This window comes from Podarcis muralis, chromosome 2 (assembly GCF_964188315.1).
Source record: "Podarcis muralis chromosome 2, rPodMur119.hap1.1, whole genome shotgun sequence".
Lineage (NCBI taxonomy): Eukaryota > Metazoa > Chordata > Lepidosauria > Squamata > Lacertidae > Podarcis > Podarcis muralis.
Window position 1 is genome coordinate 20,557,911 of NC_135656.1, and position 575,393 is coordinate 21,133,303.

General features: G+C 45.7%; 11 protein-coding genes, 1 long non-coding RNA gene and 1 other non-coding gene across 32 annotated transcripts; 7 read left to right on the top strand and 6 right to left on the bottom strand.

Annotated features, from left to right (window-relative positions):
- The first annotated feature begins 13,587 nt into the window (after positions 1 to 13,587).
- RHBDL3 (rhomboid like 3) lies at positions 13,588 to 156,938 on the top strand. Of its 9 annotated transcripts, none has more exons than XM_077923975.1 (10): positions 13,588 to 15,707; positions 18,883 to 19,029; positions 24,388 to 24,411; positions 81,640 to 81,798; positions 120,130 to 120,354; positions 122,956 to 122,975; positions 126,848 to 126,960; positions 134,428 to 134,528; positions 143,991 to 144,051; positions 146,629 to 156,938. In XM_077923975.1, the coding sequence occupies exons 1-10, from the start codon at positions 15,585 to 15,587 to the stop codon at positions 146,898 to 146,900; spliced, it is 1,245 nt and encodes a 414-aa protein (XP_077780101.1). In that variant the 5' UTR covers positions 13,588 to 15,584; the 3' UTR covers positions 146,901 to 156,938. The 9 variants fall into 9 exon arrangements, with proteins under 9 accessions (XP_077780101.1, XP_077780100.1, XP_077780098.1 ...); XM_077923974.1 differs by having other exon boundaries at positions 13,591 to 15,707; positions 122,956 to 123,005; XM_077923972.1 differs by having other exon boundaries at positions 13,592 to 15,707; positions 122,857 to 122,975.
- Positions 156,361 to 170,890, bottom strand: C2H17orf75 (chromosome 2 C17orf75 homolog). Its single transcript, XM_077923980.1, has 11 exons — positions 170,665 to 170,890; positions 169,578 to 169,655; positions 168,336 to 168,461; positions 166,207 to 166,349; positions 165,483 to 165,538; positions 164,504 to 164,623; positions 162,973 to 163,037; positions 162,704 to 162,840; positions 160,869 to 160,972; positions 158,858 to 159,055; positions 156,361 to 158,431 (listed from the first exon to the last, which is right to left on the bottom strand). Exons 1-11 carry the CDS (start codon positions 170,805 to 170,807, stop codon positions 158,372 to 158,374), a joined length of 1,230 nt encoding a protein of 409 aa, XP_077780106.1. The 5' UTR covers positions 170,808 to 170,890; the 3' UTR covers positions 156,361 to 158,371.
- Positions 170,891 to 171,680: 790 nt separating this feature from the next.
- ZNF207 (zinc finger protein 207) lies at positions 171,681 to 187,207 on the top strand. 4 transcript variants are annotated; one of them, XM_028711747.2, is made up of 11 exons: positions 171,681 to 171,858; positions 175,686 to 175,812; positions 176,609 to 176,747; positions 178,157 to 178,327; positions 179,210 to 179,285; positions 181,551 to 181,621; positions 183,106 to 183,266; positions 184,053 to 184,142; positions 185,215 to 185,457; positions 185,997 to 186,159; positions 186,356 to 187,207. In XM_028711747.2, the coding sequence occupies exons 1-11, from the start codon at positions 171,818 to 171,820 to the stop codon at positions 186,514 to 186,516; spliced, it is 1,443 nt and encodes a 480-aa protein (XP_028567580.1). In that variant the 5' UTR covers positions 171,681 to 171,817; the 3' UTR covers positions 186,517 to 187,207. The 4 variants fall into 4 exon arrangements, with proteins under 4 accessions (XP_028567580.1, XP_028567572.1, XP_028567599.1 ...); XM_028711739.2 differs by having other exon boundaries at positions 171,682 to 171,858; positions 181,551 to 181,651; XM_028711766.2 differs by lacking the exon at positions 184,053 to 184,142 and having other exon boundaries at positions 171,683 to 171,858.
- Positions 187,208 to 188,708: 1,501 nt separating this feature from the next.
- On the top strand, positions 188,709 to 206,588 carry LOC114587481 (uncharacterized). The gene is made up of 2 exons (XR_003704297.2): positions 188,709 to 200,608; positions 201,258 to 206,588. It is a non-coding gene; the product is annotated as an uncharacterized LOC114587481 (long non-coding RNA).
- Positions 206,589 to 210,878: 4,290 nt separating this feature from the next.
- CD63 (CD63 molecule) lies at positions 210,879 to 230,172 on the top strand. Its single transcript, XM_028711816.2, has 8 exons — positions 210,879 to 211,022; positions 212,355 to 212,435; positions 222,155 to 222,343; positions 223,812 to 223,886; positions 226,029 to 226,124; positions 227,916 to 228,050; positions 228,145 to 228,228; positions 229,457 to 230,172. Exons 2-8 carry the CDS (start codon positions 212,370 to 212,372, stop codon positions 229,520 to 229,522), a joined length of 711 nt encoding a protein of 236 aa, XP_028567649.2. The 5' UTR covers positions 210,879 to 211,022; positions 212,355 to 212,369; the 3' UTR covers positions 229,523 to 230,172.
- A 1,793-nt stretch (positions 230,173 to 231,965) lies between these two features.
- RDH5 (retinol dehydrogenase 5) lies at positions 231,966 to 244,556 on the bottom strand. The gene is made up of 5 exons (XM_077923982.1): positions 244,412 to 244,556; positions 239,265 to 239,600; positions 237,852 to 238,110; positions 234,537 to 234,700; positions 231,966 to 232,315 (listed from the first exon to the last, which is right to left on the bottom strand). The coding sequence occupies exons 2-5, from the start codon at positions 239,578 to 239,580 to the stop codon at positions 232,092 to 232,094; spliced, it is 963 nt and encodes a 320-aa protein (XP_077780108.1). The 5' UTR covers positions 239,581 to 239,600; positions 244,412 to 244,556; the 3' UTR covers positions 231,966 to 232,091.
- Positions 244,557 to 247,082: 2,526 nt separating this feature from the next.
- On the bottom strand, positions 247,083 to 258,452 carry BLOC1S1 (biogenesis of lysosomal organelles complex 1 subunit 1). 2 transcript variants are annotated; one of them, XM_028711831.2, is made up of 4 exons: positions 258,298 to 258,452; positions 256,535 to 256,607; positions 249,255 to 249,387; positions 247,083 to 247,558 (listed from the first exon to the last, which is right to left on the bottom strand). In XM_028711831.2, exons 1-4 carry the CDS (start codon positions 258,356 to 258,358, stop codon positions 247,448 to 247,450), a joined length of 378 nt encoding a protein of 125 aa, XP_028567664.1. In that variant the 5' UTR covers positions 258,359 to 258,452; the 3' UTR covers positions 247,083 to 247,447. The 2 variants fall into 2 exon arrangements, with proteins under 2 accessions (XP_028567664.1, XP_028567673.1); XM_028711840.2 differs by lacking the exon at positions 256,535 to 256,607 and having other exon boundaries at positions 258,298 to 258,428.
- Positions 258,453 to 268,938: 10,486 nt separating this feature from the next.
- Positions 268,939 to 334,409, top strand: ITGA7 (integrin subunit alpha 7). 5 transcript variants are annotated; one of them, XM_077923983.1, is made up of 26 exons: positions 268,939 to 269,316; positions 296,236 to 296,363; positions 298,799 to 298,878; positions 300,733 to 300,988; positions 302,030 to 302,152; positions 302,583 to 302,702; positions 310,731 to 310,938; positions 311,854 to 312,047; positions 313,765 to 313,853; positions 314,023 to 314,150; positions 315,360 to 315,455; positions 316,483 to 316,544; positions 316,796 to 316,965; positions 317,783 to 317,932; positions 318,226 to 318,338; positions 318,693 to 318,882; positions 319,973 to 320,056; positions 320,152 to 320,231; positions 321,445 to 321,522; positions 323,699 to 323,801; positions 324,712 to 324,888; positions 326,447 to 326,548; positions 326,745 to 326,858; positions 327,777 to 327,875; positions 329,333 to 329,458; positions 331,842 to 334,409. In XM_077923983.1, the coding sequence occupies exons 1-26, from the start codon at positions 269,147 to 269,149 to the stop codon at positions 332,019 to 332,021; spliced, it is 3,420 nt and encodes a 1,139-aa protein (XP_077780109.1). In that variant the 5' UTR covers positions 268,939 to 269,146; the 3' UTR covers positions 332,022 to 334,409. The 5 variants fall into 5 exon arrangements, with proteins under 5 accessions (XP_077780109.1, XP_028567715.2, XP_028567722.2 ...); XM_028711882.2 differs by lacking the exon at positions 302,583 to 302,702 and adding an exon at positions 330,079 to 330,229 and having other exon boundaries at positions 268,940 to 269,316; positions 331,842 to 331,981; XM_028711889.2 differs by lacking the exon at positions 302,583 to 302,702 and adding an exon at positions 330,079 to 330,191 and having other exon boundaries at positions 268,940 to 269,316; positions 331,842 to 331,980.
- Positions 334,410 to 339,236: 4,827 nt separating this feature from the next.
- Positions 339,237 to 358,096, top strand: MCRS1 (microspherule protein 1). 2 transcript variants are annotated; one of them, XM_028711931.2, is made up of 14 exons: positions 339,237 to 339,383; positions 341,740 to 341,869; positions 345,455 to 345,593; positions 345,842 to 346,000; positions 347,378 to 347,487; positions 348,728 to 348,836; positions 350,346 to 350,484; positions 350,579 to 350,654; positions 352,737 to 352,765; positions 353,441 to 353,533; positions 354,296 to 354,378; positions 355,540 to 355,627; positions 356,879 to 357,006; positions 357,597 to 358,096. In XM_028711931.2, the coding sequence occupies exons 2-14, from the start codon at positions 341,760 to 341,762 to the stop codon at positions 357,681 to 357,683; spliced, it is 1,350 nt and encodes a 449-aa protein (XP_028567764.1). In that variant the 5' UTR covers positions 339,237 to 339,383; positions 341,740 to 341,759; the 3' UTR covers positions 357,684 to 358,096. The 2 variants fall into 2 exon arrangements, with proteins under 2 accessions (XP_028567764.1, XP_028567772.1); XM_028711939.2 differs by lacking the exon at positions 345,842 to 346,000.
- Positions 358,097 to 360,301: 2,205 nt separating this feature from the next.
- Positions 360,302 to 425,945, bottom strand: KCNH3 (potassium voltage-gated channel subfamily H member 3). Its single transcript, XM_028711950.2, has 15 exons — positions 425,072 to 425,945; positions 388,979 to 389,212; positions 387,140 to 387,274; positions 380,743 to 380,873; positions 380,307 to 380,559; positions 377,059 to 377,216; positions 374,860 to 375,067; positions 373,289 to 373,555; positions 371,672 to 371,871; positions 368,348 to 368,597; positions 367,284 to 367,498; positions 364,887 to 365,170; positions 363,676 to 363,779; positions 363,471 to 363,538; positions 360,302 to 360,932 (listed from the first exon to the last, which is right to left on the bottom strand). Exons 1-15 carry the CDS (start codon positions 425,145 to 425,147, stop codon positions 360,330 to 360,332), a joined length of 3,186 nt encoding a protein of 1,061 aa, XP_028567783.2. The 5' UTR covers positions 425,148 to 425,945; the 3' UTR covers positions 360,302 to 360,329.
- On the top strand, positions 395,680 to 395,816 carry LOC114593117 (small nucleolar RNA SNORA9). The gene has a single exon (XR_003705611.1). It is a non-coding gene; the product is annotated as a small nucleolar RNA SNORA9 (small nucleolar RNA).
- Positions 425,946 to 456,743: 30,798 nt separating the features above from the next.
- Positions 456,744 to 504,451, bottom strand: SPATS2 (spermatogenesis associated serine rich 2). 3 transcript variants are annotated; one of them, XM_028711994.2, is made up of 14 exons: positions 504,269 to 504,450; positions 494,621 to 494,922; positions 479,776 to 479,872; positions 475,036 to 475,115; positions 474,285 to 474,393; positions 472,489 to 472,538; positions 471,203 to 471,464; positions 470,248 to 470,454; positions 466,863 to 466,998; positions 463,445 to 463,503; positions 461,839 to 461,948; positions 460,270 to 460,372; positions 459,219 to 459,424; positions 456,744 to 457,930 (listed from the first exon to the last, which is right to left on the bottom strand). In XM_028711994.2, the coding sequence occupies exons 4-14, from the start codon at positions 475,072 to 475,074 to the stop codon at positions 457,619 to 457,621; spliced, it is 1,593 nt and encodes a 530-aa protein (XP_028567827.2). In that variant the 5' UTR covers positions 475,075 to 475,115; positions 479,776 to 479,872; positions 494,621 to 494,922; positions 504,269 to 504,450; the 3' UTR covers positions 456,744 to 457,618. The 3 variants fall into 3 exon arrangements, with proteins under 3 accessions (XP_028567827.2, XP_028567796.2, XP_028567817.2); XM_028711963.2 differs by lacking the exon at positions 479,776 to 479,872 and having other exon boundaries at positions 504,269 to 504,451; XM_028711984.2 differs by lacking the exons at positions 479,776 to 479,872; positions 494,621 to 494,922; positions 504,269 to 504,450 and adding an exon at positions 491,502 to 491,565.
- Positions 504,452 to 508,264: 3,813 nt separating this feature from the next.
- DNAJC22 (DnaJ heat shock protein family (Hsp40) member C22) lies at positions 508,265 to 516,611 on the bottom strand. Its single transcript, XM_028712008.2, has 3 exons — positions 516,289 to 516,611; positions 512,478 to 513,362; positions 508,265 to 508,699 (listed from the first exon to the last, which is right to left on the bottom strand). Exons 2-3 carry the CDS (start codon positions 513,297 to 513,299, stop codon positions 508,520 to 508,522), a joined length of 1,002 nt encoding a protein of 333 aa, XP_028567841.2. The 5' UTR covers positions 513,300 to 513,362; positions 516,289 to 516,611; the 3' UTR covers positions 508,265 to 508,519.
- Positions 516,612 to 575,393: the final 58,782 nt, after the last annotated feature.

Genomic DNA, 575,393 nt, shown 5'->3' on the forward strand with positions numbered 1-575,393 from the left:
GCTAGCTTAAATAAGTATTGGAACATCAAACCAACCCTTCAAAAAAAAAAAAATCCCACCGTATTTTATTGATCTCAATTGCATCAGTTTATTGCTCAATCATTAACTGACCAAATAGGCACCACATAATTAACTACCTTTCATAATTGTGCTACATGCTTAGAAATGCCTAATCATATATATGTTATTTGTTGTTTGATTACATTCACCTTGTTTCTTTGCCCTCATTTAATGCTAACTGTTATCTATATGTCACTAGTAATTGTGAACGGACTCATTGCATCTTGCACACACCATTTCTCAACAAATTTATTCTCCAGCTGCTTTCTCTCTTTGTTAACTTAATATATTTCCCAGATTCTTATTAACCAGGCTACTATTGTGGGAGCATCTAGCTTTTCTTCCATTTTTGGCAAATGGCCATTCAAGCATCTGTTAGCAGATTCATTGCCATTTCTAGGTCTTGGGATACCAGTCTTTTAAGATGTTCAAAACATGCAATTAAAGGACCTTTTGGTAGTTAACATCCAATGTTGCTGTTGTTGTTGTTGTATCTAATGATTTTATTATTATTATTTCTGTCAAGAGAAATGCAATGACAAACCAGCATCTTAAAAAGCAGAGACATCACCTTGCCGACAAAGGTCCGTATAGTTGAAGATATGGTTTTCCCAGTAGTGATGTGTGGAAGTGAGAGCTGGACCATAAAGAAGGCTGACTGCCAAAGAATTGATGCTTTTGAATTATGGTGCTGGAGGAGACTCTTGAGAGTCCCATGGACTTCAAGAAGATGAAACCTCTCCATTCTGAAGGAAATCAGCCCTGAGTGCTCACTGGAAGGACAGATTGTGAAGCTGAGGCTCCAGTACTTTGGCCACCTCATGAGAAGAGAAGACTCCCTGGAAAAGACCCTGATGTTGGGAAAGATGGAGGGCACAAGGAGAAGGGGATGACAGAGGACGAGATGGATGGATAGTGTTCTCGAAGCTACCAGCATAAGTTTGACTAAACTGCGGGAGGCAGTGGAAGACGGGTGCCTGGCGTGCTCTGGTCCATGGGGTCACGAAGAGTCGGACACGACTAAACAACAACAACAATTTCTGTCAAGACTGCATCTCAGTATTCTACAATTTTTTAACCTATCCAAAGAATATGTCGTGCGTGGATTGCCAATGTGCAATCTCTGGCTTTCCCTGGTACCCACAGGGTTCCATCCATCCCCCTGCCCTTCTTCCATACTCTGAAAGAAGCCTTCTTCACCCAATAGAAGCCGTTCCCCCTCAAATTCTCACAAGAGTAAAGTGTAAAGAGACTGGTTATTTCTGCCCCTGCTGCGAACTCACAGCAACCAGTGTCCAGAGAAACCTGGAGCGAGCACACGGACATGAATTTTTTTGGTGCTGATTTGTGGAGAAAGATAAACAAGATACATTGCGAATCGAAGGACCACATTTTGATCTTCCACATCCCAAGACATAGCATTTAAAGATGGATGGTCCCTGCCCTGCCCCTTGTTTCACCTTCCTTCTCACGCTGTCATCGTTCCTCCCAGAATCTGACTTGATTGATGTTGCTAAGAGAAAAGTGTTTCCTTCCTCTTGTCTCTGACAAACGACAAACATGATGCACAACGCCACGGATCAAACACAGGGAACACTTAGGGTCTTCTTTGAAAGGAGAAAAACAATCGCAGGCCAAGTGCAGCCAATTTCTATAGCATTTGCCCCGCCTTGCACATAAACACACACCTCTCTCATCCAAAATGGTGGGCATTTGGCTGGGGAAATCTTTTTTAAAAAAGAAGTAATTGTGAAATATTTTTAGTGTCTAGATCCTAGATTTGCAGGTGAGGAAAAAAATGTATTTGACCTTAAATAGCTGCGGCAGGCATGGTCCAGATCTTGCTAGTTTGCAACTCCTACTAAGCCTACATTTCTCTGACAAAAATAGGGGTGCCCTATTCAATAATAATAATAATAATAATAATGGTATTATTTATACCCCACCCATCTGACTGGGTTGCCCCAGCCACTCTGGGCAGCTTCCAACATATATAAAAACATAATAAAACAACATTTTTTAAAAAAAACCCTATACAGGGTTGCCTTCAGAAATATTCTAAAGGTTGTGTAATTACCAGTGGCGTAGCGTGGGTTGTCAACACCCGGGGCAAGGCAAGTAATTTGCGCCCCCTAACCCATGGATTTGCGCCCCCTAACCCATGGATTTGCGCCCCCTAACCCGTGGATTTGCGCCCCGTAACCTGTGGATTTGCCCTAACCCCAGATGTTGCGCCCGGTGCGGCCGGCCCCCCCTGCACCCCCCACGCTACGCCACTGGTAATTACTTATCTCCTTGGCTTGGGGGGCGGGTCATATAACTCTATACCCTCCAACATTTCTCTGATGAAAATAGGGGAGTAATAATAATAATAATAATAAATGTCTCTGGAAAATAGGGACACTTAGAAGGTCTGCCATCCCTCTCTTATGCGAATGACGGCCTTTATTGTGTGTAGTAATCTTCTCTTTAGATCTGCCGAGAATGCTTTCTGGATTCTTCCATTGGTGGGCAAAGGTGGACCTAAATAAAACGGTGTTTTTGCAGGTGCTGTATGTCATATCACAGAGCTCCTACCAGATGTCAAGGAAATAAACAACTATCTGACTTTTAGAAGACATCTGAAGCTAGACATGTTTAGGGAAGCTTTTAATGTTAGATGTTTTATTGTGTTTTTAATATTCTGTTGGGAGCTGCCCAGAGTGGCTGGGGAAACCCAGCCAGATGGGTGGGGTAATAATAATAATAATAATAATAATAATAATAATAATAATAATTTATTATTATTAATTAGAGGTTCTGTGCAGGCCATTGAGGGGTGGCTTTTTCCACTTGCCTTGCCCCACCTTCCAGCCCTAGGAGCCTTCATGAGGGAGCTCCTGAAGGGGATACTTTGACCTATCGGTAAGCTATATTCTTACTTAAACCTTTGCGTATGATAAATTAGCTGTTCCTTCTTTATTATTACGTTTCTGTGTTGGGTTGCAGCGATATATGTCTCATGTACCGTTTGGAGTTTTGTTTTTGTGTGTGCGTGAAGCGCTTGTGAGGGCAGATGGACTTGTGGGAAAGGTGAGATATGAACAAACTGGCCATTAAAAAAAACTACAACCCCAACCCAAAGGCAAAACCAGTCTTCCTGCTGAAATACTCTCTCCTACACAAGTGTTGAAAGGCCGGCCAGTCTGTCAATGTTTATTACGGCAAACATCCTGCATATGTTGAAAGGCCTGGTTTATCTGACTGCCTTTTTGAGGCCCTTTGGGCTCTATATTGTATTCAGAGGGTCAGGGCAGGCTATGTTGCTTGTTCATGTGACAATCACACAAAACACACAAAAAGCTTTGTGCTCCCTCAGTACCTCAATCTCAGTTGTGGAATTCCCTTCCCACAGAGGTATGCCCTGCTTTTTCACTATACATCTCTCTCTCTCTCTCTCTCTCTCTCTCTCTCTCTCTCTCTCGTTTCCAAATGTTCCACATAAACGCTGCCAGATTTACGTATACGCTAAACAAGCTATAGCTTAGGCCCCCACTCTCTTGGGGCCCCCCAAAAAAAGTTTAAGGGGAAAAAACCTGGATGTACATTTCCAAAATATAAGATAAAAAACAAATAAAATACAAATTCCATACAGCAAGTGTTTGGTGTTGTGTAGGCTCCTGAGATGTAAGTCATGGGCCCCGCCTGCTAGCCTGCTCCCTAAAATATCACTGGTTTGCTCATTTCTGTATCAATTACTTTGATAAAATACATATTTTGTTATGTGCAAATGGCTTTAGATACCTTTTAGGTCCATAATATATTCAACACAAAAAAACAAAACAAAAAACAGCGACAATTTGTTGTTGACAAAGGACAGCTGGACATTACCTCAGTAGCTTAGGGCCTCATCAAACCTAAATCCGGCCCTGCACATAAATTCCATTTTTTTAAAAACAGAATCAACTTCCTATTCCATTTTCCGCAATGTTTTTCTTATCCCCTCCCCCTTTGCTACACCCCCATCTTACCTCTTTTAAAACGTAGTCATAACGCAATAATCTTTCATTGTTCTCTCGCTCATAGTTTGAAACCTGCATTCACCATACAGCTTTTGGCAAATGCTGAAGACAAGCTTCTTTATTCCTGGCTTTTGGCACCTGAGTCGTGTGTCTTCAGGCCACGACCATAATCCATTCTTGCGACTATAACCTGTTTTTTATTCTGAATTTTAAGTTGTTGTAACCTGCCCTGGGACTTGCTGGCGAAGGGCTGGTTTTTTGTGGGGAAGTACTTTTAAACATTTTTTTCAATTCATTATGAATTTCCTCCCAATACTCTTTTACCACTTTACAGGTGCACCACAAAAAATGGCAAGTTGACCCCCACCACTTCAATAAAATCCCTGCCTATTCCATGGCTTCCCCTCGAGTTGCTATGGCTGTCTTCTACATGCTAGTGATCATTGTAGGAGCACATATGGCTTTGGGTTTTGCCAATGGACAGGGTTTGTGCGGGGGCACAATTTGTGTGAACCAGCACTTATTAAACCACTGACATTGGGACTTCTGGGCTTCTGACAAGCACCTGGCTGGCCACTGTGAAAACAGAATAGTGGACCAGAGGAGCCATTATTAGGTTCTTATAAACAGGAACATCTGTCTGTATAAAAGGATCCACACAGTGTTTCAAATAAATGGGGCTTCGGAGCAGTTGGGCAGATCCACACCGTACATTTCAAGAACATTAAACACACATGACTCCCCCAAAAGAATCCTAGGAACTGTAGTTAGTTAAGCATTCTGCACACTGTAACTCTGTGAGGGGGAAACTACAGTTCCCAGATTATTAAAAAGATTGGGGGGGGGGAAATCATCTGCTTTAGATGTGTGGTGTGCACAAACATGAGGTCACAAACGCACCAGCAACCTCATGAGCTTTTCTCACTGCTCTTTGGCGCCTTCATTTGAGAGCCAACTCTTGGTGCTGACAGGATATATGGCTGTTTTGGGGCTACCCTAAAGCTGAGGAGAAACAGAGCCCCCCCTCCCCTTTCCTCGTCTCAACTAGAAAGCGCCTCTATGGGAAAATATCAAAGAGAGACCAAGAGAATGGCTCTTTCTCTCTTTTGTCTTTCTGAAGCAAGGTCTTCAGAGGCAGAAGACCTCCATGGGAAAGGAAGAGGGTTTATTTCAGAGCTAGGAGAACAACGAATGACTCAAGGGGGGGGGGGAACGGGGATGGACGGACCAAAAGGTACCCCTGCTGCTGTTGCGGCCGCTGCCTGTCTTTTTAAAGTCAGTTTCCTTTAGAGCAGGAAGCAAGCTGTGTAGATGCTTTTAAGGAAGAAGAAGAACTGGTCAACAACTTTTGCACAGGGCACCACATGGGAAGAAGAATCTGTTGGTTCTGTTCCAAGGAGAACAAAGGGGCAAACAGAGAAGAGGAGCCCTGCTTGTGGCAGGAGGAGGAGGAATTGAGGGTTTCATTTGTGGAGAAAGAGAAGCAGAGCCTTGCTGATTCTCCAGAGCCTAGAAAACATAGCAGGCAGGGCAGCGGCAAAGGTTGCCAACAAACCAGGGGGGGAAGCAGCTGGATCTGCTCTTGCACGGAAGGTTTGATATGCAGAAATCAGCATAATAGTGCTCATTTGATTATCTAATTTACATTCAAATTTACACTCTAGAACAGTGGCTCTCAAACTTATTTCTTTGGGGCCATACTTTCAGAACAAAAAACTGCAACTTCATCAGTAGTTTTCATGTCCTAGAGTTACTTATTTTTCACCTAAATGTCTGAGTTAATCACAAACTGGGGCCTGTGGTGCAATTGAAGAAAAAGTTTTTATTAACTTGTCTTTGAAACTATATGCCTTTCAGTGTTAAGCTTAATCAAAAGCCCATGTGCTCAGCATGTATTAGAAGACAGAGTTCTTTTTTATGTTTGTTATTAAACTGTGATTACTAATTGGTCTTTCTGATCATGCAGATCACTCGATCACTGCCAGGGGCACGGGGAAGCCCCACACATTGGAAGTTGGGCGTGCCCAGCACAGATAGGAGACACTAACAAATGATAAATCTCCTCTGTGGTCTGTACAGGAACATAGGAAGCTGCCTTACACTGAGTAAGATCATCGGCCCATCTAGCGCAATGCTGTCTACACTGACTGGCAGCAGCTGTCAAGGGATCTTTCTCAGCTCTACCTGAGGGACTGAACCTGGATCTATCAGATGGACCTAGATGGACTACTTGATATAAGGCAGTTTCCCATGTACTTATCCACTGCGGGGAAACCTAGTAATTTATATGCAGCTGGCGCATTTTTCACTAGTGTTGTCACCTGGCATGCATAGTAAATGTTGACTGGTTGTCACCCCAATGCAGGCATAGGCAAACTCGGCCCTCCAGATGTTTTGGGACTACAGTTCCCATCATCCCTGACCACTGGTCCTGCTAGCTAGGGATCATGGGAGTTGTAGTCCCCAAACATCTGGAGGGCCGAGTTTGCCTATGCCTGCTCTAATGCACGGGGGTTAAAGGGTTTCCCAGTTACAACCCAGAGTTGCTGTACATGTCTTTGCAACAGGTGTGGGGAACCCTGGCCATTGGCCACACTTGCTAGGGCTGATGAGACATGCAGCTCAGAAACATCTGGACAACCAAAGTTTCCCAACACCTGCTTTCAAAGTACTATTGCTATGGAAAGTGATGCAGCTGCGGCTTCTCACACCTATTCAGATGGAAACTCTACAGGCAGAGACTAATGCAGCAATGAAGGCAGCCTCATCTGTAGAAATACTAGTTATCATCCAGCTGCAAAGGTGGAGAGGATCCACCAAATGAGCTTGAGAGCCGTATCTCCTAACCCATGCTGTGCATCTCCCCTGAAAGCTCGTTAAATAATCCTTGAGCAGCTCTGTATCCTGAAACCTGACTTCTTATCGTTATCCTGCTAGATTGCCATTCTTTTATTTGACAGTTTGCTGGATAATAAGTCGGAATGGCTGGCTTAATGGCTATTAATAAAGATTAAGGAGATACAGGGCCGGCTCTACCATTAGGCAGAGTAAGGCAGGTGGGGTTGGAGAGTAACAGGGAGGTATCAGGGAGCAAAGCCGTGTGCACTTCATGCATTCCCTGCACCTTCTTAAAGATAGCCTGCTGTGTAGTGGTGGACATTGCCCTGTTGCCAGTGTTGAACTAAGACACAACTGCATGTCCAGTTGGCTTCAGTACATGAAATGATGGGTGTGCTATTTTGCCCCATGCAAGAAAATATATTGGGCATCTTTCCCTTTATTTGATTTAGATACTTATCAGAGCCTAGGGAATGGAATACTGCATCCCATCCCTCTCCAGTTACAGAAAAGGGGTAGGGGTATGAGGGTGAGGTGGGGAGAAAACAAACTAACAAGCCAAGCATACAATAATTAAAGGTAAAGGTAAAGGGACCCCTGGCCATTAGGTCCAGTCGTGGCCGACTCTGGAGTTCCGGTGCTCATCTCGCTTTATTGACCGAGGGAGCCGGCGTACAGCATGACTAAGCCACTTCTGGCGAACCAGAGCAGTGCACGGAAACGCCGTTTACCTTCCTGCCAGAGTGGTACCTATTTATCTACTTGCACTTTGACGTGCTTTCGAACTGCTAAGTTGGCAGGAGCGGGGACCGAGCAACGGGAGCTCACTCCGTTGCGGGGATTCGAACCGCCAACCTTCTGATCAGCAAGTCCTAGGCTCTGTGGTTTAACCCACAGCACCACCCGCGTCCCTAATACAATAATTAGAAGTTTGGAAAAGCAAAGAGGGAAAGAGATCACTAGCTGGCAGAAGGCTGATGAGGACTACCAGATATTCTGCCTCATGGAAACCCCTTCTGTTTGTCTCCACTTCTGCTCTGCTTCAATATTTGTAAATAAAACAATATTGGGAGTTGGTGCTTCCCCTTGGAACTTCTCATTGCTTAGGGGAATAAGCAGCAAGCGCGCTGCAGAATCAAATGAAACAGACCCCACCTGAGCACCTCTTTAGTCATTGCAATCAGTGTTTCCATTTTGGAGCCATCTAGCACTCTGACCTCCGCTAGGCTGTTTGCTCGACAGATGCTGGTCGGCCCCCTCCCCTTGGGCTCGTCCCTGCATATTCATTAACTGACCTTTTTTTGCATTACGGGATTAGATTGGAATCCATGGTCCTCTCGGAATAATAATAAATGTTGCTATTTAAATGACTGTTGTTAAGGCAGAACTTGGCTCGTATTTTCAAGGCACCCTCTGTTAGTTCATGGAAATGAACTGCCCACGTGTTAACCGTCTAATGTGCCCCACTCGTATATGTCAATTATTGTTTTACAAAGCTGAACTGCCAAGGAGGACGTGGAAGGAGAGAAAACGAGGGCTGTACAAATCAAGAGGTTTTCAAAAGCTTAGCAGCTCATCGTATGCTTGTAGCAAAACCTTTTAATTAAAATGGTGTGATTTTTTCCTTAGACGTTAATAGTAGCAAGGCCCTTGCTCACTCATCTCTCAAGATTCTTTGCTTAAATTATCAGAGCTGTTGACTGTGAATTTGTACTGTAGAGGAGCAGATATTTATGGTTTGTTTGTTTTTTAAATAATACTGTAGAGTGGTACAGTACCTTGTTTCTTGAACTTAATCCGTTCTGGGAGTCCGTTCGACTCCCTATACAGTTTGAAAACCAAGGCATGGCTTCCAGTTGGCTGCAGGAGCTTCCTGCACTCAATCAGAAGCTGCGCTGGACGTTCGGCTTCTGAAAAACGTTCGCAAACCAGAACATTTACTTCTGGGATTGCGGCATTTGGGAGCCGATTTGTTCGGGAGCCAAGCGGTTTGAGTACCAAGGTATCACTGTATTCATCTGTTGAAGTAAGGAAATATTGTGTCGCTGAATTGTTACTATTATTTTTTAATCAGATTATAAATGAGAAATATGCAGGCTACTCTTTTGAGCTCGGTAAAAACGCCACAGATTCTGATAAAGTGAAGCTACTCTGGTGTTCCTAGCTTCTTGTTGTTTTTTAGTCGTTTAGACATGTCCGACTCTTCGTGACCCCATGGACCAGAGCACGCCAGGCACTCCTGTCTTCCACTGCCTCCCGCAGTTTGGTCAAACTCACGTTGGTAGCTTCATGAACACTGTCCAACCATCTCGTCCTCTGCCGTCCCCTTCTCCTTGTGCCCTCCATCTTTCCCAACATCAGGGTCTTCTCCAGGGAGTCTTCTCTTCTCATGAGGTGGCCAAAGTACTGGAGCCTCAGCTTCACGATCTGTCCTTCCAGTGAGCACTCAGGGCTGATTTCCTTAAGAATGGATGCATTTGATCTTCTTGCAGTCCACGGGACTCTCAAGAGTCTTCTCCAACACCATAATTCAAAAGCATCAATTCTTTGGCGATCAGCCTTCTTTATGGTCCAGCTCTCACTTCCATACGTCACTACTGGGAAAACCATAGCTTTAGATGCCATAAATCAAAGGTGAGGAACCGTGTCTAGTCCAAGGGCCTTGATTCTTTCTGAGCAGCCTTCTGGGGGTCACATGCCACTGGTGGGCAGGGCCAGAGAAAAATGTGGATGGGGCTAATAATGCAGTTTTTACCTTTCTACAGTAGGCTGGTTTCTGCACACATTTACATACTCTGCTCTATCTTCCATCCAGGCAAACAAGAGGCATTTTGCGAGTTAAAGGACACATCCCAGGCAGGCAAAAATCCTCAAAGAGGATATGAAGTAAGGGCAGGGAGAGGCATGGCCTGGGGAAGAGTCCTGAGGGACAGATAGAGGCTTGGAGGGCCATATTTTGTCCCCAGGCCACATAGAGTTGCCATATGTCCTCTTTTTCCAGAACACGCCCTCTTTTTCAGGATTTAAATTTCTGTCTGGGTGGATTTTTTAAAAATTGCCAAAATGCCCTGGGTTTTCTTGTTGTTTGTTTTTGTTGTTTGTTTACAGTAACCCAATAATTTTTTAAAAATGAAAACAATTTTAAAATTCTGATGCGTCACGCTCCTACCCGTGCCGTTTTTCATTAATGGATTGTACATTAATTAAAACAGTTTACTAAATTGTTCTGCGCACACTTACGTTCACAAAAATGTGAACATCCCAAATACTTTCATGTGGCAAGTGAGGAAGCAAAATATGTATTATTATTATTATTTTGTTGTTGAAAATTAAGAAAGTTGCTACTAGCAATATCTCACAGCTTCTACAGCCTACATATAGCAGGGGTAATTTAAAATGAGTGTCGTCGTAGCGATCCGTAGCTAAAAGTACAAGTTGTCAAATGTGTTTTCTCTTTTGCTTTTCAAAATACGGCAACGCTGAGGTTCCCCACCCATGCCATAAATGAAAGGGTTTCACGAGAACGCAATAGTGAGGGGCTGTTCTTAGATCCAGCCTTCTGCTTGCTAGATATACAGGTAGCATCTGTAGCTCCCGGTGCCTTTCAGAGTTTTTTCCCCTGGTGTCTCAGCTTTGCTCCTTCTCAGGAAGAAATGATCAGGCCACAGTTGTTGTAACATCCAGGGTAGATCACTGTATGTGTGCATTAAACACTTGCTTTGATGCAGATTGCTAACGGGAGCTGACCTTCAATGCTCCAAATGGGGGATATAAACCCAAGTTATCCAAAGGACCATCTTCCTTCACATAAAAGGTAAAGGGACCCCTGACCATTAGGTCCAGTCACGGACGACTCTGGGGTTGTGGCGCTCATCTCACTTTATTGGCCGAGGGAGCAGGCGTAGTTTCCGGGTCATGTGGCCAGCATGACCAAGCCGCTTCTGGCGAACCAGAGCAGTGCATGGAAACACCGTTTACCTTCCCTTCGGAGTGGTACCTATTTATCTACTTGCACTTTGATGTGCTTTCGAACTGCTAAGTTGGCAGGAGCAGGGACCGAGCAACGGGAGCTCACCCCGTCACGGGGATTCGAACCACCGACCTTCTGATCGGCAAGTCCTAGGCTCTGTGGTTTAACCCACAGTGCCACCCGCGTCCCTTTCACATGGTCACCAATTCCTTCACATGGTCACCAATTAAGATTCTGCCCAGCAGCCTTTTTCTGTGTCTCTGCATTCTGGGCTGAAGTGGTTGCCTTTGCAATTTCCATGCTGTGGGAGCTTTTGCTATTTTGGCCTCAGTTGTTTTCGAGTTTTAAATGTTCTGGTTTATTTCTTACATTGCTTTTATAAACCATCGTGAAGATGTTTGCACCACAAGTGGGGTGTAAATCCTATCAACGAATAAATTACAGTTGCCAGCTATTTTAGTTATTCTCAGCTAGGTAATTTTGGACCCAGGGCTTAATGGTTTTGTAGCAGACGGGGTGGGGGGACAGCTCCGTTACTTCAGTTGTGAAGTAAACAATTAAATTTCCTCTTTTCCCCCTTCTACATTCCTGATGTTCTAATCTAGAGCATGGGTAGGCAAACTAAGGCCCGGGGGCCAGATCTGGCCAAATCACCTTCTCAGTCCGGCCTGCAGACGTTCTGGGAATCAGCATGTTTTTACATGAGTAGAATGTGTCCTTTGATTTAAAATGCATCTCTGGGTTATTTGTGGGGCATAGGAAGTCATTCATATTTTGTTTTCAAAATATAGTCTGCCCCCCAACAAAATCTGAAACTTTCTCCTGCTGAAAAAGTTTGCTGACCTCTGTTCTAGAGGAGCTGGGAAGAGTCTTAAAAGTCCATTTTCTTTTGTTTGTTTTTTAAAATGCAGATTCACATTTTCAGCTTAAATCATGAATATATGAATAAACTGGAGTTTGCTTTGGGTGCCCCGGTGCTAAATGTATTTACTGGGAAGCAAGCCTCATTTTGTTGTAGAAAAGGAAAATAGGTAGAATTCAATGTCGAGCTGAGGTGATTGTTCTACCAGTGCAGCTATAGATAGATAGATAGATAGATAGATAGATAGATAGATAGACAGACAGACAGACAGATAGATATTCTAGAGCAAATAGTTTTCCAGAGTCTATTGGTTCCTGTGGGCTTAGCTGCAAAGCCACCAAAAATGTTTCCTAACTGCATTTCTTGAACTTAAATTCCATTTGAAACACCGAAAAGAGAGTTGATTGCCCAACATTGTTTTGGAGTTAATATGGTATCCTTATCCTTAGTCAACAGTATATGACTAAGAAAGGTTCAGATCAAGAATTCCTAGCTGAAGAAAGAAACCATTTCGGTTCATGCACAGAAATAACACACACCCCAATTTGGCAATGTGCTAATGCCAATTCATAAACCAGAGGGCTTTTATTCTCAGCACACTCGGTGCATCCCTCAAATATATAATCCAGGTGCCAAATGGATTTAACATCTGATATCAAAATGGGAGCAAATTACTGTGAGTTGGGATTTTGAAGTTGCTGTGAAAATTATAATATGAAGCGACAAGACAAAGGTTGGAGACTTTTTAAAAAATCATTAGTAATAGCAGGTTGCCATCTGTTTTTCTCTGCTCAGCTAAACAGTGATTAAAAAAATGTGTGTGTGTGAGAGAGAAGGAATAGAAATTAGATTGCTGATCTCTCCACCTCCAGTTAAACTAGCTGCACTGCTTTGTACGCACTAGCTCAAATTAAAAACAAAACAAAAAACTGTCAACCAGTTTTTTTATTAAAAAAAAGCAGTGAGAGGAACTGATGGAAATGTGTCTCTATATAAGCAAACACGGAATCTAGAACACTACATCGGCATGTTTGCTGTGTCATAACAGAACCAACCTTTTCTAGCTTAGAAAGTGGAGGTTGCTTCAGGGATCCTTTGTTGTGTAAACACAATAAGTTTCTAGCTCTCTTGGTAATTAAATCAAAACTTGAGAATGGGGAGGCAGTTTAGAAGAAGTTGTGTGCTTGCTTCAAACAGTCCATGGTTCCATTGGTCTCTTATGCCAGTCCGTGTAGTAGAGGCAATAGAGGGCTATCTATACTTGGTACTGTATAAGGCAATTAGCTGCTTCTACGCGGGTGGCGTTGTGGGTTAAACCACAGAGCCTAGGACTTGCTGATCAGAACGTCGGCGGCTCCCGTTGCTCGGTCCCTGCTCCTGCCAACCTAGAAGTTCGAAAGCATGTCAAAGTGCAAGTAGATAAATAGGTCCTGCTCTGGCGGGAAGGAAAACGGCATTTCTGTGCGCTGCTCTGGTTCGCCAGAAGCGGCTTAGTCATGCTGGCCACATGTCCCGGAAGCTGTACGCCGGCTCCCTCTGCCAATAAAGCGAGATGAACGCCACAACCCCAGAGTCATCCACGACTGGACCTAATGGTCAGGGGTCCTTTTACCTTTACCTATGACAAGCTGGTGCTAAAGGCACAGGAGCAGTTCAGCTGGCAATCCTGTATGAAATAATTTATACAGATAAAGGATTAGTGGAATGGCCGGGCTACAGGAATGCCAGACCGCTGCAGTTGTTCTCGAATCAAGCAACCTTCCACCCCACCCCCAATCCCTCCCGCGTCACCCGGCCCCTTCTATAGGAAAACCCTCGCGTAAGCCAGAGGCATAATCGCCTCGGGACGCCTCGCTGCTGGCGCATTGACCACGTGCGCTCCGCAACGCGTCATTCTCCCTATGTAAACAAGAGGGCGGGACTATGCGAAATGAGATCCCGCCCTTTCTCGAAACTCCAAGCGCGACTCCCACGCCAGGTGCAGAACTTCAAAACGTCGGCGGCGTGGGAGAACTTCGGGATCTTCCTCGTCATAAATCACTTTGGGCCGGGTAACCCCCCCCCTACCCCGAGCTCGGCTGCTTTGGCGCAAGGTGGGAAAGAGGAGGAAGGGAAGTGGGGGAAAGAAAGACCGAGCCTGGGCTCGGGGCCTGGAAGGGCGCGGCGTCCCGTCCCATCCCTCTGATCCTGCGGGCAGGCGCAAATCCTCCCGTTTGCACAGCCAACACGTCCGCATCTTGGAGGAATCCCGGGCGCGACGTGCCTAGCGCCCGCTCCTGGAGGCAGCCTTGGGAAGGGGGAAGGCTCGCTCCGCTCGCTCCCCACAAGCCGCCCCCGGCCTGAGCGGGGGACCCACGTGCTCTTCCAGACCCGCAGCCAGCTCGGCGCGCAGTTTCTAGCTAGGCTGCAAAGCTCACCGTCATCCCTGCTCTGCCCTGGCGAGGAGCCGATCGCTGCTCTCTCTCTCTCTCTCTCTCTCTCTCTCTCTCTCTCTCTCTCTCTCTCTCTCTCTCTCCCTCCTCCTCTCTCTCTCTACCGCTCGAGGCAGAGTTGCTGCTAGATCCACTGAGTTGGCTTCCCTGCCACCAGCTCCTGGGCAAACCGCGCTGGAGACGCCGGCCACCGACGCTTCTTCTGCGCCACCGTCCCACGAAGGGGGTCTGGCGGCTCGCCGGAGGTGGGGGGCCGTTGCGATCGTGGACTTGGCGACGCCGGAGAATCGCCCCCTATAAAGCGACCTCCCTTGGCAAGGACACCCGAGGGGAAGAAGAAGAAGGCGCTCTTCTTCGCAGCGCCCGCGCGCGCCCTTGCCGTCTCTTCGGAAAGCGCCAAGGCGACGCGGCTGGCCCGGGGCGCGTGGACGCGGGTTCCTACTGCCCCCTAAAGCGGTCGCGGCGCGTTCCCCACGCCTTTCGGCTGCAGAGCTTTCCCGCGAAGTTGTGGCCCCTGCGGCGCGCCGGCTTCCCCCGCTCCTCCTCCCTTTTGCAGGCTCATCTGGGCTTGCAACGCGAGGGGGGATCCTCGACCGACCCGCCGCTGGATCGCGACTTTTCTTGCTCCTGCGAGCATCGCCCCCCACCCCAAACACCATCACCACCACCACGCATGAAACCTTTTGGCGCTCGATGGTTTTAATCCCGCAGGATTTGCAAGGCGGGAGGGGGCTTCCTCCGGCCTCATGAGGAAGCAGCAGCAGCAGGGAAGCCCCCCACTTCCATGACCAGGAGGAGGAGGCACCTCTCCTCCATCCGCGGGATGAGCGCGATGTCTGCGACGCTGCCACAGAAGAAGGGCAGGCGCCTCCCCGCGTGGCGTGGCGCGGCTCCTAGTGGGACTAAGGCGGCAGCAGCAGCGGGAGCTCAATGACCAAAAGGGGCTGAGGAAGAGTAACCGGGAGGGCTCGCGGGTGAGCGCTCGCCTCGCGTGGACTAGCAGTGCAGGAGGCGCAAAAGTTTAGCCAAGTTTAGGGCGCGCGCCTAAAAGGTTTCGAAAGGTCCGGCTCCCCTTGGCCTGTGCAGTTGGATCGAAGCTACATCAGCGCCAGCATGCCAGCTGGAGGACGCCTCTGGTCTCTCGAGGGATATTTCCCTTAAGGGGGGGGGGGCAAAAAAAATACTACCCACGCAACAACACCCACCCGGTCTCTGGCTGCAGGAGCCAGCATGGAAGAGGAAGGGGCCAGGCTGCATCGGCGGCTTTGAAAGTTTGCCAAACACCTCCGAGGTTGCTTTTCTTCCTCCAGCCCCCACCCCCCTCGCCGAAAGAGGAGCGACTGAGAGGAAGGGCAGAGAGAGGGGGGCAGATCGGGGGTGGGGGGGTCGACCAGGGTCCAGGGAGTTGGCTGCTTCCAAGCATGGGAGACAGGTTGCCGGAGCCAAGCCGTGCAAACCCTTCTCCCGCGGTGGCCGCCTGCTCGGAAGCAGAAGCGATCGAGGTCCTGGAATCCGAGGATGTCCTGCCTATGGCTACGGAGGACGTGAGTTTCATTTGATGTCTCTCTCCCCTCCCCGCCTCCCCCTCCGTTCCCAGTTGACTTTAATCGGATCAAGCTATTTAAAAATAAACTTCGGAATTAAAGGGAGGGGAAGTTTGATTCTTTCTAGGAAGAGAAAGTGGGAAGAAAATGAGGTTCCTTCCCTCCCCATCATTGGGGTGCCCAAAGTGGCCCCTCTGCAGCAAGATCCTGGGCCTGTTTACACGGGAGTAAGCACCACTCACTTGAGTGGGCGTTACTTCTAGGTAGGTGTGCATAGGATGGAGCCTGAATAGCTTTGCTTTTTAACCAGTGGGTGAGCTCAGTGTGATTCTGCAGATTATCCGTACTCTTATAGAGATAGCTATATGCATAGGTGTCGTTTTAATTCCATACCCCCCCAAAGGAGACAGCACAGCAAGTTTTTTCTTGGACCAAATTAAAAGCATTTACCCCCTTTCCGCAAAATGCTGTGTGTTAGTTTGCACCAGCATAGAAAGGGGTAACGAGTTGGCGATACACCCCAAACTGCTCTGCCAACGGGATAAGCTCCTGCCGGGAGCTGTTGTTGCCCTGGGTGAGAAACCGAATGAAAATGTACCATGAAGGCAAAGGAATATTAACCCTGCTGTGTTGCTCACCCTTGCTTTGGTGCTGGATGATTACTTCTAGGGCAGATCCACACCATCATTTGAAGCATATTCAGTGCATATTTAAAGCACATGACTTCCCTCCAAAATTATGGCAACTGTAGTTTGTTAAGGATGTTGGAAATGGTAACTCTGTGAAGGAGAAACTGCACTTCCCAAGGTTCTTTAGGCAGAAGTCATGTGCTTTAAATATGTATTGAATATGCTTTATTATATCTATGGTGTAGATCTGCCCCCTAGTTGTTTCTACTACTGCCTCCCTCCTGCTGTCAAATCATGACTTCCTGCTGAATAATGCAGTGGTACATAAGTGCCCCCAACCTGCCAGATGTAGCTGTGGACATGTGGTGGGTAATTTGTGCTAATGCACAATGTCGTCTGCAAGAGCTTTAGCTTACATTTGAACAAATGCAGTGTGCTCAGTGGATCACTCACACTCTTCCCATGCAATGCTTGACTGTTTGCTGCAAGCTTTTCATATTGGTTTGTTGTCATCCCTCCCCACATGTGGAACCTTCAGTCATTCAGAAATTATTACTGGCACTAATATCATCTTGGGGATAAGAAAATAAATGCAATGAGATTTCAAAGAAATTACTCTTCTTCCTAGTCGTTTGAGGCAATTTTGCAGCAAAGCACATTTGGGTCTGAATCCCACAGCCGATTTGGGATGTGACCACATGTACTTTCATTTTCATTAAGTGTGTGCTCAGTACTTTCAATGTGAACCTCCAGCCTTCCTAAGCAGCCTAACTTAGTTGTAAGCCTTAATCTCTAAAGATTCTTAAACAGTGAACCTTATTAGTTACCAAGTATTTCCTGAGAATGCATCCCCCCACTTCATCTCCAGCTGACGGTTGGCGGAAGATTTAGGGATGCTTTATATTGCTCTTAACCCGCAACTGCTGCAAGATTAATCACTAAATGGCAACCAGAGCGCTTGGGTCTCAGGGATGGCACATTCTGCTATCTAAGCAGTTTTAAAACAAATAGTCCTGTGACAGTGAGCGATTCCCCGAGAGCAATTTCCTCCTGTTGGTTTTCTAACTCATCCTATTATTTGATTGTATTTGTTTCCTTTCTGAAGATTTCCTGGTGCAAAAGCAATCCACATATTCAAGCTGCTGGTGCTTGAATAACACACAAGAGAGCCTTTGCCATAATTCAGAATGCTTCTAGTGGTATTAGCAGGCAGAAACCTCCTAATTCCCTAGCAACTTTCCTGGCAGAATTAGAGGGGCTGGAATGCAGCGGAGGACCATTTAGTCCAGGGATGAGGAGCCTGTTGTCCTCCAGATGCAAGTCCCATCATCCTTGAGCACTGAGCATGCTGGCTGGGACTGATGGGAGTTGGGAGTCCAACAGCATTCGGTGATCTACAGGTTTCCCATCCTTTCACTAGTCCTTTGTTTCAGGTGTTCTTTCAAAAATGTACCAGGAGTTCCTCATTGAGGAGACCAGCAATGGCTGAAAGAACAGCTTGGCCGCCACTATCTTTCTCTGCAATGTGCAGCCAGTCCAGAGCTGCTTTCTAAGATGCAAGTCCCATTGAGTTCATTGGGGTTATCCACTGGCAAGTTCAGTACTTCAGCCTTAGTTTCAGACTTGCATAACTGGTTTGAGTCGCTCACAGAAGTAGGGCAACTCTTGTGGCATCTCCTAAAAACCTTGGGAATTGTAGTTGTGCCTGTTCTTTGTGAAAGGTCTGCAGCTATCTCATAGAACTACATAGAGCTGTGGCTGTTACAAAGTTTGGAAAGTTACAATGGCCATTGGTGCAGCACAGCTAAGACAGTAGCGTAGATGTCCTCTGAGAATTCTCATGCACTGCCAAACACACACACACCCATCCCCAAATCTTTTGTGACCCCTGCGAATCTGACACTGAAATCTGAATCCATTCCATCTTTCCTAATCCTGTGCTGAATGGAAATGATCACACACACACACACACACACATTTCATCAGGTTAGACTTGCCACCAGGAAGGCCATGACTAGTATGTATGACAACTTCCTATGCTGTCCATTTGTCCCTTGAGCCCTGAATCAGGGACCTACAACCTGTGTCCCTCCATATATTGCTGGACAACAGCTCACATCATCTCTAGCAGTTGTGTTTGGAACTGATGGGTGTTAGAGTCCAACAGCAACTGAAGGGCAACAGATTCCCCATCACTGCACTAAACAGTAATGTGAGAAACGTCCTCCACCCCTGAAAATCTGGGATACCTTCTCCTCCTTCCACCCCTACGTGTGAAATTTCTACTCTCACACCTTGTGAGAAAAGAAATCTGCTCTTGCAGTCCCTACCTTGATAGTTTGTGTGTGTGTTACAGTGGTCGTGCATAAACCCAGTGAGTAGCTGACTCCTGCTTTTTAAATAAAATAAATGCACAACTTGTTGGTATCTTCTGTTAGTGTTTTAGCGAGCTTGTGGCTAGAGTGCCGAAGAGTAGGGTAGAAAAATCCACTTGCTGTTTCTTGCCGACTTCCTATCCACGCGTCCCATTACTTCCTGCTTTATAGAACCATAGAGTTGGAAGGAACCAAAGTCCATCTACTCCAACCTGCTGCCCAAAGGCAAAGCTGCCAAGCCACCAACCCCCCACAGATCAACCTCTGCTGTCCAGGACACAGTGTGACTCAATCAGAGGGCAGAAGCATGTGAGAAAGGTACGTGCAGAGGACCTAGCTCGGAGCAAAGTAGTGCTTCCAAATGTAGTGACGATACTGATGTGTGTTTTCTCATGCCGAGTGGCAAATTGACTTGTCTGGTGGGATGTGGAGTTGTTGGGGAAAGGCTGCAGCAAGATCCTGTCGCTGCACGATGCGGCCCCCATTCTCCTGTCAGGCAGTTTCATCGTGAGTAGACGGGTGGCAGTCAATGTCAATGGTATCTCGTAGCTCCTGTGCACCTTCGGCATGGGGCGAACCCACCCACTCCAATGGGTAGGCTTACATCTGTACTCCTTTGTGGATGGGTGTCAGCACAGAGACATGAAGCGTGAGTGCTGGCAGGACTAGGACCAAAGTTGGATTAAGTTCTGGAGAACGTCAACAGGAGGAGAACCTTCAGAGACATGTCATTTGAAGGGAGGAGAAGCCGAGCTAGAATGAGGGTGCTGAAGGGCAAGCTGGCAGATTGGGAGGAGGGAAGCGTGGAGGGAGGAGGCAGGTGGGATCAAAACCAAAGCAGAGATGGTACCTGACTGTTGCCCAGGTAAAGATTCAGGTCTGACCTGGAAGTATTTATAACCAGGCAAGGCAAGAAGGAACCAATGAGCAGTCTGGAGGGGGTGGGAGTGGGAGGAGCTGTGTTAGGATAATGCCCCTTCTTCCTCCACTAGTTACTAGTGCACCAACCTTGGCGCCCTTGGTGTGTTATGGCTGGATGTTTAGGAGTGGTGGGAGGCACTGGGGGGGGGGTGGAACCCCCAGGGGAAGAAAGCTCAGAGCCTGGAGATTGGTGGTAGGACAACGATGCAAGGTATGCTTAATGCTGTAGCGCCATTTCTGCAGGGGCTGCCCATCCCGTTTCAGCGCCTGAAGCTAAACGGAAAGGTGCTGCTCCACTGCCACTGCCCAAGTGCAGCTGTGGTGGTGGTGGTGGCAGTTTCTGGGTTCTGGAAAGATCTTGCCGAAAGCTGCCGCTTCTCTGGTGGTGGGAGAAGCAAGGAGAAGTTGCTGTGGCTTCCGATAGGATCTTACCAGAACCCAGAAGCTGCTATCACTTGTTCTCTTGCAGCCGCAGGTGGCAGTGCATTGAGGGTTTGATCATGCCCTTCCCCCGCCCCCGCTCCCCTGTGGCTCTTGCTGCTGAAGCAGACTGCTTCCTTTTGCTTCATTAAAAGGCTGTCCCTGCATTTCTGGCTACAAAACCAAAACTAAGCAGGAGAAAGAGCTTAAACAGAGGGAACCAAAGCTCTTGAAGAACCTCACCCAACCCTCTCATTTTTGAAAAAGGACAAGGACTTTGGGGCATGTGGGGCAAGTTTTGTGCTGAGCCCAGAAAAAAACTGGCTTGGGCGCTGGTTGTAACCTCTTCCAGTTGCATCTCTCTCTCTGCAGGGTGAGATCCATGTGGAGCCCAGAATCCAAACTTAAAAGGGAATGTGCTGATTGGGGAAAGGAGCCTTTGTGCCAGACCACAGGGGGAAGTATCGGATTCCTTAGTGCTTGTAACCCCCTTCTTAATATTTAAATACATTTGTCTTGCTGGATTTCTTTCCCAGAGAGTAATAATAAACCCGATATTATTACCTGGGAAAGCTATGTTTAACAATACATGTAATTAGAGAAGAGAAGCCGCATTTAATATTACACAAGAGACCGGAACCGCTCTTTCAGAAGCAAACAGGCTTTTAAACCTCCATAATTATAGCCCCCCCCCCCCCAAGTCTAGCATTTAAAATGCCTTAGATCTTGTTTTTAACTCCTTCTTGGGCCAGCATAGGTGGGTACGCGCCTCTCTTCTTCCATGAAACTATTAAAAGCAAGGGACTCTACAGCTAATTGTAGAATTAAGTTAGGAACTGGGCTGGTTCTGCAAAACACTCACCATTAGGGTTGCCAACTGACCACAAGGAATTGGCCGGATCTGCTGCTGTCCCTTGTCACGGCAGCTTTATCTGCAGAAATCAGCATGTGAAGTTTGTTGTTGTTTTGCAGCATGTGGATGCACATTTCCCCCCTGCTAATATCTGCAGATCTAACATTGCTCAAGGCACACAGCAACAGAGGCTGGTTGAATACACGGATGGTCTTCAGCTTGTGGGTCGCCTCTGAATCTTAGGTGGCACAAGTTCAGCTTTAAAAACAGCAGGGTGGGTTCTGGCAGGTGCATTCCCCCCCCCCTCGCCTCTTCTGATCAGCAATCTGTACCTGTGGAAATCCCCTCTTCAGTTGTGGGTGGTGCAGGAGTCCCATTTCCCTTGGCACCTGTTCATTCTAGGGGGGAAAGGAGAAGGAGGGTCATAGGCAGATGTTAATATTAAATTGGTCCCACATTGCTGGTTGGGTGTCTTGGCTTGAAGGTGACTTACAAGAGGTACCCTATTTTTCACTCTATAAGATGCACTTCCCCCTTAAAAAATTAAGGGGAAATGTGTGCGCGTCTTATGGAGCGAATGCAGGCTCCTTGGCTTCAGCGATAGCAACGCAAAGCCTCCAAAGCGCAGAGGGAGAGCTCCCCCTGCGCTCTGGAGGCTTCGCGTTGCTTTCGCTGAAGCCGCTTGAAGCCCCCGGAGCGCAGCGGGAATTCCTGCTGCGCTCCGGAGGCTTCAGGCGGCTATCCGCAAGCCTGAAGCCTGTTGAGTGAGAGGGGTCGGTGCACACCGATCCCAGGCTTCGCTTTGCTGGAGAGGCGCTGCACAGTTTTCCCTCTCTGCGCAGCACCCCTCTCAGCGAAGCGGGAGGAGAAATGGAAGGGGCTCTGTTTCTCCTGCCGCTTTGCTGAAGGGGCGCTGAGCAGAGAGGGGGAGAATTTTTTTTCCTGTTCTCCCCCTCCTATGGTTTGGTGCGTCCTATGGTCCGGTGTGTCCTATAAAGCGGAAAATACGGTAATAGCTGCAAAAGGCATTTGTATGATCTGCCAAAGTAATGCCCAGTCAGGTTCATGCCGATGAGGTCTAACTGAAGGGATGCGTAATTTGTATCAGTGGTGGCGGCAGCACATACACACCAAGAGGGAAACCAGAGCACCTCGCTGCAAAGGAAGGCTCTGCTGCCAGGGATGTGTGGCATCGCTGTCTGCCGGCATCTGGAGTTGCATTAAACAAAAGCGTTGATCGAACATTAACTCTGAATCACTGGGCAGATTTACTGTGACAAGTGGGAGTTTTTATATAAAGGAATATTCACTCAGGCAAGAGCTCAGTTGTTTCTGTGGGATTCCAGGGAGTTAGCGCACAAAAGCTGAGCTCTTTAATAGAACAGTTTGCCGAGGTGGACCTGCCATGCGTTTTCAGGTTCGATTGGCTGGTGTTATGCGATCTGCTCTAACCGGAGGTTGTCAAGAGTGCACGGCCTGGTGTTCCTTATAATGTACAGTGGTTTAAAAAAAACCCTGCTAGTTTAAGACTCTCATATCGATTCAAGTTCAACCAAGCCAAGAAACTGCAAACCAAGGCTGATGCCCTAACAGATCCTATGCAATGTCATAAATTGCACTTAGTTGTAACTTCCCATCCAGGCACCTGCCCTTCTTCCTTGGTCTTTCAGGTACACATCCATATGAGAAGTGGCTCCTTCCTCAGAGCAAGGCATTCTGGGTAAGGTGGGCCTAGGAGAGTGCCAGTACTGCTGCTGCTTTGTCATGGTGACTAGAAAACCAATTTTAAAGAGTTTTGAAAGCTTATAAAGTTACTTTTAACATATATTTTTTTTTAAAAGAAGATTTTCTAGCCAGTAGTGCAGGCATTTTCCTTGGCCACCTTTCCCTCACTCTGTGAGGAGACCTGTCATCTCCTTGGCAGTCCCCTCCAAATGATGCCTCCACAGCGGTTTCTTGCAAATAGGAGGCGCTGCTGGTCTCCTCACTGCCTTGATTTTGATGTAGTTCTTTATTCTGGCCGTGTTCCTGATGTAGATCTTCACTCAACACTTCTTCCCTGGTTGGGGGGCGGGGGCGGCACTACTTGGTGGTTTGCCTCAGGTGCCAAAATGTCTTGGGCCGGCCCTGTGTTGACAGTCTTATCATCCACAAATTTGTCTCCTTTTAAAGACCTCCAAGTTGGTGGCCATCTTAAGGTACCGAATGCCATCGTTTTAACTGTGCAAAGATATACTTTATTTTGTCTGTCCTATCTCCTCCAATGTTCAGGGTGTCTATATGTTTTAGTGCTGTGCGTGTGAGGGAAAATTTTTCTTTTTCCACTTTCTACATGCCATACATAACTTTATAAACTCCTGTCATAACAACCCTCACTTGTCTTCACCCCACCCCAAGCTTAAAAAGTCCCAAATGTGGTAACCTTTCCTCATGGGGTTTTAAGATGCATTAGACTTGTATAAAGCCATTATGATAGTGGCAGTTTTTTCTATCTTTATTTTAGATCTTGTTTGGTTTATGTAGAAATTGTTCAGTTGTGTATTATTATTATTATTAATAATAATAATAATAATAATAATAATAAATAATAAATAATTATTTATTTATACCCCGCCCATCTGGCTGAGTTTCCCCAGCCACTCTGGGTGGCTCCCAACAGAATATTAAAAACACGATAAAACATCAAACGTTAAAAACTTCCCTAAAAAGGGCTGCCTTCAGAAGTCTTCTAAATATCAGATAGTTGTTTATTTCCTTGACATCTAATGGGAGGGTGTTCCACAGGGCGGGCGCCACTACCAAGAAGGCCCTCTGCCTGGTTCCCTGTAACTTCACTTCTTGCAGTGAGGGAACCGCCAGAAGGCCCTTGCAGCTGGACCTCAGTGCTGAACAATGGGGGTGGACTACGATGGTTTAGGACTACTCTTGTTATGTTGAAGTTATGTATTTTTTTTCTTCATGTTGTAAACTGCCTTGGGCATGGTTTGAACCGTGGAAAGGTGGCCTACAAATAAAATTATGTATGCATATATGTATGTGTGTACCATCCAGATGTTTTGGAGCTACAACTCTCATCAGCCCTAACCAGCATGGCCAGTGGTTATGGGCGATGGAAGTTGTAGTATAGCAACATCTGAGCTGCACCAGAGAGGGCTGCTCTACAGAGTGTTGTGCAACCAAACATAACTTCCAAATATTGGTGGCGAAGTGTTCAGTGTGGAGGAAATGGCGGCCTCTTTTTGACATCTGTGATGGCAAGGGGGTTTGTGCCTCTGGTGTGGTCATAACTCTTCAGAGCAGCTCCCTGTCCAAGGTGGCACCAGACTGCAGGACTTCCGTTTCCTATATTTTCCATTTGATTACCTGTCTCTCTAAAAAAATAAAAAATGTTTCTGGAATGAATGTACATTTCTGTGCTCTTACACTTTTCTTCCTCTTTCCCCCTCTTCTTTCTTTTATGCATTGCCTCTTCCCTCTGTCAGCACTGGAAAGCTCTGTTTGATCAGGTATGTGAATAATTCAGATTTATTTTCCCCTCTAACACCTGCTAACAATGGAGACCCCGTGAGTTTGTTCAATGGGGGAATCTTTTGTAATATGTAGCTTATGTGCCATTAGTGTGGCACTGATTTGGTTGCAGTCATGCTTGGCAAGCATTACCTCCAACTCTGGGGTTCTGATGCCTGCTGTACTGTATCTTTGTTCACCTTCCTTTAAATTCTTACCCTTATCAATGGATGACCCAAACCACTGAGCCTCTTGGGCTTGCCGATCAGAAGGTTGGCGGTTCGAATCCGCACAACGGGGTGAGCTCCTGTTGCTCTGTCCCAGCTCCTGCCAACCTAGCAGTTCAAAAGCACACCAGTGCAAGTAGATAAATAGGTACTGCTGCGGCGGGAAGGTAAACTGCATTTCTGCGTGCTCTGGCTTCTGTCACGGTGTTCCGTTGTGCCAAAAGCAGTTTAGTCATGACTGTGGACAAACGCCGGCTCCCTTGGCCTGAAGTGAGATGAGCACCGCACCCCATAGTCATCTTTGACTGGACTTAACCGTCCGGGGTCCTTTACCTTTTACCAGTGAATGACCCTTCTTCCCAGGGCTGTGCTGTAAAAAGAAAGCAGCTCAATATGTTTAAAGATGGGTTTTCCCCTTTCTTTAGAAGTTTCATAGCACAGTTGCTAGTTCAGCTCCTTCATGCTTGAGTGAGATTCACAGGTAGAGCACATTGATACTGAATTTCAACTTTTACATTTTAATAACAGATCAGCTTATGGGAAAACACCTTGTGTAAGGTTTGACATGCTCTCTGTATCTAATGTTTCAACAATGTGTGGGACATATTGATATCAGTCAGTTTCTTAACCCCCAGAGCTTCACTGATTTAGCCTAAGAGACTAGTTGATCACTGAAAAGAATCATATAACTGTTGAATTGGAAGGGACTGTCAGGGTCATCTAGTGCAATAGGCCCAAGGTTGGAAAGATACCTAAAGTGTTAGGATGGTAGGATATAGATGTTTTACATGTTTTCTTTATTTCAGCTGTCTGCAGTAGCACAGATAATGCTTGATTAAGATTCAGTAGTGAATCTCCACTTCTGCCCCATGCAAAACCAGGGGCGACCTGAACCCAAAATCTCCTCATTCATGCGCAAATGAAACATAGTACAATTATGTGTGTCACACATGCACAGCAAACATTCACTGCTGATAAACAGATATCACCTCTGTGTATGCATAGAGAGGCCTTTTTTTAAATCAGTAGAGCCTCTAAAGTGAATGGTATTGTGGCAGAGGTTTTAACATGTCTGCTGATGTTGCCCGTTGCTTAATCCTGCTAGTGCAAAGGCTTCCTTTGGCTGTTTTCATAGCAAAGTCAATAATTAAAAAAAAAACACAAGAAAAACTAAGCAGGCGGGAGCCGGCTGGTCTCAAAGATCTACTGAAGTCTGTTCACAGTTACGTTGGCAGGCTAGGATTTGTTCTGTAACTTGCATTTTGCTTGTTTGCATTTATATAATTAATGGGATTTTACCTGTGGATCTGAAAACCCATTGCCGTTTGCAAGCATTCAAATGGTGTTTGTAGATATTTTCAAGATACGTGTTCTAAAACACAAATGTGGAGAAAAGTTAACATTTCAAGGTACAATTTCTTTCCATTTCCTTTTTATTTCCAGTTTTAGTGACATGCGAAAATACGTAGACATCTTCCTAGAGTTTTGTCTTGGTGGCTCGCTTTTGGCCTGCAACACTCTGTTAATGTGTTCCGCCCACTTCTGTGTAGGCAGAAATACCACTTTATGCAAGCGAACTGTTATTACTTTGTCTGGCCCTTGAAGAAGGCAGCGTTTTATGAGGCAATATAATAATTTGGTTCCTGTATGTGGTCAGACCGCACAGCGACTATCTGAGTGGGTTGCCTTGCCTCTCATCCCAGAGATGGCTTATTACCATTCCCTAAGTAAGCTCACTGCCAGTGGTGATGAGTGTCTGTTTATAACCCAGTAAGCTGTGCTCTATATTTAGCCCATAAATCTGGGGTGAGCAACATTCCTCATTGTGTGCAGAATGTATCTGGGGTGGGATCATGTAGTTGCATTACTCTAATGACAAGCTGGAGTCCATTCTGTAACACATTGGCATGAATTTACTCCCATCTGTATCAGTTGTTTTATTTGGGGCGGGAGAAGGAGAAGGAGGTCCTTCTGCATGAGTTTGCTTTGCCACTCTGAATTTCCTCTTCTTTGGGAGCTATTTTATGGCCACTTTTCATAGCTGCTTCTTAGTTTTTGTGTTATTTTGATGATAATAATAATGATAATGATAATAACTTATTATTTATACCCTATGGGTTTCCCCAGCTGCTCTGGGTGGCTCCCAACAGAATATTAAAAACACGATAAAACATCAAACATTAAAAACTTCCCTAAAAAGGGCTGCCTTCAGATGTCTTCTAAAAGTCAGGTACTAGTTTATTTCCTTGGCATCTGATGGCAGGGCGTTCCACAAGGTGGGTGCCACTACCGAGAAGGCCCTCTGCCTGGTTCCCTGTAACCTCACTTCTCACAGGGAGGGAACCACTAGAAGGCCCTCAGAGCTGAACGATGGGGGTGGAGGCACTTATTCAGGTATACTGGGCCGAGGTCGTTTCTCCAAGGTATTGGGAAGTATGTCAGTAAGTGAGAGGAAGCTGCCCCACACCAAGTCTGGTCCATTGAGCTTAGTATGAATAGCACTGACTTTCTAGGATTTCAGAAAGGCTAACATGGAGGCACTAGGAACTGGTCCTGAAACTTTGGCATGTATTCTATCATTGAGCTGTTATCCTTTTATCATGATGATGAAAACAGGGAGGGTCAAAACTATGCTGCTGTTGCTGGAAAGGCACCTGCAAACTGAGTTTGGGGCCTGAATGTGCAAGGCACCCCCTTCCTTCCTTCCTTCCTTCCTTCCTTCCTTCCTTCCTTCCTTCCTTTTCAGTCCACAGAGATGTGTAGACTACAGCTGCCTAGTCTGAAGTTCTAAGAGGAACCAGCTGCTTTGCATTTTAACAATTCAGCAAAAATGCTATATTTGGATGAACGTGCTATCTGGAGAACAAAGAATCCCTTGGGTAGAGAGGGAACTTTCTTTTCTGAAGCCAAAATGACATGGACCAGAATTGATCAAATATGGGTAACTAGAGGAATGGCACCAAAGATAAAGAAAGCGGAAATTTGTCCAAAAACCTGCTCCGACCATAATGCTGTGAAGATGGAGATGAAACTAATATCAACTGGCTCTTTTAGATGGAGGATGAATGACATCTTATTTAGAGATGAAGATGTGATTATATATATATATTTGGATGAACGTGCTATCCCTGTTTTCAAACCCGGAACCTGAGTGTAGACTCTGTTGGTGAATAACTGGAGGGAGGAGTACAGGACAGGTAAGATAGGAGTCTCTGCTCACGGCAGAGCCACAGAAAAGTAGCTGCGAGATTGAACAACCCCTGACTCCACCCCACCCCCCAAAAAATTATGGGTAAGCGTCTTGTGTGCATGCATTCATTAGGAGTATTTCTGGCAACAAAGGGCATCATGCAGAAACTCACCCTTGCCTACTGGGGCAGGAATGGGACATCCTATGATGTGTATTCTCAAGCCAAATCTTTCCCTGAACAAAGTGAGTCTACCCATTAACCACTGCAAAGATTAAAAGTGGAGTGGGAGTTGGTTCCAAGGGCATGTGCTCTGTGGCGCTCATCCTTCAAGCCCGTTTCCACCTGATAGTTTTCCTGCCTCAGCAGGTCAGGATTCCCACACCCTGCCTTCTGCCACTGGAAGTATTTTCCAGCCGATTCTCGGCAACAGAGAGTAAGGACCCTTAAACCAGTCTTCGCCAACCGGGTGCCCTCCAGACACTTTGGATTTCAACCCCCAGCTAGGGATGGTGGAAGTTGCAGCCCAAAGCATCTGGAAGGCTTCCCTATGTATGTACCCAGGAAAAACAGTTTACCGTTTGAGTTCCACATCCTATCTATGGTTGCTTTGGAGAGAAGCAGATGTTTTAGTCTCCCTTTTGTCCCCAGTGTTCCTGTTGAGGGGACAGTTTTGCAGCATCTTCTGCTGGCTCCCATTTGATCTCAAGGAGGCTCACAGCTCAGGGGTTTCGCGGTTCAGGCCCTGGCATCTTCAGGTGGAGATGTAAAACAACAATGACACCCCTCCGGTCTGAAAACCACTTCCAGAGTAGACTATGCTGTGCTTGATAGACAAATAATTTGACCCTGGTGTAAGGCAGCTACCTATGATCCAGTGGCTCTTCTGTCCCTGAAGAAGAGTTAGGATTTGATATCCCGCTTTATCACTACCCGAAGGAGTCTCAAAGCGGCTAACATTCTCCTTTCCCTTCCTCCCCCACAACAAACACTCTGTGAGGTGAGTGGGGCTGAGAGACTTCACAGAAGTGTGACTAGCCCAAGGTCATCCAGCAGCTGCATGTAGAGGAGTGGAGACACGAACCCGGTTCACCAGATTACGAGTCTACCGCTCTTAACCACTACACCACACTGCAGGCACTAATCCTGGTGAGGATTAGTGCCTGCAGAACTGCCAGCTGCCATCAGGGATATTTCCCATTTGGCACAGGGTGTTTGTATGCATCAGTGGTAGCTGGAGATATTTTGATGGAAGATGGTGTGCTTGATCCCCAATTTTCCTGCAAGGAAAATTCCACAAACTGGTTCATTTTGACCCTACCTGAAATGATGGTATAGCTATTTTGAGGACTTGGGTGATGAGAAGACATCATCAGATTCTGCCTAACTGGAGTGCTATTGCCTTGTTGTCCGATGGTCCTAACAGTGGTTTTTGTGACTTTCTAACAGCGGGAGCAAGCTTCATACTGAGCAGCTGGGTTGAAATTTGCCCCCAATGAAACTATAAAGGCATTTTTAAAAAAGAAAAGAAACTTAGAACATCAAACCAACTAGAGCCCTAAATGGATACCAGATGGCAGACCTAGAATCCAGCTGCTGCTGTCCCAGATATCTGGGTAGCAAGGCAATCCAACTGGCAGCAGATGGCGGTGGCGCAGGTGCTCACCCACACCCCTTGGGTAGAGAAGCAGTCATGAAATAGGGCATCTAAGGATGCACTGCACTCCCCTGCCAAAAGCATCATGAAGCTGAATTTACGTGGTCTCTGCTTGCGAATGTTAACGTTAAGCAGTGTCATTTGAAGCTGTAGACTCATGTGCAACCCAAAAGATTGGCTGTTTTGTGGTTTATGTGCTAGGTTCTTGACAACGTCTGTCCCGATCCTCAGTTGCTGGGCAGTGAGGTGACTACATTGCTAGAAATGGAAGATGATCAGAAATGAGATGAGAGCTTGGTGCAATATACCACTTAACACTGGATTAAGACTTGCCAGTACTCAGCTGAAATGGACTGGGAGGTAACTGAAGTCTCAAAATAATTAGCCCCTCCTTAGATGAGCAGGCAACGTTGAAATTTAATCTGTTTCTGGGGTGTTGTTGCCAAAGAGAGCACAGCTCATGAAAACTGGTCCCCAAGCCTTCAATGGATTCACAAAGCTTTTATCACCTATGGGCAAAAGCAGATGTCTTCTTCCTAGATTTGAGAAACTAAGATAGATGGAAAGCCCACTAGGTTTGGGTTGGATGATGGAATATATTGTTTGCTGTAATTAAAAATTTCCTCTTCCATCTGGGGTGGTTGAGTGCAAGTTTTAACATGTCTTTATCATATTTGTATCTCATTAGAGGATCCTCATGTGCATCTCAAAGTAAGCGTGGCATACATTTGTCTCGCCACCAACCCTCTTATCCTTGCACGACAGTGAGTTAGGTTAGTGATTGACCTAAGCTCAACCAGTGAGCTTCATGGCTGAGTGAAGATTTGAATCTGGGTTTCCCTGATCCAGATCTACCACTTTATCCAGCACAGTATAATATTGCCTATTCCGAATAGCAACAACTCTTTAAGGCTTAGGCAGGGCTCTTTCCTGGGCTTGCTGTTGTTGTTTAGTCGTTTAGTTGTGTCCGACTCTTCGTGACCCCATGGACCAGAGCACGCCAGGCACTTCTGTCTTCCGCTGCCTCCCTCAGTTTGGTCAAACTCATGCTGGTAGCTTCAAGAACACTATCCAACCATCTCGTCCTCTGTCGTCCCCTTCTCCTTGTGCCCTCCATCTTTCCCAACATCAGGGTCTTCCTGGGCTTGCTATCTGGTGTCATTTTTAACAACAGTAGACACTGGAGTTCGAACCTGGGATTGTGCTTATGTAAAGCATGTGCTGTGCTGCTGAATTAGGACAAGGTGGAGCTCTTGGGTGCCAAAGATGCTTGAGGGTGACTTTGTTAGCCCTCCTCCTGTTGGGAGTTAGCTCGTGTGGAAGAGTCAGTTCCTACTGGGACTGCTACAGGGGCAAAAGCCCCAGTCCAACTCGGCCCACCCACAGCAGCTATTTGCTAATCAGCTATGCAAGCCTGAGTCCTGTAAAAATATATATTAATTTAGGTCACCAGCCAGTCAATAGCAGGTCATGTTGGACTGAAGTTCGGAAAAACTTTCTGACAGCAAGAGCTGTTCAGCAGTGGAACAGACTCCCATGAGAGGTTGTGGACTCTCCTTCCTTGGAGGTTTTTAAACAGAGGTTGGATGGCCATCTGTCATGGATGCTTTAGTTTAGATTCCTGCATTGCAGGGGGCTGGACTAAATGGCCCTTAGGACTAGATGAGCCTCGGGTTCCCTTCCAGCTCTTAAGATTCTATGATTCCAGGACCTTGGATAGCTCCTGCTCTGAAAAGGTCTGGAGCTCAGCTGTGGCTTTTTTATCCCTGTTGTCCAGGCTGCCTTTCCCAGGCTCTGACTTCTTCCTGCCTGATGGATGGAAAGTCTTAAAGAGGCTGGGCTGTGTCGGAGGCAGCTCCCACCTTCTGCATTGCAGCCTGCATGGATAGCTCAGTTGGTTAGGGCGTGGTGCTGACAGTGCCAAGGTTGCAGGTTCGATCCTTGTATGAGACAGCTGCATATTTCTGCATTGCAGGGGTTCGACTTGATGATCCTCAGGGTCCCTTCCAACTAAACAATTCTATGATTCTTTGAGGCTCTTGGTGTAGAGGTAGGGTCAGTCCCTCTGAGGAATTTGAATTGGGGGTGTTGTCTCAAGCTCAGGAGGCTCCTAGCTGATGGGCTTACGGCCTGGTGTCAGAGCCCAGGTTCAGGTTCAGCATCTCTGTGGCTTATGTTGCTAGTCCTTATGCTCTAGCTGGTAGTCCCTCTTTAGTGCCAGTCTTGGCTGCTGCTCAGAATCAGGGGCATGACCCTTTCCTGTGGACGATCCCATGAAATGTTTTCCTGTTTTGTTTTTTGCTGGGACTGTAATTCTGGATGCACTGACGATAAAGTGGTTTTGGTTTGTTTTGCATCTTGAGTTTCAGAATGTATTTATACATGTGATCACATCGGATTTTTGTTCCACATCTGCCATCTCTCTTGAGATTTCAGGTGTGTTCAAGCCATGCTGAGCACTTCACACATCATTCTTGAATTAGAAACACATTTCCAAGCAAAGTAATCGCATCCCCCACCCCCCACCCTCACTTTTTAAACTGCTTTCTCTTACTTGCTTGGTTTCTATTTTTGAGGCCTGTTTATTGTCCAGTTTCAATTTGTATGGTTGGTGTCTTTTAGTTTCTATTAAAAATGCCCCTTGCTTTAACTCTTGTGTGCATTTTCTAGTGGAAACAGATGTCTGCGAATTGCTTAAGAATGTTCATAGCAGGTTTACAAACAGCTTCCTGCCTGGTTACCTCCCATAAGTATAAAAGCATCTCTGGGCGTCCAGAGAGGGACAGCATTTGTAAAATGGCGTTTCAGGTGGTCCTTGTGCCATAAATGTGTAACACAGACAAATGTAGGCAATAAACCTTTTTTAATGGGACAATACACACTTATTTGTTTTGTTTTCAAAGCTGGCTTGCAGTTAGAAATCACTATGCCTTTAGAATTGCTGCAAATTGTCATTGCAGGGCAATCCTAACAGAGGTGTGGGGAAGACTGGGGCATCAGAGCAGGATTTGATGCCCTCTTGACTCCTAATCAGCATGGGGTTATTTCCCAGATTTTGGTGTTGTGCTGGCTCCAGGCTGGCACAGCAGAGGGTCCCAAATTGGGCCTCTCTCTGGCTGAATTCCATACTAGTCCAGCTCCCAGTCCGTGGCCCCTATTCTACCCCCAGAATGCTCTGTTTCCCCCCACCCCTAATCTTCCTATTCCTGGTGGGAGGGCCTCTGGTTGTAGGCTTCTGTCCACTTGGTCAAAGGCTGAATAGTTGGAGTCTGCACATCAGCAGCATTCATCCCCCACTGAGAAGCGGGTGGAGAGAAACCTGTGCTTCATCCTAAAATCCCCAGCTCATAGCCACCAACATGGTGGTTGTAGTTCGGACTGCAGGTAGAACTGCTGTTCTTACATTTGCTATCTCATGGGTGTATGATGGGGTCTTTCTGGCAGATCCGGCGCCGGGAGGGAGCAGTGTTCAAAATTAGCCAGGCGCCAGGTGTATTTAGCACCTGGCTTTCAACCACTTGTGACCAAGTGAAGATACCTGGGCGTCAGGATGGCCCCTGACATCTCCACCGTCTGGAGGTGCGTGCTTGAGGATCCTGACTGTTTTTGCACACTAATACCACATCCTGTAGAATTTTTTTATATTTTATCTTCACAATTGGAGTGAATTTCCGGAACCAAAATGTTTGGGGTTTTTTTTTCCTGTGCAGCCTGAGCAGGAGGAGGAGGCAGAGGTTGGACTACCAGGGATCAGCAAACTTTTTCAGCAGGGGGCCGGTCCACTGTCCCTCAGACCTTGTGGGGGGGCCAGATTATATTTTGAAAGTAATAATAATAATGAATGAATTCCTATGCCCCACAAATAACCCAGAGGTGCATTTTAAATAAAAGCACACATTCTACTCATGTAAAAACATGCTGATTCCCGGACCGTCCGCGGGCTGGATTTAGAAGGCGATTGGGCCGGATCTGGCCCCCGGGCCTTAGTTTGCCTACCCATGGACTAGACCAATATATATGTGGACTGTCCCTGGAGCAAGTGACATTTCTTCCTTAAGTTCTCAGTTTGGAAGTGCCCTTGTTGAAGTCTGGAGGACAAGGATAGGCTGGGGGCTAGATCCTACTTTATCAAGCTACTTAGTAGGTCCCTTTTAAACTCCTTGTCACATGCCTGGCTTAACAGTGGTTTGCCATTGCTCCTCACTCCCACTATGAAAATCATCCTTGACAGCAATCTGTTTGCTCAGACCTGCCGCCCCCCCACCCCAGCCCCCAGCCCAGAAGCTCCCTACTGCTTAAGTTAGCACCTTGGTTCAGCTCCCTGCATCTTGGGCTGCATTTTTGTTACAGCTCTTAGGGAGTCATGGATTCCTCCCCGAATTGCTTTCCCTCCCCCAGCGTGAGTGTGATGATGCTAACAAGGCGAAGCGGTGTGAGAGCCTCTCTCTGGAGATGCCAGGCTAAACCTCAGCTGTGTGGGCAGGAGAGAGAGAGAGAAAGCTTGACAACCACATTGCAGTTACATCCTGGAGACTGCTAATGCCAGGAAAAGTTCTGATTCATAACAATAACAGCAGCTACAGTGCAGATCTGCAACAAGTGCATCTGAGGACAGTGGCAGGAAAAAAGAGGGGAAACCATAACTTTACTTTTTAAATGGAAAGGATTATACTTTCAGCCTCTATCTCAATTTTAGAGGGGGTTTTTTTTTTGGTGGCTTATAATTGACAGAGCTGTGGCTTTAAAAACCATTAGGCTTTCTCCATTTTCGTACCTCATGGTTTTTGGATAAAAGAAGGCGATTATCAGTAAATGTGGGAGAGGAGTTAATTATTAAAATATTTCCCCCTATTATATATGCATAACCACTTGATTAATTTCAAGTGTATCTCCTGATATGTGAGAACATGACACTTGATTAATTTATTTTTAAAAAATCCTACAGCATATGTTTTTATATTTCTAGAGCTAGGGATAAAAATAGAGCGAGAGCGGTTTGTCGTTTTCCTTTCCCATTGTCCTCTCTTGTTGTCTTTCCTTTGGGCTTGGTTTTATGCCACATGGTACTTGTGGAAAAGAAACGTTATTAACAGAGAAGAGAGGAATAGCTTGGTTGTGGCGAAATCAAAGAGGAGTACATGGTTGGCTGAGGTGACTAGGAGAACTCTAAATCACCTGCAAGTATTTCACTTAATAAGTGAGTTGGCTTGATCCCAAGTTCTTACTGCTGCCCCTTGAATTTCCAGAAGTCCCTCTAGCTAATTCTAATCCTATCTTGTCTACATGCTGAAGTGCAGTTTCACTGCCAGCAAAATCTTGAAAGGAGCCTGGGTTGGTGGAGCTGGTGGAGGCAAATGTTGTTTCTTTTGTTTTGTTTTTCATTTGTGCTTGATAATTTACTATGGCTGCAACCCTAAGCTTCTTGGAGGGGCAGCTGGGTGGCTGTTTTGGCACCACGTACCTCTCCAGAGTCACTTCCCTGATGCAGCGGTAGGAAGTTCTGCCACCATTGCTAAAGCACTCTTGGTATTCCAGTGGTGGTAAGAGCAAAAGGAGAGGGTGCTCTGGGGGCTTGTCAGGGGCAGATCAACGAAGACTCAAAGGACGTCGAGTTAACACTTGTATAGCTCAGTTGGTTAGAGCGTGGTGTTGATAATGCCAAGGTTGCAGGTTCGATCCCTGTATGGGACAGCTGCATATTCCTGCATTGCAGGGGGTTGGACAAGATGATATGCAGGGTCCGATCCAACTTTACAATTCTACGATTCTATGACTTTGGCTCTGCCCCTCGTTTATATAAGATAGACCCCAGAATGGATTGTTTTCTCTCCCATTGAAAAAAAGCATAAGGATTTTTTTAAAAAATCATTTTCAGAAGATAGGGGGAGGCAGATAAAAGCCCCTGCTCCATCCATCCTGGCCCATATGAGCCCCGCAAGGCTTAGGAAGTGACAGGTTATTCCACTGCGCCTGTGCTTCTCCAGCATTCCCTGCCCCCTACAACCACCATCAGATTGCTCTGTCTATGCCAACTCCTCAAGGCAGCTCACAGCGCATCTGCCTTGGTAGCTCAGTCGGTAGAGCATGAGGCCCTTAATCTCGGGGTCGTGGGTTCAAGACCCACGTTGAGCAAAAGATTCCTGCATTGCAAGGGGTTGGGCTTTCAACTCTACAATTCTATGATTCAACAACTGCTAAAATACAATTATTTTTAGAGATACTTCCCTGCCTGTATTTTTTTTTAAAGCCCATTCTGTCAACAGGTCACACTCCCAAAGAAAGTTTTGGGTGAGGCTCATTGAAGAAGCAAAGCATATTGAAGGAATTATAAAAGGGCTTCCCCACCCCTTCTCATTATTTCCCCTGAAAGGTGAAATGCGTAGGGCGTGAGGACTTGAAAAGCTGGGGAAAGTTTGTTTGGAGATGTGTCTGGTTGAGGTGGGGGGAGATGGGCTGCCTGCATTTAGGCCCCAGATCTTAATCCCTTTTACAGTTGTCAGCGTGGCCTGGCAGAGGGTCTGGAGGCAGGGGGAAAGGCTGACAGAGTATTCTTGAGCTGAGGCAGTTGTTGGGGCCTGGGTGGGGGAGGGTTAAGAAACACCTGCCCCAGTCCTGGCCCTGGTACCTTTGGGAGGAATGGGGATGACAGCTGGGCCGATGCTGAGGCGACTATCATCTGCTGCTGTTTGACGCACTCTGTCCACGGAACACACGATTAATGAGTCAAGGGAGGCCTATTGTGAGTGACAAAAGACCCAGAGGCTTAAGTAGGGCTCTCGATCTTCTCGGTCCACCATCGTATTGCATTTTTCAAGTGGGGTTTGCGGGGGAAACATTGAGGTGCAGTCTAAAGCCACAATGCTTCTCTTTTTTTCTTCTCCCCCAAACTACTGCTGACCTTTGTCATGCAGCTTTAACCCTTTGGCTTCTCTGGTTTGGGCTTTGGGGTTGAAGAGAAATCTCATTTATATTGATTGCCTTCTCTCTCTCTCTCTCTCTCTCTCTCTCGCCTTGAAAATATGCTGGTGATTGGTGAGGACATATAGCTGGAGGCAGAAGATGCTTGGTTGTTGCTGGCCAAGTGTCACTGTTCCCCAGCAGTCTAATTAATATCCTCATCTTTTCAGTTTCTGAAAGTATAAGAAGCAAAGCTCTACCTGCCTCAGGAGAAGCAAAAGCTGCTTCATGTAGATTTTTCGTCTATTTCAACAACAAAAAATCCAAACCACCCTTTATCCAAAGGCACCCCAGGTGTACAATAATAAAAGTCCAACACAACAAAAGCAAGACACAGTCGATCATCTGAAGTTGTGGGTGTTCAGCTGGAAATGAGTGTTTGCTTTGTTGAAGCACTTCCTCCACACTCCCTGCAAAGGTGATGCTATGCTCTTTAATGATTCAGAAAGCTGGTGGAAAGCTGGTTTGAACTTGCTATCTCCCTCTAGTAATGTGCTTTTTCTTTTTCCTTCTTCCTGGGAGTATGTAGGACGGGTTTCCTGAAAAAGCTGTATATTCCAGCCGCAGGCCAAGAAAATCCAGCACTTTTCTCCACTCTGCCTACTGTTTCCTTCATTACATGTTTGTCATACTGTCTACAAAGGTTGTAAATATGTGCAGGCTAGGATGAGAACATGTTTGAATGAAAGGGAGCGCTGTTCGTGTAGGTTCAGATAGCGGAGGTTTTTACAGTACCCTGTTCGCTTTTAGTAAAATGTGCAATGAAGGCAGATATTACCATGGAAGAAGTAGCACACAATTGAATTTGGGTGCATGGCCCTTAAAATATTGCATGAATAGAGATTTCTTTTGCACATTGCCCTCTGCTGCACAACATAGGAATCCTTGCATAGCGCCGTTCATTGCCATCAGGACTTGATTCCAGCTGGCTGATGTTACACTGGCATCTGGGAAGGAGTCAGAGCCAAGTAGTGCCACATGACACAAACTGGGTTGCACGGAACTTCACCAATTCAGAGGCAGATTACTGAGACATCCAGTCAGACTGTGTGGCACTACTCCACAACGTTGGATCTTGTGACACTCTGAAACCATCTTTTCAATAGCATGGTTTGCTTTCTTCTGTAGCTCGTGGTTTGCTTTGTTTGTGTGTGTCAACTGGAGTTATGTGTGTGTAAGCAATTGTTTTGCTGCTCACTTGCAGTTTGCTTATGGGATGTACTGTAGTGTAAAGGTAAAGGTAGAGGGACCCCTGACCATTAGGTCCAGTCGTGGCCGACTCTGGGGTTGCGGCGCTCATCTCGCTTTATTGGCCGAGGGAGCCGGCGTACAGCTTCCGGGTCATGTGGCCAGCATGACTAAGCCACTTCTGGAGAACCAGAGCAGCGCACGGAAACGCCGTTTACCTTCCCACCGGAGCGGTACCTATTTATCTACTTGCACTTTGACATGCTTTTGAACTGCTAGGTTGGCAGGAGCAGGAACCGAGCAACGGGAGCTCACCCCGTCGCGGGGATTTGAACTGCTGACCTTCTCATCGGCAAGCCCTAGGCTCTGTGGTTTAACCCACAGCGCCACCCGCGTCCCTTGTACTGTAGTGTAGTTTGATCCTGAATTAAACTGTAGTTGGTAGATAAATATACAAAGGGCTCTGGTGTTGTATGCTGAAGGATGGACCACGTGTCCTTTGGTACCTCTTAGCTTTATGATTAATGAAACCACTTATAGCCAGTTGCTATTATACTTGTGAACTCTGATTTAGCTCTAATTACTGGCAGATAGGATGGAATAGCAGCTGAAGACCCCCCACCACCTGCCCAGGGGTTGTGCATCATCATGTGCATTCAGTCAGGCCTGAAGATGTAATACAGGTCAAAATGTGCTTGCAGCATCGCGTTTGCATTGTCTACATACATGGATAGATGCTTCTGTGCATAGCTATCTATCCCTTTCTGGAGTGTGGCAATGACCTACCTGTAATCTAAATATGTCTCCCATTTGTTCCCTCTTAATTCTTGTAAGACAAAGTCTTACTATGCTCTTTTGCAGCCTCCCCTTTTTGATCAGCTAAATCATATCAGCTCTGATGATCTCATTTCACCATAAGATGAGCACTTTTTGGCCTTTCTTCCTAATGGAGGTTCAGGCAACGTCCTATAGGACAAAAACCGTGAGCTACTTCTTAACAGCGTGTAGGGAAAAATACATCTTGCCTTCAGGAAAGCACTAGAGGAAGGATGCAGCCAGTCAGGTTTGAGTTAAAACAGCTTTGTGTAATTCATCTTGTTTGCTGCACCTCTGGTTTGTAAAAAGTTTCTACTCTCGTTAAAAATATATGAATCTCCTCTCCCTTCCGTCTCTCAAGTGCTTGGGAATAAATCCCACATGAAGGATCGTCTGTGCAGGGGGGAAAAGTGAATGATGCTAGATGTGATTGAAATCAAATTGCACTTGGATAATATTACTTCCATTTGTTGACTTGGTTTTTCAGTGTTTTTAATGTGTGGGGAATGAGGTTTTGTGTGTGTCTTGATGGCACCTAGTATATAGGTGTTTCCATTTCAGATTAATATGTCATCAACTCTCCCCCCCCCCCCCGCACCAGCCCATCCATGTGCTTTTAACCGATGCATTGCTCAGCACACACTGCATCCTCCACGTGCAAGTCCATTAAAGCAATATTAAATTTTAAAGCTTGTGCATAGGTTGGCTGGAAATCCTGCACACACATCTTGGCCACGTATTGTTATGCAAGTCAGCTGTGTGCTTAAAGTCTCATTCCTCATGGCTGGCCTATTGTCCAGGGGATGGTCATGTCTCTATAGGAACAGTGCCAGCTGGCTAGCTAGCCGAAGCAATGTCAGTCTTTTCTTTGAAGGCCAGTGCTTATGCCTGCAGGGGCAGCATATTACTGTTCCATTTCCTTTCTTTCTTTTTTTTAATCATCTGTTCTTACCATAATAGCACAGTGCTATGATAGCAGGATTTCCAAACGGCTGGGAACTACTCTAGAATAACTGTATTTTACAGCACTGTATTTTGCTGCTGTGTAACCACTGTCACTCTTACTAGCTAAGCAAATGTTTTAGTAACCTGGTGACAGATGATAGGGTTGGGTGTGTGTGTTTGGTAGCGTGTGTGTGGAGCGGTCTCCCTCAGGAGGTTGTGGACTCTCCTTTCTTGGAGGTTTTTAAGCAGAGGTTGGATGGCCATCTGTCACGGATGCTTTAGTTTAGATTCCTGCATTGCAGGGGGCTGGACTAAATGGCCCTTAGGATCCCTTCCAACTACAATTCTATGGTTTTATGATTCCCACAGGGGACGCGGGTGGCGCTGTGGGTAAAACCTCAGCGCCTAGGACTTGCCGATCGTCAGGTCGGTGGTTCGAATCCCTGCGGCGGGGTGCGCTCCCGTCGTTCGGTCCCAGCGCCTGCCAACCTAGCAGTTAGAAAGCACCCCCGGGTGCAAGTAGATAAATAGGGACCGCTTACCAGCGGGAAGGTAAACGGCGTTCTGTGTGCTGCGCTGGCTCACCAGATGCAGCTTGTCACGCTGGCCACGTGACCCGGAAGTGTCTGCAGACAGCGCTGGCTCCCGGCCTATAGAGTGAGATGAACGCACAACCCTAGAGTCTGGCAAGACTGGCCCGTACGGGCAGGGGTACCTTTACCTTTCCCACAAAGATTGCTGGGAACTGTGCTTTGTTAAGGGTGCTGAGAGTTGCTAGACCTCCTACACCCCTCCCAGAGCTACAGTTCCCAGAGTGATTCAGCAATAAATCCCCATTCACAGGGAACTCTGGAATTGTCAGATGATAAAGAGTAGTTTGATGGTGTGAACAGACAAACAGGATACCTGAGCATGACAATGTTGGTCAGGGCAAAGGTGGGGCTTGACTAGAGTTCTAGGACCTTGGATAGCTCCAAGCATGCAATTCAACTCTGTGACCGTAGGTGCTTTGTGCAACCCGGTTTGTACAGGACTAGAAACATTTTTTTTTTTAAAGTTTCTCAGGATTCCAGTCTTTTGTACCAAAGCCCATATTCCATATCATATATTTTGTGCTTGCAGAACACCAGGAAGTGTATAATATATATTGCAACACCCCTTCGGTTATTTACTTAATGGGTAGTGTATGTGTATTTTAAATTTGAATGGAAGCTTCATGAAAAGTTTATGTGGTGATGGAAGAAATTGTACAGCAACTTCGGGCAATTCCTCTAGCAGATAAGACTCTTATGGAACTGCACCATGTCGGAAAAAGATATAACAGATTTGCATATTCATTATAAATGGGGTGCAAGTTTCTTGACTCTGTGCTATTGCTGAGGGGATTAACAGAGACAAAGGTCGCCACGCAGAAAGTGCTATAAAACTATTTGCCTGGGCACCAATAAAACCTGAAATGTTAATGTGTGAACTGTTCGATCATACATCTCACACACCAAGCAAGAGTGTGGTTGTTGTTGATATGTAAAAAACCAATATACACATGCTGCCATGACTGCACTCTGGTATTAAGAAGAAAGAATCCAATCAAGAATGAAGGTTGAATGGGCAGAAGTGGTGTGAAATCAATTATAGCTGCAAGAGGCAACTGTCAAGGAAGGTGGTGAAGCTAAGTGGATGGTGCTGATGCATGAAAACAAGAGATGGTAGGAACCCAAGGCAAAGCACAGTGTGAAACAAACATGGGGCTCCCAACCCTATTTGTCCCCTTTTAGCTATTCTCACCTGTTGTTGTTTTTTCTTAGATAAGCTTTGAGAGGGAGGGGAATAACGGGGAAGGAGTGATGTGAGGATGGTTTCAGCATCTGTCCCTCATCTGCCAGTTCCCTCCCACAGGAGTATAGATTATTATTATTACAGTGGTACCTCAGGTTAAGTACTTAATTCGTTCCAGAGGTCCATTCTTAACCTGAAACTGTTCTTAACCTGAAGCACCACTTCAGCTAATGGGGCCTCCCGCTGCTGCTGCGCCGCTGGAGCATGATTTCAGTTCTCATCCTGAAGCAAAGTTCTTAACCCGAGGTACTATTTCTGTGTTAGCGGAGTCTGTAACCTGAAGCGTCTGTAACCTGAAGTGTATGTAACCCGAGGTACCACTGTATTATTAGTATTAGTATTAGTATTAGTATTAGTATTATTTCCCTGCCCATCTGGCTGGGTTTCCCCAGCCACGCTGGGTGGCTCCCAACAAAATATTAAAAACATGTTAAAACATCAAACATTAAAAACTTCCCTAAACTGGGCTGCTTTCAGATGTCTTCTCAAAGTCAGATAGTTGCTTATTTCCTTGACCTCTGATGGAAGGGCTTTCCACAGGGCAGGCGCCACTACTGAGAAAGCCTTCTGTCTGGTTCCCTGTAATCTCACTTCTCGCAATGAGGGAACCGCCAGAAGGCCCTTGGAGCTGGACCTCAGTGTCCGGGCTGAACAATGGGGGTGGAGACGCTCCTTCAGGTATACTGGGCCAAGGCCATTTAGGGCTTTAAAGGTCAGCCCCAACACTTTGAATTGTGCTCAGAAACGTACTGGAAGCCAATGTATGTCTTTCAGGACCGGTGTAATATGGTCTCGGCGGCCACTCCCAGTCACCAGTCTAGCTGCCGCATTCTGGCTTAGTTGCAGTTTCCGGGTCACCTTCAACGGTCGCCCCATGTAGAGCGCATTGAAGTAGTCCAAGCAGGAGATAACCAGAGCATGCACCACTCTGTCGAGACAGTCTGCGGGCAGGTAGGGTCTCAGCCTGTGTGCCAGATGGATGTATGGGTGCAAAGAAACTGTACAGAGGTTAAATCCACATTGGTTTGCCACTTTTGCTTCTGCCCCACCCCCCACCCCTCTTGTGGTCTCTGGAGAGCGAAGCAGAAAGGAACAAAAAAGGTTTCCCCCATCCCTTGGCTAGACGAACCAATAGCCTGACTTGGTATGAGACATTTTGAAATGCATTGGATTTGATCGTTTGGCCGTTCTCTCTTTAAAGGCACTTTGACACTCCCTCGCTGAACTCTTTCTGTGGTCGTACAACAAGTAATGAGCTGCTGTTGCATATGCAGTAGGCACTTTCTCACAAACAGTGGTGAGCAGTCAGTTGCCATACTTTAGGGTGCAGGGTCGCAGGTTGCTGCCAGTGCGTTATTCTGCATTGTGTTGCAGCCAGCAGATCCCTGGCTTTGAAGATCTGAGAAACGAGAGACCACACACCATGCTCCCAGGCTGCCTGAGGTTTCCTTTACTGGCAAGAAAACAGATGGTGTGAGTGAGCGAGTGCATGCGCAACTGCTCAGTACAACAGTAAGTGGATGGTGGAACAATCCTCAGCTTTTAATTTGGGCCTGGTATAGTGCAGCTTGCCAAGTATGTCGCTAAATAAATAGCAGGGTGAAGACCTAGTGGCTTAGATCCGATTAACCTTTATAACATCCTCCTGTGTCTTAGTTGGATTAGCTGCGGTTTTATTATTATTATTAAGAGATGCTTATCTTAGTGACATTTGATGCAAGGGAATTGTCGTGGCTGTAGTACCTGAGGACAGAAATATATTCTGAAGCAACGGAATTGCTTTTGTGCAACACAGCTAGTTGGGCGACGTCTGCCTTTTTGTTGCTTCTTCGAGCTTTTGAGAGCTAAAGCTTACGAACATTAATAGCAGTCAAAAATAGATCTCGGTAAGGGGGTGACCAGCTTTATTAGAACGAATACAAAGCTGCAAAAGAAGTAGACCTCTTTGATCAGTGGCAGAGACTGAGAGAGATGCCTTGGTTTTGGATGCAGAGTTGGTGAAAATTTAAGATAACAATTTAGCACGCAATACTCCCCCCCCCCCCCGTAAACTTGGTTTCCCCTTTTAAAAATACGTTTAGAACTTTGAAACTACAGTCGTACCTCTGCTTACGTATCCCTCTGGATACGTAAACTTTGGGTTGCGAACGCAGCAAACCTGGAAGTGTATATATCTGGGTTTTGCCGCGCGACATGCACAGAAGCGCTCTGTGCACAGCGTGTGTGCGCAGAAGCGCTCAGTCGCACCACATTCGTGCGTGCACAGAGGGGCAGCTCCAGTTACGAGGTTTTCGGTATTTGGCCGGGCCTCCAGAACAGATCCCGTTCGTAACCGGAGGTACCACTGTACTCATTCTTTAGTGTGGTATCTTGTCTGTATCCAGGCTGATGACTGATTGATCAAGCACATAACAGAAACTGCCACTTTTTCATATGTATTTGATATATGATGTATGATGTATGATGTGTAATTTTTTTTTCTAATAAAAAAAAAGAAAAAGAAACTGCCACTTTTTCGTTGTCCATCACTGCACTTTGGGTAGTGTACAAATAGTCCAGAAACTGCGGCTTGACATTGTTCCTAGTAGGAAGGAGTCTGTTCTAAAGGACTAGATGTACAGGCAGCGACTGTTTTAGGCATGTCCAATTGCCATGAAGCGATCGCTGACATGTAGGTCCTTTTGGACCCGGAAAGGGTGAAATAGAACCCCCTTGTGAAATACTCTCCAACTGTACATTTCCACCAGTTCCTGTGCCTTTAATGGCAGCTTGAACACTTGAAGGGCCTTCTTGCAATTATGAAAAAGCAGAGCCCTCCTGCAGTCCCCCCCATCTGTCTCCCAATGTTATACAACTCCTGGGGCTTCTACCGGTGTCCCCCTTCAAGTGAGGATGTCTGAACCAGGCAGAGGGCCTTATCAGTAGTGGCACCCACCCTGTGGAACTTTCTCCCATCAGATATCAAGGAAATAAACAGCTATCTGACTTTTAAAAGAAATCTGAAGGCAGCCCTGTTTGGGGAAGTTTTTAATGTTTGATGTTTTATTGTGCTTTTAATTCTGTTGGGAGCCGCCCAGAATGGCTGGGGAAACACAGCCAGATGGGCAGGGTATAAATTATTATTATTATTATTATTATTATTATTATTATTATTATTATTATTATTGGACACTTAGAGCTCTACACCATGTGCAGCTAATCTGTGGCCTCCCTATGTTGTTGGACTACAACTCCCATCAGCCCCAGCCTGCATGGCTGATAGTCAGGGATGATAAGGCGTCATAGCCGAGCAGTTGATGCCTGGATAGCTCAGTTGGTTAGAGTGTGGTGCTGAGAATGCCAAGGTTGCAGGTTCGATCCCCGTATGGGACAGCTGCAAATTCCTGCATTGCAGGGGGTTGGACTAGATGATCCTCAGGGTCCCTTCCAACTCTAAAATTCTATGATTCTTTGAAATATCAGGAGGGCCACAGATTCCCCACGCTTGCACAGTCTAGTAGAGTTCCAGATCACCGGGAAGCCCCTCTTGAGATACTCACGCTCAGCATATGGATGGCAGGAGCTGGGAGATAGGCCTTTCCCCCCCTTTTTTTTTGAAGGGCCAGAAGCACAGCCCCACTACACCTTAATCATGTGAAGCCCAATTAATGTGCAAAGCATGTGACGTGGGGTGTGTGTGCAAGCATTTCTCTCCAGTGTCTGCTGTTAAAGGCAAGGCAGAAAATCAGGCTTTCCCTCTCTGATCAGGTAGTAACTCCAGGGGTGGAGATGCCAGGGCACCGCAATATTTAGAGCAGGGTGAGCTCCCGTTGCTCGGTCCCTGCTCCTGCCAACCTAGCAGTTCGAAAGCACGTCAAAGTGCAAGTAGATAAATAGGTGCCGCTCCGGTGGGAAGGTCAACGGCGTTTCCGTGCGCTGCTCTGGTTCGCCAGAAGCGGCTTAGTCATGCTAGCCACATGATCCGGAAGCTGTACGCCAGCTCCCTTGGCCAATAAAGCGAGATGAGCGCCGCAACCCCAGAGTCGGCCACGACTGGACCTAACCGTCAGGGGTCCCTTTACCTTATAACAGGTTGAGCCTTGTAAATTGTGCAGTGAATAAAGTTCTAGTCAAAGGCTTCCGTCACCTGGTTTGAAATCCCAGCTCAGCTGCGTGGCCCTGGGGCCCTTGCTCCACTTCTGACTCCTTGCAAACCTTTCCTCCCGGTTCCCCCAGCCTGCTTATTAAATTGAGATACGCTGGATGTTAATTTCCCATATTAGGGATTAATATATTCATGTAGTTCTTGTCCATTGACCCCCACAGCAGCTTGCAGACTGGGTATGCAAATTGCTAGCTACAGAGGATGACCGATCCGTTAATAAATGGGATCTGATGCCCGTAAAGAGATAACTAATGTTGAAGTAATCGCTGTGAGGTAATAGCTTTTTAAAATTATTTTTTAAGTTGCCTGTGGACCTTTCCTGCTTGGCATCCCATGTTTCGGGTTATCTCATTATAGGAACACTTAAAGACAAAAGTGAGCAGATGGTTTTTGTGCGGCCTTCTCAGGTGCCTGCCATCCTTCCCATGTTCAGTGGGTCCACTGTTGGCTTTCAGAGATCTGATAAGGACTTGAAACAAACAAGAGCGAAACCAATTAGATTTTGTGCCAGGTCAGAGGTTGGGTGGAGTGAAACAGCATTATTTGAGGAAGGGCAATTCCTGCTGCTACCACCATTGCTTCTGCTGCTGCTATTGCTACTAATCAGTTAATTAATATACTGCTTGGTGCCACCGTTAGGGTTCAAAATGAGTTCCGAGTATAAAAACCAGTTGCTCAAGCATTGAAATATAGACATCCACAATTCAAGGATGCAATAAATCAATCCCATTGAAACATACAATTTCATTCTACTGTTGGTACTGATCATAGGCGTGTGAGGAAGCACAATAGTTTTTGTGGATTTGATGGAGCAAGTGGCAAAACCCTGTGCAGTTTCCAGATTCTTTCTTTCTGCAAGCCAAGAACTGTTCGACGGGTACCAAGGGGCAACAGAACTCATCAGAACCTGATGGTCCATTTAATGTGTGACTTTGTTTGCTCAGTGCTGGTGCTGTTATGAGGGAAATGTCCAGTGTCTCAAATTTTGGGGTGGTGACTAATTTTTTTTTATTGAGCCTGCAAGTTTCATACTCCATGGCTAACAGCAGCTTGAAGGGGGGCGCTGCCTGGATCAGGGCTGTGTCACTGCGGAAAGTGTTAGGTCCCTCCTCCTGTCCATTCTGTGCCGCAACGATTTTTACAAAAAGAATTTCGTGGGCTCCAAACATGGAGCTACAACATAGTACAGGCAACAACCATTTTACTCTTCAATACGCGTGACTGCACATCCCTGCACATCCCTGTGAACCCGGAAGTGACTAGGAAAAGGGTAAGGTAAAGGTAAAAGTACCCCTGCCCGTACGGGCCAGTCTTGCCAGACTCTAGGGTTGTGCGCTCATCTCACTCTATAGGCCGGGGGCCAGCGCTGTCCGCAGACACTTCCGGGTCACGTGGCCAGCGTGACAAGCTGCATCTGGCGAGCCAGAGCAGCACACGGAACACCGTTTACCTTCCCGCTGGTAAGCAGTCCCTATTTATCTACTTGCACCCGGGGGTGCTTTCGAACTGCTAGGTTGGCAGGTGCTGGGACCGAACAACAGGAGCGCACCCCGCCGCGGGGATTCGAACCGCCGACCATGCAATCGGCAAGTCCTAGGCGCTGAGGTTTTGCCCACAGCGCCACAAGGAAAAGGGTAAAAACAGCCCTAAAAGAGTACAGAAAGGGCAAAGATGGCATGAAATCCCATGAACCTTAGCAAGTGCAATCCCAGGAGCCCTTGCACCAACTGTTGAGGCCTGTGGAGATCTGGGGTTTGAGCAAAGAGGTTTAAAGTTAGCAATAGTGTTGGAGTTTGCTTGATCTTTGTTTTTTGTAAGGGTTTTTCCAAGGGTTTCCAGAGATTTAGAGCAGGCATAGGCAAACTCTGCCCACCAGATGTTTTGGGAATACAGTTCCCATCATCCCTGACCACTGGTCCTGTTAGCTTGGGATGATGGGAGTTGTAGGCCAGAAAACATCTGGAGGGCCGAGTTTGCCCTATGCCTGGTTTAGAGGGTGTTTGAAGGCTTTTTCAATAGCATTCCCAATGCGCATTGCCTAACCCCATGTAAACGGGCAGTTGCCTGTAGGTCATTGCACAGCAGCAAGCCTGACATTGCCGCTGAGTGTACACTTGGTTATGTGACCCTCGCAGTGTGCCTGTACACTACCCATGTTTTCAAACACCTGCTTGTTGCATTCAGACTTCATATTTTTGCATGTACAGGTAAAAAAGCTTATAGGTGGAACAGCCCTGATGTGAACCACCTGTTTGCTATAAGTTTGCAAGGTGCTGTATTTCTCCCCTCCATGTATTTATTATTAGTATTATACCATGTCTGCAACATACAGGGAAAACAACAATAAGAAATGAGGCTTGAATTGTGCAGAGATTAAACTGACATTGTCAATTCAAGGAGGAGATGAAATAAAGCTTACCCTGTCGAAACTTACAACTTTCTGACTCAAGAGTGTGACAACTGCAGTATGATAATGTTACAAAAGAAAAGTACTGACTTGTGATTTCAGGCTGCAGGAAGATAAATCAATCCCTTCTTCCCGAGTCCAAGTGGTGTGCAACCCTCCAACTCAAATATCAGAACAGTTACAAAACGATAAAAGGTTTTACAACAGAGAGGTCTCAATGGCATGCACATGTAATAATAAAGGGATACCAGATTGCCACTGAAAGATTTTGTGTTTCTACCACTGAGGGAGACCAAAGTGTTACTTGTTCAAAGAAAAAGAAAATATATATTTAGAAGCTAGAGATGTTCTTGCTGCCATCAAAAATATTTTTTAATGTAAGCCATCTCTGGCTTTCTAGGATCTGAGGAAAAAAGAGACGCCTCGGGGGGGGGGGGGGGAACAGGCGGGTTGCTGTGGCTTGGATTGCAGGACAAAGTTAAATTATGGCAATTCGTGCAAAGAAGGTTTCTGCTCACCTGCAGTTGCTTCTGACCCCTGAAAAAAACTCTCCGGAGGGTTGACCAATTAGTTGCGGATGGGAGGCAGGAACTCCTGGGCCAGCAGGTATTGTCCACAGCCAGTCTTAGGTCCTAAGGTAACTTAAGGACATTCGTTGGGAGGAAAGTTTGTTGTCATAAGAACATATATGAAGAGCCCTGCTGGATCAGAAAAGTGGCCCATCTAATCCAGCAACATGTTCTCACAATGGGCGGCCAGATGCCTGTGTGAATTCTGCATGCAAGGCTTGAGTGCCACCATGTTCTCTCCAGATGTAATTTCCAGCAACTGATCTTCAGAGGCAAGCCACCTCTGATGCTACTCTCTAGCAGCTATGGTGGCTCATTTACCAGAAGTAATGAATTTAGCATTAACTCTGGAAGTGTATGACCAACCTCCTGATGTATATGTTGGTCTAGGAGGCTTAGTTTGCTTAGAATACACTTCCAGAGTTAACACTGAATACATTACTTCTGGTAAATGAGCCACCATAGCTGCTAGCGGGTTGTGAGAATTTGTGTCCCTGGGTTTTTCGACTCTTCTACCCATGTTCTCTTTGAAACCAAAGGGGCACATTAGTGGCGCTGTGGATTAAATCACGGAGCCTAGGACTTGCCGATCAGAAGGTCGGCAGTTTGAATCCCCGTGACGGGGTGAGCTCCTGTTGCTCGGTCCCTGCTCCTGCCCACCTAGCAGTTCGAAAGCACCTCAAAGTGCAAGTAGATAAATAGGTACTGATCCGGCGGGAAGGTAATTGGCGTTTCTGTGCGCTGCTCTGGTTTGCCAGAAGCGGCTTAGTCATGCTGGCCACATGACCCGGAAGCTGTACGCCGGCTCCCTCGGCCAATAAAGCAAGATGAGCGCCGCAACCCCAGAGTCAGTAACGACTGGACCTAGTGGTCAGGGGTCCCTTTACCTTTACCCATGTTCTCTTTGAAACCAAAGGGGCACATTAGTTGCCAGATGTGAAATATATGGGCACTATTTTCAGCTTTCCTATCCCACTAAGTTATCCATCCTGGCTGGGAGCCATAGCCTTAGACTTTGTAAATTTGTCCCCACCCCCCAAAACCCTCCTGTGCCCCTTCCCACATGGTTGGGAGTGCACAGAGAAAGGAGGGGGACCGCAAACTTCTGTAAGTTAACTTCAGGAAGTTTTTTTAGGGGTTCAAGCCTGCATCTTTAATTTTGCTCTAAGTGTTGCTCTAGAAAGCCCTGCGTTTTACACACTCCTACCACAAATGCGAACAAGTGCCTTTCTGTATTGGCCTCCGATTGCTGAATGTGCTGCTGAAGCCTACACGATGCAGGATGTCGATATGCTGTAACTTTATTACTTTTTTTAAAAAAAAATTCTTTATTACTATTTTTTAAACGTCCACCTCCCACTCAGCCCTCCCACAAGCTTTTCATTGTAACACTGGTACTGGCACATTTATGTTTTCTGTCTGAATTGTTTTGGGGTTGTGTTGATACGGCAAAGGTCTGCAACAAAAAGACCACCGGGCAGTGGTGGGTAGGGTCCCCCCCCCAGTCTGCCTCCATTCATAAGCGGCTGTGGTGGGTGGGAAAGGGTCTTGTTTGCATGACAGGATTTAAGATGAGGTTACTTTGTTTTGTTTTGAGGTTTTGTTCCAGGGCTGCTGTGCCGACCCCTGAGGGTATATGACAATAGAAAGCCCGCACATGAGATTTCATAGGGCTAGAGCTGCGGAGGGTGGGAGGGAGGGGGCGAGGAGTGGAAGAAAATAAACGACAGAAGGAGAGTTTCTCTCCAGCAGATGTGGCCACTCAAAAGGCAGCCTGTGCCCCATCTATCACTCCAGGAGATGAAGGGTTTTCATCTTTCTCTCCTTTTCACAGCTCCAGTTAATGATTATCAATATGAGGAGGAACACGGATGGGAAATGGAGAGAGAGGGTTGTTTTGGCAGCCCCAATAAAATATGCGAATTCTTCTCCCTGGTGGCCTCTCCTCTCACCTTCCCTGCTATGAGTGTGCACTCTCAAGCTTTGGAGGCAGAATACAAACTGGCAGAGCATTGCTCCCCCCAAAGAATCCTGGGATTTGTAGTTCGTTAAGGCAGAGGGCCTTCTGGGTAGTGGCGCCTGCCCTGTGGGACGCCCTCCCCTCAGATGTCAAACAGATAAATAACTATTTGAGTTTTAGAAGACATCTGAAGGGAAGTTTTCAATGATGTTTTACCAGGTTTTAGTATTTTGTTGGGAGCCGCCCAGAGTGGCTTGGGCAACCCAGTCATTTGGGCAGCATATAAATAATAATAAAATTATTATCATTATTAGTAGCAGCAGCAGCAGTAGTAGTACTGAGAGTTGTCTGATGTGCTAGACCTCTGTCTTGCCTCAGTTATGGACTGGATGAGAGTTAAGAAATTAAAGCTCAATCCAGATAAGACTGAGGTATTGTTAGTGTGCAGTCCCTAGACCGGATGGATGGATGGATGGATGTGAGGTTGTCTGTTCTTGATGGAGTTACTCTCACTCTGAAGGAGCGAGTGTGCGGCTTGGGGATACTCCTGGATCCATTACTATTGAGGCTCAGGTGGCCTCAGTGGCTCTGCGTGCCTTCCATCAGCGTCTGATGGTGGCTCATCTGCAGCCCTATCTGGACAGGGATAACCTAATGTAGATTGCAAACCACTTGGAGATTTTTTTTTCCTTAAAAAATATAAAACAGTACAGAAATTAAATTAAATGAGTAATAATACTTTCTGTCATCAATGCTCTTGTAGCCTCTAGGTTAGGTTACTGCACCATGTTATATGTGGGGCTGCTTCTCAAGATGGTTTGGAAACTTTGGCTGGTGCAGAATTTGGGGCCCAGGTTGCTTACTGGGGCGCAAGACAGTTTGAGAATATAACACCAATCTGGGCCTGACTTTACCAGCTAGCAATTGGTTTCTGGGACCAATTCAAAATGCTGGTTTTTGACATACAAAGTCTTAAATGGCTCAAGACTGCCTCTCCCTGTATGATCAACCCAGGCCTTATGATCGTCTTCTGAGGCCCTTCTTTATGTTCCTCCTCCATGGGCCATTTCTACGGTGGCTTCCTGTAGCTACGGCAGCTTGCCTGGGGCCTTGGTTACATATCTTTAGCGGCCAGGCAAAAACATTCCTCCCCTGTTAGACCTTTGGCTAATTAATCAATCTATGGTCTTTCTGGGAGCTGTATGGTTTTTGTTTGTTACTACGTTGTGTATTTTTGTGTTTTGATATTGCAAACTGCCTATTCTCCTCACAAAGCTACAGTTCCCAAAGTAGCTTAACAGTCAATCCCTCTTCCCTCAGGGAACTCTGGGAAATGAAGTTCTGAGAAGAGAATATGGATCTCCTAACAACTTTTAGCACCCTTTCTTTCCAAAATTCTTCGGGGGAGAAGAATGGCTGTTTAAATTGGTATCATTGTGCTTTAAATATATATTCTTCTTCTTTGGCGATCACTCGTGGCCAAGTAAGATTGTCTTCCATGAACACGGTCTTAACAGTGAGTCTGTAAGTGACTGTGAAGGCCAATTCTGGATCCACACGTCCTTCCACAGTGGGGACATAGGTTTCTGGACAGGAGTTGATCACGGTGAGGGTTTGCCAAATGTGCCTTCCTCTTAGCACGTTTCTCCCTTTCATCCTGAGTTCAAGCATCTTCAGTGTCCATGACACCTTTGGTCAAGGCTGTTCTCCAATTAATGCTTTGGGGAAAGCCATGGCTGTTTAAATTGGTATCATTGTGCTTTGAATATATTGTGTGGTAGTGGCCTGGCATCTCCACATTTCACCAAGGCCTTTGTTTCAAAGCTGTTGCCCCACATGCCAGAGTTCTCTTTCCGCAAAGCAGCGCTTTTCCTCTTGGCCAGTGATGCTGAAATGCTACTGAAATAGAAATGTATGGGGGAGTTGGGAGACTTAAGTAAAATCTGACCCAGGTAACCTGCTGTAACCTTGGCTGCCCTTCCTTGGAGATTAGTCAGGGTAGAGAGATTTCCTTTTCAATTGCAAAAACACCCAACGGTCTCCATTACTAGGTGCCAGCAGCTGGTCTGTCTTTCTCTTGACAATACAAGTTGCCTTCGGTTGACAAGTGTGTTCACAACTCCCCTTTCTAAAAAAATAAAAAATAAAATCCACCTCTACTTGGCTGAATCATGGTTCCAAAATGTTTTAGTTGGTTTTATACTCCTAGTGTGCTCAAACTGTTAGAAGCTACAGTACCTGCCACTGTCACTTCAACCTGCTATCAAAGAACTATTGAGATACAGAAGGAGTGGGGGGGGGGTGTGATATCTAGATATCTATATCCGTAGCATTGCTGTCTGTGTACTGACTCTGGTGGGAGGGAGGAACTATCCCATCATTACCATGTCTGGGAAATTCCCTGAAATTGAAGGGTTTCATGGGCAGGGTTGTAATTGACCTGAGCTCTGTATGTGCCAACTTGTACAGGCAGATGACAAGTTTGAGAGGTGTGCGTGTCATCAAATTTTCATTCGCTTTAAACTCTACACAAATAGGGTACTTTGGGGGGGGTTAATCCTCATTCCATGTACCATGATATATGCCATCACGTATTGTGTATTGTCAAGATTACAAACTTCAGGATTACCATATTTCATCTTTACAAGAACGCTGTGAGGTCACATAAAAAGGTAAAGGGACCCCTGACCATTAGGTCCAGTCGTGGCTGACTCTGGGGTTGCGGCGCTCATCTCGCTTTATTGGCCGAGGGAGCCGGCGTACAGCTTCCGGGTCATGTGGCCAGCATGACTAAGCCACTTCTGGCGAACCAGAGCAGCGCACGGAAACGCCATTTACCTTCCCGCTGGAGCAGTACCTACTTATTTACTTGCACTTTGACGTGCTTTCGAACTGCTAGGTTGGCAGGAGCAGGGACTGAGAGATAGGAGCTCACCCCATCACGGGGATTCGAACCACCGACCTTCTGATCGGCAAGTCCTAGGATCTGTGGCTTAACCCACAGTGCCACCCGTGTCCCTGTGAGGTCACATAGAGAGGACTAAAAGCCCAAAGACATTCAGTGGCAGGAATTTGGTCCCAGGCCATGCTGCAGAGCCTGTGGCAGACTGGGGTGTGGGGTTGGTGAATGCTAGTATGGGGAGGTTGGGCTGGTAAGGGGGCTTTGGGCTGCGCATGACCTGGCCAACCATTGGTGCCCAGTTGCATACCCACTAAACCCCACTAGTTGTGACTCAGTTGCCTTTGCCCTGGGCTTCCTTTTCCTCCTTTCCCAGCTGTTTATCTCTTGCCTGCCTTCCTCTCACGCCCTCTGCTTACTGACTTGCCCCCAGTACATCTCCATCGCCTTCTTTGTATTTGTTAGCTCCACTGCTTCCATTCCCGTATATTAAACACCTTTGGGACTCGTCCTTCAGAAGACTTCACACCCTAATTATTACTTCCCGGATCCTGAATTGTTTTTCATGCTCTCCGCCTCCTTTTATTTTCTAGCTCAGTAAATGTTTGCCCACTAGTAAAATGTTGTGAAGAGCCCGCTGAAACTCTCTCAATTACCCACTGCTTTTTCTTTGCTTTTGCACAAGAAGATTAGCTGAGCTATGTGATTTGCGGTAGTCGTGGATGCATGGACTTTTCTGTGAGTTATCTAGATTTTGGAGTACAGTGGTACCTCGCAAGACGAATGCCTCGCAAGACGGAAAACTCGCAAGACGAAAGGGTTTTGGGTTTTTTGAGTTGCTTCGCAAGACAATTTTCCCTATGGGCTTGCTTCGCAAGACGGAAACGTCTTGCAAGTTTGTTTCCTTTTTCTTAAAACCGTTAATACAGTTGTGACTTGACTTCGAGGAGCAACTCATAACACGCGGTGTGGTAGCCTTTTTTGAGGTTTTTGAAGACTTTGGTGATTTTTGAAGCTTTTCCAAAACTTTTCCGAAACCGTGCTTCGCAAGACGAAAAAACCGCAAGATGAAAAAACTCGCGGAATGAATTTCTTTCGTCTTGCGAGGCACCACTGTAGCTGGAGATGCTAGGGATTGAACCTAGGTCCTTCTGCCTGAAAAGCATGGAATCATAGAAGCGTAGAGTTGGAAGGGACCCTGAGGATCATCTAGCCCAACCTCTGCAATGCCATAATATTCAGCTGTCCTGTACGGGGATCAAACCTGCAACCTTGGTGTTATTAACACCATCCTCTAACCAACTCAGCTAATTAGTGAGGCATGCACTCTTCCCCTGAGCCACAAGTTCTCTTCTGTATGTTCCCCAATCATGCACCCTCTATGTACAGACTAGGCCAAAATATTATAACTGATAGATGAACAAAATGGATTTTGAAGTGGGAATGACCTTGACTTTCCTGGGACTCCTATGAACCAGGGTCCTGCTTGAGGAGATGGGGCACTCTTTTAGTTTTCTCTAGAAGCACGCTATGGAGCGCCCTAGAACCTGTCTGCATATTGCATAACTAGTCAACGGTCTGTTTCCAGGCGCAATTCAGAGTGCTGCTTTTGACCTCTAAAGCTCTATGTGACTTAGGTCCAAGCTATTCAAAGGACTGTATTTCCTCACATGAACCTTCCCGGGTTTTGAGTTCTTTTGGGGGAGGCCCTTCTCTTGGTCCTGCCACTCTCACCGCATGCTAGGAGGGGACACGTTTAGGTCTTTTTGGTGTCTTCTCCCAGACTTTGGAACTGCCTCCCTAGAGAAGCCAAACTGGCTCCTTCCTTGTTGTCCACCTTCCGACAGGTGAATACTTTATTTTTCCAACAGGGAGCTGCTTTTATAATGAAAAAGCTGGTGTTGTGCTTTTTTTATTGTAATTATGTGTATTGTTTTAACTGATTTCTATAGATAGAATTAAAACTATCTATCTATGTTTAATTGTTTTTTAATTATTGTTTTTTCAAAGTTTTTAGCGGCTCTTATTTTTTATCTGCAAGCCTCCTTGAATCATGTGAGGGGAAAAGGCAGGGCATAGATAAAATGATGATGATGATGATGCAGTTGAGGTCATTTTGGATTCTGAACTTAGTGGTCCTACCAGTGTGGGTGGATGTGGGTGTCTTTTGATGGCAGTGTATATTAAAGGTAAAGGTACCCCTGCCTGTACGGGCCAGTCTTGACAGACTCTAGGGTTGTGCGCCCATCTCACTCAAGAGGCCGGGGGCCAGCGCTGTCCGGAGACACTTCCGGGTCACGTGGCCAGCGTGACATCGCTGCTCTGGCGAGCCAGAGCCGCACACGGAAACGCCGTTTACCTTCCCGCTAGTAAGCGGTCCCTATTTATCTACTTGCACCCGGGAGTGCTTTCGAACTGCTAGGTTGGCAGGCGCTGGGACCGAGCAACGGGAGCGCACCCCGCCGCGGGGATTCGAACCGCCGACCTTTCAATCGGCAAGCCCTAGGCGCTGAGGCTTTTACCCACAGCGCCACCCGCGTCCGCAGTATGTATTACTTCATTTCAAATGTTGTAATGCCCCCCATCACAATTTCTTCAACACCTTTATAATGTTGCTTTCTAAAGGCCAATTGTTAAAGAGGCAGGTGTTGCAAAATATCCTGCTTGCTTCTCGTTCAGATCCCCCCCCCCCGTTTTTTTAAGTATGCGTTCCCGCGACCTGATTTATCTCATTATTCATCTTGCAAATTACCATAAGGAGGTGCACGGCCAGAACCTTTCCTCATTTTCGGAGCTGACAATAATCATTCCTCTTCTATTTTCTGTCTCTCTGGTTGCTCTGTGCTTCCTGTGTAAGATGATATATTTATGCCCAGACTGGCAGATGGAAAACCAAGAATCCGTTACATTTGCAATTATGATTTCCTAGTTGGCTTGCCTTGCCTCTGAAGCTACCCTATTGTGCCTTGTCAGTTTCTGCAGTGTGTGCCTTCTGGAGTTCCTCCCTAGTCCCCATGCCCTTCCGTTTCTTCTTCCTGCTATTCTGTCCTGCCCTCAATTAAAATAACCATTGCTTGGTATTGTATTTCCTGCATCCTGTAGATACCTGTAGAAAGCGTCCAAAAAACCCACAGAGGGTCAGTATCAGCCCCATGGATCAACAGTTTGGGTTGCAAACATTTTTACATTTTGTTGCTGCTGTCTATTAAAACAAGATTCTGTTTTCTTCTTCCTGAGATAGAACCAGTTCATGTGAGCATTTTGTAAGGGGCAGCAAAGTGCAGATACAGTGGTACCTCGGGTTAAGTACTCAATTCGTTCCGGAGGTCTGTTCTTAACCTGAAACTGTTCTTAACCTGAAGCACCACTTTAGCTAATGGGGCCTCCTGCTGCCGCCGCACCGCCGGAGCATGATTTCTGTTCTTATCCTGAAGCAAAGTTCTTAACCTGAAGTACTATTTCTGGGTTAGCGGAGTCTGTAACCTGAAGCGTATGTAACCTGAGGTACCACTGTACTGACCATGAGTCGTTTCCGTTTGGTTCTAGAGAGTTTGGTTTGATTTGAGGGATATTCTGACGAGAATAGTTGGAACAAATAATAAAATTGCCTGTAAATACAACCTTAAAAAAATTAGCACAATATGTGCAATTGCTAGATATAGATTAGCTAGAAGCTCAGTGCAAACAGGAAACACCAAACACATTGCCTACTTCAATTCCCCAGGCTTCAGTCCTATATGCAGTTAAGCGAGAGTAAGTCTTCAACAGAACTTACTTCTGACGTATATTGGATTGTGGTGTAAATCAGCCGTACATCCAAATCAGTGACAAACCCAGCTGAAGCCTCAGGGTGGGAATGAGCAAAGAACTGTATTAAACGAGCAGCAAAAGGTATGTAAGAAGCAGGAGGCAATCCCATGATCTATACATAGGAAGGAAATTAGTGCAACCACCATTAAGACCCTGCTGTGTGCATCTCGGATCTTGTATTAAAAAAAAAAAGAAAAACTATCAGGGATGCCTCCTTCAGGGATATAATTCTAGAGGTACAGATGTACAAATGGGAGAAGCACTCAAGCATTTTATTAATGCTAAATTGTATTTTTCCACATCAAATATTTTTGGAGTCCCATTTCTTCTGCTTTTTTTCTTTGCTTCCCCCCCATCCCCCAGTGACTGCCATGAGTGTTGAGTAGTGCACTAATCCCATGTTTATGCGGTGGCAAGGCTTGTAAACTTTGAGATCCAGTGTGTCGTAATAGTTAGAGTGCTGGACTAAGACCTGGGAGACCAGCATTCAAATTGCCACCAAGCCATAAAGCTAGCTCACCTTGGGCCAGTCACAGTCTCCCAGCCTAAGGGGCTCATCTACACGTACCTTTTGCCCTGCGCTTCCTAAGTTCAGGTCTGCACAGGAAAACCCGCTCTTTAGTGCTGAATTGGAACAAATGGCAATTTGGCTTTTCCATAGATTGCTATTTGCTCCAATTTAGCGGTAGAGAGCGGGTTTTTGTGGGGAAAGTTCCAGGGCAAGAAAGAAAAGAAAAGTGCTTGGACAAGGGAGCTTTAAATCACAGACCTACACCTGGAAGTGCAGCACGAAAGGAAGTCTGGATGAGTCCTAACCCACCTCACAGGGTTGTTGTAATAATAAAAATTGGGGAGGGGGGAGAACCAGGTACACCATCTTGAGCTCCTTGGAGGAAAGGTGGGATATGAAAGTAAACATAATAATAAGCAAGTGCTGTATTTACCGTATTTTTCGCCCTATAGGACGCACTTTTTCCCCTCCAAAAATGAAGGGGAAATCTGGGTGCGTCCTTTGGGGCGAATGCAGGCTTTTGCTGAAACTTGGAGAGCGAGAGGGGTCGGTGCGCACCGACCCCTCTCGCTCTCCAGGCTTCAGGAAGACATCCGCAGCCTAGGCAGCCCTGTGGGAGTTCCCGCAGGGCTGTCTAAACTGCGGATAGTAGTCTGCTTCCCAGAGCGCCGGGCGCGCTGAAAACAGAGTGCCCGGCGCTTCGGGAACACATCCTATGGGACGGAGCGTCCTATGGGACGAAAAATACGGTAGTCATGTTTACATCTATGTAGGCATGGCTGCTTTAGAGCAGGCTGGGAACTTCTCCTGGACCTTCGCTTCGTGTGTGTGTGTGTGTGTGTGTGTGTGCATGTTGTGTTGCCACTGAGCCTTTTCGTTGTCCTCTTGGTGAATGAGGATTTTGCCCCAAGTTCACTGGAGGCTGTGTTTGCTCAAGAGTTCATGAGAACTTGGTGGCGGAGAGCAGAGAAGGTGCCCGACATGAAGGGATTAAGAGGGGGGGGGGGTGTCTCTCTAAGACCCTAACACAGTCTGTCGCAGACAGCTTTTCTTGCTCCTGGATTAAGGTTCACGCTGTGTTGCTTGCCGCTCTTTTGAAAACCACGTCGAGTGATGTGGGATGCCACTCCGTCCCTGCGGTTGTACTTTGTACCATTCTGCTTCCCGTCTGCTTCATTTAGCCTCTCTCGCCTTTAGCCTTCCATTCAAGGAGCATCTTTCACTCCTCTCCCCATTCAGCTTTCCCTTTGCTGTCTTGCCCCTTGTTAAGACTCCGCAGCCTTCAGCACCATTCATCTCGTCCTCTGGCTCATTCACATTCTGCTTTCCTTTACTCCATTCATATCCCACCGTCCGTCTGGCTGGCCAGCCAACCAACCAAAGGGCTTCTCTTCTTCCCGGGCTCACCACCCCCTTTGTCTTTTGGCAATCCCCTTAAACATCTGACAGCTGATAAGGCATGGGGTTTTGAGATAGGCTATTGTGCAGCCTCCTCTGCCCCCCTTCCAAGGGTCCTAATTTATGCCTGGAATATGGGGCTAAATTTAGCATCATGCGTTAAACAACTTAAAATATTTTCATCTGTTTGTCCCGGTACGACAGTATAGAACTTGATTTCTTCTACACCCATTTTGCTAGGAATTGCAGTTTGCTGTATAAATGCAAAGGGTGTGTGTGTGTGTGTGTGTGTGTGTGTGTGTGTGTGTGTGAGAGAGAGAGAGAGAGAGAGAGAGAGAGAGAGAGAGAGCGCGCCAGGCAGACAGACAGAGAGAGTGAGAAATTCTCACCTTCAGAGGCAAAGGTACGGTCGCCTTAATTTCCTACTGAAACGTGAAGCTGATATTTAAAAAAGAAAATAAAAAGATTAACTGAAGGCATCATCAGCCTGACAACTGGTAGAAATGCGAGATTTGTCACCAAAAGCTATGACTACTCAGCGAAAATCTATGTGTTCCATTACAACAGGAAAGGAAATGGTCTACTTTTATGTCACAATTTTATTTAATCATCTGTGAATTTTAAAGGTAGTTTTCAAACAGTAAATGGTTTACAAGATAGACTGTAGAGAATTCCTGCTGCTGAATAGGAGCATGGCGGGGGGGGGGGGGACTCTATTATATTGTCCATTGTGAAATCCCATTGGTGTATGGCAGCAAATTTCATGGTGATGTTTGCTTCACTCCTGCTTTTTGATGTCCCTGTTATCCCAGTGAAGTATTGGTGTATCTCTGCATTTTATTGGAGACTTCATGGCTAGTACTCAGGACTGAGAAAATAAGTTGTGTGTGCGAGCGAGTAACATGGTGGGCAAGGGAGACCTGGGGTTCAAAAACATCACACTGTGGCCTTGGGCCCCTCCTGATCTCTGAGCCTTAACTCTGAGCTCTTTAATGCTGAATTGGAACAAATGGCAATTCAGCTTTTCCATAGATTGCCATTTGCTCCAATTTAACGGTAGAGAGTGGGTTTTTGTGGGGAACGTTCTAGGGCAAAAAAGAAAGAAAAGAAAAGTGCTTGGACAAGGGAGCTTTAAAACACAGACATGTGCCTGGAATCTCTGAGCAATGAAATCTCTCCTAACCAATATCCACACCTGCTTAGAAGACTTAGGAATTAAGTCAGCCACATACACTTGCCCCTGCTTGGTAGGGTGTTAATGTGTTCAGGATCACTGCTTCCATGTGTCTGTTTCTGCACCTTCATTCGCACATGAATGCTTTCAGTTTTATGCCTCTGAAATCCATCCCGATGCTTCCTGTGTTCACACTAGTGGGTGGAGCTTGATGGGATGTATGTACACTGTGTGTTGTTGTTCCCTCCCCTCAATTAGTATTTCCCCACCCACCATAAATTCCACAAATCCAAGTTCGGTTGTGGGCCTTGGGGCAAGTATTGTATACCTTTGCAGCACACCTTTAACCCCTCCCAATAATTTTAATTTCTGAATATAAGTGTTTCAATCTACCAGATTTTCACAAAAGAGCTATCTATCATCTATCCACCTCTCTCTCTCTCTCTCTCTCTCTCTCTCTCTCTCTCTCTCTCTCCCTCCCTCCCTCTCTCTCTCTTTCTCTTAATATGTGTGACACTTCAGGCCAGTAAAACTGAGATCCATTGTGGGCATGCACACAGTAATTCATCTACCTGTACACATGCACCTTAAAAAAAACAAAAACCCCCAAAAAAGAAGCAGGAAAAAATTTGTGTCGCTCTGAGCCAGGCAAGGATTTGAGATCACTGTCATGAGAAGTTGCCACTTCCTTTCCTCACCTCCTGTTACCTGCAGAGGCAAGTTTTATTTTTAACACAGCTGTTTTGTGGAAGAGAAATTCTGTATAAGGTAACTGTTTTAAAAATACCACAAATTTGCCTTCGGCGACAACCAGGGGTGGGGTAGAGAAGGGCAGGCTGCATTTAGTCCTTTGGGCGGATGCAAACAAAATGGAAGAAGAGGATATTGTGATAGGTAGAATCCAATGAAACGTCACTGCATACTTAAAACACAAAACTCCATCCACACAATGCACTGCAGTGTATCCACAGTCTAGCACAATGCGATTTTATATTAGATTACCCCCCCTCCCTTATTGGTTTATCTGCACATGCTGTAATTGTGTGGATGCTGCATTTAAAAAGAAAAAGAAAGAAAGTAAGAGGCGCAAACAGCTTCAAACCCACATTAAACTCCAGTGTGGATGAACCCCTAGTCTCAATGGAGGAACCGTCACATGAGATTCAGGCTGCTTTCAGAGGCTCTTGCGGTTCAAGCTGCTTCCGTGGATTTTGAAACCCAACCCTTTGCAAAAACCGTATGGGGAACGTGATGACAACCTCTACCAAGTGCTGATTTCTGACCATGCCAAATTTCAGGTAGAGAAGCTATGGGATAACTATAGGACAAATGAGTGAAATTTCCAGAAGGACCTCTCAGAAAACAGCCGTTCTTTTATGCCCATAGTGTTTTCCAGAATAGCCTTTCTCAAATCATCTAAGTGTTAGTGCTGCCTCCCAGAAACCTGGGAGCGAAGATGGATGGATTTTTTTCTCTCCTTATCAGCGATCAGCAGCAGGTCATTCACTTGTAATTTAGGTTTCATCCACCACTTTTTACAGCCATGGCTTCCCCCAAATAATTCTGAGAATTATATAGTTTAGTCCTCACAGAACTGTAGTTCCCATCACCCCCCCCCTCTTTACAAAGTAAAGATGATTAATAAGAGCCAGTGTGGTCTAGTGGTTAAGAGCGGTACACTCGTAATCTGGTGAACCGGGTTCGCGTCTCTGCTCCTCCACATGCAGCTGCTGGGTGACCTTGGGCCAGTCACACTTCTTTGAAGTCTCTCAGCCTCACTCACCTCACAGAGTGTTTCTTGTGGGGGAGGAAGGGAAAGGAGAATGTTAGCTGCTTTGAGACTCCTTTGGGTAGTGATAAAGTGGGATATCAAATCCAAACTCCTCCTCTTCTTAATACTGAGCTTACTACAGTGCTCCTGTTGTAGGGATTACTGAACTAATGTAAAGGAAGATTTTTTTTATTTTAGCCTGCTATCCTAAATACAGTTCCTAGGGAGGAAGCCTCATTGAGAAAGACCCAAGTGGGACTTCCTTCTAAGTAAACATGAAGTGGTGCTCTTTAAATGGAAGGCGACATGCTACAAGCAAGCCATTATCCCTCAGCCCCATCCAAAAAGTAGCATCGTCACCTCTCCCCCAGCATGAAGTTGCCTTGGGGGGGTTGCCTGGTCTGCCATAGCAAGCCTGAGCCTTTGCAACCAGCAGGTGAAAAGCCTGTAGAGACTGAAGGCAGATCTTTTCTGGTTTCTCCAAGTTCTGTTTCTTTGTATGTTTTTTACAGCACAGGAGCAAAGGGCTTCAGCGCCCAAATTCTGCAGTGCATCCATCGTTCTTGCACCTCCTCTTATGCTTCAGAGAGGCTGTCCATTAAAAACAAAAGCAAATAAATTATCGTTTAGCAAAGCACTAAGGTGAATGTTCCACCGGCGCAAGGATTTCTCTTCCCCACTCCATGCAAACCCTAAATCTGTTCCAGAGATTTCCCCAACGCTCCAGAAAATATCTGGGGATAGCCCAGGCTTGTGGGGAGAAGCAGAGGAAGTCCCATTGCACTAGTAACAACCCTTGGACAAGTGCAGTTGTTTAGTTTAATGCTCCCCTTTGCGTGTATAAATGTTGGCCACCAACTTTTATTAAAACATTTTGCAAAAACAATGGTGAAATGGCTATAGCGACCGGGGGAGAAATGTCTTGGTTGACGCTGTGTTCACAATCCGATGCATAACTTTGCAGTTACTAATTTACTCCATTTAATAATGTTGAAAAATTTGCTGAACTAGTGTTGCAGAAGTCTCCTTGGGACAGAAAAGGGGGGTGATAGCTGAGAGCCTTTTCAGACCAGCCTTACAGCTCCTAAAATATGTATGTATATTTTCACTCTGACTTAGCCAAGTGAGAGTGGTTTGTTCCATACATCATCCTTTATTGTGAAGAGTCTTAAGAAGTGGCCGGGTGTAAGCATATGCAGCTGTCAGTGTGATTTACATGTTGTGTATTTGATCAAAGGACCTCTTCCTTGGACAGAGAAACTGTCCACTCCAATCTGTGCACAGAATGAACACTCCAGTGACATTGGGAGGGAGGGAGGGAAGATGAAGAAGAAAACGAACCCCAAAGATGAGAAGCCATCTATTCCAGGCACACACAAACCCTCATTTAAAGGCGGGACTCAGAAAAGCTAGTTGGCCCCCATAAAACCTCCACTAGGGTTGTTTTCCATATCAATATGAAGAGGTAACAAAAGCAGGGGAAAGTGAGTAGTGCAGGCAGGATTTAAAATAAATAAATAAAATTTTCTGCCTCTTCAGATTTGGATTTAAAAAACAAAAGCTTATTGTTGCGGGGTGGGGGAATGGTGAATTAATTTTCTGCAGCTGCTCCTTTAGACCATAAGGGGAATATGTTGATGCAGCCTTTTATATGGGGCAATCTTCAGGGTTGACAGGAGGGGTTTCCCATTTAAATGGCCTTTGAGGCAGCCAGAATGTTTCACATGATGTTTTTAAAAACTGTAATAGAAAGCAAAATGGTTTTTCTGCTTCCCCAAAAAAACTAGCAGAATAAGCATTCCTAGAGAAGATCTGTGCAAAGACTCCACACTCCCAGATCTAAAGGGGGGGAGAGAGAATTTTTCCCTTGGTGGGGAGCAGGCAGTGATTTCCATCCCACCCTGTTTTTGTCACAATTACCAACGTTCCTATTCCTCTGCAGTTCAGTTTCTGCCATACATAATTGGCTTTACTGCCCACTATTTAACATAAGTTACATAATTTGCAAAGTTTATGTAATTTTTCATATAATGTACATACCTGGCATTCATTTCAGTGCACAGTAAATACCAATTTAGAACAATAACAAAATGAGCTATTGTTCGCAGGCATAAAAAAAGCACAGCCATGATGTGAACAATTGCATTCACTTGGCTGATTTCCCTTTCTGACAATTGCAGATGTACACACAAACACAGTCATTTCTGCATCCTTTTCTGTTTTCATCAGAATCCATCCGTATGCCTAGTGGGAAGGCTGTTAAAAAGTGTGTGATGGCAAAGGGCCAATGCCTGCTGGGAGGCGGGAGGTAACACCAATCCCTTTTCTCGTTTCCTCTTGAGCCTTGCCAGGATTACCTCTCTTCTTCAGTAGCTTCTCCACTAAGCTGACATTGCCCTCTGCTAGGTTCACTTCCCTCTAAGGATGCAAGCAGTCAGCCCACCCTCCTCCGCCACATTGCCTCCACCTGCCAGCTTTGCCCCCATCTCACATTTCAGGGAATGACATGTCATTGTTGCTCTCCCAGCTCCATCCACTGGGGACTTCCCTTGCCTTCCAAACTGGCTGGCCAGGGCAGTCCGGCTGCACCTCATTGTGTCTACTAGAGCAGGAAATCTGAAGCAGTTGGAGCCACCACATATTGCTCACCTCCACAGCCTCAGGCTGAGCCCATCGCAAAGCTGGCTGAAAGTCACCTAAAGACTTCGAAGTAGCTGAACATCCCACCTGCCCCCAGGAAATGTGTTCCCTATTCCAAATTGCTTTGGTTGTGCTCAGCAGTGTTTACATCGCTGAAGAGGAAATAGCCTGAACTGAGAAACAACTTACTCTTAATTTTGCTCTTTCCTAAGGGAGAAACCACTGCCCATTCTCTGGGTTCGACAGCTATAGCATTAAAGAGAAAGGGCAGCATTCCTGGAAATGTCAGGTATTTTTCCCCCTGGGAGTCGTAGGCTGGGAGATCTGCCAAGGTGATAGACAGGGATCAGCAGAATTGGAAGCCCGTTTAAAGCTGCTTTAATACTGAGTCAGGCCATTGGTCTGTCTAGTCTAGGTCTGCATTCAGAGAGGACTAATCTCCTTGGACAGCTCAGAGTGCCAGCTGCATGGGAGCTCAACAGCCAAGGCATGCCAATGGATACCATTCAACTGAGCTTGAATATCTAGGTTCAGTTTGCTTTAACTCTGCTTCTGCAGTTTGTTCCTAGCAGAGAATGAGAGTCATTATTAACATTTCCATAGGATCTATTATGGTGGGCAGGTGGGAAGGGAGGCATACTTTGTTCCATATTGCAATCGGCTAGCACAAGTATTCTGGGAGAAGGCTCTCTTCAGTGTTCTAAAATGAATCCATTTCAGTACCAAAGTTCCCTTTTCCCTCACATTTTCTCTCTCCTCTTCTTCTCCCTTTGCTAGTCTCATTATACAGAAAAAGTTTAAAGCAGATAAAATAAAATCATTTTTAAAAAAACAGAAAATTTGAAATAATGCGCAAGGCAAAATCCCTAAAATGCTCATCCAACGACAGAACATGAAGGGCAACTCCTACCCCACTTTTCTGATAAAAAGTGTGATTTGGAAAGGACCACATTCACATGTCACCTCACCTCTAAGCTTACTAGGTGGCTCTTAGCCATCACTGAATGTGTCCCACCCCCCAGCCACAATTCCTGATTGCATAACGGCTGGCCTACCTTCCAGTGCTGTTGTAAGGTTTATTGAGAAAAGGTATGGCAGTCTTCCTCATCCTGGTCCCTTCCAAATGTTGCTGGATTCCCGCTCCCATAATCCCTGATTGTAGGCTAAGTTGGATGGGGCTGGAACTGATGGGAGTTGTGATATTTTGCACTTGGAGGGCACCAGGTTGGGAAGCCTGGTGCATATGATGTGCTTTGAACACTATAAAATTTCCTACCTGGATATCATGCTGAAATCTGCTCAGAGCAGATAATTAGTAGTTTCCGGCTGTAGCTCTGCTGGCATCCTTTACGTGCTGCAAGACACAGAGGTCAAAGGTTAGAGAGTGAAGCGCTGAGCATATACCCTGTTGCGTACTGAGCCTCAGTGAAAGCGAAGCCTCCGTTTCTAACTTGGGAGCTGAAATCCGTTCCACGTCTTATCCTATTCCTATTTCCATTAGTTTTAATGGACTCACATAAATAATCGATGAGGAAGGAGCGGAGCTAAGGAGGGCTAGGCCTGCAAATATGTCCTTTAGTCTTAAAACAAACAGCCAAACCGAAGACGTCTCCTTGCTGCCCTTCAGCTCTATTAACCACCCACTCTTTGAAGAGGAAATTTATTGCCAGTGATCCCTGGGTAGAACTTGCTTTAATTTTAATGCACACATGCCTGTGTGCACATGCACACACACACAGTGTGGCATCTGTTCTAATCCAAATAGGCATCACAGCAGCCTTCTTCTCCACACTTGGGTCCTTATACGTCCTCAGGGGCATCTCTTCCAGTTGTGGAACAGGCTCTCTGGAGAGACCCACCTGGTGTCCAGCCTTAATGTCATTTGGGCACCTGGCCAATACCTATTTATTTTCCTAGGCCTTTATAAATCACGTGCCAGTTCTGTTCTTGTTTAGCTCAGTGGATTTTACTGGCTGCCCCTGTATTAAATTGGTTTTAGCACTGCATGTTTTTGTTCTCTGCTTTTAAATCATACTTTTCGGCGTCTTGTCCTGTTCTATTCATTACCTTTCCCCCCCCCCCTTTAGTATAATTGTGATTTAAACTTTTGCTCTGTGTCTTATTGCCTCTTCCTATCTTACAGAGGTTCTTGGACCCTGTGCAGGGAGTGGTCTGGGAAGGAAGTGGTTGCTAGATTCCTCCTGGGAGGGGAAACATCATATTCTGAGCAGGGTCAGCCTCTCACATTTGAGCCTTTTGGAGGGAAGGTCATTAAACCTGTAGTCCTGGATAATGTAAAAAATTTTTTGCCATTCCTTCCAGTGTAGCTTCTGACCTGAGAATGGAATTGCTTTAGTTCCATTGGTGTTTGATCTATGTCAGCTGGAGGAACATGATGACCCTAGATATCTCAGCAGCATTTTTTAAAAAAAGAAAAAAGGATGGACCTTATAGTTTGGGTGGATTGCCTAAGACAACAGAGGGGGGGGAGTCTGTGGCCCTCCAGATGTTCTTGGGCTCCAGCTTCCATCATCCCTGATCGCTGGCTGTGCCACCTGGAACTGATGGGAGTTGAGAGTCCAATAGGTTTGAAGAGCCACCGTTCCTCTCTTCCTGGCCCAAGATCTAGGAAAACCAGAAGACATAATAGCTCAGTCAGTAGAGCATGAGACTCTTAAATCTCAGGTTTGTGGGTTCAAGCCTCATGTTGGGCAAAAGATTCCTGCCTTGCAGGGGAGTTGCACTACATGACCCTTGTGGTCCCTCCCAATCATGATTCCATGATTCTAAGTCATCCATCAAAAACTACTGTATTTTTCACTCTATAGGATGCAATTTCCCCCCTCCAAAAATTAAGGGGAAATGTTTGTGCATCCTATGGAGCAAATGCAGGCTCCTTGGCTTCAGCAAAAGCAATGCAAAGCCTCCAAAGCACAGAGGGAGCGATCCCTCCGCGCTCTGGAGGCTACGCGTTGCTTTCGCCGAAGCCTGGTGCGCACCGACCCCTCTCGCTCTCCAGGCTTCAGGGATAGCCGCCTGAAGCCTTTGGAGCGCAGTGGAACATCGCGCTGTGCTCCAAAGGCTTCGGGGTTAGCTGTGCAAGGCACCCCGCTGCCCTCCAGAGGCTTCTTGGGCTGTCCCAGAAGCCTCCGCAGGGCACGGGGATGAAGGCTCCCCGTGCCCTGCGGAGGCTTCGCACAAAGGTAGACCAGCTATCCCACCGGCTATCCCAGAAGCCAGAACAGCAAGAGGCTATCCCAGAAGCCCGGTCCCTCTTGCTGTTCTGGCTTTTGGGATTCAGAATTTTTTTTTCTTGTTTCCTTCCCCCCCAAACTAAAGGTAAAGGTAAAGGTACCCCTGCCCGTACGGGCCAGTCTTGACAGACTCTGGGGTTGTGCGCCCATCTCACTTAAGAGGCCGGGGGCCAGCACTGTCCGCAGACACTTCCGGGTCACGTGGCCAGCGTGACAAAGCTGCATCTGGCAAGCCAGCGCAGCACACGGAACGCCGTTTACCTTCCCGCTGGTAAGCGGTCCCTATTTATCTACTTGCACCCGGGGGTGCTTTCGAACCGCTAGGTTGGCAGGCGCTGGGACCGAGCAGTGGGAGCGCACCCCGCCGCGGGGATTCGAACCGCCGACCTTTCGATCAGCAAGCCCTAGGCGCTGAGGCTTTTACCCACAGCGCCACCCGCGTCCCTTCCCCCCCAAACTAGGTGCGTCCTATCGTCTGGTGCATCCTATATGAGAGAAAAATACGGTAATTAGGGGAGGAACCATATCTCAGTAGTTGAGCCCACTGGAAGGACTGTACATCAGTGGTAGAGCATCAGGTTTGCATGCTGAAAGTTCCAGGTCCATTCCTCAACAGCTTCTGGTACAGCTAGCAAATGTTCCTTCCTGAAATCCTGGAGAGCTCCTTCCAGCAGAAAATATTGAGGTAGATGGCCCAATGGTCTGACTCAGGGGTCAGCAGCCTTTTTCAGCCGTGGGCCGGTCCACCGTCCCTCAGACCATGTGGTGGGCCGGACTATATTTTGAAAAAAAATATGAACAAATTCCTACGCCCCACAAATAACCCAGAGATGCATTTTAAATAAAAGGACACATTCTACTCATGTAAAAAACACACAGATTCCCGGACCGTCCATGGGCCAGATTGAGAAGGCGATTGGGCTGGATCCGGCCCATGGGCCTTAGGTTGCCTACCCCTGATCTGACTCATTCATTCATTCATTCATTTATTTACGGCTATTAGCCCATAAAATATGTACAAACATAAAAAAGCACAAAGGCTTAAAAACCGAAATATCTGACAACAGAAGGTGAACACTGCGATGCAAGGGTGGGTCATTGGGCAGAGCCAAATAACAGGATGGGGCCCGGAGAGCTCCAAGGGACGGTTCACAGAAAAAGGAAAATTGAAGACGAGATCCGACATGCACTCTCATCATAACTGTCCGATTAGATTTTGATGTTGTTGTTGTTTTTTGGTGGTTTTTGCGTGTGAGATAACCGCATTCAGGAATCTCGCCACCTGCAGAGTAACAGAAGGATCTGTATCCTGCAAAAGCAGTGCGGCGTGTGACTCAACAGGCCTGCCAACCAAGCGCAGTAAAGCAGGGCCCAGGAATTTAGTCCTGGCTATGCTATGTAAGGGACAGTCGAACATTATATGTGGAAGAGATTCAACAGTTTTCCCGTCACACACGCATAGCGGAGACACCAAACCCTTGGAAAATCTGTGGCTCAGCAGGTTCGATGGAAGGACATTGAACCTTGCACGAATAAATGCAAGTCGGTGTGGTACTGATGAAAGAGATGACATGTATGATGGAAGGTCAAGTGGTGGGGTTATTCCGTGATACCTGGGGGAGCAGACACCCCCACCTCTGGCAAGGTTGTGTTGATTTTCAACGTCTGCTAATCTTTGCTCAATAAGGCTTTTAGCTGAGCGTAAGTTCATCTTTAGGGAGTCCGCTGGGGAAATTCCGATGCTCAGAAGTTTGGCATGGATTTTTCCTACCCACGGATTAACAAATTCGTCCCGCCAGAGGCACTGAAAAAGGTAATGGTCGGGAAGCCTATGCCAGCTGGACAGCCAATAGATCTGACTCAATATAAGGCAGCTTCCTATGTTCCTTTGTGCAATCAGAATGCGTTGGCTTCAATTCTTTGGATCTCTGGCTAGCAAGCGATGTGGAAAAACCTCTGCCATAGACTCTGGTGCGCCACCACCGATCAGAGTAGACCACACTGGGTGAACAAATAGTCTGGCCTGCATGGAGGCAGCTTTTGGGGATCAGAGGGTACCAGCTGCCGCAGCAGTTTTATCTTTCCAACCTTTGCCTCTACCTTGCACAGATGGGACTATAATCCTTCCCAAACCAGTCATATTCAAGGAAAGGGCAAAGTGAAAACAGAATCTCCCCCTGCTTCACAGCTACCTGATCAATACCGTATATCCTTTTGCTCATTCTTCTCGGTACTCAAGAGGCACTGCGGAGAGAGATTTCTCATAGACCAGGCCAGAAGTCCTTTGAGAGCTCTGCGCTCCTCTTTCTGCAGCTCCGGAGCTGTCCAGCAAATTCCGCGCTTGTGATTTACTAGGGGCATTACCTCAGCACTTGAATGTTATCTGACTTCTTGCGGGCAGGGCGATGCTTCCAGCCCTTGGGTTCATCTTGGGTCAAAGCAATCTAAAGCATGTGAAACGTACAACCTGGATGGTACTTAATCACTATGGGCTGACTGCAGAGAGAGAGCTTTACTGAATGCTACTGTGTGCGAGAGAGAGAGAAAGAAAGAAAGAGAGAGAGAATGAGGGGCTAGAAATCAGTGTTAGAAACTCAGATATATAAGCTAGCTGCCAAATGGCTCCTTAAACAGCTACAGTCACCAAAGCAGAATGTCATTTTTGGGTAAGATGGCTCTAATGTCTTGTTTTTCAAATGATGGACTGACTGTGATTGATTCTCAGTTAAAACACCTTGCTAGTTCAGATGAGAACCTTGATCTAGGTTAAGAGCTTGAGAACTTAAAGGGGGGAAAGTCACTTGATCCAGGGACAAGCCCGCATATGTATTGACCTATTCCAACCTCTTTTTCTTAATGGTGACAGAGACCATTCATAACCAAAGAATATTCTTCACAACTGTGAACAGGGCAACGTTATAGAGAATAGTCCACGAGACAGTCATAGAATCATAGAACTGCAGATTGGGAAGGGACCACAAGGAAAATCTAGTACCACCCCATGCAATGCAGGAATACTTTTGCCCGGTGTGGGGCTCAAACTCCCTACCCTGAAATTAAGAGTCCCATGCTCTTATCAACTGAGCTATCAAGATGCTATTGTAGATGTTATGGCTATCATTGTTCATGGTTAATACTGATGCTTTCTACACCTCTTTGATTCCCCCCCCCCATAAAACTGTAAAAGTCTTCTAAATTAGTGAAATTTTATACCATTTCCTCTTCCAAGAAAGGTTTGTGGTAGCTGAATCATGGAAAGGATCTGCTCCTCTTCCTTGTTTTCAGCTGGGCGGAGATCTCTTCGTTGTTGTTTTTATTGCTTAGATTGGTCCAGGAATTGTTTGTCCTCCCCATTCAAATGAGATCCTGCTTAAAACAGGAAAGGAGAAATGGGTTGAACCGTGTTGTGTGGTAGCGATTTCCCCAGATATCAGGCCATTGTTTAGCAGCAGTGCATCTTTGACCCACCCTGTTTGTGAACTCATCCGTGGCAAATGTGCCTTTAATTAAAGCAGCAAAATAATCTGAGGTTCAGGATTCGTTAACCAACAAAACAAAACAAAACAAAACACCACCACAACTTTCCTCTCCTTTTAAAGCCAGTTTCCTAGGTCATGTTTTTCTCTACTACGTCACTGGGGAGTCCTTTTATTCCCATAGAATAATTTTAAAACCGTGTAGGGCGCTTGGGAAGTGGGAGAATCTATTCTGAAATTGGGCTGTGATTATGCCCGTTAGCATATTTACATTTCTGCTTAAGAGCCTGGTGGGGGGATCAAGGGAATTAAGGGCACTTGTCATTGAAATGCAGAGGAAATCTTGCATGAAATTACCGTTAGTGCCCTATTGTTGGAGAGGGCTTCCAGCCGTCCACACCACACCCTCGAGCAGTTTGGTTGCATTTTGCGCAGTGAAGTGTGAAGTTAGAGGCAGGAGTAGTGCGACTGAAGTTAAAATAGGGAACCATTAGTTTGGCTTGGTGATAGCATTCGTCTGAGGCTAAGAACTCAAGGGATCCAGATCTGGAGTTAGTCCTGACGTGACCTCTTAATGAAACTGGAGGTGTTGCCTGTCTTCCCATTCATGACTCAGTAATGGATAAATACTCAAAGCTTCTCTTCAAGGTCAGTTTTGTTCCCTTCCTTTCTTCCTCTCTTCCCTCCTGCCCCCGCCCCATCCGCCCTGCCCCTTAGTAAAGGTGGTTGGGGTGGGGGAGGATACGTGAAATGCGTTGAGTTGTACAGTTGCTAAAAGAGAAGAATAGATACTTTCCGAAGAACCAGTGCACTTTTCTGAAATGTATACCTGGCAACCATTCTCAAAAGGGGCTTTGTAGCAGTTTCTTTTTATTGACGTGGAGATGTGTATGCCTTGCTTATCATATAGTGCATATGTTAGCAGCGAGAAAGAATATGGGGAACAGCCTACGAAGATAAGAAATGAAACCGAGGACATGATCTACCGTATTTTTCGCTCTATAAGACGCACCAGACCACAAGACGCACCTAGTTTTTGGAGGAGGAAAATAAGAAGAAAAAAATTCTGAATCTCAGAAGCCAGAACAGCAAGAGGGATCGCTGCGCAGTGAAAGCAGCAATCCCTCTTGCTGTTCTAGCTTCTGGGATAGCTGCACAGCCTGCATTCGCTCCATAAGATGCACACACATTTCCCCTTACTTTTTAGGAGGGAAAAAGTGAGTCTTATAGAGCAAAAAATACGGTAGGTCAGGCATGGCCAGACTTGGCCCTCCAGATGTTTTGGGATTACAACTCCCATCATCCCTAGCTAACAGGACCAGTGGTCAGGGATGATGGGAATTGTAGTCCCAAAACATCTGGAGGGCCAAGTTTGGCCATGCCTGATCTAGGTAGTCTGCCTATTTAAAGAAACCCCCTAAAAACTCAAAGGAGAATTCGTACTTTCAGCACTTGGGTAGTGTTTACAAGGCAAAATACCTCTCCTTTGTCATATGTATGTACATTATCCCGCAATGTAGCACGGGATAAGTGGAGCTGCCTTATGCTGCTTCTGTATGGAAAGTCTCACCTGGGTTTTGAGGAGTGGGTTTCCTATCCCCTTACCTGTTACGACCCACTGCATTGGCTTCTGGGTGTAACTGGACTCACAGTGGCACCATCCCTGACAATTAGGCAAACAAGAATGCTTATATAGTTATCTGTTGGTTCTCCAATTACAGCGAGGGCAGGTGGGCCTCTGACCCCTTTACCTTTTGGGATGGCCCCTGTTTTAGGAATGCTGTGGGCTGTGATTTGACTTACTTTAGGATAGATCAAGGGGTGGAGCTTGCAGATTCAATTAAGGGACCTCCTGCCACAATGAATCAGCCACTGCCTGGTATGTTATTTTTGAGGCCAGGTGAATCTGTACTGTGATGTTGTCGCTTAGATTATGTAGATGGTGCAGCTGACATCATCCCTTTTTAATACGTTCCCTCAGTTGGGTTGCATGTGGATGTGCTGGGTGAGCCCACCTAAGCCCCAAAAGCTCTGCATGCTTGTCCATACTTTTCATGGAACAGTTGCCTTGATGCACGTGCAGCTGTAGCACCACAGATTCTTCCGAGAAACCCAGCCTGAGCTGAAGGGGGTGGTAGCTGATTTTGCCAATTTTGGAAACCTGTAATTAACAATTTATGTGCGGTTTTCGTGAGCCTGGCAAATAGCAGCTTAGTCAGTGGATGTATTGTACTTGTTTAACAGCGCTGGCGTTTTGAAATGGTTACTCTCAAAGCAAACTCAAGTCACACCTTAGAGGAATTCCCCATTGTGCTCTTCCGTCAGTGCTAGCATTTCAGTTTGCCAGGTGGAACTTTGCCCCTTCTTCTCCCCATCACGTGCTGTTCTGAGTTTCTCCTGCACCACCACCACCACCCATGAGGTGCAAATGGGGAGGAGAGAGGGAAAAGTCCTACTGTCCGAGTGGAAGTCCTTGCCCAGGGCTTCCACGGCTGGGACTCACTATGACATTTGAGTTACTAGCCTCTTTGACTGTTGCCTCTACCTCGAGCCCCACAAATCTGACATCTCCAGTTTTATTGCCGACCCTTGAATGGTACATAATTTGATTTCCCTGCACCAGAGAGTTGAATGTGTCGCCTCTGATATGTGGAGCGTTGTGCCAGAGGCAAAGGGAGTACTATTGAAGGTCTATCTGTGGTGGTACATGCGTGTATTTGACATTGCAGCTATGGAGTGATGAATAGGTAAAGGTAAAGGACCCCTGGACGGTTAAGTCCAGTCAAAGGCGACTATGGGGTTGCAGCGCTCATCTCGCTTTCAGGCCGAGGGAGCCGGCGTTTGTCCACAGACAGCTTTCCGGGTCATGTGGCCAGCATGACTAAGCCGCTTCTGTCGAACCAGAGCAGTGCACAGAAACACCATTTACCTTCCCGCCTCAGTGGTACCTATTTATCTACTTGCACTGGCATGCTTTCGAACTGCTAGGTTGGCAGGAGCTGGGACAGATCAATGGGAGCTCACTCCATCGTGGGGATTCGAACCGCCAACCTGATTGGCAAGCCCAAGAGGCTCAGTGGTTTAGACCACAGCGCCACCAGCGTCCCATGGAGTGAAGAATATCCTGTATGTGAACCAGCTCCAAGCCATGAGTACAAATACACAGTGGGGGGAGGGAATATAGGGCGATCTTGATGCCACTGCACTAGTTGATCTTCTGCTATTCAACAGGCCTGCATGGAATCCTGACTATAACATGGGCAGTTGCCACAATTCATATTCTGTACAGAATGTTAGCTCGTATACCTGCCAAAAGCAAGATAGAAATACGAAGGGGGGGGGAGAGACTGTCAAGTAAACAATATGTCATCGGGCAACATCTAGTAGCCTTTATCAAGTAGATTGCTTTAGCTGAAGTGATAATTCAGTCTTGTAATAATTCTTTCCTATTTCTTGACATATATGGTTCCAAAGGCACTGCTATATTTGTGGGTGTTCACTGCTTTTTCTTTTTCTTTTTAGCAGAACTGGCTACGCTCTGAGAATCATTTTTAACTGTGCCCTTTAAATATAAAGTGCAAGGTTTTATACTCTCTAAAAGGGCACAGTTCAGACTTTACCTTCTCTTTGGCTTTGAGGAGCCCATTATTAGTGGTTATGCAGGGGAAAGAGATGAGAGAAGCTAGAATACCTGGGTGCTATCCAGGTTCGGAGTAAATAGGCATAAAATGATGTAATTTGGGGCAAAAAAATATATATCTTGATGAGTCTAAACTGACAGTGATTAATCAGCAAAGATATCTGGGGTCATGGTGGTCAAGTCAAGGAAATCGTCAACTCAGTGTGCAGCAGCAGTGAAAACAACAATGTTTGTTTGTCTAGGATTATTAGCACAGGGATTGAAATTAAAATACAGTATCCCAGTGCCTTCCATTGTCTTACTAGACTTGCTGTGCTGCTGAACTATTGAGCATCTTCCAGGCTGTTGCTTATATAGTATTTTTGTTTTGTTTTTAATTGATTGATTTTTATCTATTCTACACGTTTTTAACTTTGTATGTAAGCTGTCTTGGGAGGGCTTAGGCCCTGAAAGGTGGCATACAAATGCTGAGAAAGAAGTAAACAAGCAAATTACCGTATTTTTTGCTCTATAAGACTCACTTTTTCCTTCCTAAAAAGTAAGGGGAAATGTGTGTGCGTCTTATGGAGCGAATGCAGGCTGCGCAGCTATCCCAGAAGCCAGAACAGCAAGAGGGATTGCTGCTTTCACTGCGCAGCGATCCCTCTTGCTGTTCTGGCTTCTGAGATTCAGAATATTTTTTTTCTTGTTTTCCTCCTCCAAAAACTTGGTGCGTCTTGTGGTCTGGTGCGTCTTATAGAGCGAAAAATACGGTAATTCCTCTTAAATCTGCAATGGAGTCACATTTGAAATATTGCCTGTGCTCCTGTCCATTCCATCTCTTGAAGGGCATCACAGAGCTCAAGAAAGCGCAGAAAAGGGCAGTCAAAATAATGGAAAAGGCTGGAGTACCAGCCCGGAGAGGAAAGGCTAAAATGTTCATTTGTTTTTAAAATTGAAATCTGATTTTGAAAAGAGAACATAATGGGGCATTTATAAAATTAGGCACCAAGTAGAGAGGGTTATTCCCCCTTTGCTTTTCTCATCATAACAGAACTTGAAGCTACACACACAGCATAATGGACTTATAGAACATTCTGCCTCAAGATCTGGTTTTCAGCATTGCAGTACATCACCAGCTAAATATCGCAACATACTGATATATCACGATGTGTGAAATAAGGCTGGAATTATGTAGAGGCATTGGCTGGCTTCATGGTTTTTCCAGCATCATGATTTTGTCATAACACGCACACGCACCATGATTCGCAATATATTGCCAGGTCAAAAATTATGAAACTGATATCACGATATGGACTTCAATCTGGTTTTGAACAGTATATTGCCTAGCCCTAACACACATCATGATTCATGGATACAGTGGTACCTCAGGTTACATACACTTCAGGTTACATATGCTTCAGGTTACAGACTCCGCTAACCCAGAAATAGTGCTTCAGGTTAAGAACTTTGCTTCAGGATGAGAACAGAAATTGTGCTCCAGTGGCGCGGCAGGAGCAGGAGGCCCCATTAGCTAAAGTGGTGCTTCAGGTTAAGAACAGTTTCAGGTTAAGAACGGACCTCTGGAACGAATTAAGTACTTAACCCGAGGTGCCACTGTATATTACCAGGTCAATAATTATGAAATTGATATCACAATTCAACTTCAAACTGGTTATGTTTAATGGTGACGTTTAATGGCTTTGAAGCAGGCTGAGACAATTTGATGAAGGATAGACTGCTGTTAGCTGTGACAGCAGCATGCCTCTGAGTAGTAGTTCATTTGAGTGGGAAGTGGAGAATAACAAAGGAAGCCTGCAGCCTTCGTGTGGGTTTCATGGAAACGCCTGTCTGGCCCACGGCTGGGAAGAAGATGTTGGTCTCTGTGGCTGCTTAGCTCTGATTCTGTGGTTCTTCTCCACCAGCTTGTTATTTGGGGTCCCTTTTTCAGGCAGAGGAGACCCGCTCTGATTGTGATCTGGAGGTGCTCTGATTGAAACTGCCAAAGTACATGTTTTCTCTGCCAAGCGATCAGTCTTATGCCAACTCTGGTTATTGTTGTCCTGCAGACTTCTTTTCAGGTTCTCAGCTTGAGGGGGAAAACCTGTGCCAGATTTAAGCTCCTGGCAAGCTGCTGCTTTTGCCATCCACGCTGCTCATCAAACCAGCTTTTTCTTCTGCTGCGTCCAATCAATCGCAGCCAAAGGTGCAGCTTTTGTTCACTGCCAGAAAACCGCGAGATAGGTTTTTTTAAATAGTTGTTGTTTTTAAAGAAGAGAGATTCTTGTCGCTCTTACCAAGCTGCCTTTTCCCATGTACATCATGTTTCCATGGAAAAATGCCCTCCTGGGCTGAAAATTCGCTCATAAATCCCTACCTCTTTTCTTCTGCCTTTCAATCCAACCGACAAGCTTGATATCATCATTATTGGCAAGCGGAGGCCAGCAGGCCAAGTTTGGAAGATCAAAGGCATATCTCACCACAGCTGAGATCCAGCCAAGACTACACTGCACTGGATTTACTGTAAATTGCACTTCGTTGCTGTTGGGATTCGGGTTTACAAAAGAAAATGTCTTGGGTCCGATGCCAGTTCTGGCTCTCACTTTTAATTGCGAGCACAAAATGATAGTTTGAATCTCTGTTCATTGCACCTCCTCTTGCGGGAATAAAACCATTAGCAAGGACTTTATTTATAGTGCCCAGCACCCAGTAAATGTTAGAATTCTCCCCCTTTTAAAACACACTTTATTTAAATATTTATCACTTACAAAAGAGCAGTGCATTTCATTAACAAACTACATTACATCCCCATTCCCCTCTCAGAGTTACAATTCTCACAGTGGTTTAGTGGTCAGTCCCTCTTCCCCCAGGGAACTCCGGGAATTGTAGCTCTGTGAGGGGGAAACAGCACCTTTAACAAACCACAGTTCCCAGCCACCTTTGAGAGAAGCCATGGCTGTTGGATATGTTTCGTATGGTAACTGCTTTAGATGTATATTGCAGCTGGGGCCTTAGTCTCTGCATCTGTAGCTGAAATAATTTGGCAGCAATTGATGGGAGAGATCCCTGCTTGAGTGCGACTGTGAGTTTAGATGGAGAATAGCTGGCATCCCTAACTGCATTTTTCCTGTGAGAGAGCTTCCATATGTACATGCAGAAAAGCCGAACGTGATCCAAAAGGAAGGAGTAAAATGCTACCTGGAAGTAGTATCGGAATCTAGGAGGCCGTGTCAAAACCGGTCACGGTTTGCGTGCCAAAAACCTGAAGGAAAAACATATAAACATCAACTGCAGCAAGACCTAGACAACATTGCAGGATGGGATTGAGAGAATGATAGCAATTGGAGCAGAAAATAGTTTTTTTAAGGTCACAGGCAGCAGCTCTGTTGCTGAGCCATTGCAAACCTGCTCCTTAACAGCCTGATTTAGATATACATAAAAGATCTCTCTAATAATAATAATAATAATAATAATAATAATAATAATAATAATATCTTTATTGTCATTGCCCCCTCTCGGGGACAACGAAATTACTTGGCTGCTCCATCCACCCAGGTAGGGCACTCCACACAAAATCAGATCAACTATAAAAACACTAATTAAAACAATACAGTATAAAACAGCAAGGAAGATTAGATGACTTTCAAAGTCCAGGCTTCCCATTCAGGGCCGAGATCGCTCTGGAGAAGAAGCTGTTCTTAAGACGGCTTGTTCTTGTCTTCATCGTCCTGTATCTCCGTCCCGACGGCAGGAGCTCGAAGAGACAGTGACCAGGATGCGATGGATCTTTTACTATGTCCAGTGCCTTCCTATGGCACCTTGTGGCATAAATCTGCTCTAAGGTGGAGAGTGGGCAGCCAACAATGCTCTCTGCTGCCTTAACAACTCTGCACAACCCCAACCTGTCCCGGGTAGTACAGCTTCCATACCACACACATAAGCCATAGGTGAGCACGCTCTCAATGGCACAGTGATAGAAGGCAAGCAGCAGTTTCTGCGGAAGATGGTTTTTCCTTAGAATTCTCAAAAAGTACAGTCTCTGCTGCGCCTTCTTCACAAGCCCCCTTGTGTTGACACTCCAGGACAGATCCTCTTGTAATTCAATGCCCAAAAATCTGAACGTTGTTACCCTCTCCACACAGACCCCATCAAGCAAAAGTGGCTGGACATTGCTCTTCTGTCTCCTGAAGTCCACCACAAGCTCCTTTGTCTTCCTTGTATTTATGAGCAAGTTGTTAGCTCTGCACCACTCTGTCAGCCGCTCCACCTCATCTCTATAGTCCATTTCACCCTCCCTTTCAGAGATGAGCCCAATCACGGTTGTGTCATCTGCAAATTTGACAACCCTATTACTAGGGTGAGCAGCGACACAATCGTACGTGTAGAGAATATAAAGGAGTGGGCTGAGTACGCATCCCTGTGGTGTTCCTGTGTTAGTCCTAAGCATACTAGAGGTATAAGGGCCCAACCGAACCCTCTGGGGGCGGTCTGACAAAAAGTCCAATATCCACCCACAAAGTGATAACGGAAGCCCCAGATCTTCCAGTTTAGACATCAGACGTTGTAGCTGAAATCTAAAAAAAGCAGTCTGGCATAACCCCCCTGCTGCTCCAAATGTGCAAGAACGGCATGGAGGGCAATCGCCACAGCGTCCTCTGTCGATCTTTTCGTTTTATAAGCAAATTGGAATGTGTCCAGTCCCTCTGGTAGGCAGGCAATGACATAATTTCGTACCAGCTTTTCAAAGCACTTCATGATTATAGGTGTGAGTGCTACTGGACGAAAGTCATTCAGATCTTCCGGGTTAGATTTTTTTGCTATTGGAACGATAGTAGAGGACTTTAGGCAGGATGGAACAATAGCCTGGGCTAGGGATCGATTTAAGATCCCAGTGAAAACTCCTGCTAGTTGATCTGCACAGTCTCTCAATACCCTTCCAGCTACCCCATCTGGCCCTGTGGCCTCTCTTGTGCTGCCTGTCCCCCCCCCCCCTCTTTTAACGACTGACATCTGTCTCAAAGTTCCTTGCTGTCTGGAAAAGCCACTGAAGAACAGGAACCCTCGAGTGACGCCAAGCAGTACAATACATTCTGATATATTTGATGGAGATCAAACTTGCTCTGCAGATACATCAACTACAGTCAGCAGAATGGGGCGCTTTTTCCGCCACGACATCTTTCTCTTCTGCTGGAGGCAAAGGCATTCCTGGAAGGAGAGAGGAGAGCTCATGGAGCTCATGGTGGTGTTCCTGCTGACTCCTGTAGAATTAAAATGGCTTAAGGGGAGCTCGTGTGCTACAGTGCTTCTGGTTGGGCTAGGACAGGGCGGCAAATATTATTTAGCCGTGGGCCGGTCCACTATCCCTCAACCTTGTTGCGGGCTGGAGAAGCAGCATGGGGGGGGGAACTGGAAGAAGAGGCGGGGGGGCAAGTAGACCTCCCCCCCAGCCCCAGCTGCTGTGCTTACCTTCCATGGGGCTGCCACAACCGCTGCTGCTGCTGCTTCTTGTGGGTAGGCAGAGCGAGCTCGTCCACTCCACTCTCTGGCCCAAAGGAGCACCAGGGCGGCGGTGGCAGAGGGAAGATGGAGCAGCACAAAAGGGCTGGCTCTGGAGAGGGGCTGCTTAAAAAGGCGCTCAGCCAGCTCAGCCCAGCCCCCTTCCTCCTCTAGGCAGGGCAGGGAGAAGCCTGGAGGAGGGAGGGAGGAGGCGCCACCACGGTGTGTGAGAGGGAAGGGGGGAATGGAATGGCACAGGGGGGGAAATGACGCAGCCCGAACAAACAGTGGAGCATTCCATAGTTGTCCTGGGGTACCAAGGGCTACAGGGGGTCCCTTTTCAGTGGCCTTGCAGCGTTTATGTCACACCCTAAGGCTCTTCTGCCAGTCCTGGGGGTTTGGTGTGATGATTGCAGCCCACACCCAAACATTCTGCCATCATTTGATATCCTTCTCTAACTGAGGCTCAGTTTGGTTTTCAACATCTTGCCCAAGAAAAGCATTTAGTGTGTGTCTGTGTGTGTGTGTGTGTGTGTGAAGATTTCCCCCCAAGTGCATTAAAATTCATCTGTTTTTAATTAAATGAGCGAGAAAGCCATAAGCTGTAAAGAAATACCATTTTATCCAAATCTGAATGCAAGATAGGGAAAAGGTAGGTAGGTTATCCAAGGTTGATAAAACTCAAAAGGAAGTTCTGCTGGCTTACACAGCAAGAGACATTTCATTTCATTTCTTCATTTATTGAATTTATATACTGTCCTATACCCAGAGGTCTCAGGGCAGTTCACAAAAAAATCACAATGTATAAAATCAAAATGAAAACAATAATCCAATAACACTCCCCCCCCCACTAAAGAGCCACATTTTAAAGGTTATAGGATGTTTATTGGGTCAGCCAAAGGCCTGGTTAAAAAGGAACGTATAATGAAGGTGCCAGGGGAACTTCCCTGGGGAGAGCATTCCACAGACGGGGAGCCACTGCAGAAAAGGCCTGTTCTCATGTTGCCACCCTCCTGACCTCTTGAGGAGGAGGCACATGAAGGAGGGCCTCAGAAGATGATCTCAGGGTCTGGGTCGGTAGGAGAGGAATTTACGTTTACCTGAATTATTGGGATCTGTCAAGACATCTGAAACTAGATCCAGTTCTTGGTCCCTCCTGTGTCATTAATAGCTGTGGATTTCCCTATGATTGCAATATGACCATAATCAAAGCTATATGCCAGAGATGGGGAATGTGTTGTGTGCTAATATACCGAACCCCATTCTCTTTGGTTCTCTCTTTCAGTTTGACCCTGAAAACACTGGCTACATCAGCACTGAGAAATTTCGAAACCTCCTCCAAAGGCATGGCTCTGAGCTAGATCCACACAAACTAGAAGTTCTTTTGGCCTTGGCAGACAACAATTCTGATGGGAAGATCTGCTACCAAGATTTCGTCAACTTGGTAAGTGATTCTGTGCTGATTGCAGGCTTGGCTCCAGGGGCCCTATCCTGATTTTCTGCTCCCTTCTCACCACTGCACTGGGCATCTCTCACCTGGAAGGGTGGTGTCAAAGAGTTCGCCTGAAAGGCTTTCCATCTTCAAATGAATTCTGGTTATAATGGCCGTATGCTGCCTCCAGAATCAGAAGGAGCATGTCTCTGAATATCTGCCAGTATAGAAACAACAGCAGGCTATTGTGCTGAAGTCCTGCTTGTGGTCTTCCCAAAGGCTATCTGGTTGGCCACTGTGAGAAAAGAGGAAGGACTTTGGTCTGGACTGTTCTTATGTTTTTAAATGCTTCCCCCCGCTGCCACCACTTCATATTGGCTCAGGGCTGGGTTTGGACCTTGTTAGTAAGGATATTGTTGATTGGGAGACTTGGAGATCCTTTTTGATAACTGACCTGATGGCTTCTGGTTCAAAATGTCCTGCCAAGAGCTTCTGTGTTTTCAGACAAAGGTCAGGTCTTTCCCACAAAGGTCAGGTGAAATAAAACAAAAATTCTTGGTCTTTTTGCAGCCCACTTCTTGTGGAAGATAACAGTTTTTCTTCAGGGGAGTCTTAGCAAAGCAAACCCTTGAGAAAATCCAATGCTCAAGGATGATTCTTGCACTATCTTTTTCTGCATTCTGAGGCATACTTGTGTGCCTAATTGATAGAGGTAAATTGCTGAGTAAATATACTTGCAAACTCATTCTTACATTATTTTATACTTGCTTGGTAATTATTATGTTTAGATCTCAGTCTTCTTTTAGAAACCCAGAGCACCTTATCTGGAACTCCCAATCATTTCCAAAAGTGTGCCCTTGTAAACATGTGTGCCTTCTGGCCTAGATCCATGATCTGAAACCTGAATTAGGACCTGCGTAAGATCCAAGGATCCCACCATTACTTGCATGGTGGTGGTTGCTGTTGTCGTACATAGTTTTAGAAGGAGAAAGACAGAGGTGGAGGAGTAAGAGGAGGAAGATGGACATATGAGGTAAAGAAAAATAGATATAGACCCCATGTTGTAAGTTGAAATGAAAGTGGAGTTCTGACTGTGAAAGTGCTGAAGGCCTAAAGCAGCCCAGTTGCTTCAGAATAATCCACTGTGTATAGAGGTTTACCAAAAGGACAGACAGACTAACCTTGGATCGGAGGAGATTGGACTAGATGACCCTACGATTCTATGAACCTGCAGATTAACCTAAAATGTGTGCCTGTAGGTCAGTCTCAAAACCATACCTCCAGTTTGACTTGGAAATCTGCCTAACTCCCAAAGCAATCCATTTGGCAATTGCGTTTTATGACTTGCATAATAAGATATGGTTGCTTTAATTTTTGAAACCTCTTTTTAAAAATTTTGATGCTGAAATCCAGCTTGACAGGGCTGAATTCCTCCTGTTGCAGAGGCTAGCAGTATTTCATTTGAATGTCTGTCTCTTTTACTGGATTTTGATTGCTTTATTTGCTTGCAAACAAGATCACACTTGGAGTGGTATACAGTGGTACCTCGCAAGACGAATGCCTCGCAAGACGAAAAACCCGCTAGACGAAAGAGTTTTTTGTTTTTTGAGCTGCTTCGCAAGACGATTTTCCCTATGGGCTTGCTTCGCAAGACGGAAACGTCTTGCAAGTTTGTTTCCTTTTTCTTAACACCGTTAATACAGTTGCGACTTGACTTCGAGGAGCAACTCATAGAACGCGGTGTGGTAGCCTTTTTTGAGGTTTTTAAAGACTTTGGTGATTTTTGAAGCTTTTCCAAAGCTTTCCCGACACCGTGCTTCGCAAGACGAAAAAAATCGCAAGACGACAAAACTCGCGGAACGAATTAATTTCGTCTTGCGAGGCACCACTGTAGATAGGTTTATGCTCTGCTGCTGGAACGGTAAGAAACGGCTGTTTTGACAATATGGTATAGTTAACAGACATCCCTATTTCCCAGGGACAGTCCCCGGATTTACAAATTTGTCCCTGGACAAAATCCGTCCCCGGAATGTCCCCAGATTTCATTTAATGTCCCCAGATTTGTATTTTAAGTGTTGTAGATTTATTAGTAGGGAATGAATGTTGCATGATTGGTTCAACGGCACAAGACACATCATTTGGGGACTTTACGTGAGGCAAAATGGCGGGCGCCATGGCAGCAAGCAGCTCCTGAAGCCAGCCAGAGCCAACTGGCTCCGGGCTGCTGAGACTGCCACTGCCACCGCCCCTGCCGAAGGGGAACCAGGGACGCCCGCCATGTCAACTGGGGGAGCCGCTGGCACACACACCCCACAACCCAAATCTAGCCAGGAGCGAGAGCACTCAGCCGACTGCCCAGCGGCGCTCCAGGGCCAGGAAAACCCTGGAGCCAATGCAGGGAGAAGGAGGAGAGGAGAAGGAGAAGGAAGAGAGAGAAAGAGGAAGGAGGGGGGGAAGTTGAGCCCTGACCTTGCTGCTCCGCAGCCACTGCCGCTGAGAATGAGAGGTAGGAGAGCACCAGGAGGGCAAGGACACGTGGCTGAGCCCAGGCCCAGCCCGAGCCTACCGCGCAACAGAGGAGACCACAGAAGAGAAGATATTACAACCTTCTTTTAAAAAAAACAACACTTTTTTTTTCTTTTAAAAAAAAAGCGTCCCTGGATTTTTTGAAAAAAATCTGGTAGCCTTACAATATGGTCCCCATCATTCCGGAACTCACAGCACCCCAAGAAATACCCACCCTTTCTCTGTAGCAGTTTCTTATTTCCACACACACCCATATTCTCCTCTCTGCAGCAGGTATGTTAACAGCTGAATTCAGTTGTTCATTGGTATGAGTGGCATCCCTTCCATCTTGGTTTAGCTGCTGGCCTTAAAGCTAGTGATCGCAAGCATAAATTAGGAGAGGTGCCTCCTAGATGTTGCTGGGCTACAACTCCTATCATCCTTGGCCACTAGCCATGCTGGCTGCGGCTGATGGAGCCCAACAACCTATGGAGGGCACACCAGCTGCCGCTGCTCTAAATCTTTTATCTGCCATAGTTTCCTTGTGGTCACATATTCAGGCAACTGGCAAACATCCCTCTCTCGCTGTTAGCTGCTGCCTGTACCTACTTTGAGGAAAAGCTAGTAACAGGAGAATGACATCAATTGAGAATCAGTATAATGTAGTGGCTAGACGAGTAAGATTTCCAAGTATACATGCACAGGATAAGGCTGTGACACTGTGCAAGATTACAGCCCCAGTCTTTCTGAAGGGGAGGTCTCATCTTTGTGTCTTTGGGGTTTAGCTCTTTCTGAGCTCAGCCTGCTTTGGTCAAGCTAAACTCAGGCTCCAGCACCTCAATCTGTTCCTTATACTGTACATTTGTTTTTCTCCCCATGAGCAGAGCAGGAATGTTACTATGCCGCTGGAGCTGGATTTTGTGTGTGTGTGTGCGTGTGCTTGTTGTATCAGTTTTCTTTACTTAGCCAGGCAAGAAGATCAGCAGGGATACATGATTAACCTCATTAAATTGCAAACTAAGCATAATCATGATGAGCACATAAACGTGTGACTGTGTATGTCTTGTGAATGGTTTTTATGCACATAGTGAAAAGCATCAGCAGCAGTAGAATTTGCCAGCTTCAGTTGTTGGGGAGATGAAATGATCACTAGCTAAACTACAATGGATTAACCTGCCAATCCTGCTTTGCTGAGGGTTGAGAGTCTACTGAGCATGGCTGCTACTGATCAGCTTCAGCTGGTTTTTTTTAAGACCATGACCTCTTCTTCTGTTCCTCTCATCCTCAATGGCTTTCTGGGTTCACATGCTGTAGGCTCACAACAAGAGAATGTTCATGGCACAGAGTTGCTACCAGGTTATCCTAAATGAAAAAGCAAGAAAATATGACAGCATGCGGTAGAGTGCTCTTGTTCAGGATGCTTCAGTTCATTCCTCCAGCAGCGACTCAAGATTCTGGGTCCACTGAGCAATGTCAGGTAAGCCAGCTGGGTCATTAGCAAAGATAGGGGCCTGATGGAGGAAACTTTGCATGGCGTGGAGACTCATAATGGTGGGACGTGCGGACACCCAGCGAAGCCAAGCTTTGGAAGATTCAGGGCAGACTAAAGAAAAAGGTTCTTCAAAGAGCACTTGCTCCCTCAAAGCTGCAGCCAGTCCTCAGGAGAACATTGGAAAACGGTGGCATGATAAGTCTACTGCAATCTGCCAGAATCCCTTGCATCTGCCACTCTGTTTGACACTGTCAGGCGATCCCCACTTCCAATTTAAGATACCTTGGTTTTGAAAAGAAGGCTTTTCACAAGCAACTTCTGACCCAGACGATCCCTCCTATAAATGAGAAAGTTTCATTACATGTTTATTGAACCAATGTGGCAAGAAACCATTGATTTCCTATCACACCTAACCCTCTGTACCCATTCATTTACGTTTTTGCCGTTCTAGTCAATTGACCTACAGACACTGAAGCTTCAAATTAAATAGGAAATGGGGCCACTGTTCATTGGAAGCACCACTGAATGTTGGACGTCTTTCCAAGGATGTTTCCATCTATCTGAAGCCTGCCATTGTCTTCTCTCATCACCACATAAAGCTTTGAAGTGGACGAGTTCAGATCTGGAGGTGCCAACGTAGCAGTCTGATTCTGGACAATAAAATTTCCAGAAGTATATTCTTCTGGATTCAGTGGGACTTAACTCCCAGCATTAACTGTGCCTGAGGTTGCAGCCTAAATTCGCCTGATGTTGGAGCTGGTCTGTGGACAACGTTCTGAGGTTAGCGGTCACCTGGTTTATGTGCGTGCATGCTAATTACTTGACAACTGTGATATCAAATGGTGACTTTTCGCATGGGAATGAGCCCATCTCAAACGAAACACTGCAAAGAGAACTCCCATGTGATTGACGTACGTAAAATTATGAGTGGTGTGGAGAAAATAGCTAGGGGCAAGTTTTCCAGCATCTTCTGGGATGCATTCCTGAAGATAAAGAATGCCTTCTGGAATACTTCTGAAAACAGAAGTTCATGGTAATAACATTTATGCTTCTCCCCGCCCCCAACCTCACAAAAATAATTCTAGAACTCAGGGACATCCAGTGAACATTCCAGACAGACAAAGGGAGGGATTTCTTTACACAGTGCATCTATGGGATTTCCTCCCCCAAGAGGCAGTGATGGCATTCGATTTGGATGACTTTTAAAAAAAGGACTGCACAGATTCATGGAGGATAAAACTATGTTCTGCCTCTGCTGCGTACTGGGAATCAGAAGAAGGGATGATGCTGTTGCACTCAGTTCCTTCTTGCAAATTTCCCTCAGGCGTCTGGTTGGCCACTGTGAGAACCGAATGCTGGACTAGAAAGGCCATTGGCCAGATTCAGCAGGGGTCTTCATTAAACACAGTTCCATGGAGTCATTTCACACATTCATTTGTGAGCTATCAAGCAATGAGAAATCGATTGTGTGCGTGTCAACCCGGGCCTTAGACGAAAAGCATTCCATTGAAACAAGAGCAGTGCCATTAATGCTTTCAGAGCTCACAGTTCTCTAGAGAAAGGGGGGGAAAGGGTGCCCCGTGGATGACCTCTAAGGTACACAAAACAAGGCTATGTGGCTGAAAGACCCAGGAATTCCTTCTTCTTGTAGAAAGGGATTGAACGGTGCATCAACCAGACTTCTGAGGTCCCTCCTCTTCCCAGAGCAACTTCCTCCACCACCTGATGAGCACTCCAAAAAATTGGAGGACCCCGGGAGTGGCCTCCAAAGGAGCACATGGAACTGTCACTAGGGCAAGGCAAGTAAGACAACCATGTTGCACTCGTGTTGCCTTTGGGGCAGAGGTCCAGTGCTGCACTCAGCAGAAGGAGCCCTGAAGGCAACAGCTATAAATAATATTTTTTACTGTCAACAGAGTGGTCCACCCCCCTGAACTTTATGTCTGGGTCTCAAATTGCCTAATTGCACCGCCATGTTGCACAGGTAAAAGTGTTTTAGCTCAGTTATTTGGATGGAGGGATTGGTTATGAACTGTGGTGACAATCTCTAGGTCCTGATTGTGTTGTCTTGACTAGAGATCCAGTTCTCCTAGTGGAGACTTCCAGTTGTAGCTTAAAACTCAGCCTTCCACAGTGGCTGCATATGCACCAGAGTGTTGCAGTGCACATGGGTCTCCCAGGTCCAGTTTCTTTCCGTGTTTGCTTTCATGCATAATTGCCCACACATGAGCACTTTCGGTTGGACGCTGTCTCAGTGTTTCCCATCCACACTAGTGGGACAGTGCTTGATGAAATGGATTTGCCCTCTGTCTTGTTGTCCTCTCCCCTCAATCAGTACTTCCCCACCCAGCATAAGTTCTGGAAATCTGATGTAATATTCTTAAATAGGTCCATCATGCATCTACTCACACCTTTCTGTTAACCAGGCACCACAGCAGACTCCAAGAGAAAAGCAGAATGAGTGCATTAGTCAACAGAGGATAAACAGACGTAACCAAGGCCAGCTTACATAGAAAGGAACTGGTAGAGGGACATAAGAAAAGCCACACACAACATAAACCCCACCCAATGAGTCATAGGAGCAGCAGCAATGGTTGCACTTCTTTTTAACCCTTTGCACACCATATGCCGCACCTGAGGTCTGTTGTGGGCATACACACAGGTATTTGTCTACCTGTAGCCGCTTCTTTCATTTTTGTTTTTACTTTTGAGTGATAAGTTTTCTAATATACCAGTACGTTTCCAAGCACAATTCAAAGTGTTGGTGCTGGTCTTTAAAGCCCTAAAGGACCTCGGCCTGAAGGGAGTGTCTCTACCCCCATTGTTCAGCCCAGATACTGAGGTCCAGCGCCAACCTTCCCACATGATGTGCTCCAGTGGGTAACGTGCAATTTTATGTTGGATTTTATCTTTTTAACCACATTATCTGCAGGGGGGCGGATTAAATGAAATGTGAGGGAAATGGTCTTTTATGGACTATTTAAAGAAATATTATAGCATGATGGATTTGCGAGCAGAATTTGAAGTGCGAGCAATACAGTTTTGTTTGACTTGCTTAGCATGCTTGATCGGCTAACCCCACCCCCGCAAAAAAAGAAAAGAGAAAGATTTGTGGCGCTGAAAACAGAGATTGATACAAAATACATCTTGTACATGGGTGGATTACAAGAGTGCCTTTGTATGTTCTTATCAATATTCATGAAAGAAAAGCAAGCGCCAGCTGCGAATTGTTAAAACGTTATTGATCAGAGCTGTTCACGGCATCTCAAAACAAGTTCAGGACACCATCGCTTTACCCTTGGCTTGCTGCACAGCTAGAAGAGAGAAGTTTTGATTGATGTGCTTAAACTAGCGGTGGAGAAAAGGCACACAGCGGCGTTTGGTTAAGTGGCCGGCCGGTTAGTGTGAGCAATGCCTGTTTTTGAGGGGACCAGGGAACATGTTCACAGCTGCAGAATCATCTTTGGACCTGGCGCTGCTCCCAGATTCTCAGCCATATTAGAATACCTTTTTACCAACCTTGCTTGGTTTGCCACTGGGACACCCTACTGGGATGTAGTGACCTAGCCACTGCCGCTTCAACCCTAGTGACTTCCAGGTTAAACTACTGTAAGCTGATTCCATGGTCGTGAACCAGGACCATGTCTGCCCTGCAGGTTCCCAAGTAACACTGTGGCACTAAATCAGAGAGAGAGAGAGAGAGAGAGAGAGAGAGAGAGAGAGAGAGAGAGAGAGAGGTGGCAACATGCCTTGTGAGGTTTTGTACAGTACAGTGGTACCTCAGGTTACATACGCTTCAGGTTACATACGCTTCAGCTCAAAGACCTGGAAACGATGCCTTATGAGGAACGGCTAAGGGAGCTGGGCATGTTTAGCCTGGAGAAGAGGAGGTTAAGGGGTGATATGATAGCCATGTTCAAATATATAAAAGGATGTCACATAGAGGAGGGAGAAAGGTTGTTTTCTGCTGCTCCAGAGAAGCGGACACGGAGCAATGGATCCAAACTACAAGAAAGAAGATTCCACCTAAACATTAGGAAGAACTTCCTGACAGTAAGAGCTGTTCGACAGTGGAATTTGCTGCCAAGGAGTGTGGTGGAGTCTCCTTCTTTGGAGGTCTTTAAGCAGAGGCTTGACAACCATATGTCAGGAGTGCTCTGATGGTGTTTCCTGCTTGGCAAGGGGTTGGACTCGATGGCCCTTGTGGTCTATTCCAACTCTATCATTCTCTTGATTCCGCTAACCCAGAAATAGTGCTTCAGGTTAAGAACCTTGCTTCAGGATAAGAACAGAAATCGTGCTCCGGCGGTGCAGTGGCAGCAGGAGGCCCCATTAGCTAAAGTGGTGCTTCAGGTTAAGAACAGTTTCAGGTTAAGTACGGACCTCCGGAACGAATTAAGTACTTAACCTGAGGTACCACTGTACTTCCCTTGCTTAATGGTACCACCTGTGATACTCCCACAATTCACTTGGTTTGCCACGTGGGCCAAGAAGATAACAGCACAAGCCCATTTTTGCTGTATCAGAACCTCTTGCAGTTTATGCTGTAGGGAAACTTGCCTGTGGACCTCATGTGAATACAGTGGTACCTCGGGTTACAGACGCTTCAGGTTACAGACTCCACTAAACCAGAAATAGTACCTCGGGTTAAGAACTTTGCTTCAGGATGAGAACAGAAATTGTGCGGCGGCAGTGGGAGCCCCCATTAGCTAAAGTGGTACCTCAGGTTAAGAACAGTTCCAGGTTAAGAATGGACCTCCAGAACGAATTAAGTTCTTAACCGAGGTGCCACTGTATAGCATTCCAGTGAAAAAAAATCCCTCTATGGGCAGAGGAAAGAAACACCATCCTGAGTGGGACTCAGATCATGGCTTATCATTCTCAGCTCACTAGGCTATCCATCTCCCAGCAAGATGGAGGCATATCTGCTCATAATATTGAGTTTAAGCTTTTAAAAAACGGTGTTCCAGTTCTTTCTTCAGAGAGATCTTTCTGCTTCTGACTGTGCTGTGTCTCCTTTTGATCTATCAAGAAGCCTGTGCAGGGTTAAGAGTCATGGTCTGCTGTGAGGCTCTGGCTGGAAGACAATTTAATTAGATTCCTGTTGGGAGCAGCTATGTACTGTGGTGACATCATCCAAGACAGTTCATTCCTACAGAGCTTCCCGTTTTATTGGTTGTGTGTCACACAGTGTTCGGTGTGTGAATCATGGAAGGGACCTTGAGGGTCATCTTAGTCAAACCCTCTGCAATGCAGGAATCTTTTGACCAATGTGGGGCTCGACCCCACAACCTTGAGATTGAGCCTCATACTCTACCAAGTGAGCTGTCCCAGCTATAAAAGCCATTCAAGTTGGTGACCATTAAAGTGTTGTTAGTGAGCCTCGTCATGATGGGTGGATGGTAGAATTGACAGGGGTGGGTGCTGTGGGAGTGTTGTTTTCTACAGCCCTTGTTGATTCTGCCACTTGTTGACATAGGGTTGCAACTGTGTTAGCTGTGACATAGCGGTCTAACAACAACAACAGTTTATTATTTATACCCTGCGCATCTGGCTGGGTTTCCCCAGCCACCCTGGGTGGCTCCCAGCAGAATATTAAAAACACGATAAAACAGCGGTTCTCAACCTGTGGGTACCCAGATGTTGTTGGATTACAACTCCCATCACCCATGAGCTGTGGCCTTGCTAGCTAGGGGTGATGGGAGTTGTAGTCCAACAACAACTGGGGACCGACAGGTTGAGAAAAGCTGCGATAAAACATCAAACTTTAAAAACTTCCCTAAACAGGCCTGCCTTCAGGTGTCTTCTAAAAGTCAGATAGTTCTTTATTTCCTTGATACCTGATGGGAGGGTGTTCCACAGGGTGGGCACCACTACCGAGAGGGCCCTCTGCCTGGTTCCCTGCAACCTCACTTCTCACAGGGAGGGAACCACCAGAAGGCCCTTGGCACTGGATCTCAATGTCCAGGCTGAAGGATGGGGGTGGAGATGCTCCTTCAGGTATACTTTATTATTGATACGTTTTGTGTAACTGAAAAACTTTAAATAAAGTAACACTTCATTTGGTGTAAGTGAAGTAGCAGTCACTTGGGGGCTGTTGAATTGTTCTGCCTGCCACTGTGGCGAACCAATTCTTTGCACATCATATGACACACACTGGACTTCCAAATGCCACAGAAAACCACATGATAAAGCAACTTGACTGGAGACTTGGAGCATTTAGGCAAGATTTTGTTCCCCACCCCTGCCTTTTTGACCTTCCTTCTGTGACCTTTAGTACACTCCATCACCTCTTTAAGCCTCTTGTTTCTTTTTGTCTCTCTTTTTTTCATAGGAAAGGTCCTTAAGGGATGGATTGTGTCTTACGGATTTCCTGTACAAAGGAGCTCTGGCCTCAGCTGGGGGCCTCTTGATACCAGTCACTAACAAAGAATTCAAATAACTAGTAAAAACTACTTAGTAACCTAGAAAAGCATTTAAATAAAACATCCCTGTGAGTTTGATAGAATGTGATGTTTTCTGTTTCAGGGATAATTAGAAATGACCAGCTACTTCTTTGTGAAGTAGGAGGAAGTGGTTGGCATATCTCTTAATTTTTAATGGCTTTGGTTTAATTTTCCATAAGTTAACCTTCGTTTTTTTAATCTGGGAATCAATGTGTCTGTGCACCAACAAGAAAGAAAGAAAGAAAGAAAGAAAGAAAGGAAGAAAGAAAGAAAGAAAGAAAGAAAGAAAGAAAGAAAGAAAGCAAGCAAGCAAGCAAGCTGGATCACATCAGAAATATGTTTCTAAAAGGGAATTGTTAGGAACTCTTCACATTTTCTTAGTACAGTACAATATTCCCTCTTAATATGGTTGTATGTACATTCTTCTAGTCAACCCCAACTGCTTCACCATTTCAGAGAAATGCCTCAACTTCTTTGAAGTTATTTTGGACGTCACCAGCAAAGTAGGTGCACAGCTCTTCATGCATATATTTAGGTTGTTTTTTTAAAAACAACAACAAAAACAGATTATTTCTTGAGAAAGAAGCATGTATGTACAGCAGATATAGAGACCACAAGGGACAACAAGAAATGAAGCAAACGAAATGTTAAGGGCACCAAGCGGAGGCAGACTCTAAAAGTTGTGCTCAGATGATAAGAACACAGGAATACAAATTACGATTGTGATCAGCGCATGCGATTGAAACTGTTGGATTCCATTTCCATTTCACCCAGTGGTCACTCAAAAGCAAGCTGATGTGATGGACAACAACAACAACAACAAAACGTTCCTAGAAAATTATTCAGTTGGCATAACTATTAATATATTTTTCGAGAGAGAAACTGAGACCCGCACTCACTGCTTTCCAGAAGAAAGCTATAAAAGCAGTCAAATAAATGTTGCCTTTTGAATTATCTCTCATACATATGCATGTGGATTGCAGCCTGTTTTGTTTATGGTGCTGGCAAGAGGGCTCCTTTTTTATCCTAATGGCTGTGGGTTTTAAAAAAAAAATATTCCCGAAATTTTGTTTTTCCTTTGCTGGCAAAAAACAAACATGTGTTTTCCTTTGCTCCTGCTGTCTGGCAGGGCATTTTCTTTTCTTTCTTTCTCTACCACAAAAAAGACTGTTGGGAAAAATGCACTTGCTAGCAGCCCCATCGTAAGCAAACAGCAACAGCTGCAGGCAGAGATAAAGCACAAAGCTGTTTAACTAAACTTTGCTACCATCGGTGATGATGAGATGAGCTGGAGCCTAATTACGGCAAGAGGCATTATTCACTGGGATCCTTGTTGGGGGCCATAACTTGCCTTTGGCAGCCGTGGCCTGCTCAGGTCGCCTTTTTCACACAGCGTCTTGCAAGCGCAACAAAGCTCGAGCAGCAGGGCGGTGGGATCCCCTGTAGAGACGGAGTCTCCTCTTCCAGGTCAAGCATGTCTCCCCCCTCGAAAACAAAGGGCAGGCTTGTTACATGTGACAGCAACTTGGATGCTGCGCCTCAGCCAGGCTCCTCTTCAGACGTGTCGACAGGGGGAAAGGAGGAGGCAGCTGCTGCTCTGCTGAGAGCCACCTGCTTGCCAGCCTTCCAATATGTGACTTAGGTGAGAGGCAGGTGCAAAGCAGGGTTAGAGAGGACAATGAGGTCCTTATTATTAGGGGCTTGCTCGTGCGTTGCCTTGATCTGTCTATTTGCCTCTTGATACTGCATGTATCTTGATACGGGTGGCGCTGTGGTCTAAACCACAGAACCTAGGGCTTGCCGATCAGAAGGCTGGCGGTTCGAATCCCCTCAATGGGGTGAGCTCCTGTTGTTCGGTCCTAGCTCCTGCCAACCTAGCAGTTCGAAAGCACATCAAAGTGCAAGTAAATAAATAGGTACCGTTCTGGTGGGAAGGTTTGCCAGAAGTGTCTTAGTCATGCTGGCCACATGATCTGGAAGCTGCCTGCGGACAAACTCCAGCTCCCTCGGCCTATAGAGCTAGATGAGTGCACAACCCCCGAGTCGTCCTCGACTGGACCTAATGGTCAGGGGTCGCTTTACCTTTACTGCAGGGTTGTAACTTGAGAATATTCTCATGTGCAATCCCCCCCCTCGCAATATAGGAGATAGGTAAGATTAGATTGCAAGACGTGGGGTGATTCCATGCACACGCAGAAGAACTTCACAAGATGTAGTTTACCTGGTACAAAATCTGACACCTCTGTTGCAATTCCCAAGAAATCTTGCATTTCCTTCCTGCGTTGCTTTCCAAAAGTCACCGATTTCACCCGGCAAACTGTGGAGTTTATAGACAAAGAGGTGAATCTATCTGCTTCTTGATGGTTCATAGGACCTCTGGACCACAGACTTGCTTCAGCACAGAATTTTGAGTTGCATCCAATGAACACAGGAACAGAGGGAAGCTGCCTTACATGGAGTCAGACCATCAGACCATCTACACAGTTTGTCTACACAGACAGGCAATGGTGCTCGAAGATTTCAGACTGGAGCCTTCCTCAGCCCCACATGGGGATTAAACCTGGGACCTTCTGCATGCACAGCAAATGCCGTAAAACTGAGTTATGACACTCCCTTCATGACACTTTACCTTCCCATCTTCAGCCTTCTGAGCACCCTCAAAATCTGCTCTGGAGTGTTGGCATCTCGGGGTCAAAAGGCCAGCTGGCTTGGCCCCAGCTGGAATGTCTCCCTCTCTGCCTTCGTGCTGCGAAGCTTCATCGACCTCTGCTCCGACCTACATCAGCGACTCAAGCTTGCAGACTTGAACACACTTTACTCAGCAGTATATACTGCGCAACAGAAGAGGCTTGAAGCTGTAGATACATACTAAACTACGCATTTATTAAATATAAATCAGGCCAAAAAAACATGTCATCTCTCCTTGCCGTCTTCTCAGAGAGAGAGAGAGAGAGAGAGAAACAACAGCTATACAGAGCGGAAGTTCCGCTCACGCCAGCAATCTGTGCTGGAATGTAAACAGGCATGTGACACACAACAATTCCATGTCTGCAGCAAAAGGTGGAATGGAATCCCAACAGAGGGACCTTCTAGGACAGGGTTTCCCAAACTTGGGTCTCCTGCCGTTTTTGGACTACAACTCCCATAATTTCTAGCTAGCAGGACCAGTGGTCAGGCATGATGGAAATTGTAGTCTAGAGGACATTTCACAGGCTGAGGAGAGAAGGGAAGAAGCTGAAGTCCCATTGCATCAGCTGATGTCTGCTTATCTAAAGCTGGATTCTGCCCAAAGAAGCAACAGGACTTTTATTACAGTTCAGCATTCCAGTAGCTAGCCACTGCCACCATCAGGTGCAGCGGTCCTGCAGCTACATTTGAAAAATTGATTGTTCAGGCATCAGGGTTTAAGTTGATGCTTCTCAATGCTCCAAAGGTTTTGTTTTGTTTTTGAGGAGGGGCTAGGTCCTTCTGCTCTGGCCACTACCACCACTGCCCTCTTCTTCAAGGCCCAATTCATACCACTGCCCAGAGGAAGAGTGCAGGGCAAACGGAGGATGCTGCTGCTGCGTCCCATCATTGTTTGTGCCACTTCCGCACACGGAGTGGGCAGGAGAACAAGCAGCAACAGCAAAGAGGGGAAATAGTAGGACAGTCCAGGGGACTGCAGGACGGCTTCCTGAGCAGGGAGGGGGCAATGATAAAGGCCCCTGATGTTGGCCCTACCATTTATTTTTGACAAGCCGCTCTGTGCCTTTCACAACTGCGCTGGAGGCAAAATTCAACAGGTGGAAATCTTTCCTGTTCCTGCAGATAAAAACCTCGCCAGTTGATTTCTGCCTCTTATGCCACCTTTAAGTGCGCAGGTTCTCCAGCCTTTGAAAGGGAGCCAACCTTGCTCAGAATGGCTGCCTTTGCTCTAGATTCATACAGAGCCCTTCGCTGCAAAACTGTTTTCATTCTTTACCTGCCGCTGTCGCTACCCCCACATCTTTGCAATAACGTCTCAAATTCTACGAAACTCGGGCAATTAGGCTCAAAGTGAAATGAGCAGCATGAACTTCCCACGGAAAAACTGTGCCGATAACAGAAGTTTTGTGTTTGCATAATTTTGTTCTGATTACAGAACTTGCATTTCCTTGGGAGCAGATGGGATGGAGTGGCGATGAGACAATTTAAACATTACTCCTGGTGTGCAAATGAACTCGATAGAGCAGAAATGCTTAGAAACAGAGGCTAGAGGGAGAAAAATATCTTCTCTCTCTCTCTCTCTCTCTCTCTCTCTCTCTCCATGGAAGGGAACAGGTATTTTGATACTTTGCAAATGTTGGGCAGACTTCTAGAAACAACCCTCAACATGATTACCCACCAAAATGCTCTCTGTTCCAAAACAAATATTTGGCTGTAACAGAGTTGATGCAGTATTTCTTGAAGCCTCACATATTGTCTAATGTAAACCAGATTCTTACGACCCAGGGTCTCACTTTCTCCAAGCTGAAATCGTATCCCAGCGGGGAGCGGGTGGGAGGAATCCAAGTTTTAGACAAGCAAGATAATAAACAATTAAACCCCACCCCCTCCACACACACAAGTTATGTAGCTATAATCAAATCACCTTCATAAAATGAATGGCAGGCATCAGTACAACCTACCCTTAGGTGGCACAATGGGTCAGTATGTCTGGCTGTTAACCAGAAGGTTAGTGGTTCAAGCCCAATCAGGGATGGCTGTGGACAGGATTCCTGCATTGCAGGAGGTTGGGCTAGGGTAGCTGTCTACCAGCTCCATCTGGTACGCAGGCTGAGACCCTACCTGCCCACAAACTGTCTCACCAGAGTGGTGCATGCTCTAGTTATCTCCTGCTTGGACTACTGCAATGCGCTCTATGTGGGGCTACCTTCGAAGGTGACCCGGAAACTACAACTAATCCAGAATGCAGCAGCTAGACTGGTGTCTGGGAGTGGCCGCCAAGACCATATAACACCGGTCCTGAAAGACCTACATTGGCTCCCAGTTCGTTTCTGAGCACAATTCAAACCTTTAAAGCCCAGTATACCTGAAGGAGCGTCTCCAACCCCATCGTTCAGCTAGGACACTGAGGTCCAGCTCCGAGGGCCTTCTGGCAGTTCCCTCACCGTGAGAAGTGAGGTTACAGAGAACCAGGCAGAGGGCCTTCTCAGTAGTGGTGCCTGCCCTGTGGAACGCCCTCCCATCAGATGTCAAGGAAATAAACAGCTATCTGACTTTTAGAAGACACCTGAAAGCAGCCCTGTTTAGGGAAGTTTTTAATGTTTGATGTTTTATCTCTTTTTTATTATTATTAATATTCTGCTGGGAGCTGCCCAGAGTGGCTGGGGAAACCCAGCCAAATGGGCAGGGTATGTATGTATGTATGAATAATAATTATTATTAGACTGTGAGGGTCCCTGCCAACTCTATGATTCTGTGATTCTACGCCTTGCCCTCTATACAGAAAGTGCTGTTGCACTCATTGCAGGCTTCCCACGGGTATCTGGTTGGCCACTAGGAGAACAGGATGGTAGACTTCTTACATTCAAGAAAACAAGGGCTGCAAGGAGAAGCTGCCCTTGAAGGTACGAAAACACCATCAGAGGGAAGCAGGGTGGTTTGGCTTCTATCTCTCCCTCACATGTAGTGAAAAGCATTGCACTGTGCAGGCAAACACCCCCCCCCCCAAAAAAATAATAATCAGTGAGGCCAAAGAGACCCACTGTTTTCCTGTGGTTTTCAGTCTTGGCTTTCAAGCTTCGTTCCTCACAGCAAACTTGTTTGAGGAAAACCATTAACCTTTTTCCTTCTGCATATTGAGGTCCTATGTTGATGGCTGTTGTTTCATGGGCAAAAGCCCTTTCTTGGTCACTTGCTTCAGTGGGAAACAGCCTGTTTTGCTTTCCCAAGATAATCTGTGATAACTGCCGCCTCCACCCTGCTGCTGGCAATGTGGCAAATGGAAGCTCACGTGATTTTTTTTGGGTTTTATGAAAAGGTGGTGTCATTTTGGTCTGTGAAAAGGCCCTTTTCCCCCAAGCTGAACTTCTTTTGCCTTAAGAGGAGATGGGTTGTGACCCAGGTGCGGATGACTCTAGTGGCATCATAGCTCTTTTGCAAAAGGCCAGCTCAAACAAACTACCCAGTAGGTGTGTTCAAAATGAGAATTGTTTGGCTACGTCCAGTATGCCTGTGCAGAGTGGAGCATATGTTATGTGACTGTTTTACTACATGCCTGGATTGCAGAGCCGCGTAGTAGCCGAGCACTGGAAAGATGCAGAAATAGATCGGTCTTAGGCAGGATCAGTAGGAGCTGAATTGTTGAGTTGGAAATGTGGCGCTGAACCACCTCATCAGTGCCAGAATCCACAAGAGATGGGTCTGCCAGTGTTATGACTTGTCGAGACAGCAAACAAGCATTTGAGACAAAATGGGCATCTAATCGATAAGTGCAATCCCATCCCTGGTGCAGGGAGCTGTGCTAGTAGTGGTCACACACTTATGGTGTTAGGTGGATCAGGGTATGTCTAACAAATCATCGCATGCCTTGCAACCTAGCTTTAGTTTCTAGCCTGAGCTGCCTTGCAGAACCAACTGTTCCACGTACAAGACCCAGTTGTTAGCTTCAACTCTGAAGGTTAGGAGACATGCCTAAAATCAGAAAGAGCAAGCGTGGTGGGGGAGCATAATTAGCCTTGAACACAATTTGTTGTGCTTACAGTCTTTGTTATTACCTCACTGTTTTTCTCTGCTCCTTGGGAAATCACGGCATTGTATTAACAGTGCGATGCACTACTCATCCCTATAAAATTCAGTCTCCCAGAGCTACAGATTATTCAGCCTTCCACTGTAAAAGCCGAGTAGAGGGGTAACATTTTTATCCTCCGCTGATGGAGTGTCTGTTGTGTGGCACTTATTAATATCAGTGTTCCAGCTTGGCTTGAAGGAAGGGGGAAGGAAGCCTCTGAGCTGGTAAAAAGAAAAGAAAAAAGCCACCGTGATGGATAAAGAGAAGCAAACATTTTGTCTCTTTTTCCGCTTTCATTTTGCAGATTAAATATTGCCAGGACAGTTTTATTATCTTTTTGTGGGAAGAGTTTTTAAGGAGTTACGTGCCATGTCCTCTCTGTAGTTTTAATGGCAAAGAGGAAAGGATGGGGAGGATGTAAATTTAGACCTGGCTTTTTATTTTATTATTTTATTATTTTTTAAACAGTGCCTAGGAATGCTTTTGTAGTGCAGACATAAAAAGCATATAAATCATATCTCCCAGTGCTTTGCTATAAAGCTTCTCTGTGCTGGTGTTACTCTTTCAATTCCCTGGTGGCCTGCGGAGAAGAATCAATTAAATCTTGCAATGCAGTCAATGAGTATTTGTCCAAACATGCTGGAAGGAATAAAAGGGGGCAGCAGGTCCTTAATGAAAGAGAGTTGGGGGCTGCAACATGGCCGGCCCTATAATGAGGCAGAGTGAGGCACTGCTTCAGGTAGCAGGGCAGAGCAGGTGGCAGATTGCACATGCTGTCTGCCGTCCGTCCGTGGATCTATGACTACACCAAATGCCTGCTTGTTGCAGCTAATGCTTCTGTGGTGCCACACAGTGGCTGGTACAGTGGTGGTGCCCACCTGCCACAGAGTGCCACCACTGTAAGAGAGAAGCATGTAATGATGAGCCAGGAGACCTCTTGAGGCCAACCACAAGTCACCCGGAAGAAGGGGTCCTTCCTTAGAGGGAGGCATTGTGGGTGAGGTGTCTCCAGATATTGCTTGTGCCACTTGGACTCTGGCTTCTGAAGCTGAGCCCACTGACTTTCCCAGAGAGCCACAGGAGAGGCCTGAAACGCAGCACTCTGCAGATCTGGCTTGTTCCCTAGGAAAGAGCCTGGTGGTGCATTTGCCAGCCTCTTCATGGAAACAGTAATAAGAGGACCAAAGAAAGCAGGACAGCTTGTCAAGACAATGGGAGTTCCCCGCTCCTGACCTCTGGGCTTGTTCTTTGACTATGTGTGTACAGCATACCCGCCAACATCTCCCCAATGAAAATAAAGGTAAAGGGACCCCTGACTGTTAAGTCCAGTCATGGACGACTCTGGGGTTGCAGCGCTCATCTCGCTTTACTGGCCGAGGGAGCCAGCATTTGTCCACAGTCAGCTTCTGGGTCATGTGGCCAGCATGACTAAGCCGCTTCTGGCGAACCAGAGCAGCGCACAGAAACGCCGTTTACCTTCCCGCCGGAGCGGTACCTATTTATCTACTTGCACTTTGACGTGCTTTCGAACTGCTAGGTTGGCAGGAGCAGGGACCGAGCAACGGGAGCTCACCCTGTTGCGGGGATTTGAACCGTGACCTTCTGATTGGCAAGCCCTAGGCTCTGTGGTTTAGACACAACACCACCCGTGTCCCACGTTCTTTGACTATGTGCATGTACAGCATACCCTCCAACATTTCCCCAATGAAAATAGGGACATCCTATTCCAGAATAATAATACAAAAATAATTTATACTCCATGCATCTGACGGGGTTGCCCCAGCCACTTTGGGCAGCTTCCAACATATATGAAAACCTAATTATACATTTTTTAAAAACTTCCCTATACAGGGCTGCCCTCAGATGTCTTCTAAAGGTTATCTCCTTGAATCGGGGTTCACATCACTCCACACCCTCCAACATTTCCCTGATGAAAATAGGGACGTCCTAAGGAACAGTGGGACATTCAGGGATCAAATCAGAAACCATCATGGCTTCTGTAAATATGAGACTGTCCCTGGAAAATAGGGACACTTGGAGTGTGTATCAGCTTGGACTTCTCATATCAGTTTATTGCTTGACCCATAGACCATCACTGACCGATGTGCTCAATTTGTGATCTCCTGGCTTGACTTTGACCATTTCAGCATGATCTGTGTGTCCTTGCTTCTCCACCTATTCCTCTCCCAGATGTGGCCACAATTCTCTACCACCCACAAGCCTGGTATATTGCGCTCTCTCTCTCTCTCTCTCATAAAATCAAATCTAGGAAGGCACTCAGAATCTTCTGCATTCTCTTCTGGGATTAAATTTTGGAATAAATATTGAAAACTAAGGTTCTGAAAGGATGGAAGAAGCTTGTTTTTCGAGGTGAGCGTGTATTTGGCAAAGGGAAGGAACGCTTTGGCAGAAGTCCAAGAAAGTACTTAATTTTAAGCATGTGAGCGCTTGAGCAGTCTCACTTACTGGTAGCTGTTCCATGTACTAATTATAGTTGCTTGGAGTGGAGGTATAGATGTGTCAGGGCACTTTTAAGTTAATGGTTCTTTGAATGTGGCTGAGCACTTCCTTTGCTGTGGGTTGGGAGAAGTGTTGAGTTGCACTGGAGAGAAAAAAACAGAGCATCAAGCAGGGAAAGGCTTTGCCCAGGTTAACCTGCAGTGACTGTAGGTTCTAGACCAGGCATAGGCAAACTCCGGCCCTCCAGATGTTTGGGACTACAATTCCCATCATCCCTGACCACTGGTCCTGTTAGCTAGGGATGATGGGAATTGTAGTCCTAGACTAGACGTTCTCCAGTGTGGTGGGGGGAGGTGGGGAATCTACTGAATCTACTGTCCCACACCCAAATCATCCCTTCTTCCTCTACCACATCCTGCACATCTCCCTCCTGTCTTGGACTACCCTGGCTCTTCCTCCACTCCCTGGCCTGGTTTCCACCTTGTGACCAGAGCCAGACACCATAAATCATTGACCCCTTCTCCTTGGTGGTTCTCCTGGTCCCCTCCCTCCATCGCACAGCCTTTGGAGCTCTGCCAATCCCTGACACCCTACCAATAAAATGTTTTATTGTCAACATGTTTCCCATTGGTCCCATCTAGGAACCCAGCCAACTACTTTGTACCAGTTGAGACTATCGGCCCCTCTAGTTCCATGTTGTCTACTCTAAAAAGGCAGTGGCTCTTTGGGGTTTCAGCCAGGAGTCTGAACCAACCCTACAGAGGCTAAGGACTGAACCTAGGACACTTTGAATGCAAAGCATGCACTCTACCAATGAGGTATGAGTGTAGTATGCCATTTCTAACATGAAGAACATGAATAACATTACAGGGAACAAGCTATTTCTTGACAGGGCAAGAGTCTCACTAGACCTATGAGTTGCCATCTGAAGTTGCTTATCAGCTCCAGGCCATCTGAAGTGGAGTTCATGCAGGGTGTCCTCCCAAGCACAATAGTCTGGCAACTCATCATTATGCTTATTAAAGTGGAACTTGGCAATGAAATTTTCATCCTCCATCATGATTGCTCAGCTGTTTCAAATCACTTAGAAAGCTGGAACTTTGATAAGTGAAATGTCAGTTAGAATAGACATTTTAATTATATATGTATGAGAAACTTTTTTATTATTAAAAACTCCTTTCTGAATATGAAATCTGGACTCATATTAGTTGTGGAGCCCAGTCTTCATCTGCAATATCTTATTTATTTATTTTAAGCAAATGAGATTCCTAGGGCGTACGGTGCTTTAAGCATCACACCATCTTAGAATTGCAGGGCACAGCTTTGCAAATGTAACAAGAAATGTAATTTTTATGAATTGCATTACGAGCCTGTGATTGGCAGGGGGAAGGCGGGGGGCTTTGCTTATGGTCCCACTGGTGAACCTTGCTTGACATGTGGGAACCCAGAGTAGGACCTTCTCTTTTGTGACACCCCTGTTGTGGAATTCCCTCCCCTTAAGGTGTGGAAGGGTACAGCTCTCATGAGCTCTCACCACACATTAGAGACTGAAGTGTTTCCCCAAGCTTTTGGAGGCCACATCTAATTAAGTCCCAGCCTTTAGCATCTTTTCCTGGCTGTGTTGCTGTGGGTTAAACCACAGAGCCTAGGGCTTGCTGATCAGAAGGTTGGCGGTTCAAATCCCCGCAATGGGGTGAGCTCCCATTGCTCTGTCCCAGCTCCTGCCAACCTAGCAGTTTGAAAGCACGTCAAAGTGCAAGTAGATAAATAGGTACTGCTGCGGCAGGAAGGTAAACAGCGTTTCCATGTGCTGCTCTGGTTCGCCAGAAGCGGCTTAGTCATGCTGGCCACATGACCCGGAAGCAGTACGCCAGCTCCCTCGGCCAATAAAGCGAGATGAGCGCCGCAACCCCAGAGTCGGCCATGACTGGACCTAATGGTCAGGGGTCCCTTTACCTTTACCTTATTGCATCCATGTGTCATTTGTTGAAGGGAAAGGGTTGCTGCAAACACACTTGATCTTCCCATGTGGTAGTGTTGTTGTTGTTTTTAAAAAACCTCTCTGGGCAAAAGGAACAAAAGGACAGTGCCACCTCACCTCTTTAAAACAGGTGATGTCTTCGGAACCAGCAGGACCAGACTTTCCTAAAGGAATGGAAGAAGCTTTCAGTGTATTTGGAAAGCAACTGTAACCGAACTGAAATCCCTTGTAGGGTTAAAAGAAGTTTTGTAAGGAGTAATATATAAATTAGGGACGCGGGTGGCGCTGTGGGTTAAAGCCTCAGCGCCTAGGACTTGCTGATTGAAAGGTCGGCGGTTCGAATCCCCGCGGTGGGGTGCGCTCCCGCTGCTCAGTCCCAGCGCCTGCCAACCTAGCAGTTCGAAAGCACCCCCGGGTGCAAGTAGATAAATAGGGACCGCTTACTAGCGGGAAGGTAAACGGCGTTTCCGTGTGCGGCTCTGGCTCGCCAGAGCAGTGATGTCACGCTGGCCACGTGACCCGAAAGTGTCTGCGGACAGCGCTGGCTCCCGGCCTATAGAGTGAGATGAGCGCACAACCCTAGAGTCTGGCAAGACTGGCCCGTATGGGCAGGGGTACCTTTACCTTTTAATATATAAATTATTGTGAAGAGAATTAAGAATAGGTATTAAGATTTGAATCTATAGCAATAACTGTAGTAACAAAATGCATAATTAGAAAGGATTTTAGAAAACCATCAGTTGAGGTACAAGGAAGTCTTAGGCTGTGATAGCCAAAGATTTTGAAATGATGTTTAAAAGGATGATATGCTGGAAAATATGTGTAAAAAACAATTAAAAATGATTTAAAAAATAAAAATAGGTGATGTCAAAGCTAAGCCTCAGTGGCTACTAAAATCAATGGTTACCTATCAAACCCAGCCAACATTTGTGAACCACCCTGAGAGCTATGGGTAGAGGGCGGCATAAAAATTTAATAAATAAATGAATAATAATGAAAACAATATAACATTTATGAATCCTTGTTTAGGGCGGCAGTTCTATTCATAGGTATAATTACTACTAATGACATTTTCAGAACCTGGCTTAACTGAATATCGCTTCCTCTTCCTAGTCCATATCATAGGGCTTGTTCTTGCATTGCAGTTTAAAGGCTCTTGCAAGTCAAAGCCATTGCGTGTGGCAATGATCATTCCATCACTGACGAGTTTGGAAAACTACTTAAGAATGATCTAGTGAGGACATTTAACTCTGGTAGACGTGCATATTGTAGTGGTCGCATGGCATTTCTACCAGGAATGGAGAACTTGTTGCCCTCCAGATATTGTTGAGTTCTAACTCTCAATCAAAACCCAACCAGTGTGTCCAGTGGTAAAGGGATGATGGAAGCTGCAATCCCCCAAACATTTGGATGGCAACCAGGTTCCACACCCCTGATTTATAAGTACGGTGGTACCTCGGGTTACATATGCTTCAGGTTACAGACGCTTCAGGTTACAGACTCCGCTAACCCAGAAATAGGTTAAGAACTTTGCTTCAGGATGAGAACAGAAATCGTGCTCCAGCAGTGTGGCAGCAGCAGGAGGCCCCATTAGCTAAAGTGGTGCTTCAGGTTAAGAACAGTTTCAGGTTAAGAACGGACCTCCGGAACGAATTAAGTACTTAACCCGAGGTACCACTGTATCTTCTTCAGATCAGGCATGAATGTGCTTTGGGAGAGTGCATCATGTGTCATTAGCAAATAACCCAAGTCTGCTTCTTTTCTTTGCTTGCTGAATATTCCAATAAACCACTTTGGAGAGAACAAGTCTTTAATGACTCTGAATATATTTTCTCCCGTTAGCTCTCTCTCCCCCTCCCCTTTTTTTGGTACTTCTGCCTCCAGCTTTAATAACCTGCTTATTAAAGAAGCCACAGATCAACTGCATGGGGGGGGGGGGGAGCAGGGCGGCCCCTCCTTGTATTTTGGACCTGAACTATTGAACAGGCCAGCCTACAATGGACTCTCTGTTCTTTCAGTTAGAGGTTACATACTTGATTCGTAAAGAATAATACTATACCGCTGCAGAAATCAAAGAAGCGAATTGTGTCCATATGGGAGCCTTTCTGGTAGGGTGTAGCAGAGAACAGATGATACTTTATAGGCAGTGATAGTAAGCTAATGTTGCCTAGGGTTTGTAGGGTCTTTTCACACATTACTCAGTAACAAATCCAGGTTTGGCAGGGCGCTGCCTGCAGCCAACCTCGGCTTCTGACAAATAGACCTGGGTGATATATGTGTTTTCAAATAACCTGGTTGTCACATTTCTGAATACGTGACACCTAAAATATCTGTAAAGAGGAAAGAGGCTCTGCGGAGGTTATGCAGTTTCGAGATTAGAAGCTTTACGATATGCACTCACGTTAATTGTGATTCAATTGTGCCTTTATATACTGGTTATGTATACAGGTGATACAGAGTTGAACTAGAATGGGAACTAAAACATGTCTAGAATTCGTGCAGTGTTGATCTCTGGAGCTTTAAGCGTTCTAATTGAAAGGGTGAAAATAAGTGGCTGAAATCCACCGCAGCTGTTTTCCTATCAACACCTGAGTTAACAACATTTCATCACCATGCCCAATTCTAATGCTTTAAAATGAGACTGTCGAGAGAAGTTCTGAGCTGGAGGAGAAGCAAATACTCCTATCTGCAGTCATAAGCGTGAGCCGAATGACTATATCTGATCTTCTCCCACTCAAAAACCCTACACATGAACATAAAATTTATAATTATGCAGTTATGTCTATGTTACCCAATTATATTAGCATATGAGAAGGAAGACAAACTGCTTTTGAGCTTAGGCAAAATAAGGGACATACTTGTACATATATATGTATTCAAATGCACACACATTTAAATGCTCTCTCCCACACATGAATGTCAGTGAGAAGCAGGACTTTTTTCCAGCCGGAACTCAGTTCTGGCACCTCTCAGGTGGGTGCCTTTGCCATTATAAGAGAACAAGGGAGGTGTTCATGGTGAGTTCCAGTACAGTCGTACCTTGCTTCTCGAACGTAATCCGTTCTGGAAGTCCATTTGACTCCCGAAACCATTCGAAAACCAAAGCATGGCTTCTGATTGGCTGCAGGAGCTTCCTGCAGTCAAGTGGAAACCGCATCAGACATTCGGCTTCTGAAAAACTTTCATAAACTTACTTCTGGGTTTGCAGCGTTTGGGAGCCAAGTACCAAGTAGCAAGCTGAGTACCAAGACGTTCAAGAACCAAGGTACAACTGTACCTCTTTTTCTAGAAAAACAACACTGATGAGAAGTGTGGTGACCATGTTTGCTGGTGTCACCAAATTGCTGAGAGTAGTAAAAACTAAAAGATTGTGAGGCGCTCGAAAAGAATCTCTCTGAAGTGGGTGAATGGGCATTAAAATAGCAAATAAAGTTTAAGGTAAGCAAGTGTAAAGTGTTACACACAGGGGCAAAAAAATCCTAACCACGTGTTTTTGAATTGGTGGTCACTGAACAGGAAAGAGATCTAGGTATTACGGTAGACTGATAGCTCAGTATAACAGTTGACCCTGCATGTGGCTGCTGTGGGGGGGGGAGGCAAATTCCATGTTAGGGATCTATAGGAAAATAAAACTGCCATGATCATTACAGTGGTATATACACATATTTTCGGGTGCAACTGTACAGTCATACCTCTTCTTATGTTAGCTTCAGGTTGTGTCTTTTCAGGTTGCATCCTGCGGCGACCCGGAAGTACCAGAAAGGGTTGCTTCTGGGTTTTGCCGCTCACGCAAGCGCAGACATGCAAAATGACATCATGCGCAGAAGCAGCAAATTGTGACCTGCACATGCGCAGAAGTGGGTTGCGTTCCTTTCAGGTTGAGAATGGGGCTCCGGAACGGATCCCGTTCGCAACCAGAGTTACCACTGTATTTGGATTATTGTGTTCACTTCTGCTCACAAAAAGGATATTGTAGAGCTGGAAAAGGTTCCACAAAAATGATCAAGGGGCTGGAGCAACTCCCCCAGGGTGCAGCATTGCAGGACAGGGGGGCCCGTAGCCCCAGGCACATAATTCCGAGAGAGCACAAACCACGTACCCCCACACAGGGATCCCTGCCCTGCCTGCTGCTGGGGGTCTCTGAGCCCCAGAACCTGGCTTGGCCTTGCCACCGCATCCCCTGCCGCCTTGCTGATTGGCCACCCCGTGATTTGCCTGCCAAGGGCCACGTCGGCGTGCCAGGTCCTGTGGGCAGACAGTGTGATTTTCCCACTTGGCACTGGTGGCAAGAGCTGGAATGGCATGGTAGGCTCCCTGAGCCCTCTGTGTCCCACCTGGCGTGTGTGCATGTGCACACATGCCCCGGGCACCAGCAAATGCCGCAATGCTTCCGCACTCCCCTATGATGAGAGTTTAGAAGAAAGGTGAGTAAGGAGGGGGGGTCTGATAGAGGTGAAGAACATTATGTGTCCTGTGGGCAAAGTGGGCAGAGAGAGATTTCTCTCCCATAATGTTAGAGCCCAGGGCCATCCAATGGAACAGAATATTGGAAGAGTCAAGGCAGACAAAAGGAAATGCTCCTTCACACAGGTTCCTAGTTACGCTGTGAAATTTGCTACTGCTGTGCATCGTGGATGGCTTGAAAAGGGTTCGGACAAATTCACGAAGGATAAGGCTGTTCATAGCTACTAGTCATAATGGCTGGTACTACCTCCAGTACAAGAGGCAGAATGTATACAAATGTATGAGAACAGAAGAGAAAAGAGTTGGGCCTTTGGTCTGATCCAGCAGGACTGTGTGTGTGTGTGTGTGTGTGTGTGTGTGTGTGTGTGTGTGTGAGATCACCATAATGTTTGGATATCTGTATTGGGTTATTTTTTTTAGGTTTGAATATAAGGTGGAATGTATATTAAGCAGAAAACAAAAAGGTGCTGCCTCGTACATAAATAATGTATCTGACCTTGATCCCACAAATAGACTAAATTTAAAACTGGAAGCCCACTGCAGTTGCAGAACCTTATAGCTCCAAGAGCGAAGCAAGTAAAGCCACACAACAGATTCAGACTTTCTTTGCTGCATTTAGCCGGGGGCTGTGAGCATGAAAGCATTCCCATAAATCAAGACAAAAATACAAGACAGTTCAGAAACCGAGGGCCAAAATAGAGCCAGTTGCGAGTCTCCCATGTTGCATCAGCTTCAGGCCTATGTAGCACTATTATCATATCACAAAATGTGAGAGATGCCAGAAAATACACAAGTTAAGCTAAGAAAATTAATATTCCAGTTTTTCAGTTCCCTGCCTCTTAAAAGGCCGAGAAGAAAGATGAAATTTCAGATATGTTATTTTTATTACTTCCCGCCTTTCCAACACAGACACACACACCCTACTCCTGACCTGGAAACTGGTGCTAAAGAACTCTTGCAGATCTCTCGGCACCCTCATCAAATTATGCTTCCTAGGTTTCTTTAGTGGAAGACATGACTGTGAGATTGGTATGGGTTTGTTGTGTAGAACTGCTCTTGCTGCTTGCCTGTTCTTTTAGGACAGAATTATTCTCCAAGTTCTGCTTATTTGCTGAGGGCTTCTTTAAACAGTCGTATCAACTGCTACACCCTTAGTGTCTCTGTGCTGGAGAAAGTGGGCATCTTGAGCATGCAAGTTTCACAGACTTCTTTTCTACAGAAAAGCCAGTGTGGTGTAGTGGTTAAGAGCGGTAGACTCGTAATCTGGTGAACCGGGTTTGCGTCGCCGCTCCTCCACATGCAGCTGCTGGGTGACCTTGGGCTAGTCACACTTCTTTGAAGTCTCAGTCCCACTCACCTCACAGAGTGTTTGTTGTGGAGAAGGAAGGGAAAGGAGAATGTTAGCCGCTTTGAGACTCCTTCGGTTAGTGATAAAGCGGGATATCAAATCCAAACTCTTCTTCTACACTGAACTGCATTCTAAGAAATGCACATGTTTGAAGCACTAGGCCTGTGTCCATTGCTTAAGGAGATAACATCTAGGAGTCCTCATTACAAGAGTTAGAGTCATTTAGTCATTTAGTCCAACCCCCTGCAATGCAGGGATCTCAGCTAAAGCATCCGTGACAGATGGCCATCCAATCTCTGCTTAAAAACCTCCAAGGAAAAAGAGTCCACAACCTCCCAAGGGAGACCGTTCCACTGTCAAACGGCTTTTGCTGTCAGAAAGTTCTTCCTGATGTTTAGTGGGAATCTCCTTTCTTGTAACTTGAAATCATTGCCTCGAGTCCTACCCTCCAGAGCAGGAGAAAACAAGCTTGTCCCCTCTTCCATGTGACAGCCCTTAAGATATTTGAAGATGGCTATCATCTCTCCTCACAGTCTCCTCTTTTCCAGGCTAAACATACCCAGCTCCTTCAACATTTTCTCATATGGCTTGGTTTCCAGACCCTTGATCATCTTGATATTCTAAAACAAAATTTTAAACATGTAACTTTTTAAAGTTAAAAGTCGTTTGGGAAACTGAAAGAGGTGGACTGTGAATGTTCTTAATACGTAAGACGCAAGGAATATTATTTTGTTGCTGTTGTTGCTTGTTCCTGCTGTAGTGGAAGCACCTTTTTTGGATGAAGTTAGGTCATTATGAGACATGTCCTCTCTGGAGAACTGTCAGTGTGTTGCCTAAGGGTTTTAATTTCATCTCCTAATGCCAACATTTACTGCTTTTGTAAGATTACCAGTTTAAATGGCTCTTGGCATTTTTATCACCCATATGTGATCAAAAGCAACTAATATGCAGGCCCTCGTAAAATTAATGGAACGTGAGCGCAGGTAGGTGTTGTGAACAGAAAGGTTTCATTTGCTGCTTGCCTCGCTGAACAGATATCGCCTCTTGCATGCCTTCAATTCCTACTTCTTCACAGAGCATCTTCTGCTTATTTGGGTTTCTGTATATAAATAATAATAATCATAACTTGATTCTGCTGCATGCTGGTAACCATGCTGCGAACAGCAGCGTTTAGGAGTAATTATGATGGTACAACTCCTCCTCCCTTATGGATCAGTTCATCTTCCCCATCTCACCCCAGCTTCTATCCAAATTAGAATAAAAGTATTTGGTTTTTACACATTATTTTTAGTATGTGACCACACCACTTAGTACCTTTCCTTGAGATGCATCAAATAAAGGTGGCTGACATTCTGTAGAAGCAATGGAGAACCTGTCTTGTGGCCAACTTCATATGAAAAGTTGAACCATCCCGGTCTAGATGGCCACAAGTTACCAATCCCTTCTCTGTAGACATATTTGTGGGACATGGGTACATTTTCATTGTTCTTATTTAAGGAAGTGAGTGTTCTGTTTTTTTGTGGAGGTGGTCCCACCATGAGCCAAGGTGAACATATTTTGAATGCAATTAAGGCAAACAAGTGAGAAATGGACAGATCTGATTTCCTTGCTGGGACGCAATCCATGGGCATGGTTCTCTTACTTAAGCCTTATTAAAAAAAAAAAAATTCCTTCCAGTAGCACCTTAAAGACCAACTAAGTTAGTTCTTGGTATGAGCTTTCGTGTGCATGCACACTTCTTCAGATACACTGAAACAGAAGTGGCCAGATCCTTCTATATAGTGAGAAGGTGGGGAGGGGTATTACTCAGAAGGGTGGTGGGAATGGGTGATTGGCAGATAGCTGTGATGAGCCTGTTGACAACTCTTAACGACTGCAATAGGTCTTACAGGAAAAAGCAAGGGGTGAGAAGGTGAAAAATGGCTTTGTCATGTATAATGAGATAAGAATCCAATGTCTTTGTTCAGACCAGGTCTCTCCATGGTTTTAAGTTTGGTAATGAGTTGCAATTCAGCAGCTTCTCTTTCCAGTCTATTTCTGAAATTCCTTTGTAGTAAAACAGCTACTTCGAGATCTTGTATAGAATGTCCTGGGAGATTGAAGTGTTCTCCTACTGGTTTCTCTGTCTTGTGATTCTTGATGTCAGATTTATGTCCGTTTATTCTTTGGCATAAGGTTTGGCCTGTTTGTCCAATATAGAGAGCTGAAGGACACTGTTGGCATTTGATGGCATACACAATGTTAGACGATGAGCAATTAAATAGTCCCGAGATGGTATGTGTGATGTTGTTGGGGCCAGTAATGGTGTTGTCCGGGTGTATGTGGCAGCAAAGTTGGCATCTGGGTTTATTGCAGGCTCTGGTGCCAGTGTCCGTGTTAAGTCTGGTTGTAGTATTATTGTGGGTTAGGGTGGCTGTCTGTAGGCAATGAAAGGTCTTCCTCCCAGAGCTTGAGAAAGAGAACTGTCATTGTCCAGGAGAGGTTGTAGATCTCTGATGATGCGTTGTACTGTTTTAACTTGGGAGCTGTATGTGATGACTAGAGGTGTTCTGTTATTTTCTTTTTTGGGTCTGTCTTGCAGCAAGTTCTCTCTGGGTATCAGTCTGGCTCTGTTGATCTGTTGTCTAACTTCATCTGCTGGGTATTTTAGTTCTAAAAAGGTTTGCTGTAGATCTCTTAGGTGAGAGTCTCTGTCTGTAGAATTGGAACAGATACGGCTGTAACGTAGTGCCTGGCTATATACAATGGACTGCTATTGTAAAATACCCAGCAGATGAAGTAGGCAGAAAAAGCACCGGCAGGGCACAAGAACCTGGGACCTTAGCTTGGTTGCCTTGACAGTGGGGATGTATTCCTTCTTCTTCTACTCTGCTATTCAGAATGAGGGCAATGAAAGAACGTTTTATGCCCTCAGTGTCATCACATTCAAATCTGATTGGGTTGCTTGTTCATTCTTAAATTGCTTCAAAATAGGTAGTGAAAATGTAAAGGTTTTTTTCTGGGTTTGGAGGGGGCTGTTGTGAACCATAAGGATGCCCACCACTGAGGAGGGGCAATAGCTCAAGTAAGGGGAAGTCAAAGGTTCCTGGTTTCTAAGGCAAAGGCATCCGGATGGGAGACCAAAGGAGTGAATTCAGCACCAAGGACAGTGCTTCTGCAGCTGAATCCAGCCATCCCTGTTGTCTCACTGAGGTCCTGGAGGAACTGGCTGAGATTTAGATCAGGTCCAGCCTGTCATTGACTGGAAACCCCACCCCTTGAGTGCTACCTCCTGTTCTGTTGAAGAGCCAGTGTCTTCTTCAGCAGCCATTGGCACCCGTATGTCTCAAGACGTCAAACTACTGTTCGCTTGTATTCCTTTGGTGGTGAGAGAGGTTGGGGTTGGCCTAGGGTGTGGTTGGTTGTCTGATTGGCTGTAGTGAAATTTGTTTTTATGTGTGAGTTGGGTGTGTGGGTGTGGGTGTGTTTGGATCAGGTTAGCCAGATTGATTTGTATGCTGTTGGTGGGTGTTTGTTGTTGTCTTGTTGGGCTGTGTATGTGATAAAGGGTAACCATATTGGGGTGAAGCAGTCTTCTATTTGTCCCCATGTCAGTTTCCCACACAAGTGATGCTGACACAAAACCCCACACATACACTAAGTAGAATAGAAGCAGTGCCACCCAACCCCACCCCACTCCACTCATCATCATCCCCTCCACCTCTCCCCCCCCTTTCCCCCCTAATTTCTTAACAAATGAAACTGATCTGTAGAAAATGTAACTTGAAAAGAGACATTGCGCATACTTTTGTAAACCAAGAAATCTTTAATAAAAATATATTTGACTCCCTGAAAAAAAGAGTCAAACTACTGGAAAATCACAGCACCCAAAGCGACCTCTCCAAGGTGCAAGCCTGGGCAGTGTGAATGGGGTCTCTCTCTGAGCTGCCCAGATGACAAGACTCCCCTCTCGATCTCACTGATGTGGTCCAAAGGAAAGCAGAGCAATACATTTGGCACCAGCTGGGCTATAGGAGTTGCAGCCTATGCTTCCCTCTTGCTCATGAGTCATGACTGTTATAAACAGAAGACTTATGGGTACAGTAATATCCAGAACTATGTGGTCTGTAATTCCAGTCTAGGGATACCAACATGGTATTCTCCAGATGTTGCTGAACTGCAACTTCTGTCAGCCCCAGCCAACATGGCTAATGGTGTAGGATGATGGGAATTGTAGTCCAGCAAAGCAGAGACATCACCTTGCCAACAAAGGTCTGTATAGTTAAAGCTATGGTTTTCCCAGTAGTGATATATGGAAGTGAGAGCTGGACCATAAAGAAGGCTGATCACCAAAGGATTGATGCTTTTGAATTATGGTGCTGGAGGAGACTCTTGAGAGTCCCATGGACTGCAGGAAGATCAAACCTCTCCATTCTGAAGGAAATCAGCCCTGAGTGCTCACTGGAAGGACAGATCCTGAATCTGAGGCTCCAATACTTTGGCCACCTCATGAGTAGAGAAGACTCCCTGGAAAAGACCCTGATGTTGGGAAAGATGGAGGGCACAAGGAGAAGGGGATGACAGAGGACGAGATGGTTGGACAGTGTTCTCGAAGCTACAAACATGAGTTTGACCAAACTGCGGGAGGCAGTGGAAGACAGGGGTGCCTGGCGTGCTCTGGTCCATGGGGCCACGAAGAGTCGGACATGACTAAACAACTAAACAACAACAACAATGTATGGAGAGCACTGCATTGACTATCTCGTTCATGGCTGGCAGACAGTTTGCCAATTTCGGCTCCATATGTTTCACAATTACTCTTTGGGAGATAAATAATCTTCACTTGTCATGGTTAAGGCTTGAATCTTGAAAATTAGGTCTTTTCATCAAGCCCCATAAAGAGTTTCCTTCTCTAGGTTCATGGGCTTACTAATGCCGTCATTAAAACCCAAATACCTGATTCATGTGGGAAAATCTACTAACCAGCTGTCTCAAGGACAAATGTGTATTTGCCCACCTATATATGAGTATGTCTTTTAGGGACACGGGTGGCGCGGTGGTCTAAACCACAGAGCCTAGGGCTTGCCGATCAGAAGGTCAGCGGTTCGAATCCCGGAACGGAGTGAGCTCCCGTTGCTTGGTCCCAGTTCCTGCCCACCTAGCAGTTTGAAAGCATGTCAAAGTGAAAGTAGATAAATAGGTACCACTCCAGCGGGAAGCTAAACAGTGTTTCCGTGCCCTGCTCTGGTTCGCCACATGACCCGGAAGCTGTCTATGGACAAACGCCAGCTCCCTCGGCCTATAGAGCGAAATGAGCACCGCAACCCCAGAGTTGTGTGCAACTGGACCTAATGGTCAGGGGTACCTTTACCTATATGGGTATGTTTAGTTAGTCAATATGCATTTCTTTTCTTATTTCGATTACATGCATGTATGTATGTACCTACAGGTACCTGTTTTAATCCTTCGTCTCTTGCCTGGAAGGTGAAAACTGTGAAGCTGTCCTTGAAGCTTGTTGCTATTTCAATACTTCATTATACCTTGGAGGTGCCTCTCAATCGTCTCTTGGAACATGGGTGGTACAACCCTCGACTTAAGGAGGCTGAGGGACAGTACTGCAGTAATCTGAGCACCCTTGACCCGAAAGATACACATCTTCATTATTGCTCTCCTTGCTGTATTTATCCAATTACTAAGAAGTTCTGAGCCTAAGGGAGTGGTAACTGCAAATCTTCTCAGACCCCAGGACCCAGTCACAAACAGTGGCTAACAGGGATCATTGCAGAACCAGCTTTGAATATGTTTGCTATGGTATTCCGCCATTTAAGCCTTGTTGCTCCTTTTTAACAGTTAGTTGTTCGTAGTTTGCTATTGGTTTAAAGTGGGGAGAAATGTTTTCATGCTACCCAGCAGTCCAAACCAAACAGTTCTTGCAAATTTCCCATGGGCATCTGGTTAGCCTTTGTGAGAACAGGATGCCAGACTGATCCAGAATGACTCTTTATGTTCTTGTAAGGCAAACACTTTTCTTCTTCTTTTTCTTTACATATGCCATTTCTAAATGGAACAGGGTTTTATTTGAACTGTACTCTATTGTGAAGAAAGCTATGAAACTGTATGGCTGTGACAATCATGGGTCTCCTGTGCTCTTCGCTGGGATATATTGCTACTGCCATGCAGCAATTTGGAAAAATTCATGACCCTTATTTGCAGCTTTAAAGAAAAGGCTGCTCAGGTATCGTGATTTACAGTCCTGCACCTGAAAGCAGGGAAATGTCTGCATAGCAAGCTTTCTGCTTCCAATTCATGCGTGTTCCCTGGAAGAGAGTGTCTAGGGCACTCGGGGACACTCTGGTGTTCCTACTTTTGTGAAGAAGCTCAATGGTGGATCTAGTTAGTCCAGCATTCTCCTTTAGCGTTGCCAGTGTTTTTTGGCTGGGTTTTCATGCTTCTAACAGCTGCTCAATAATCAGAAATAATCAGGCACATCTTTTCCTGCCGTGCAGATACAGCGATTGAGGAAGAGTAGAGGGGCTTCATTGTGCTGCATTTCTGCTTTTGTGTAGCTGAAAAAGTCACAGAAACTCTGCTTGTGGGGTGCGTGTGGACTTCCATAAATAACAATTTATGGAAGCAGCCAATTCAGTAAAGTCCTATGCAGCAGTACCTTGGTTCTCAAACCTGGAAGTAAGTGTTCTGGTTTTTGAACATTTTTTGGAAGCCGAACATCCGATGCGGCTGTCGACTATTGTTTCTGGGGCATCTGCACCAATCAGAAGCTGTGCCTTGGTTTTCAAACATTTCGGATGTCAAATGGATTAAGTTTGGCTCTTTTGTTTTTGCTATTTATTTTGCGTTTTTGTTTTTGAGGCTTTTTTGGGTTGTTGGGTTTTTTTGTGTGACTGTGTGGAACCCAGTTCAGCGATTGATTGATTGATTGATTGATTGATTGTGTGACTGCGGAAATGGATGAAAGCTCCCCATCCAAACAATGACTGTCATCAGTGCAGGTAAGAAAATAATAATAATTTTAATTTTTATCATCTACAATACTGTCTTATTTATTTTATAGTACAGTGCAATGATTATTGCTTTCACTTTATCCGTTCCAGAAGTCAGTTCCAAAACCAAAGTGTTCCAAAACCAAGGCACGCTTTCCCATAGAAAGTAATGCAAAATGGATTGATCTGTTCCAGACATTTAAAAACAACCCCTAAAACAGCATTTTAACATGATCCATAAACTGAAAGCAATAAACAATGTGCTGCAGTCACACAGTCAATCAATCAGTATCTGAACTGGGTTCCACACAATCACAAAAACAAAAAAGAGCCATAAAAATGCAAAATATATAGCAAAAACAGACAGACCTCAGCGTAACACTCGAAACAGAAGTGTGGCACTCAAAATGGAAGCGTAACACTCAAAATGGAAGTGTGGCACTCAAAGCAGAGTATGTTTGGCTTCCGAAAAAGTTTGCAAACCGGGAACACTTACGTCCAGGTTTTCAGTGTTCGAGTTCCAAGTTGTTGAGTACCAAGGCGTTTGAGAACCAAGGTACCACTGTATCTATTGTATGTCTGAAAAGCAGAAGGTTTGGGCTTGGGTATCCCGAGGCCATGAGCCAAGGAAAAAAAGAACAGGGGTTCTAATGCTTTTGTGCTTCATTTCTCACACCGAGTGAGGGCTGGCAGCTATCTACAAGCAGATGTCAAGGAAACTGTTGTAGTGGATTGGAGTAAAGGGCTCTTGGCAGGGGTTTTGGCAACTGGACAAGAGCTTTCACAGCGTGTGTTGTTGGAGCATCCCACATACTTGCTGTACTTCATTATGCAGGAATGTATGGATACTAGGGGGCATATGCCAAAACAAGAGGTTGTAATCATGCTGGAGCCAGGGTCTGCACCCAGTTTACTGTCAGCAGTTTATCACTGGTGAATTCAAAGCTTTACAAAGTTAAATACGAGTCAAATTCTCCTCTCTTGCAGGAGACATTTCTAATACTTGTGTTAACCGGTATTTGTCAACCAAAGCAGCATTAACTATTATGACAAGCATGCAGTAGATTAAGGTTGTAAACACATTATACAGTCCATTACTGTTGTGTGATTAACTCAGGACAGCCCTCTATATATCTTAAGCTGGAATGTATTGTTTCAATTCATTATGAGTATATTTATTTTGATATATCTCCGAAAACTGCTTTGAAGTCCATATCCTTATATTGGTTTCATAGTTTTTGACCTAGTGATATATCACAAATCATGATATGTGTTAGGGCTGTTAAGGTAAAGGTAAAGGGACCCCTGACCTTTAGGTCCAGTCGTGACCGACTCTGGGGTTCCGGCGCTCATCTCGCTTTATTGGCCGAGGGAGCCGGCGTACAGCTTCCAGGTCATGTGGCCAGCATGACTAAGCTGCTTCTGACGAGCCAGAGCAGCACACGGAAATGCCGTTTACCTTCCCGCCGGAGCGGTACCTATTTATCTACTTGCACATTGACGTGCTTTCGAACTGCTAGGTTGGCAGAAGCAGGGACCGAGCAACGGGAGCTCACCCAGTCATGGGGATTCGAACCGCCGACCTTCTGATCGGCAAGTGCTAGGCTCTGTGGTTTAACCCACAGTGCCACCCGTGTCCCGTTAAGTCTATTAGGGCTCAGCAAAAAAGAATCCAAAGCCAGCTTGAAGTCCATATTGTGATACTGGTTTCATAATTTTTGACCTGGCAATATGTCACAAATCATGATGTGTGTGTATGCTATGCAAAAATCACGATGCAGGAAAAATGGTGAAGCCAGCCAATGCCTTTGCATGTCTCCATCCTTATTTCACACATTGTGATATATCAGTATGTTGCGATACTTAGGCAAAGGTAAAGGTACCCCTGCCCATACGGGCCAGTCATGACCGACTCTGGGGTTGCGCGCCCATCTTGCTTAAGAGGCCGGGGGCCAGCGCTGTCCAAAGACAATTCCGGGTCACGTGGCCAGCGTGACGAAGCTGCTCTGGCGAGCCAGCACCAGCGCAGCACACGGAAACTCCGTTTACCTTCCCGCTATAAAGCAGTACCTATTTATCTACTTGCACTTAGGGGTGCTTTCGAACTGCTAGGAGGGCAGGAGCTGGGACCGAACGACGGGAGCTCACCCCGCCGCAGGGATTCGAACCACCGACCATACGATCGGCAAGTCCTAGGTGCTGTGGTTTTACCCACAGCGCCACCCGCGATACTTAGCTGGTGGTATATCACGATGCAGAAAACCAGATATTTTCCAGTTCTAGTTATGAGCAAGAACTACTTAATAAACTAAAATCAGGGGTGCTCGTTCAAGTAAAGTTTGAGATGAGTGCAATTGTACAGATTCCTTTAAATGAATCAGATAGTAATGTCTTTTTTCTACTATAAAGGAAAGCCCATTTTTGTTTCTTCTTCTTCTTCTTCTTCCTCTTCCTCTTCCTCCCATCTGAATGGGTTGCCCCAGCCACTCTGGGTGGCTTCCAACAAATACTTACTATTAATTTGTTGTTATTGTTTGAGATTGTTATTGTTGACAGTTCCTTTCAAATAAACACAGTCCTGTGATGCATCCACTACTTTCTTCAATTAAATCAATAACTTCCCCCCCCCGGTCATTCTGTATAGAACAGGGACAGGGCATCCCATGGTTCTCCAGCTATTGCTGAAGCACAGCTCCTGGCATCTCTCACTGTTGGCCATGCTGGCTGAGCCTGGTGGGAGTTGCAGTCCAACAACATCCAGAGAGCCACAGGTTCCCATCCCTATAATAGGCAAGTATGTCCAAGCAGCATGACAAAAGTCAGTATGAGCAAATTGTCATCTCCAATAGCCACTCCGCATTGAAGTGTATGCATGTTATGCTGTTAAGTACCACTGAAACAATACTTGTACAAGTTTTCCTGCAGATTCAGCTAAGGCTGAATATTTGACTAAATTCCAGTCATTACCTGGCATACTGCACCACATATCTCTTCCTACACTTGCTTTCTTACAAAAAAAACCAAACACTACCCACATATCTCAATGAAGGAGTAGAGCTTGCCAGTCAGGCCTTTTCTATATCCTGCTCTGATTAATAGATCAAATGTTGTTATTTTGCACAGAAGTGCCTTTTTGAATAAGAGCATATGGGATGTTTCTTGTTTGGAGGCACCAAAAATTAGTCTTCTAACAACCAATTTTAACGACCACTTTCTGAAAAGAAATGGTAATGGCTATTCTACATGAGATTTTCAGTGGAGTAGAACCCACGTGATACATTTAGCACATTTGTTTTATGTTAATTCGGGGGTAATTCTTTGTGGAATGAGAGCCAGTTAATGTTCTTTTGACCTAGAGCTTGATCTGGGTTCATTTTACCTAAATTTGCTAAACTTCTCCATCTTGGCATTTTTTTCATGCCCTCGTTTGCCAAGCCGACTTAATTCCCTGAGTGATATCCAACTACGTTCATAGCCAGAGTAGACATATTGAAATAAGTGGAATTACGTAACTTATGAACTGCCGTATGTTTTGCTCTATAAGACTCACTTTTTCCCTCCTAAAAAGTAAGGGGAAATGTGTGTGCGTCTTATGGAGCGAATGCAGGCTGCGCAGCTATCCCAGAAGCCAGAACAGCAAGAGGGATTGCTGCTTTCACTGTGCAGCGATCCCTCTTGCTGTTCTGGCTTCTGAGGTTCAGAATATTTTTTTTCTTGTTTTCCTCCTCCAAAAACTAGGTGCGTCTTGTCGTCTGGTGCGTCTTATAGAGCGAAAAATACGGTAATTTATATCAGTGGGTCTGCTCGGAGTACAGCTAATATACGATATCACCCCATTCAGTCTAACCACCAAGCCATTACTTGATTTCAGCTTGTTCATTCCCCCTCCTCATCCTTTCCTTTGATCTTCCAGATGAGTAACAAAAGGTCCAACAGCTTTCGCCAAGCCATCTTGCAGGGGAACCGGAGGCTGTGCAGCAAGGCCCTGCTGGAGGAGACGGGACTGAGCCTTTCCCAGCGGCTGATCCGCCACGTTGCGTATGAGACTCTGCCGCGTGAGATCGATCGGAAGTGGTATTACGACAGCTACACCTGCTGCCCCCCACCTTGGTTCATGATTGCCATCACCATTGTAGAGGCAAGTATCTGCCAAGCTAGCAAAGAGATTCCGGGGAAGTGTGTTTGCCTGTTCCAGGTGGGGGTCACATCCTTGCTAACTAGGTCCGTGAGTAACCTGAAGGTTGCTCCTGGGTGCTAACTGTGCCAGGAGGGCCTTTTATCTTCCAAGGTTGCTGGGGGCTCTTCCTTGATGGCAAAGATCATGCCCTAGAAATCTCACATGTAAGAGGAGATTTCCAGCTTCAGCTGGTGCAAAGCCCTGCTTGTAGGGGTGGGCAGCACATCAATGGTAGGACTTTAGGGCAGGTGTCCAGGTCCCACTCAGCAGAATGAGTAGGAGGGTCCAACGACACAGCACAGCTGGCTTACCACATGTTGAAGCACATGGAGTAGCAACCCTTACAAACCAAAGAAGGGGACCTCCATAAATCCAAAAGGTCCAAAGTCTAAAATAGTCTAACTGTACCACTGGATAGTAGGCAACTTATTCGACGGATTGTTGCTCATCTGCACTGGCTGCCTCTGTGCTTCCCAACCCAATACAAAGAGCAGTTTTAAGACCTTGAAGACCCTACCTATAAGGATTCAAGCATGTGCAGGAGTGCTTCCTGCAATATGAACCTTCAAGATCTTCCGGTGGGGCCTTGCTCTCAGTACCTTAAGTTTCTAAGAGGGGAGTTCTAGTAGTGCTTAGCAGTGTAGCCCAGAAGAAGCTCGCTGCGTGGAGCAGAGGCGCTGTGCTACCTTCCTGGCTGGTGAGTCACTGCTGCTTACTGGGAGAGGGAGGGAAGGGGCAAGATGGCAGGGCGGCTGATGTAGCGCCAGCGCACTGGCAAGAGCACCGGAGTGGCTTGGCCTGTGCATATGCGCCATGGCGACCTCCCCACTGCCTCGTCCTTCTCCCTCCCAGTGACCCACCTGCCAGGAAGCTATAATACCAGCTCTTCTCCACCCAGCAAGCTGCGTTTGTTATGGAGCAGCCTCCCTATGAAGACCCACCAGATTTCTGGTGCTTTTGAAATGTGGTGCTTTTGAAACTAGACATTAACCAGGGCGCGGAGCAGGTAATAGTATCTGGTACAGTGGTACCTCGGCTTAAGTACTTAATTCGTTTCAGAGGTCCGTTCTTAACCTGAAACTGTTCTTAACCTGAGGCACCACTTTAACTAATGGGGCCTCCTGCTGCTGCCGTGCCGCCGGAGCACAATTTCTGTTCTCATCCTGAAGCAAAGTTCTTAACCCGAGGCACTATTTCTGGGTTAGCAGAGGCTGTAACCTGAAGCGTATGTAACCTGAAGCGTATGTAACCTGAGGTACCACTGTATAACGCAAGACATGAGTTTCTGCACCCTCATTTCTGCAGTTAATAATGTGAGGTGAGATGGGGAAATGTGCAGCATGATGAAATGTGCAGCTGTGTCCCAATTTGTGTCATACCATATGTCTCCAAGTAGAAGAGAGGGAGAAGAGAAGCAATTCTGCGTTTCTGACTGAGTATATTTTAGAGTTGTTTTAATTATTCCACACTGAACAATTTAAAACAATGGGAGGTGCTGTAGAAAGGCTGTCAATACATTTTAATAAATGGGCAGGTGTTCTGGGTTTCAGGAACAAACCCTATTCCCAATCTTGAGTCTTGAGATACAAGCGTCGGACTGGGCGCCACTAAAAAAATGTCTTTGAGCCTCTTGCCATGTATGGCATGTATGAATGTGGTCATAGAAAGTAGAAGAGAGATTTTTTAAAAAAAATGCGTGTGTATCTTCTAGCTAGCATTATTTTAAGAACCAATTTAAACAAGAATCAGACTAAAGTCCCCCATATGGAAATGCACCAAGCAGAAGTTAGTCTGAATCCTGCTGAAAGCGTTGGGACGGAATTTACCATCTATAAGATGCCCCCATATATAAGACGCCCCCCTATTTTGGGGGATTCAGATTGTCGCCAGTCCACCCTCATCACTACCCGTGTATAAGACGGCCCCTAATTTTTGACATTATTTTTTAGGGGGGAAACCTAGCCTTATACACAGAAAAATACGGTGGTTGCAACTAACCAGTCCCATTGATGTCTGCATGTCCACCAGCCACCCTCCCACAGCCACATGTGTGACACCCGTGTGAAAGGGGGCTTTAGCTCATGCCAGTGTATGGACACAGAGCTGCTCCACAGAAGCAGGAAGTCTGGCTAACCTGAGGTTCTGCTCCTGTGAAGGAGGAGCGGTGTGCACATGTCTGTGTGCACACATTGGCCCCCTTCCACACTGGCACAAAACGCGGAGCTATTGGGGGCGCGGTTATTGAGTGGGTCGCCATCAAAGCTTAAACGGGTAGCAGCGTAATCCCACATCCCTGCCCCCCCCCCCACATGTACAGCAAACATGTGAGGGAGAAGATCTGGACAGACCTTTAGCCACAACTGCACTTGCTGGAATTAAGCCTGTATGTCTCCTTGCGCATATTTTCTCGGCCAGATGCTTGAATGAATTACACTTAACTCTGCGATCTCCCTGCTTTCCTAGGTTGCCTTCTTTCTTTACAATGGAGTGGTACTAGATAGGTTTGTGCTGCAAGTCACCCATCCCTTATATTTGAAGAACTCATTGTTATATCATCCTCAGCTCCGTGCCCAGGCCTGGAGGTACCTCACCTACATATTCATGCATGCAGGGTGAGTTCTAGGGGAAAAGGGGGGCTGAATTTCTTGGGATGGGGGGGGGGGTTGGGTTCCCTTACCTCATGGGAAAGACAGGGGGCGACACAGAGCTGCCATCAGTGGCATAGCGTGGGTTGCCAACCCCCGGGGCTGTACAGAGGGTGAGAGGGAGGGAAACAGACGGAGTACGCATGCACATTCAACTGCCTAACGGCGTCCACGTCACCCAGGAGATCCCAGCCACAGAGATAAGAAAATAAGAGTAGTTCCATTGTCTGGAAAGACCACTTCCTGGTTTGCATGGAGAAGCCATTTTCAACAAAGCCCAGCAATGGACGCACACAGCTGTATTGAGGCAGCACTTAATAACTGTTGAAGGTTGGAACCCCCTAACAATTTTGTGCCTGGGGCAACTGCCCCTGTGACACACACACAAACTAAGCCACTGCCTGGCATTCTTGGGCAGCTGCTGGGGGGCCCTGCTGATGTTTACCCTGCCCCCCCTCATAAAAACAAATCCAGCCTGGCACTCCAAGCAGTGGCAGGCAGCTGGGTCTAGCTGCCGTTTTAGTTTCAGACAATGGCCCGCTTCAGCTTATTGTCACGAAATAGTCGTCTCCAACCACCTTGGCACTGCTTGGAGTATTGCGGCTTCCACTCCTGCCAGACAAGCCCGCTACAACACATCAACAGAGGAGAGGGCACCACCGGAGGGCCCCTTAAACCTGAATCATGCCCTAGGTCTTCTGCTCTGAAACTAAAACGCTGGGAGAATCCTGTTGCTCTTAGGTAAAGGGACCCCCACCATTAGGTCCAGTTGTGACCGACTCTGGGGTTGCAGCGCTCATCTCGCTTCATTGGCCAAGGGAGCCGGCGTACAGCTTCTGGGTCATGTGGCCAGCATGACTAAGCCGCTTCTGGCGAAACCAGAGCAGCACACGGAAACGCCATTTACCTTCCCACTGGAGCGGTACCTATTTATCTACTTGCACTTTGACGTGCTTTCGAACTGCTAGGTTGGCAGGAGCAGGGACCGAACGACGGGAGCTCACCCCATCACGGGGATTCGAACCACCAACCTTCTGATCGGCAAGTCCTAGGCTCTGTGGTTTAACCCACAGTGCCACCCGCGTCCCTTCCTGTTGCTCTTAGGTGTCCATCAAAAAGTATTACACACAATCCCTATTTTTAAAAATGATTTGCGATCTTTGGATAAAACCACGTTCTGTAAGAGCTGGTTTATATTGCCTGCTGGTCATAGGACATCAGGAGCAGAAGCTGAAGGAGGAAATATGGGTATATCATTCTTGACTTCATAGCGCTAAGTATCCTTGCCTGACAGATCTGCAGGATTTTTGCATAATTTGCTTGCTTTCTGATAGGAGCATTCTTCAAGTTGGAAATAGCTGCTTGAGGTGGTGGTGAGAGATTTTCATTGGGACAGTACCAGCAGGCAGGATTAAACACTGTCTCCCTGCCCACTACAGGCCTGGTCACGCTCTTCGACCCACCCCTGTAATGCCACTTTAACATTTTGAAACCCGTGCATTTTAATTGCAATATGAGCCAAAAAGGACTGCCTTTGTCCATAGAGATTTGCAAAACAGGCTGAAACCTTAAAAAGATATAAGTGCTTAAACTATGTTTAAGTATGCCTCCCTTTCCCACAAAATGCTAACCTCTGCCTTGACAAGTATCTTGTTGCTGTTAGGCTGTCGTGTTGCTTGGAAAAATGTGCTGAACCTTTTAATTATCATGTTTCTTTCACAACTTTGGCTGGTTTCCAAGGGAAACTCTTGGGAAGATACACTATCCAATGCCTCACATCTGTAAATATTAAGAGACTTAGCCAGCACAGCCTTATTACTTTTTTTTTTTGCAGTGGATTCTAAATCTTTTGGAAATGTAAGCTATCAAAACCGTGTGCACACACATTCCCCACTTGAGAAGCAACCCCTGCTTTATTTATTTTTTAATGATGGAATACTCACTACAGTTAGGTAGCTAAACCATCATTTATAGCCAGCCTACCCTCATTAGATTATTTTCACATTCAGAGAATAAAATAAATCTCTGGAAGAGTAGTAATAACCTCTTTCTTTCTTCTTTTAATGGCGAGGCCATTATTCCTCTCTCCCCACCCCAAAAAGGCAGGCTAATATAAAGGTGGTGGAGTCTATTGTTGTCATACTTCCTGCTGTGACTTTAAAATGTTAATTTGAAACTCTTAATTTACTGTGCTCATCTGCTTTTTTTTATGGGCGTTTGTGACAGCCAGAAGGTAGCTGAGGAGAAGGCAGTTGTTAAGGGCGACTGAGAGCTCCCCAAAAGGTGCTGTTTGTGTCTTGATCCCGATGGAGAAAAGCTCTCTAAGAAACCAAAGCTGTAAATTTTAGCCTTCCGCTTTAAAGCTGAGCGGACGTTAATTATTTGTGGGGCCCACCCATTTGTATTGCTGCCATAACTAATGACTTGCATTGATTCGAGGGCCCATTTGTTTGGTTGCGGAGAAGGTGAAGCCTTGATAAATCAATTATATTGTCATCTAAAGAATGACACATTCAGAGCATGGGAAAGCTAATTATGTTTTATGGGTGCTTATTGACCATGGGGCTCCGATGCTCCTGGCTGCAGTAGGAGTTGGGTTGAATGGAATACTTCTTGAGACTTTCTTTAAAAGATCAGGCATGCATCAAACACACTGAGGAACAGAACCTCTAAGGGTCTTCTAATCGAAATAAATCATTGCCCCGCAAGAGGCATTAGAAAACATTGGGCATCTTCCCATGACTTTTCTTATGTACTACCCTGCATCTCGTTCTACAGTGGTGCCTCGCAAGACGAAATTAATTTGTTCCGCGAGTTTTGTCATCTTGCAATTTTTTTTCGTCTTGCGAAGCACGGTGTCGGGAAAGTTTTTGAAAAGCTTCAAAAATCACCAAAGTCTTTTAAAACCTCAAAAAGGCTACCACACCGCGTTCTATGAGTTGCTCCTCGAAGTCAAGTCGCAACTGTATTAACGGTGTTAAGAAAAAGGGCACAAACTTGCAAGACGTTTCCGTCTTGCGAAGCAAGCCCATAGGGAAAATCGTCTTGCAGAGCAGCTCAAAAAACAAAAAACCCTTTCGTCTTGCGAGTTTTTTGTCTTGCGAGGCATTCGTCTTGCGAAGTACCACTGTACTTCCTTCCATATAAGGGATTCTTAAAATCTTTTTCCAAATGGTATTTTCCCCATTAAAAACAAACAAACCCAATTCTAAATGATCCTGAGTACAAAGGCACTTTTAGGTTTGCTAACATGACAATCTGTGGGTTCTCCCCCCTACCCTGGCTATAATAGGTGGGAGAAGGCAGTAAATCAAGGCTGGTTAAGTTTTGTAGCTACTTAACTACTTGGAACTGTGAGGGCCATTTTCTAGCTATCTTAAGAGGCGGTGGCTTGCCTAAGGCAGTCCAACCAGTTAGTGGATGAGCTGAGATTTATACCAGAGTCTTCCAGTCTATAAGCAATATCCTTAATTGTTCTGCTTGCAAATATACTTTGCTAATTAACATAGCTTAAAGACAGGGTTATTAAACCCGAATCATGACATTTCAACCCCACCCCACCCCACTTAGGGAAATAATCTATTTTAACCTAGCTAAAAATAAACTTTAAAAAACCCACCCAAAACCCTGGCACTAAGATGGTGACTTGTTGATTTATACAAAGTCTCTGTACTTGTCTGTTGGTACCAAAGGGAATCATACAGAATTGTAAAGTTGGAAGGGACCCTCCAAGGTCATCTAATCCAACCCCCCTGTAATGCAGGAATTTTATTTATTTTATTTTTTAATGCTATTTCCATTTCCACCAGGATAGAGCACCTTGGACTCAATGTTGTCCTTCAGCTTCTAGTTGGAGTCCCCCTTGAAATGGTACATGGTGCTGCAAGGATCGGGTTTGTCTACATTGCTGGAGTTGTAGCAGGTATGTTGTATGGGTGAATAAACCTGATATTGGCTGATACTGAAATTGTGGTTCATCTCCATGGTTGAGGTTCCTGTGAGAGAAGGTGCTCATCATTTGCCTTGGTCAGCGGAGTGGTATGGGTGGGCAAATTTATAATTGCTATTATCATCATTCTAGCTAGCTAAATTTCTGGGATTCTTTATCTTTCGCCACCATAATGTTGTCCTTATCAACACTATATAAATGTTTCAGTCAGGGCTTTTTTTTCAGCAGGAGCTCACCGTAACTCAGTTCTGGCACCTCTCAGGTGGGCGCCATTGCCGTTATTAGAGAACAAGGGAGGCGTTCACCGTGAGCTCCGGCACCTCTTCTTCTAGAAAAATATCACTGGTTGCAGTAATTTTGAAAATATGACACTGCATGGAAGTAAAATCGAACCAAGTCTAGAGTTTCTCAAGGTGTGATCATAGTTCCTCCTTTGAAGGCACTGTGACAAGCTGATTGTTTCAGACCACACCGGCCCCTGTTTGGAATGGACGAATCTGTCAAATTTGGTTTCTCTCACTTTCTTATTTTTCTCGTATTTAGTTTCGTTCTCCACATTTCTGCACCAGTTTGTCATTTTTTTTAAGCTACATAAAAAAAATCTAACATTTTAGTTTGCTTTCCTTCTAATGTACAATTTGTCTAATACTGTATATATATTTTGCAAGCATTCCCCCCTAATATAATACACTGTTATGTTCTTTTCACCTATGTATGTCTTTTTGTACACGTTGTTTGCCTACATCACAAGATTCATAGAAGTTCAAATTACAAAGGATAGCTGTGAATTGTTTTGCTGATTGTTTCAGGGAGTGCAAATTGCGTTGGTCCACTTTAAAATGTGGACCTGATCAAATTTTTCTCCCAACCTCCAGGCACATGGGCTCCGCTTCAGTGTGCCTACAAATCTCTCTGCAGTAGGATCCCCTGTCTTGTCAAGGTTCCTGTTTGCTAATTGCTGTGATGATTCTAAGCTTGTTAAATGAGCACACATAGAAACCTCCTTCAGACGTTTGCACTAAAAATGTGAAAGTTGGAATGGGAGCCCGTTGGCCCAGGATTATGGGGGTCTGTGCCCCTGCCCCAGTTCTAAGCTATTGTATGTTCAGATGAAGACATGTGAACAGGACTTCTGTTGGTAACTGAGAAAGTTATTGTAGTTTTTCCTAGTGCCGTGTTTGTGCTTCGAGGCCCCCAAGCCCTCCCCTTGTAAATAATTGACACATCATTTTAGTTTAAGTTATTGGGCAAAATTTTAGGCCACAGCTTTATTGATTACAGCAAAGTGAGCGGTATTGGCTTAGGCATTGGCAACAGACTATAACTGACTTCTGCCTCACTGGCTGGTAGTCTGAACGGGTAAACACCAAACAAGGGAGCAATATTGATGAAGATCAACCGAAGCTCACCCCGGGGTTTCTGTGGTCCTGGCATGGCCCTAGCCCCTCAAGCGACTTCAGGCGAGATCCAGGACCCCCAGATTCCTTTACCGGAACACCCTGTTTCTGGAGGGGCAGGTGATGGCCGCACCTCCCCTCCCACACATTTCAGTAAGCCAATGCCTAACCGCCTAACCTTACAAAGTTGTGACGATTGCTAAGGGGGTAGGTGAAAACCAAGTGGCTACAGCCAATCTGCCAAATGGAAAAATCCCTACCCAGCCCCTGTTCCAAAACAGGTGACCCAATCCAAAGCAAGGCCAAAGCAGCACCACCTAAAATTAGGGAGGGGGGAGGGTGTTCAGCAGCACAAAGCAAGTGCCCCCTATTACGTCGCGCTGCTGCTTTTATAGGCCCCGGAATCACGCTGTCCATCCCAAACAGCCTGGCGCGATCCCAGGACCCGACTGTTAAGTCTTGGGCCATGCCCAGCCACAGCTTACCCTGTGGGGTGCCTTAGGGTCCGCACGCAACCAGGACCCTCATGAAGGAGGATCCCATTTCTCAGTTGAGCTGTACAGTGAGTGCAGGATCAGGAACTACTATAATTAAGCATTAGTTATAGAATCATAGAGTTGGAATAGACCACAAGGGCCATCGAGTCCAACCCCCTGCCAAGCAGGAAACACCATCAGAGCACTCCTGACATATGGTTGTCAAGCCTCTGCTTAAAGACCTCCAAAGAAGGAGACTCCACCACACTCCTTGGCAGCAAATTCCACTGTCGAACAGCTCTCACTGTCAGGAAGTTCTTCCTAATGTTTAGGTGGAATCTTCTTTCTTGTAGTTTGGATCCATTGCTCCGTGTCCGCTTCTCTGGAGCAGCAGAAAACAACCTTTCTCCCTCCTCTATATGACATCCTTTTATATATTTGAACATGGCTATCATATCACCCCTTAACCTCCTCTTATGAGGGGGAGAAATCAGTTATAAGGTCACAGATGCAGTTTTGGGGCTTACTACCCTTTTTTCATGTGAAGAGATTTCCTGAGGGATAAAGTACCCAGGAGTTATTTTTTAATCTATATATCCGATTTGGCTTTACCTTTGTTTACCGCAGTGTCAGTAATTGTCAGCTGAAGGATTTTGGTTGGGGCCCAACATGGCAACTTTCCAATGACCAGTGAATCTATGGGATGATAGATCTTCATGGACTGATTGATTTTTACATTTGTACTGCATTTGTTATTCACGTCTTGCGCCTCTGCAGTTTGGAGGTGAAGGAAGCTGGCTTGATGATAGATCAAATCTAATTATAACAAGAGGAGAGAGCAAGAAGCAACTGCAGGGAGGGTGTCATGGGATGGCTGGGACAGTGATTGGCAGGTTTAGCTATTTGTCCCTCTCCTGTGCCCCGGTCCTTACCTATATAGCAAGTCTTGCTGCAATGAACAAATAAAGCTGCAATAGAAGTCTGCCTTATTGAACAATTTTTTAAAAAAAGAATTATGTGCTATGAGGCAGTACATGGAGGTGGGAAGCATAAATATCATAATTGGATTAGAAAGCTAGGAATAGGGAGGGGGGCTCCATGAGCATATTAGAGTGAAGGTCCTTTTCAGTGCATCTGGAGTATCTGGTCCTATGACTGACATAGCCAGTGGTATGAGTCCACACAGGATTAACATGAGTAAACCATGAGATGCAGCAGCAAGAAAAGCTAGTGCTATTCTAGGCTGCGTTCACAGAAGTATAGTGTCCAGATCAAGGGAAGTAATAGTACCGCTCCATTCTGCCTTGGTCAGACCACACCTGGAGTACTGTGTCCAATTCTGGGCACCACAACATAAGAAAGACGTTGACAAGCTGGAACGTGTGCAGAGGAGGGAAACCAAGATTATCAAGGGTCTGGAAACTAAGCCTTATGAGCAGCAATTGAAGGAGCTGGGGTATGTTTAGCCTGGAAAAGAGGAGACTGAGAGGAGATGCAATAGCCATCTTCAGATATCTCGAGGGCTGTCACATGGAAGAGGGAACAAGCTTGCTTTCTCCTGCTCTGGAGGGTAGGACTTGAACCAATGGCTTCAAGTTGCAAGAAAGGAAATTCCAACTAAACATACGGCAAAAAATTTTTTTGACAGTAAGAGCTGTTTGACAGTGGAACCTTGGGAGGTTGTGGACTTGCCTTCTCTCCTTCAACTCAGGGAGAAGTAGGCCTGAAATGAAGCCTACGTGTGTGCTCACGTGTGTACCATTCCAACTCTTCCCCATCCCTGTCCATCCTCAGTGTCTTTGGTCATCCAAAATGTGGGGAACCTCCAGATATTGCTAGACTACAACTCACACCATCCCTGACCATTGGCCTTGCTTGCAGGGACTGATGGGAGTTGTAATTAAATTTCAGGCAGGCTTGATTTAGCGTATCAAGTTCTTGGCAAAATAACCTGTCTTTGCTCTTTTTTGCTTTTGTTACTTTGAGAATATCACATCTGTGCTCTCTGTCTCTGACTCTCTCGTTTTCCAGCTCTGTGTGTTTGACTCTTACCCCCCTCCTCTTTCATCCATCCACCGTACATATTTTGCCTCTCCTCAGCTGATTTTGTGTCGTCGTCACCCCTCCCCCCACCTTAACTGTGTCAGACTATTGGGGGGGGGGGGAATGCTAAGAATTTAAAAAAAGCTGGGTGAAGGTGTGCTGCCTTCTCATTAAAAGGATGGAGCTGGTCTAAAAAGAAGTTGCCAGGAAAAATCACAGGCAGAAAAATATCTCTTAGCTTGCAACCAATTATTTCGCAGCATGCAGGTGAAAATATTTTCTTTAACAATTTCAAATCGTTCGCAGTGGAGAGAAAGGAGTGGGTGCCGCCAGCAGTAGTGCGGACACAAATACAACGCAGTTGTAAAGATACAGGAGAGGGGAACCAAAAGTATTTATGCAAAATTCTTAACCGGATGGTTAAGATGGACACATGAGATGTGCCTCTTCATTTAAAACAACAACAACCGCACAGTTAAAAATGGGTGCTCCAACAGTGAAGGCAGGCAAAAGGAAGAGAATTAAGATTGGGGAAACGTGGCTGGAGGAAGAGATTGAAGAGGGAAAACGGCAGGCGAGGAATGGTTCTTTGTCTAGTCGTACCTTGGATCTCAAATGCCTTGGCTCCCAAACAAATCGGCTCCAGAACGATTGAAACCCAGAAGTGCGTGTTCCGGTTTTCGAATGTTCTTTTGGAAGCCGAATGTCTGATGGGGCTTCCGGGGCTTCTGATTGGCTGCAGGAGCTTCCTGTCGCCAATCAGAATTTGGTTTTCAAACGCTTTGGAAGTTGAACGGACTTCCGGAACAGATTCTGTTCGACTTCCAAGGTACGACTGTACTGTAGGGCATTAAATAGGGCACCACCACTGAAAAGGCCCTCTCACAAGCAGCTATCTGCCTGCCTCACCTCATTTTGTGGTGATTGGGGGGGGGGGGAGGGCAGAGAAGAGGCCTCTGAAGATTATCTTGGGGCCTGGCCAAGTATATATGGAAGGGGATGATCCTTCAGGTGGCCTGTCCTCAAGCCATTGGAGGATGCATTTGAGAGTGGAGGAAGGATGGCTGAGGAGGAGTGTCTCTTTTTTCTCTGTGTGTGTGCAGAGAAAAGCAGCTTGAGGAATTTGGTACAGAAAGAAATAGAACCCTCCACACCTCAATGCAAGCTCCAGTGACCTTTTTGTTTGTTTTTAAAAATGGTGAAGGGGAATTTGTAGCTTGGCCTTCAGCAGCTATTGCATCAGCTGCCTGTTAGCTTGTCTTTCTAGCATGCGGCCAGCCCATTTGTCCACATCATCTGCTCTTTGCTTCTGATCTAACTTGTCAGGTGTGCAGACTTTGGGAAACAAGCACAATCTCCGTTTGCGTGAGAGCGCTGGAAGGTCTCGAAACAGTGATTGCATTTCCAAAACGCGACTCCAATTCAAATAACGAATTCAGGGGACCTATCTATCACACTGCCCCTTATTAGTAGAAAAGTTCCTAAATCACAAAAGTTCCCAATAGGTTTTTGTGTGTGGTCCTACACGAGTTCATTTGGTTTTGTTCCCTAGCCTTGCAAATTACAGGTAGCCTCCCTGTACAGTGGTGCCTCAGGTTAAGTACTCAATTCGTTCCGGAGGTCCGTACTTAACCTGAAACTGTTCTTAACCTGAAGCACCACTTTAGCTAATGGGGCCGCCGCTGCACATTTTCTCTTCTCATCCTGGAGCAAAGTTCTTAACCTGAAGCGCTATTTCTGGCTTAGTGGAGTGTGTAACCTGAAGCGTATGTAACCTGAAGCATATGTAACCCGAGGTACCACTGTAGTTGTAAAGCGGATATGGTGTTCAGCAAAACGGAGCCTGGGTCAAGGCTCTACTGATTGGAAGACACAAGCACAATGGTGTGTGTTTTAACCTCCCATCCCACCTCTAAAACGGATGTAGATACAGTGGTGCCTCGCAAGACGAAATTAATTCGTTCTGCAAGTTTTTTCTTCTTGCGAGTTTTTCGTCTTGCGAAGCACGGTTTCCCATAGGAATGCATTGAAAATCAATTAATGCGTTCCTATGGAAACCGACTTCAGACCAGGTCCGGGGACAGTCTGTCCCCCGACCTCTTCTGAAGGCTGGGGGGGGGGGGACCAAGGGCTTTTCTTCCCACCCCCAGCATTTTAAAAAACCCCGGGACAGCGGGGGACTTCTCCGCTGTCCGGGGCGATCTTAAAATGCTGGCGGGCGGGAGCGAAGCCTCCGCTGCTGCCCGCCAGCATTTTAAAAAGCCCCGGGACAGCGGGGGACTTCTCCGCTGTCCCGGGGCGATTTAAAAGCCCCCGGGAAGGCAGGCAGGGGGAAGCAAAGACTTTTGCCCCCCGCCCGCCTTCAGAAGAGGTCCTGGACCTCTTCTGAAGGCCGGCGGGGGGCGAAAGTCTTTGCTCCCCCCCGCCTGCCTTCAAAAGCCGTCCGGGATAGTGGAGAAACAAAGGCTGGCGGCGGGAGGAGGTCTCTCCGCCCGCCGCCAGCCTTCGGAGGAGGTCCGAGGACAGTGGGGAAGACGCGCTGTGCTTCCCCGCTGTCCCGGAGATTTCCCTATGGGCTTTCATCTTGCGAAGGAAGCCCATAGGGAAATTCGTTTTGCGAAGTGCCTCCAAAACGGAAAACCCTTTCGTCTAGCGGGTTTTCCGTCTTGCGAGGCGTTCGTCTTGCGGGGCACCACTGTATAGGGCTGCATAGAGCCCTCGGAAGAGAGAGAGTTCACAGGTGCAAAACCTCATTCAGCTGGGACTTTAAGTTAGGCTAGTGTCTCATCCCCCCCTAGGATGCCAATATGCATGGGGACCATATGACCAATTTCCTCCCCAAGTGTCTTTTAGTTGCAAGAGAAAGTGGGTCAGGCTGTGTGTGTGTGTGTGTGAGAGAGAGAGAGAGAGAGAGAGAAAGAGAGAGAGAGAGAGAGAGAGAGAGAGAGAGAGAGAGAGAGAGAGACCACCTTGTACTTTTCCTCCATCAGCAAAATGATTTAGGTTTGGAAAGCAGGACTGGCCCAATTCTCTCCCCACGCCCAAAATTAGATTGATTTGACTCTGCCTGTCGTTGACTGTGGCTTCACATACTACAGTGGTACCTCGGGTTACATACGCTTCAGGTTACATACACTTCAGGTTAGAGACTCCACTAACCCAGAAATAGTACCTCGGGTAAAGAACTTTGCTTCAGGATAAGAACCAAAGTCGTGCAATGGCAGCGCGGCAGCAGCAGGAGACCCCATTAGCTAAAGTGGTGCTTCAGGTTAAGAACAGTTTCAGGTTAAGAACGGACCTCCGGAACGAATTAACAACAATCTGTAGGTGCCCTTTCCATGTGTGAAAAAGAGGGAGGAGGTCAGCTCTTTTGCTTAGCAAGGTTTGTGAAAATCTGTAAATGCCCCTTTTTCTGAGAACTTCATGTGCCAAAAAAAAAAAAAAAGAGGAAGAAGATTGACTCTTTTGCTTAGCAAGGTGTTTGCAATAAAAGTTTTCTCCCTCCCCTTTTCTCTCTCTCTAAGGTTCCTTAGCAGTGTCTATTGCTGATATGACTGCACCTGTCGTGGGCTCATCTGGAGGCGTGTACGCCCTGATATCTGCTCACCTAGCCAACATAGTAATGGTAAGTACTAGACTAAGTAGTGATACAATTTGAGTTAGAGACCAGGAATGGCATGACTTCATTGGACGGAATTGCTGCTTGGAATCCAAGCTTCTCCAGTATTAGGAACAGCCAACTGCTGCGGTTGTTACTGTCTCTTCATTAAGCTTTTAAGAACATAAGAAGAGCTAGTAGACAATGGCCCATCTAGTCTGGCGTCCTGTTCTCACGGTGGCCAACCGGATGCCTGTGGGAAGCCCCAAAGAAAGGGTCTTTTGCTGGTCGTCATTATTGGCTACACCAGATTGCCTTTGCCAAGTATAGGCAACAAAGACAAAAACCACACATCCTTGTCTGAGTGTATGACCACAGCACAGAGCTATGAACTACAGATAAGGAATTAAGGGGGGAAGCTTCTGTGTTTAGGCTGACTTCCAGAAATGCTCCTGCTTTTGACAGTGTTCCATTTATGATGAAAATGCAGAATGTTTGTGGAATGCTCTCCCCAGGAAGGTTCGCCTGGTGCCGTCATTATATATATATATATTTTAGGTGCCAGGCAAAAACGTTCCTCTTTAACCAGGCCTTTGGCTGATTAATATTCTACGTCCTTTTAAATGTGTTTGGGGTGGGCTATTGTTTTGTTGTTTCTGTTCTAACTTTTTATTTGGGCTTTTTTCTTGTATTTTTATCTTGTGAACCACCCTGAGATCTTTTGATGAAGGGTGGCAGATAAAATCTAATAAATAAAATTAGTTAATTAGCCAGTGGGAACAGATTAGCGGACCAAACCATGTAGCTCTGGTATGCCCATAAGTCTGTTTCAAATTGTTTGTGCGAATTACTTTTGTCACCTTTCTATTTCACACAAGTTTCCCCCGCGCTTTTAGAGTGGCACATATGGTATTCATGTACAGCATCCCATCAAAAGCTTATACCATAATAGATGTGTTAGTTTATGATGCCACAGGAGTCTGTGTTGTTCATGCTTGGCTGTAGAATCTTCTCACATTACCCAGTTCTGGCATTTGAAACAAAGCGTTCTCACTTAATGCTGATGAGGGGAAATCTTCCATAATGAAAATGATCTTTTGCATTTGTTGCTGCATCCCATTAATGTCAGTGCTCATCTTTCCGTTACGCTTTTTCGTTTGCTTTGTGGGAGAAAAGGTTCGTTGGAATCTTTTTGCTTCCCTGAGTGCCTCTGGGTAGCTGCAAGAAATAAAAACGTCCTTGGCTGCAGAATGAAATGTTCCTGCAAATAAATAAACGAAGAGCAAGCAATAAGGCATTTCACCCGACGGGAAGTAATAAAGGGGGAAAATAAACTAAATAAAGATGCATGGAAATAAAGAGTGGAGGAGAAAACGCAATATTTAATAGCAGCACCCTGAGCCTTTTGACTATGTTACTAATCTCTGCGGAGAACTGCGTAAAAGAAAATTAGTTTAGAAGAAAAGAAGCAAAAGTTTTTGGGGTTTTTTGTTCAGTGGCTGGAGTAATTTATAGACAAAACCCATGAGCACTGTAAGACACAGATGGGAGCATTCTCCAGCAATTTCCCTCACTGCCTGAATCATTAGCCTAGAGGCATATCTGCATGGTGGTCTTTGAGACTTGTCAGATTCATATCCAGGGCACAAATCACACTTCACCACAGTCCATAGATGCTGGCACTCCTCTGTTCTGTACTACAGATGAAGGTGCTGGTGGGATCGCCGAGAGCCGTGTGGCTTTCTTAAATATGCATTATGTTAGTCCCACATTGTATCATGCCTGCTTCTTAGAGGTACCCTTCTCCATGGAGGCACATTCAAAACCTGATCTCCATGGTTCCAAACATAAAATCATCCTTGTTAATATTTTGTTAGTTTGCAATATGAAGAAACTTAACAGAATATTCACAGCCTATCCATACCAATCCCAGTTTTTACAACATCTGGAATTCATTCTTGATCATCATAATCTATTATTTGTACCCCTCCCATCTGATTGGGTTGCCCCAGCCACTGTGGGCGGCTTTTAATGTATATGAAAACATAATAAATTATTAAACCTTAAAAAGCTTCCCTTCAGGTGTCTTCTAAAGGTTATATAGTTACCGTATTTTTCGCTCTATAAGACGCACTTTCCCCCTCCTAAAAAGTAAGGGGAAATGTGTGTGTGTGTCTTATGGAGCGAATGCAGGCAGGAGGTTCTGCTCAGCTCTCCCTTTAAAGAGCCGTGTGGAGTGTGTGTGCGGCTCTTGGGGGCTTTTCCCCGAGGAGGGAGAGGGGCTGCCCTTCTCCCTCCTCGGGGAAAAGCCCCCAAGAGCCGCACACACACTCCGCACGCTCTTTTAAAGGGAGCGCGGCTCTTGGGGGAGCCTTAGCCGCACGCAGCCTCTCCCGGGCAGGGGAAGCCTTCACCCCCTGCCTGGGAGAGGCTGCACGCGGCTATCCCATAAGCCAAGACAGCCAGCGGGATCGCTGTGCTGAGATCCCGCTGGCTGTCCTGGCTTCTGGGATTCAGAATATTTTTTTCCTTGTTTTCCTCTTCCAAAAACTATGTCTTATGGTCTTGTGCATCTTATAGAGCGAAAAATACGGTACTTATCTCCTTGACATCTGATGGGAGGGCGTTCCACAGGGTGGGCACCACTGCCGAGAAGGCCTTCTGCCTGGTTCCGTGCAACCTCACTTTTCACAGGGAGGGAACCACCAGAAGGCCCTCGGAGCTGGACCTCAGTGTCCAGGCTGAATGATGTGGGGGTGTTCTTGCTATGTTCTTCCACAGCAAAATATTAACAAATATTTTTACTTCATTATTATTGCTGTCAATAATTATAATTTTATTAATCAGCTTCTACACAAACACCTCAAGCTGATTGATGTACATGAGACAGGAAGAGCAGATAAGGACTTCCTCACAGACTAATGGTGGCCTTTGGAGAGATCTCCTTGATTAGAGTTTATTTTTGTATGTTATTTGCATGGTGTGGTGATGTATTTCCCTTTCTTTTGTGACACCTTGAATGCTGTTATGGGTGAATAATGGAAAGATAGTCAACGAGTTTGCAATAGTTCTTGTTGCAAAATGAAATATATTGCAAAATGAAATGAAAACTTTTTTTAAAAAAGCTCACAAAAAACAAATATAGTAAAAACAAAGCAATGCAATACAAAATAGACACCCATGGCAGAGACCCATTTATACAACTGGGAAAGCCTGTTGGAACAAAAATATATTCAAATGTTTCCAGAAAGTGCAGAGTGAACCTGTCACCTCTCAACAGAAATGCTATTCCACTGAATGGGCCAACCACCCTGAAAGCCCTTCACAGAGTTATCGTAGAGCAGACTTCTGAGATATTTGGAACTTGCAGGATAAAGAGTCCCGCAGACCATAGTGGCCTACTGGGTATATAGGGGATAAGTCAGTCTCCCAAGTAACTTGTAAGTGTATCACCAGAAATTCTGGCTGTTCTCAGTTTAATAAAACATATTTTGCTTGGTTCTATAACTATAATGTCCCAGATCTTGCTAATTCACCGACATTTGGCATTTCAAAGCCTTTCCAGAGCCAAATTAAGTTCAATATATTTGCAGTGATATGCTTTGAATAAAATCCCGATCTTTCATTTTTGCAAGATCTTAAAAAACTAAAGGAAAGCCCTGTAAGCAAAAACCTGCTATAATACAACTAACATGCATGACTTCTACCAGGTATGCTTGTATTTGAGGGCAGACCCACTAGATGTGAATGTAAGTTCCCTTCCTGTGACATCCTTTCCAGCAAATACTTATTCCTGATCTCATAATCTTTCTTAATCTCTGCGGGATATAAAGCTATCTAGAAATAACCTTATACGAAGACTACCCCATTGTCACTCTAACAGAGAAGGTATAAGCCAGCCCTCCAGATGTACTGCAAAATATTTTCAATCAACCGTAAACCTAAATTCTTTTGCTGTTTTTGTCAGCTGTATTTCCAGTTGTGTTGTGGTTTGTTACCAATTTTTTTAGGCCATAAAAGCATCTCCCCATGACTAGCTTTATGAAAATCCTTATCTTCAAAGACAGTTGTCCTAAGTTTGTGAACATGTATTCCCCCCCCCCCCGAGTGATCAGATGCAGAGATGTTTTTGTAAAATCCAGCCGTTGTTTTTGATTGCAAATGTATTTGGAAATGGGGCAAGCGAAACTTACGGTTGGAAAAAATAGAAACAGAGACTAAAACTGGCAGATTCATCCATCCTAAAATGAACCCAAACATACAATATTTGAAGTCCCTGATAGTTACCATGGCTAACTGAGCCTCTTGGGCTTGCCGATCAGAAGGTCAGCGGTTTGAATCCCTGCGACGGGGTGAGCTCCCGTTGCTCTGTCCCAGCTCCTGCCAACCTAGCAGTTCGAAAGCACGTCACAGTGCAAGTAGATAAATAGGTACCGCTCCGGCAGGAAGGTAAACAGCATTTCCGTGCATTGCTCTGGTTCTCCAGAAGCGGCTTAGTCATGCTGGCCACATGACCCACAAAAACCATGGACAAACGCCGGCTCCCTTTCCTATAAAATGAGATGAGCGCTGCAACCCCAGAGTCATCTGTGACTGGGCTTAACTGTCAGGCATCCTTTACCTTTACCTTTTTAAGGATCAACTCAGCTGCTAACCAAGACTTCGGCTGTGAATTGTAGACATATACAAAGCTCTGTGACGCATTTGGAGTCTGCCTATGTTTGTGCTGCTCATCTGCACATTTTTGTAGGGACCTGTTAGGGAGTCTCCAGAGGTCGACAAAAGCTGGAAAGGCTCACAAAAAAGCATCTCTTGCCATTTGCTTATCTGTCTTATCTTCACATTCCCTGGGGACTATTAACACAAAACACCTGGCACTGAACAACTCATTGCACCCCAACTGTGTTCATCCACCCCCATAGATAAGGAGGGAGATTAAAACTGTCCTCTCACGGGGAAGAAGGAGAGGAAGTGAGGAGATTTGGATAAAGTTATAAAACTGTCAGGGCTTGCGCAATAAAAAAAGGAAATTGAAGAACTCATCAGATCTATGTCCATGAGTGTGTGTGCATCTTGTCGGACCCCACCCCCAGAGTGCACATAAAATTTATTGATTTTTCGTCTCTGGGTTCTTAAGCTCAGATTTATTGATCTGTAATATTTTGCTTGGTTAGCCCTCGCATCTCACCCAGAGCTTTGTTCATAAAAGAAAAATGAGTCTGCCACAGGCCCAGCCAGAGACTTTAAAGTTTTGTGAAGTGCCTTATGAAAAATTCCTGGGGTGATGACTTGTCACATCTGTATTACTAGATTGTTGGGTTTTGTTTTTGTTTTTTTTTTTTTGTTCTGTAGCCAAGCCTGTTTCAGTGTACTCTGTGCTCAGACATTAGATGCTCTGACTCACGACTTTGTTTTTTTACTAGAACCCTGAGATCCATCAATGAGTGCCTGGTGCAAAATACTTAAGATTAAAGGCATGTTGAGTGTCAGAATCGATCCGTCCTTAGGCATATAGTTAGTATTAAAGAACAGGGTGCCTCTAAGCGCATTCTGAGCCTAGAAATTTGTGTACAGTACCAGAACTAACCTCATAGTCCTTTCATACAACAGTCTGCTCCTGGTTAGCTTTCTTCATTTCAACCCTCCCATTCAGATGGGAAAAGTTATGTTGTTGTTACCACGGCTGATCGCTTGAGAGACAGAAACCCTTGCCAATGTTCTGTAAAGCACCAACAGGTCTATAAGTAGATCCTGAGCTACCTTCTACCACCCCCAGTTGTATGCCACCCTGAGCTCCTTGGAGGAAGGACAGAATAAATAAAAAAGCCAATTTGTTTCATGACAGAAGCTGATGGCACGAGCTCCCAGGCCTGGACTTTCCAGCATACATATATCAAAACAATGAACATGAGAGGTTAACATTTGTTTCTCTATTCAGGTAGATAGCCGTGTTGGTCTGATGCAGTCGAAATTAATAATAATAATAATAATAATAATAATAATAATAATAATAATAATAATAATAAATTGTCCAGTAGCACCTTAGAGACCAACTAAGTTTGTTCTTTTGACTAAACTGCGGGAGGCAGTGGAAGACAGAAGTGCCTGGCGTGCTCTGGTCCATGGGGTCACGAAGAGTCGGACACGACTGAACAACTAAACAACAACAACAAAGTTTGTTCTAGGTATAAGCTTTCGTGTGCATGCACACTTCTTCAGATAGTGTGCAGGCACACGAAAGCTTATACCCAGAACAAGCTTAGTTAGTCTCTAAGGTGCTACTGGACAGTTTTTTAATTTTTTTTTTTATTTTGACATTTGTTTGTTTTGAAGGATTCTTAAAAATGCAAGCAATAATGTCCAGGAATCTGCAATCCACACACTGAATTCTGCAATCAGAATTGCAGAAGATCCATGCCTTTGGTGGTGACACCTAGCAAATTCTTCCCCGTTCTGTTGGTATCTTCTGGCATTTCTGTGTCTGTTAATAGACTTGAGTATAACAGATTCTTACAGAGGGCCTTTCAGAAATGCAGCTTGGGTAGTTCTGATGCCTGTTCTATTGAAAAGAGTTATACTCATTTTGCTGGAAGGAGTGTATGGCAATCTCAAGCTGTAGTCCAGGCTTACGGTTTGCAGCTGTCTTTTAAATCAGTGCAGTGGGGAGTGGGCAATGAAGTTGATTGTAGCAGCAGCAGCAGTGCAATTAGTGAAGGGCTGGAGAAGATGAAGGGAGCCAGGGAAAAAGGATGGAGGGTTCCAGTGGTAAGTGGAAAGATGTTACCTGACAGTCGGGTTCACCCATAGATAAACAGCAAGTCTACCTGCTGGGAAACAATGGAGTGACCTAGACTATAAGCTTCTCAGAGGCCAGGTCTACCCAGGCCTCAACACAGCTCAGTCACCAGATCTACTAGAAGTGATAACCTGTTTTCTGATGCTAGTTATATATGTTTGTTTGTTTGTTTGTTTGTTTGTAGAATTTGCTTTGCTAACACCCCACCCTGGAAAAATCCCTATGGCTTGTTCAACTTTCCTGATCCACTGAAATTATTGAGAATCATCACTCAAGAAGCTTGCCTTTGGATCAGGCAATATTTTGTGGCATTCCCTAGTGTCAAGGACAAACAGATGGTAGCACTGATTTCTGTCAGAGAAAAGAAAGCTGGGTGCTTCAAGTCTCAGCTCCTGATCTTTAAATATATTGAGGTGACTAACTCTGGATTTGTCTGCTTTCTGTTATGTTGGTCAGCACTGCAACGTATGTTCTGCTGGCCTATGTTTCATAGATACACATAATATAAAGTGGTAGAAGAGATAGATATTTAAGACTGCAATCTTATACAACTTTGCCTCATTGAAGTCAGTGAGGCTTACTTCCGACTAGCCATGCGTAGGGTTGATAATTTCTCTCTTTCTGTTACCAATTCCAACATGTATTTCCTTGATGCTGCATAATAACTAAATGAGAAATTCTCCTCTGCGTCGGAGCAAGTTATGAGCTGGAATGTTCATTTCTCTTTCTTCCCTTACAGTTTGCAATTTCCCTAAATAATGGGCAATAATGATCTCGCAGTTCTAGCTTTTCCGGGATACATTCTCACAAGGTCACAGATATAATTAGTGGCAATTTTCGCAATCACTGGAGCTGGCTGTAGGGGCAGGGGACGGATCACAAGTAGCACAACTGATCTGTAATAATTGTTCACTTGTCACAGTTGGATTCAGATTTCACTGCGCTATAGAATATGTGTGCAAGATACATCTAAATAAGGGGACAGGATCAGGCACTGTTTTGTGGCAATGTATGATTCCACAATGTGTTATTTAATACCCAGAGGAGCCTACTGTGTTTTGACAGGTAGAATTCTTTTGCTGATCTGACCAGCAGAAAATGCCATCATTGTACAAGCCTGACGAATAAACATTTCTGATGCTACCCCAGTCATAATCCATGCTGAAGATTGTCAGCATGATTGCATACTCTGGAAAGGCTATGCTGCAAAGCACCTTTAGTTATTGCCTTGGTGTGCAAATATTGAACATGTGATGAAGTGAGTGCTTTCTTACCTAAATACCTATTCAGCAAAGTGCCTTAACTACACCTGTAAGGTCATTATCCATTCTAACCCATCATCTCTGTGCTTAAATATTAGTCTTTCCTTCGGTCTCTCTTCCTTGAGAACTGAGCTTGTCCTCTAAATTTTGCAGGTTGCTTTACTTTGCAGCAGGGCTCTCTTATTGATCCTCCACTACTTCTAAGCTGTGTGCCACAAGGTCTTTCCAATTTCCTGCTTAGGAAAGCACAGTGTATGCTGCAGGTTGTTCCTTTACTTTCAATTGGGAAGGTAGATGGGAGAGAGAGAGCAACATGTAACTGATTGAAAAGGAGAGCTGTTTGCATAAACTGATGATATCAGTCTCATTAAAGATGGTCTATATAAAAATGCTGCTCTGTCCATAAAAGGAAATGCAGAATAATACATTAAAAGAAAACAATTTGGGGCAGATAGGGATTGGGGACAAATGTGATGTGGTTCACATTTTAATGAGAATCTACCTGATTTGCCCTTCTCAGACCCATATATGAACTGAAACACAAATATCCTTCGAAATTTTCACTTCTCCAGTTTTGTGCTGCAGTTGTCCAGCCAGTGTGCATAAAATGCATATATTAGTGAGTATATATATTGGGTCCAATTGCTTGTGAAAATACTTAGAATCTTGAAAATGGCATACAAAAAATGTGTTTATTAGGAGAAAATTGCATTAAGTTGCTGCTTAAGTTTCATTAGGATCTTTTTCCTAAATTGCAGATTGCTGCAGACATGTGAACTGAAAAATGAGAAACAGAGAGAAATTGAAATTGACAGATTCAACCATACCTAGGGGCAAGAGTCTCATATTTGAATCTCTATTCTGTTGCAGCAGAGGAGTCCTTCTTTTCATCTGTGAAATTGTTAGAGAGTAGATGACAATTTACCATGTGGCGGGTCAACCCCTATCTTTTTTTTTCGTCCCCCACGCACCCCCAGACGTTTCACCCAACAGATGAACTGTGAGAATCGCTTGGGGACTCCTGAGTAAGGGTTTCACAGCGGAAAGGACAGGCGTTCAAAACCCCATGCGATTATGCAGTGTTGTGTGGTGCAGGGGGAATAAATTGGCATTCCCTGTCCCTTCGGTTTGTTTTAAAACATCTCCCTCTTCTGGCCAGCATTGCTGCTGACTTAAGAAGCAGGCGGAATTGACTGACTTCAGAAAGCTAATCTCTGATTTTGTTTCTCTCTGCCCTAAAGCCCAGTGAGTTGAGAGTATGCCAAAGGCTGCAGAAGCTGCAGGGAAGCTTGTTCGCTGGCATTGGGTGTGTGGGGAGGGGGGGTAGGAGAGAGCCCTCTGGGTCCTTTAGATTCATATCTACCTCCAGATTCTCAGCATGTGAAACACTTAATTGGAGATTGTTGACTCCCCTCTCCTCTCTTTCCCCAGAACTGGTCTGGAATGAAGTGCCAATTCAAGCTGTTGCGCATGGCTGTTGCCTTGATCTGTAGTAAGTATCCTCATATGCTTGGTATGTGCCTAGGTTGTTGCCATTTTAAATTCATCATTACTGCACCTCCTTTTAGGATCTCAATGTCCCATATGTTTCCCATCTAAATAGCCTTCTTATCTGTAAATTGCATTGACACATCGGGAGGCATAATATTGACACGGGTGGCACTGTGGTCTAAACCACTGAGCCTCTTGGGCTTGCCGACCGGAAGGTTGGCGGTTTGAATCCCTGTGACGGAGTGATCTCTCGGTTGCTCTGTCCCAGCTTCTGCTCACCTAGCAGTTTGAAAGAACGCCAGTGCAGGTAGATAAATAGGTACCACTGTGGTGGGAAGGTAAACAGCGTTCCCAGCCGTTCTGGTTTCCATCACGGTAACCAGTTGCGCCAGAAGTGGTTTAGTCATGCTGGCCATATGACCCAGAAGGCTGTCTGTGGACAAACGCCAGCTCCCTCGGCCTGAAAGTGAGATGAGTGCCGCAACCCCATGGTCGCCTTTGACTGGACTTAACCATCCAGGGGTTCTTTACCTTTTTTTTACCTTTTATTGGCTGTAGTAGTCATTATCGCTCGCTTTGGTTCTGACCCTGCAAAGAGTGAAGCACACACCTGGATCAGAGACTTTCGTGCTTCTTGGGGGCAAACGCAGACTTATGAACAATACGGGCCAGTCGCCAAAACCAGCATTCCTATGTCGAGCTCTCTCCCATGAGCCTCTGTAACATTCTGTACAGCACAGTTCTGTTCCTGGTGTCATGATGACATCCTCTTCTTCTTCTTGAAAGATGGTTATTGATTTTGGGAAAGGGAAAATTGTACAAACAACATAAGTTCAGAGCTGGAAGCATCTGCTTCAGCTATGATGACATCCTCGCTTCATCGCGAGGATGCCAGCAGGGAAACAGACTGCATGGCTGACTTATCGCAACATTCTCAGAGTGTAATTGCTTGTTATATAAGAAAGTGCCAGGTAGGTGTGCTGTTTTTGGTAGATGCCCCATATAGCACACAGCGCTTGTTCTGCCCTTGGTTGCTGCTGTGAAACTGAACCTCTTCAGGGTGTGCAGAGGAACCAAGTGTGTTTGTTTGTTTGTTTGTTTGTTTGTTTATAGCCTATCCTGCCTTTCCTCCCAAAGGAGCCCAGGCCAGAAAACAACAGAGCAGAAAACCTATGCAATTGAAAGTAAAATAATGGGCTGGGCCCAGGGGTAACCCAAGAACCGCGGTCCAGGTCTGGTCCAGAATCCATAGGTTCCACTAGGAGTCAGTCCGACAGGGCCAAGGCAGGACACGAGGCAGGAAACCAGGCAAGGACAGGTACAGGATCTCAGGCAGGGTCTGGCATACAGCAATGTTGCTCCCACAACCTGGGGCGGGGTCTGACAGCCTTTTATCTTTGTTGGGGTAACGGCCGGTCCTGATCCCCCGGCGACTCACCTCCCTGTTTCGCCCAGAGGCGAGCACTCATCCTGCGCGTACTCAGGTCTCTCCTTCTCTCAGACCTTAAGTCTCTGAAGCTCAGGAGACGTCGGTGGGTTACTAGACCCAGAGGCCGCCTCAGCCTCCCCTGACCAAACCAGTAGTGGAGCAGCTGTAAGCGATAGCCCAGCTGAAGGCAACAAGGTAATCCCTGCATCTGGAGCCAGGGCAGGCTCAGGCCCCTGACTTGGCCCAGCTGGTGTTTGTTGCAGGGGAACCTGTGCAGACTGGGACTCTTCAGGATCAGGCCCCAGACTTGGTTCAGATAAGGCAAAAGATCTGGTGCAGACTGAGACTCCTCTGGATCTGAGCCTGAGTCCCAGGCCATCACAAATATGAACGTACTTGAGAACAATTTGAAACATAGCCTGGGGTATGGCATACATGATGAAGCTAACAAATCTGGTGAAAAGAGGATACGACAAGAATATATTTTTACACAGAGGAACAGTGTTTGATTATATTGAAGTGCAAAACTTTGTGAAGCCATCAATGTTCTTCACTGGGGGCATTTCAAAGTAGCAAGTATGGATGAAATGGTACAATAAGTGGGGAGGTGATACTTTTTTTGCTTTAGGATTTGTAGAAATATTTACCGTATTTTTTGCTCTATAAGACTCACTTTTTCCCTCCTAAAAAGTAAGGGGAAATGTGTGTGTGTCTTATGGAGCGAGTGCAGGCTGCGCAGCTATCCCAGAAGCCAGAACAGCAAGAGGGATTGCTGCTTTCACTGCGCAGCGATCCCTCTTGCTGTTCTGGCTTCTGAGATTCAGAATATTTTTTTTCTTGTTTTCCTCCTCCAAAAACTAGGTGCATCTTGTGGTCTGGTGCGTCTTACAGAGCGAAAAATACGGTAAATGATCGATGTAACTACTTACAGAAATATTAAAACTGGGTTCATAATAGTATTATAGGGATCTTACCATAGCAAATAAAACGTTGCACAACAGTGCACAATTATATTTAAACGCTTTGGATTTTCTCATTGATAAAAAATAATAATTTGAAAACAGAACTGCCAAAATATATTGAAATATCTGGAAATCAACCTAGAAGCACTTTCAAGACCATTGACCTCTCGTTTCTCCTCTCTTCCAGTGAGCTTTGAATTTGGAAGAGCTGTGTGGCTGAGGTTCTACCCATCCGCTTACCCTCCATGCCCACACCCAAGTTTTGTCGCCCACCTTGGGGGCGTTGCTGTTGGAATCACCCTAGGCGTAGTCATCCTAAGGAACTATGAGCAGAGACTCCAAGACCAGTCCTTATGGTGGATCTTTGTCTCCATGTATGTGGTGTTTGTTCTCTTTGCCATCTTCTGGAACATTTTCGCCTATAGCCTGTTGGACCTGAAACTACCTCCACCTCCTTGAGATCCTGGGTCGAGGGGCTCTCAAGGACAAATGGATAACTTCCCATCTGCCGGCTCCATTTCAAGGGCGGGGTGGGGTGGGGTGGGATTGAAACGGAGGGTTTATTTTTGTATGAATATCACAGGATATAAGCAAACCCATCTTCTGAAATGGCACAAGTTGAGGGGGAAACTATATGCTGCATGGCTAGGAGGTGACCATATTATTGGAAAACGATGACCTAAGCAGGGCCTGGCCAATAGAAGCTTGTTTGGAAGGAGATTTGGGCATGGAGATTTGCAGGTATCGCCGTAGTCCATAAGGACCAGGCCTTGATCATGCAAGTAGCTTGGTGTTGCTTTCATGATAAAAAGGCTGACAATTCAGCCCTATATTTGTCTAACAGGACACTTAACACCACATACTGGTGAACGCTAATGCACATAGTGAAATTTTGTTTGGGTTGCCTACATTTTTCCAGGTTAATCTTCTACCATACTCACAATTTACAAGAGCCATCCATCAGGCCATGAGGGAAAAGCTCTTGCTTCCTTTAACTAAAAGGGCACTCAGCCAAGGATGCTTGGCTTGACGGGTCAGGCTGTTCTTCAGTGCCACTGCTGATGCCCAGTAAACCTGGACAGATCCTCAAGTCTGCTGCCTTGTTAAGAGGAGCAGGTCTTACAGAAATCTTCCAAGGGGTTCAGCGTATATGGGTTCACAACTTGCCAGTGGTAGAGGCCACTTCTCAACTAAAGGACAAACCAAATTGCACAGAAAGATTTGAAAGTGCTTTAACCTGGTTGCTAAATACAACTGCATATTTAATTAGATATTCAGAGTTTGTGACTGGGTTTTCATTCTTGAATACTTTGCAGACCACTTGAATATTTTGTTTTGTTTTGTTTTGTTTTTTTGTGGACAATCATGCTATTTTCTTCTGGCCTCTTATTTTCTTCCTTGGTCCTACACATTCTTTAAAAAAAAAGAGCAAGATCTACTTGCTGGCTGGGAAGGGGTTGCTAGATGTCTCTTAGTTCAGTTATGCTACTCCAGAACATTTCAGCGCACAGAGCGTATAATGGATGTTTCATCTCCCGTCTATAGCACTGGACAAGACAAGAGACCACAACTCTACAGCCCCTTTGATTTTTGGGGTGTTGTTCTTGCAACCTAGGGAGACATATTCAGTCACATCCCCAACAAACATTTCTACGCAGTTCTTATTTGGAAAATGTGGACGTGGTTCCTTTGCCTCATGTGTTTTGAAAAATAGCCATCTGGGCTGCAATGCTGCTTTATGAATTTTGCAGGTGTAATTTAGATACAGTCCTGTACTCAGTGGAGCTTCCTTCTGAGTAGGCATGTAGAAGATTGCACGGTTAGAGGGTCAAGTGGGTCAGGGATGCATTTGACGACAGTACCTCGAGTAGGGCTTAGTTCTTGCTAAAGTAAAACGGGAAGGAGATCTATGGCCCTCGAGATGTCTTTGGACTCCAGTTCCCATTAGTCCCAACCAGCATAGCCCATGGTCAGGGATGATGGGAGATGTAGTCCACCAACATCCAGAGGACTGCATGTTCTGGAGTAAACCAAGGCTGGGGAACCTGTAGCCCTCCAGATGTGCTGGCTTACTCCCATTATCCCTGACCATTGGCGTGCTGATGGGACTTGGAGTCCAACAATACCTGGAGGGCCGCTGGTACCTCACTCCTGGCGTAAAGCAACACCTGACCTGTACCACTTCAAGCAACAAGTATTAGTTGACATGACTGAATGCTTTCATGTGAAAATCCCCTGTACTTAGAAAATTAGGTACCAGGGAGAGGGCAGTGCTAGAACATTTCTCCTTTGCATCTAATTTTCTATGTAGAAAACGATTTTGTGTGTTGGAACATTCGAGCGTGTGAGCCCCTACCTGCGGTCTAAAGTGGTGCAGCCCAGACACAGGTTTACTGCCTCACTGAAAACTAGGGGATGGATCTTGGGTGTTCTGCAAAAGAAGGGATGAGATCATACCTAGCAGATGATGCGAGCGGCTTCTGTACCAGCTTTGCAATTATATGAATCTTTGCAGCTTTGCAATTATATAAATCAGCAGAAGCATAGGTCTTTGTGCCAGCTCCTGTTCCTGGACGTAAGCTCAGCATGGCTGCTCTAAACTTGGATAATGGGTACATGTTAAAAGATGGGTGGTGTAAGCCATTTCATACAATACCCAGGACAAACTGGGGCCTGCTGACAAGCCAACTTGTGCCTCGTTCCCTGGCAACTGTATTTGTACGACGCATGTTTGCTGCATTCATAAATGGCAATTCCGTCATACACTTAAGATACTGTACGTAGGCATTTTGAAATGTAATGTGTGAAGAGGCCATGCTGGCAGGAAGCTAGCAGAGCTGAGCAAGCAAGCAGGGTAAGTCCTAATTTGATTCCTCCAGTTCGGTATTGTGGCTGCCAAATGAGCTAACATATCTAAAGTGCTTGGTGACTTCCATGCGAAGCACACTAAAATTGAAACTTAAATGACAGCAAATGCTGTCTGTTGCAAATAACCCTTATGTCCATTTTGCAGCACAAATAAGCACACCAGAAAGATCCTAGCATAACAGCCCAGGGACTACAGCAGTCCTGAGAAAGGGGAGAATTGTACGATTCCTAGCCGTTCCTTTTTTCATACATCTTTCAAAGAGGGGCAATATTTGTTCTCATTTTTTTCTAAAGTTGTTATTCTTTGTCTCATACTATAGTGGTACCTCAGGTTAAGTACTTAATTCGTTCCGGAGGTCCGTACTTAACCTGAAACTGTTCTTAACCTGAAGCACCACTTTAGCTAATGGGACCTCCTGCTGCTACCGCGCCACCGGAGCACGATTTCTGTCCTCGTCCTGAAGCAAAGTTCTTAACCTGAAGCACTATTTCTGGGTGAGTGGAGTCTGTAACCTGAAGCGTATGTAACCCGAGGTACTACTGTATTTCTCTAGTAGTGATAGTCAAATCCTCTGGAGTTGTATTTGGAAGCAGCCCAGTAATATTGATCTTTCTCACTAACCATTCAAAAACCCAGAAATCATTCCTCATTTCTTTGGATATTTCTTTTCTAGCTTCTAATGATGCATGCACAATGATGAGGCCATGCATATGTGCCTTATCACATTGCTTCCTGGTAATTTTAGTTCCCAGAACCAGTCGCAGTGGCATGCCACTTGGAAATTCAACTACCACCGCCAAACAACCACGCCCAGAACAAGACTGCCCTTTAGTTGGGGATGGAGATCATCGAACACAAAAAACCTTTGCACCAATGCTCATCAGATGAAAGGTTAGTTGTGGGTGGCCTGGTTACATTATTCACAGAATACTCTGCATACTTCAGGCACGGTCTAAATTTGCAAACCGGTCATTCAGATATGGCAAGTGGAGTCAGGTCATTGGCAACAGGTTGTTTTTGTTCTTTTAGCTTAATCGACTCCCCCTAGAAAGGGTTAACCTGGATTAAATGGGAGAAAAATGTAGGCTGGCATTTAGATGACAACAGTGTCATGAGGATGCAGCAAAAAATACGCATGGATGTGGAGCACCCATCCCAAAATAAACACCCACCGGGAAGCATCCAACAGGAACACTGGCAACACTAAAGGTTTGGTGCTTAGAAGGCAGCTGATTTTGAGTACCTGGTTTGCTTACTGCAGAAAAACTGGGGGGGGGGGGGAGGGCGCATTGCCACTCATTATGTGACACATGTTCCGTTTATTAGGAGAAGGCCAGAGTCCTGCAGAAAGCCTTTTTACAGTTCACTTGCTTGCGGTTGTTAAATGGAAGATAAGAATTACAGAGCTCAAATCTGACTCAGCTGAAGATGCAATCAAGAAACCAGAATTCTGAGGTCTTGCTGGTGTTTGAATTTTGCCTTGATATGCTCACAGATTGTTGCCAGGGACAAGCTTAGGCTTTTGAGTGATCGGCACACAGTTTGGCACCAGTCTCATTAATCCAATGAGTTCACGTTGAATCCCTTTTTCCTGTCATAGGCTTTCCCCCCCATTATGAAGCCAAAGCCTCGTCTACTTGGGCTTTATCTCTCCACAGGTAAAAACAAAGTGACGGACCTATGATGACTATAGGTTACATGCTTATCTGAGTTATTTTCTACTAGTGAAATGTCCATCATTATGAAAGGTGTGTATCTGAGTTGGAGTGTGTGTGTGTGTGTATTTTGCCGGGAACTCAGGGAGAGCTGCCCATTTGGTGAGGACGGCTGGGCTTCACAGTATAGCCAGAGAGCTCCAAGTTAGAGAAGGCTAGGGATCATGCTTCTAGAATGTGACAATGTCCTGATCCACAGGCCCAAAGGAGGTCCTGTGCGAGTGATTTGATGCAGGGATACCAAATGCCAGAGTGGCCAATTCTACTGCTTTAGTAGAAGGAAGTGTAAACTTACAAAACAGCCTGCAGAGCCTTGCTGCCGTTTCAGATTCGGGACAGACACCAAAACAGCAAACGTTTCATCGTGACTTATCTGCACCTGGGAAAGCATGGCTTTAAGTTAAAAGAAAGGAGATTTCGACTAAACATCAGGAAGAACTTTCTGGCAGTAAGAGCTATTTGACAGTGGAACGGTCTCCCTTGGGAGGTTGTGGACTCTCCTTCCTTGGAAGTTTTTAAGGAGAGGCTGGATGGCCTTCTGTCATGGATGCTGTAGTTGAGATTCCTGCATTTGCAGGGGACTGGATTTAGATTACCTGTGGGGTCCTTTCCAACTCTATGATTCCATGATTCTATGAAAAGTGAGAGGTGGGTACACAGCAGTAGCATGGATGATATTCTGAATCACTCGTAAGCCCTGTTCTCATAAATAGCAGGTATGGGCAATATTGCAACCCACATGACTGAATGCTCCTTCCCTCAAAATAATAATCCCCACTTCATGTTAGCTGTTTATCTCCCGCTTGGACTACTGCAATGCACTCTACGTGGGGCTACCTTTGAAGGTGACCCGGAAACTACAACTAATCCAGAACGTGGCAGCTAGACTGGTGACTGGGAGCGGCCGCAGAGACAACATAACACTGGTCTTGAAAGACCTACACTGGCTCCCAGTACGTTTCCGAGCACAATTCAAAGTGTTGGTGCTGACCTTTAAAGCCCTAAACGGCCTTGGTCCAGTATATCTGAAGGAGTGTCTCCACCCCCATCGTTCTACCCGGACACTGAGGTCCAGCACCGAGGGCCTTCTGGAGGTTCCCTCACTGCGAGAAGCCAAGTTACAGGGAACCAGGCAGAGGGCCTTCTCCGTAGTGGCATCCACCCTGTGGAACGCCCTCCCACCAGATGTCAAAGAGAACAACAACTACCAGACTTTTAGAAGACATCTGAAGGCAGCCCTGTTTAGGGAAGCTTTTAAAGTTTGATGTATTATAGTATTTTAATATTTTTTTTGGAAGCCGCCCAGAGTGGCTGGGGAAGCCCAGCCAGATGGGTGGGGTATAAATAATAAATTATTATTAGCTGTCAAGGAAAAGGATTTGAGCCTAGTCTTCTCCCTGACATACCAATTTATCTGTCTGGAGCAGTATTCAATCAAGTCCCCATCTGCCCTGCTATATCCCCCAAACAGGTTTATTTCCTCACCTCCTTTTTCATGAAGGGACAAATTCAGTTGCAGAGCATCTGGCTTGCATGTAGAAAGTTCTAGGTTCCATCCCTGGCTTCTCAAAACAGCTGAGAATGTCCCCTGACCGAAAACCCCTGGAGAGCAGCTGCCAAGTGGTGTAAACAGTCTTGAGTTAGATGGGCCAGTGGTCTGATTCATGTGTGCCTATGAGAACTATACCTCAGTGCTGCAGTGAACAGAATTTCCTGCATAATGAGGCTCTTGGCTCAGATAAAACATTTTACTTTTGAGGTTGAAATCTGCTTCCCAACCACATAATCTGCCCCCAACCATAGCAGAGGACACTCCATCATGGAGCAAGGGCAAGAGACGAAAACACTTCTCATTGATCTCACCCTATTCACATCATATCCTTTATGACTGTCATCAACCCCAAATCTAGTTTGCAGTTCTCCTCCACAACCCCCACCCTGCATCTGAGGCAAATGAAATCTTCTGCAAGGTTTCTAGCTAATGCCTCTGCAAAGCTTAGACATTTTGCCACTCAGATCGCACACGAATGGAGGCCGTTCTGAGTTAAACTGCCTCTTAAAGTCACCCAGTCGTTCTGGGATATCGCTGCGCCAATGAGTGATTAGAGGATAATTTTCTCCTTTACCTCCAGATGTCCTTGCTAGCTTACAACATTGCAGACTGCTGTAGATTAATTGCGTCTTGCAGCGAGTCTTAGCCTCGTCACAAAAAGTCTTCGTGTTTAACTCTGCTCCTGCCAGAATCTCTGCGCCGTAGACTCAGCCTTCCTTTAAATATATTCAAAATAATTAAAATGCTGCGTCGGTGAGGGAGAACATGCAGGGTTTCATACTGGCAAACGTGGACTTAGAACCAGAACGTGCTGTCACATCCGCTCTTTTCTTTTATAATGAAGTATTACAGCATAGGGTTTAAAGAGCAACTGACGGGGAAGGGTGATGCGAGAGACAGATTGCTCAGCTCCTACGGGGACATCTACCGGGCAGCGTTATGTAGCTACTCTTTCTAAAGGCTGTGTTCACAAATTTCAAATTAGATTTTTCATGCACCTGTTCCGGACTAATTCTACTGCTCTATATATAGAAGCAGATGGCCGTGTTTATTAATTGTCTTTCTATGTCGAGTCTGGCTTAAGGTCCTGGAAGAAATCCCTAGATAAATGAAGAATTTGTTCCAGAACCCCCCATGACATCAGCCCGTGCACTGAGATCTGCACAGTGAGTTTGGGCATGTTAGACGTAGAATCCAGTCCTGCACACAGTGGGCTTCAGCAAATCAGACAGATGGGGCAAAGGAAGCGGAATATGTTGCAAGGTTTGATTATGCTCTTGTCGGCTCATCTGTACTATTGGGAGTCCAGTTTGCAGGGGGGGGGGGGAGCAATGGATTGGATGTGTATGTTCTCAATCATCCCACCTTCTTTCCCCTGCAGATCCATTTGGCCCCAATTAATTTTCTGTCAAAGCACATGAAGGAAAGTGAAGCGGTTTTCTACTACATGATGTGGCAGGTGGGAAAGGGTTAAGCAACTCCAATGTTTCAGGTGTGCTTTCTCTACCTGTCACTGAACACAATCCAGGGTGCAATTTTGCAGCTCAGAAAGTGGTGACCAGGCCTGTATTTGCTACTGAAAGTATAGACCAGGGTTTCCCAAACTTGGGTCTCCAGCTGTGTTTGGACTACAACTCCCATCATCCCTAGCTAGCAGGACCGATGGTCAGGGATGATGGGAATTGTAGTCCAAAAACAGCTGGAGATCCAAGTTTGGAAAACCCTGGTGTAGACTGTCTCTGGCCTAGTTCAGATTTAACAGGAACGCTTAGGCCTCCTGCACTTATTTCCCTTTTCTCTTCTTCGACACCTGTAGCTTATCAGAAACTTTCATTTCACCTTTAAGGGATTTTTTATGTAATGTCAAAACTCAAGGAACTGGTTTGTTTAACCTCTAGTTAGTGACCAAACCAGGATATGAAGCCACAGCTTGATCCTGGTTTGTTTTCACTAACCCTTGTTTAAATAAACCAGGGTTCAAAGTCTAGACATCACAGGGAACTGTGGTTTGTTTGAAAGAGTTTCCAATCTACTAATGGGCGCAAAAAAGAAGTGTGAAACTTTGATGTTCTTGATGTTTTGGTCACGGAGTAGGAACCATGGGTCTCTGTTTTAATATATCTAAAATTTGAGGCTGAATGGTTTCTTAATGGCTACCAACACAATGGTGTTTATGCAGCCATAATTTCTTAGAAGTCACTTTTTGATTTACATTTTAAACTTAACACTTAAATTGAAAAAGCTGTCCTGGCTTTTCAGCAGGGCAAGCAGCTGCGGTGGAAACTTCACAGTGGGGAGAGATGATAAAATTTAAATTAAATAAAATAGAATAAAAATTCTAAAATATATGCCCCAACTGGCAAGGTTGCAGAAGCAGCCCTACCCAAATTGTGATACCCACCTGGGCCTCCGACTCAACTAGCTGAATGAGTCTTTTGGTTCAGATGCAGAAATGTGTCCCTATCCAATTCTAGCCAGTGTGGAAATGAGCACAGCTGAACTTTGCAAATGTTATCCAAAAAAGAAAAAACTTGCTGCTAAAATTTTATCAAGTGCCATCAAACTCTGACCTGGTCTTTCCCGCTAAGTAGAATTGTGTCTAACCAATACTGAACTTATTTACAAACGGGCAAAGCTTTCCCCACTTAATCAACTTACAAAGCAGCATCACATTTTAGAGACAGTCAAAATGGAATCGAGTACAGTCAAACCTCGGTTGTCAAACATATTCCATTCTGGAAGACTGTTCGACTTCTGAAACGCTAGACAACGGAGGCGCAGCTTCCGATTGGTTGCAAGAGCTTCTTACACTCAAGCAGAAGCCGCACCAGATGTTCGGGTTCCGAAAAAGGTTCAAAAACCAGAGCATTTACTTCCGGGTTTTCGGCGTTCAGGAACCAAAACGTTTGAAAACGGATCTGTTTGAGAACCGAGGTTTGACTGTACTTGAAATAAATCTACACCAGAGTTACGGGGGGAAAACCTCATGCATATTAAGACTCTTGGGATTACGTGCTCGTATTTCATCTGGTTTCAGGATAGAATGAAAATTTGGGTTTCTAACTCGGCCTCAACCACACAAATTCAGCCACACACATTTGCCATCTCACCATAACTACCAGGTTTGGAAACAGGCCTATTATCTTTGTACCAGGTCTCTGTGACCCTGCATTAATGTGTGGATGGTGTTCTTTGACTCCAAAACGACTTTACAAGCCTGGAAGAGGGAAGAATTTTACAGTACTATTCTAGTCCTGCACATAAACTCTCTAAGCAGCTCATATTGGGCACACTGCCCAATCTTCAGTGTCCATCTTCCCAAAAGCCTTTCAAGTGAAACATCATTTGTGTGATAGTGGATGCACACATTCCTAACATCCTAGGTCACCTTCTATTGCAGGTTCAAGTTTACGAGTGGGGCAGATTGTTGCAATGTCTCTGAGGTTTGTTCACATGCAAAGCTAACTTCTAAACTCAACAATGGTAAGAAGCATCTTAGCACTTCTTGCTGCAAGCCTCTTTTCATCTGCTTAGTGCAAACTGAAGAACCTATTTATCACAAAGATTTAGGGGTGGGATTCACCTAACAAACCCATCAGCAGAAGCCCTGTGCAATGACTTCCACAAGATGGCTTCCCCCCTCCCCCCCCCCCAAAAAAGGGAGTGGAAGGAGGGGTCAGGGGAACCCAGCTGACATTTGTAATAGTGCGATGTTGAATTTCACCCATTATATTCAACCATTCGGTACAGTAACAAACAGAAGTGAAACAAAAGCAAACTTGCTTGAAGGGAAATGCATTTTAATACCATAATTAATCACTGATTTCTAATTGGAAAGAGTTCTTCCCAGAATCCCAAACCAGAATACAAATTGGTAACACAGAGAGCTTTACAAGGCACACAGAATTTCACGGGTTGAATTTATGCAGTAAACATGTTGTTTTTCACCAAATTTAATAGCTCTATTAGTCACCAAGCACGTCCTGCCTCCCCACAGCGTCTGTTAAGTTTACGGAATAAAGCTAGATCGATGAAGCTTTCCTTTCTTTTGCTTACACTGTTAGTACCTCCCTCCATAGTTAACCGTCATAGCACCAAATGAAGTAATTCTGCCTTAAAAAATAATAATAATGCTGAACAGAATATGCTTTTCCCATCAAGGGCTATTAGAGCACACACAGTACTTGCAAAGTAGCATGCTGTAACGTCAAAATATTTTTCTATGGTGTACATACTTTATAGTTTTGTTCCAACAGTTATTTGTGCACGGGTTCTATTTGAGGTTTACTGTTCAGCTGCTTCTCTTTTTATTAACATGGTGGTCGATATAAACATGCCAAAAAATAAATAAATAAAAGCGACATGTAAAGGTTTCCTTTTGTGTGCGGGGGGGGGGGGGTTGTCCACATTTTACAATTGCAACTATAATTAACAGCTCTTTCGACAGGTGTGTCGTTAGTCTTGAAATCTGGATTCGGATATTGCTTTAGCCCGGTTCTTTCGGACCAAGCTCTAGCAGAGGCCATCCATCCATAAACTTAAGTAGCCACATGCAGATCTCTCGCTAAGATTGCCTAAGAGCAAGTCACAGGCTAGGAAAACTCACCCCCCCCCCAGTACAGGACTGTTAACTATGCCGATCCAAGTTGGATTACAAGCGGATGGTCAGAGCAAACTGCCAATTTTCTGCGTATATTATACACAGAGCCCATTACGGCACTTAAATTTAACTTTTTGAATCGGGGCCTTTGGGAGGGGGGAATGTGTTTTTGAAGGACTGTGCCCCCTGAGTAGGTGAAAACTAGAAGTAGCCCTGTTTTAAAGAAAAGTGAAAAATGATTGAACCTCTCGCGATACATTTCTCCATTAAACAAAATATAGGCAAATCGAGAACGGAGGCAGTTTCTAGATATATCTGGCCAAAACTGAGTGTTTCTATCCAGTCTGGGGCGAATACACCTGTGGAATCGCTCTTCTGCACACAAACATATCACAGGTGGTGCACTGCAGAAACATGTACAACAGAGCTGGGCGTATGTAGTGCATTTAAAGAAGCTCTATTCCCACTGACTTCAGGGGGACGAATGTGGTTGTGGGGCGGGGACTGGATTTAATCCCCACATACATACACCCCACCTTCCCGGGCGAAATGTCTGGTGGCAAGGATTGCAGCGTCTAAATAAATAAATAAATAGGCCTACATGCGTGGGAAATTTTATCTCAGCAGCTGCTCTAAGAGGAACCTCAGACTGCATCTCTAAACACCCCAGAGCTTGAAAAAGCAGTGGTGCCAGCCTCCACAAACAGGTTACCTTTTAAAGGGCTCCCTCATTTCACAACCCCAGGTTATTTTAAACTCCAGGGTATTGGGAGAAAGGTGGCAATAGCCGATTTCATTTTTAAAAAATCTGGTTGTCTGCACAGATTTCCAGGTACTTGGCTTTTACAGTCTTGCAGACACAACCTCAAGGCAAATGCATTCGGAAACTACACAGAGATATTCTGGATCAGTTATCAAATCGTGATGCGCAAGCAAAGTACAAAGCAGAATTTTTTTGGGTCGTTTCACTGTAATCTGCTCTGACCGTTTCATTTTTGTAACACACCCTGGGACCTGCAGGTAAAGTACAGTTGATGATAATATAATATTATAATTTTAAAGTGTTATATGTGATCAATCTTTCATCAGTTTATATTCTTAAATTTATATTCTTAAACCTGATCTGAATATTGAATCATGATCCACTGGGGTTGCTTTAATTAACTATTTTCTTAATAGGTAACCCTAATACCATCACTGACATGAAAATGCGGTTTTGGTCCAGTTGTGGAAGACTTCAAACGATATAACCTCCTATTCCCAAAGTAAGAAAAGAAAGTAATTAGCTTTCACATAATAAGTTAATGAAAGAGAACTCTTTTTCCACAAAAGAGGGGAAATGCAAGAGTTTTCTAATCGTCCAAAGTTTTTAAGTACAAATGAAACAGCGAATTCTATTTCACAAATGAGGATTCAGAATATAAACCCACCTTCTGGCCACTTTAAGGCTCATTACAAACTTGGGTTGTTGGTCTATGCTCACAGTTTACGCTTTAAATTTGAGAGAAGTGTGCCTTTTCCTGAACACTTGGATCAAATGTTGCGAGGAGCTAGAACCAAGTGCAGCTCTCTGCAAAGCGTGCACCTGGTTGTTTGAAAAGCAACATTTCCTTCTCTCCCACAGACACACTAATTCTACAATGTGTAAGTAGCCCCAAGTTCAGGAGAAGGATTACAAACCGGCTCTCTCATGAACTCCTCGAGGACATTTATTACGTTTTTGGCTTCCGGCATCTCTCCGTGTTCAACTTTCACAATCTTCAGGAGGACGTCTCCGCTGCCGCAGTTCTTCAGAAACAAGTAGCACTTGAACAAAGCGTAATGGTTCATTTCTGCCTGCCTGATGAAGCGCTTCAGGTTGTTGATGTCTTGTATGGCCTAGAAAGACAGCAGCGAACGTTTGATGGTCATGTGCATCTCTTAGATGGAGAAGAAACTATACATGTAAACAAATTGCGGACATTTCCTCCTCCAGTATCTCTACTGCGACTCTGTGCATGCAGCCTAGAATGAACACTGGCAATAGCACAAGATCAGCTGTTCAGAGCAAAGGGGCTGGATTGACTCCCCGTGCAAATCAGCTGCTCGATATGACTGCCAATCTTGCTTTTATAGATTGCAACTGATTGTGTACCAACGCACATACAGATGCAGCTGTTTCAGGGATCCTGTCTATACCATGCCAATATATGCGCTGGGAGCAGTAAACAAGAATTTTCGTAGGAATAGGTAAAGGTAAAGGGACCCCTGACCATTAGGTCCAGTCGTGACCGACTCTGGGGTTGCGGCGCTCATCTCGCTTTACTGGCCGAGGGAGCCGGCGTACAGCTTCCAGGTCATGTGGCCAGCATGACTAAGCCACTTCTGGTGAACCAGAGCAGCACACGGAAACGCCGTTTACCTTCCCGCTGGAGCGGTACCTATTTATCTACTTGCACTTTGACATGTTTTCGAACTGCTAGGTTGGCAGAAGCAGGGACCGAGCAATGGGAGCTCACCCCGTCGCGGGGATTCGAACCACCGACCTTCTGATCAGCAAGTTCTAGGCTCTGTGGTTTAACCCACAGCGCCACCCGCGTCCCTTCCGTAGGAATAGCTTATCCTTAATTTGAAAATAGTGACCTCAAAAGCAACAGGCTCAATCCATTTTATGCACTTTTATCCTCAACTGGTTTCCAGAGTACAATCCTATGTGTGTCTTCTCAGCTTCAGTGGGACAGGTAAGTAGGTATAGGATCACAGTCTAAATTTCACTTGATTAGACCCAGCAATTGCTGCCACCTTTATGGTACTTACCTAGAGCATACAGTTCATTTTCTTCTATACAAAAAATTCTGTTCATAGTATCTGGTTGCAGATTAATGTATGCTAAAACACAGATTCCAGTCCATGGAATGTGGAAAGGCAAAGGGAGTAATCCAGGGATATAAAAAACCAGTAAGAATTTTGTTACACACTTCAGATGAGTGCTAATTGTGTCTTGTTATCATAGTTCTTTGGCTAAACTGGCTAATAGTTTGGAGCCATCCCAACAACAGGGACGCGGGTGGCGCTGTGGGTTAAACCAGAGAGCCTAGGACTTGCCGATCAGAAGGTTGGCGGTTCGAATCCCCATGACGGGGTGAGCTCCCGCTGCTCAGTCCCTGCTCCTGCCAACCTAGCAGTTCGAAAGCACGTCAAGTGCAAGTAGATAAATAGGTACCGCTCCGGAGGGAAGGTAAACGGCATTTCCGTGCGCTGCTCTGGTTCGCCAGAAGCAGCTTAGTCATGCTGGCCACATGACCTGGAAGCTGACTCCCTCGGCCAATAAAGTGAGATGAGTGCCGCAACCCCAGAGTCGGTGACGACTGGACCTAATGGTCAGGGGTCCCAACATTAAACACTGCCAGAGTGAACGAGATTCATCCTCAATTCGTAAGCAGTGTGTGAAGGTAACCAGAAATCTATCCTATTTCCACCAAATCAACTATAGGTAGTGACCATTTTAGGGGTGTCTGAAATGTGCATGATTGTGCATGTGTAAATTGCACCAGAAGAGGCCCAAAAATGTCACAAAAAGGGGCGGAACAGGGTGTTTGCAGGCTTTTTCGATGGTCTTTCAAATACAGGCAATTTCACTTAAATGGGTGGTTGCCTCAGAACATAACCCCCACATAAATGGGGGGTTGCCTGTATAACAATAATGTGTTACCTTCAATTTAAAGTTCTCCAGTATTTGTCGGAAGAGAAATGGATTTCCCCCTTCGGAGCCATTGAGAAATGCTTGCATCCAGTATTCACAGAATTTGTCACTACCTGAGACATATTTGGAAAGAAAAGAAAGTATTATAGGAATTTCCAAAGGGCTGCTGTGTCTTCTCCTTATAAGCACTGTAAAGAACATGAGAAACACGATCCGTACGATGTAAGAAAATGATATATGAAAAGCCATTTGTGATTGCTAGAGGGGAGAATGGAGGCAAGTGCTGACCTCTTAGAAATCACAGAATTGTAGAGTTGATGGGACCCTGAGGATCACCTGTCCCATACGGGAATCGAACTTGCAACCTTGCCATTATGAGCACCATGCTCTTACCAACTAAGCCATCCAGGAATGGAAGCATGCAGAATACATAGCCTTAGAATGGTGCGAGAAGGCCAACTGCCCTCTCTCATGAGTGCCATGTAAGTAGATGAACTTATCTGGCATATTTATAACTGGGAAAATACTACGGCACAGTAAACCATTGTTTGGGGGCAAGACTATAGGATGGCTGCTTGTGGCGGTATCCGCTTGGCTAATGAGGGAGAAACAATGCTATAGACTAGAAGGACCCTCAGTTTGATCCAGAAGGGCTCTTGTGATGTTCAGGTGCTACTGTTTTTTGTGGGGGTAGGTTGGCCAAAGTTGTTGGACCCATTTGTTGTTATTTTCCCGGATATTTTAGCGATTTCCGCCTGGACACTGCTTCTGACTGCAGTACAGTGGTACCTCGGGTTAAGTACTTAATTCATTCCGGAGGTCCGTTCTTAACCTGACATGGTTCTTAACCTGAAGCACCACCTTAGCTAATGGGGCCTCCTGCTGCCACCGCGCCGCCAGAGCACGATTTCTGTTCTTATCCTGAAGCAAAGTTCTTAACCTGAAGCACTATTTCTGGGTTAGCGGAGTCTGTAACTTGAAGTGTATGTAACCTGAAGCGTATGTAACCCGAGGTACCACTGTACAGTGGTACCTCTAGTTACGAACTTAATTCGTTCCGGAGGTCCGTTTTTAACTTGAAACTGTTCTTAACTAGAGGCGTGCTTTCGCTAATAGGGCCTCTTGCTGCCGCTGCACCGCCGGCACACGATTTCCATTCTCATCCTGGGGCAAAGTTCTCAACTCGAGGTAACTCTTCCAGGTTAGCGGAGTTTGTAACCTGGAGCATTTGTAACCTGAGGTGCCACTGTATTCAGGATATGTCCTGGAAATTCTGGACGTTTGGAAACCCTATTCTGTGTTGTGGCTACGTAGCATAGCTCCAAGTCAAAAGTGCACCATGAAGATCATTTTTAAAAATAAGATAAATACACGATGATCTTTCACTATTCTAAATTTATTTTGGGTTAAACAAAACAAAAAAAACCTGAACTGCAGTCCAGCAGCCTGACAATTTGCCAGTGCTTCTTAAAAAGCAACAATTAGAATTAGAAATAAACTGTACATGGGACAATTTAATCACAACCGTAGCCTTGGTCCATAATGAGAACTCGTGACAAGAAGACCATTGGACAACCCGAGCTTTGCAATGTGATCTAAAGCGGAGGATGACTGGAGGACAAAACCGGTAGATTAACTCCACACCCCAGATTGTGTGTCCGGATCACCCTTGTGGCACGGAGAGATCATCCCAAAATAAACAAGTGTCATTTCAGAGCAATATTGCAGTAAGTGATAGAGCAATAAGCAACATTGAAGACTCCAAGCATTTCCCATTGCTGGCCACTCTGAAGACTGACACCACCTATAATATGCCTGAAACCTCTCTTGCCTGCAAATCTCACCTGCATTGTGGAACTGAGGCTGTGGCTCACTGCAGTCAATCACCACCGGCGTGCGTCGTTCCTCGGTCATTGCCACACACAAGGAAGTCATTGTGGCTTCCCGGACAAGATCTTGAAGGCTCGCAGCTCTAAGGAACCTGAGAAAGAATGCGTTTTGGAAAAAACATGTTCATCACTAAGCTCAAGGCAGGGAGAGGGCAAGGCAGCTGCCGTGTAACAAGCCAAGCTACCTATGGGAAAGGCAATCTTAACGGGTGGTTTTCTCTTACCTGTTAATATCCTTCTTTGTCCTTTCATCGGGCGCTTTAACTTCAACTGGAGTGCAACTCAGAGCCTTGAAACGGGAAAGTTATAATGTCAGTGTTCTGTATAATGAGGTAGACTGGAGTGGCTAACCTGCGGCTCTTCAAATATCGCTGGACTCCTTCATCCATCAGCCACGGCCACGTGGTCAGTGGTCAGGGATGCTAAAGCCCAACAACTTCCGGCGAGTCACACCTGATGTAGACTTAGGCGGCAGTCCTGCACCCACTTACCTGGGATTAAGTCCCACTGTATTTAGTGAGATTTACTTCTGCACAGTCATGTATATGATGATAACCGACACAATTTCTCTTCAAAGTAAATATCCCCCGCTCCACTTATTTTATCTTTACAACATGGCTTATTTGATATATGTTGACCATTAAGCTAGGGAGCTTCCTGGCGAAACAGGATTTCAATCTCACATCATCCGGGTCCAAACTCAATACTCTGCCTACCAGACTCTCTCTCATCTGTAGAGAAGCTGTTTCTCTTGCTCTCTAAGGACAAATGGATGTTTCCTCTCTCTAAAAATCAATGGATTTGTCTTTGGCTGTGTGTCTTTGTTAAGCACGTAAAAGTAAACCTCATTTGCAGCAGAAGAAGTAAGAGTTGTATGAGTCATCAAGCAAGATTTAATATTTTAAAGTGGGAAGTTTAATCTCACCTTGCATTACTGAACAAAAGAAATGCCGACATGTTTTTAAACCTACATTCCTGATCAATGGTCCAAACACCTGGTCCGTCCTCTGCTTAGACTGAGGTTTACTTACTGGTGACTGGGAGTGGCCACCGAGACCATATAACACTGGTCCTGAAAGACCTACATTGGCTCCTAGTACATTTCCAATCACAATTCAGTGTTGGTGGTGACCTTTAAAGCCTTAAACGGCCTCAGCCCAGTATACCGAAAGGAGCATCTCCACCCCCATCATTCAGCCCAGACACTGAGGTCCAGCTCTGAGGGCCTTCTGGCTGTTCCCTCTCTGCAAGAAGTGAGGTTGCAGGGAACCAGGCAGAGGCCCTTCTAGGTAGTGGCACCCTTCCTATGGAATGCCCTCCCTTCAGATGTCAAGGAAATAACCAACTATCTGACTTTTAGAAGACATCTGAAGGCAACCCTGTTTAGGGAAGTTTTTAATGTTTGATTGCTTTATTATTATTATTATTATTATTATTATTATTATTATTATTTATTATTATTAGTCTGTTGGGAGCCGCCCAGAGTGACTGGAGAAACCCAGCCAGAAGGGCGGGGTATAAATAATTAATAATAATAATAATAATAATAATAATAATAATAATAATAATTACTACTACTACTACTACTACTTTGGGCACCATGGCTAATTCAGCAATAAACTAAACCACTATTAATGGACTTTTCTCTTTGACAGAGTTCTATTCCCATGTGCAAACAGAACTGCAACTGCAAACTGTCAAAAAGCAATGAGTTGAACAGAAAAGTCGTTCTGGGATGTGTGAAACTGTACTCACAGCATGTAACACAAAGGAAAGTTTCTCCTGGAAAAGCTTCACCACTCTCTGAATAGGACAGATTGAATCCTCAAACCAAGTTGCCAAGAGAGGCTTAACACAAGTCTCCAGATTATCTTGCTGCAACAAATTGAAAAGAGTGAAACTTTTACATGGAACTGTGAAGTTTAGTTCAGATGAACGACTCCTGACAATCTCTACTCACGGAGCTTGCAGCTAGCATTCATTCGTAATTCCAAATCATGCAAGGCCGACAACAGCTGTCATCTTGAATCAAACAGCTCAGCAGAAGCAACATAATGGTGGAAATCCGAAGAGCTCCTTTAGGCACATGTAGGGTGGCGCTGTGGTCTAAACCACTGAGCCCAGGGCTTGCCAATCAGAAGGTCGGTGGTTTGAATCCCCGCGATGGGGTGAGCTCCCGTTGCTCGGTCCCAGCTCCTGCCAACCTAGCAGTTCGAAAGTACACTGGTGCAAGTAGATAAATAGGCACCACTGTGGCGGGAAGGTAAACGGTGTTTCCGTGCGCTGCTCTGGTTTGCCAGAAGCAGCTCAGTCATGCTGGCCACATGAACGGGAAGCTGTCTGCAGACAAACACTGGCTCTCTCGGCCTGTAAAGCAAGATGAGCGCTGCAACCCCAGAGTCGTTTGCAACTGGACTTAACTGCCAGGGGTCCTTTACCTTTACGGACTTAGTCACTCTCCTGCCTTTAAAGTAGCAGAACCTCAACACAGCATCACAAACTGCTCTTGAAACTCCCCCAAGATGCAGAAGTGGCTTCACCCTGAAGCCCTGGGGAGCTGCATTTGAGAAACGCAAGCCCAGCACAAGAACCTAGAAGCCATTGCGCAGCCATTTAAATCCCAGGCAGTATATTCCAATGAAGGTTGGTAGGTTTTTTTGTAGTTAACTCTGAAGTCAAAATTGGAGTGTCCCTGAACAGAGAGCCGCATAAACCAACAGCGATCAACACTTACCTCTAAATCCAGGTTAATTTTCAGGTCCTGAACATATCTGTCAAGCTCAAGTCTGAATGTAAACTCTTAAGGAAACAATGTGTTTGTTAAAGCATCTGAAGTGTTTCTGACGTTAAGGTCCAGGCTCTGCAGCCCTTGACTTCTAACTATTGTGGGAAGACAAAAAGGCCCTCCAAATGCATCTAATTCAAGGAATTGTTGAATTCAAGGAGCAGACGACACCTTCAGATGTGCGCCATCAGAAGTATGATAAACCAGACTACATAGATTTAGGTACATGGGGATGATGAAATTTGCACATCGTTTCAGGAAAAGATTGAAATAGAGTTTGTGGATCCATTGCACATCTGTTACGTTCTTTCTGCACTAAGAAGTCATTACTTTCAAATGTGAACATATATTGGTCAGCCTTTGGAAGGTGGGGGAATTCTTTCAGCCTGGTTTTTGAAAAGCTTTTGCCTTCTGTTTTCCAAATACAACCCTGGAAAAATGGGGCCTACTTTAAAAAAAAAAAAGGAAAACAAAACAAAACCAGTATTCTCAGATGTTTATAGCCAAAACCACAAAAGAATGATCAGGGCATACATATGCTGTGGTCTGCATGCTGTCATCTTTGGCTGAATTCAATGAAGCAACCACAGTATTACCCACTTTAAAAAAATGACTTTTCCGCTCATAGTCTCCTCTTACACACACACACACACATCCACAAAGATAAAAGGATATAGTTCAAGTCCCTTCTCTGAGCCTCCCAAAAAACAGATCACGTAGTCTAGAGCACAGCTGCTCAATTCTGCGTTTGCCATTTCTGTACATTTTTCTGGTTGGAAGAGGCAGTAATAGCAACCAACTCGGCTTTCTGGAATACTGAAAAGAGAAATTCTTAATTAATCACAGAGTGATATTTATTCTTTTATCTCTCACCATAATCTGTCCACTCGCCGATCACATTATAAACCTAGCAGTTGATTGAGAGCCTGGATTCTACCCAGCCACTTCAATCTAGTGTCAATACAGCTTGCTTTATGCCTCCATTAACTTCTTCGCTGTACCTCAAGAATTTGCCCCAAGAGTTCAAAAATCACCCTTCCCTTAACCTTGCATTCAAGAGCAAACAAATTGTAGGTGATGTCTTAATGGAGTTACGATACAGCCAAGTTGGGCATTTTTAAAACAAAGCAATGTTTTAGAATTATTACTATTTATTAAATTTACATACCGCCCTTTATCTGAAAATCGCAGGGCAGGTTTACAAAATAAAACACAAAAGCAATAGAAACGTAGGGGGAAAGCACAGAAGCAATTTAAGAGATCTTACCCAACTGCTTAAGAGCCAGCTGTTCATGGCTCCCAGGCTAAAGGCTTATCCATTCTTCCTTGCATTCAGCTCCTGTAAGTCCCTATCCTAACCTTTGCTACCCCATTGATAATAACCCTCTCTTTTCTTTTTGGCATGCATTTTGAAAACAGCTTTTGGAGATTAAAGGGAGCTGGAGACAAAAGGACAATTTAGGCTTTGAGCTGTAGAAATGGGAGGAAAAGAGACCAGAACAGGTTTGTGTGAATGACAGATGCAATTATCTTCCTGTTGCTTACTTGCCTCTAATCCAGGCATTTCTGGGAGCATGGGAAAGATGGGTGGGGGGCTGGGCTTGTTGGCAATTCAGACAGAAAGGAGGGACTTCTCTCCCCCCCCCCACTGTTTTGAACAAGTTACAGATAGGTAGCCGTGTTGGTCTGCCATAGTCAAAACAAAAAAATATTCCTTCCAGTAGCACCTTAAAGACCAACTAAGTTAGTTCTTGGTATGAGCTTTCGTGTGCATGCACACTTCTGTATCTGAAGAAGTGTGCATGCACACGAAAGCTCATACCAAGAACTAACTTAGTTGGTCTTTAAGGTGCTACTGGAAGGAATATTTTTTTGTTTTGAACAAGTACTTCTAAAAATTGTCAATGGCAGGCACTGTTTACCTGGGAGTAGGCCCCACCAAACTCAATGGGACTTGTTTCTGAGTTGATACAATTGCACTGTCCATTGATTAAAATCCATTTGATTAATCAACTAAGACTTCATTAATCAGCCCTCGTTTACTCATAAGTCTCCCTAAGCTCAACAGGCTTATTCCCAAGTAAATCAGGATTGGATTGCTGCCACACTTATAAAATGTACTACTTTAATCAAGATTTTAGTGAAGATTATGTATTTCAGTTTGCTTTTAATCACCAGAACCATTATAACTTTAGCTATCCTAAACTCTAAAACACATTGACACCCCAGGTAGTTTAAAATATGAGTCATGGCTTGTATGCATTATGGATTCCTATGCCTGCTACTCTTGGCACACTATACTGGCAAGAAAATATAACCATGGCAGTGTAAACAGAGCTGCCCCTAATATCACAATTTTAATTTGAAAGCGAAAGATTGTGTAACTTTGTGCCGTCTTCAAAAATTTCAGAGACACAAGAAGAAAGGAATGATATTTCCCAGCAGTTGCCTTCAGACTAAAACTAAGTTTCCATGCTAGCTTTGTTATGTATGATCTGACACATGATAACTGCTTATTATTAACAAAATAGTCATTCATTTCCCGTTGCTACGTGTTACAGCCAATGTGCAAACTCCCACTGGAGGCTCCGTCCCCACATGTACTCTGTTTTCCATTTTATTCCTTAGAAAGCCAAAATCTCTTCACATGCCATGGATGCTCACCTGGCAAACTGCAGTAGAGCTGGGGAAAGGTGGGGGTGAGAGGAGGAAAAGGAAGCCTGTGCAGAAGTCACAATCATAACACGTGGTTCCTGCAAAAATTTGGCACCAGGGTGCGGAGAGAATCATGTGGATTCTTACCTCAACTCCACAGATGCAACATTGCCCATCCCTTCAAAAAAGGCTCCCTTGGCAAGGTGTTTGGCAACGAAGCTACGCAGCTCCATCTCTGCTTCGGCCGGTAAGTTAGTGTCCACCAAGGAGAGACTACATAAATGAAAACAAAGTACACTGTTGACTAAGAGAGTTTTCGACTAGCCACTTAGCCTGCAATTCTAACCCTACTTACTTGGGAGTGAGACCCACTGAATTCCGTATGAGTTATTTCTAGGTAGGAATGGCTAGGATCATAGCCTTAGTCGGTACCAAAGACCGGAGGAGTATATGCTCCTTCTGGTTGCAGAGCCAGGCTCTGATGAAGAAGCCTGCTAAGGTAAAGGGACCCCTGACCATGAAGTCCAGTCGTGACCGACTCTGGGGTTGCGATGCTCATCTCACTTTACTGGCCGAGGGAGCCGGCGTACAGCTTCCGGGTCATGTGGCCAGCATGACTAAGCCGCTTCTGGCGAACCAGAGCAACACACGGAAACGCCGTTTACCTTCCCTCCGGATAAATCCCACCTATTTATCTACTTGCACTTTGACATGCTTTTGAACTGCTAGGTTGGCAGGAGCAGGGACCGAGCAATGGGAGCTCACCCTGTCGCGGGGTTTCAAACCACCGACCTTCTGATCGGCAAGGCCTAGGCTTTGTGGTTTAACCCACAGCGCCACCTACGTCCCTAATGGTCAGGGGTCCCTTTACCTTTTATTGTCTGTTTGCTTTTCCCCCCCTTGCTGTTTGGTTGGAAGTGGGTTGACTATCTGGGCGAGTGGCCTGCTTTTTTGATCTGCTTTTTATTTGCTTTGAGGGGTGGAACTGTTTTGCTTGGTTTGCGGGGGGACAGTGTTCTGAGCATCACCAGTTTTTTTCCTTTTGTTGAATGGATATTTTATGGTCCCCATGACTGTTTCTTAGATTTCCAAACATGTCCCCAGGGCCCAAAAAGGTTGGAGAACCCCTGTAGCCCAAAACATTTGGAGAGCACTAGGTGGGGGAAAGATTGTTCTAGGCTACTCTTAGCCTAAGCATGCCCACCAAATGAAGAATTCTTCTTTTCATTGCCATCTCATAGTACTACGGAAATGTCCCACTACAGAAAGTTCATTGTGCTCAGAAGAATTCGCTTCAGTTTTTAGGATCCCTCCACGCCACAGCTATGCAAATTCTAATTAACAGAGAAGGATTCAGAAAATTTCAATGGGCTTGCCATGTTGGTTTACCTGAAATCATCAGAAGACGGAGTTTCAGCTGTTGTGCTGTTTGGGCTCCCATCATCGCTGTCTACACCCTGGTGCAACCTGGCGGGAGGGGGAATTTAATCAGTTATGAACACACCTACAAAAACACACAAATCATATAACCACAAACCACAAAGACATTGCAAGAAGAAGAGGGGGGCCCCCAGAAAACAACAATGGGGAAGGTCTCTGACTCAAGACATGTTCCATTTTGCACATCATTCTGGGTGGTCATCAGAACAAGCAGGAACAGATCCAGGATAGCTGTTTGCTTTGAGAAGGTTTGCTGTCGCAACCCGGCACAACAGTGAGACCTCCCTCTTTCCCCCACTGTTTCAGTTCATATTTGGAATTAGAATTGGAGGGGTGGCTTTATGTATTAGTGAGTGTTGGGAAGGGAACATGCTTTGCATGGAAAAGGTCACAGGTATATCCTGGCATATCCAGGTACAAAATGATCTGGAAGCAGGTTAACAGGAAAGAGGGGTGCCAACTTGAATAAAATATTGATCTGTGGGTGTGGGTGTCAAGTAAGCCCTGCACAATTGATCACATCATGGGGGGGGGGGGCGTCATGTTCGAGATGGGGCAATGTTGATGGGCATTGCCATTCAAACTGTGTGCCATGCGATTTATTATGCAGACTAGAGCTTACTTCACACCCCACTCCCCAACGGAGGCTGCTAGTTTAGCCGGCTTTATGGGAAAGCATTAAGACGCATTTGTGGAGCGGAAGCCATTCGATGAATGGAGTTCAGTACCACAGGATGTGGGGAAGGGCGATAGCTTTTAAAGAGGAAAAAAAAGATCAGCCCAATTCATTGAAGGCAGCCGCTGGCGCACGCCTCCCAAACGCCACGCTGAAATAAGGGGCCACAAAAGACGAGAAGGGAAGGGTGTTGGCTGGAGCGTGCAGCCAAGGTTGCAGGTTCGATCCCCGCATGGGACATTAGATGATTCCTCAGGGTCCCTTCCTGCTTTGCAATTCTATGAGTGCATGCTGCAGAACCGGGGGGTGGGGGGACGCCGCGACGAAGCCCACCAGCTTCCCTTCCCCACCCCGCCTCACCTGCAGCCTTGGTAGCCGTACAGGCAATAGTAGCTGTTGCTGCTGCGCTCCGATTTCCGATCCTCCGGCAAGCCGCTCCCTTCCTCGCTGCTCTCCAGCTCTCTGTCGTCCCCGTCTACGGACTCCTGGAGGGAAGGCAACATCTTGCTGGCTCCTTTCCCCCTCTTTCTTCCCCGGGCTTTGCGGGTAATGGAAATCCGCTCCCCCTGTTGCCGTACAGTGCAGCGCCTTATTCTGCTCCGTCGTGCGCGCAGCTCGCTTCCAAGGTTCCTGCCCCTGTAATGTTATCGCCAACCGCATTGATAGAGAGCATCCCCCCCACCGCCCCCCATGAAACTTTCAGACCATGGGTAGGCAAACTAAGGCCCGGGGGCCGGATCCGGCCCAATCGCCTTTTAAATCCAGCCCGCGGACGGTCCGGAAATCAGCGTTTTTGATGCATTACTGCGTGTTTGATGCATTACTGTATTTTAATATTTTGTTGGAAGCCGCCCAGAGTGGCTGGGGAAGCCCAGCCAGATGGGCGAAGTTTAAATAATAAATTATTATTATTATTATTGTTGTTGTTGTTGTAGCCAGATGGGCGAAGTTTAAATAATAAATTATTATTATTATTATTGTTGTTGTTGTTGTTGTTGTTGTTGTTGTTGTTGTTGTTGTTATGGATGCTGTAGTTAAAGATCCCTGCATCTCAAGGGGGGTTGGACTAGATGACCCTCGGGTTCCCTTCCAACTCCTCACAATTCTATGATTCGATGGCTGGCCCGCCGAGGCGCTTTAGGACGGCGGGATGGAACGTTCGCATTTCTGCGCAGCCAGCGGGGCGGCAAACCAGCTATTCGCGCATGCGCGGCTCTATTCGGGGCGCGCGCGCTGCCGGCTGCCTCTACGTCATTCCGGAGGGGGGGGGGAGAAAAGAGCGCGCCGCGATTTGACCGCACAATACGTACTGTTCCTCGCCCCGCCCACCTCCCCTCAATAGGCGGAGGAGGACACGCGCCCGCGCACTGCATTCTGGGAATCCGAGGGTTCGGCCGGAGGGCGGCCATTTTGTGTCTCGCTGAGGAGAAGAGTGCGCGGGAGGACCCGGAGGTCGAGCTTCTCGTCGTTTTAATAGTTGTTTTTCCTTAGTTAGGCCGCCGCCGCCGTCGTCATGGGACGGAAGAAGAAGAAGCAGTTGAAGCCTTGGTGCTGGTATCCTTTTTTCCTCTTGGCGGGCGGGTGGCCGGGAGGCTTCTCGAGCTTGGAGAGGAAGAGGTCGGGCGGCCTAGCCTGGCTTTTTCCCTTCCCTCAGGAGATGGAAGGGACCCCCGGCGCCTCCTTCCACTGGGCTTCGAAGCCAGCCTCCTTTCCTGACTCCACCTGCCCCCGCTCCCAATATCCACCTGGGCCTAATTCAAATAGCTCTCGAACCAACACAGAATTTCCATAGGGAACGGATTGGATTTGTTTTCTTCTCCTGCCCTCTCGCGCGCCTCTGGTTGCCAACGTTTCAGTCGGCCGCTGCAGCTCTGCCCCGTTAACGAAAACTTCCCTCAGCGTAGACATACCGGGTTGGCCACGTTCATCGGCCTGAAAAGCTTCAACTTGATTATTTCTGCCTTTAAAGACACAAAAGCAGGGCAGGTTGAGTGGTTGAGGTTTCATTTTTTGTGCTCCATGAGCCACCGGCTTCTCTCATATATTCCTCGGTGTTTTAGCAGACGACCCAAATTTTACCAGTTGATTCGGTTCTTATCAATTTCAGATGCTATTTTCGAAGAAAGGGGTGTTCCACATAAGTGTTGGTCTGCGGCCTGAACAATCCATTCTCTTGGGCTTTGCCTTCTCCACACATTTCTCTCTCCCTCCCCCCCTCCCAATTTAGGTGTTTGTGATAGGTTTTGCTTTGAGTAGTCATTATGTTTTGACCACGCCGTGAATAATGTTTCTCCTGGAAAGATGTTTGAGGATGCATGAGATATAGGAGAAAATTTGGGGTTGTCTGAGTCTTGTTTTTCTGAAACACATCTTGTTGAAGTGTAGGTTGCTAGGTAGAAAGGGGGAGATATATTTTAGGTAGATCTGCCAGTTTTGTGCCTTTTCCTCAATAAATAATGGTGGTGTCTTAGGAAGAAAAAGGATATATTGGGGGTATATAATAATACTGTTGTTTTTAAATAAATTAGCCTTTTTGCTTGTATAAAGCCATTTGTGAAATTGTTTTGAAGTACCACATTAGAAATGAAAGGGAGGTGATTTATAGGAAATGTAGGTTACTTTAACTCTTGTAGAATATTAATCGACACTTATATCTGCTCAATATGATGTATGTGATTTCCCCATTTTTATTTTCACGACCCTGTAAGGTAGGTTAGGCTAAGAGATGGTGACTGGCCCAAGGGCACCCATGACTAAGTAGGGGCTTCTGACCCTCTAATCACTTCACCCCACTGGCTCTTTGAGACTAACCAAGCAGTCCCCGCAAGGGGCAGGGGGAGTCCTTGGTAGAGGAAGCATCCCTTCATAAGCTCTGCTGGCTTGTATTGACAAAGACTATGTAAACACCACACTTTAACCCACACACACCAAAAATGAATAATGGGAATTGTAGTTTGTTAACTACAATTGCTAGAATTCTTTGGCGGGTAAATATGTTTTAAATGAATGATGTGTACACAACCATAAACAGAAGCAAGGGAACCAGAAGCTTTAGTTTGGAGCCCTTGTGTTGTATCTGGGCATCTTACAGTTCCAGGCCCTCCCCTGGTTCACCCCCTACTGCTTTTGGGACACCAGTGGTGAACAGATCTATTATTCTAGAGGTTCTCTGAGAATGGTCCTCTCTCTCTGCTGAGAGGAAGATTTGCGATATCCTGTAGCCTAGGGACCACCTTATTAAATATTGGTTATATTTTTATTTATACAGACTTTCCCATAAACACTTGTGTTCAACACTGCTCATGGTACAAAACCCACCCCCCATTTTAAATCATATCTAAAAACTGTTGAAGTATAACCAATATACTAATCTCAGTATGAGAGTTTGAACAGGAATACATAATAAAATACAAGATCTTTTCAGTTAGAATAAGGTGTGTTTGGGGAAAATAAGGAAAGATTAGTGTGTGCATCCCTTGATCCAGAATAGCAAGTCAAATTAAACTTGATATTTGCCCTCTAAAACTATTCTATGGGCTCAAATTAACTGATTATATATAATGTATATTGTGACATTCTTGTGCCATAGCTCTACCTTCAGCACTCAAATCCCTTGTTATTAATTAGTATATTTCATACTTTTGTGAGTAGGGACTCTTTCTGGTCTCCAAGAAAGAGACTCGCAAAGACATAATTAGAGCTTGCAGCTTGGAAGGCTAACTGTACCCCTATTTTGTGTTAGGACCAGTGTTAGAAACAGAGATATGAAAGCTAGGAGCTAAATGGCACCTTAGACCTAGGTTATAGTTGCAACAACAGAATGTCTATGTGTGCTTTTTTATAACAAGAATACAAAGTTGAAAATGAATGAACTGCAGCTAAAATTCATGTTCATTTTTCACATGGTCTAGTCCTTCCCCTGCCCATCCCCCTAATATTCTTAGGAGGGTCTCTTATCCAGTCTTCAGAGAGTAGCTGGAAGTGGGGAGGCAGAAAAAGGTCCTCCTTTCCTTCACCTCTGCAGCTTTAATCTGAAATCTTAGGTGCAGTACTGCGCCCAGAGCTCAGAAACTACTCACACGAATGAAATTCCCTGTCGCAAAGTGCGCCTAGAACAATGGGAGTTTCGAACACTGGTTAGGAGGCAGTTGCCATCTGCAGCAAGAGTGGGCAGAAAGTAGCTCAACATTTACAGAATGTCTTGAGTGATTTGCAGTAGAGTGGCATGGGTTTCATTCCCAATTTCGCAGGAAGAACAAAACTGCTTCCCTGCTGAAATGTAAACATTGATCAGAAATGGGTGTTTGAGTGCAAGAATTGTGAGCTCTGTTCACTTCTAGTATTTAAAACAAATTTCTAGGCTCAGAATGTGATGAGAAGCACCCTTTTTGAATTTTAACTGTATCTCTTTTGTATCTACCAGAGCCAGTTGCCACTGTCTCCCTGGTGAGGCATGATGCCAAGCATATAGAACCCCTCCCCTGATTTTGATGGTGCCTCAAAAGCTCTGCAAAACAAGACCTCTCCAGAAGAGAGATTTGATCAATTCTCTTTGTTACATTAAGCTTTGTGGCAAATCGTTCAAATCACTTTGTAACAGAATTGCTTCTTGTTGCAAATAAGAGAAGGGGTGTTTTTTTCTGTAACAGACATTTGCAAAAAGGCTCACTCTTCTGCCTGCCTAGAAGGCCAACATGACCTGAAATGTGGCAGAGCTAGGGTAAGGGTGCACTTTATTTAATGATTGGCAGCTGAGCCATAGCAGAGATTGTGGGTCCCTGAGCTTAATCCTCAGATTCACTATGCTGTGATTTCCATATCATTAATGATCATTTATGTGAATCTGTATACCCAGGCATCCATTTTGCAGTCTTTGCTGCGCAACATCCCTTCCTCTTAAAGACATATTTTTATAACTTTACCATGGGCATAGTGGGCATAGACAGATTTAATGCTTGCGGGATCTACTTTGGTATTTCGCTACAACCCCAAGATGCAAAATAGTTACAGGAGATGGGTGGAATCAGATGCAAAATAGTGGCCCAAGAGACATAGACCCACAACATTTCATTAGCCCTATATTAAGATAAGCTACAAATTGCCGTCTCAGTTACTACAGATCACTGCAAATTCTGATAGCTTTCAATTTGAAAGGAGAAAGAAAGATCATTTTTTTAGTGTTGAAACAAACTCTTAGATCACTGGATGATTTATACTAGGTTCTATCAGTAGGTCCCAATGTGCCTCCTGCCCACCCTCATTGTATATCCACTTACCAAAGAAATCAAAGTAATTAATACATTTTAAAGATCTGTAGCATTCCTTGAGAATAATTATTGTAACCTTTTTACTTCCATGCTTTCCTTAACAATGTGGCATAGGTATTGTAATAGGGATTTTGATGATGAGAAAATTCTTATTCAGCACCAAAAAGCAAAACATTTTAAATGCCATATATGTCATAAGAAACTGTATACTGGACCTGGCTTAGCTATACACTGTATGCAGGTAAGTCCTCAGGTTTATCCTTTTTTTTACATGGTGGTCTGCTGAAAAGCAATGTGCTGTTGTTTTGTAATCATCTTCCATAATTTATGAGTATACTAGATTTCAGAACCAGCTGCATTAATGAAAGCTCTTCTTTGGTTGGTCACAGTAGGCCTTTGGGCCTGATTTCCCCAGGATAGTGGATACTATCATGACTTTATTATTTGGTAGTTGATTGGAGTCTGGTCTAGTTCTAATTCTTTAAGAATTTAAAGCTACATTTGTAACTACTATTATAGTCCTTTGCATGCTTGTCTGGGAGTAAATACTAGCATAGGATTGCAAATCTGAGCATGCTTCATGTGGAGAGATTCCCATAGAACAGCCTTTTTGTTTATCCCCTCTGTTGAGAGAGAGTGTGTGTGTCTTTCTACCTGTATGCAGAGTGTGTATGTGTGTTGACCACACCCACTGCCAGCATGTGACCCTTGGAGGATGGTCAGTATAAATGCAGCCCCAAAAATGTTAGTCCCTGTTTAGACCTAATTAGAACTAGCCCTGCTATTTGATTTAGACTAGTTCTGACTGCACTTGAGCTAACTAGAATATAGTAAACTGCCTCAGTTCAGATTATTTGTCCATTTAGCTGTGATCTATTTTGACTGGCAGCATTTCAGAGACTTTTGCCATCCCTGTGGTCCTTCAATCTAAGATGCTATAAGTGCTACAGAACCAAATTATCTAAATTTTTTAAAACATCAACCACCATATTAGTAACTTACCATGGTTTGAACTTATATTTGCCTACTTTTCATAGGTACATAAAGAAACAATAGATGCTGTTCCAAATGCTATACCTGGAAGAACTGACATTGAACTGGAAATCTATGGTATGGAAGGCATTCCAGAAAAAGACATGGATGAAAGAAGGCGGCTACTTGAACAAAAAACTCAAGGTAAATTGAAATACTTCAGTATGGAAAGGGCTCAGTATCTAATTATCATGTTCTGATGAATATCACCAGTGAGTGATAACTGTGAGATTACTGTGAGCAACAGAGATGTAAATCTAGACATATAGGTATTTTATGGGTCTTTTAAATTGTTGTGACACTAAGGTGCATAGTTGCACACTTGTCAACCTGCTTTTTTATGGATTGCAACTTAAGTCTTGAAGATAAAATGTGGGACTCAGTATTGGGTCTGAAATGATATTGTTTGTTTTTGGAGTAAATCAATACACCTAATAATGGTTGTAAGCATAGGCTTGCCATACAAGGGGAAAATTCCGGACACGTTGTGGTCTTTAGGTAAAAATGGCTTTGTGAAGATTTTCCCAAATCTTCAAAATGTGAGGGGAAATCCAGGTGTATGGCAATGTGATGGGGAAAGTAGCGGAAACAGCTCCAAAAGCTTAAAATCACCATTTTGGGGGAGATTTGTTCCCAAAAAAGCTGAACAATTTAAGAAAAGCTCAACAACTTTGTGAGTGTCAGGAATTTTACTTTTTGAACAGCACTATTATAAGCACCTTATGTGTCCACCTTTTACAAAGTTGGTGGGATCGGTAGTGGGATGCCAGTGGAATTCTGGTCCAACTGAAATATATTTTGCCCCGTGGTTTCTGGCTTCCAGGTGGACTCCTATTTGTTTAAAATTGCTTTCTTGTTGAAAAAAGAGAGGAAATAATTTTACTGTGTTGCTGTGTGATCTTATTCTGCATTAGCTATTATTAATACTATGATTCTTATAACCAATTAATAAAATACCAAGAACCAGCAATATCTCTAATCACATCATTCAGCACAGTTATTGGTTATATATTCTGAAGAGAGAGCAGGGGAAGCTGCCTTGAAAGGCTTAACCCTAAAAGGTGACATATATGTTAAAAAAAGAAAGAAATATTATTTGTATATCAGTGGAAGCTAAACCAGGCTGTTTTATTCTCTTTGTAATGGTTGGTTATCAAGGTAATTTGTTGACATTTGTTTACTTTTTCAGACTAGCAGAAGATTCCGATACATCCAGTAATTGGCATTTTTAGTGCTGGTTGCTCCTTCACTTGCACTAAATACTCCCAATTTAGGTTTTCTGACCCAAGTAGCAAATGATTAGATTGTGTAATGGATTCTAATTACAGTTTAAACAAATAAATGAATATTGTTTGTAATTGCTCTAAATGTTACTGAAAGAGTCGTTAGTTTAGGTTTAACCCTAGTCTCTACTGTTGAAAAGGAATATTTATGAGATAAAAAGTATAAGGCAGCATTCCATTTTATTTGAAGCAAATTGCAGGTAGAGTGATCCAGGATGGAATGTGTTTAAGAGCAAATAATTTAACATCTGAATGTTAAAACTCTTCTAGCGGAAAGCCAGAAAAAGAAACAACAAGATGATTCTGATGAATATGATGATGATGAATCTTCGGCTTCAACCTCATTTCAGGCACAGCCTGTGCAACCCCAGCAGGGATATATACCACCAATGGCACAGCCGGGTTTACCTCCTGTGCCAGGTGCACCAGGAATCCCTCCAGGTAGCTAGATGGAAATAGTGTGATGATTGTCTTAGAAGTTGCTTCAGTAATGGGAAAACTTTAGTTGGAAACATTTTGTGAGGTGCTATTTGAAATATAATGGGTACTTATAAACAATAATTAGTTGCTCCATACTGAATACAGTTTATGTTCTTCCAAATATTTGAGAGCTGCAAAACCAATCTTCTTAGAGGGGGAAATCTCTAAAATTGCCTTGAAAATATTTGATTGGAATTTTAGAAACGGCTCCAGTTTTGCTAGCTACCAGACAGCTTCACATCCCTGAAACTGTGGTTTCCATAATATGCAACCTGTGGTTTGGAATTTGGCTGCTCTTCCTTGAAAAGCTGTGCGTGGACATAAGCAAATGTGTAGAGAATTCTGGGGTATATTGACGGAGTTAGGAAAACAGATAGAAAACGTTGGTTATGCAACTTTATTTGTGACAGTGTAATGCCATCTTTTAACCAAGCCCTCTGGGCGGTTTGCAATACAATTTACAGGTCACAATTATTTATTTCTCAAGTGGAAGCTACCAATCTCTAATGGTCTTTAACAATGGAAAGGGTGGCTTCTTTTTTTAAAAAAACATGTGACACGTGGTACTCTTTGACTGAACTAGCAGTAGTCTTTTGTATTCATAAACATACTTTGCGCCATAATTTGGAGCAGCAGGTGTCTCAAATGGCAGAAGGGGGAAATCCCGTGGATAATATTAATGGATAATTTTCTATGTTGAACTTCTTTTATGTTAACGGAAAGGGTTCATGATCATTCAGAATATTTCTTTAGTGAACTAATCAGTATTCTTACAAATCCTGTATTCATCAAAAAAAAAATGTGTACAGTATCAATAATCAACACACATTCTCTGGCTTTCAGGTATACCACCATTAATGGCAGGTGTTCCACCAATGATGCCTGGAATGCCCCCAGTGATGCCTGGAATGCCACCTGGGTAAATAAAAACAGTGGATTAATAGTGTAGTCCATGCCTAGACAAGCATGCTTCATTTTCAAATCTATCTTGAGTTTTTGGACTTTGAAGTTGCACACTAATTATACAATGCTCTTCTTAAAATCAAGTCTTAACATTTCTGTCAGTGGGCAAGGATACTCCTTTTCTCTCTTTATACCCTTCATTATGCATTCATTCTCTTTCCACACACTCAGCACTCCCATTCATACTTAACTCTGTCTCACACCATCTGCATACATGCCTAGGGCCCTGGTGTGCCAGACCCTTTCCCTTGCTGCTCTTCATCTCCCTGGCAGAATCTCTTACCCAAACTGTCTTTTTCCTGCTTTGTCATTCTCTCCTACTCCACCTCACCCTACACAGTTACTCCTTCCCCTCGCCACTCTTTTTCCTAGCTGATGTATCCATTGTCTGCCTTTACCACTCCCTCCGGAAGAGATAGAAACAACAGGAAGGTGTGCAGGCAAGCTCAGTTTCCAGTGTGGCAGCTAGTGTCTGACTGAAAGACACAAGGCTTCTCTGGCTTATCTAGCAGCAGTTCTTTGCAGAACAAATGAAACCACAGTGGGGCTGAGGGATGAGGTGGACCAGAAGGCAGCATCATGGGTTTGATATAGCCTGGACCTGGTTTCCTGCCCCTGTTCTACATGTTACTGATTCAGATGGTTCCCAAAACAATGTTGCCAATTTTCTTGGGCCATTAAGAACAACTTGGCACATACTGGAGTGGCTGGATGTTTTCCCAGTATCATTAGTTCTCTCCAGTGGTTTTGAATATGGCTTTCCAGTGTGGTTTTGGCAAAGGGGTCTGTCTGCTTTTTCGGTTTTTTGAGTTGGAAATCTGATCTCCCACTCTGCTGCTGAGTTCTGCCTGCTTCGCACATCCATCTAAACAACTTTCCCAGGCATGGAGGAAGTGGTGAGTTCAGGCTACCGCATCATTGTGCACTTGGCTTCCCCTTCTGGCCTTAAGACATAACAGTTGAATGGCATCCCAGCTGGTTCTCTGCATGCTTTGAGTTAAAGTTGAAAGGTATGGAATGATTCAGACACGTCTGCCATGGATAGCTAATGAAAGCTGGAACTTACATTTCTCAGTGGAAATCCTTGGATGTCCTTAATAACATTGTGTACCACAACCCTTCCCCTGTCTGGTGGTGCTCTACAGATGTTCTGCACTACAGTTCCCTTTGGGGAAGGGCTATAGCTCAGTGGTGACTCCCTGGAGAAGACACTGATGCTGGGAAAGATGGAGGGCACAAGGAGAAGGGGGCGACAGAGGACGAGATGGTTGGATAGTGTTTTTGAGGTTACCAGCATGAGTTTGACCAAACTGCGGGAGGTAGTGGAGGACAGAGGTGCCTGGCGTGCTCTGGTCCATGGGGTCACGAAGAGTCGGACACGACTAAACAACAACAACAAAATAGCTCAGTGGTAGAGCACATGTTTGCAAAAGGTTCCTGGTGTTTCCAAGTAGGGCTGGCCTGAAACTCTGAAGAGCAGCTGCCAGTCATTGTCAGCAACGCTGATCTAGATGGACCGGTGGAGTGACTTGGTATAAATCTGCTTCCTTTGTTTCCATCAGCCCCAGCCAGCTTGGCCAGTAATCAAAGGTGATGGGGAAATAAGAGTTCAAAACATATGGAGCGTGGCTTAACACCAGATCAGTTATTGTGTATGTTAAAGGTAAAGGTACCCCTGCCCATACGGGCCAGTCGTGTCCGACTCTAGGGTTGTGCGCCCATCTCACTTAAGAGGCCGGGGGCCAGCGCTGTCCGGAGACACTTCCGGGTCACGTGGCCAGAGTGACAAAGCTGCATCTGGCGAGCTAGCGCAGCACACGGAAACGGCGTTTACCTTCCTGCCAGTAAGCAGTCCCTATTTATCTACTTGCACCCGAGGGTGCTTTCGAACTGCTAGGTTGGCAGGCGCTGGGACCGAGCAACGGGAGCGCACCCCACCGCGGGGATTCAAACTGCCGACCTTTCGATCGGCAAGTCCTAGGCACTGAGGCTTTAACCCACAGCGCCACCAGCGTCCCCATTGTGTATGTTACTACTATGGAAATTCCAGTTTTGGTGTTTTATAGCTTCTGTTTTGGAAATACGATGTTTGGTGTCCTTTTAAAAAATTAATAAAAATTATTGAGAGAGAGAGAAATAAGGACCACACAAAATTGGGGAAGGATGCAACATTCTGATATGCATTCTTTATGGCCTTTACCATTTTCTTCATTCTTCATAGGATGATGCCAATGGGTGGCATGATGCCTCCAGGACCAGGAATCCCCCCTCTCATGCCTGGTATGCCACCAGGTAGGTCAGGAATGACGAATCCATACTGTGGTGAGAGTTACTTTATTTTGTTTTTGAACTGATCTGGAGTTGCTGTTACTTCTCTGCATAAAATGGTGCACTTTTTATAGGGTTTGAAAAAAATGGCACAGAAAAAAGTTCGCTCTATGTTATAATTCTCCTTTGGAACATTTTTTTTTTAAAAAAAACCCTCAATCTGGACATCTAACATAACTGTATGGCATGGCAGGGGAACACTACAAAATGAAATTAGAGTTGATATAAAAAGTTCTTAGTGCAAATAATTTCGGGTGGCTCATACTTGGAAGTCTTGGCAGCTTTCACCTTGATTGTGACTGTTGGCACCACTTAATTTTATATCCACCTCTAAATCAATTTGTGAATAAAGATGCCATCTTGTTCCAGGGATGTGGTAAGAAAATAATTTCCTTTGGTTATTTTTTAATTTTTGCAAATATAACATAGGAAGGTTTACTTTGCAGGCACAGCTAAGCCTGGATTTTTCCTGCCCCACCCCTGATGTCCTATAAGATGTTAGATATAGGGCAGATGGTTACGGCTTGGCTGAAATGGCATCAAGGGACCAAAGGGGAGGCCTGAGAGGCCAAATTAGGCACATAGGCTGGCGATTCCCCACTTCTGTATTAATCACCGAAATTAATTTAAAAGGGTGGTTGGCCATAGCCCCATGAGCATCATTATGTAGTGGTGGTGGTGGGAGTCATTTGTTCTGCAAGGATGGGCAGGTGCCACTGCATTATGGTGGTATCTGAGGTTGCTGCAAGTGTGTGTCATTGTGGCATGGGACAGACTTTCTAAACTTCAGTGTACTATGTTGGTTGTTGGGTTTTTTCCCACTGTCGGCAAAACCGTCTGAATTTTGCCTGGCTGGAAAGATGCCTACTGTACAAAGTTTGAGTCTTATTTATAGCTCACTTTTACCTCTTGCCATGTCCACCATTGGCATGTGGCTACTGAAACATTTCACATAAAGGACTGACTTGACAAAGCAACGTGAATGTGCCGACGCTCAGAGAGAATCTCACAGCCACTTTGCTGCTGCTCCCCCCCCCCATTCCTTTTGGCCACCTTTTTGCGCAAATTGGGATTTGTGGTTAGCCTTTGTCTTCGCCAACTACGATGCACAAGCCAGAAGAGTAAAGCAAGCACATTCATACACCAATTCTTGAAGTTGCATGATCAGAGCAGCAGCATTTGATCTGACCTCAGGCCTTAAGTACATATGCACACACAACATAAAGATCATTTGTAAAAACTATTGCTACCAAAAAGTTGGATTATGCTCCTAATACTAGTTTACTATCACAGTTTTCGTAATTGTGGTTAGTTATGCCTTCTGTTGAGTTCTAGCTGTTCTCTGTTATTTAATAGAATATTGGCTTACCATTAAAAAAGAATTTAACAGGGACATGTTTTGATACTAAAGTCTTCAGAAAATTACCATCAGGATAATTTTATTACAGGTATGCCACCACCTGTCGGTCCTCGTCCCGGTATGCCTCCGATGACACAAGCACAGCCTGTGAATGCTCAAGGTGTACTTAACAGACCTCCCGCTCCTGTTGTTGCAGCACCAACCCCTCAGCCTCCCGTTACTAAACCACTTTTTCCCAGTGCAGGACAAGTAAGTGTGTTTTACATCCTGATAGGAGGATTTTTAGACTGTGTTTATCCTATCCTATGTAAGTTGTAATAGCCACGCTGCAGGAACACCAGCACTCAAATCACTGGGGTTGTTAGACAGATTGCTTGGTATTTGCTCCTATCTTATGCTGGAATTACTATACAAATGTAGTCTCAGAATGCAGGTTTGCTATTTGCACCTGCTGTCTTTCATGCTAAGGTACCATTTTAATTTTTTTGCAGAAGAATAAGTATGTTTTGATCTTTGTTACCAGGTGCTCAGGGCCATGTTTCCATGAACAACTTTTATAGCCATTGGAACATCCTTAAAATTATAAATTCATATTATCATAAGGAGAAATCACAGTGAGTGAGCAGGAGCATGCTTCTGAAATGATTTTTTAAAAGATTATTCTGCCCTACAATGTTTATTTCATAGTCAGCTAAAATAAACTGTTAATCCTTCTCCTGAAAGATAAAGCAGGTATGCAGTATTGAAATAAAATGCATACATAGAGACATTTGAGAACCACTTGCTGTTTAACAGAGTGGAATGGTCTGTTTGAGAGATACATGCTCTCTCCTGTTTCATTGGATTCATTGTAAATGAATAAGTCTTGTATGACTTCCAAGCATATTGCAGAGTCCTTCATAATGCGTTGTTGCATTTTGAACTTCTGCAGGGAAGAGACTCATTTACAAAAGTCAATCCAAGATCCTTCCTATTGGTTATCTTTCACGCATATATTCGGAGTCTGTTTACTGTTTCGTTTCTTTTATGCTACAGATGGGGACACCTGTCACAAGCTCAAGTACAACTGCATCCAATTCAGAACTGTCAGCACCTTCTAAAGCTCTGTTTCCTAGCACAGCACAAGTACGCAGGAAGTTGCAGTTTAAAATTGCTTTGCTGGTTAACCCTTTAGACCGTTATGTAAACATTAAAACATCTACCTAAACATCTTCAGATAATTGCGGATTCCTGATTATGTTTAGCTGTTAATCTCAATCTTAAATTGTTTGTATATTTTTTTTTACAAATTGTGCATAATATTTTGGTAATAGAAATAAACAAAAGATTCTACATTGTGGTTCTAAAGGGTTAAGAAGAGCATGAAAGCAGTTGAGTGCGTTTTAGTTGGCAGTGGTTTACTTGGTGCATGGTTGTTTTTTTCTAGTTTATGCTGTTATTTTTTATGCATCGTGATAAAAGTAAGGAAATGTCCAAACAAAAAAAGGCATCATGTCTTAAATCCCAACCTATCTAGTCCTGAATTTGAAATTCAGTGGTGAGTGCAGAATTTGTGCTATTGCTTGTCAAAGCATTCTCTCATAAGTGAAACTAAGAGCCCCCGAAGTAAGAAAAACATGTAATAGCTTCAAAGTCATAGTAGGGTTCTATCTTACCCATTTGATGCGAATAGTTTGTAGGAAAGGAAAGTAGTTCAGTTTATAAATTGCTATTTGAGGTGTCTCAGAACTTCATTTTGTTTTTATGCAGAGAATGCTTTTAAATTCACCTGGTTGACCCACTAGCATTCTTAGGAGAAAAATCTTCCCATATATTCTAATTCTGTTTGAATGCTAACTTGCCTAATACTATTCTAAACCAGTAATTTCTAGATTGGCCTAATTACAAAAATAACATTTCTTAATAGATCTGAATTATATTGAACATGAAAAGATGAAAAAGGGACAGCAACAAATAGTTACCCAATTTGTCTTGCTTTTGTTGTGGTTTTTGATCTGCCACATCTCAGTTTTGTAATGTGTTTGTGTGTTGGGAGACACTATTACTCTTTTCATCCCAGTTTGCTTTGTTATGTAATGGAGCTGAACTTTTACTTTATGCTAATCTAGCTGTGCAAACAGATTGTAATGTTACAGTGTTTAGATTTTTTGCATTTTAAATAGCATTGTCCTTATAATTTAACTTTGTGTTTTTACAGGCTCAGTCAGCTGTTCCAGGGCCGGTTGGTACAGATTTCAAACCTTTGAATAATGCACCTGCAACTACCACCGAACCCCCAAAACCTACATTCCCTGCTTACACACAATCTACAGCTTCAACCACTAGTACAACAAACAGTACTGCAGCTAAGCCAGCTACTTCTATAACAAGTAAGCCTGCTACCCTTACGACAACCAGTGCAACCAGTAAGTTGATCCATCCAGATGAGGATATATCACTGGTAAGTTAAATAGGATTTCTCCTTGCTCCATAGTTGTGAGGAAATGATCAAACAGTTGTACCGTTTATGTAGCAGCTCTGCTTCCCACCTCTTCCCTCACCATTTAATGTGCCTAACATGAATTATAGCAAATTTAGAATTGCTTTGTTTTCTGCGGTATACTTCTCAGAGCCCAATACGGGTAGTGTTAAAACTCATGTCAGACTGCTTCATATTTATTGGTGTGCTTTATGAACTAGATTTTCAGACTACAGTATAATGGCACAATCCATAATAACTGAATAATCCCTAAATCCTGCTTTGAAAGTACTAGAAAAAGTTAATGCAGAAGTAGAAATTGGTAATGTAACATTTTGTTATACCAGAATTTACATGCTATGATATGTATCTCCATAAGTTTGAAGATGAGATTTAATTGGTTGAGTAAGCCAATTTAAATAGTCTTCCTTGAGTGTTACCTAAGCTGTACTTGTGTCTCAAACTGACCTTTGATTTGATCTCATATTGTTGAAATTCTCCCTGTGTGCTTCCCTTCATAGGAAGAAAGAAGAGCACAGTTGCCTAAATATCAGCGTAACCTCCCTCGACCTGGGCAGGCATCCATGGGCAATCCACCAGTTGGACCAATGGGAGGTATGATGCCACCGCAGCCGGGAATGCCCCCCCAGCAACAAGGAATGAGGCCTCCAATGCCACCCCATGGTAAAAACACACTAAAGCTTCTTGAAGCCCTATACAATTTATGTATTTAATTATTTCGCAGCGTCTATATGCTACTTGATTGTAATACGAGCTTGAAGCGATTTACAAAAATACGCAAGTTGATTGCAGCCTAAATGCTTTACTAGCAGTAGTATTGCTTAAAGGTGTTTGTAAATTTGTTTTTTTACCTTCACAGGTCAGTATGGTGCTCATCACCAGGGCATGCCAGGATACCTTCCTGGTGCAATGCCTCCATATGGTCAAGGGCCCCCAATGGTGCCTCCTTATCAAGGTGGACCTCCTCGACCGCCAATGGGAATGAGACCGCCTGTAATGTCGCAAGGTGGCCGCTACTGATGCTACTGCAAACGCTCTAATAGGTTTGGAGATTAAACCTTTTCTCATCTTGTGCTGTTAATATAGCCAAGCTTCCATCAATTAAAACTTCGTTGTGACTTTTAGGGGAGGAAAAAAAATCTTTCCACATACAAGGAACTTTTTGGACATTCTTATTTTACATGGCAAAATTTGTTTAGAATAATAAAACAGGAACTTTCCCTGATGTTGCAATTTATACTGTATGGCTTCTTTTTCATGTTTCATCTAGGTTTTTAGAAGTGAAGTATAGTAAATATGGTTCGTTAAATTGTGAAGGCGCTGGAAATACATGAACGTACCATCTTAAAGGCAAGTTCTGTAACCTTACGTTGCTGTTCATAAAATCATGCCTTCACAGCACTTCCGGTGCTGTTGGACTTCATGTCCCCAACAATAGTTTGGTGAGGGCTTTTATTGTTACCATCTACTTGTACACTTAAGTCTGAACGTGTAACGATATTTAATGTATTTAGAGTTTCCTGTTGCAGGGTTTATAAAATTGACCTACTAAGTTCACGTGACTTCCTGTACTGTTAAACTTTATTGTAATAAAATGAAAGAAAAAAATTGTCTTTTTATTCATGACCAGCTGTGGACAACTGCCTGAAGGTTTGTACTGATGCATGCTATGGTAGTTTGTGGTATAATAAATACATATTTCCTGATGCTACATTGATATATTCTGAATTATTTGAACTTCAAAGTCACTACTTTAGCTGTATGCTGTAGCTGACTCCTGAACAAGTAAATAGACCTGTACACTTATTAAGCAGTTGCAACAAAGTCTTAGGCTTAAGAAGACATGTTCTCCCCCCCCCCCCCTGAATGGTGCGCTTTCTTAAGACTTCTTCATAGCTCGCTGGTTATGATATTGGTGTGCTCTTATGTTTCCTATGTGTAAATGTGCTTCTACTAAGAAAATGCTATTGTAGAGCACATTTTTTGGCCTTGCTTCGGTTCTTCCTCAGTTTAGAGACCTCAAGCTACTTAACCTAACTTTTTTTAAAAAAAAACAAACATTTTTTATTAAAGATTTCTCTTTATAAAGCTTAGGTGCAAGCATTGGCTTCTGTAATAAAGGTGACCAGCCGAGAGGGATTCACCATAAAACATAGGTTGCAAAATATCAGATTAATCTTAATCAATTGATCAATTAATCTCTATCTGGGCATAGCAAAAAGCAGTCTGGTTAAAAACTACAGCTGAAGCTGCCCTGTGTGATTCAAACATTGTCCTCATTTTGCCTCATGACTGTGTGTCAAGAAAACAGCTGTGGCGAGGTTTCAGCTGTGTCTTTAACTGGACTCTGTCCCATTTATAAAACCTAGCAGGAAAGGGGGTAAAATTATCTCCTTGGATGACTGAGCAGTTGTTGCTCTCAAAGGGCATGATGTGTTTGGGAGGTTTTGCCTCAGCATTTTGAGCCTTGTTTCTTTATATGCAGTACAAACCAGATCTCTTTTTTATTGCTTTCTGTTGTTAGCAAGATAAGTATTTCCATGGGAGTTGGGAATAGCAAAACTCCTGTTCCTACTTCCATCGGTTGATTTATAAAGACAAATTCTGTTACTGTCATTTTTGCACTCCACCCCTAGCTAATAGTAATATTGCATGTTAACAGCACCAATTTGTAAAGTAAAAACTATTTCTGATTTGCGTACAGTCTACTTCAGTCCTTTGCTTGGTCTCAAAAAACTTTATTGTTCATGCTTGAAGTTCCTTTGCTGCTTTCTGTACATCCTCTTTTTATATTTTCGTAACTTTCAAAAATATCCTGCCTTCCATTAGAAACTTTGGCTTTGTGATCTTCACTCATTGTTTTAAGTTGTTTTAAGTTTTCATTTTGAGAAATTTCTTTTGCTGGAGTACTGTGTATTAAATGTCTGAGCAGTGTTATTGACACTTTGAATATGCTTTCTGCTGACTGGCTACCCATTTCCCCAAAAGGTACTTCAGAATATGCAGCCATGTTCACTGTTTTCTAATTACTTCACCCCTTTAGCTGTTCATTTATTTCCTTTTGCACTATTATGATGGCAATTGTGCAATTATACATACCTGTTGACCATTATCTGAAGAGGTTATGCTTGTTTTTCTCATTCATGAAAACACATATCTGAAGTTTTCTTTGACATTACTGTCTCTATAGATCCCAGTACTAGGATCTATAGAGGCAAACCATTTTGGCAATGGGCTTGCTTAAGCAAGTGTTGGTAACTTTTCCTCAGTCTATGGCAAAATTACACACAATGATTCTTGTAACATGCTTCATTCCTAATGAGCCCATTAGAAAGCCTTTTGTAGCCCATACTGGCCATTTTACATTTAAAAGAACTAGTGTACAGTTTGTACTAGTTGCATCCAGAGGCTCCTGCTGGACAGAGGGGTAGGCAAATTTCCTCTTCAGCCCCTGCACCACTTTCCACATGGCTTCAGAGCTCACCAGAGCAGCTTTGCAAGAGGAAAGAGAAATTGGTAAAGATCTCCTCCCCCTTCGTCCAGCAGGAATATGGGAACTCTGGACCCAGTAGATAGAATTTGATCAGAAATTGACTAATTTCTACTGTAGCCTTGTATTGCCCCTTTATATTACCTGGAGTGGCACAGGTTCCCTATCCCTGCTATAGAGATTCACCTGTGCTGTATGCTTGGGTTAGAGATAACTAATTCCGACCCCCTCGCTGGAGGCAGGCATTCTGAAGCCCGTAGGCCCCTCCATCTTCTAGATAGAGGCTTTGAAATCTATTTGCTCTCAGTGGAAGAGTGCCAGTCAGTTTCCATCCTGCTTCCACTGAGAGAGGGTGCTCTTGCATCTGTTGGAGGTGCAAGGGAACAGCTTATTATTATTTTCAGCATATATTCAAGGCCTTTATGTTGAACTTTCTGAAAATTCTGAATACAAGCTTGTTTTTAGAATAAAAAGTTCCGTAGGTGTTGCTAATCCATAGGCTGGGGTCATTCATACATGTAAGCAAACCATGGTCAGTTATGAGAATGAATCTCAAGTCTCTTGTGATTTCCTCCATTCCTTCTCTTTTGTGCCCACAAGGAAGGAACAAAAAACTTAGTTCCTTGTGATATCTGAACATGGGGAACTGTTACTTGTTTACAGTATTTGTAATAAGAAGTGATGATCCAACCATGGTTTTGAGTTAATTGAAAGTAGAAGCTTTTTATCTCCTTGAGAGTCGCAAAAGCAGTAGGGTGCACTCTCCAAATTGGAGACCATGGTTTCCTGCTACATCTAAACTTGGCCATTATGGAAAGGAATTTTGATACTTTAACAAATTCGTACCTCTGACATTAAAAAAATGATTAATACAGTTGTCTTAATAATTGTACTGGTCTAACTACTATGCAAGAGTGATGTAAAGTTTCTGAACAGCAGATTCGTTTTTTTACATTTTTCACTTTTACTGCATTAGTTCAGAATATTTTATCACTTGTAGGGGAAACACCCACTTTCTACTGAGTGTCATATAGCACTGGTCAAGCTGGAAGGTGAGCACTCTAGTTGGGTTTTTTTCTTCTATACATTAATTCTGGTTTACAGATTCCATATCTGATTTGTGTGGAGCTTAAAAGTTGAGACCAAATCTGTGCTTGATCATTGGAATTTTGTTAATTTTGATTGCATGTATTTTTAACTTAATTGGGTTGTGTTTTTCTAAAATTTAAATTTTTCTTCTTCCTATAGCCCTGCCATAGGACAGGCTGAGGCAGAGTCTCAGTGTTGCCCTGTTCAGTCTGAGGCAAGTGGGATTTATTTTATTCATTCTAGGGGCTTTCACAGCTTTATAGCTGTTGGATATTCATGTCCCCAAACTTGCAGCAAGTTTGGTGAAGGCTCCTATCTTTAATTTAATTTAGGATTTTTATAATCTTTTGATGGGCTCTATATTAATATTGATACTCTGACTTTAGTGCTTAAATTTATTGTTGTTAGCAGTCAGAAATCTTAAAATGAGTCAAAACATTTCCTGTTCAATTGTTAAGTCCTCCATCACCTTACCCTCTGAAACTTGGTGTAGCGATGCCATCTTTTAACAGCAAGATGACTGCCTTTGAAATGATGCTGTGAATTTTAAAAGTCCAGGAGTTTTGTTGGCTGTGTTTAGTATTGTTAAGAAAATGCCTGTGTTGAAATCAGTTTTTCTCCACTGATACACACCTCTGCAGTTGGGGGTCAGTGACATCAACTTAACAGAAATTTACCTGAAGCAATTACCTTATCATTAAATATGTTATCTGTCATAAGTTAATATTAATGTAGAGCCCACAGAGTGGAGAAAAATGCAGTTGTGAGTTTCATAAGATGAACAAGTGAGATAAATGTTTAGTAGGAAACATGATTCTTTCAACAGCCTGACTTTAAAGGTAAACAACTTGCCCTATTTATGTGCACTGGAACATAAATGAGCACAGACATTTAGGTATTCCTAGTGTAAGCAATTTTCCATATATTATGCACAGAACATAAAACAAACGTTTAGGGGTTTTGGTGCCATTTGAATCCTTCCTAGAAAATGTATTGCTAGACTCATGTGAAAACACATGCATTACTTTAAAAGAAAGATTTAACATTCTGAGGAAAGCTGCTGATAAAAGATTTTCAGGAATACTTGAGAATTTACTTCTACCTGCAACTCTTACAACAAATCTAGTTTTCGTTTGAGAGAGTTTGAAGCTTTCACAAGGCACCTAGATTTTCTGGGTGGTCCCTTCAGTTTGCACTTGCAGAGCCTCAGACTGCTTCTTAAACTCTTACTTAGTTTTTTAAGAGTTTGGGAATTGGGTGTGAGAGGCTGTTTTCCCTTAATTCAAGGGATGGCCCTCCATAAGTTGTTGGGCTCCAAATCTTATCAGCACCCAGCCACTATTGTCAGTGATCAAGGCTTGCATGAGCATCATTTGGAGGGCTAAAAGTTCTCCATCCCTGTCTTACACAGCCCTCTCACCCAATCCTCAAAGTGCTTTTCCAAATTGAAGTGTCGATTTGTTTTCTGTGGCATCTACTAGCTCTGGCTGTAACTCATGTTTTCGTGGTTGCAGTTTTAAAACGCTTACTTAGAATTACCTTTGTCGTAATCCCTAAGCAATACAATCAGCTGCCTGTCACTTCTCTCACATGCATGCAGAAGCCTCTGCAAGCTTCTCATTTTCTCGAGAAATTGTAATCCAGAGTAAAGTTCACTGTGACTACCTCACATCTGAACGTAAACTGCATTCAAATCCTCAATTCAGTGTATTGTCATTGTGTGTGACGTGACTCTTGACAATTAATGGTGAAGATGGACTCCGTACTGAAGATGGAAAATAGCACATCAGCGTTTCTTCTACAATGTCCTCTGCTCTGAGATCTGCTTTTTTCAATGTTTCCCCACCCCCCTTGGTCAATAGCCAATTTATTGCTTTGTTTGGCGGGACTTGAAATAGAAGGGTTGTATTCATGGCTTCTGTTACCTTTTTGAGTATCCACGAAAAAATAGCTTGGGTGTTAGGATGCCTTTACTGTGTCACCCTGTAATAAAATAGATTAAATAAATGAGTGCCTTGATCCAGTTGCATGATTTTAGACAGGAATCACTTGATAAGAGAGAACATGTTTAGCTTTGAATATTCCCTTCATCCAATCTGAGCCTTATTTTTTTTTTTTTACACTTCTGCAGCTGTCCTACAATCACATTTTCTAGCATATACCTAATGTAACTTTATGGTTTATGAAGAACTGACAGATACTAGGATTTTGAACAAATGTATGTGCCTATTTCTTTATAATTACAGAGCAACCTAAAAGTCAGTATGAATGTACTGCAAAGGAGATCCAAACAGGTTTCATTGCTTTCCTTTGCTACAACTTTCTAAATTTTGGCTTTAGTTCAGAAATTCCTCTACCTGCAGTACACCTCTTTTCAGGACTTCAGTAGTAGTCTCAGGTGGTTCTTGGGGCATTGTGCTTCATTCATTCTGATCTCTTGAAGTGAGACGCACGACCAAGTTGAACTTCAAAAAAAATAATTTAGAATTAAGATTTAAATAGCAATTCTGAATTGCAGTTTGCCCAGATGTTAAATTTTTTCTGCCATCACAGAACTTCCAATATGCTACCCAAACTCTCGCATTGAAAAAAGAAGTTTGGGGATTTTGTACATTAGCAATTCAAAGGAAAACTGCCGTCATTGCTTACATAGAATTCGGTCCCCGCCCCCCAGTTGCCCTTTAAGAGCTCTTGTGCAAAATTGTCAAATTGATTTTTCAGTAAAGAAGTCGATAAGCAGCAGTTTGAGAGTTCTCTGAGGCCCCTGCGGAGTGGAAATACTTTAGATAAGTTTGTGTACATCCATATGTCATGCAGAGTCATGTCTTAATTCGAAAGTGGGAAGAAAACAGGTTCCAGCTGTGTCTGGCTGCCGTTTTCCTCTGCTCTGGGGTGCTGCTATTTGAAGTACTCCGACTTGACTGAAGTGTATTCAAGTAGATACAAGTAGTTAAATCAAAACTAGATCATTTTGTGTCATAGGCATACACTTGAGTTAATTATACTTACAGTTTGGCAACTGCAAGGTGGCATTAATTCTGGCCACTCTTGCTATATTAGTATTATTTCAGTTTTAACTGAGGCAGCACTACTCTCTTTAAAATTATATGCATCTGAATCTTTGGATGGATGTTTATTGTTAAATGAAAACACACAATCACTTCACATCTTTTGTATAATAAAACATTTAATATATAATTCAGTCCATATTGCTTGTTGACCACTGTGACTCGTAAATTTATAAAATATTTGATCACAGAATAATGTCAATTTAAGGAATCTTGTTGGGTAACGCAATAGCTCAGTCAGTAGAGCATGAGACTCCGAACTGCAAGGGGTGTGGCTTGGAGCCCCAAGTTAGGCAAATGATTCCTGTATTGCATGGGTTGGACTAGGTGACCCTCGTCCTTTCCAACTTTACAATCCTATGAACACATGGTTACATTGTCAGTTTCAGAGCATTGCAAAAGCATTGCAAGTGCTTTTTTTAGGTTTGAAACTGCTTTTAGGTTTTTGAGAGATCATACATTTTGGGCATTTCCTATTCTGAACTTTTGTAGTCTGTTTTGGTCAACTTAACCATTTGTTGTCCTGGGAAGCATACTTAAGAGAGCCATGCTGAAATGGGGGACGGGGGACGGGACGGGATGACGACACTCAACATAGAATCTCACTTCCATTCTTTTGGCCTACTGAGTCTGCGCTGCCAACTTAATAGATTGGAATGTCTCACTGCACTATTTCCATACCTTGTTCAGATAACGTATTTGCAGTGGAGCATTCTTGCCATTGTCTGGCAAGACTAAATAAGTTGTTCCCTTCCTTAATTATGTTCCCTTAATTAAAAATAAATGCGAAGGCACAAAAATGCCTTCACTAAAATGGCAGTTTTGAATCACTGATGTGTGCCTGGCAAGCACTGTTTTCAAAATGTCACACCTCTACTTCACACAACAGTTGCTAAAAGTTAGGAGTCGAAGTTCAGTATAAATTTTACTCTTGTGCTTAATTTTAAGAATAGTCAACTCAGCTAACATAAAATATTTTATAATCCTTTAGAAATTCAGTCAGCATTTGAAGGTTCAGTTATATTTTGCTTTCTCGGACTGTTAGTAGTAATACAAGTACAGCGCTTTCCAGTTCATTTTCACTGATACCCTTGAAAGAACGCTACATATTTTTTTTTTTGGCAACTTGCACTGTAACCCTTTAACATTTGAATTGGTTCAACAAGTATATGTCAGAGTTCAGTTTGACGGACTACTTAGGAGTTAACAGTTGCTATAAAAAAGTGCAAGAATTTTGGTTTGTGTTTCGAAATTTAAAACTAAATTATGAATTAAGCTTTTTGGTTTAATATAATTTGTGTTTTTGTTGACTAGCAGCAGAATTTCAGCATTTGCTACTTACTGGTAGAGAAGAAAAAAATCCCACAGCACTGCCAGTACAGGTTAGTTTAATCTGTAAGTACCTGATGTTTGTTTGAAATCCTGTACTACAAATGCCATCTTAGTACATGAGGATGGAGCCATAAGTTATCTGGAGAGGGTTGCATCTTGCTACACCTAAAAGGGATAAATATTCACAGGCTCCGATTAAGAAAGGGAAGGGGAATTACAGTAAATAACCAATTTGGGTTTAGTGTATCATGTGGTGGCATTCCAGTCAGGGATCCAGTAATGCACTTTTTTTCTAAGTGGGAAATCATTTGACTAAGGTTGATTGGAAAATAACCTCAATCACATCTGGGGTGAATGGGTGTTTATGCTATTAACAAAACAAGAGTAATTAAATATTCTGATTCTTTCTTCTTAGCAGTCCTTACAAACACCCACCAGCACAACTTTGTTAACTGATGAGCACATCTTTTGTGATGGGCATTATTGATACGAAATGCTGTGTCCTCTGAAACCCTTGAATCTCAACACTTTAAAGCCTAGATAATTTTCTTAGGTAGTCCCTTCTCTCTTCAGTGGGTTCTGAATATTCAGTGTTCTTTGGTTATTTCTTAAAGTCGACTATGCATTTCTGTAGTGCTGCTGTTTTGCTTAAACTGGTGGTCTGTGCAAAAATGTAGTTGCATCTTAATTAGAACTGCATGTTTCTGTATCTTTAATTTTCTGCTGCCATATTTACTAGCCAACTTAATTTGGTAACATGCTTTTAAAAACCTGCTCTCAAAGTGGCAAACTAAAGCTGTTGGCAGTCATTCAAGTAAATAAAGTTGAGAAGTGGTCACAGCCCTTACACAGAAATATCAGCTTCTCCCACCAACTCTAGGTAAATCTGTTGCTTTATTGATTGCTTCATCAGTATGAGACTGCTGCTGCCTCTGTGCCATTGCAGTCTCTCTCTTAATGCCACCTTATATTCATGTTCAGCAATCCTGAAACTTCTTTTTAGAATTGCCAAAATCTCATTGGAGCAGCTTTAGAATGCTTCTTAAGACCTCCTTGTTTTGAGCTGGGCTTGTTGGCTTAGAGTTAAGCTAGCACAGGGTTACTGGTCTCCTACATTTTAGTTTGATCGAAACAAATCCAGTTAATTGGTTCATTCTGTGGTATTGGGTGTGTTACGGCATAAAAAGCCTTTGGATTGGGGAGTAGGCTACAACTAAAAATAATATTTTGTGATCAGCATGAGAAAACAAAGGTATGTATCATGCCTACCAACTTGTGGATAATGAAAATGCTTCTTAAAACTACAACAGATGTGGAAATTTAAATCTAGCTGCATTTCATAGTAAAGGTTGAAGAACCCAGAAGAACAAGTAGTCGCTGTAACCATTCAATATATGAATCAAGAGTGTTGTTTAGAATGTCTTGGTCCCTTGTTTTTCTAGTATTTCTCAGTCCCATTTCTCTAGTGGTCAATATATAGTATTTTATAAGGATGAAAATCTTAAATCTGCCAGCTCTGTACAGTTCAGGTTATTTTGGGGCAGTGGGCAAGTGGGCAGAAGAAACAAAACTGAAACCCAACCGCTACTGTTGGCATTTAGTAGTTCAGCCACAAGAATTGAGTTGACCTAGGCATCATGTTAAAAATTTTGAGTTGCCAAAAATTAATTCACCTGCAAGAGAAACTATGAACATGAAGAACCTGCCATTCATTTAGGAGACTCTTTTTTTTAGAACACATCCTGTCTTACTGTGCTTTTATTGAAAACAAGGGTATCTTGTAAACATAATTAAAATTTTGATAGTTTCTGTGTCTTAACTTTCCTTCTGTGCCCTTTACTTTCCTTTATACTAGGGAAAGTTAATACTTAAAACTAGTTTGTTGATTAGTAAGATAACCTGGTAATGCAGTTGTCACTGAAATCCCAAACTACATAGACACCTAATCATATGATTATCCCCAAGTGATTTGTACAGGGCTCAGCTATGCCAGGGAAACACCTAATTCTTAAGGTGTGTGGTAGGATATGCTGCTTCACACAAGCACAACACTACACAAGGAGTGGCAAATGCAGTTTAGAACCCCAGCACAAGGAGTATCACCAGGATCATATTTATTTCTCCTCTGACTTGTGGATGTAGCTTCTATTTCAAGCAATGCCTTAATGCTGACTAGATCATTGCTACTTGGTATAAACTGGTTAACCAAATCTAAATGGCTTTGATCATGCACAGCAAGCTTGAATTTTCTGGAGGGACACACTAAACACTTGGGCCTGTTGATATATTGGATTGCATTTATATTTGTAAACAGCTCTACATAGTATGAAGCAACTGGCTTTTGTCCTGCTTATTGCTGTGCAGCTGGAGTGACCTAAGTGGAGTATGTTTTCAGTTCCAAATACTGTAACAGACCCTGTGATCTTACTCTGATCATATGAAAACAACTTGTATAGTCCTGCAGACACCAGGAGAACCAGAAAGTGAGGGAACGTATTTCTGATCTGGCACCTTGGTAAGTATCTAGCCTCTTCAATGTTTTTTGTTGGTGATAAAAAATAATCTGTATTTCATTCATGTAGCATTTCCCTGATGAATGGCATAAAGATGGGGACAGACAACTTGCTTATATGCTTTTGATTAAAATTATACAAATAGCATTATCGGATGTACGCTTAAGTAAAGCTGTGTATCTTTCTTTCATTAAACTTTGAACCAGAGTTAATTACTGTGCCTGTCTGTTCTTTGGTCCTGAAATATTTGCACAAAATTGCCCCACATGGAATTGTATTTCATTGCGGGGGGCGGGGGTTGTCTTCATTTGAAAAGTTATGTAGTTGTAGAATTGCACTTACATTTTATTTATTGAAAAATTACACCCTCCTTTCAATCAGATGATTCCCAAGTTGGGTTTACAAGCAACAGGCAGTGATGCTAAATCCCTAACGCGCACATGTGTGTATGCTAGGGTTGCCATATTTTCAAAAAGTAAAAACCAGGAAACCCCCAAAACCCCTTTCGGAAATTCCCCCCGGACATCAATTCCGCCTTTGAAATTCTGGTAATGGCCAGGAAAATCCGGATGTATGGCAGATACCAGTAGTCTTAGTCCTCTTGACTAGTGGAAGAGGCTGGGACATGTTTCTCTTCTGCTTTGCAGCCCTAGGGCAACTGGAAAGTTGGCTGATTGCACACGTGAAAATTATATAAAGCTACTTAGGATGCAATCCCGTGCACACTTAATGGGATGTAAATGCCATTTAACTCAGTGGAATTGACTTCCAAATAAACTTGCACTGAATTCAACTGTATTGAGTGAGAAAAGGCAAGACACTGGCTGAGAAGAACTCTTAACGTTGCTTTTATCTGCACAATTGCACATGGTTATAAAGGCGGAAATGCATGTTCTCACGCAATGCAGTTGTGGGGGGAGAGCACAATTACAAAAGTGCTGGCCGCAGTTGTGAAAACACTCCTTAAGAGAGAAATAAGGAGCTTGGCTTCCAGATATCATCCCATAAACCCAACAATAGCAGTTCCTGGAATTTAATGGGAACAGTGCATCTCCTTTGTACAAAGGCAACATAAAAAGCGGCTGGTGTATTGTGTCACAAATGAAACTGGAAATCAATATCTGAGAGGTGTCTTCTATCTTTCCATATGCAATGTCTTCTCACTATGTTAGGATTTAATCACATATTTTTATAATAGTATAGCTAGGAGTAATGCCAAAATTGCAGTTTCCCTCCAGAGTTTTATATTTGAAGGCATTTATTTGTGTTCCCTTGGCACCTCTTTTAACTTGAGTGCAGCAAGAGCTCTTGCTACCAGGTGGAAGGAGTGAATGGGTTGTGTAACACTAGTAGTAAATAATACCTGGTCTGGAACAAATAAGATGGTGTCGCACATTCTTGTTAAATGCAACTGACTAAATCTGCATAGCCTCCCTAGGCCTGTGGGGAGGGCGGGCTTGACTGTGCAGTTTGACTATGCTAAGAGTCGGCCTCATTGTTATACATAGTGGCTGCCAAATCACAAAACGGTGTTTGGAAATGTGTGTTGGAAAATAAAATATTGATCGCTTGCCAGTGATGGGGCCAAGTGAACGTTGACAGGGCATCCCACTGCCTTGGCACCACTACAGAAAAGGCCCCCTTCCCTGCTGTTTCACAAAGGTACTCTGCATTTGAATAATAATATGAAAACTCTAAGCTTTTAGTTGACTGAAGAATGTAGCCAGCTTGGGTATATTGGGGCATTGCAAAGGGAGTGGAAGGGCTTTGTTTCTACTTGTGCTCTTCATTTCATAGACCAGTCCTTTCCCCGAATGTGAAGTGGGCATAGCATATTTACTAACTGCCTATAGAATGGCAACAGCCAGAACATGGAAATGGTTACAAATATTGAACACATGCCACAGGTAATACCATAGTGTGACGGGCAGTGTTGTTAGAAAAATGATCCTCAAAAGCTGAGAGTGGCAAGAGGAGAAGAGAAACATGACAACTTTGATGCTGTCTGGCATGATTTGATTGACTACAAAAATGTTGAAGCTCATGGAAGAGAGGAGTCAACAGTTTATAGCAGAGTTTGGTGTTTATACCTCACCCGCTTTTGAGAGTAAAAGTGTGTCTTGCAATTAAAAGGAATTGGCAATATGTGCATGAACAAAGCTAAGCTATAATCTGAAGTAATAAAACATTCCTTACCTGACCCAATCTGTCTGCTTACTTTGAAAAACACTGCAACCAGACAGAGGGCCTTCTCGGTAGTGGCGCCTGCCCTGTGGAACGCCCTCCCATCAGATGTCAAGGAAATAAGCAGTTAGCAGTTATCCTATTTTTAAAAGACATCTGAAGGCAGCCCTGTTTAGGGGAGTTTTTAATATTTAATGCTGTATTGTTTTTAACACTCGATTGGGAGCCGCCCAGAGTGGCTGGGGAAACTCAGCCAGATGGGCAGGGTATAAATAATAAATTATTATTATATTATAACCACGGCCATCTCCTCTCAGGATCCAGTTTATAGAAATACTGATTTTATGTTTTATTCTGTATACATAAAAGTAAGCTGTTTTGTAATTTACTCTTGTTTACTTTGACAAATGGAAAATTGATTAAATAAACAAACAAACAACAATATGTGATTTAGGTAGTTTCCAGGAAAGGAGGAAGTTTATAAATAACTCCAACCTAGTGTTTCATTACTGAGCTGCCCTTTCCTCCTCCTCTCACCTAGTGGTCTAAAATAGAAAATACCCATTTTTCCTATTGTTACAGTGTAACTTCCTGCAAATGAAGAAGAAGAATACTTGTAAGATTTTCCATGTTGTATTAATCTAGGCAGACACCGTGGGAGCTGTCTGGATAATGTGGTTCGTTGCAATTCTAGTTCCAGACAGAAATGCAGCACTCCCAAAAGAAATAACCACATGACCTAAAGTACTGTCACTGCTCCATGATCTATTCTAAACTAATGTGCTTGTTGCATATGTTACTACTGTGGTGCAGGTCTCTATGAAGAAATCACCTTTTAAAATATGTTTACAAGATGAGACTTGTTTTATAGGTGCAATGTGGGGGGGCATGCAAGGTTTAAATTTTAAAAGTGTCCATCCCATTTGATTATCCAGTTATGTAAGTACCTAAAGTTGGTCTTGGGAATGCAGTAGTTTTATATACTGTGAGAGAGAATTGTAAAATTAACCTTACGATTGGCTTACTGGGCAGAAACTCTGGGTTACTCACTGGCTGGGGAAAGTGGGAAGTCTACATCATGCAAATCCACTTGGCTGAAGGCAAGGTGGCTGAGACATAAATAAGTCTATTCTACTACTGTTGAGTAACAGCAGAGACTGCTGACCAGAGGAGGAAGGCTTGCTAAGAAGAAAAATCTGATGGAGAAGCCGGATGTCTGGAAGCAGGTGGGAGACAGGCAGGAGGCTATTCCGGCTGGATATATATTATGCCCCCAAAGAGCTGAATCACTGGCTTAAGCTGGAGATCAAGCAGTGAGGAAAATTCAGAAAGGAGCTTCTGGAGCTGCCCGGAGAATTGCCTTGAAAGCCTTTCTCAAATGAAACCAGCTGAAGTCTGCAGTTCCTGCTGGTGAGATTGGGGAAGAGGGACTAAGGGTAAGTGGAACCTAAGTTAAAACAGTTTAGAAAACAAGTTTTGTCGGTCAGCTGGTCATTTAAAGACACTCTAACCTTATTACAGCAGATGTACCGTAAGTCTTAAAGAAACAGTAACAACTTTAGTATTCATTTCATAACACCTTTATAGTTTATAGAATATATTGCTAGTGGGATATGGCATTGGCAATGATATATTTCAGTTATTAAGTGGCAGTAGTTAAGGTGAATCAGTGGTACAGTTGTAGATGAAAGCTTCATTGCAGCATGACAAGCCATATGGTGTTTTGAACTCCATGGCAGTGGTAAGGCTACCTGAATTGCACAGCAAATAGGCAAATTCTACCTGGTAGACAACAAGAGCGGTGTGTGTGTGTGTGTGTGTGTGTGTGTTCTAAATATATAATGTCTGAGATGTTGAAACACTCCTGTCAATAGTAACTGATTTTAAGAACCTAAGGAGCTCTTCTGCATCAGACCTAAGGTCGGACAGCAATCAAACAGATGTCTCCAGGAAGTCCTCTAGCAGGGGGTTTTATATCGCAGTCAGACTGTAATGTGTAAAAAGCTGCATGAGTTCTCAACATGCAAACTTGGTAGTGGGCACCAGTAAATTATCAACTGATAAGATCTTTTTCCTGCCTTTCAGCAAAAGCGTCAAAATTGGAGAACAATAATATTTAAAATTCAACCATTAACATGAACTTCAAACAAAAGCACATTTTGAAAAATGCAAAACAACAAAGCAGCTGTAAAAGCAGAGAGATGGCAAGAATAAAAAGATTTATTAAAACCTGGGAGAATAAATCGTTTTCAGCAGAAACCGTATGTATGCCTGTTGGTTAGCAACAGAAGAGTGGCAGGATCTGTCCATCTGCGGTCATGGAGATTTAAACCATAAAGCATTCTATAAGAATTTAGAAGTGAAATGTTTCTGTTTTGTTTCATGCTGAACGTGCTAAAGAGCAGCCGTGCCATGATGGTCTTGATCCTTTTATGAGAAGCCATTTATTACTATTATGTTTGCTTTCCTCCTTGCTGGGGAGCGAGGAAAGTACCACAGCGCACATGCTCAGTTGTGGTGGTGGAATAGCAATGAACCAATCCGCAAAGCAACCAAGGAGGAACCACTGTGGCTAAACATGATCAGATATAACCATTTCACTGAGTATGAGTAGCAGTGGTTGAATGTGTTTCTCAGAATTTGCTGAAGCAACAGCAGTCAAAAGCTGAATCCCCCCCTCCCCCATTACAATAAGATCTGTAGGGTCCACAGGTGGAGTCCCCAGTACTACCTTCCAGGCTATATATTCTCTCCCCCCAAAAGTGTTGTTTTGCCCCTGAAAAAAACTCAACAACTTTGGCTCCTGCACCTCTTTTTCTGGAAAAAAGCACTGCACCCAACTACCTTAATGTTCTTAAATGACAGAATCACCCACTAGGTGGAGGTATAGCTTAATCACTCCCAATATATAGGCAGTCTACTGCTGCTTGTGTGTTTTGAGATAGCAGTTGATCCTGTGTCGAAGCTTCCGTAGAAATGAAAACGGCAGTAGTGATTTCCTTGTGAAGTCTCCAACCCACGCACCCAGGGTTTGCGCCTTAGTTAATTCATCACTCCTCTCAGCTGACATTTGTTTGGAAAATGTGAGGTCATGCTGCTGTGGTCTGGGAAGTCAAATAGGCTCATAGAGAGAGGAAAAGGGGAATCCCAGCAGGACTTTGTGATTTCTAAACAAATGACCCATGACTACAGACACAGTTCCTCCGGACAGCATGTCAGCTGAGCACTTGTGACGGAATGAGAGGTTGTACAAGACTACATTTCTTCTTTTGAGTATTCAAGAAGATGATTATAGAATGCCAATTGTATAATTGGTATTCAACATTCCAATGATGTGTGTGCATGTATCTCCTAACCCTGAGGATCATTGTTTGAAACATGCCTGCATAACCACTAGTTTTATGTAGTAGTAGTAGTAGTAGTAATTGATTTATACCACGCCCATCTGGCTGGGTTTCCTCAGCCACTCTGGGCGACTTCCAATCGAATATTAAAAACAATACAGCGTCAGACATTAAAAACTTCCCTAAACAGTTGTCTTTTAAAAGTAAAATAGTTGTTTATTGCCTTGACATCTGCCTTGACATATGTCCCTGCGGTCATGGATGCTTCTCTGCAGGGGGGGGGGGAACTACACAGCCTCCACCTGTCTTGGTCCTCTTCCCCACTAAAGGTAAAGGTACCCCTGCCCGTACGGGCCAGTCTTGACAGACTCTAGGGTTGTGCGCCATCTCACTCAAGAGGCCGGGGGCCAGCGCTGTCCGAAGACATTTCTGGGTCACGTGGCCAGCGTGACATCGCTGCTCTGGCGAGCCAGAGCCACACACGGAAACGCCGTTTACCTTCCCGCTAGAAAGCGGTCCCTATTTATCTACTTGCACTCGGGGGTGCTTTCGAACTGCTAGGTTGGCAGGCGCTGGGACCGAGCAACGGGAGCGCACCCCGCCACGGGGATTCAAACCGCCGACCTTTCGATCGGCAAGCCCTAGGCGCTGAGGCTTTTACCCACAGCGCCACCCGCGTCCTTCCCCGCTACCTTTTACCAAATTGCAGCTTTTACTCATTTAAGATTTACAGCTCTAAGCTGAGAGAGCGTCACAATTTGTTACAACCAGCAGAAAAGCACTGCAAAACTCATCAAATGCCAAAAAATGAAAAAAAAAAATCTAAACGTAAAGCCCTTTTTGAGATTCAGAGCCCAGGCCAAATGACCCTCCTGCCACCTGCCTCAGAATAGTACTGATCTCACATGAGAAAAGTCTGAGTCTGTCAGCATCGCAATAGCTCACCGGTGCAAGATATCTTTTCAAAGGGCCTTCATGCTAATTGCTTTCATCCTTCTAGAGGTAGAAGAAATAGACCTTGCGAAGGGTTTCAGGGTTAGTTGCCACATCCCAAGGCTGTAAACGGAGCAAGGAGGTATTGCCAGAGTTAGCTGCTGTATCTAAAAATAGCAAAGCTAAGTGAGAACAAAGATTCACCCTGCCTACACACAGTACATTTAAAACACATTAGAAGCACATTATTTCCCTCAAGTAATTCGGTATCTGCAGTTTGTTAAGGGTTGCTGAAAACCGTAGCTCCGTGAGAGGTAAACTCGAGCGACCAGAACGCTTGGAAGGCAAAATATGCTTCAAATGCGCTTTAAAGCTACTTATAACAAACAAGGCCTTCTTAATGTGCTTGGCATCTTTTGGAAATCTCTAATCGCTCCTGCCAGCTTCAAAGATGTCAGATATGCAGCAACCACAGGAGAGTTGCAATAAATAATGTCTTCTTTCAATATTTCAGTTCTAAGCTGCTGGGCCTACTGATGGAAAGAAAATGTTGAAACCCACAACCGCATGTGATCTCCATTATAGATTAAAATATTTCGAAATACTTCATGGGTAAGCACCCATATTGAGAAAACGACATTAACATGGCAGTCATCTGGAGTTCCTATAGCAAGGGATACTCAAAGCCATAGTACACAATGCCACAACACTATTTGACTTTGCTGTTTGCCTATTAAGCAGTTTTGTGTTTTTTATATTGTAGCTTTATGTTGAGATCTGCAGATGAAGGGCGGCATGCAAATTTAATAAACAATACTAAGTGAGAGCAGCTATGTCTGAAGAGTTGCGTTCTTACAGCGCAGTGCTTAGGCATGTCTACTCAGAAGTAAGTAATTGACCCAGACAGGGAAATATTTCCTTATGGCCAATCAGTGCATTAATGGCAGAGGTGAGATTTGAACCGAGGACTTTGGGTTATTGTTCTGTCGGCCACTATGCTACACTGCTTTTACGATGTAGAATCATAGCATTGAAGAGTTGGAAAGGTACCACAAGGGTCATCTAGTCCAACCCCCTGCAATGCAGGAATCTTTTGCCCAACGTGGGGCTTGAACCCACGTCCCTGAGATTAAGAGCCTCATGCTCTACCAACGGAGCTATCCCAGTTCCATTCTCAGAGCTGCATTTCTGTTGCAAACAGAGTTCCCACTCTAGAGACTGTTAAGTGCACCCCACTTCCCTGAGCAGGAAGTAATTCCAGAGGCAATGCTTCAGGCTCAAGTTTCCTTTGATGCGAGAGCACAGAAGGCATAGGGTGTCTCCGTAATATTTGCTTTATTGATAAATACACACAGCATAAGCAGAGGCAAACAAACTCCTAAGCAAGGTTACAAAACCCTGGCCCTGCATCAGATTTCCAGCAAACAGCTGAATCCCATGGGTGGCTTAACATAGCCAACTCCACTTCAAACCAATAAATCCTTTTCTCAGTCTCTCTCCCACACTTCAATGCCTGTAGAATTCCAAAGACGGCAGAAAATTAAGGGCTGTTAAGTCCCTAATCAGGGATGCGGGTGGCGCTGTGGGTTAAACCACAGAGCCTAGGACTTGCCGATCAGAAGGTCGGCGGTTCGAATCCCTGTGACGGGGTGAGCTCCCGTTGCTCGGTCCCTGCTCCTGCCAACCTAGCAGTTTGAAAGCACGTCAAAGTGCAAGTAGATAAATAGGTACCGCTCTGGCGGGAAGGTAAATGGTGTTTCTGTGTGCTGCTCTGGTTTGCCAGAAGCGGCTCAGTCGTGCTGGTCACATGACCCGGAAGCTGTACGCCGGCTCCCTTGGCGAATAAAGTGAGATGAGCGCCGTAACCCCAGAGTTGGTTACAACTGGACCTAATGGTCAGAGGTCCCTTTACCTTTAAGTCCCAAATCACCCCATAACTTTGATAAGCAAAATCGTAGCAATTGACTCACTCGTTTTCATGCAATCAGCAAAAAGTCCTTGCAAAGTATAATCCAATGCATGGTCCCGGGGGTGCCAACTTGAATAAAATATTGTGGGGGCCCAGATAAGCCCCGCCCCACATAATCAATCACATGATGCAATGTACACATACCATTTGAATGGGAATGCCCATCAACTTTCCCCCTCAAATATTTTATTGTGGAGGCCAAAGACCCTAGGAGTTGGCTAGCCCCTAGGAGTTGGCTCCTATGCAAAGTCCAGTTGGTGTAAAAATAATCAGTTTCAAGTTACCTTCACTTTTTGTTCCCAAGTTTTATTTTCTGTCACTGTATTCCTTAATCTTTTAATTAAAGCCTCCACTCTAAGGAAACTCAGGACAGTTTACAGATGTGCGTTTCTCTAAACAAATCGCACTAGGAGTGATTGCTGCAGAAGATTTCCACAAAATAGGAAGGAAGTCACTGTTGCGTCATGGAGTATGGGGATGGCATGGGATGGGGTGAAGGGTGTGCAATATCTCAGTGAAAGAGCAAATAATTTGCATGGAAAATGTTGCAGACTCAGTACCCGGCCTCCTCAAACTTAGCTGGCAATCCCCACTACTGGTCAGTAGACATTGCTGATGTCAATGACTCAGAACAAGGCCGTTTCCTATGTGAGGTTGTGTGCTTTTCATAGAGGGAAATCTCTTCACGCCGGGAAGTGGGAGCGGTGAACTGTTGCTTCAAATAAAAAAATCATAGCTGAATTTAGTTTTTTTTTCAGGATAGTCGCTTCCTTTTTAAAAGCCAGACATACTTGACAATGAGTTATTCTAATCAATAAGTACATTGATGATAAAGAGATTGTACTGAAAATCTGGGAGATAATTATTTGTATGGCTTTAATGTACTGTATTTTAATTCTATCAATTCTATCAATGTTTAATTGGTTTTTAATTATTTTCCCCCTATGTTTCTAGCTGTTCTTATTTTTATCTGTAAGCTATCTTGAGTCCCTGACAGGGGTGAAAAATAGATAACACTGAATACTAGATTATTTATCTGCATGATTATTATTCCTTCTTTGCTGCTTTGAGAGATTTTGCCATCCTATATATAATAGTCCAGTTGACTTTATATGCATACATTAGCATATGTACTGGTATATTTTACATAAATGTGTAGTCTGTCCTCTTTTCATTACTAATTTTTATTTCAGCAATTTGTATCACAGTTTTCTCTGAGCGGGGTACAGGAGACCCAATAATACAACAGGACAAAAACGATTTAAAACTTTGAAATCAGAATTCAATGAAAAAGAATCATAAATTCTGCTGGAACGACGACAACAAAAGCCTTCAGTAAGTGCTGGGAGTTCAACAGGGAGCAGGGCCCTGTCTGACCTCCCTTGAAGCCCTCACCAGTGGTGTAGCGTGGAGGGGAGCAGGAAGGTCAAGCCCCTGGGCCCAAATTTATGAGAGGGCACAATGAGGTGCCCCCACAACAGGCTCCATCATCTAGACCGGGGCCATGGGGAGGCAGGCAGTGTCCAGGTAGGGCTTTGGCAGCAGTGGCAGGAGCAACACCTTCTCATGACATGCGCCCTGCTGCTGGGCCAGCCAGGAGGGAGAGGGCACTGCCACTGCTGCCACCCGCCAAAAAAGGAGGGAGGAAAGCACCTGCAGGGACAGGAGGGTGAGGCGACACAGCAGTGCTCCTGGCTTTGTGTTTCTCTGCCTTATCTCTGCTCCTAGGTTGGGGCCAGTTTGCAAGGAGACACTCCCTTGATTAGACACTGGCCAGTGAAGGGACTGACTGTTCACCAGTCCAATACTTGTCCTTCCCTGCGCTCCGGCAACCCACACTATGCCCCTGGACCTCATTGACTGAGTAGGGATTTAAGGGGCCAGGTGGATTGATAGCAAAATCACTCGGCAAAGTTCCTCGGCTATCTGCTCGTCCTAAAATAGTGTTAACATTTTGCAGTAGTTTAATGAAATCTAGTGAACCGCTTCTTAAACAACAGTGAAACACTGCCAGTTAAAATTACACGCCGGTCAGGCTGGTTTACCCAGATACTGTTCGATAACATTGGCACAGATAAGCATGGAGTGTTGCTGACTTCCTCTTTGCATTCTTTATTTGCTTCAGCTTTTGTATTCTTTGCCGACCGTATTACCAGTTAAATCTCAGTCTCACTTTCCCAGCTACACTCATCATGCCTTTACTACATAGCTAGGTATGTAAAGGGCCCAGAAAACACCACCCTTAAAGATAACTCAGAGGGCATCTTGCAGGTAGCCACGGATTGTGTGCTTTGCATGACTACCGTTCCCTATCAAAGTATTCCACGTATTTTGTTGGTATGGTTAGCAAGCATCCTAAAAGCTACCCCGTGGCTCACATTCCACCCACCTTTCATATCTCAGGTCTGTATCATTCCCCTCCACCCTGCATGCCACATTGGAATTCCTGAATGAGATCCCAGAATGCAGCTCACCCCCACACTTGTGAAATACCGAATTGTTTTGGATGGTAGCGGTGGCAGCCTAGAGTGGGTTTAATGCAGGTACATTGGCCCTTCCCCTTCAGATAGGGGAAGCGTGGCGTAGCGTGGGTTGCCAGCACCTGGGGTTTGGTCCCTGGCCCCTCCAGTTATGAGGATCAAGAAGCAAATGATGGGGAATAACTCTTCCTGAGATGCTGGGGAGCTATTGCCAGTCAGAATAGGCAATGCTGGTCTAGACGGACAAATAATCTCACCTGCTATTAGTTGGCTTCCTGTGTACAATGTCCCATGCATGGTCCAGCATCCCCATCCTTGATGGCATTGCTCTCTTCCTACATATCAGTGGTGGGGAACCACTGACCCTCTGGATATTGCTGGGTTACAACTCTCCCCGACTTTGTATGGGAGCTGCCCTACTTGACCAATAAACAGGCAATAAATAAAATAAGCATATCCAGTGCTGTGGTGCAAAGCTTCTTCTGTCGCCCCACCCCCCCGCTTCCCAGAGTTTTTTAGGGAGAGAGATAAAACTTTATTCGCATTAGCCAATGGCCATAGCAACAGTAAAACATTACAGTATATGCAGAAAAGGAAATTTGATATAAAAGCACAATTTAAAGTCCTGAATCAGCAGTCAGTTAGTGGCCCTTATTCTGATTGCCCCTGCTATGAACCTAGCAACATTTGCTGTTATCTGCTCATTTTGATCTGATAGAAGAAAGGACATTGTGGCAGTGGTTGAGCGCCCTGGGATGGTTAGTACGAGTGGGGTGATGATCTCATTCCTCAGGTCTTTGTAGAGAGTACAGGGCAGGAGGACGTGTGCCGATGTTTCGGTGCTACTATCTCCACAGGGGCAAAGACGTTTCTCAGACGGGATCTTTTGGAATCGACCCTCAAGTACCGCAGATGGCGAAACATCCAGTCTTGCAAGTGTAAAAGCACGTCTGTATTTTGGGATAATAAGTTTGTGCCAGATATGGAGCCAGAGAATCAAAATGGAGAGGTGGAAACTGGACATACCAAGGGCAGAATTTCCTTATAGTGGCCAGGTTGTTCTGATGCTCAATATCTTTTAGACGCTGTGGGTTAAAGCCTCAGCACCTAGGACTTGCCGATCGAAAGGTCGGCGGTTCGAATCCCCCGCGGCGGGGTGTGCTCCCGTTGCTCGGTCCCAGCGCCTGCCAACCTAGCAGTTCGAAAGCACCCCCGGGTGCAAGTAGATAAATAGGGACCGCTTACTAGCGGGAAGGTAAACGGCGTTTCCGTGTGCGGCTCTGGCTCGCCGGAGCAGCGATGTCACACTGGCCACGTGACCCGGAAGTGTCTGCGGACAGCGCTGGCCCCCGGCCTCTTAAGTGAGATGGGCGCACAACCCTAGAGTCTGTCAAGACTGGCCCGTACGGGCAGGGGTATCTTTACCTTTTTTAATTAGACTGTTTGCTTTATTGGGGCCCGTAGTGAGTAGGTGTTGTGGGGATAGGCCACAAGAGTGATTTTTTTAGGGAGGACAGCACTGCTGGCGGGGCTGGAGGTGAGGGCCTCCTCTCCTGAAGAAACTATCTTACTGGAAGGTCAATTTTGCACAATGCTTTTAGCCTTAAGGCAGCTGCTCTGCCCTGTGGAATCGCCTCTCCACGTACATCCGCTTGCTGCAGACCTTCCTCTTCCAACAAGCCTTTTCAACTGAGAATCGTTCCCAGTCTGTGCTTGGGACTGGTTTAATTTTAGTTTATTTTAATAGTTTTGTCACCGTTGGAGATGCAATAGGGATAATGCTTCTCTATTGAAAGATTTTAGGCAGAAGGTAACTGAAACTATCAACAGAACTATGTGGAACAACCTTACATTTACAGAGCAAAATATCCTCTTGAATTAACATATATACCCAGCACATGGAACCTTACAAAAGGACAATACAGGTGGACTCTCCGTGCCCTTACCACAGCAAAAAGACTGATCCTGATGAATTGGAAAAATCAAAACGTGGCTCCCTTCTACAATTGGATTGAAGTCTTATACAAACTCGCAACATATGAACAACTTGCATACAAGCGCAGACTTGCCATGGGCAAATTCAATTACAGTGGTACCTTGGGTTAAGTACTTAATTCGTTCTGGAGGTCCGTACTTAACCTGAAACTGTTCTTAACCTGAAGCACCACTTTAGCTAATGGGGCCTCCCGCTGCCACCGGAGCATGATTTCTGTTCTCATCCTGAAGCAAAGTTCTTAACCCGAGGTACTATTTCTGGGTTAGCGGAGTCTGTAACCTGACGCGTATGTAACCTAAAGCATATGTAACCCAAGGTACCACTGTATATTTGGAATCCATTCTTACAAATACTGTAATAGGTTAAGGTCTGGTGAAATACAGTAACAACCTTGTAAAGTATACATTTTGGGGGATTTCCCCCTTCCCCCTTTATTTTTCCTTTCTACAAGGGTTCCGTTTCTCTTTCTCCTTTTCTTTTCTTTACGTCTCACTATGTTCAGTGCGCATATAATTATGTACTTTTTGACCTTTCAGTACAGAAATTTAAATTTGTTGTTTTGTCACTTGCTTGTCGCCTTGGGCAACTTTGGGAAGGCTCTATCCACCTCACCAATCCACAAATCAAACGCACACCTCCTCCTCCGGGGGAAGCAAATCCCACCAAGTCCAGAGTGTACAGAGAAACGACGGCACCCCCCCCCCACCCCTACCGAGAGAAAAGCAGGGGACTTTTTCGGGGGGTTGCTAAGGCGGGCGGGGGTGGCAGCAACAAGTGAAAAGCGCAAGGGAAAGTGCGCGCTCGCGCCCAGCTGGCTGCCTGTGGGGCCCCCGGAGTCCTTCCTTTCCTGTTGACTCCGACAGAGCCGCTTGTGGCTGAGCCCGGCCCCTTCCCCTGCCCCCCCCCCCGCCCCGCCGCTCACACTTTCCCCCGTTTCCATCACATGACGAGCAGCTGGGAGGAGGGGGGGGGAATGAGCCGAGTTCTGGAGAAGTGACGCGAGAGGCGGGTCTCGCCAGTATAAGACGCCCCGCCGACGCGGCGCTCCGCTCACTGCTGCCAAGTTGGGAAGCGCGCGCTGCTGTTTGTTGGCTCGACGGCCCTTGGGGACGAGGAAGTCGTTGGACGGTAAGAGAAGCAACACCCCCAAAAAACCCCCCAATGCAAACGACGAGAAGTTTCTCTTTTACCTGAGGGAGTGGAGCCTTTGCTCTGCGGGCGGGAAGCGCTTTTACGCGGAGAGGGGGAAACGCGGACTTGTGAGGGGCCTGAGGTGGCGCCTCAGGGTTGCTCCAAAACGGCCTTCTTTCCAAAAGTTCGACAACTTTGGGCAGAGCTATTTAAAAAATGCAGCTCAACAACTTTGCCCCCAAACCGAAAAAAGCTCAGAAACTTTCCTGTCACTGTTGGGAATATGGCAACCCTCCCCTCCGGGTCTGGAGTTTCCTTCCTCCCCTCGCCACGCCTTGAAGGCTCTCGAAATCTGGCTTTGCCTGGGGAAGAAAGGGGAGGTTGGGGTGAGGTTGGGAGAGAGGAGCGTTTGCCCGCCGCCAGCCTTCGACGAACCCAGAAGCTGTTGCGGAAACTGCGAAGTTTTTTTGCGGCTAAGGGAAAGGGTGGGCTGCTGCACACCGCCTAAAGAAAGGGACGCTTTCCTCTCCCCCTTCCCCTCGCCATAACGACGAGCATAGAGTTGGCCTTGTGTGTGTACTGCTGTTCAGGTTTCCATGTGACTGGCTGAGGGGGAGAAGAACGGGGCGGACTCCGGGGGGGGTGGGGGCACTTGCCCCCACCTAAATCAAGTAAAAAATAAAAAAAAAAATGCTTAACTAAAAGTAGAAGGGGAGTTTTTAATGTCTGTTTTTAATACTCTGTTGGGAGCCGCTCTTGAGTCCCTGGGGAAACCAAGCCAGATGGGTGGGGTATAAATAATAAAATTATTATTATTATTATGGAAATTGTAGAAAGATTTTTGACGGGTTTTTCTGAGCGCGTGGGGTCAGAAGAAAGTAATTTTAGCTTTCGAATCTGCTAGGCAAAGGTTGATGACAAGTGGGTGTCCTGCCTCCCCTCCCCCCCAAAAAAATCCTGGCTACCTGCCTCCCCCCCCCCCAAATCCTGGCTACGCCCATGGGGTGGAGGGCACTGGGGCAGAGAAAGAAGGAAGGCCGGGCACAGTCCTGCTTCCTTTTAACAGTCTTATTTCTAGGCTGATGCACTTGTGAAGGACTTTCCCTCCCTGGAGGGAGTTGTGTTTACAAGGACTGGGATCGTATCCGCTTTCTTCTCCCACGCACCCCGTTCAAGGCTGACTCCTCCAAGCTTCCTGCTTTTCTCTGCCCCCCCCCCCAACTTCCCTTGTGTTTATAATCCCCACCTCCTCCTCTCTGATATGTACCTTCTGTGTCGTTTATGCTGCCTAAGTCTGTTGGTCCTGACTTTCTTTTTTAAACTTTGCAGGGACAGATACTCAAAATGGGGGTCGACGGTGGTATGAAATGTGTTAAATTCCTGGTTTTTTTCTTCAACTTCATTTTCTGGGTAAGTTGATTTGGAGGGCCTTGGTGCTTGAAACGGCGAGGAGTAGCAGTTACTTCTTGCCTACTTAAGAAAAAAAACTCCTCAAAACTGGGGGGGAAGGCGGTGTTCGTACAACAAAATTTATGTATCTTGACTGCTGGTATTTTCTATTTGGCAGAGAAGCTGGATAACGGGCTTATAGAGCCTTCACATGACTTTTAAATTCTGTTCATTTTGTTTTAACTTTTTTTAACGGCTTGACTATACTCCTTGTAGGGGCTACTTGTTGCCAAAAGTCTCTGGCTTCTGTAAACACTAGCAAACTTTCCTTCCAAGTTCTGCCGGACTTGAGAGGTGAAGAGTCTGACTTGGCTTCCTTGGTCAGTGTTACATTTTTATCAGGCTTTCCTGTAAATGATATAATCTGAGGCATATCTGAATTACATGGCTTGGTCTTCTCAAACCAGTAGCTGCCCTGGCTTCCTCGCAAAGACCCTGGGAGTTTAGCTTTAGAGATGCTGATAATCTTTCTAAAGAAACAGCTGGGGGCTTCACGGAGCTTTAGTCTCCCCCCCCCATCTCACTTCTCCAGGATGGTTTGGGAGTCTGATAGACAAAACTGATGTTCCTATTGATTGAGAAAATAGTAGTGATCTTTATGTGTTACTCAGGTCTACAGGCACTCATGGTTTCGAGCAAGTAGTTTGCTTCCACACAACTGGAACACCCAGTGATTTGGCAAACCTAACTCGCATCAGCTGTTTGCCGTACTAGGGACTCCCTTTCAGACAACTGTGTTCCATGTGTGTTAAAGAGCAGAGCTAGTATGTGCAAGAAATGTGTGAACAAGGCTAATATAAGTATTGAATGTGAATGTTCAGGATTGTTTAATCCTCCTCCCCGCTTGGGAATAGGAAGTCTGGAAATCACTGTCCAGAAATGCTCCTGTTTGTCCTTTGAGGGTGCATCCAGCCATTGGCTCCATGACCCTGGGATGTTTTGCATGCAGGTTGGTGATTGCCTAGTAGCAAATGTGATTAATGTCAACGGGCAGTTCGATAAACAAGTACATTGGTTATCATTGGTTATCTGGCACTTTATAGGAGTGAAAAGGGTTAATGGGTTCTTGTCATTCATAGAATCATAGTGTTGGAAGGGACCCAAGGGTCATCTAGTCCAACTCCCTGTAAAAAAAGTATATGGAATGCAAGGTATGCAGCATGTGGTGTGTATTAGAAAATAAAGAACAAACTTTCTTTAAGGACCAGTTCAGTCCTACTGCCTCTTAAACAGAGATGTCAGCTCCTGGGGGCCAGCCCTTTGGGGACCCCTAAATATTTTTGAGGTTGGGCCCCTCAATGTCCAAAAAGGGCAGTGTGACTCCTCCTCCTGCTGCCACGGAAGAGGAGAGTCGAAGCAGCCTCCCACTGGTGTTGGTACCGGCAGGAGCCGTCCACTTGCCGCATTTGGCTTCGCCCCAGCTCCTCCTGAAGTCATGACATAGATGCCACGCGTGGTATCACACACTCAACATTGCTCCCCCTCCCAATCACCCTCAGAAGCTGGCAGGGTACAAATTATTATTATTATTATTATTATTATTATTATTATTATTATTATTATTATTATCATTATCATCATCATCATCATCTCTGCTCTTAAAGCTGTGTTGGTGAAGGACTTTGCTTGTACCACGCCAGCTGTCATGGTGGTCTAGGACTAGTGGGGACTGACATATCTACATATAGTGAACAGCAGCTTCTGGTGGTGGAACAAAGCAGACAGGGTTCCTTTGCAATGCCTTCTGTACTCTGGAAGGTGAGGTCAGGGTCTTAATGCACTTTTAATGATGCAGGATGAATCACCCACCCACATGAAATTTGTGGAAACGGCCTTCCTGTTGCTCAACAGCAGTGCCCAGCTCATCTCACTGCTCCTTACAGACACCAGTTATTGCTCAGTCTCTGATGAAATTCCTGTGTTGCATGGAGCCAGGGGTAGTCAGCTTGCTGCCTTCCATATAATTCCCACTTCTCAGCCCCAGCCATTATGACCAGTGGTCAGGTCTATTGAATTCATTAACTGCTTCTCACAACAGAATGCTCCAATGCAGTTTAGAAGAATAAGGAGCTGTAGTCCAGCAACATCTGGAGGGAACCACATTAACTACCCTGCCATCAATTTAGTATGGGAGCCAGGAAAGAGGATAAACCTAAAAACAGAGGATGGAAGACTTCCAGTGGAATTGGAAGAGGCTTGGCTTGGGTGTCAGGAATCATGGACAGAATTTTTAGTGATGCCCTGTGATGGGTTCACCATTCAAGGGAAATATTTTTCTCTTTCTCTTGATTGTTTCTCCCTTGTCACTGAAACAGCCTTTCTCAACCTTGGGTCCCCAGATGTTGTTGGACTGCAACTCCCATCATCCCTAGCTAGCAGGACCAGTGGTTAGGAATGATGGGAGTTGTAGTTCAACAACATCTGGGGAACCAAGGTTGAGAGAGGCTTCAGAATGGCAGGTGTGGCAAGGGTAGGAGCATCCGCTGAATGGATGAGTGGGGTGAAAAGAGTGAGAAGAGATTGGAGGAGATGATTTGCAGCAGGAGTGGGAAACTGTGGTTCCTTCAGGTGTTGCTGGGCTATAGGAAGAATTCAGCATCTCACTTAGATTATTGTTCCATCAAGGTAAGTATTTTGGCTTGCTTGATGGAAAACACACACACACACACACAGCCCTCTCCTCTCCTCTCTCTCTGAACTGCTCCAGGGGCTTTCCCAAACGGCCCACCCTGAGCCAATTTTGGGAGCTGCATAAGGGGAGGAGGAGAAGCCAAATTGCAAAAGCGGAATCCCTTCCACAGGGCTTCCATCGATGAGATTCGTTGGTTGAATCCTGCCTTCTAACTCCCATTCTGCTTGACATTGGCCATGGCAGATGAGGCTGACGAGAGTTGGATCACACCTGGAGGACCACTGGCTTTCAATCCCTGGTTTAGAATCATGATAAGCAGTTATTTTTGGCGGGTGGCCACTTTTAAGAATTATTTGGTTGGGGTGGCAAGGCAAGAACAATTTCAGTTTCAATCTCTTAGTTCTGTAGCTATGATGCAAACTGAAGCCTAAGATTTCTGGCATCTTGACCTGATCTCTAGTGGTGTCTGTGTGTCACATGATATCATATCACATGAATATAGCTAAACTGAAGGATGCATTCACCCAGCTATATTTGCCTACGTCGATTGACAAAGAAAATGTCCCACAAAATAGTCAAGTCTTATTGCATAGGATCCTCACCTCTTTCTCTTTTGCTTCTGGGCAGCAACTGGGCATGGGGGTGGGCACAGCTGCCACCCACTGAAGGGATTGAATTGACTCAAAGGGCTCCTGTTGTTACTCCCTCTAAACCTGGGATCTTTTGGGATTATTCAGTAAATAAGAATGTTTTACATCTGTCTTGTTACACAGGCGTCAAAACGTTCCTTGCCAGGTGCATCCTGTTCCTGCTATCAGGCTAATCACATTAATGTCTGTAGTCAAAACAGCGAACCTGATGGGGTGTTGTTATGCTGGGAAGAGGAGAAACAACGTTTTAAAAGTCACATCGCTTTAGTGTTGGAAAAAGATTGACTAGCTATGCTCACATTTTCACCTTTCTTTGTGTCACGCTGACCAGGTTCACACATGCTAAGGTGAACCATGACTTGGCATGAACATGCAAGTCTGTGGGCTCTGGGAGGTTATGCTGCAGGTACGTTGCTCCGCTGTCTTTTTGCTGCTGTGTCACAATGAGCTTAAACCATGGTTTGGCTTAGCATCTTGCCTGGGCTTGTGGTTTAGCTCACCTCAGAAACCATAAGCTGTAACCCATTGATACAACTCATGGTTAGTCTGGAGAGCACTTAAGTCATGAACCTGAGTTCAGACAGCACATTAATTCGAACCACAGCTTAGCTTAGTGTGGTACAGCAGCAAAATTTTGACTTGGGCACAAGTGAAGCAGCTACAGTCTCCTCTGTAGTTGCCCATGCATCTGAGTTCAGCTGTGGTTTGGCTAAGTGTGACGTGCAAACCAAGCCAGTGTTTGTTTTGCCAGTCATAAAGATGGGTGAGTTAGCAACATGTTTGATTTCCCTGTTAAAGTGATCAGAATGGTAAATACGGCCTCTGAGAAGGGGTGGTGGTTACATGTAATTCTGCTGAAGATAAAGGATCTAGAATCCAAGCTCCATCCTTGACCCTAGAATCTGAGATGATTTGTTCCTAGTATACACACCAAACCTTGAATTTCAAAACCCCCACTAATTCTAAGTTCTACTTGTGTGTTTCCATTAGTCTCAGGCAGTATATATTGTGGCTCATCTTTTCCACCAAGTTTTTCATGCTTCAAAATCTATAAAGTATACATACAAACTCCAAACTCATATTATATTTTAGGTCTTTCAAAATGTTATGTGATTAGTATTCGTTAGGATCCCACTATTCAACTAGAGCTGAAAGAACTGAGCTTTTCTCAAGTTTTCTGTTTTGCATGTAGAAACCATATGAAAATATAGGCTGTTGCCAGTTTGAACATACCAAATAAAAAAGTGTGTCGGCTTGCTATTGTTAGGATGCCGCATGGTGTGATCTGTGTTATGATACAAGCCAGGAAGTGGCAGAAACTGTGGCTTCGCCCCTGCTTGGGTAACGGAACTGCAGTGTGAAGCATTTCCTGGGTTCGGAGGGGGGACCTTCTGTATGTGCTCCTTTTATATTAAATATTCTCATATTTGGCCTAGCTGCTGCTGTGCCTTAAATACCAAAGCTGTCAGGATTGTTTTATGCATGTCTCCTCTCTTCAGTGGCAGTAGTGTAACTATTTTAGCTATGATAGCCAGCTCAGCTAGAGTCCTGGGGAACCTTAAGGATTAACCACCTCATTGTGTCATGTTTTGTTCGGTGGAGCCTTATTTGCCACACCCAGAAGTTTTATCCTCAGGCTATTTATTTTGTTAAGCAATCACATTTCTATCCCTTCAAGGAGCTCAGGCAGTGGCCATGGTTCTCCCTTCGTTTTACCCTGTTATTCATTCATCCCATACTTTTAAATGCATTTCAACATGGCTTTCCAAATTGCAAAATGTCTGGGGCTTTTTAAAAAGTATATTTGTTGCACTAGGGCGACAGAGCACTTTAATGTCCCAGCATGCACTTCAGTCCCTCTCACAAAGTCTGGAGGAACTCTATATATTTAAGTTTATTCATCTCGCCTTACCAATTCTTCACCAATGAAAAGTGGGCCACTCACACCCACCTTGATTGGGTCTCATTTACACCTGTCTCTGTACACCTGATCTCTGAATTGCTGGTCTTTGTGCCCTAATTTTTGTAAACATTTCTTCCTCTGTATGTGAGTGAGAGAGATGAATATACCTTACCAGTTCAGGACAACTCTTCATGTATCCGGCATAGTAGGCTGCAAATCACAAAAGCTTATTTAAAGATGCCACAAGACCTTGCTTTCTTCCGATTACCAATGTGAGAAATGGAGGGAACTGACTTGGCACTGCTTGTGAAAACACCCCCATGTTATAAAAACAATTATGCTTGGAGTTACCATGTGGTTCAGGAAGGATGAGGTGGGGAAATGTGTGTTTGGACTAGGACTACTTGCAGAAATTGGCTTAGACTGGGTTTTTTTGTTGCTGGTGTTGTTGGCCTACGGTGCGCTTAGCTGCCTTTCGCGTTTCTACTTCCTGTGCCTTGGGAAAGCATGCTTTCCCCAGAAAACATTAACCCGAGTCGGCATATGATCATTGGAGTTGATGGGATGGTTTGCTTTGGTCTAATGTAAACAGCAGCCAGATGTCCCTTGGATCTGCTGGAAGAGACTTATGAAGGAACAAAGATATTAGCCTGGAGGGTGTGTCTTGGGGGCAGAAAGCCAGTAATTCCTGCTTTCTGTGGTGACTGCTGCTCCAGAAAAGGTTTCCAGCATAAAATGCCCTATTGTTGAGTCCAGGCGACATCTTCCTTCTGTAACTTGAACAGGAAACGGTGTGGCAGAAGAGATAGCAACTAATGAGACTGCTTAGTCTTAGCGTAACCCTTCCTGATTTTGTGAACAATTGCTGTACTGCCTGCACTGTGGCCTGTTTACCGCAGCACTTTGGGTGGGATTTGGCACAGGAATCACATGGAGGTTATACAGAACAGCCCAGCTGCAGAGAGCAAGTGAAGTCGGAGGAGGGATTTCTGGAGACACCCTAAAGCTTATTCTTGCACGCAGAAACTCACTAAAAGCTTTTGAACCATGTGCACCCCTCACGCCTGTTGCAATGAGGCAAATAATAAAAACCATTTTCTTTTGACACTGGCTGTTTGTCTCCAGGAAGGAAAGGGGGAAATTGCATGTGTGGCTGAACCACTCCTGCAAGACAAACGGGCATCGCCCTGTTTTTAGTGCCTCCCAACAGTTTCTGCGTTCTCTGGTGCTCTTTTGTGAACACCCCTCCTTCCATCCATCCACATACATACCCACCTCAGATCAGAGTTAGCCGATTTCCCCCTCATATTGAGCCAGTGGGAATATCCACAATTTGCCACCAGAGTTTTCCCCTGGCGAGTGATGGTGGTCATGGATCTATGCTGATCTGCCTGCAAGTTCAAAGCTTGCTGTGGGTAATCTGGAAACTGGGCTTGGGCCTCTTTGCCTTAGGTGGATCCACCCTGCTGTGATAGGGCAAGGTAAATATCAGCTCCAGGAAATGCAGCACCTATTTGGGAACTGGGTGGGAATTTGACCCTACAGCTGTGCTGACTCAGTCTTGAGCTGGGTGCCTTCATCTCATCTTGCTTATAATGGTCTCTGTTTACTCTGACTCTCTTGGTACCTCTCCCTACCTCTCCCTGATAAATAACTGCCCCGTTAAGACTATCTTGTTACAGTTGTCATTCTTCTGTTTTGGTCTATAACAATAATACAATAATATCCAATTCCTTCTGTTGCTCATAGTTCACGTCCTGCTCACGAATTCAACATGCTAGAATATTTCTTTACATTATCCAAAAAAGGCTTCTGTTCTTCCATAAAACAATTCCCCATAGTCCATCACTTTACTTATCCATTCTTATTTGGTGGGAAATTCTCCCATCTTTCCATTTTTATGCATAAAGAATCCTAGCTGCTGTCATTACATACATAAACAACTTAATCGTTTTTTATTGAACTTCTCTCCCTATAATCCCTACCCTGTCTTTTTTTAAACAAACAAACAAACAAACAAACAAACAAACAGCAGCTTTGGTTTGCTCTGGACTGTTAATTATGGTGACCCTATTATCATAACTGCACTTTGCTAGTATATCTTTCAAGTAAAAGAGCAAGCAAGCAGGGCATGTTTAAAAAGCATGTGACTAGGCCCAAACTGCATCCAGTTGCAACATACCAATGTGCTCCTTCCCTTCTCATTCCTCCATATTCACAGACCCTGAGAGTAAATGTTACTTAATGAGTTATCTTTTTTGAAAGAAAGAAAAATGGCTTGGTCATGAAAGCCACAAGGACAGGATATTGCAGAATAAGCGTACACAGCATCTGGGGTGGAGAAGCCTTTTATAATCAGCCTGTTTGGGTTAGGGAAAGGCAGGCTGTGAGCCTTGTTGTGGAAATGGGGGTGTTTTTAAGAACACAAATGTGTCACTTTTACCTGTGAATGTTGGGAAGATATGCCTTCGATAGTATTAAAACTCTAGGACAGGCTTCCTCAACCTCGGCCCTCCAGATGTTTTGAGACTACAATTCCCACCATCCCTGACCGCTGGTCCTGCTAGCTGGGGATCATGGGAGTTGTAGGCCAAAAACACCTGGAGGGCCGAGGTTGAGGAAGCCTGCTCTAGGAGCTGAATTCATCCCTATTCCAGATCCCTATTCAGTATTAAGGGCCTACACGCTTAGAACCATGTAAGGCAGAGATAGGAAACTTGTAATGCCCTCCAGATGTTACACTCCACCTGTGATCACTGGCCATGCTGGCTGGGACTGATGGGTATCTAGTCCAACAACATCTGGAGGGCTGCAGGTTCCCCATCTCTGATGTAAGGGGAGAGCAGTCCAGAGGCATATTTGCTATCCCCATCCCCTTCTGTCATAGTCCCAGGAGCCTGGACCTGCAACCCCCCCACCCCCATGCCTTTGAGCCCCATTTATGTGCTGGGGGAGACCTGCTCTTACTTGGCTCCCTGCTAAGTTTAGAACTTCAGACACACAGGCTTCTAAACTGTGTGGGGAGCAGAGAACGGCAAGCTCCCTGCTGAAGACCTTCACCCTCTGAATACATGGTAGATGGTGGGACAAGACAATGAGGATGCGATATGAGTCCTTTAACACCTGATAGCACTTTCCACCCCTTCTAATTCAGATGCCTTATTGCTGGCAGAAACACTTGGTGGAACCTGCATTTAAACATGGATGCAGCAGGGTTTGAAATTAGCAGGGCGCCAGGCAAATTTTGCGCCTAAAGTTTCTCCATTTGCGAACGCTGTGGGTTAAACCACGGGGCCTAGGACTTGCCAAACAGAAGGTCGGTGGTTCAAATCCCCACGACGGAGTGAGCTCCCATTGCTCGGTCCCTGCTCCTGCCAACCTAGCAGTTCGAAAGCACATCAAAGTGCAAGTAGATAAATAGGTACTGCTCCAGCGGGAAGGTAAACGGCGTTTCCGTGTGCTGCTCTGGTTCGCCAGAAGCGGCTTAGTCATGCTGGCCACATGACCCGGAAGCTGTATGCTGGCTCCCTCGTCCAATAAAGCAAGATGAGCGCCGCAACCCCAGAGTTGGTCACGACTGGACCTAATGGTCAGGGGTCCCTTTACCTAAAAAAAGTGGCTGCCATTTTTTGTGCCTGGCACACTCAAGGATTACTGAAATGTATGTGCTTTGAACCCTCACAGTGTTAAGGATAGGCAATATGTTAAGAAGTTTAACAACAAACAGTACAGTGTTTTGAATACTGAAGTATGGTATTTTATTATTATTATTTTTTTGCAGACAGCAAATTAAACAGTATTAACAGTTTTAACAATGTATGTTTAAAATGTCATATTAACAATGTGTCACTTATATGAATTGCATATTGGTTCAGGATTATCAAAATAAAATGTTGCCGACCCCCCTCCCCAAAATGGTGACTAGACAATCTGTTTTGGCGCCCACAACCCAGGTCCCAGGAGCCATTTGGCTCCTAGCTTTTCTACCCTGGTTTCTAACACTGCATGGATGGTGTATTTGAGCCCAGCTTTAGTTGTTAACAGACTGTTACCCCCTTGTTGCTTATTACGAAGCTTTGCTGAAGTATTGTCTTGACATCTTCCTTTTTATTTGAAACCACGATGCACACCTTAAGGTCAAATCAGTGGTGATTTCACACTGCAGAGTAGCTGGCAGTGCAAATTTTACTTCAGAATGAAAAGCAAATGTTAACTCTGTTCTAGTGTCTTGTAGTAAACAATACCTGTAAAGTTGTTTGTACTTTGATTTCATTATATGTGTTGGAAGCCGCCCAGGGTTATATATTATTTATAATATATAAATAAAATAAACAGAATAAATAATACAATTATTATTAGTTCTTATTCCCCCCCCCCTTTTTTGGTGCAATTATGAATCTTGATGCAATATTCTGCCCGACTCCAGTGGTGCAGTTCTTCTGTTGGTTATGCATGGACAATTCCGCCACTAATGGTTGGTTTCTCTTCCACACAGCTCTGCGGCATTGCTCTGATCGCCTTGGGCATTTATGTACAGATTGAACTCAAACACACCCTGGTGATGACCAGCGCCTCTGCTTCAGGCCCTCCCATTGTCATCTTGGCTGTTGGAGTTATAGTCTTCTTCATCTCCTTCTTTGGCTGCTGCGGAGCGTTAAAGGAGAACTACTGCATGGTCACCACGGTGAGGGGAATGAAGGGGAGCTAGGCATTGGAATCGCAGGGTGGGAAGCTGAACTCTTAGATCTGACTGGCTGCAGGGAGCTAACATAGCTTAGTAGTCGGGACTGCAGCCTCTAAAGTTCCATCTAATCCAGGCACCTGAGCCTTTGGCACCCCACCCTTTCTAGAGCTTGAGAAATTGAAGGCAGTAAGGATAGCGAATGAGGAACGCGGGTGGCGCTGTGGGTAAAAGCCTCAGCGCCTAGGGCTTGCCGATCGAAAGGTCGGCAGTTCGAATCCCCGCGGCGGGGTGCGCTCCCGTTGCTCGGTCCCAGCGCCTGCCAACCTAGCAGTTCGAAAGCACCTCCGAGTGCAAGTAGATAAATAGGGACCGCTTTCTAGTGGGAAGGTAAACGGCGTTTCTGTGTGTGGCTCTGGCTCGCCAGAGCAGCGATGTCACACTGGCCACGTGACCTGGAAGTGTCTCCGGACAGCGCTGGCCCCCGGCCTCTTGAGTGAGATGGGCGCACAACCCTAGAGTCTGTCAAGACTGGCCCGTACGGGCAGGAGTACCTTTACTTTACCTTTTAAAGGATAGCGAATAAACCAGGCATAGGCAACCTTCGGCCCTCCAGATGTTTTGGACTACAATTCCCATCATCCCTGACCACTGGTCTTGTTAGCTAGGGATCATGGGAGTTGTAGGCCAAAACATCTGGAGGGCCGAAGGTTGCCTATGCCTGGAATAAGCCGTGCTTGCCAAGTACATAAGTTACGCTTCGTCTTACTGCTGATCTAAGACCTGCGTTGTTAACCTTGCCCTGCTACAGGTCTCAAAACCATCTTGCCCAGGAGTAGTCAATATGTTGCTCTCCATATGTTGTGCTACGGCTGCCACCAGCATGATAACGGTTTCATAGTTTTTGAACACGAAACATGGGTTGTGTGTGCGTGTGTGCACGCTATGCAAAAATCACAAAGCAGGAAAAACAATGAAGCCAGCCAATGTCTCTACATACTTCATCCTTATTTAAGACATTGTGATACTTCAATATATTGCAATGTTTAGCTGTCGCTCAGACCTAGCCTCAGTTAGCATGGCCAATGGGTGATCAGGGACATTGGGAGTAGGGGGGCACCACATTGGCAACTACTGTTCTAGCTTGTTGTCATCGTTTCACATTTTGAATATTGGGAGTCAGGATGGGGCGAATCACTGGCTTCACAGAACAGATTTGATAGGCTTTGAATAAGAATGGGTTCTGTCTCCTCTGGCTGGCTAGGCCACTGCAGACAACAGGGCGGGAGAGTTATTTAGGCAAAGCTCTCCTTTTCAGAGGTAGGGCTGCTTCTTAAGTGGACACAGTCTTTGCTGTCAGAAGGTGAGATTCATATGAATGAGGGTGAAGGCCCAAAATGAAGGGTGGCAGTGAGGCTGGGATCAACAAGCACTCCATAGATATTATTAACAATTGCATTTCCTTCAATAGTTTGCTGTGCTGCTGACACTGATCTTCCTGGTGGAGATTGCAGCTGCCATTGCTGGCTACATCTACAAAGATGAGGTAAGAGATGCCTCTGGGTCCCATGGTTGTGGGTAAAGGGTGGTTCTGCTGTTATCTCCAGATGTTTGCTGCAACCCCCTGGAGCAGTGGTATCCAACATGGGGGTCTCCAGAGGTTTTTTTCTTCCATATTTTTTATTGATTTCAGAGGTTCTACAAATTTACTTAAATTTCAATATGTTTTACTTAGAATTTTGACTTTTTAAATTTTTTATTCAATTTTCTGTTTTACAATTTAGGATATTCATTTAGACAACTTTAAAATATCAGTGACTTCCCTTCTCTTTCCATGGTTCATTTTGCATAGCATAAACCCCTGCCTGTTTTATATAAACTAAACCATTCAGTATTTCATTTTCACTTCCATCAGAACTTATTTACACTGTTGAATTTATCTTAACGTTGCCAGCGTTTTCAAGTGTACACAATTTCCCCCATATATTCAATAAACATTTTCCAATCTTCTTTAAGTGTATTTTCTTCTCGTTCTCTTATTCTATATGTTAGATCCGCAAGCTGCGCATATACCATCAGTTTAAGTTGCCATTCTTCTTTGGTTGGGACCTCGCTCGTTTTCCATTTTTGGGCTAACAAAACACAGGCCGCTGTAGTGGCATACATAAATAACCTTTTTTTAAAATAAAATTTACTTCCCACCCTTACCTCCATGATGTTTTTATTCCCACCCTTTATCTACTGCTTTATATAGCATATTTTTATCTGATACAATTATCCTCAATTTCACTTATCATTGTTTTCTTTCCGCTGCTTGTAATTCAAACCCTGCCCACTTTTTTTTAAACTAGAATAACTTGTTAAAATAAAGTTTCTTTAGTCACATGCAGACACTTGTTATCAAGATTCAGTCATCATAGTTCAAGTGTCAGACAATTAAACAAATCACTTCTTCCAAACATGGCACAAGAAGTTGACCCCATCAAAGCAGACCACAAAATTTAAGCATTTGTTTGGATTATGTTCTTCCATGCATGTTGAGCTTCTTCAGGTAGCAGTCGTCTTGAGTGAAATAATAGAAGCATTATTCTTGTACGTGTGTGTTTTCTCAATGTCTGTTAAATGTCAGATTTGATCCAAAGGCTTCCTCTTGCTTCCATTTGCTCCTGGCGGGCTTACGCCAGGTCCAGCTTCTTCTGCGTGACCGCCAGCTGGTCCTGCAGCCGCTTCTTCTGCCAGTCGAGGTAGCGCCTCCGCGCCCTGTTTGCCTGCCAACCCACCAGCAGCCCCGAAGCGAAGGCCAGCAGCACCGCCACCTTCACAGAGCGCTCTGAGCACAGCTCTGAGCTCAGCGCCATGTTTCCCCCCCCCCTGCCCACGTTTTAATTTGACTGTAGCAGTTCTTCAGAGGGTCTCCACTCTTCCATAAACAGTTTGTCACTTTGCTCTGCTATTTCACAATTTCCACATGGTCCATTAAACTTTTGAAGTCATTCCTCTTTGGTTAGTACCTCTCCTCCTTTCCATTTCTACATGTACAGGATTCTGGCTGCTGCTGCTGTTGCATGCATGAATAGTTGAACCATCCTTTTTGGGACCTCCATCCCTATTATCCTTTGGTAGAAAAGCTTCGGGGCTTTTGGGAATAACCAACTTGAATTTTTTTCTTCAATTCATTATGTATCATTTCCCAGAAGTCTTTAGCGTTTTATACATGTCCACTACATAGGATAAAATGGCCCTTCAACATGTTTGCATTCCCAACATTTATTTGACACGTTCTTACACATCTTAGCCAGTTTGTTTGGTCAGCAGGTGATTTTTAGCTAGAACATCCCTCGCTTCTGCCATTGGCCCTCCTGGATGAGGTTGATGAGAGTTGGGAGTCCCAGCAACAAATAGAAGTTGTATGTTGGCCACACCTGCCCTAGAGAGAGATAGGCAGAGGGAATATCTAAAGAGAAACACTTTTTTTTTTTTAATCACTGGATTGACACTGAGATTGAAGACCATCACTAGAGAATTCATCCAGAAGTTCCTCATGTTCTCACAAGGGGAGGAACTTCCTCAGGCATGCTTAATTTACCCATGTTTTTGGTCTTGGCTAAATCTTAAGGAGGCTTAGTCACCCTCATCAGATGTCCTTTTTAATTCTTCCCTTTACTTTTCTGCTTGCTTCCTCTTCCAGATCAAAACAGTGATTGACAAAGAAATCAGGGCAGAAATAGCAGTCTACAAAAATAATGAAGAAGTTAAGAATTTGTTGGATGACATGCAGCGGAAGGTGAGTGTAACATAGAAGGCCTGCTTCCTAGATCTAATTGTTGGAGAGGCAATGCTGGCAGGGAATCGTCCTTGTTTTCTGATGGCATCTTCTGCTAAGAGCTGGGAACAAAACCCCATCCTTAATTTGAAGGGTAACTTTGAACATTTTCAAGGGCCAAGGTGTACCCAATGGGATTCTTCACTTCTCGGCAGATCCCCATGTCATATCACAGACTCCTTCTGAAAGTGCCCTCAGTATTATAATAGTTTTGCCAAGTAAAGCTGTCTTGGAGATATGGATCTGTTGGTAAGTTAGATCCTCCCATTTTAAAAATGGTATTGTTGTGTTAATATCCCCCCTTTCCTCTTTAAAGACAGTAAGTCAACCACTGAAAGGTTGAATCAGTGCTGGGGTGGAATCAGTGGCCATGGTGCATGTTGGTGCCAGTGACATGGGGAAATAAATGGAAGGTCCTGGAAGCAAAATCTAAGTTGTTAGGTAGGTTGTAGAAAGCCAGGGCCTTCAAGGTAGATTCCTCTGAAATGTTGCTGGTTCCACACAAGAGATTGCTTTCTGAAACCTTTGTCTACACAAGCAAGCAGGTACAACCAGGCAGAAATGGCCCAGTTTCTTTTGGGGTGGCAATAACAGCTTTGTAACACTGCAAAAGAACAACAACAATGAAAAAGGAGTTAGATTAAATCACTATAAATTGGTGATTCAGAGGTTTAATTTGAAATCAGCTGGATTTGGTATCTCTGGTAACCTCTCTGTTAATGTTGGCTGTATGATCCGTATTGTTTTATTGGTACTGTTGCTGCAGATTTGTTATGGCTTTTGGCTAAAACAATAAACTTACATTGATTGGTATATGTAAATGGACAATTGCCAACGAAGACCAATAGAAGTCACATTTGAATTCAAAAAAAGAAACTTCCCCAAAATGAGGGGTATAGTAAAAAGACGGTGAAAGGGAACCTGGTGGAGATAGTTGTTCTTCAACAGTATGCTATTTTCATGGTTGACAATCTACATAATTGATATAGAGTATGGGCGCAAAGCAGAATGGACGACCAGAAGAAATTAGACTCTATCAAGACGAATGACGGTGCAGCCCCTATACCGATTTTTGACGAAATTGAAGCTGCCATCGGTGCAGATGAGATGGCGAAATAACAAAGAAATGTATTAGAAAAGGGCAACCAAAATTATCAAGGCAGTGGCGCAATTCGCCTACGGTGAATGGTTATGACATGTGGTGGTTTTCAGTTTTGAGAAAAGGCAACTGAGGAGGGGACATGTGTACGTTGATGCCTGGTGTGGAGAAAGAGAATGGAGAAGCTTTTCTGTCTCATAACATTAGAACTCAAGACATCCAATGGAGCTGATCATTGGAATATTCAGGGTGGACAAAAAGTACATACTCTGCATGCCTCTGAATATCAGTTTTTGGGAATCGCAAGTGGGAAGAGAGTGCTTGCCTGCTTCCTATGGGTATCTGATTGGCCGCAGTGATAGTAGTAGGCTGTTGAACTATAATGGGTCTTTGGCTTGATCCAGGAAGGCTCTTACTATGTTATTAAAGGCTGTTGGACTTGAACCTGGATTCAGTGATTCAATGGGTAGTTTTGTGCAGATCACAACAGTTGCCCTCTGTTCCCTATTTGCAAAATGGGAGTGATGGATGGGTTACCATGCAGAATACTTGGGTATGTTAAGGAAATGTTCTCTGTTCTGGGAGTTAACAATCCCTGTTGGCCTGGAAGATACTGATCTCTCTCCCCCACCCTCATCTCTCTCCAATTGTAGTATAGCTGTTGTGGAGCCTCCAATTACACGGATTGGTTTAATGGAACTACGCCCTCAAATATACCTTCATCCTGCTGCAAACACAATGACACCGATTGCCAGCAGAATCCAACTGTAGAAAAAATCAACCAGGAGGTATGGATGGATGAGTGTTTGGAAAGGAGAGCTTTGTTCCTAGCATGAGGGTTCTGGCGGATGCTATACAACCTTGTTCCCTCTCTCCCTGCAGGGCTGTGTAACAAAAATAGAAGCCTGGTTGAGAAAACACATCATCATTGTGGCTGGAGTGGCCTTGGGCATTGCCTTCTTTGAGGTACCAGGAATTATAATAGATTATGGGGAGCTGTGGGTGGGTGGGTGGCTGGGTGTGCATGCACGCACATCTGCACCATGATGTTGTTACACTGGGGCAAACTACAGTTCTGTCTGTATTCAGTGCTTTTCTTTTTTTAAAAGAAGTTTTGACATTAACATCTGAATCTTTCAACCCGGATAAGTGATCTGGGTTAAATATTTCCATCATCCTGGATTTTAGTATCTTTAGTTAGCAGCAATGGAATCTGAAACCCAACTTTTGGCTTCTGGGCAAGCCTGCTTTTGGGACTTCACCCAAGCGTTGCCCACCAATTTCGCCAGAGTTTTGTTCACAATCTTAAAATGTTTAGAAACGGCTCCCCCTGTCATCCGAACAAAAGGAGAAGATACTTGAACTTGGCACCATAGGTCCATGTAGAACTTGTGATTCAGTAATCCAATGTGCATCTGATGTACACAGAGTGTTGCGGTGTATCCTGTGTCCCACCTGTACTGCTGACTAGCAGACTAGTGTGTAGTGTTAAGCTGCGAAGTAACGCTATTGGTGTTCTGCAGAGCTCTTCCATGCCACTTTGCTCCAGCTCAGAATATTTCCCCACCTTATCAAGTCTATACTGTGGGCGGTAGAAATGTGTTGGCCCACGTTTGATTCACTAAAGCAAATTGCAAGCACTGGAGAGATACCGGTACTGCTTGCTGTCATTACAACCGTGGTGGATTGTACCCTTCATTTGGCAGTCTAGTCCAGAGCTCGGGGCATGGGGATTGTTACGGGGAAATGGGCTACCTGAGTAAACAGAAGTAGCTTGTGAGCTATATAACTGGTTCCTGTGGCATGTGCATACCGAAGGAGGCCATTTCAGGCTTGAGCTGTTTGGACTTTAGAAGGATTGCCTTGCTGCCAGTTCCCCTTGCCCCCAAAGTTATGACTGCCTAAACAATCACCTGAAGTGGAGACCTAAAGGACTGTAGCTCAGTAGGGGAGTATCTGCTTTGCATGCAGAAAGTAAGCAAATAACAGCTCTGCATGTAAAAGTTAAGCAAATTTGGTGGTGCATTTCAAAGAGCTGAGCAGGAGAAATTTCCTGCACACACACACCCACCCTAGGAAAGGATGGGAGAGCATGGCCTCTATTCCTCGTAGGGCCACTGTGTAGTGAAACATTCACTTACTTGCAAATTACACATTGCAGCTGATACCATTTTCTTGTAACTTCTTTCCTCAGCTCCTGGGCATCATTTTTGCTTGTTGTCTCATGAAAGGAATCCGCAGTGGCTATGAGGTTATGTAGCCGCGTCTCATCTTATCACATCTGGTTACTGCAGCAGCAATCACAGAACCCCTGGGATATTTCTGTCTCCTTTTTCTGGGGGTGCAACTGACCATTATATATGCCTGTAGAACAGGCGTTGGGTGAATGTCTCCTCTTCTGTTCCCTTTCTTGAACACATATGCCGCCCTCCCAAGGATTCACACGTTGCCTTATCTCCCCCCACCCCAATCCCCTAATGGGATGTTTCCCTCAAAGTTCCTATCTTCTGTGCCTCATTCAACACTCCATTCCTACTTCAAAATTTGCATTAGCTTTCATGCTATACTTCACGATCTAGTGAGCATCTTGCGATACATGACTGCTATTGTATTCCAGCCAATTTTCTTAGTCCCTTTCATAGGCCTGAGCAAGGACCTTTGAACTTTTGCTTCTCCCAGATTCAATCTTCAAGACTTCTGGACCTGCAGCATTTCCCCCCCGACACCTCACCCAATAAGTAGACTGCCTATATACTTTAGGATGCTCCTTTTTTCCCCCTTGGAAAGACTGTCTTGTTTAATCAAGTGAGCACAGTTGTTTTGGAAACCACAACGGGATGGAAAATTGTGGGGATTTTGTTTTTTTAGCCAGTAATTCATTATTTGGAAATAAAGACATTGTTTCTCCCATGTGTTCTGGCTTATTTATGTGCTATCTCCATCCTGATTTTGCATTTGTCTGCATTGTGGATAGATGGCAAGCTTCAAAAAGAAATTTCCTTGCATTTGTAATTACGTATTGAAATCTTCCTGATGCCTCTTTGATTTCTCTGGAAGCCAAATCACTCTATAACCTTAGACTTCTATCATCTCCTTACCTTCTGGTTTTTAACTGGCCTTTAGTTCTTGGCAATGGATCACTTTTGCTCCCATGTTCTGTCCAGAACCTTTTGGAGGGTGTGGCAGGGATTTTTCTAATTCGCACTGCAGCTTCAGCTTCCTTACCCTTGTATTATCTCAACTGTGTCAATACATTGCCATACTAACATTTAATGGGCTGAGTTCTCTTTGCTGTGATGAATAAGCAATTTGCAGCCTGCTAGGAGGAACTTCTGTGTAGCTGAAATCTCCCTGGGTTGAGGTCACAGGAACAGGAACTATGGCTATTCTGGAGAACACATGAGCTCTTCTTCTTTGCAAATAATAATAATAATCCCCTAGCCACCAGCTATTTCGGTATTCTCATGTGATGAATAACCATGCCTTCTTACGCAAAGCACAGTTATGTGTTTCTGGTAGGATTATTCATGCTTTTTATGTCTTTGGGTATCCTGCCTCTCCAAAATCACGAATGAGTGCACGCATGCTTCAGTAGTGATGTCCATCTAAAAACCTACGCTTTGGGGCTAACTGTGCCATTGATTGAGGCCCCAAATAAGACAAAAGAAAGCAGTACAGTACAGGTCTTGTTGCTTTCCCCTCATTCTGTGCGTCACTGGTCCTGCTTGCTCAGCTCCTTACAGCTGGGATGTCTTCGCACCTTTGGGGGAAAGAGCCATGCTCTACTGCTGCAGTAGAGAGATGAAGGGTTTCAGCTTGGCTGAAAATTCCGACTCCCCAATTCTGCATATGTCAATAGCAAGCTTGCATTTAACCCAGTGGTGATACGCTCTGCCTCTGCACAGGACCAGCCCCTCTCAGTTGCTCATATTCAACTGGGGTACAGTCATCTTTTTATGCGTGTTAGCCAACTAAATTTATCTATCCCCTTTCCAAGTAGATCCTGGCCATCTTAAGATGAGGTGGGGAGCCTTTTCTATATCAAAGGCTGCATTTCTTGTGGGCGATTTCAACTACCCGCATGCATTTAAACAGCCCTGGGCCGCCCCAGGTTGCCACCTGGTGTCTCACGTGGCTGAAACAGTTAACTTTCAAGCTATATAGTCTGGTTAATTCCTGAGGTCCTTTGGAAGTTTGGGGGGGGGGGGTTGGAAGAGAAAAAAGAGTTTGAGCTTCCCTGAATCAGCTTCCGTACTCTTCAACTATTGCCCTGTAAAGTGTTAACTCATGAAAGTGCCATGAATTTTGTGGACTGATGTAAAAGCCCACCACCCTCAGCAACTGCCCTGTATAAGCGTGCTCTTGATCCTCAACCTTCGAGGATTCAATGCCAAACTGTCGGGAGCATCTCTTGCAAAACGTTGCTTTAGAAACCTTTAAAAAACCACTTCCCTAGACAGTTCAGCTGCTGCAATATCCTCTGCTTCTAATTCTGCACTGGTTGACCAGCTCACAATGAAAGCTGCAAGTGTGGTTTCTCCCTAATCGTGCTCCCAGTCTGGATTATTGTTCCCTTCTATATGGTTGGTGCCTGGCTTAGAAACACCATGATCTACAATAATCATGCTTTTTTGGAGTACTGTTGAAAGTTTCCATAACACCCTTTGATCTGCGGAAGAGGAGCAAGCAGGCTGGGCAAACAGTTTTTTCCTACTGACAATGACACTTTTATTTCTCCATAGTTCTTGCGAAGGAATGTGGTCTGTCTGATTGACAGCTGGTCCACAGGCTTGGTCCTGGAGAGAGGCGAGGTGTGAGATTCGGGGAGTCTAGCGGGCCCGATGGGCTGGCTTGGGTAGGATGGTAGCCAAAACAATGTCCACCATGAAGGCAGGTAGATAAGAGACTGGCAGCCACACAAACTTGGCATCCCAGCCAGCGCTATAGCGGGTGCGAGGGTATTTGGCCTGAAGGGCATGCTCCATGCAGTTGGTCACTTTGCTGAGGTCTGGGTCGCAGATGATGTTCATGATGAACTTCTGGACTTTCAGGTCTGTTGAGAGGCAAGTATAATTGCAGTCATCAAAAACAAAAAGAGGGACCATTTTACGAACTGCCTGCCTACCTTTGCCTGCCCAGTGCATCCATCCTAATTACTATCTACCCTCTTCCTCCTCCTCACACCTGGTTCCTGGTTTCCCTGGTCTTGGACCTAGTACTTCAGATTGAAATCAGAACTTTGATGCACATGCTTGGCATTTTTTAAAATTTGCATCTATGTTGGAAGGCACATCTGCACAATCCTTTTTTTTTTTTTTTTTTTTTGAGTGTATGTAACCCTATGGCTCCAGAGTACTTTGATGGCTTTCGGAACATGGTTAAACTCAGAGGAACTAGTAACAGGCTCTGCATGCATTACGAAACACATCTCGGATTGCACCACGTGTTGGTTTTGCCCAGGGGACATGACCTCTTCTTATCTGAACTTAAAATTGTGAACAGAGGCACAGTGTGGTATAACGGTTAAAAGTGTTGGGCTGTGACCTGGGAGACCAGAGTTCGAAACCACACTCTGCCAGGAAGCTCACTGGGTGACCAGTCACTGTCTCTTGGCCTAACCTACTTCATGGGGTTGTTGTGAGGATAACATGGAGATGGAAGAACCTTCAGCTCCTTAGTTGTGTGTGGGTGGCGGGAGGTGTTATATGAACGTAGTGAGGAAATAAAAAATGCAGTCACCTCTCTTCTGTAGCAGTTGATTTTCCCCTAATCCCATGCCTCTAAATAAGTGTACACCAAGGATTTGATCCTTTTATAAGCCCCATTATGAAACTGGCAGATGTCTTCATGCCTGAGCCGAGCTGCCCAGCTCCAGTCTTAGAAGGTGAAAGATTAGCTTGAGCTTAGAGTATGTCTCTTCCTTCCCACCCACCTCATATGAGAAGTTGTGCATGCCAAGACATTACCACCAAAGGAAGGATGGAGGAAGGGAACTCTGCAAGCGCCAGCCGTCCTAGCAAGTTGTAATGGGGGTTTAGGGATCCAGCGCTAGCTCGTGTTGGGATCCTCTACCAAGGAACTAAAGCACATACTTGAACCATGGAGAAACCATTGCAGGATTGTGCTGCTTAGGAGCTGACAGATGAAAGATAAAAGTGATGGTTAAAAAGAAGAAGCTGAAACAGGGTTGGAATTTGCTGCAAGTAATGGGGTGTATAGGGACGTGGGTGGTGCTGTGGGTTAAACCACAGAGCCTAGGACTTGCCAATCAGAAGGTCGGCGGTTCGAATCCCCGTGACGGGGTGAGCTCCCGTTGCTCAGTCCCTGCTCCTGCCAACCTAGCAGTTGGAAAGCACGAAGTGCAAGTAGATAAATAGGTACCGCTCCGGCGGGAAGGTAAACGGCGTTTCCATGTGCTGCTCTGGTTTGCCAGAAGCGGCTTAGTCATGCTGGCCACATGACCCAGAAGCTGTACGCCGGCTCCCTTGGCCAGTAAAGCGAGATGAGCGCAGCAACCCCAGAGTCGGCCACGACTGGACCCTTTACCTTTAATGAGGTATAGGGGAGAAATAGTATGGATAGGAAAACTGGCCTTCCATGTGTTGTTGGACTCCATCCTCCATTAGTCCTGGCCGGCATGGCTGATGGTCTGGGTCTATGGGAGGTGTAGTTCAGCAGCATCAAGAGGGCCACAGGTTAGAATCATAGAATCTTAGAATTGGAAGGGACCCAAGGTCATCTAGTTCAACCCTCTTTAATGCAGGAATCTCAGCTAAAGCATCCATGACAGATGGCCATCCAGTCTCTGCTTAAAAACCTCCAAGGAAGGAGAGTCCACCACCTCTCATTGGAGTCTGTTCCACTGCCAAACAGCTCTTAACTGTCAGAAAGGTTTTCCGAATCTCCTTTCTTGTAACTTGAAGCCATTGGTTCAAGTCCTACCCTCCAGAGCAGGAGAACACAATCATTCTCCCTCTTCCGTGTGACAGCTCTTTAGGCATTTGAAGATGGCTACTCTATCTCCCCTCTGTCTCCTCTTTTCTAGGCTAAGCATACCCAGCTCCTTCAAGCGTTCCTCATAAGGCTTAGTTTCCAGACCCTTGATCATTTTGGGTCTGGAAACTTAGGTTAGTCATTCTTGTGCTAGGGCTTGAATTAACTTCTTGCTGCTCTGTGCCTGTTCTGTTCTTTTGTACAGCTAACGGCCCTGTATTTCAGAAACAAGATCTAACCTTGCTTTCCCTCCAGCAGTCAGTGGCTGCACTGGTACTCACAGTTTGGAAAGAAGTCTTCACCGTAGCTCTGCCGAGTCTCGGGGCTCAGTCGGTCCCAGAGTTGCCTTAAGGAGGCTTCTATTGATTCAAGGTTGGTCACAGCCGTCTTGAAGAAGCCCGGCTCCACAATAGAGACCTTTACCCCAAAATGGTACATATCCCTCCTAAAAAAGAGGAAAAAAGAGGAGTTTCATATTCCATACTCACCATTGCAAGGATTAGGAACACACTCCATGAGCTTGCCATGAAGGGGTTGAATAATAGCGAGACTGGAGACGCCAGTATGTTGCAATTTCAGCTGAATTTGGGGGAACTGCTTGAAGCATCCTTTGTGTAGAGCTATTTCCATTGCTTTTTGTTTGATTTGCTCATTGCAAACAGCTGAAAGTCTGTCAATTCTGACAATAAACCTGATTTGCAATGGAGAGGGGTTGAATAAATTTGATTGCAACAGTAAGGGTAAACTCAGCCTACATCAAGTGACCGTGAACATGTGTCTGTGTACATATGTCTTCCACCTTTTTTTACTGGCTGGGCTTCTACCTTTACTTTTTGCATAAAATAAGCTTAGAGCTCTTTATTTCCATTATGGGGGAAATGCAACTGCTGAACCTATTATTGTGCAGTGGCTAAAAGTACAGAATTGCTGCCAGCAAAAAAAAAAAAAACTTGGCAACTCCAATGTTCGGCCAGCACAAAGAGGGAAGCTCAACACCCAAGCAGCTTCCTGTTGTGGGAAATCTGCCCCTCTGTGATGCCACACTTGACCTTTGTCATCAAAACAATTCCTTTTTCCTATATTACTTTACGTCGCAGCTTAAAATAATTCGGAGCCCTAGCGTGATTGCACTGCTAGAACCTGGATGAAAACCTGGGTAAAAGCCATTATCAGTGAACCTTCTCCTTCCTGGCAATTGTAGCAGCTGTGGCATGGGAACACAAGATGGAAAAGGCGATGAAGAAGTCTCTTGCACCCTTCCATATCTAAAGATCCGCTTTTTAAAAAAATCTGATTTAATGTATACTGTATACTGCCACCTGTTATGTGATTTCACTCGTGCTCTCCTGTTAGGTTCTGGTTTAGCCCAGGGTGGTGATGCAGAGAATTGATACACTAATTAATTGGCAACCAGAACAGAAGATCGCTTCCACCTGTTTGGATGGGAGTGCCATGCTGAGACTCGCTGAACTGCAGGATGGGAAGAGACTGAATTGGCTTCCCCTAGGTTGAAGCTGCAGAGTGCGTAGAACGAGATCTGAAAAGGCATAGCTTGAGATTGGGCTTTGTCTCAGCATCTATTTTCGAAGTGTGGAGGTCTGGAATTTATGCTGAGGACAGGCACCAAATGGACTGATGCATTTCCCAATTGCAGAAGTGTGAAATCCATGGGGTTGCACCCAACATTAGTCACTCTCATAGTAGACCTGTTGAAAACCACTAATTTAAGCCCATTAATTTCAAGCGGTCTACTCTGAGTAACACTTAGTTGGCTACAACCCATCCTTTCTAGATGTGGGACACTGACTGCGTTCAGATGTGATGCTAAATCCATGGCTCCGAATGAGCTACAACACATCAGAACTAGGCATTATCCTTCCAAAGGCAAATACTACTCCTTTCCCACCAGCAGGAGGAGCAGTTGATCTAAGGTGTTTCTCCCCTCCCAGTCCGGCTGCTGGCAAAATTCAGCTATAAAAGGAGCTTGAGGCTGAAGGAATTGTCAAAAGTTGTTGAGGTGTTTTTTTTGTTTTTTTAAAAAAGGTTTTTGTTTTGACACTGCCGACATGGGTTGCCACACATCCAGATTTTCCTGGACCTTTTTCTTTCTTTGCCTATTTCCACCTGAACACTGCTTCCAACTGCAGTAAAAAGGTAAAGGACCCCTGGACGGTTAAGTCCAGTCAAAGGCAACTATGGGGTTGTGGCGCTCATCTCGCTTTCAGTCCAAGGGAGCCAGCGTTTGTCCACAGACAGCTCTCCAGGTCATATGGCCAGCATGACTAAACCGCTTGTGGTGCAACAGGACACAGTGACGGAAGCCAGAGTGCATGGAAACACCGTTTACCTTCCCGCCGCATTGGTACCTATTAACCTACTTGCACTGGTATGCTTTCGATCTGCTAGGTTGGCAGGAGCTGGAACAGAGCAACGGGAGCTCACCCCCTCAAGGGGATCAAACCTCCAACCTTATGATCGGCAAGTCAACTGCAGTATTCTGGCTAAGTCTGCAAACTTCTAGGTGTATAGGGTGCCACAGAATTGAGCAGAACAGAAGGCAAGTGGTGCGGGTGCCAATTTTTTGGCCAGGCACAGGGCACTGCTGAAATCTGAAAGACCAAAGTCCACCCCATATTAAAGAAGAGGGGGCTGGGCTAGCCCAGGACGTGTTGTTGCTTGAGGCAACAATCCCTATGGCCACTCCTTCTGCTCAGATCCAGGCCCACTCTCCTCTGCTGTTTCCTCCTCTGCCGTTTCCTCCCCTGCCATACCTGTGCTGCTGCACCCCCAAACCCCCCACCCCCCGCCACTGTGCTGTGGTGGCGGGAGGCAAGGGCATGGAGAAGGTGGCAAGCAGTAGTACAGATTAGCCGCATGCTCCCTGGACCCGGCTCTGCCACCTGAAGCAACTGCCTCACGTTGCCTCATGAGTGGGCCGGCCCTGCGAGAGGATGCCTACTGGAATAAAGTAGGCTTACCATGGAGGGCAATGTAGAATCAGTGTCACACAGTTGTTAGGGTGTCAGGAAAGGGGACCTGGGAAGCCAGGGTTCAAATTCCCCTCCCTCAGCCCTGAAGGTCATTGGGTAACCTTGGTCTCTCAGCCTAACCAACCTTGCAGTGTTGTGGCAAGGGTAAAATGGGAACACAGGAGAATCATTTACAGTGGTACCTCGGGTTACATACTCTTCAGGTTACATACACTTCAGGTTACAGACTCCACTAACCCAGTAGTGCTTCAGGTTAAGAACTTTGCTTCAGGATGAGAACAGAAAGCATGCTCCGGCGGTGCGGCAGCAGCAGGAGGCCCCATTAGCTAAAGTGGTGCTTCAGGTTAAGTACGGACCTCCGGAACGAATTAAGTACTTAACCTGAGGTACCACTGTACATGAGCTTGAGCTCCCTGGAGGAAAAGTGAGATATAAATATAAAAGAGAGAGAGAGAATGTGAGAAAATGAGATAAACAGGAGGAAAAGGGATGGAAGAGAATATAAGGGAGCAAAGGACCATGAGAATCGGATGTGGGAAACTGGATGTGGGAAACCTGACAGTGGCTATGGGGTGAGCACAAGCAAAGCCCTACCTGTTCTCCTACCTGAGGCTGTCGGAGAAGGCCTCAACAGTGTATTTGGAAACACAGTAGCCACCGCCATTGGCTGAGAGGCGACCCAAGACGCTGGAGGTGTTGACCACTCGGCCACGTGCCCGTTTGAGCAAAGGTAGGAAGGCCAGAGATACCTCGATGACCCCAAAGGTGTTGACAGACATGACCTTGCGGTAATCCTCCACGCCCATCCATTCTGTGGGGCCAATGGGGTTGGCCACACCTGCGTTGTTCACCAGGCCAAAGAGCCCTGGAGAGGGAGAATTATTGGGGAGGGGGAAAAGAGACAGATCACACCTTGGCTTTATAGCATCCTGTTTTTCACTGTGGGGGGAAAAAGATGCTATGCAAAGTTGCCTTATAATGAGTCAGACTGTTGTCTCAAATGACCTAGTACGGTGTACCGTGCTTGCTAGCGTCTCTCCCAAAATTTCAGGTGGAAATTCAGCCTTACTACCCCTTTTTAATGGGTGATACCAAAGATTAAGCCTCAGATGTTTTGTATGCAAAGGTTTATTATGGGGGATAAAATGCTGAGTTGTTACCAACATCTTGTAGCCAAAGCTTAGAGATCTGGGTTTAAGAGTACAGTCGTACCTTGGATCTCGAATGCCTTGGCTCCCGAACAAATCAGCTCCCGAACGATCGAAACCCGGAAGTGACTCTTCTGGTTTCCGAACAATTTTTGGAAACCGAATGTCCGATGAGGCTTTCGCGGCTCAGAAGCCGCGCTTTGGTTTTCAAATGTTTTGGAAGTCGAACAGATTTTTGGTACGGATTCCATTTGACTTCCAAGGTATGACAGTATACATTATTCTATCTCGCTTCCCTACCTGTAAAATGGGTATAATTGTGACCTATGTTGGAATCGCAATATAATGAGTACACCACACTGCAAATTAAAGCTAGTAATAAGAAGCTGCAACTCGAGCGTTAATGAGCACATGTCGTGCATGCAGAACAACCTAGTTTCAGTCTCTAGGAGACTGGGAAAATACTCCTGTCTGAAACAATGAAAAGCCACTGCCAGCCAGTGTTGACAGTATTGGGCTATCTGGATCAATGGTCAGGCATAAGGCAGCAGCTTAAGTTCAGCAACAGCAGCAAAGCAGCAATTATACTAGCAGTTGTGCTGCTGTCTTAATCCTTAAGCACACTGGTGTACAGCCAGGTAAGCTGCCCTGTGATTTTTGAGTAAAGCAGTCAAATCCCTGCTCTTTTCAAGAGCTTTTCTTGTCCCAGCTAGAACTGCATTGGTTGAAAGCTGCAGTTTTAGAAAGTTGACTTCAGCGTCCAGAACTTTGACTTTTCTCCTTGTTTTCTGTAGAAGCACAACACACACTCAGACCTGACTCACCCCACTGCCCCCCACCCCCCGGATCTCTACCGGGGCGAGAGACTCACCTTTTTCTCCCACTTCACCTTTCACCCACTGCACGGCTTTAGAGATGCTCTCGGAGTTGGTGACGTCCAGCAGGATGGTGCGCAGGTTTGGCGAGCTGGACCGCTGCAGGTTATCAGCCCCCTTCTGGGTTAGGCAACCTGCCAGCACCTGAAAGCCCTTCTTGTCCAGGCGCTTGGCCAGCATGTTCCCGAAACCCGTGTCGCAGCCTGTGATGAAGACATACTTGTCCTTGTAGGAGCTCAATGTCTGCCGGTCGCGCAAGAACCAGACCACAATCCAGAGGATACTGAAGAGCAGCGCATAGCAACACAACATAGTAGAGTCTCGACGAAGACCTGCAGGGTAAGGGAAAATGGGCAAGGCGGGCTGAGCACAAGTAAGTGCTGAATTCTGCTTTTTGTTTTCAGGTCAACAAGGAAGATCCATCTGTCCTAATCACATAGGCCAGGCTCTAGTGGGAAACCTAGTGTGTTCCTGGACTACATCTCCTATTATCCTACACCAGGGTTTCCAGTTGTGGGTTGTTGTTGTTTTTTTGGACTACAGTTCCCATCATCCCTGACCACTGGATGATGGGAGTTGTAGTCCAACAGCTGGAGGCCCATGATTGGGAAACCCTGTCCTAGATCATTGGCTGTACTGGAGGGCAGCAGATTCCCAATCCCTGAGAATCAGTAGGCTTCTGAATCTAGAATGAAGCTGTCTGTTGATATTGTTCTACTCTGCTGTTAATCAGTCACTCTTGGGAGATTCTCAACCCTGGCCTTTGGCAGCTAAGTTATTTTGTTTTGTGAGGTCCACCTCTTTGGCTGAATTTATATCATTTTGTAATGGTTTAACTTGTTTTTAAAAATGTCACTGTTTATCTGTTTTTATACAGGTATATACAGTAATGTTGTTACATAACCCATTCTTGGACCTTATGGTGAAGGGCCAGTAAGAAATACATAAAATAGATTGTCCTTTATATATTTTGAGGTAATAGGAAGAGATGAGGAGGAAACAAACAAATGCTTTAATTAATCCTCAACATATTTTAACCCATTTTAGGCTCTTCCAAAGAGGTAATCGTAAACGAACCAGCACAGTAAGGGCCAAACTAAACGTAATGCTACATTTTCCACCCTCATGTGGCTAGTATTTTATTTTTTAAAAACAACAACAAATAACTGGTACTGAGGCATCCTTGGTGGCTTGGGAACATAATGTGGGAGGAAGGGAGATCTAATAACACTTCCTCCTAAATGGAGATGAGGGAACGTGACCTAACCAGGTCTAGGAATACAACTCTGTGATCTTCACCCCTCCATGCATTAACTAGCTTTAAGCTTGTTATTTATATTTGACAGCAGTTTCCCACGTGGTTTAGCTCTGAACTGGTCTGGAGGGTCGAGGGAAGACCATTCTGTGTGGCAAGCAGAAATGCTTATGCTGATGGATTGGTTGTATTCGTGTGACATTCAGTTGCACTCATTGTGCATGTAGTCTTAGGTTTCCTGTGGACATGATAAGTTATAGCATCTGGACGAACTCTGCTCAACACAGAGATGGAGAAGCTACAAGTCTCAGGGGAGCCAAGGATTGGGAATCTTCCAGGGCTGTGATCAAAGCCTGTGACTTGCAGTGCTCTCATGAGGAGTCAGCCTTGTCCTTGTCTATATATGACCACTTGACTCTCTGAGGTAGATGCAAGCAAACTCTCTCCAGAGCTATTGCATCTAGCGGGAGAATTTGGCAGTGAAGTCCAAGAGCAATAAAACAGTACCAGGTTATCAGCCCTGGTTGTTCCCACAGCTCTAAGCAGGGGCTCATACACACATTTTACGCCACACATTCCTCTACATCCTTCCTGCTCTAGCGATTGCCATGGCGACCTGCCCTAAACTAGGCCACAAGCCTGGGTGTGACTGAGATTAGATGGGATAACAACAGCAGCAGCAGATTTCCAACTTCGTGTCTTAGTTCTTTGGACAAACATAGGCATAACGTAGGGTTGTACTCTTTTATGCAGATATATTTGAGGCAGTGGCGTAGCGTGGGGGGTGCAGGGGGGGCCGGCCGCACCGGGCGCAACATCTGGGGTTAGGGCAAATCCACAGGTTAGGGGGCGCAAATCCATGGGTTAGGGGGCGCAAATCTACGGGTTAGGGGGCGCAAATTACTTGCCTTGCCCCAGGTGCTGACAACCCACGCTACGCCACTGATTTGAGGCACAGAGCAAAAACCTCTTAAGTTTTAAAACGGGCCAATTAATACAGACTCGTTGCAATATAATATTAATATACTTTAAGCCAGGGGCCTATACAGTTGTTGCTAGACTACAAGTCCAGTCATCCCTGGCTGGAGCTGATGGGAGTGGAAGTCCAATAATATCCCTGCTTAGGTAATATTAACATGACGTAGCGAATAGAGCAGGCATAGGCAAACTCGGCCCTCCAGATGTTTTGGGACTATAACTCCCACAATCCCTAGCTAACAGGACCAGTGGTCAGGGATGATGGGAATTGTAGTCTCAAAAAGATCTGGAGGGCCGAGTTTGCCTATGCCTGGATTAGAGTCACCAGCTAGGACTCGAGTGTCCCAGGTGTAAATACCTTTTCAGCCATGAAATTCACTGGGTGCCTTTGGGCTAGTAACACTCCCCAACCCTTATCTACCTCACAGGGGTGTTGTGAGGAGTTTGTGTGTGTTTCCATGTCAGCCAAGTTCACCACTAGGCACTCTGAAGTTGCTTCAAAAACCCAACTGTGTGAGGCTGGCTGGACCCAGCTTTGTGGTAAACTCGTGATAGGTATGAAATGAATTCCTCTGTGGATATCACCAACTGCCGCATCATCACCAGCAACTGATTTATAATACTAAAATAAAAATCACCCAAACTATTCTTTCCAGCAATTACTAAACCACAGAATGTGTGTGCACATTTGGCCTCATACTTTACATGTCATGTGGTAAAAGCAACAACAGGACCCTGCCATTCTTTACATGCATACTTGTGGGTAAAGAGGGAGTTCTAAGCTGTGCTTGGAAACTTGTCAGCAAAGAAAGCTTGTTGTTGTTGTTTAGTCGTGTCCAACTCTTCGTGACCCCATGGACCAAAGCACGCCAGGCACTTCTGTCTTCCACTGCCTCCCGCAGTTTAGTCCAACTCATGCTGGTAACTTCGAGAACACTATCCAACCATCTCATCCTCTGTCGTCCCCTTCTCCTTGTTTGTGCCCTCCATCTTTCCCAACATCAGGGTCTTTTCCAGGGAGTCTTCTCTTCTCATGAGGTGGCCAAAGTACTGGAGCCTCAGCTTCACGATCTGTCCTTCCAGTGAGCACTCAGGGCTGATTTCCTTCAGAATGGATCGGTTTGATCTTCTAGCAGTCCATAGGACTCTCAAGAGTCTCCTCCAACACCATAATTCAAAAGCATCCATTCTTCGGCGATCAGCCTTTTTTATGGTCCAGCTCTCACTTACATACATCACTACTGGGAAAACCATAGCTTTAACTATACAGACCTTTGTTGGCAAGGTGATGTCTCTGCTTTTTAAGTTGCTGAAAGAAAGCTACTCTGGACTAATTCATGAAGAGTGCAAGGCTGTGAGTTTGCAAAAGTAGCTTGTCATTTGCTCCCCCCAACTCCCAGGTAGTAGATGGGGAAGCAAAGCAAGGCATCCTAGCTGTCAGACTTCGTTTGGGATCGTGAAACAAAATCAACAGCCACAAATGCAAGTGTGCCGTATCCTTTGGGAAATCTCTGTCAGCAGGCACTATGTTCGGCCTCGAATCCAAATCTGAACTAATCCAGCAACAAACACCTATTTGACATCTGCTACCTGACATGGATGAGACAGCGGTACCTTAATGCCAGTTCAATTCTAGGGGAATTCAATGCCTGACTTTCTCTCACACGGAAGCTCAGTCCATACATTTGAGCCTCCAGTGGCTGGGTACTAGAGGATTTCCCCCTTGCTCCAGAATGCAAGGATCAGGGGAGCTTTCATAACCCAGTTTTGTAAGTGGCCTGGTCCCGTTCAGGGTCAAGGACTGTGAGGCCCGCATTACATACCATATGATGCAGCTCTATATTTTCATCTAGCACATAAAGGTCAGGGGAGGACTCGTGTGCTCAAAAACAATTCATATGCATCTGTCTGCTATTCACTCAGACAGGCCAAATAAGGGATGGTGAGTTAAGATTTCTTCCCTTTGTCCTAGCAGTTGTGGCAAATGATAGTATTGCTTATTGGTCTTTATTTTAAATGTAATTTAAATATAAGCACATTCACTCCTGCAGTACTTCTAGCGCAGAGATCACACTTTATGGTGCCCCATCTACACCCACCCAGGTCTTCTGCATAAACCTTGGGCTGTGATCCGACGCCATTTCAAAGAGAAAGGATGCAGAACTTGGATGCCAGTGGCTCTTTGTTCCAAGGCAAGTGTGAAGACATCCCCAGGGGAGGAAGAAAATTGTACAAATTGGGCTCGGGGTGAAAGATCTCGGGTCCAGTTAAAGGCAGAGAGGCTTGTACATGTTACTGGCTTAAAATGCAGCTAGGCTGATCTTTCTCTCCCTCAATTTGGATCAAAGCTAGTTTGGCGGTAGATGCATCAAACCACAATTATTTCAGAACAAACAGCAGCATAGATGTGGAATGCAGCTAATGCCATGTGTATACCACTTCTCAAACCCAGTGGTGAGAGCCCACCAGATGCAGAGGAGATGGGCATCTGTGCATTGGCACAGCCACAGTGGCTGAAGCCAACACAAAACTCAAGATTTCAAAGAGCAAGCTTTTAAGATATTCCGGAACTGGGTCTTCTCTTCCAGAGTTGGAGCTTAGGAGCCTGAATTCCTAACTCCACTCCCGTCTTGCACGTGTGACTTCAGCTCCCTCAAGAAGAGAGCAGCTGCTACTTGCGCTGAAGCAGACAGTAAGTTTATTCAGGTGTCAAGACCACACTCGGATTTCAGCTCTTCCCGTTAGACACCCACCTCCCAGCTTCCTCAGCTGCAAGATGGACTGATCAGTGGCACACCTTGCCATCCACAGGGTTGCAGGCATGCAGAAGATGGTTCAGGTTTGTTCCGTTAAGTTCCTGGGACTTAGGTGGAGTGCAATACCAGCCCGCCCACCCATTGTCCTCCTTACCTTCTCACCAGATGCAGCTGTTGATAAACTTGGCAGACTCCAGCGGCAGAAGCAGCAGCTAGTCTCTGCTGGGTCTAGGACTCTTTACCCTGCTTGGCTTCTGCTGCACAGAGCGGACAAGAGTTCTGCTCCTAGCCAAAGTCCAGGAGGGCAAGAAGCCAGAGCATTCGCCAATCAGCTTCCCGGTGGACGCTAAGGGGCAGGGACACAACCCCAGCATTAACCCTTGATGCAGCTGCAAAGCAATCTGCCCAGTTAACCTCCACTCAGCTGAATTCCAGAGGAATCAGAGAAATCTTAGACTTAAAGGGCTGGGCTATGATGAAGAAGCTGATACAAGGATACAAGAGTTGCATTTCCTTGAAACCCGTCCTCACGGACCATGCTCGGGGTGGAACAAGACTATTTGTTAAAAACAATTTCATTTATGTGATAACCACCCCCCTTCTTAAAAGCTGCCCGAGGCAATGCACAACATAAAACATACAATAAAACTCTTGAGAAGGGAAAACAACCGGAGGGTGTGGTAAGAGGAGAGCTGGTACTGAAAAATCCTTCCATAGTTTAATCACGTCAGGGTAAATCAGATGCACATCTGAAGTTTATTTAAAGTATTTTGTATCCCACCTTTCCTTAGGGAAGTTCAAGTGTCCACCACGCTGCACCCATTGCGAACAGCATCTCAAGATCTGCTGCATCTGTGGCACACTCAGTGGTAAGTCGTAGTCGCCTTGTTTATGGGACTGAGATAAGTTCGCATGCCCCCGCTTGTTGTCTTTTGGACTTCAGTTTTTAAGAAAACATAGGGTAGTAATCAATACAATTGTTACTCAAGAGTAGAACTGCTGAAGTCAGCAGCCGTGTCTAACTTAAAGGTAAAGGTAAAGGTACCCCTGCCCGTACGGGCCAGTCTTGACAGACTCTAGGGTTGTGCGCTCATCTCACTCTATAGGCCGGGAGCCAGCGTTGTCCGCAGACACTTCCGGGTCACGTGGCCAGTGTGACATCGCTACTCTGGCGAGCCTGCACCAGCGCAGCACACGGAACGCCGTTTACCTTCCCGCTATAAAGCGGTACCTATTTATCTACTTGCACTTAAGGGTGCTTTTGAACTGCTAGGTGGGCAGGAGCTGGGACCGAACGACGGGAGCTCACCCCGCCGCGGGGATTCGAACCGCCGACCATGCGATCGGCAAGTCCTAGGCGCTGAGGTTTTACCCACAGCGCCACCCGCGTCCCCCACAGCGCCACCCGCGTCCCCCATGTGTAACTTAGGTTCATTAATTTCAATGGGCCCTGGCTGAATATAGCCTGTTATGTTCTGTGTGGCCTTTGGACTGGAGATGGCTAGGTAGTCCCTGTCCACTGCCATTTTGTGAACGAGCTATGAGTTGCATTTTATGGTATTGTTTGGCAGGAGGGCTGTCTACCTGTGAAATTTATAAAATATTAGTAGAAATGGAGGATCAAGAAGACAAATTAAAAGAGGTGTGGGAAAAGGAGACAACAGGGCAGATAGATAGTCAAAGCTGGGGGGAAATATGGGAGAATCTTACGCTGAAAATGTTGTCTATAAGAATAAAAGAAAATTATTATAAATTAATTTGGAGATGGGATTTAACACCAGTCAGATTAAATCAAATAAACAAGGAATATCGGTGTTATGTTGGAGGGGATGCCAGGAAATAGGGAATTATGTTCACATGTGGTGGGGGTGTAAATATGGCAGGAGGGCTGACTAAAAACAAAAAAACACCACCAGCGTCCAAGCATGCAGCATGGAAAGCAGTGTAGCGATGAGCGCTAAGCATCTCCTGCTCCACCAAAGTGAGGCTCACATGAAGGCTGCTTCCATGTGTGGACATCCTTCAGCTGGGAATCCTAAGCAACTTGGAAGAAATGTCGGATACTGCCACTTCTCTGCTTTAAAGTGGGACAGAGCCTCCTAAGTCCAAGGGGGAACCTGCCATTGAAAGTATCCGAGCGTGCAGGATAAAGGAGTGTGTTGGAAGCTAGGATCCCATGCCTAAGCTCTGCCCCAAGTCTTGTGATCAATGGACTTGCTTGGAAGGAACGTAATGAAAAGGCATTGTTGATTCAAGAGCTCCCATCACTACAGTTATGAAATCTACTTTTAAGAGGTCAGTGGGATTGAAGAGACTGAATAGTAAGGCATCTCACAGAAAAAGTAGGAGGGGTATGAGATGTCAAGGACTTTGCTTTCCTTGGGCTTTTATAGAAGATTCTGTCTCCTGTGTGGCAAGGTTGGCTGGTGGGGAGGGGGAAGGGAAGTGAGGCTGGAACTTGGGGGGTTTAACCCTCTTCTCATTCCATTACACACACACACCGCCCCCTAACAAGCAGGCGCTGCATGTTGAATCACAGTAGATTAGGACAAAACTAGCCAGAGAACGGTTCCTTTGTTAAGGCATGAAAAGGACCTTCAGAGAAGGATTTAAAAACTAAAGAGGATGAGGAGGCCAGGCTGGGAGACATATCGGGCACTGAGCCAAGCCTACACTGAAGTACTCAAGTCTCTGTGAGGTTGCCTGTTTGGATAAGGGGAGTCGGGATACCATCTTTGCTTCTCCTCTCCAAGATAGGCCTGGGCAGCAGATGCAGCCAGGACACACGCTGAGCTCCCCTTAGTGATACATGCCAACACTCACCATGTGTTTAAACCATTCATTTTTATTCCGTTCTTTCTAGCGAGAGGTAAAAGCTGGTCTGCACAACCCCTTCTCCACCTTTCATTGTGTGCATGCTGTGTTTCTCCTGAATCAATACTGGTTTGTTTTTAATTCCCCAGCGCAAGATACCACTACCTCTCATTCAGCAGTGACACACACAGGCCAACGTGCCTTTCAGTCGCTGGGCGGGGGCAAGGGCAGATCTTGCCCGCTGCTGCAAAAAGGCAGCTGCTGACCATTTAATAAGGGCTGGCAGACAAGGGATTTGCCATTTCTTTACTTGTGCCCCCACGCTGCTGGCTGCATGGAGCGAGGGAAGGGGGTCCAAGGAGGAAAGGTGTCCATTTCAGGAGGTGGATGGCTGCAGCTGCCCTTTGTAAACGTACTCTAGGGCTGTGGCAATGGTCCGCATGTCCATCTCAATGCTACGTGCCCAGTTTTCCACATCGCCAATCTCCTGCCGGAAAGAAGAAGTCACGGTCAAAACACTCATCTCTTTGCGCCTCAAACTGCATGCACCCTGTTTCTCCACCTGCCCTCAATCTTACTCCCAGACACCCAGTTAGGGCAGGGAGATTTCGGGTGAGTTCAAAGCACACTGTACAGTTTGAGTTCTCTGATTTGGCCTAACTTCTCTGCAATTCTCCTTTGGTTCCTTCCTCTTTATGCAGCCTTTTTCTTTCTCCAAATTCCTCCTTGAAGTCCTCACTTTTTCCATCAAGCTTAACGCATTTGCCCAAGTTTATCCTTGTTGTCTCCTACGCTACAGACAAAAAGACTGTGGTCTCACTGGGACGGAGACTCATCTCTCTTGCTTATACTACTTTGCAAAATGCCATGTCAATTGACAGCACCGTATTAAGAATTACTGTTCACAAGCAACTTTCAATAATTTCAATTGCTTGCGACTTCATTTCAATAGATGAAATGGCTAAGGTACAGGAGAAGAACTACATATACTAGCAGTCTCTGCCAGGATCAGGGATGACGAAACATGTTAATACTTCCAATTAATGTTCCAGAACGTTATACTCTTATCTTTGAGAACAATTCCACAAGACACTACAGCTATATATTGTGGGTTTTTAAGCAGCTATATATGGCAGCTTTAAATAAATTTCTCCATGCAACATTTAGGGTGGAAAACTGTATAGATATAAATTTCACATATACATACCATTTTGGAGGCTAACATATTCTGATTATTTTGTCTCTCTTGCCGAGTTAATAACATGGGCAGCCCCATGCCCAGCAGGTGGAGCTCTCCAACTGATTATTGTCAGGAGCACCTACAACTGGAAGCAGCACAAAGTGTGCTCCGTGACTAGAATCCTATAATCAGGGAGTCTATATTGTTTCGGCACAAAAGCTGTGAATTGGAATATGCAGGCTCCTGGGTTTCCCCAACGTGTCTCAACCTCCTTAATTCCAACCAGGTGTTTTCTCATTCTCTGCTTCCCCATGCATCCTTTGATGTTCTCCCTCGCAGGTATAGGCTCAATACACTGCGGCATCCCTCTCAGACAATCAGGAATAACTTTCTGACAGCAAGAGGAATGGACTCCCTTGGAAAGTGGTGGACTCTCCTTCCTTGGAGGTTTTTAAGCAGATGGCCACCTGTTATGGAGGCTGCAGAAACATAGCATTGTCGAGTTGGAAGGGACCCTGAGGATCATCTAGTCAAAGCACCTGAAATGCAGGAATGCATTTGTCCTATATGGGGATTGAACCTGCAGCCTTGGCAATTATCAGCACCAAACTCTAACCAACTGAGCCATTTATTTGAGATTCCTGCATCGCAGGGGATTGGACCAGATGACCCCCAGGGTCCCTTCCAACTCTGATTCTATGATCACCTACTGCCTCAGATGTCAGGGACAAACTGCGACTACTCAGCAAGCCGCAATACTCAAGGGCTAATTTGTTATTACTTCAATTGTTCTGGCACGCACCAAAGCCTGCCCCAATCCATTCTCCTTTATTGCCCACGAGCCTATTTCTCTCCCTTGTTCTCTGCGCAAACCCAGCCATGCTTCCCCATCCCCAAACCTCACCTCCCATCACCCATCGAGTCCTGTTGTAACTTTTAGGCTAATCTTGAGGTTACTGTGCAAAATATGTGCCTCCCCCGTAGGAGCAGCTATCCCACCGACCTTCAGAGCCTGATTGAAGTTTTCCACCATGCTGATCCACTGGCCGGTCTGTTTGGCAAACTGGGCAGCCTGGATCTGCAATGTCTTCACTTCGTGGTCGAGCTTCCTTTGGTTCACATAGGCCTGCGCCACCCTAGAGTGGGAGAGAGAGAGAGAGGCTCAGCGATTAATTAAGACAAGTAGGGGAGAGAAACAGAGGATATTTCTTTTTGCCAATCCCTCCATCGCTGCGTTTTCTGCTCGGCTCTCCGCCATTCCGAGTGGCTTCCCAGCTCGGAGCGAGCTAACCCCAGGGGCAGAGGCAGGCGCTGGGAGTCTGCAGCTGGGTAAGTTCCCAAGCTGTAGAGGATTTAATGGCTCAGCAACATCTGGCAATCATTATGCAGCACTGGGAACATCTGGAACCTATCATGGCTGAGGCAAAGGCAGGTGAAGGGCTGGGCAATGATAAGGCATGCGAGTGATTTTCCTCACCAAGGGAGAAGAATAAATCGCCCAAACAAGGGTGGGTAACAGGGAAGGGCAGGTCAGTTACCCCCACAAAACAGTAAGGGTGTGGCCAGAGTGGGGAGACTGCGGGCAGCCATGGTAGTTTCAAGATAGATGTTGCTGCGCTGCTGTTATAGGAAGAGATAACGGGACCTAAAGCAATTCATATTCAATTGGGTCGATCACGTGCGTTTCAGGGTGGCAAGCTTCCATGCTTCCAGAACGCTATCAGAAAACAATACAGATTTTACAGCCTGAGGAATGGTTCTATGCAACTTGTAAGTTTGACATCCAAACTTTTTTTTTAAAATTACTGGCTCATAAGGCACTACCTGAACTATTTTGTATACTCTAATAGCCATATGTGGGGTGGGGAAATAGATGGATGAGTAATACATCTAGTTAAAAACAGAACACTGGAGTGCCAACACCCCTCATCCTGCCCCATTTCAGTTACAAGCCAAGAGAAATTGATTTCTTGCCAAAAGTGGGCATAAAACCCAGGCCTCTGTTGGAGCAGCAGAAGTCGTTTTTGCCATAAGCGACTGGGATGGGATCGGGAAGTCACAAGTTGTTGTTTAGTCATTTAGTCGTGTCCGACTCTTCGTGACCCCATGGACCAGAGCACGCCAGGCAATCCTGTCTTCCACTGCCTCCCGCAGTTTGGTCAAACTCATGCTGGTAGCTTCATGAACACTGTCCAGCCATCTCGTCCTCTGTCGTCCCCTTCTCCTTGTGCCCTCCATCTTTCCCAACATCAGGGTCTTTTCCAGGGAGTTTTCTCTTCTCATGAGGTGGCCAAAGTATTAGAGCCTCAGCTTCAGGATCTGTCCTTCCAATGAGCACTCAGGGCTGATTTCCTTAAGAATGGAGAGGTTTGATCTTCTTGCAGTCCATGGGACTCTCAAGAGTCTTCTCCAGCACCATAATTCAAAAGCATCAATTCTTCGGCGATCAGCCTTCTTGATGGTCCAGCTCTCACTTCCATAAACACTACTGGGAAAACCATAGCTTTAACTATACAGACCTTTGTTGGCAAGGTGATGTCTCTGCTTTTTAAAATGCTGTCTAGGTTTGTCATAAGTCACAAGTACAGTCCTCTATTTGGTTTTATCAATGTCAATTTGATTTTGTGTTCTCCAAAATTCATACACAGGGTGCATTGTGGTTAACAGCAGGAAGAAACGGGAGGACCTTGCTCCACAGGACCAGCAAGATGCAAGTCGCTGTGTCCAGCCAGCACCTGTCTTGAAAATGAATGTCTCTTGCTTGGTAAGAGGTAAAAGAAAGTGAAGCGACATGTCACTGTGGAAAGGCAGACAAATAAGCCCACCTTTGGGGAGCTGGAAGAGCTGTTGGAGCTCTCTTCTGCCATATAAATATCACCCTTGGAACGGAAACTGGGAGGGCAAGTTTGCCTGTCCTGATTACATACTGTTTTATGACAACTTTAACAAGGTAACTTGAGATATGCAGATTAAACGGTTTTATACCCTGACTGGCTTAATAAGTAAACCGACTACATAAGAACGCTGTGGTTTTGACTCATCCACCCGTATGCTGTTTACGATGCCAGGTGCTGGGCTATTACTGTACTGTCTTTCCTAGGGGAGAGAAGGAAGCACTTCGCCAGCCCTATGGTCAGTGGCTGTCGGGTGCTTGGGAATCCCACGCGAGGGATTTTGACAGATGGGCAGGATAACCCGGCTGTCAATCATGTGACTGTCAATAATAGTGTCATGTGACTGTCAGCTGGGCAGCCCCGCCCAACTGTCAAGTTTGGACCCGTGAGGCTGATCCAAATAAGGATCTGGGCTATGGAACCAAAAATGCCCCCCCACACCTGCCTTAGTTGGATGATACAGGTTCCTGAATGATGCATTATTTGTTCATGTAGTAGAAAACACCCACCTAAATTGGCTTATATGAATTAAATATACCCCTATTAATGCATTTAGTGTTTGACAGGAATTTCATCTACACCATTCTCTGAGTAAGTCTTTAACATCCCTTCATGAAATATTGTTCTCATTTATTCCTGCCTAATGAAGTGGTTCAATTAAGTTTCAGTAGTTTTTAATGAATTATTTACTACGTTCTGATCCAGTCCCTTCTTTAATCAAATAGGCGTTTATTTGAGATTCTGCTGCTTAATCTGAGGTATTCTTTTGAGAATACTTCCCTAGCCTTCAATGAACTGTTGTAATCCACTACGTTCCTGTCTTTAATGAACTTAGGCAATTAATGAAGTCTTTTAATAGTCCTTGTTAAATCGTTTAAAAATGTTCTTCAGTGAACTAATTCTTTTTGTATTTTGTAAGGGGATATATTTTCTGGTGGGGGGACTTCTGAATTAAGTTAATGTGTTCTCTTTTCTTACTCGACTGTATGTATATATTTGGTGGAATTGACACAATGGCACATATATTTGGCAGAAGATCTGGGTTAAGTCTGGCATATGGGACAACAATGATTCTTGTGCAAGTAGTGAATCTGTCAAAAATAGGGACCAACATTTGTTGGTATTGTCCTAGTGAGAGGCTTGTCATTAAACACTTCATTGCACACATTTTCAACTTACAAATGCGAACCGTCTAACTCACCTGGTCAAACACGTTTACAAAATTCTCCTGTTATTCAACAAGATTTGCATCTTGTTACTAAGCTCTATAGTGAGGAAATATTTTGTGCGTGTAATAAAGTGTGTTAATTATATTAAATACTTTTGGGGGAATTGAAGGAAGTGTTTGAAGATTAGATTGTAAGCTTGTGAGCAGGGGCTGGCTTGTTTTAATTGGTTGTATGTAAGCTGCTCTGGGAGCCCTTTTGGCTGAAGAGAGGGGTACAAATGCTCTAAATAAACCCGGTAAGGAAAGGTAAGTGATAGTTAAAGAGTATTTAGATTCTTGTATGTGTCCGTGCTTCAATCAGGATAGGGCAGCAGGGCTGAACACATTTGCCTGGATCTAGAGCTTGTATGAGCAGAATTCTATTTGTGTGATGCTCCTGCTGGAGTGGCAGTGGTCAACTCCACAAGCTGCATCTTAGCATCTGGAGTTAAACGCTGGCAAAAGGTGGACTGAAACAGAATCCCCATTTGAGGAGCAGACTTTTCTCTGGATACAATCACACCAAGACACTCTGGCTTTCCGAAAATAAGTAAGCTAATATTTATAGTTGGAAATACATGTGGAGATGCAATAAGCTATGCTTGTTCTTGCATCTCAAAAGAGAGTTCCAAGTATGTCTGCTCTCGTGAGGGAGGCAGAAAGATGGGAGAAAGGAAGTGAAGACATGAGGTCAGCAAGAATATTGGTCTAATGCTGACAGAAGATCAACAAAGGTCAGCACAAGTCGGCCAGTCTAGGATGCTTGGAGGTCCCCCCTCTCCTTTCCAATGCAGATACATTAATCACATTTGAGAATCAATTATGAGTTTTTTCTCGCCTGATATCCCTTTGAAAAAAATATTTTCCACAGAGATGGGAATTATATTATTTCTTAGATGGAAGAAAATTAAGTCATTACATGAAAAGCTGGAGTGACAGTTAAGAAGACTTGACCCACCAAAAATTAAGGATATAATGTATTATAAATTAAGGACAATACAGGTTTAGTATTGTGGGATGTTTTTAAAGAGGACCATTTTAGTATTTTAGCAGCTAGAAATGACAAGAGGAGGGAGAAGCTTGCTGTTTTCATCACAGTACAGTGGTACCTCAGGTTAAGTACTTAATTCGTTCCGGAGGTCCGTTCTTAACCTGAAACTGTTCTTAACCTGAAGCACCAATTTAGCTAATGGGGCCTCCCGCTGCCAGAGCATGATTTCTGTTCTCATCCTGAAGCAAAGTTCTTAACCTGAGGTAATATTTCTGAGTTAGCGGAGTCTGTAATCTGAAGCGTATGTAACATGAAGTGTATGTAACCCGAGGCACCACTTTATTGGAAACCAGGCAGAAATCTGGTCATACGATGGAGAATGAACCCTAACTTGGAAGAGCTGGATTCATGTACATATACAGGGCAGAAAAATCCTTAAAACAAGAGATGTTTTGAAAAAGCTACCAAGCGAGGAATGTTTTTAGCATGGCAACTGACAAAAGAACAACAGAAATGCACCATTCCATCTTTAATAAGCACAGAGCATGGAGAACTATATTTCTTCAAACTACAATTTACTGTATAAACACAATGTAGTTGAGTATGAAAAATAATGGAAAATATTTTTATATCAATGGAAATTTCCTAGATTGAATTTCGAAGAAAGGATTACTCAAGCAATTACAGCTCAGGAGGTTATGTACGCATGTCGTGAAGCTGGGCGCCTTTAATTCTGCATTCTATCAAGCCCACATACAAATAGCAGCCCCTATTATGGCCAAGCTTTCAAAATTACTGTATAATGAAGGGAATTACTCCTCAAAGCTGAAAATCAAGCAAAGGTTGCCAATAGAAGAAAGGGGCAGTACAGTAACTGCAAAAACATCACCTTAGCCCAAAAGCTTGGGGGGAAATGTCCCATCACCAACATCTCTAGAGTGACCACAGGTGGTTCTCTATGAGGGGGCAAAGATCAGGATACCATAACAAATGGTCTTGTCCGCATGCATTTTGCAAGGTGACAGTGAAAATGGCAGCGTTGGGTTTTAACCTCACATTGCCTTCTAGCATCTGAACGGTGACAGACTCAAGAAGCTTGATTGGTCAAAGCAGAGATGTTGTTTCCCCACTATCCCACCAGCCCTGGAAGTCATGCAGCTGGAATCCAAGTAACTCTCCCAGGGCAGCTAAATACAGCAAGTGTTTGGGAACAGTGAAGTAATCCCTGCTTTAAAATAGCAGGCAAGAAGCAGGAAGGTGAACAGGAGGCATGCTTTCTGTGCAGAAGTAGTGACGCCTGAAAGCTTATTTCAGATTTGTTTAACACGTACGTTACTACTACTTAATAGACGTTGATTTCTGTGTTCCCCTCCAATCTACACTGTGTGGCAATATCCTTGGGAAAGGGCAAAGCAAGGGTAGCCATGTGGTCTCTCCCATTCTAAACAATCAATACAGACTTAGCAAATGCTGCCAAAAACCCCTAGGGAAGTGTGGGCCAGAAGAATGAAGCAGCAGAGACTTCTCATCAGCTAACCACAGAGCTGGATGGCGCCAACAGCAGAGACTGGACACCACTTGTCAAGGCGATAATAGGTCATGCTATAGAAATGCAGCAACTTCCACTTTTCATGGCAGTGAGAGGCAGGTCTGCAGCTTGGATAAGGCATAGGGTTAGTGGCCCTTCTGTCCACTGTTTATGAATATTGTTTAATTTAATAGGGGAGAACAACTTTAAAACGCAACATGGACCACAAAGAGCTTAGCTGACCAAAATTAAGAAAGAATGCCCTTCTAATTAGCATGTTATACTTTGCTGACGTAAAAAGCTCTTGCCTTAGGGTGTTTTTCAGCCATTATTCCTGGCAATTATTCCTTCTGCATTGTGGATCTTAAGTCACTCTTCCAAAACCTTTACAGTCAACTCCGCAGGCTAGAAACTTAGGTTTGTAAAGCTAATATTCTCCCAATCGTATCAAACTTTCTCAGGCTAAGGCAAATTGCTTTGCTGAGCAATATGGAGGTATTGGCTAAGGCAAAAATTAAAGGAACTGGAAAGCTACTTCAGCAGACACAGGAACTCTCTAGCCCAGCCTTCAATATTCAGCTCTAAGCAACTTAAAGAAGTGTACCAAGATGATGTATGATCATTATGAAACGAAAAATAAAACTGCCAATATCGAAATGCCGTTATACAATTTTATGATGCAACCACACTTGTAATGTTGTGTACAGATCTGGCTGATGTACTCAAGAAGGATATTATAGAACTGAAAAAGTACAGAAAATGGCAGCCAAAGGGACCTGAGGACAGCAGCAACTTCCCTACAAGGAAAGGATAAAATTTGGGGGGCCTCTTTAGGAGTGGGGAAAGGTGACTATGGAGGGATGTGAGAGTTTTATGCAATTATTCATGCTGTGGAGGGCAAATAGAGGTTTTCTTCCTGCTTTGTAATACTAGAACCAGGAGTCATCTGATGAAGTTGAGTGATGGGGAGTTTCAGGATAGATCAAAGGGAGTAGTTCTTCACACGACGTCTAGTTAAACTATGAAATTCACTGCCACAAGACATGGCCTGCCAGCATTAAAAAGTCTTCAAGAGATGCCTGAAAGTAAAAAAGCGATGATGCTAGCTAGAATCTGGGCTGGAGGAGTGTTCCACAATATGGGGCTGGCAACATGAAATGCCCAACTCCTAGGGCAGGCCAGTTAGGTGTTCAACATGGGGGGGGAACTAATAGCCTATGGATGGGGCCTGCATCACTCTTTTTTGAAAGCTATGAATTCAATAGAAGGTGTACCATCATCTGCAATTGAGCTGGGCTCAGGAGATCCTTAAGGTATCCTGGACCCACGTTTTTCAGGGCTTTGCATATAAACACAAGAACCTTGAACATGACCAGGTAGGATACGAACAGCCAGTGCAGATGTTTTAGCAAAGGTATCACAAGCCGTGAGCCATTTATTGCTGTCCGCAGTCCAGCTGCTGCATTCTGCACCGGCTGGAACCTCTACTGAGTCATGACTGTCCCCCACTACTATGCAGGTTCTCAGTTGACATTTCCTTGTTAGGGCGCAATTTAGCAGCCTAAAGGTGGAAAACAGCTCACATGCTGAGATGGTAACATCCACGTATGTGGTACTATTAACCAAAGATTTGTAGGAGTCATCATTACTCAGTACCGCTTACCCAACATTCAAGTGGTCAACCAGGGCTTCGGTTAAGCAAGTGGCTGCAGCGATGGCCTCTCGCCTCCGCCGTTCTAGAGAGAGGGGAAGCAGAGGCCTCTTTAGTGTCATCTCAAAATGTCTATACGTTTTGCGGGAGGGGCACAAATCGAAGATGCATCAACGCTAGCACTCTTTGTCCACATAATGCATGTGCTGCTGCCTTTTCTTCCAAGTTTGGTATTTTCATCTCCACTCCCCTAAGCAAACACTGAGGGCGTTTCAACATCTCCACTGTGCCCCCCACAACTCACTATTTAGCACTCAATTGGAGCAAACAATTTGTTCAGATTTAAAGCTTAAGAGAAGATTTTCCCTGGGAAAGGAGTGTGGCAAGCGGCAAACTGATCTGGCCTGTGCTTTCTAAGCAGACGAAACACAGGAGTGTGGACGAGCCTTAAATGTGAGCACGAACTTATATTTGTGCATCCATATCCTTCCTACTAATTTGACAGTGTGCTGGAAGGGGGACACTGAGGCAGAATAATCAGAAGTAGCCTTTAAAAAAAATGAGTCTGGCAGTGCTCTTCAACCTCGGGTTGGTCTACAGTTGTTGTTGGACTACAACGCCCATCAGCCCCGAGCATTAGCTAAGCTGCCAGTGGGTGATGGAAGTTGTGGTCCAACAGCAACAAGCCACCCAACAGATAAAGTGGCAGAGCGCCAACGTGAACAGATGCCCAAGTGAAAAAACACTTTTTTGGGCCTAGGCAATCCAAAACGCTTCCCTCAGCATCTAGGAAGCCACATGTTCCCCACCAAACCTGGCTCCACAACTCCCCATTTCCTGGCTTTCATTGCTGCTGAGCTCAACGCGACCCTCAATTTCTAAAAGTAAACAGCGGGAACCCAAAACCCCCCAAGTGTCCCTATTTTCCAGGAACAGTCTCTGTTTCTGGTTTGATCCCGGAAAGTCCTGCTTTCCCTTAGGACGTCCCTATTTTCAGCAGGGAAAAGTTGGGAGAGTATGGAGTTATCTGAACCCTGAACCATTTGAAGGCAGCCCTGTATGGGGAAGTTTTTAATGTTTTCTTATGTTTTAATATATGCTGGAAGCTGCCCAGAATGGCTGGGGCAACCCAGTCAGATGGGTGGGACATAAATAGTAAATCATCATCATTGAACGTCCCTATTACATTGGATAAATGTTGGAGGGTATGAAGTTATCTGAACCCTGAGCCATTTGAAGGGGGAGTTTAATGTTTTATTATGTTTTAATATATGCTGGAAGCCGCCAAGAGTGGCTGGGGCAACCCAGCCAGATGGGTGGGGTATCAATAGTAAATAATAATAACAATAATAATAATAATATAGAAAGTCCCTATTACATCGGAGAAATGTTGGGGGGGGGGGGTAAGGGAACCCGGAGGCCCCGAAATGCCGTAGGTAAAGTGCGTAACATTCCTATTCACAGCTGAGCTCAAACGTACACAAGAGAGTAAAGCAGAGGCGCCGGAAACTCCCGTTCGTTCGGCTCCTGACGGCCGGCAGGTACGCACTCCTCCTCCCCTCCCCTTTTCTCCCCAATGACAGCCCTCTGGACCAATAGCGACAACCCACAGCTGCCGCAAGGGCGTTTTCATTGGCGGTGGGCGGTTGCCAAGGCGACGCTCGGAGCAAGGCCCGCGCGCCCGGGGCCCCGCGGTGTTTTGGTTTTTGCGTCCGAAGCAGCCGAGCTGCTACGCGAGCCCGGAGGCTTCGGAAGGGGCGCTAGGCCGCGCTCACCTTGCAGCTCTTTCCTCTCGGCCTGCTTCGCCTGGTGCTCCCTCAGCAAGCGGGAGAGCATGGCTGCGAAGAAGCCACACGGGGAGAGAGTTCTCTTCGCTCCTCTTCCTCGTCATATGACTCCAGCCGTGGTCACATGACTCGCCAAGCGCGCGCTCTCTCTCTCTCTCTCTCTCTCTCTCTCTCTCCCCCCCCCCCCTTCCCGTCACTGGAGGAGCAAGATTTCGAAAATAGGTATAAATAACCCTGCGAGATATAGTTACCATCTCCCTCCCGCCATCTCGCCACGCCCTTTGAAGTTTTGCGTTTTTAATATAGGCAGAGGTACAACAGATTGAATTGAAATACTTCATTGTCACTTGTACAACTTGTATACAGTGAGATCATACTCAGTTGCAGCTGAAAGTGGAAAAGTGGGTGGGGTGAAAATTGTGTACACTTGAAAACATTGGCAGCATTATAACATAAATTCAGCAGTGTAAACAAGTTTTGTTGTTGGGTGCAATAATGGAATACTGAATTGGTTTAGTTTAGGTAAAATGTGCTGGGATTTATGATACGCAAAATGAACTGTGGAAAGAGAAGGGAAGCCGTTGACATTTTAAGGTGGTTTAAAGGAATATTCTAAAGTGTAAAACAGAAAAAAGTAAAAAAAAAAAATTTACGGTATATAAAAAAGGGAAAGCGGGTGGGGTGGGGGAGGTGCTTCACCTGTCAAATTTCTGCCTGTTACGCAGCTCTGGTAAGTTGGTCAAGTTACTCTGAAAACAACACTGTGAAATCTCCTTGGCTGTATCCCATTTTATCATAGGAACACAGGGAGATGTCTTATATATATGTTGTAAGCCACCCAGAGTGGGTGGAGGAAACCCAGCCAGATGGGTAGGATATTAATCATCATCATCATACTGAATCAGACCATTGAGGCCACCTAGTTTAGTACAGTGGTACCTTGGTTCTCAAACAGCTTAGTTGTCGAACAAATCAGCTCCCAAACACTGAAAACCTGGAACTAAGTGTTCTGGTTTTCAAATGTTTTTTGTAAGCTGAACGTCCGATGCGGCTTCTGCTTGAGTGCAGAAAGCTCCTACAGCCAATCAGAAGCAGTGTTTTCGAACAGTTTCTGAAGTCGAACGGACTTCCAGAACAGATTAAGTTCGAGAACCAAGGTACCACTGTATTGTCCACACTGGCTGGTGATAGCACTTTGGGATTTCAGGCAGGGGCCTGTCCCAGCCCTGCCCTGCTGTTCTACAACTCACTTAGCCACGACCTTTCGCCGTCATGGCCATCTGTCATGGATGCTTTAGCAGAGATCCCCACATTGCAGGAGGTTGGACTAGATGGCCCCTGGGATCCCTTCCCGCTCTACAGTTCTATGATCATCCACCATTCCACCACAAAGCTGGTGCTCTAGCATTCTTATTCATTCTGATCTCCCTGCCTGCATAAAAAAACATCCTGAAGACTATTTCAGCAAAGTAAACAGCAGGGTGCAACTTTAACATAGGGCTGTGTGATTCATTTATGCATTCCATTGTTACTTTGTCGCAAGAATCTCCACATGTTTCTGCATATATTTTCCCTATTCCCTTTCCTACTGGAGGATTACTACATATTTTCATGCACACAAATGAGACGCTTTTTGCTCACAACAATTTATATATGCTTATTTTTATAATGTAAGTACGGTTTTCCTATGTTTGCAATTTTATTCTTCTGAATGCGGGTCTCCAGTTTTTCCTAATGTAAGATGCCTCTTGATTCCTTGGTCGGTAAGATACCGTATTTGACTTCTGTAAAGCAGTGTGAAAGCAAATTACAAGAATGGCACACTGAAATAGTGAGACGTGTAGTAACTTCTACAAAATTATTTTTGAGAGTCTTACAAAGGCTCCGTTCATTGCCAGTGCTGCAGCATTCTTGTCAATCCAAGCTATGTCCTGGGCATGTAAGTCTTTTATTTCAGTTCTCCTTTTCTTCAGATAATTGCCATTTTGATTTGTAAATTAAAATTTATCTGGCTATTCATAGACCATAGAGTCCTGTTTTGTTGAATATGGACAGTAGCTTCAAAATGGAAGTATGGCATACATATGAAAGAAACCTATCCCAGGTTATTCTGCTTTTACATGTTCTCTCCCATGCGTATTAAGCCTGCACTTAGGAGAGACCATAAGAAAAAAGAATATGTTTTGCTGTTTACCTTATGATGGGCTGGAAAGATGATGATCTAAAATGAGCAATCAGTAAGGAGCTGGCTATGGTACAGGGATAAACTTAGCCACTATTGCTAAGCGAACCAAGGAACATTATCGTAATGAAGGGTTGTTGGCAGTGCCCTGTCATCGATAACTGTAGAGGGAGGGTGAGTCAGCAAACTCTGACACAGCATCTGATCTCACAGGATTGATTAGTGTGTGAATCAGAGTTAGAGCTGGAATAAAAATAATAATGCTGATTCCAGGCTGGATCGAGGACACTGCCATTTGTAATGGACAAGGTGGGGAAGAGCAACAGGAAAAAGATAAAAAGAACAAAGAAGTCCCAAGAATAAAGGCTGGGCAATTGGATATGATACATTGAGATCTATGTGGCTGTGATATAGTACCCAGCTATAAATTCTGTGTGAGAATCTTGAGGAAATTTTCATGAACTGCAATTGGGTTTACTTGCATATGCATATACTTTACTGAGGAGATGACCATCTTGACATCTTCATCTAACTGTTCAACATACCTCTGTGATTCTAACTTTAATCGAGTCTTTATATTTCCCCTGTCATTTTTCTTATTTCTTTCCACATCATCAGCTGTCTTCTCTAACTACTTTCCCACTGCGTTCAGGTGCCATTAGATTATCTTCCCCAAACTCTATTTTAATCCATCCTCAGGGCAGGGAACCCTTTTCAGTCTGAGAGCCACATTCTCTTCTGGGCAGCCTTTTGAGGGGGGGGTCACATGTCAGTGGTGGGTGGGATTTACTCGCCAGGTGGCGCTGTGGGTTAAACCACAGAGCCTAGGGCTTGCTGATCAGAAGGTCAGTGGTTCGAATCCCCGCAACGGGGTGAGCTCCCATTGCTCAGTCCCTGCTCCTGCCAACCTAGCAGTTCGAAAGCACGTCAGAGTGCAAGTAGATAAATAGGTACCGCTCCGGCGGGAAGGTAAATGGCATTTCCGTGCGCTGCTCTGGTTCGCCAGAAACGGCTTAGTCATGCTGGCCACATGACCCGGAAGCTGGCTCCCTCGGCCAATAAAGCGAGATGAGCGCCGCAACCCCAGAGTTGGCCACGACTGGACCTAATGGTCAGGGGTCCCTTTACCTTTACCCGTGCCTGGGGGGGGGGGAAATAATTTTTTTTCTTTATCCCCCCCCAAAAAAACAACCTAGGTGCGCCCTATGGGCCGGTACGCCCTATAGGGCGAAAATTACGGTAAGTCTTCTTAGGATTACACTCTTACAGTAGAATAGAATACCTATTTTATGTAATAAAAAGTATAGGGACAGGGTTGTACTCTTGTACCTGGACTAAGGAAAGGCCCTATGTTGATGTATTATTACCTTTGACATCTGGACTAGTGTTAAAATTTATATCAAGTCATATAACATTTGTATTAAAAGGAGTAACATCTGGGGAAAGGGGTGGGATTTCTGGGGGTAAAGGGCTGGGGCACCTGTCACTTTTTTGATGACATAAAGTAGATATTCAATTCTTCTTACGCTGTTAAGCATGTTTACTCAAAAGTAGAACTCTAATGGAACTTATTTCATTGTAAATGTATACAATTTCAGTCTCGGTCAGGCACGTGATGCATTGTCTAACAGCTCTTTGACAGTCTTTAACAACAGTCAGCAGTGGGTGCTTTAGAGAAATATATAACAGAGGCTAGAGTGTAAATAGGTTAATTCCCCCAATAGCTTGATGCCTGCCCACTGGCTGTTTTAGCTAATGCCAGCCAGTGAACCCCCTTTATCAATTAATTTTGAATCCTTTGAACATTGCAGTCCCAAGGGAACAACTGAGTTCTGCAGGTTGATAAGATTATTTAGCACTTAACATTCTGGTAGGTGCTGTGCAAAGCATAAAACTGATAGGTGGTTTCCAGAATGATTTGCAGTGTAACAGAAATACCAGAAAAAGGAAGGTGGGACAGAAGCCAGGAAAGTGAAACAAAGAAATTCGGATACATTACTTAAATATATGGCCAGATGGAATGGCCACTGACTGGTGGAATCTTTTCTTGGAGGAAGAAGCTTAATGGGAACATTGTTTTAGGGCTGCTAAAAAGAAGCAGAAAAATATGGTGTGTTGTGAATGTTTGGTGTTTGTTCTGTGCGACTCCATTGATCTGAAACAATATATGCCCATTAAAGTAGGAATGAGAAAAAGCTGGCACCACTTTCCTTTCATCCATGTGTAGAAAAATAAGAGGCTAGGATGTCCTGCATCATCAAGGGTTGAATTAATTCAGTCACTGAATCTCTTCCTACTTTATGATAATATGACAGCTTCTGGGGAAATGTATGGGCTGCTCACTTATCTGCAGTTCTGATTTTAGCGGCAGAATTGTGTCAAGGGTGCCTGTATAAATCAAGAATGGAGAGGAAGTTTTCAGGGGCTGATGGGAGTCGTAGTTCAGCAACATCTGGAGGGCCAAAGCCAGTGTGGTGTAGTGGTTAAGAGTGGTGGACTCATAATCTGGTGAACTGGGTTTGATTCCCCGCTCCTCCACATGCAGCTGCTGGGTGACCTTGGGCCAGTCACACTTCTCTTCACTTCAGAGAAGTGGTCTCAGCCCCACTCACCTCACAGTGTTTGTTGTGGGGGAGGAAGGGAAAGGAGAATGTTAGCCACTTTGAGACTCCTTCGGGTAGTGATAAAGCGGGAGATCAAATCCAAACTCTTCTTCTTCTTCCTTACACCTGATATTACCCCATATTAGTACTGTAGTTGAGAAAAGCATTTACTTGTAGAAAGATGAGATCTGTAGCTGGAAGAAGGAAGGAGCACAAGAGTTGGAAATAATTTGAGAAGCTGAGCTTTGATAGAGATACATTGGATAGATCAAATAGTAGGGTTTGTGAACTGAGGGAAGGGAATGGAAACTGGGCCTGTTTTTTTAGAGTCCCAGGGTCATAACAGATCAAGTTACGCCTAAAGCAACTCTAGATACAAGGGTGAATGATCCACCCACTGGTTCCCTGTTGGGGTTGGTTTAATTTTGACATGCTCTGCACCACTTTGGTGATTTAAAAAAAAATGAAAAGTGGTATAAAAAGATAGGAAATAAATGTTCGTTTAGAGTAGGGCAGTCTGCAGTGTGCTCAAGCAGATAGTTACTGTCCTATTCCAAAGATGCCTGCAAAACCAGAGGTGCAGGTGTTTATGGTGTCCTTTTCTGATCATGGGGGAAAGGTTGTCATCACAAAGATCTCTCTTGCTACAACCTTCCATGACCTGGGCTACATTTGTAGCCCAGATACTTTGACCTATAGCTCCCATCAGCCCCAGTCTGGCCATTGGTTGGGGCTGATGAGAGCTGTGATTCAAAACATCTGGAGGGCACTAGGTTGGGGAAGGCTGCTCTAGTGTTTGACTTCCCATTTATCCACTGCTTGATATTTTAATGTGCACTTCTCAATAGTTGGAAGCTATTATCTGGAATAAATAGTGAAGGTTAGTTATTCCCGCCCCCCTGGAATAAGCATTCATAGGCGTGGCTCTTTGGACAATTTCGCTTTTTGCTCTGTCCTTCCTTGCATATTCTTGGAAGAAGAAACTAGTGGGCTCAGCTCCCTTGGCACTCACTTGTTCTACATTATTGTTCTACATTATATGTCTTTTTAGCCCCACCTACTGCCTCTTGAAGGGACGCGGGTGGTGCTGTGGGTTAAACCACAGAGCCTAGGACTTGCCGATCAGAAGGTCGGTGGTCCGAATCCCCGCAACGGGGTGAGCTCCCGTTGCTCAGTCCCTGCTCCTGCCAACCTAACAGTTCGAAAGGACCTCAAAGTGCGAGTAGATAAATAGGTACCGCTCCGGTGGGAAGGTAAACGGCGTTTCGGTGCGCTGCTCCGGTTCGCCAGAAGCGGCTTAGTCATGCTGGCCACATGACCCGGAAGCTGTATGCCGGTTCCCTTGGCCAATAAAGCGAGATGAGCGCCGCAACCCCAGAGTCGGCCACGACTGGACCTAACGGTCAGGGGTCCCTTTACCTTTTTACTGCCTCTTGAAAGAGGCAAGGACGGATAGCCTCCCCTAGGCTACTCAGAATTACCAAAGGAAGACTTCATGGCTGACTGCTACCCTGGCTGTCAAATTTCCTTATTATAGTTAGTTGAAAGCTGACCAGATAGTTTCACAGAAGCCAGCATGAATGGAGGTTTGAGTTTTTTAAAAAGATTTTGTTAATTCCAAGAAAGGGCTCAGAAGCTTACTGAATATTCTAAACAAGGAATTCTTTTCACTTGACAAATTCTACTTCTAAGCTAGGGTTGCCATATTTCAGAAAGTGAAAGTCCAGATGCAAAAGTTATTGAGCTTTTGAATGCAAAATTGTTGAGCTCTAAACCCTGAGGTTTTAGAGCTATTTTTTCCCAGAAATTGCAGCTTCCGATATGGGTTGCCATAGACCCAGATTTTCCCGGACATTTCAGCGATTTCCACCCGGACGCTGTTTCCGATGGCTGAATCCCAGGCATGTCCGGGAAATTGCAGACGTATGGCAACCTCGCTCAGCTGATGCTATCTCCCTGCCGCCAGCTTAGTTGTTAAGGAAAAAGCTTCCCTCAGAATTAAATTTAGAGAGAGAAAGAGAGAGCGGGATGGGGTGGGGTGGTGAGAGAGTGCCTTCAACCTAATTTGGAAGTTGGCACTCGCATTTCAAGGAAAATCTCCCCAGCTACCACTTCTGAAGTAACAGCATCAGAAAAAGAAATCTGTATCCGTTCCAAGAGGGACGTACACACTTTCTGTCATCTAGAGTTAATGCGGAGAAGTAGCATTTATATGATGCCTTTTGTTCTTTCCAAAAGGCCATTCTGAGACAGCTAGAAGGCAATCCCTTTACTCACCACCGCTGCAGTGTAGTATCCTCCGATACCAAACATGGCAATTCTGCTGGGGCACAAAATATGATTTCGTAAGATGGAATGATGAGTGCATAACGAAGAACTTGGAAAAAGAGGTTGCAGTTGTGAGAAACTTTATGAGAGAGATAAGGAGGGAACCTTTCAGAATAGAAAGCTAAGGTGTTTAAAGTAGTCGCCAGTTTGCTTCTCCATTTCAACACCAGTTCGTTGGTGCTGGTTGAAGCAGTACGGCTTGCAGATATCCTTTGTCCACATATACATTGTAAAAAAAAAAAGTTGGTTGTCTCTCTCATGTTGTCGGCAGTGACCTGTTTTCTGTACAGTGGTACCTCGGGTTACATACACTTCAGGTTACAGACTCCGCTAACCCAGAAATAGTGCCTTGGGTTAAGAACTTTGCTTCAGGATGAGAACAGAAATTGTGCTCTGGTGGCGCGGTGGCAGCAGGAGGCCCCATTAGCTAAAGTGGTGCTTCAGGTTAAGAACAGTTTCAGGTTAAGAACGGACCTCCGGAACGATTTAAGTACTTAACCCGAGGTACCACTGTATCTGTTGTTGAGCATCCTGTAGCTTAAGCCTGCTTGCATTTCATCTTATATACCTCCTGGTTGTATTTATTATTCTACCTGAGTAAATATGTGGGGTTTAAAAAAAAAATAATGGAGAAAAATGGTGTGCACCATCCCAGCTGGGAAATGTAAAAAAGGCAGGTATCAGTGTGCTCAGAGGAACTCAGATTCGCAGAAATACTTTGAAAACAAACAAACAATGTAAGGGAGCAAATAAACAAAACCAAACCCAAGTGGTCTAAAAATTCTATGAAACATTAGTGGCTTAAAATGCAGTTGGTAATCCGCCCCCCTCAATTCAGATTGCAGCTGTTTTGGGGAAAATGCATCAAAACCCAGTACAGTGGTACCTCAAGTTAAGTACTTAATTCGTTCTGTAGGTCGTTCTTAACCTGAAACTGTTCTTAACCTGAAGGACCACTTTAGCTAATGGGGCCTCCTGCTGCTGCTGTGCCACCAGAGCACGATTTCTGTTCTCATCCTGAAGCAAAGTTCTTTACCCGAGGTACTATTTCAGGTACTATTTCTGGGTTAGCGGAGTCTGTAACCTGAAGCGTATGTAACCCGAGGTACCACTGTATTTCATAAGAGTTGGTAGGATAGATATGGATTGTGGCTAATGTCAAGTGTATTCTGTTTCCCAAACTAACAGTGTGAGCACACCGAATGCAGAGAAAATGGATGTGTGTTCACAGCCTAAATCTAGAACGAGCTTCTGATGTGTGGTATAAAGAGTCTGCATGCCTGGATATGGCATTAGAAGTTTGAAAAATGCCCAACAGAATGACTGCAGGGGAGGTTTCATAGTCACCAAACACTCAGTCAAATACAGCTACAGCCCAACAGTTTCAGTGAACACTGCAGATCCAAAGACAGTGTTTGTTCTCCTGTGTTCCCTAACTCCAGAGTCTGTTTATAATTATCCAATCTGACCCATGACATCCTCCCAGAGAGGGTCATTTTAAAGATATTACCAAGTGGGAAGGGCATGCAAGCTGAAATCTTTTGCTTATGAGCCAAGCTGCCCAATATAGCATGGAGCATCTATTCATGGATGTGTGTGTGTGTGTGTGTGTGTGTGTGCGTGCGCAAAATGGTGAGTTGCGGGAATCAAGAAATATACTCCCTGGGATTTTCAGAAGGGATTGGGTCAGTTCCCAGATTTTGTTCAAAATAAAGCACCCAATTCCCAGCAATGATTATGCCCTGCTCGTGACAGTGTAAAGCTATATAAAAAACCGGGAGGTAGCCAGCCAGGTGGGACATAAATGCAGATTTAGGGCACCAGAAAGAGTATAGAATGGGGTCCCCCTAAGTGACAGGTTCCCACTTTTTGGCTAGTAAAGCTGCAAAATGAATTGTGAAAAGGACAACCCTGCTAAAATGAGAACAGGAATCTCGAGGGACTGAGGACTTCCAAGTTCCTGTGACTCTTGTGCTGTTCTTCTACCGCTGTGTCCTGCAAATGAGCTGGATTCCCAGGGACAAGGGGCCTCTGCCAACGCTCCAATGCCTCTTAAAGCCTTTGCAGCTGTTTAAAAATAGCCCCCATGTACTGGAAAATGTGATGGATGCTTTCCCTCCTGTTATGTGGCTCATGGCCGGGGTTGAATTAACAGGACTCTTGGTCTCTCTTTTTTAATACGTTTATGGCATTTCTGGACTGAGTTGGTTTGAACTGGGGTTCACCAGGTCTGAATCCCCAGAGCTTCTCAAGTGACAGGGATCAACCCACAAACATCTGAAGCAAGTTATTCATGTGTTTGCACTGATATATGCCCTGGCTTGGGGAAATATTTCCAATTTCTCGTATCAAATTTTTAGGAGCATAGGCATTTAAGAACCTGGGGTTTTTCAAGCCCTGGGTATTCCAGATTATGAAATAGCTGCTTTCAGTGTTTCTGGTCTCTGCTGCTTGCATTCTAAAGGGAAATTGTGGGAAATATGCATCCTATAGATGGTCCTCACTCAGCCAAGGGAAATTACTTGAGATCCCTGCTGGGATCTTCCACGTACAAAGCATGTAAGGGAGGTTGTTTTGGGTGGCATCATCATAACAATTGCTGTCACTATTTCATTTGAAAATTGTTGTGTGGATTAATTAGGAGCTCCAGTGATGATTAGGTTTAGTGACCTGTTTTTCAATTTCATACTTAATAATTGAATTATAATACTGTTACTGGATAAACATAATTATATGATTGCAATGGGCAGCGGCCAATATTGAAAAATGAATTTATCATGCTAATACCCTGCTGCAAGAAATATACATTTAGCTACTGACACAGTGCAGGCTGAACTGTCTGTGGTTTGTCAGGTTAAGCTTCCTCCTCCTTTAATTTCTCACGAATACCTTGAAGGCTTGAGGCAGGTGTTAACTTTTTTCCCCAGAGAGTTGAAGGATCTAGTATGTAGACCAGATGGTTAACTGCACTTGCAAGTTTTCTTTTAACAAATCAAGGTATTGCCCTAATATGGGAATTTAGAATTTCTCTTGTGGGCTAATAAAATTGACCTTTTCCTTTTTTAAAAAAACAAACAAACACAAACCTGTTTGAGCATGGAAACAAATGTGAGGGGGAAAAGAAATGGTGTTTGTGTGTCTGTGTATCATGGGAAGTGATGCTTCTCTCAAAATCACTTTCAGCTGTCTTAAGAACAGTTATTTGTCTTCAGCACTCTAAAGTATTTAATACTTGTTAAGAAGAGGAAGTTGCAATATCTGATGAGAAGTGGGCCCTTGAAGGTTGGGAAGCTCTCTTTCTTTCTTTCTTTCTTTCTTTCTTTTCCTGGCCAAAGTTTTCCTCATAATAACCCCTGGATCTGCGGTTTTCGGATTCCTCACACCTGCTTTTTCTTTCGCCGCTTTCCTCTCCATCATGTCCAGTAATGGATTGTAGGAAGGGGGCGTGTTTGCTGTTTGAAAGCTGTGCTCCTCCTAGCTGCAATACAGAATGGAAGAGAGAGAGAGGGGAGGGAGGGAGAGAGGGAGACGGGAGCAGGAAGGGATGTGAGGCAAGGTTGCCTGAGGATTTTTACAACCTCAAGCTGCCTAGGCAGGCAGGCAGCAAAAAGAGCAGGCGTGTGACAGGAGCCAGGCAACTGTCTCTAAAGCCAGGGGAGGGAGACGGCCGGGAATAGTTGCAGTGGCATTCTCCAACCATTGTGCCTGCAGTGAGCCACCAAGCATGTCTGGGACACTCTACTTTTGTCTCTTCTGCCTCAGCCTCCACCTCCTAGGCAGTTCAGCCTTCAACCTGGATGTCACCGAAACCATCCTCAAGTATGGAGAAAACGGCAGCTTCTTTGGCTTCTCAGTGGCATTGCACCAGCAGCTCAGACCACAGCCTGTCAGCTGGTGAGTTCCGTGCCGTGCATGACGGTGCCTTATTCTGATTTCTCTCTCTCTCTCTCTCTCTCTCTCTCTCTCTCTCTCTCTCTCTCCATACGGCAAGTCCGAAAGGTGAGTATGAGGATTTGCGCGCGTGCACACACAAGGAAGATGAGGCACTGAAGTCTCTCCCGAGCCATCAAACTTGCCAGGTGGTCTTCTGAATTTGGCGCGTCGGTTTTAAGCACCGAAACTCTGTATGTGGGTGTGAATTAAATAATCTCTGCTTCGGTCTCTATTAGAATTAAAAAGTATGTCCATTGTGTCTTCCGCTTTGGGACTGAAATATGTGGATTGTGTGATCTGTAATACTTCCTTTGCTGCTGCTGAGTTATTTACAAGGTGTTCTTACCCTGGACTGTGCTTTGGTTGTAGTTGGGATTTGTGGAAGGTGCTGATGTTGGGAAAAATTGTTTCCTCTGCCCCTGGAGTGGGTGGTGGTGTTTTTTTAAAAAGAAAGCATAAATTCCATTCTTATTATGCTTTTATAGTACATTGTTTGCAGGGTGGAAATGTGGACACACACAGACCCTCATTACATTCTCCACTGCCCAACCCTAAATATTTATAATATTTCTTTAGAGGGAAGGGAATCTTTGACCTGCAGCATTAGTTGCCAGACTTTGTATTACTGTGTTGCTAACTATTGTCTTGACAAACCTTTTCCCTACAGCCTCCCCACCCCCCACTGAACACACCCCTCTGAATTTCACTAATGAACCAGCTGGCATATTTTGAAATGTTTTGTTTGTCCATGTGTGTGAGCTGTTTTCTGGAATGCACCCTGATATTTTTTTTCCTGCTGCTGCTGCTGCTGCTACTGCATCCTGGCGGAGATATGAAAGGTCAAATTCTGATCAGTTTCCAAAGATGAATGCAGACTCATTCAGTGATTCTGCAGCTTGATCATTGCTGAATGTGGTTCTCCGTTTTCCAGGGATGAAATTCACAGACAGCCACTGATTGCCACAAGGCTAGGGATGGATTCTGATCGTAGTAGCATCTTAATTTTCTCTAGGGTAAATGCAAGATCACTATACTGAACTGAAGCTTGTGGAGCTTCACAGGCATTCCTGCATCCCCGCCCTCCGCCGCCATGCCTTGTAGTATATGGAAGTCGCATAATTTCAAATGGACAGAAAGCTGGCCATGTGGCGAATGGTCAGGCGAGGAAAACCAGGGTGTGGACATATTAACCTCTCATCATGGTGGTTTTGCAAATGCATTAGGAAGGCTTGGCTGGCAGCATCACTATGAGGCCTGTGGTCCCAAAAGACCGGGGTGAGATTATCTGCCTTTAATCTGGAGGAGTGGGGGAATTCTGGTGGCTTGCTTTTAAGTGTTTGATTTCTCCTGTGTTTTGCTGCGATGGCGATGCTGTAATCCAGGAGTGGTCTGCCCTCTAGCCCTGCCCTGAGGGTACCACGCAGCATGAAGCTCCTAACTGCTCTGAATGTGCTCCTAAAACCCTGTTCTTCAATAGGCAGCCTATAGGCCACAACAGACCTCCTGAGCCGCTTTGGCAGATCCTTTGCCTGTCTGCGTCTTCCATTCACCCTTCCATTCACCCTGAATACTATACCTTTTCCTGTTGCTCAGAGCCTAGCTACCTTGTTTTCATAGGATAATTGTGATTGTATAGTGTCTTAAAGAAACATTGCACCCAGGACTGCGGCACCAGCAACAACAGCAATTGCCTAGGTCTTGGTCCCAGATCAGCATCTGGGCTGGCTAATCCCACAATTTGAGTAACGTTCTCTTAAGGCTAGCTTCCTCTGTAAACTCCCATAATTGATTTTGGAGCCACTCAAAGCCAGGGCCAGTCCAATGCATTTTGCCGCCTGAGATGAAGGATGAGATGGTGCACCACCCCCAACACACACAACTTCAAGCACAAAAGCAAACTGGATGAGCCGTTGAATATTACTTCACATTGGTGACGGTACAGTGTCTACTTAAGAATGGCTGGCTCGTTTCGTTTTGCATTGCTTGGAGCCTCTCTTCAATACACGATCCTGGGCTGCAGAGAAAGAAGTTAGTTCTACTGCTGCCATTTAACAGTATGGTCCAGTGGCTAGGGAACTTGAGCACTTGAATGCCTTGTTTCAAGCCCTCCTTGTTTCATGAATCCATTCATTTGCCTTAAACTTCAGTTCTCCATCTGTAAAATGGGAATAATAATATCAGGATCATGAAAGCAAACCAAGTGCAGACTGCAGAGGGCTCAGCTGACTAAAGTGCATCATAAATGATTGTTCATTATCAAAGTAATATTTATTTACCTGGAGCTCAGAGAGGCTTACATAGGTCTCCCAGATAACTTCCCATCCAGGCAGCTCATGCGACCAAATCTTTGGGCCCTCCAGACAACCTGTTTATTTGCTTGCACAAATCTTATGTGTTATATGTGTTAAACAAGCTTTATATAAAGCTTATATATCTAGTCTTTATTGGGCAAGTTCTGATTTATTTGCAGGGTGGTTAAATGGCAATGAGCCTTCACCCTGATTTTCTTGTGGGGCATTTGCATGCCTCTATGTTAATCATTTGCTTACCCACCACTCTTCAATGCATTTCCCTGTCACTTTCCTTCCTGCAGAAAATCCTTTTTTTTCTCCAAAGAAGCTCTTTGATTCACTTTGAATGTACAACCCTAAAGTTCCTTTGTACTTTTGAATTTCTCCTGCAAAATGTCATTATTCTGGAGGCATCCCTACTTAACTTCAGCTGTAGAACATTATACAGCCTTCAGGCTGTAGCACCAACAGTGTGGTAGAAGACAGGAAAGGAAATGATTATTTTCTAGCAGGGAGAATGGTAGTTGAGCCCTGGTTCTCAAAGACTGTGTCTGCAGTTGAGGACTTGTGTGTATCCAGTGTGTATGGGATTTATCAGACTCCTGCCATCCTTGCTATGATTCACACCTCCCATTTTTCCATCTACACTGTGGACAGAGCCAAGTGCAACCAGCAGCAATGTTGACGTTGAGTTCTCCTGTGCCATGTTCATGCTTAAATGGGAACATACCTTAGGGATTCTGTTTCTCTTGCAGGAGCGCAGAGAACTCTGCAAGTGCAGCCATAATTAAATTACGAGCTTATAGAATTCCACTGGCCACACTTGCTATGGCATGTCCTCCCTGATACAACCAAGCCCAGAAAGCATAACAATCCTTAGCCGCCTTCTCACAGCTGAGACTTCCACATTCCTGAGGCTCTCCAAGCACCTTGGAAGCGCAACAGACCAGGGACCAACCCCAGCCCTCCTCTTGAGCTTGAAGGTGTGGGGAGGGGAGGCGTTATTCCAGCAGTTGTACTGTGCTTCACAGGTGCTCAGAGGGCTTCAGCACAACTGTAGGGATTTCCCCCCATCTTTTCACCAGCTCCACAGTTGAGAGAAGGGCTGGGGCTTGTTCTGTGTAACACAGCTGCAGGAATAGTCTCCCAGGCCCCACCCCTCTGCTTCAAATTTGAGAGGAGGACTCAACTCCTCATCATAGCTGTCAACCGTCCCTTATTTGGCGGGAAAGTCCCTTATCCCAGCGCCGTGTTCCACTGCTGTCCCTTATTGATGATGTCCCTTAAATTTCCCGGGTTTCAAAGGAAGCAATTCCTCTCCCTCCCTCCCTGCTGGCCAGGGAGGAGGGAGGCTCCAACTGTGTTGCTTGGCTGCGTTGCTCACCCAATAAGGAGTCTAAGAACGACTGGGGGGTGGAGCTTGCAGGCCTTGTGCCGATCAAATCGACTGTGTTGCCTGGGGACATGCCTTTGCTCAGCGCTTCCTAGCGGAGAGGTGACGGTGGTTTTCCTTGCTGCATCCCCTTTGCCGGGTTGCTGCGCTGTGGGAACCACCGCTTGAGGCTTCGTTTGGCTGCTGGCTGGGCTTTCTGCCTTTGGCTCGGAGGGGCTCAGAAGTTGAACATACCTGTGCTCTGAAAATCCCTTATTTTGGCTGCTGATCCCTTATTTCTGAGGCTGCTGGTCCCTTATTTTCAAATTTGTAAGTTGCCAGCTATGCTTCTCATGTACTGGTGCTGTACTTCTGTGACGCTCATAGAAATTTGCCGGCGGAGCATGAGAGAAACAAGTACCAACCCTTCTGCTGCACTTGGGTTTGGAGTTGGTGTGGATTCCCTCTGACCTCAAGCTGACATTGATGAGTTCAGTGTGAAATCAGGGACCAGGCCCTGCCTGCTCCCTGGTACCTACAAAGGTTTGCTTGGCTATGAGTTATGACCAGGGCTGACACGGCCTCATTCTTGAGTGCCACTCTCTAGACAAGGGATGAGGAACCTCAGCCAAACACAACCCTCAGAGTCTTTCTGTCGGACCCTTGGAACTTTTTCCCAGACCATGCCTTCTACCCATGCTTAACTCCACATCGGTCCTTCTCTACACACTCCTCAAGTGCTTTAACTTGGCTGGGAAGTGACTTTGAACTTCAGTGATACTTCTCGCATGACTGTACATGTATGTGTGTGCAGGTACTCCACCCAAGTCCCTAAGATGGTTGGATGGTGTCTTGTATGCTTCCTCCTGGCAACTCCTGCAGCCAAGCTGGTGCCGAACGTATTGCTCTGCTTTCCTTTGGACCACATCAGCGAGGCTGGGGGGGGGGCGGTCTTGCCATGTGGGCAGCCCAGGACCTCTATCCCCGCTGTCCAGGCTTGCACCCCAGGGAGGTCACTTTGGCGCTGCTAATACAGTGGTTTGACTTCATCTCCAAAGGCACACTCCACTGTTTCTCGAGACAAATGGATGTCAACAACAATGTACAAAATCAATTACAGCGTGATATAACGTTAAACTATGGACTCTTGCAACTGGAAAACATTGCTTTTTCTTAGAATGGAAAGTGCAGCCAAACTTTAAAAAAACCATATCTTGATTAATATTTGGTAGAATTGCAAGAAGCCAGACAAAATTGCTTTGGGGGCCAGTTCCGGCTCACACACCATCCATCATTGCAGTCTAAGAAGATCCCTAAGGGAGACACAGGCAGTTTCTAGGGAAGTTATGAGCTCCTCCTTGGCTCCCTATCCATCTCAATTTTTGTTAAAGCCAGTGAACCAACCTACTCTGCATCCCACCCCCACATAATCTGTGCATTGCAAGAGAGTTATTGATTGTGCTTGAGGCCAATGAACAGCCTCCTATTCTTCACAACATATTTCGCTTGTCAAGAGTCTAGCCCCTGCCTTTGTTTAAGAACCTTCAAGAAGTTTATGAATGCACACGTTCCAGTTCCCATTTTTAAAAAATCTATCTTAAATGCAGTGTACTGTATGTGTATGTCGGGGGGGGGGGGAGTTCTCAGCTTGAAGATCCTAAAAATGAGACAAGCTGTGCTCTCTCATCTCTTTTGATATTGTACTCATACGCATCTGGTTGGCCACTTTGAGAACAGCATGCAGGTTTAGATGGGCCTTTGGTCTGATCCAGCAAGGCTTTTAATGTGCTCTTATGTTAGTTAACGTCACTATTAGATGCTCTGCTTTTGTGATGTCTGCATGTAGAATTATTGTGTAATGCATGGAATTATGAGCCCTGTTTAAGATGATGGCACTTGGCTTTAAAGTCCTAAATGGTTTGGGGCCCAAATACTCCGGAGTACCTCTTCCCATGTCTTAAGGCAACAGTGGGCAACTTGCACCTGTCAGTATATTGTTGGACTGCAATTCACATTAGTCCCAGCCAGCATAGCCAATCCTTAGGGATGATGGAAGCTGTAGTCCACCAACATCTGGAGGGCTGCAGGTTGCTCTCCCCATCTTAAGATCTTCTCTTGAGCCTGTTGTCCAGGTGTGTTTGTAGTGGATGCTAGTTGTGCACGCGTGTAAAGGAGCGGGGCCTTCTCTGTGTTGGCACCTTGTCTTGGGAATGGCTTCTTCAAAGAGGTTTGACTGGCACCAACACTGCAAACTTTCTGGCTAGGCAGTTTTATTCACCCAGGCATTTAAATGTCTATGTTGCTTCACTCTGTTTTATAGTTTTGCACTTTGTGGTTTGAATGTTGTTTTCCTGGAACTACATACCCTCCAAGTGCTCCTATTTTCCAGGGACACCCCTGATTTAAAGAAGCTGTCCCGGTTTCTGATTTGATCCCAGAATGTCCCACTTTTCCTTAGGACGTCCCTATTTTCATTGCAGAAATGTAGGAGGGTATGGAGTTATCCGACTCTCGAGCCATTCTGTTTAGGGAAGTTGGTTTTTTATGTTTTTATATATGTTGGAAGCTGTCTGGAGTGGCTGGGGCAACCCAGTAAGATGTGTGGGGTATAAATAGTGAAATTATAATTATTTTCATGGGAGAAATGTTATGTGTATGTGGATTATGTGGAACTATATCTGATATGTTAATGTTTTTATGTCTCTTGTACACTGTCCTGGAATCTTTTTGGATGAAGGGTAGCTTAAAAATAATGTAAATAAACAAACATAACTTTCCTACTCTGGTTCAGCTTGTGACGCTCACTTCATGCTGACAAATATAACCATTCTATATTATCTTATATACAGGGCCACACTCTCCAGCATTCCTCAGCTGAAAATAGAGACATTTCTCACTCCCCACAAACTGACCCTCTTTTACCCCCCATTTTTTGTGCCCCCCCAAGCATTTCCTATCAAAGAAGGGTGAATGCTACCACCACTACAGCAAAGGGGCACAGCACAACCTCTGCCTTGAAAAACGACGACAACAGCCCTTGATCCTCAATCTATTCTATTCTATTCATTGGTAGATTTACAAAAAGAAAAACATACACCAATAAAGCAGCAGCAGCAGCAGGAAAAATAGGGACATTTTGGGATCGAATCAGAAGCTGGGATGGCTTTTGTAATTCCGGGACTATCCCTGGAAAATTGGGGTGCAGGGCCACCATTTGACCTGATCTGGATTATTATAATTGGTCTAATTGAGTGTTGTTGCTTCTGATTCACACAGTTATTTTAAACAACTTAGGTTCATTGCTGGAAAAATTTTAGCGCTTATTATGTGCGTATATTCCACACAGCATAATGTATGGAATACAGTGGTACCTTGGGTTAAGTACTTAATTCGTTCCGGAGGTCCGTTCTTAACCTGAAACTGTTCTCAACCTGAAGCACCACTTTAGCTAATGGGGCCTCCCGCTGCTGCCGAGCCGCCGGAGCACGATTTCTGTTCTCACCCTGAAGCAAAGTTCTTAACCTGAGGTACTATTTGTGGGTTAGCGGAGTCTGTAACCTGAAGTGTATGAAACCCGAGGTACCACCATACATTAGTGACCACTGAAGAAGACCTTTTGGTCAAATCTCCCTACTCAGCCATGAAGCTCACCTTGGGCCGCTCTCTGTCTCTCAGCCTAAACTACCTCACAGGGTTCTTGTGAAGATTCAGTGGGGAGGGAGAGGACCATGTACATGACCTTGAGCTCCTTTGTAATGATATTATTATTATTATTATTATTATTATTATTATTATTATTAACAACAACAATCATGGCTTCCCCCTTGGCCATATAAATGCTTGCATTTTCATGAGACTGTTATTGCAACCCACCTAGGCTCTTTGTGGATATTCTTGTCATTGTCTCAAGTGGAGAAACAGATGCCTGCCACCTGTCTCCTTGTACAGCCCAGTTCACAGCCAGCTTGCTTCTGTATGTGATGACAGTTACACTGCAGTTGCTTGTGTGTAGGGCAATTCCATTCTGATTGTGTAAACTTGGCCTGGACCGCCATCATATCCCCTCCTATTTCTGAATGTTGATAGGGCATTACTGTTTTCCCACCCAGAAAGCTATTTGGTGCGGGGAAATGAATGAGACCTGCATTAAGGTCATCATCGTCATCATACATTATTCGCACATGTGCCTTTTCCATTAGATCTGTGCACAGTGACATGCATTGAAGAGCCACAGTTCAACTGCATTCTCTCTGGAGAAAGACGCGTGTTCGCATGTCACGCCGTGTGACAATCCGCATTTGTTCTGTGCATTTTTCTGCGATACCCTAATGCTTTTTCTGTGTGAGAAAATCCCGGGGTTAAGATCGCTTTCATTTCTCACTCGGCCTTCCCTGCCAAAAGCATTATAGTACTGAAAGGGGCCGTATAGAATTAATGGATGCAGTGATGAATATTTATAACACAACTCCTCCAGCCGCTGACTACACGTAGAATCGCTAATGGGACATTTGAGCAGGGACACCCAAATCCGCAGCCCCCTTTCCCTCTTCCCTCCCCCACCCCACCTACCACACATATGCTCCAATCTGGCCTTCACCATGAGCCTCCCAGGGGGTGAAATGTATCCCCCCCCTCCAGCAACCCAGGAAGCTTCTTCCATTCCTGATGTCTTTATTGCTATAGACGGCCTGTCACCCCCCTCCCTGCCCCAACTCCTCAATTATTCAAAGGCAGCTGAAATCAATAATCCAGTTGGAAATCGGAAATCTGTGTTCCCCCTAGTAAGGCCCAAGGGTGTGTGATAAAATAAATAAAACCCTTACAGATATTTTTTAAAAATGACCTTAGAGAGAGTTTCAGTATGCTTTTTTATATACTCTTTTTATTTAGGCATTTAGTGCTGTAGCGGAGGGGAATATGACATACCTAGCACTATGTGCATAGCATCTTAATCAAATAATAATAATAATAATAATAATAATAATAATAATAAAATTACTTACTGTTGGGGTGGGCAATCATCTAGCCTCTGCCAGTTTCCACTTCTCCACTGCTGTGTGGTTTGTGGGTAAAACTCTTTCATCTCATCTAGTTTATACAACTAGTAAAGGTATAGTATAGTACAGTGGTATCTTGGGTTACATACGCTTCAGGTAACAGACGCTTCAGGTTACAGACTCCGCTAACCCAGAAATAATACCTCGGGTTAAGAACTTTACCTTAGGATGAGAACAGAAATCGTGCGGTGGCAGCGGGAGGCCCCATTAGCGAAAGTGGTACCTCAGGTTAAGAACAGTTTCAGGTTAAGAACGGACCTCCAGAACGAATTAAGTTCTTAAGCCAATGTACCACTGTATAGTCCGATCTTAACTGCTGAATTGAAGCTCAGGGTTTATCCACACTCATCTTTTACCCCATTATTTCCAGGCATGGGTCCGTGCTTCAAAGTTCCATTTCTGAAGCTCCCCCCTCCCCAATCTTTCCCATCGGAAACCCAGTTTTTAGTGCTCAGCTGCAGCAAATAGCAGTTCAAGTTTTTCACAAATTGCTGTTTTCTTCAATTGAGCTTTAAAGAGCAGGTTTTTGCAGGGAAAGCTCTGGAGCAAAAACAAAGGCCGCTCGGACACAGAGCTTTAAAGCCCGGAAAGGAAGGATAGCTAAGTTTGGACAAGCTCTCAGTTAAGCAAAGTCTGTCCTTTAATTTCTGTGTATCTGATGAGATCCGATTCAGCAGGCAATACTGGATTTTCACAAGGCACAACCACAGAACAATGAGAAAAGCTCTCGGACCCAGGGAAATTAATCGGTGCACAATATGATCAAAATGTGAGTCAAGCAAAAGTGTGGATGAGCCGCCTTAACTAGCAGTAGTTTTCTCAAGGAGTCTTTCCCAGTCCTTTCTGGAGATGCTGAATAACTCAGTTAGTTAGAGCATAGTGCTGATAATGCCACGGTTGCAGGTTCAATCCCTGTATGGGACAGCTGCATATTCCTGCATTGCAGGGGGTTGGACTACATGATTCTCAAGGTCCCTTCCAACTCTAGAATTCTGTGATTGAACCTGGGACCTTCTGTATGAAGAACATCTGCTTTACCACTAAGCAAAGATCCCAACCAATCCATCTGTTTGGATCAGTACAATGATGCTGAGGGTGAAGGAGATTTAGCCCTCCTTTGTTGCTGTATGCCAGGTACTCTTGTTAAGTATTCATTCAAGGGCAGAAAGCGACTGTTGGGTGTCTCTGTAGGATGGCATCCTGGGTGGATTGCAGTCCCTGCCTAGTGAAAATGCCCCAGATGTGATCATGCATTTACAAATGGGAGACAGTTTCCCTTTCTGCCCGTTGTGCCACTTCAGTGCCACTGCTTGCAGCCAGAACGGGAACAGGAACTCTCTTTGGGCCTGTGGGCCCATTCTTGTAAGACAAACGAACACCTGCTGGCCAGCAACTGAATCGGAGAAGGCGCCATTTGCTCACAGTCCTGCTCATTGTGACTCAGAGGCCGAGCTGGCAGCCGTGGAAGGAATGTGCGGGCAAGGGCACCTTGGTATTTCCAGCTCTATGTGTAAGCTCTTTGTTGGGCAGCCGTCAGGGTTAGGCAAGCGCCCACAGAGATTCCAGGGTGGTGTTAGCTGGCTTCCTGGCAGGACTGCTACGGACTCTGACTCTGGTTGTATAAGCATTGTCCAGTTTCCAGATCATGCCCACGGACTGCGAACCTCCTCCATATGCAATGCCAGTTTAATATGAATCCCTGCCAGGTGAAGTGTGAAAGGCTGTGCATTCTGTTTCACCCCAGCAACAAGTAACCTTAGAGGCGTGCTCCTGATAAGGAAACCAGACTTGATGGGGGTGACATATAAAGAGTTGTCGTTCCCTTTGCTTTTGTGCTCCCCTCTTTCTTTCTGGCACCCTGACTTGAAACCAGATGTTCCCCTGTCCTCCAAGCTGCAGCTGCCTAACAACAACCTGCCATCTCTTGTTGCAGGGTGGAACAATTGGTCCTTTATGATATGAGCCTGTGACTTTGGCTCATTTTCTCCCTGTGAGAATGCTATAACAACAACAACAACAACAACAACAACAACAACAACAACAACAACAACAACAACAACAACATTAATAATAATAATAATAATAATAATAATAATAATAATAATAATAATAAATAATTTATTTATACCCCGCCCATCTGGCTGGGTTTCCCCATCCACTCTGGGCGTCTTCCAACAAAACACTAAAATACAATAACCTATTAAACATTAAAATCTTCCCTAAACAGGACTGCCTTCAGGTGTCTTCTAAAAGTTTGGTAGTTACCATATTTTTTGCTCTATAAGACTCACTTTTTCCCTCCTAAAAAGTAAGGGGAAATGTGTGTGCGTCTTATGGAGTGAATGCAGGCGGCACAGCTATCCCAGAAGCCAGAACAGAAAGAGGAATTGCTGCTTTCACTGCGCAGCGATCCCTCTTGCTGTTCTGGCTTCTGAGATTCAGAATTTTTTTCTTCTTGTTTTCCTCCTCCAAAAACTAGGTGCGTCTGGTGCGTCTGGTGCGTCTTATAGAGTGAAAAATACAGTATTTTTCTCTTTGACATCTGGTGCGAGGGCGTTCCACAGGGCAGGTGCCACTACCGAGAAGGCCCTCTGCCTGGTTCCCTGTAACCTCACTTCTCGCAGCGAGGGAACCGCCAGAAGGCCCTCAGCGCTGGACCTCAGTGTCCGGGCAGAACGATGGAGGTGGAGACGCTCCTTCAGGTATACTGGACCGAGGCCGTTTAGGGCTTTAAAGGTCAGCACCAACACTTTGAATTGTGCTCGGAAACGTACTGGGAGCCAGTGTCGGTCTTTCAAGCAATGTTAATGGTCGCAAGGAGCTTGGCTGGAATCGAGAGGGTTCCCATGTGCTTCACAATATGTGTGTGTATGAGTGTGTGTGTGTGTGTGTGTGTGTGTGTGTGAGTATCTCTTGCATTATTTTTCTCCATTATAAATCCCATCAAACATTCTCCGCATTCCTCCTCCTCGAGGGGATTTGCCGATACTTTTCTGTGCAACAGACCGAAGGCAAGACTTAGCGAAAATAAATACCGTAAATGTCGTTACAAGCACTTCTCTCCAAAGAGCCTGGAAGGTTTGAACAGGGTCCCTTCTGTCACCTCTTGTACCAGGCTTGGTGCATTTTTCTAGCACTCAAGAGTGAAGCTGCTTCCCCACGTGATCAGCTCCAGTTTCTCAGGGGCTTCTCCTCTGATTCCTGATTTAGCTTGTTGATTAGCCAAGTGGCTAGAGCGCTTTTCTGTTTTTATCTGACAGTTAGTTACCGTGGTGAAAACATGTCGGTTTGCATTATCTGCTCTTTACAAGGTAATATCTACAGACCTCTCACCAGGGCTTGATCTGAGCCCAGCATTAGTCCTGAAACTTGTTTTGAGTGCAAGGACATAACCCTGGCATGTGTTAAGTAATAATGAAGAATGCCTCTGAGTATGGGCAGAGGAAATTTTGTAATCCACTGAGGAACCCCAGCTGGTGCTGTGTAAACCTGGGATTAGGTTCTCCTATATCAAAAGAAGTACAGATGTCTGTATTTTTCTCTGACCATGATGCCTGTGTCGTGTATAATTTATACATTTTGTAGTTAGTGAGCTTCTTGGGCTGTTTTACTTTGTAAAGCGTGATATACTAAGGATCAGTACTTTTTTCCTGGGGGGACGCAGTGGTACGCATACCCCTAAACATTTTTTAAAGAAAAAAAAGCACTGCTAAGGATTATAGTTAGTGAATTTCTTTATACTTTCAGTGATCTTCTTGGATTACGATGCGTGTTCTGTTTTTGTTGCTGTTTGTATTTCTATTTTTTTAAAAATTCAAAATAAAATTCCATGAGGCAAAGATGGAGGAGGGAGAGGCTTCCCAGGAGATTTGAGCTGTGACCTCTTTCTCTTTATTTGTTTCTTCTTCTTTTTCTTAAGATCTTCTTCCCCATAGCTGTAGATCCCATGCTGTGCTTTGAGCTGGCAGGCCAGCCTGCTGGAGTGACAGCAAGTACTGTAAAGTGTTATGGCCTAATGTACTATTGAGGCCATTGCCAAACAGTTATGAAGTGTTGGACCACAGCACTCCGAAGTGGATAGAGAGCTTAAGAGCCCCTCCAGACAGGTGGCTTTTTGTGTGGGTGTGTTATTGGTGCAATAATAGCTTAGTAGTGGTGGGTTTATAATGAACGGTCGTTGTCCACACAATATCCTGCTTCTTTAGTTGTCCTGTGATGCTTTTCCAATGTTAATGTTGTGTTGATGTCTCTGGAGGGACACACTATAGCACACAATAGAAGCAGGACCCCAAAAAATAAATAACCCAGATCATTCACAGTATGAAAAGTTATAGGGTTGAAACCGAGGGTTATGGGACATGCACCGTTTGCAAATGAAGCAGTATGTCCTCATCAGGCACAAACAGTATTGAAAGTGGGATTGCGTATAACCACCGCAAGATCGTCGTGAGCACAAATCGTCATAAATGCACCATAAAACGGACATCTGGAAGGGCCCTGAATTGAAAAAGCGGTGTGTGGGTGTGCACATCTGCAGGCTTCCTTCTCTTTGAAGTAAAAGATGTAGGGGTGGTCTATGGCCAGCATGGATAAAGGCAGAGATGGGAAGCAGTGGTCCTCCATATGTTGCTGGACTCCAACTTCCATCAACCCCTGTCAGCACAGCTAATGGTTTGTTGTTGTTGTTGAGTCGTTTAGTCGTGTCCGACTCTTCATGACCCCATGGACCAGAGCACGCCAGGCACTCCTGTCTTCCACTGCCTCCCGCACCTTAGTCAAACTCATGTTGGTAGCTTCGAGAACACTGTCCAACCATCTCGTCCTCTGTCGCCCCCTTCTCCTTGTGCCCTCCATCTTTTCCAACATCAGGGTCTTTTCCAGGGAGTCTTCTCTTCTCATGAGGTGGCCAAAGTATTGGAGCCTCAGCTTCAGGATCTGTCCTTCCAGTGAGCACTCAGGGCTGATTTCCTTCAGAATGGATAGGTTTGATCTTCATGCAGTCCATGGGACTCTCAAGAGTCTCCTCCAGCACCATAATTCAAAAGCATCAATTCTTCGGCGATCAGCCTTCTTTATGGTCCAGCTCTTACTTCCATACATCACTACTGGGAAAACCATAGCTTTAACTATATGGACCTTTGTCGGCAAGGTGATGTCTCTGCTTTTTAAGATGCTGTCTAGGTTTGTCTAGATGGTTTAGAGAGTTGTAATACAACAAAAGCTGGATAGCCACCGGCTCCCCATCCCTGGATTAAATGCACTTTTCCTCATCTACCTGAAGCAAGAGCAAAAAGTGCTGGGAGACATTTGGGAATCTCCGTGCTCTGTAATGTAGCCACACCACCTCACTGAGTAGATGGAGCCAGAGTTAAAGCCAGACATAGCCTTGCTATCCAAAAGGGGCAGTCGGTGGGATACTGAAATGTATGTTACCCCTCTGGTTCATTCCCATGCACATCACAAGCGGCTGGTGACCTAACTGGGGCAGAACAAACAAGCACTCAAAATTCTTGTCATGTCTTTGGTTATTTTTGATTGTCCCTTGTGCTCCTGGTTGTCGCAGGCGGGTATTTGTGGCAGGGGCTCCTGTCTTCTGTCTCGCTCACTCATGGCATTTGGGGGAAGGGCACTGTTTTCATTTGCAAGAATCAGTGCTGCAGCAGCACAATTTAGGGAAACAGCCAGGACAGGGAAGCGGAGGTTCTGTTGCCACGTAAAGTGGAATGACCCCAACACGTTTTTGGGCCGGGGGCAAGAAATCCCAACACTGACTTGCCCACATGATACTGAAAACGTCATAATAAAATAAGCAAATTAAGACGTTGCTGCTCTTTATGCTTCTTCCAAAACCTGTTGCCTGCCTCACACCCTGCATAATGGTGGGGCTGATTTTGACTGGGGAGCACTGGGCTGGAGCAGGTTGAGATGAGAGATTGGCAATAAGTGGCGCTAATGGGATTTTCTCTTTTTCCATGTGTTTTCCCCATCCTTGAATGTTTTTAGGGGATCTGAATGTGGGCAGCCCCAAGTTGGAGGGAAACATTTGCTGCTTGTGTCCACTGAGAAAGTTGTGCAGTAATTATATCTTGCCTGCAAGTGGCCCTCATGGGGCTGGAACCTGGTGGTTATACCCCTGGGGCAGCAGGCACACACACACACAGTTGCATAAATATTTCTGGCCTCCTCCTTTTTTGGACATGCTGGATGCTGAGTTATTTTGAGTGAATTCCTGTTTATTTTTACCATCTCTCTCTCTCTGCCCTTCACCTCCCAGACTCCTTCCTGCCTATGAATTACCCTCTTCCCTAAGCCAGATCTATAGCAGGGGGCTGCAATTCCTGGCTAACCCAGTCACCATGCAATGCTGTCTTAAAAGAGTAGGGGTGTCAGTTCTGGAAATAAGGGAGGGGCAAAGACTTCCTGGCTGCTCTTTTCACAGCGGGGAGCAGCATAGATGGTAAAAAGTGGGCGACTCAAGCAAGCATTCTAGATGGTAGTATTTTAGAGGCGCTAATAATCCCATAACCATACTCCAGGATTCCTTGCAATGTGGCAGGGGATGTCGAGGCACAGTCCTCAGATGGTGCCATGTGTGCAGATGCGTGGTCTGGCTTTGACCCTGGTTTCTAATCTAGGTGACATCTAAGTAGCCATGTTGCCATACTTTTGTGAGTAACTACTCTGAATTATAGGGACGCGGGTGGCGCTGTGGATTAAACCACAGAGCCTAGGACTTGCCGATCAGAAGGTCGGCTGTTCGAATCCCCGCAACGGGGTGAGCTCCCGTTGCTCGGTCCCTGCTCCTGCCAACCTAGCAGTTCGAAAGCGCGTCAAAGTGCAAGTAGATAAATAGGTACCACTCTGGCGGGAAGGTAAACGGCGTTTCCATGCGCTGCTCTGGTTCGCCAGAAGCGGCTTAGTCATGCTGGCCACATAATAATAATAATAATAAATTTTATTTATATCCCGCCCTCCCCAGCCGAAGCCGGGCTCAGGGCGGCTAACAACACTAAAACAGTACAACATTATAAATGACCCGGAAGCTGTACGCCGGCTCCCTCGGCCAATAAAGCGAGATGAGCATCGCAACCCCAGAGTCGGTCACGACTGGACCTAATGGTCAGGGGTCCCTTTACCTTTTTACTCTGAATTATACCTGTTACAATGATTTCAGCATTAAGCAAGCTGCTTTCATAGTATCCAGGCATTTCAGCCCTGTTGCAATTTAACAACTTTGGTTCAGCCTGGCTGCATACTCTCTTGCCTTGTTTTCACCAGCTGCTCTGGGCTTTCCTGCATGATGACATTTCACAGTTTGTAAGGTCTTTTCTTCTCTATTCCCTGAGCAATGAGATGTTCATAACAGTCTTTGTAGTTTTCCCCAGTTGGCAAAGAGAATATTGTGCTTGATTACATGGTTGGCTCCTGACCATCCTTTGTTAAGCTGATTGCTTGCTAATAGTCAGAAATGATTCACTGATATCTCCTCAGTGGGTTGTCTGGAATGTAACAACTGGAAGGTAACAAGGCCTTGATGGCTGAAGAATCTCTATTCCCCCTCTGGTTTGGGAAAAGGGCAAAGAATCCATTTGAAGCCAGATTTGCAAAGTTACGTTTTAGAAAAAGTAAGGATCACGCTGGTAGCACAATACATTTCGAAACATGTTCTGGATTGGGGCACCATTCAGTATAAAAGTGGCCAGTTTGAGCATGCCTTCAGCAACAGGTAGTTTGGCCTCCAGGTTGTTTCTGACTGGCTGACACTATGACACCACACCATCATTGCTACCCAGTTCCCATTTTGTTCATTGCCATCCCTCTCTGGTCTCTAATAAAACTGAGGATGAAAGTCTTCTCACTTTTGTGGACCTTTCCTCTGGATTGCTTTGTCTTAATGTGGCAATTAGAGTGGTGACGGGGAGCGGCCGCCGAGACCATATAACACTGGTCTTGAAAGACCTACATTGGCTCCCAGTACGTTTCCGAGCACAATTCAAAGCCTCGGTCCAGTATACCTGAAGGAGCGTCTCCACCTCCATCGTTCTGCCCGGACACTGAGGTCCAGCATCGAGGGCCTTCTGGCGGTTCCCTCGCTGCGAAAAGTCAAGTTGCAGGGAACCAGGTAGAGGGCCTTCTCGGTAGTGGCGCCCGCCCTGTGGAACGCCTTCCCACCAGATGTCTAAGAGAAAAATAACTACCAAACTTTTAGACGACATCTGAAGGCAGCCCTGTTTAGGGAAGCTTTTAATGTTTAATAGGTTATTGTATTTTAGTGTTTTGTTGGAAGCCGCCCAGAGTGGCTGGGGAAACCCAGCCAGATGGGCGGGGTATAAATAAATTATTATTATTATTATTATTATTATTATTATTATGCATGCTGGTATTGGTGTGCACATAGATGCGCCTGAAGCAAAAGCAGAAAATGAAGAAGAGCCAGTGCAATTGACAATATGTTCTCTTAACCTTTCCAGTTTTATTAAAGGCTGTCGGGTGGGGAGGCCACACTGTAGATGCTCCCCATGGTAATGGAAAAGGAGGAACAATTGAGGAAGGAAACTGTGCCTGAGAATAGTGACTGAGTAGATACTTTTGTACCTGGGGAAGTGGTTAAAGAGTGTGTGTGCTCCTGCGTTTGTGCGCAAGTGTGCACACAACCCTATAGAAAAGAGGAATGAAAACAGAGGACTTCGGATGGCACTCAGCAGGGAGGGGAGCCTGAGAGTGCTGCTGTCTTTTAAGTGGCAAGCTTGGACTTCCCTTCCAGCCGGCCAGCCCCACTTCCTTCACAATTTCACAATGAGAAAATACCCAGAACCTATTCCAGCTGATTCCCTTCAACCCAAGGCTCATTCAGTATACTCGAGTGCATCACATTCATTTTCATTCTGTTTAATATATGCATGATCTGAAGGCTCTTGGGGAGATGGTGTGTAGCCGATGGGGAACAGGCATAAGGGTTTATCTAGGATGGATACACCGAGTGCTTGCAAGTGAAGGCACATTCGCTTTCCCATGGGATTGCTTTCGCAGCTGTTCAAGGAAATGTCTAAGCTTGCATGTGCCAAAATGTACCACCCTGCATGTGTGTGTGTTTCTAAGCATGTTGAAGTTGGGTGGAATTAGTCCAGGGAAAATAAGAAAGTAGCGGGGCACATTTATGCACGGACAGATTTCCACACCTGTTGTTTTCTGACTTGAAGTCAACCCAAACGTCCCTGTGTTGAACTGAGGAGTGGGTGCTTTTTCCATTTATGATATGACGCACTCAGGCTTTACCCATTTTCCAACAGCTTCTGAGGATGAGCTGTATCTATCGCTATCTGGTTGCACCGCAAGACTGCAGGACCTCATGAAAAAAGCAAATTGTAGTGGTTGCAACCCAACTGAAATGGTGGTGTGAATGCATGTGCAGAAAACTCAACAGCTGCACAATTGTTATGACCTCAGTATCCACCCTCTCTGCTGAGAAAATACCTTCTAATTAACAGCCTGTTTAGGGATATGGTCAAGGAGTAGCGGGGGGGGGGGGCGGGGAGCTTGCTTTTAAGATATGTTTCCCTTTAACCTCTGTTCTGCAGTCATTCCTTGTGGTTAGAGGGCACTGCTCCCCCTTCTTTCCTTGGACTCTTCCAGGAAGCTACATGATTGTTCAGGGTTGCTCCTAGCTTGTTCTGTTGCTGTGGATACTTGAAAGTGACCACTTGGTTCCATTGTTGCTGTGTACATACGGTTTGAAATGCATAGAGCTTGGTTTTTTCACAGAGTTCTTTTCTATGTAGTACTTTGCAATTGTACATACAGTGGTACCTTGGGTTACATACACTTCAGGTTACATATGCTTCAGGTTACAGACTCCGCTAACCCAGAAATAGTGCTTCAGGTTAAGAACTTTGCTTCAGGATAAGAACAGAAATCGTGCTCCAGCGGCGTGGCGGCAGCAGGAGGCCCCATTAGCTAAAGTGGTGCTTCAGGTTAAGAACAGTTTCAGGTTAAGAACGGACCTCTGGAACGGATTAAGTACTTAACTCGAGGTACCACTGTACTTTCATGTGATTTCTTTGCCTAAAGTAGGAGTTATTACTGTCTGTGTTCATGCAGAGGTGTGTGTGTGTGTGTGTGTGTGTGTGTGTGTGAGAATATTCTGTTCATCAATATTCTGTTCTCCCTTCCCCACAGTTAGTCTATCCATGTCCCCACAATGCTGGCAGAAATGACATAACAGCTCCCTGCATCCTTTCTCACTTTAAAAAATCACACTTTTTCAGTGTACAGTTAATCTCTCAATTTACGCACATTTAACCTGTGTGCATGCAGCTATCTGTGTGTGGCAGAAAAAGAGAGATGAAATTTAAAAGGGGGTGAGGTTCCAGGAAAAATGACTTTGGCAATCTTACCCGCTATTGAACCCAGTGTGTTTTGTCTCTATGAATTTTGGCTTTAGGTACAATCTCCAGAACGTAACCCCTGCACGCGTTGCAGGCTTACTGTGCTGAAACTCTGGTAGGAAAGCAGGAATGGAGTCATTAGATCTGCTTCAGTAGGAGGTGACCTGCAGACTGTGCCTTAGATAGACCCAACCATGTGGGACAGGGATGACTTGGGGACAATGTTATGTGTACATAATCTCTATCTGCCTGCATCTAGCACTGAATGCACATTATCACACACTGTGTAGGTAAAAGGTAAAGGTAAAGGACCCCTGGACAGTTAAGTCCAGTCAAAAGCGACTAAGCGGTTGCGGCTCTCATCTCACTTTCAGGCCAAGAGAGCCGACATTTGTCCACAGACAGCTTTCTGGGTCATGTGCCCACCATGACTAAACCGCTTCTGGCGCAATGGGACACCGTAACAGAAGCCAGAGCTCATGGAACTGCTGTTTACCTTCCCGCAGCAGCGGTACCTATTTATCTACTTGCGCTGGCATGCTTTCCAACTGCTAGGTTGGCAGGAGCTGGGACAGAGCAACAGGAGCTCACCCTGTCATGCGGATTCGAACCGCTGACCTTCTGATCGGCGAACCAAGAGGCTCAGTGGTTTAGACCACAGCACCACTCACGTCCCTATGCGCTGTATACACGCCCTGTGACTCGTAACTCTTCAGGTAGAAATCTCTTTCCTGGACACCCAACCATATGGGCCACGTAGCCCAACTCACTCTGGATTCAATCTAGAGCAGCTTCTGGGGTCAGAGTGAGTTCTTCACAGGCCATGATCAAAACTCCCCTGGGACTTTGCTGAATTTTTTGCAGCACGGATGTAGCTGAGATCAGAGCGTGCATTTTGCTAGGGAAGATCAGGGAAGAGGAAGCTTTCATCCTGACCCCACCATCTTTCCCCTCTGCTCTTGGTGGCTCATCTTATCTTGATTAATTACTCAGAGGCAGCTTATTTATTGTACATGCCCGTTCCTGGCATTGCCGCAGCTGTGCTCACCAGACATCATTCCTCCTTCATTACGAACGCAGCCCCCAACTAGAGTGTCATTAGTTCCAGATCAGTGCCTGAGGTATCGTTGCTGCTGTATCCCTTGCCAGGCCAAGGCAGAGCCGCTTACAGAGGGGTCCCTGTGCCCAAAGCTATGGATAAAGTTTCAAGAAGGCTGGTAGAAAAGCACCCACATCCCCCTTCCCCGGGATTTTAGAGGCAAATCTTTAGAAAGCCAGGCTGCTTCTGCTCTCCACCAGATTCTATATTTGGGGAAAAGTGCAAGATCAAGGGATTCTCTGCTCAATTTTATTAGTAACAGGTCCCTTTTCTAGATGCAGATTCTCCCCTCTCCTCTAATAGCCAGGATACACCACCCTGTCATTGGGTAGAGAAGACATACCACCCCCTTCCTAACTATGGAGTTTTAAAGAAACATTCTACATATTCACGCTGGTAGCATAAAGCTAAAGGTTAAGCTTTCGGAGACAGTCTCTGCTGTGGGGGAATCAGGGCTCAGTTAGCACTTCTCTGGCAACTTCCCATATATCCTTATGGAAGTTACCCTTCCCTTCTGCAGGCCTAGGTTTTGAAAACTATTTGTGTTGTGATGTGTGTGTGTGTGTTTTGAAGGAAGTTATAAATTTGTAGTTTGCTGTACTAAAACGATTCCCTCTTTCATTTCTTCACTTCAAAAGCTCTCAAATTAACCCATGTAAACTTTCGTGTATCAGGATCTCTCTTCTCCTCTGTGTCCCTGTGGTGGATTACCAATCCAGCACAGCAGCCTTACTGGGCAAAGAAGGACTGTGTGGGTTTTTTCTCATTCCAGCACAGGCAGAGAACAGCTTTAGGATTGTTCGCACTTTTGTGTCCTCTTCTGTTTTGTGTGTGCGCAATTGAGCAGGGGAATGCATAGCTGTTTGTGCCTTTTTATGGCATAATGAAAGCTTCCCTCTGTGACTTCTTGAAAACTTCTGTAATTGTGGTGCATTTATGTCCTGTGAATGTATTAATGTATATGGATGAATGTTGTGGAGGACTGAAAATCTAGGCTTCCTAGATGTAAGGTCAGTGAACTGATCCACCTAGTTTTGTATTGTGCAATAGTAGTCCAAAGTAATGGCTAGGAACTATTTTTCTTTATTAAAAAACACACACCCTGAAATTCTCAGCTACCCATATTCTGTTCCAGATGCAGTTTCCCATTCCACCCTCCTGGCATCCTTACCAAGCTGACAGCCCTGGCCATCATTCTTAGCTCTCCATCTCCATCCTTAAGTGTAGATTCATCTTCACCCCTTCATTCTGAGGGGCATTAATCATGAGGGTTTTTATTGCTTTGCATCTGGCATGAGGGAATCTGCGCAAGTAGGGGAGAAAGGTCATATATGTGGACTGGCAGGTGCAGATGAGCCCTGCCTCCAGCTTTCCTTGTGCCCCGTAGCCAGGAAACCTGGCAGCAGCTAACATTGGATGGGGCTTCTGCAGTCATAACACAGCACCATAACAAAGGTCGCAGCTGCTCAGCATACTAAATTGTTGTATTGGCCATGGTGCGTAGGCAGATGCCTTGATCCAAGAGAAAAGGGAAAATGGACACTGGTACCCATAATTGCCCACAACTTTTGCCATATTAAAGCATCCCTGCGTTAGATTTTCCCTTTCAAACCACCACTCTTCTCATGAGATCCTTTCCTGGTAAGCACAGTCAGTTGAATCTGACATTCTGCTTTGGCTCTCTTGGGGGAAATCATTTATGAAAGCATATCCCCCCCCAACTGTTGCAACCCACTTGTTTGGCCATGTTCATGGAAAAATCTCTGTCCAGAAGCCATGCCAATCCAGTGGGAAGAGCCTCTAGGTCCCTGAGAGGAGGGGAAGCAGGATGTTGGATGTGGGGAGAAAGGAGAGTGCTTTAAAAGCTTCATTCCCCAAAGGAGCTGACATTCACAAGGGTTGGGAAGAGCTTGGGCCTCTAAAACAGTGGCATGCACACTGGAGCTTGTAGACCACAGCAGGGTGGAGATGGATTATATGGGCTACTACAGTGAATACTGCCACTTTCTACTTTAGGCAGCAAGGGGAGGGGAGAGAGAGAGAGAGAATCTATGCTACATCTTCAAAGTTGGTCTGAAAGAGTCAGGAAATTCTGGAAAAGGGATTCCAAGGTTTCACAGAAGCACCAGGCTAAGCAAAGGTGGGGAACCTGTGACCATCCAGATGTTGTTGGACTCCAACTCCCATCAGCCCCAGCAAGCCCAGTCAATGGTCAGGGCTGCTTGGAGTTGTTGTCCAACAACATCATGTTCCCCCTCACCCGAAATAAAGAAATGTATAGGACCTTTCTTCTCCAGGGGTTCAGATTTTGATGTGTCCCTTGATAAGTACTGACTGAAATCTGTTCTCCTGTTCTGCAGCTCTTAGACCAAGTATACAAAAGTTACTAGTCTGATTTTTAAGAAACTGTCCAGCTGGAGCTGGGAGCTGGCAGAGGACCAGCCCACTCCATTTCTCTGCAGGGCACAGAGGAGGCAACCTCCCTCCTCTGGCCGCTTGGTTTCTGTGCTGAGCACAGAGAGACAGGGCACCCTGTCCCTTCTCTGCCGGCCAGCTTACCCTTGTCTCCTGAGGCTACTGGGAAAATACTCAATGGTTAAGTCTTGAGTATGTGTCTGGTGATTGCTTCCCAGCCCTGTTTGGAGATGTTAAGAATTGAACCCAGAATCTTGTGCATGGGAATCATGTGTTCCACCACGGAGCTACAACCTTCCCCCTTAAGATTGTGTTGCATCACATTTTTCTGGGCAGGAAGCAGGGTCTGTCTCAGGCTACAAACTGTTTGCCATTTGTACAGTGGTACCTCGCAAGACGAATGCCTCGCAAGACAAAAAACTCGCAAGACGAAAGGGTTTTTGGTTTTTTGAGTTGCTTCGCAAGACGATTTTCCCTATGGGCTTGCTTCGCAAGACGGAAACGTCTTGCAAGTTTGTTTCCTTTTTCTTAAAACCGTTAATACAGTTGCGACTTGACTTCGAGGAGCAACTCATAGCACGCGGTGTGGTAGCCTTTTTTGAGGTTTTTGAAGACTTTGGTGATTTTTGAAACTTTTCCAAAACTTTCCCGAAACCGTGCTTCGCAAGACGAAAAAAACCGCAAGGCGAAAAAACTTGCGGAACGAATTAATTTCGTCTTGCGAGGCACCACTGTACTAATTTTTGCTTTGATTATGTAAAATACAGTTTCATTATGATCGGAATTTTTGTTTGTTTGTGGTACTGCCATTTTTCGCTTTATGCATTGTTAGGTATTTTATTACGGTAAGCCGCCTTGAGTTTTCATTTTCAAAGCCAGCGTATATGCTTCTAAAGCAAGTGTGCTGCTGAGCAAATACATAAAACAGGGAAGCCTCAGGATATAGTTCAGCCTGGGAGCTTTCTCTTTAATCTGTTTTGATATTGGACTATGAAAGAGAGAGGGGGGGGGGAGGGAGCGAGAAGCTGCCCTTGTACCTTAAGGCAAGTGTGAAACAGTTTGTGGGCTGGTCGAAGTCACTTCATGTCCCTGTTCATAAAGTGTCTCAAGAGCTGGAGGGAGGGAGGGCGCGACAGCTGCAGTGGAGATCCAGGAACAGGTGATGGATGCAAATGTTGTGGTCCGAGAGGCGCATGGTTGTTGAGGAGTGCGCTGCTGCTGCTGCCTCTCCTTGCTGGAGGAAGGGATTGAAAGGTCTCCCCCTCTGCTCACCACCTCCCCTCCATCCTTCTCACTCCCCACAAAACTGCCTGTGGTGGAATTTGATTTCATTTTCCCTTTTAACTAATTGGCGTTTTCATTAAGCCCCTTAATGTCATGGGGAGGGGGAGGGGAGGGATGCTCAAGGTCACTGAGGCACAGTGCGTAATGGAAAAGAGGCAGGCAGCCTTAGCCAGCTCAGCAGAAACCTGGTCCCCCAGCGCTTTTTATCCCTCTTTGTTTCGTTCATTGGTGCTTTCTCCTATATATCATCCCTATGCTGGCAGGCCCTCTCAAGTCCCGGAAGCAATCCTGGTTTCTGATTTGGTCCCATAATGTCCTGCTTTTCCTTAGGACACCCATATTTTCATTGGGGAAATGTTGGAGGGTATGGAGTTATGCGACCCCCCAACCAAGGAGATAAGTAACTATACAACCTTTGGGAAACCTCTGAAGGCAGCCCAGTATAGGGAAGTTTTTTTAATACTTTGTTTATGTTTTTGTATGTGTTGGAAGCCACCCAGAGTGCCTGGGGCAACCCAGTCAGAAGGGAGGGGAATAATAATAATAATAATAATAATAATAATAATAATAATAAAAAATGTTCCTATATTTTCATCTGGGAAATGTTGGAGGGTATACGCTGGTGCAGCCACCCCCTGCACTTATGCCCAAATCACCCTATTCTTTTTCCAATGCTTGTTCCACCCACTTTTTGTTGCAGTAGCAAACTGTTCCCTGAATTACTGCAAAAGACTGTCAGCTTTCCTTCACTTTCTGCACCCAATCAAACCTCCCATGCTTTTATTCAAGGCTGCCTGTCCTTCATATAGCATGCCTGTTTTATTATTAATATTATTAATAATATTATTAACATTATTAACTTATTATTATTATTATTATTATTATTATTATTATTACCTCGCCTTCACCCTAAAGCTCCAGTACAGGTTACAGCAATTAAAACACAATGTTAAAAACAGTTTAAAACAACTCACAAACAGAAGGAAGTCAGCACCATCAGCACACAAATAATCATAAAGGCACAATAAAAAGGATGTCTGGATGGGCTCTTAGATTGCACAAGCACTCTGTGAAAATTACAGGCCCTTGGTCTGGGGCTTTATTGGCCTGTTTGATCAATCTGGCCCTAGTCAAAAAGGCCTCTGTTTCCGTTGTTAGAGAGAAAAATAATCAAGTTCATGGCTAGTTATAGACAGAAACTGTGAGCTCTATGTGAATCACCAAAATGGAGCTCAGAGACCACCAGGGCTCTGTGGACCACAGTTTGAGAACCTTTGGGTCTCTACACTGACCTGCAGCAGTCCTCTAGAGCAGGGGCTGTCAACCTGGTTCCTACTGCCCACTAGTGGGCTTTTCAGGATTCTAGGTGGGCGGTAGGGGGTTCTACGGCAGAAGCTGAATCCTCCTTCCATCGAGCACTGGTGGGCGGTAAGGAAATTTTACCATCAAGAAAGATGCATTAGTGGACGGTAGGTCTAAAAAGGTTGACTACCCCTGCTCTAGGGTCTCAGACACTGGTCTTTCTCTGTGTTGTGTGACCTGCATGTGGGATAATGTATGCTGCATGGGTGGCTTTGCATATGCCGTGAGTGTGTAGGAGTGGTGCATATCTCTTGTGTTCATGCATAAATGAGCACAATCACTTTGGCCATGACCACTCATGCGCCTGTGGCCCCTGGAGGGCTGCCCGGCCTGAAGGTGGCCCTCAAACTGAAATTGGTTAACCACCTCTGTGTGGAGTCAAGGATAGCTCATGAGACAACCAGACAACGAAACCAGTGGCGGGAACAATGAAGAAGATGGAATAGAGACCACAAAGACGCTGGTGCGAAGGAACTGGAACTATAGCTGCCACGGAAAGAAGATGATGAATCGAAGACTAAATGGCTTGACGACAAAGTTGGTTTTTTGGTAGTGGGGAAGGGACAAACTGAAAAGAAGTCTATTAGGTAGCCTTCTGAAATAATTTTCAGAACTCAGCGGCTAGAGACAGACTTTTGCCAGGCGGGAAGAAAGCTGGAAAGGCGATCCCTCACCCAGGACGCGGACCTGCCATTGGTTTCGTTGTTTGGTTGCCAACATGAGACAAGTTAGTTTTTGACCAGCACGTGATTTTAAGGACCGATGTAAGGGAAAGTGTGTGTATGGGTACACAAGCCTTTGGCATTTTCCTTTGTATGTAAAGACAGGCAGAAGCAGCGGCGTAGCGTGGGTTGTCAGCACCCAGGGCAAGGCAAGTAATTTGCGCCCCCTAACCCGGGGCAAGGCAAGTAATCAGTGGCATAGCGTGGGGGGTGCAGGGGGGGCCGGCCACAACATCTGGGGTTAGGGCAAATCCATAGGTTAGGGGGCGCAAATCCACGGGTTAGGGGGCGCAAATTACTTCCCTTGCCCTGGGTGCTGACAACCCACGCTACGCCACTGCAAGTAATTTGCGCCCCCTAACCTGCTGCCGCTGCCAGCTTCTTCTTGCTGCTGCCTGGGCTGGTATTTACGGTAAGGTAGCCACGGCGGCAGTGGCAGGTCCGTGTCAGATGATCTGAGGCGAGTTGCCGCTGGCGCTGCCGCCCAAACGACGCCGCTTGCCCGGAGGAGGAGGAGGGCAGAGACATGGGGCTCTGCTACAGCCTGCGCCCGAGGCTCTTCGGCGACTCCGGAGGCGGCGAGCGCGCCCCCCCCCAGATGTTGCGCCCGGTGCGGCCGGCCCCCCCTGCACCCCCCACGCTACGCCACTGGGCAGAAGAGAAACTGCAGTCTGTGCTTCTGAGATAGGGGGTGGGGTAGAATGTGCCTTAGCTTAGGACCCCCCTATCTTTTAACCTGTCTTAGCCCTCAGCATCCCACAGCTGCCCAGTTGCAGTGGGACCAGGGATCAGAGCATGCTTCTAATTGCCGCCCCCACCACCCCAGGGACCCCTGTCACACTCTCCCAGCTCTCTTTCTCAGTCCCGCTAACGCTCTGCTCCATTTCTTTCAGGTTGTTGGTGGGAGCGCCACAGGCGGCTGCTTTGCCGGGTCAAAAGGCCAGCAGGACTGGCGGCCTGTATGCCTGTCCCTTGACCCATGAGATTAATGACTGCCAACGAGTGCCCATCGATGAGGGAGGTAAGTGAGCAGCACTGTGAAAACACCCAAGGCTGTCACATGCTCTAGTTATCTCTTGCTTGGACTACTGCAATGCGCTCTATGTGGGGCTACCTTTGAAGGTGACCCGGAAAGTACAACTAATCCAGAATGCAGCAGCTAGACTGGTGACTCGGAGCGGCCGCCGAGACCACATAACACCGGTCTTGAAAGTCCTACATTGGCTCCCAGTACGATTCCAAGCACAATTCAAAGTGTTGGGGCTGACCTTTAAAGCCCTAAATGGCCTCGGTCCAGTATACCTGAAGGAGCGTCTCCACCCCCATCAGCTCATTCCGGACACTGAGGTCCAGCTCCAAGGGCCTTCTGGCGGTTCCCTCACTGTGATAAGTAACGTTACAGGGAACCAGGCAGAGGGCCTTCTTGGTAGTGGCGTCCGCCCTGTGGAACACCCTCCCACTAGATGTCAAAGAGAAAAACAACTACCAGACTTTTAGAAGACATCTGAAGGCAGCCCTGTTTAGGGAAGCTTTTAATGTTTAATAGGTTATTGTATTTTAGTGTTCTGTTCGAAGCCAGCCAGAGTGGCTGGGGAATTTATAAATGATAAATTATTATTATTATTAGGTGTCATTCAGTGTCTGATTTGGATCAGGGTGATTAAACTGGAGTCAGTTTGGAATTGGAGTTAGGCATGATGATGATGATGATGATGATGATGATTTTATTTATACCCCACCCATCAAGCTGGGTTTCTCCAGCCACTCTGGGCAGCTTACAGCATATCTAAAAACATAAAACAGGGATGTCCAACAGGTCGATCACGATCTACTGGTCGATCCCTGGGAGGTTTTGGTAGATCACGATTGATCACTGGCTCCTCCATCTGGCCCCGCTCCCTCGCCCTGCCCTCTAGATCGGCAGTACGAAAGTCGGAGGTCTTGCTGCGAGACCGGCTGTTTCATAAGTGATCCCTTGGTGAGCAGTTTAATTCATTTTTTCCTTTGCCCTGTCCCCCCCCCCCAATGGGTTTACTCTCCCCTAAAAAAAGCTCATCAACTTTGCTCTGAACCCCCCCAAAAACAGGATGTTCCTCCCTAAAAAAAGTTCAACAATAACTTTGACCTGAACCCGCCAAAAATTGGGTAGATCATTCCGTCCCTGACATAAAACATCAAGCATTAAAAACCTCCTGATGCCTTCAGATGTCTTCTAAAAGTTGTGTAATTATCTCCTTGGCATCTGAAGGGAGGGCATTCCACAGGGAGGGCACCACTGCCAAGAAGGCCCACTGCCTGGTTCCCTGTAACTTTGCTTCTCGCAGTGAGGGAACCAGCAGAAGGCCCTCGGAGGAGGACCTCAGTGTCTGGGCTGAGCGATGGGGGTGGAGGCGTTCCTTCAGCTATACTGATACCATTTCCTGCATCCTGTGCATGGCTTAATTTGATCCTGCCTGGATTTTCCACAGTGTAAATCTGCAACCTGCTTTTCAGTCACCTGCTCACACTCTGAACATGTTAAATAAGAATTGGTTGAGTGACTGAATGCATATTGATTCAATTTCCTTTACCATTATGTAACAATACCCTGTTCTCACAAGCTTGCCCCGGCACCTTGACCTCCAGAAATTTAGCACAAGCTGTACTAAAGCTAGTCCGGATTATGGTTCCTAAATCTCATCTGAATCAATTCAGTTCTTAGAGGACAATGAGGAGTATTCCTATGGACACTGGCTTGGATTGGACACCTTGGCATTCCAGCATAGAATTATGCTGCCAGTCTAACACCCTTTTCTGGGTTCTTACCACATTGTTACAAACAAAATAGAGTAATTGATTCCTTAGGACCAAACTACATGTGATATGGGAGGTCTGCAATTAAATCTGCCAGATTTCTTAAAAGTGACTGGAGGTATGTGTGCATTAGGTGGACGGGAGCAACAGTACTATGTGAGGGAGATTTTATGCTGCATCTCCAGCCCAAATTGCCTCCATGGAGCTTCAGAGAGAAACACAGAAATACTTGCATTGTACCTGCTCTTAACTGAGAGATCCTGTCAAGGCCTATGTAAAATCCTGGCCAGTGCACCAACACAAATTCATTACGGCTGCTCCTTTGAGTGCATTCAACTTACCAGAACTGCTGAATATGGCAGGATTGACACCTGAATATTTTCCCTCCAAGGCTCATGGCTGCTTTGGGGAGGGATTTAATACTCCCCACCCCACAGTCTTTATGCAAATCAGGCACTGTACATCCAATTTTAGCTCAAGAGGCCCATTTGCGGATCTCCCAAGACACAAGTAGCCTGGCCCTCATTGGCCACCAGATTGGTTGAGGTTATTAGGAGAGGAGCAAATGCTCCATATCCCGTCCTGCATAATGGAGGGATGAGCTTGAATCCTCTCCCTAAGTTGAGATTGATATCGCCTCTCCATCTCCTCCACACCTTGCAGTTGACCTGAAGAAGGAGAGCAAGGAGAACCAATGGCTGGGAGTCACCGTCAAGAGCCAGGGCCCCGGCGGCAAGATTGTGGTCAGTGGCCATGGATGGATGGATGGGTGGGTGGTCATTCTGTTAACCTGTTTGGGTCTGGATTTCAGAATATAGACTGCTGTCCTCTGTGTTATATATAGCAGGAGAAGGAGCTCCTTGCTCTTTCCTCAGGGTTTTTCTTTGGGGAGGGGGGAGGGACAGTTTAGTGCAGTGGTTCCCCTTCTTTTTTTGGCATGCCTCACCTAAGCATCTCTAAAATCAAAAAGTGATTTTCTCCTATTCACGTGGAGGAAGCCTAAAAGGCCATTCACTGTTAATAATTCATTCTCGAATTGCCCCCCTTAAAAACCAGATTGCTCCCCCCGTTGGGCATGTGCCCCATGTTGGGAACTACGGGTTTAGCAGATTATAGTGGCAAGAGTTATGTGGAAGCAGGTGGGTGGAGGGATATAAAAGGAGACAGATTTCAGATGAGCTGAGGACAGATGGGATAAGGTGAGGTTAAGAAGAGCCCCCCCCCCCCCGCTGCTTTTGTGTTCACATTAGGGCTGGGCGATATCTGGTTGTCAACATCGCGATATATCACCAGATGAACATTGCAATATACTGATAACATTGTGATGTCTGAAATAATTGGCTGGCTTCAGGGCTTTTCCCACATCATGATTTTTGCCTAGCACACACACAAACGTGCATCATGATTTGTGATATATTGCCAGGTCAAAAATTACGAAGCCCATAGTAGGATATGAACTCTAAACCAGTTTTGGATTATCATATTGATACTGTATATCATCCAGCCCTCGTTCACATTAGCAGTGGAAACCAGTTCTAGGTCATTTGGTAGGTGGGGTTATTCAGAAAGGTGTTCCTGTATTTCACACACCCGTTAAGAGGATCACATTCAGTGGAGTTCTGTGAGGCTCTCCTAGGTATCTGCTCTGCTTCCTGGATAGAAAGTTCAGCTTTCCTGTGTCTTGTAATTGAAACACCCTGGGAAGGGGTGTTTAGTTGGGGAAGGCTCAACTCTGATAACATCCACATGAATAAATCATTCTAGTGGTGTGTTTGCTGTTTTGTAAAGAGGAACACACACTTCTGTACACCTGTGTCACTTGGGAACAGCCCAGAAGTCAGGATGTATTAAGGGTCTTTTGATCTGAAATAACAACTTTGTTGATCTGAAATAACAATTCGTGAACATGGTCTGTGTCTGAGCCAATTTACACCATCAGAGAAAGCACACACTAAGTTCTTCGTGCACATGGAAAGCTAGTGTGTTAGGGAATAGGTTAGGCCAACCCTTATTACTGACATGATTGCTTTCTGAGTGCAGGGATTTTTTTTTTTTACTTTTTAAACAACACTGCCAACATGGGCTGCCATATGTCCGGATCTATCATTTTTATTGTATTCTCTCTGTGTTTATGACAATAAACTTGAAATTGTCAACCCCATATATACATGGATACTTTTCATTGTGGAGGGAAGTTGTGCAAACTAAGAGCTGGGCCTTCTTTCTGAAGGACCTTGGGAAGAGAAAGCACAACTCATTGATTATGCTTTCCTGCTTTTTGGAATCTTCTAACAGCATTATTGGTTTCTCACCCTGGACTATTCCCCTTCCACCTGTTTATGTGTGTGTCCTCAGTAAGCCTTGTTACCCAAGAACTGACTTAGCTTGGAGTAAATGTTGTCATATGGTCTTCCATACCGGGACATTTAAATACCTTCTGCTTAGATACCATAAGGGAGCAATTAAGCCACGTAAATAGCTTCCTAGGTTAAATGTTTGATATAACCATGCAGTTCTGTGCAGGAATGCCAGAAGGCAGCAGATTTTTTTCCCCCTAACCCACTTTTCCATGTCATTTCCCTTCCCATGTATCCCAGACCTGTGCCCACTTGTACGAAGCACGTAACCGGGTAAACGAATCTCTGGAGACGAGGGACGTAATCGGCCGCTGCTACATGCTCAGCGAGGGGCTGCAAGTCTCTGACGAACTGGATGGCGGCGAGTGGAAATTCTGCGAAGGGCGGCCCCAGGGACACGACCGCTTTGGTTTCTGCCAGCAAGGGGTGGCGACCGGCTTCACTGCAGATAGGCATTATATCCTCTTTGGGGCGCCTGGTACCTACAACTGGAAGGGTAAGCTGGCACACATATGCCTGACCCAGGGTGCGTGGGGAGCGTTAAATAACATAGCTCTGACCCGACATCCGTCAGCGTTATGCAAACCAACTGTCCTGGGTTTGGAGGCTATAACAGCCTCCAGTGGGCCAGTTGGTGAAGGTCCTGTTGCTTCCCCCAAAATTAGAGAATGGAGCATGGCCAGAGGGCATCCTCCTTGCCATTTCCATTTCCTTGGGAATGTGCCTTCTTTACCAAGCACAGGGAGCTGCTTGGTCAGACCTCTGGTTCATTCTGCTCAGTATTGTCTGCTCACTGGCAGCTGCTCCCCAGGGTTTCAGGCAGAATCTCCTTCCCACCCACCCCCCCACCCCCCGAGGATGCCAGGAGTGAAATCAGGACTTCCCGCATGTGCTCTGTCATTGAGCTAAGGTGAGGTTACTAGATTTTTTTGCAATGAATCCGGGGACACTTTTCAACTTCAATTGATTTTGTATGGGGACTGATTTGTAAATCCGGGGACTGTCCCCGGGAAATGGGGACGTCTGGTAACCTTAAGCTAAGGCCCTTATCCAACATGACCAGTACTGCACCTCTGTGCCAGATGGAAGAGTCAGTGGGTGCTCCCACCTTGATCAGCACCCCCCCCCCTTGTGGTGGTCAGCATTGCTGATGATTTAGACCTCCTCCAAGGAAATGCTAATGGGATGCATGGCAGTTCTGACCTTTGATTGCCTAGTAGACAGGGGTGTCAGAACCACGTGAATCACCGATGGGCATGCCCATCACGCACCCCTGCCATCTCTTTGCCACTTGGAACAGCCCAATGAGCGTTCCAGTTCTGAGTACCTGCTGGGTTGTGAACCTACCCCCCCCCCCATATGGACCCGGTGGATGAACCAGGTGCAGCTTCCGAGTCTCAATGGAGATAGCTGGGAAAACTGCAATGTGCAATTCACCCACGCGTTGCTGTTGTACTGTGCTGTGAGGCCGTGGATCCTCAACCCAACCTCTTCCTCCCCCCTCCCGCCAATCACTAACAGGTGTTTGGTTTGGCAGGGACCATACGGGCAGAGCTGAGTGGCTTGAATTTGAGTTACTACGACGACGGGCCGTATGAAGCCGGGGGAGAGAAGGACCAGGACCCCTCGCTCATCCCCTTGCCTGCCAACAGCTACCTTGGTACGGGGTTGCGCCCGGCAGGCGAAGCATCGCAGAGCAATTGGACAGGCCACCCGCAGGGCAGGGTGTTGATGAGGCTAACGAACAACATCTGGAAAGGGGCTTCTGGCTTCAAGACTAGCCATAAATACAACCATGAAAAATAATAACGAGAACCCTTATTTGTGGCATTCTCAATGAGCAGACATTTCATTCTCATGACCTTAGGGCAAACCTGGCTAAACTGATTTGCCAGTTGCTGACACTGGTGGCTCAGAGACAAGGCAGTGCTGGAAAAAAAAAATCCCAGCCAGGTGCGACCCAGGCCCTGCTAAGTCTCCCCGACTCCTGCCCAGTGCTCTGTGATGGTTCCCTGCCTGGGCGCCAAGGTTTCTCATACTGCTAACCTCTCTCTCTTCTCTCTCTCTCTTTCCTTCCGTTGGCCTTGCAGGGATATTGTTTGTGACAAACATTGATAGCTCAGACCCTGACCAGCTGGTCTATAAAACGCCAGAGCCCAGCGAACGGGTTCCCGGGAGTGTTGGAGATGTGGCCCACAATAGTTTCTTAGGTTTGTAAGGTGTTGGTGTGCCCGTCTCCTGTGATTTCTGCCTCTCGCCCTTTCTCCCCGGAAATCCCTCTTCTTCTTTAGCATTTCTCTTTTTCCCCCTGCTAGTGTATGTTGTTTTCCACTTTCTGTTGTGTTTTGTCAGCCCCAACAACCCCTCCCCCCCAAAAAACCCCCCACCAATACATGAGTGGAGTGGGGCAGAGCAGAGAGCTACAGATTCTGATTTAGCAATAGTCAGGTAATTTAGGTGGCTATGACAGATTTAGGAGAAGCAGTTCTGGGTAAGTGGCTTTATAATAACTGACATCTAGGTGCAGTTAGCCTCTATATGTGTTATCATTAGTATCTTAGATATTAAATTGACTTTTTGCCGTGGGCCTTTTCTGCAGGTGCACCCTAATATTTGGAAAGCCCTCCTTAAGGAGGCATTCCGGCACCAACATTATAAGCTTTTCAGTGCCACGTCTATTTAGCTGGGCATTTTTACATCATAGATCTTTTCCCTACTCCCTGAATTCTATTTTAATCTGTGTTTAAGATTTTGGGGTTTTGTTGATTTTGATTTTTTAAACCTATGTCTTGCATTTCATTTATTTGTTGGTTTTAAATTCTATTTATAGATTACATGAATCTTATTTGCACTTTTGTATAGTCTCTGTAATTTTTTTTTAATAAAGGGCAGCTAAGAAAGATTCGAAACATATAAAGAAACAAAACCTATGTTTAAAACAATTAGAGAAGAAGTAGAGGAGCACAAGAGGTTTTGTGTGTGCTTCGAAGAACATGTGCTGCATTCGGTGCGTTGAAGAAAATAATCAAGTTCTGTGCTCCAAAGAAATTATGCCGTTTATATGTTTTCTTGCATAATGTTGGTATGTTTTAGTTTCATCCCAGTATTATCTGAGCTTCTGAGAGAATACAGAACTTTCAATTTTGTGTGTGTGAAAGGGAGGAGCATAGTAGAACTGGAAAGGAAGCCAAATGTTGAGCTGTAAGCATAGAATGGAGTGGAAAACGTCACAAGAGAAGGAGTGATAGCCACGAAGGGCAGGTCTGAGCTTGGTCACAGAAGTTCTACCTTCCTAACAGGAGCATCTTTTGCTGATACTGCAAAATATATCCTTGCAACCCTGACAGCTAGAAACCTGAATCGCAATCTCAACCAAGCTCTTTTACGGCAGAGTCTTCAGTGGGGGAGATAAAACCTAGGATGCAATTCTATGCACATTTACCTGGAGATGATGATGATGATAATAATAATAATAATAATAATAATAATAATAATAATAATAATAATAATAATAATTTTTTATTTATACCCCGCCCTCCCCAGCCAAGGCCGGGCTCAGAGCGGCTTACAAGCAATAATAAAAACAAGATGAATGATTACAACTTAAAAACAAAAATAAAATACAACATTAAAATAATGGAACATTAAAATATTAAAATGTAGCCTCATTGCAGGAGGAGAAGGAAAAGAAAAGAGAAAGAGAGGGAGGGAGGGAATCAAATTGGCTCCAAGCCAAAGGCCAGGCGGAACAACAACAGGCCTTGCAGAAAGAAATGAGATCTTGCAGGGCCCTGGTCTCATGAGACAGAGCGTTCCACCAGGCCGGAGCCAGAGTTGAAAAGGCCCTGGCTCTGGTTGAAGCCAATCTAACTTCCTTAGGGCCTGGGACCACTAGGGTGTTGTTATTTATGGACCTTGAGGCTCTCTGTGGAGCATACCAGGAGAGGCGGTCCCGTAGGTACGAGGGTCCTAGGCCGTGAAGGGCTTTAAAGGTCAAAAGCAGCACCTTAAATCTGACCCTGTACTCCACCGGGAGCCAGTGCAGTTTGAAAAGCACTGGGTGAATATGCTCCCATGGCAAAGACCCCGTGAGGAGCCTCGCTGCAGCATTCTGTACCCGCTGGAGTTTCTGGGACAGCTTCAAGGGCAGCCCCGCGTAGAGCGAATTACAGTAGTCAAGCCTGGAGATGACCGTCGCATGGATCACTGTGGCCAGGTGAGATGAGTCCCTAGTGAACACTGTGGGGACTTCCTTTTGAGTAAACAGGCATACAATTGCACTTAACTATGGGAAGATTAGCTACTTTACAGGGATGCTAGATTTGCAAGGCAAAAACTGAGAGGTCCTGAGTACTGCCTTGTGGAGTAGAGGGTGATACTTGGGCCTTGACCTTGGGCCGGTCACCATCTCTCTGTGAGTAACCTACCTCACAGAGTTGTTGTGAGGATGAAATGGGGAGGGAAAGAAGAACCATTCTTCTTGGAGGAAAGGTGGAGTATAACAGCAATAATAAGAATTAAGAGTGGAGCACATGCTCAGTTCTTCCAGTGCGACTTAAAAGTGCTTTGCTTTTGGCTGGATTGTACTCTTGCTGTTTTCAAGAAATGAAAGATGAGATTCCTGGGAATGGGGACCAGATTCCAGATAATGCACGGCATTCCACAAAAACAAACAAGCACCCAAAAAAAGAAGCAGCAGGCAAATTTCCCAGTGTATAAATAGCAACTTTACACACACATACACACACTCAAACATGCCCCAACGCAAACATTGCATACATGCACTCAGAACCAACTTGCATGTTTTGAAAAAGCATCTTGCAATGTCTGCCTTCAGGTGGGAAATAGTTCAGCCGGTAGAGCACGAGGCTCTTAATCTTGTCGTGGGTTTGAGCCCCATGTTGGGCAAATGATTCCTCCATTGCAGGGGGCTGGACTCGATGACCCTCGGGATCCCTTTCCAGCCCTACAGTTCTACGATTCTACGGTTCTAACAAGGGCAAGTCTGGGACTGCAGGCTTGAATGCTCTCCTACATCATGAACTCTGTACATGTTGGAAGGTAGCACATAAGAGAGAAGTCTGAGCTGGGACACTTCTCTCTGATGCGCTCACTTTTTACATTTTTGACATGGGGGAGCTTTCTGAGATGCCCACTCAGACCTTGGCTTCACGCTGCTTTCTGTTTGGAATGAAACCAAACCATGCTACCTGGTTTGGGTTGCTAACTCCAAACTGTGGATTGTGGTCTGTGGGCCTCCCTCTAGGGGAGGAGTGATGCCGGAGCAATCAGGGTGTTCATGGCCTGCCGTTAACTATGGCTTGCTCTCATGAGCAAACACAGCCTGCAAAGCCTCCAGGCTCCTTGCGGTGGAATCCTGCACCGGTGACTGGCAGGGGATGGGGTGATGTACACTGCTTGAAGCCTGGCTACAGGCTCCTCTGAAAACTAGGTGCCCTTTGGCCTGATCAACATCAGAGGTGCAAGCTGCTCTGAAGGAACATAAGAGCGTGACGTCTGGCCATAGATCTATGTAGTCTAGCACCATGCCTCAGTGGGGTGTGAAAGAGGTAGCTGCCCTCTGTTATTTATATCCAGTATATATTAAATAGAGGTATCCAGTCTGCTTGAAGAGGATTCAGTTTCTTGATATTACAGCTACCAACTACAGATAGACCTATGCCCAGTGAGCATGGCTAACCCTTTTAAGAGCTATTTATGCTAATGCCCTGCCCTGCCATCCTGTAGCAATGGACTCCATAAGCTAATCTCACATTGCATATCAATTTGCACTTCCCTTTGCTTCTCCTGAATCCACCTTCAGTAAGTTTCATTGGCTGACCGTGAGTTCTAGCGATTTGAATGGACACCTCTCCTCTGTAGAGCTGTGAAGGGCCCTTATTAACATTCGGTCCCTGGTTTTACCCAGATCCATTGGGTGGAGGTGGCAGAGACATTTGGCAACTGCAGGTGATGGTGGTGTTGGAAGGGACATAGACTGTATGTCCCAAGGACTGGCATCACCCGTTGCCAATCCTCTGCTGTAAATGCTAGCCAGCAGGACACCAGCTGAGGAGCAAGTGGGTCATTGTAAGCTGGGGGGTGGGGAGGAGTGGGGTGAAAAGCTGCAGGTGGGGTGGGAACTGCTGTGTAGCTCACAGAGCATAGACAAGAAAAGTAAAATGCGAGCAGGGAAAACTATGTAGTGCAAGAGGAAGAGGATTAGACTGCAGGTGTGGGGGTTGGCACCTAGGGGAGCCTGGAACCACCCTTTTGCCACTGACTGCCCCTTGTTCCATGGTGTCTGTGTTGCTTGTGCCTGTCTGCATGCTTGTTTCTAAGCAGTGGGGAAGAATGCTCATTCTGGCTGATCCTACCTGATGCAGGAGCTCCATGCTTGGTCCATCATGTGTTCTCCCATATTCTAAGATGCAAGTGGCGCTGTGGTCTAAACCACTGAGCCTCTTGGGCTTGCCGATCGGAAGGTCGGCGGTTCGAATCCCCGCAACAGGGTGAGCTCCCGTTGCTCTGTCCCAGCTCCTGCCAACCTACCAGTTTGAAAGCATGCCAGTGCAAGTAGATAAATAGGTACCGCTGTAGTGGGAAGGTAAACGGCATTTCCATGAGCTCTGGCTTCCGCCACGGTGTCCCGTTGCACTAGAAGTGGTTTAGTCATGTTGGCCACATGCCCCAGAAAGCTGTCTGTGGACAAACGCTGGCTCCCTTGGCCTGAAAGCGAGATGAGCGCCACAACCCCATAGTTGCCTTTGACTGGACTTAAACATCCAGGGGCCTTTTACCTTTACCTTTTACCTTCTAAGACAGGGATATGGAACCTTCTGGCCTCCAAATATTGTTGGACTCCAACTCTCATTAACCCCAACCACTATGGTCAGGGATGCTGGGGGGTCCAGCAGCATCCAGAGTCCTCACCGCTACGCTAATGCGCCAGACCCTCCTGGGATTACAGTGGGCCAATCACTGAACAGGGAATGGGGCTGTGGGGCAGCTTTCTACTCATAGTTGTCCCCGCCCCCTGCTGTCCTCAAAAGAGCATCCCTTGTCTCACAGTAGGAAAGGAACCTAGTGGGATTCAGCTGCTGCTGATGGAGGAGGACAAGGGGTGGCAAATGACCAACCCTGCTTGAAGACGTGAGGGAGACCCTGCAGGGCTGGGGCCAAAGATTTCCTATTTTAGTTCTGTCACAAACGCTCCTGCTTCTTTCCAGCCCCACCTTCCTCCAACAGCCTGCCTCCTCCAACCCTCCCAGTCTGCCACCCAGCTTACGGACTGCTCTTGCATGCATGCCAGCCACAGCGTGCCTTTGCTTCCCACCCAGCCACCATTTCACCCATTACAGCCCCTCCTGCCTCCTCAGAGCTGGACAGACGGTGTATCCAACACGTTGCCCTCCAGATGTCTTTGGACTATAGGCCGAATTCAACTAAATAGTTGAGCTAGCAGGGACCAGTGCAATGAGTCCCACCTGCAATGCAGGGCTTTCCCCTCTTTCCTCTCCCCCCCCCCGGATCCAGGAGTACCCCCCCAGAACTGCATGCACCAGAGAAAGAGGGGAAATATTTCCATCTGGCAAGCAAGGGTCCTTGCGCTGATGGGACGATCACCTTAGCATGACTTTGAGTTCCACCCCACAACTCTCATCTTCTCTAACCTTTGACCCTGCTGGCTGGGGCTGATGGGAGCCACAATCACCATGTTGGCCAACTCTGAGCCATGGCTGTGCCATGGATAGGACCAGATTTTAGTCCCGGGGCTACAAAGTGCCTTTTCCTATTTCCCCTGCAACCTAACACCATCCCTTCCAAGTTTGATCTTGGTTCTTCAAGGGATATTTTAGAGCTGTGGTTTAATGCCAGCGCTATCGTCGTTTGATGGGACGCGGGTGGCGCTGTGGGTAAAAGCCTCAGCGCCTAGGGCTTGCCGATCGCATGGTCGGCGGTTCGAATCCCCGCGGCGGGGTGCGCTCCCGTTGTCCGGTCCCAGCGCCTGCCAACCTAGCAGTTCGAAAGCACCTCCAGGTGCAAGTAGATAAATAGGGACCGCTTACTAGCGGGAAGGTAAACAGCGTTTCCGTGTGCTGCGCTGGCTCGCCAGAGCAGCGATGTCACGCTGGCCACGTGACCCAGAAGTGTCTCCGGACAGCGCTGGCCCCCGGCCTCTTGAGTGAGATGGGCGCACAACCCTAGAGTCTGTCAAGACTGGCCCGTACGGGCAGGGGTACCTTTACCTTTACCTTATCGTCGTTTGAGCCCTGCCACGCCAGCAGGCTTCACTGCTGCTCTGGAAGAGTCCTCCTGGCTGTTGCCTTTCCCCCTTTCATTTATTCATCCCTCTTTTCAAGTCCCATGTGCTTTTGGGGCTGAGAAACGGTTGTGGCTGAGAAGCAGAGAAGAGCTGTGAGCGCAGCACCCTCAACAAACTGCAGTTCCCAGGATTTCTTGGGGGAAGTCACGTGCTTTCAATGTATGGTGGTACGTAGGCAGCCTATGCCTTGAAGGCTGCTTTCTGGGGAAAGCCTTGTATGCCCTATCAAAGACATCTATCGAAAACCTCCTCCTCTCCAGAGCAGAGGCCCCCAGTCCCGCTGCTGCTTCCCATCCCACCACGCAGAGGCTACTTGTAATGTATATATAAGGAGTCACATTTGCATTCCTGGCCAGTGTCCATCCCTCAGCCGTGGACTTTCTCCCAGTTCTCTGGCTCCCACAACACACAGTGGGGAAGGAGGTGGCAGGGAGAGAGTGTGGGTGGTGGGAAGCAGGGGGTGGAGAGTCCAGGGGTTTTCCTGCAGAAAGAATCTTTTCAGAAAGACAGATTTTTGTCATGAGAAGTATTTAATTCCATCAGAGGTGGTGGGAGGCATCCCTGACCCCCCTTCTGCAGCTAGTTCACATGTTTCTCAATTGCATTTGTTAATTCATTAAAATGTATATAAATTTTAATTACCCTTTGTTGTGATGCTGAAGCCCAGCTTTAAAAAGCAACAGCAGCAGCTCTTTAGAGAACTAATAATAATAATCTTAAAGAAGGTGGCTGCTTTAAAACCAGTCAGCTGGACATCCTGCTCCTGATTTGTGCATGTTTCCCAGTCCTTGGACAGAACTTGCTCCTCCTTTAAGAAGTCCATTCTTCAGTGCAGCCTTCCCCACCCTGGTGTTGGTCAGACATTGTTGGACTCCAGTTCCTATCATCTCATACCATTTGTTCTGCTGGCTGGGGCTGATGGGAGTTGGAGTCCAACAACTTCTGGAGGTCAGCGTGCTGGCTGACCTGTAAATCATAAATAGGCAGACCCACATTATCCATATTCATGGCTAGATAATGCCACAAACCCCAGCTGCTTGTGACACTTGTTGGCCACTGGTTGGCCACTTGATGGCCACTGGTTGGCCACTTGATGGCCACTGGTTGGCCATTACGAGCTTATCCACACATATTTTGCCCTGCTCTTTCCAGCCACAGGTATGTGCTTAAAGCTCTGTGCCCAGGTTTTTTTTTGGGTGGTGGTGGTGCTGTTACCTCTGAGCTTTCCCAGCAATAATTTGCTCTTTAGCGGTCAATCGGAGCAAAATCAATTCCGGTTTTCCTCGGATTGCTGTTTGCTCCAATTGAGCTTTAAAGAGCAGGTTTTCACGGGTCAAGCTCCAGAGCAGAAAAAGAGGGTGCTCAGACACAGAGCTTTAAAGTATGGACCATGCCTGGAAAGAGTGGAGGAAAAGTAAGTGTGGATAAACCCTAAATTAGCCCTAGTGTCAAGAAACATGAAGATATGCAATTCCAAATTCAAGCAGCCGAGGAGGCAGATAACATGTTCCTTATCTTACCCACTGAGGCTAACATGGGATAGGTGAAAAGCAACAAGTTGAGAAAATGGAGAACAAATCTGGCTACCTAGGATTTAAGAAATAAGTTTGTTCACACGTGACTTTAAGCAGTTTTCCAATGAAACAAAATTGTGAAAATAACAGCTTTCATTTACATCCCCCACCCAAATGAAATGGACAGTTTCTAAGCATTGGTGGTTCGTACAACGTGCATTGTGTACATGCGCATGTGCACATTAAGTTCAGAAGCCAGGAGTTGGACCAGTGTTGAGATCTTATGACTTTAAAGCTTTTATTGGTGATTTGGGGACCGCATACATCTTTTCATACTAACACCTTTCCACAACAGCCTCACCCTCCATGATCACTGACGTGCTTTTCTGTTGTTCCAGGGTTTTCCCTTGACTCTGGAGTGGGGATTACCAGGAAGAATGAGCTGAGTTTTGTAACAGGGGCTCCTCGAGCCAACCACACGGGGGCTGTGGTGATCCTGCACAAAGACAACGTCAACCGCCTGGTGCCCGAGGTTATCATCCCAGGAGAGAAGCTCACTTCATCCTTTGGCTATTCCTTGGCTGTGGTGGACCTCAATCATGATGGGTGAGCAACATGGGATGGAGGCAGCATTCTGCCTGAATGATGCTTGGACCCATTCTCTGTTTTAAAGGCTACCCTGGTCTGTTGGGTGGCAATAAGAGCATAAGCTGCCCTACTAGCAGGAGTTACAGCACAGGTGGGCAAGGGCTACGGGAGACGTTGGAGCTGGGTTTGGTTTACAACTTGCTCCAGTGATTTACAAGATAACAGACTCCTAGCACACATTGTGAGAGCTACTGTGGTATAGCAGCTAGAACAGTGTCAAACTAGAGGTATGGAACCTGAGGGTCTCCTAATGTTGTTGGACTCCAATGCCCATCAGCCCCAGCTAACCATGGCCAGGGATGATGGGAGTTGTAGTCCAATAACATTTGGATGTGTTCTTCCCTCTTGGACTGTGGGTGGGCTGGGGGTGGGGATAGGGTTGCCAATATTTCAGCTGGCTAATGTAGCATCGTGAGGTGCAGACACTACTAAACAGTGCTGTTTATCTCTGTGATACAAAAGGCTACATCTGCCTGGTTTCTGCACATTAAATTGTCAATAAATGCATAGCAACAGATCAGGCTGTTCTTCTTTTTTCTGGTGGATTAACAATCCTGCAGAAAGTGAGCTGCGTGTGGGAAAGTAGAAGTAGCTACATCCCATCTAAAATTTGGAATCCCATTATTCCATCGGATTAGCAACTCCACTCTTGGAAAAGATGTGGGCAATAATGTCTTCCCTGCGGGCTACCCCTAGCAGGGGAAAATAAGACTCATAGCACAGTGAATGAAGAGTAACAATGTGTTGGTTTTGCTATAAGAGGTTTTGAGTCGTTTGCTCTGTTTCTCATTCTGGGTATCCAACGTGGCTACGGATACCCTGAGAGCAATGGGTATTTCCATGGCAGCCACACTCACTGCATGTTGTCTCTAGCTGGATGGACTTGGTGGTCGGAGCACCGAACCTCTTTGACCGCAAGGAAGGGATCGGAGGAGCAGTCTACGTTTACATCAACCAGGCAGGGCACTGGGACAATGTCCTCCCCATCCGCCTCAATGGTTCCTATGACTCTATGTTTGGTATCACAGTGGGGGCTGTTGGAGACCTCAACCAAGACGGCTTCCAAGGTGAGAGAACTGAGAGAGCCTGTGGCTGTGGGAAACTGGCCGGTGGGGGTTCTTGAACTGGTCTGCTTGAAGTACCTATGACTGTAGGTTTAGAGGCAGGGGATGTCCTGTCAAGGGTCACAGGGGACCCAATCAATGGCCTGAGTCAGCAATTCAAGGCACCAACAGCACCTGCAGGACCACGGAGAGCTCCCTGCGGCAGCTAAACAAGCTGTTGCCTCTGCAAGCACCTAGCTAGAACTGAAGCCTTCTATATGTTGACTGGACAAGTAATGTATACAGTATGGCCCTCCTCCCAAGAGGGGCTGACTTGTTAAAGGGCTCCTTTCCTTATTTTGCAGTCTTTGACTCCTGTAGCTTGGAGAGACAGGGCTACTATGGGAGACTTCTCTGAATTAGAGGAGAGCAGCAGGACTGTGTCCTCTGGCTGAGAGGATCTAGGTTACTGTTTTGACATATCTCCACTGGTTTTGAAGTCATTGGGGGAGGCATAGCGAAGCTGCCTTATACTGAGTCAGACCATTGGCCTGCCTGGAAGCTCCGCAGTGTTTCATTTGCAGCCCTACCCAGGGATTGAACCTGTGACCTTCTACATGTGATGCAGAGAGATTCCCAGCTGCTGAGATAAGGGGTTCTGATGAAGTTCCTGGTAATTCTTCCCTCCAGGATGGAGCTAGAACCTCATCCTCCTCTGAGACATCCATTATGCAGTGCATGGTTTCCTTTTTTGTGAAATAGTTTTTATTTGATTTTACAAATTCATTCACATAAATAATATTATTACGAATAACAAAAGTTGCACAAGATTCTTCTGAATCTTAAGACTTCCCTCCTCCCCTCCGTGGGTTCTTAAGTAACTTTTAAAACTGCATATTATAAGTCCATCTATTTTGCAGTCCTCCATTGTATCCAAAATCTATGTTATTTAAAAGCTGCCAAAGAGTTCAAGTGTTTACAGTGGTCTTTCAGAATCAATATAAATTTGTCCCATTCCTTGTTGAAGTTTTGATCCTCCCGATTTCTGAGTTTCCTGGTTAATCTTGCCATCTCTGCGTAATGTAATCCAATAGTTTCATCTACCAGTCCACCCTAGTAGGTATCTTGTCCTCTTTCCATCTCTGGGCAAGAAGCATCCTGCATGGTTTCTAGGTCATGGTTCATGACAAGGGAAATCTAGGAATCGAGCCGAGTCTCTGCATTTGAAAGCCATCTCCCTTAGCATCAGTGGAATGAACTTCCAAGTGCGCATGTTTATGACTGAAGTGTTTGGCTCTTGAGGATCAAGCTGGGAGAAAAACATGGGCAGGTAAAAGGAGGGGGAGTATGTGCGAATGTGAAACAGAAAAAAAATGCAAGAGGCTATGATGATCTCAGAGGTGTGGATATCTTGTGCTGCCCTGGTTTATGTGATAAAGAGGTGTACCTCCTTTGTAGACTGCTATGTACATTAAGATGATCTGTGGCAGTATGCAATTATGTGAGAGACTCAAATTAGGTTGGCTGCGTGTGAAATGCTGGCCGGTGAGCCTGATGCATCTGTAGCCATTTTTGCCCAGGTTTGTATCTATACGTATCATGTGACTATAGATGGGGCTTCCTTTATGTGGCATTGTGGCTCTTCAATATATCTGGGTAGAATTATACATCTCAGTTCATTTCTGAGAGCCATTATGAAGTCCAGAAATGTGGGAGACAAAGACAGTTTGTTTTCTTCCAGACTTTGCAGTGGGAGCCCCACTGGATGGCGATGGCAAGGTCTACATCTATCATGGCAGTAATTCAGGGTTTGTCACCAAACCTGCTCAGGTCAGTCTCCCTTATCCCCACCTTGCAGTAAAAGGGAGCGGTTTGGGGAACACTGCATTTCTGTGGCCTTCCTCCCTTTTCTCTTTGGCTGTGCATCCTTCCTTTGCTCTCACCCCAAATCACGACCCAATTTATCGCTACCCTGTTTTGCCCCCATCACCCTCTGCAGATTCTGACTGGGGAGAGTGTTGGCGTCAAGATGTTTGGATATTCCTTTTCTGGAGGGTTGGATATTGATGGCAACCTCTACCCAGATCTCCTAGTGGGGTCTCTTTCCAACACAGTAGTCCTATACAGGTGAGCATAAAGAAGGACAGAGGAATGAATCCTCATTGATTTGAGATGCGTAAAATACATTGCAGTACAGCAACTAGTCCTATGAATTCACAGTCTGACCGAATTTAACCCACAGTCTGTCTCACACAGTTGCTTTCCCTTAAGAAGGAATCCTTCAGCCAGCAACTTGACCTGCATGGGGTGCTCCTCTTTCACTAAGAGATTCTCTTGTCCTGTCTTGTCCTGCTTGCAAACAGAAGACCAGATAGCAAGAGGAGGTCCCTGTGGCAGGGCAGACTCAACAACAGAGAGTCAGTACAAGTAGCAGATTAGGTCATACCAGAGCATCAGAACCCCATGCTGCCTATTTAATCCATCAAGGTCTGGTATATCTGTACGATTTGCCAGGTTCAGTGTAGGAATTTGAGACCAAGGTGGCCTTAGTGATTGTAGGATTCTGGCCCAGGGGAGTGCTGACTTGGGGGAGACTTTAGGACTCTCTGGGTGACTAGGTTTTGGTGTCGTGACCTCTGCCCGGTGCCCCCATTGCCATGCTCCTTGTCTCTCAGGTCCCTCTATTTCACTGATGCACTTTGGTAATTTTTTTAGACTCTGGACTTAATAGTCTTGCAGCAGTGGGGCTCTTTAGATGGCAATGTGCATTATTTCACTTCCTTTGGAATGGGATAAGCCAGGGGCCACGACACATCCATGGGCTCTGTACAGAATCTCCTGGAAGCTGCTGACCAACACAGAGGAACTTGACACATAATCTGTGGTCACCAAGGGATGACACTGAGACTGTAGTCCAAATCCAGAACTCCTGCAGCCAAACCGTTCTGCAAAAGAGATTGCTTATGTCAGCACAGGAAGGTGGCTGGCTTCTGGACTCCATCACCACTGTGATGTGACGGTTCAGACTTTTGTAAAATAATGCTGCTGCTGCTGCAATGTGTGTCAGAAAGAGGCTGATAGAAAGCATGGACGTTGTTGGGACTTTGTATGGGGAAACAGAGAAAGCAAGACCGGGAAGATACAGTATCCCTTCGCTTACATCTGGGAGCTTTCCCATCCTTACTTGGATGTTCTGTTGGAGCTTCCTTGAACACACAACAAGCAACACCCTTCTTAAGAACTCTGCATTACCAAGCAGGGTCCAATGACACCCACCCCACCAAAATTTGTCTGCAAGTGACCCAATCTCTTATGAATGTCCAATCTACATTTTAGATCCCGACCTGTCATCCGCATCTCCAGAAATGTCACCATCTCCCCCCAGAATGTTGACCTGGAGGCCATGAACTGTCGCCACCATGTGGGCATCTGGTAAGAACTAGTCTTCTTAATGCACAGTCTCTTTCCTTGCTTCTTTGCCGCTCTTCCCGTTCCCTTTTGCACGTGATGCCAAATGGTGCTTTCATGGATGCGCCTATACACCTGTTGCCTTATCCTCTTGCATGTTAGGTTTGCCCCAGTTTGAAAGCACACCAGTGCAACTGGATAAATAGGTACCACTGCGGCGGGAAGGTAAACAGCGTTCCTGTGCACTTCAGCTTCCGTCACAGTGTCCCATTGCACCAGAAGCAGTTTAGTTATGCTGACCATAACCAGCAGTTTAGTTTGTCTGTGGACAAACGCCGGCTCCCTTGGCCTGAAAACGATATGAGCACCGCAACTCCATAGTTGCCTTTGACTGGACTTAACCGTCCAGAGGTCCTTTACCTTTTGATCTTTATCTGATCCAGTGGACCTAACACTGTGCCAATCACCTGCATGGCTCTATGGGTAGGATTTTTACAGTCACCAGAGCAGAGCTATCTGATGGTTTGAACACCTTATTTTTCTGGAGCTGTTTGTTCAGTGTGGTGTAGTGGTTAAGAGCGGTAGACTTGTAATCTGGTGAACCGGGTTCGCGTCCCCGCTGCTCCACATGCAGCTGCTGGGTGATCTTGGGCTAGTCACACTTCTTTGAAGTCTCTCAGCCCCACTCACCTCACAGAGTGTTTGTTGTGGGGGAGGAAGGGAAAGGAGAATGTTAGCCCCTTTGAGACTCCTTTGGGTAGTGATAAAGTGGAGTATCAAATCCAAAACTCTCTCTTCCAGTTAGCATATCTCCTGCCAGAATCCCACAGTGCAGGTGTGGTCTTTGGGGTACATCTAAATGATTTGGGGGAAGACTCGATGTTGCCCAGGGGGAGTGACACACTTCAATGTTCGTAGCCCTCTTAATCCAGGACTAGTCCTCTTTATCTCTAGAAAACGGAGCTACCCCATACCCAAGAGATATTCAGACCTGCTGAGCTCAGGAGAGTTCTACTGTTAATAAGAGTCTCTTCTCTGCTTCCTTCCTTAGCATGGATGTGAGAGCCTGCTTCAGCTATACTGCCAACCCCCCAAGCTACAGCCCATCCATCAGTGAGTATTGGCTGGCCCTCACCAGTAGTTACTTGTTGCCTTGTGGTGCTTAGCTAGGTTACAAGGCAGCACACTGTGTTCCCCACCCCGCTGTTGCATCTGGGCTTTGTAGTAGTATCTGTCTCTCCGCACTGAGATAATAAGGAAACCCAGGAGGTGCTGAATCCTGACACCAATAGAAGGAGCTTTCCGTCTCTTCCTCTTTTGCCCTCTCCCTTGCCCCAACTCACAGCCTCCGCTCCTTCCCCCAGTGCTTGAGTACACTTTTGACGCTGATACCGACCGCCGGAAATCAGGCCAGGCTTCCCGAGTCACCTTCCACAACCGGAAGCCCACAGACGCCGAGCACCAGTTCTCCGGGGTAGTGGAGCTGCCCCAGCAACATGTCCGTTCTTGTACCAAGGCCACACTGCAGCTGAAGGTGGGTTTCTCACTGGAGCATCCTTGGGCTGCTAGAACCACCTGCAATAGCTTTGGGAGCTCAGCCACTTAAAAGTAATTGAGGGATAAAGGAACTTGGGAGTTGAAGGAAGCGGTATAGCAGCCCTGTTTAAGCACTAGGCTTACAACCCCCACTATCCCTCCCACACCCCAGCTTTCTAGTATCCCTGAGTTAGAAACCCTGTTCTGGGTCACTGAGCGGTATACAAGCCCATGGGACACGGGTGGCGCTGTGGTCTAAACCACTGAGCCACTTGGGCTTGCTGATCAGAAGGTTGGCGATTTGAATCCCTGCGATGGGGTGAGCTCCTGTTTCTCTTTCCCAGCTCCTGCTATCCTAGCAGTTTGAAAGCATGCCAGTGCAAGTAGATAAATAGGTACCACTGTGGCGGGAAGGTAAACGGCGTCTTTGTGTGCTCTGGTTTCCAACACGGTGTTTATGCGCCAGAAGCGGTTTAGTCATGCTGGCCACATGACCTAGAAAGCTGTTTGTGGACAAACACCGGCTCCCTCAGCCTGAAAGTGAGATGAGCACCGCAACCCCATAGTCACCTTTGACTGGACTTAAACGTTCAGCAGTCCTTTACCTTTTTACCTTCATACAATCCCATGCTGCGGGTCAGGAGGGAGGAACATTTTTTTTTGGACAAGGGCCACGTTCCTTTGACTGTAATCTGTTTAGGGGCTGGACAGGATCTGAGCAGCAGGGGGTTGGAATTTGTTGTCATTTTGTGGGAGAAAAGGGAGTCGTGGGAATTTTCTCTCTCCATAAAAAACAACAACGGCCTCTATTGCAGGACCAAGTCCGGGACAAGCTGCATCCCATTGTGGTGATGATGAACTACAACATCAAGCAAGCCCGCAGCAAGCGCCAGGCCCAGGGCGCCACGCTGGGCCCACTAATGCCGGTGCTGAATGTTGTGCCACCCAGCACTCAGAGGACAGAGGTAGGCATGTGTGACAGCTGGATCCAAGGCTGAAGCCTGGATCCCCTTCAACACGTGACCAGCAATGGCATGTTTCATTGTGAGAAACAAATGAAGAGCCTTATGTCTTGCCATGTATTCTGTCTCCCCTGTGCATTTTTTCAAAGATCTGCACTGTGCATTGGGTGGCCCTGTTGCAGCTTTTAAGCCAGTGCTTGACTCCTGTAGGAGGCCTTTGTAAGAGTGCCTCTGGAGCTGCCCCCGCTTGTAGCTCTGCCATGCCCCCCCTACCTTTGGGTGTTGTGTTCCCCCAGGTGAATTTCCTCAAGCAGGGATGTGGGGAGGACAAGATCTGTCAGAGCAACCTGCAGCTGAACTACCGGTTCTGTTCTCGTGTTGATGATGCTGTATTCCATCCCTTGCCCAGGTAAGAGCAGGGTGTGAATTCTCACCTGGTGGTAGCATTGATATAATTGTTTGGTTTTGCTGTGTTTTCTGGTCTTGTAAATCACTGGGGGGCTAAAAGGTGGTACAAAAATGTGTTTTATAAAAATTAAATAATTTTAGCAGGAACTTTTCTGGTGTTACACAGTAGTTGTGAGTGCGGAAACACACAAGTTGCTGTGCCTTACCGTGCAACTCCAACACAATGGCATCCCTCCTAGATTTTTGTGAAGGGATGCTGCAGCGGTCAACCTTAACAGGCAGCTGGTTGAGACCAGGACCAGTTCACGTAGCCATAATCCCCCAAAGACCCAAGGCCTCTCTTCCTTTCCTCCAGAGGCGACGATGGCTTGGATGTTTTTTCCATGAGTGACCAAAAAGTCGTAGCCCTTGAGATCCATGTCACCAACTTTCCTTCGGATGCAGCTGAGCCACAGCGGGATGGAGACGATGCCCACGAAGCCATGCTGCTTGTCTCTCTGCCACCTACCTTGTCCTATTCTGCTTTGCGCCTCTACGATGCCATGGTACACGTTGGAAACAGCTGTAATATAATGTATAGTCCACAGAGGGGAGCATAGGAAAGAGCTGATCTATAGGATTGGCTGTCACAGATCTGATGGCACTCAGAATAGATGCTTCCAGCGGTGGCTGGTGGCCTTTGGGACTGGTAGGGCGGGCCAACGGTAGGTGGAGCCAGAACCAATGAGAGGCGGAGCCTTGGGGGAATCAAGACAGGTTTGTGGAGCAGTCCCTCATTTACCCTAATGGACCCACCTCCACCTGCTGCTTCCGCAAAGGAGGCAGCTACCTCTGTGGTTGAAGGCTGACCGGAGTTTGAGCCGCTGACTTCCAAGGAGGTTGCTGTAAATATATGTGCAAAACATAATCGCCCTGCTCTTAAGCCAGAAAAGGCTACCAGAGCTGCTTACAGTCAAATGGTTAAAAAAACCAAGGCAGTCCTCACCCATGGGCTTACAAATACACAATTAAAACACACAGTACAAAGGGAATGACGAGGGGAAAGGGGAAAGAAGCAAATTCAAGCACCAGTTCTTGAAGCTCTTAACATGATTGTGAAGAAAAGCTAGGGAACATGTTTGGCAACTTTTGATGGTAACTTAGAATAGTACAGTCATACCTCGGGATAAATACGCTTCAGGATAAGAATTTCGGGTTGCGTTTCACTGCTTGCACATGCACAGATGGTCAAAATGACGTAATGCGCATGCGTGGAAGTGGCAGCACGTGCAGTCACGTCTTACGTTCTATTCAGGATGCGAACGGGGCTCTGGAATGGATCCCGTTCTCATCCCGAGGTACCACTGTATAGGCCATTGAGCTATTATATATAGCTCAATGAATGGCAATTTCCATATCTTTCCATTGCTTCAGTCCTTGCCATATTTTTCTAAATTATTTGAAATCTGATCTTTGGGGTGTGGAAATTGTTTGAGCTGAAACTATGCAGCCATTTATTCTCATCATATTGTTTGGGGTCCTTGGTGCAGGATTTAGATCGGTGTGGGTTGGTAGGTTTTGTTTTCTTGTTAGCATAGATAAACACACAGCCCTGCAAACCTTCTGATGGTGAAAGAAAAACCTTGTCTTTCATAGGAGAAGGCCCCAACCTGTATGTCTAACCAGAGTGCCTCTTATATGGAATGTGAGCTTGGGAACCCCATGAAACGTGGAACACAGGTGAGGTTCAGATCTGCACCAGCACTCCCCCTCCCCTCCATGCTTCTTTCACAGCTCTTATTTTCACCTTAAACCCACCCCGTTTCTCTCTTCAGGTCCGGTTCTACCTTGTTCTGGAAACCTCAGGCATTACCTTGGAGACCACCGAGCTGGAAGTAGGGCTACAACTTAGCACGTGAGTAGGGCGTCCCTCCCTCCCCAGAGCAGAGCTTGCTAGATCCAAAGCAAAAGCACATTGCAGGAGCTCCTCTGCAAGCAATGCAAGACCTGTACAAGCTTATTTGGCTAAATTTACAAATGATGGCCCCGAGCTCGGATCTTGCAAGGTCAGCCTCCAAAAAATATAAACTGCTAAGCAACTTGCATTTGCTTATGTTTTTGGAACTCCTTGATTAATCTTTTGCTATCATCAGGGGATTGTAGGGGAGGCTGCAGTAGGAGTCAGGCAGTTTATCAAGGGAAAGAGAGGGTACAGGTAGCAGGGGTATCAGTCCCTGTTGTTGGGCTACTTCCATCCAAACTGGTGTTTATTGCAGCTGTATTCTGCAAAATATTCTTGACCAGTGCTGTTTTTCAGGGGATACTTGAGGGTACGCAGTATTGGCAGCTATTTTTGTTGTTGTTAAAAAGTGTGGCACTTATTGTAAACGTGGTGAGTTTTCTAGGCAAAAAAGCACTGTTCTTGACACAATAATTGCTGGTTGGTTAGCCTGCTTTATTAGTTGTTCTGCCATACTTCCCCAGTAGGGACACGGGTGGCACTGTGGTCTAAACCACCAAGCCTCTTGGACTTGCCGATCAGAAGGTCGGCGGTTCGAATCCCCGCGATGGGGTGAGCTTCCATTGCTCTGTCCCAGCTCCTGCCAACCTAGCAGTTCAAAAGCAAGTGGATAAATAGGTACCGTTGCAGCGGGAAGGTAAACAGTGTTTCTGTGTGCTCTGGCTTCCAACACTGTGTCCCGTTGCACCAGACGCAGTTTAGTCCTGCTGGCCACATGATCCAGAAAGCTGTCTGTGGACAAACGCTGGCTTCCTTGGCCTGAAAGCCAGATGAGCGCCACACACCATAGTCGCCTTTGACGGGACTTAACCGTCCAGGGGTCCTTTATCTTTACCCTACCTATACTTCCCCAGTGCTACCACATTGCAGTCCAGAGGGCATTTAGTACAACAAAATTAAACCATAACTGTTGTAAAAAAAAACTTACGGATGTGTGCAGCATATGCACTGAAAGGAAGCATTGTGACTGCCCCGAAATCTTTTAGGCACAAACAGTATTGAAAGTGAACTTGCATATGATCACCATGATAGCATCACGAGCACTAATCAGCACGAATGTGCAATAAAACAGGATGTCTGAACTCTGCAACTCTCTTCTCTTCCACAGGATCTCGGAGCAGCCTGGGTTGGCCCCAGTTCAAGCACGTGCCCACGTGATCATGGAACTTCCTCTCTCTGTTTCTGGGTAAGGGTCACATGGGGGTAGTTCACATCCAGTTCAAGTTAACGCGACTTCATTGTCAGAGTGTTAAAACATTTTGCACCTGCTGAGAGATGCATCCAGAACAGAAGCATTCTTGAAGCATACATGATAAAAAGCCACCTGGAATTTAATACAGTGGTACCCAGGTTCTCAAACTAAATCTGTTCTGGAAGTCCGTTCCAAAACCAAGATGCGTTTTCCCATAGAAAGTAATGCAAAATGGATTAATCCGTTCCAGACTTTTAAAAACAATCCCTAAAACAGCAATTTAACATGAATTTTACTATCTAACGAGACCATTGATCCATAAAATGAAAGCAATAAACAATGTACTGTACTATAACATAATTAAGACAGTATTTTATTTTAATTGATAAAAATTAAAATTACATTTTTTTCTTACCTGCACTAATGATAGTCATTGTTTGGGTGGGGGGATTTTATCCATTTCCGCAGTCACACAATCAATCAATCAGTAGCTGAACTGGGTTCCACACAGTCACAAAAACAAATTAAACTAAAAAGCATCAAAAACAAAAATGCAAAATAAATAGCAAAAACAAAAGTGCTAAACTTAATCTGTTCCGAAAGTCCATTTGACTTCTGAAATGTTCAAAAACCAAGGCACAGCTTCTGATTGGTGCAGGTGCCCCAGAAACAAAAGCCAACAGCCGCATTGGATGTTAAGCTTCCAAAAAATGTTCGAAAACTGGAACATTTACTTCTGGGTTTTTGGAGTTTGAGAACCAAGGTTTTTGAGAACCAAGGTACCACTGTATTTGCTCATGGATCATTGTTTTATAATCTACCTTGTATTTTAAATTTTGATATAACAATTCCCGCATGTCATTCTTCCATGAAGCCCATTCCGAAATGCTCCAATGGTGGAAAAGTTGCATTGTAAAAGGAATTGCACGCAAATGTGTTAGATATGCGTATTTTGTTCATAAGAGTACATTGGGTTGCCTTGATACACAAGTCAGTCCCCGCTCCCAGCCTGCCTTGACCTTCTCTGCCAATCATAGACATTCACATAGATCTTTTCTCCACTTATGGGTGGTGAACTGCACACCAAAATAAACTGGTTGTGTCCTGAATCATTGGTACCAGGGGCAGTGCCCTATTTACATATAAGCTAATCAAGCTATAGCTTAGGGCCCTGCTCTCTTGGGGCTCCCCAGAAAATTTAAAGGGGGTAACTGGATGTACATTTCCAATATATAAGATAAAAAACAAATAAAATAAAACCTACATAGCAGTGGCGTAGTGTGGGTTGTCAGCACCCGGGGCAAGGCAAGTAATTTGCGCCCCTAACCCGTAGATTTGCGCCCCCTAACCTGTGGATTTGCGCCCCCTAACCCATGGATTTGCCCTAACCCCAGATGTTGCGCCCGGTGCGCCCGGCCCCCCCTGCACCCCCCACACTACGCCACTGCTACATACCGTACCTATTAGGTCCATAAATTACAATATAGCATATATACAACACAAAAAACAGCGGCAATTTGTTGTTGACAAAGGACAGCTGGACATATAAAGGACAACTGGACACATAAAGGGCCCCATTACCTTCAGTAGCTTAGGGCCTCATCAAACCTAAATCTGGCCCTGACCAGGGGACCTGTTCCCATGGCCAAAGAGAAAAAATCGAAAAAGCTACGCTGCTTGTGCACAAAACTCAATGTTTATCCATACAGAGCGGATTAGCAGATATTGAGGTCACGTCCACCCTATACATTTAAAGCTTTCTTATACCACTTGGACCTTCACGGCTTCCTCAGAGAATCTTGGGAACTGAGATTTGTTCAGGGCGCTGAGAGATGTGGGGAGACCTGTCACAGAGCTGCAATTCCCAGCACCTGTGATGTGGCCTGGGCTTCTGTTTTTCCAGCTTCTCATGCACCTCATCTAATCTAATCATCTGTGGCGTAAGGGTTAGAGTGTTGGACTAGGACCTTGGAGAGCAGGGTTTGAATCCCCTCTCAGCCACAAAGCTCACTGGGCGACCTTGGGCCAGTCACCGTCTCTTAGCCTAACCCTACCTCACAGAGTTGTTGTGAGGATGGAATGGGGATGATGACGACAGCCGCGTACATCACCTTCAGCTCCTTGGGAGAGAATAAATAATTAATAAACGATCTCTTCTTTTTCTCTGCAGAGTGGCCGAACCAAATAAGCTCTTCTTCAGTGGGGTGGTGCGGGGCGAAAGTGCCATGAAGAGGGAAAGTGAAGTGGGCAGTCCTGTGCTCCTCCAAGTGACGGTGAGTGACACTTGTCCCCTCCAGATCAGAGCCTTGAGCCGTCGTTCACACCCCTTCAATCAGAGTATTTCTAGAGTATCGTAGCCAGTTACTGCTGGAACGCAGGAGGTTTGGAGGTGGGGGTCTGTTCTGAATAGGGAATGGGATTTGGGTGTTTGAGATAAAGAGACTGTGGGTTTTTTTGTTTATGGTTACTGTGTCCTCCCTGTGCAACTGCCGATTTGCTTTATTCCTTTCTCTATATATCAATGGGAGCACGTCAAATATCCTGCTCCAATAATCTTAATCCATCAAGCGAACGTTTATTGTGTGTGACTAAAAGCCATTACAAATTCAATTACAGATCCAGCAAGTCAATTGAAACATGTTAAAAGAAACCCAGAGATATACATCCATTTACAATAAGTCAAATCAATGAATTGCCTGCACAGCATTGTCTTTTGTATAGCTGGCACGAGTACTTTTTTAGCGACTTTAGAAAATAGGGCTGTTTTGCATGTGACAAGCAGATCACAGCCAGATAATAACCAACATATTTTCACTTCAGGGTTCTGTCCCTGTGGCGGTGCCAATGTCTGTTCCAAAAATCTCTTTCTGGAGTTTTGATAGAGCTGATAATGGAGAATATAATGGGGGAGATCTTCTCCCTCACCTACTTAGATTAATCACAAAATATGTATGTGCCTTTTCAATGCATATTTATGGATGGTGGGGATTTCACTCGTGTTAATAACTATTGGAGGGGGTACTTAGTCCAGCTTAATGCAAAGCACACAAGTGTAACCTTGTTTATATGGAGTAAAACCCAGGGGGTGGCGCGAGGTTGGAGGAGGAGTTTGCTTCCTTTTAGCACCCAGTTTCCCTTTCCTTCTCCTCCAACACAGCTTGTCCCTCTCTGTCCACACACCAGGTCTCAAACCAAGGCCAGTCCCTGAATACGCTGGGCTCAGCCTTCCTCAACGTCATGTGGCCCCATGAAATTGCAAATGGAAAGTGGCTCCTCTACCCACTGAAGCTGGAGCTATCGACCCAGCCTCAGCATCGCGCGATCTGCAGCCCCAAACCCAACTCACTCAATCTGGCTCTGGTAGGTGCCGTGGGAACTTGACAAACAGGGGTTGCATGCTAAGCAGGTAATGTTGATGATAGCACTCATCTCCTCTCTTCCAGGCAGATGTGTCTTTGATTCTGGTACTAGTTGCCATGGGGTTGTTGTTTCATTAAGGTTCATTTGTCGTTTTTATAAAGTAGTAGTCAGGTCCTCCCACTGCTGCCAGGTTCTTAATAAATACCTGCTGTTTGTAATAGTGAAAGCACAATTAATATTGTGTATTCATGATTTCTCCTAGGGATGTCCAAACATTGCCCATTCTTTTTTTGCAGTTATTTCTGCCTTCCTGGGTGGGAAATTTATCTGTAGAAAGGGATGTGGTTTTTTGGTTTTGCATTGATACAAAGTGCTCAATTCCTGGTTTTTGTGCTCTGCATCGTATACACAACCGGCAAGTGGATGCAAAGTAGATGGGCCACTGGCCACTCATCTGTTCTTAGGAGACCAGTGGACAGACAACTCTGCCATAGCCTGACTCCCTCCAGCAACTACAGTGGTGCCCCGCAAGACGAATGCCTCGCAAGACGAAAAACTCGCTAGATGAAAGGGTTTTCCGTTTTTTGAGTCGTTTCGCAAGACGAATTTCCCTATGGGCTTGCTTCGCAAGACGAAACGTCTTGTGAGTCCTTCGAGTTTGTTTCCTTTTTCTTAAAGCCGCTAAGCCGTTAATAGCCGCTAAGCCGCTAAGCCGTTAATAGCTGCTAAGCTGATAATAGCCGCTAATAGCCGCTAAGCCGCTAATAGGCGTGCTTCGCAAGACGAAAAAACCGCAAGACGAAGAGACTCGCGGAACGGATTAATTTCATCTTGTGAGGCACCACTGTAACAAGGTGGGAGAGGAGGGGCTAGGATTGCTTCCTCTCCCAATCAATGAAGATTTGTTAAGTGGTTAAATCACAGATCATTCCCTGTCCACAAGGATTTGTTTTATGCGGTTTCCCATACCAAGACACGGTCAGGTTCTAATCACCTCTGTTCAAAAGCCCCATCTTCTGGGCACAGTTGGCCATGCAAAAGCATAGCACTGGCTTTTTTCCACATTCTTCCTAATTCAAAAGCACAGACCTAATGTTAATCTATCAGGGGTCAGCAAACTTTTTCAGCAGGGGGCCGGTGCACTGTCCCTCAGACCTTGTGGGAGGCAGGACTATAATTTGAAAAAATAATAACGAATGAATTCCTATGCCCCACAAATAACCCAGAGATGAATTTTAAATAAAAGCACACATTCTACTCATGTAAAAACACGCTGATTCCCGGACCATCTGCAGGCCAGATTTAGAAGGCGATTGGGCCGGATCCAGCCCCTGGGCCTTAGTTTGTCTACCCATGATCTGATTCATCAATTAACATGTGTATCAGTTTGCTGGTGGTTTTTCTCTACCTTGTGTCTGGTGTGTGTGTTTAATGGCTCCTCGACAGTTGCCTGCAAATCGGTTGCCTGCTTGAGGCAGCGGTGAGGACCAGTTTTTGGTTTGTGATCAGAAAACGGCACGTTTCTGAAGTGTCCACAATCCCCTGCTCTTTTCTTCAGGAGCCTCTTCACCAGGGTAGGAAGAAGCGAGAGGCGGAGCCGCCTGAGGTGCCTGCCAACCGGCCACTGACTTATTGGGGAAAGCAAAAAAATGTCACGTTGGTGAGTGAGATTTTTCACGTTGAAAGCATTACGTCTGCCAGCCCTCCACTCAAATTTTGCTGTCTCTTAACCCGTTTTTCATTAAACAACCAACCTTAAACCCCTGGGTTTTGATGGATCACTGATGTATAGGATATAATTTCTGGCAAACCGACTGGTACTAAAATCCTTGATGACTCTTTGCCTCATGCTTCAGGACTGTGCTGCGGGCACTGCTCATTGCCAGCTCTTCCAGTGTCCTCTCTACAGCTTTGACCGTTCAGCTGTGCTCAGCATCTGGGGCCGTCTCTGGAACAGCACCTTCCTAGAGGTTAGTTGGGCTCCCCCTGCTGATGAACAGCAATATGTGTAAACCCCTTGTGTAATATGTGTAAACTCCCCCTGCTGATGAACAGCAATATGTGTAAACCTCTTGGGTAAAGCTAGAGGTAAAGGGACCCCTGACCATTAGGTCCAGTCGTGGCCGACTCTGGGGTTGCGGCACTCATCTCGCTTTACTGGCTGAGGGAGCCGGCGTACAGCTTTCGGGTCATGTGGCCAGCATGACTAAGCCACTTCTGGCGAACCAGAGCAGCACACAGAAACGCTGTTTACCTTCCCGCCAGAGCGGGTACGTATTTATCTACTTGCACTTTGACGTGCTTTCGAACTGCTAGGTTGGCAGGAGCAGGGACCGAGCAACAGGAGCGCACCACGTCGCGGGGATTCGAACCTCCGACCTTCTGATTGGCAAGTCCTAGGCTCTGTGGTTTAACCCACAGCACCACCTGCGTCCCTTAAAAAACCTCTGGGGTAGACTGCGCAAATTAAGGACTTCTCCCTGCCCAGCTAATTTCAGGTCACAAATAATATGTTTTAGGGAGTACCTCCATGAATTGTGTGGCTTGGCTCAGAGCGGTAATTGCTTGCAATCCTAGATGAGAGAGTTCCACTTAAAAGGGCCATTTAGAACCTAAAATGAAGTCATGCATCAGACGCGAGTGAACCCTTGCAATACTCATGGCAATGGTTTTCAGTATCCGAACTGCAGGCTTGTCCATTCCCTGGGATAACTCTGTTGGTAGCGCAGGGGACTCTTAATCTCAGGGACATGGGTTCGAGCTCCACACTGGGCAAAAGATTCTTGCAGTGCAGGCAGTTGGGCTAGTTGGCACTCAGGGTCCCTTCCAACTCTACAATCCTATGATGACTTTTGGTTGTTCTGAGCCCTCTTCCCTTTTGCCCTTAGGAGTACTATGACACGACATCGGTGGAAGTGATTGTTCGAGCCAGCATCACCGTGAAATCTACCATCCGCAACCTGGTTCTGAAGGATGCCACAGCACAGGTACCGGAGCCTCACGGCTGAGCTCATTTGCCCCTTGTTATTTTCCTTGCGCAGTCTGAAATACTTTGCAGCCAAGGACAATTTGTATCTTTAGGTTGTGAACTGCCCTGTGATCTTTGGGCGAAGAGCGGTGTACAAATTTAATAAATGAATAAATGATTTCTACAGTTATGCTTTTCTCACTGTTCCCCCCGTTGCTGCTGCCGGGTCAGAGAGAAGAGGAATCTTAACTGAAATTATATGGTGGTGATGATTTATTTATTTATTTATATTATTATTTATACCCCGCCCATCTGGCTGGGTTTCCCCAGCCACTCTGGGCGGCTTCCAACAGAATATTATAATACAATAGTCTATTAAACATTAAAAGCTTCCCTAAACAGGGCTGCCTTCAGATATCTTGTAAAAGTCTGGTACAGTACAGTGGTGCCTCGCAAGACGAAAAGAATCCGTTCCGCGATTCTCTTCGTCTAGCGGTTTTTTCGTCTTGCGAAGCAAGCCCATTAGCGGCTAAGCAGATTAGTGCTATTAGCGATTTAGCGGCTATTAAAGGATTAGCGGCTAAGCTGCTAAAAGGCTATTAGTGGCTTAGCGCCTTTGAAAAAGGGGGGGGGGGAAGCGGGGGGAAACCCATAGGGAAATTACCGGTAGTCTTGCGAAGCGCATCGCAAACGGAAAACCCTTTCGTCTAGCGGGTTTTCCGTCTTGCGAGGCATTCGTCTTGCGGGGCACCACTGTAGTTGTTTTTCTCTTTGACATCTGGTGGGAGGGCACTCCACAGAACAGGTGCCACTACTGAGAAGGCCCTCTGCCTGGTTTCCTGTAACTTGGCTTCTCGCAGCGAGGGAACCGCCAGAAGGCCCTTGGCACTGGACCTCAGTGTCCAGACTGAACAATGGAGGTGGAGACGCTCCTTCAGGTATACTGGAACGAGGCCGTTTAGGGCTTTAAAGGTCAGCACCAACACTTTGAATTGTGCTTGGAAGCGTACTGGGAGCCAGTGTAGGTCTTTCAAGACCGGTGTTATGTGGTCTCGGCGGCAGTTCCACTTCTCCCTGTCCCAGTAAAATATGCAGTGCCCATTTAAAAAGGGAGGGGGGAAGGATACGAAAATGAGGAGCAAGATACTGTCCAAGAAAACCAGCCTTTTAAATCAGATACGGGCTTTTATGCACATAGCCCAGAGTGTTGCTAACAGTATTGGCATGGGATGCCATGCAGACTGAACCTCCTCCCTATGCAAATAGCAGTAGCAGACTGTCCAAAGAGACTACCAGTCTGTAAGCACCCTTAGTTTGATCACAGTCTTTTGTTTCAGACAGTGCCAGTGATAGTGGTGCCTGTTCCTCGGAGAGGAAGGTAGTTTTACAGCTGAGCTGAGCAGTGGCTCAGGCTGCCATTCTTCACCACATTTTGGTTTGCTCTCTCACTTTCTGCAACCTTGCTTTCCCCCCCAGATCCCAGTGATGGTCTACTTGGATCCCAGCGTAGCCGTGGCACGAGGTGTGCCTTGGTGGATCATCCTCATTGCGGTACTAGCGGGGATCCTAGTGCTGGGGCTGCTCGTCTCCATCTTATGGAAGGTGAGCTGGCCTGGAGAAAGGGGCAGCGGTGCCCAGGGTGGTTCTGTGGGGCTTTGCCCCTCTTCCAGGGGTTGTGGACTCTCCTTCCTTGGAGGTTGGATGGCCATCTGCCATAGATGCTTTAGCTGAGATTCCTGCATTGCAGGGGGTTGGACTTAGATGATCCTCAGGGTCTCTTCCAACTCTACCATTCTACGATTCTGTGATGCTGGAGCAGAGTTTACAAGGTGGTTCCAGTTTACTTCATTACACTAAAATTTGAATCTGGACAACAAAGGTCCATTATTGCAAATAACTGCCTTGATAAAGACCCTTGGAGATCATTCCCATTGCAACAAACGTCCAACCCTTAGAGGCCATTCCCACAGCCGCAGAGCCCCGAGGTCACATTCTTTCAAAGCAATTGGACTGTATCAGATGGGATTTACATTTTGAAGTTAAGTGCCTGGTGGCAGGGAACCCAAAGCCTCTAACCTGTGGAGAATGATGGGAGATGGAGTTCGCTTGAGTGGTACCCATGAGCACAGATTGCTGCTGCTGCTCAGGCCTTTAGACCCCATCCCTGGAGACAGGTCATATGCAAAGCTGATAACGCCATTCATACTTCTGCTCGCTCCCAGTGCGGCTTCTTCAAGAGGACAAGCCGGGAATCCAAATACTCCACGAACTATTACCGGGCTCGGCTGGCCATACAGCCGTCTGATGCCGATAGGCAGGCCATGGAGGCCTAGCGGTAATGCCCGGCCTCGCCAGCTGACTGACCCCCTGCTTGTACGTGTGTAGGAGTGAGGGCACAGATGTGGGAATGGGAATAACAAGTGATGGAGTGCTCTTAATGTGAGCTCACTAAAAATATTAGTGCATGTGCAAGCAAACAGCAGGACAGTGGACTTCCAAGTATGCCCTCAGTGCACCCGGGAGTGTGTGTGTGTGGAGGATTTTGCAGATCGTAACATACAAGAGTGATTACCATTATTTTGTGCATGTGGATTTCTTGGTGGGTTGCGAGGATGTTGACTGTTAACAATACATAGCCATGAAATAATCCACGGATAGTCAAGGACTTCAGGAAGCGCTAGCACCAAAAGCCTAAATGCTGTTGGAAATGACAGCGTGTGAGTGTGTAGCAGAATATAATTCTGCAAATGCCTTGAGAGTTGGGTGCATGCATGCAAAAAAAGCAGGAGTGTGAAGTACTTAGCTGCTACTCAGGTATATGTTCACAAGTGCAGATGACAGTCTACAAAATCCTCGAGCTAGTTAAGACAGCTGGTGCCTGGATGGCATTGCTGGGCACCCAATGAGGCCCCAAACCCACTGCAAACCCCTGAAGCCCCCCAGCTCTACTGCGTGTTCTCCTTAGTGGCACTGCTTGTTCTAAGTAAGTCAGCAGCTAGAGGCAAGGACAAGGAGCTGCTGCCTCTCCTCTCTCTCTCTCTCTGGATGCACTGGATCCAAAGTGGGAGGGCAAGTGGATGGACAGTGGTGACAACAAGGAGTAGGCAGGACCACTGAGGACATCCTGCCCTTGATCCCACCTAACTCTCAGATCGTGGAGCTGATACCGGGTTTGTGTGTGAATGTGCAAGGGATTAGAAACTATGTCACAACAGGGGCACACCCAGATGGTTTTACTTTATGGGAACAGATACCCTAATTCAGCACTTCTGAACCTCCAGTGTCCAGACATGCAGGTCCTTCTATCTGGTCTTGTTTTATCTCCTCCACCCCTGCAAGCTACCACAGCTGACAGGATGTGTACTGCCAAAACGCCTGGCTTCCCATTGGGACTGACGGAGTATCTGCCTTTGTCCAGAATATTTGTGTGTAGTAGCGCTGGGGAACCTGTGACTCACCAGATGTTGATGGGACACTTTCTTCCACCAATGCTAGCCAGCATGACCAAGGGCCAGGAATGATAAGAGTAGTAGTTCAATGACATTTGGAGGGGCACAGGTTCCACCCTACAAGCCCAGAATATGGTAAACTTCCCCCTGGATGTGGTACAAAAGTGCAAGACGCTTTTCAGTAATCGGCTAGCAAATGCACACAGGAGGGGAAATCTGTAGATGGCTGCAAGGGGGTGAGAGTGCCCTGTTGAATGAATCCTCACAAGTGTTTGTGTGTGTCAAAAGTGCATGCTAATAGGCTATGTCTTCCCGATGCATGGGGTGTGGTGAGCAGGCTCCATCCCCGGGGATGAAGAACGGGGTCTGGATAGGACCCATGGGAACATACATCATCGCCGCTGGTTACAGCTGCTGGATGCAGCCCATGGGTCGGTGGCAAAACAGCGGGCATCCTGCCCTGCCTTCCAGCAGTTCCATTGGGGAATCTGTTCGTTACTTTCATAGATTGAATATTGTGGCTTCTTCTTCCCCAGCTTGGCTTCTTCAAACGTGCCCGCTACCATGAAGACAAGGTGCCGCAGTATCACGCAGTCAAGATTCCTCACCAGGAGCGCCAACTTTTCCGTGAGGAGAAGACGGGCACCATTACCAAGAAGGACTGGGTCACTAACTGGAATGCGGAGGGCGATGGTCACGTTCCTGTCTCGGCCTAGATACATCCCTGCCCTGGCCTCCCTGTGGCATGCTTCTGATTGGCAGAGAGAGCTGCTACTGGATAAACCTTTGTGTTGGCACCAGCCTGGCTGATAGTAGGGTTCCTTGCCTGCTCTCCTCTCTGGAAGATATGCGGACACTTGACTGCCCCTTTCTTGTGGGGATTCAGCAGAGATTCAGGGGGACACGTGCTTAACCATGGAGGTTACGGTGACAGATTCTGCAAGGCCAAAGGTTGCTAAGGATATTTTTTCTGGTATTCTGCTTTTCCTTGCGAAGCTGGGCAGCAGCCGATGCAGAAAACTGAACCAGCAGTAGGAGGAACTCTCTATTTCTAGTTTCCTAAAGCGTTATCTGCTGGGAACAGAACTTTGTATTTTGCTGCTGAGAGTTGGAATAGCATCTATGGGGCATACATTTGCTACAAGACCTGATTCTTTGGGAAAGAGAATAACCTGGATTCCTTGGGTGTGTTAGAAGGGTTCAAAGCCAAAAACACACACACACCCAACCACCCCTGGTGAAGAAGACGAGAGATTTCCCCCTTTTTGAGCAAGATCACTTTCTTCATGCTAGCTTTTTGTAATTTATTTTGTCTAACTAATATTGGAGAGCCTTGATGCCTGAAGTTGAGAACTAGGTTGGGTTTGAGACAACATGCTTTAGTCCAGGAGTGAATAACCTGCAGCCTTCCATATGATGTTACGCTCAAGCTCCCATCAATCCCAACCAGTGCTGCCAAAATGGTGTGGGATGATGGGAAATTGTAGTCCAGCAACATCTAGAGAACCACATGTTCTCCATCACTCGTGTAATAACAGAAGTTCTTCAATAACTTTGGTGGCTCTCTGGTATAGTTTGCAGCTTTCTCCAAAAACAAGGAAGGCTATTGTCATTCTGGAAGGATATCAATGCCAGTCTTAATCATATGCTAATAACCAGAGCCTGGGTAGGGTGCGAAGTGGCAAGGGCAGGGCCTGCAGGAAAAACATTTTTAAAAATTGTGCCACACAATGAATGCAGAAGGATACCTCCCAGCCCCTTCGCTCTCTTCCTCGGTCACCATATGGCAGTGGCAACTTCAGTTGGGTTGTCACACATGCGTGCTTACACACACACAAACCTCCTTCCTTGGTGGCCTAGACAACTCCCCTACCTCTTTGCAGACAGTTCCTTCTTTGTAACATTGGTATGCAGTGACCTGCCTCGCTAGGGTAGCGTGAGGATGGTGAGCAGGATAAGCAGAATACTTCGCAGCCCTTATTGAAAACGTCACTGAAATTTTGGATAATAAAAATGGCAGCCAGGGTCAAGCCCCCTACCCTTCTCTACCACACCCTCCAACATTTCTCCGATGAAATAGGGACATCCCATTCCATAATGATGATTTTACTATTTATAGCCCACACTTCTTACAGGGTTGCCCCAGGCACTCCAGGCAGCTTCCAACATATATAAAAACACAATGAAACTTTTTTTTTAAAACAACAACAACAACACCTTCCCTATACAGGATTGCCTTCTGACAGCTCGGGGGTCGGATAACCCTCCAAAATTTCTCCAATGAAAATAGGGACAACCTAAGGAAAAGTGACACATTCCGGGATCAAATCAGAAACTGGGATGGTTTCTAAATCAGGGACGTCCCTGGAAAATAGGGACACTTGGAGGGTCTGATCTGTTGACGTAGATGTTTAATGCAGGAAGAAAATGGATTTCTTTAAATCATAAAGTATCAGAAGTTGGTGGGTATAGGAGACACTGGCTTTCCAGTATCCTTACTAAAAGGGTTCACTGCTCTAGAACCTCTTCTGACCACTCTTCAGGAAGAACAGGTGCCTATAACCCTTTTTTTACTGGTGCCCTTAGCTCCTACATTCAACAAGCTGTGCCTTTTCCAAGGTCGGGGGGGGGGGATGTTAATACTAATCTGAATTTTGCGGGAAGGACTGTCCCTTCCAATCTCTTGTCAGACGCAAATGGTGACAATTTGCAGACGGCCATTGCTTTCAGATCTACCTTTTTGTGATTGCTGATTGTAAAATAACAAAACTACCATTCCCAGGATTCTCTGCGACTCTTAAAGTGGTATAAAGAGTGCTTTAAGTGTAGGGCGTGTGGATGTGACCAGAATCACCAGTGGGTAGAATAAGGTGTGGAAAAAGCAGGGCAAGAGCTTTCCACCTCTTTACTGAAACTCATAAAAGCAAGACCTTGCAGCAAACCCATTCAACCCACTGTTAAATGGCTTTTGGAAGGGAGGCCAGAGTTAGTGCAGTAGAAATGACAAAGGACTATGGCATCTGAAAAGACTACAGATCCACCGAAGCATAAAGTCTCCAACCCACACTCCAGTTTATGCCATGCAATAAATCTGGTAATCTTTATTGTGCTGCAAACTTCTTTGCTGTTAAATGACTGCTGTGATCAGGGTCTCGGCTGCAGTGGGTTTATGTTGCATTTCTCAGTAGGTTGGCAGCAAAATGGAAATGCCTGGCTGATAAAAGGAACACAACTCCCCTACTTGGGCTAAGCAGAAAAGAAGGGAAACTCCCAAACACAACCTCCTGCGTGGTATCTGGATAACGCTGCTTGAAAAACACAGAAGGCACCTGCGGATTGAAAACCAGCCTCCTGCTGATGAAGTGCAATACATTAAGCATGAAACTTCTTAATAACATATCTGGACAGAAATCCCTCGGGGTGACATTCAGTTGCAAGGGACACTGAGGAAAGGCTGTAGGCACACTTGGGTTGTTTATTTTTCCTTGTCATGCTCTCAAACAACTGCATGTTATGCCAAAACACAACAGCTATGATGGAGGGGCTCACAGCATTCACACTCCCAAGAAGGACTTGGGTCTACCATAGTTGGAGCCTTGGATTCAAACAGAAATCAAGCATTGCGCTCTCTCTCTCTCTCTCTCTCTCTCTCTCTCTCTCTCTCTCTCCAGTCTGTTGCTTCCAGCTCTGAACAAGGGTCTTTGTCTTTCCAACTACCAGACAGTTAAGGGAGGGGGCCTACCAATTTGTCTTAATGGAACCATTTGCTGGATCCAGGAATTAGAAGGGTCTCTGCATAACAGCCTACTCCACCCCAAACGATACACCATTTGTTTCCAAAACATGCAGCAGAAGACGCTATTGAAACCACAACAATTGCACTGAGGATTTTAGCCATAAATAAAATTAGTTCACATGGTAACATCAGCACAGCATATGGCAGAGAGAGCAAAATTACTGCCCATACATGACTTGGGGCTGGGTGTGCAAGAGGGACAATCAATTAGGCAGATGGAGCAACTGAGGAACTTGAAGGAACCGATTCAAAAAGCTCAGCTACCCTGATTTTGGCACTTCTTCTGTAGGGACCCAGATCTGTTATACGTAATAGGGTACCTTACAGGGGTTTTTGGACTACACCTCCCATCATCCCTTGCTTTTGGCTATTTTGGCTAAGACTGATGGGAGTTGGGAGTCCTACATATTCGGCAGGCACCAAGTTTGCTTCCCCTGTGTAAAAATGTGAAGTATTTCACAAATGAACAAACCATTGCAATGTGCGCCTATAAGCACCTCAATTTCCCTCTCTGTTTATTTGCCTCAGAAATGCAACATGCTCACCTATGTGCTCCAGAAAGTGTAACTGGTGGTTGGAGTTATTGACAGATCTGGCCCTTTAGTGCACATGACAATAAATAAATAAAGTTCCAGGTCGTTAATACAATCCTATATAGCTGTTAATTGCAAAAATGACCTGCTTATTCTCTGGCTCTACTTTCTGGAATATTGTGAAAACTTTATTCTAGCAGAAGGAGACTGTAATAATCATTTAACAGGAAGAGTGGGTGGGGATTGAGGAAGATTTAATGGCAGCAAGCCTAGAGGAAGTTATGAAAAAGCAAATATGATCAAGACTAATTCACAGCAACATATGGACAAGATGTAAACAAAGCTTATATTTAATGTACAGCCCCGCCTACCTAGAGAGACAGGGTGAGTTACAGCGATTTTTAAAAATCTTGTTTATAAAAGTCTTGTAAAGGTATAGGGACCCCTGACCATTAGGTCCAGTCGTGGCCGACTCTGGGGTTGCGGCGCTCATCTCGCTTTATTGGCCGAGGGAGCCGGCGTACAGTTTCCGGGTCATGTGGCCAGCATGACTAAGCCGCTTCTGGCAAACCAGAGCAGCGCATGGAAACGCCATTTACCTTCCCACCGGAGCGGTACCTATTTATCTACTTGTACTTTTGACGTGCTTTCGAACTGCTAGGTTGGCAGGAGCAGGGACCGAGCAATGGGAGCTCACCCCGTCGCGGGGATTCGAACCGCCAACCTTCTTTTTTTTTTAAAAAAAATATTTTATTAAATTTTCAAATACAAAATAAGCAATCTACATACACCAAAAGAAAAAAAGAAAAAAATCGGCAACTTGATCGGCAAGTCTTAGGCTCTGTGGTTTAACCCACAGCACCACCCACGTATATTCAGGACTATTTTTCAGCTTGAGCTCACTAGCGCTTAGCTCCTGACCTTTCAGGTGGGCACCATTGCCATTCTAAGAGAAGTTCATGGTGAGCTCCAGCACCTCTTTTTCTAGAAAAATAACACTGCATATATACATATTCACACTTTACATTCTTAATTAATGCTTAACATACCTTATATATACACAAACAAAAGTACTGTGTGAGCTGCCCTGGTGAAAGATTTTGAGGTGCAGTTGTGACATAATGCTATATCAAATCATGACACAGTGCAAATGCAAGAGGTTTCCTCCTTCAGACAAACCATAAGCTGGTCCAACCAAGAATGTGTTGGAAATCCTTGGAAACTACGACCCAAGTCTGGGGCAAGTACTCTGATGAGAAAACCCCAGCAAAGTTCTAACATGGCAAAACATGGAGCCAAGAAAAGTGTAGAAATATAAGCTGTAAAACCTTTAAAACGTGCCCTTTCCGGTGAGTTCCAAAATGTCCCCTTTAATAGTTATTTCAAAAGTATCCCGCTTCCTTAGCATGTCTGATAAATTATAAAATGGTTTACTTACAAAACTCTTCAAAGGTCAGTCATGTGCTTTTCCATACAGCAGCCAGAAAAGATGCACAGGCTTTAAAATGTAGCTGACTTTCCAAAACTATTGGTATAGAAGAGTACTTGTTTCAGACTCCATTCTAGTCTGAAAAAGGCTGGTAAAAGCCAGGCAGCTGAAGGGAGCAGTCCATGTGGAAACGTTTATATAATTTAGCAGAGTTTAAACGATCCCCTGTTTGAGTTTATGCAGCGACAAGCGGGTTGCTAACTTGTTTGAGTCCTATCAATAATTATACCTATAATTATTATTAGATAAACTATATACTAGATAGTAGTGAGTCTATACTTACTATATACTATATACTATATACTATATACTATATACTATATACTATATACTATATACTATATACTATATACTATATACTATATACTAGATAGTAGTGATTGCATCCGAGCAGTTACCAGTTAACACTCCTTGCAGCAACCGACCAACGGACAAAACTGCCTGCTACATAGAGGCAGTTAGTCCTCTCTTGGAATGTTGGACTTGACTGACAGCTTCATATCCCACAGTCCAGAGCTGCTCACACACCAAATTAACATGCAGAGGTGAGGAGAAATGACATAGGCTAAGCTTGGCAGGACAGCTGACTCTACTGCATTAACCCCTTATTGTATTAATTAGACTCAAGCTTGTTAGTTATTAGAGGCTGGCTACCCTACAGAACGAACTCAACTATACAGTAGTACCTTGGAAGTCGAACAGAATCCGTTCCGGAAGTCCGTTCTACTCCCAAAACATTCGGAAACAAAGGAGCAGCTTCCAATTGGCTGCAGGAAACTTTGGAAGTTGGGTTCCAAAGAACGTTAGCAAACCGGAACACTCACATCCGGGTTTGCGGTGTTCAGGAGCCAAAACGTTCAACTCGCAAGGCATTTGGGATCCAAGGTATGACTGTACAGCCACAAATAAAACATTTTAAGTGTGTTTTAAGTGCAATATAAAATATGATACCAGATGGCGATGGTGAGCCTTATGGAGAACTCAAGGTATTTTTCAAAACGCTTTAAAGAAAAGCATATTCAGAATGCTTTTTATATGTGTCTAGATTCCACCCAGAGGTTCAAACAACATGCTAAGCCAAACCATAGCTTAGCTTAGCTCAGAGCAGCACATTAGCAGGGCTGGACAAGCAGAAAAAGCCGCCACAATGTTCTCCCTGGGAAGCTGCACGCTTGTGCTTTTGCGCTAAGCCATGTTTTGGCTTAGTGTTCTGTGTGACCTGGGCCTGACCGTTGCCAGGATTAACAGCGCAACCCTACAGCGCGATCCTATATATGTCTACTTAGCAGTAACCCACTAAGTTTAGGACTGCGCTGTAAACAGGCAGCCATGTTTAGGGAAGCTTTTAATGTTTGATGTATTACAGTATTTTAATATTTTTTTGGAAGCTGCCCAGAGTGGCTGGGGAAGCCCAGCCAGATGGGCGGGGTATAAATAATAATTATTATTATTATAAAGAAGAACTTGGGCACTACATAGCTTGGAGCCCAAAGACCAAGCTCCATTCACAAACTCAGTTTTCATGAGCAAATCTAGTCCAACATCCTGTGTCCCACAGCACCAATCAGGTATTTCCAAGAAGCCCCCAAGCAGCACATGAAGGCAACCCTCTTCTCCTGCTGTTGCTCCTCAGGAACTGCCATTCACAATTCTAAACTGCCTCTAAACACGAAGGTTCTATTTTTCATCATGCATAATAGCCATTGATACGTTTATGAATTTGCCTAATCACCTTTTAAAGCCATTCAGACGTTTCATGTGACAGTGAATTCCACAGGCTAGTAAGCACTTCTTTTCGTTTGTTCCAATCTACTGGGAATCAAAACCATCATGCCTAGCAGCCGGCATGCAAATAAATTAATAAAAAAATCAGTGATTTTTTTTTTTTAAATATAAGGCAAGAGAAGAAGGGAAGTCATTGATATTTTAAGGATGTAAAAATGAGTAAATTGTAAAACAGAAAATATAAAAAAGTGTGTGTAAATAATAATAATAATGATGATGATGATGATGATGATGATGAAGTTTTTCGCGGCACATTGCCATGGAAATGCGGTTTACGCGGTTTTGGGGCACACCAACAGACTGTTGTGCCTTTAACAAAGATGGCCGTCTCGGCTTCGCTTGGGCTTCTCGATGACAAAGCGGAAGTGGCTTCGTGGACTCCTTCCTTTCCCCCCCCGGAAGTGATTCAGCTTTCTTTCGCGTCTCCGAGATGGACGTCGGAGAGAGGCAGGAGCCGTCGTAACTTTCGGGAATGGTGAGGCATTGTCGGGGCAACCTTTTCTAAAACCTCGGAGGTGGACCACCGTTAAGCGGGGGAAACATTTGCCACAGTCGGTTAAGGGCGAAAACGGCAGTGCTGAGGGTGGAAAGCGCATGCGCGACAGCGGACGAGGAGGGAGGGCGGCGGCGCTGCGCAGGCGCGCGACGCCTGTGTTTCTCCCCTCGCGTCGGGTTCGAGCGAGATTCACGGCGAAACCCCTGCAAGCCTGCGCAGATTGAGTAGCTTCTGCCCGCGCTCTCCCGTCGATTGAAATGTGCGCTGCCATAAGTCCGGAATTTCCCGGACGCAAAAACACGGGAATCGCTCAGAAACGTCCAAGTTTTTCGAGATTTTGCAGAGCTCAACAACTTTTATGTCTGGATTTTCACTTTTTGAAATACGGCAACCCTATACTGATTTAATTAACTGTCCATGCCCTTGAGTGGAGCTCTGAATTTTTGTCTCCCCGGCGCAAATTTGTCACACTAGCTGCTTCACCACAGAATAAGAGTTGGAAGGGACCAGACCACACGGGTCATCTTAGTCCAACCTCCTGCAATGCAGGCATCTTTTGCCCAATGTGGGATTTGAACCCACGACCCTGGGTTTAAGAGCCCTGGCTCAGCTGTCCCAGCTGTAAACAACACAACCCTGTTAAAACTTAAAAATATGGTTGCCATATTTCAAAAAGTGAAAACCCAGACGGAAAAGTTGTTGAGTGCTTTTTTAAAAAATGGAATTCTACAAAATTTACATTTCCGGCATGAGCTGCCATTTGTCTGGATTTTCCTGGAGATTTCAGTGGTTTCCGCCTGGACACTGTTTCCGACGACCGTCTATGTCCGGGAAATTCCGGACGTATGGCAGCTCTATAAATGTTTGGGCATGCCGTAAACTGAGTGAATGTGTAGCAACTACCAGCCACAGATATACCCTTTTGGGGGGCAAAGAGTGGGTGGTTGCTGTGCAGCTCCAGACGGCCTGGACTGAAACTAGTTCTCTGGTGCTAGTTCATTTGCAAGAGCCCCCCAGGCTCAGTTCCCAGTTAAAGGGATCAGGCAGGGGATGATGTGAAAAGCCACATCGAAATGAAAGTCCTGCTGGATCAGACCAAAGGCCTCCCTAGTCTCAACCTCTGGTTTGCCCCAACGGCCAGCCTGTTTTTAGAATTCTAGAAGGTGGTGCTGGGAGACGACTGCTCAGCCCCAAGGCCTTTCCTCTTAGCTATGTGGCTGCTGGATTTTGCCCCAGTTGAAGCTCCCAAGTCGTCTTCAAGGGCAGCCCCACATAGGTAAAGGTAAAGGTACCCCTGACCATTAGGTCCAGTCGTGACCGACTCTGGGGTTGCGGCGCTCATCTCGCTTTATTAGCCGAGGGAGCCGGCATACAGCTTCCGGGTCATGTGGCCAGCATGACTAAGCCACTTATGGCGAACCAGCGCAGTGCACGGAAACGCCGTTTACCTTCCCGCTGGAGCGGTACCTATTTATCTACTTGCACTTTAATGTGCTTTCAAACTGCTAGGTTGGCAGGAGCAGGGACCGAGCAATGGGAGCTCACCCCGTCGTGGGGATTCAAACCGCCAACCTTCTGATCGGCAAGCCCAAGAGGCTCTGTGGTTTAACCCACAGCGCCACCCGCGTCCCTTCAAGGGCAGCCCCACATAGAGCATGTTGAGTAATCATCCTTTTGTGTATCCTGAATGTTCCAGCATTCAGCTTCCTTGGATGGCCCCAAATGTTAGTACTGTATTAACATTGTGACAATAGATTTGTGGAAGCCATTGCCATGGAAGGTGTTCTCTGTCTAATAATAAAAAGAGTGGCTGAGGACATTTCCTTAGAAGCAAGTTTCTCGGATGGTACATTTCCAGGTAAATGTATTTAGGAATTAAGAGGAATTAAGAACTTAATTCGTTCTGGAGGCCCATTCTTAACCTGAAACCTGAGGTACCACTTTAGCTAATGGCGCCTCCTGCTGCCACCGCACGATTTCTGTACTCATCCTGAAGCAAAGTTCTTAAGCCGAGGTACTATTTCTGGGTTAACGGAGTCTGTAACCTGAAGCATCTGTAACCTGAAGCGTCTGTAACCCGAGGTACCACTGTACACAAACAAAGGGTTCTTGTGGAGCACAACCAAACTCCGTTGATTTCTGAATGCCTGGGGCTGCCAAGTTATGGGTGAATCAATAGACAAATCTGTGAATGAGTGCCGGGGGGGGGGGGGAGAGACCTTATTGCTTATCCTCTGCAGCATCCAGTATTCGCCACATGGTTAAAATTAGCCCAGCATGGTATTAAAACAGAGCAGTAGTGCAGCCAGTGATTTTGTTTCTTTTTCTGTTGCAGACGTGTTGTATTCCAGACTGATGGCGTCGGGCACAGCGAGCCGCTCTGAAGACGAAGAGTCTCTGGCAGGGCAAAAAAGGAGTTCCTCACAAGTGTCGGGTGCCATTCCAAAACGGCGCAGCTCTTCCAGGTACCATGCTGGGTTGGGTTGGGGAGGCAACATTGGGCAGTGGTTTTCAACCAGTGTTCCGTGGCACTTTGGGGTCCCTTGAATGATATTAAGGGCAATATTGGCCTCTTTCCTTCTCTCCCTCCCTCCCTCCCTCTGATGCCCTCTCGTGTCTCTGCCTCCCAAAGGCTTGCACAGCTGTTTGTTGCAGCAGCCCTGGCTACTAGCTCCCTGGGCGAATGGTGCCTCTGGGACTGGCCAAGGGGTGCTGGTTGCAAGGAGCTGAGGTGGACTCAGAGTAAGCAAGCAAGTGGGCGAGGGAGCCCAGCCAGCCAGCCCGCCAGTCCTTGCTGTTGGAAATGGATGGACAAATGGACGGGTCAGATTTAAGGTGCTGTTTTTGAACTTTAAAGCCCTTCACGGCCTAGGACCCTCGTACCTACGGGACCGCCTCTCCTGGTATGCCCCACGGAGAGCCTCAAGGTCCATAAATAACAACACCCTAGTGGTCCCAGGCCCTAAGGAAGTTAGATTGGCTTCAGCCAGAGCCAGGGCCTTTTCAACTCTGGCTCCGGCCTGGTGGAACGCTCTGCCTCATGAGACCAGGGCCCTGCAGGATCTGATTTCTTTCCGCAGGGCCTGTAAGACAGAGTTGTTCCGCCTGGCCTTTGGCTTGGAGCCAATTTGATTCCCTCCCTCTCTTTCTTTTTTTCTTTTCCTTCTCCTCCTGCAATGAGGCTACATTTTAATATTCCATTATTTTAATGTTGTATTTTATTTTTGTTTTTAAGTTGTAATCATTCATCTTGTTTTTATTATTGCTTGTAAGCCGCTCTGAGCCCGGCCTTGGCTGGGGAGGGCGGGGTATAAATAAAAAATTATTATTATTATTATTATTATTATTATTATTATTATTATTATTAAGTAGGAGCCTATGCAAGCAGGCAGGCACCATGCTGGCCTTTCTTGCGCTTACAGTGTGCAAGGCCTGCCTGGGAGCTGAGTGCCCAGCTCCAAAGTCTTTCCACCATGCTGGACTGGCGGTGCCCGCTGCTGCCATTGCTGCCTCCCAATGTAAGGTCCTGGCCTCACATTCACCTTTGGCCAGTCTCCCTCAGACCGCTACGGCTGGTGGCATCCTCTTCCCAGGCCCGTGGGGCAGCGTGAGAAGGCACCTCTCTTTGGGGCGGAGTGGGTGGGTCAGAGATCAGGGACAGCATCAGCAGCAGCTACCCAGAGGACTTCCAAGGAGAGGAGAGAGGAGAGAAGGCTGAGGGAGCATTGCACAAGGGGGCATGCTTGAAAAAGGGTGAGAGGCTGCAGCTCTGCAGGCAAGGGGTGACATTACTGGGCTCCTGAGCCCCACAGGGGTGCCAGAGAAAGAATGTAGTTGGTCAAGGGAGCCACAGACTCAAAAAGGTTGAAATCCTCTGAGCTAGGGAAAAGGAGGACACCTAGTGCCTGAGCTTGGAGACTGGAGCAGCTGAGTAGAATAGAGATCATTGTGGGTTGGCTATGGTCCCCACCCCTTGAAATCCAGGTGCTAAAGGGTAGATAAATAGTCTGGCTCCTTTTTCCCCTAGGGGTTTCTACTGTTCTGAAGATAACTGGGAAATTTACCTGTGGGGCCACAGCATAAAACCCTAAAAGCTCTTTTAATTAGGAGGAGGAACCCAAAACAATGTGACTACAATCCTACAATACGACTCACATGAAGGGGCAACATGGCTCTCAAGAAGCTGTGCATTTTACCCTGTTCCTTAAGTTAAGCAGCTTCTCCTGGCCCTGTATCTGTGGGTTTTTTTTAAAATAGTTGTTTTTATTAAAGTATTTTCATAGTTAACAAGGGTACATACAATGTCTTTGTTCTCAATTCACCGAGTCCTTTCTACAGGTCAGTTACGTTTGGTGTGAGACTCTGCTGTTATAGACATTGTGAGGTTGCGGTGGTGAGAAAGAAGTGGGCATGATATTTTTCTTTCTTTTGCTTAGTGCATGTGCAGAGTTTTTTGTCTCAGCATTGTGAGGATAGGTTCTTTTACCTGTTTGTTCGATTTTGTTGGCAGCGTGGGAGCTTGGAGAGACCGTAGCATGATTGGGTGCATTTAGTTGCTTGCAGTGAGTTTTCTTTGTGTAGGAGAGGGGTTGTTGCGTCAAGTTAGCTATATCAATTTGTATTCTACAGGGGGCGGGGTGCTATGTTGTTTTGTTGAGATGTGTATGTGATAAAGGGGGGAACATACTGGGGTGAAGTGATCCTCTTTTGCTGGTCCCTGTGTTAGTTTCAGTTTGTTGGTTAGCTTTTCTAGTCTGGCCCCGTGTCTGTTGAGGGATGGCTTCTGAAGTAGAGAGCCTTTTCTAGTCGTGGACAGTTTAGAACCCTGACTTCCAAATCACACAGGGAGTTTCCACAGGTGGAAAAGGTTCTCTCCTCCACTCTGTAAGTTATGCCTCAACATACAAGAAGCTAGGAGGAGTGGTGCTGCCTGCAGCCCCTTTGTATTCATCTTATTTGCAAAGGGCTCATATAAATACAGTCATACCTTGGGTTACAGACGCTTCAGGTTCTGTTTTTTTCAGGTTATAGACCACCGAAACCCGGAAGTACCGGAATGGGTTACTTCCGGGTTTCAGCGGTTGCGCATGTGCAGAAGCACTAAATCGCGCTTTGCGCAGAAGCACCGAATCGCAACCCACGCGTGTGCAGTCGTGACACTGCGGGTTGCGAACGTGCATCCAGCACGGATCACGTTCGCAACCCGAGCGTCCACTGTAACTGCAAGTATGGTCCTGGTGGGTTCAGAACCAAATATGCCCCATTCAGAGTTGTAACCTTATGGTCCAGGCTTTTACCATTTTTGTTTGATTTCTTTGCTCCCTGCTGCAATGTCCATTTCCACCTGGCCTAGGAGCTGGGGCCCAGACTCACCTCGAACAGCTAAAAAAGGCTCCTGGGAGGCCGGAGGGACATTGCTGGAACAACTCTTGGCTAAAATGTTTTATAACATTTTAAATAGTTCTAATTTTTGTTCCTATGTTTTGTTTTTGTTGGGTTGGGGTTGGTTAAATGTTTACTTGGGGTTGATGGTTATTTTAATTTGGGTATAACTGTAAACGTTATTATTATTACTAGTGTTCTTATTATTACTATTACAATTAGTATTATTAGTTCCTACTGATTTATTGGTTTATAGTCTGTATAAGATATTCTGCTTTTTATGTTTGATGTTTGATTAGATTTTTATATATGTTGTAAGCCGCCCAGAGTGGCTGGGGAAATCCAGCCAGATGGGCGGGATATAAATGTTGTTGTTGCTGTTCTCCTTCTCCTTCTTCTTCTTCTTCTTCTTCTTCTTCTTCTTCTTCTTCTTCTTCTTCTTCCTCTTCCTCTTCCTCTTCCTCTTCCTCTTCCCCTTCCTCTTCACTGGACTTGTAAACAAATTCCTTTAAGTGGGGAAACCCCCCAGTCATTCTGAATCCCTTTGTGGACTTCAGCCTTCAGGAAGTTCCATTGACAACTCATATTCATATTGTTTGTAGCAGTGCTGATGAGGCCATTGGTGGAGGTAACTTGCTGCAATATAATACAGAATTTCCTCATTCTAGGTTCATCAAGCGGAAGAAGTTTGATGATGAACTGGTAGAGAGCAGCCTTGCCAAATCATCCAGCCGTGCTAAGGGCCCCAGTGGGGTGGAGCCAGGGCGCTGCTCTGGCAGTGAACCCTCTTCCAGTGAGAAGAAGAAGGTGAGTTGGGTGACATATACCTCCCTCCGTAAGAGCCAACATAGCAGATCTGTGGCCACATTATTCAAATCTGATGCTTTTGAAACTCTTGGAAACATTTTCATGTCAGTGCTGTCCAGTGCTCTTGCGGGTGCCCCTTAAGTAACCTTGCGATTCAGTCTGTCAGCGACCACGGCTCTCTGCTACATTTTGGCTTCGTTGTGTTGCTGTGCCTGCTGTAGCCTGTATGCCAACCTCTGCTTCCGCAGGTGTCCAAATCTGTCTCTGCACCTGTCACTCCAAGCCCAGCTCCAAACCCCAGCCTCACCAAGCGGATGAAGAAGAGCAAGCAGCCCTTGCAGGTCAACAAGGATTTGGGCCGCTGGAAACCCACTGATGATTTGTTGCTGATCAACGCTGTGCTTCAGGTAGCAGAACAGGGTTAAGACATATAGATAGATGCAGATATAGGGATGCCAGGCGTTCTTAAAATCAAAATCCACAGTGGATCAGGAACAGTATTTGATTTCAAGAAACTCGTAGTGACTGAAGTGAGGCTCCCAGGCAGTCTTCCATGTGCAAATGTTAAAATAATGACATCTGTAATGCCCTGAGCCCATTCTCTGTTGCCATATTGGCCTGGGTACGTTCCTGGGGCCTTGCGTTCCCACATTTTCTGGTGAGCTGCTGCCGGGTTGTGTAGACAGTAGTGAGCTAGATGAAGCATATAAGGCAGCTTCATATATATCAGACTTTCTCAACCTGTGGGTCCCCAGATGTTGTTGAACTACAACTCCCATCACCCCTAGCTAGCAAGGCCAGAGCTCAGGGATGATGTGAGTTGTAGTCCAACAACATCTGGGGACCCACAGGTTGAGAACTGCTGATATATATTCTCATGTGTTCTAATTCCATGTATTTTCAACATTGCTCAGTAATTACCTTTTTATTTATTTATTGAATTTATATACTGCTCTTTTAAATCTCCATCTTACCCAAAAGGGTTCTTAATGAATCATCCCTCTAGGGCAGTCATGGTCAAACTCGGCCCTCCAGCTGTTTTGGGACTACAATTCCCATCATCCCTGACCCCTGGTCCTGTTAACTAGGGATGATGGGAGTTGTAGTCCAAAAACAGCAGGAGGGCCAAGTTTGGCCATCACTGCTCTAAGGAATAGACAGGGTGAAACAGAATAATCGAGTGCCTTGTATCCCTCGACAGCCTCACCCCTGCCCATTTTAAATTTATCCTAGTGATTTGAAATGTCTTAACTTGTGATGCAATAAAGGTATTTGTATTGTGCTGCCCTATACCTGGAGGTCTCAGGGCAGTTCACAGAAAAGATCACAATATATAAAAACAAAATAAGAACAATAACCCTCTTCATCCTCCAGTGTGTACTGTTTGAAGCAGTTGAAGCCAATGGGGTTCCTTTCTGCCTTTTTCAAAATACTCTGCTTGCCCTAGGCTGGAGCATGGTTGTCCACGGAGATTTGGGCATCTCTGTGTGAGCGACTGTGATTCGTATGGTCAGGCTTCGCAGACATCTGTTACATGCAAGGAAGAGTCATTACAGTCATACCTCGGGTTACAGACGTTTTGGGTTGTGCAATTTCGGGTTGTGCACCATGCCAAACCCGGAAGTACCAGAACGGTTACTCCTGGGTTTTGGCACATGTGCAGAAGACCAAATCGCGACCCACGCATCGCGGGTTGCGAATGTGCCTCCCGCACGGATCACGTTCACAACCCAAGCGTCCACTGTATTCCCAAGAGTAATTTCTCTTTCTCTTCCTCTCTGAAGACCAATGACTTGACCTCTGTGCACCTGGGAGTGAAGTTCAGCTGCCGTTTTAATCTGCGGGAGATACAGGAGAGGTGGTACGCTCTGCTCTATGACCCCGTGATTTCAAAGTAAGTTTTCTCCTCCACGTTTCTCAGAGTGGGAGGTATGGATGCGGGATATAAAGATAATATGGTATTAGTGACATAGTTAAAAGTCATGCAAAAATGGTTTACAGAACAAAGGTGAAGTCAGAATAACATTATGTCGAACTTAAACAACATGGAAAAATGGAGGGAAGAACAGAGGCATAATAGTTGAAATGTATAATATGAATTAAGATTTGAAAGAAGGTGAGGTATTGCTGAACAAGATTTTGTAAAAGGGAACACAGAAAAGGGAGATGTGAGGGAGTCCGGAAAGAGGATTATGAGAATAATATCTAAGAAAATGGCTTTTTTCTTTTTTATGTCTTTTTCTTTTTTGTCTTTTATGATGGGTTTTTTATTGTGTTTTGTTGTTGTTTGAATGGTGTTTTTTCCTTTTCTATTCTGTATTGTGAAGTTTGTTTTATTGTTGAAACTTTAATAAATATCTTTAAAAAACAACAACAGAGTGGGAGGTATGGGGATTGATCCTGTTAAAGGGGTGTCTTGTCTCCCAAGGACAAACCATCTCCATTTGAGGACTAGGACTAGATCAGCTTGTGATGGGAGGGAAGACAATCCGTTATACCCGTGGAGGAACATGGTTTTCACCTAGCTCCGAAAGTTTTCATAAATGCTCTTACCTGGAAGTAAATTCTTTTGAAATGAATGGAATGGAAGACTCTGTGTATGGGCAAGGAAGTTCCTTTACTGTCCTTTCCTCTTCGTTCTTCAGCCCTACAGAGTAGGAGGAAGGATGCGATATTCTCGATTTAGTCCCCTTTAAAAATAAAATAAAGTCAAGCTTCTTGATGAGATGGCACTGAAAGATGGAATCTCAGCACTGTTTGTTTCCAAACAGCTGCTAAGAGCAGAGCTGGTTTCACTGCTTCCTCAGTGACTGAAAGTGAATTGCCCCTTTGGCATATCCAAACCTCACCTAAGAAGGCAATTTTGCTTGTGTTTCTGGGGTTAAGGCATTTATGAGGCTTATTGGAAGTTTTAAGAGTGTTTACCCCTAATAAAAGTGGGTTTTGATTGCACAAATGAGACTCCCTATGGGTCCATCTTGCAATTTGTGAGGATAGAAAACCAACTACACACCCCTGTTTATGTTTTCCTTTTCTTTTTTAAGTTCTATATTTTCTTGGGTGAATGCCACTGGTTGCTGTTTGGTGTGGGGCAACTGGTCCCTTTTTATTCTCTTTTCCCCTTCCTCCACCAGGCTGTCTTGCCAGGCCATGCGGCAGCTGCATCCGGAAGCCATAGCCTCTATGCAGAGTAAAGTGCTCTTCAGCAAAGCAGAGGAGCAGCTACTAAGCAAAGTGGGATCGGTAAGGATCGAGAACGGGCTACTTCAACTGTAGGTTACCTTAGAGCAGGGGTCAGCAGACTTTTTCAGCAGGGGGCCGGTCCACTGTCCCTCAGACCTTGTGGAGGGCCGGACTATATTTTTTGGGGGGAAATGAATGAATTCCTATGCCCCACAAATAACCCAGAAATGCATTTTAAATAAAAGCCCACATTCTACTCATGTAAAAACACGCTGATTCCAGGACTGTCCGCGGGCCGGATTGAGAAGGTGATTGGGCCGGATCCAGCCCCCGGACCTTAGTTTGCCTACCCATGCTTTAGAGCAGCGGTTTTCAACTTGTGGGTCCCCAGATGTTGTTGGACTACAACTCCCATCATCCCTGAGCTCTGGCCTTGCTAGCTAGGGGTGATGGGAGTTGTAGTTCAGCAACATCTGGGGACCCACAGGTTGAGAAAGGCTGCCTTAGAGGAAAGCAAGGCAGGGTTCAGAGTAGCTCCTTTTCACCCTGATGATTTTTGGTAGAGTTTTGCCGTACCCTATATAGCAATTGGCTTGCTTGATATAACAGCCACCCTGGCATTTACAAACCTTTTCCTCTTTATGTGTGTAAATATTTGTGTGTGAGAGAGATTGTAATATCTTGTATACTAATAGCACACTCCGTTTCTAAGCGTTGTCTTTATGTACCCAAAATGACACCACTTCCTCATGAAAGAGGGTTGTCAACAGGTTTGGGGGAAACCCTGAGGTTTGCAGAAATGGTCGTAATCATTAGAAAAATGAGCCTGAAAGAGAGGGAGATAACCAGAAACGAGGGCGCAGAATGCCCTGTCTCTGTAACTGGGGTGGGGGATGCTGCAAAAAGACCAAGGGACGAAGGATAATGGAACAGAGTTTCTCAAAGGGCATTCACTGCCTAAGCTGGAAGCCCAAACAGAAACATTCCACGCAGCAACAATTTCTTGAAGGCCTCCCTTGTATAATTTTGAGATGATTGAATGGCTACACAAAGTTTGCGGCCTGTAAATTTCATTCTCGTCTTTCTAGAAAACTTGACAGTTCTTTCCTTCTCTCTCTAATTTTTATTAGATTTTCTGTTTTACAATTTTAAAGTACTCATTTTTACATCCTTAAAATATCAGTGACTTCCTTTCTTCTCTTTTCCATGGTTCATTTTACATATCATAAATCTCTGCATATTTTACAAACACTATACCATTCAGGATTCCATTATTACATCCATCAGAACTTATTTACACTGTTGAATTTATCTTAATGCTGCCAGCATTTTCAGCTGTACGCAGTTATTTCCCATATATTCAATAAACGTTTTCCAATCTTCTCTAAACGTATGTTCCTCTTGTTCTCTATGTTAAGTCTGCAAGCTGCGCGTATTCTTGACAGTTGACTTTTAACTTGATGGGCTTAACTAGAGTTAAAATCTCTATTCGTGGAAAATTAATGTGAGAAGCAGCCTTTGGCGGAGTTTCTTTTCTTCCTGCTTGAGCCTCTTTTTTCTTATTCCTAGACCAGCCAACCCACCCTGGACACCTTCCAGGACCTCCTGCACAAGCACCCCGAGGTTTTCTACCCTTCCCGCACTGCCAAGGTCCTACAGACGCATTGGCAACTCATGAAGCAGTACTACCTCTTGGATGATCAAACAGGTATGGCCAGCTAATCTGTTGCCAGGTAAAGTTTGGAACCTGCGGCTTGTGCCAGGATTCTGAACCGTCCTTTGCCCTCTCTGGTCTCTTCCAGTGCAGCCACTGCCCAAAGGAGACCAGGTGCTCAACTTCTCCGATGCCGAAGACATGATAGATGACAGCAAACTAAAGTAAGTGAAAGGGTGTGGCTAAGGCCAGCTGCATTCCCTCTGTTCATTAGAAACACTCTGCCATCTGTATTCCTGTATTCCCTGTGGAACGCCCTCCCTTCATACTTGGAGAGCCAGTGTGGTGTAGTGGTTAAGAGCGGTAGTCTCGTAATCTGGGGAACCGGGTTCGCGTCTCCGCTCCTCCACATGCAGCTGCTGGGTGACCTTGGGCCAGTCACACTTCTTTGAAGTCTCTCAGCCTCACACACCTCACAGAGTGTTTGTTGTGGGGGAGGAAGGGAAAGGAGAATGTTAGCCACTTTGAGACTCCTTAAAGGGAGTGAAAGGCGAGATATCAAATCCAAACTCTTCTTCAGATGTGAAGGAAATAAGCAGCTATCTGCTTTTTAAAAGACACCTGAAGGCAGCCCTTTTAGGGAAGTTTTTTATATTTAATGCTTTATTGTTTTTTATACTTGATTGGAAGCCGCCCAGAGTGGCTGGGGAAACTCAGCCAGATGGGCGGGGTATAAATAACATTATTATTATTATTATTATTATTATTATTATTATTATTATTTATGTGAAAGGGGTGCGGCTAAGGCCAGTTGCGTTCCCTCTGTTCATTAGAAACACTCTGCCATCAGTATTCCTGGCCTACGCTTGTCTGGCTTAGTGGCTGGAGAACCTTTGGTTCCAGCCTGGACATATGTTAGCCTAAGGGTTAGTTAAACTCACATCCAGTCCACGCTTGAATAGGAATCTATCTTCATTTTTTTATTTACAACGTGAACACAATTTGAATAGTGGCAGCTAGACTGGTGACTGGGAGCAGCCACTGAGACCATATAACACCGGTCCTGAAAGACCTACATTGGCTCCCAGTACATTTCCGAGCACAATTCAAAGTGTTGGTGCTGACCTTTAAAGCCCTAAATGGCCTCAGTCCAGTATACCTGAAGGAGCGTCTCCGCCCCCAGCGTTCAGCCCAAGCACTGAGGTCCAGCTCCAAAGGCCTTCTGGTGGTTCCCTCACTGCAAGAAGTGAGGTTGCAGGGAACCAGGCAGAGGGCCTTCTCAGTAGTGGCACCCTCCCTGTGGAACGCCCTTCTTTCAGATGGCAAGGAAATAAACAACTATCTGACTTTTAGAATCTGAATCTGAAGAAGTGTGCATGCACATGAAAGCTTATACCCAGAACAAAGTTAGTTGGTCTCTAAGGTGCTACTGGACAATTTTTTAAAAATATATTTTGAATTTTAGAAGACATCTGAAGGCAGTCCTGTATCAGGAAGTTTTTAATGTGTGATGTTTTATTGTGTTTTTAATATTTTGTTGGATGCCGCCCAGAGTGGCTGGGGAAACCCAGCCAGATGGGCAGGGTATAAATTAAAAATTATTATTATAGCAAACAACTTGTAAATGCAGATGATTAGATAGGAGGGGGTTGGATCTGCCTGAGGTTAAATTGCCGGCCCTTGAGGTGGCAACACAAAGTGACCAAGAAGAAGGCCATAGAGAGGGGTTTTTCCCCTAAACAAGTTGGTCTAAACTGGATTAGGTAGATGTTCAATGTGGGAGCAATTAATTGATGCATTCTAACTGATCCTAAGGCTTGATCAGATCGACACTGGGAAAACGAAAGCATTTCTAGATAGGGAGACTAGGGGGCAATATAACATATAACACGGTGCCCAGTTGGCACACATCATCCTTAAAGCTTAAAATCCGAGACAAGTCGCTGCTGCTGTCATTGTCCAGATGAGGACACAGTGTGACTTAATGCCTGAGGCCACCTGTTTGAGAGAGCAGATGTGGGGCCTTTCAGACCTAGGGTAAAACTAGTTAATGAGTGGAGTCCGTGGTGAGTTTTTTCTCTCCTCATTTTTCATCTAGCAGTCTGGCTCCTGCTGTGCTGCAGTTTTGAGCATTACTGTGCTTCTCTCAACATGCACATGGCAGATCCCTAATCCAGCCAACACAGACTAGTGTTTTTTGAGAATATATATATATTATAAGTGGCCCAGGCACTGGAGTTGAGTGATCAGTTACCAATTCAAGATCTAACATCTCTCTCCCTCTCCCTCCCTCCTCTCTCCTGTAGGGATGTCCGAGACGAGGTGTTGGAGCATGGTGAGTTGGGTGCTGTTTGTTTCAAGAGGTGGAGCAAAAATAACGCTCTTCAAATAACTCCGTCTCCATAAAACTCTGTGTGATTCTGGATGGTGTATCCCTGTGAGCCAGCTCTTGGACGAAACTGAAAAAAACTCCGATCTGTAAATTCGGAATCACTTGTAATATGTGTTAGAATCCCTATTGGGCAGCTATGGGCAGGTAGCAGGACTGAGCCTCACGTATTCTATATGTAAGGAAACCGCCCCTTCATTGTGGAGGCCAGCTCTCTCAACATGGATTGGGTGCTTGCAGAGAGAGGAGCTAAGCTTTCTCCTCCCCCCGCCTCCTCAGTCTTGCCTTAATGGTTGCAGGCCGGATCTACACTCGTGGTTTATAACGGTAAAAATGTGTTTAAAACGCCAGAGGGCGCTGCAGAGCAGCGAGCCGCCAGCAAAGGGAAACTGCATTAAGCGTTATAGAATGTTAAATCTGAAAACGTTTCGAAGAACAATGTAGGTCCAACCCTAGACAGAAGCGAGCTTTACCTGCAGTGGAATAATTTATCCAGCCCCAAGACCACTTCTCTCTCTTTCTCTCTCTCCTGGTTTTTCATGATTATTTATTTAAAGATACCTTGCTTTTGTTTTCCTTTCAAAAATCTGTTCCTCATGCTTGTGGCCTTTCTCCACGCAGAACTGACCGTGGCAGACCGGAGACAGAAGCGTGAAATCCGGCAACTGGAGCAAGAGCTCCACAAGTGGCAGGTGCTGGTGGACAGCATAACAGGTGAGAGAAGAGCCACACCATGTCTCTTCTCGCGGGTGAGAAACCCCATCTCCTAGTGTTGCGGCACCTGTTCCCCCGGGACTTCCAGCTAACATTAGGCAAGCGCGTTTGTTTATTGCTTTTGATGTCTGCTAAGAGCAGCTTCGTGGAGGTAACCCTATCCAGACAACGTAATGTTATTATGTGCATTTGTTTTTATTAAAGCTTTTTTGCCTCCATTTTCATAGTTTTGTTTATATACCGCTTTATTCTAGGAAACCTCAACACAGTTTACAATTTTGTATTCTATAATAATAATAATAATAAATATATAAAATATTGCCTACTGTTTTTAAAGTCTGCTGATACTGCTATTTTTGAGCGAATACTTCATAGAGGTTGATTTTTTTATTCAGTAATATATAAATTTCCATTGAATAAACATGGAACGCCCTCCCATCAGATGTCAAGGAAATAAACTTCTGTCTGACTTTTAGAAGATGTCTGAAAGCAGCCCTTTACAAGGGAGGTTTTTTTAGTGTTTGATATTTCATATTTTGTTGGAAGCTGTCCAGAGTGGCTGGCAAATCATCATCAACAACAACAACAACAACAACAACAACAACAACAACTGCTATTACTATTAAATAAAGGGCTCCTTTGGTGAGAGCAACTGAGTAAGAGTCCTGGAGACACAGCCCACCTTTCCTTGCCCAGTATGCTTTGGTTACCACGGCCTTCCAATGGCCATGTCTGTCTAATCCTTCCTTTTCTTTCTCCCAGGAATGAGTTCCCCTGATTTTGATAACCAAACATTGGCTGTGCTGCGTGGAAGAATGGTGCGTTATCTCATGCGCTCCCGGGAGGTGAGTCCAGTCTGTCGTTTGGCTGCTTAGATTGAGAAAGTGCAGAACTTTTTCAAAGTAGGAGAGAGAGAGCAAGTTGCGTATAGTTCTGTCAGTAACAGAGCCAACAGTAATGGAACAGAACATCAGTGTCTGGCCCTAATTTTAAAACGTGGGTGGGTGGCACTGTGGTCTAAACCACTGAGCCTCTTGGGCTTGCCGATCAGAAGTTTGGGGGTTCAAATCCCTGCAATGGAGTGAGCACCTGTTGCTCTGTCCCAGCTCCTGCCAACCTAGCAGTTTGAAAGCACACCAGTGCAAGTAGATAAATAGGTACCGCTGTGGCGGGAAGGTAAATGGTGTTTCTGTGCGCTCTGGTTTCTGTCACGTTTTACGTTGCGCCAGAAGCAGTCATGCTGGCTGCATGACCTGGAAAGCTGTCTGCGGACAAACGCTGGCTCCTTCGGCCTGAAATGAGATGAGTGCCACAACCCCATAGTCACCTTTGACTGGACTTAACCGTCCAGGGGTCCTTTACCTTTTACCAATATATATAAATTTGTAGCCTCTACAGAATTCCCAACTATATTTCTAAGCCAAAAATAACAGTTGTAGGGGTGTTTGTGTGTGTATTTACATTCAAGAGTTGGAGAACTCCTTTTCACAAGTAAGAAGTATATTCGGTATGATTCTACTTCTAAGGAGCTCTATTTTCCTCTTCTGCTATGGTGCAACTTTATCTGTAATGTGGAATCTGGAATTGGCCTCCCAAGAGATTGCAGGCTTTTGCTAACAGCAGCTTCAATATCCGTGTCAGAATGCAATGCACAAATTCAGCTGGTTGAAGCCAAATAAGAAAACGCAGTGAGCCAGATTCACTTAATGAGTCGTGTTAGCAGAAGCCCACACAGGAACTTCGGCTAGCGCAATGGGGCTTACACTGCTCACCCCTAAATTGGTTCTGAGGGGGTCAGGAGAACCCCCATAACAGCACGCAAAGGGAGGAGAGAGGGGGTTGTTCTGTTTGGCAAGGAAGGTAAAATGCTTGCGCTGATGGAAGGATTGCCATAGCCGTGTCGATTTGGCTAATTAATTTTGATGGCTGTGGATTGCAATTTCCTTGGAGCAAAATGCTGGTCCCCTTGACACACAATGAACGTTTCTGTTCCTTTCCTCTTCCAGATCACACTTGGCAGAGCCACCAAAGACAATCAGATTGATGTGGATCTAGCGCTCGAGGGGCCAGCCTGGAAAATATCCCGCAAGCAAGGTGCTTGAGATTGGGCTACCGCATTTGAGTTGCTTGGGGAGAAGGACTTTGTAGGACGAGGGGTGTGAAATTGCTGTAGGATGGAAAGGGAAGGCAGCCCTTTGAGTGCCTGCATATGGCTGATAAGTTACACCTCCGTGTTTAATTTCTCTCCATGGTTCCTGGTGTGAATGCCTTGTGATATCAAGGTGCCTTTGGGTGTTTTGCTGTGTCAGAAACTGCAGGCGAGGCAGTTGCTGTTCCTTGCCCTAAATCAGGAATTGGTAACTGAAGGCCACATGAGGACTTTCAAGACATTAGATGGAAATCTGTAGACTTTTTAACTATACCTGAAGGAGCGTCTCCACCCCCATCGTTCAGCCTGGACACTGAGGTCTAGCTCCGAGGGCCTTCTGGCGGTTCCCTCACTGCGAGAAGTGAAGTTGCAGGGATCCAGGCAGAGGGCCTTCTCAGTAGTGGCACCCACCCTGTGGAATGTCCTCTCATCAGATGTCAAGGAAGTAAACAACTACAGTCGTGCTTCAGGTTGCACGTTTTAGGGTTGCGCACCGCGCCAAACCCGGAAGTACCGGAACGGGTTACTTCCGGGTTTCAGCGCTCACACACAGAAACAACAAATCGCAACCCGCGTGTGTGCAGATGCAGTGCTGCGGGTTGCGAATGTGCCTCCCGCACAGATCATGTTTGCAACCCAAGCGTCCACTGTATCCGACTTATAGAAGACATCTGAAGGCATCCCTATATAGGGATGTTTTATTGTGTTTTTAATATTCTGTTGGGAGCCGCCCAGAGTGGCTGGGGAAACCCAGCCAGATGGGTGGGGTATAAATAATAAATTATTATTATAGCAAACAACTTGTAAATGCAGATGATCAGGTAGAAGGGGGTGGATCTGCCTGAGATTAAATTTCTGGCCCTTGATGCTGCAATACAAGGTGACTAATAATAATGATGATGATGATGATAATAATAATAAATTGGTGTTTAAAAAGGCACAATTGGGAAAGTCCAAATTCAGTGACATTTCCCAGTTTGCACATTTTTAAATAGCCTTGGAAAAATTGACCTGAGCTGCTCACTGAGAGCCAAAATTTCCAATAAGGATATTGCAGATTTAGGGTCTCTAACCTGCTACAAAACACAGTTTCAATTACCCTCGACTTATGAGGCATTCTCTGCAAGCAGTTGTGGCCAGTTTTCTTCCTTCTGCTTGGAAAGTCTAACTTCTCATCTCTCCATGCGCACACACAGGTGTCATCAAACTGAAGAACAATGGCGACTTTTTCCTGGCAAACGAAGGCCGGCGGCCCATTTATGTGGATGGGCGCCCAGTGCTTTGTGGCAGCAAATGGAAGCTCAGCAACAACTCAGTGGTGGAGGTGAGCTGTTGGAGGTGGGCAGGGCGGAGGGCTGTGCTGCTTTGTGGTGAAAGGTTTCACAGTCTTCTTGGTTGATGGTTCCATAACAAGATGATGCCAGTATCCAGAGCAGCTGAGCCCGGCCCTAAATCCATGGGATGCTAGACTCCCTTGCCTGTTGTGAATTTTGATCCGCACAGAACCAGCAAACATAATAAATAAAAAGTGCTGCGGTGTAGTTTCTTCAGCTGCTGTCAGCCAAGAGCCTGGTGCTAGCTGGAAGGTAGACAACTTCCTTGAGGTTGGTTTATTACCTGTCCAGAGAGCCTCCGGTTTGGGAAGACATTGTTTCTTGCAGCAGCCAATTTGGCCTCTCCGTGAGGTGGGCTAGGCTATAAAACACAGCTTTCCAAAGTGTGTGTTGCGGCACATTAGCGTGTCGGCTGCTAGAAAAACTGAATTCCTTGTGTCGTGAAATGATGCACGTCTAAAAAGTGTATCACCAACACGACAAGTTTTGAAAGCTCTGCTGTAAAAGATGCAGCGCTTTCACTTCTTCCCTTCCGCCCCCCCACCCCACCCAGACTGACAGCCTTTCTCTTTCTCCCTAGATCGCAAGCTTGCGCTTTGTCTTCCTCATCAACCAAGACCTGATTGCGCTTATTAAGGCAGAGGCTGCCAAAATTGCCCAGCCCTGAGGCTTGGATCAAACCCAAGGCTCCACTGGACCTGTGTGTGGCTGCCGACCCCCTGCCCCGGACTCCTTTTGCCAGCAGGGACCACCATGCTTAATGATGAAGATGCAGCTATATAAAGCCTGCCCTCCCTTAGGCTAGGACTGAAACTTCTTGGGGGCCTTTTCCTTTGCGGCTGAGGAGGAGGACGAGCTCTGCTTCATCAGTCAGCGGATCTCTCTGTAAAAGAAAGGTATGAGCCAGGCCTTAAACCAGCACCTTGTTTGGGTGTTCTTGGCAGTGTGGGGCATTTGCTGGCGAGGGTTGTGCGGCTGTTGCGCTGGATACTCTTTGGGACGGAGTGACGAAAACCACCATGGAGGATTAAGGGCCAGGGAGTAAGTGTCAAACGAGCTAATAAATAGTTGCAAATCTCACTACTCTGTGTTGTGCTGGTGGCCTGCTTCTTTGTACACAACCACCTTTTCAGCTCTCGCCAAATAGATTCTCACGTTTGGGGCGGAGGGAGGAACATGTTTTTGAAGCAGTCATGCAATGATTGAGGTCTGTCAGTTGATACTATGCTCTCTTTACATTATTCTGCAGCAGTAGTGATTAATGTTTTGCCTTGCCTGTCTCTCTCTGCAGCGTAGTCTAATTTTCATAAAGTTATTAAAGGAAGAGTGGAATAGCTGGTTTGCCTAACTATGTTTGGTCACATAAGATTCTGAAGGGTACTGTGACAATTGTCAAGAATGATTTCTGTTTAAAAAGCAGTGGCGAAATCAGATCACGCCTAGTGTTTATAATGCAGGCTATAATTTTGCCACCTGCTGCTTTCACTGAAGTTTCCAGTGTGGTGTTTAGAGTTGGCTTTGGTCATGAGAGGAAACCCAGGTTTGTATTCTCTGATGCTGCCAATCTTTTGGCAAACATCCTTTAGGTATCAGTTGTGCTAATTATGTTTTGTTGTTCTGTGTAGCTTCTGCAGACAGAATTAGGGGCTCCTCTTGAGATGTGTAAGATGTGGTTCTTTCAGTATTGTAGAAGAGTGAGTGCATGGTGTGAATGTCTTTTGAACTACGAGGGTTTAATATTAGACCTGGGCGGTGTCAGGTTTTCAGCACTGCAATCTGGTGATAACACTGCAATGAGGCAGTTTCACCCTGGTACCAGGGATGATGAAGATTGTTCCCAATGCTAGGGGCAGAGAGAGTTTTTCTCCCCAACATGCGGAGTGAACAGGCTGCCTGATCCAGGTTTCTCGCTGGAGCTTCCTTGTGCTGCTCAGCTGTGGGGTGCAAAGTCTCCTGCCCCCAGCTGAGTGAGCCCCGATGCCTCTCTGGCTCGTGTGCAATGCATCGTGGCTCACTCAGCTGGGGAGTGGGAACAGTTTAATGCAGCCCCCACTCTGGCTCGTATGTTGGGGGGGCTTCTTTAAACTGCTACACTGAGGAGCATGTGGCTTCCTATGCCTCTGTGGAGCAGTTCAAAGACGACAAGGGAGGAACAAGCTGTATCGGCCCTAGCGATGCAGCCAGCTCCTCCTCCTGTGGTATGATGGGCAGAGCACAATGGCAGCTTGACCCGACAGTATTCATTATTTTATTACAGTCGTACCTTGGAAGTTGAATGGAATCCATTCCAGAAGTCAGTGCGGCTTCTGATTGGCTGCTGGAAGCTCCTGCAGCCAATCGGAAGCCCTGTCAGACGTTCAGGTTCCAAGGAACGTTCGCAAACCGGAACACTCACTTCCAGGTTTGCGGCGTTTGGGAGCCAAAACGTCCAAATACCAAGGCGTTCGGGATCCAAGGTACAACTGTATACCCCACCCACCTGACTCGGTTTCCCAAGCCCCTCTGGGCGGATTGCAGTATCTCGCTGGTGGAACTGCTGCTGCTACCAGTGGCCTGATGTTGAAAGCAGCACTGGGGGCAGAGAGACACGGGAGCGGCGTTGGTTTCACCCACGATATACTGCTGGGTGAAGCTGCCGTTGCGCTCTGCCCCTGGGTGATGTATCAATACATCGGCCAGGCCTAGTTAACATGCCACTTGTTCACTTTATCTCATTCACTAGGGGACCCCCCACTCACCCCTCCCTTGGTGTTGAGGACAATAAACCCCAAGCAAGAGTAATTAGCTAGTAAACCATGAGGTCAGAGTCCAAAACGTACCTTTATTTTATAAAACGAGTGCCCGCTTTAGCCCAGCTCCAGTGCTGCCAATGGCTAGGGAAATCCTCTGCCCTCCCACCAGAGGAACAGCATGCACAGTGGGATTCACTCTTATCTCCCCCACCATCCCATGGCTAACAAAGTGCCAGAAGGAAGAAGAGAGGCTAAATCTGGGGTGGGTGTGTACATATATATATATAGAGAGAGTGAGTTGCATATTTCAAGCATCTGAGTTTGAAATGGATGTATTTCCCCGATCCAGACAGGATAGGTCCAGCTTATGTGTCTTGCTTTTGCGCCAGCTTGCTGCAGAGAATTCCTAAGCTTGCGTTCCGGTTCGTTCTTCCCGTCCCTGTGTTGACAGCTGCTGCAGCCCTCTCTTGAAATGCCATATGGGGGCTTTTCAGCTCCTCTCTCCCTGTCTCTCCCCCCCCCCAAGCAAGCTAGCACCCAGTATTGCAAGACACTGCCCCCCAATGTTTCCAAAAGCAGACTCACAGGCCCGTGCCTTCCTCCTCCGGCCAGCAGGGGGCGCCGCACACAGACCCATCGTCCCCAGTACCAATCAGCACCATCTCAAGGCTTGAGGAATCGCAGGCTTGAGTCCTGGAAGTTTTGGTTTCCGTGAGGCCCGTAGGGTCTGTGGGGGAGCAAGCTTGGGAAAGGGAGCTCTCTCTTTGGAGCTGGCTTGGCAGCTGTGCGTTGCTTCCCTGGTCCTTGGATCCGGGCCCCGCCGGCGAAATGGGCACTGTCTCGGAGTCCTTGCCCGGCCCCCGTGCCCAGTACATGCCGGGCCAGGGCGAGCTCTGTCCGGCCGGCGGTGCCCACATCCACTGTACCCTGCCACAGGCACCGTTAGGACAGGGGGCGGGCGGGACGCTGTGGGGGCAGAAGGCGGGCGGGAGTCCTGTGTCTACTCGGAGCGGACTTAGCAGAGGCGTGGCAGGAGTAGCATCTGCATGAGGAAAGGGCGCGTAGGCGGAAGGGTCGGCCCGCGAGTGCGTCGGCGTCTGGGAGAGAAGGAAGAGCTGCACGGCCTGGCGCAGGGAGTGCAGGCCTTCGCGCATTTGCTGAACCTGCCCAGAGAGCTCGGCCACCTGGGAAGCGAGACAAGGAGAAACCGGGTGAGTATTAGCAGCCTCTGTTTGCTTATACGCTTCTCTTGGGCGCAATAGCAACCTGGAAGTGGGGTAGGGCTTGGGCCATACAGTCGTACCTCGGAAGTCGAACGGAAGCTCCTGCAGCCAATCGGAAGCCCCATCGGACATTCGGGTTCCAAAGAACGTTCGCAAACCGGAACACTCACTTCCGGGTTCGCGGCGTTCAGAAGCCAAGGTCTGACTGTATCTGGTTTTCATCATTGTGATACATCAGCAGCTAAATACTGCGATACATTCCGGACATTGTGTTATATTGGTGTATCTTGGCTGCTTATTCCTCCCAACCTTATGGAGGAAGCGCCCATACGTCTCCTAGCGGGCGCACAGTTTCCTAACTCCTGATTCTAGGAGGAAATACATAGCCCACCCTCCTGCCTGAAGGCAGCCACTGTGCCAAGTGCACAGAGCCTGTCCATTTTCACATGGGTGGGCCACCTCTTTCTCCCAGGAGGCCTGCCCATGTGAAGGCAAATGAGGCCATTGTGCCAGCTGGAGGAGGGGGGCTTGAACAGCTGATAAGCAGGCTTGCTTAAACTGCCCGCTTCTCAGATGATCAAGCCCCCACTCCGCAGGTTAAACTTCTCCACTGAGCGGAGCGCTTTGACGAAGCTGCCTGCCAGCTGCTTCTGAGTCTCTCTGGCACCAGAGGAGCACCTGCTGTTTCACCCGTGATATACTACTAGGTAGGCGATATATCCAAACTTAAGAATGGAAAGCGTAATGCTGGTGGTCAACAAAAGGTTTAAAGACTCTCTCAAGGCAAATTTTTAAAAATGTAGTACAGTGGTACCTCGGGTTACATATGTTTCAGGTTACAGACACCGCTAACCCAGAAATAATACCTCGGGTTAAGAACTTTGCTTCAGGATGAGAACAGAAATCGTGCAGTGGCGGTGTGGCGGCAGCGGGAGGCCCCATTAGCTAAAGTGGTGCTTCAGTTTAAGAACAGTTTCAGGTTAAGAATGGACCTCCAGAATGAATTAAGTTCTTAACCCGAGGTACCACTGTATAAACACCAACAATTGAGAAACACTGGCCTGCGAGCGCTCCAGTTCGAGAACGGCCTTTACCAAAGCTGTCATGGGCTTTGAAGAGACTCAAACTCAGCATGAAAGGGAGAAACGTGCTAAGAGGAAGGCACGCTTGGCAAACCCTCACCAGGATCAACTCCTGCCCGGAAACCTATGTTCCCACTGTGGAAGGAGGTGTGGATCCAGAATTGGCCTCCACAGTCACGGACTCGTTGTTAAAACCATGATTATGGAAGACAATCTTACTCAGCTACGAGTGATCACCAAAGAAGAATATCGCCCAGGACCAGTATGGGAGGGGAGACTGCAATGACAGCTTCACTCAGCAGTATATCGCTGGTGAAACCACCACCGCACTCTGCCCTGTAGAGGGAGAAACAAGCTGTATCAGCGAGGTGCCAGTACAGCTTGTTCCTCCCTCCTCTTCTTTAAACTGCTTGGCTGAGGAGCACGCTGCTGCCCTTGCCTCAGCCAAGCAGTTTTACAGAGCCCACGGCAAGGAAGGGGGCTCTGTTAAAGTGCTCCCCCTTCCCAGCTGAGACCCCCGACCCTGCTTGCACGTGAGTAGGAGCAGGGTTACCTCCTGGCTGCCTTCGCCAAGGTGGGTGTGCTGCGCCTTTCCTCCCAGAAAGACAGAGCCCACGCTCCCGGTGGAAGGCAGCCAGGCAGTATAGGGACTTCTTGATGTTGCTGGCAGGTCCAGTGCTTGCCAGCAGCCCCTCTCTGCAAGGCGCAGATAGGGTGGCTTTGCACCCCACACCTTGTGGGCTTTGCCTGGGAGGGTGGGCTGCGTCTTTCCTCCTGGGGTGAAGGACACACGCTCTCTCCCCCCCCCCCCCAGAGGAAAGAAGCAGTGCACCCGTACGGGTGAAGGCAGTCAGACACACAGAGCCTGACAGGCTCCCACCGCTTGGTCCGTCTTCGGGGAGTGGGGGGCAAGCGGGCAAGGTAGCTCACCTGCCCCCTACAAGCGTTGGGGGGCTTGGGGCAGGAGCTCTTCCATCTCCCAGCTGAGCAGCAGCCTGGGGCCAGCTGTATTGGCCGCAGCCCACAAGGCCCTGAAGTATCCCTAACCTTCGGCCCTCCAGATGTTTTGGACTACAATTCCATCATCCCTGACCACTGGTCCTGTTAAGCTAGGGACCATGGGAGTTGTAGGCCAAAACACCTGGAGGGCTGTAGGTTGGGGATGCCTCAGCTAAAGCACCTCAGCTCCCGCTGTGAGAGCTGTGGCAGTTTCACCTGGCACCTCGCCAGTGCAGCTTTTTTCAACATCACGGTTTATTGCCATTTGGCTGGTGATAAACTGCAATGTTGAAAGCCCTACTGGCGGGTGAAGCCACCATCACGATCTGGCTCTCATACCGGTCCTTGGGCAATGTATCAGTACATCGCCCAGGCCTATATATGAACCACTTTAAAACAAACAAACAAAAAATCTTACCGCTTGACGCAGTTTCTCAATGGTGTCGGCACCAGATAGCTCTGGGGGGATTGTGAGCAGGCCGCTGTCTGTAAGAAGAGAAGCGTACTGGTTTAGCAAAGGCATGGGAAATGAAGCCCACAGGAGCTCACTGACTTGTGTGCTGCTACCACGTTTTCCTAATTATCATGCCTTGTTCCCTGTAAGGCCATGCAGAATGGTTTACCTGTGCCAGGTGAAGGGCTGCTGTAGTCCGGGCCCGAATGACCGAGGCGGAAACTAAACATGGGTTTGTCGGAACCGGATCCGTCTTCTATGCCGTCTACAACCCTTCAGTGGGAGATAGGAAGGGGGGAAAGAGCAGCTCAAATACAGCCCTAGGAGGATGGAATTCTATACCCCAGATCCCCAAGCCTGTCCCTACGGAGTAACCAGAAGACTCCAATAAGCTTACATTCCAATAATGGGACAGAACACATTGAGGGGGCAGGGCAGGTTCTTAGGGGACAAGTGCCGCAGGTGGCTCAGGTACGCCGGATGGGGACTAAGAGCACATGGGCAGCAGATGTTTCCTACGGGACAAAACCCCTTCCATGCCCCCTCTGTGAGAACTCAAATGATGGGAACTCTCCAGCGGCGTCTATAGAAGCACGTTATTCATCTGTTATACTGTATCAGTCACATTTTACACTGAAGCGTCTCAAAGCAACTTACAGAATAAAAATAGAAATAACAGGGATAAAAATAACAAGGAACATTAAAACCAAATATAAGAACAGCAATAAAACAAAACCTAAATTGTGTGTCTGTTTTTGTGTCTAAAACAACTCCTACCACCCCGCTTCATGCCTGTGATTTCTTTTTATTCTCGTCCTTTAACTGGTTACCCTCCATATTAAAGACCAAAGGGCCTGGGTAAATAGAAGTATTTTTGCCTGCAGTTTGAGAGCATACAATAAGGGTGCCATGCATGCGTCCGAGGAGAGGACACTCCGTAAGTTGGAAGCCACGACTGAAAAAGCCTGTTCTTGTGTCCTCACCCTCTGCAACTCCCTTGGAGACAGCCCACTGAGAAGGGTGTCAGATTATGAATGCAGTGTCCGGATTCATGTTGGGAGAGATGGTTCTGAGCTGCCTGTGGGTTTTATAGGTCAAAAGCAGCACTTTGAAATAAGCCTGTAGACTAATTGGTAGGCGTTGCAGTCATGCCAACATTGCTGTTACACCTGCAGACCATCTTGCCCTGATCAGCAATCTGGCTGCTAAATTCTGCACCTGCTGCAGTTTCAAAGGCAGTCCCACATATAACACACTGCAGTAATCTTACCCAGAGATTGTCAGAGCCTAGACAACAAGCTAGGCTATCCCACGCCACTGCCTGTGTTCTCCATTCAACTGCTCTGCTCATCCTCTTGTCTGTCTCTGCGTGCTCCTTACCTGGGGCTGAGGTCTGGGGGGCCACTGCAGGGAGCTGTATGTAGCCGCAACGCCGTGGGACGTGAGGAAGTTTCTGGAGGTGGGTGGCGTGGAAAGCCTGACCGTGGCGGGTGATTGCTGTGGCCTCCAGCGGAAGAGGGGAGCAAGGGGCTGGAGGGCTCGTCCACAGCCTCTGTGGGCAAGCACGGAGTTCTGCGGCGTGAAGGGAACGAAGTATCAGAGTCCTTCCCCAAGGTGGAAAGCAACGCGGTGGGTGCCCTGTTGCTCAGCGATGGGGTCTCAGCCTGCAAAGGAAGGAAAAGCAGATGCAACCTTTTTCTGCTGCCGCATTTACAACCTGCTGCCTTCTCTGAATTGTCCCCTGCAAAAGGGGGAAATGATTAGACACTGACCTATAGAGCATAAGGCAATGAGATGATTCTACAAGAGAGATGCATGTGCAAGAGAAGCCCAAACCAATTGTGACTTTCTCTGAATTTGCACGCAGCAGAATTCTTGCATCCAGGAGTGACATTCATTGCAGTGTTTATGCGGGTTTTCCACTGACCTGACATACATGTGGACATTAAAAGCCTCTTCACTTTGAACAGAGCCTTCCAGCTTAATCTTTTGACTAGACGAAGACCAGTTTTGGAGTCCTCATAGTGAGGCTACAGTTGCCAACTATCTCCAGAAAGAACCCCTGGTTCATTTACTACATCCACTTCTTTCAGGTCAGTTCCAGACTGGGCTCTGGGACATCCATTGTGTTAGGTCCAGAATCAATCCAGATTGGGCTCAGTACTGCCGAGATACATCTAGGCCCACAGTTGATCAGGGGCTACAGTTTCCCCACTGCTGAGCTGCCACCTTCAATCAGATGAGTTCTCTCTGTGTGTTACGTGCATGTATGTTGTGTGGGAGACGGCAGGGAGTGGAGAGTACAGCTCAGCAGAGCAGGAAAGAGGGAGCCCACTGCTGCTGGGCGAGAAAGCTCCCCTTTTCTACTAAACAGCACGGAAGCAAAGCAAGCTGGCTGTGGAGAAAGGGAACACCCTTGCTCAGTGCACAGACTGGAATCCAAGCAAGTAAGATGTGTATGTGCATGTATGCAGGCATACTTTGGCTCTGACCACTGCTGGTATGTGGCCTGCACACACACTTTTGTGGGGCGGTGGGAAAATTCCTTACGCTATCTAGGCCGTGGCAATGCAGCAATCGTATCATTGCTACCGTTGCTCTCATGCCATGGATGCAACCCTGCATCCCCATTTCTCCCCAGAAATTGGGGATGCCGGGGTCAGAGAAGAAATGGCTGAGAGCTCAGCTAATGGTATAAAAGTGGTAAATGCACCAGCTGTGCTTGGTGTGTCCAAGCAAACAGGAACTAGGTGAACTCGCCTCTCTAATTGTTACCACCTTCCCCAGATGCTCCAACGCTGCCAAGGAGGCTGGTCCAGACACAATCTAGGGCAGGTGTCTGCAACCTTTAAGACAAAAAGAGCCACTTGGACCCGTTTCCGAAGGGGAGAAAAAACTGGGAGCCGCAAAACCACTGCGACATTTAAAGCATGCGCGCCGCTGCCCTCCGATCTGACAGTGGGCGGGAAGGTGACGTCGGGACGGTGCTTGACTAACGCATCCACCGCCCCCATGCGACGTCACAGCCAGTACAGCGCCCGCCACAGTGGGGAGTGTCGGGGCGCACAATGCACCTCCTCCCCTCGCTAGTATCCACCCCGGAGCCGTGGCAAAGGTGTAAAAGAGCCACATGCGGCTCCGGAGCCGCGGGTTGCAGACCCCTGATCTAGGGTAACCTAGACACCCATCAGACTCCTAGGAAAGTAATTTATTAGCTCTGGATTGTTTCTGGAGTGGGTGCTGAAGAGTTGGCCAGCCGTATCTGAGGCTGCATCTGGATAAATGCTTTCTAGGTTAAGTTGAAAGGGCAATAAGAACAAAGAGCTCTGCCTAATGACAGTGTCACAAAGGGGTGTCTCCACAAAGCCACTGTTTTGTAGGAAGAGTTCAAGTGCCTATTGGAAAACTAGGTTTGCACAGTTATAGTGGTTTTGGGGATTCTGTCATCTACTTTTAAAATAAAGAATTGGACATTATGCAGTTTTGAAAGCAACAGGAAAATGAATTGAACAACATGGAATGAATGAATGACTAAAAGGCAGGCATGTAAACATCCCACAAGCAAATCAGAATAAATGCTTGTCATATCACAGATCAGAACAAATGCTCAGTAAAGACCCAGACACAATCCAACCCTTTGTGCAAGCAAATCAGGGCGAATGCTCAATAAACAGGTCACATTGAAGGGCCTTGGTGCACCCACGACCCTTTCAAAGGCATTTGTTGCTTGCTCCTTCCAGTGCTTTCCTCCCTGTTGCAGCTGTTCTTTCCACTCACCTGGAAGCTGCTGCCTCCGCCCAGGTTGTAGCTGAGCTCGCACGGGAGCTCGTGGCGAAATTTGCTGGCAAATTCTGGGTAGAGCTCCAGGCTGTCGAGAAGGCCAGGCAAGCTCAGGCACTGCAGGTCACAGTAGGTGAGGCCCCGCACGTCCGCGTTGGCCTGGACCGCCTCCTCCCTGGATGAGATGTGGCAACCGATTAGGTCCCCCTTACCTGAAAGAGCAAAAGGCAATTGGTGAGATCCAACTCGCAAAATAGTACTAGCCGCAGTTTTGGATGAGGCACCTTCTCCCTTGGCATCAAAAGGTCCGTCGAGCTAGTTCTGTGGAACCCTGTTGCGAGGGTGGTGGTGCACACCTGGGTCTGCCAACCTACCTGGATTGCCTTAGCAGGAGAAGCAGGGTGCTGGTTTTCAAAAGGAGCTAAAGGAACCCCCAAACTGGAAAGTGGCATTGGCAGGGCTTAGGAATCGAGGACACAGAACAGAATGGGAATCTGATCTTCATCTTTGGGGTGGAAATGTTCCATTTGTCTTGGCGGTGTATAAAACTTCAGGATGCTGTTGCGGAGTGATATGCTTAATTTTCCCCTCCGTCTAAAAACTTTATTATTATTTATTGAATTTATATACCGCTCTATACCCGGGGGTCTCAGGACAGTTCACAGAATAAAATCAAGATATAAAACCACAAAATACCTAATAAAAATAAAAACAGCAACCCAACACCCACCCCCCAACACACACACAAAACTCACATTTTAAAAGGGTAAATCAGATCAACTAAAGGCCTAGTTAAAAAAGAATGATTTTGCCTAAAGGTGTACAATGAAGGTGCCAGGCAAACTTTCCTGGGGAGAGCATTCCACAGATGGGGAGCCACTGCAGAGAAGGCCTGCTCTCATGTCAAGGAGAAGACCCTAGTCTGAACCTTTGGTTTTCCACATGCAGCAGCTCTTAAGCAGAGGAGTCTACCTGCCTGTTCCTCCCTCCCCAATGCCATCAAATATCCCACCCCTTCTAGGAGGGAAGAGAAGGGTGAGGAACAAAAGAAGTCGCGGTACCTAGGATGGCAAGCACAGTGCCGTCTTTGAGCACCTCCATGGAGCCCGAGCAGACAAGGTAGAGGGCCTGAAGGGCATCCCCCTGCCGGATCAGGTACTCCCCTGGCGTGCAGAACGACGTGCGGACGCTGAGCGAAAGGGAGCGCCGGCAGCCCCGGCTGGCCCCCTCAAAGAGGGGCAGCTGCAGCAGCTCCTTGTGCAAGTGGAGAGCGATGTCTGCGCGAAGCTCATCCGGGAGGCTCTGCAGCAACTGGAGGGGGGAAAGGGAGACAATGGTCACGGTGGCAGCATCACGACTGGTACCATCATCAACACGTGGACTGGTGGTGCACTCCCCACTGCTTTCCCCCAAAAGCACATCACAAAAGTGACGGAAGTGAGAGAAGAGAGTCTGGGCCCAAACACCCTCCATCGCCACTAATGGCAGCTGAGTACATAAAATTCAAGTGTAGAGACCACATCACAATGGAGGACAAAATGAAAATTACAGAGTAGATTCTACGGTTTGTGGTCTCTTACCATAGTGACTTCCTTCCCTCCTTCCTCTTTCCTTCCCTCCCTCCCTCCCCCCCCCCTCTCTCTCTCTCACACACACACACACACACACACCCAAGTGGATGGCCTCTATGGCTCTACCCTTCAACCCCAGCTTTTGGAAGGAGGTTTTTGGAAAGAGTGATTCAGCCCAAGATTTACAAGGAGCAGCAGATCATTCTTCCTGAATGCAGAGAGTCAATGTAAGTCACGATTAGAATGCAAGATTTGGACTGGGGTGGTCTGGATCGAGAGCCTCCGTCGTTCCTCATTGTGGGGCCCACAGCCAGTCACACAACCCATTGCTGATACAGTCACACCTTGGTTCTTGAATGGAATGCATTCCAGAAGTCTGTTCAACTTCTGAAAACATTAGAAAGCCAAGGTGTGGCTTCTGATTGGCTGCATGAGCTTCCTGCAGCCAATCGGAAGCCGCGTCAGGCGTTCGGGTTCCAAAGAACATTTGCAAACCGAATCACTCACTTCCAGGTTTGTGGTGTTCAGGAACCAAAATGTTTGATTCGTAAGGCGCTCGACAACCAAGGTACGACTGTACGCATCGTCATGACTCGTGAGGCTAACACCTTCTACATTGCTTTGAATCCCTTGGGAGTAAGGATGGGATGGCAATGTGGCAAAACAAACATACTGTTTAATTCCACCTGCATCTGCTACGTTTCTATCTGAGCTCAGACATAGTGCGGAATTTTGCAGTGGGCACCAAACAGCACCTGACGAACAGTGGCTTGTTTTGTTTTGAAACAGGTTTCAAGCCCGTACGCCTGAAAAGATACGGGAAGGTTTTGTGAAACCTCGTGTACCTTAGCGGAAGCAGTTTCCACTGGCCAGGACAGTGCCGCTGCTCTTCCCCTCTCCATGACCAGCAGAATAAAACCACACAAAAACCCAGCACACAGGCTTGGCTTGATATGAATGTCTTACACAAGCTGCAGAATTCAGCTGCTCATTTTGATGTCTCCCGCCTTCTGTTTTAGCAGCATTTGCACACAGCTCTTCCCACACCCAAGCGATGCTCCAGAATACCAGTTGCTGGAAGCCACGGGAAGGGGAAAGAGAGCTCTTGTGCTCAAATCCTCCTCGCTGGTTTTCCACTGGCATCTGGGTGACCACTGGAGGAGAGGATGCTGCACTAGATGCAGGGCTCATCTTACATCCTTGGGGAAAAGGTCTCACAGGTGTGCTTCCCTTTCCTCCTCCCCACCAGGCTCTGATAGGCCAGTTTGATACAATGGACTACCTTCTAGCTCAGTGATTTTCCCAAAGTGGGCAGTGGGATTCTCTAGGGGGGGCACTAAGAAGCAAGGGGGTAGCAGGGAGACGCTGGTGGCGTAAGTGACTACAGTGGTACCTCGGGTTAAGTACTTAATTCGTTCCGGAGGTCCGTACTTAACCTGAAACTGTTCTTAACCTGAAGCACCACTTTAGCTAATGGGGCCTCCTGCTGCCGCCGCGCTGCCGGAGGACAATTTCTGTTCTCATCCTGAAGCAAAGTTCTTAACCTGAAGCACTATTTCTGGGTTAGTGGAGTCTGTAACCTGAAGCATATGTAACCCGAGGTACCACTGTATAACACTTTGAAAAGCCGGCATCACTGGATCTAGTGAATAAATGAAATAATTTTAACTGGATTTTGAATAAATGTGCAATTGTTTCTGTGTCGAATTTTATTATGCTAGCCTCAGTGGGTCGAGCAAACCGCTCTTCTGATTAATGGTTGTTGTTTTTTTGTTTACAGGGTAGGGAGTGCTGGGGAGGAGCTCAAGGAACCAAGCCCCCCCCCCCCCAAGTTAGGGAACCATTGATGAATGATGGTCGGAGGGGAAGATTCTGAATGGAATGCAAGGTTTGGCACCCCCAAACTCGGCCCTCCAGATGTTTTGGGACTACAGCTCCCATCATCCCTAGCTAACAGGACCAGTGGTCAGGGATGATGGGAATTGTAGTCCCAAAACATCTGGAGGGCTGAGTTTGGGGGTGCCTGGTTTAAGGTTAAAGCACTGACAGTGTGTAGGACGACGAGGGCGGATTTCAGCAAGGACTGGGGGTGAGCAAACATTTCCATTAGTTTATGCTCGCCTACTCTTATTTCCTTGCCCCCTTAATAGCCAAATCACTTTTTCTATGCATTCATTGCTACGTCACTGTATTCCACTCTTTCTGTCATATCTCAACCCCCAGAAAAGAACCCCAAGGGTTCAGCATGGCACATCATGCCCCTTGCCCAATTTTATCCTCATCACAACTCTGTGAAGCAGAGAGTGAAGGGGATTATGCCACTCCCCTGAACTGCATGGTGTCCAGGAGTATAGCCTTGGATTTGATTTTAGGAAGCGTTCAGCAGAACAGAAGGCTTTGCCGGCATTCCTGAGGCACTTGCGCGCTGCTGAGGTGCCCTAATCTACTTCCTCACCAGCTGCTCTCCCTGTCTCCTCCCAATCCCCTGCCCCTTGGGTGGGAAAGCTTCTGGGTGGGAGAGCCAGTGTGGTGTAGTGGTTAAGAGCGGTAGTCTTGTAATCTGGGGAACCGGGTTCGCGTCTCTGCTCCTCCACATGCAGCTGCTGGGTGACCTTGGGCCAGTCACACTTCTTTGAAGTCTCTCAGCCCCACTCACCTCACAGAGTGTTTGTTGTGGGAGAGGAAGGGAAAGGAGAATGTTAGCCGCTTTGAGACTCCTTAAAGGGAGTGAAAGGCGGGATATCAAATCCAAACTCTTCTTCTTCTTCTTCCTCGTGGTTTGGGCCCACACCCCACCCAGGCTTCCGGCCTCACCTCACGAGTATCGATGCCATTGCTGGCGCTCCAGGTGGCCTGGAAGTACTCCAGCATGCGCTGCTTCAGCGGCGGAGGGATGCGGTGGATGCGGATGTAATCGCGCAGGTCACGCGTGCGGCTGTGGTAGAGGAAGCGGCGCGCATACATGCGCTGGATGATGGCGGTCACGTTCCCGAAGACTACTGCGTGCATCAAGGCTGGGGGGGGGGAGGGAGAGGAGAGGGAGGAAAGCGGCGTCAAAGGTAGTCCAGCAAACATGGAGCAGAATGTCCCCTCTGCCACCCGTTAACATGGGATAAATGTTTACCCTGTTCTGCCTACCTGTGCAAAGTCCAAGCATTATATGTGACCTAAAAGCACAAGCAAGACATGGCGGCTAAGAAACTGGTCTTCCCCGCCCTGCCTTGCCCTGAACAAAAATCCATTGACCTGCAACCTACGTACATTGGCTCCCAGTACGTTTCCGAGCACAATTCAAAGTGTTGGGGCTGACCTTTAAAGCCCTAAACGGCCTCGATCCAGTGTACTTGAAGGAGCGTCTCTACTCCCATCGTTCAGCCCAGACACCGCAGATCCTCACGTTTCCCCCTTCTAGTTTATTTCCTACCTTCTTCCATCTAAGGACAGTGGGTTGGTGGGATCTGATCTTGGACTGCAACTCCCATCGCCCCTGACCATTGATCATGCTGGCTGGGGCTTGCTGGGAGTTGAAATCTGACAACAGTTAGAGAGAGTTTGGAGTTGATATCCTGCTTTATCACTACCCGAAGGAGTCTCAAAGTGGCTAACATTCTCCTTTCCCTTCCTCCCCCACAACAAACACTCCGTAAGGTGAGTGAGGCTGAGAGACTTCAGAGAAGTGTGACTAGCCCAAGGTCACCCAGCAGCTGCATGTGGAGGAGCGGGGAATCGAACCCGGTTCACCAGATTATGAATCTACTGCTCTTAACCACTACACCACACTGGCTCTGGCCTGTATTGAACCAACCATTTTTAAGAACTGGGGCCGTGAAACTACCTTCCTGCCGTAAGGGAAGGTTCTAAATACACCAGTACAGTGGTGCCCCGCAAGACGAATGCCTCGCAAGACGGAGAACCCGCTAGACGAAAGGGTTTTCCGTTTTTGAGTTGCTTCGCAAGACGATTTTCCCTATGGGCTTGCTTCGCAAGACGAAAACGTCTTGCGAGTCTTGCGATTTTTTCCGCTTCCCCCCCCTTTTTCTAAGCCGCTAAGCCGCTAATAGCCTTTTAGCCGCTAAGCTGCTAAGCCGCTAATCCGCTAAGCCGCTAATAGGGTTGCTTCGCAAGACGAAAAAACCGCTAGACGAAGAGACTCGCGGAACAGATTATTTTCATCTTGCGAGGCACCACTGTACTGCCTTGCTGCTGGGTTTTTGGGACAGCACCAAATTAAAAGCCATATTTATAGAAGGCGCTTGCCCCGTGGTTGTCATGATAACCAGATTGCCCAGGAGCTACGAAAAGGGAAACGAGGAGGAAGAGCAGAATGACGTGGTGTTGTTGTTTTCTTTTTTTAATAAAACAACAAAACAAAGCCTGCCGATGCTCCGCACTCCTAGCCCACTGCCGCCCCAGGCTTAGGGCCTTACTCACCCCCCACCAGCATGGTGCAGATGGAGAAAATCTTCTCCGAGTCGGTGTTTGCCGACACGTTGCCAAAGCCCACACTGGTTAAGCTGCTGAGGGCGAAGTACAGGGAGGTGATATAAGCGCTTCTCAGCGAGGGCCCCCCTAAAAGCTCCCACGTGCTGCCGTTCAGAGCCGGGCTGGTCCCGTTGGCGGAGTCGTCCTCAGCGCTGCTGTTCCTCTGAGCCAAGTAGTAGGGCGTCTCGAGGCGACGGGCCAACTCCTGCAGCCACCCTGGGAGGAAGAGGAAGGGGGAAAGCGGGTTATTAGAAAGATCCTCTCCTCCTGAAAGCTAGCTGGTGAAAACCTTCAAAGAAACCAAGGATCTGGAAAAGGGTGTAGCATCATTTAAATGTGTGTGGGGGTGTGGGGGGTGTGTGGTGCTGGAGGAGACTCCTGAGAGTCCCATGGACTGCAAGAAGATCAAATCTATCCATTCTGAAGGAAATCAGCCCTGAGTGCTCCCTGGAAGGACAGATCGTGAAGCTGAGGCTCTAAGACTTTGGCCACCTCATGAGAAGAGAAGACTCCCTGGAAAAGACCCTGATGTTGGAAAAGATGGAGGGCACAAGGAGAAGGGGACGACAGAGGACGAGATGGCTGGACAGTGTTCTCGAAGCTACCAGCATGAGTATGACCAAACTGCGGGAGGCAGTGGAAGACAGGAGGGCCTGGCGTGCTCTGGTCCATGGGGTCACAAAGAGTCGGACACGACTAAACGACTCAACAACAACAACAAGCCCCCACTGAATTCAGTTGGGCTTACTTCCTGGCTAGCATCTCGTTCATTTAAGAACACGAGGTGGGGGCACGAGATCCCTGCTCATCGCTGCCCACCGTTATCTCTGCAAACGAAAATTGGGCAGCGGAGAGGCGTGGTCTGTTTCCTTTCACTCGCTTTGGTTTTTTCCAAAGTGCCAGGAGAAGTTGGGATCTTCAGGCAAGCTCCACAGAAATACACAAACATCCCCTTTTGCTAAAAACAAGAAGAGCCCAAAACATGCCCCAAAACTACCCCGCCAACATCAGTTGCGCCAGCTGCAGTTATCGGGGCGGGGGGGGGGATATTGCTTGCTTTTAAGAAAGTGACGGGGGGGGGAGAGGAAAAAAGGTGTGCGTTTGTGTCAGTAAATCCCACGAGATCAAGTAAGCGAGGGGTTTGGGAGAGATCTCCCGACTATGCGCCAAGTGGCAATGAGCGCCACCTTTTGAGCACCGAGGCTCCGCCCGCTGATTGTCAGGATCCGAGTCCCAGAAGATTTGGCAAGGTAAAGGCAGCGGTTGCTTGCTAAGCCTGCCGTCACGCAGTCCCAGGAGTCGGGTAGACAACAGTAATTATAGGAGAACTCATCGCCCCCAAAGCGAAAGCGAGCGTGCGCGCCAGGAGTATTATTTATGTGGCACCTGCAGCATCGGTTTGCATGCACGCGTCTGCACGCACGCACATGCACACACACGTGTGCACGCCCCCATTGAGTCGCACAATGCTTGCTTATGTGGCGGGAAGAGCAAAGACCAAAAGGAAAACAATCACTCACCGATCCCCGGCAGCTGAGAGGGGCTGCTCTCGACTTCGCGCTGCCCGATGAAGTACCAGACGCAGGCGACCCAGTGCGCCAGGAGCGCAAAGACGGTCATGAGGAGGGTCAGCACCACGGCGCTGTATTGCGAGTACCGGTCCAGGTTGGGCAGCAGCCGCAGCAGCCGCAGGAGCCTCACCGTCTTGAGCAGATGAGCCCCGAAGTACTGAGTGGGGTGGGAAGGAGAAGGAAAAGGAAAGAGAGAGAGAGAAGTTGCGTCAACTTGCATTGCCCCCTCGGGCGCGGAGGGGAGCTGCAATGTGGAGGGCCGGGGTGGGAATCGAACCACGGAAGAAGAGGAGGTCCTGGAGGGCTGACGGAGGGGAAGTTGTGGGGCGGGGTGTGATGGGCATAGGTGCCAACTACCTGGGGCCCTGGGTGCCCGAGCACCCACAAAATTTTCCATCAAGGGAACAAGCACCCACAAATTTTGGTGCCAGGGCAAAGCACGCTGCGTGGCATGCATGACCCCAGCACCCACGGCTGTGGGGGCAGGTTGGCGCTTCTGGTGATGGAAGAAGGGATCCTCAAGAATGGGGCTTCAAGCAGATGTGGGTGGGTGGGGGGGTGAGTTTGCCCCTTCAGAATGCATCTCCCTCCGAATTAAATGTAAGTTCGGACCTTCCAAGTGTCCCTGTTTTCCAGGGATGTCCCTAATTTAGAGAAGCCATCACTGTTTCTGATTTGATCCCGGAATGTCCCGCTTTTCCTTAGGACGTCCCTATTTTCATTGGAGAAATGTTGGAGGGTATGGAGTTATCCGACCCCTGAGCCGTCTGAAGGCAATCCTGTACAGAGAATGTTTCATGTTTTATTATGTTTTTATATATGTTGGAAGCTGCCCAGAGTAGCTGGGGCAACCCAGTCAGACATGTGGGGTATAAACAGTAAAATTATCGTTGTGGAATGGGATGTCCCTATTTGCATTGAAAAAATGTTTACTATCTTTCCTCCCAAAATTTAAAGCATGACTTTTTTTGGGGGGGGGGAGTAAGGAAAAGGATAACAATAAAATATATGCCGGGTCTGCTAATGAATTAGCTTAATTAGCTAAACAGCTTTAAAGTGCATCACACTTAGATTTCGGTTTTTGCCGTTTCCGTCAAGACACCAGCCAACAGCCCAAGTGGCCGTCTCATTATCACATTTCTGGATATAGGCCTGCCACAAACTGGGAGGTCATCTGAAAAATGGGGGGGGGGGCATGTGGCTGGGTGGGTAGAGCTCAAAATTGGGTTGGAGCCCAGGTAGCAGGACAGCCCCCTAGGAAAGGGGAAGCACTATGCCTTTGTTTAAGAGTGAAGAGTTCCATAGGAGCAAAGGAAAGCTTCTGGCTTAGAGCTAACAGCAGTTTTGAAGTGGGGAGGGATTTTAAGCAGAACCGCACCATGGAGGGGGTTGGGAAAAAGGAAGCTTGCCTCCCCACATACAATATTTGCAGTCCTGCTTGTCCTCCCACACACACAGCGCTGAAGCTGTTATGGTTCGAAAAACAAAAAACAGGTGCATTCCAGTGTATTCATGTTTTTAACATCATGTCTGGGCAATCACCTAAGAATCTTCAGCAAGCTGGTTTCTTTTTATCGTTGTATTAATGTCTCCCGCTGAGGAGGCCGTACATCGCCACAGAGGTGACTCTACCAATCCCATGGGGCCATTGCCCAGCTTGGAAGGACATGCCAGCTTTTCCAAACTGTTTAAGCCCAGATGCTAGTGATTATTAGCCCTCACAGGACCCTGAAGTGTGTTTCAGACAATGTTGATAACTTGAATCAACTGTATGATGCATTAGCGTGGGCTATTTTAATTCATGCCTGGGGTGAAGAGCACCTCTGAGCATAGACAGAGTAGATTTCTCTCATGCCTGATGAATCACGGTTCTTGTAGTCCATAGGGACGTAAGGCATTACTTTGCTGCAGAAACATATTCCAGCTTTTAGGTTTTGTTTTTGCTTACATGTAAATTAAATGTTGAGGGAGAGAGACAAGTCTCAGGGAGTGATGTAGGAGAAAACCCCAAACCCAACTACCGGTAGGTTATAATGCCAGCTTTGCCCAGCAAAATGGCACCAGGCTGCCAGCGGGAGATCTACGGGCAGCTGCAGACTTCAGCCCCTTTTTTGCATCCTGTAACACAGTGCCTCACCAAAAACTCACCACATTGACCTTGAAAGCATAGAGGAGGTCGAACGGCAGTGCTGCTATGAGGTCCAGTACAAACCAGCGGGTCAGGTAGTGCAGGAAAATGGCATGAGGGTCAAACACCACCTGCCCTGACTTGCTCACAAAGGTGGTGCGGAAATTCAGCACGATATCTGGAAAGAAAGGGCAGAAATGTTAAGGAGCAAGTCCGTAGCAGTTGCACCAGTGCTTGCTGTTGGACTACATTTCCCATAATTCCTGACTGTTGGCCATGTTGGCTGGGGCTGATGGGTGTTGGAGTCAAGTAGGGCATGTGAAGGGATAGCCGTAGTTTCCCCATCACTGCTGAGCTAGACTATGGTTTGCGGTGCAGCTAAATGGAAATAAATAAAGAAACACAGCTTTAATCAGGATTGGCTGCCTCCTTTCTGTGGGATGTAATCCGCTGGGAGCAGTCAAGTACAACATTCCTTGTAACGCTAGAGAAGTTTTAGTTTTTTGCAAACTACTTTGAGGGTGTTTTCTCCCCCCGCCCCAATCAAGCGGTATATAACTTTTACGAAATAAACAAATGGAGAAATCAGCCACGGTTGGCAGCTGGCAAGCATGGCACCGCATATCGCATTGCTTCTTTGTTGTCGAAAGTCTGGTATCTGTTACATGCACACACACGTGAACAAAGCCATTTTGCTTCTTGAACTTGGCAGAGGGATCCTGACATCAGCAAAGGCGAGCGGATTCACTCCCTTGCAAAGCAAGGGTTTAACAAACAAAGGGAACTCCGTATCCGTATAAAAGTTAAAACAAATCACACAAGCTGGATACAGGAACAGGTCATATTGTGAATACAGTGGTACCTTGGGTTAAGAACTTAATTCGTTCCGGAGGTCCGTTCTTAACCTGAAACAGCTGGATACAGGAACAGGTCATATTGTGAATACCATGGTACCTTGGGTTAAGAACTTAATTCGTTCTGGAGGTCCGTTCTTAACCTGAAACTGTTCTTAACCTGAAGCACCACTTTAGCTAATGGGGCCTCCTGCTGCTGCCACGCTGCCGGAGAACGATTTCTGTTCTCATCCTGAAGCCAAGTTCTTAACCCAAGGTACTATTTCTGGGTTAGTGGAGTCTGTAACCTGAAGCGTATGTAACCTGAAGCATCTGTAACCCGAGGTACCACTGTAAACTTTTTCTTGTGGATTAAGAGAGGCTGGAGATCTTGCAAATACTGCTACTTAGTCAACTACGGTGTGCTTACCTAACACTGACTGCGGAGACCTCTGGCTCCACCTCCCAGGAAAGGGTAGGAACCAGGAGCTTCCCCACCCTCTCCTGCGCCACTGTCTCCCAGAACCAGAAGGGAATGGAAGAGAGAAGAGCAGAGGCAGCTTCCATGCGGGCATAGCCTCCGGTGGCATGTGCGCAGCCCGTTGGGGGAAGGTTCATAAACTGCTGGAGTGGTCCTCAGTTGCTGCAAGGGTTACATGAATCATGGACATGGGAATAGCTGCCTAGACTCTAGACTGGCGTGTGTGGGTATTCGGAGCCACAGAAACAGTGGTAAGTGTTCATTCTTTGACAACGAAGAGTATGTACGCGACGACAGCCGCATGGATGCTACTAGCCAAGAGATGGAAAGAAGATAAAGCCCCTACTAGAGATGAATGGCAAATTAAACTATTGGATTATGCCGAAAATGGCAAAACAGACTGGAAAGCTCGGGAACCAAGAAGACCAAAACTTTAACAAAGAATGGGGGAAATGTGTAATTTATCTTGGAGACCACTGTAAGCAGACGAAAACTTTAGCAGGATTACAATAACACTTGTAATGTAGCAAGAATTATGGAGATAATTGAGCCATATAAAACATGGACTACAGTGGTGCCTCGCAAGATGAAATTAATCCATTCCGCGAGTCTCTTCGTCTTGCGGTTTTTTCGTCTTGCGAAGCACGGCTATTAACGGCTTAGTGGCTTAGCGGCTTTAAGAAAAAGGAAACAAACTCGCAAGAACTCGCAAGACGTTTCGTCTTGCGAAGCAAGCCCATAGGGAAATTCGTCTTGCGGAACGACTCAAAAAACGGAAAACCCTTTCGCCTAGCGAGTTTTTCGTCTTGCGAGGCATTCATCTTGCGGGGCACCACTGTATTGAAAAATATGCAGTTGAAAAGGTTAACAATAGGACAAACGGAGGGGAAGGTGGGAAGTCCAGAGATTTCTTTAAATGCGGATGTGCATGGTTGTATTGTTATAATTTGATACTTGTAAAATAAAATACAAAATACTTCAAAAAGAAAAGACATCGGAGCGTGAACTAACTGCTGTATGCATTCCTTTGGCCGTGAAGGATCCTTGACAGACAGGCTGGGAACTGAAGCTGGGACCCTTGACTGGAGGTTTTTAAGCAGAGGCTGGATGACCATCTGTCATGGATGTTTTAGCTGAGATTCCTGCATTGCAGGGGGTTGGACTAGATAACTCTTGGGTCCCTTCCAACTCTGCAGTTCTGAAGGAACGGGTTTCCCAAATCTAAAAACCTGACTGCGTAGTCAGTCTGGAACGGGCCCCAAAATCCGCATTTTTCCTTGTCCAAGGGAGCATTTCTAAAATGCATTAACTTGAGCTGTTGAGCAAATGCATAACAGGAACCCAGCTGTATAAACAAAGCGCTCTCCTTTATTAGTCTGTGACGGCAATGTATGACCTTGACTGTTCCAGTGGAGGAGGGATGGCACTCTGTCTATCTTATCTTACATTAAGACCACACTCTGACGCACAGACTTAGTCCGGGAATGGCGCCAGGAGTTGGTGACCTCTTACCCCAAGATAAGAGTGCCGGAACAGGAACACCCTTTTATGGTCAAAAGTACAGGAAGAGGAAAACCCTTTTATGGTTAAGAGTAAGGAGCAGGAACATCTGTGATGTCAACTTGCATGTATAAGCTGACGTGGCTGGATTCCTGGGGAAGGGGGTGCCTGGAGGATATATATACTGCATGAAATTTCTCTTTCTTTGGACTTGCTGTGGACTGACCACGCAAGTGCCTTCTGCTATCCGAAGAGCAGAATAAACTCTTTCTCTGAATCAACCTCGGTGTCATTTGACTTCCTTCCTCCCTCCCGGGAGCAACGCAGACCCCACCAGTCGGTAAAGTCTAATAAGGCTACAGTTCTATGATTCTCTGATTCTACGACCTTCTGCTTGTTCTAACAGTGAGTAATGGCCCCTTCCCAGTCTTTCGTCCAATTCTGATCTCCTTACCTAGGATGAAAAGGATCTCAACCGAAAGATCACAGATGCTGGGGGGTGCCCGAGCGGCCTCCGGAAGCCCCTCATCTTTGGTGCCGCTGAAGCAAACGCTGTAGGGCACAGTCACAGCCACGTACAGGGTGGCCAGCAGAATCAGGCCATCCCATCCGGCCTTGAAGGTCCCATAATGCAGCAGGATGAAGGGGGACTTGCGCGCTGCAGCCACCTTGTATTCGGGGAGGGCAGGCTTCTCCCCAAAGACACCCTGGTGGGGGGGGGAGAGAGAGAAGGACAAGAGCGGTCACCACTACAAATCACAGGGCTGTCTCCCATATCGGCTGCCCCCGCATCAAAACCCACACAGTCCAGGCCACACGGTAAGTGGACAGCAAAGCACCGCAGGCAGCCCAGGCAATTGAAAAAGGTTCCCTTGCCCATGTAAACATACCTTGTGGAGCTTTCGCTTCCCTTTGCCCTGCTTCTGGAGATGCCCAGAGAGATGGTAGAGCACAGCCCGGCTCCGGCGACGGTTGGCGTTGAAGCCTTTGGCCCCAGCTCGGCTGTAACGTCGCCGTCCACCTGACAAGGGCAGACATTTGGTGGGTTAAGACGAGAGATGCTCCTTTACATTCTTATGGAAGGGGCAATTCTGAGGTGTGCAGGTGCCCAGCGGAAAACAACAACAACAACAACAATTTATTACTTATATTCTGCCCATCTGGCCGGGCCTCCCCAGCCACTCTGGGCAGCTCCCGACAGAATATTAAAAACACGAGAAAACATCAAACATTAAAAACTTCCCTAAACAGGGCTGCCTTCAGATGTCTTCTATAAGTCAGGTAGTTGTTTATTTCCTTGCCGGGAGGGCGTTCCACAGGGCGGGCGCCACTACTGAGAAGGCCCTCTGCCTGGTTCCCTGCAACCTCACTTCTCTCAGGGAGGGAACCGTCAGAAGGCCCTCGGAGCTGGACCTCAGTGTCCAGGCTGAGCGATGGGGGTGGAGATGCTCCTTCAGGTATACTGGCCTGAGACTGTTTAGGGCTTTAAAAGTCAGCACCAACGCTTTGAAAAACACACCTGCATTTCTGGGTGATTCCACACATTCCTCTCTATTGTTGCCTAGAGTGGATCTTTGTTTCTTGTGAATCCCGTGCATATGTAGATCCTTAAGTTTTGATGACAAGGCTTTCAGCATGCGCATGAGCACACACATGCAAGCTTGTTTTCTCTAGGACCCAAAACAACGCCTTCAGGTTACGTGCGAGAAAGAAGATTCTGATTAAATAAACATCAGGAAGAACCTTCTGGCAGTAAGAGCTGTTTGGCAGTGGAGCAGACTCCCACCAGAGGTGGTGGACTCCCCTACCTGGGAGGTTTTTAAGCAGGTGTTGGGTGGCCATCTGTTATGGATGCTTTAGTTGAGATTCCTGCATTGCATGGGGTTGGACTAGATGACCCGTGGGGACTCTTCCAATTCTATGATTCTATGACCATACTCATGTTTATCTGCTCATTAACATCACATTATCAAGGGGTGTGCATATATATGTGTGTGTGCATGCACACGCAAAAAAGGACGCATTTCCTACAAAAGAGACACAAAACCTTTTGATTCTGTAGCACTCTGATATGCTAAGTCCTTAATAATGATAAGATACTTTACAGGACAATCCTATAGCTCAGTTCTAAGCACTATGGAATTCAGTGAGAATCTTGCTCAGATTTTGAAGGCAGATGAAATATCTCTCCTGTGTGCCTGGATGTCTTGCCGTATGTCTTCTGTCTATACCCTCCTTCCACGCTGGCATGCATACGCTCCTCTTTACCCATTAGCCACGACAATGCACAGGCAACAATGCTAATCTTGCACAAGCACAAAGGAGTTGTCAGAAATTCCATCTAGCAGAGTAACTCTGCCAGCTAGCAGAACTAATTGGCTGTAATGCCATCCTCCGTGTGGCATTGCTGCTCTGAAGGAGTATAAACACATTATTTTAGACATGCATCTCCAAATGTAGGAGGAGAAGAAAAAACACCTCTTCCTGCACGCACAAAACCCAGGGGCACAATTCACAGAGAGTAAAGCAAACAGATGCCTGTAAAGTTAATGGGAGACCTAGGTGAAAAATTAAATGTTTCTGTACAAGCTCAGGGGCAGAGCACATGGTATGCATGAAAAAATAGAGTCCCAGGTTCAATGCTCAGTATCTCCAGGTTGGGAAAGACATTGCCGGTAAGTGTGCCCAAGGATCAAGCTAAATACAGCATTAGTTGCATGATTGTGTTAATTGCATGATTCTGTGCACCTGTAGGGCACACAGAAATGTGCAATTGCTGTTATTGTACCTGCAAAAAATGGGATTTTGCAGATGCACTTGTGACCCGCTGCCCACCTACGTCTCTGAAGTGTGGCTCTTCTGTAAAATGGCCGGATTGTTTCACCAGAGTGGTGCATGCTCTGGTTATCTCCTGCTTGGACTACTGAAATGCGCTCTACGTGGGGCTACCTTTGAAGATGACCTGGAAACTACAACTAATCCGGAATGCAGCAGCTAGACTGGTGACTGGGAGTGGCTGCCGAGACCATATAACATAATGTTTGAAGTTTTATTCTGTTTTTAGTGTTCTGTTGGGAGCCACCTAGAGTGGCTGGGGAAGAAGTCCTGAAAGACCTATACTGGCTCCCAGTACATTTCCGAGCACAATTCAAAGTGTTGGTGCTGATCTTTAAAGCCCTAAATGGCCTCGGCCCAGTATACCTGAAGGAGAATCTCCACCCCCATCATTCAGCCCGGACACTGAGGTCTGTCTCCGAGGGCCTTCTGATAGTTCCCTCCCTGCGAGAAGTGAGGTTACAGGGAACCAGGCAGAGGGCCTTCTCGGTAGTGGCACCCGTCCTGTGGAATGCCCTCCCTTCAGATGTCAAGGAAATAAACAACTATCTGACTTTTAGAAGACATCTGAAAGCAGCCCTGCTTACGGAAGGTTTTTATGCTTGATATTTTATTGTGTTTTTAATATTCTGTTGGGAGCTGCCCAGAGTGGCATATTACAATATTACAATATTACAATATTACAGTCGTACCTTGGTTTTTGAACAGCTTAGTTCATTAACAACTTGGAACTCAAACGTAACAAACCCAGAAGTAGGTATTCCTGTTTGCAAACTATGCCTCGGAAGCCAAACGTCCGACACAGCTTCTGTGGCTCCCGATTGGCTGCAGGATGCTCCTGCAGCCAATCGGAAGCCGCGCCTTTGTTTCTGAACATTTTGGAAGTCAAACGGACTTCCAGAACGCATTCTGTTCGAAAACCAAGGTCCGACTGTATTATTATTAACTCCACGGCCCCCACCCGCAAGTTGCTGCCGTCCTACCATGTTTCCTTTCAAAATGAAAAACATAGGGAACAATGGTCATCAGGGAGGCTGGAATGGGCAGTTTTCATGAAATTTCAGATGCTAGAGAGGGCTGTGCAGGATTCCCCAGGTGCAGGGCAGGGCTCCAATTCTCTACACTGTTCGCTGTCCCTCTTTGCAGCTAGCAAAAGCAACATATATTATGCCAAAATATGGGCAACTTTTTCAGAATGCAGCGTTTGGCTTCCCTTGGCAGGGGAGTTGAATGTGGAGGCAGCAGAAAACAAACAGCACAGTTGCATCAGCAGAAGGGCTTGGGCAGCAGATGCCAGAACCATCACAAGTTATGTGGACAGGACCAGAGCATTAAAGTACAATATACTTAAGAAACTACACTGACATGGGGGAGAAGGGGAAGCTTTACATTTTCAGATAATTTCCAGCAAGGGGGGCAGTTACCGTATTTTTCGCTCTATAGGACGCATTGGACCATAGGAGGGGGAGAACAGGGGAAAAAAATTCTCCCCCTCTCTGCTCAGCGCCTCTTCAGCAAAGTGGCAGGAGAAACGGAGCCCCTTCCATTTCTCCTCCCGCTTCGCTGAAGGGGCGCTGCGCAGAGAGGGAAAACTGTGCAGCGCCTCTCCCGCGAAGCGAAGCCTGGAGAGCAAGAGGGATCAGTGTGCACCGACCCCTCTACCTCTCCAGGCTTCAGGCGGCTATCCACAAGCCTTCGGAGTGCAGCGGGAACTCCTGCTGCGCTCCGAAGGCTTGCAGATAGCTGCCTGAAGCCTCTGGAGCGCGGGGGGAGCTCTCCCTCTGCGCTTCGGAGGCTTCGCGTTGCTATTGCCTGCTTGTAGCCAAGGAGCCTGCATTCGCTCCATAAGACGCACACACATTTCCCCTTAATTTCTGAAGGGGAAAAAGTGTGTCTTATAGAGCGAAAAATACGGTACTTAACGCAAGTCCACCTTTTCACCACTGCATGTGCCGTGATACACCAAATAAACAGGGTTCCCACTTCACTGTGGTCAGGGAACCCAAACAGAGCTGTTTTTCCCAGCAGAAAGATGTAGGTATAACAATAATAATAATTTATTATTTCTACCCCGCCCATCTGGCTGGGTTTCCCTAGCCACTCTGGGCGGCTTACAACAAAAGATTAAAAATACATGAAAAGTCATGAAAAACTTCCCTAAACAGGGCTGCCTTCAGATGACTTCTAAATGTCAGATAGTTGTTAATTTCTTTGACATCTGATGGGAGGGCATTCCACAGGGCGGAACAAACTTCACCTGCTGAATCTCTGCCTGTCGCGCTGCTATTAAAGGCACAGGAGCCAGGCCTGGGACTGTGTGGGAGGGGGAGTTGCAGTGTGTGTGTGTGTATCTGGAGGGTTCTACTGGTAAAGTTGCAAGTTATTTGGAGCAGTATTTTTTATTTATTTTCTCTGTCTGTCTGTCTGTCTCCTCCTCCTCCTCCTTACCTGTCCTTATTCACACCTTCTTTAGCATCTGTTCAAGGAATGCTTGTCTCTCACTTTTAGAATTGCGGGCTAAAAATGGCAGCATGTTTTGGTAGTCAGAAGGAAGGAAATCGGCTATAATTATCTCACATGAAGCCCTGCTAAAGATGTAAAGGCACAGGAAAATATAGGGGATGGTGTGGGATACACTCCCCACATCAGCAATTTCCCTAGGATTTCCTCTCTCTACCAGCTACTGAAATATGACCTTTCTCCATCACACAATCTCTAAGAGCTCTCAGGCCTCTCTGGTCCAACCATGGCTTGGGGATGTGGTACTCTCCTGATGTCGATGGACTACAACTCCCATCAGTCTCAGCCAGCATGGCCAATGGTCAGGGATGATGGGATTTGTAGTCCAGCAGCATCCTGAAGGCATTGTGTTAGCTACCCCGGCGTAGCCCAATTCGGGTGTGTTGAATTTTTCAGCTTCTGAATTCCAAAAATGAAGGGTGCAAAGAAATTGTGACATGACTTGGGAATTCAGAAGATATTTGTGTCAAATGAATATAATTTAATTTTGCTTGGTAAGTAAAATGTTTCTCAAATTGCACAGAAATCATTTGAAATGATTGCAGAGTACTTGCAGTTGTATTACATATTAATATTATTTTATTTACTTCTTGTTGTTGCTGTTATTATTATTATTTCACATTACCTGACATTTTCAGAAGGCAAAATTAAAATTCTATGGTCTCCCAAATGCAGTTTATTTCTTATTGACTGCAGCACGATTAGCGATAGCTCAGCAGTAGAAGAGCCAGACTGAAATACCCCTGAACCTATAGGAAAATAATATCTGGGATACAGCAATGTCTGAGCGTTTCACCAGACACAGGAGGACAATTGAAGGCACAATGAATAGAGATACCTTCCAAGAAACATGGACCCCTTTCTTTAACTATACTAATGACCAAAATCAATACACCAACCACTCAATATTCTCAGTGGAGCGGTTACATTAAGTAATATGTTGAACATGTCTAGAGACAATGGATAAAGCAAACACCATTAAGATGTACTGCTGGATAAGTTGTTTAGTGCTTCTTGTATTTGTTTAAAAAGCAGTAACAAATTGTTTTTTAAAAGCAGTTTATGTGCTTCTTCATCAAACGAAGACTTACCAAGCTAAATGTTCTCCAGTCACAAAAAAATAACCGCAGATTTGAATTCCTCACACCCAACAACTTTATATATATTTTTATATTACGGTCGGAGACCAGTTTATAAAACACACTTAGGGGTACAATCCCAGAAGGAAAACAAACATTTAAAACAATGTACAACAATAAATTAAAAATTTATAAATGCGATAAGCGTATAGACACTTAAAACTTTAAGATAAGCTACCACAGAGAGATGAGCCAGAATCACCCATGGAACCGAGTTTGGGGATTTTCTTAACAAACTAGTTTGAGTCGGGGGATGGTCTGCACCTACAGATCTGTACACAGAATCTGGCAGCCATCCGGGTTGTCTTATGATCTTTGCCTAACAGGAAAAGGTCTAAATTTTGCTTTTCCAGGAGGTCAGCGAGCCTCACCAGCAGTGCCTCTTCATAAAAGGGACATCTAAAGAACAAGTGCTCTGGGCTTCCTATATCCCCCAATGAACAGGCTCAAAGTCTCTGAGCATATGGGACTTCACCCAACAAAACAAAAAAAATTCCTTCCAGTAGCACCTTAAAGACCAACTAAGTTAGTTCTTGGTATGAGCTTTCGTGTGCATGCACACTTCTTCAGATACACACACGAAAGCTCATACCAAGAACTAACTTAGTTGGTCTTTAAGGTGCTACTGGAAGGAATTTTTTTTGTTTTGACTATGGCAGACCAACACGGCTACCTATCTGTAACTTCACCCAACAACTTATTTTTAAGACCCCTGGCTGAAGAAATCGGCAAGTTTCACTCTCTAAAATGACCTGCCCATGGGACAATAAATCTCTGCTCCGTGTCTCCTCACCTCCTTCCTTCCAGTTGTCCGCAGATGCTCTGCTCTTGGTCTCTGTGATGTCTTTGTGGGAGACTAAAAAAAGAGCCACTTCTCCCTTTTCATTCTTGATAGGCACCACATCCAGGAGACACCAGAAGGGGACACCTAAGGAGACAAGCAGTCTTGTTTGTCAGATGATAATAACAGTTTTAGCAATTGTAATGCACTGTGCTAGATGCTGCATGGGTTTTCATTGTATTCTATTGATCATTGTATTTGGCTGCATTGCAGTTTATTGAACTACAGTTTGAATCCTGTAGAATTGAAATTGTAAGTGCTCTTCGCAGACGTGCCGTGGACCATGGATGAAAACACACCTCAGCTTGGGAGCCCCTAGATTACAGAACAGAGGAGACTCTACTTGGACAGATGGGTCAATTGCCTTGCCTTGCCTTTCACCTTCTCTCCCCTTGGAGACCTTAGGGTTTGAGAAGAGCTGCTAAACAGCCTGTCTGAGCCTCACCTACTCTTTCTTGCCATTACTGGAATGCCTGGTCCAATAGGTAAAAGGTAAAGGACCCCTGGATGTCCAGTCAATGGCAACTATGGGGTTGTGGCACTCATCTCGCTTTCAGGCCGAGGGAGCCGGTGTTTGTCCACAGACAGCTTTCCAGGTCATGTGGCCAGTATGACTAAACTGCTTCTGGCATAAAGGAACACTGTGACAAAAACCAGAGTGCACGGAAACGCCGTTTACCTTCCCGCCGCAGTGGTACCTATTTATCTACTTGCACTGGTATGCTTTCAAACTGCTAGGTTGGCAGGAGGTGGGAAAGAGCAACGGGAGCTCATCCCGTCGCTGGGATTCAAACCGCCGACCTTCTGATCAGCAAGCCCAAGAGGCTCAGTGGTTTAGACCACAGCGCCACCCACATCCCCTGGTCCAATATCCCAACCCTGGATTGCATCTAACTGGGCCTCTCCTACTCCTGAAAACCTACCTGACACAGGTGTGTGGAACAGCATTTTGCTGTGCACATGCCTTACTTTGCAAGGTATGCTCTTAATTAGGGGTGGGGAACCTGCAGCCCTCCAGATTTTGCTGGACTCCAACTCCCATCAGCCTCAGCCAATCAGCCTGGTTCCCCACCCCCTGACCTAAACCATCTTTAGTGTACATTAAAAAAAAACCCATTATGTATGAAGGAAGTAACTCTCAGCATGCAGAATTTATAAAGAAACAATTGCAAAGGAGCATTCATGTTTGCGCATGCATATGCGTATGCGCATACATGCAACCCCCCCAAACTCTCTCATCTTCCAATTGCTCCCTCCTGGTACACTTTTCAAATGAGCAATGTGCACGCCAGGTGGGGTTGACAAAATTTGAAGAGCAAAAAAAAAAGGGAGGAAAAGGACACATTCGACTTCTACTTTTAACTAGGGATTGCTATGACGACTTTTTTACATAGACATGAAAAAGAGGACATGTCCTGGAAAAAGTGAACACATGACAACCCTAATTGCCGGGACATATAGGAGAGATGGAAAAATCACACTGGGAAAGGGGTCAGGGGTCAGTACTTTGCATGAAGGAGCTCCAATCCCTGGAATTTAAAGAAAGGGGCAGGTAGCAGATGATGGGAGAGCTGTTGCCAGCCAGAGCAGTCACTATTGGGAAAGATGGTCTGCTTTCTATATCATCCCACACCCAAGGCTCCACTTTGCTGCTGTGAAATGACCAGACCAGCAACCCGCCCCAGACTTCAGCCTTCTACACTACAACATACGAGAGACACCTCCCCGCTACGCCCCACAGAGCCACGCGGCCCTTACCGGGGCAGCCCCTTCCGTGAGAAAAGGACTCACCGCTTTTCCTGTAGAGGATGAGCTCCGCCTTAAATTCCTTGCGCTCGTCCAGCGCCTTGCGGATCTGGTTGCGTACGAGTTCGCTGGTGTCAGGTCCATAGAGGAAGCTGCAGGCACAGCAGCGCTGCATGACCTCAGCCCGGGAGAAGCCGGTCAGTTCACAGAAGCCATCGGAACAGTAGACCACAGGGAAGGCGCCACGGACTTGGGCATTGCCCAGTACAAAATTGCTGTCTGCAAGAGAGAGAGAGGGAGGGAGAGATGCCTACTGGGTGACTTTGATTCTGGCAAAGATCTTAGTTCAAGAACTTGCCACCTAAGCCAAAGAATTACTCGGGCAAGTCATTACTCCTTAGCCTTTGGTCTGGCATTCACACCACTTGGGGCCCTTCCAGGCTGTTGTTGTTGTTGTTTATTGAATTTATATACCACCCTATAACCAGAGGTCTCAGGGCATTTCACAAAAGGTCACAATATATGAAATAAAAATAAAAACAATACAGTAATCCAATAACATCCCCCCCTAAAAGAGCCACATTTTAAAGGGTATAGGTTGTTGATTAGGTCAGCCAAAGGCCTGGTTAAAAAGGAACGTTTTTGCCTGGCGCCCAAAGGTGTGTAATGAAGGTGCCAGGCGAACGTCCCTGGGGAGAGCATTCCACAGATGGGGGAGCCACTGCAGAGAAGGCCCGTTCTTGTGTTGCCACCCTCTGGACCTCTTGAGGAGTGGGCACACGAAGGAGGACCTCAGATGATGATGAACGCCCTCCCATCAGATGTCAAAGAGATAAACAACTACCTGACATTCAGAAGACATCTTAAGGGAAGTTTTTAATATTTAATGCTGTACTGGGAGCCGCCCAGAGTGGCTGGGGAATCTCAGCCAGATGGGCGGGTATAAATAATAAATTATTATTATTATTATTATTAATTATTTATTTATTTATTTATTTATTTATTTATTTATTTATTTCAGGGTCCGGGTCGATTCATATGGAAAGTAGCGATCCTTGAGGTATTGCAGTCCTGAGCCATTTAAGGCTTTATAGGTCAAAATCTATGGTGTTTAATTGTGGGCATATTCTGCAACATGTTCTTGACACAATATCAGCACCACGCTCTAACCAACGGAACTATCCATTCATGAGCACAAATAATGAATGCACAATAAAACACATGGAAACCCCCAGATCTCATCTCATTGCTTGATGATGTAAACACTCCATGGCTCTCAGCTGAATATTTGAACTAAGGGCTCAACTATAAAAAGGCAAAGGTAAAGGACCCCTGGATGGTTAAGTCCAGTCAAAGGCGACTATGGGGTTGCGGTGCTCGTCTCGCTTTCAGGCTGGGAAGCCGGCGTTTGTCTACACACAGCTTTCAGGGTCATGTGGCCAGCATGGCTAAATTGCTTCTGGCTCAATGGGACACCGTGATGGAAACCAGAGCGCACGGGAATGCCGTTTACCTTCCTGCCACAAGGGTACCTATTTATCTACTTGCACTGTCATACTTTCGAACTGCTAGGTTGGCAGGAGCTGGGACAGAGCAACAGGAGCTCACCCTGTCGCGGGGATTCAAACATAGCTGTCAACTTTCAGATTTGAAAACAAGGGATCAGCAGCCTCACCTGTCCCGGGGACAGCCTATGGGATATCTAACAATCCGGGATAGCAGCAGGAAGCAGCTGGAAACGGCGCTGGAATAAGGGAATTTCCCGCAAAAAAAGGGAAGGGTGACAGCTATGGATTCGAACCGCCGACCTTCTGATCAGCAAGCCCAAGAGGCTCAGTGGTTTAGACCACAGCGCCACCCACACTGTGCATACTGCACAGACACCAAGCCATCATTGACTCTCACAATGCATGGCATTGCGACGACACACCTCTTTTCAACTGTTTGCACATACCACAGCGAAATGCAACCAGCTCTGGATTTCAACAGCGATCATCAGAAACGGATTCATGGTGCAACACGTGCAAGAAAAGGAGCACGTCTGTTCGGTGCATAAACACTGAAACTACTGAAAATGCACGGCTGAGTGAGATATAGGGAGCGGCACCAGTGGCAAGGCAGGAAAGTCCTGGTACTGTTGGAAGGGGACCTGGGGAGCTGTGCAAGAAGAAGAAGAAGAGAAGAGTTTGGCTTTGATATCCCGCTTTATCACTACCCGAAGGAGTCTCAAAGCGGCTAACAGTCTCCTTTCCCTTCCTCCCCCACAACAAACACTCTGTGAGGTGAGTGGGGCTGAGAGACTTCAAAGAAGTGTGACTGGCCCAAGGTCACCCAGCAGCTGCATGTGGAGGAGCGGAGACGCAAACCCGGTTCACCAGATTACGAGTCTACCGCTCTTAACCACTACACCACACTGGCTCTCAAGGTTAGGAATCTCAAGGTTAGGAATCAAAAGGTTAGGCTCGCAAGGTTAGGAATGCAAGCATTCACGAAACACTGGCGTCAGGAAAGAGTGGGGAAATAACCTGGCAATGGAAAGGAAGAAGGTGCGTTGAGGAACCATAGACGCAGAATGGAGTTGGGAATGTAAAAATGCTTTATCATGTCCCATCCTCCAGATGCCCAGTATGGGGTGGAAGGGAGGGGAGGGGGAGTCAACATTCCTAGTTCCTCTTCCCCACCGTCTCCCCAGGAGTTGGCACCATCTGGTACATCCCCAGTTTCTGACTATTTTTACCCTGTTTGTTCCATGCAGAGTTAGTCATCGCCTGCAGCATCTGGACTCAAACCCCCAACTTCTCACCAGTGGAGAGCCAGAGCCCGCCCCCCTCTCCCCCCACCCGGCCGCCTGGATTCATTTGCATAGATTTGAATAGGAATGGTGCTGGAGTGGCATTTTTCTTTCTCCCTACTATATCCAGAGGATCAGTCTGTGTGGAGGTGGGATGCTGGAAATGGATCCTAGAGAAGGCTGTTTGGTGAGGAGGATGATGAAAGAGCGAGGGCTTTGCCAGAACAGGCAGAAGAGTGAGGCCTAGTGGCTACAGCAGAATAAAGGGGGCGGGGTGTGTGGAAAAGAGGGTTGGCAGTGGGGCAGTTTACAAACAGCAGGGGAACGGGACAAACCAATTTAAGACACACACCAGGTCATGCCTAAAACCCGAGTGAGCGAACCCATTAATATAGGAAGGTTTATAGCATGGGAAGGCAAACTAAGGCCCGGGGGCCGGATGCGGCCCACTTGCCTTCTCAATCCAGCCCGCAGACAGTCCGGGAATCAGCGTGTTTTTACATGAGTAGTATGTGCCTTTTTATTTAAAATGCATCTCTGGGTTATTTGTGGGGCGTAGAAATTCATTCATCCCCCCCCCACTCCAAAATATAGTCCGGCTCCCCAGAAGGTCTGAGGGACAGTGGACCGGCCCCCTGCTGAAGAAGTTTGCTGACCCCTGGTTTATAAGCACTGAAAGTTGCTAGGTGAAGGTGATTAGTTGATTTGGCATTCATAACTACCCAAGCCTTTCTGTTTGTCAAAGGCCAGACTACACATTACACAAGTTTGTGTGGAACCCAGAAGTGGACAATCAGGAGTAAAGGAAGGCTCCCCTACAGAGAGAAAAGCAGTTTGAGGGGGTTGGGTTTAAAAGGGGAAACAGCTGGCAGGGAAAGGATTAAGCACTTGCTCTCTGCTTTAAAGCGGAGTTTGTTTAATTGATTGACTGATTTCACAATACAGTAGTACCTCGGATTACATACCTTTCAGGTTACATACGCTTCAGGTTACAGACTCCGCTAACCTAGAAATATTACCTTGGGTTAAGAACTTTGCTTCAGGATAAGAACAGAAATCGTGCTCCGGCGGTGCAGCAGCAGCAGGAGGCCCCATTAGCTAAAGTGGTGCTTCAGGTTAAGAACAGTTTCAGGTTAAGAACGGACCTCCGGAATGAATTAAGTACTTAACCCGAGGTACCACTGTATCTACATAACAAATGAAACTGATCTGTAGAAAATGTAACCTGAAAAAAGAGACATTGCACATACTTTTGGAAACCAAGAAATCTTTAATAAAAAATACTTAAAAAATAATAATCTACATAACGCTTTATTGTAATACGACCCCAAAGTGGTTTACGGAAAGAGCAGAACAATAAAAGTATATGTTAAAAAGAAGTTAAAAATGACTATTCACAACATTCAAAAATAATTAAAACCAGCAATCAGCTGACACCAGATTAAAACACACAACAACAGTCTATACATCTGGATAGGGTTGCCTAAACAAAAAATGTTTTTTAGTAGCTAGAAGTTTCCCATCTATTTCCAAAGCAAACCTTAGAACCTAGAAATAATGCTGCATTTCCAAAAGACTGGGGAGAGGTCCCTTCGACGTCCCCAAATAAAATATTTGAGGGGGCCAGCCCCCCCGAGTTGATGGACATTGCCATTCAAATGGGGTGGGTATGCCCCATCGTGTTATATTTTATTTTTATTCAATATTTTATTCAAGTTGGCACCCCTGACAAGGAGACCAACACCAACAGACCTGCTTCTCCAAGGCTCAAAGCAGAATTCTCCCAAGCCCAAGGGAGCAGAGCAAAGCCAGCAAGATCAAACCTTGGCATTTCTAGATAGGTCTGGGGAAGTCCCCTGCCTTAAACCCTGTTAAGAATCCCCGTCAGTCAGTGCAGGCAGCACTGGATGGATAAATCACCTGACCCAGTAAAAGGCAGCTTTCTGTGTTCCTGAATTATTATTTTACACCTCTCTTAACACTCCTTATTTCAACCTTCTCCCTTGCCATATCTCCTAGAACAGTTCAGACGTTGCTAATTTCATATCCCTCTGAAATCGGGCCTCTCCTGTCCCTCCTCGACTCCACACCAAAGGGAGAGCTTATCCCTGAACCTGTAGGCAAGATGTGCTCATCTCAAACCTCTGAGGAGATGTTGTGTGGGTACCAAGGCAATGAGACACCAGGGAAGGGAGAGAGAGGGTCAGGCAACCAGCCGTGACACAGTGCAACTGAGCTGTTTCCAGGAACACACATGTGGAGCAGACTCTCTTGTGGGCAGGACCTGCAGATAAGGGTCCTCTCGTGATACATTAGGGCTAGAGACTTAAACTGGCTCCAGAATTATCTCCGGTCCTCGTGGAACTCTGGGAATTGTAGTTCTATGAGGGGTATGTGTGTTTTAAGGATCTTTTTCAGGGGCTTCTCAGCATCCTCACCAATCAAGCCCAATAACCTGGTGTAAGCTTGTAACAACAACAACAACAATTTTATTATTTACCGTATACCCCAACTCATCTGACTGGGTTGCCCCAGACATTCTGGGTGGTTTCCAACATATATAAAAACAGAATCTCGGTTTTCGAATGTAATCCGTTCTGGAAGACCGTTCGACTCCCGAAATGTTCAAAAACCAAAAACTGAAAGCTGAAGCCTCAATACAATAGGCAAACTCAACACAGAAGCTGTGAGGTATGTTCAGCTTCTGAAAGTCGTTGGAAAACCGAAGCAGTTACTTCCGGGTTTTCAGTGTTTGAAAGCCAAAACGTGCGTCAATGGAGACATTTAACAACTGGGTTCCACTGTAAAACATTACACATTTAAAAGCTTCCCTATACAGGGCAGCCTTCAGATGCCTTCTAAGGGTTTATAAATTATAGTTACTCATCTCCTTGACATCTGATGGGAGAGTGTTCCACAGGGTGGGTGCCATTACCAAGAAGGCCCTCTGCCTGATTCCCTGTAGCTGAATATGCCCCTGCTATGGAGACTACTGGGGGCATCCTTACTCTGTGAGCAGGTAAAAGCACTACCCACATCTTCAGCCCTTAAGCAGTACTGCCATCAGCCTGTTTATAACTCCCTAAACTTGCAGGCTTCAGGGACATCCACAGCCTTCAGGTTTTTGTTATGGGAACTGAGAAACAGCCAGCAGACTCTCTCCATCATCACTGGAAAGAAGAATTAGCCCACCTTATTCTGACTCCCTGTTTGCTCAAACTTTAGAGTGTGTTGCCCAAGCAGCCTGGTTCATGGGAGATAAAACCACAGTGACCTAAAGCAACCAGACAACCTCTTTTATTATCCAAAATAATAAAAAAAGTTAATTTGAAAAATAATGAAGGAAGGAAGGTGTGTGGGGTGAAAGATTAGCAGGGTACAAAATAAAGCAAAACCCAAACTAGGAACATAGGAAACTGACATATACTGAGTCAGAGCATTGGTCCAACTAGCTCACTATTATGGTCTGCAAGAACGGCTTTCCAAGGTTTCAGGAAGGGGACATTCCCAGCCCTACCTGAAGGAGCGTCTCCACCCCATCATTCAGCCCAGACACTGAGGTCCAGCTCTGAGGGCCTTCTGGCGGTTCCCTCCCTGCAAGAAGTGAAGCTACAGGGAACCAGGCAGAGGGCCTTCTCGGTATTGGCACCCACCCTGTGGAATGCCCCCCCCCATCAGATGTTGAGGAAACAAACAACTATCTGACTTTTAGAAGAAATCTGAAGGCAGCCCTGTTTAGGGAAGTTTTTAATGTGTGATGTTTTATTGTGTTTTTAATATTCTGTTGGGAACTGCCTAGAGTAGCTGGGGAAACCTAAACAGATGGGCGGGGTATAAAGAATAAATTCTCCTTCTCCTTCTCCTTCTCCTTCTTCCCACCACCTGAAGAGGCCAGGTACCATGGACCTTCAATATGTAATGCAGGTGCTTTGCTACCAAGAGTTATGGTTTCTCCCCGCAAGCCTTCCAGCGTGGCTCGGTCGTGCCCATGACCCTGATCATTCCTGTAGCGCTTGCAAGAGCAAATCTGTGACGTTTGAGGCCTCCCACTGCTCTGTCTTGGGGGTGAGGTTATAGAAATCTCAGACAAGCGGGGAAAAAAAAGAGTTATGGTTTCTCTCCCCTAAAAAAGGTAAAGGTAAAGGGACCCCTGACCATTAGGTCCAGTCGTGGCCGACTCTGGGGTTGTGGCGCTCATCTCGCTTTATTGGCCGAGGGAGCCGGTGTACAGCTTCCGGGTCATGTGGCCAGCATGACTAAGCCACTTCTAGCGAACCAGAGCACCTATTTATCTACTTGCACTTTGACGTGCTTTCGAACTGCTAGGTTGGCAGGAGCAGGGACCAAGCAACGGGAGCTCACCCCATCGCGGGGATTCGAACCACTGACCTTCTGATCAGCAAGTCCTAGGCTCTGTGGTTTAACCCACAGCGCCACCCGCGTCCCCATTCTCTCCCCTAGCAAAGTTAATAAAGCGCAATGATACAAGTTTTTCATCTAGCTCACCTAACAACTGATAAAGCCGCAAGTACTTGGAAAAACAGGAGTCTTCAGGATGCTCCAAAGAAGACAAAAAGCTACTAAATTAAATAAGCCAGCCCACCTATCTTTGGGTGGCAGAGGGGTAGGTAGTGGGGATTGCGCAACGGGGAGGGAGAACCTGGGAGAACAGGAGGGGCACGCCTAGGCAAGGAAACTTCAGAGCTGGGCACTTGGGGGAACTGTCATTTTGCCAACACAGGGGAAGAAATGCAGAGAGTGGGCTCCTGTCGAATCTCAGAAATGCTATTCCGCAAAACAGGCAGCCACACTAAAGGCCCTGCTCCGAGTTAAGGTGCCCTTGCCCCAAACATCTAAGGGACCCCACTCCTTTCTATAAACCTGAGTGACATCTGTCTGGCTCCTGCAGCAAACCCTCATTCCGAACAGCGCCGGAGCCTGCGTTCTGTTCCATATTCCACAGGCAAGCCAGTACGATAGAAGGTATCATCTCACCTGCTCCACGTTTCAGCTACTGCTGAAGAGCCTCCCTCCTTGCAATTCAGCTGGAAGGACTCTCTTCTCTCCAAACTTGCTTATTTCAATTAGCCTGCCTGTTTGCCATCACTGTCGTTAATGGCCTTCCCTTCACAATGGCAGCCCCACCAGGGGGCAATCTCAAGAGGCACCAGCGCACTCCAAGCAAAGCACAACCCAGTTTCCTCAAATCTTGGCTACTGCGAGAGCAGGAAGGGAGGGCAATAAGGAACCAAAAATAGCATTTTCGAGGCCGGTCCTTGCAAGTTCGGCAGTTTTGCAAATCACAGAAACGTCCTGGGCATTTGGAAACTGTCACAGAAATCTGACTGCTGCCCGAAGGTTTGACAATTCTCGATTCCTGCAGGATCCTTCATCATATAACAGACAAATAACTCTGCCGGGATGCCTGCCGTGATGGTCTGTATCTGGCCCTTGGTACAGCTACCGTCCTAATAAATCCACTCAGAATAAAGGCAGAAGTCCACGTTTGCAGCCAAAAGCATGTAAATCAATGTCGTCGTCGTCCAGTACTATATTCCAGCCACCCAGTCCATGACTTCTGTTTGCCTTTCCCACCCTTTCACTCAGCCTCATAGGTTGCAACCACTATACCATAGGGGTTGGATGATTAGTGCAAGTTACAGCAAAAACAGCAAAGGCTGCGTACACACCATACGTTTAAAGCACATGTCTTCTCCCAAAGAATCCTGGGAACTCGCTTCACCTTGCAGAGTTACAATTCCCCGCACCCTTTAACAAACTACAGTCTCCAGGATTGGAGGGGGGGAGCTATAGGTTTTGGATGTGATTTAAATGCATGGCGTGTGTGCGCTTGTTTGTCTTCTTGCGCCTTAAATGTATTATTGGCATTGATTTTCATGAGTTACAGTCCACGTTGTCAGGTGCGTGAAGTGTCAGTCTGAGCTGCAGCCCTGTTTAGGGAAGTTTTTAGTGTTTGGTGTTTTTAATATTCTATTGGGAGCTGCCCAGAGTGGCTGGGGAAACCCAGCCAGATATGTGGGGTATAATAAATTATTATTATTATTATTATTATTATTATTATTATTATTAATACACATACCTATGGGGATGATGATGATTATTAATATTATTACTACTTACCAACTCCCCTTCCTCTTGGAGGAGCCCAGGGCATCAAATAACAAGCCAGCAAAACAATACGACTTTTCTATTATTATTATTATTATTATTATTATTAAACCCCACACATTAAGAACACCTAAAAACGTTTTAAATCAGTCAACATATGCTCACAGCTAAGCATTTCAAGGTAAGGATTCCAGGAACAGCATCTCTCAGCCATCAAATTGCTGGATGAGCAGGGATCCTTCTAAATTCCCCATGAGTGTTAATAATATGGGAGACACATGCACTTCCCCAGGGAGGGGATTTCGCAAATGGAGAACCAGACCTGTTGCAGGTCACACTAACCAGGCAGTACCCAGGCCAGCATTACTAAACCACTTCTGGTGCAATGGAACACTGACGGAAACCAGAGTGCATGGAAACGCTGTTTACCTTCCTGCCACAACGGTACCTATTAATCGACTTGCACTGGTGTGCTTTCGAATTGCTAGGTTGGCAGGAGCTGGGGCAGAGCAACGGGAGCTCACCCCATCGCAGGGATTCGAACTGCCAACCCAAGAGGCTCTGTGATTTAGACCACAGTGCCACCCACCAAATGCTTTAAAGCTCACAACTTTCCCTGAAGACTCCTGGAACTCTAGTTTACCACACACGGTGCTACAATTCCCTTAAACTACAGTTCCCAGGGCAGGGGTAGGCAACCTAAGGCCCATGGGCCGGATGCGGCCCAATCGCCTTCTAAATCCAGCCCACGGGCAGTCCAGGAATCAGCATGTTTTTACACGAGTAGAATGTGTCCTTTTATTTAAAATGCATCTCTGGGTTATTTGTGGGGCTTAGGATTTCGTTCATTATTTTTATTCAAAATATAGTCCGGCCCACCACATGGTCTGAGGGACGGTGGACCGGTCCACGGCTGAAAAAGGTTGCTGACCCCTGTCCCAGGGTTCTCTGGGGGAAGTCATGAGCTGTGCATGCAGCCTCTATGGGAATTGGTTCCTACTGTTCACTAAAATCTCTCATTGGACTTCTCCCATCCCAACATGCTGCTAGGTTGCCTTCGCCCACTGCCAAGCCTCCCAATACTTCACTGTCTATAGAGGAATGAATCCATCCTTCCTTCCTTCTTTGCATCAGAGTGGCACTTTGCAGCGAAGGGCCATTCCATCTGCTGCTGCAACAGAGGTGCTAACCTTACAAATGATTGCCCTAGGCTGCTACCTATAATTGCCTATATGCTTGCGGCTGCAGCTGTAATCAACAGCACCAGATGAGGAAATGCTTTATAAATAGCAGTCCCTCCTTCCAAGAGACAGCGGCTTTATCTCAGTGCCCGGGAAAGATCCCTGGTGCAGAAAGAGCCTGCACCAAAAGGCACAGGGTCCCTTACTTCACAGCTGCATGTACTCTTGTGTTCTTCACAACAAAACAAAAACCACCCAGATGTTTAGTACCAAGGGCAGCCCAAACTCTGTATCAGGAAAAGCTGGATTCTGCAACCATTGCTCTGATGAAGTGCAATTGAACTGATTTGCTTGCTCTCAATAATATTCTGCTCCTGCTAGCTAGGGGGAAGGGGCAAGGAGCACTGAAGGTCCAGTGGTCACTGAGGTCCAGCTCCAAGGGCCTTCTGGCGGTTCCCTCGCTGTGAGGGGTGAAGTTACAGGGAACCAGGCAGAGGGCCTTCTGGGTAGTGGCACCCTCCCTGTGGAACGCCCTCGCATCCGATATCAAGGAAATAAACAACTACAGTGGTACCTCTGGTTACGTACTTAATTCGTTCCGGAGGTCCGTTCTTAACCTGAAACTGTTCTTAACCTGAAGCACCACTTTAGTTAATGGGGCCTCCCGCTGCTGCTGCACCACCACCGTGCAATTTCTGTTCTCATCCGGAAGCACAGTTCTTAACCCGAGGTACTATTTCTGGGTTAGCAGAGTCTGTAACCTGAAGCGTCTGTAACCCGAGGTACCACTGTATCTGTCTTTTAGAAGACATCTGAAGGCAGCCCTGCCTAGGGAAGTTTTTAATGTTTGATGTTTTATTGTGTTTTTAATATTCTGCTGGGAGCTACCCAGAGTGGCTGGGGAAACCCAGCCAGATGGGCAGGGTATAAATAATAAATTATGAATATTAATATTATTATGAAGCCCCTCCTCTCCTCAGGCGACCCTAGTGGTGCAGCGATAAAACTGCTAGCACATTTGCAAGGGTCTAGTCTGGTTTCAAATTGGATGGGTAACCACTTGTTGAGATCGATTGGGTGACCCTCGGGATCTCTTTCCAACTCTACAATTCTATGATTCCTGGGGTTTCATGTTCTTTTGGAACCCCGATTTGCTATGCAAAGACCTGCTTCTAAAGACTGCAGCTCCCAGGCATTTCTGTGCCTAGTGCCATTCTGCGTTCTTGTTCCGTGCTTGCACCAGATTTCAAAAGGCACGCAGCCCTTAGCATGCAAAGGCGCCAGCCTACACGACGGCTCTCTCGTTAAGGTGAAACGAGGCCTTTCTCTCTCTCCCTCTCTCCCTCCCTCTGCCACCAAGTGAACTTGCCATGGTTGCATCAGACCCTGGGCTGCTCTTTCCAAGCGCTCTCCTCCTTCCCCGCTTTTGGCCCGGCCCTCTGTGCAGCGCCACAACCCCAGCCCCTCACCCTTCACCCTCAAGGCAGCCTTGCTTTGTGTGAGCATCGCTGTTTAACACGCAGCTCCGAGGGCCCACCTCCCTCCTGCTCTGTTGTACATCGCACCGAGCTGCGCTGCAAGCTCTTTTGAAATTAAAAGGCAATTAAGACGTGGGGTGGCAGGGTGGTGGCGGCAGGCAGGAGGCCCCCCCCCCCTCCGCCTCCTCCTGGCTGTTTTAACTGTGCTCCCCCAGCTCCTCTCTCCCCTCTAATTATACCCAGGGTGACAGCAGATTTCAGGCTTCGCATGCACCCGTTAGATCTGCTTGAGTTGGTGCCTACGAGAACGCCGAGACCTGCTCTGTAATTTGCCTGCTGTTGTTACTCACTATTAGCAATGTGGGATGGGTTAGGTATTTATAGAGCAGCCGGGTTTCTGGGATCCTCGGGGAGTTATCTGGTTAAGTGCAGCGGACGAAAGCAAAAGGGGGAGCAGGCACCCTCAGCGACCCCCTCGGCCCGTTGGCTCCTTGTACTTAACCTTACTGTTGACCCTGCTTCCCCACCACCACCAAGTGTGCGCTTGGCAATCCTCTTTCTTGCTTTTTCAGTTCCAAGCAGAGCAGGCAGCCAAAAGCAGCAGCAGCAGCAGCAGCAGCAGCAACGAGGGGTTTAGCAAGGCCCCTCCTGGGGTGGGTCAAAGGCATGGCTGTGAGTCACCAGGTCTGGTGCAGCGAAGGATCTCCAGAGGTCCTGAGAGAGTGTGTGAGCTGGGATCTCCGGCAAGCCCCTGCCACGACGACCTCCTCTTTCACAGCACACACCTGCCTCCTTTATTCTCCCTCTCCCTGTCAAGCTATTCTCTGCACTCCCCTGCTTCCAATGCAAGAAGCCACTTCCCTCTTCTTTTCCCCCTTTGTGCCTTCCTTTGGCCATCACTGCCACTCAACTCCTGTGTCAGCTTCAGGCAAGATGCCTTCATTGGCACCACTCCCCTCCAGCAGTCAGGCTGCCTCCTCACTGCAGCAGGACCACTGCGTTCCTTGTGGGCAGATTCCTAGTCATGCTGGCTCTGCTTCCCCCTCCACTGCCCCACCATGGGGGCTCATTTGGCCTCTCCCTCATCCCACCGACTTCCCCATCTACTGTAAGCTCTTTGGACAGAAGTTGCGCCATACGTTGGCTTGGAATACAACTTGATTGCCTATTTGTATACAGCTAGGGTGAGAGGGTGGGAAACATCAGAGACAATTCAATGCTCGTTGCAGCACGTTGAGCCAAAAAGAACTGCAAAAATACCAGCCAGCGATTTGGACTACTCTGCATTTGCTAAATTAGAACATAAGCTGCATGCCCTCCAACATTTCTCCCATGAAAATAGGTATGTCCCATTCCATAATGATGATTTTACTAATTATAACCCGCACACCTGACTGGGTTGCCACAGCCACTCTGGGTGGCTTCCAACATACATAAAAACATAACAAACATTAAACATTAAAAAAACAACTATACAGGATTGCCTTCAGATGGCTCGAGGGTCGGATAACTCCATACCCTCCAACGTTTCTCCAGTGAAAATAGGGACACCCTACCATACACTCCAATATTTCTCCAATGAAAATAGAGACGTCCTAAGGTGGCGCTGTGGGTTAAACCACAGAGCCTAGGGCTTGCCGATCAGAAGGTCAGCGGTTGAGCTCCCGTTGCTCAGTCCCTGCCAACCTAGCAGTTCGAAAGCACATCAAAGTGCAAGTAGATAAATAGGTACTGCTCCGGCGGGAAGGTAAACGGCGTTTCCGTGCACTGCTCTGGTTCGCCAGAAGCGGCTTAGTCATGCTGGCCACATGACCCAGAAGCTGTACGCCGGCTCCCATGGCCAATAAAGCAAGATGAGCGCCGCAACCCCAGAGTCATCCACAACTGGACCTAATGATCAGGGTTCCCTTTAACCATTAAGGAAAAGCAGGACATTCTGGAATCAAATCAGAAAGCGGGGTGGCTCATCTAAATCAGGGACATCCCTGGAAAATAGGGACACTTGGAGGGTCTGAAGTTGTGCCTGATGGTGTTAGATATTTTGGCACCTGATGTGAATCACAGAATTGCCCCCTCCAATCAGGGAAGAAGAGGGAGGGAAGATGTACACTGGGAACAAGGTGAGAATGAAGATATACATCAGGAACAAATAGAGGTGAGAATCAAATCAACCTGACCTGATGGTTGAACTGGGAATCAAAGGCCACCGTGAGGGGGGAAGTGGCCTGTTCTGAATCACTCTGGACAGGTACAAAGCTCAGGGGACCCCTGAGGGCAGCTCCTGCCATTTCCTCCCTAGGGGTGGGGGAAGACCAGCAGTGCCCCCTATTCACTAAGAGCCGCTGTGGAAGAGGCATTGGGTGGGGCTGCCAATTAGGTGACAGATCTGGCATCCAATGAGAGTGCTGCAGCTCCTGCTGCCATTGCAGCCGTGGTGGCAGTGGCTGGGTTTCTTGGAGGCCAGATCTGCTGCCCCTGTGGATCCTGCCGCCCGAGTCCGTCACCTCAACTTGCCTCGTGGGTGGGCCGGCCCTGGCTGCTGTAATACTTTTCCTTGACATTCGTGCATCATGCACCCTGGGATTCAAACTGAGAGAATGGCAGATTGGTCGAAAATAGATTGAAATGAAGTTTCCGGTCCTCAGGATTGCAGAAAGTAAATGCCTAACGTGAATGCCATCTTCAGAGAAGCTGTGGCACGTGTGAACGAAGAGCAGCAACAAGTACTTCAACTATCATGGTTTTGTTTTGGTTTTTTTTTAAAAAAAGAAAGAATGTGTGAAAAGTTCTGATGTTGCAACCAGGTGGTGAGGTTGCAATGCACACCTTGGCATTCCTTCGAAAATGTTGCTTGAGGTTGCAGTTTTCTACCTTGCTGCTCATCTGTGACACATGAGCTCATTCCTATGAATGGTGTGTCCATACAAGGCACCCGTTAACCATCTCAGCTGTTCATATTAATCTAGTCAAAAGGGATCCCCCAATAAGGGAATAGTCGCCAAATTTGGAGCTGTATAAATTCTTGAGGCATAACCCTCACAATGCAACTAGATAAGTTGGGGGGAAGCCTGTGATCAGACCTCTGGTGTTGTAAAAGGGTAAATGAAGCAGAGGGAGAGGAACAATTTGGATTGGGGCCATGGCCCTAGAGGGCAGGGGTGCTTCTCACTCCCCCCCCCCCATGCTGTGGGAAACTACAACTAATCCAGAATGCGGCAGCTAGACTGGTGACTGAGCATAGCCGCTGAGACCATATTAACACTGGTCCTGAAAGACCTTCTTTGGCTCCCAGTACGTTTCCTGAAGGAGCGCCTCCATCCCCATTGTTCAGCCCGGACACTGACGTCCAGCTCTGAGGGCCTTCTGGCAGTTTCCTCACTGCGAGAAGTGAGGTTATAGGGAACGAGGCAGAGGGCCTTTTTGGTGGTGGTGCCCGCTCTGTGGAACGCCCTCCCCCCACCTGATGTCAAGGAAATAAACAACTATCAGAATTTTAGAAGACATCTGAAGGCAGCCCTGTTTAGGGAAGTTTTAAATGTTTGATGTTTTATTGTGTTTTTAATTGGGATCCGCCCAGAGTGGCTAGGGAAACCTGGCCAGATGGGTGGAGCATTAATAAATATTGTTGTTGTTGTTGTTGTTGTTGTTGTTGTTGTTGTTGTTGTTGTTGTTGTTGTTGTTGTTATGCAGACAAATTGCCCCTGGCAGCTGAGGCTCGCATCAGAACATTGTAGTATAGGACTGGGACTCTATGCTATGGTAAAAAGGTAAAGGTACCCCTGCCTGTACGGGCCATTCTTGACAGACTCTAGGGTTGTGCGCCCATCTCACTCAAGAGGCCGGGGGCCAGCGCTGTCCGGAGACACTTCCGGGTCACGTGGCCAGCGTGACATTGCTGCTCTGGCGAGCCAGAGCCGCACACGGAAACGCCGTTTACCTTCCCGCTGGTAAGCGGTCCCTATTTATCTACTTGCACCCGGGGGTGCTTTCGAACTGCTAAGTTGGCAGGCACTGGGACCGAACAACGGGAGCGCACCCTGCTGCGGGGATTCGAACTGCCGACCTTTCGATCGGCAAGTCCTAGGCACTGAGGCTTTAACCCACAGCGCCCCCCGCGTCCCTTTATGCTATGGTACCCTTAGCCTAATGAGTAATGCAAAGCCACAGACCTTGCACAGGAAATTCAGAGTTTTCCTTCTGTGTAGGAGCAACGTGCACAACTAAATCTATACCTTCAGGGGGTATGCATGTGCCAGCGAGATGGGGAGAACTGACACCAGCTCCCCTCCTGCATATAGGCAACTTGTTCCCAGCACAGGTGGTGCAGCTATTGTTACAACTCACGGCTGGAGCTATTTATACCCCAGGACACCGTGTGCTCCTTCCTCTTGCGATGTCCCTTCGCCTACTCAGGGAAAGTAGTCTGTCGGGGAGCGCAGCTCAGGGGAACAGTTGCTATTGGTGGGCTGGGGTGTGGGTGTGCGAGAGGTAAATGCACATGCTAAAAGCACAGGGGTATACCGAGTTCAGCTCGGGGAAGGAGAATTTCCCTTTGGGGCCAGCAGAGAAAGGTGAGGGAGATTTAAGAGTTGCTCAGATGGGGGAGATTGTCCCCCACTCGGGGCGAAGTCCTTCCTATTAACAAACTACAGCGCCCAGAATTCTTCTGAGGGAGGAAACATGCTTTAGAAGTTTAGCAAGTACACAGTACTATTCAGCAGGGGTCAGCAAACTTTTTCAGCAGGGGGCCGGTCCACTGTCCCTCAGACCTTGTGGGGGGCCGGACTATATTTTGAAAAAAAATAATGAACGAATTCCTATGCCCCACAAATAACCTAGAGATGCATTTTAAATAAAAGCACACATTCTACTCATGTAAAAACACCAGGCAGGCCCCACAAATAACCCAGAGATGCATTTTAAATAAAAGGACACATTCCACTCATGTAAAAACATGCTGATTCCTGGATCGTCTGTGGGCCGGATTTAGAAGGCGATTGGGCTGGATCCGGCCCCCAGGCCTTAGTTTGCCTACCCATGATTCGGAGCGATACTATTCATCCATTCCCCATTCTGATTTCACTTCATGACCACGTCATATAGTTAAAATCTGGTTTGTGATCTGGGATCACTTCAGGAAGAAGCCCCTGTTCCTAAATGAAAATAGCACCGAAGTAACAGATCGGAGAAATAAGCAGCTTTGAATAGGTGGTGAAACAGCATATGAGGGAGGATCATGAAATGCTTCCCTCCTCCAACCTTTTGCCCTGAAAATGTTCATGGGCAAAAATTCACCACAACCCTAATATATCCTGTTCTTGATTTAAAAGCAGATGATGAACTCTCTCTCTCTCTTTTTTTTAAGCTTCAGTTGTTTGGTGCCTTTAAATTTCGAAATTGCAACTAAAACGCTTTGACTGAAGGGTATTTATCGGTAATCTGAGAATTTGAATTAAATTTACATACACACACGCACGCACGCACACACAGTTTCTTTTAATTTCTTTCAGCCTAAAGTCTACATTCCCATGGAGATACAAAGGACTCATTCAAACAATGGCATCATACGCTCCTGTCTCAAGAGACTCTGGTGCACTAAGTACGTGTGTGAGAAATATAGAAAGGAAAGGAAAGGAAAACTCTGTGTGTCCCCCCCAAAAAATCTGGGAAAGTCATATGTTAAGCAACATGTGGTAACACATCAGAGCTGTTGGAAGTTAAATGCTGAAAGAGTGCTCTGAGCGTCCATAATAAAAGTAATCTGGAAGATTCTTAAAAGTAACCACTAGGGCTGTCAGCCAATCCCAGTTTTAGTTGATTAAAAATTAACTCTTTTTAAACCGACCTATCGCTTATTCATTGACAATATTCTTCCTATTACCAATAGCTCAACACGGGTGCCCTATTTTGTATGCTAAAAGAAGCATGAGATAACTTGCAGTTAAAGGGAAAAAAGCCATCTTTTAGCATTTTCTTTTCCACTCCCTGTTCTAATAAACAAGCTGGAACCAACGTAACTTTTTTTAAAAAGAAAGAAAATGTGCCTTTAACTCTCAGCCGCACCAATTAAATTTTCCTACCACCAACTAATCAACTAAAGCTTTAGTTGTTTAATCTACTGATTGAACCAATTAAGGCTTCCGCCCCTAGTCATCATGCCTGAAAACTGAACCAAACTTTTTATATTAAAAGGTGCTGTGGTGGAAAATGTTTAAGCGGCCTGCTTGCCTAGGAGCTGTAGCCTTGCTAGCAGCTAGAACTGGAAAAAACATCACACACACACAAATTTCAGTTCAAGATCTCTCAGGAATGCTGAGCTGTCCAAGGTCCTGAACAGTTGTATTCCACGGAGCACATTGTGGTTTTCATTTGGTTCATGGAAAGAGGTCCTCGCCAAGGCCTCTGGCTTCACTTTTTGAGGCACCCCCTTCCTTTGCAAATTGTTGATTTCTTTAAGACAACATTAAAAAGAAAAATATCAGCATGCCGCTACCAACACTGAAGCCATTCGAAAGCACATCAAAGTGCTTTCGAGCCAGTGTGGTGCAGTGGTTAAGAGCGGTAGACTTGTAATCTGGTGAATCGGGTTCGCTTCCCCGCTCCTCCACATGCAGCTGCTGGGTGACCTTGGGTCAGTCACACTTCTTTGAAGTCTCTCAGCCCCACTTACTTCACAGAGTGTTTGTTGTGGGGAAGGAAGGGAAAGGAGAATGTTAGCCGCTTTGAGACTCCTTCGGGTAGTGATAAAGCAGGATATCAAATCCAAATCCAAAGTGCAAGTAGATAAATAGGTACCACTCTGGCGGGAAGGTAAACGGCATTTCCGTGTGCTGCTCTGGTTCGCCAGAAACAGCTTAGTCATGCTGGTCACATGACCTGGAAGCTGTATGCCGGCTTCCTCGGCCAATAAAGTGAGATGAGCACCGCAACCCCAGAGTCAGCCATGACTGGACCTAATGGTCAGGGGTCCCTTTACCTTAAATAGACTGTGAGCTTCTATCCAACAGGAAAATATTTTTTTAAAAAAAACAGTAGGGCAAGAAAATAAGAAAAGTTCTCCTGGATCAAACAGAAAGGTCAGCTTAATATTGCATCACACAGCAGCCAATCTGATGGTGTCTATAGATTTATATTGTTTGTTCCCAGCAATTGGCACTTGGCTGGCAGAGGCGGCAGGGGTGGAGGCCAGGCACCTGCAGCAAAAATTTTGTGGGTGGCCAGGCTCCGGGGGCCCCCTGGAATTGGTGCCAGTGGGGACAGGTAAAAATGCAGCTGGGCTAAAATTTGGTTTGTAAAAGGTAAAGGTAAAGGGACCCCTGACCATTAGGTCCAGTCGTGACCGACTCTGGGGCTGCAGCGCTCATCTCGCTTTATTGGCCGAGGGAGCCGGCGTACAGTTTCCGGGTCATGTGGCCAGCATGACTAAGCTGCTTCTGGTGAACCAGAGCAGTGCACGGAAACGCTGTTTACCTTCCCGCCAGAGCGGTACCTATTTATCTACTTGCACTTTGACATGCTTTTGAACTGCTAGATTGGCAGGAGCAGGGACTGAGAAGGGGAGCTCACCCCGTTGCGGGGATTCGAACCGCCAACCTTCTGATCGGCAAGTCCTAGGCTCTGTGGTTTAACCCACAGTGCCTAACTGATGGTACCTGGGAAGCCCTATGAAAATCCTTCTGGTTGTTGCAGCAGGCAGTCCTTGCTTTGTGGGTAGTGCCACAAAGAGGGAGAAGCAATTCATTAGCACTGACTAACAATGTACAGTGGTACCTTGGTTCTCAAATGGAATCCATTCCGGAAGCCCGTTCAGCTTCCGAAACATTCAAAAACCGAGGCACGGCTTCCCATTGGTTGCAAGAGCTTCTTGCACTCAGTGGAAGCCGCATCACACGTTCGGGTTCCAAAAAATGTTTGAAAACGGAAGCATTTGCTTCCAGTTTTTCTGCGTTTGAGAACCGAAACATGTGACAATGGAGGCGTTTGGGAACCAAGGTACCACTGTACTACCTATTCATCTGCCATGCATATCATGTGAATGTGGAAAATATTAATTTCAAAACATGTACGCCACACCCTTCTCTCTGCCACCCCAACAGCACCCAAAAAAAGCAATGCAGAACCGTGATTTTAAAAAATCCAAAAACAAAGCATAATACTAAACATTTAAAACCCAGTATCAAAAAATAGAGCAAAGCATAAATAAAAACACAAAGATGTTTTTTCCTCAACCTGCATTCTGGCAGGCAAAAAAATAAAAAAACAAAAAAACCCACACACCCAAAAAAGCCCAACACCAACTGTCACCAGCCAGTGTTATTTATTTATTTATTTTAACAGCCTTCCAGAATTAGCCATGTTTAGAACTAAATGCCAGAAAGCCGACAGTGAAATGGCCAGACGTTCCTCTGTCTGCAAAGTTTTCTGGAGTGTGGGCACCACTAAAGAGGAGGCGGAGGAGGAGGAGGTGGCGGCAGTGGCGCTGCCATTAAAGGTGGCGCATGGAGCAATGCCTCCCCCACAGATCTGAGGGAGGAGGGAGGATGCGCTCCCCGAAGAACACATGTCATAGTAGGCCATGTAAGGAAATTTCCAAAGGCTTTAAAAGGCTCTGCTCATGTGTAAGCTCTCAAGGCATGAGAACACATTCAATCGGTCTTTACCTAATGAAATGCAGCTACCGTTTGACTGTAAAGAAAATCTCCAAGTGGATTATATAAAAATAGCATTGTGCAGCATTAAAACATAGGAGATGGGTTTACTTACACCATGTGTCCCTGTAATGAATAAGAATACTACTACTTAACTTTTCGATAGCACTTTTAAGCATTCAAAGGGCTTCATGTACATTAAAGAAAAGGGACCCCTGACTGTTAAGTCCAGTCGCGGACGACTCTGGGGTTGTAGCGCTCATCTCGCTTTACTGGCCGAGGGAGCTGGCGTACAGCTTCCAGGTCATATGGCCAGCATGACTAAGCTGCTTCTGGTGAACCAGAGTGGTGCATAGAAATGCCATTTACCTTCCCGCCAGAATGGTACCTATTTATCTACTTGCACTTTGATGTGCTTTCGAGCTGCTAGGTAGGCAGGAGCTGGGCCAAAACAACGGGCGCACACCCCGTTGCAGGGATTCGAACTGCTGACCTTTTGATCGGCAAGCCCTAGGCTCTGTGGTTTAGACCACAGCGCTACCCGTGTACATTACCTTGTAGTATTCCTTACAACAACAACAACCCTGGAAGGTAAGTTAGTATAATTATCCCCCCCACAATATTTCACAGGGAAGGACTGAGGCTGAGAGGGAGTGTCTAAGGCCGCAAAGTTCAGGTTATAGCTGAGGTAACATTCAAACCGGAGAGTTTCTGATGTCTAGCTCCATCTCTCAAAGCTTATCCACATTTTGCCTTGTCCCGCTGCTTTCCTCTAAGGAAAACCTCTCTTTGGCATTCAATCAGAGCAAACGGAAATTCAGATTTGCCCCCGATTGCCATTTGTTCTGAGCTACCACTAAAGAGTGAGTTTTCCCTTGGAGGCAGGGGGGGGGGGGGGAACTGTTCAGACCCAAGCCTAGAAAGCAAGCAAAGAGCGCAGAACTGTTCCGCAGCATGGGGGGGGGGGAGGCAATTGTTCCACAGCAGTTACTACCAATATGGCCTGCAATTCTATGCACATTGAAAGTAAAACTCATTAAACACAGTGGGACCTTCTTCCAAGGATAGGTAAAGGGACCCCTGACGGTTAGGTCCAGTTGTGGCCGACTCTGGGGTTGCGGTGCTCATCTCGCTTTATTGGCCAAGGGAGCAGGCGTACAGCTTCCGGGTCATGTGGCCAGCATGACTAAGCCGCTTCTGGCGAACCAGAACAGCGCACGGAAATGCCATTTACCTTCCTGCCAGAGCGGTACCTATTTATCTACTTGCACTTTGACGTGCTTTCAAACTGCTAGGTTGGCAGCAGGGACCGAGCAACGGGAGCTCACCCCGTCACGGGGATTCGAACCACCGACCTTCTGATTGGCAAGTCCTAGGCTCTGTGGTTTAACCCACAGCACCACCCGTGTCCCTCTTCCAAGGATACATGCATAGAATTGCACCTATTGCATATGTTTTATGTAACAGGTGTGTGTTTATGCTTCCGCATATGCACGCACACATATTTAACATAGCAGATGTATCTTCTTTAGGGAGATATGGTAACTATCAGTGTTGCAGAAATCTGACTAATTTAGCCAATGATTAGGAAGGAAAAGTGTGAGCTAATATCAGCTCATCTCAAAGCTGAGGCACATTTGTAATGCCCGCTAATGAGGGATCATCTCTCTGCATCTAGCAGAGTTTAACCCTTGTGATAATGATACGTGAGGGGGGAAACAGGAAAAAGACCCAAAAGCCTCTCTTTCTGAATACTTTTATTTTCCCACTTCTAATCCTCCTAGGATTTAAAAATATACCAGCAGGTCAGGCTAGCAGCACACTCGTCTCATTCAAGACTATTACCCCACCTTAAAAAAATATATCCAGAAAGACCATTAGATACAAACCACACTGTACAAAGTGGGCACAGAATGCCAGAGTTCAACGTGCGTGTTCATGTCGCCGCGGTAGAGTTCTAATTGCACCCAAAATAACAGGAAAGGGTGCAGGAGATGGACCCAGATTACTCAAATTACACAGCAGCCCAAGTGCAGCGATATTACTAAGTACTACATGGAGGGATCATTTATTTATAGATTGATGCAGGCATTGTCGTCGCCCCCCCCCCCCCGGCTTCCATGCCTAGAGACATTTGCAAATGTATTCCCCTCTTAAAATGCCCCAATTGATTTAAATGATCTTATACATGCTACAGAGGTGTGCCCTATTATTAAATTAAAAAACAAACACACAGTATAGTAGTATTGTTATAGGAACTGCTTAAATTGCTTTAGAGAAGGTGGGGAGGAAAGAACATGCATTTTTAAATGCTAGGATGCTGATCGCCGAAGAATTGATGCTTTTGAATTATGGTGCTGGAGGAGACTCTTGAGAGTCCCATGGACTACAAGAAGATCAAATGTATCCATTCTGAAGGAAATCAGCCCTGAGTGCTCACTGGAAGGACAGATCCTGAAGCTGAGGCTCCAATACTTTGGCCACCTCATAAGAAGAGAAGACTCCCTGGAAAAGACCCTGATGTTGGGAAAGATGGAGGGCACAAGGAGAAGGGGACGACAGAGGACGAGATGGTTGGACAGTGTTCTCGAAGCTACAAACATGAGTCTGACCAAACTGCGGGAGGCAGTGGAAGACAGGAGTGCCTGGCGTGCTCTGGTCCATGGGGTCACGAAGAGTCGGACACAACTAAATGACTAAACAACAACAGGATGCTCCAACCAGCAGCAGAATGCAAGTAGAGTCTTGCCTTTAACAGTAAAGTAGGCAGAAGTCTAGCAGGTGCAGCTTTTCACACTACAGCATTGCTGGGAAATGGGCACATGACTTCTGGATTTCCACATAATATGCGGCTGTTAAAAGCAAACCAAGCCTCTCCCAGGACATGGATGCCAACCCTAGATGTGGACCTTAAAACACACACAGCTTCATTGCAGTCCATAGACCCAAAATACACAGTACAACAATAGTATATAAACCTTAATTGACTGGATGGGGCATTAAGGATTTGTGAGAAACTGTCTTGACCCGACATTTTCCATAGACCTTAATATACTGTGGATCCAGAATGCTTCACCCAGAAAGGAAAACTCTTTGATGAAAGGGACGTACGAAAACAGTGTCGTAGCGTTAGCGGAAGGGCCAGTCCTTTGATAACTCTGCAACCATTTATCAGTGACTAAATCTGATCTCTCCACAACCAGGACATGAACTCAAAAGCTGCCCTCATTCTTTGTCCCCCAGTAACTGGCTCTGAAGCTGGACATTTCATTTAGATAGCATGGCTTATCGGTTGCTTGTATGTTGGAGAATCCTCAGCAAGGCCAGTGATGGGCAGAGAAATTCATGGGATGGGGTGATCCTGTATGAATTTTTATGCTCCCCCTAAACCAGTAGCCATCTGCAACATAGCAGCATTCTCCAAATCCAGATGTTGTTGGACTTCAAAACCTCCCAACCCCAACGCCCAAAATTCAGAAACCTGCCTAGTCAATGGCTAGGGATGGTGGAAGTTGTAGTTCAAAAGATCTTCTCGATCGGACAATGGGTGCATCTGGTCCAGTGCCCAAAGGATTTAGACTGGAAACTCCAGACTTCAAATCTTAGCTCAGACAGCCTTGTTAAAGCCAGAGTCTACCTAAAAGCAGCAATGACAAACCTAGACAGCATCTTAAAAAGCAAAGACATCACCTTGCCAACAAAGGTCCGTATAGTTAAAGCTGTGGTTTTCCCAGTAGTAATGTATGGAAGTGAGAGCTGGACCATAAAGAAGGCTGGTCGCCAAAGAATTGATGTTCATGGACTGCAAGAAGATCAAACCTCTCCATTCTTAAGGAAATCAGCCCTGAGTGCTCGCTGGAAAGACAGATCGTGAAGCTGAGGCTCCAATACTTTGGCCACCTCATGAGAAGAGAAGACTCCCTGGAAAAGATCCTGATGTTGGGAAAGATGGAGGGCACAAGGAGAAGGGGACGGCAGAGGACGAGGTGGTTGGACAGTGTTCTTGAAGATACCAACATGAGTTTGACCAAACTGTGGGAGGCAGTGGAAGACAGGAGTGCCTGGCGTGCTCTGGTCCATGGAGTCACAAAGAGTCGGACACAACTAAATGACTAAACAACAACAACACCTAAAAGCACATTAGCCCAAACGTACCTAATTTACCTTTAATCAAAAAGAAGAGCAAGTGTGAGAAGCAGGACTTTTTTCCCTGTGGAATTCCCCTCTTGGCGGAATCCCCTCCCTAAGCATTCTGGCAAATGCCTCCCAAAGCAGTTCACATCCATTAAATGGGGGCAGGTCCTGCACTCAGGCTAACAAATTAAAAAGACAAGCCATACAAGGGAAGGAGAGCGAAGGGGAAAGGTGGAGGAAGGACACCCGTGTGACAAATTTACGCAACAACAGCGGTGCCATTGCCCTTTATTCCTGGCAAGCTTCCATGCAATCCTCCTCTGCATGAGACTTAAGAACCAAAGCTCTGCATAGCTTTCTATGCTCTCTGTTTGGAGCTGCAGAGAGATAAGGAAGTAGAACTCAGCAAGACCACTGGCCTCTGTCATCCAGCACTGTGGTCTCTGAGGGTGTCTCCAGATTGTCACTGTTTTGCAGGAGGGATCCAATTGCAATTGCACGGTGAAAATGGATTTCAGCATTCTGTTGCCCTAGCATAGCAAAATCCACTTTTTTAAAAAAAGAATCAGTCTTTTGGTGGTTTGGAAAGTGGCGGGGTGTATAACAACCTTGTGGACAAATCAAAACAAATACTCAACATAGACTGGGCATAGTCTAACCCAGTGGTTCCCAATCTTTTTTTTAGCCATGCCCCACCTAAGCCTCTCTAAAATCCTGATGCCCAACCACCCTCGTGACATATACTAATCTTACTATTCAAAAAGTGAACTCCTATTTATGTGGGGGAAGCCTAAAAGGCCATTAACTTGGTCTAAACAAGCTTGAATTGCCCCCTTGTGCAGCATGTGCCCCACGTTGGGAACCATGGGTCTAAGCAGTCTGTAAGCACTGTGCAAGCAAAGCAAGATGAATGCTGATTAAGCAGGTCATCTGGAGGGTCCTGAATGGCCGTGGCTCTCCAAGATCCCACTTTTCAAAAATTAAAAATAAAATCCAGCTGCTATCCAAGATAAAAACCAGATTTTTAAAAAAAAATTAGGGGTAAACCATTGAATGTTTCGCCTTTCTAGCAGGTGTAGGTGTAAAATAGCACCTCTTAGAGCCTGCTACCTCCTTCCACATTCCACCTTAAGAGGGTGAGTAGATGCAACAGACTCCACGGCTTAAACACTAGCCCAAGTTCCCCCTCTCTCTCTTTCACACACACACACACACACACACACATACACACACACACACAGAGAGAGAGAGAGAGAGAGAGAGAGAGAGAGAGAGAGAGAGAGAGAGAGAGAAAAGAGGAAACCAAAACTTCATAGTATCTTGCAATGTCAGTTTCCAACCACGGGCACAGGAGCTCTGAAAATATCCTCCCAAAAGATTTATGTGACCAAGTTGCTTTTGCAAGGAGAGGGAAGGGGAGGGGAGGGGAGGAGAAAGAGGGCTTGTTGGTACACTACAGCCCACACTAAATCTGTTCTACAACTTGATATCAAGCCCTGTAACCCAGGTTTCCTAAGAGTACCTTTCTCTGCGTAAGCAGGCTAGCTACATAATATGAAAATAGAAAAGAGCTGAGCCTGCTCAAAGGCATTCGCTTCTACAGCCAGCCAGCTTGTGCTCTTCTTTCTCCACTGGGTTGCCACTGACTGACCCAGGGACCACGACTTTTGCTTCAGAGAGAGAGAGTGAGGAAGAGAGACAGATCACATGTGGGAATAGTTTCTCCCAATTATGTGCTACACAGGTATCGATTTTCCTTCCTTCCTCGGTACATTTTTCTCTGTGCTGCAGTGATGATATAGCGTAAGATTTGGCCCCCAGGCAAAGGTCTTCCCTAACCTTCAGAGCCTTTCAATGGGGATCTCACCAACCACACCCAGGAATCAAAGTTGGAAGGTATCCTGATGAACATCTAGTCCAGGCATAGGCAAACTTGGCCCTCCAGATGTTTTGGGACTACCACTCCCATCATCCCTAGCTAACAGGACCAGTGGTCATAGGTGATGGGAATTGTAGTCTCAAAACATATGGAGGGCCGAGTTTGCCTATGCCTGATCTAGCCCAACCTCCTGCAATGTAGGAATATGCAGCTGTCCCATACGAACAGGGGATCAAACTTGCAACCTTGGTATGGTCACCACCAAGCTCTAACCAACTGAGCTATCCAGGCTTGTGAAAAGCAGATGTTGCACTCCTGGGCTACAGACCTGCTATCCCCACCATCTCATTATTCCTTTTGGATTTCTGCCATCCCTCCTTTGGTACTGCGAGTGATTGACGTGCAGACTGTTTGAGGACCGGGACATTTGCAGGGAAACCAAAATGCTTGTTTACAAAGCTATTGTACTACCAACCTTACTGTATGCTTGTGAACCGTGGACCACTTATGAATGCCATCTCCCACTCCTTGAAAGATTCCATCAATGGTGTGTCTCCAAAAAAATTTACACATCACCTGGGAAGACAGGCGAGGTAATACCAGTGTACTGGAAGAAGCAAAGATTGGCAGTGTCAAAGCGATGATTCTCCAACATCAACTTTGTTGGACTGGTCATGTTGTGCGGATGCCTGATTATCATCAACTACTCTATTCTGACTTTAAAATGGTGAGTGTAATGTTGGTGGTCAACAAAAGAGGTTCAAAGACTCTCTCAAGGCAAATCTAAAAAAATGTAGTATAAACACCGACAACTGGGAAACACTGGCCTGAGAGCGCTCCAATTGGAGAACAGCCTTTACCAAAGGTGTCATGAGTTTCAAAGACACTCGAACTCAGGATGAAAGGGAGAAACACGCTAAGAGGAAGGCACACTTGGCAAACCCTCACCGTGATCAGCTCCCGCCCGGAAACCTATGTCCCCACTGTGGAAGAACGTGTAGATCCAGAATTGGCCTCCACAGTCACTTACGGACTCACTCTTAAAACTGTGTTTATGGAAGACAATCTTACTCAGCTATGAGTGATCGCCAAAGAAGAAGAAGAAGACTAGAAGGGTCTGGTGCAATGGGTGCGAACAGGCTAATCTGCTGATATGGGTCAGCAGCTCTGCAGAACATAGGGATGGGGGGAGAGACAGAGAGAGACCGTGATACACGTGTGTCTCCTGTGGTGTGGAAAGCAAAGCAAAGCGCATCCCATGGGCAAGAGGTAGATAGATGCTGCTACTGTTTCATGGAAGCTTCTCTTAAGGGAATAAGATGCAAGAGTTTCTTCAGAACTCGAAGATCAAACTTGTGAAGTGGAAAGAAGCCTTCTGCAGGGCGTACGTTTAAGATGCAGTAAGCTCGGCTCGGAGCAAATTCTCCCTCCCGCACCCCTACAACTTCCCTCAAAACACACAGAGGTTTTTCTCAGAAAGTCCTAACTAGCCAAACTCCTCTGCATAGAATTATAGAGTTGGAAGGGACCCTGAGGATCATCTAGTCCAACCCCCTGCAATGCAGAAATAGACAGCTGTCCCATACGGGAATCGAACTTGCAACCTTACCATCATCAGACCATGCTCTAACCAACTGAGCTATCCAGGCTATCCTAGCTCTGGGCAAACTGCATTCCCAAGAGGGCTGGTCCCAAGTAGCTTGTGCTTGGGTCAAACAAACAAAACCACCAAATGGGTTGCCACCACTTTAATCCGTTGACCAGAAAGGGAAAAGAAGAGAAGGGAAAAGAAGAGAAGAGAAGAGAAGAGAAGAGAAGAGAAGAGAAGAGAAGAGAAGAGAAGAGAAGAGAAGAGAAGAGAAGAGAAGAGAGATGTCTTTAAATACGGGACACTTCTTTGATTTATTTTTTTTTAATAATAGAGGCACATAATTTGCAAACTCTGTAGAAATTTTGCTGTTGCTAATCACTGCAGTGGGACTTGCATGGTAAACTTCCTAGTGGGCCCCATCCCCAGCCAACCATCCTTGTTATTGTGCATTCATGATTATTTGTGCTCACGATGGTATCAGGGGCTATACAGTGGAACCTTGGTTCTCGAATGGCTTAGTCGATGAACAAATCAGCTCCTGAACACTGAAAACCCAAAAGTAAGTGTGCCAGTTTTCTAACATTTTTCAGAAGCCGAACATCCAACGCGGCTGTCGGCTATTGTTTCTGGGGCACCTGCCCCAGTCGGAAGCCGTGCCTTGGTTTTCAAACGTTTCGGAAGTCAAACGGACTTCCGGAATGGATTGTGTTCGAGAACCAAGGTACCACTGTACTTGATTTTGATTTCAATACTGTTTGCACCTGCAAAAGTTTTGGGGCAAGCATGCCGCTCCCCCCCCCCCCATTAGTGCACATCACTTGATTTCCTCTGAAACCCTGTATTATTTTTATAAATACGACAAATGTTCCAGCTTAGCCTTGCCCCACTTTTGTTGCGCTATACTTCCAGACAGCAGCAATGCACTGACATTGGGGAAGCATCAAAGAACCACTAATAAAGCAAGTAAATCGCTCAGTATACCATATTTTCCGCCCTATAGGACGCACTTTTCCCCCTCCAAAAATGAAGGGGAAATGTGTGTGCGTCCTATGGGGCGAATACAGGCTTTCGCTGAAGCCTGGAGAGTGAGAGGGGTCGGTGCGCACCGACCCCTCTCGCTCTCCAGGCTTCAGGAGAGCCCCAGCGCCAGCCCCACAAGGTCAGGGGACAGCGGGGAGGCGGAACGCCGCCATCCCGCTGTCTCCCGATGTGGTTTGGAGGCTGACGGCGGGAAGACGCGTGCTTCTCCCTGCCGCTGGCCCCGCAAGCTCCGGGGACAGCAGGGAGGCGCAGTGCGTCTTCCCGCTGTCCCCGGACCTGGTCTGAAGGCGGGCGGCGGGGAGAAGAGCGCTTCTCCCCGCTGCCGGCCCCACAAGCGCCTGGGGGGGGGGAATAATTTTTTTTCTTTATTTCCCCCCCAAAAAACTTGGTGCGTCCTATGGGCCGGTGCGTTCTATGGGGCGAAAAATACGGTAAATACACCACAAATGCACTATTACTGCATCAATGACCTGTTGCAGAATACACCCAATTAAAAGACCAGACCTGGTCTAGAGGGGCCCTTTGCCTGTAGCTTGGATATTCTCTTTAATTTGGAAGATTAATTATGCTACCCTGCATTGTATCAGATTTCAGGGTAGTGTGCTGATACTCTTAGATAAAAGTTTCCCGGTACATTTTGGGTGCTTCCTTGAATTTCTCCTTTGGTGTACCCTCTCCTTGCTCCTCTGTAAGGCTGCTCTCAGTCCCAAATAACCAACCTGCAAATGATTCAGCTTGGACGTTGTCTTGGAGACAAGAAAAACAATAGTTTGCTTAGGGGCACCTGCAAAGTGGCGGTAGCTCCCTTGGTGGAATTGGAAACATTCAGAAAAATGGGTGGCTGAGAGGTGGGAGGGAAAGGGAAAGGAGAAAATACTTTTGGAAGCGTATAGGGATCATTCATACAGTAAAACGGAACCATCTAAATGTATTGTGTCAGATGAGAACTTACGAGTTACACAGAACGCTTCCTCAGATTCAGTTTTTGGAGAAAGAGATCTGTGTATCTCAAACGCTTACATGCGACATTGTGAAGTTTGGTTGCTCCTGGGGTTGGGTGGGGGGCCATCTTACTACGCATTCCTTTACTTCAGGCTCTATTTGGTAAACTTTATTTAAGCATGGCACAAAATGAAGCGTGGATGAGCCAGAATATTCCAGAAATATTCAACGGATTATTCCCAGGCCCCACCATCACAAACCAACAAAAACTAGCCCACACCAGGAACCACTTTTGTGGGTGAAAGCTTCCCTCCTTTGGTTCTCCAGATGAGAAAGGAAAGCAATACTGGTTTTGACCTATAAAGCCTTAAATGGCTCAGGACTGCAATACCTCAAGGACCACCTCTTTCCATATAAACCTCTGAGATCATCTTCTGAGGCCCTCCTTCGTGTGCCGCCTCCTCGAGAGATCCGGAGGGTGGCAACATGAGAACGGGGCCTTCTCTGCAGTGGCCCCCCGTCTATGGAATGCTCTCCCCAGGGAAGTTCGCCTGGCGCCTTCATTACACACCTTTAGGCACCAGGCAAAAACGTTTCCTTTTAACCAGGCCTTTCGTTGATCTGTGAGACATCCCATACCCTTTTAAAATGTGGCTCTTTCTGGGGGAGGGGTGTTATTGGGTGGTTGTTTTTATTTTTATTAGGTATTTTGTAGTTTTATATCTTGATTTTATTCTGTGAACTGCCCTGAGACCCCTGGGTATAGGGTGGTATATAAATTCAATCAATCAATAATACTGCTTCAGGGCTGGCCCAAGACATTTTACCACCTGAGGCAAAGGACAAGATGGTGCCTTCCTCATCCCCCCCCCCCTTCACCACCAAACATTCCATGAACTGGACTGGCCGTTATTTCAGTACTAGTGCTGTCATAGTATCCACCACCACCTCTTGCACCTGAGGGTCAAAGGCCGGAAGACGGGGGGGGGGAGTGCAGGACACAGCTCTGTCCTCTGAAGAAGGGAACAGCCAAGGAACTGCTCCCTAGCATCTGCTGTCTGAGGAGGTCACTGCACTCTGCCTAATGGCAGCAGTGGCTACTGCCCATTGGGACTAGAAGGCAGGGAAGCCCGAGCCAATGACTGATAGAGCAACTCCTCCTACTTTTGTCACCATCCTCCTCCCCTCTGGGTTCTACAAGGGCTGGGGTTAAAGAGGAGGAGAGCAGGCTGAAGCTGGTGGAGCAGTACTCCTTTTGTCCTAATGGGCTGGTCTCCACTGCCCAATGGTAGGGCTGGCCTCTGTGCTTCTCCCATAGGAAAAGTCAGGTGGAGGTACAGCGAGAAAATAGTAGAAAAGGAATTGGTGCATGTGTGGATGCACACAAGAATGCAGAATAGGGAAAGCTTCCCCCCCCCCATCCATTCCCCTCCTCTCATCCTTTCCTATTAACTCAATTAGAACCAGAGCAAAGCAAGGAAGCAGACCTGAGGGTTCCTTGCTAAAAAGTGGGATAATTTAAACCAAAAACCACCACCTACTAATTGTGGGATAACCAGCCTCATATACTCAACATGCTTAAGTCTAATTTATGCACTAAGGGGTTAATGCCATAGAGTAAGCTGTCCTGCCAGGCTTAGCTAGGTCTCTCCCCCTCACCTTGGGAGGAAGGCAATCAAGCCTCTTGCTGTACCTCAGTCTACCTGATGAGCTCAGCATGTGAGGTCTGAACTGGTTGCTTCAGCTTAGCCACATGGCTCTAACAAGTCTTCCTTGAGTTCCTATACCAATAATTTAGGAACTTTCACCACTGTAACTAAGGCAGGTTTTACTGCATGTGCAACATTTTCCTGGATGCAGTATGGAAAAACACATGAAACTGATCTTTGGAGAGTTTGTAAGTAAACAATTTTAAATTTACCTAAACGTGTGGTCTTTTTCTATGAAAGGGGAAGGAGGAAGCTTTGTAACTCACAAGAGCATATTTTAAAGGTCTAATAGTGAGTGGCGGTGTGGGTTAAACCTTAGAGCCTAGGGCTTGCCAATCAGAAGGTTGGTGGTTCAAATCCCCGTGACGGGGTGAGCTCCCGTTGCTCGGTCCCTGCTCCTGCCAACCTAGCAGTTCAAAAGCACTTCAAAGTGCAAGTAGATAAATAGGTACCGCTCCGACGGGAAGGTAAATGGCGTTTCCGTGCACTGCTCTGGTTTGCCAGAAGTGACTTAGTCATGCTGGCCACATGACCCGGAAGCTGTACGCCAGCTCCCTCGGCCAATAAAGCGAGATGAGCGCTGCAACCCCAGAGTCGGCCACGACTGGACCTAATGGTCAGGGGTCCCTTTACCTTTACCTTTACATAATAGCCTATATCTCCATACTTTGCTGCATATTTTGTGATTTAAAATCTCTGCAGGGGTTCTCTCGCCAAAGTATACTTGTCCCAACCTTGGATCTTGGCATCCAGGAATTCTCCTTTTATACCTCCCCCCCTTCTTTGGAGTGGTGTGGGGAGGAGAGAGGGGAAAGTCCAACTAGAATTTATTTCACACTTGCAATTATTGAGACGGATACCACCCAGAGTTGGAAGGTATCTTTGCAGATCTAGCCTGACTCCCTTGCTCACTGCAGAATCTGCAATGCAGGTGCCAGCTTCAGAACCCCTGAAAGTTGACTGCTCAACTTCTGCTTAAATGCTCTCATCAAAGGAGAGCCCATCATCTCCTGAGGCAGTCTGTTCCAGTGTTGAACAGCTCCTGCCTGTCGGAGATTTATTCTAATCTTTATCCTAAATCTGCTCCCCTGTAATTTCCACCCCTTGGTCCTGTCCTCTAGAACAGTGTTTCCCAACCTTGTGCCTCCAGCTGTTTTTGGCCTACAATTCCCATCATCCCTTGCCACTGGTCTTGCTAGTCAGGGATGATGGGAGTTGTAGGCCAAAAACATCTGGAGGCACAAGGTTGGGAAACACTGCTCTAGAAGAGTGTTTAACTTTGGGACCCCAGATGTTGTGAAACTCCCATCCCCATCAACCCCAGCCAGCTTTAGCTATTGGCCATGGATGATGGGTGTTGTAGCCCAACAACATCTGGAGACTAAAGGCTGAAGAACACTGCAAAAAACCTGCTCCATCCTCTGTGTGGCAACCCTTCCAATATTTCAAGTCTGCTCACTTTGTTTTCTCCAAGCTAAACATAGCCAGCCACAGGGCGCAGGATGCATTTGGTACTAATTTAGGAGAGCACTTCACACCATTCCTATCCAGAAGGTACTTCCATGTAGCAACTGATGTGCAACTTGGGTGTAGAAAGGCGCATGGGATGATCACACATGCAAGCTTTTTCTGATGTGAGAAGCCACAGTCATTGGGAAGTCACGGCCAAGCACAAGTTCCTAGCTTGGGCTGGTGTGGTGAAAACTCGGTATGTCCTTATCTTTTCTATATGTGTCCATTTGAAAGCGGGGAACCCCTGGCCTTCCAGATGTTGTCAGACTACAGCTCACATCATCCCTGACCATGCTGTCTGCAGCTGATGGGAGTTGGACAACATCTGGCAGGCCACAGGTTAGCCACACACACACCATGGTCCACACTCAAGTTGTGCATTATTTTCTATACGGTAGTGGTGCATTATTTTATATATGGTAGTGGTTTCTTTGTAGCGTTTTTTGCAACTAATTGTATACACTTTGAATAGAGATCATGAGCTGCCAAGTCAAATCACCTGTCATCACAAGCCAATTCAAACTTGCTCAACCGGGTGGGGTGGGGTGGGGGAGCCAATCTGGTGATGAAAAAGTCTCTCTAAAAAGGTTGTGTGACTCAGTCCTTCATCCCAGAACCCTTGATTCTTCCCCCTAGTACAACGAGCCATCTCAACAATGCCTGAATTATTTAAGGAAGGGGAGTAGGGGGAACCTTACTTAAATCTACATGGTCCATCCCTTGACTCGCCCCCATTTTAGCAAAAGTGTGGCTTTCCAAGCTCTCCAAAGGAAGACACTAATAAACGTCGCAACAAAAGGTAAAGAGGACACTTCCCTCATCAAAAAGGACACCCTGCTCCTTAGCAAACACACACACATCCAGCTATTTCAGTTCACCTCTATTATTTAGATTTTTATGTTGGCAATAATTGTTTTTGCAGTATTATTTTGAGAGACTGTGTGGTATAAAATGGTAAAAAAGGTAAAGGACCCCTGGACGGTTAAGTCCAGTCAAAGGGGTTGCAGCGCTCATCTCGCTTTCAGGCTGAGGGAGCTGGTGTTTGTCCGCAGACAGCTTTCTGGGTCATGTGGCCAGCATGACTTAAACTGCTTCTGGTGCAACGGGACACTGTGACAGAAACCAGAGTGCATGAAAACACCATTTACCTTCCTGCCGCAGGGGTACCTATTTATCTACTTGCACTGGCGTGCTTTCGAACTGCTAGGTGGGGAGGAGCTGGGACAGAGCAATGGGAGCTCACTCCGTCATGGGGATTCGAACCACCAACCTTCCAATCAGCAAGCCCAAGTGGCTCAGTGGTTTAGACCCAAGTCCCGGGATAGTGGCTGCAGTCGTGGGCTTGGAGTGAGGAAATTCAGGTTCAAACCATTGCTCAGAGGAGAAGCTCACTGGGAGATCTTGGGCCAGTCAGTCATCACCTCTCAAGCCCAACCTACCCCACAAGGTTGTTGTGAGAGATAAAAGGAGGGGGACACTGAGTATGCCATCCTGAGCTCATTGGAAGAAAATCAAAATGAAAAATCAGATCTCTAGCTACACCCTTCTGACGCCACAGAACAGACCACTCTTATCTCCATAAAAGAATGGCAGGGGCATAAATTGAACTGTCAACCTTTCCAAAGCCCAGTCCTGTTAAAAAAAGGACTCTTTGCCCAGCTCTCCATTTCACACAGAATATGGATGACAAATGAAGGTTTGCTGCCAAGTGTAGACCCAGCAGGGAACCGCAGCTTGCAGATGACCTGTGTCTGTAGAAACCTGGTTGTTGTATTTCAGGTGCACATTTCAGGTGCACACGATGCAAGATAGCCAAGGTCCATTTCACATGCCACACAACCCACAAGTGTATACAACCTGAAAGTGCAGTTCATAATGGCGCTCTAAGGAGTGCATCTCATGACACACAGCTTTGCAAACACGTCTATCACATTCACACATTGCATTCTCAGGTTTATACATGAAGGAAGGAAAGAAAGAAAGAAAGAAAGAAAGAAAGAAAGAAAGAAAGAAAGAAAGAAAGAAAGAAAGGGCATATTCATCCCTTAGGAATCCTAGGCCTAAATTCTGAAAGAAGAAGATCCTGAACACAGTAAAAGAAAAAAAGAAAAAGCTATTTTTGATACCTGATCACTTGGGTCACCAAATGGAGACTCCAGGGATTGCTGTAAGTGACATAAAAGCCACGATTTCCACTAAAGGCTGCTCTCCTTAGCCACAGTGGTGCAGTGAATGGGGGGGAGGGGAGAATTTCCACTTGATGAAATTCTACCTTTAGCACAAATCTTAAAAGGCATAGCAACCCTCTCATGGAGTGTGTTCACAAACACTATACCTTGAAAGTACATTCTTTCCCTCAAAGAATTCTGGGCACTGTAATAATACCCCCCAGCAACCCTTAACAAAACTACAGTTCCCAGAATTCTTTGAGGGAAAGAATGTGCTTTAAAAGGTATACTGTTTCTGCAGCCACGGTCTATAAGTGACAACCCCCAGTGGCAAGCCATAAAAAAACCAAAACGCCAACAACCTTTGTATAGGTTTTTGGAGAGTCCATTGAGATTTGGGGGGAGAGGAATCTGACTGAATTTGCAGCCCACTCAAGAATAGCACCCAGCCCATACTTGGCTTGCACCACATGAGATAAATGCACAAGTGTGTTGCGTGTACATCACACCCTGGGGAGCTACAGTTAGTTGCAGATTCCCAGCATGTGTCCCCTTGCACGATGCACACGCACGCCGTTTTAATTTGCTCCGCTCTTCCCCACCCAGAAGGACCGCTTTGAATGCAGGAATCGCGTTGCCTCCGAAACAGGCCTCTAAGCTCGAATGAGTGCAAACCCACTGACACCACCGCTTCCTTGAGCAGCCCATCTAGGCTGGCTCGGATGAAAGGTTTCAGGAATGGAATTGTGAGTGGTAAGAGTGAGGGGGACCTGAACCTATTTTGGAGAGAGGTTTTTCCCAGCGAGTGGAGGTCTTCTGCAGAGGAAACAACTAGACGTGAGCTTGCCTACGGAGGCCAAGACAACAAGGTTGGGATTTGGGGGTGGGGGAGGGAAGAGGACTTTAAAAAAAGAGAGGGTGGGAAGTCAACTCACGCGTGCCATCAAAGCGGGTTGCTATGGTATCCAGGAAGGTGTTTTGGGGAGCCAGAAGGCCCCTCATCACCGGCATTTTAGGACTTGCTCGAGGACCTCTCCATCGTCCAATGGTTGGGAGAAAAAGAGATCCAGAAGTCGTGGGGGGGGGGAGGGGGAAGAAACACCCTTAGTCTCCCCAAGTCAGAGGACCTCTCCACCCACCCGACTCCCACTTCTTGTGGGGCGCAGCGGGGCTGGCTGCCAAGTCTACAGCTGCCCCAGCCTTCGGATCTCGCCCGTGCCCAGACGACAAGGCAAGCGCATCCGGCAAAGAAACGGCAAAAAGGAGAGGGGGCGCCCTCCCTTCCTAAATGAGCAGCCACTCCAAAGACAGGCGGACCCTAGTCCCCTTCGGTCGTGGCCTGGCGCGAAGTCCGGCTCAGCCCTCCAAGTGGCTGGACTGGACGGAGGAGCGAGAAAAAGAAGAAAGCCCGGGTCGTGGTCTGGAGATCCCGGCTGGAAGTCCCCCGACGGCTGCCACCTGCTTAGGATGCGTCCCCATCCGCGGAGCCGTAGGGGCTTCGGGCTTCTTCCCCACCGGCTGCCCTCTCCTCGCGCCCCCATCTGGGACCCGGCAGTCCCCGCTGCAGCAGCGCCAACATCTTCGTCCCCGGCTCGCTCCGGTCTGTGCGCCTTCGCAACTCCGACGGCAAGTCCCAGAAACTGCCAGGCTTCGCGATCGCCAGCAAAGCTTTGGCCGCCCGGGGCATAATTTCCAGGCGCTGCCTTTTTCAGCGCAGAGCCGCCTTCGCCGCCGTCCTCCTCCTCCTCCTCCTGCCGTCGCCACTTCTTCTCCTGCAGATCCTCAAACCGTCCCCGAGCCGAAAGTTGCTCCGCTTTGTCATTCGCGTGACTTGGCAGCTCCTCGGCCGGCGGTTATTCGAATCCTCGGAAAGAAGCGGCTGTTAAGCGAAGCCCACTCCCTCCCCTTTCCGAACCATCTTTCGTCAATTTCAGCCACCCGGAGCATCGCGCAGCATCCTCAACTTGAAAGTTACCATAGCTACTTAAGACACACCCGGTGGCTCTCCCTTAAAGGGACAGCCAACCTGTAGAGTTGCAAGTTTGGAGTTTTGTTTTGGTTTTTTTCTTTTCTTTTTGCTTTGGCAGATTAAGAAGTTACACGTGTCTCAGAGAACACACGTACGTGCACACACGCACAAAACTTGGGTCTGTTATTTTGAAGAAAGAAAGAGAACTGAAATGGACTGAGGATGAAAGCACCCTCAGGTGTGCCAACTTGAATAAAATATGGGGGGGGGGTTAAGCCTTGTCCTGCATAATTGATCACATGATGAGATCCACGTGCACCATTTGAATGGCAAGGCCCGTCAACTTTGGGGGAACCCCTCGGCCCCCAGCAATTAGCTCCAATGTGCACTCTTTAAAAGCATTGGGTCTTCACATGGGAGGCTGCCATAAATGTGACTCTACCCGGCCATAGCATCTTCAAAGCGCCCACAGTGGGAGAGGCCGTGGAGTATTACAGAGATCTCCAGAGCTAGCAGGGAAGAGATTCTCCAGTTTATATGGCGTTTTCAAATATCAGAATGCCACTCCACAGCAGTGGGTTTTGACAGGCTCTGTATTGCAAGCCATAAAGCTGAAATTGGGCAAAATAATTTAACTTTAGGGATTGCACTTTATATGCCAGCTCTGTGCTTTTAGTAGCAGGTAGGTAAAGGACTCCTGGACGGTTAAGTCCAGTCAAAGGCGACTATGGGGTTGCGGCGCTCATCTCGCTTTCAGGTTGAGAGAGCCAGCGTTTGTCCACAGACAGCTTTCTAGGTCATGTGGCCAGCATGACTAAACCGCTTCTGGTACAATGGAAATAAATTGGCTGAGGTTTTGCACATCACAGGAGCAGCTCACCCACTAAGCCTAAGTGTGTCAAACTTTTAAAATTAAGTAACTAAAATTAACCCCTCTTTCCTTACACTTAAAGGGAATGGTCCAAGGGAAAGGGGACAATGTTCGTTCACGTTTGCTGTGTCAGGAAGGTCTGAGGCATCACATGGCGGGGCAGAGTCTCAAACAAATGTGTGCTCTCCCCAGCATGTTTGCGCACTCCTGTCTCAGTGGTGTCTGCCCTGGGTTGGTCATGTCCACGAAAGGTAAGATGGCAGGATCCTCAAGGACGTGCTCAATGGGGAGCTGGCACCAAGCCTGTTGGCAGACCAACTTTGTCTTATAAAGAGGTCTGCAAACAGGACATGAAGCCTAGCAACATCAACCCTGCCACGTGGAAATCCCTTCCAGAGACGACCGCAGCACCTGTAGACAGTTTGTGTATCCACAGCAGTGACCAGAGGAGAGATAAAGGTAAAGGACCCCTGGACGGTTAAGTCCAGTCAAAGGTGAATATGGGTTTGTGGTGCTCATCTCGCTTTCAGGCCAAGGGAGCCGGCGTTTGTCCACAGACACCTTTCCGGGTCACGTGGCCAGCATGACTAAACTGCTTCTGGGACAACGGGACACCGTGACGGAAACCAGGGCGCACAGAAACGCTGTTTACCTTTCCGCCGCAGTGGTACCTATTTATCTACTTGCACTGGCGTGCTTTTGAACTGCTAGGTTGGCAGGAGCTGGGACAGAGAAATGAGAGCTCATCCCGCCGCATGGATTCGAACCGCTGACCTTCTGATCGGCAAGCCCAAGAGGCTCAGTGCTTTAGACCACAGCACCACCCGCATCCCCAGAGGAGCCCAGAGGAGAAGTGACTGCTGGGAGGTGCACAGGAAGAAGAAACCATGGTACCCCTCCATCAGCACAACTGGACACCTTCATCTGCCCCAGCTGCAATGAAACATGTCTCTCCCTTTTCAGTATCTACATCCAGAGCAGGTTCTTTAACTCTACAGAGTTTTTGACCTGAAGGTGCACTCCAGAGACAGATGCCAAGTAAGAAAAAGGACAGGTTTCCAGTCCCTCCTGACTTCTTTTCCATTCATGGCTACTCATATTATTAAACCATTAAGAACAGAATCTACCTGCCTGAACATCCATGGCCTTTCCCCACAGACACCACAGCATAGAATCATGGAATCACAGAGCTGGAAGGGATACCCAAGGGTCATCCATTCCAACCCCCCGCAATGCAAAAATCTCAACTAAAGCATCCATGGCAGATGGCCATCCAACCTCTGCCTAATAACCTCCAAGGAAGGAGAGTCCACCACCTCCCAAGGGAGACAGTTGCACTGTCAAACAGCATGGGAGGATTAAATTGGGGGGCGCAGCTTCCTGCACTTCCGATTTTGCTGGAGTGCAGGAAATTCTTCCACACAGACATGACAACAGCAATGGCTGCGCAATAATACAAGTGTCTTATTTTCTGTACGTTCGGCTCTCAATGTTGGATTCTGCAAAACGCAAAGCATGCGTTACCCAAATGAAATCTGGCAAAGATTGCAAGCCGTGTTGTTATACTGAGCCGACTGGAGAAATCTCTGCACCTCCTCTAGAGCCACATCGAATCACCTCTGTCTGCACTGTGGGAAAGGGCTAAAGCAAGAAGCCAGTTTGCCCAGTCTTGATCTGTGCGAGAGGAGCTGTACAAAAGCAGATTTGGCTGGCTGACGGCTGATTTGGAGGGAGTGAATTTGTGCTGCTTTGAGACTAGGGCTGCCTGGCTGCATGCTTGTTTCTGCACCCAAGTAATGTCTGTTCAACCTGTACACTTTTTAAACAGATTATTCCAAAGGCACTGGAAGTCCCTACATCTCCCTCTTCCCCCCTCCCCAAAAAAATCACCCTATAAAGGTTGCCCTGAAGTTTCATCTGCTTGGGGGAGCCTGTTAACAAGAATCAATGCCTGTTATTTTCCTCTTCCAAAGGGAGCAGTTTAACTCAGCAGGAAAGCCCTTCACGCTCTTCTTGTGAAATAATACTTAGTAGAGCCCCTGGTTGTATCTAACACCTCCTCACTCCTGCACTCAATAGAAAGAAATTTCAATGGCAACACCTGTATTTAAATTAACTCAGCTTGAGTAAAGAGATTCAGCTGTGGTGTTTGCTTTGTTTTTTTGGTGGTGGTGGTTTTTTAAAACTAAGGTAGGGATACCAGCAACGACAATGGCTCTATTGTGCTGTTGTTGATACTGCACAGATGAGAGGGTCCTTAACCTCTATACCTGCTGCACACAAACGCACCCTCCAATAAGCAGTCACATGAACAGGTGTGTCCTTTGTGGACTCCCGTTTATTTCAATGGTCTTGCCGGATGGATTCAAGTGTCCTGCTTCTAATATGCCGCAGGTAAAACAGACTTCATATCGCAGTATGCTACTTTTCCCAAGTGCTCAAAACTTCACACACGTGATTTCAGTACTCCTTCCAACAACCCTGATGGGAGGCCAGTATCATCACCCCCAATAATACTACATAAAAAAGGATAAAGGACCCCTGGATGGTTAAGTCCAGTCAAAGGCAACTATGGGGTTGTGGTGCTCATCTCGCTTTCAGGCCGAGGGAGCCGGCGTTAGTCCACAGACAGCTTTCCGGGTCATGTGGCCAGCAGGACTAAACTGCTTCCGGCATAACGGGACACCGTGACGGAAACCAGAGTGTACGGAAACACTGTTTACCTTCCTGCTGCAGCAGTACCTATTTATCTACTTGCACTTGTGTGCTTTTGAACTGCTAGGTTGGCAGAAGCTGGGGCAGAGCACCGGGAGCTTACCCCGTCGCACGGATTCGAACTGCCAACTTTCTGATCGGCAAGCCCAAAAGCCTCAGTGCTTTAGACCACAGCGCCACCTGTTCCCAGAGCACCCTTTTATAAGCTACAAGTTCCCAGGATTCTTTGAGAGAAGCTGTGACAGTTTAAAGTGTGATGCTGTGATAAAGCATACAGTGGTACCTCAGGTTAAGTACTTAATTCGTTCCGGAGGTCCGTTCTTAACCTGAAACTGTTCTTAACCTGAAGCACCACTTTAGCTAATGGGGCCTCCTGCTGCTGCCGCGCCGCCGGAGCACGATTTCTGTTCTCATCCTGAAGCAAAGTTCTTAACCCGAGGTAATTTCTGGGTTAGCCGAGTCTGTAACCTGAAGCGTATGTAACCTGAAGCGTATGTAACCTGAGGTAACACTGTAGTACAGATGGGGCCTCAGTCGCATAGGGTGGGCGGGTTCATATGATGCCCCTGCTTCTTTTGCACCCATGGAGGCCTACTCCCGAGTAGTGCCAAAAAGATCGTTTGACTCGCTTTCAACGAGCAGATCTTCTGTTTTTGCAAGCCTTTGTTCAATCTACAATAAGGAAGTTTCAAAAGCCATGAGGGCTAGAAACCTCTTTTTTATAAGCTGCACTGAAACAAAGAATATTGAACAGATACAACGTGCAGCACATGTAAGTTGTAAGCGCTGGAACCCTCTGAAAGAGTTTATATAAGCAGCCTGGTTCAAAACATGCCCATCCCAGCATTGATTTCTTTCATAGCAGTTGACTCCAGCTGTCTCACTCCGATGCATCACCTGCTGCTATTCCTGCATGACAAAGACACAGATTTGGCCTTCAGTGTTGTTTCTCGGCAACAGGTCCCACAAGAGAAGCACAACCAGCTCCCTCCAGAATGGTTCAGGATTGGAGCCAAAATCTCTCTCTCTCTCTCTCTCTCTCTCTCTCTCTCTCTCTCTCTCTCTCTCTCTCTTTCTCTCTGAGAATCTACTTAGCAGCCCTCAGACCTAGTGAGGGATTTGAGAATAAGTGGATTCTTTCAGAGGGGTGAAATTGTTGAATTATAAAATTGTTGAATTTATATTTACTCATAATCCTTCTTTTTTTAAAAAAACAACATTATCTGCCTTTATGGTGGATCTTGGATTTTTTTTAAAGGAAAAAGGCAAGGTTAAAAAAAGAAAGGATTAAAGAAAGGGAAAAGGCGAGGTTAAAAAAGAAAGGATTAAATAGAGCAGGTCATACTTTTTCACCCAAAACGTTAAGATTTGTTTGCTGTTTTTAAAGGACCTCTCAGAGTTTCAAAAGCAGGATTTGCAATTTACTCAGTATAAATCTAAATCAAGTAAGTGTTGGAAATGTAAAGAGAAAGAAGGTTCTTCTTATCATATGTGATGGTCTTGTAGTAAGGTTAAAGCTTACTGGGAAATGATATATAATGAATTGAAAAGGATGTTCAAAATAACTTTTTTTAAAAACAACACCCAGAAGCTTTTCTTTTGGGAATTATAGGGACAGAACTACCCAAACTGTATGGAAAGTAAATCATGTAGGCTACTACAGCGGCAAGAACGTTACTTGCCCCAAAATGGAAAGAAGCAGAAGTCCCAGCAAAGGAAGAATGGATACAAAAACTTATGGAATATGCAGAAATGGCGAAACTTACTGGAAGAATAAGAAATCAAGATAAACTTTTTTATAAAAGAATGGAAGTGGTTTATTGAATATTTACAGATAAATTGTAAACAGATAAGAACATTGGCAGGATTATTGTAATAACCTGCAGTTTTATAAGAGTATTTATTTAGATGAATAAATGAGCTAATTAAGTTAATTTGGATATGCAGAAGATATTAAAAATAAAGTTAAAGAACCACAGAAAGAGGAGGAAGGTTTTGAAATGTTAAAATGATTGTAAAATCAGTGAAATGTATAAACTTGAAAAGTGCATATATATATATATATATATATATATATATATATATATATATGCAGGATTTGCAAAGGTTTGAAATGAAAAACACTAAAATTCTAAAAGTTTGCTTCATTTCACTTCAAGTTTACAAGGGGTGCTTCAGAAGAAGAGGAGTTTGGATTTGATATCCCGCTTTATCACTACCCGAAGGAGTCTCCAAGCGGCTAACATTCTCCTTTTCCTTCCTCCCCCACAACAAACACTCTGTGAGGTGAGTGGGGCTGAGAGACTTCAGAGAAGTGTGACTGGCCCAAGGTCACCCAGCAGCTGCATGTGGAGGAGCGGAGACGCGAACCCGGTTCCCCAGATTATGAGACTACCGCTCTTAACCACTACACCACACTGGTTATCTCCAGAGGAACTGCTTGATGCAGAATTGTTTGGGGGAAATGATGTAACTCAGTGGCAGAGCATCGCTCACATAAGGTCCCCTGTTTGGTCCCCAACATCTCCAGGTAAGGCTGTTTTGCACTATAATTCCCATCATCTCTGACCACTTGTCCTGCTAGCTAGGGATGATGGGAGTTGTAGTCCAAAAACAGCTGGAGGCCCAAGTTTGGGAAACCATGGTGTAGACTACACTGCGGTAGACGAGCCAATGGTCTGAATCAGTCAGTATAAGGCTGCTTCCTATGTTTATCTTATTCTCGGCCACAGGTGGCTAACCTGTGGGCCCTGCTCTCCCTTCCTTATGATTCTTGATCTTTAAACCCAGCAGCCCTTCAAATACAGTGGTACCTCGGGTTACATACGCTTCAGGTTACATTCGCTTCAGGGTACACACTCCGCTAACCCAGAAATTATTCTTCAGGTTAAGAACAGAAATCGTGCTCCGGTGGCGCGGCGGCAGCAGGAAGCCATTAGCTAAAGTGGTGCTTCAGGTTAAGAACAGTTTCAGGTTAAGAACGGACCTCCGGAACGAATTAAGTACTTAACCCGAGGTACCACTGTATAGGGCCACCACCCACATGTCCTTTGTAAAGACAGACACTTGGTCTGCCGCCCCAATCTGCTGAGGTCTTTGAGAAGCCCCTCTGTGCCCCATGCCACTAAAGGTAAAAGGAAAAGGTAAAGGACCCCTGGACGATGAAGTCCAGTCAAAGGCAACTATGGGGTTGTGGTGTTCATCTCACTTTCAGGTCAAGGGAGTTGGCATTTGTCCACAGACAGCTTTCCGGGTCATGTAGCCAGCAGGACTAAACCGCTTCTGGACACCATGACAGAAACCAGAGTGAAACCAGAGCACACGGAAACGCCATTTACCTTCCTGCCACTTATCACAAGTGCAGCTGGCGGGTTTGCTGGACAAGGCTTTCTTGCTTGCAGTGCCCAACCTGTGGGGCTGATTCCCCACCCCCGCCCTGTGATGGTTCAATGCCTGGTTAAGACTGCTTTATTTCAGTGTGCTTTCGGTTCATTTGCCATGTGGTTCCCAGACGATTTTATTACACTGGCTTTGATTTCATTGCTGCTGTTTTAAATTACTTGGCTTGTTTTGTAAATTGTCCTTTTTATTAATGTGCTTTAAATGACTGTTTGCTGCCTTTGGGGCAGACTGTCAAACAGAATAGCCCTGTTTTAAGAAAAACCAATAGAGATACTTGCCAGGTTAGAAACAGTGCACAAATTTTGGCTTCCGTGTCCTTTCTAATGGCCACCCTTTCCCCCATTTTAATCCTGAAAGTGTGTTTGGGAAGCCGTGAAATGCAAGAGGTTCTATTCTGCTGACTGGGTTTACTTTGCTATAACTGACCCTGCCTGGGTTTACGCTGGAGTATCACTTGATGGGATCATTGTGCATAAGCCTCTACTGCAGCAAATTGCTATTGGCCAGTTGTAACAGAACAGACTGTACACTTTAATTGTTGTTCTAGATGAAAGAGGTATTTGTTTGTAGTGTGTGATATTAGGGGCAATAATCATGTACAGTGGTACCTTGGGTTACATACGCTTCAGGTTACCGGTACATACGCTTCAGGTTACAGACTCCACTAACCCAGAAATACTACCTCAGGTTAAGAACGTTGCTTCAGGATGAGAACAGAAATCGTGCTCTGGCGGCACAGCGGCAGCAGGAGGCCCCATTAGCTAAAGTGGTGCTTCAGGTTAAGAAAGGACCTCCGGAACGAATTAAGTATTTAACCTGAGGTACCACTGTATATCTACACTTTATGCATTAAAAGTGGAAGTGTCAGACTCCTTCATCTAAGTAACCTAATTTTTGCAGCCTAAGACACAAAATGAGCAGAGGGGTTTATTTACTTTACTTTACTTTATTTATTGTGCTATTGATGAGGATGTTTTTAAAACCTCGTAACTAAGGCCCCGATCTGATCACTGGACATCCTAGTTAGCTTATTGTCTGGCTTGTGAAATGTAACCAGCCTTTGTTTGTAGCTAAAGGGGCTAGAAGCCTGTCTTTCTTTCCTTTCTTTTTTAAGCGGAAGTTGAGATTCTCCAACCACTGCCAAATTCTCTGCTTCTGCAGAAACGTGGAGTACACACAGCTCTTGCGATCGTCCTCCACACAAGTACAGTTAGTAATAAAAGTCGCCTCAGAACAAGGTCTGGGTCCATTGCTCACACAACAGCCTGTTTCAGATAGAGAGGTCTTGGGTTTATTAGAATTGTCCCCGTCCCACTGGCAATTAAATAATCTAAGGCGTCTTTAGCAGCAACAGAAGTGAAGGCAAGTTTGATCTACACATCAGCAAAAGAAGACAGAGTGACAAGGTCGGGGGTGTTATCTCGCCGTGTACCTGCTTCTCCAGTACAATCTCCTACTCTTGTGTAGGCGAGCACCCGACCTATTAGGCAGAATCTTTGTCTCCAGAACAGCTTGTGTGGGATGGGCGGTGAAAATACTTTCTGGGTACAATGGGAAGGTAAAAAAGAATGCAGGAGGGAAAGAAGATGGAATCAGGAGGAGAGAGAAGCGGCCAAGCAGTCTAAAAGTGCTCATTTCTGTATTCCTCCTTCAGGTTCCATGGAGAACCCTAACTTTCATTTTTAAAAAAATGTATGCGTTTCTAGCCCTCATGGCAGAAAATGAGGAGGTAGCTGTGAAAATGTTATGCTGAGGGATCAGCACCTGAGAGGCGAGTTAAAAAAAAAAGCAAAACAGAAACCGTGCCAGTTTGAAACATAATTCAGATCTATTCATCAAAACTTTCAAATGCCTGACTGTTCTTTTCCACGTCTGAAAAAGATCAGAATAAAATGTTAGGTCCTTCTTGGAAAATCAAGCAACAAAGACGTAATGCTGCTGTGTGGGTTGTGTGTGTATGTGTGTAGGTATGTGTGTTTGCACAGGCTGATCGCCGAAGAATTGATGCTTTTGAATTATGGTGCTGGAGGAGACTCTTGAGAGTCCCATGGACTGCAAGAAGATCAAACGCATCCATTCTTAAAGAATTCAGCCCTGAGTGCTCACTGGAAGGACAGATCGTGAAGCTGAGGCTCCAAGACTTTGGCCACCTCATGAGAAGAGAAGACTCCCTGGAAAAGACCCTGACGTTGGAAAAGATGGAGGGCACAAGGAGAAGGGGACGACAGAGGACGAGATGGTTGGACAGTGTTCTCGAAGCTACAAATATGAGTCTGACCAAACTGCGGGAGGCAGTGGAAGACAGGAGTGCCTGGCGTGCTCTGGTCCATGGGGTCACGAAGAGTCGGACACGACTAAACGACTAAACAACAACAACAAAAAATGTGTGTCTGCAGGAACCACACACTTTCTCTAAAGAATAAAATGTTCAATCCAAGACTTTCATGGATATTGCATTCTTCCGCCAGGCCAGCATTCAAAATGTAATGTCCTTTTCGCTGGGGAAAATGTGGTTCATTCAGAGCCACTGTGATTTGAAGTGCCAGAATGTAGTTCTGTGGTGTCATGGGGCTACTATTAGACAGAGTTTGTGAGCAGTGGCGTAGCGTGGGTTGTCAGCACTCGGGGCAAGGCAAGTAATTTGCGTCCCCTAACCCGTGGATTTGCGCCCCCTAACCCGTGGATTTGCGCCCCCTAACCTGTGGATTTGCCCTAACCCCAGATGTTGCACCCGGTGCGGCCGGCCCCCCCTGCACCCCCCACACTACGCCACTGTTTGTGAGTCCCCTGATGATGGGCAACCCAGATACCCTAGCCCCCTTTTGCCTCCTCCTCCCCCTCTCAATAGGTACAGAGCATTTCTCTTGTAATACTCTTGTAAACCTCTGTCATTTCCGGGGAGCATTAGTGAAGTTCCCTGTTTGAAAACACTGATCAGCCACTGCTAGGAAGTATAGACAACACTCGGCTAGATAGGCTGTGGGGGATTTTTTTGGGGATTTATAATTTATTTACCAATGCAGGCCTCTGCAAAGCCTACTCAGGAGTACCATTGAGTTCAATGGGTTGCAGACTGAACCAAAGAAGCTTACAAAAAACATATAGCATTTTAGAAAATCAGATACTTTGCATGGGCTCAGATATTTACATGGACCTCTTAAGAGGAAGAATGCATTCACGAAAGAAGTTTCATGTGCCGAATTTCTGCTCATCACACAGCTGTTAAAGCAGTAAAAAGTAAGGGAGGTGGAATTGACATTGCAACATTCTGACACCTGCTAAAACTGTTTTCATACATTTATATCACATTAAATAATGGAATAACTGTCCTTCAAGTTGTTCATTACCCAGAAGATTTTAATTATTGTGCTGAAAGCAAAAAAGGAATAAGAGGAATGGTCTTCTTATAGACTGCATATGGGGCTGGTCTCTTATGGATGAGAAGCTGGTTAAATAGTGGAAACAGATAGTAAATGGGAAACCCTCACAATGAAGGGAGTTAAACAATGGGGTTCCCCCACCCCAGGTCACATATGAGGGCTGGTGTTTTTTTTAAAATATTTATACATTTTGCATAGCTAAGACTGACCAGTGATGCAGCCAAATTTGCAGGTTTGCAGAGGACACCAAATTATTGCAACCAATTAGAACACTAAAGGGATCTCTCCAAACAAGATGAATGGGCTAGCTGGCAATAAAGATTCAGTGTATTTTATTTGTTTATTGAATTACTGTCCTTCATCTTTAGATCTCAGGGCGGTTCACAACACAAATGGCAATGTAAGTGAAAAGTGAAGCACTTATGGGTAAAATAATAACATTAATAGAGATCTAAACGGAACTGGGGGTTAGGATCCAGGACACAGAGCCTAGGTTCGTGTGGATAGTTCACTTAAAACACCAACTCTGTAAGCAGCAGCAATGAAGATGGGTTTGGAAATAAGGTGTTAAAATCCAGGAATGGGCAGATCTTCAGGCTTGCAGAATCAGCTTTGGGTTGTTGCTGTTGCTGTTGCTGTTTTAACAACAACGGAGATCCACCAAACAGAGCGTGGTTAATGATTGTGAGCTCAGGTATTTATTTTTAATATCTCGAACTGAGCTCACTGTCATGCCACATAAAAACCCACTTATGGCTGGTTACTCCTTGGCAACACAATATATTGTCATGTCAGCAGGATGAGGGGTTTTTTTTTGGATTTTTTGGAGAGGGGGAAAATAAATTTGTTGTTACTAAGGTAAAGGTAAAGGTACCCCTGCCCGTATGGGCCAGTCTTGAGAGACTCTAGGGTTGTGCGCCCATCTCACTTAAGAGGCCGGGGGCCAGCGCTGTCCAGAGACACTTCCAGGTCACGTGGCCAGCGTGACATCGCTGCTCTGGCGAGCCAGAGCCGCACACAGAAACGCCGTTTACCTTCCCGCTAGTAAGCAGTCCCTATTTATCTACTTGCACCCGAGAGTGCTTTCGAACTGCTAGGTTGGCAGGCGCTGGGACCGAGCAACGGGAGCGCACCCCACCGTGGAGATTCGAACTGCTGACCTTTCGATCGGCAAGCCCTAGGCGCTGAGGCTTTTACCCACAGCGCCACCCGCGTCCCTGATGTTGTTGTTACTACCATTGGCAATAAGAAACCTTTGGTGATCAAATCACCAAGAGAACCTAATTTACCTTCCCACCCCACATAAAAACCCACTTATGGCTGGTTACTCCTTGGCAACACAATATATCGTCATGTCAGCAGGATGAGGGGTTTTTTTATTTTTTGGAGAGGGGAAAAATAAATTTGTTGTTACTACCATTGGCAATATGAAACCTTTGGTGATCAAATCACCAAGAGAACCTAATTTACCTTCCCACCCCGTTATTATAATCACTGTTATAATGCATTTATGGCCTGGTCACATTTGGAATACTGTAGCAATTTGGGTTACTCCTTCTCAGAAAAGACACCCAAGGATGGAGCTGTGCAAGCAAAATGATGAAAGGCTTGAGGCTCTTTCCTAAAATGACTACCTAAAAATTTTCCTTGTGGGGTTTATTAGCTTGTAAGGTGCAGGAAAGTCAACTAAGAAGGGAAATGACAGAGGTCTATAAAATCATGCACGGTATGAGGCAAGTTTATAAAAAGGCGTTTTCCTATTTCTCTCATACTTCCAGAGCACAGGGTTGGCCCAACGAAACTGGCTGGTGGGAGAGCCAGGACAAACAAAAGAAAGTAAGAGCACACCTTCACCCAAATACACAATTATTTTATGGACTATGCTATCATAAAACATCTGGTGGACGCTATCTTAGATACGAGTGAGAGTTGGTTATACCGATTTGTGGAGGATGAGTCTATCAACAGAGGCTTAGAAATAGGCAGTATTCTGGGAGATTAAAGGTAAAGGTAAAGGGACCCCTGACCATTAGGTCCAGTCGTGACCAACTCTGGGGTTGCGGTGCTCATCTCGCTTCACTGGCCGAGGGAGCCAGCATACAGCTTCTGGGTTATGTGGCCAGCATGACTAAGCCGCTTCTGGCGAACCAGAGCAGCGCACGGAAACGCCGTTTACCTTCCCACTGGAGCAGTACCTATTTATCTACTTGCACTTTGATGTGCTTTCAAACTGCTAGGTTGGCAGGAGCAGGGACTGAGCAACGGGAGATCATCCCGTCGTGGGGATTAGAACTGCTGACCTTCTGATCAGCAAGCCCTAGGCTCTGTGGTTTAGACCACAGTGCCACCTGTGTCCCTGGGAGATTACGTTGAGCTAAAGATGATGTTGAAGCTGATGTTTCAAAAACACACACACATACCAAAAAAAGAAAATAAAACAAAACAGATGCCTGCCTTTCAGGAATAACAGAATTGGAAGCACCACTGAACTCAATGAAGTTTACTTCCAGGTAACTATGCACAAGATTACAAAATACATTGGATATTTTGCTATGTACTGACGCTGCTTTGAGATCTGTGAATGTGCCCTATTCTAACTCATAGTTAGCATAGGCCTCCCCCCTTTTTTTCTTTTCTTTTGGAGTGCAGAATTATTATCTGTGCTGCTTTTAATAGTTCCACCCCTTCCGCCCACAACAACAGTGATTTTGGGGAGAAGGGATAGAAAACTCCAAGAGTATTTCGGGCCACTTTAAGCGCTTTCGTGAGCTTTCATTATCTAAGTGAACAAAACATACTTTAAAAGCCTGATGCACTGACAATTATTGTTGTGCTTACAGGCTGGCTGGCTGTGAAAGGATATGAGAACAGATATATGTGAATAAAAAAAGGCACCTGCATTTAAAAGCAACAGAAGTAGCAATCGGAGGTGGCAATAGAAAAAGGTCTATCTGTATTCAAAAGTGCACACACACACATCAAAATCTTCTTTGCTAAAGCTTAGTAGGTTAAAAAAAACACAACCCGACAGTATTTAACCTTCTCCCAATTCCTAAACATGAAGAAAATGTCACTTGTACCGAGTGACACATCATATTCCTAATGATACCTGCTTTTAGAGATGCTGTTATTTCTATGGCACTGGCAATATCTGCAGCGCTCTGCAGAACAAGTTAAGCAAAGGAAAGCGAGGTTAAAAAGGCTATAAAAGTATTGGAAGGATGTGTAGGGATGCAGCTACAAGCTTGGTTTCTTTAAAGTGACTAAAAGTCCAATCTTACGGCGACAGAAGGTAATGGAATATGCAGAAATAGCCAAACTAACAAGGAAAATTCGACAACAGGGCGAGGAAACATTTCAAAAAGTATGGGGAAAATTTATGTTGTATATAGGAAAGATAAGATGAAATAGTAAAACCAGTAGAATTGGAAACAAACCTCATAACGGGAAATATTAAGAAAAGTGATGGATAATGAAAATAATAAGAAGCAAAATGTATAAGGAAACTAATATAACTAACAGTAGTGGTAAATGAATACAGACATACAACAAGAATTGTATAAACATGAGGACTTATTTTTTTTTCTGAGGGGGGGGGGGATGCAGGGGGTAAGCATACCCCTAAACATTTTGTGAATCTTTGTACAGTGGTACCTCAGGTTACATACACTTCAGGTTACATACGCTTCAGGTTACAGACTCCGCTAACCCAGAAATAGTGCTTCAGGTTAAGAACTTTGCTTCAGGATGAGAACAGAAATCGTGCTCCGGCAGCGCAGCAGTAGCAGGAGGCCCCATTAGCTAAAGTGGTGCTTCAGGTTAAGAACAGTTTCAGGTTAAGTACGGACCTCCGGAACGAATTAAGTACTTAACCTGAGGTACCACTGTACTTTTGTCCATTTACTGTATTTATTTTTCCCAATTTGAACTAAAAAATGGTGATTTTCTTGGGTCAAAATGAGAGTACCCCTAAACATTTTTTTAAGAAGAAAAAGCACTGGATGTGTATGATTGCATTGTTATAATTTTATACTTGTAAAATCAAATAAATATTATTTTTAAAAAACATACAATGTAATAAAACCTTAAACCTTAAAAGAGCTTCCCTATACAGTATTCCTAACACACTTTGCTTTTGTTACTCAATTGTCACCGATTCACCAATTGTGATCTTAAAATACAGCCCCAGATTTGCAAGCCTCTTACAGCAGAACACAGTGCCCAGCTATATCAATACACAGCAGATTTCAGAATTAAATTTCCCCCCGTTTTACACCATGTACCTGGCTCTTACCTATTAAGGAAGCACACCAAGGCCTTGTGCTTCCTGGACTTGATCATCCACCAAGAGATAGCGATCTGTTCTGAGAAAAACTTAGCAGCAAAGTTTAGACGGTGATCGACTCCAGCACTAAACTGAAATAAGTTATCTCTCTGCCCCAGCTCAAGTCATTCGGCCCGGAGAACATCCCGTTGCCTAATCTTGGCCAAATTTGGATCTTGAAACCTCAAGGGTTTAATCAGAAGCTATTTTAATTAGAAGCTATTGAGGGATCAATATTCTCTCTGGTTTAACAGGACTGCCACCTTTCTCAGTAATGGAGAGATTCATAACGGGTAACAGCTGAGGCTTTTCCCCAAGAAAGAAGTTCATTAGTGGAAAAAGCTTCAGCTGTGACAAGTGCAGGAACCTGACACAGAAAAAGGAAGCACCTTGAACTGTTCCAAAACCTGGGATGTGAAGGCCAGGATGTGGGATTGCCATATTTCAAAAAGTGAATATCCGGAAACAAAAAAATGTTGAGATTTTAATTAATTTTTAAAGTTGCTGAGCTTTTTTGGGGGGGGGGGCAAAGTTGTTTTAGAGACGATTTAGAGGACGATTTAGAGAAGTTCCTGGTTTCTGATTTGATCCCAGAATGTCCTGCTTTTCCTTAGGATGCCCCTATTTTCATTGGAGAAAGGTTGGAGGGTATGGAGTTATCCGACCCCTGAGCTATCTGAAGGCAATCCTGTATAGTAAAGTGTTTTTCATGCTTAAAGTTTTATTATGTTCTTATATACCGTATGTTGGAAGCTGCCAGGAGTGGCTGGGGGAACCCAGCCAGATGGGCGGGGTACAAATATTAAAATTATCACTGTGGAATGGGATGTCCCTATTTTCATGGGAGAAATGTTGGAGGGTATGCAGACCCACACAACTTGTGACCGACCATGCTAGCTATAAACCACCAGTCTTGCTTGCAAGGTGTTTGTCACGCAAATTCCAGCCTTCTGAAATTCACAACTATTCAGAGGTGCAGGAATCCTCTCTTGCATCTGGCAATGTTAGTCCGAAGTTGTGGGTCTGTTTGTTTGTTTATGCTTTTCTGTTATATCTCGTTGTCAACACATACTATATTATAGGGATACATAAAATAAGGGGGGAGCGTAGATATGAATAGTAGTAGTAGTAGTAGTAATAATAATAATAATAATAATAATAATAATAATAATAATAATATTTATACCCTCCTTAGCCAAGACTGGGCTCAGGGCGGCTAACACCAGGTAGAAAAACAATTGATTAAAATACAACTTAAAAACAAGATTAAAATACAACATTAAAATGCAGCCTCATTTCAGTAGAAACTCAAATCAAAAACTTTTTGGGGGATGAAAATGTTAAATCTTCACCAAGGCCAGCTATCTAGACTGGTCCTACATGGGCCAGAAAAAAGCCAGGGAAGTCCCCAAATAGGAGTTGCACCACAGAAGGAGAAAGGAAAAAGGAAAGAGGGGGAGGGGATCAAGTTGATTCCAAGCCAAAGGCCAGGCGGAACAACTCTGTCTTACAGGCCCTGTGGAAAGAAATCAGATCCCGCAGGGCCCTGGTCTCATGAGGCAGAGCGTTTCACCAGGCCGGAGCCAGTGTTGAGAAGGCCCTGGCCCTGGTTGAGGCTAATCTGACTTCCTTAGGACCTCTAGGGTGTTGCTATTTATGGACCTTAAGTCCTCCATGGGGCAACTGGGAGAGGCGGTCCCATAGGTACGAGGGTCCTAGGCCGTGAAGGGCTTTAAAGGTCAAAACCAGCACCTTAAATCTGACCCATAGTAACAGCAACATATCTATAGTCTCCCAAGATTATTTAAATCTACTTTATCTTGAATTAAACTTCCCTTCCACTCTTTCCATGGTTTCCTCTTTACTATAGAACATCTTAAGGCAGAAAGAAGTTATATGGCTTTAGCAGAAATGTTATAAAGAATTAAGTAAGAATAGATTGTTAACGTGTCAAGGTGTAAAATCTAAGGTTAAATTGCGTTAAGATAAATTATGGAACAAAATCTGAGAAAGAGGGAAAGGACTTGCTGAAACAACTAATTGAATTAGAATACAAAAAAGGGAGGTGTGAGGAAGTCAAGGAAACAAGTAAATGAAAGATAAAGACATGAAAATACTGGATGGGTTTTTTTTTCTTTTTAAAATGTTTTTCTTTTTAAATGTTTTTGTTTTTTCTTTCTTATTGTTTTGTTGTATTGTTGTTTTTTTATTGTATTTTTTTTGAAGTATTGTAACTTTTTATTGTTTGCTTTTCTTTTTTCTTTGTTAAACTTTAATAAATATCATTTAAAAAAAAATAGAACATCTTAAGGCAGCCCTGTTCAGGGAAGTTTTTAATGTGTGACATATTAGTGTAATTTTGGTCTTTGTGGAAGCCGCCCAGAGTGGCTGGGGGAACCCAGCCAGATGGGCGGGGTACAAATAATAAATTATTATTATTATTATTATTATTATTATTATTATTATTATTATTTAACTGCGTATTCTTACTCTACTAAACGACTCAGCACCTCAATACCTCAAGGACCGCCTCTTCCCATATGAATCTACCCAGTCCTTGAGAGCATCTTCTGAGGCCCTTCTTCGTGTGCCTCCTCCTCAAGAGGTCCAGAGGGTGTCGACACAAGAACGGGCCTTCTCTGCAGTGGCCCCCCATCTGCGGAATGCTCTCCTCAGGAAAGTTTGCCTGGCTCCTTCATTATACACCTTTAGGCGCCTGGCAAAAACATTCCTTTTTAACCAGGCCTTTGGTTGATCGGATTGACATCCAACACCCTTTTATAATGTGGCTTTTTTTAGGGGGGGTGTTATTAGGTTACTGCTTTTGGTTTGATTTTATATGTTGTGGTCTTGTTGTGAACTGCCTTGAGACCTCCGGGTATAGGGCGGTGCATAAGTTGAATAAATACTACTAAATTATTTTCATTGTCTTACATAATCTCATGTACTGCTGAGTATTTTTTCAGCCTGTTATAATTATTTTCTTGTTATAATATTTTTCCGTATATAATATCCAGTCCTCCTTCAGTCTCTTACCCTCTTTATTTCTTAATCTATCTGTCATACTGGCTAGTTCTATGTATTCGGATATTTTGACAGGCCATTCTTCTCTCAATGGTACTGTATCTGTTCTCCATTTTTTGTGCAAATAGAACTCGAGTGTCATGTACATCCATAATATTATGTGTTTCTTTGGGATTTCTGTCATTACTATTCCCAGAAGAAAAACTTCTGGATTTGGGGGGAACCCTCTTTTAAACAGGGACACGGGTGGCGCTGTGGGTTAAACCACTGAGCCTAGGATTTGCCGATCAGAAGGTCGGCGGTTCGAATCCCCGCGACGGGGTGAGCTCCCGTTGCTCGGTCCCTGCTCCTGCCAACCTAGCAGTTCGAAAGCACATCAAAGTGCAAGTAGATAAATAGGTACCGCTCCGGCGGGAAGGTAAACAGCGTTTTCGTGCGCTGCTCTGGTTCGCCAGAAGCGGATTAGTCATGCTGGCCACATGACCTGGAAGCTGTACGCCGGCTCCCTCAACCAATAAAGCGAGATGAGCACCGCAACCTCAGAGTCGGCCACGACTGGACCTAATGGCCAGGAGTCCCTTTACCTTTACCTTTTTACTCTTTTAAACATTTTCTTAAGCTCATTATACACCATGTCCCAAATTCTTTTATTATCCTGCACAGCCGCCATAAATGATAGAATGTACCAACTGTGGTGTATTTATAGGAGACACACACGCCGGGCTTTGCCAAGCTGGCAATTTTTACACCAGAGTTGCATGAAGAGTCCTGCCCCCCAATCCATGCACGCAATTGTCCTGGCTCAAACCACTCGTGTAAATAGGAAGCTCTGCTCAGCGCCTCAATCTTCCTTGTGGGTTCACCCCAGGGCTTCTTTCTCTCCAGTCCCAGCACAACAAAATGACAGCCCTCTTTCCTCCAATGCCTCTCTTGACTCTGTAAATTTTAGTGGGAGTGACAGGCCTAACAGAGAGAGATGGGAAGGTGTCTAGGAAACTTGGCTAGAAGCGGGGGGGGGGGGGGGGGCGCTTCGCTTGCCGGCAAACCCACTGACTCAGCACTCCCCGGGGCACTGTCACTATGCGAAGAATAATAATTTAAAAAGTAATTCGCTCTGTTTGCTCAATTGGTTATCAGGCGGAGGAGGGAACTGGGGTTTGGCCGTTCTGAGAGTGCGGCTGTTGCTAACATGGCAACTCATGGCTATACCTCAGCATCAGTAGGCTTACATGCCTTCCAACATTCCTCTGATGAAAATAGATATGTCAGTAATAATAATTATTATTAAATAGTGGGTGGACATAGTAGACAACACAGAGATTTCTCCAAGTAGTTCTTTATAAGTAAGCTGGAACTGAACTGAACAGCAAATAGCTCAGCCGGCCTGCTTTTATAGGCAGCCAGCAGTCAACATTGTAACAACAACAACCCAGGGTTTCCCGCCTAAATTAACTGACGTGGACCTGAGTGAAAACTATACACACGATACCCCTGGTGGCCAGGATGAGAACTTCAGTACATAACAATAATAATATCCTGTCCATCTGATACGGTTGCCCCAGCCACTCTGGGCTGCTTCCAACATATATAGAAACATAATAAACCTTAAAAAAGCTTCCCTTTGCAGTACTCCAAATACGCTTTGGTTTTGTTACTTACTTGTTGCCAATTCACCAATAGTGATCTTAAAACACAGCACCAGATTTGCAAGTCTCTTACAGCAGAACACAATGCCCTGCTATATTAATACGCAGCAGATTTCAGATTCAAATTTCCCTCAGTTATACACTCGTACCTTATTAAGGAAGCACATCGAGGCCTCATGCTTCCTGGACTTCATAATCCACCAGGAGATAATAAAACCTTAAACATGTTTTTAAAAAAACTTCCCTATACAGGGATGCCTTCTAAAGGTTGTATAGTTACTTATCTCCTTAGCTCGGGAGTCGCATAACTCCATCCCTTCCAACATTTCTCTGATGAAAATAGGGGCGTCTTAAGGAAAAGTGGAACATTCAGGGATCAAATCAGAAACCAGGACAGGTTCTCTAAATCCGGGACTGTCCCAGGAAAATAGGGACCCTTGGAGGGTCTGGGCTTACACACACATTCACATAGGTGGGTGCACACTAGAATCAAGGTGTGGTCGCTCCCCCTCCCAGAGGTTCAACATTTAGGGACCCTGCCGGAAAAGGCACCTAGACAACGATGAATTGTAATGTTAGCAACATTAACAATAGTCCAACAAGCAAGGGATAAAATAGGGACAGGAGTTTACCCAATAGGGACTTGTCTGTGGCATAATAACATGAGAAGAGGCTTGTGGGATCAGGCCCCTAGCCCATCCAGCTCAGCAGGGCCATCTTAAGCATATCTTGCGCCGGGGTACAAAGCTCCTTCTGTAGCCCCCCTGCGTTTCCCAGATTTTTAGGGAGGACAGTGCTGCCGGCGGGGCTGGAGGAGGCGGGCAGCGGCTGGAGGGCAGCTCCTCTGGCGGGGAAGAGGCAGAGGCTGAATGCAGTGCCTCTTGGCTCAGCTGGCGGCTTCGTGCTGCAGTGGCCACGGCAGACGGAGGCTCCGGGCATGGCACTGCTTTGGCGCAGCATGGCAGAAGTGGGCGAGGGCAGCGAGCTGAGGCCAGGAGGCGCCACGTCCAGCCTCCGCCTCTGCCCTGGCGCCCTCCAGAACTTGGCACCCCGGTGCCCCGTGCCACTAGCGTCTATGGGTGCCACTAGCGCCTTGTAGCTTAGCATCCTGTACACACAAGTGCCTGTCTGTGGGAAACCCTCTCCCCTCCTGTGGTTTATAGCAATTGGTATTCAGAAATACAGTGCAAATGCATGTCGGTGAAAAAACCGGGAAACTGGAAAGCCAGGTTTTAATGCCCACTTAGGAATTAAGCACACAGTGTGATTTTGAGGAAGCCCCGTACTTGCAGTCAGACCTAGCTCATAGGGCCAGCTGTTGTTCTGAGCTCCTTGGTATATTTACGTTATTTTATTCATTTATTAAATTTCTATACCGCCTTTCATTCAAGGAGCACAGGGCAGTTTGCAACACGAAAGCACAAAAAATGCATGCCACAGTAACAAACAAAAACAATACCCCACCCTGTTTAAAAGGACATATATTGATGAGCACATTCAAACCCTCCTTGCATATGCAGAACCTGTGGCTTTAGGAATGCCCTCTTTTATAAAAGCAAAACAAAACACCAAAATATTCAGTGGCCGTTATTTTTAGTCTGCTTTTGTGCAGATAAGCTTATTCTTAGCCTTTGTGTATGAGTTTTTACTGTGTTTAACGCTTCATTACAAGCAGTCCTGAAAATAGGCTTGGAGGACAGTCTAAATCTTAACAGTGAAATAAAGTAAGTAACCTCTTATCTGCTGACATTTTGAAATTAAGTACAAAACGGAGGGACACATCTCTTTAAAAGGGAAACCCAAATTCACCCCTCACCTTTTGTTCCAGAAGGTACAGTCCGCATCAAATTAATGAGATCTGCTTACTGCTTTGAAAGGAAGAAAAAACAAAACAAACCATCCACACACCTTTGATCTTTTCAACATGCTGTTACGGTATATGATTAAACGCTAGTTACAAGACTTCTATTTAGTCAAATTCTTATGTGAATAGTTTGTGTTCTTTAAACCTACTTAAGATATTATTGTCTGTGCAATGGAACACATATCAAGGAAGTTTGCTTTTTTAAAAGTGTGTAATAATGTGACGGGACACGGGTGGCGCTGTGGGTTAAACCACAGAGCCTAGGACTTGCCGATCAAAAGGTCGGCGGTTCGAATCCCCGTGACGGGGTGAGCTCCGGTTGCTCAGTCCCTGCTCCTGCCAACCTAGCAGTTCGAAAGCACCCCAAAGTGCAAGTAGATAAATAGGTATCTCTCCGGCGGGAAGGTAAACGGCGTTTCCGTGCGCTACTCTGGTTCACCAGAAGCGGCTCAGTCATGCTGGCCACATGACCCAGAAGCTGTATGCCAGCTCCCTCGGCCAGTAAAGCGAGATGAGCGCCACAACCCCAGAGTCGGCCAAGACTGGACCTAATAGTCAGGGGTCCCTTTACCTTTAATAATGTGACAGCGGGGTTTGTCCCTACCCCATTTGCCCACCTGCTACTGTAGGGTAAAATGAAAGTATGCTAGTTGCTGCAGCAGGTTGAAAGTCTCTGTGTGTGTATGTGTGTACTGTATAAAAAGGATTGCAAAAGGAGTGGAACAGGAAAAGCTGCTGCAGAACTGTTAACAATGGATTTTGGAGGGGTCGCCTGCTTTGGTTTTTGCAGCATGACCGACTTTCACGGCACCTTAAAGCAGGGGGATTCCTGCCCTGCCCCCCGCCACATTCCCTTAGGTGCTGCATGCCAGTGAGCGAGAAAGGCCAGGGGGAAAGTGGGTGGAGCAACAGACGGGAGTCTTACTTTCTACAGTCAAGCTGACAGATAAAAATGTCATAGGTTTCTGCACCCACACTTCTCTCACTTTAGCTTCCCCCTCGCATCAAGGAATCCTGGGAAACAAAGTTTGAGAATTTTAGCTCTGTGACAAGCATACTGCAGCGCATGTGCTCTGCCATTGAACTGTTCTCACCACCACTTCATGTTATGATAAAGGTAAAGGTAAAGGGACCCCTGACCATTAGGTCCAGTCGTGGCCGACTCTGGGGTTGCGGCGCTCATCTCACTTTATTGGCTGAGGGAGCCGGCGTACAGCTTCCGGGTCATGTGGCCAGCATGACTGAGCCGCTTCTGGCGAACTAGAGCAGCGCATGGAAACGCCATTTACCTTCCCGCCGGAGTGGTACCTATTTATCTACTTGCACTTTGATGTGCTTTTGAACTGCTAGGTTGGCAGGAGCAGGGACCGAGCAACGGGAGCTCACCCCGTCGTGGGGATTCGAACCGCCGACCTTCTGATTGGCAAGTCCTAGGCTCTGTGGTTTAACCCACAGCGCCACCCAGGTCCCTTACATGTTATGATAGATCGCAACAAAAACTGGCTCTTTAATTTAGTGTTCATTCACTCCACGCCATAGCAGGAGTTTTCTCCCCAGTGGAGCCATACTTGTACACATACAATTCCCTGCCTGGGTTCAAGTTCAGCATAAGCGTGATTGGCCAGTGACTAATGTCAGAACCTACATCTTTTCCTCCAACTTCTAAGCTCTTTTAGACATCTTTCAAAAAGAATTTCCCCCTTCCTTGTTGTAAATGAAAAAAAAGCCACACATAAATGTGGCTTAGTGTGACGTGCGTATAAGGTCACAGTTTGTTATGAAATAATTTAAAACTGTTTACTTTAATGATCAAAACACAATTGAGGTCCAGTGTCTCTAATTATGGTTAGCTATCTTAACAGCAACCAGCACCGGGGTTGCAGCAATTGACGCCTCTTCTAAATAATAACACTTCACTCGCTACAGGGCTGTTTCCATGCATTTTACCATATTGGAAAACTTTCATTTCAGTGATTCTGGTTTATATTCCTGTGGCTTTCTAAACGGAAAAAAGGGATCCAGCTTCTTATGTAACACTTCTGGCTAAATGCACAATTCTACAAAGTTGGAAAGCAAATACCCTGCCCAATATAGACAGATGACTCAATTCCACAACTGATCGGGAAACAAGGGAATATGTTTGGGTTGCCTGTGGCACACTTTGCTTGTCTGCAACTCCTTGGGGAAGTGAGAATTTTCGCTTGGTTGTAAAAAGGTAAAGGTACCCTTGCCCGTACGGGCCAGTCTTGACAGACTCTAGGGTTGTGCGCTCATCTCACTCTATAGGCCGGGAGCCAGCGCTGTCTGCAGACACTTCCGGGTCACGTGGCCAGCGTGACGAAGCTACTCTGGTGAGCCAGAGCCGCACACGGAAACGCCGTTTACCTTCCCGCAAGTAAAGGTAAAGGTAAAGGTACCCCTGCCCGTACGGGCCAGTCTTGACAGACTCTGGGGTTGTGCGCCCATCTCACTTAAGAGGCCGGGGGCCAGCGCTGTCCGGAGACACTTCCGGGTCACGTGGCCAGCATGACATCGCTGTTCTGGCTAGCCAGAGCCGCACACGGAAACGCCGTTTACCTTCCCGCAAGTAAGCGGTCCCTATTTATCTATTTGCACCTGGGGGTGCTTTCGAACTGCTAGGTTGGCAGGCACTGGGACCGAGCAACGGGAGCGCACCCCGCCGCAGGGATTTGAACCGCCGACCATGCGATCGGCAAGTCCTAGGCGCTGAGGTTTTACCCACAGCGCCACCCGCGGAAGTGAGAATTTTCGCTTGGTTGTATTCTCACACAAAGGTAATGCTAATAATGATTTCTAATATAGTTCAACTATCAGTGCAGGAACATAGGAAGTTGCCTTATACACCAAGTCAGACAAATGGTCTATCTAGCTCAACTGGATGCCTCCCAGATGTGGTTGTTCTCCAACCGGTTCAGACCAGTTGGAACTGGCCCAAGCTGGTTGGAACAGGTCAAGGCCGGTTGGAACCGGCCCAGATCAGCTGGAACAGGTCAAAGCCAGTTGGAGAAGGTCCAGGCTGGTTGGAACAGGTCTAGGCCAGTTGGAACAGGTCCAGGCTGGTTCCAACCAGTCCAAGCCGGTTGGAACTGGCCCACACTGGTTGGAACTGGTTCAAGCTGGTTGGAACAGAACTAGTCCAGTTGGAACCAGACCAGACCGGTTGAAACCGATTCAGACCAGTTGGAATGGGCCCAAGCTGGTTGGAACCAGTCCAGACCGATTGGAACCAGCCCAGACCAGCTGGAACAGGTCAAAGCCAGTTGGAAAAGGTCCAGGCCGGTTGGAACAGGTCTAGGCCAGTTGGAATTGGTAAACACTGGTTGGAACTGGCACAGACCGGTTGGAACGGGTCTAAGCCAGTTGGAAAAGCTCCAGGCTGGTTGGAACTGGTTCAGACCAGTTGGAACAACTCCGAGCCGGTTGGAACCGGTTCAGACAGGTTGGAACTGGCCCAGATCGGTTGGAATGGGTCAAGACCAGTTGGAACAGGTGCAGACTGATTGGAACAGGTGTAGGCCAGTTGGAACAGGTCTGAGCCGCTTGGTTTAAGTTGGTTGGAACTGGTCTCAACCGGTTGGAACTGGTTCAGACTGGTTAGAACAGGTTCAGACCGGTTAGAACTGGCCCAAGCTGGTTGGAACCGGTCTAGACCAGTTGGAACTGGTTCAGACCGGTTAGAACCACTCGAAGCCAGTTGGAACTGGTTGAAGCTGGTTGGAACCAGCCAAAACCGGTTGGAACTGGTTCAGACCGGTTAGATCTGGTCGAAGCCTGTTTGAACTGGCCCAAGCTGGTAGGAACCGGTCAAAGCCGGTTTGAACCGGTTTAAGCTGGTTGGAACCGGTCTAGACCGGCTGGAACTGGTTCAGACCAGTTAGAACCGGTCGAAGCCGGTTTGAACCGGTTGAAGCTGGTTGGAACTGGTCTCGACCGGTTGGAACTGGTTCAGACCGGTTAGAACCGGTTGAAGCCGGTTTGAGCCGGTTCAAGCTGGTTGGAACCGGTGTAAACCAGTTGGAACTGGTTCAGACTGGTTAGAACCGGTTCAGGCCAGTTAGAAGCGGTTAAAGCTGGTTGGAACCGGTCCAAGCTGGTTGGAACCAGTCTAAACTGGTTTCAACTGGTTCCAAAAACGGTTTGAACCAGTTCAAGCTGGTTGGAACTAATCTACACCGGTTGGACCTGCTTCAGACTGTTTAGAACTGGTTCAGACGGGTTAGAACCGGTTTAGACCAGTTAGAACCGGTCAAAGCCGGTTTGAACCGGTTCAAGCTGGTTGGAACCGGTCTTGACTGGTTGGAACCGGTCTTGACTGGTTGGAACCGGTCTTGACTGGTTGGAACCGGTTCAGACCAGTTAGAACCGGTTCAGATGGGTTAGAAACGGTCGAAGCCGGTTTGAACCGGTTCAAGCTGGTTGGAACCGGTCTCGACTGGTTGGAACCGGTTCAGACTGGTTAGAACCGGTTCAGACGGGTTAGAAACGGCCGAAGCCTGTTCGAACCGGTTCAAGCTGGTTGGAACCGGCCAAAACCAATTGGAATTGGTTCAGACCGGTTAGAACCTGTCGAAGCTGGTTTGAACCAGTCAAAGCTGGTTCGAACCGCTTGAAGCTGGTTGGAACCGGTCTCGACTGGTTGGAACCGGTTCAGACTGGTTAGAACCGGTTGAGGCCGGTTAGAACCGGTTCAAGCTGGTTGGAACCGATCTAAACTGGTTGGACCTGCTTCAGACAGTTTAGAACTGGTTCAGACGGGTTAGAACCAGTTTAGACCAGTTAGAATCAGTCGAAGCCGGCTTGAACTGGTCCAAGCTGGTAGGAACTGGTCTAGACCTGTTGGAACTGGTTCAGACCGGTTAGAACCGGTTCAGAACGGTTAGAACCAGCCTAAACCGGTTGGAACTGGTTCAGACGTTGGAACCGGTCCAGACCAATTTGAACCAGTGCAAGCAGGTTTGTACCGGTTGAAACCGGTTCAGTGCGGCTGTTTGGCAATTGGTACCAAGAGTATTTCAAAGATTTCAAAGGCAGAATTGCCGCCTGGAGGGAACTTCCGAAATGTGGCGCCTTGTCCTGGATCTTAGGCAAGTCAATTGAAAAATCACATTTTGGCGGGGGGGACGACGACGACGATGACTTTGGGGTTTTTGTCTAACAAAAGCTCAACAATTTTGGAGTTCAATAAAGCTATGTGCGTAACATTGGGTGGGGTGGGGTGGGGGAGAGACATATACACACAGAGGCAATTGTTTTTTCATTTCATTTTCCACTGCAGTCATTTACACAATAGAGGCAAGCTCCTCCTCCTAGGGTTTAACTTGAAAAATAAATTGCCTCTCCAGCACGTGGTGCAGACTTCTGAAGAACCACCCTCTGTGGCAAGGTTAGTGTTTTCATGCTCAGGACTTCCAGGATCAGGAAGACTTTCTAAGAATTTCGTTAGCCACTCTAAGCTTTTTTTTTTTTTTTTTTTTTGAGAAAGGGTGAGTTATAAGAAAAATGGTATCAAAAGTTTGTGCTGCAATGGGAGCGTATTTGGGTGCTTTCCTGCAAACTTTTGGCACAGGACCTAAGAGTTAATTCATTCATCCCTGTACAGCAGGTTATTCTACCCTCTACACCTGCTGTGGGCAAGCAGCAGGCAAGCAGCAGAGACAGCGGTATGGGTGCAGGGGGAATAGAGGATTGGGAGAAATGGAAACCTGATATTTGCCAAAATGCCGCCAATTAAGAACACTTAGGCTCACCAGAGGAGTAAATTTTCAAGGCATTTGTAAGACGAAGATTATTCAAATCCATTTCACAAAGCTAAAGGCTTTGTTTACGGATAGACTTCTTTCCACGTACTTCATTTTTCATTTCAGCTTAAGTATATTCCTAATTATACGAAGCTAAACCAAAACAAGCTACTCCAGGGATTATATTCACTGAGGAAAACACCTTTCTCATAGCATCTTCCTAATAAGCGAGTCAGTGGATCTCTTTTACTTTCAAATGTGTGGCTTATATATGGCAGGGGACAACTAAAAGGCTTCACTGGGAATATCAGGATAAGCTCGCTTGCTCTAAGCTCTGTAGAACATGAATTTTCTGCTGCTGAATTTTACAAGGTCACCTGCTCTTAGCTCCCCCTCTCCCCTTACAAGTTGAACACTGCACTAGGAGAAAGGATTTTTTTTTTTTAAAAAAGCTAAAAAATGAATCACCACATTTTGAGTTGGCATGGAGCTGCAAGCAGGATTTGGATGCAGAGCTTGGATTCCTTGATAGCACAGTTGGCACTTAGATCCATTGGTGAATACCAGCAAAAAGAAGCAAACACATTCAGTACTCAAGGATATGGAAAACAAACATGCATTCTATTCTAACCACTACACACTTTCGAGCCAACAGAACTGTATCATGTTTGCATTTGCAGATGACCTAGTTTTGACTTTACAGCAGCCAAACACTAGTACAAAAAGAGTTTTAGAACTGATCGAGATATTTGGTCAAGTTGCAGGATTTAAATTGAACAAACAAAAAACTAAAGTGTTGGAGAAAAATCTAACAAATGAGGAAAAAAGAGAGATTTCAGAATGAAACAGGTTTGGGGATAGCAAAAAAAGTGAAGTACCTGGGGGTGAATTTGACATCGAAAAATGTGAATTTATTTAAAGACAACTATGATAAATGTTGGACAGAAGTTAAGAAAGATCTAGACATATGGTCAAGGCTGAAACTTTCCTTGTTAGGCAGAATTGCTGTTATCAAAATGAATGTATTGCCTAGAATGCTATTTCTGTTTCAGACACTACAAATAATAGACAAGATGGACTGTTTCAAGAGGTGGCAGAAAGACATATCTAAATTTGTTTGGCAGGGCAAAAAGCCAAGAATAAAATTTAAGACATTAACAGATGCAAAAGATAGAGGAGGTTTTGCCCTGCCGGACTTAAGACTTTACTATGAATCAGCAGCGTTCTGCTGGTTGAAAGATTGGCTGCTCCTCGAGAATACAGACATTTTGGATCTTGAAGGATTTGATAATAGATTTGGTTGGCATGCATATATATGGTATGACAAGGTAAAATCGCATAAAAGCTTTAAGAACCATATGGTCAGGAAAGCATTGTATAATGTTTGGATACGGTATAAAGACTTGCTTGAAAGTAAAACCCCCAGATGGTTGTCACCAATGGAAGCTAAAGAGGTGAAAAAACTGAACATGGGTTCAAACTGGCCTAAATATTTTGAAATTATAGAACAGGATGGTGAAAAAGTAAAACTGCAAAGTTTTGAGAAACTGAAGTTTAAGGTGAGAGATTGGTTACATTATCGACAGATAAATGAAGTATTTAAACAGGACAGAAAGAAAGGCTTCCAAGTGGAGAGGTCAAAACTAGAAACAGAATTGTTAGAACCCAATACTAAAAATTTGTCAAGAATGTATAACTTGCTGTTGAAGTGGAATACTCAAGACGAAATGGTGAAATCAAGTATGATTAAATGGGCACAAGATATTGGACATGACATTGAACTCGCAGATTGGGAGCAGTTATGGACCACTGGTGTTAAATTCACGGCATGTAATGCCTTAAGAGAAAACATTATGAAAATGATCTACAGGTGGTACATGACTCCTGCTAAGTTAGCAAGTATTTATCATTTGCCCAATAATAAATGCTGGAAATGTAATGAAATGGAGGGAACCTTCTATCACCTTTGGTGGACCTGCCCAAAGATTAAGGCCTTCTGGGAAATGATCTACAATGAAATTAAAGTTCTGAAGAGAACCTTTATTAAGAAACCAGAAGCCTTTCTCTTGGGTATGGTGGGCCAAATGGTGCCAAAGAAGGATAAGACATTTTTTATGTATGCCACAACAGCAGCAAGAATCCTTCTAGCAAAGTATTGGAAGACACAAGAACTACCCACGTTGGAAGAATGGCAGACGAAGGTGATCGACTACATGGGACTGGCAGAGATGACTGGCAGAATTCGAGACCGGGGAAAGGAGGCGGTGGATGATGACTGGAGCAAATTTAAAGTTTACCTAAAAAATTGTTATAATTTGGATGAAAACTAGAAGATCAGGGAAATAAGAGATAAAGAACTACAGCTGTTTTAATAACTTAAGGAAGTTAAATTTATGAAACATAAAATAAGTTCATGACGAAAGGGTTGCTGAAAAATCTTGAAACAAGGATGCAGAAAAGGGGTGGTACGGGGAAGTCGATTTTGTGTTTGTTTATGTTTTTGTTTTGTTTCTTTTTATCTATGGAAAATCAATAAAAATTTATTTTAAAAAAAAAACCAGAACTGTATCATGTTTGCAATGGTTAATCCTGCAGCCTAGATTAGTGGCTTTGTCCCTCCAGTTGTTGCTGAACTACAACTTCCATCAGCCCTAGCTAGCGATGCCAATGCCACTGGCTGAGAGTTGTAGTTCGCCAACATCTGGAGGGACAAAGGTTCCCTACATCTGTTGCCTATGTTCCAACACCCACCTGAATCTTCTCAAACCAGTAGCTGAGGTGCGCTTGATTAAGCTTCCAAGACAGAAAGTGAATGTGCTCTAAGCAATGAAAGATGAAAACACACGCTGCCCTCACTCATTTCTCACTGCTACCCATGCCTCTAATGTACTTGATTCACCTTGGTGTGTTTGAATATCCTTTTCGCTGTTGTAAACGCTTCAGTCTGCAACCAGGTAGATGTTGTTGACTGGCAGGTTTGAGAATTTTGTTGATGTAATAGTGATGCTTTTCTAAATGAACTGCTTTGCCATTTATTGCCCCCATCCTATTCTAACCTACACAGTCCTGTGCTTCTGGAACACACCACAATTTATTAATGCTTGTCCTATGAGAACAATTATTTAGACAAGTTAAATTGATAATAAGAGTAGGGAAGTCATGCCTAAGAGCTCAATCTCTTAGCCAGAAAGTCCCTAGTTCAAATTTCTCTTCTGTTATAAAACTCAGCGGTTGCCCTCAGACAAGTTACCATTTTTCAACAGTCTTCTATTTTGGGTATGAAGCTAAATACAGCACATGGTCATAATGGTTTACCAAGATGTGCTTTGAACACTTTTGACAGCATTTTTTTACCTTCCGAAAGCCTCTTATCTTTCTTCTATTTCCCTTTGGCCTGCAAAGCCAAGCCTGAAGTCAAGACTAAGCTGTTTGTATTATCCATCGGGTGTCTCAAATAAATTTTCCATTTTGTCTTACTGGTCACAGTTGCACAGAGAACTTAAGATTACACAAGCTAGCCAGAACTATACCAGTTCCACTTGCTAAACGCTTTAGAAATTAGATCTGACATACTCTGAACTCATCTGATCAGCCCACATCACCACAAACTCTCTTTAATTACAAGAAATAACAGCACAAACTGGAGACTCGCCGTCTTTTAAACATGTACGTCATTTTTATTTATACAAGGATAGAGAAAGACCGTAGCAATTTTTATTGGAACTTGCAATCACCTAGGATTAGCACTGCTAATTAAATTGCTAGAAATTTAGTTTAGGATCAGACAATGGGATCGTGACCGGGAGGAAATTAAACCTCCCATCCCTCACCAAACATTAAAAGTAGGGGACATCTAAATGTATGCATGACGTACAGTCAAAATGATGCTTCTCTCAGGAGGACTGGACCTCTCCATTCTCTAGTGAGAGAGAGATACAAGCCCAGTTTTCCCAAATGTAGTATTTAGATAAGATGTAAAAAGAAAATAGCCATCCCAGCAGTCTCTCTTAATGGCTCCTCCCATTAGGATCACTCATCTTGGTCTCACAATTCACAGCAATTTGTCTCATTGCCAGCATGAAGAGTTTTGCTGTTAGGAGTAAGGCCTGGCTAGCAGCATTCAGGGAGGGCGAGGGGAGAGCAAAAGCTTTTGGGCTGGGGTTCTTGGAAGACATCCCCCCTTTTTTATTTTTTGCTTCTAGGGCTGAAAGTCTGCCCATGTTTAAGGACGGCACCAGAATAAGAGGAGCCAGAGAGTGCAAAGGAGGCGGCAGCAGTGAGATTTGCCAAGGCCATGCCTGGAGATCATGTGTGCATTTTCCACTAAAGCCTGACCCATGTCACGTGGCAGAAAGCAAGGGCAGGAGAAGCGCTAGGGAGCCGCTTTTCCCAGAAAGGAATGATTAAAGGAAGAGAAAAGTGGCAAAGGGGGCAGCAAGTGTAAACGTTCCTTTGTTAATATCTCTAGCTAGGTGTGTCCTACAATCTCGTCATCCAGTTTTGGGAAGTGGCAGAGAGTTCGTGCTCTTCAGGAATTGGCCGCCTCATATTGGCTTGACCTAGGTTTCCGCTGCGGCAGAGCCTTGGCTTCTTTGCTGAGTGTGCCCGAATGGGACTGTGCAGTTGGGGCTGGCACACCAGGCTCAGCACCAGTTCCATTGGTTCCTGTGGAGTAAGTCTGGCTGAGGCTGTTTGCGTTTCCAGGAGGTGGCCGGGACCTGGAGTTGGACTGGTACCAAGGCCCGCTTCGGTACCGATTTGAATTGGGGTGTGGGGGCCCATTTTGGCGTTGCACTTGGGCCCTGTAACCTTGACCAGATCTTCTATTACCCTGGAAACCCTAAAACGGAAAGAAAGGGAGGAATACTGTGAGCAATAGCTATGGCAGCCGGCAGGTTTTGCCACATTCAACAAAGAGCCAAGGCACACAATCACCAAGGATATTCCGCCACTAAATCAGTATAACAAGAATGTCTTGCCAGGCTCCTTTTTTAGGAGTGGTTCAAAAAGGACAGTGCCCACTCCCACATCTATTAACAGAGTTAGAGCATTTAGACAACTAGGGTCAAGTTAATTTTTTTTTAAAAAAGATATTAGTGATGACAAGCACATCTTTAAACCTGCAAGGCACCACTTGAGCATATTTGTACAATATATAAAAAAATGGAAGAGAGCATTTTATATTGGATACACTTTCTAGTTACAGCGGTCGGTACCTTGGGTTACATACGCTTCAGGTTACAGACTCCGCTAACCCAGAAATAATACCTTGGGTTAAGAACTTTGCTTCAGGATAAGAATAGAAATCGTGCGGCGGCATGGCAGTAGCGGGAGGCCCAATTAGCTAAAGAGGTGCTTCAGGTTAAGAACAGTTTCAGGTTAAGAACGGACCTCCGGAACAAATTAAGTACGAAACCAGAGGTACCACTGTACTAACAGATTTTCATTCCATTTTCAGGGAATATGGATTTAAGCATATTTTTAAATTTTTGTGCAAATGGACACAATAAAGGCAAGCCTCTTCCAATCAGTCCAGCATACAGGAAAAAGGTTGCCCATTAAGATGATGACTTCCACATGCCCCTGCCTATTCAGTGGTTCCTAAACTTTCCCCCCACAGACCACCTGAAAACCACTGAGGGTCTTGGTGGACCACCTTAAGGCCTTTTGTAGCAATTGCAATGCAGCTAGATGCTGTATGATTGTTAATTGTATTTTTTCAGATATACCACAGACCATCCCAATGAAATTTGGCAACCACGGTGGGGGGAACCCCTGCACCACAGCACAACTGCCTTGTTTATTCACAGCCATGAGGAAGCATAGCTCCCTCTACTCCTGGCCTGCTAAAAAGCCGTTTAGGGTGCATGAATGCATGCAGAAAAAGAGTGGAAGAGACACAGAGCCATAGCCCTTTCTGGGCCACAAGGAGCCCAGGGCTTTGGTAGTCTGGCCTTTTGTTGTAGCCTCCATGTTGCAAGGCTGGCAGCGAATGCAAAGCTGAGATATAAACAAGAGGGGTTGCAGCCACTTGTTCTTACACTACAAGCAAAGGCCATTCAAAGCAATGTACTCATGGTCCACCCACATGCCAGTTGCAACCACAACAGGCAACATTAATCCATTACCTCACGGTAGGGCTGATATGGACGGCTTGTTGCATTTGCAGCGGCTTCTGCAGGGGGTGGTGGTTTCTTATTGGTCGTCGTAAGGCTCGGAGCAGAAACAGAGGCACATACTGTGCTTGCGGCACTGGGCTCATCTGGGCTGCTCACAGACGTGGCAATAGAGCTGCACCGTGACCTGGTGGAGTAGCTGTTCTTTGGGTGCGAAACTGAAATAAGAACACAAGGCAAGCTCTTAGGAAGAGGCTGTCGTAATCTGAATCCCCTGCACACATCTTCCATAACAGAGTCAAAGGAGAATTTACCTCCTCTTGACAACAATGAGAGATAAAGTGCTGCATATTCAAAGGTGATGTGTTACATGGGGGGGGGGGGGAGTCTTCTCTCTCTATTCCTGCAGCACCCTTGTGGTAATATTACAAACTTTTCCCAATAGGGAACTCAAGTGGTGATCAGCCACAGGACTGTAGCCAAAATGCAGCAATTCTTGCATAAATCCCAAGGTTTGCAGTTTCCCCCCCTTTAATAGATAAACACCTTAAAGTGGCAAAAATTACGCATTGTCCAATAGGGACTGAATTTAGCCACTGAATGTAGAGTAACAATTGGAAAAGGAGCGAGGAAGAGGAAAGGAGTGAGGGGAAAGGTTGAATGGCTATGTGGGGTTAATTCTAAAACAGGAGCCCACCTCCTTTTAGGAGGAAGAATGAACTGCAACATTTCGTTGCAGCCCCCACCTGTTTCCACTTCATTAGTACAACCATCAGAGCTCTGAAGCAGATGACCTCCCAAGGACAAAAGACAGATGAATGGCAGAACAGAAGTTTGAATTTGAAATGTCCAAATCCCCAATAAAGCCTTACTTAGCAATTCCCTCTTCCTCTGCACAGACAATGCTGAATTTGGTGTCACAGCAAAACATGGCATTGTCACACCTTTAGGGTACCATAAAATTATTTCTTTTTATAATAGCTTTGGAAATGAGAGGAAGAACTTATCTATACTACACACACACACACACACACACACACACACACACACACGGTTGGCTCACCTTGTCCAAAAGATTCAATGCTCCTCTTGAGTGCATCTAGGTCACAAGTGAAACGAGCCACCCTTCCAAGATCTTCATCGTATTTGCGCTCACTAACAAAGTGCTAAAGAGGAAAATGCCGGCATGTTAAGGTTCCATTAATGACGTTCTGTTAAGTATGTTCAGGGTTTGAGCCAAGCTGAGGCCCCGATGCCAAGAGATCTGCCAAGGCATAGCTTGCGAGAGTGTGTCCAAGGTACATGCTACCTTCCGGATTCACCAACACAGCTGCAGAAAACTATGCCCTCCAATTGCAAGGAAATCCCATTTATCTGCAAGTGTTTTCAATACATTCATTCCAGTGTCATTAATATAAGGTTACCAGATTTTTTTCAATGAACACTTTTCAACTTCAATGGATTTTGTATGGGGACTGATTTGTAAATCCAGGGACTGTCCCCGGGAAACGGGGACGTCTGGTAACCTTACATTAATGGTAATTTACATGAGATGAAAATTATGCATGGTCTTGCTGGTGGAACAGTGTGTCTGAGCTCAGTGGGATGTTTATGCAACTTTGTTCTGCCCTCTGGTGGTAGAAAAAAAAAGATCATTTATTGGAGCTATGTGTTTGAAGCAAGCATGCTACCAAGGTGAACATCAGCACAATTCCAGCAACACGTTTCAAGAGGATACCAAGTCTCTCCCCCCCCCCTCTGTGCAACCTTTTCAGACCCAGGACATGTATTTTGGGGCCCAATTTTTAATATTTTACCATATATATGCATGGTGGTAGTGCTCCTGTTGCAACCCACCTCGAATTAGGCCACTCCTAGCGGTGCAGCAATAAAACCGCTAGCACATCAGCAAAGCTATGCAAGGCCTGGTATGGTTTTAAACTGGGTGGGCAACCATGTGCTGAAATGCCTGCCTGCGAAGAAGGGGGTTGGACTAGATGACCCTCGGGGTCCCTTCCGACTCTACAACTGTATGATTCTGTGACCCACCAGTCGGAAGACCAGTGCCTAGCCTAGTCCTCTCAACCCTGACCCTATCAAGGTCAAACATTCTCCAGAGACTCTTCGCAGCTCAGGTATGAAAGAGCACTCCTTAACACAAAATGGTACTGAGCCTGGGCCATCCTACATGCAAAATATACCGTATTTTTTGCTCTATAAGACCCACTTTTTCCCTCCTAAAAAGTAAGGGGGAATGTGTGTGCGTCTTATGGAGTGAATGCAGGCTGCACAGCTATCCCAGAAGCCAGAACAGCAAGAGGGATCGCTGCTTTTGCTGCATAGCGATCCCTCCTGCTATTCTGGCTTCTGGGATTCAGAATATTTTTTTCTTGTTTTCCTCCTCCAAAAACTAGGTGCGTCTTATGGTCTGGTGTGTCTTATAAAGCGAAAAATACGGTAAATTCAGCTACAATTCTCCTGTAACAGGAGGATACCAGGGAATTAAGCTATGGCTACATGGTTACTATTTCTGACTCTACTTTGCTCTGACTTCTACATCAGCTGTTTAGTCCACAATCATGATTAATGGTAAGAATAGGGCTAGCATAGCACACAGAAGTCCAAGGTTCACCTTTATATCAGCTCTAAGCTCTACCAACTGCTCCTCGGACATTCGGACAGCCACATCAGTCATCTTCTTCAGCGCCTCTGCCTTCTTTTGCCGGCTGCTTAGGATGTCCACTGAAATGTAAAGGAATGCAGACCAAGCGGTTATGATGCCCAAGGCAGTTACATAACCAGCTCAGTGATACTCATCACTGGCTCACTGATATTAGCAGCTCATTGCAAGCAGCAAATTAATGAACAAAACTGAAACCTACATTAAAGCAGATGCTAAAAATGCCAACTGTACGTAGCCCCAAAAGGCCAACTCTAGGGAGTAGGAGTTCAATAGTTATGAGGAATCCACCTAGAAGGCTTCCACACACTCTGCCCTGACTTGGACTAATTGCATTTGTTAAACTGGAGCTTTCAGGACTAAACATGATGCAATATTGGAGATCTACGGATAGGATCAAATGCTAATAGCGCTAATAATAATAATAATAATAATAATAATAATAATAGCAACTGTATACATTAATGCAATCTTGCTTGCATGGCGTGAAATGCCAAGGGTTGGGAGTGGTGTTAACCCTTTCCCCCAGGATTGATTTCCTGCTAAATAGTTACCTCACTGAAGCTGCTACTTTTCCAATGGGGGGGGGGGGATGCAAAAGGTACGATATATGCGCCTGTCTTTGACATTATAATGGGACACAGGGAGGAAGCAATTTCTTTGGTATGTTATGCCTAGCCATTTAGTTCTTTAAAATAAGACCCATGCACCCAGATGACACAACTGTTGATGGAGCTATTGAGGTGTTCCTGAAGTCTTCTTATAAAAGGTAAAGGTACCCCTGCCCGTACGGGCCAGTCTTGACAGACTCTAGGGTTGTGCGCCCATCTCACTCAAGAGGCCGGGGGCCAGCGCTGTCCGCAGACACTTCTGGGTCACATAGCCAGCGTGACAAGCTGCATCTGGCGAGCCAGCGCAGCACATGGAACGCCGTTTACCCTCCCACTAGTAAGCGATCCCTATTTATCTACTTGCACCCGAGGGTGCTTTCGAACTGCTAGGTTGGCAGGCACTGGTACCGAGCAACAGGAGCGCACCCCGCCGCAGGGATTCGAACCGCCAACCTTTCGATCGGCAAGTCCTAGGCGCTGAGGCTTTAACCCACACCGCCACCCGCGTCTAGTTATTTAGTTCTTTAAAATAAGACCCATGCACCCAGATGACACAACTGTTGATGGAGCTATTGAGGTGTTCCTGAAGTCTTCTTATAGACAATCCTTATTGAATTAAGTTTCATAATCAAGTTCTCACACCAAAAATGAGACTCCAGTGGGTAGCCTGCCCATTGTCTGTGCCCTAGCCCTTGTTCGGCCTGTTGCTCAGGTTAGTTACAGCCGTGGAAACTGCAGTTTTGCCCATACCTGCAAGACTTTGGTATTTGTACTCAAAATTCACTCATTTAATGCCATTTTTGCCTATGAGATAATGGATTTTATATTTGGAAGGGACATGCAATGGGCTGGAGAGAAGGTCTGGCTCACTTTGTTTTTAAGTCACTGCATTTCCATACAAAAATGCTATTAACACAATTTCTTTAAAAACAAAACAAAATACTTACTTGCTTCTGCTTTCACTTTGTCCATTTCACCTAGAAGGGCTACTTCTCGATCCATGAGACTAGAAAAAAAGGAGGATAAAAGATAGAGGTGAGAGGGGCAAACCTTTTACACTCATAGCCTGTATATTGTCAAACTGTGGACAAAAAACAAGTCTGCTATAAACCCTATGCAGAAAGAACAGGGACAAGAGGCATGTGAATTGTTCATGCTGTTCAGTGAGCTTGAATGGATCAGTACCAGTATAAAGAATGAGCCAACAGATGGCAGCAGAAAACTGCAAGCCCTTTCCAGAATTTGTGACATAACTTTATTGAGTGCACAGAAACACGGCACAAACAATCAATTCACTGCCTGGAAATCAGAAGAACCTTGACTTTGAGGTTTAAGCTCTGATTCTTCAGAATTTTCTACAGTTCTAAAGGTAAAGGGACCCCTGACCATTAGGTCCAGTAGTGACTGACTCTGGGGTTGCGGCGCTCATCTCACTTTATTGGCCAAGGGAGCCGGCGTACAGCTTCCAGGTCATGTGGCCAGCATGACTAAGCCGCTTCTGGCAAACCAGAGCAGCACACGGAAACGCCGTTTACCTTCCTGCCAGAGCAGTACCTATTTATCTACTTGCACTTTGACGTGCTTTCGAACTGCTAGGTTGGCAGGAGCAGGGACCGAACAACGGGCGCTCACCCCGTCGCGGAGATTCGAACCACCGACTTTCTGATCGGCAAGTCCTAGGCTCTGTGGTTTAACCCACAGCGCCACCTGCGTCCCTTTTCTGCAGTTCTAGGTGGCCTTAATTCTTTTGCTGCAAATGCTGTTGCCCACATAATCTGAAATGGCACCTCAAAGGACCACACACACAGCCTAAGGCAACTGTGTCTGCCACAGGAAGGCTGGTTCTCTGGAGGGAAATCTATTGAAAGAAAGCTTAGCATTGTGTTCTGTTCTCGTTCCACTGCTTGGTATGTCTTACAGAAGACAATATGACAATATAACATCTTTTTAAAACCAACTGCAACTCCTGTGGTGTTAAGGAACAATTCTGCTGTGTCAACCACCACAGCATCTAAAACTAAAATTCTTCCAAAACCGGTTGCTCCTGTGACACCCTTCCTGCTTTACATACTGACATGAATTGGTTTCCTCAGAAATGGACAGAAAAGCATTTCATTTGTCTGCACTGACTTCAACCCGTGCAACAGTTGTTCCTTGAAACCCACAGGGAATGTGGAAGAGATTCTTTCTAGCAGACCCGTCACTGCGTTTTAAGGAAAAGGCAAATAATCTTGGCTATAATGTAGAGCCAAACTGACCCCAGGCTCAGTGTTTTTATCAGTCCTGTGTACAAAAGCCTCCCTGCAGGAACCTTCTCTACTTGACATTTATTGAAGGAGGTTCCCCTGGCTTGCTTCCAAACAGGCACTATATATCCCTGTGTCACGGAACTGAACTTCCTGGTTTCTGCTGATTCCACCCTCACCCTTCCCATAGCAACTGGGACACACAGACTTATCTGAGCCAGGCTGCTGAACCACACTCGGGTCTTTGACCTTTCTGAACGTGACGCAAGTGTGAGTCAAAGAGCAAAGAATTAATTGTTACAAGAGGAGGACTTTTTAAGCTAGCAAAACTAGAGCTCTCATTTTGCAGAGATTATAACCCACAGAAAGGGGCACTGCTGGGCGAAAATAATGCTTGACCAATTGATTATTATTATTTATTAAATTTGTGTACCGCCCTATAAAGGTAAAAGTAAAGGACCCCTGGAAGGTTAAGTCCATTCAAAGGTGACTATGGGGTTGTGGCGCTCAAAATAATGCTTGACCAATTAATTATTATTATTTATTAAATTTGTATACCGCCCTATAAAGGTAAAGTAAAGGACCCCTGGAAGGTTAAGTCCATTCAAAGGCGACTATGGGGTTGTGGCGCTCAAAATAATGCTTGACCAATTAATTATTATTATTTATTAAATTTGTATACCGCCCGATAAAGGTAAAAGTAAAGGGCCCCTGGATGGTTAAGTCCAGTCAAAGGCGACTATGGGGTTGTGGCGCTCATCTCACTTTCAGGCCGAGGGAGCCGGCGTTTGTCCACAGACAACTTTCCGGGTCATGTGGCCAGCATGACTAAACTGCTTCTGGTGCAATGGAACACCGTGACGGAAACTAGAGCACACGGAAATACAGTTTACCTTCCCGCTGCAGCGGTACTTATTTATCTACTTGCACTGGTGTGCTTTCGAACTGCTAGGTTGGCAGAAGCTGGGACAGAGCAATGGGAGCTCATCCTGTTGAGGGGATTCGAACCGCGGACCTGTCGATCGGCAAGCCCAAGAGGGTCAGTGGTTTCGACCACAGCGCAGGTCTCAGGGCGATTACATCATAAAATCACAATGTAAAAACACAAAATACATAATAAAAACAAAAGCAACCCAACCCCCCCTCCCCAACACATTTTAAAAGGGCATTGGATGCCAATCAGCCAAAGGCCTAGTCAAAGAGGAACAATATCCCCTGACACTTAAAGGTGTATAATGAAGGCACCAGCTGAACTTCCCTGTGGGGGAGCATTCCACAGATGGGGAACCATTACAGAAACATGCGAATACTATGGGCAAAACTCAGTAACTGCCTCAGTCACTTTTCCCCTCTGGAAGAGCCCACTCACCCGAGAGACAGGGAGGAAGTGCATATGAATTTTGAGCCTTGGAAAGCACATGAGTTGAAAAAGGAAACTGGAAAGAGTGTCACTCTTCCAACTTTTCCCTTCAGCAATGTGTGCTTTTCAAGGAAGACAGAGGTGACTGCCCTCGCCACCTTTTGACCAAGGGGCTCAGATGTTTTGCCATCTGACCAGGGGAAGACTTCAAGAGCACCACTGAGCCCATGGGTGCCCCACTGGCAACCCCTGAATTAAATATCTATTCCTTCAGAATTTAGTTATGCTTCACCACGTCAGCGTGCACAATTGCAACAAGGGCCTCACAGGGGATTTTTAAACCTGGAACCATTGGCATACAGATCAGGGGCTTCACGTCTTCAGCTCTTCCTCCAAAAGGGGGCTTTCCTTGCAGTTGTGGGCATTTCAAGACATGCATAGTTCAACGGCTTCAAGGAACAATGGGAGGAGATTGTGACTGCCTTTAATGCAGAACTGTCATATGATGTTTCAGGGTCCAATAGCTTGGATTGGTAGCCAGGTTTGTAACATGAAGACCACCACCAGCTTCAGTTACTGGTGGCAGCCTTTCCAAACAACCACCATCAATGAGAAGATACACTTGACCATGTATATGACTACCTTACAAGTGACAGGCCCCAAGGCAAACACTCGTAAAAGTAAAGTGGTTGCCTTTTTCCAAGACATGTTAAACTTATTCATATCTGAATAATTCAGCCTCTACAGGTGTTAGCATACCAGCTCTGAAGTTCTGCAAAGGCCTGTTTCATTTTCTTAATGGAGGCATCCATTTCTTCTTTAACTACAACACGATACCGAGCCAGTGACACAGTGCACCGTTGGAGGTCTTTCACTGATTTTTCAATATTAGAACCTGCCGGGGGGGGGGGGGGAAAGAAACACACAAAGCAATCTAGTATTAGTCCATCCAAGTTTTCCAAATTGCTATAAAAGCAGAGGTGACGAACTGGATCCGCCTGAAGGCCCAATCCAGAACTGGCCAATCCTCCATGGAGCATTTTTGACAGGTGCATGGGACCGCCTACCGGTAAATCCCTTGAAGCTAGGCAATTCAATTTCAAAAGGAAGTTTTGGGCACACACTCTAAGGAGTGCTCTTCCTCTCTTCCTTCACATGAATTAAGCCATGGCTGCAAAGGTTCCTGGTAAAAGCGGGCCTGCATCCGGCACAAAGTTTAAATTCAGCAGCAAATGTAAGCCCTGCCTTCAGTAGAATCAACTCAGGAGTTCCCAATCAAAGTTCCTAGGTGAGACTCATCCTAGTGGGGCTTGCATTCAGCAATGAAATAAATACATAGTCAACTACTGACTAATTGCCATGAAGTACCCATTTGATTTTTTTTTTTTTAAAAAAAAACAACAGATTACCAGATTGACCAGAAGATGATATCTTGACTTCAAGAATACGCCAGATGCACTGGACTGTGTGCACATGTGGGGCATCTAATTATGAATTAAATTTCAGAGTTTTAACTTTGAGAAGGCGTTTCCCCCTAGTAAACTCAAATCTGTACAAGAGCAGGTAAAGGTAAAGGGACCCCTGACCATTAGGTCCAGTCATGACCGATTCTGGGGTTGCGGCGCTCATCTCACTTTATTGGCCGAGGGAGCCAGCGTACAGCTTCCAGGTCATGTGGCCAGCATGACCAAGCCGCTTCTGGCGAACCAGAGCAGCGCACGGAAACGCCGTTTACCTTCCCGCTGGAGCGGTACCTATTTATCTACTAGCACTTTGACGTGCTTTTGAACTGCTAGGTTGGCAGGAGCAGGGACCGAGCAACGGGAGCTCACCCTGTCGCGGGGATTCGAACCGCCAACCTTCTGATCAAGCAAGTCCTAGGCTCTGTGGTTTAACCCACAGCGCCACCCGCATCCCTTGTACAAGAGTAGTTTCTTCTAAAAGAAAAGATGAAAGACTCAAGAGAGAGCAATAAAGGTTATAGACACTCTGCCTCATCTCTCCAGCAGAGCACATCTCCATGCTTATTTCCATCACCAAGGCATGCTGAAGTGTTCACCCCCTGCTAAGCTAAACTGCCAGTTGCTTGTTATAGCCCTTGTTACTGCCAGAAGGTGAACCATTGATGCTGGGAGCCGGATGTTCATCTCTCCCCGAAGTTAGGGATAATGGCCATGCTTAGAATCAAGGTCTTGGAGGTCCTTGCTGCCGACAGGTAGAGACAGGAACAGAGGAGACTAAAGGAAGGAATGGTAAGAAACTGCCGCTTCTCATTAACCACCAGGTTTCTTTGAGATACTGGCTCGCGTCATGGGAAGAATGTACACGATCTTGAAAAGTTTCCAGTAAGGAACATCGTGAAAAAATATGGGATAGTACAAATTCTAAATAATATGAACAGTGAGCAACGATTGAGCAGGAAAACCAACTAATTAAAGGATTTCAGTTAACCAACTCTGTGTCTTAGTTTTATAGCAGCTGGAGGAAAGGCAGTTAACAGACAGGGTGTCATCTATAGCCTGCTCAACAAAGATGCAACATTCCTATTAAAGCGCTCATAATCCTCCCACCACTAGGCAATTTAATTAAATTCAATTTCAGCAGACTGTCTGCCTAATGCGCTCTGCCCCGGCTTACCCAACACATTCTGTACCTTACAAGAGGTCTCTGCAGCCAAATGGAAGCAGAACTGGAATTCAAATTCAACAGGGAAGAGACATTTCGCCTGGTGACTTATGTTCTCAAACCATCCAGGGGATAAGCCTCAGAGCTGGGAGACTGCTCAGTAATTCTGCATGCACTTTCTTCCCCAACCACAGGACTTGCAGAACAAGCATAAAACTGGAAAAGAACTACAGGGGTGGCAGCAGTCTGACATTAAAGCAGGCTTGGAAAGTTACCACCACGGCAGTGGGGAAGGAGGAGGTGATCTATCAGTTTCAATCTTCCACAGGAAGATCAGAACTCAGGACCCACCAGGTGCAAGATACCAAAGTAGCAGCTAGCACAGTGTTTGTGTTAAAACACAGTGAAAGACAAGGATGGTGATTTATTGTTTAGAAAACGTCTTCTTAATGCATTTTTACAAGATAATAAATGGACATAAAAAATTCAATGCTGTGCTATTACAATTGTTCTGTCAGCACACATATTTCTGTGTGCTAGACGGAACCATTTTTCCTTCTTTTGCTGTTCTAATCCCAAAGCTGATTTGAGGAGGGCAGTGTATGGAGGAAAAAAAGCTGAGAAAAATCACTTTGCACCAGTGGGACTTATATTGCTGGTTCCTGCTAGTGCAATTATTTAGTTGAATCTAGCCCAAAGAGCTGCAGAACAGTAATATAAATGATTAATTTATACTGGGCTGAGGAGCAGCATGCAGACATGTTCCTAAGACTGCTGGACATGAACAAGACAAACAGAATACAGTCGTACCTTAGAAGCCGAACGGAATCCATTTGCGAAGTCCGTTCAACTTCCAAAACGTTCGACAGCTAAGGCATGGCTTCTGATTGGCTGCAGGAACTTCCTGCAGCAAACTGGAAGCCACGGAAGCTGCGCCAGACGTTTGGCTTCCGAAAATCATTCGAAAACCAAAACACTCACTTCCGGTTTTCAATCGTTCGGGAGCCAAAACATTCGACTCCCAAGGCGTTCGACTTTCAAAGTACAACTGTACATCTCTAATGCCTTTGTATACACTCTTTACAGCATATGGAACTAATAGCTAACAGCTTTCAATTTTATATCCAGTTTTATTTCTCTCATCTCTTATACCACCATTCTTCAAGGAGTTGGGAGCAGCATATATGGTGGGTCAGGTTCTTCCTCTTCTACCTTCATAGAAGCTGTGAGGGAGGGTCAGGCTGAGAGTGACTTGGGACAATGTCATCCAGTGTTGTTTATGGCTGAGCAGGCGCTTGACCTAGGTGTCTTTCGGATTCTAGTCCAATGCTATCCATTCCTACCCCCATGGTGAGACAAGAGGCGGCACACATTAAAACTTTTCAGCCCAGTAATTAGAACAAATGTAGTCACTCTGTAGCTGTTTCCAGATCTGCTCGGCGAAACTATGATGTGCTCAGCGAAGCCTAGAAAATGAACAACAGAATCATGCAGCAGTCACAGATCCCACCCAGCCTACCTAGCTTTTTGTTTCCAGAGGACGCAGGGACCTCATCCAGCATCGTCAGAGATGAAGGGGCAGGTGAATGGTTGCTGGATACAGGCCTGGAGAGCGGCTTGCTGGAGCTTCTCAGTTCAGGCTGCACCCGGAGAGGCTGGGCATTCTGGGAAGACCGTGTGGTGGCAGGCTTTGGACTGAGGTCTGCTAGCCCGTTTTCTAATGTTACTAAAGAGGGAGGAAAAGAAGGCCCTACTTCATGCATCTGAAGATCATAAGACAGTAAAACAGTGCAATTATGTAAGCCAGGGTTCCCAAACTATTTTCCCTAGGCACCTCTTTATAGTTTTGGCAGAGCACCATATCGCCAGAAAGAACAATGTGCTATGAACGCTCATCTACCTAGAAGATACACTAGCATCCATCTCTATGAAGCCACTTCTAAGTGAGCCTTTAGTGCAAAATTTAGATACCCAGCCTTATACAGTCATACCTTGGTTTTTGAACAGCTTAGTTCTCGTTTTGGCTCCCAAACGCTGCAAACCTGGAAGTGACTCTTCCGGTTTGCAAACTATTTTGGGAAGCCAAACGTCCAATGTGCCTTCCGCAGCTTCTGATTGGCTGCAGGAGCTTCCTGCAGCCAATCATAAGCTGTCCTTTAGCTTCCAAACCTTTTGGAAGTTGAACTGACTTCTGGAACAGATTCCGTTTGTTTTCCAAGGTACGACTGTAGCAGAATTCGCTCCTATTGCCATATCCTTCCTCTGGGAACCTGGAATAGTTTCCACCATATTTCCAAAGAACTAGCTGACCTCCTTTCTGTTAAAAGTGCTAAACAGCAAAAAAGGTATTTAATCTGTTTTTATTATTATTACATATTTAAGCACAGCAGAAGGGAGAGAACAAGGCCCTCCTATTTCTTTACACACACAAGCAGCAGTGCTGCTTTTCGGCAACAACCTGACAGAGAACTAACCTGCTCCATCAGGCACCTCAGGCATTGCAGGCTCGCCCTCCTCCAACTCTCTGGCATCTATGGAAAGCGCATCCAAACCTTCGCTGAGTGAGTCCACAGACTCTGTGTCATTGGCCGAGCCATTGACATGGTAACCGTTGATCCCACCCTTATCAGATGAAGCTACAGACTGTTCTTCTTCGGTGGATGCTGGCTTGCTGGGGTCAGGAAGGCTGGCCCTCGATTCTGCAGGAGGCTTTGGCTTAGTTTTCTTCTTTTTGTTCTAGGGATTAATACAACCACCCCACCAAGGTGGAAGGGGGAGAGGAAAGAAAAACGCTAAGCTTAATTTCCAGGATCATTCTTACTACTTGAACATCAGATAATTAGATACTTTATAGCTGAACGTCCTAGGCATTGATCCCTTAAAAGTGGGATGGATTTATTTAACAATTAGAACCGACAGACTGAGATTAATGTGGCCCAAGTGTACTATGCATGGCAACTGTGCATAGAGAAAGACTTCAGTGCAGGAAAGCATTAAAAATACTGCTCTCAACCATCAATTATTCTGAAGGACTGGCTGCACTCACAGATGTGTGCACACCACTATTTTGTACAAATGCAGAAAAGGCACAGGATGTGTCACTGGGCTCTCATGGGCTCTGAGAGTTGCAGCTTTCCATTTTTAGCCCTTGCAACTGAAAAGGTGTGCTTGACAGCGAGTGAGAACCACACTGTGAAATCTTAGAAGCCAGGGACATGGCTGAGTAACATTTTCACTGGCCAAAGGGATAACAATTTAATCAAGAAATCAGAAAACTACCCCTGAACCTGGAAGAAGCCTAATAGACAGGTGCCAAGGAACAATTTTGCAGGACTAGGAATTTTTTTCAGCATGCCAGCTGAAAATGTTCCGACATGATACTGTCTCTCATGAATGGTTTGTGGTTTTATATTCTGTTTATTCTGTGAACCAACCTGCAGGTATAGGGCAGTATTTTACACACACACACACACACACACACACACACACACACACACACACACCAATAATGCTAAGCAGAAGTGAATTGTGGTTTTGAAACTTTGTTCCAAAAGCTACTAGACACTGGAGTAGTTTCTCAGATCAACATTATATAGTAATAAATACGCAGTGCTGCCCTACGACAAATTCTCTTTTTCTTGCGTCATTGCCGTTTGGTGTGAGTGGTACAAGAAGATGGGCTTAGAAAGCCCCATGGTCCTTCCAGAAAGACTCCAAACCAACCCAATACACTGCAGTTCAAGACCAAATTAAGGCTTACCTTTTTCTTGCCAGTTACTGTCCATTCTTTCAACACTGCACTGGCACTACCTGTTTTCGAAAAAGAAAAATCGTAAGCAGAAATGTATTATGAATTATGCGCTATGAATGTGAAGTAGAAAGGAGATAGTAACACGAGATATTAAAAGAGAATCCAGAGTTACATAAGTAACTGATGTGGCGCAGATAGCACATGAAGGGAAGAATTATATATTTCTTTTCTGCCCATGGGTTGGAAAGCAGACCATCCTCTTATCCCCAGGTGTTTTCTGAGAGTTTTTGACCAAAAAAACCAAAGAGAAAAATATAGAAGAGCCTGAATTACCATGAAGTTAGAGCCAGGAAAATGAAGGAGGGATGAGGATTTACGTACAAGGGGCATCTAAATGCTCTTGTAGTAATTTTCTCTTTCTCTGTGTGATATTAAAAGTCTTTGTATGTTACAAAGTGCCTGTTTGGTTTGGGCACAAGAAATGTCAGCGAGAACTAGATAAAACTGATACAGGCTGCTGCAGAGATCTAATTTGAACTCAAGTGTGCCCCTTCTGAATCACAGTATTCCACGCAATGTGTTGCAGCATGCATGTGCTGGAGCAATAAAACTGCATTAATACAGAGGTGTTTCCTGGCACTGGAAGTACAGCCTACTAACTTCCAAGTAACTAAAAAATTATTTCTAGCCATTGCATAGATAATTTACACATTGGTTGATTTTTTTTTATGGTAGTGTAGCGACAAAAGAGTTTAAGAACTCTGTGCGTACAATTCTAGTTTCAATCCTATACCGAAATATGGCCTTTTTGTTTCATGTGGATTCTAAATAGATTCTGAAAGAGTATATGCAAAAAAAAAAAAGAAAGAAAGAAAGAAAGAAAGAAAGAAAGAAAGAAAGAAAGAAAGAAAGAAAACATATTCAGTAATGAAACCAATGTGCTGCTCATTCTGAGAAAAGCCAAGAAAAACTCTCCCTATGTAGTCTAAAGACAATTACCATTTAATGAGAGGTACATTTGGGCTGGCCACCAAACTGGCTCTTGTCCAGCCTCAAGTAATAAACATTTAAATGTTCGTGTACCTACATAAGCATATACAAAAGAATGAAGCAGGAAAAGTGGGAATTTATATTGTCAAGATGGTGCAATATAGAACCCAGATGCTAAAGCAAAATTGTACTGATCCAAGCACACAAACCTGAGCCGAGAAACAAATTTCTAGCCCACGTTGACTGAAAGTAAAATCTAGAAATGTATGGCTGCTTCTTCATTAAAAAGTTAGAAAACAGTATTTTGGGGGCTTTGCACACATATGTCCTACATGAACCAAATATTTGTTTTAAGTATGTATACTTGTGTGAAAGTTGCAGGAATATCTATTTTGCCACAATGATGCATATTTGGACGTCATGCTTGCTTGTGATCTTTGTAAAATAGTTGCCCAGGAGACTTTCCCCTCAACAGTTTACAGAGCTGAGGACTGATTTTCCCTTTTATGTGGATTGTCTTTGCATGTAAAACATGCAAAGGAAATAAATGCTCAGAGTGGAACTCTTTACTCTTACACCCTTCCTTCTTTTCCAGTCTTTCTCCATACCAAATTCCACACCCCAAATGTTACCTGCCTGGTCCCCAACAAAACCAAGAATCACAAACGCCCACACCAAATAAACTAGGTGCAAAAGTGAAGAGTTTGTAACTGCACATATTCACAATGCAAGGCCCATAACCCCTACTCACCATTTATCCCCATCACAGATGACAGCCAGCATCTGAGATAGAACCTGGTTATTAAAAAACTCACCTTCCATGAAAGCCTGCACCGTTCGATCTACACAGTTATCAAAGTGCTGCAGCACCAGGATAATTTCGTTGTTGCTGCGGTTGGGGACTATTGCTCTCACAGCACTGATCTAGAAAAATGAGATATGCAGGTCACATATTAACCACTTGCTTCCAAGTCAAACATTTCCCCTTGCTTCCAACACAGGAAACTAGTTAAGTTTCTTTTCTTCCAGCTGATGTCAGTTTCAGTTTTGCTCTGGGAACAGCCCATTAGTGTTGTTTTCTCTGGCAATGTTTTTCTGAAGCCCATCCCAAGGAAGCAAACCTCTCACAGACGCTATAGCTGGAAGCAACATGAACACACAGCAGCACTGAAGCCACCTGGGTCCCTTTTGCTTCAGTTATTACTGCAACGCTTACATTATGACTCAATATGTTGCCAAATGCAACTGGCCAGTACATCTCTGCCCCCAAATAAATGCTAGCTCCCCCCGCTTTTTTTTGGTAATGCACATGTCTCAATCACAGCTTTAAAGTCACTTGCAGGAATGGCAGAGGAAAGGAGGCAAGGGAGAAATGGAGAGTTACAGAGAGATCATTTCCCCCCAAACCAGTAGTACAGGAATCAAAGAATCAAAAGGGGTAACAGCTTTGCCTACAGCAGAAGTCTCTATCTACTCCAAATTTCTGTCCGTCGCAGATCATAAGAATCTAGCAGCAATATAACATGCCAAACTCCCAGCTACAAGAACTGTTCAGGAATTCCTTACCTTCTCTTTCATGTTTTCAAAGGTACCTCCTTGAGCCATCACAGTATTGGACTGCACATCAAAAATAAATCCTGATGAATCTGATGAAGTGGAAAGAGACACAGAATATTCAGAATGAAAGGAACCAAGAAGATGGAAATAAACTCTCAGGCGAATTGTAGATATACACTGTGCTGCGCAGAAAGATAATAAAAAGTAGGCTGAAGATTATGCTAAAAGGTCTCATCCAATCCCTGGTGACAAGAGTATGCAAACACACCCAACTAGAGAGGCAGAGTGCACAGGGGTTTCCACCTGTTGAACACTGCAGCAATTGTATACACTGCCTTGAAGCAGAACTCTGAAAACAGCCAGCCTTGGCAATATGGCAAGACCAGCCCCAAAGCAGACTGCCTGGGAAGAACTTGTGATGAGTTCTGAAGGTCAGAAGCTTAGTCTGGTATATTCCTAGGCATACTAAAGCTTATCTTCAAGATTTATCATTGGGTTAGACACACCTTCAACATAGCTTTGCGAATCCTTAGCTCTACTTCAGAGCAAACATAACGGCAGCAGAAAATTAGGAGCAGCAATGTACAGTATTGCCTTAACGATTCATGGCCTATTCACACAACCCTCTCCTTTAGCCGATGCTCCCATTTTCAGTCAGTCCATGCCTGCTTCTCAGCCACATGTACACCATCAACATTCACTGAATTCAACCCAGGTAAGCATATGGCACACTGCTGCTGATGTAGCAAGAGCATGAACAGAACCACCTCGCGACACTTGACAGAACTGGAAGTCAACACAGGCACAACATAGCAGGAGGCCCAGGCTGAACGGATCAGAAGGACGATCTTTCGCAAGATCTGCTTTGACCCGTACAGTTTTGTGAGACCCCCGACATGTTGTTGAAATTCTGCTTTGTTAGCCTACTCAGGCAAAAGAAACGGAAAATACAGAAGGATGAAAGCAGCAGCGAAGGAAGTGTAACCTCTAACAGAACTAGTCCGATATCAATTAAGACAACTGGGGCCGTCTCAATGCTGCCTTTGTAGTTTGGTACTAATCTTGAGGATAATACGCAGCTACCGAATGTGCACAGAGGAATCCATCACAGCACCAAACCTTTACTCAATATTTAATGTTGTCGCTCCCTCCTGGGTACGCAAACTGCAGTTTTTACAATTCATTTATCAAGATCTGCCAGCTGCTAATTCTGTTTAATGCTAGCATAACTGCCAGCACACATTTATTTGTTCTGCTTTTAGGAGTTGTGCGTCACAAAAGGGGTGCTCCTTTTCTGTTATTCAATTACAATTTTCAGAACTAAAAGACTGAAGCAGTAAGTGAGGAGTGGCTTGACGATCAGGACTACTGAAATCCCTGGTAAAGCCTATGTGGTTGAGAGATCAGGCATTCTCTGACCTGAGAGGTGGTGTTCAGGCTGTTTTGGACGGGGGTGCACTTTCCCTAAAGATTCAGGTGTTAATTTTGAGGGTGCTTTTAGATCTGACCTTCCCATTGGCGGCTGAAGTGGCATTCAAGACACAAAGTACCCGTAGCCAGCTATAGCCATGTCAAACAGAGGGAGAGTGGCTACAGTTCTTTACACTCCTGAAATGTTAATGCAATGTGCTGCAATGAGGCTGCCCTCGAAGACCGCTCAAAAACTAGTGGGCTGGTTCACATGTCACTTTCAAAGCATGGTCAAGCTCAACCACGGTTTAAAGGTGAGCATGCAGCATGGTGGTGCAAAGACTGAAAATCACAACCATTCCACTTCTCCTTCGGTCCTATTGCACCTGTACTGTTGGGAGCTAAGCCCTGGTTGGGTTTGTTTTCCCCCATGTAAACCACAAGCAATAAGCCAAGAACAAACCTCATTCACAGGTTGTGCTATGAATGGTTTGAAGACAAACCTAATGCAGTAGCCAAGATGGTGCCCTACAGATGCTTTGGACGACAGTGGTACCTCAGGTTAAGTACTTAATTCGTTCTGGAGCTCTGTACTTAACCTGAAACTGTTCTTAACCTGAAGCACCCCTTTAGCTAATGGGGCCTCCTGCTGGTGCTGCACCGCCGGAGCACGATTTCTGTTCTCATCCTGAAGCAAAGTTCTTAACCTGAAGCACTATTTCTGGGTTAGTGGAGTCTGTAACCTGAAGCGTATGTAACCTGAAGTGTATGTAACCCGAGGTACCACTGTATAGCTCCTAACAACTATCTAGACTGGCCAATGGTCAGGGATTATGGGAACTACAGCCCACAACACAGAGAGCATCAATGAACAAAATTATTCAGTGGATAGCAGAGCGCCCCTCACGCCGGGCAGACATCCGCAGCGTGGGGAGCCCTGCAGGAACTCCCGCAGGGCTCCCCGTGCTGCGGATAGCAGCCTGCCGGCCGGCGCACAAATACACCCTAAAGCAGAACGCCCCTCGTGCCAGGCAGACATCCGCAGCGTGGGGAGCCCTGCGGGAGTTCCCGCAGGGCTCCCCACACTGTGGATAGCAGCCTGCCGCCCGGCGCGCAGGGCGCCCTGAAGCAGAGTGCCCCTCGCGCCGGGCAGACATCGGCCAGCCCCACAAGCTCGGGGGACAGCTGGGAGGCGCAGTGCCGCCATCCCGGTGTTCCCCGACCTGGTTTGGGGGGGGGAAATAAAGGGGGGGAATTTCCTTTATTTCCCCCCCCCCCAAAAAAAAAACTAGGTGCGTCCTATGGGGCGGAGCGTCCTATGGGATGAAAAATACGGTAAGTGTTCCGGTTTGCAAACGTTTTTTGGAAGCCGAACATCCTTCTGCAGCTTCCGCTTGAGTGCAGGAAGCTCCTGCAGCCCAGCGGAAGCCATGCCTAGGTTTTCAAAAGGTTTTCAGGAGTCGAACAGACTCCCGGAACAGATTAAGTTTGAGAACCAGGGTACCACTGTATTCTTTTTGCGGCGAGGCAACCAGAACTGTACACAGTACCCCTGGTGTGGTCTCACCATCATCTTTAGAAAGGCATTGTGACATTGGTGCTTCTATTTTTCAATTCTTGTCCTAACCATCCTTAGTGTGAAAATTTGCCTTTTTCACAGCTCCCACACACTGGACCAACAGCTTCATAGCAATCCACAACACCAAGGCTTTGCTCTTGGTCAGTCAATGCCAGTTCAGACACATATGTGAAATCAAGTTTTTTGGCCTCTACATGCATCACTTTACACTTGTTTACATTGAACTGCACTTGCCATTTTACTGCCCATTCACAATTTATCTAGCTTCTGTATCTTGCCTCCATGCCCAAAATTCAAAGTCCTCCAAGGGAGTAAAAATGTAACATCTATCTCTCAAAGTCCATTCACAAACTAATCAATATGCCGATCTCTTGTTTGACTGACCCTTGATGCAAGTTGTTGTGCGTAGGATCTGCTATTGTTGGGGAATGTTTTCATGAAACATGCTTTTTCGTGACTCTGGATTCTCTTTCCTTTGTTAAGAAATGGTTGAAAAAAGCAGCCAAGACAGTTATCGGTTAACTGCTCCTCTTTAGGTGCTTAAGATCTCAGCTTGCCTGCTAACAATGACACAGCAGTCTTTGTTTTCATAAGCAGCAGCTTGCAATTCCAGAACTTGAGTAGCAAGTATGCATTCACAGTATGATCAAGCCACTGAAAGCAGAAGAGGTTTGCCCTTTATGATTGTTGTTTTTTCTTAAGCTCATGGCACGCTGAAGCTCTTCCTTTTGAGTGGATGTGATCAATTCCATAGACCAGGGGGTGGGCAGAAGGTAGATCATAATCTATTTGGAAACTGAGGGAATTTTGAAATGTATCAGCCAGGATTTTTGGCACCTTGTTTAGCACAATAACCCCCCCCCCCCCAATGCCGCTAAAATGAAGAAAGCTGGCAGAGGGGGAGAACAAAGACTTGTGTGCAAAAGGGCTGTGAGCTCCACTCAATTCTGGGACTTAAACCAAATTCCTGGGCCTATAATTTTTTAATTCTATCTCTTTTGCACATGCCTCCAGTTAGTGGCTCTCTTGGGATTCCAGTAAAAAATGAGGCAGATCCTGAAAGTGTGAACTCTGCCCATTGCTGCCATAGACTCAAAACCTTAACTGTTCACAGCTTCCTTTCACAAAGAGTCTAAGGCATGTATGTAGCCATTACAAGTCATTTTATTCAAGGCTATTGTTCTAAACCACTCTTTTTCATACCACACCAAAACTAGTTTGTTAAACAGCTGCAATCCTGGAAACACCTCGCAGACTATAGCATTATCCATTATTTGGCCCTAACTTTCTTGGGGAAACTTCTGTAGTTTCAGTGCCCACACCTTGAAAGATAACCAAGTGTTAATAGCATTGTGTGCATATAGGGAGAGAGTGATTTTACACACACACACACACACACACACACACACACACGATGCTCAATAGCAACTGTCCAACATTGTAAAGATCCAACCAGTTTGCCAAGTTCTCTACTAAAGTTAAACCCAACCCTGCACCTTCTCTCAAAACAATGCCAACAAGAAGATATACCTAGTGGAAAGGCAAGCTATTCACTTCTAATTTAGTATGACAGAAAATGGGCTTCATAATCAGTGAACCCCAACATATCCTGATTTAGAAACATCTTAAGCATGCATATTGTAATCCATGCTTCTGTAAGCACGACCATGGATACAGTCACAGACGATATGCCATCCACCTGCCACGTCAGTAGTGGAAGTTACATAATAAGCCCGTTATCAGTGACAGTTTATACTGACCTTTCCATGCAACTCCCCAAAGTACAGGTCACAAGGGTCAAACTAGATGCGATGCCGGCATGCACAATATTTCTTTCCATATATTCACTCCACTCACCTACGAAATAGGAGGTTAGCCTGATCTTCTTTTAGAATGAATGGAGAGGAGAGGGATGCTGAACACTTCCTTGGAAGTGATTCAGGAAAAGGGAAAAGTAGTTCAACGGGCATGGGGAGAGGTAAGGCATGGGAAGAGGAAAAGTTCAGTGTCCCTGGTCCTATGCTCACTTACTGTAAGTAAGGCTGCTTTCCAGCTTTATATGCAAATGAGGCTGATATATGACTTATAGCGTCACCTGGTTTAGCCTGGTTTCCTCACTTTAAACTAGTGTTCTGCTACCAAATCACTACGTTTCCCCACATTTCAGACAATGTGATGAGCCTCCACTCTAGTAACTCATCCACTTCCACATGTGACACAACTCCTTGGCACTAAAGCACTTCAGAGCCTTGCCATACTTTCTCTTACAAGGCAGTAAGTTTTTAACAAATAACCTTCCTCCAACTTTACCACTCCTGCACACTTTAATGACCCCATCTCTTCTCCCTTGCTGCCCTTGTCTAGAAGACGGGTGGCAAAGCAGTGAATCAGGCCGGCCAAGCTGCTTTAAATGACCTCCTCCCCACCATCGCACTGGGAAGCATCAAACTAAGATGGTGGCCGGGGGGGGGGGGTATCACTCTCTCTGAACAGTAGAAAAGATAACTCTCCTCCCCATCACAGTGCTAGGCTGAGCAAAGAAGAAACTTCTCCTTTCAGCCTAGTGCTGTGATGAGATTGAATGTAGCAGTTTTGTTTTGTTTTTTGACCAAGAGCAGACCATGTGCTTGCATATAGCAAGCTATATGAGTGATGAGCACTGGCGTGCATGAGCATAGCCAAGTCCAAGTGAAAGAGGGGAGAACATTGTGGAGGAGACAGGTGAGGAACAACCACCCTCCTCCTGAAGGCAGAAAACGCAGGAGGGTTAAGACCCTGCTGTTTTACAAAGAATATGCCAGTAAGGAACGAAAATAGACCAAGGAGAACTTGCAACTAACCTGCACAATAACTTAGCTCTACATATCAGCACCAAAGGCTTTCCTAAAATATCTCTGAGCACATCAAAAACTTTTTGTTTCTGAATTTCTTTTCCTTGTTAAAAAGGTGATCCACTCATCAGATGTTTATACTTGAAAACCTCTCATTATGGTATCAACAGCACAAGTCTATCAATGCAGCATAATCCACCACATTGTGAACAGCAGCTTCTAGAAAACGATGAAACATGACATCTTCAACAAGAAAATTATGCACATTTGGCAGTACTGCAAAACTAACATACTTCTGTAAATTATTCATTGGGATTTCTACTTGTCATTGGAGCTGCACTTCAAGCACAGACAGGTGTTTATTAGGAGATTAAGGGGGGGTGAACAGATTATTATCGTGTTCAGTTATATCACGGCTGACAATGCTCTACAGAATTTTACAAGCAAAAAGCAGACACGTTCCTGCCCCTAGTGAATTCACTATTGCACGAAGCTGTGTGTATTTTCAATAGATCTCTTTGATGGCTTAGCTATACAAAAAAACAGGATATAGTATGAGGAAATTCTGTGCAATGCTGGCACTGCAGTTCTCAAATTGTCACAGTGACCCTTTTTACTGCAAGGCTGTTGGCCAGTTTATAATGAGCCCTTTCTCTATACTGTGTAACTTCAGGCCGCAGCCACATTCCCCACAATAAAATAAAACAAATAAAAAACCCTAAAAGGTAAGGAAGGAAGCTAGGTTCTACATTCTTTCCTAGTTTTCCATCTACAGAGTTAGCAGGCATGGGGGAGAAAATTCAAACATGATCACCATCTGCTGCCTGAATTGGTACAGATGAGGAAAATCTTACAGTTCTAGCATTGTCCTGGTTAAAGCGGCCAGGATGGTGGGCAAACTGAACTTTCATTTTCCTTCATACTTGGCAATCACAGACCTAGTGATCTTCTACCGTAAAGGCCAGCTTTCTACTTTGAGAAGCACTGCGTTGGGATAAATCTTACAATCACCAGAATTAGTTGAGCAGAGCCAAACATAAAAGGTGCTTTGAAAACATTTCTAACTGCACTATAAGGGCAACTTTACAGTCTGTATAAAAGACTGCTCTATGGACATGCAAAAAGAGATGTAGCATTGTGAGGTGGATATTCACATCTGTACATGTAGACACAGTCAACCATGGCTCCAAAGCTCATGTCTGTTGCATGGTCCTGTGTGTTTAAATACCTTCAAATGTTAAGGTGTCCATCACACACTAACACAGACAGTGCATACTTGAAACACATCTGTCACGCTTAGCATTAAGTGGCACTTAGCTTCCAAGATAACACTTCCAATAATACAGAGCAAGTTGACTGGGTGAATAAAACACTCTTTGCTTTCCTGGAGATGCCAGGAAATACTTTTAGGGCACCTCTAATTACTTATCCTGTTATTACCTTCCAATTCTATTTAAGAGCAGCTGCCCTCCAATTTACAGGCAACAGCAAGTCACACCTAGTAATTTAAACCCAAGAGCACGGTGAAATCTTGCTGCTTTTATAAGTGAAAACTTAACAAAATAGACCATTAGGGTAATTTTTAAATTACAGGAGAGAAACTGTCCTCTCAAGTCATTCCCAGCTGCACTGAAGAAGCAACAGCAAGAAATTCAAGCACCTTCTTAAGTTCAGCCAATCTAGTCTTATCTGAAAATACAGCATTAGATAAATTAAAAATTGCATTAAAAAACCAGTAATCATCTTCAATTTGGGAAATTTGTAAACTAGTAATAATGTCAATATTTGACAAACAAAGATTATTCCATCTTTTAAGTAACTAGGGAGGAGGTAGAATGCTAATTTATAATTCTAAAAAAGAAACGACAACACATGCAGTGGATTAAGAAAAACAGGTCTCTATAGCAATTAATAGTTATATTAAAATAATTTTTTCTAAATCCCCTAATGTAGCTAATCTATTGATATCTATCAATTTTGTACCACAAGTCCACAAACGCAGTTACCTGTAACATATAAGAAATAGTATGTCTTTTAATCAACTCCAACTCTCAAGAACCATTTCACATGCTAAGAAGTAAGTGGAAACATCACAAGCACCCACAACGTATACCATTATACATAGGAGCAACTATTTTTTCATAGATGTCATAAGAAGCCGAGACCAGCTGTTGCTCACTACAATGTAAGTGTGAGTAAATGCCTCTCAAGAAGAATCTGCCGCCCCCGGTAATACATGGTCACGCATGATACACTCAACCATAGTGTACTCATTCACTTTGAGATGCACGAAGTAGCTTGCAAATTCACTTTGAGCTGTCCAAAGGTTAGGACATCATCTGCTTCTCTACTATCAGCTCAAAAGAAACAGCTGGGTCATGCAGGGATATTGGCATTTCAGTTTCTGAAATTTACAGCCTCTATTGCTAATACTTCTGACAATGGTGAATTAGCAGAACGAATCTTAAAAATATTTACTTGTACTGTTACCATCAAGGAGCATTGCTCAAATGCCTACCAGTGCTTTTCCATGGAAATTATAACTAGTTATAATGGGAAGACATTAAATTTATGACTAATGTCTTCCGCACTGGCATTAGTTAGAATCATTCTGTAATAAGCCACAGAAAAATCATGCATCTGAGCTAAAAGAAACCATAATTCAAATGCACATATATATATTCTGCTAGAAGAGAAGTATTACGTTAGGGTGCAAGAATTATGAGGCGAAACTTTCCTTGGGTACTTAGAAAAAAACACAACATTTTCACAATGTCTGAACATCAATGGTGATGGTGGAATAACATGGTTCCCGAGCTGCATTTCGAAAAGGTTGGTTCCTATTGCAAATAATTAAAAAGTCAGGGTTTGCTCTAAATACTGAATGGGAAATATAGGAGCTTTCAATTTTGACAATTACTTTGATTGAAAACCCCCCAGTAACGTTCCTTTCTAGCAGCTGTATAAACAAAATTAAAGATACACCCTTCCCATAGACATAGTGTCTCATGTACATAGGAAGATAGGGGAGCAGGGGTACAACAAGAAAAGAAATGGAGAATTAATAGGTAAGGGCCCAAAAGCCAAAATGTCTTCCAAATTCTGTTTAACAACCAAAGTGAGTTTGTAACCGCAAAGATCACACTGATACAGTTGTAGCTACACAACTTTAAGTAGTGATAAAATTATGAGCTTAATTTAGGAAACCAGGAGATAAATGATGGAAACAGAATATACAAGCTGTAGATCAGTGTTTCCCAACCTTTTTTGGGCAAAGGCACACTTGTTTCATGAAAAAAATATCGAGGCACACCACCATTACAGCCCCGTGACGTCAGCGCGCAGCGTCACGCCGGGAGGGACGCACGAAAGTGTAAGTTTCCATTTTTTCCCCTCCCCCTTGCCTTCCTTCTGTGCCAACCGCCAAAAAGCCAAGAAAAAACCCAAGACTTTAGGGCAGCAGGTCGACACGGAAGAAGCTCCTACCTAAGGACAGGTGCGACGGCCGTGTCCTCTTCTGCCACACTTGGCAGCCCTGCCTCACGGTCGTGACTCCCACCCTGATTTCTCCCCGCAGTCTGTCCCCCGACCTCTTCTGAAGGCTGGGGGGGGGGGACAAGGGCTTTTCTTCCCACCCCCAGCATTTTAAAAAAACCCGGGACAGCGGAGGACTTCTCCGCTGTCCGGGGCAATCTTAAAATGCTGGCGGGCGGCATTTTAAAATCGCCCGGGACAGCGGAGGACTTCTCCGCTGTCCAGGGCGATTTAAAAGCCCCTGGGAAGGCAGGCAGGGGGGACAAAGATTTTCGCCCCCCGCCCGCCTTCAGAAGAGGTCCTGGACCTCTTCTGAAGGCGGGCGGGGGCGAAAGCCTTTGCTCCCCCCTGCCTGCCTTCCCGGGAGAGCGGAGAAAGGCAGCGCGTTTCTACGCTGTCCCGGACGGCTTTTGAAGGCAGGCTTTTGAAAGCCGTCCGGGACAGCGGAGAAACGCAGCGCGCCCTTGCCGCTGCCCCCCGACTTGGCTGGAAGGCTGGCGGGGGGAGAAGCCTGCTCCTTCCCGTCGCCAGCCCCGCAAACTCGGGGGACAGCGGGAGAGGCGCAGCGCGCCATCCCGCTGTCCCCCGACTTGGCTGGAAGGCTGGCGGGGGGGAGAAGCCTGCTCCTCCCCGTCGCCAGCCCCGCAAACTCGGGGGACAGCGGGAGAGGCGCAGCTCGCCCTTCCCGCTGCCCCCCGACTTGGCTGGAAGGCTGGCGGGGGGAGAAGCCTGCTCCTTCCCGTCGCCAGCCCCGCAAACTCGGGGGACAGCGGGAGAGGCGCAGCGCGCCATCCCGCTGTCCCCCGACTTGGCTGGAAGGCTGGCGGGGGGAGAAGCCTGCTCCTCCCCATCGCCAGCCCTGCAAACTCGGGGGACAGCGGGAGAGGCGCAGCGCGCCATCCCGCTGTCTCCCGACATGGTTTGGAGGCTGGCGGAGGGCTTCCTCCTCCCCCAGCCCCGCAAGCTCCCAGAGCGATGCCAAAGCTGCGCGCAGCTTCGGCATGGCTCTGGGTCCCGTTCTGGGGGAGGGGGAAGCTCGGGCTTCCCCCGCCCCAGCCCTGGCGGTGGGGGAATAAATTTTTTCCCCTTTATTCCCCCCCCCCGCCAATTTTTCCCGCGGCACACCAGGCAAAGTCTCGCGGCACAGTAGTGTGCCGCGGAACACCGGTTGGGAAACACTGCTGTAGATACATCTACATTAAAAAAAACGCTGATCTTTCAACAGCAGCTTCCCTGGGAGAACAAGCCTGCTTTTGAAATTTGTGTGCAAGTGGGACTCCTGATGCACACTATGGGAGTTGTTGCTGAGAGGTAACAGAAAATCCAACTGCAAGCCCAAGTGTTTTATGTACAGAGGATCAGTAGATTGAGACCATAATTTTATCACTATTTTAAGTGGTGTAGTTACAACCGTATGTGCCCATTATTGTGATCCTTGCAGTTGTTTACTTTTGTAACTTGCTCATTCTTTCAAACTGGGAATTCAAAATCAAGGGTAACTAAGCCAGAAGTACCAGAAAGGAGTTTAACACATGTTAGCTACTGCTGGTAAAATGATGGGATGCAATCAGGTAAGACACATTTTGACAAGATAGTAAACATGCTTAGAGTGGTTCTTTAATAACTTCTTTAAAGTACATGGTGAATAACAATCAAAGGATTTATAAAGAACTGAAGAGGATATTTTGATCAGCCCAAACACTGAAGTCCTCCCTCAGAGGGTCTTCTGCTGGTTCCCTCCCTGTGAGAAATGAAGCTACAGGGAACCAGACAGAGGGTCTTCTCGGTAGTGGCGCCCTCCCTGTGGAATGCCCTCCCTTGATAAAAGTACCTCCTGTAAAGCCACTTTCCAGATTAAGATGTTAAATAGATCAACTACTTTCTGGGGTTCAGTCCCCACAGAGATCATCTGTACTCTTGCAGATCATCTGTACAGATGGAAACTAAATTAATACTTTTTAAATGTAAGCTCCAGGCGCTTTTCTACCCACACCTGTTCAATCTGACTCGGTGTCTACTGTTCCAACAGTTGGAAATGCAACAGAAAGTATGAGCACTATTTCTCACAGGCTGTTTGATTTCTGGCTTTTAATCTATTAAGCACATCTTGTTTTTCAAGAAGCAGATATATAGTAATCTTTAGTTAAAAGTACAGAAGTCTCTCTTTTGCTTTGGCCAATCAAGAGTTCACCATGTGAACTCTGTTTTGAACAAGTTAACCAACAAAGGACTCAAATTGGACAGAGGGATCAGTAGCTTTTCTGCGCAGCTGCCAGGCCCTCTACTGGTGACAGAGCCTTGTGGATTTATATCTTGCTCTTTCACCAATGAAGTCAGCACAGCTTACATTAGTTATTTCTATTCTTATACCCTCTGCAGATAGGCTAAGATACTTAGGGCTAAGAGACAGTGACTTGCGAACTATGCTATCAAGCAGGCGTTAGGGCTGAGATAGGATCTGAGCCAAGGTTTTTCCTATCCAAGCCCAGAAAGCTATCCAATATACTGTAATCTAATGCTATGACAGGTTTTGAGCCCCTCTTTCAATAGTGGCTTATCAGATTCCAATTAAGTTCCCCCAAAAAGACACAGAATTCAACATCACGCTAAAATGATCATTCCGTCAGTGCAAGCATTTCAAGCTTGCCAGACGGAACAATCTCCCCTCTCCTCCTCCTGTGTGCTGTTCTGGGGGTTCTCCCAGTCCCCCTGAGCTGATGGGGGGTCCTCGGGGGCACCTGAGGGCATGAGAGGGTGGAATTCCCTTTGCGCTAGTGGGACTAGCACAAAATCCAGAGAATTCCTATTTGAAAAGTCAGCTGCTCGAATTTTGTAAGCCAAGCAACCTCACTTACAACTGATCTCAGTCTGAAAGCAGTGGGATCAATTTTGGGGTGGAACAGCAAAGTAACCTGAAGACTACTTATTGAAGGTCTTATTTAACATAATTTTAATTGGATTTGTTCCCAACTCCTCTGAACCAGTTATTTTAGGTTTTACCACAAAATATTACAGTATCTTATTCATTTTATTGAAGAGGTAGATGAACACCCACGTTTCAGACATTAGAGGCAGAAGATGCAACTAAATATACTTGAATTTTTTTGAGAGAGACAGACCCAATGTATTGCCCATATCTAGACAAAACCCTAAACCAGCCTTCTCCAACTTAGTTACCTCCAGATTATTTGTACTATAACTCCCTCCAGATCCAGCCATTATAGGCTTCCTGGCTAGAGCTGATGGGAATTTAAGTCCAAAACATCTGGAGGGCACCAGGGGTAGGTGGGTGTATGCCTGCCTGCCTGCCTGATAGGACTCAAGGAGACTTACAGGTAAAAATAAGAACTGCTAAAAACATAGAAAAAACAATTGAACATCAACAGAATTAAAACTACATACATAAAATCTATTAAAACCATACCAATAATTACAATAAAAATAGCACAGCATCAGAGCTTTCATAAAAAGCAGTGAACTCCCATAAGCCTGTTGGAACAAGGAAGCCTACCTTGCTGGCAGAAGGGCAACAAGGAGGGAGCCAGTATAGTTTCTCTAGGGAGGGATTTCCAAAGTCTGGGAGCAGCCACTGAAAAGTCTCTTTCCCATGTGCCTACCAAGCATGCCTGTGAGGGTGGCGGGAATGAGAGAACAGCTGGGGAAGACTGCTCTGAACTACTAAGTCATACTCAGCATAGATCCACTAAAATCAAGTGGACTGATTTTAGTAAATCTATTGATTTCAAAGGGTTTACTCCAAATACAACTTAGCTAAATTTTAAGAGCTGTAGCTTGAGGAGTTCTGTAATGTCAGGTTTTCACCAACTAGGTCCAGAAAAATGGATTTCCTTTGTATCTCTTCAGTGAAGATGCAATATTATTTTCCACAATATTACACTAGGCTTCTTTTCCACTGAAAACTGGCAGTTAAATCACTGCTTTTATGACTTCATTTAAAAATATTTAGTTCTTGTGCAATGAGAAAGGAAAAAGAAACCAGATGTTTCAACTACTAAACACTACACAGAGATACAGTTCTCAGCTGTTTTATGCCTGGGCAAAGATTATACAGGATTTATTGTCACTGCCACATGTGTTTTCCTTACTGCAGCTTCCCAGTTCATATACAGATGGTGAAATAAAGGCTTGAGAAATTGCAATAATAAAATAAAGGTGGGCAAAATTATATGCACTACATGACAGTGGTCGCTGTTTGGAAAGTGTGCAATGTTTGAAGCAAGCCTGAATCTTCGCTGATCCACACTAGCTAAGCTAAATTGGTTCATGCAGAAATAGCCCCAGTGCTTTTCCCCCCTAGGGGTATGCAGGGGTACACATGCCCCTAAACATTTTGCGAATATTTGCACTTTTGTCCATTTACTGTATTTATTTTTCCCTATTTGAACAATTAAATGATTTTCTTGAGTCAAAATGAGAGTAGCACTCCTAAACATTTTTTTAAAGAAAAAATGCACTGCATAGCCCTATACATAATACCATTGCTTCAGATACAAAGATGTACCGTATTTTTTGCTCTATAAGACTCACTTTTTCCCTCCTAAAAAGTAAGGGGAAATGTGTGTGCGTCTTATGGAGTGAATGCAGGCTGCGCAGCTATTCCAGAAGCCAGAACAGCAAGAGGGATCGCTACTTTCACTGCGCAGTGATCCCTCTTGTTGTTCTGGCTTCTGAGATTCAGAATATTTTTTTTTCTTGTTTTCCTCCTCCAAAAACTAGGTGCGTTTTGTGGTCTGGTGCGTCTTATAGAGCAAAAAATACGGCATCTTTTCCCCTTTACTGTAAGAAAAGGAGGACGCAGAATGAAACATTCTCATCAGTACTTTTAAGTGGCAAGAAGGGGAGAAAGAATGAGTCCAGGTTCTCCTGTGTAAGGCAATGCCCGTATGTCAGGTACATCTGAAGAAGACTGGTCTTCACAGTGCTGCTGACAAGCCTGGAAAAAAATCCCAGGCACCAAGCTGCTCAAACTCTTGTAAAGGTGGCACGCCTTACTTTGAAAGTTGGACTGTCCTGAGCAGAGTTTATGGCTGTATAACACCAATGCCTTTTTTAACAAGAACAATTTTCCAGCTCTGGTGCCAGAAAGTGTGTCATCGGGGGTTTCCCATTCTTGCCTTTGCAGAGACTTCAATAATCCACTAGACTAGACAAGGGTGAAAGCTACCAGAATTTAACAACAACAATATAGCTAGAATACAGTGTCTTGTCCCACCCACCTTCCTTACTCTCATATATATATATATATATATATATATATATATATATATATATATATCACATCACTGATAATTGATTATGTAGCTTAACAGCATTGGTCTTACTTTCCCACAAGCTTTTTGTCTGGGTAAACAGATGCAATTCAAAAAATACAAATAATTCCAGTAAGCTAGTAACCCAAGACTATGATAAAAGTATAACCCTTCCTTCCATGCCTCTTGTTTCCAGACATTACAGCACAGACTATTAACGCAACTGTAATTAAGCATTTATACCGTGGAACATAACGTAGTCTGGAACAAAGTGTCTGCTCTAGGAATTTTTTTCCGGGGGGGGGGAGAACTCTTTTTCCACAGTGCGAGTAGTAATTCTCATAACAATTTAGCAGCTGGAATAAGGAATGTCCAGTCAATTATGTAATCTCTGTTCTAGAAGTTTGGCATACAGAGACCATATTCAGCTACTTTGGTGAGGGGTTCTCAGATATACTGGCATTACGGCACAGCAGCAAGACTCATTCATTCATGTTATTTTTAAATTTTCATACTTCCCTTCTTCTGAGGATCACAGGGCAGTTCACAACATAAAAACACAAAAATACCTAACATAGTAGCAAACAAAACAATACCCCCCCCCCCCGGTTGTAAAGGTTACAGATTGCTTAATTAGCCAAAGACCTGGGAGAAACTTTATTACCAAGAAGTTATTATGGGGAGTCCAGTTGCTTTTAATATTTCTAACTTGTATATGGAGCACTTGGTTCAAACTAAGTCATTTCCAAGAAAGAAATCCCTATATATTTGTTATATATATATATATATATATATATATATATATATATATTTACATTATTGCTTATCTAGATTGTGCAGTGGATGACTTTTTTCCTATGGATACAGTTGATCCTCACACGAGGTTCACAAAATCACACAGGAAGACAAGAAATACCATATAATAACTTTTAAGTGGAATAGACAAATTAACTACAGCAAACCTATTGATCAGAATACTATTTTACATTATAGAATCATTCAGTTCATTTCAGAAGCGATTTACCATCTGCACAGTTTCTAAGACTAAAATTGTACTTGTTCAGATTTGTAACATCAGTGTAGTATGTAAAGAGGTTATCCTCAGGCTGTTATCAGAAGAGCAAAATACAGAGCAAAGATGTATCATAGAAGTGAACTGCTTCAAGATAAAAAGTTGGTTCACAAATATATATATATATATATATATATAGTCAATGGAATAGAATAGAATGCCTTTTTCCATAGAGTGCAGTGTGTGAAACACTGGCAACTGGTAAGAGATAGTCCAGGATTTGCCTCTTACACCACCAATTATTTAATATAAAAGACAAAATAGCTCATTCCAATATAGTTGATACCCTCTATTGCAAGTGGGCAGTATTAAGTGTGGAAAGTGTTCTTGTGCACAATCCTTACAGTTAAAAACAAACAAACTGATCCCAGATAGATTTTTTTTTATTTCAAGAGACTACATGTCAGATAATGTGTATGTAGGGCAAACAAGTAGAGCTTGAAGAATTACTGATCGGTGAACACAAGAGCAAGGTTAGAACAAAATGCTTGAGGCTCCATTAACATTTTAGGAACACATTCATACACCTGAAGTACACACATCTTTTTTAAAAAAGAGAAAAGAAAGACCCCACTACCATTCTACTTTCTCAACTTGGAGTGTTTTGGGTTTTTGCATTGCAGACATTAACACCTAGTTGCTTAAATGTGAAGTTTGATTTATAATGAGAATAGTCAGCTGAATGCAGCATGTTTTCAACTGAAATAATAGTTATTTAAAAACTGGTATTGTCTTGTTAGGGGAGTGATATAAACTGAGAAGTTTGAAGCTGTGCTTACTCATTTCTTGGGCTGGTGAAGTGAAAGGGAAAGTGTTCTCACAGTCTGAGATTGCCATAAGAACCTATTAGGAGATATTTAAACTGGAATTGGTTAGGTGTGTTATACAGTGAGATACTGAAGAGTGAAATATCAATTTGCAAGCAATTTGAATTACACTAAAGTTGGGGATTCATGCTCGGCAACAACTCAAGCTGGATTCTAACAAATAAGCAACTAGAAACTGGCTTTATATGAACTTGAAAAATACCTGGTGCTGAAACAGACTTTTACCAGTATTCCATTGTTTATGGTAACAGTGTGTATAGAACGTAAATACTGCATGAGGTTGTAAGAATTTCTCCAGTTTGGGTCTTGTGTTTGTGGTGGGGTTACAGCAACAGGCAGGCCTCATTGTGCTGCACACTAGGCTTGCTGCAAATGCAGGAGAGTTCTTTTGTCAGCAACTTTTTCTTAATAATCCAAGCAATCATAAAAAATGAAGTCAACCAATAAAGATCAGGAACTTGAAAATGGGTTGTGGATCAACACTAGCAGAATTAAGGTTTAAATTCAGAACTAGCCATGTCAAAGGTGTGCCATGTTGCTCACAAGTTGTGTTCAATGGTGAAAAAGACTACAAGGCATGTACATCAGTGTAGTCTTCCATGAAGAAACTGTCATGGAAGAGGTCAGCCCCAAAGGGCTAAGTTACAAATAAAGGCACAAGTTCCAAGTCATGTTGTTTCAGGGGAGCCTACTGGCATCTTAGGGACGTGGGTGGCACTGTGGGTTAAAGCCTCAGCGCCTAGGACTTGCTGATCGAAAGGTCGGTGGTTCGAATCCCCGCGGCGGGGTGCGCTCCTGTCGCTCGGTCCCAGCGCCTGCCAACCTAGCAGTTCGAAAGCACCCCCGGGTGCAAGTTGATAAATAGGGACCGCTTACTAGCGGGAAGGTAAACGGCGTTCCGTGTGCTGCGCTGGCTCGCCAGATGCAGCTTGTCACGCTGGCCACGTGACCCGGAAGTGTCTGCGGACAGTGCTGGCTCCCAGCCTATAGAGTGAGATGAGTGCACAACCCTAGAGTCTGTCAAGACTGGCCCGTATGGGCAGGGGTACCCTTACCTTTACCTTACTGGCATCTTAATAATGGCTGATGTCTTTCTCAGAATGCCTGCTGCAGGGCCATCTGAAATTGTGAATGGTTATGATGGAGAGCTACCAAGGACAAAGCCTTCTTGACAGTGGCACTGTATCTGCGCTACTCTCCAGCAGAAGAGCTTTCCATCCTTTTCTGCTGATATTCATGCCAAAGGCAGTGCTTTTCTTAAGAGAACCTTAGAATTCAAAGTTTAGCACTTTTGTTTTCTGTTTCCACTGTTTCCTGCTGCTGAATTCAATTAGTTGTTTCCTGTTGTGCACTGTCCATTTTAAAATATTTGCTCTGTTACTTTGTATTATTAGTTTTATTGCTATTGGACTGTTAGCTATCCCAGATCTTTTAGATCAAACTGTGGCATACAAAGCTTTTAATAAATAAAACCTGACGCATACAGGAAAACCACAATCCCAAGCCAGAAAGAACTGGCAAGAAATCTACAGCTGTTGACAGAAACCCAAGGTGTATGTTAACTCTCTCCTTTATAACATGTAGTAAAACTTACCTGTCTCCCAATATCATGTAATGATGTGTTTTGCTACTTTATATTATTTGCTGCTGCTAGGGGTATTCAGGGAAATGTACAACGTTGTGACATCAGAACACAGTTAAGTTTTGCTGGATGTTACTGTGAGGAGTGGGGCGCTAGTTGGGAGGCAGCTACCATTTTCAGGAGGAGCCACATCTAGTTCTGCCCTAAGAGACCCATTTAACAAGTCCCTTATATTCAAGTACTCAAGACTTTGCAAATTAAACAATGTGAAATTCTCCTTCACACAAATTGTTAATCCTCTGTGACATAATGTGATGGCCTGGGATTCGGACTCGGATGCTGAACCTGAGGGATCCCAGCCTGCACAGGATTCCCTGCCTCCAGAACCAGCTGAGCCGGGGTTGGAGCATGAGCCTGAAGGGTCCTCACCTGTGCTGGATCCTCAGGTGCAGGCATCAGCTGAGCCTGCTCTGGCTCCTGAGGTGCCTGCAGGTGCTCCACTCTCAGCCCCGTCAGAGGAAGCTGAGGTTGCCTCTGGGTCCGGTAACCCTCCAGCCTCTCCTGAGCTGCAGAGGCTCAGGGCAGAGAGGCGTAGGGAATTAAGTTCCCGCAGGAGGAGTGCTCGCCTCCAGGCCAGGAGAGGCAAGTCAAGTCACCAGAGGATCGGTGCCACCCTATGCCTCGGGGCAGATAAAAGCCGGCCAGCCCCAGTCCCAAGTTGCAGGAGCAACATTGTTGGTTGCTAGTTCCTGCCTGAACCCTGTCCTGCTTTTCTGCCAGAGCTCCTGACCCGCCCTGGCTCTCTGCTTGCATACCTGTTCCTGACTCCCTGCCCTGCATCCAGCTTCAGCTACTACATACTGCCTCCACGGTGCACCTTCGACCACGGACCGGACTGGGACCTCAACTCTCGGGTAACCCACGGGACCAGCACACATAAGCTGCCACAAACGACACCAGATTTGAAAAAGACGTATGATCCTTGTACCAGTGGTTCTCAGAGGCACATAAGACTCCCTGGGAAGGTAGAGGCAGATCCTAGAAAAGACACCAGCTTTTCCTCGACAGATCAGAAATGTGTGTCTCTATCAAATGGGTCAAGGGGCAGAATATCAACCCATTGCCATAGGAGACCATTTGCCTCATTACACCTTGCTCACTGTTAAGTACAGAGAACCATGAAGCGACCCTGTTTTCTCATGCTCCTTGTTTGCTTGATTTCCAACACCAGGAAGCCAAAAGGCTGTTGGGCTGTCTTCCTTTGGGTCAAGAAGGGAAGGGATGTGAAGGAACACATCATTAGGATTCATTTCACATTTTGGAAGACCTTGAGTGTTTTCTTACTAGGGAGGCAACTTGAGAATAGCCGATCTAGAGCAATTATCTTCTACTGTGGACTAAAATGGCAGGAACAAAAATTCATACTTGACATTTGCCTGTAACACAACACTCCTTACTATATATGCCCGTCTAGTATCGTAAATCTTACCTTTTTGGTTTTGCCTCTTAGACATAATAGGTTCCCTGTATTTAGTGTTCAATTACACAGCAATAAGAATCTGTTTCCTCAAGGAACAGAGAGTGGCAGGTTTAATTCAAGTGCTGCTTTGCATCAAGGCAGGAAATGGCAAATATCTGCTTGGGGACAGCAATCCTCCAGCTTCCAAGGCAACAGACGAGTTGTCAAAAACCTTCTTGGACAACCTGTTGATCACTGTAGATTTTTCCTCTTAGCATCACCTTCTGTCAAGAAGCACAAGCACAGCAGTTCATATTGCTGTTTTTCAGATTCTGAAAAAGCAAACATACAAGAGTTTGATTTATTAGTCTGGCAGACATATTGTGGTCTGTAAATGCATTCTTCAATAGTTGTTGTTTTTTTAACCTGAATGCAATTCATGTTGCTTAAAGTGAACTGCAGAACAAGGGGTCAACAAAAAGCTATCGAGATACTCTGTAAAGTTTCAGGTAGACTTTGCCCTGCATTTGAAACAGCTTGCAGTTCCAGCACTGCAGTTATTGCATTCTGGTAAAACAAACTTTGAAACTATTGTTCAAAATTCATTAGCAGAAGCAGCACTTCAAGCTTCAGTATTTTTTAAAAATGTTATTTTCTAAGGGTTAGACTTAAAAGAATGGGAGAGAAGTCCTGGAATTGTGCACTCCCTAAAGGTTTAGCAACACAGTGCAACAGAGTAGTTGTAATTGAAGTAGCAGCTGCTCATTTTTCTCCTACTGTAATTGTAAACACTTCATATTGCAAAATAATAATAATCCTTCTAGATGTCCTTTAAAAATGCCCTTTTGCAGTTGTCATCTTAAGGTAATGTAATTACCAGAACCAGCAATTAACTTTGTCATGCATAGCATCATATGAACTGGAAAGCAATATTGCCTACACTGATAATACAAAAACTGGTACAGTTCAGTAGGAATGGGAAAGTGAGGCTCTAAGTGTTGTTGGACTTCAAATTCTATCAGCCCCAGACAGCATGGCCAATGGTCATGGAAGATCAGAGTTGGAATCCAAGAACATCTGTCTGTATTCTAGAAGAACTTGAGTTTTTCAAATGGGGGCACGCACATGCACAAACATGCGCACAAAAATCATATTTAAGACTGATAAACATGAAGTAGTAGTCAAAAGGTGCTTTTACTGATACCCTCCAATGCAGGACTGTACTAGGTAGGCTTAAATATGAACTTTCACTAATGTATCATGACCAAGCTTTTTGCACACAAATATATATTACAGAATTGCTAACCCTGGTTCTCATCACCATCCACCGGTTTCTCACTATTTATACTCATTCTTAAAGAAGAGCAGAAGACAACTGAGACAAAGTTAGTTGCCCTATTTAAGACACTAAGAAATTAGACTGGCAATTCTTCTAGTTGTGATACATTTCCCCATTAACCAACAGCTCTGTCCTGTGTACCACATGAACGCATTAAGCTTCAATCCAAAGAAGCCAATTATACAGGTGCAAGAGAAACATGCACCCAACTCCTGCAGATCACACCATGATCCAACAGTTGAAATCTAAATGGTGGCTTGCCTCACAAGTCACGAGTATCCTCTACATGCAGAAATTGAACCTGCGTATTGAAGCCACAAGTGATTAAATTTTTAGTTACACTTTTAACGTAGATCAAGCTGTGATTTAAAGGGAACATATAAGCATAGTAGTTTTTCCTAACTTGACATGTTAATTGCTGTAAGAATGCACATGTCCTGGAACAAAGTAGCAAGCAAGGGATGCTTCACACAGCCACTCTCTTAGCAGTCAGACAACTGTTAATCCTGCCAGAAGCCAACCATGCTCTCGGTTTTCTATGTTCAGATGCCACATTTCAAGCCAACATTTTGGAAATAGGCCAGGTGGCAACATGCAAATCTAAATCTTCCGCACAGCGTGAACAATTCCAACAAACCAGTTTGAACTAAGAGTTGTATCTGAGCAGAGGCCAAAGCTATATTCTAAGTGGTCGTGAGCTCAGCCTTCAATTCCTATAGATTTTCTTCCATATAATGGATTTTATTATTTAATACAGTGCTAGCTATAGTTTTGATGCTTCATGAAGCTTCAAAGGCAAAAGAGAGAGAGGCAGAACCCCACTGCAAACCACCTTACAATTCAAATATCAACAGTGGGAAAGACTAGGAAGCATGGGAGAAAAGGGGAGGCAAGGGATAGATGTGAACAAAGCCTAAAGATTATGATATAAATCAGGAGTGGTTAAACTGGGCCTCGAGACCTGATCTAGCCCAGTGAAAAAATGTTCTGACCCCACCAATTTTGGCAGTGGCATCAAAAAGAACAGCACTGTGGTGGGGGAAAAGTTTAAACCTCTCTGCTCAGCCCAGTGCCTTATGGGGATGCAAGCTGCCCCTTCCTCATCACCAGATTGATCACTTAATGAGAAGGCAGGGGAACAATAACCACCCTCCTCAGCTGATCTATACAGTTCAGCTCAGCCTGTGTGTGCGTGCAAGTGTATGGTGTGGCCTCACTCACTTTTGGACATACAGTACTGCTACACTTATTTTAAACAGGTACACATTGCAGAGACTTCCTGATTATCAGCAGACCCTAGCAGCTCCCAAATGCCCGTTTTAACATTCATCAGGGGCTCTTTGCAGATTATTTGACTGCAACTATACAGCTATTTCTGTCAAACAGGAAGATTACATCCAGCCCAAACTACACAGAACTTCACATGCAAAACACTTCCTAATTTTGGAGCCTGGTCCGACCATAGCAAAGTGCTTTTTAGTCCAACTGATTTCATGAGAAAAATGTAAGAACGCACTTAACTCCTAACTGAAATCAACAGGTCTTAGAGCAAGATGAAGCATTTCTATCAAATTGGTAGTGTGCAGTTTACATCTACCATGTCTGTAGGTAAGCATGGTTTCACAATTTATGGCTATGTTGGATTTTACTCTGCTGTACACTCTTTAATGAAAACACATCCACAAAAACAGACAAGTAAGTTTTGGAGGAAAAAGCTTTATAAATGATTTTGCAAAGTGAAGTCCTTCACACAGCTCACGGCTAAACTATGGAATTCACTCACACAAAATGTAGTGACCCTCCACCATATTAAATGGCTTTAAAAGACCATTAGCCAGATCATAAAGGATAAGGCTACCAATGTCTACTAGCCACAGTGGCTATGTTCTACATCCACTATCAGCTGTGTCATGCCTCTAAACTGCCAGGAATCACAAGTGAGTAGAGTGCGCTCACAACCTACGCGTGGGCTTTCCATAGGCATCTGGCTAACCACTGTGGGAACAGGTTGCTGGAGTAGATGGGCCTTTAGCCTGATCCAGCAGGGCTCTTTTGTTTTTATTTGAAGCAGTGGAGCACAAGTTCATTCACTATATGTGTGTATATATTCATACAAGAAGATGGCAGCCAGATGTTTAACTAATCCTGTGAAATATAATTGCTCTGCCTTGTGGTGGAACAGGAAATAAGTTTATTTTATTTATTGAAAACAGTTTTATCCTGCTTTTCCTTGAAAGAGACCTCAAGTTTAGAATTAACAACTTTCAGAAAGAAGCTAGCAAATTTAAGCCAATGGTAAATAAAGAATACTGCTTTCCGAGTGCCTCAGCTCAGCACAACTCCAAAGATTAACCCCCAGACTTTGTCCACGCTGTCCTCACTTGATAAAAAGATATGGTCACCACTAGCAAGCACATTTGTGGATCCCATCAATCTTCCCTCAAACTCAAAAAAAAAAGAAGAAGAAAAAAAGCCCCAGATTAAATCATAAATCTCAGATTAAAAATGTAGGAGTGCACATTATCGAAGTGTGAAATGTAAGAGCAATATTGGGTACATTTATTATATTTATGCAAGAGACAGTTGTGAAATAAGCACACTTAAAATGTCAGAAAATAATGTATTTAAATCTTATAGAAACAGAACCCGGAAAAGAACAAATCTACAGCAGCTAAGCTAAGACAAAGAAACAGATGAGAAATATTTTACCTTTGAGCCAAACACACCAAAATGGCATTTGAAGGAACGTGTTTCTGATTCCAGAATGATACACAAGAGATCAGGGAGCACAAAATTCAGAAGCAGCACAAAGAATATCTAAAAGCACTTCTGAATGTGGCCAGATACCAAAGGTTGTCAGCCATATAGTGTGCTGATTATAACTGAAAGAAGTGTCTACGTGCTTTTATTTAAAAAACAAAACTATAATGGCATTTGCTTACTAGCTAGACAGTTTTGTAAGCACCTATTTTAAGTTGTATTTGGCCCCAAAAGAAAAGGATTGAAATTTGGTCATCTGGAAGTAATTATTTCTTGCCACATGCAACTGGGTGAGTGGCAATTCACAACTCTGACCTAACATTAATGAAAGAAAATACTGGCCTTCTCTATCAGATGAAATAGCTTAGTGGAAGTATGGAAGATAAATGACAATTTTATTGCTGAAATAAGGAGGTCTAGCTCCAAGCATGTGCAGATAGTGCAAGTCTGCAAGGATATCGTATGTGAGCCGCTTTCAACTAACTCTTCAAATGAGTGTAAAACAAGTATAAAAAGCTACACAGAATGAAAAAAGAGGTGGAGAACTGTGGGTCTTTTCTTCACACTCCAGAAAAATAAAGTCCACTCAGTGAATCTATTTTAATAACAAGTTAGAAAAGACGGACTTTTAAAAAATGTGATTATCTCCCTTCCCATCCGTAAACAAATACCTGAGCAGAGCTATTGCACTGTCCTCTGAACTGTGCTTACATTTACCTTATACTACCTATCCGATCATCTGAAAAGTTTGCTACACTATCATCAATGCCGATTCGTCTGAAGCATTCAGCGGCACTGTCTTTGCGAGAAGGAAAGTCAAGTGCTGATAAAATAGAGTAAGGTAAGACTTGTAGGACAATAGTTTTAGGTTTCTACTGAAGAGTAATTACAAACAAATCTGAAATCATTCTAAAGCATTCTGTGGCAAGTTCATTTATGCAGTTGGCTGCTCAAGTCAATAGTTCTGCCTACATTTTACACTAAATCTACTAGCAAGACTCCTAACATCACAATACACACTCTTCAGTAGAGAGCAGTGGTTCCCAACCTTTTTGGTATGGAAACCCACAAATACAGATTTACTTGATATGGTGATCCATTGATTTATTGTTACAAGAATTTTGAAACTTGGGTCTTCTGCAATCATTAGTTTTGCCTATTTTATAACCATTATATGAGGCATCCAAGCAAAAATTTACTTGCACACCCATTAATGCAGAATTTGCTAAAATATTTATAATACTTATAGACTTATTCAGTTTTGTATATGCATTGAATATAATCAATCAATGAGAACAATTTACAAGTAGCAAGCTCTTTTCTAATAAAACCAGTGAAATCAGATTAAAAGCGTTTAATCTGCTCAACAGCTATGCCCAGTGGTATAGTAACCCTAGTCATTCAATCCTGGGGACACACTTAAATGGTGCAATCCACAAATCAATTGTATTGGAATATTTAAGCACCACCTTTAGCTTGATTTTATGTCAAAGTAGATTAAATGGGACTTACTTCTAGGTAACTGTGCAAAGGATTGCAGACCTGCAGCATAATCCTACATATTATGTTCAGTTAGCAGGTATCTCACACTGCTTTCAGTGAGATACATTTCTCAGTAAGGATGGGAACCTGACTGCACTTATCTAAAAGTGCCACTGTGTTGAACAGGGCTTAATTCTGAGATGACATGGTTAGGACTGTGCTGTGTCTTTAGGATGGCAGTTTTGCAGTGCAATCCTGTACTAATATCTACTCAGAAGTAAGTTCCCTTTTGTTCAACTGGAATTACTCACAGGGAAGTGTATGGGGACCATAGACTGCTATCCTAAACAGGTATTTATTTTCAAGCTTTTTTGCCTACACTTGTGAAATGTAAAATAAAATATAATATAATAAAATAATAATAATAATAATAATAATAATAATAATAATAATAATAATAATAATAATAATAATAATAATAATGGTGTACATCAGGGTTTTTTATTCCAATGACCAGTACATCAAGAAAACTGGCAGTTCATTCTGCAAAAGTTTGTCTGATGGCCAAAAACATAACTCCTCCAGCATAGGTGGGCTGAGAGACTACACCATCTCTCTCTCTCTCTCTCTCTCTCTCTCTCTCTCTCTCTCTCACACACACACACACACACACACACACACACACACACACAACAACCCCTGACATCTCTCCTCCTCTCCCACACCAGCCTTTCAAAGGCCCTCCCTGCATCTCCTTCTCAGAGCCCTCTGACAAGAGTTGCAGGGGATGGAGCTGTGGCCACACCCCAGAGTTATAACGTCTCTCCAGCTGGGTGGGAGTGCCTGCTGACAGTCAGTTCTGTTGTCTGGCAAAAATGTTTGCATTTTGGGCTCCAGGAGTTGGTGCATGGGCAAAGGAGGGTGCTCTGCTACTGCAGACGGGCAACAATTCATTTAAGACTTAACTGTAAATTAAATGCAAGAATTACTTTGGGTTTGCTTATAAAGCCCGTGACCCACTTGCACATGCTTCACAACCAACAGGCTGATAAACGCTGCTCTACAGCAGAGGTCTATTACCTGTAAGAATCTTTTTTCATTTTGTGATTTCAAGCAAAGGGAGATCTTCTTCCACTCCACATTTGAACAACATCTATATTATGCAGCAGCAGCTGGCTAATTGGCTTTTGAGTACAATAGTCCCTTACCAAGCTATTTTAATCTTGTTGATCACATACATGAATCTTTGCAAGGGGCATAATTTGTAACTTACAGGTATTCTCACAAACACATACAGTTCGCAATATACTAGGTTTATTACACAAATAGGAAATGCCCTAGCGAACAAATATGCTTACCCCATGTCTTTCTAAGCAAGGTAGAGAAGTACAAGTCTCTGTATTAAAACCACACTGAACAATTCAAGTAGTATTCATTGGTTTCTACTTTAAGTTACACTTTAGAATTTGAGATTCATCTCAGCCTTGTATTTAAAGTACAAGCCTAATAGGCACAGGCAACAAGGAACAGCATGCAGGTGAGTGTGTGGGCTGCAAGAAAGATGGAGTGCTCTGTCCCTCTTCTGTGCCCAATATAGAAATCAGGTGGGTTGTTAGAGGACAGAAGTTCCTCCCCTTCATATGAAGCACCCCTGAAAACATTCAGCTTTTGCTATGACAGCCTGTACCTCAGAAAGAAGTTTCAGTTCTGGCCTGGAGAGGCCTCAAGGGAGAACTCATTACAGAATGCCATGCTCACATGTTCCAAACAAGCTGAGCTGCAAGAGCATCTGCTAAACTCATTGTCTCTTTTCAATGTAAATCTCTGCCATTCCCCTCTTATCATTTATAACATTAATAGTAAATAAAAGACTCCTTCTGGAAGTGTTAAACCAATATATGGTCACTTCTTCCTTTCCCTGCTCCTTACAGTTACTTATCAATAAGTAAATAGAGCTTATTTTTTATTTATTTCGGTGGTCTGTGTTAATTCTTGGGGTAACAAACTCTGGAATGCATCCAGGTCTCAATGTCAGAAGATCCCTAGAATGGAGTGTCAGATTGCATGTGAGAATTGTAGGCTTGCATGCCAACTACACTACATAAAAACCCTAATCTAGGACAGAGATGCAGTGGGCTGCAGGAGTAGGGACAGAGCTCTTCATCCTACCTATATTAGTGGCCTGACAACAGGCTAGTTAACTTCTGTGGGCTTATCTGAAAGACTGGCTTATCTATACCATCATTTACACAGCTCTTTAATTGTGCAGCATTATACCTGCGTTGTTTCTAAGCCCCCTGAGAAGTAAATTTCACTGAAATAAATGGAACACGAGTACAACTAGAACCACGCTACAAGCCTAGCCCAACACAACACAATTAGAACCAAGCTACAAGCCTAACAATTGCCCTACAAGGTGTTGTTTAGTCGTGTCCGACTCTTCATGACCCCATGGACCAGAGCATGCCAGGCACTCCTGTCTTCCACTGCCTCCCGCAGTTTGGTCAGACAAGGTAGGTAACCAAAAATTGAGACTGACTCCTCAAAAGCCACCTGATTCCAACTAAGCTGCTATTCATACTCAGGACCCAGCACAGTAGGGTTGCCATATTTTCAAAAGTAAAAACCAGGACACCCTGGATGTGAGCTTTTAAAAAATAATAATCACAAAACTGCCCCCAAAATGTGATTTTTCAATTGACTTGCCTATGATCCAGGACAAAGTGCCGTCTTTCAGAAATTCCCCAATGTCAATACCACCTTTGAAATCCTGGTAATGTCAGGGAAAATCCAGGTGTATGGCAGCCCTACAACAAAGCAAATTCCCTGCATAATGCTTAACTACTTATCAGTACTGTAGGCTTGCAATGCAGCTTTCTGGAAAAATATAAACATATATTCAGATACAACTGAATCTGAAGTCTTGCAGCATAACTTAATATAAATTGCATACATGGTAGGCAAACAAAAGCAGCAAATGATTAATCACTACAAACTGTAATCAAACAAGGCTCTCTGCACACTTAGGAAATCCTTACTTTTTGTTTAACTTCACTCAGCCTAAGTTTCCTGTCTCCCCTTCCCCTCGCCAAGCACTGGGCCCATTCCATCCTACACTCAAGCTATAAAGTTCTTAAGCTTTTGTTCCCTCAGCGCTGCTCCTTCAAGAGAAAGGTTACTGCTGCTCTTCTGTTCAGGAGACTGTTCTTTAAACAAAACCCCAAAACCAACAACAACCCAAATGGTTGCTGGTCAGATGCAAACCTTGCAGCAGCAAAGAGCAAAACCAGCGACTACTGCAAGCTGCTCACACCCTTTGGGAACCGCTTCCTCTCATTCGCGTCCCTATTTTTCACACTCAGCTGCCCGCCGCCTCCATCATTCCAGTGCTTCGTTGTTTCGGGGTGGTACCAAACAGGGTACTATTTCCAAAAGTAAAAACCAGGACATCCTGAAAGTTGTTGAGCTTTTAGGAAGACCCCAACATTGTTGGTTCTGCTTTTTAAGGAAACAACAGAAATTGTAGAGCCTTTTTTAAGGAACCCCCCAAAATTGATTTTTTTAAAAAAAGGAAATTGCAGTGGTTTGGTTTTTTTTAAGGAAACCCGGCCGTCAATTCTGCCTTTCAACTCCCTGGAAAATCCGGATTTATGGCAGCCCTAGTGCCACGGCTCCAGTCTGTCTGGGAACAACCCCCTTCCGGCCTGGAAGCCAAATCCCCAATACGTGTGTTTGTGGGACGGGGCTGGGGGTCTTCCCCCCACTACTCGTTCACTGCCATAGGGAAATGCACTCTGAACATGCTCAGAGGCACTCTCGCGGTCTTTCCACAGGTCGCCCTGCTTTGCGGGAAAGAGGCCCTCACCGTCCGCGCAGCCCCCCCCCCCACAAACCAGCTCCGCTCCGCCGCCCCCTCGACGGCCTGCCTCGAAGCCCACCCCCTCCTTTCGCGAAACGGCCCATTCGCTCGCCTCAGCCCTGCCTCCCCTTTCCCTCCATCGACCCCATTAAGCGGCAGCGCCCGGGAGCCCCGTCCTACCCCGACGACGACCCAGCCGCTGTCTCCACAACCGCCGCCCCCCCCCCGCCCCCTTTACCTCAGGCCGCCGCCGCCGCCGCCAAACACCGGGAAAGCGAGCCCCGCCCACCAGCGAAGAGACAGAGAACGGGAGCGAGCAGCGAACGGTGCGCGAGCCCCAGCAGCCAATGGGGCCGCGGGAGCCTCTCCTCCCTTCAGCCAATGCTTAAGCGCGGACGCTGGCCAATGGGAGCGAGGCAAAGGCGGGGCCCTCCCGTCTCTCTCTCTCTCTCTCTCTCGCCCACTCCGCCCGCCTCTCCACGCTCGCGCGCGACGGAGTTCGGAGAACAACGGAGCCGCTGAAGCTCCGCCTCCCCTCCGCCCGCCCAATCGGGCTTCTTCGTTAAGGGGCGGCCAATCAGGTGAAAAGGGGGTAAGGCTGCTCTTCGCCCGAACCGTGACGGCTCTTGGGCCAATCGGGGAAGCCGCGGGGCTCAAAAAGCCAATCCGGGCGCGTGGAACGTGGCGGAGATGCCGCGGGTTGCCCAATACCGCAACGCCTAGGAAACAAGCCTGTCTCTCTTTTAACCCTTTCTTTTCTTCCCTCCGCCTGCGCGAATGGAGACGTGGGTTTGCCGTCTCGCGGCAGGATCCCTGTTAATAGCTGCGTGACAGATAGAAATCCAACAGGTGACGCTTCCATCACCGATTCTGCGTTTCTATGCTAAAAAGTTGGAATTTCTGCCTGTCGGGCTTAAACATTTTGATGGAAGTAATAATGGAATTTTGATGGAAGTAATAATGGAATACTGAATGGTTTGGTTTATATAAAATATGCTGGGATTTATGTTATGCAAAATGAACCATGGAAAGAGAAGAAAGGGAAGTCATTGATATTTTAAGGTTGTTTAAATGAATACTCTTAACTTCTAAAACAGAAAATTTAATAAAAATGAAATAAATAAATAAACGTACACACGCCACCTTGGGAGCTCTCCTATAGGAGAAAAGTGGCAATTCAGCCCGGACACTGAGATCCACTTCCAAGGGCCTTCTGGCGGTTCCCTCACTGCAAGAAGCGAGGTTACAGGGAATCAGGCCTTCTCGGTAGTGGCACCCTCCCTGTAGATGTCAGGGAGAGAAAGAATGACACAACTTTTAGGAAACATCTGAAGGGAAGTTTTTAACGTCTGACATTTTTTAATTTTATATATTTTGCTGGAAGCTGCCCAGAACGGCGGGGAAAACCCAGCCAGATGGGCGGGGTATAAACAATAGAATTATTATTATTATTATTATTATTATTATTATTATTATTATTATTATTATTATTATTTCTGTTCAGCAACCAAAACTCTTAGCAATTTATCAGCAACTAAAGGGCAACATGCTCCACTTGCTGCTAGAGTCACCCTCTTTGAAAAGTCCTGTTCAGCGCCTCTCCCCGCAAAACCTACAAGCTGATAGGATAGGTTATGTATTGGTTCTTTAGTTATCTAGTTATGACCCTCTGCGCATGATACTCAGAGTCATTCTTGAGCAGATCTCTTCAGATTCCCAAAGCGAAGCTGGGGCATTGCAAACAAGTTCCATGACTGAGCTTTGGTGAGCCATTATTCGAATTCAGAATAAGAATTTGAAATTCTCCTCCTTCGGACCCCAATGTTACCAGCATGGTCCATTGTGGGTTTGAGCACCAAGTCTATTTTCATTCGTGTCCGCAGCCTGTTATCGCGCTGTTGCTTCTTCTGAAATATAGACAAACCCCACACATATTTTCTTTGTGCAAAACCATAGGATCATTTTTCTTTTCCCAGGGAATTTTCTTTTTTAAGAAAAAAACCAGGAGCCCCATTCATTCCTACTTTTCAGCAGCTCAACGGCGGCACCTGCTGGGTTCAGCTAGGCTTGCAGGCTTTTCAAACCAACAAACCTCTATCTGCATCTCCCAGGAAAGGCAGTTGTGCATGAGGAACAACACCGCAATTCACAATCTAGGGTCCCACATAGACCACTTGAAAATTGTTAAAGGTCTTGGCTCACCTCATCCTGATTTTTTCCTCCTGTTGTAGATATTGTAACTTGCATGACTTTTTAATAAAATGCAAACTGACTATAAATCTTTTGGAAATGTTGTACCATATTTTTCCGTGTATAAGACTACTGTAGGTTTTTCCCCTTGAAAATAATGTCAAAAATTAGGGCGCGTCTTATACGCAGATAGTGTCTCCCCCCATTTTCTTAAATCTGAGTCTTATACATGGGGGCTTCTTATAGACGGAAAAATATGGTAACATGCAAAACTTCCAGATGTCTTTTTCATTATTATTTTTTAAGTGTCAATTTTAACATGAAAAAGGACAGAGAAAGGTTAATAATGACAGTAAACAATGTCAGGTTGCACTGAGAATATAATGGCCACCGATATTTCCAATCTATAATAAAACATACAAGTCAATACAAGTCAATCCAAGTGTCCAAATATGACACTATAAAAATGTTGCCATGGTGGTGAGGTATAACATATCCTTCGAGGTTTATGGCAACCATAAGGGCTTACATAAGATGTACTTTTGACCTCTTGTTAACTGCTATACTTATAGGAATATATTTTAAAAGTACATGGGCACTGCAAATATCAAACTTATTTTGGCTAAGACCCTACCTGCCCACGGACTGCCTCGCCAAAGTGGTGCATGCTCTAGTTATCTCCCGCTTGGACTACTGCAACGCACTCTACGTGGGGCTACCTTTGAAGGTGACCCGGAAACTGAAATTAATCCAGAATGCGGCAGCTAGACTGGTGACTGGGAGTGGCCGCCGGGACCACATAACACTGGTTCTGAGAGATCTGCATTGGCTCCCAGTACGTTTCTGAGCACAATTCAAAGTGTTGGTGCTGACCTTTAAAGCCCTAAACGGCCTCGGTCCTGTATACCTGAAGGAGTGTCTCCACCCCCATCGTTCAGCCAGGACACTGAGATCCAGCGCTGAGGGCCTTCTGGCCATTCCCTCATTGTGAGAAGTGAGCTTACAGGGAACCAGACAGAGGGCCTTCTCGGTAGTGGCGCCCACCCTGTGGAACACCCTCCCTTCAGATGTGAAGGAAATAAGCAGCTATCCTATCTTTAAAAGACATCTGAAGGCAGCCCTGTTCAGGGAGGTTTTTAATATTTAACGCTGTATTGTTTTTAACACTTGATTGGGAGCCGCCCAGAGTGGCTGGGGAAACTCAGCCAGATGGGCGGGGTTTAAATAATAAATTATTATTATTATTATTATTATTATTATTATTATTATTATTAATACAACATTTATATTGACAGCTATGTCAGACCAAAACAAATACATCATGGATGTGCTCACCATCATATTCCACAACAAGGTGTTTTCAACATTTCGCCTCCAGCATCTATATGTCTTAAACAGGGCCTTCCTGTGCTGAGGTTGCAGAGTCCAATATACCCAAAACATAATTTTTTCCTGGATCAACCTCAAATCTAGAGAAATGTTCCATATAGATTCTAGAGCAATTTCCCATTGTTTAGATTGTATAGCATGACCCCTATTCCACAACTCTCTACGTTCCTGCCAATCTAATTTACAAAGGTCCAAGAAGCATTTATAAGCAGCAGTTATAGATTTCTGGGGAGATCCAATAATTCCCTCCAACAATTTAGAAGTTGCTCAGTGTAGATGGTCCATAAATACACACCAACAAGTATTATAATTGAAGATATTGCCATTCAGCACTCACTGGTAAATTATATTAAAAATACAATGTGTGTGTGTGGGGGGGGGGGATCCATCTGAATCTATCAGTTGATCCCACCAGCAAACTCACAAAATTCTAAGAAACCCAATAAATGTACTCTTCAACTACTTGGAAAACTATTGAGAATGTAGATGCAGAAATGGGTACTATTGGTATTTTGATAGCATCAAAAATGCCAATTTCAATGTATCGTGGGGAAAAGATGCCTCGCCATCTCCCCTGGTCAGACTAGTTCTTTAGTATTTGTGATAAAGCAATAAATCATAAGCTAACTTATTATGTACAAGCAAGAGAAAAATGTATGGGAAAAAATTGTCTGATTTTATTCCCTTCTGGAACAAAAAATTTGGTGATAATGTGAGACAGTGCTCATTATTTTCTTTAGTTTAGATTTTGAGTCTCTGTGGTTTTGGATTAATGATTATATGCCATTCTTCTTTTCTAGGGTTGCCATATGTCTGGAATTTCCTTGAAGAACCATGGCTTCAAGGCGTAATGCTTTTATTCCCCCCAGCAACATAAACGTCAGTGTTTTATGGATGCAGTCAGAGTCCGTCATGTCGGCTTTGGCTTCCTCATCTGTGTGAGGAGCTCGTAGGCAGCTTGTACCTCAATGAAATGTCTCTCCGCCTCTTCCGCCCGGTGCCGATTGTGATCTGGATGCCAAAGCTTCACCAGCTCCCGGTAGCTTTTGTGGATTTCTTCAGGTGTGGCATCGTCGTGGATTCCTAAGACCTAATAGGGAAAGGAGGAAACATTTCAGGCCTGTTAGGTGGAGGAGATGTCCTGGTGGGCCTCACAGCCAGTGGCACAGTAGAGGCTGATGTCGGTGGGGAAGCCAAGAACGACTGCCTAGTTTTATAGATCTGTACAAGCTGAGTCCTATGCAGAATGACCTTCATAGAATCATAGAGTTGGAAGGTGTTGGGAAACTGTGTATGTGCAGCTACTCACACAGAGTCAATTAAGGTTTGGCAGACAGCCAGAAGGCAATCTGAAGGAGTAAGTCTGCCTGGTGATAACAGAGACATGGAGACCGCTCCCTGATTGGTCAAGCTATCTCAAAGGGGTGGTAATTAATGGCCTACTAACTGGTAGTTTGGAGTTCAGAGTTCTGTGTGTCAGTGTAGGAGTTGTGAGTCGTGTCAGAGAGAGCTAGCAAAAGAGCCGTGTTCTGTCCACTGTATATAATAAACACCTAACTACAAGTTCCTGATTCCTGCTTCGTCTATACTGTCTGCAGCCAAGTTGCCAATTGCTTCCGTGGATTCTGCGTTTACTCTGCTAGGTCTGGCTAAGATCCTACAACTAGTCGGAAAGTTGCGAAACAGCAAATAGGTTTTACCAATAGAAGGGACCCTGAGGATCGTCTAGTCCAAGGCCCAATATTAACAGAGAAATCTGAGGGCTCCCTTGGACAAAAAACAAGGAGACCAGCTAGGAATACCAGAGCAAAACAGCCACCAGTAGGCTTGGTCTTTATTGAAGACTCTCACGACAGGACTTCCACCTGCCACAAGATGGAAGCCCCAAACAAAAGAGCCCCCAAACTTTTATTAGCTGCTAATCCCCATGTTACACCCCCCCCAAAAAACTACATCACTCATACATCACGGTTACATCATGAAAGGGGAGGTCTGGTGGTAGTAATCTGAGCATCCTGGACCCTGCCCCATGGTTCTCCTTGCCCTCCACCAAACACCCATCAAGTGTAACAAAAAAGATATTTACATTTCCCTGTTTCCCAGCCAAGTTAATCACACCCTTTTGTCTTCATCTGGGTTTGTTATTTCTGGAATGGCTGGAATTTCTGGAATGGCTACCTGTCTGGCACTGGAGTTTTCCCAGTGAGCCAGTACACAGATACATTTATCAGTTAATTGTTACATTTGGTATCGTGCAGCAAAGGCCCTTTGAATAGATAGGAAGAAACTGTGATGAAGTGTTTTGTGGGGTCAAATCACAAAAGTCACAAAAAGGATTGTGCTGATTTTGGTAGTGGGCTGCATGTGCATGATATCTGCTGGAGGGGCAACCCCCCCCCCAACCTATACATAAATTCCTGCAACACCTACAATGCAGGAAAATGCAGCTGTCCCATATGGGGATCGAACCTGCAACCTTGGTGTTATCAGCACCACACTCTAACCTACTGAGCTATCCAACCTTTGAGACTGTCTTTCTCCTATGGTTTCTAGTGTTGTTGTTGTTCTTTACAGCTTACTGGCCTTAAAGCTGGCATTCTCTGCTCTACGATTAGGGCTTAGGTTGCAGTCTTAACCCCACTTACCCAGGAGTAAGTCCTATGGACTTGTATTGAATTTGCTTCTATGAGTTTAAAGAGTTTTTTAATGAGTTTTTTTGGCTTCTGTTTGTTTGTAGCGTGTTGAGAGGGTTGCAATATCCTGGACTGAACTTGCTTCTGAGTACACTTACTTAGGTTTGAGCTGTTCGGCTGCAATCCTATGCACGCTTACCTGGAGTGCATCCCATTGAACGTAATGGGGCTTCTGAATAGACGCATATAAGACTCTTATATTATTTATAGCTCACCTTTCCTCCAAAGAGCTCAAGGCAGCAAATGTGGCTCCTCCTCACCTCCATTTTATCCTCTGAGAGGTAGGTTAGGCTGAGAGGTTATGACTGACCCAAGGTCAGCCTGTGAGTCTAAGTGAGGTTTTAAACCCAGGTCTCCTCAGCTTTAATAAAAATAATAATTATATTATTTATAACCCGCCCATCTAGTTGGGTTTCCCTAGCCACTCTGGGCAGCTTACAGCATATATAAAGGTAAAGGGACCCCTGACCATTAGGTCCAGTCATGGCTGACTGGGGTTGCGGTGGTCATCTTGCTTTACTGGCCGAGGGAGCCGGCGTACAGCTTCCGGGTCATGTGACCAGCATGACTAAGCCGCTTCTGGTGAACCAGAGCAGCACACGGAAACGCCGTTTACCTTCCCGCCGGAGCGGTACCTATTTATCTACTTGCACTTTGACGTGCTTTCGAACTGCTAGGTTGGCAGGAGCAGGGACCGAGCAACGGGAGCTCACCCCGTCGCGGGGATTCGAACCGCCAACCTTCTGATTGGCAAGTCCTAGTTTCTGTGGTTTAACCCACAGCGCCACCCGCATCCCTTGCAACATATATAAAACATAGCAAAATAACAAACATTAAAAACTTCCTGATACAGGGCTGCCTTCAGATGTCTTCTAAAAGTTATGTAGTTCTTTATCTCCTTGACATTTGAAGGGAGGGTGTTAAAGATGGGAATAGAGACATTTCGATTCCCTCTTCCCAAAGCCCAAACTTCCTGTTTCCCAGTTCCACTTGAAAGATGGATAAAGTAGCCTTAGTTACCAGCTAAGTCCAACTCTAGCCTTATCCTTGAATTGGCTGAAGATTCAAAAACCATGAATCTAGAAATATGAGTATGACCAAAAAAGCAATGTCACCCGATTCACTCCAAAATGGAGCCAAATATCAGCAAAAGCCCCACAGAAGCCTTTTGCGCCCCAAAATCTGTATTCTACAGAGACTTCCTAAATGGGGTCACCAAAAAATTGTTGTCTCCCAATTCACTCCAAAATGTCGCCAAACGTCGGCAAAGGCTCCACAGAAGCATTTTGTGGCCCCAAACCCATGTTCCGCGGAGACTTCCGGAATGGGAAGCTCAGCATCCTAAACCACGGGATCATGGCATTACAAAAATCTCGACATTACCGTATTTATTCCAAAACGGTGCCAAATGCCAGTAAAGTCCAGCAGAAACCTTTCGCTGCAAAAGCCCACATTCCGGAAAGACTTCTGAAACGGGCCCCTCAGTACCCTAACCCACATGGTCACCCAAAAACAGACGTTGCCCAGATCCCACTCCTCTAGCTCAGTTGCTATAAAGTATACCGTGACAGCAGCCACAAAATTAAAAGACGCCTGCTTCTTGGGAGAAGGGCAATGACAGGCCTAGATAGCATCTTGAGAAGTAGAGACGTCACCTTGCCAACAAAGGTCCGTATAGTTAAAGCCATGGTTTTCCCAGTAGTGATGTATGGAAGTGAGAGCTGGACCATAAAGAAGGCTGATCGCCGAAGAATGGATGCTTTTGAATTATGGTGCTGGAGAAGACTCTTGAGAGTCCCGTGGACTGCAAGAAGATCAAACGCATCCATTCTTAAGGAAATCAGCCCTGAGTGCTCACTGGAAGGACAGATCGTGAAGCTGAGGCTCCAGTACTTTGGCCACCTCATGAGAAGAGAAGACTCCCTGGAGAAGACCCTGATGTTGGGAAAGATGGAGGGCACAAGGAGAAGGGGACGACAGAGGACGAGATGGTTGGATAGTGTTTTCGAGGTTACCAGCATGAGTCTGACCAAACTGCGGGAGGTAGTGGAGGACAGAGGTGCCTGGCGTGCTCTGGTCCATGGGGTCACGAAGAGTCGGACACGACTAAACGACTAAACAACAACAACATACCGTCACAAAAACAAAACTGAGCTCAAGAGTATTGCCCTGTACCTTCAATGCCATCCGCTGCCTCTCGTTCTGGACCGAGTGCACGAAGGCAAAAACTTGCTCCCACTCCTGGAAGGAGCCACCGCTGAAGCCCAGCATCTTCCAAGCATGGTAGGGTAGGAGGAGCACAGATTCCAGCGCGCTGCTCAGGGATGGGAACACACTGAGCCAATCCAGCGTGGATCTAATAGTGCCGGCTACGTAGCTGGCAGTGGCCGCTGTGTTGTAGAAGACAGAGTATGCCAAAGGTGTAGTGAAAGCAAGGTAGGCTAGGCCCAGTCGGTACAGTCGGGCACCAAGCTTCTCCCTGGTGCGCTTGCTGGATTTATAGCACCGGTGTCGCTGGGCTGTGACACTAGTCGTGAGAGTGATGGGGAAGATGGCCAGGGAGCGGCCATAGAAGATTGGTGCAGTTATGAAGGCCGCCTTTAAAGTAGCTTGGAGATCGGAGGATTGGTCACCCACTGCGGACACCAGGTGAACTCCGAGTCCCACCGCCAGGGGGAGAGCCAGGAAGTAAAAACCCGGGAGGGCTGAGAGGCCTATCAGGGCCACCAAACCAAAGTAGATGCCTACTGAGGCTTGGCCAAGGAAGCGCACCGGGCTGAAAGGTGGAGGTCCATCTCTGGGCAGTTCCAAGGTGCGATTGGCCTGCGCCACCCAACCCGGCAGCAGCCACAGCTCCCAGAGCCACCCCATCCCAAACCCCCCCAAAGTCAGCATCCACAATAGGGCATGGTTATCCCGGCCCAGGTAGAGATGATGGAGTCCAGCAGGGCCTCCCAGGGCCCAGAGGGCAATAGCCACCAGAAGCCGCTTGGCCATCGTTCACCAGGCACCTCTTCACTGTGGGCAGTGCCCTCTGCTGCAAGACATCTCACTGGCGACCTGAGGAGGGAGAGAGTAAAAGGTAGCAGGTACATGAAGAACACACTCCCCTCACCCGCAGCATATGTCAGGGCATTAGGCCCAATTTTTTTTTTTTAATAATAATATTTATTACTTTTACGACAATTTAAACACTACAGAAAAAAAACAGAAAAAACCAATACAGTACAATACAAAAACACTACATATCACTAAAACATTAAACTAACAAGACAAAACAAAATAAATTTAAAAACACATAAAAAAGGAGAAAAGAAAAAAATCAATATCTTATCTTCCTTTCACATATTTCCACGACCTCCTCACACCTTCCTTTTTGTATTCCACTTCTATTAATTATTTCAGCAATTCCTTTCCATCTTCCCCTGTTTTCTATTCTATAATTATCTTAACACATTTTAACCTTATTTTTCCTTTAATACTCTATTAATCTATTTATACTTAATCCCTTATAACATTTCTACTAAAGCCATATCACATATCACATTCCAACATTCTTCTAGCATTCATGAATTTTACAATGTTTCTGTAAATAGTCTTTAAACTTTTTCCAGTCTTCTTCCACCGACTCTTCTCCCTGGTCTCGGATTCTGCCAGTCATTTCCGCCAGTTCCATATAGTCCATCAACTTCATCTGCCATTCTTCCCTGGTGGGTAAATCTTGTGTCTTCCAATAGGCATTAGGCCCAATTGAACCATGTTTCAGCTGACATAATACACACACCCCTCCCTCCTCCCATGATGTCCAATATAATAATAATAATAATAATAATAATAATAATAATAATAATAATAATAATAATAATTTATTTCTACCCCATCCATCTGGCTGGGTTTCCTCAGCCCACTCTGGGAGTCTCCCAACAGAATATTAAAAACATGATAAAACATCAAACATTAAAAACTTCCCTAAATAGGGCTGCCTTCAGATGTCTTCTAAAAGTCTGATAGTTGTATATTTCCTTGATATCCACAGGGCGGGCGCCACTACCGAGAAGGCCCTCTGCCTGGTTCCCTGTAACTTCACTTCTCGCAGTGAGGGAACCGCCAGAAGGCCCTCGGAGCTGGACCTCAGTCTGAACAATGGGGGTGGAGACGCAGGTTTATATTTTCCAGGTTCCTGAATGTCCACAGAGTAACTAGAAAGAGCTAGTATGATTTTCCTGGCAAGAAACAGTGGCCCTCTGGGCTCTGCCCCCAACCAGTGTTATTCAGATAGTCCCCCACACCCTGGCTGCGATGGTCTTTGAGTCTGACTTCAACCATCGGGTAAGACTGACTTGATTTGGCAAAGGGTGTTTAAGGAGATAACAGAAATCACTGGGTTAAAACTGACCAAAAGTCCAGAGGTGGCATTATTATCAATTTAAAATGGGGTGGGATGTTCACAGGCTATGAAGGACTTGCTCACAAATTTATCGACAGCTGCATGAATTAATAGAGCTAGGAAGTGGAAGGGGCAAGCAGAATATAAAATGGAAGAATGGTATAAAGAGGCGTGGGATATAGCTATTAATGATAAATTAACATGTGCCATTAAGGTAAGTTGGGAAATATGCGAGAGAAATGATTCTGAGGAGAAATGGAAGGTGTTTGTAGAATTTGTACTGTTAAAATGGAAAGGGGTCAAGCCATCACAAGAGGTGTTGAAATATTGGAAGGCTGGATAGTTACGATGGAATGGTCTCAGTGGTGGGGGTCACAATTTTATTCTTATTTAATTATTATTATTACTTTGTCAAAATTTTTTATATATATATGTGTGTGTGTGTGTGTGTGTGTGTGTGTGTGTGTGTGTGTATATATATATATATATATATATGTGTGTGTGTGTGTGTGTGTGTGTGTGTGTGTATATATATATTTGTGTGTGTGTGTGTATACACACATATATACAAACACACACAGAGTTACCTCAGGTTACAGATGCTGCAGGTTACAGACGCTTCAGATTACAGACTCCGCTAACCTGGAAGTAGTACCTCAGGTTAAGAACTTTGTTTCAGGAAGAGAACATAAATCGTGCGGCAGCAGTGGGAGACCCCATTAGCTAAAATGGTACCTCAGGTTAAGAACAGTTTCAGGTTAAGAACGGACCTCTGGAACGAATTAAATTCTTAACCAGAGGTACCACTGTGTATATATATATATCATAGAATCATAGAATCATAGAGTTGGAAGAGACCACAAGGGCCATCGAGTCCAACCCCCTGCCAAGCAGGAAACACCATCAGAGCACTCCTGACATATGGTTGTCAAGCCTCTGCTTAAAGACCTCCAAAGAAGGAGACTCCACCACACTCCTTGGCAGCAAATTCCACTGTCGAACAGCTCTTACTGTCAGGAAGTTCTTCCTAATGTTTAGGTGGAATCTTCTTTCTTGTAGTTTGGATCCATTGCTCCGTGTCCGCTTCTCTGGAGCAGCAGAAAACAGCCTTTCTCCCTCCTCTATGTGACATCCTTTTATATATTTGTACATGGCTATCATATCACCCCTTAACCTCCTCTTCTCCAGGCTAAACATGCCCAGCTCCCTTAGCCGTTCCTCATAAGGCATCGTTTCCAGGCCTTTGACCATTTTGGTTGCCCTCCTCTGGACACGTTCCAGTTTGTCACTGTCCTTCCTGAACTGTGGTGCCCAGAATATATATATATATATATATATATGACTTGATTCCCACCTCTCTGTTTCCCAATGTAGATCTTTACTCTTCCCATGTTCCTGATGAAGATCTTTATTCCCTCCTTGTTCCAGCTGTAGATCTTCCCTCACCCCTTCTTCCCTGACGCTGGGGGAAAGCACCATTTTGTAGTTTGCCTCCAGTGCCAAAACGACTTGGGCTAGCCCTACCCCCTACGGCCCCACTGTTCCCAACATAAAGGATTCCCCAGCCGCAATGCTGCCTATAGGCAGAGCTTCCCATACCTGTCGCACTCTGGATCCAGCCGCTCTGGGCTCCCCGCCGCTTGCTGAATTGAGGAGGCAAATCTGAACAACGCAATCACTGCAGCTCAGTGGCAGAACACATTCTTGGCATGGAGAAGGTTCCAGGTTCAATTCTTGTCATTTCCAGGCAGAGCAGACAGTACTGAACTAAGTGAACTGATGGCCTGACTCACTCTATGGCAGTTTCCTTTGTCCCCAGGAACAGCGTTTCCAGAACCATAAATACACACCTTTCGTCTCACTCCCAGCGGGGGGGGGGGGGGGGACATCGGCACAATTTCATCAGGGCTATAATGTCGACTCAGAAAGCCTTTGATTCCATTGGACTAGGCTGGACTTTGCTTTCCTGGGGTGGGGGTGGGGACTGGGCACAGGACATCTGTCAGGAAAGGGGGTGGGGATAGTGGCCAAAGGGCAGTGTGGTGGCACACCCAGCATACCGACAGCACTGAAGAGTCAGGAGTTCTGTCGAAGGCCTTTGTCACAGTATGGAGGGAAATCAGCGCTGGAGCTGGGCTTCTCCCAATTCATCCATGCATTTCAGAGTTATCCACACAGCACCAATTGCTTCTTTCTTCTTTGGCGATCACTCGTAGCCGAGTCAGATTGTCTTCCATGAACATGGTTTTAAAAGTGAGTCCGTAAGTGACTGTGGAGGCCAATTCTGGATCCACACGTCCTTCCACAGTGGGGACATAGGTTTCCAGGCGGGAGCTGATCACGGTGAGGGTTTGCCAAGCGTGCTTTCCTCTTAGCGCATTTCTCCCTTTCGTCCTGAGTTTGAGCGTCTTCAGTGCTCATGACACCTTTGGTAAAGGCTGTTCTCGAACTGGAGCGCTCGCAGGCCAGTGTTTCCCAGTTGTCGGTGTTTATACTACATTTTTTTAGATTTGCCTTGAGATAGTCTTTAAACCTCTTTTGTTGACCACCAGCATTACGCTTTCCCTTTTAAAGTTTGGAATAGAGTAGTTGCTTTGGAAGACAATCATCAGGCATCCGCACAACATGACCAGTCCAACGAAGTTGATGTTGAAGAATCATTGCTTCAACACTGGTGATCTTTGCTTCTTCCAGTACACTGATATTAGTTCACTTGTCTTCCCAAGTGATTTGTAAAATTTTTCGGAGACACTGTTGAAGGAATCTTTTGAGGAGTTGGAGATGGCATTTATAAGTGGTCCATGTTTCGCAAGCATATACAGTGGTACCTCAGGTTAAGTACTTAATTTGTTCTGGAGGTCCGTTCTTAACCTGAAACTGTTCTTAACCTGAAGCACCACTTTAGCTAATGGCGCCTCCCGCTGCCGCACGATTTCTGTTCTCATCCTGAAGCAAAGTTCTTAACCCGAGGTACTATTTCTGGGTTAGTGGAGTCTGTAACCTGAAGCGTATGTAACCCGAAGTGTATGTAACCCGAGGTACCACTGTAGTAAGGTTGGTAGTACAATAGCTATGTAAACAAGCATTTTGGTTTCCCTGCGAATGTCCTGGTCCTCAAACACTCTGTGCTTCAGTCAGGAGAAAGCTAACATGTATCACAAAACACACACACACACACACACACACACACACACAGCATGTAGGAATGCACAACGGAGGCATGGGCTCCTGCAAATTGGCACAGATGTGCGTTCAAAGCTTACATTCTATTTTTTGGCCCACAGCAGCTATGCGATCTGATCAGCAATATGGTTGCATTTGGACTGAGGGATCATCAGGACTCTTCCTTCCTGATGGGTGGAGCAGAGGGAGCTATCTAGCTATGGAGAGGCACACGGCTCTGTGAACACATATCCGCAGGGGAGTTTTTAAACCTCTTTTGTTGACCACCAGCATTACGCTTTCCATTTTCAGGTTTGGACTTAAAAATGTATTGCTCTATACCTGGAACTCAACCAATGCTACCCTGATTTTTTTAACTACCGTTGTTTCTCCTGGGATACACAACTGGGGTGTGAGCGCTTCAGTCCCCCAGGGCATAAATAATTGGGCAGTGTCCTTTTTCAGAGCCTGCTCAAAGTCAAAAGCCTCCGTAACTCCTTTTGCAATGCATGGGAGAAATGGAAAGCTAATACTTCTGAGCCTGGTGGTAAAGCTTTAAGGACATCAGAATTGCCTTCCTGGATCACACCAAAACCCACCCAGTCCTGATGGCCTCAGAAAGTTTCCAAACCGTCGTCTACTGTTGCTGCTTGCCTGCTTCTGATGCTCTCATAACTCAGAAGTAAAAACCTACTGCATTCTCTGGAATTCAAGCAAGCATGCACAGAGCTGGAGCTTCAGAGGCATGTCTGAACAAAGAGGGGTTTTGTCTGGGTGCCTTTCCAGCAATCCTTTCTCCAAGCATCAGAAGTCCCCACCACCACTAGTGTTCCTGCATATACTTGACCCACCCCTGACAGCTAAGAGTGGTCCAATTACGCCAGATCCAACTAAAGCTCAGTACTGTTAAGATGCTTCACAACACGGGTGGCGCTGTGGTCTAAACCACTGAGCCTCTTGGGCTTGCCGATCAGAAGGTCGGCGGTTTGAATCCCCGTGGTTCGAATCTCCTGTTGCTCTGTCCCAGCTCCTGCCAACCTAGCAGTTCGAAAGCACGCCAGCGAAAGTAGATAAATAGGTACAGCTGCGGCGGGAAGGTAAATGGCGTTTCCGTGCACTCTGGCTTTTCTCATGGTGTTCTGTTGTGCCAGAAGCGGTTTAGTCATGCTTGGCCACATGACCCAGAAAGCTGTGTGTAGACAAACTCCGGCTCCCTCGGCCTGAAAGCAAGATGAGCGCTGCACCCCCATCGTCGCCTTTGACTGGACTTAACCGCCCAGGGGTCCTTTACCTTTACTGTTAAGATGCTTCATATATCCAAAACTAGCAGAACCAACCAGCAGACCAAGCCTCTGTGCTGGAAGGTACCTTCAAGCCAAAAAACACTTGAAGGATTAGCTAGCAACAGCTAATGATTGTTGATATATCTACAGTGGATCGGAAATTATAGAGACCTGCGTCTGATAGATGGTGAAATCTGTAATTATGTGTTGATTGATAAGATGATTGAGGACCAGGGAAACAGAAAGCAAGTACTTTACTGTGGGTGTAAACCACAAGCATTTCACAGGTAGACTTCATTCCAATGATCCTCTTTTGCATGTCTCTTACCTTATATAAGATACTTGATTCCCATCCAGATCCAGGTTTTTAGCAAAGAGGTCCATCTGAATCAGTCAACAGGAATAACTTGTTTATTTATTTATTGCATTCCACTAGGTTGGTTTTTTTAAATGTTTATTGAAAGTTCAAAAAGTACATAACTATATGTGCACCAGAGATGGTGAGACGCAAACAGAAAAGACTGAAATGTTGGAGGGTATGAAAGTTGCCTAGGAGAAAGGGAAAACACGCCACAATGGAACCATGATGCAAGCTTTTAGACTACATTTGACTGTTACTCAAGTGCCCTGTGTTACCAGGTCATGTGGCAGCAGGTGCGAGACAGGTAAACTCATGCACTTTTCAGATTCAAAATCTGTAGAAGAAGAAGCAGGAATTAAGGGTTGCTCACTGTAGCTACTGCTTGAACTGCAGGAAGAATCCTTGCAACTCTTGAATGCAAGCCAGGGTAGCAAAGGACTACATTTAGACGGCACTTCTGATTCTTCTTTTTCAAGCCATGGGTTCAAAGCAGCCCCACTCAGCTATCAGTCGCCCATGGGGGTGGAGTCCTGCATCTGGCCCTCCAAGAGGATTCAGTTTCCCATCTCTGATTTTAAGCCATGCCAGTTACTTAATTAAGCACTCATCTCACACCCAGGACTAGTATAGGCCATCATAAAACACCACAAAATACCCATATATAAAAATTTAAAATATATACAAATAAAGAGCCATGTAAAATACAGTGGTACCTCGGGTTACAGATGCTTCAGGTTACAAACGCTTCAGGTTACAGACTCCGCTAACCCAGAAATAGTACCTCAGGTTAAGAACAGAAATCGTGTGGTGGCGGCATGGCAGCAGCGGCTGGCCCCATTAACAAAAGTGGTACCTCATATTAAGAACAGTTTCAAGTTAAGAACGGACCTCCAGAACGAATTAAGTTCTTAACCCGAGGTACCACTGTATATAATGACGAGGATTTTCATTGGGATTTCTTCCTGCTAAACAGTGCCATTCACCACTCTGATTGATACTGTTGATAAGAAACTCAGCCACCCTTGCAGTTACTTCCGGGTTAATGTCACACAGATAGAATCTGACATTTTCATTGTGCCATGATTTTAGACTACCCAAATAAGGGGATAGCATAGCTGCTTGTACAATAGACAGTAGAAAAGGATATGTTCTGCAATGTCCGGTACATTCAAAGAGCATCAGCAATGTCTGCTATTTCTGGGGATGTTTAAATATCTGCCCTTCACAAAAGCTGAGGGGGAAACGTTCAGTCAAGCTAACAAAGGACTGGAATTATTAATTTTGAGATATAAATGACTCTGTTATCTGTTATCTGTAAACCATAGAACTTGGGGAAGCAACTTTTATTTACAGCTGACTCAATGTTTTGTTTTTCAACGTCCCTTAATCTGGTTTGAATATTGCGATAAATATATTGCTCACTTGAATTCTACAAGGGTTCCAAGTCAATACCAAAAGATCTGATTTTGCTTAAATAAGTCAGAGAGCAGACTCAAAAGTAGTCTTCCAAGCTCTGCAGTAATCTCCCAAGTTGCAAGATCACTTGAATACAGGGAAAGAGCAACACTGCCCCAGTAACCTTTCCGTGGTTTTATTTTTATTTTGCATTGCTTCAAATTAAAGCGAGTTCAAGTTCCTAATCTTAGGAAATGCTTTAAAACACCAGGTGGCAGCATCTATCTACATCATCCTAAAAGCACAGACAAAACTCCTAACTAGGGAGTGGAACTCTTTGTACAAGGATCTCTAGCTTCACAGGTGCAACACACAAAGGAAGAATGTCGTTGGATTCGGGGATAGTGGAAGCACTTTGAGACATTAAGAACTTCCTACACAAAAGGCAGTCACATACAGGAATTCGCACGAGGCCCCTGTGGGAGAAATGTCGGAGGGTATGGAATGGGACGTCCCCATTTTCATGGGAGAAATGTCGGAGGGTATGGAATGGGATGTCCCCATTTTCATGGGAGAAATGTTGAAGGGTATGGAATCGGATGTCCCCATTTTCAGGGGAGAAATGTTGGAGGGTATGGAATCGGATGTCCCTATTTTAATCAGAGAAATGTTGGAGAGACGTTTCTATTTTCATTGGAGAAATGTTGGAGGGTATGGAATCGGATGCCCCCATTTTCATTGGAGAAATGTTGGAGGGTATGGAATCGGACGTCCCTATTTTAATCGGAGAAATGTTGGAGAGACGTTTCTATTTTCATTGGAGAAATGTTGGAGGGTATGGGGCACCCCACGCCCATCCCAATACTTCAAGAATTGGACAAACACACACAAAGAGTTAAGTATCCCAGGACCCTAGCTGCTTGCATTAATAAAAGACCATCCTTGTCAATCTCATACCGAGACAGATATGTAAACAGGCAGGAAGGCAGGCAGACAAGAGGGACACCCTCCCTGTTTATCCATTTATCAGTCGCTCCCCTCTGCCTACAGCAATTCATTCCCCCCACCTTTTTTGTTAGTTGACCCACTGATGCATCCAGCATCCATTTCAACAGGGCAGCTCACCAGATAGGCAGCATCTCATTGCCCATGCAAATTTCATTCCGACACCCCCATAAAAATTAATGGCACCACAAAGTCTCCCCTGACCCACCAATGCAGGGAGATGGCCTGCCTGGCTGTCCCTAGCAAGCTCCTGTTTGCTCAGGCACTCACGGTATTATCGTCCTTATTTACATAGATTAGTGAGTAGCAGGCCGCCAATTTGTCCTAATTCATAATTAATCAGCCCAATCTCCTTGTGTGCTATTGACTCAGCCGCATGCCTCCCAGCCCCATGCAAATTGGGATAAATTTGCTTCAACCTGGAGGTGGATTGGGAGACTTTAATATTTATTTTTTTAAAAAACCACACTGATGCCCCAAGGCTGGTGCGTTGTTGTTGTTGTTTTTGGTTTTGTTTTGTTTCCAAAGGATTGGAATTACTGGTGTGCTTGACACATCAGACCATGACCTGACTTTTTAGGGGTTTTTTTTGTAGGCATATTCTGCAACATGTCATCGATGCCATCCTGGTGCATTTATGGTAGATTTATACTGGGCCGTCCACACGTAATTCTGCTTTGTTAATTGTTCTGCAATGCTTCCTTCCCAATGTTATCAATGAAGTCTGGAGGGACACTCTTGTGCTATTGTGTAACAAAAGAGGGACACACACACACACACACACATTCACACACACACACACACACATCCTGAACATTTGTGATATGAAAAGTTACAGGATTTCAGCAGGAAGCTACAGTACATGCAGGGACGCGGGTGGCGCTGTGGGTAAAAGCCTCAGCGCCTAGGACTTGCTGATCGCATGGTCGGCGGTTCGAATCCCCGCGGCGGGGTGCGCTCCCGTCGTTCGGTCCCAGCGCCTGCCAACCTAGCAGTTCGAAAGCACCCCTGGGTGCAAGTAGATAAATAGGGACCGCTTACCAGCGGGAAGGTAAACGGCGTTCCGTGTGCTGCGCTGGCTCGCCAAATGCAGCTTGTCACGCTGGCCACGTGACCCGGAAGTGTCTGCGGACAGCGCTGGCTCCCGGCCTATAGAGTGAGATGAGCGCACAACCCTAGAGTCTGGCAAGACTGGCGCATATGGGCAGGGGTACCTTTACCTTTTACCTTTACAGTACATGCAGTGTGTCAGGGACTGTGCTGAGAAGTATCCGCGTCCCTACATACATACATACATACATACATACATACAATTTTGGGGTTTTCCTAAACCAACATTTGGGGTGTCCTAGCTTTTACTTTTAAAATATGGCAACCCTGGTGCAAGTGGCAAGACTGCAAAGCAGGGGTGGGGGGTGGAGAACCTGTAGTCTTCTCCATGTTGCTGGACTACAACTCCCATCACCCCTCGGCTATGATCGCAGGGGCTGATGGGAGTTGGAGTCTAGCATCTGACTGTAGCAGGCATAGGCAAACTCAGCGCTCCAGATGTTTTTCGACTACAACTCCCATCATCCCTGACCGCTGGTCCTGTTAGCTAGGGATGATGGGAGTTGTAGTTCCAAAACATCTGGAGGGCCGAATTTGCCTATGCCTGGACTATAGGGTAGGGCTAGCCCAAGGCAATTCGGCAGTGGAGGCAAACCACAAAATAGTGCCCTTTGCTCTGCCAGGGAAGAAGGGGTGAATAAAGATCTACTGTCAGGAGGGCGGTACTGACTAGGAATGGTGGGAGCATCCCCCTCCCCCTGATCCTGATCCAGATCCTGACTCTTCCCAGGAGCAGGAGGACAGTATAGATTTGGAACAGTGGTTTGCAGAGGGACATAGTTCAGAAGGCAGAAGCTGGGAAATACTGGATGGGGAACAGCTAGGAGAAGAAGCACTGGGGGAGAGAGAGTTAACAGATTCACTGTCTATGGAAAGCATTCATCCGCTCAGCCCAAGGTCAAGAAGAGCAGATAAGGTGTCAAGAAGAGAACACAGTAGTTACGGGCTCAGGTTACAAGATGCGGTAGTGATGTGGGTGACTTGGGAGGAAGTGGGTGGAACCCTTAACTGGGAGCACCGTCATTCCTAGGAAATGGATTCTTTGTTCTCTTGCTGTGATCATTAAAGTTTCTAACTGGTAAGAAGACTCCTTTTCCTTTGTTCTGCTTATCTACTGCCAAAGTGGGGGGAGAAAGCCTATTCCCTAAAGCCTGACATAAAGGTAAAGGGACCCCTGACCATTAGGTCCAGTCGTGGCTGACTCTGGGGTTGCAGCACTCATCTCGCTTTATTGGCTGAGGGAGCCGGTGTTCAGCTTCCAGGTCATGTGGCCAGCATGACTAAGCTGCTTCTGTCGAACCAGAGCAGCGCATGGAAACGCCCTTTACCTTCCCGCCTGAGCGGTACCTATTTATCTACTTGCACTTTGACATGCTTTCGAACTGCTAGGTTGGCAGGAGCACGGACCAAGCAACAGGAGCTAACCCCGTTGCGGTGATTCGAACCGCCGACCTTCTGATCGGCAAGTCCTAGGCTCTGTATGACCACCCCAATATCATCATGAGCACAAATCATCGTGAATGCACCCTTGAAATGACAGCCGGAAGGGCCAGGTTTGCTAACAGGTGTTCCTCAGCTGCACAAAAGGCGCAATCTCTGATTTGGCACTGGCTGCCTTTGTTGCTACTATTTCACATGTTTGTACCATTATACTGTGCCGGGTAAGTCAGGAATTTAGCTTTTCTCAGAGCAAACTGCAGACTCTGTTCCACATGTTTTCTTCTGGGCTGGCATGGGCAGAGTGTGCAGGCCACTGTGGCACAGATCCGGACCTCTTGCAGCTTTTGTGTATCCCCTGACCCGATCAAATAATTTCACTTAGTGGCCTAACAGTGACATTGACAGGTGAGAAAAACCTTTCTTCCTCTGAAAGCCCTCCTCTACGCATTATGCCTTCAGCAAACAGAGTTAGGAACCAAAACAAAACCTTTTTCTAGGCATCACCCTAAGTTCTGGTCCCGCTTAGCTGGCAGGAGTCATCAGCATCACAGCTCCATTAGAGAATTGATGGCTATGCGCAGAGACAGTGAGGTCACAGAGAAAGGGAGAAGCAGTTAAAACAGACCGGCCGAGAGCCAGAACTTCTGGGTTTAATCCTTCCTTCTAGGAAAGGAAGAGGGGTTTACCGGTAAATGCCTGCGATGGGAAGTAAGATTACAGCATTTCATTCCCAGATATGGAAGGTAAGTGGAGTCCACTTTCATGGGAATAGAGCTTGGATAGAACAGGGGGGAGAGTGTTAAATATTTAACAGGCTGATGAATTTTAATGCCGAAGTGCTGCCTCTTAGTGCCATCTTATCCCCCTAGGAGCTGGCGGTGCAGCATGGCCCTGAATCACCGCTGCTGATTAGCAGGTCCTCGTCCTGTGATTGACACAGATGTTAACTCTGCTCGCTGCACACCTGGATTTTGAGCCCTCCCCAGTAGGGTGTATCTAGGGTTAGCCCCCACCCAAAGTGGCTTTTCGTGAAGCCCGCTCAGTTTCCCTGGTGGACGGTATTGTGGCAGGGACCCCGGGACCTTCAAGTGACCCGGCTGGAGGGCGGAGAGATGCCGCTTGCATCATAGGGACACCTGGCCACGTCATGCCCCCTGGCTGACCAATCAGCACAGCCAGGGATGTGGCCGCTGGCCGTTTAAATGGCGGCATGGCTGGGGGGGGGCATCCTCATTTCACCTCCTCGTGGGATCTCCCAGCCCACCCGCCCTCTTCTTATGTGTTGCTATGACAGCGGCCTTGCTATGAGCTAATGTCGGCCGCCATATTGTTGGGGCAAGGTAGGAATTTTTTCCACTTGGCAAATTGGCACCAGCCATTGGGTTTTCACCTACCTTGTAGCAATCGTCACAACTCTGTAAGGTTAGGCATTGGGTAAGCCTTTGTTTGGATGGAGGGGTGGCTGTAGCCTCCACCTGCCCCTCCTCATTAAGGGTATCCTGTTAAAGGGATCTGGGGGTGTGGATCTTGTCTGAAGCCTGGGCGTGGGCTAGGGCCATGCTGTATCTGAAGGAGTGTCTCCACCCCCATCGTTCTACCCGGACACTGAGGTCTAGCTCTGAGGGCCTTCTAGTGGTTCCCTCACTGCAAGAAGCCAAGTTACAGGGAACCAGGCAGAGGGCCTTCTTGGTAGTGGTGCCCGCCCTGTGGAACGCCCTCCCACCAGATGTCAAAGAGAACTACAACTACCAGACTTTTAGAAGACATCTGAAGGCAGCCCTGTTTAGGGAAGCTTCTAATGTCTGATGCATTACTGTTTTTTAATACAGTGGTACCTCAGGTTACATACTCCGCTAACCCAGAAATAGTGCTTCAGGTTAAGAACTTTGCTTCAGGTTGAGAACAGAAATCGTGCTCCAGTGGCGCGGTGGCAGCAGGAGGCCCTATTAGCTAAAGTGGTGCTTCAGGTTAAGAACAGTTTCAGGTTAAGTATGGACCTCCGGAACGAATTAAGTACTTAACCCGAGGGACCACTGTATTTTGTTGGAAGCCACCAAGAATGGCTGGGGAAGCCCAGCCAGATGGGCGGGGTATAAATAATATATTATTATTATTATTATTATTATTATTATTATTATTATTATCCCAGTGGGGACCTTGTGGGGTGCCCCTATTTGACGTATGTCATACAGCTCCCCCTACTGGTGGTTTACCCTTAGTGGGACTCCCTGAAGATGGGCAGGAGTGGTGATATAGTCCGGTTTCACCCATTGCCTAAGCCAAACCGCTCACATCTATAACCAATAAAGTTGTGGCCTATTTTATCCCATTAACTCCAAATATTTGTGTCCGTGTGTTTATTATCTAAGGGAACTGCGGGACCCAGGGCCTCAGCACGCAATCAAAGGTTCCCACTGCTGCTGTGTGAGGTTTAGGGAAAGGACAGCGAATGGAGTCATCTAGAAGGGGAAGAAAGCATCAAAGTCGGAAATATGGGGAGTGGGGATGAATGGGAAGGGATAAAGTCCTGGCACAGGTTTCCCACTGGCAATTGGTTGGCCACTGTGAGACCAGGAGGATGCAGGGTTTTCCCGATGTTCTTAATGGCATGGAACAAGACAGTCAACACACCACACCTGACTTTGGAACACCAGGCATAATTGCTCCAAGAAAAACACAGGCTGCAATTCTCCAAGCAGAGAGAACTCTAAGGGTGCAGCAGTCTGTTTCTAGGGTTGCCATATGCCCGGAATTTCCCTGATGTATCTGGAATGCCGCCATCGGCAGCAGCGTCTGGGCAGAAATCAGCAAAAATGTCAGGGAAAATCCAGACGTATGGCAACCCCTGTCGGCAGTGTCATTTTTGCCGATTTCCCAAAAAAAGCTCAGCGCTTTCCCTACATTCCTACCTTTACCTACCCAGTGACCTTCATGGCAGAGTGGAGATTGGAACCAAAGTCTCCCAGGCCTCAGTCCAGTACCTTAACCACTACATCACACACACAACTTCTGAAGAAACACCAGCTGATGGGAATCAGAAGCGGAGAGAGCGCTCTTGTGCTCTTGTCTTGCTTGTGGGCTTCCTATAGGCAGCTGGCTGGCCACTGTGAGAACTGGATGATGGACTTAATGGGGCTTTGGCCTGACCTGTTTTGACACTTTTTGTCCCTTCTCCTAGGTGCCTCCTGAGGCCCTTCTCAAGGCCCAGAAAACTCTTGCGTGGTCATCTTCTTGTATAAAAAGGTAAATGTAAAGGACCCCTGGACTGTTAAGTCTACTCAAAGGCGACTATGGGTTTGCGCCGCTCATCTCACTTTCAGGCCGAGAGAGCCGGCGTTTGTCCACAGACAGCTTTCTGGGTCATGTGGTCAGCACGACTAAACCACTTCTGGTGCAACAGAACACTGTGACAGAAGCCAGAGTTCACGGAAATGCCTTTACTTTCCCACCACAGTGGTACCTATTTATCTACTTGCACTGGTGTGCTTTCGAACTGCTAGGTTGGCAGGAGCTGGGACAGAGCAATGGGAGCTTACTCCGTTGCGGGGATTCGAAAGGCCGACCTTCTGATGTGCAAGCCCAAGAGGCTCAGTGGTTTAGGCCACAGCACCACCCGCATCCCTTTCTTCTTGTATACCAGTTAGAGGCTTTACTGCAATCAAGTGGTATATAAATTTTGCAAAATAAACAAAGTCTCCAAGGCTGGGATAGCCAATTGGTACCCTTCATATGTTGTTAGATTCCAATTCCCCCAAGCCCTGGCCATCATAAACAATAGGGGTGATGGGAATGCCAACAAGGTACCATGCCTTGGCTACCCCTATACTACGGTACAGCAAGCCCACAACTTACATGGAGGGTTACGTTCCGGGGATCCTGCCTAAAGCCGAAATCACATTAGCCGCTCCCAGGCCATGACTTTAAGAACAGCAAAAGCAGCTGGGAAGGGAGTAGAGGAGTTTAGGGATCTTTTTAAACAAATATTGTTGTACAAGTTGTATGTCTTCATTTCTTGATTTGATCTTTTTACATAGTTTTGTATGTATTGTGGCATTTTATGCACTGTGACTTGCAGTTGTTTTTGTTGATCATAGTTTAGCTGTTATTTTTTGTAATTGTTAAGAGTGAACTTCTGTTTGATTATTATTTGCTGATGTTTTGAGAGTTAATTTTCTTGTGTACTCTTATATTCTAATAGATTATTGAATATTACTTTATCTGATATAAGTCGTTCCACCTTAAAGTTATGTTTTATTATGACTTTTTGTATTGGAGCAGATTACCATAAGGTGTGTGTTGTATATTTTGTTGCTGTAAACCGCCTTGTGTATAGGAATATAGAAAGGCGATAAAGAAATTAAAAGTGAATGTAGTTAAAATACATTGGGTGCAATGGCGGGTGGGATTGCCAAAGCCTCCCCCCCCTCCCACTGATGCCTGCCCCCTTAAAAAAAATCCTTTTTTTTTTTTGCCAAGCATGTAAAGTTGAATGTGTATAAGTTAAATGTGCAGTCCTACTGTACAGTCGTACCTTGGTTGTCAAACGGAATCCGTTCCAGAAGTCCATTCTACTTCCAAAAATGTTCGACAACCAAGGCGCGCAATCGAAAGCTGCGGAAGCCACATTGGACGTTCGGCTTCCAAAAAATGTTCGCAAACCGAAACATTGGGATTGCACCATTCCGGAGCCAAAACGTTCAACTCGCAAGGCTTGGGGATCCAAGGTACGACTGTATATAGGAAAAGTGTACTGTTCCCTAAATAACTTAAGAGCAAGAGTATTTTTCCAACTGCAGTAACAAAACAAAGCAAAATCTGACATGGAGAATAAAGGAAGTATGTAGAATGCCTTCCGTCCGGAGTAAATGGGTCCCTCCAGTGAGATCAACAGGCAATAACAGCAACAAAGAGCAGGAGGAAGAGATGAACAGCAGCAGCAACTATGCCTCTCTCCTGTCGGTGTGGGGTTTTTCTCCGGCTCCATTCCCACATCTATCCATCATTCATCCAAATATTGCCCAGCACCTTTGGACGGAGGTGCAGTCCTCCTTGTCTGTCTGTTCCAAGACAGTGGGTCCCACCGGAATGACAAGCAAGAATCTTCCAGAGCCAAAGCACATATGCTTGGCTGGCTTTGAGCTGAGCCGTCCCACGGGCGATCCAGGAGAAGCAGTGAAGGATGGAGCCCAGCCAAGCGCAGACAGACCACGAGAGCCTCCTCAAACCAGACACCGGCTAGCCAAGAGGAGGAGGAGGAAGTACGGGGAGGAAAGAGCAGAGCTGTGAGCCAAGTCTGCAGAAACAGGGCCTGGTTCTTGGCCCTGCTGTACACGACACAAGCCTTTCCTAATTCCAGTGGCGTAGCGTGGGTTGTCAGCACCCGGGGCAAGGCAAGTAATTTGCGCGCCCTAACCCGTGGATTTGCGCCCCCTAACCCGTGGATTTGCCCTAACCCCAGATGTTGCGCCCGGTGCGGCCGGCCCCCCCTGCACCCCCATGCTACGCCACTGCCTAATTCGTTAACCCTCCAACTTAGCCGCTTCCAAGTCGTTTCTCGCCCCCCGCCCCAGCAAATGACACCAGGTGACAGGGCAGTTCTGGGTCTCCTTCTGCCTCATCCCAGCAGGTCATTTTGAACACACACACACACAATCACACCCCATAGACTGTGTTTCTTACATCCATTAAAGATTTCCTGCCCTACTCCTTTGAGAAGATCGATTGCCGAGGGGTGGGGGGTGGGGACTCATCTCGAGACTCTGATCGATTGAGTAAAAGATCTGGCTTTAAACTGTCAAATTTGCCTTTTCCCACTTGGGGGTCTGATGGGGTGTGTGTGTTTGTGTGTGAGACCAGTGTTCAAGAAGCGCAAGCATTTCAAAAGCTCTCTTTTGCTCAGGATGAATCTCGAACGCTGGTACCCTGAAGAATCCTGTCCCTGACTCTGCCCATGTCCACCGACCTGTCATCTGAGCGAAGGACCATTAATATGCCCCAAGTACTAAGAAAGCAATTAGCTAAGGATGCTCGGCTTAGCTTTCTTCCGCTCTCAACCTCTCATTTCTATGCATTCAACTTGGCTGGATCAGTCTAAGCCCTTCATTCCAACTCCCTGTTTGTGTGTTGTCATAGAAATATATTGCTGGCATTTCCCCATTGCCATGAGATAACTACCTGACAGGTAAACAGGCAGGTGATGGGGCTGTCAGACAGACTTTGGGGTGGGAAGGAGGAACATTTGAGTCTAGAGATTCGGGGGAAGGAGGGGGGAGAATTCCTTGACTGAAGTGTTGCCATTTGCCAAGCGCAGGGCTCTTTGAAATGCCTGCTATTTAAAGAGGCAGTCCTTATTTCATAGTGCAAGCCTAGGCTGGTTTACTCAGGAGTAAGTTCCGCTTTGTTCAATGTGAATTACTCACTGGTAAGCGTGTTTAGTATTGTAGCCTTAAAAGGCTTCTCCTTATTCCTGAACATTACAAAACAAACACTACAGTGTGCCTCTTATTCTTGAAAAGCTGGTTAGATAACCCCAACAAAGTACCTAATAAAATAACAGCAAACACACAGGCAAGTCTATATGAACACACATTGTTTAAAAATCTCACACTATCTATAAATATGAATTAGTATTTGAATTAATTCCAACAATGAAAATGTTCTATCACAGTGTTGACATGTATATTACAAATGAAGTCCGTGCACAACAACATGAACATATAAGCAAAGCAGGCATGTGCATACACATGTACATTAGGGACACGGGTGGCGCTGTGGTCTAAACCACGAGCCTCTTGGGCTTGCCCATCAGAAGGTCGGCGGTTCGAATCCCTGTGACAGGGTGAGCTCCTGTTGCTCTGTCCCAGCTCCTGCCAACCTAGCATTTGAAAGCACACCAACGCAAGTAGATAAATAGGTTCCACTGTGGCAGGAAGGTAAACGGCGTCTTTGTGTACTCTGGTTTCCATCACGGTGCTCTATTGCACCAGAAACAGTTTAGTCCTGCTGGCCACATGACCCAGAAAGCTGTCTGTGGACAAACGCCGGCTCCCTCAGCCTGAAAGTGAGATGAGTGCTGCAACCCCATGGTCGCCTTGGACTGGACTTAACCGTCCAGGGGTCCTTTGCCTTTTTTACCTTTTTACAGCTGTACAAATACACACAAATGCACATCTAAAGTGTGTGCACTTGTCTGTGCAGCATGCCTACAAATATACATGCAGAAAAGCACATGTGCATGTAGACATTTCTAAATGCACACAATGCATGTGTATGCATAGCTACAGCATACGTATAGGTATAAGCAATGCCATGCATTCAGAGATATGTGTATTATTTAATTACGTGTCCCACCTTTCTTCCAAGGAGCTCAGGGGGGCACATAGCATTCTCCCCCGATCATTTTAGCCTCACAGCAACCCAGTGAGATAGGGTGGGCTGAGATACCATGACTGGCCCAAGGTCACAAGCATACCATATTTTTCGCTCTATAGGACGCACCCGACCATAAGACGCACCTAGTTTTAGAGGGGGAGAACAAGAAAAAAAAATTATCTCCCTCTCTGCGCAGCGCCCCTTCAGCGAAGAGGCAGGAGAAACGGAACCCCTTCCATTTCTCCTCCCACTTCGCTGAAGGGGCGCTGCGCAGAGAGGGAAAGCTGCGCAGCACCTCTCCAGAGAAGTGAAGCCAGGAGAGCAAGAGGGATCGGTGCGCACTGATCCCTCTTGCTCTCCTGGCTTCAGCGAAAGCAACGTGAAGCCTCCGGAGCGTGGTGGGAGCTGCCGCTGCACTCCGGAAGTTTTGTGTTGCTTTTGCTGAAGCCATGGAGAACCATGCAAGACAGAGCTGTTCCACCAGGCCTTTGGCCAGGGCACAGCCTGACTCCCTCCCTCGGCAATCTTCGCGGAGCTCTGGCCCAATGGTTGCCAGTGGCTTGAATTAATTAATTTTATAATGAATGATTTTAGAGTGTTGTTTATGCTGTACTTTTGTACTGTTTTATTGTTGTTAGCCACCCTGAGCCCGGCTTCGGCTGGGGAGGGCGGGATATAAATAAAATTTATTATTATTATTATTATTATTATTATTAATAATAATAATAATATTATATAGAGCCTGCATTCGCTCTATAAGACGCACACACATTTCCCCTTGATTTTTGGAGGGGGGGGGGAAGTGCATCTTATAGAGCGAAAAATGCGGTACATACAAGTAGATGCAGCATACAGTAATGCAGAGAAATGCACACACGCAGATTTACTCACAGAAACCACAGCCGTACAAGCACACAACTCTTTTTCTCAGGACACGTGATGCCAGTTCCGCGGCTGCTTTAATATTATACATTATAACAAAAGGTGGGTGTGCAAGATGGAGTCTTCCCAAAGAGTTCCAGACTCACTAGATCTAGCTTCTAAATTTGGGAAGGTTTGGATTTGCTGGTGTGCACTGAAGGAATTAGAACTAACATTGTTATATGCAAAGGATGCTAAAGCCCAGCACATGAAGGGTTTAGAACCCTTCATTGCTCCTCCATCCTCTCTAGCAGGGCAAGCTAGGTCCTTCATCCCATTTCCCTGCTTGCAAGTTGTCACGGAAACAAAGACAACAAAGGCGCTGGCGTTTATGTGCTGCCAAGAGACAGGTACCTGACAGGCAATTGGGCAAGTGATGGGGCTGTCAGGCAGGCAGCTATAGGGACGGCAGGGAGGTCAGGATTGGCCCATCCAGCCCAGCACACAAACAAACTCAACTCAAGAGGAGTTACTGACAGAGTGAGGTAGTTTACCGCAGGCAAAGAATAAAAGAAGAACAAACACACATACACAAACCAATCTCTTGCCTGAGGCAGATGAGAGGCCCATGTAGAGGAAATTTATTGTCTCTCACTCAACTCCAATGGCAAGGGGTTCCACAGTATGATACACCTGTTATTGTGTTTTCAGGCTCCAGCTCAGGTTAAAAAAGGTAAAGGACCCCTGTACGGTTTGGTCCAGTCAAAGGTGACAATGGGGTTGCAGTGCTCATCTCGCTTTCAGGCCAAGGGAGCCAGCGTTTGTCCACAGACAGCTTTCCAGGTCATGTGGCCAGCATGACTAAATTGCTATTTATCTACTTGCACTGGCGTGCTTTTGAACTGCTAGGTTGGCAGGAGTTGGGACAGAGCAACGGGAGCTCACTCTGTCGCGGGGATTCGAACTGCCGACCTTCTGATCGGCAAGTCCAAGAGGTTACGGTAAGTGGTTTAGAACACAGCGCCACCCGTGTCCCAGCTTACATTCAGTTGTTAACTGGTTAAGATTAGGAAAATATTGTATATGATCCCTGATCAATTGAGGAAAGGTTCTCTTTTCTCATCTTTGATTTGGAGCAAAACAGTCCTGTTGTTTTTCACTCTGTTCAATCTCCAGGCTTGACTAGAAACGGACTTGACAAATGTTGCATGAAGCAAAAATCTGTCTTTAGCTCGTTACACTGTATAATCACTGGGCTACATGATCTCTCTTCACCACTCAGACACAGCTCATGGCATCAGGTATTGGCATATACAGAATGGGAATAAGACAACGAAGGACTCAATCTCCATTGGTCCGTCCTGGGGTACCAGCCCACAAATTGCCTAAGATCCAGGAACACAGCCAAAACCTGGTTGCATCAGTGAAAGTTAACCTACTTTGAGAAATCAATGCCATTCCTTGCATCCTGAAGGCTTTCCAGGCTCTCTCCCCAATAAACATTTAGTGGCACAAATCCCAGCAGCATTTAAGGTTCTTGTTTTATTTACTTACATCGTCCATATACAACCGAATTAACAATGTCTACTGGGCAGCTAAAAGTAAAAAAGTTTTTTAAAACCATAAAAATAAACAAGAATGCCTAAAAATCGAGCACAATAAAAAACCAATCACAGTACAATGCTAAATTAATAAAGAAAGATAAAATCAAGATGCAAAGACCAATAGGAGACCAAATATCAGAAGAGTTTGATCAATCATGCTATATTTATTTAGAAAGCAAAATAAGCAAATAATATATATATATTATATATTTTAAAGTATATATTTATATATATTATATATATTTTAAACTTATTGGTCACCTTTGTTTGCCAATGCAACGTACAACAACAAGTAAACAACATATTTTAAAACTGCCATAAAACAAAGCATAGAAAAATCCAAAGCACCTTCACCTTTTTAAAAGGCGAGATTAAAACATCCCATCCACTAAAGGAGGCCACAGATAATTAAAAGTCAACATCCTGGCAGGAAAGGAAGGCTTTTCCTGGTCTCTAAAGATATGTAATGATGGCACCAGGCAAGTCTCCCTGGGGAGAGCATTCCACAAGCAGGGAGGAACCACTGAAAATGCCCATTCGCATGTTGCCACCCTCCAGACCTGCCATGTTGGGGGCACACAGAGATTGGCCTCAGATGACACTTGCAGGGTTTGGGTTGGTCCGTATGGGGAGAGGCAGTACTGGGGTACTGAGGCACATACGGCTTTGTAGATCAAAACCAGCACTTTAAATTGAGCCCAGAAACTAATATTGTAAACCGCCCAGTGGTCCTTGAATAAATGAATGAACGAATAGTAACCAGTGCAGTCAGGCGACGATTGATATTATGCGCTCAGACTATCTTGCCCCTGGGAGCAGACTGGTTGCTGAATTCTGTACCAGTTGCAGTTTACGAACCATCTTCAAAGGCAGCCACACATATAATGTATGGTGGTAATCTAACCTTGTTGTTGTTGTTTAGTCATTTAGTCGTGTCCGACTCTTTGTGACTCCATGGACCAGAGCACGCCAGGCACTCCTGTCTTCCACTGCCTCCCGCAGCTTGGTCAAACTCATGTAGGTAGCTTCAGGAACACTGTCCAACCATCTCGTCCTCTGTCGTCCCCTTCTCCTTGTGCCCTCCATCTTTCCCAACATCAGGGTCTTTTCCAGGGAGTCTTCTCTTCTCATGAGGTGGCCAAAGTATTGGAGCCTCAGCTTCAGGATCTGTCCCTCCAGTGAGCACTCAGGGCTGATTTCCTTAAGAATGGATAGGTTTGATCTTCTTGCAGTCCATGGGACTCTCAAGAATCTCCCCCAGCACCATAGTTCAAAAGCACCAATTCTTCGGCGATCAGCCTTCTTTATGGTCCAGCTCTCACTTCCATACATCACTACTGGGAAAACCATAGCTTTAACTATACAGACCTTTGTCGGCAAGGTGATGTCTCTGCTTTTTAAGATGCTGTCTAGGTATGTGTAGGCTTTTCTCCCAAGAAGCAGACAGCTTTTAATTTCGTGACTGCTGTCACCATCTGCAGTGATCATGGAACCCAAAAAGTAAAATCTTTCACTGCCTCCATTTCTTCCCCTTCTATTTGCCAGGAGGTGATGGGACCAGTGGCTATGATCTTCATTTTTTTGATGTTGAGCTTCAGACCATATTTTGCACTAACCTAGAGGTTACCAGACCACAGACAACAGAAGCTGGACCAGCCCTGTCCAGAAAGGAGTGCAGCTGGGCCATTAACAGAAGCTGATGGAAGTCACTCCATCCCACCATGGCCACCTGAGTATCAAGTGACAGTGATGGATCAGAAAGTACCCCCAAGCTATGTACCTGCTTCTTCCAAGGGGGTATAACTGAGTATAGTCCAGAGTTTTGGGCTGGACAAGTGATATCTGGACTTTGATCTCCATTCAGCTGTGATAGGCAGCAGGCAGGAGAGTGACCTTGGGCTAATCACTCCCTCGGTTTAACCAACCCCACAGGGATGTTGTGAAGAGAAAAGGAGAGGTGAAGCCACATATAAAGGTAAAGGACCCCTGGACAGTCAAGACCAGTCAAAGGTGACTATGCGGCGCTCATCTCACTTTCAGGCGGAAGGAGCCAGTGTTTGTCCACAGACAGCATTCTGGGTCATGTGGCCAGCAAGACTAAACCGCTTCTGGCACAGTGGAACACCACGATGAAAACCAGAGCGCACAGAAACGCTGTTTACCTTCCTGTCACAGTGGTACCTATTTATCTACTTGCGCTGGTGTGCTTTCAAATGCTAGGTTGGCAGGAGCTAGGACAGAGCAACAGGAGCTCACTCCGTCGCAGGGATTCAAACGGCCCACCTCAGAGGCTCAGTGGTTTAGACCACAGCGTCACATTATACCTCCTTGAGAAAATGTAAATGAGTGCTGGATAAAAATGGAACTTTAGCTTAGCCATCAGTGTCAGGAAGTTAACCAGGGCACAAAACTTTGCTTTTCCATCCACATCCTGAAAGAAGCAGAGCCTCTCTTCTGACATCAGAATGACATGTAGGTCATCAGCTGGCAATCAATATATTCTCAAAACATCAGCTGGATAGCTGTGTGGTTGGTTAGAGTGTGGTGCTGATAACGCCAAGGTTGCAGGTTCAATCCCTCTATGGGACAGCTGCACATTCCTGCATTGCTGGGGGTTGGGACTAGACAATCCTCAGGGTCCCTTCCAACTCTACAGTTCTGTGATTTTATGATCTCTTATTAAGCATGCACACACAGATATAGATATATGAGAAAACTGCATGTGTGAAGGGCTTGTGGCATGATAGCCCATTCCAGTTTCGCCAGTCCCAATCCCACTTTCCCTGGGATTCTCTTTTTTTAAACAATAATAATTTTTATTTCCCCTGGGATTCTCAGGGTAGCATGCCTAATTTCCTAATTGCACAACCCTGTGAATGTGCAGATGCAGGCACTAATACAGAAGACCTAAAGGCATCTGTGTAAACTTTTTCCTTTTTTCCAGCAGGGTGTGGTTGCCAGGGTCCACAGATCAAAGGGACGGCTTTAAGCCATCAGGAAAAGAGCCATCAATTAGGTAATTAGGGACTTTCAAGTGAAGAATAATTGAGAGGCTGGAAGAATCTATCTCAGAAGGCCTTTGAAGTACACAGCGTCATTTGCATGAGACAAGGAAGGGTAGAACAAAAACTCCCAAGGTTGGCTTTCGGATTCAGACTAACAGATGGTCTTTGCAGAAATATAAAGTGTGGTTTTCTTGAGAGTAGAAAGAGATAAGAATACAATGTATGTGCAGCTGTTTACATTCTACATAAATTATTTTCTTTGTCAGAATCTCAATCTGAGTGTCGCTCAAGGTCCAAAAATAAGGCAGATTCTTGTTCAATGTGCTCAAACCCATCCAATGCGCTGAATTACTCTGTTCAGCACTGCAGCAATGGACACACCAGCCAGGAATCTGACCAAGTGTAGGATCTGAACTGAGCTCACAGGTTTCCTGGTCTGGTGCTCAGCACCAAAGCAGTGATTGAGGGCAATGAGCAGGTGGAGAGTCACTGAAATGGTTCCATTTCCTCCTGCCCTGACCATCATCTGCATAAAAAGGTTCCTGAATCACGTGGCTTGGTTCTTTGGACTGAACCACTAGGATCTCTATGCAGATATCATGTCATTTCCCTGCCCTTTGATCTTAGTTTTGCCTCACTCACTTTCTTCAGCTGTTTGCTTGCTCTCATCTTCCTGATTTGACCAACGCTTGTGTCTATCTGTGGCCTGTTAGAGATTATCTATACCAGAGGCAAGGATGCAGACATAATGCACCTACCTTTTTAGACTTCCACCTAGGCTCTGGTTTAAAGGGCCCTTAACCAGGGCCGGATTTAGACGAAGAGAGGCCCTAGGCTACTGCACTTGTGAGTCCCCTCCCCACCCCCACCCTCACAACTAGAAGAAAATGGAAAAGTGTTATACACAAAATTGAGTGAAGTCAAGGATGATGACGGGTATTTAAAATTCTGCAATTCACAATTTCTCCTCTAAAGGACATAAGATGTTATTGTTAAATCCCATGGTGATTTAAAAAGAAAATGCATAAAATTAACACTGAAAAACCTTTGCAATAGCTGAACTTTGTAAACATTTTGAGCAATAAGCATTATTTCTTAGGAAAATGAGCCCCGTAAATGTTGCCTCGAAATCTAATGCACCTTCAGCTTTTTTGAACAGAAGAAGAGGTAGAAGTGAAGGTAAAGGTTTTTGCTCCTGACATAACTGATTTTGTAGTTTCGAACCAGGATTTGTCTTGGATCTTAGGCAAGCCAATCCAAAAATTGCATTTTTTGGCATTTTTGTTTTCAAAAAGCCCAACAACTTTGCCTAAAAACAGCTCAACAACTTTCAGGATGTCCTGGTTTCTACTTTTTCAAATATGGCAACCCTACTGTGTTGGGACCTGGGTTTGGATAGAAGCTTAGTTGGAATCGGGTGGCTTTTGAGGAGTCACAGTCTCAATTTTTGGTTACCTACTTCGTAGGGCAATTGTTAGACTTGTAGCGTGGTTCTAATTGTGTTGTGTTCCATTGATTTCAGTGGAACTGACTTCTAAGTTAAGGCGCTTAGAAATTTGTGGGGCAATTGTTAGTAGGCTTGTAGCATGGTCCTAAACCACAGGTTTTCTGGTGTTTTTGTTTTAAAAAAAAGCTCAACAACTTAGGGGTTTGTCTAAAACAAGCCCAACAATTTGGGGGGGGTTCGTTTTTTTAAAAAAAGCTCCACAACATTTGGGGTGTCCTGGTTATTACGTTTTGAAATACGGCAACCCTATGTTCTGCCACACCTGACCTGTCATGCATCAGATCCTCAGCTCTACCAAAGGTCAGCAGTATCGATCTTTCAGGCTTGTCAGAGCTCACGTCAAGGAAAGGCTAACAGGGTAGGGAGGGAAGAAGGCTAGAACTGGCTTCCCTCCCCTGATGTCGGCCCTCAACACACACTCACGTTTGCCCACTTCTGTAGACATCACAGCCAGATGGAGCACTGAGTCACACACATGCACACAAGAAGCAGAAGCTAACCAAGTTCAAGCAGGGCCGGATTTAGGTTTGATGAGGCCCTAAGCTACTGAAGGTAATGGGGCCCTTTATATGTCCAGCTGTCCTTTGTCAACAACAAACTGTTGCTGTTTTTTGTGTTGGATATATGCTATATTATGGACCTAATAGGTATCTAAAGCCATTTTATTTGTTTTTATTTTTTATTTTGGAAATGTACATCCAGTTTTTTTCTTTAATTTTTGGGGGGCTCCCAAGAGAGTGTGGCCCTAAACTATAGCTTGTTTAGCTTATACGTAAATCCGGCACTGAGTTCAAGAAATGGAGAGCAAGGTGGATGGACTAGGTCTTAACTGCTTGCTTCTGTTGCCAATCCCTCCATCACCATACAAAGGGGTAAGACTAGGGCAGGTGTCAGCAAACTTTTTCAGCAGGGGGCCGGTCCACTGTCCCTCAGACCTTGTGGGGGGCCAGACTATATTTTGAAGAAAGAAAATGAACAAATTCCTATGCCCCACAAATAACCCAGAGGTGCATTTTAAATAAAAGGACACATTCTACTCATATAAAAACACCAGGCAGGCCCCACAAATATCCCAGAGATGCATTTTAAATAAAAGGACACATTCTACTCATGTAAAAACACGCTAATTCCTGGACCGTCCACAGGTCGGATTGAGAAGGCGATTGGGCCGGATCTGGCTTCTGGGTCTTAGTTTGCCTACCCATGTACTAGGGGGATGAGAAAAGGCACTAGAGAACCAATGGCACTTGCTGAAGGGAGGCAGGGACTGAGATGAGAACCCCAAGAACAGTGATTCTCCAGCAAAGCTGTATCTCACCTCTCTGCCCTGTCCCTTCTTCCCCTCCCCACCCAGACTTGGACAAGATGACAAATGCCTCAATTAGTAGGCAGATTTTGCCAATCGATTCTCTTAAGCGTTGGTGGCCGGGTCTGATCAATGCTACCAATTATGCATTATAACAGGCATCTAACACATACTTGTAAAACACGTGTCAGGCCCCCCTCAATCCAGGAATATTCATTACTCCGGCATCTCCCCAGGCCTGATCAGAGCTGGAGAGATGGGAGAGCCTGGCTTTCCCCCAGAGAATCATGGGAACTGTATTTGACCTCTCGCAGAGCTACAATTCCTAGAAGACTTTTAAATATATATATAAAAAATTACAGTTCCCAGGATTCTTTGAGGGAACCAAAATGCTTTAAATTGTATGCTGTGGAAGTGGCATTCCACAGAGAGATGGGGGACATGGGTAGAGCTGTGGTCTAAACCACTGAGCCTCTTGGTTTTGCCGATCGGAAGGTTGGTGGTTTGAATCCTCGTGACGGTTATGATCTCCTGTTGCTGTGTCTCAGCTCCTGCCAACCTAGCAGTTTGAAAGCACACCAGTGCAAGTAGATAAATAGGTACCACTGTGGTGGGACGGTAAATGGTGTTTCTGTGCGCTCTGGTTTCCGTCACGGTGTTCCGTTGTGTCAGAAGTGGGTTAGTCTTGCTGGCCACATGACCCAGAAAGCTGTCTATGGACATACGCCGGCTCCCTCGGTCTGAAAGCGAGATGAGCTCTGCAACCCCATAGTCACCTTTGACTGGGCCTAACCATCCAGGGTTCCTTTACCTTCACCACAGAGATACTATCACCCGTTACAGGAGGGAAGGAAATAAATGAGGATGTTGCACACAGGCATCGATGGAGGATCGGGGGGGGGGGGGGAGGGGGACAGTTTACCCCATGGAAGATCCATAATACCCCATTACCAGGTTTTCATTAAAATAAAGTAAAATAAAATAAAGTGTTAAGCTTCTGGTGTATGATGCGAAAAGTAGAGGCATTAATCTTGGGTGATCACTGCTTTTAGAATTGTACTCTCTCTCTCCTGCTCATAATATTCCTGAAGATGCACTGATTCACTGCATCTGTTTTTAATCTTGTAATTTTTTTTAAAAAAAATTATTTTATTTTTTATTTTTTGAATTTTGATGTTCTAATTTGGAAGCTGCCTTGGGGACCAAAAAGCGGGACAGAAACTTTTTAGTAGAATAAAATGAGATCTTTAGCACCATTTTTCATCCTGTACACACAGACCCTACCAGTCATTTGCATGGATTTCATTTTTTATTGTGCACAGTCGAACCTGTTTGACTTCTAAAACGTTCGAAAACTGAGGATCAAAGGGCTGTCAGCAAGTTCAAAGGGGGAAACTGAGAAATGCGCCTCAGAAGCCGTTCGACTTTTGAGGCGTGTTTGAAAATGGAAACATTCACTTCCGGGTTTCCGGCGTTTTGCTTCCAAAACATTCGACAGCCGAGACATTTGAAAACTGATGTTATAGGAATTCTAAGGTCTCACACATATATAAATCATATCTTCATAAATGTACAAGGCAAACACGTACGTAAGTATATAAACCACGTGTCTGAAATAGGACAGGAGAACAATCCTGAAGCCATTTTGACTCTTCCAGCCACCTCAGATATTCTCTGCAATGAGGAAGGAAATGGGAAAACCTCCCCATTGTCTCTTTGCTCACAAATCCTGTCTTAAGGGTGTATTTGAGCATGAATAGGGTGAACCTGTGACCTGAATTCAGGAACTAAGTCTGGTATTTAGCATCTCAAAAGGAATGGCCAGGCTGCCCAGGTAAAGTGATCAAGTGACCATTATCAGTATCCTGCCAGACAGGATTTCGCCTCCCTGTGATGTATGTACAGTGGTGCCTCGCAAGACGAAGAAAATAATCCGTTCCGCGAGTCTCTTCGTCTTGCGGTTTTTTCGGCTTGCGAAGCAACCCTATTAGCGGCTTAGCGGCTTAGCGCTATTAGCAGCTTAGCGGCTTAGCGGCTATTAAAGGCTTAGCGGCTTAGCGGCTAAAAGGCTATTAGCGGCTTAGCAGCTTTGAAAAAGGGATGGGGAGCGAAAAAAATCGCAAGACTCGCAAGACGTTTTCATCTTGCGAAGCAAGCCCATAGGGAAAATCGTCTTGCGAAGCAACTCAAAAACGGAAAACCCTTTCGTCTAGCGAGTTTTTTGTCTTGCAAGGCATTCGTCTTGCAGGGCACCACTGTATCATGTTTTGGGGAGTGCTCTTGAGAGTCCCATGGACTGCAAGAAGATCAAACCTATCCATTCTGAAGGAAATCAGCCCTGAGTGCTCACTGGAAGGTCAGATCGTGAAGTTGAGGCTCCAATACTTTGGCCACCTCATGAGAAGAGAAGACTCCCTGGAAAAGACCCTGATGTTGGGAAAGATGGAGGGCACAAGGAGAAGGGGACGGCAGAGGACGAGATGGTTGGACAGTGTTCTCGAAGCTACAAACATGAGTTTGACCAAACTGCAGGAGGCAGTGGAGGACAGGAGTGCCTGGCGTGCTCTGGTCCATGGGGTCACGAAGAGTTGGACATGACTAAACGACTCAACAACAACAACAACAACTTGAGCTACAGGTGGGCAAATTCAAAAGTCTATATAAGGGCTTGCACACCATTGTTCTGGGTTCCTCCTCCCTCCTGCGTGGGGTGAGTGAGCGCCCTGTTGCAAAAGCGGTAATAAAGATCAGGCATAATAGATGCTTTGCTCTGACTTGACCGAGGTTGATCTCTATGTCCTTCCTTTTAGGTTCTTATATAGGTTTCCCAGTAAGCCTCCTACAAGCAGGGAAACAGGTTTACTGAATTCCATTTTCACAGAGGTTTGACTGTACATGCATGCATACTTCTCACACAACCAGAGCTTACCTTATATACTTCTCTTAGGTGCTCTTGCATAACTGCATATACAGTGGTAAAAAGGTAAAGGTAAAGGTACCCCTGCCCGTACGGGCCAGTCTTGCCAGACTCTAGGGTTGTGCGCCCATCTCACTCAAGAGGCCGGGGGCCAGCGCTGTCCGGAGACACTTCCGGGTCATGTGGCCAGCGTGACATCGCTGCTCTGGCGAGCCAGAGCCGCACACGGAAACGCCGTTTACCTTCCCGCAAGTAAGCGGTCCCTATTTATCTACTTGCACCCAGGGGTGCTTTCGAACTGCTAGGTTGGCAGGCGCTGGGACCGAGCAATGGGAGCGCACCCCGCCGCGGGGATTCGAACCGCGACCTTTCGATCGGCAAGCCCTAGGCACTGAGGCTTTTACCCACAGCGCCACCCGCGTCCCATATACAGTGGTACCTCGGGTTAAGTACAGTGGTACCTCGCAAGACAAATGCCTTGCAAGACAAAAAACTCGCTAGACGAAAGGGTTTTTTGTTTTTTTGAGTTGCTTCGCAAGACGATTTTCCCTATGGGCTTGCTTCGCAAGATGGAAACGTCTTGCAAGTTTGTTTCCTTTTTCTTAACACCGTTAATACAGTTGCGACTTGACTTTGAGGAGCAACTCATAGAACGCGGTGTGGTAGCCTTTTTTGAGGTTTTTAAAGACTTTGGTGATTTTTGAAGCTTTTCCAAAACTTTCCCGACACCGTGCTTCCCAAGATGACAAAACTCACGGAACGAATTAATTTCGTCTTGCGAGGCACCACTGTACTTAATTCGTTCCAGAGGTCCGTTCTTAACCTTAATAGGGCCTCCCGCTGCTGCCGCGCCACCGGAGCACGATTTCTGTTCTCATCCTGAAGCAAAGTTCTTAACTTGAGGTAATATTTCTGGGTTAGCGGAGTCTGTTACCTGAAGTGTATGTAACCTGAAGCATATGTAACCCGAGGTACCACTGTAGTAGTAAAGAAGGTTGTCTCTGATCATATGGAGAATGCAACCCAAGGTACCACTGTACATTGAAAGTTTATCTCTTCCTTGCATACTCAAGACACATGCACATCTTTTCGCATGCACAGTTTATCCACCCCTGTTGAATACACAGATTTAGATGTGTACATCTTTCTATACAGGTTTGTTGTTGTTTAGTCGTTTAGTCGTGTCCGACTCTTCGTGACCCCATGGACCAGAGCACGCCAGGCACCTCTGTCCTCCACTACTTCCCGCAGTTTGGTCAGACTCATGCTGGTAACCTCGAAAACACTATCCAACCATCTCGTCCTCTGTCGCCCCCTTCTCCTTGTGCCCTCCATCTTTCCCAGCATCAGTGTCTTCTCCAGGGAGTCTTCTCTTCTCATGAGGTGGCCAAAGTACTGGAGCCTCAACTTCACGATCTGTCCTTCCAGTGAGCACTCAGGGCTGATTTCCTTCAGAATGGATGTGTTTGATCTTCTTGCAGTCCATGGGACTCTCAAGAGTCTTCTCCAGCACCATAATTCAAAAGCATCAATTCTTTGGCGATCAGCCTTCTTTATGGTCCAGCTCTCACTTCCATACATCACTACTGGGAAAACCATGGCTTTAACTATACGGACCTTTGTTGGCAAGGTGACGTCTCTACTTCTCAAGATGCTGTCTAGGCCTGTCATTGCCCTTCTCCCAAGAAGGAGGCGTCTTTTAATTTTGTGGCTGCTGTCACCATCTGCAGTGATCATTGAGCCCAAGAACGTAAAATCTCTCACTGCCTCCATTTCTTCCCCTTCTATTTGCCAGGAGGTGATGGGACCAGTGGCCATGATCTTCGTTTTTTTGATGTTGAGCTTCAGACCATATTTTGCGCTCTCCTCTTTCACCCTCATTAAAAGGTTCTTTAATTCCTCCTCACTTTCTGCCATCAAGGTTGTGTCATCTGCATATCTGAGGTTGTTGATATTTCTTCCGGCAATCTTAATTCCAGCTTGGGATTCATCCAGCCCAGCCTTTCGCATGATGTATTCTGCATATAAATTAAATAAGCAGGGAGACAAAATACAGCCTTGTCGTACTCCTTTTCCAATTTTGAACCAATCAGTTGTTCCATATCCAGTTCTAACTGTAGCTTCTTGTCCCACATAGAGATTTCTATACAGGTATATAGCAGTTAATTCACTCTTGCATATGCATAGCTGTCTGGGCCCCCCGCTTATACACACATACAAATATGTACGGTTTTGACAGTTCAGGTTTTAAGGCATGCACACATTGTGTATATCTTACAGCATGCACACATTCCTTGACAGTGTAAAGTTTACAACATTTGCACTCCAGGCAGGCAGACCTGTGTGGAGTTTTTACAAATATATGCACAATGTAAAACCCTTTCATTGTGAGAGAGAGAGAGAGAGAGAGAGAACACAGAGAGAGAGAGAGAGAGAGAGAGAGAGAGAGAGAGAGAGAGAGAGAGAATGGCTACAGATATTATAAAGGGGTTGCTGCCTATTGCATGCTGTCACGTCGGCCTGTCAGTCGGCTGGTAATTAATGCGAACTGCAGGTCCAGCGCCCCATCGGAGTCGTATATCACTGCCATCTCCAGAGCGGCAAAGCAACCCCTTTTACCCAAGCACTGTTATTAGGGGAATTTTCTATGTATTAGCTGTTGATGCACATTAATACATTAAAAATGTCAGTAGCGGAGGCCAGCTAATTGTCTGATTTAAATGTCTATTTGTCAGCGCGCAACTCAGGTGGGCATGAGCCGAATCGGGAATGAGGCACGGAAACCTGTCTCGGAACGGGGAGTGGGTCTCACCGGAGCGGGGCGTGCGCAGGTGATCGATGGCAGAGACGCACCGTCCGAAATGTTTGCGTTTCTTCTTGGCTGTCTCTGCACATGGCGGGGGGGGGGGGGAGGAGAAGGGGGAGGACATGCGACGAAAGGAGGGAGCGATATCATGGAGACAAGAGTCCCCCCACACACACTGAGGGGGATACCCTGGCACTTCCAAGCCCAGCTGTTGGAAGTCTGGTTCCCAGCTGCTCTCCACTCGCCACAGGAGGCGAATAGGAGAAGACCTAGTACTCAGCTACACAGCTGCAAATAAAACGTTGTAAAGCGCAATATACAAATGTGACACTAGATGGCGAGAGCGAGCCATGCCAAACTCAAAGTATTTTTCAAAACGGGTTTTTTTAAAAAGCATGTTCACAGCTTTTTAAAATTTGTGTGTAGATTCCACCCTACAGACTCTGTAGGAAGCCAAACAGGGGTACTTATTGGCTCCAGATAATTGGCGAGGCTGTTCCCTCGGAGGGCCCTGTTTCATAATACATTAAGGCACCACGGGCTCTGCAAAGAACCCCCCAGAAACAGCTACGCCATCAGAAGGTGTTGTGCAGAGCAAGGGAGAAAACAAGGCAGCCCTACCCTTAGGGAGCAGCTGTGCTGGAGTGTACGCAGGTGTCAGGCTTCGGGGAATCAGCTTCCTCCCCCATGGCAGTAAATAAGAAGATCAAACGAAAGGAGCGTCTTACCAGTTAGATTCTTTAATAATCACCGTGAGAGAACAAAGAGCACGTCTCCTAGAAATGGCGGTGCTCCCAGTTAAGGATCACTCCCCCCATCCCTACTAATCTACGTCACTCCTACGTCTTGTAATCTGAGGTTGGATCCGCTGTGTTTTCCATTCTGCCACTTTCTGAGCTCTCCAGGACTTTGGGGGAAGGGGGGGGGGGTGAATACTATCCAGAGACTATGAATCTGTTAACCCTCTCTCTTCCAGTGTTTCTTCTGTTAGCTGTTCCCCATCCAGTATTTCCCAGCTTCTGCCTTCTGAATTATGCCCCTCTGCAAACCAGTGTTCCAAATCTATACTGTCTTCCTGCTCCTGGGAAGATTCAGGGTCACACACAGTCAAATCTAATTGGCTACATTATGATTTCATTATTCACAGGGAGAGGATCTCTTTTTATGATACCAATGCAACAGCCACTCGGTGCTTCAAACATCTACAAAGATTAGCATAGTGAGGTGTCTGGGGTTCTTAAAAGAAGGCTCCCACATATATACTCACAAACTTATACAGGCAAGATATGTTAGCTTGGGAACACACAGTGTATTCCTAGTAATAGTAACCTAATTCCTAGGGTGGATGTGGACTATCATGATTCCCTAACTAGTAAAGATAAAAAAGGTAAAGGACCCCTGGACAGTTAAGTCCAGTCAAAGGTGACTATGGGGTTGTGGTGCTCATCTCGCTTTCAGGCCGAGGGAGCCAGCGTTAGTCCACAGACAGCTTTCCGGGTCATGTGGCCAGCAGGACTAAACTCCTTCCGGCATAACGGGACACCGTGACAGAAACCAGAGTGCACAGAAACACCATTTACCCTGCTGTCGCAGCGGTACCTATTTATCCACTTGCACTGGTGTGCTTTCGAACTGCTAGGTTGGCAGAAGCTGGGACAGAGCAACGGGAGCTAGCTCTGTCATGGGGATTCGAACCGCCTTCCGATTGGCAAGTCCAAGAGGCTCAGTGGTTTAGACCACAGCGCCACCCACATCCCTAACTAGTAAAGCCGAAGGAAACACGTCTTGACCCCATTCGCATTTTGACATTATCAGGTATACTCAAAGAGCTTCTTATGTGCCCATCCCATGTGAACAACAGTGCTTGAGCAAAACTTAAATTGGATACTCAAATTTTCCTGTGAATTATACCCCTATTTCTTTTTTTAAAGGTGATAATAGTTTTTTATATATACAAAATCATAACCATAAATAAATAAGAATAAAAATGTGCACCCCACCATCGAGACCATTCCATTATAACTATCCAACCTCCCAAAATTTCATCACTTGCGATGGTTTGACCCCTTTCCGTTTTAACAGTACAAATTCTACAAACACCTTCCGTATCTCCTCAAAATCATTTCTCCTGCATATTCTCCGTCTTACCTTAATGACACATGTTAAAAGGTAAAGGTAAAGGTACCCCTGCCTGTACGGGCCAGTCTTGACAGACTCTGGGGTTGTGCGCCCATCTCACTCAAGAGGCCGGGGGCCAGCGCTGTCCGGAGACACTTCCAGGTCACGTGGCCAGCGTGACAAAGCTGCATCTGGCGAGCCAGCGCAGCACACGGAACGCTGTTTACCTTCCCGCTGGTAAGCGGTCCCTATTTATCTACTTGCACCCAGGGGTGCTTTCGAACTGCTAGGTTGGCAGGCGCTGGGACCGAGCAGCGGGAGCGCACCTCGCCGCGGGGATTCGAACCGCCGACCTTTTGATCGGCAAGCCCTAGGCGCTGAGGCTTTTACCCACAGCGCCACCCGCATCCCCAATGACACATGTTAGTTTATCGTTAATAGCTATATCCCACACATCTTTATACCATTATATACCCCTATTTCTGTGACTCAGGCCACCCTCCAAGCCGCCAAATTTTCAGACTTTCTTTGTTTTAGAGGAGACTTGCAACTCACTTACAACTGCCATTGGAATACATAGGAAATAATTTCACGTCTTAAAACAGGTTTCTGCATCATTGTGATCACTCCATTGTCATGAAAAAGAAAGGCATTCTCCATATGCTCAGAGACAACCTTCTTTATTACTACAGTGGTACCTCAGGTTACATACGCTTCAGGTTACATACGCTTCAGGTTACAGACTCCGCTAACCCAGAAATAGTACCTCGGGTTAAGAACTTTGCTTCAGGATGAGAACAGAAATCCTGCTCCGGCGGCGTGGCAGCAGCGTTAGGCCCCATTAGCTAAAGTGGTGCTTCAGGTTAAGAACAGTTTCAGGTTAAGAACGGACCTCCGGAACGAACTAAGTACTTAACCCGAGGTACCACTGTATTTTCAAGCACAATTGCGGAATTCTGGCATTGGAAAGAGCACAAAAATCCAACCTGGACTTAGGAACTCTGTCTCCATCCTCTAGTTTTTGCTATTCCTAGTAGCATCATGCCCACTGCAGAGCAGAGCAGGGCTGGCAGGCAAGGGCAGGGGCAAGGGGGGGGGCCTCCTCCTGTTTCTTGGGAGCCGAGCGCTTATTGCAGCTAGGACAGGCACTGACCCTTGGCATCTGTACCCCGCTGGGAGCCCCATCTATCCACCCTGATCTTTCGCTCCCCGCCTAATTGCCAGCGAGGGCAGGATGGATTTCTTCATCTGACATCCTCAGAATGCTTAATAAATGCCGCTTGTCCAAGGAATTAATTCAGGCCGCCCTGCAGATATCAATCTTGGCATTTGCTGGCATGCAGGTGATATACGGCCCGGCTGCCATTTATTAGCGCAGGGCCGGTGGATTTAGGAAATGACTAATTTTATATGGTCTGGAGCGCAGTGCATCTCCTCGGACAGTAAATCCCAGCTGAGAAAAAGTGGGGAGGGAGCGGGGACACAAAAACTGCCTTCCCCAACAATAGGCATCATTCTCCCCCTGTCTAGCTCTGGTTAGGGGAGCAGCAAGGCTTTAGCGACTAAGTTCCTGAGGAGGAAGTACAGTGGTACCTCGGGTTGAGAACTTAATTCGTTTATGTTTATTTTTGACATCTGGTGGGAGTGTGTTCCACAGGGTGGGCACCACTACAGAAAAGGCCCTCTGCCTCTTATAAGCCATTGTAAACAGTTTAAATCATTAGTAGGATTGCAATATCACTTGTAGCTTAAAGGTGGACACAATGGCGAGCTAAAAGATTTGGATTATCATAAAAGATTCAGGAGGAAATGATTAACAATAGGACCCACAAAGGGGAGGAGGGAAATCCTTGGAATCTTGTTTTTATGTTGTATGTTCGATATGTGACTGAAAATTTTAATCTGAAAAACCAAATAAATAAATTTCTATATATAAAAAAAGAACTGCCACTGACATCAGCTGTAACTTGAAGGACTTGTGCTTAAGCTTGTTTTCCCCTCTGCCCTCCTGTTCTTTTTTCCTTTTGTGTCATGCCTTTTCAGAACCGACGTTGGTAATTTGTGGTAACCGCAATTTTTTGGAGGAGCTTCCCAAAACGAGAGAGCAAGGGGATATTAGGTGGTAGTCGTCCAAATATCGGGTTGTATCCAACGTTAGACATCCTTAAGAGTGGGCCCATGAAAAGCAATGGACCCAAGTGAGTCATGCTCATTAATTTCAAGAGAACTCAGCCGATACGCCCCACTGATTCATAGAACAAATGTCCTGCGTGCTGACACATGTCCCCTGCTCCCTGTCATATCCTCCAAATTGGTACACAGGTGGATGAGATTAAGTTATTCATTGCAAGGAGCAAGACAACAGAGCAATCCTGTCTCATGGAGCCTGATGGCATTGTTCTGCCGGAGAATTTCGAGAGACAGAATTCACATTATGAAGTGATGAAAAGGTACCTCCTAAATCATGGCGCTCCACAAACAGAGCCGCTTCCCCACAGTTTTGTTTCACAGCATGAATGCTTAAAGCAGAGCTTTCCAAACTATGTGCTGCAACATGTTATTGCGTCGGCTGCCGTGTGCAGATGTGTCGTGTGAACCATGGGTAGGCAAACTAAGGCCTGGGGGCCGGATCTGGCCCAATTGCCTTCTAAATCCGGCCCGCAGATGGTCCAGGAATCAGTGTGTTTTTACATGAGTAGAATGTGTGCTTTTATTTAAAATGCATCTCTGGGTTATTTGTGGGGCCTGCCTGGTGTTTTTACATGAGTCGAATGTGTGCTTTTATTTAAAATACACCTCTGGGTTATTTGTGGGGCATAGGAATTCGTTCATTTAAAAAATATATATATATATAGTCCGGCCCCCCACAAGGTCTGAGGGACAGTGGACCAGCCCCCCTGCTGAAAAAGTTTGCTGACCCCTGGTGTGAACGCTCCTTCCGAGGCTGGAAAGTGGTTAGTTTAACCTCCGGATAGCTAGTAAAACTGAATTACTGTGCCGCATGAAATGATGCGCATCTAAAAAGTGTGTTGCTGACATGAAAAAGTTTGGAAAGCTCTGGTTTAAAGGCTACCAAACATGTGGGCAGAGTCAGTTGTGTGGGTTCAGCTTACCAGGATGAGGAGGGCAACGTCATCTGAACACAGTTCAGAAACTTCAGCTGGTGCAGAATTCGTTAGTCAGGTTGCTCGTCAGAGCAAGACGGTTTGAGCATATCGCACCGATCCTGGTCCGACTGCACTGGCTACCAATGAGTTTCCAGGTCCAATTCAAAGTGCTGGTTTCGACCTATAAAGCCTTAAATGGCTCACGACTGCAATACCTCAAGGACCGCCTCTTTCCATATGAACCTACCTGGACCCTGAGATCATCTTCTGAGGCCCTTCTTCATGTGCCTCCTCCTTGAGAAGTCTGGAGGCTCAGTGGCGGAGGAAGCCGCTAGGGCACCCAGACTGGCAAACATGACGTGCACCCACGGAGGTGGGGCGATCCTCCCGGGGGAGCCATTGATAGCGCCCAATCCTCCCGGGGGTGCCATCGGCAGCGCCCGATCCTCCCGGGGGTGTCAGCACCGCAAATGGGCATATTTGTGCAATCAGCAGGCAGATTTTCACAACGATCGCAACAATCACGAAAATCTGCCCATCGGGGGTGCGAACACCATCCCTCCAATCCACCCGGCATGACACCCAGGGTGGACAGCATCCCCCGCACCCTCCTTGTGATGCCCCTGCAGAGGGTGGCAACATGAGAACAAGCCTTCTCTGTAGTGGCTCCCCGTCTGTGGAATGCTCTCCCCAGGGAAGTTCGCCTGGCGCCTTCATTACACACCTTTAGGCGCCAGGCAAAAATGTTCCTTTCCAAGCAGGCCTTTGGCTGATCTGATTTACATCCTATGCCCTTTAAAAATGTGGGGGTTTTTTTGTTGGGGGTGCTATTGGGTTGTTGTTTTTATTTTGATTAGGTGTTGTAATGGGAATTGTAGTTGCTTGTGTGTAAGCCACCAACTGCTCCAAGCTGCTTGGGTGGTTAAACCTTTCCCTGGCTGGACAGCCCTCATGCGCGGCTGCTTCAGTCGCTGGCAGAATCCGTTAGTGGGCGTTTCCTAAACTTCTTCCAACATAAAAATTCCTTGACCGCAAGTCTCCTCCTAGCTTCTCTGCGCGGAAGCCTTCTGCGCAGAGTAGGCGTGCCAAGCGGAGGTCCTGCACTCTCCCCGCTGATCTCACTGGAAGAGTCCCTGAGCTTCCCTCCAAAGTGCTCTCAGCCTCCCCTTTCTTCTTGGTGTCACCTTGATTCCCTTCCCCCGCGGAAGCTCTCTCTCTCTCCTTGCTGGTTCCCTCCCCTGCATCATCGGGGCGACTTCTCTCTCCGCTGGTCTCAGATGTCAGTTCCCTGACAGGTATTTTGTGGTTTTATAACTTGATTTTATTCTGTAAACTGCCCTGAGACCCCCAGGTATAGGGCGGTATATAAATTCAAATAATAATAATAATAAACCCGCACCCTGCCCCCATGGCTGAAGACCTTTAAATGTTCCTGCTGGAATGTGGAATAAGTCCACAGAAAAGAGGTTTGAATAGCATCCAACCTCTGCTTAAAAACCTCCAAGGTCATTTAGACCTTTTTTGTTTGTTTGCCTGTTTGCTTGTTTGAAGGACAAATTTGGGGTAGTCTTGGGGCCACAAAAAACTTTGGAGGGCCAATATACAGCCTGCAGGGCAGCTTATGGTAGATGGCATCCAAGCCTGCCCACTTATGAAGGACTCAGTTTGTGGGGCAAAATATGCTTCCAAACTCTCCTCTCTGGCCTTGTTGTTTGAAAAATCAGCTGGTCCCCAACAATTATTGTTTTATCATTGTTACTGATTAAAGTTTTCAGTCACTTCATCAGTCGCTTTATCTTGCCCAGGGCAACAATACGAAGTGACTTGCAACCAACCAAATAGACAAAGGTTAGAGAAGGGGACCATCTTTGCTGCTCTTTGTGGGCAGCATATTGAGTTGTGGCATTTTGAGACATGTGTGTTTGTGTGTGGAAATCTCTGCTCACTTTTTCCACACTATGTCTAATTGTATGAGCCTCTTAACATGTTTTCCTGTAGTAGCCAGGGGCAAGGAACCTGTCACCCTCCTTACAGAAATGACGACAACAACAACAACCTTGGACTGCAGCTCTCATCAGCCCCAGGCAGGCTGGCAAATGGTCAGCAATGATGGGAGGGCCATAGGCTTTCAATCCCTGATGAAGACTATCAGGCTGCAATCCAACACTCATTTACCTGGCAGTAAACTCTACTGGAGGGACGCAGGTGGCGCTGTGGGTTAAACCACAGAGCCTAGGACTTGCCGATCAGAAGGTCAGCGGTTCGAATCCCCGCGATGGAGTGAGCTCCCTTTGCTCGGTCCCAGCTCCTGCCAACCTAGCAATTCGAAAGCACGTCAAAGTGCAAGTAGATAAATAGGTACCACTCCGGTGGGAAGGTAAACGGCGTTTCCGTGCACTGCTCTGGTTTGCCAGGAGCAGCTTAGTCATGCTGGCCACAACCCGGAAGCTGTATGCCGGCTCCCTCGGCCAATAAAGCAAGATGAGCACTGCAACCCCAGAGTCAGCCACGACTGGACCTAATGGTCAGGGGTCCCTTTACCTTTACTTAAACTCTACTGGAAGTGAGAGCTGGGCCATAAAGAAGGCTGATTGCTGAAGAATTAATGCTTTTGAATTATGGTGCTGGAGGAGACTCTTGAGAGTCCCATGGACTGCAAGAAGATCCAACCTCTCCATTCTGAAGGAAATCAGCCCTGAGTGCTCACTGGAAGGACAGATCCTAAAGCTGAGGCTCCAATACTTTGGCCACCTCATGAGAAGAGAAGACTCTCTGGAAAAGACCCTGATGTTGGGAAAGATGGAGGGCACAAGGAGAAGGGGACAACAGAGGACAAGATGGTTGGACGGTGTTCTTGAGGCTACCAGCATGAGTTTGACCAAACTGCGGGAGGCAGTGGAAGTCAGGAGTGCCTGGTTCATGGGGCCACAAAGAGTCGGATGCGACTAAACAACTAAACAACAACAAAAACTCTACTGACTACAATGGGACCGATTTCAGGGGAGTCGCATGAGGATTGTGTTGTCCATCACTACTAGCGTTACGACCTTACGGGTGAAATTCCACACACATTTATTTATTTATTTGAGAGATTTATATCCCACCCTTCCGATGCATTTGCATTGCTCCCAGGAGCAATTAAAATACAAGCCTGTAATAAAACACTGTAAAAAAAAAAAAGTGTTATGTTTCTTGTGATGTGAGATTTGCCTAATGGGTGGATGGTGGGTGATCTGCATATTCAAGATTATAGAGGACAGCAAGGCAACTCTACTCTGCCCCAACGCTAATGGAGCGCTGACTTGGGACTAAGCCTGTGGGAAGCAATGGAACTAATGGCCTAGGACTGCACTGTAAGGTAGCACTCCTACGGTCCTTTACATCAGAGTAAGCCCCATTCAATTCTGAATAGACACGCATGGGATTGCCTTGTAAACGGAGGAAGAGAATCCGTTATCGGTGCCTCTGATTGTCAAGCTGGTGGTAGCAGGATTACTGCCTGCGCTTGGTGAAACTATTATTATATCTCCCTTGATTTCCTCATTGGAAAGCATTCTGTTTACTAATGAAGGTAAAAAGCACCCCATTGCTTGTTTAATCGTGAGCATAAGCCCACAAGTTTCCCCACTGCTCTGCAATCCATCCATCCATCCATCCATCCATCCACCTTGTGTCCCTTTGAGAGTCACTTGGCTGTAGCTTCTCCCATTTACGACTTGCTAGAAGCATCCCCTCAACTTGTAAGTGCAGTGTGTGTGTGTGTGTGTGTGTGTGTGTGTGTGTGTGTGTGTGTGTATTGGGGGACAGCCAGACGTTTCCATCTGTTTGTTTTTTTTAAATTATTATTATTATTATTATTATTATTATTATTATTATTATTATACCCCACCCATCTGGATGGGTTTCCCCAGCCACTCTGGGCGGCTCCCAACAGAATATTAAAAACATGATCAAACAACAAACATTAAAAACTTCCCTAAACAGGGCTGCCTTCAGATGTCTTCTAAAAGTCAGATTGTTGTTTATTTCCTTGACATCTGATGGGAGGGCGTTCCACAGGGCAGGCGCCACTACCGAGAAGGCCCTCTGCCTGGTTCCCTGTAACCTCATTTCTTGCAGCGAGGGAACCACCAGAAGGCCCTTGGAGCTGGACCTCAGTGAGCGATGGGGGTGGAGACGCTCCTTCAGGTATACTGGGCTGAGGCTGTTTAGGGCTTTAAAGGTCAGCACCAACACTTGGAAATTGTGCTTGGAAACATACTGGGAGCCAATGTAGGTCTTTCAGGACCGGTGTTATGTGGTCTCGGTGGCCACTCCCAGTCACCAGTCTGGCTGCCGCATTCTGGATTAATTGTAGTATCCGGGTCACCTTCAAAGGTAGCCCCACGTAGAGCGCATTGCAGTAGTCCAAGTGGGAGATAACTAGAGCATGCATCACTCTACAGTCTACAGGCAGGTAGGGTCTCAGCCTGTGTACCAGATGTAGCAGGTAGACAGCTGCCCTGGACACAGAATTGACCTGCGCCTCCATGGACAGCTGTGAGTCCAGAATGACTCCCAGGCTGCACACCTGGTCCTTCAGGGGCACAGTTACCCCATTCAGGACTAGGAGGTCCTCCACACCTGCCTGCCTCCTGTCCCCCCAAAACAGTACTTCTGTCTTGTCAGGATTCAACCTCAATCTGTTAGCCATCCTCCCACCGCCTCCAGGCACTCACAAAGGATGGTGACCAAGTCAAGGGCATTGCCCCTGCAGCATTCTAGCCATCTAGGGATTCTCTGCCCCTTGCCCCTTGCCCCCTGCGGATCTTTTCAGCAGGACTTTTGAATCTCTCCACTCAGGACCCGGCCAGCTTCCTTGCACCCATCCATTAGCCCCTGTCAGTCTTCAGATCTAATATCAATGCTTCCCTCCATCCCTTGCTGCTGTGCAGCCTGCGGCGGGCAGCTGTCTGTCACCAGCAACCGGCTTCAATATTTCATTAAGCATGGGCAAGAGGTGACGCTCGGCAGGGGGAGGGGAAATCCCCCCCATCCTTGTTTTTGTTGAAAAGCCGGCAGGTGTCTAGTTCTGTGTCGCTCCTCCCAGCCCGTCAAGGCTCCCTAGGCATGACTGCCCAGGGAGAGGACTCCTCTCTTGACAGGCTGCCTCCAGCCTTAACGTGCGCCATAAAACATCCTGCCGGAGCTCAAGGAGCCCAGCTGAGCCTCGCAGTCAGAGCTGCAGGCAGACGGGAGTGCTAAAAGGGAGCTTTCGCCAGGGAAACCTTTTGCATTCAAAGTTCCACGGAAGCACCAGGATTCCCAACTCTCCGTAACCGAAGAGTTATTGAGCTATTCCTCTACTTACCTGTTTGAAAGGGTTTTTAGGCCCACCCTTCTGCAAAACAGGCTCCCCAGAAAAGCTTGCATATCGATAAAAACAGGCTTACTGTTTGAAAGACACAGCACGAAAGGAAAGTTGATTGGGAGGGATGAGGAAAAAAGAAAACTTCTTAGCTGCAAGTTCTACTAATAACCAGCTGGGACAAAAAACAGTTCAAGGGGAAGAGGAAGGGAAAGTTGCTAGTCTCTCAGCTGTGTTGATGAGTGGTCCTCCATCACTTCCCTTTCTTCCTCTGCCACAGTCTGATGGAAAGGCTGCCCGGGTAGCGTTTGGGTTCTCTGAACAGTGTTTATCTCAAGACAGTGGACTAACCACAAGAGCACTGCTCTGATTTCACCCCACACACGTGCTGGATCCCTCCACAAATGGATCTATCTGGTTCTTCTGTAGCATTAGGGTCCAAGACTGAGCTCCTCAGTTGCTCTTTGGAATTGGACTTCTTAATAAACCCTAAGCAGCACCGTCATCACTGCAGCCCCGACAAAGCTTTTAGGTGTGTTGCAGGGAGACAAGCAGGCTCTCTCTAAGACACCCCCGGGACCCTGGCCTCACTCACTCTGCAATCTCACTTGCCACACAGCTCAATAACGTATCCCTTGCCTGAGTGACAGGTGAAATTACTGACCCCTTCATATCTGCAGCCAGCTCTCTTGTCAGGAAACATGAGGTCAACGGGTGGCACTCAGTGAACAGCTGCCTTCATGGCATGAGAAACCTTGGGAGAGTGCTCCGTAGTTCTTGAAAAGTTTTGCCATCCCAACCAGCCTAGAGACCTCCTGGTCACAGACTCCCCATCTCTGATGTAAACAGACCTTCCAGTCACAGCAGCAGTCTACCTCTGAATATTGGATACTGAATAGAAATTACCTTCGTACATCTAAAGGCATGTAGCAGTTTGAAGCAGAATGCTGATGTCTGATCTTGCTAGGCAATTCTTATGGAAACACCTCTGAAAGTAGGTTTCTTTTTCTTTAAAAGATACAGAACTCGTTATGGTTCAAGAGAAAACTATGTGAAAATGTTATACGGATGGTATCTAACATCAAGTAGATTGGCAAAAATGTATAAATCATAATCGAATATGTGTTGGAAATGCAAAGGGAAAGAAGGTAACTTTCTTCATATGTGGTGGTCTTGTAATAAGGCGAAAGCTTGCTGGGAAATGATATATAATGAATTGGAAAAGATGTTTAAGATTACCGTATTTTTCGCCCTATAGGACGCACTTTTTCCCCTCCAAAAAGGAAGGGGAAATGTGTGTGCGTCCTATGGGGCGAATGCAGGCTTTCGCTGAAGCCTGGAGAGTGAGAGGCATTGGTGCGCACCGACCCCTCTCACTCTCCAGGCTTCAGGAAGCTATCCACAAGCCTTGCAAGCCCGGGGGAGTTCCCGCAGGCTTGCAAGACTTGGGGGCAGCAGCCTGCAGCCCGAAGCATGGGCTCCGGAGGGCGCCCCATGCTTCGCGCAGGTGTCCGCAAGCCTTGCGCGCCCGGTGGGAGGTCCCGCCGGGCGCGCAAGGCTTACGGATAGCAGCCTGTTCTGGGGGCTGGGGTCGGGGGAAGCTCGGGCTTTCCCCTCCCCAGCCCCGCAGCTGGGGGGGAAATAATTTTTTTTTTATTCATTCCCCCCCCCCCAAAAAAAACCAGGTGCATCCTATGGGCCAGTGTGCCCTATAGGGCGAAAAATACAAAAAACAGAAGCTTTTCTTTTGGGAATTAAGGGATCAGAGTTATCTAAACAAGATAGAAATTTATTTATGTATGCAACTATGGCCACAATAATGACATTCGCCCAAAAATGGAAAGAAGAAGAAGTCCTGACAAAAGAAAAATGGCTACAGAAATTTATGGACCATGCAGGAATGGCAAAACCTACCGGAAGAATAAGAAATCAAGATAACAAACTTTTTATTAAGGAATGGAAATCATTTATTGAATATTTACAAACAAACTGCAAACAAACTAAGACATTAGCAGGGTTATGCTAAAAACTTACAGTTTCTAAAACATATGTGAAATAGAGGAGGAAAAGAATAAATAGAGTTAATTGGGATATGCAGAAGAAGAAAGAGGGTAAATTCATGGAAGCGCTGAAAAAGGGATAGGGAAAATGAGGTTTGATATGTGAGAATTGTTTAAATTCTTTTTTATTGTTGAAATGTTTATTTGTTACAAATGAAAATTACGAGAGAGTGAGAGAACTAAATCCTCTTGTCTGACCCTTCCAACATGACAAAAGACAAGCATCCTCAGTTACTTTCTGGCCACTTCTCTAAACACGTTTTTAAAATGTCAGCAGGGAAGGGGAAGGTCAGAAAAGGCCTGTAGACATTGGACCTTTCTGTACAATTGGGTTACTGAGCATTAACAGTGCAGTTGTTTCAAAGTATATATGTGTGTTTTGGTCGAGATGATCACTTCCACTGGAGGGATATTGCATTTACCGAGCACGCAGTGATACTCCATGTGTTGCACCTTGGAAAATGTGATAGCGTCTTAGAATAATGCATGGATAGCTACAGCATCTACTGTGAAGTGTGCAAAGTTGCATGGGGGTGGTCGATATTGTATGAAGTACTGGAACAGTGACTCCCCTGCTCAGTTGCATTCTCTGAACTACACAAACATCACACATCCTTTTAAACCTGAGTCTCCAGTGTGATGCCCTGATGCCCTTCACACGCACACACCCTTGTGGAAGCGAACCACTAATAATAATAATAATAATTTAACATTTTATACTGCCCTACACCAGGGGATCTCAGGGCAGTTTGCAACATACAATCACAATACAGTGATTGGTTTACGACCAATCGTAATCGTACGACCAGTGATTTGGTACCTTGGTTTACGACCTTAATCCATTCCGGAAGTCCATTCTTAAACCAAAGCATTCTTAGACCAAGGCGTGCTTTCCCATAGCAGCGGGGGACTCAATTTACAAATGGAACACACTCAACAGGAAGCAGAACATGTTCTGCTTCCAAGGCAAAGTTCACAAACCAAAACACCTACTTCCGGGTTTGCAGTGTTCTTAATCCAAGTTGTTCATAAACTCAGCTGTTCTTAAATTTAGGTACCACTGTATAAGAAACAGAAAATACATAATAAAAATAAAGACAACCCAATAATCCATGACACAAACAGCATCAGATGTCAATCAGCCCAAGACCTGGCTAAAGAAGAATGTTTCTGACCGCCACCTAAAGATGTATAATGAAGGCACTGGCCAAACCTCCCTGGAGAGAGCATTCCACAAACATGGAGCCACTGCAGAAAAGGCTCTTTCTCGTTTTGCCTCCCTCCCAGACTTCTTGTGGAGGAGACACACAAAGAAGGGCCCCAGAAGATGATCTCAGAGTCCAGGGAGGTTCATATGGAGAGGGGGGGTTCCTTGAGGTATTGCGGTCCTGAGCCATTTAAGGCTTTATAGGTCAAACCGAGAAACTAACTGGTACCCAGTGCAGTCAGACCAGGATGTGTTCTGTGAAGGGGTAATTCAGTTTCAACACCAGGACAACTCAAAAGTTGTTGAGGCTTTTTTCTTGAGCTTCTGTTAGGGAAACCCGAAAGTCCATTGACTTGCCCAAGATCCAGGACAAAGCGCTGTCTTTTGGAAATCCCCCCCCCACACACATCAATTCCTCCTTTGAAATCCCAGCAATGAGTGGGAAAATCAGGATGTATGGCAGCCCTAACTTATTTATCCTGAATCTTCTACCTTTGGGCCTCATTGAATGAGGGAGAGAGAGGAGGAAGAGAAGAACAGTTCTCTCTATCACCTTTCTCTACACCGTGCATAAATTTATACAATTCTGTCATGTCCTCCCTGACTTATTCCCCTCATAAACTGGGGGAAGAGCCAAACCACATGTTTAAAGTCCATTCAATGCCCATTTGAATCACATGAGTACCCTTAACAAATCACGGCGCCCAGAATTCTTTTGGGAAAGTCATATGCCTTGAATGTGGCTGCGCTTTAAACCAGTCTTCCTCAACCTCGGCCCTCCAGATGTTTTTGGCCTACAACTCCCATGACCCCTAGCTAGCAGGACCAGTGGTCAGGGATGATGGGAATTGTAATCTCAAAACATCTGGAGGGCCGAGTTTGGAGGAAGCCTGTTTTAAACGTATGCCGTGAACCTAAATTTCCCCAGACGTGGTTAACTTCATTTAGCTGAGTTGCTCCAGCCCAGGCAGGCCGGATAACATTTAAGGCCCTGCTCTACATTCCACTTCCAGTAGGGGGCACTGTGAGGAACGGCACAAGCTTGCCAGGCGGGGTAGTGGGTTTCAGAGGGGCGAGGGGTGGGTCACCCCCCCAGCTCCGTCCCCCTTTTCTGCCACAGCATGCTCAGCCTGCTGGTTATCGACCTCGCTGTGGCAGGCTGGATCTCGTTTATCAAGCCGCCGGCATGGGGGCCCTTTGCCACCAGAGTCAGCCGCCTGCCCTGACACTCTTTAAATTGCTTTCTGCTGAGCCCAATTTAAACAGCGTGACAAGACTGCAAAGCGGGCTGGGCTGACAGCTCGGGGACCTGCCTGCACCTCAGGAGCCCTTAATAAAGAGCAGCTTTCCCGAGCAGCCGACGGGCAGAGAGCCAGGCCTGCCGCCAGGCAGCCCAGTAAGTGGGGCTGGGGGGGGAGGAGGAGGGGCGGGGCGGGTCCTGCTAATTGCCTGCAGCATCTCTGGGGAGGCTTGGCTCATTATCACCAATTAGGGCCAAACACTTTAATTGATACTATATTATACAACATAAAGTGGTCTCTCTCTCTCTCTCTCTCTCTGTGTGTGTGTGTGTATTCATGCACACAGATAGGGGTGACAAAGTCAGGAATAGAAGAGCTGTGGGTGCAGCTGGGAGGAACTGAAAACGGGTTCAAGGCTCTGGGTGCTCCTCCTCAACTAAGCCTCCCATTCCTCTGTTTTGGGGGTGGCTTATCACTGAGGTAAGACAAGACACCCAAAGACTGGGAATATACGTTAAGCTACTGCTTAATGTACTGCTTAATTGCGATGCGGGTGGCGCTGTGGGTTAAACCATGGAGCCTAGGACTTGCCGATCAGAAGGTTGGTGGTTCGAATCCCCGCGACGGGGTGAGCTCCCTTTGCTCGGTCCCTGCTCCTGCCAACCTAGCAGTTTGAAAGCACGTCAAAGTGCAAGTAGATAAAGAGGTACCACTCTGGCGGGAAGGTAAACAGCGTTTCCGTGCGCTGCTCTGGTTCGCCAGAAGTGGCTTAGTCATGCTGGCCACATGACCCAGAAACTGTACGTCGGCTCCGTCGGCCAATAAAGCGAGATGAGCTTGAGCGCCGCAACCCCAGAGTCGGCCACGACTGGACCTAAGGGCCAGGGGTCCCTTTACTTTACCTTTACTGCTTAACGGAGGTCGTTTGACCGACCCACGAGTCACCCCTGAACTGAGCTGCCTGTTTGCACGCTGCGCTAAACCAGCGTAGTGCGGCGTGGGGACTTGCTTCCGCGGCGCTGAAAACTGCGTCTATAAAGACAATGAAAATCGCAAGTGCAGGCACTCATGTGCACACGCAATCCAGCCCACAAAGGGATCTCTGCAGGACCGATCTGGCCCAGGCAAGATAAACCTTGCTTACCCCTGGCTTAAAAGTCATTCTGGAGGGAAGGGGGTGACTTTCTCCAAATCTTTTTTTAAAAATCATTTTCATTTGATTTTACAAATATGAATTTATAACCATGCCAAAGACACATCCATATATATAGATTACTCTGAATCTCAAGGCTCCCCTCCCCATCCCCTCCATGGGTCCTATTGTCAACATTTTCAACTGCATATTATTTCATAATCTATATTTTATGTCTATCCATATTGTCCATGACATTTGTTACATTACAAGTGAGATTAAAATCTTGCTAATATTTTCATCCGCTTACAGTGGTCTCCTGTTGTTGTTGACGTTTAGTCGTTTAGTCGTGTCCGACTCTTCGTGACCCCCTGGACCAGAGCACGCCAGGCACTCCTGTCTTCCACTGCCTCCCGCAGTTTGGTCAAACTCATGCTGGTATCTTCGAGAGCACTGTCCAACCATCTTGTCCTCTGCCGTCCCCTTCTCCTTGTGCCCTCCATCTTTCCCAGCATCAGGGTCTTTTCCAGGGAGTCTTCTCTTCTCATGAGGTGGCCAAAGTCTTGGAGCCTCAGCTTCAGGATCTGTCCTTCCAGTGAGCACTCAGGGCTGATTTCCCTAAGAATGGAAAGGTTTGATCTTCTTGCAGTCCATGGGACTCTCAAGAGTCTCCTCCAGCACCATAATTCAAAAGCATCAATTCTTCGGCGATCAGCCTTCTTTATGGTCCAGCTCTCACTAGATAAATTATAAACTTTCCCCATTCTTTCTTGAATTTCTTGTCTTCTTGGTTTCTGAGCTTTCCGTTTTGCCAATTTGGCGTAGTCCAACAAGCTTAGTTTGCCATTCCTCTCTGGCAGGGACTCTTTATTCTTTCCATCTCTGGGCTAGTAGCATCTGTGCTGCTGTTGTTGCATACATAAAAAGTCTTTTCTGCTCCTTTGGAATGTTGGTACCTATAATGCCTAATAGAAAGGTTTCTGGTTTGTTTTTTTTACAAAAAATATTTTACACATATTTTTCAGTTCATTACAGTATACCGTATATAATTTCCCAGAAAGCCTTTATTACCTTACATGACCACCACATGTAATGAACTCAGGACGCAAGGGAGAAAGGTATCTTCTTCTTCCTTACATTTCCAGCAGGTATTTGTATTTGTACTTGTTCTATACATTTTTGCTAGTTTACTAGGAGTCAAATACCACCGGTACATCATTTTCATATAATTTTCTTTCAGCGTACAACAAGCCGTGAATTTCAAATCTGTTTTCCATTATGCCCAAAATCCCTTGCCCAGACTAGCATTGCAGATTTAACCTGTTCATCTTTTGTATGTATGGGGCAATACTTTTATATGGCACATGAGCACCTGCGGAAAGTGCCAGGCTTGTTTTGATATGGTTAGAACCCTGCTCCTTGGCCCCTACATCAAGGGTGGCCGAAAGTCCACATTCATCTACGGCCAGCCTGGGGGAGGAGGTGGGGCTGCATGCCAGCTGTGGATGTGGGCAAAAGTGGGTGAGGCCACACCATAGTCTCCCACGAACACCCTCCCCCCCCGGCATGCACATACGGGCACACCAGCCCTGCCTCCTCAGCTGGGGAAGGAGCCTCTCAGCCTAGCTTACCAAATGATCAAACCCAGACCTGACTTGACAGCACTACGTATGAAAAGGAACCAGGGTTCTTAGTAGACTGCAAGCCCGACATGAGCCAACCGTGTGATGCAGCAGCAAAAAAACCTAATGCAATTCTAGGCGACACCCACAGGAGTATAGTGTCCAGATCAAGGGAAGTAATAGGTTTCACTCTATTCCGCCTTGGTCAGATCGCACCTGGAGTACCAATTCAAGTTCTGAGCACCATAGGATATCGACAAGCTGGAATGTGTGAAGAGGTGGGTGACCAATAGGGTAAAAGTTACAGATAGGTAGCCATGTTGGTCTGCCATAGTCAAAACAAAAAAATTCCTTCCAGTAGCACCTTAAAGACTTTAAGGTGCTACTGGAAGGATTTTTTTTGTTTTGACAATAGGGTAAAAGTTTACAAAGCTATTGTACTACCAACCTTACTATATGCTTGTGAAACATGGACCACTCATAAACACCATCTCCAACTTCTCGAAAGATTCCATCAACTGAGTCTCCGAAAAATTTTACACATTACTAGGGAAGACAGGCGAACTACTATCAGTGTACTGGAAGAAGCAAAGATCACCAATGTTGAAGCAATGATTCTTCAACATCAACTTCGTTGGACTGGTCATGTTGTGCGGATGCCTGATGATCGTCTTCCAAAGCAACTACTCTATTCCAAACTTAAAAATGGAAAGTGTAATGCTGGTGGTCAACAAAAGTGGTCAGCTGCTGGGTGACCTTGGGCCAGTCACACTTCTCTGAAGTCTCTCAGCCCCACTCACCTCACAGAGTGTTTGTTATGGGGGAGGAAGGGAAAGGAGAATGTTAGCCGCTTTGAGACTCCTTAAAGGGAGTGAAAGGCGGGATATCAAATCCAAACTCTTCTTCTCTTCTTCTTCTTTAAAGGCAAATCTAAAAAAATGTAGTATAAACACAACTGGGAACACTGGCCTGAGAGCGCTCCAGTTGGAGAACAGCCTTTACCAAAGGTGTCATGAGCTTTGAAGACACTCAAACTCAGGACACAAGGGAGGAACATGCTAGGAGGAAGGCACACTTGGCAAATCCACACTGTTATCAACTCCTGCCTGGAAACCTATGTCCCCACTGTGGAAGGACGTGTGGATCCAGTATTGGCCTCCACAGTCACTTACAGACTCATTGTTAAAACTGTGTTTATGGAAGACAATCTTACTCGGCTACGAGTGATTGCCAAAGAAAGAAAGAAAGAAAGAAGACACATTAGCCTAATTTAGGATTGCCATGTGTCCTCTTTTTCAGGGGTAAAATTTCCATCTGGGTGGATTTTTTAAAAAATTGCCAAAATGTCTCTTGCTATACTTTCTGGATGAGACTTAGACAAAACTGGTGGCCGAAGACTTGCTTTCCTCTTTTCTTCTCCTGCCCCCCACCCTCAGCAATATAGCCTACATACAGTAGGGGGATTTGAAATGAGAGTCGTCATAGCATCCTCTTTTTTTGCTCTTCATAATATGGCAACCCTAGCATAATTCTGCCTGCCTTGGCCTATTTAATCCCCACGATCTTCTCCCCCTTTGCGTGCGAGATGCCCCACATCCACGCCGGCGACCAGAGGGGCGAGAAGTGTGCCGTTTCTATGCATCCCCTCGCCTTCTCATTTCTTGCTGCCTCCGGGCATTTTACGATCCCATAAAACTTTGCTGAGCATCGGCCAATAAAAGCTTGACGGCGATTCCCACCTGCCCTCCAGCCAGCCCCTCTCTCACACACCTCGGGTCTGCACCTCTTCTCGCTTGGCTCCCTAATACACCACCCTACAAACACACATACACACATACAAAAACACACACACCCCTCCCCTTGTCAGCAGGGATGTCGGAGGGAGGGGGGTCGGATCCGGCGCGCGCTGTTTGCCTTGTTGATGGTGGGCCCTCCAGGGGCTCCATCTTGTGATGTACGAGCTGTCCGCAAAAACGTGCTCTCCACCCAGGCATGACGCTAACAGCTCCTGGCGACGGGCTCTATTATGCTAACAAATCTATTATCCGCCGCGCCGTTCCATGCCACGCTCCGTAATCCCCAACAATCAAGTCAATTTTCATTTCAATAAAGCCCTGCCGGGCCCTCGCCTTGCTTTGCTTACATTTTGCAGAGGAGACAGATGGATTTCCGGCTGCCCTGGGAGACGTGCAGCTCCTTCCCACCCCCCCAAACCGGTCCAAACCCACTTTCAAAAACAAAGCCCCCCCCCAATCTCCGCTCTCCAAATCTGTACACCTAGTCTAGGGTTGCCATCATGGGCTAGCCAGGATTTTTGTTGCGGGGGGGGGGGGAGGAGGCAAAACCTCAGTATTTTTATTGGTTCTTATTGATTTGGGGGGGCATCTGCCCCTTCCTGCCCCCGCCTCCGCTACACCCATGGTTGCAAAAAGGAAAAACCAGGACATCCCAAAAGCTGTGCTTTTTTTTTTTAGGAATACCCCAAAATTGCCAAAAAAAATAATTGTGATCTTTATTTTTAATTGACTTGCCTAATATCCAGGTAATGTCCGGATAAATCCAGAAAAATGGGAGCCCTAATTTAAAAAACAACCAGTGTTTATTTGCCCTCTCTCTCTCTCTCTCTCTCTCTCCCCAACAGTTCCTGGTTTATGTAGCCGTTCAAGGACAATTTTCATCCAATTTAGACCCCGGCGTGGAAGCGCTTGTTTTATTGCAAACATGCCCTGGATTAAATGGCCAGCCGGCCCAGCCGCCTGAAGCCCATCTGTATTCATTTGCACAATTCTCCTTCCAAACCCACTCCAGCTGCCTCTGACATGCCAATTTGTCTCCGGGTCCCGTCACAACAGAATAATTGAGAGGGAAGAGGCACAGTTTAGCCCTCCGAATGGGAAAGTTCCGCTACTTTGCTTCCCGTCAGGCCCACTGGGGGAATGGGCGCATCTCAAGGAAGACGACTCTCCCCGTTCTCTAGACGGCGCCCGCTTCAAGCGAAGACTTGCTGGACCCTGGGAGGTGGAGGGGAGGAGGGAGGAGGCAGCCAGCGTTTCCCTCTGGAAGATTAAGATCCAGTTGGGGGGGGGGTCCAAACTGGAGGGTTTGGGGCTGAAAGGACAGAGGGCCACAAGGTTTGAAGGAAAGAGATAGATTCCAAGCACCAGGGCTCCCTTGAACACAGGGTTCACACGCCGAGACACTACCTTGCCTACAGACTGTCTCGCCAGAGTGGTGCATGCTCTGGTTATCTCCCGCTTGGACTACTGCAATGCGCTCTACACGGGGCTACCTTTGAAGCTACAACTGATCCAGAATGCTGCAGCTAGACTGGTGTCTGGGAGTGGCCGCCGAGACCACATAACACCGGTCCTGAAAGACCTACATTAGTTCCCAGTATGTTTCCGAGCACAATTTGAAGTGTTGGTGCTTACCTTTAAAGCCCTAATGGCCTCGATCCAGTGTACCTGAAGGAGCGTCTCCATTCCCATCGTTTAGCCTAGACACTGAGGTCCAGCTCCAAGGGTCTTCTGGTAGTTCCCTCCCTGTGAGAAGTAAGGTTGCAGGGAACCAGGCAGAGGGCCTTCTTGGTAGTGGCGTCTGCCCTGTGGAACACCTTCCCATCAGATGTCAAGGAAATAAACAACTATCTGACTTTTAGAAGACATCTGAAGGCAGCCTTGTTTAGGGAAGTTTTTAATGTTGATGTTTGATCATGTTTTCAACATTCTGTTGGGAGCCGCCCAGAGTGGCTAGGGAAACCCAGCCAGATGGGTGAGGTATAAATAAATTAGTAGTAGTAGTATACGTTCATGCACATTTTACAGTCCTTGAGTAAGCTCTGTGGAAGAGAAAGATGTTGCAAGCTTTCCAGGGTGCCTGAGAAAAGCCTGACGTCTCTTGGTTAGCACTTGATACATCACCCACATCCTTACTTACATCTGACCCACCCCAGATTAGTTCTCCAACTATTTATGAAAGTTTCGGTTATTTTCTTTGGGCGGGCGGAGATGAAGGATGAAAGAACACACAAGCACACATAAATAAAAATCAAACAATAAATATAAAATATACCGTATTTTTTGCACCATAACACTCACTTTTTTCCTCCTAGAAAGTAAGGGGAAATGTCTGTGCGTGTTATGGAGGGAATGCCTACGGATTTTCCTCCTCTAAAAACTACGTCCGTGTTATGGTCGGGTGCGTGTTATAGAGCGAAAAATACGGGTACATAATAAATAGTGGAAAGCCTGCCTGGAAGGAGAAGGACAAGCTTGAAATCTGATAGTCCATACAGTGACTGTGATCACCCTCAACAACGTGACAAAAACTCAGAACCTGCCCAATTTTATTCTTCTGATCTATGGAGTACTGTACTGGCTTTGACCTGAGACTAGATGTGTGTGTGCTAGGCACAAAAACCGATCTGTGTGCTTTCCTTTTCATCCCTGGTCTAGAAGGGATGGGGCTGAGCTGGTTAGAGAAAAGAATATTTCCCCATTATGCAGAGGTGCACCGTGGCTCACATACCATTTGCCATGAGAAACTTGAGTTACCCCAAATTATCCTGCCCAGTTCCCTCATGGCAAGTACCTCAATCTCTCCCTTAATCTTTGACTCTTTGCCTTCTGCTCATCAATAATCTGGATTAGATCCATCGAATGGACGCACCTACCTGTGCAATGTACATTTATATCAATGATGGGGAACCTGTGGCTTCCAGATGTTGTTGGATTCCAACTCCCATCAGCCCCAGCCAGCGATCTTGGGAGTTGTAGTTCCAGATCCCTGGTTTATATGATGGTTTCCTTTCATCCAGCCCTTACTTGGCTTCCTGCACTTTTTAAACTTGGTAATCTCTGAGGAAATAAGCCACCTGTTATCTGTTAAGCCCACAATAGAGCCTGGATCCCTCACAACAGAGAAAACTACAAATGCAAAGCGGAAAAAATATAGCAATCTCTGCATGAAATGTGATCGCAGAACAATAATCTGTTGGATATTCATATGCAACTACCTAATGCATGGTCCCGGGATGCGGGTGGCGCTGTGGTGTAAACCACTGAGCCTTGGGCTTGCTGATCGGAAGGTCAGCGGTTCGAATCCCTGTGATGGGGTGAGCTCCCGTTGTTCGGTCCCAGCTCCTGCCAACCTAGCAGTTCGAAAGCATGCCAGTGCAAGTAGATCAATAGGAACCACTCTGGCAGGAAGATAAACAGCGTTTCCGTGCACTGCTCTGGTTTTGCCAGAAGCGGCTTAGTCATGCTGGCCACATGACTCGGAAAAACTGTAGGCAAACATCGGCTCCCTCGGCCAGTAAAGCAAGATGAGCACCGCAACCCCAGAGTCATTCACAGCTGGACTGTCAGGGGTCCTTTACCTTTTTTAATGCATGGCCCAATTCTCCCTTTGCACCTGTATTATTTGTGGAAAACACACACACACCACACCACACCATTGTTTTCTTACATTTTTTTAGTTATCATTCTTCAGAGGCAGTATATTTTTCACTCAGAATCGCTCCCAATACTGGAACGTCCTCGGAAAACACAGAGCTCCCTTTACTTTCCTCCTGCTGCACAGAATCCCAAACTGTGAAAAAGGAGGACAAGACCCAAAGATTCACAGCTGCGTACAGGTGTTGGCTCCAAAGGTCATCTCGAGGTAAGGGCTGGCTTATCAGACATTTCCAGATATTTTTGCCTGACTCCAGCCACTGCGCCCAGCTGGGGAACCCTTGCCCCTTCTCTGTGTTAGTGCCGCCAGCAAGCAACTGGCTCTCCTGACCCCCATCTGCTTCTCTCTCTTCTAGGGCAGGGTGCAAGCATTTTGTTTCTGCCCAATGACAATAGGCACCCAGTGTGTATGATTCCTAAGGACAGGGCAGGCTATCAAGGGGGATACCCTAAGGGTCCTGGCTGACCTCTTGACACCTTCTCTGACAGATATCGGGTTGAAATTCTTTAACACAACACCAGCTCTGATGAGAGGCAGCCGAATCCCACGGCAAGCAAGTTGCAGGCGCGACAGTGTCCCCATGTCCCCATGTCTGCTCCATTAGCTGCAAAGGGCAGAGCCATAAACAACACAGCGAAGATAGAGATTCATTGAAAATATCTCTTCTGACAACTGGGGAAGATGTGAGAAATCCAATCCCTCGCCGAGTTTCACATTAGTTGGAAACTCTGGCACGCCGGCCGTGCTTTCCCGCGCGATCACAAAAATTGCAAGTGAACGTACACGAATTACGGAAGCCCAGTCAAGGTTCGCTTACAACCAAAAGACAGGCTACAAATGGAAAACGTAAGCACACAAAACATTTGCATTTTCTTTGTGCCTCCTATTCTCAGTTGTCGGCCAACGTACCACAAATGCACACATGGAACATGGCTGAGAATGTGCATCGAGGATTCATTTCATACACAGCTCACAGGTTCCGCATTCAAGAAATCAATTTTGTACGATCAGCATGAAATACGAAAATGCCAGAAGTCTCTTTTTACGTAGTGCACTTGGAAGCTTCGTCCCAGAGGTCTCCACTTCCTTCCCAAAGGCAAGGCCAGCCAGCCAGGAGCTATAGGTCTCTTTGAGGCATGCATCGATTAGCAGATTGTGGGACCCTTGGCCTAAAGAACCCTGGGACACAAACACACCAATACACAGACTGTAAAAAAGGTTTTAAAAGGTAAAGGACCCCTGGATGGTTAAGTCCAGTCAAAGGCGACTATGGGGTTGCAGCGCTCATCTCGCTTTCAGGCCAAGGGAACCGGCGTTTGTCCACGGACAGCTTTCCAGGTCATGCAGCCAGCATGACTAAACCGCTTCTGGCACAACAGGACACCATGACGGAAAACAGAGCGCACGGAAATGCCTTTTACCTTCCTGCCACAGTGGTCCTTATTTATCTACTTGCACTGGTGTGCTTTTGAACCGCTTGGTTGGCAGAAGCTGGGACTGAGCAATGGGAGCTCACTTCGATTCGAACTGCCAACCTTACGATCGGCAAGCCCAAGAGGCTCAGTGGTTTAGACCACAGTGCCACTCGCAAGGTCAGTCAGCTAGGAGCTATACATCTCTCTGAGGATGCATCCATTAGCAGCTTGTGGGACCCTGAGCCTCAAGAACACTGGGACACAAACACACCAATACACATATACTGTACACACAAACACACCAATACACATATACTGTACACACAAACACACCAATACACATATACTGTACATGGATGGAACACTGTGATGGAAACAGCATTTCCGTGCGCTCTGGTTTCCGTCACGGTGTTCTGTTGTGCCAGAAGTGGTTTAGTTATGCTGGCCACATGACCCAGAAAGCTGTCTGTGGACAAATGCCGGCTCCCTCGGCCTGAAAAGCAAGATGAGTGCCACAACCTCATACAGTGGTACCTTGGGTTACAGACGCTTCAGGTTGCAGACTCTGCTAACCCAGAAATAGTACCTCGGGTTAAGAACTTTGCTTCAGGATGAGAACAGAAATCGTGCGGCGACGGTAACAGAGGAAGGCCCCATTAGCTAAAGTGGTACCTCAGGTTAAGAACAGTTTCAGGTTAAGAACGGACCTCAGGAACGAATTAAGTTCTTAACCCGAGGTACCACTGTAGTCACCTTTTACGGGACTTAAGCGTCCAGGGACCCTTTACCTTTTTTTTACCTTTTGCCTGCTGCTGGAGAGGAGCTGGGTCCAGGCCCTGTTATTGATCCATCCTTCCTCTGATCCTTAAGCAAAGCATCCTCCTTTGCCTCTCTCTGCTCTCAGAGACAGCAGTGCAGTTGCACAGGATGTCAGACAGATCCTGCCCATGCCCCTTAGAAACCAGAACCTTGACTGACACGGGCTGGCTGGAGGGAGGGTGTGCATGTGTGGCAAAGAGCCCATCTGGGGTCACTTTTAACGGAAGCCGCACAAGAAGAAAGATGCAGGGACCCAAACAGTGACTGAAAAGGGAACTGGATTTGTATCCTGGTCCAAGATTCTGTCTTTGTACCACTATGGCTAAAAGCACAGGCTGGATGGACGTCCTTGCCTGTGACCTTTCCCCATGCAGCTCTTCAACCCTCAACTGCTCACAGGACTTATACTCTTTTAAGTGACTTCTTCCTTTCTGTCCCTTATGCCTGGGGCTCCATCCTTCAATGCTTACCTTCAGATTCCTTCTCAGAAGTTCACCTTTTCCCAGAAGCTTTGATTGAACCCCTTAATCCTCACCCCCAACTGCAGCTAAACCCAAATTAGGTGTAACCTACCTCTGATTGCATATTCATCCCTTCCTTTCCTTCTCTCCTTCCCAGCTTCTGTTGTTTTCTGCACTGTTTCTTGGGAGGCAAGGGAGAATCTTTCTTTTTTCTGTTTCTTTTGCTTATGCAACTCTGTAGAGGGTTTTGTGGACAGGGATGCCACCGTACAAATAATCCAATTGTTCATTGATCACGTACACATGCAAAATGTGGAATTGCCCTTTCCCGTGAGAGAGTTTCGGGTGTTAGTGTTCTAAACAAACTGTGTGCCACTCTTGATCCAAGCAATAATGCTTTAAGGTGATACTTTCCCCAGCAGCGAAGAATTTGTCTGCAACGGAAGCAATGCATTTATTGGAACAGCTAGCATTCAAAATGCCTGAAGCAAGCTTTCAGCCTACACAGAACTCTTCAAAGCAAAAATAAAGAGACGGCACCTTGAAATCTAGCTTCTTTATATTTCATAGCCGAAGTATACTCAAATACCTGACTTTTTATTGTCTTACACTACGTGTAAGGGACCAATATGGACAGTGTAAGAGAAACTTTCAACTTAATTTAATCAGTGATCACCATCTTTTTTGAAATACTGTAATAGGGAATTGAATCTGCAGGTTAATTAGAGAAAAGCAAAATATGCAACTCAGTCCCCTTTGCATCCCAGTCAGAGCTCTCAATTCTGCACTAACCAGAGGGTGTGATTGCAGTATACAGACCTCAAAACAGAATTGAAAAGGCTTGATAAAAGGCTAGCTGTAGTTTTCCTGTGTTTTGTGACAAATTAGACTCCCAGCCTCAATATTTTTATACTATCTGTCTCTTGAGAGGAGAGTGAGGGATCAGAAATCAAAGGCCAACAATGGCAAAGCGGGCTGTGGGTTTTTCCTCCCCATTATTAATAATATCCAAGAGGTTTCTTAGCCCATTTGTATTCTCTTTTCCACCCATAACGTTTGGAGAGGGTGGGGGTGGAGAAGGGATGGCAGGACCTGATCTCTCAGCCCTGACTAACTCACATTCACAAAGAAGCAGATGGAGGAAAAGCTTAGTGAACACCTCTTACTCAGGGAGCCAAAGAGATTCCTAGCTTCTGTTTTCATTCCTAAAAGAGAAATCGAGTGCAGTCGGAGCAAAATTGGAAAGCACGGGTGTCTGTTCTGAGTTCTGAGGGCAGGGATCAATAGGGTCTTAGCAGTCTAACATGGGTGGGCAAAAGCTAGATCAGGATACACTCCTAGATCTCTGAATTATTTGAAGTAGGTATGCTTAATGTTATATACTGAGTTGAATAGGATCCAAAATGCAGCAGTCTGATTGGTCCTAGAAAAATAGGATTCAGAATGCAGCAGCCTGATTGGTCCTAGAACAATAGGATCCAGAATGCAGCAGTCTGATTGGTCCACAGGAGCCACCCAATCCAGGTGGAAGTGAATCCGCAACCTGATTGGCCTACAGGAGAATCCCAGAATTAGCCAATCACGTGGGGGCCATTGTGTAAATAATGTATATAAAGCAGACATTCTGGGGGAGCTTCCATTCCTCCTCACCACTATGAGCTGAATAAAGAGCATGAAATCCACTCTTGACTCCGAGTATATTTCACTTAACAAACTTAATAAGTATAGCAACAAATATTCCACTTTTCCACATATACACCTTCTCCTGAAATGAAGAAAACTTAGAAACCAGGAGTGTATTTTTGTGTGAAAGATCTGAGAGCTCAGTTCAGGTAATGAAATCAAATTCCTGGGCTGAACATATACTCAGAAATGCAATCTACCCTTCCGTAATTCTAAGTGTCTGTTGGCCCCACTGAGCCACTGTGCAAACACTACACAGAACGTGTGCGGGTGGCGCTGTGGTCTAAACTACTGAGCCTCTTGGGTTTGCTGATTGGAAGGTCGGCGGTTCGAATCCTCGCGACAGGGTGAGCTCCTGTTGCTCTGTCCCAGCTCCTGCCAACCTAGCATTTGAAAACACACCAGCGCAAGTAGATAAATAGGTACGACTACGGTGGGAAGGTAAAGGCATTTCCATGCGCTCTGGCTTCCATCACAGTGTCCCATTGTGCCACAAGCGGTTTAGTCATGCTGGCCACATGACCCGGAAAGCTGTCTTGTGGACAAACGCCGGCTCCCTCGGCCTGAAAGCGAGATGAGTGCTGCAACCCCACAGTCGCCTTTGACTGGACATAACCGTCCAGGGGTCCTTTACCTTACCTTTTCTACTCTACCTAGTGGACCTTGGGAATCTAGCGCACTCAAAAAACAATGTAGATTCTACCAACCTGAAGCACGCCTTCCTGAAAGCTAAGAGACTGTAGAGACTTTCCGAGCTTTGGGATTTCAGGACTCTCAGCAAGGACAACCTCAGTGCATCCCTTAACATCAGAGATCTGGGACATCATGTAAATATTATTCTCACGCCAACTCTTTCACATGTTTATTTGGGGCTCAGTGCAAAGTGAGAAATGACAGCACTGCAGGAGCAAGGGAGGCCCTGCAAATTCAATTCAGGAATTCACTATGTTGGACACGGTGCTTTTTTCTGGGGTTATTCAAGGGTACACAGGCCAACACCTTTTTTTCTAGAACAAAAGCACTCGTTAAAAGTGCAGCACTGTGACAACTTCACAGTGAGTACCAGCACTTTTTTTCCCCAAGAAGAAAAGCACTGACAGCGCACAATAAAGATCAAAACTATCACATTGAAATCAATAAGTGAAAACAATACAGTGGTACCTCAGGTTACATACAATTCAGGTTACATACGCTTCAGGTTACAGACTCCGCTAACCCAGAAATAGTGCTTCAGGTTAAGAACTTTGCTTCAGGATGAGAACAGAAATCATGCTACGGCGGCACAGTGGCAACAGGAGGCCCCATTAGCTAAAGTGATGCTTCAGGTTAAGAACAGTTTCAGGTTAAGTACGGACCTCCGGAATGAATTAAGTACCGTTCTTAACCTGAGGTACCACTGTAACACGAAGTATTAGAACACAACAAACAGCATAATTTATTGGAGTAGAGCACGTCAATAGATTTAAACAGAATAGGGAAATAAAGAGTGTTTTGCTCAGTGCAGAGAGAGCGCGCACTGCTAGATGCCAGGCTAGTGTCCCTGGGGTGAGTTCTGAAGCTGGCGCCACCACGCAGAAGGCCCCGTACATGGTCATTGCGCTCCAATGGCAGGGAAAACAAAGAACTGTCTTCAGGACTTATCCAAGGCACAAGCAGTCAGGAGCCCAGCAAATTCCACCCTATGGAGCCAGTCACAGCTGTGGAAAAGGCTGGGACCTGGGATGTTTGCATTCCCATTCCTGCCTAGGGATGAATCTACACGTGAGGCTTTGAGGACATGATGTTAAACTCGGGAAGGCATCTCCCCCCCCCCCCCCTCTTGACAGCTTCACAGTGGCTCCATCACAAGCTGTTTTCGCCACATGAGCCAAGGTCAGGTGACGGCAGGGGGTGTTTCTCTTGTCA

Bases quoted from the DNA above. Each gene is read 5' to 3' on its own strand.
- RHBDL3 (XM_028711704.2), top strand. From the start codon at position 15,585: ATGGGAGACAGGTTGCCGGAGCCAAGCCGTGCAAACCCTTCTCCCGCG. The intron at 15,708-18,882 runs GTGAGTTTCATT...CCTGCTTTATAG, and splicing joins TGCCTATGGCTACGGAGGAC to AACCATAGAGTTGGAAGGAA. The intron at 19,030-24,387 runs GTACGTGCAGAG...TCCCTCTGTCAG, and splicing joins GGCAGAAGCATGTGAGAAAG to CACTGGAAAGCTCTGTTTGA.
- C2H17orf75 (XM_077923980.1), bottom strand. From the start codon at position 170,807: ATGTTGCCTTCCCTCCAGGAGTCCGTAGACGGGGACGACAGAGAGCTG. The intron at 168,462-169,577 runs GTAAACCAACAT...TCATTTATGTAG, and splicing joins CCGTCTTCTGATGATTTCAG to TCTCTCCTTGGTGGACACTA. The intron at 160,973-162,703 runs GTGAGATTTGCA...AATATGTCTCAG, and splicing joins GCCTCAGTTCCACAATGCAG to GTAGTGACAAATTCTGTGAA.
- ZNF207 (XM_028711739.2), top strand. From the start codon at position 171,818: ATGGGACGGAAGAAGAAGAAGCAGTTGAAGCCTTGGTGCTG. The intron at 176,748-178,156 runs GTAAATTGAAAT...AAACTCTTCTAG, and splicing joins ACTTGAACAAAAAACTCAAG to CGGAAAGCCAGAAAAAGAAA. The intron at 183,267-184,052 runs GTAAGTGTGTTT...TTTATGCTACAG, and splicing joins TTTTTCCCAGTGCAGGACAA to ATGGGGACACCTGTCACAAG.
- CD63 (XM_028711816.2), top strand. From the start codon at position 212,370: ATGGGGGTCGACGGTGGTATGAAATGTGTTAAATTCCTGGTTTTTTTC. The intron at 223,887-226,028 runs GTAAGAGATGCC...TTCCTCTTCCAG, and splicing joins GCTACATCTACAAAGATGAG to ATCAAAACAGTGATTGACAA. The intron at 228,051-228,144 runs GTATGGATGGAT...CTCTCCCTGCAG, and splicing joins TAGAAAAAATCAACCAGGAG to GGCTGTGTAACAAAAATAGA.
- RDH5 (XM_077923982.1), bottom strand. From the start codon at position 239,580: ATGTTGTGTTGCTATGCGCTGCTCTTCAGTATCCTCTGGATTGTGGTC. The intron at 234,701-237,851 runs GTAGGAGAACAG...CCTCTTTTTTAG, and splicing joins GCCTTCTCCGACAGCCTCAG to GAGGGATATGTACCATTTTG. The intron at 232,316-234,536 runs GTGAGTACCAGT...GCCTCTCAACAG, and splicing joins TGAAGACTTCTTTCCAAACT to ACCTGAAAGTCCAGAAGTTC.
- BLOC1S1 (XM_028711831.2), bottom strand. From the start codon at position 258,358: ATGCTCTCCCGCTTGCTGAGGGAGCACCAGGCGAAGCAGGCCGAGAGG. The intron at 256,608-258,297 runs GTGAGCGCGGCC...CCCTCTCTCTAG, and splicing joins CGAGAGGAAAGAGCTGCAAG to AACGGCGGAGGCGAGAGGCC. The intron at 249,388-256,534 runs GTAAGCGGTACT...CTCCCACTCTAG, and splicing joins GTTGACCACTTGAATGTTGG to GGTGGCGCAGGCCTATGTGA.
- ITGA7 (XM_077923983.1), top strand. From the start codon at position 269,147: ATGTCTGGGACACTCTACTTTTGTCTCTTCTGCCTCAGCCTCCACCTC. The intron at 312,048-313,764 runs GTGAGAGAACTG...GTTTTCTTCCAG, and splicing joins CAACCAAGACGGCTTCCAAG to ACTTTGCAGTGGGAGCCCCA. The intron at 321,523-323,698 runs GTAAGGGTCACA...TTTTCTCTGCAG, and splicing joins CTTCCTCTCTCTGTTTCTGG to AGTGGCCGAACCAAATAAGC.
- MCRS1 (XM_028711931.2), top strand. From the start codon at position 341,760: ATGGCGTCGGGCACAGCGAGCCGCTCTGAAGACGAAGAGTCTCTGGCA. The intron at 353,534-354,295 runs GTGAGAGAAGAG...TCTTTCTCCCAG, and splicing joins GCTGGTGGACAGCATAACAG to GAATGAGTTCCCCTGATTTT. The intron at 355,628-356,878 runs GTGCTTGAGATT...GCGCACACACAG, and splicing joins GAAAATATCCCGCAAGCAAG to GTGTCATCAAACTGAAGAAC.
- KCNH3 (XM_028711950.2), bottom strand. From the start codon at position 425,147: ATGCCGGTGATGAGGGGCCTTCTGGCTCCCCAAAACACCTTCCTGGAT. The intron at 380,560-380,742 runs GTATGTTTACAT...CCCCCCCACCAG, and splicing joins GGAAGCGAAAGCTCCACAAG to GGTGTCTTTGGGGAGAAGCC. The intron at 377,217-380,306 runs GTAAGGAGATCA...CTTTCTTTCCAG, and splicing joins TGAGATCCTTTTCATCCTAG to ATATCGTGCTGAATTTCCGC.
- SPATS2 (XM_028711984.2), bottom strand. From the start codon at position 491,559: ATGGCAATCTCAGACTGTGAGAACACTTTCCCTTTCACTTCACCAGCC. The intron at 463,504-466,862 runs GTATGCTAACAC...CTTTTTTTCTAG, and splicing joins TTTGCAGAACTTCAGAGCTG to TCTCATGGATCGAGAAGTAG. The intron at 461,949-463,444 runs GTAAGTATTTTG...TTTACATTTCAG, and splicing joins CAAAGTGAAAGCAGAAGCAA to TGGACATCCTAAGCAGCCGG.
- DNAJC22 (XM_028712008.2), bottom strand. From the start codon at position 513,299: ATGGCCAAGCGGCTTCTGGTGGCTATTGCCCTCTGGGCCCTGGGAGGC. The intron at 508,700-512,477 runs GTACAGGGCAAT...TTTCCCTATTAG, and splicing joins GGCAGCGGATGGCATTGAAG to GTCTTAGGAATCCACGACGA.